Consider the following 476,500-nt stretch of genomic DNA (forward strand, 5'->3'; position numbering starts at 1 on the left):
GCTTTTTGTGTCCTAGTTGTACTTTGGGGCTTCCTCAAAGCTACGTTTTAATTTTCTTTAAATCCCTTGATCTGTTTAGGGCATCAAGTATGATTATCAAAAACTTAAAAAGTGAACTTTCAGTGGGCAGCTGGATAGATCTCTCTTCTATAGAACGAATTATGGTTCGAATAGCCAGTAGAGGGACTGGCTTGGTACGATATCAATGCTTAGGCATCTATCGCCAGGCCCTGATTACTCCCATCCGGGCAGAACATACAGGCGGAAGAATTCTTCAAGAGTTCAGTGGAGCGATACTACCAGACCATTTTCCACTGCAAAATCGGCGATCGTCTTTAAAAATATACTTCTTAGAAGAACTTTCAAAGTAGCAAAGAGGATGTTAGATAAATTGCAGCCCCTTGATCTGGTCACCAAACAATCTGAAACTTCATAATGGTAAAAACTAAATATATTCAACATAAACGTAACAAATTTTGTAAAACTTTATTTTGTAAATAACATTTCTTACAAATTACATAAACGTATACCGTCCATCATAACAAAAATAATATAATAAAAAGTGATTTAGAAATCATAAGGCACTAGTTACAAAGCTGGTTCAAATTTGAATATTTTTGGAATTTATGACAAATTATTTATTTTTTAAAAAGAATTATTGGGTTAACAAATTTTTGTTAAGAAGTTTGAAAAGAATATGAGAGACATATTTAATAATTTTCGATTAGAAATAAACAAGATATAACTGTACAAATAAAAGTTGGACGGACAGTTGATAAAATTTTGCAATCTAATGCCTGATTTAGTCGAAAAAAAAAAATCATAACTAAAACTTTTGGTATTAATAACATGATTATTTACAAAGATATTTGGTTAATTTTTAACTAATTAATGACTCTTTTTTCTCGTCACACATAAATATATACTTTTTTCAAATTCTATAATAAGTTATTTTATTTATTATATGTATTATGTACATTTATTTTGTATAGAACTGTTTTTATTTAACATTTATTATTTTATACTTCTTAATAAAAATTTTAAAAAAAATCTTCGTAAAAAGAATTAGAGAAGGTGAATAAAATTGGATATTAAGGGAGCAAGTATGAGAAATATGATTTCTGCAGTTGGTGCATTGATAAATGAACCATTGCACTGATCAGTGTTGCAAGTTGAACAATACTCCAGCTGGGTGGTCGGCGGAAGAGCTGAGGATGAACAAGGACCTTCTTCTTCATTGTCATTGCCCCAGGTGCATGATCTGACAATCACTGTCTCCCCGTTTACTGCAAGAATACATAAAATACAAATACAAATTAATATATTATAACTTTTTTGTTGCTTAAAATAATTACTATGCTATTGCGTAATTACAATTCCAATTATTAGTAACCCAGATATAATTTTTTTTTTTTTTTTTTTTTTTTTAAAGATCTGTTGTGAACACACTCATAATACTTTCTGTTAATACAAGGCACAAAAATATTCTTCAAACTTGTAAAGTTGGTAACCATACATTCCACAGAAATAGTATAACCTTACAGGGAACCTCACCCAATAGTTTTCCTGAGAAGTGCCAAAACAAATTTTTTTATGGGAAAAAAAGTTTTTAAAATCTCTATGTATATAAGAAGTTTGCAGCAGAACATTCTTGGAGCCGCTTTCAAGAAATTTATTAGGCTAATGTAAAGAATAGCGCCCGGAGGTGTGGCCTGTTTATTTTTGGTGCATGCGCAGTACAGCACAGTTACCGTTGACTTTTTAAACTACTTCCCGCCAATGTTCAATATATTCTTTTTAAATTTCTCAACTTCCCGCTAATGTGCTGTATATAATTTTTTTGAATTTCTTAGCTATTTATGTTGAGCGCGCATGCGCAGTACACTTACTGCATAGTAACTGCTTCTTTTTCAACGTATTATCAGTTCCCGCTAGTGCCAGTGTGTAACTTTAGGTTACTTTTTTTTGAAACTTCATAAAAGATGAGCGTTTTGAATTTACAGTTTTTCTTTAATTTAAAGCATGAATGTAGTCTGAGGGAGGATAAAGAGATGAAAGTTTTATCATTTTGAATAAGTGTTGGTTTAATTAGTAATAGATATGTAGGTCCGAAGTGTGGAAGTGAGGTAAGTATGAAAAGGAGTCATTTTTCCATGGGCGATCAAATGAGAGCATTATTTAAGGGAGTAAATAAAGTGTAGAAACAGAAGGATAGGGATTGCATTGAATAAGGTAGGCTTCTTTTCTTTTGTTTTCCATGTGTCTGAATTACAAATTAGAGTTGTGTTAGTGGATTAGTGGAGCAGTGAGGAGGGTGTTGGGGGCGAAGCCCCCATAAAAACAAAAAATAGATCAGGGGGAGTGGGGGCAAAGCCCCCACAAAAAGGGGTGTGTGGGGGCACAGCCCCCCACGAAAAATGTTTAATAATCTTGAATTAATAATTCGAAGTGATTCTAATTCGCTGTTACCATATAACCCGCCAGATTTAAATGTAAATATTCAAACTTGTAAAGTTGGTAACCATACATTCCACAGAAATAGTATAACCTTACAGGGAACCTCACCCAATAGTTTTCCTGAGAAGTGCCAAAACAAATTTTTTTATGGGAAAAAAAGTTTTTAAAATCTCTATGTATATAAGAAGTTTGCAGCAGAACATTCTTGGAGCCGCTTTCAAGAAATTTATTAGGCTAATGTAAAGAATAGCGCCCGGAGGTGTGGCCTGTTTATTTTTGGTGCATGCGCAGTACAGCACAGTTACCGTTGACTTTTTAAACTACTTCCCGCCAATGTTCAATATATTCTTTTTAAATTTCTCAACTTCCCGCTAATGTGCTGTATATAATTTTTTTGAATTTCTTAGCTATTTATGTTGAGCGCGCATGCGCAGTACACTTACTGCATAGTAACTGCTTCTTTTTCAACGTATTATCAGTTCCCGCTAGTGCCAGTGTGTAACTTTAGGTTACTTTTTTTTGAAACTTCATAAAAGATGAGCGTTTTGAATTTACAGTTTTTCTTTAATTTAAAGCATGAATGTAGTCTGAGGGAGGATAAAGAGATGAAAGTTTTATCATTTTGAATAAGTGTTGGTTTAATTAGTAATAGATATGTAGGTCCGAAGTGTGGAAGTGAGGTAAGTATGAAAAGGAGTCATTTTTCCATGGGCGATCAAATGAGAGCATTATTTAAGGGAGTAAATAAAGTGTAGAAACAGAAGGATAGGGATTGCATTGAATAAGGTAGGCTTCTTTTCTTTTGTTTTCCATGTGTCTGAATTACAAATTAGAGTTGTGTTAGTGGATTAGTGGAGCAGTGAGGAGGGTGTTGGGGGCGAAGCCCCCATAAAAACAAAAAATAGATCAGGGGGAGTGGGGGCAAAGCCCCCACAAAAAGGGGTGTGTGGGGGCACAGCCCCCCACGAAAAATGTTTAATAATCTTGAATTAATAATTCGAAGTGATTCTAATTCGCTGTTACCATATAACCCGCCAGATTTAAATGTAAATATAAAATAAAGAAATATTTTTATATTTACATTTGAATTTGGAGGGTTATATGGTAACAGCGAATTAGAATCACTTCGAATTAGGCCACACCTCCGGACGCTATTCTTTACATTTACCATTTATTACGTAAGAGATACTTCCGGTGGAGGAGTTTTTTTTTTAAGGTCAAGGTTTTAAGGTATTTATTATTAGTTTTTTTTTGTTTTTTTTAAGTTAATTAAGGCAAATCTCTGTGAGAGGGAACAAAGAGGGACTGAGGCTAGATGAACATATTATGCGCTATTTTAATGTAATTTAAGAATTATTACTGTGGTTAGATCCTGCTGTATACGATTGCTGATTTTAACCTCTTAGAACGCGATTTTTGTTTTTTGGATCCCTGAAGAGTTCGGATTTTAATCCATCAGTGCTTAATTATCAATAGTTTTGCTAGATAAAAGCCCAAAAAATGGTCATAGATAAAAAAAGACACGCGAATTTTGACGGATAAAATCAGCGCTGATCTAAGAATAGATCTTTTTATTTAATTTTTAAAAACAAATAAATGTGAAAGCAAAATTCGAAGAAAAAATTACTGACCGGAAATGACATTTCTTAGAATTTTTTTTTTTTTTTTTGTAATTTAATAGTAGAAGTAGGTTACACGTACAAGGTTATACTCCCACACTTGTAGAAGAATATTTGTTACCGCAGTCACATTTACACTCGCACAACCGTATTAACTAGAAAATTCACTTGAATACTCAAGGACGAATTATTTATCTATCATTTAAGAAACACTTTAAAAAAAAGAAAAAAAAAGTTTTTTAAACAAAAATAATATAAATAGAAGAACAGTTTCACATCGATTTGTGTATTATAATGGAAGTGAGTCATAATGGACGCGATGTTAGTATCGATTACATAACTTTTATTTATATTTTCCTTATGCGAGCTTGCTTTAGTTCTAATTATTCGCTTTAAGGTTGAATGTTTGTCTCAATGTTTTCGTATTGGCATGCTCAGTAGATGGCGAGTTGACTGAGACATACGTGCCAATCTCTGGAAGAATAATCGTTCAAAAAACAATCGGAATGGAAGTAATGGAGATTCGGTTACTCGTATGGTTGCCAGCGTGAAAGAGATTTACAAGGGATCAAGTATTTTCTGAATTCATCACGCTACAGTTATAATTCCAATAAATTAATTTAAAGAGGAAACGGATGTGATAACAGTAAATCGCTTTTGTTGAGTATAAAGCTTGTATTTCGTGCAAGCAGATTCGAAGGTCACCTGAATATGGCGAATCCATAATTCTGTTGAAGTGGCCCCCTCTCCTTTTTTGTTTTGTTTAAGAAAAGAAGAAAGAGATTAGGTTAGGGGGGAAAAGACGAAATAAAATAGAGAATATTTTTTTTTTTTAATCAATCTAATAAGAAGCAAAAAGGAAGTCCGTTGTTACAGACAGAGAATAATTAACTTTTTAAAAAAGGTTTCATATGTATATTTGTAAGGCAGTGTTAGAAAGAGAGAGAATGAGAGACAGGGGGTCAAACAATTTGTAGGGGGCCCTGCAGTGACGTCATTAATTATGAAGAAGACTGCCTGGGTTAATCAGTGGCTGTTATTAACAAACCTTCTTTGTCAATCTTAATTGACAATTGTAACTGTTACGTAGTAAATTAACTTAGCCTATAATGTAAAGGTTTTGTGTATTTAATCTTTAATAAGTGCTTGTTGCAAATCACAAAATTCAACTAAGATGGGCCTCACATAAACGCTAACCGTTTTCGTTATACACTTAGTAGGAAATAGAAAATAAATCATACAAATAAAATGAGAGTGTAAACAGTAAAATCATTCGAGATTTCCGAATCGATACGACTGAACTGGGGGGGGCATCATTTTCCGAAGATCGGTCCGACAAAACGTAAGTACACATGATTTGAAAATTTGACAAAACCATCGCAAATTTGCCTCTCACCACGAACAAACAAGTAATAATGTAGGGGAGAGGGGGGCACATTTGAACAGAATTTATATTTTCTGTTACTGAGTGCACAGAATCTGTATTATTGAACCTTTTTATTTTGTTTTCTACAACTTTCAAGTCTTCTTAACAGATCTATATCAATAAACAGTTGGTACATATCTATATTTTTTTAATTTAAAAATTTTGTGTCAAATGTTAATATCTGCCCCATTGTTGAGGTACCTTTGAACACAATATAAAATAGAGAGAATTGGATATTGCTTTACTCTGAATCTACCTACTATCAGTTATTTCTCTCAATAATGCATTACTTTCTCTTTTAAACCACTGGAATCTAGTTTAAAAATCAAGAATGACTCTCAGTTCGGGGAAGTACCCGAAAAGTGATGGGTTTAGCAATTTTAAACAAAATATTCGGTTTGTTGCGCTTCTTAATGTAGGTTCCGACCACTTTCCCCTTCTCTGCGATTAAACACAAATAAGTCACAAAATTACCAATCATAAATGTTTTATATATTTGGCGGGAAATTAAAACTGTTCAAAGGTGCCCCCTCCACTACGGTTAACCCGTATATTTAGTAATACAACCAAATTGGGTTGTCATTGCGGTAACTTCTTACATACGTCACCTTCGAAAGCGACATCATTTAGTGACTATTTCAAAAATAACTAACTACTTTATAAAATATGATCTAATAACTTGGGCACGATCAGTGAAGTCATCAAAAGGAGTGTAAACTTCGTCAAATACAGGTTTGTCTTGCTTTATGACTAATAAAATGCATAAAAACTGCGCAATCAAAAAATCAAACAAAAGAGCTTTTGAAAATTAATGCATCTCATTGAATACTACTTTAATAATGCAGATCGAAAACTGGTCGACTAAATTATTTTCGATATTTAGTTCAATATTTGATAGAATTCTTACAATTTCTTTTACAATTTGATTGGTTTCTAGATTGTCTGATTTAATGGACACTCTTTTGACTATGATTGTCGGACATTCTCTGGTTTGGTGGTCACTCTTTTGACCATGATTGTCGGACATTAAAAATTATGGATTTTTTTCCCCCCTTTAAATCTAAGAATTTTGAAACATAATTATTTTTCTAACTAACATTACTCAGTTTTGTTAATAACCCGTACATTAAAATGACAAAGAGAGAAAAACAATACCAATTAATGTCATTAATATCGCACCCATCCCTCAGGAAGAGTCCCGGAAAAATGATTGAAATAAACTATGAATCTAAACAGTAGATAAACTGAAGAAGTTACCAACAAAATCGTCGAAACTAGTTTCAAGAAAATATTAGAAAATTTCGTACTTTGAATTTCCTTCAATCCCTGAATGTAGCACCAAATTTATCCCTTCATTAATTTATATAAGTTACAGGGAAGTATATTACATTAAAATAGCTTTTTGCAGTCCATCTATCTGCTAAAACTGACTTTAAACAAATTAATGGTACAAATAAATGTTGAAATTTTTGTAGATCACCATGAGTGGAAATGAAAGGTGAATAGGTAGCTAACCTCTCTAAAATACCATTTCAATAATATATCAAGCCCTAGTATTTATATACCAAATTGTAAAGTAAGTAAATAAAGGCTTTACTACCAAAAATACGAAAATTAGTACCTTGAAAATTGCAGTAAGAAAAAATATAAAGTACTCACATCAGATTTATATGAGGTCCGAAAAATCGAATAGATTTAAAGTAAATAAAAAAAAAATCTTCATTACAGAAAACACGTAAAAACTACATTCAATCAACAACCATGTTTACCAACTATCTATCACCTATCATTACCTATTCGCCAGTAGATGGCAACACTGCACTAGCGGCTAGAATTACAATTTAAAATTCTATAGTATAAATATTCAATAAATATTCTCACCTTTATGTTTAAACTTTCTACAAACAGCTTGATTCCTCAAATAGGGAGTATGAGATCTATCTCGATCGCAATCTGAGACCAGGTACCTGAAAAACGCGATATTTGATAAATTAACAATATTCAATACATATTCAATAAGATTTTACTGTTTCAAAAGAAACGAAAATTTAACCCTAAATATCCCGTTTCCTACTCGACAGATTTTTACGAAATTTTACACAATTATAGATAAATGTTGTCTCCATATACAGGTGAAATATAAACAGAATCTATCGAGTAGATTACGAGATATTTGAAGTTAAAGATCTTACTGTTTCAAAAGAAACGAAAATTTAACACTAAATAACACGTTTCCTAATCGACAGAATTTTACGAAATTTTACACAATTATAGATAAATGTTGTCTCCATAAACAGGTGAAATATAAACAAAATCTATCGAGTAGTTTACGAGATAATTGAAGTTAAAGATCTTACTGTTTCAAAAGAAACGAAAATTTAACACTAAATAACACGTTTCCTAATCGACAGAATTTTACGAAATTTTACACAATTATAGATAAATGTTGTCTCCATATACAGGTGAAATATAAACAGAATCTATCGAGTAGATTACGAGATATTTGAAGTTAAAGATCTTACTGTTTCAAAAGAAACGAAAATTAACACTAAATATCACGTTCCCTAATCGACAGAATTTTACGAAATTTTACACAGTTATAGATAAATGTTGTCTCCATAAACAGGTGAAATATAAACAAAATCTATCGAGTAGTTTTCGAGATAATTGAAGTTAAATATTATCCTGTTTCAAAAGAAACGAAAATTTAACACTAAATATCACGTTTCCTATTCGACAGATTTTTACGACATTTTACACAGTTATATATAAATGTTGTCTCCATAAACAGGTGAAATATAAACAAAATCTATCGAGTAGTTTACGAGATAAATGAAGTTAAATATTATCCTGTTTCAAAAGAAACGAAAATTTAACACTAAATATCACGTTTCCTATTCGACAGATTTTTACGACATTTTACACAGTTATAGATAAATGTTGTCTCCATATACAGGTGAAATATAAACAGAATCTATCGAGTAGATTACGAGATATTTGAAGTTAAAGATCTTACTGTTTCAAAAGAAACGAAAATTTAACACTAAATAACACGTTTCCTAATCGACAGAATTTTACGACATTTTACACAGTTATAGATAAGTGTTGTCTCCATAAACAGGTGAAATATAAACAAAATCTATCGAGTACATTACGAGATATTTGAAGTTAAAGATATTACTGTTTCAAAAGAAACGAAAATTTAACACTAAATATCACGTTTCCTATTCGACAGATTTTTACAACATTTTACACAGTTATAGATAAATGATGTCTCCATATACAGGTGAAATATAAACAGAATCTATCGAGTAGATTACGAGATATTTGAAGTTAAAGATCTTACTGTTTCAAAAGAAACGAAAATTTAACACTAAATAACACGTTTCCTAATCGACAGAATTTTACGACATTTTATACAATTATAGACAATAAATGTCTTCATATACAGGTGAAATATAAACAAAATCTATCGAGTACATTACGAGATATTTGAAGTTAAAGATCTTACTGTTTCAAAAGAAACGAAAATTTAACACTAAATATCTCGATTCCTACTCGGCTGAATTTTACGAAATTTTATACAATTATAGACAATAAATGTCTTTTTATCCAGGTGAAATATAAACAAAATCTATCGAGTAGTTTACGGGATATTTGAAGTAAAAGATTTTACTATTTCAAATGAAACGAAACTTTAACACTAAATATCTCGTTTCCTACTCGGCAGAATTTTACGAAATTTTATACCATTATAGACAATAAATGTCTTTATATACAGGTGAAATATAAACAGAATCTATCGAGTAGATTACGAGATATTTGAAGTTAAAGATCTTACTGTTTCAAAAGAAACGAAAATTTAACACTAAATAACACGTTTCCTAATCGACAGAATTTTACGACATTTTATACAATTATAGACAATAAATGTCTTCATATACAGGTGAAATATAAACAAAATCTATCGAGTACATTACGAGATATTTGAAGTTAAAGATCTTACTGTTTCAAAAGAAACGAAAATTTAACACTAAATATCTCGATTCCTACTCGGCTGAATTTTACGAAATTTTATACAATTATAGACAATAAATGTCTTTTTATCCAGGTGAAATATAAACAAAATCTATCGAGTAGTTTACGGGATATTTGAAGTAAAAGATTTTACTATTTCAAATGAAACGAAACTTTAACACTAAATATCTCGTTTCCTACTCGGCAGAATTTTACGAAATTTTATACCATTATAGACAATAAATGTCTTTATATACAGGTGAAATATAAACAAAATCTATCGAGTAGATTACGAGATATCTGAAGTAAAAGAATTTACTGTTTCAAACGAAGCGAAAATTTAACACTAAATATCTCGTTTCCTACTCGACAGATTTTTACGAAATTTTATACAATTATAGACAATAAATGTCTTTATATACAGGTGAAATATAAACAAAATCTATCGAGTAGATTACGAGATATCTGAAGTAAAAGAATTTACTGTTTCAAACGAAGCGAAAATTTAACACTAAATATCTCGTTTTCTAATCGACAGATTTTTACGAAATTTTATACAATTATAGACAATAAATGTCTTTATATACAGGTGAACTATAAACAAAATCTATCGAGTAGATTACGAGATATCTGAAGTAAAAGAATTTACTGTTTCAAACGAAGCGAAAATTTAACACTAAATATCTCGTTTTCTAATCGACAGATTTTTACGACATTTTACACAGTTATAGATAAATGTTGTCTACATAAACAGGTGAAATATAAACAAAATCTATCGAGTAGTTTACGAGATAAATGAAGTTAAATATTATCCTGTTTCAAAAGAAACGAAAATTTAACACTAAATATCACGTTTCCTATTCGACAGATTTTTACGAAATTTTATACAATTATAGACAATAAATGTCTTTATATACAGGTGAAATATAACCAGAATCTATCGAGTAGATTACGAGATATTTGAAGTTAAAGATTTTACTATTTCAAATGAAACGAAACTTTAACACTAAATATCTCGTTTCCTACTCGGCAGAATTTTACGAAGTTTTATACAATTATAGACAATAAATGTCTTTATATACAGGTGAAATATAAACAAAATCTATCGAGTAGATTACGAGATATCTGAAGTAAAAGAATTTACTGTTTCAAACGAAGCGAAAATTTAACACTAAATATCTCGTTTTCTAATCGACAGATTTTTACGAAATTTTATACAATTATAGACAACAGTTGTCTCCACATTCAAGTGAAATATAAAAAAAATCTATCGAGTAGTTTACGCGATAATTGAAGATAAAGATTTTACTGTTTCAAAAGAAACGAAAATTTAACACTAAATATCACGTTTCCTACTTGACGAAATTTTATACAATTATAGACAATAAATGTCTTCATATACAGGTGAAATATAAACAAAATCTATCGAGTAGTTTGCGGGATATTTGGAGTAAAAGATTTTACTATTTCAAATGAAACGAAAATTTAACACTAAATATCTCGTTTCCTACTCGACAGAATTTTACGAAATTTTATACAATTATAGACAATAAATGTCTTCATATACAGGTGAAATATAAACAAAATCTATCGAGTAGAATACGAGATATTTGAAGTTAAAGATTATACTGTTTCAAACGAAACGAAACTTTAACACTAAATATCTCGTTTCCTACTCGGCAGAATTTTACGAAATTTTATACAATTATAGACAATAAATGTCTTTATATACAGGTGAAATATAAACAAAATCTATCGAGTAGTTTACGCGATAATTGAGGTAAAAGATTATACTATTTCAAACGAAACCAAAATTTAACACTAAATATCTCGTTTCCTACAGGACAGATTTTTACGAAATTTTATATAGTTGTGAACAATAAATGTCTCCATTTACAGGTTAAATATAAACAAAATCTATCGAGTAGATTACGAGATATTTGAAGTTAAAGATTTCACTGTTTCAAACGAAACGAAACTTTAACACTAAATATCACGTTTCCTACTCGACAGATTTTTACGAAATTTTATACAATTATAGACAATAAATGTCTTCATATACAGGTGAAATATAAACAAAATCTATCGAGTAGTTTACGGGATATTTGAAGTAAAAGATTTTACTATTTCAAATGAAACGAAAATTTAACACTAAATATCTCGTTTCCTACTCGGCAGAATTTTACGAAATTTTATTCAATTATAGACAATAGATGTCTTCATATACAGGTGAAATATAAACAAAATCTATCGAGTGGTTTACGGGATATTTGAAGTAAAAGAATTTACTGTTTCAAACGAAGCGAAAATTTAACACTAAATATCTCGTTTTCTAATCAACAGATTTTTACGAAATTTTATACAATTATAGACAACAGTTGTCTCCACATTCAATTGAAATATAAACAAAATCTATCGAGTAGTTTACGCGATAATTGAAGATAAAGATTTTACTGTTTCAAAAGAAACGAAAATTTAACACTAAATATCACGTTTCCTACTTGACAGAATTTTACGAAATTTTATACAATTATAGACAATAAATGTCTTCATATACAGGTGAAATATAAACAAAATCTATGGAGTAGTTTATAAGATATTTGAAGTTAAAGATTTCACTGTTTGAAGCGAAACGAAAATTTAACACTAAATGTCTCGCTCCCTACTCGGCAGAATTTTACGAAATTTTATACAATTATAGACAATAAATGTCTTCATATACAGGTGAAATATAAACAAAATCTATCGAGTAGTTTACGGGATATTTGAAGTAAAAGATTTTACTATTTCAAATGAAACGAAAATTTAACACTAAATATCTCGTTTCCTACTCGGCAGAATTTTACGAAATTTTATTCAATTATAGACAATAGATGTCTTCATATACAGGTGAAATATAAACAAAATCTATCGAGTGGTTTACGGGATATTTGAAGTAAAAGAATTTACTGTTTCAAACGAAGCGAAAATTTAACACTAAATATCTCGTTTTCTAATCAACAGATTTTTACGAAATTTTATACAATTATAGACAACAGTTGTCTCCACATTCAATTGAAATATAAACAAAATCTATCGAGTAGTTTACGCGATAATTGAAGATAAAGATTTTACTGTTTCAAAAGAAACGAAAATTTAACACTAAATATCACGTTTCCTACTTGACAGAATTTTACGAAATTTTATACAATTATAGACAATAAATGTCTTCATATACAGGTGAAATATAAACAAAATCTATGGAGTAGTTTATAAGATATTTGAAGTTAAAGATTTCACTGTTTGAAGCGAAACGAAAATTTAACACTAAATGTCTCGCTCCCTACTCGGCAGAATTTTACGAAATTTTATACAATTATAGACAATAAATGTCTTCATATACAGGTGAAATATAAACAAAATCTATCGAGTAGTTTACGGGATATTTGAAGTAAAAGATTTTACTATTTCAAATGAAACGAAAATTTAACACTAAATATCTCGTTTCCTACTCGGCAGAATTTTACGAAATTTTATTCAATTATAGACAATAGATGTCTTCATATACAGGTGAAATATAAACAAAATCAATCGAGTGGTTTACTGGATATTTGAAGTAAAAGATTTTACTGTTTCAAAAGAAACGAAAATTTAACACTAAATATCTCGTTTTCTAATCAACAGATTTTTACGAAATTTTATACAATTATAGACAACAGTTGTCTCCACATTCAAGTGAAATATAAACAAAATCTATCGAGTAGTTTACGCGATAATTGAAGATAAAGATTTTACTGTTTCAAAAGAAACGAAAATTTAACACTAAATATCACGTTTCCTACTTGACAGAATTTTACGAAATTTTATACAATTATAGACAATAAATGTCTTCATATACAGGTGAAATATAAACAAAATCTATCGAGTAGTTTGCGGGATATTTGGAGTAAAAGATTTTACTATTTCAAATGAAACGAATATTTAACACTAAATATCTCGTTTCCTACTCGACAGAATTTTACGAAATTTTATACAATTATAGACAATAAATGTCTTCATATACAGGTGAAATATAAACAAAATCTAAGGCGCCACCGTAGCCGAGCGGGTTAGAGGCGAGACCTGCGACGCTAATATGTATTGTGGTACTGGGTTCGATTCCCGGTCTTAGGCCTTGGATTTTATTTAATGGTTAATAAAAAAAAATTTTACAGTAAAGTATGTTTGCTAGTCGCCTCCGTCCACGACACCTAATTGGTAGTTGGACGATAAGCCCCGCCTGAAAAAATAGGCGATTACTTTATAAACAAAATCTATCGAGTAGAATACGAGATATTTGAAGTTAAAGATTATACTATTTCAAACGAAACGAAAATTTAACACTAAATATCTCGTTTCATACTCGACAGATTTTTACGAAATTTTATATAGTTGTGAACAATAAATGTCTCCATTTACAGGTAAAATATAAACAAAATCTATCGAGTAGATTACGAGATATTTGAAGTTAAAGATTTCACTGTTTCAAGCGAAACGAAAATTTAACACTAAATATCTCGTTTCCTACTCGGCAGAATTTTACGAAATTTTATACAATTATAGACAATAAATGTCTTCATATACAGGTGAAATATAAACAAAATCTATCGAGTAGTTTACGGGATATTTGAAGTAAAACATTTTACTATTTCAAATGAAACGAAAATTTAACACTAAATATCTCGTTTCCTACTCGGCAGAATTTTACAAAATTTTATTCAATTATAGACAATAAATGTCTTCATATACAGGTGAAATATAAACAAAATCTATCGAGTGGTTTACGGGATATTTGAAGTAAAAGATTTTACTGTTTCAAAAGAAACGAAAATTTAACACTAAATATCTCGTTTCCTACTCGGCTGAATTTTACGAAATTTTATACAATTATAGACAATAAATGTCTTTATATACAGGTGAAATATAAACAAAATCTATCGAGTAGTTTACGGGATATTTGAAGTAAAAGATTTTACTATTTTAAATGAAACGAAACTTCAACACTAAATATCTCGTTTCCTACTCTGCAGAATTTTACGAAATTTTATACAATTATAGACAATAAATGTCTTTATATACAGGTGAAATATAAACAAAATCTATCGAGTAGATTACGAGATATCTGAAGTAAAAGAATTTACTGTTTCAAACGAAGCGAAAATTTAACACTAAATATCTCGTTTTCTAATCGACAGATTTTTACGAAATTTTATACAATTATAGACAATAAGTCTTTATATACAGGTGAAATATAAACAAAATCTATCGAGTAGTTTACGCGATAATTGAAGTTAAAGATTATACTGTTTCAAACGAAACGAAAATTTAACACTAAATATCTCGTTTCCTATTCGACAGATTTTTACGAAATTTTATACAATTATAGACAATAAATGTCTTCATATACAGGTGAAATATAAACAAAATCTATCGAGTAGAATACGAGATATTTGAAGTTAAAGATTATACTATTTCAAACGAAACGAAAATTTAACACTAAATATCTCGTTTCCTACTCGACAGATTTTTACGAAATTTTATATAGTTGTGTACAATAAATGTCTCCATTTACAGGTAAAATATAAACAAAATCTATCGAGTAGATTACGAGATATTTGAAGTTAAAGATTTTACTGTTTCAAACGAAACGAAACTTTAACACTAAATATCACGTTTCCTACTCGACAGATTTTTACGAAATTTTATATAGTTGTGTACAATAAATGTCTCCATTTACAGGTAAAATATAAACAAAATCTATCGAGTAGATTACGAGATATTTGAAGTTAAAGATTTTACTGTTTCAAACGAAACGAAACTTTAACACTAAATATCACGTTTCCAACTCGACAGATTTTTACGAAATTTTATACAATTATAGACAATAAATGTCTTTATATACAGGTGAAATATAAACAAAATCTATCGAGTAGTTTACGGGATATTTGAAGTAATAGATTTTACTATTTTAAATGAAACGAAACTTTAACACTAAATATCTCGTTTCCTACTCGGCAGAATTTTACGAAATTTTATACAATTATAGACAATAAATGTCTTTATATACAGGTGAAATATAAACAAAATCTATCGAGTAGATTACGAGATATCTGAAGTAAAAGAATTTACTGTTTCAAACGAAGCGAAAATTTAACACTAAATATCTCGTTTTCTAATCGACAGATTTTTACGACATTTTACACAGTTATAGATAAATGTTGTCTACATAAACAGGTGAAATATAAACAAAATCTATCGAGTAGTTTACGAGATAAATGAAGTTAAATATTATCCTGTTTCAAAAGAAACGAAAATTTAACACTAAATATCACGTTTCCTATTCGACAGATTTTTACGACATTTTACACAGTTATAGATAAATGTTGTCTCCATATACAGGTGAAATATAACCAGAATCTATCGAGTAGATTACGAGATATTTGAAGTTAAAGATTTTACTATTTCAAATGAAACGAAACTTTAACACTAAATATCTCGTTTCCTACTCGGCAGAATTTTACGAAGTTTTATACAATTATAGACAATAAATGTCTTTATATACAGGTGAAATATAAACAAAATCTATCGAGTAGATTACGAGATATCTGAAGTAAAAGAATTTACTGTTTCAAACGAAGCGAAAATTTAACACTAAATATCTCGTTTTCTAATCGACAGATTTTTACGAAATTTTATACAATTATAGACAACAGTTGTCTCCACATTCAAGTGAAATATAAACAAAATCTATCGAGTAGTTTACGCGATAATTGAAGATAAAGATTTTACTGTTTCAAAAGAAACGAAAATTTAACACTAAATATCACGTTTCCTACTTGACGAAATTTTATACAATTATAGACAATAAATGTCTTCATATACAGGTGAAATATAAACAAAATCTATCGAGTAGTTTGCGGGATATTTGGAGTAAAAGATTTTACTATTTCAAATGAAACGAAAATTTAACACTAAATATCTCGTTTCCTACTCGACAGAATTTTACGAAATTTTATACAATTATAGACAATAAATGTCTTCATATACAGGTGAAATATAAACAAAATCTATCGAGTAGAATACGAGATATTTGAAGTTAAAGATTATACTGTTTCAAACGAAACGAAACTTTAACACTAAATATCTCGTTTCCTACTCGGCAGAATTTTACGAAATTTTATACAATTATAGACAATAAATGTCTTTATATACAGGTGAAATATAAACAAAATCTATCGAGTAGTTTACGCGATAATTGAGGTAAAAGATTATACTATTTCAAACGAAACGAAAATTTAACACTAAATATCTCGTTTCCTACAGGACAGATTTTTACGAAATTTTATATAGTTGTGAACAATAAATGTCTCCATTTACAGGTTAAATATAAACAAAATCTATCGAGTAGATTACGAGATATTTGAAGTTAAAGATTTCACTGTTTCAAACGAAACGAAACTTTAACACTAAATATCACGTTTCCTACTCGACAGATTTTTACGAAATTTTATACAATTATAGACAATAAATGTCTTCATATACAGGTGAAATATAAACAAAATCTATCGAGTAGTTTATAAGATATTTGAAGTTAATGATTTCACTGTTTCAAGCGAAACGGAAATTTAACACTAAATATCTCGTTTCCTACTCGGCAGAATTTTACGAAATTTTATTCAATTATAGACAATAGATGTCTTCATATACAGGTGAAATATAAACAAAATCTATCGAGTGGTTTACGGGATATTTGAAGTAAAAGAATTTACTGTTTCAAACGAAGCGAAAATTTAACACTAAATATCACGTTTCCTACTTGACAGAATTTTACGAAATTTTATACAATTATAGACAATAAATGTCTTCATATACAGGTGAAATATAAACAAAATCTATGGAGTAGTTTATAAGATATTTGAAGTTAAAGATTTCACTGTTTGAAGCGAAACGAAAATTTAACACTAAATGTCTCGTTTCCTACTCGGCAGAATTTTACGAAATTTTATACAATTATAGACAATAAATGTCTTCATATACAGGTGAAATATAAACAAAATCTATCGAGTAGTTTACGGGATATTTGAAGTAAAAGATTTTACTATTTCAAATGAAACGAAAATTTAACACTAAATATCTCGTTTCCTACTCGGCAGAATTTTACGAAATTTTATTCAATTATAGACAATAGATGTCTTCATATACAGGTGAAATATAAACAAAATCAATCGAGTGGTTTACTGGATATTTGAAGTAAAAGATTTTACTGTTTCAAAAGAAACGAAAATTTAACACTAAATATCTCGTTTTCTAATCAACAGATTTTTACGAAATTTTATACAATTATAGACAACAGTTGTCTCCACATTCAAGTGAAATATAAACAAAATCTATCGAGTAGTTTACGCGATAATTGAAGATAAAGATTTTACTGTTTCAAAAGAAACGAAAATTTAACACTAAATATCACGTTTCCTACTTGACAGAATTTTACGAAATTTTATACAATTATAGACAATAAATGTCTTCATATAGAGGTGAAATATAAACAAAATCTATGGAGTAGTTTGCGGGATATTTGGAGTAAAAGATTTTACTATTTCAAATGAAACGAATATTTAACACTAAATATCTCGTTTCCTACTCGACAGAATTTTACGAAATTTTATACAATTATAGACAATAAATGTCTTCATATACAGGTGAAATATAAAAAAAATCTATCGAGTAGAATACGAGATATTTGAAGTTAAAGATTATACTATTTCAAACGAAACGAAAATTTAACACTAAATATCTCGTTTCCTACTCGACAGATTTTTACGAAATTTTATATAGTTGTGTACAATAAATGTCTCCATTTACAGGTAAAATATAAACAAAATCTATCGAGTAGATTACGAGATATTTGAAGTTAAAGATTTTACTGTTTCAAACGAAACGAAACTTTAACACTAAATATCACGTTTCCAACTCGACAGATTTTTACGAAATTTTATACAATTATAGACAATAAATGTCTTTATATACAGGTGAAATATAAACAAAATCTATCGAGTAGTTTACGGGATATTTGAAGTAATAGATTTTACTATTTCAAATGAAACGAAACTTTAACACTAAATATCTCGTTTCCTACTCGGCAGAATTTTACGAAATTTTATACAATTATAGACAATAAATGTCTTTATATACAGGTGAAATATAAACAAAATCTATCGAGTAGATTACGAGATATCTGAAGTAAAAGAATTTACTGTTTCAAACGAAGCGAAAATTTAACACTAAATATCTCGTTTTCTAATCGACAGATTTTTACGAAATTTTATACAATTATAGACAACAGTTGTCTCCACATTCAAGTGAAATATAAACAAAATCTATCGAGTAGTTTACGCGATAATTGAAGATAAAGATTTTACTGTTTCAAAAGAAACGAAAATTTAACACTAAATATCACGTTTCCTACTTGACAGAATTTTACGAAATTTTATACAATTATAGACAATAAATGTCTTCATATACAGGTGAAATATAAACAAAATCTATCGAGTAGTTTGCGGGATATTTGGAGTAAAAGATTTTACTATTTCAAATGAAACGAATATTTAACACTAAATATCTCGTTTCCTACTCGACAGAATTTTACGAAATTTTATACAATTATAGACAATAAATGTCTTCATATACAGGTGAAATATAAACAAAATCTATCGAGTAGAATACGAGATATTTGAAGTTAAAGATTATACTATTTCAAACGAAACGAAAATTTAACACTAAATATCTCGTTTCCTACTCTGCAGAATTTTACGAAATTTTATACAATTATAGACAATAAATGTCTTTATATACAGGTGAAATATAAACAAAATCTATCGAGTAGATTACGAGATATCTGAAGTAAAAGAATTTACTGTTTCAAACGAAGCGAAAATTTAACACTAAATATCTCGTTTTCTAATCGACAGATTTTTACGAAATTTTATACAATTATAGACAATAAGTCTTTATATACAGGTGAAATATAAACAAAATCTATCGAGTAGTTTACGCGATAATTGAAGTTAAAGATTATACTGTTTCAAACGAAACGAAAATTTAACACTAAATATCTCGTTTCCTATTCGACAGATTTTTACGAAATTTTATACAATTATAGACAATAAATGTCTTCATATACAGGTGAAATATAAACAAAATCTATCGAGTAGAATACGAGATATTTGAAGTTAAAGATTATACTATTTCAAACGAAACGAAAATTTAACACTAAATATCTCGTTTCCTACTCGACAGATTTTTACGAAATTTTATATAGTTGTGTACAATAAATGTCTCCATTTACAGGTAAAATATAAACAAAATCTATCGAGTAGATTACGAGATATTTGAAGTTAAAGATTTTACTGTTTCAAACGAAACGAAACTTTAACACTAAATATCACGTTTCCAACTCGACAGATTTTTACGAAATTTTATACAATTATAGACAACAGTTGTCTCCACATTCAAGTGAAATATAAACAAAATCTATCGAGTAGTTTACGCGATAATTGAAGATAAAGATTTTACTGTTTCAAAAGAAACGAAAATTTAACACTAAATATCACGTTTCCTACTTGACAGAATTTTACGAAATTTTATACAATTATAGACAATAAATGTCTTCATATACAGGTGAAATATAAACAAAATCTATCGAGTAGTTTGCGGGATATTTGGAGTAAAAGATTTTACTATTTCAAATGAAACGAATATTTAACACTAAATATCTCGTTTCCTACTCGACAGAATTTTACGAAATTTTATACAATTATAGACAATAAATGTCTTCATATACAGGTGAAATATAAACAAAATCTATCGAGTAGAATACGAGATATTTGAAGTTAAAGATTATACTATTTCAAACGAAACGAAAATTTAACACTAAATATCTCGTTTCCTACTCGACAGATTTTTACGAAATTTTATATAGTTGTGAACAATAAATGTCTCCATTTACAGGTAAAATATGAACAAAATCTATCGAGTAGATTACGAGATATTTGAAGTTAAAGATTTCACTGTTTCAAGCGAAACGAAAATTTAACACTAAATATCTCGTTTCCTACTCGGCAGAATTTTACGAAATTTTATACAATTATAGACAATAAATGTCTTCATATACAGGTGAAATATAAACAAAATCTATCGAGTAGTTTACGGGATATTTGAAGTAAAAGATTTTACTATTTCAAATGAAACGAAAATTTAACACTAAATATCTCGTTTCCTACTCGGCAGAATTTTACAAAATTTTATTCAATTATAGACAATAAATGTCTTCATATACAGGTGAAATATAAACAAAATCTATCGAGTGGTTTACGGGATATTTGAAGTAAAAGATTTTACTGTTTCAAAAGAAACGAAAATTTAACACTAAATATCTCGTTTCCTACTCGGCTGAATTTTACGAAATTTTATACAATTATAGACAATAAATGTCTTTATATACAGGTGAAATATAAACAAAATCTATCGAGTAGTTTACGGGATATTTGAAGTAAAAGATTTTACTATTTTAAATGAAACGAAACTTCAACACTAAATATCTCGTTTCCTACTCTGCAGAATTTTACGAAATTTTATACAATTATAGACAATAAATGTCTTTATATACAGGTGAAATATAAACAAAATCTATCGAGTAGATTACGAGATATCTGAAGTAAAAGAATTTACTGTTTCAAACGAAGCGAAAATTTAACACTAAATATCTCGTTTTCTAATCGACAGATTTTTACGAAATTTTATACAATTATAGACAATAAGTCTTTATATACAGGTGAAATATAAACAAAATCTATCGAGTAGTTTACGCGATAATTGAAGTTAAAGATTATACTGTTTCAAACGAAACGAAAATTTAACACTAAATATCTCGTTTTCTAATCAACAGATTTTTACGAAATTTTATACAATTATAGACAACAGTTGTCTCCACATTCAATTGAAATATAAACAAAATCTATCGAGTAGTTTACGCGATAATTGAAGATAAAGATTTTACTGTTTCAAAAGAAACGAAAATTTAACACTAAATATCACGTTTCCTACTTGACAGAATTTTACGAAATTTTATACAATTATAGACAATAAATGTCTTCATATACAGGTGAAATATAAACAAAATCTATGGAGTAGTTTATAAGATATTTGAAGTTAAAGATTTCACTGTTTGAAGCGAAACGAAAATTTAACACTAAATGTCTCGTTTCCTACTCGGCAGAATTTTACGAAATTTTATACAATTATAGACAATAAATGTCTTCATATACAGGTGAAATATAAACAAAATCTATCGAGTAGATTACGAGATATCTGAAGTAAAAGAATTTACTGTTTCAAACGAAGCGAAAATTTAACACTAAATATCTCGTTTTCTAATCGACAGATTTTTACGAAATTTTATACAATTATAGACAACAGTTGTCTCCACATTCAAGTGAAATATAAACAAAATCTATCGAGTAGTTTACGCGATAATTGAAGATAAAGATTTTACTGTTTCAAAAGAAACGAAAATTTAACACTAAATATCACGTTTCCTACTTGACAGAATTTTACGAAATTTTATACAATTATAGACAATAAATGTCTTCATATACAGGTGAAATATAAACAAAATCTATCGAGTAGTTTGCGGGATATTTGGAGTAAAAGATTTTACTATTTCAAATGAAACGAATATTTAACACTAAATATCTCGTTTTCTACTCGACAGAATTTTACGAAATTTTATACAATTATAGACAATAAATGTCTTCATATACAGGTGAAATATAAACAAAATCTATCGAGTAGAATACGAGATATTTGAAGTTAAAGATTATACTATTTCAAACGAAACGAAAATTTAACACTAAATATCTCGTTTCCTACTCGACAGATTTTTACGAAATTTTATATAGTTGTGAACAATAAATGTCTCCATTTACAGGTAAAATATAAACAAAATCTATCGAGTAGATTACGAGATATTTGAAGTTAAAGATTTTACTGTTTCAAACGAAACGAAACTTTAACACTAAATATCACGTTTCCAACTCGACAGATTTTTACGAAATTTTATACAATTATAGACAATAAATGTCTTCATATACAGGTGAAATATAAACAAAATCTATCGAGTAGATTACGAGATATTTGAAGTTAAAGATTTCACTGTTTCAAGCGAAACGAAAATTTAACACTAAATATCTCGTTTCCTACTCGGCAGAATTTTACGAAATTTTATACAATTATAGACAATAAATGTCTTCATATACAGGTGAAATATAAACAAAATCTATCGAGTAGTTTACGGGATATTTGAAGTAAAAGATTTTACTATTTCAAATGAAACGAAAATTTAACACTAAATATCTCGTTTCCTACTCGGCAGAATTTTACAAAATTTTATTCAATTATAGACAATAAATGTCTTCATATACAGGTGAAATATAAACAAAATCTATCGAGTGGTTTACGGGATATTTGAAGTAAAAGATTTTACTGTTTCAAAAGAAACGAAAATTTAACACTAAATATCTCGTTTCCTACTCGGCTGAATTTTACGAAATTTTATACAATTATAGACAATAAATGTCTTTATATACAGGTGAAATATAAACAAAATCTATCGAGTAGTTTACGGGATATTTGAAGTAAAAGATTTTACTATTTTAAATGAAACGAAACTTCAACACTAAATATCTCGTTTCCTACTCTGCAGAATTTTACGAAATTTTATACAATTATAGACAATAAATGTCTTTATATACAGGTGAAATATAAACAAAATCTATCGAGTAGATTACGAGATATCTGAAGTAAAAGAATTTACTGTTTCAAACGAAGCGAAAATTTAACACTAAATATCTCGTTTTCTAATCGACAGATTTTTACGAAATTTTATACAATTATAGACAATAAGTCTTTATATACAGGTGAAATATAAACAAAATCTATCGAGTAGTTTACGCGATAATTGAAGTTAAAGATTATACTGTTTCAAACGAAACGAAAATTTAACACTAAATATCTCGTTTTCTAATCAACAGATTTTTACGAAATTTTATACAATTATAGACAACAGTTGTCTCCACATTCAATTGAAATATAAACAAAATCTATCGAGTAGTTTACGCGATAATTGAAGATAAAGATTTTACTGTTTCAAAAGAAACGAAAATTTAACACTAAATATCACGTTTCCTACTTGACAGAATTTTACGAAATTTTATACAATTATAGACAATAAATGTCTTCATATACAGGTGAAATATAAACAAAATCTATGGAGTAGTTTATAAGATATTTGAAGTTAAAGATTTCACTGTTTGAAGCGAAACGAAAATTTAACACTAAATGTCTCGTTTCCTACTCGGCAGAATTTTACGAAATTTTATACAATTATAGACAATAAATGTCTTCATATACAGGTGAAATATAAACAAAATCTATCGAGTAGATTACGAGATATCTGAAGTAAAAGAATTTACTGTTTCAAACGAAGCGAAAATTTAACACTAAATATCTCGTTTTCTAATCGACAGATTTTTACGAAATTTTATACAATTATAGACAACAGTTGTCTCCACATTCAAGTGAAATATAAACAAAATCTATCGAGTAGTTTACGCGATAATTGAAGATAAAGATTTTACTGTTTCAAAAGAAACGAAAATTTAACACTAAATATCACGTTTCCTACTTGACAGAATTTTACGAAATTTTATACAATTATAGACAATAAATGTCTTCATATACAGGTGAAATATAAACAAAATCTATCGAGTAGTTTGCGGGATATTTGGAGTAAAAGATTTTACTATTTCAAATGAAACGAATATTTAACACTAAATATCTCGTTTTCTACTCGACAGAATTTTACGAAATTTTATACAATTATAGACAATAAATGTCTTCATATACAGGTGAAATATAAACAAAATCTATCGAGTAGAATACGAGATATTTGAAGTTAAAGATTATACTATTTCAAACGAAACGAAAATTTAACACTAAATATCTCGTTTCCTACTCGACAGATTTTTACGAAATTTTATATAGTTGTGAACAATAAATGTCTCCATTTACAGGTAAAATATAAACAAAATCTATCGAGTAGATTACGAGATATTTGAAGTTAAAGATTTTACTGTTTCAAACGAAACGAAACTTTAACACTAAATATCACGTTTCCAACTCGACAGATTTTTACGAAATTTTATACAATTATAGACAATAAATGTCTTCATATACAGGTGAAATATAAACAAAATCTATCGAGTAGTTTATAAGATATTTGAAGTTAAAGATTTCACTGTTTCAAGCGAAACGAAAATTTAACACTAAATATCTCGTTTCCTACTCGGCAGAATTTTACGAAATTTTATACAATTATAGACAATAAATGTCTTCATATACAGGTGAAATATAAACAAAATCTATCGAGTAGTTTACGGGATATTTGAAGTAAAAGATTTTACTATTTCAAATGAAACGAAAATTTAACACTAAATATCTCGTTTCCTACTCGGCAGAATTTTACAAAATTTTATTCAATTATAGACAATAAATGTCTTCATATACAGGTGAAATATAAACAAAATCTATCGAGTGGTTTACGGGATATTTGAAGTAAAAGATTTTACTGTTTCAAAAGAAACGAAAATTTAACACTAAATATCTCGTTTCCTACTCGGCTGAATTTTACGAAATTTTATACAATTATAGACAATAAATGTCTTTATATACAGGTGAAATATAAACAAAATCTATCGAGTAGTTTACGGGATATTTGAAGTAAAAGATTTTACTATTTTAAATGAAACGAAACTTCAACACTAAATATCTCGTTTCCTACTCTGCAGAATTTTACGAAATTTTATACAATTATAGACAATAAATGTCTTTATATACAGGTGAAATATAAACAAAATCTATCGAGTAGATTACGAGATATCTGAAGTAAAAGAATTTACTGTTTCAAACGAAGCGAAAATTTAACACTAAATATCTCGTTTTCTAATCGACAGATTTTTACGAAATTTTATACAATTATAGACAATAAGTCTTTATATACAGGTGAAATATAAACAAAATCTATCGAGTAGTTTACGCGATAATTGAAGTTAAAGATTATACTGTTTCAAACGAAACGAAAATTTAACACTAAATATCTCGTTTTCTAATCAACAGATTTTTACGAAATTTTATACAATTATAGACAACAGTTGTCTCCACATTCAATTGAAATATAAACAAAATCTATCGAGTAGTTTACGCGATAATTGAAGATAAAGATTTTACTGTTTCAAAAGAAACGAAAATTTAACACTAAATATCACGTTTCCTACTTGACAGAATTTTACGAAATTTTATACAATTATAGACAATAAATGTCTTCATATACAGGTGAAATATAAACAAAATCTATGGAGTAGTTTATAAGATATTTGAAGTTAAAGATTTCACTGTTTGAAGCGAAACGAAAATTTAACACTAAATGTCTCGTTTCCTACTCGGCAGAATTTTACGAAATTTTATACAATTATAGACAATAAATGTCTTCATATACAGGTGAAATATAAACAAAATCTATCGAGTAGATTACGAGATATCTGAAGTAAAAGAATTTACTGTTTCAAACGAAGCGAAAATTTAACACTAAATATCTCGTTTTCTAATCGACAGATTTTTACGAAATTTTATACAATTATAGACAACAGTTGTCTCCACATTCAAGTGAAATATAAACAAAATCTATCGAGTAGTTTACGCGATAATTGAAGATAAAGATTTTACTGTTTCAAAAGAAACGAAAATTTAACACTAAATATCACGTTTCCTACTTGACAGAATTTTACGAAATTTTATACAATTATAGACAATAAATGTCTTCATATACAGGTGAAATATAAACAAAATCTATCGAGTAGTTTGCGGGATATTTGGAGTAAAAGATTTTACTATTTCAAATGAAACGAATATTTAACACTAAATATCTCGTTTTCTACTCGACAGAATTTTACGAAATTTTATACAATTATAGACAATAAATGTCTTCATATACAGGTGAAATATAAACAAAATCTAACGAGTAGAATACGAGATATTTGAAGTTAAAGATTATACTATTTCAAACGAAACGAAAATTTAACACTAAATATCTCGTTTCCTACTCGACAGATTTTTACGAAATTTTATATAGTTGTGAACAATAAATGTCTCCATTTACAGGTAAAATATAAACAAAATCTATCGAGTAGATTACGAGATATTTGAAGTTAAAGATTTTACTGTTTCAAACGAAACGAAACTTTAACACTAAATATCACGTTTCCAACTCGACAGATTTTTACGAAATTTTATACAATTATAGACAATAAATGTCTTCATATACAGGTGAAATATAAACAAAATCTATCGAGTAGTTTATAAGATATTTGAAGTTAAAGATTTCACTGTTTCAAGCGAAACGAAAATTTAACACTAAATATCTCGTTTCCTACTCGGCAGAATTTTACGAAATTTTATACAATTATAGACAATAAATGTCTTCATATACAGGTGAAATATAAACAAAATCTATCGAGTAGTTTACGGGATATTTGAAGTAAAAGATTTTACTATTTCAAATGAAACGAAAATTTAACACTAAATATCTCGTTTCCTACTCGGCAGAATTTTACAAAATTTTATTCAATTATAGACAATAAATGTCTTCATATACAGGTGAAATATAAACAAAATCTATCGAGTGGTTTACGGGATATTTGAAGTAAAAGATTTTACTGTTTCAAAAGAAACGAAAATTTAACACTAAATATCTCGTTTCCTACTCGGCTGAATTTTACGAAATTTTATACAATTATAGACAATAAATGTCTTTATATACAGGTGAAATATAAACAAAATCTATCGAGTAGTTTACGGGATATTTGAAGTAAAAGATTTTACTATTTTAAATGAAACGAAACTTCAACACTAAATATCTCGTTTCCTACTCTGCAGAATTTTACGAAATTTTATACAATTATAGACAACAAATGTCTTTATATACAGGTGAAATATAAACAAAATCTATCGAGTAGATTACGAGATATCTGAAGTAAAAGAATTTACTGTTTCAAACGAAGCGAAAATTTAACACTAAATATCTCGTTTTCTAATCGACAGATTTTTACGAAATTTTATACAATTATAGACAATAAATGTCTTTATATACAGGTGAAATATAAACAAAATCTATCGAGTAGTTTACGCGATAATTGAAGTTAAAGATTATACTGTTTCAAACGAAACGAAAATTTAACACTAAATATCTCGTTTCCTATTCGACAGATTTTTACGAAATTTTATATACTTGTGAAAAATAAATGTCTCCATTTACAGGTAAAATATAAACAAAATCTATTGAGTAGTGTATAAGATATTTCAAGATAAAGATTTTACTGTTTCAAAAGAAACGAAAATTTAACACTAAATATCACGTTTCCTACTTGACAGAATTTTACGAAATTTTATACAATTATAGACAATAAATGTCTTTATATACAGGTGAAATATAAACAAAATCTATCGAGTAGTTTATAAGATATTTGAAGTTAAAGATTTCACTGTTTCAAGCGAAACGAAAATTTAACACTAAATATCTCGTTTCCTACTCGGCAGAATTTTACGAAATTTTATACAATTATAGACAATAAATGTCTTCATATACAGGTAAAATATAAACAAAATCTATCGAGTAGATTACGAGATATTTGAAGTTAAAGATTTTACTGTTTCAAACGAAACGAAACTTTATCACTAAATATCACGTTTCCTACTCGACAGATTTTTACGAAATTTTATACAATTATGGACAATAAATGTCTTCATATACAGGTGAAATATAAACAAAATCTATCGAGTAGTTTATAAGATATTTGAAGGTTAAGATTTCACTGTTTCAAGCGAAACGAAAATTTAACACTAAATATCACGTTTCCTATTCGACAGATTTTTACGAAATTCTATACAATTATAGACAATAAATGTCTCCATATACAGGTGAAATATAAACAAAATCTATTGAGTAGTTTACGAGATAATTGAAGTTAAATATTATACTGTTTCAAACGAAACGAAAATTCAACACTAAATATCACGTTTTCTATTCGACAGATTTTTACGAAATTCTATACAATTATAGATAAATTTTGTCCCCATAAACAGGTGAAATATAAACAAAATCTATCGAGTAGTTTACGAGATAATTGAAGTTAAATATTATACTGTTTCAAACGAAACGAAAATTTAACACTAAATATCACGTTTCCTATTCGACAGATTTTTACGAAATTCTATACAATTATAGACAATAAATGTCTCCATATACAGGTGAAATATAAACAAAATCTATCGAGTAGTTTACGAGATAATTGAAGTTAAATATTATACTGTTTCAAACGAAACGAAAATTTAACACTAAATATCACGTTTCCTATTCGACAGATTTTTACGAAATTCTATACAATTATAGACAATAAATGTCTCCATATACAGGTGAAATATAAACAAAATCTATCGAGTACATTACGAGATATTTGAAGTTAAAGATTTTACTGTTTTAAAAGAAACGAAAATTTAACACTAAATATCACGTTTCCTACTCGACAGAATTTTACGAAATTTTATACAATTATAGACAATAAATGTCTTTATATACAGGTGAAATATAAACAAAATCTATCGAGTCGTTTACGAGATATTTGTAGTGTAAGATCTAATAATTTCTGAAGAGAGCAGTAAACCCAAGAGATGACTTAATGTGTACTGGGTAACTTCTTCCCTCAGCTAATAATGAATGAGTAGTGTCAATATTATTGTCATTGTCACTATTAGTGACGATAGCTATTGTAGCTAGCGGTGGTCTAATATCCAAAACAATCAAAACAAAAAATCGTTGGGCCGAGAAGCGATTTATTGTTAAATGCTTAGTACAAACTATACAGACTCGATTGAAATGCGTGCGCATACATGTACGGACCAATTTATGAAAAAATTAATTTTTTAGACTGGGGAGACATTTCTGGTGAAAAATCAATACAGAAATATTCGATACAATAGCTGTTTAAGTAATGTAGTAAAGAGTAATGCCTATTTTCATTATCATGAGTACTTTAAATCAAACCATCGATTAGTACGGTTTATACTTCCTGTTTCTTAGTACAATAAGAGGAGGAATAAAATGTACAAAAATTGCATTTGAGAACAGAACGGATGTAACGGTTAATAATAAGGAAATTAATTAACTAAGTTCAAATTAAATGATAATAATCTAAAAACTATTTTCTTACATATGTTGTGTGGTATTAAACGGATCACCACATCTTGGATCTACGTCACTGGAACAAACCCAACAGTGGATGCTCTCGCCTGAAACAAAGAAATTAAGTTGTTGTTAAGAAATAGAAAAAGATTGCGTACCTCATATTGGAATTATAAGATTCAAAAATTTAAGATATAAGTCTTCGACAACTTCCTGATTCTTAGGTTTTATTTAAATCCAAAACCGGAAGAGAAATTTAATTGACGGAACCTTTTGCGGCTTTTTGTCTATAAAAAATTTCAACAACTATAAAGCTTTATACTTTCTTTACAATAACACTAACGTGCTATTGCAACCAATGTATAGATGTACCACCTATAAAATCACTTATAATGTTTCCTCTCATGGTATCCGGGAATCTTCTGGACATAAGTCAATAAAAATAGTAAAAGAGTATTTATAAACTTAAAGCTTCTTTAAAATTACTAATATTTAGTGAACATGTTTATAGTTAAGTGTGAAATATGATTCTAAGACCGGATGTTATTCGATACCCTACCTACTACCCTTTCCCTAAACTTCTAAACCGGAAAGTATTAAGGTTTCTTCAAAACTTTTTCTTGGCTTCCTTTAGTTATTGTTTTTATGCTAAGCTGGAAAAAAAACTTGTGTCACTAAGTCCATTTACTACAAATCGAATATTAATTTAAGGGGGGGGGGGGGAAATCCCTTTGTCGTCTGTTAAAAATAAAGTTTCACTTAGACGCACTTTTGTTTTCTCTCACTTGTACGTAGTATTTACAGCCAGTAAACAGCTGTTATAAAGAAGCTACTTTACTTAATTTATTTTGTATTATTTATAGACTAACATTGACACACATAGGGTGCGTTCCACAACGATAACGCTCACGACCGAGGTTTTGCCGCGTTCCACTTGCTTGCGAATGTTACAATCGATTTTAACCGTTCATGTAAACATTACAAATGGCGGCCTCGAAAATAAGTCAGGAGCTTGAAGAGGTTGTATTTTTAATTTTAACCCCGTTTAGAAGCAGTTATAATAAACTTTATTAATTATAGGTACAGTTGACTTATATTAAAAATATATATTGCATAGTGCAATTATTTATATTACATTTTAGTGATGTATTTATAAAATTTACGTTTAAATAAAATTAAAATGTCTTTTGTGGCAACAGTAGGATATTTCGCTGGCTCAATATTACAAGGTTCTATGTGACCAGAGGCAGGTTTAGAGAAAACCAAATTTCAAATTTTTATTCTACTATTTTTAGATAAGTTAGCGCCGCAAAATTGAGTCTAACTGTTACTAATGTGTAAACTAAACAACAAAACTGAATAATTCCCATTTCGCCTTATTTAGATTAGATTTAATTAAATATGTTTCATCGTACAACTTTGATACTGAAAATTTTTGTTTAAAAATTTTTAAATGTTACATAGAACTTGGATTTTCTGAATTTAAGCGGGTTATTAAAATAAAGGAAGAACAATAATGGGCGCATTCAGCAGACAAGAGCGCTACGGAACTATCCGTTGAATGGCGCACTTTTAGCATCGCTCTCCACATGTTGGGAGCGGAAATTTTCTATGCTACTTCGACGAAGCGGTGATCGCTACTAGCAAAGTACGTGTATTTATAAAAACAAGTTTGAAATTTTTCCAATTTTTTTGGTAATTAAACGCAACTCTCCCAAAATTACCAAATAATTATTAAACCTTCTTGTTTTTAACAGATGTAATATTAATGTAATAAAAAAATGTAACATACAACCTTGTAATATTGAGCCAGCGATTTATTAATGCTAACGTAATAATGCTTTAAAAATTTCTTCATCTAGTTCCGATGAAGAGTGTAATGTAATTTTACAAGATCGCAATAGTGAAAAGCGAAAAACTTAGGCCACGTAAGTAAAGTAATCGCCTATTTTTTCAGGCAGGGCTTAACGTCCAACTACCAATTAGGTGTCGTGGACGGAGGCGACTAGCAAACATACTTTACTATAAATTTCTTGTATTAAACATTAAATAAAATCCAAGGCCTAAGACCGGGAATCGAACCCACTAAACCAACAATACATATTATCTTCGCAGGTCTTAGGCCACGTATTATTAACTATCAAAGTGTAATTGATCGTTATTCTGTGATTTAGTATGTAAAGGGAGAAGTAATTTTTCATTTTATTATTTTTTCTAGACTTTCGAGAAACACATTCAATTATTTACATGAGATAATACTTTCATTTACCTGACAGAATTTTTTCGGAGGATTGTTGTAAATAATCACCAATATATTGTTTGGGTATGACATTCCAGATTAAGATTAAGATTCTAAAAATGGGAAGAAATCTTTGTAGCTACAAATCATTGCGGGGCCAAATTAGGATTATTTTCTTGTTTTGTTTCACAAGACAGATTATGTATAGATTATATTGTTTCTATTAAGACTTCTTATTGTACAGCTTGTTCCATTCCAGTTACTTTTAAACTCACTAAGTTATTAACAAGGTTTGTTAAGTCTAATTTAAAACAACGCATCTTCTTCTGTTTTTATTACTTTTTTTTTGTCGTTGGAGAGCACGTCTCATTGCAGGAAATAAACAATGTAGGCCAGACGTCTTTTGTGTGCGGGGATATTAGCGTACGTCTCGTGATATGTATAATAAATTTCTATTTTTTGTTGCTAGACATGTCTTTTACATTATAGTTGTAACGCAAACTACAATTTACACTCTTCCATTGTATATTTCTCTTAGCCTTCGTGGTATATATTTTTTTTTGTTTTTTTTTTGGCATTGTCTTCCGCCATACAGCCAGCATCGTCTAGTGCTTATCACTAGAATATCACTCACTCTCCATTCTTACTTATAAATACATTCGCTTCACTCATTCATCCCTCTACTATATACAACTATTTACATACAAACTTACAAACTAATGGATGGATCAGTACTCTATATTCCTGCCATCATTATAGCTTAACCGAAATTAAAATCACCATAATCCTTCTCTTAACCAAAGCGGACGAACAAAGGTTGTGCAGGTGCAGGAACGATAAGTATTAAGAAGGATTTTCGGACCTGTAAGGACGCAGCAGAATGGCTATAGAATCAGGACGATTCGAGAAGTGGTTCAACTGAGTTCGGTGAGCCTGATATAGTGGCCACTATAAAGTCTGGGTAGACTACGATGGCTGGGACATTTGCACCGAATGGAGGAGACTTTGAGGTCCCAGGAAAGCTCTATATGGACACCCTGGTGGAAAAAGGCCGAGGGATAGGCCTCGACTAGGATGGTGTTGACCGACGTACAGGAAGATTTGGAAGTCCTTGGTCAGCAGAGATGGCAAGAAATAGAGATAGGTGGAGAGCTGTAGTGGCTGAGGCTCGGGTCCTTCATGGACCGTTATAGCCCTTGAGTAAGTAAGTAAGTAATCCTTCTCTAATTTTCACCATTTTCTTCCATTCATTCTAATTCGGCTATAACTTTTAAATACATTCGTATTTCTTCGCTAGCTCTGCTACAGGATTTAAGCACATAGATGTTGCTGGAGAATATTACGTCTTCGTAGCGAAATAGTGTGTCTAAATACCTGTTTAAGTCGTCAAACATTCGTTTCCTTTCTACTCACATAACGTGGACATATCCATTATTATGTTGTCTTGAAATCCTCCTCCACATTGCAATGATCGTTTGTTGCATCATTCTTCGTTCAATTTACTACAAAATTTAAACCCAATTCCTCACACCAATGTTGCCCGCTACCCTTTGGGGGCTGTTCATTCATAAAATGACTAAACTGGGAAACCCCCCACCTCCACCACCACACACAGATCCTAAAAAGAGATGAACTACTCAACAGATGTTCTGGTCCATTGAAAAGACTACCTGATCACAGTTTCCAGCCTCCTCTCAACCAACCACACAAACCTCCAGTGTAGTACAATCACTTCAATCCAAAATCCTAAATCTCTTATCGTGCACCTTTCTAGATAAACTTCGCGTAAGGCGCCCTTACGATTTCCTCTGCGAGTGACGAGAGCAATTAGCTCAACAATCAGTGCTGTCAAAGTGACTCACAGCATTACAAAGACCAGTGTAACAATACTTAAGAAGGAGTGTAAGGGTTACAATTTCGAAAGTCGGATATGACGGGTAACTCACCAGCTAGCTGTAAGTCGCTAGTGAAAGTAAATTGTTGACTTTCATTTTAATGACGCAAAGTTATATAAAAAAAAAATGTTTATTGTCTACTTAATAGTCACAAGATAAAACCGTAAAAAAGTTCAATAATTATACAGTTTGATACAACCAAACTATGCAGAACAAAAGAATATCTAGTCCAGAGCGTTGAACACGTGACTAGAACTACAAGGCCGTTGCACATTAGCCACGCTATCTTACCACAAAGCGCTCAAGTTGTTCTTTGAGACGATGGCCCTCCCCAAACTGTGTATTATTTTTTTATTTTTAAGGATTTAAGGCTTGTCAACATCAGAGGAGCTTTTTTTCAGTGCATTGCCGGCCTCCAGACAGTGTTCTCTCGTTACAGACAACACTCTGTCCATCACCCGTACAGTGGAGCTGTAAGAAGCTTTGTGGGAAGAGGAAAAAAAAAAATCTAAGTCAGTCAACAGCTGGATTCAAACCCTGCGACCTCCGCGTGTGAATCCAATACGCTAAACGCATAGCTACAGTGTACGAGTAGGTTCCCCTATGTAGGTCTTGATGAGTGAGCAACCTACACTGTTGAATATAAGTTTAAAGGGTGAACCTATCTCTTAAGCTTGTGAAGTGCATGTCTGAAAAAAGTAATCCGTAAAGTTTTTTGTAGGACATACTTGAGAAAGGTGGCCTCGCCAAAACGTGGTCTGAACCATTAATTGAAAAGTCATATAAAGAGTGATTAAATCAATTTTATTATCGATTGAAATCGAAATTTAGTTCACTAATTGATTGTCATATGATTAAAAGTACGATTAATTTCGTCGATTAAATTCTGATTAAAATTAAAAATAAAATCACAATTAAAAAATTCAAATAATTAAAATGATTCATTTGTATTTTTAATCAGTGCCCACCTGTGCTATGAAGTTACATTAACTGACTTTGACCAATGTCTTATTTCCGGATCTCTTAGTGCAGCGTTTTCCAACCTAATTTTGGCTCGCCTACCACTTGGTAGTACATCATGCTAAATTGTACCACTTCGTAAAAATGATTGTATTTCGTGAAATTTGTTATTCCGAGTGTGTTATTTTACTATTATCATCTTTACTAGTACAGAGATACCAATGTATCTGTTACAAAGGAGTACCAAGTTCATGTTCACTTTATAAACTTTCACTTACACTTCGTGTTCACTTTGTAAAGTGTAAGATCTTAGTTTTTAAACTTTCTTTAAATAATTAAAAATTGCGTACATATTTTTCTCTTCAAAATTATTAATTAATTTACAAAGTTCTTCTTTAGGATTATTATATTTGGGCCCAAATCTTCTAAATTAATTTCTTTTAAGCATCCAACTACCTGTAAGTACCAATTAAATTTAATGTTGCTTGGATAGAGCTTACCCATTACAATCCAGTCTCTTTAAGCAGAGCTTTACATAGTTATCATTCAAGTTCTGTCACATGACAATTCTATTAAATTTTCTTTATCTTTTATTGATAATGATGTAGCTTTTCCTAAATTTTCTTTATAGAAGGGGGGTTTTGAAAGCCAATTATCATTTGTGTTTTCGGGTTTTGGGAAAATACTCCATGAAAGACAATTTTTAATCCTGTTAAATTTGCTATTATATTTTCTCGTATATCTTGAGACAGACTAACCTTATTACTGTGAACATATTAACAACTTTACTGTATAATATTATTAATTAAAATAATTTTTATAAATTATGGGAAAGGATATTTTTATGCTTTGATTTTTGTTTAAATTTTTTTATGTCTGCCATTATTGATTATTTTTCGCGTATCACCAACCAGCAACTCGCGTACCACAGGTTGGGAAACGGAAATCAACCCGACCTAGACACTATCTCTTGATGAGAACCAAAGAAAGTGAAAATAGGGGGGGAATTACTATACGTGGCACTTCCGGCTGAAGAAGGATTTCTTTTATTCCTTCCCCCCCCCCAGAGCATTAAGTAGCGGAAAGACACACTACAGAGAAATGTAGTTATGGTTCGCGTAACTTTTTTTCACGGATTTCATTTTCAACTTGCGAGGAAATAGTTTCGATAGTTATTCAACTTTAAAGTTGTATTTAGTGCTTGGTACATTGCTTTGTGGAATAGTGTTCAGTTTATCGAGGAGTTTCCTGTTGGGGGCCAAATAGTATGCAAGCGTGAAAATAGTGCTAATGACTGTGAAAATGAACTAAGTCAAGCGTTTTTTTTAAAAGAAAATGCTGTTGAACTAAAACAATTTAAAAAAATAATAAAACGTCATTATCCTCGCTTTAAAATGGCGTTTAATCACTCAGAATAGTTTTCTATTTCAAAAAATATCGAATCTGAACTAAGCTCAATTTGATTCTTCAATCAATACCAATGGAAAAAAAAAATAGTGAAAAAAATCTAAAATATGTATGTTTAATAGAAATAATTAGCTATGAATAACAACAATGGAGGAAAGGAGATGACGGAGGCGTTTTGGACTGGCTAATCCTGTGCCCTGTGGCTGGTTTAGTTATGTTTGGCCACGCCTCTATCACTTGCCGCCATTGTAAAAAAAAAAACAGAATGGACGTTTATTTTGCCGTTTAGGTTATTTTTCTTTAACTGGGATTATTTTTAAACATTGTTTTAACCTATTTTTAACTTTATTTTTGCTATTTTTTAATTTTCTTATTATATTGAGGTAGTTGAAAGTAATGAGATCGAAATGCTGTTCATTATTTTTGGTGACTGATTTCATAGTTTCAATAGGATGGAAAAAAATAAATGCCAGTTTCAGTCGTGATACATTTATTCTGCCGAGCTTTCGGACCTAGGGGACTAGGTCATCTTCAGGGCTAGTTTACAAAGTAATACTGTTCATAGACAAGACAGAAGACACACCAACCCTCTAATGATGTAAAACAGTATATTGTAAATTAGCCCTGAAGATGACCTAGACCCTAGGTCGAAAGCTAGGCAGAATAAATGTATCACAACTGAAATGGCAATTATTTTTTCATCCTATTGAGATCGAAATGGTTGTTGGCATATTGAAGTTTATCAGTGCTTTATTACATATTGTGATATTGTATAAATAATATCTAAGAAATGTTTGAGATTTTACATTGTGATAAGATGAGTTGAGATTTGTTGTAAATAATCACCAATGTATTTTTCGGGTATAACATTTCAGTTATTTACTCTAAAATTCTAAAGTTGAACGGTACCTTTGATGTGAACTTGAATAATAATATCGAAGCAAACTTCTATTTGGTGAACATAACAATTCGGAAAATTTATTTGCATTATCGTCCAATGTGACTTTAATCAGTTTCCCGTTCAAATCTAGTTTTGAAGTGTTATTTACTGATCTTTGTAATATAACAAGTATTTGGCTCCATTCGTACGAAATTCATATTGGATTTTCCCTAGTGATCTTTTTCCAATGCCATCTGAAAATCTCCAAATTTTGAAAAACAATAAAATACTCCGAAGGGAAGGGATTAGCTATACGGTTAGCGTATTGGATTCCCACGCGGAGGTCCCAGGTTCGAAACCAGCTGCTGTGGCCCTTAGATTTTCTCTTCCTAGAAGCTTCTTACAGACAACACTGTCCGATGATGTTACAGTGTTGTCTGTAACGAGAGAACACTGTCCGTGAGGCCGTACAGTGCACTGAAAAAAGCTCCGGGCGCCAATAATCTTAGATGTTGACGCGCCTTAAATCATTAATAAAAGAAAAAAGTAAAATAAAATACTCCGAATAACAATGTTACATTTATTTCATTTCACACGTTCAAGGAAGGAATCAATTCAAATTGCTGTGAACTGTAGCGTTAATCTTTATTACTAGCACCAGGAATAGAGATTTATTTGGCGGAAGCTGGGCAGAGTTTTAGTTCATTTACTATTTTTAACAACAAAGTGGTGTCTTTTTTTAAAATTACCTAACGTGTCCTAAATATTGTACAATACATGCTATATACGAGTATTAATAACAGTACTACAAATGAAAATAAGGTATATTATACGAGGGTCGTTTGAAAAGTCCGTGCAAAAATAAAAACTACTTAATTTTTTGGGGTAAACCTTTTTTATTTTTCAACATAGTCTCCTTTTAGGCTTATACACTTCGTCCAACGCTGCTCTAGTTTGTTGATCCCTTCCGAATAATAGGATTTGTCCGTCTGAAAAATAGCCATTCGTTTTTGCAATCACCTCCTCGTTTGAATAAAATCTTTTTCCCGCCAGCCATTTCTTCATATTGGGGAACAAATAGTAGTCCGAGGGAGCCAAGTCTGGAGAATAGGGGGGATGTGAAACGAGTTGGAACCCTATTTCCATTAATTTTGCGACCACAACTGCTGAGGTGTGAGCTGGTGCGTTGTCGTGTTGGAAAAGGACTTTTTTGTGGGCCAATCGTGGGCGTTTTTCTTGCAGCTCGGTTTTCAAACGGTCCAATAACGATGAATAATATGCACCTGTAATAGTTTTACCCTTTTCCAGATAGTCGATGAGGATTATTCCTTGCGAATCCCAAAAGACAGTCGCCATAATCTTTCCGGCCGAAGGAACGGTCTTCGCCTTTTTTGGCGCAGATTCCCCCTTGGTAACCCATTGTTTAGATTGTTCTATGGTCTCAGGAGTGTAGTGATGTATCCATGTTTCATCCACAGTGACGAAACGACGCTTAAAGTCCTGAGGATTCTTCTGGAACAGCTGCAAACCGTCCTTGCAACACTTCACACGATTTCGTTTTTGGTCAAGCGTGAGCAATCGCGGCACCCATCTTGCGGATAGCTTTGTCATGTCCAAATGTTGATGCAAAATATTATGTACCCGTCCATTCGAGATGCCCTCAGCACTAGCAATCTCACGCACCTTCACTCTTCTGCCATCCATCATCATATCATGGATTTTATCAATGATTTCTGGAGTAGTAACCACAACAGGGCGTCCAGAACGTTCAGCGTCACTTGTGCCCATATGGCCACTCCGAAAATTTTGAAACCACTTATAAACTGTTCTAATCGAAGGTGCAGAGTCACCATAATGTTTATCAAGCTTCTCTTTAGTCTCCTGAGGCGTTTTGCCTTTCATAAAGTAGTGTTTAATCAACACACGAAATTCTTTTTCGCCCATTTTTTGAAAATCACTCGACTTCCTCGATTCAAACGAATGCCAAACACAAAGAAATAGACCGATCTGGCTGAAACTTGGTGTGTGTTCTTCCAAGAGATGCTACTAACTAAACATAACCTCGATACGCGCCAGTGGTGCTATCTCTCTGACTTTGCACGGACTTTTCAAACGACCCTCGTATTTGAAGTTAAAATAATTTTTCCGGAAAAAAAATTAGCGCTCAAATTGAATACTGGTTTTTCCACACTGCAACAATGAAGTTTTCATTTTTTTTTGCAGGGAATTTCACTTCACATTATGAAAATTTTGTACACGTGAGCCATTGATTTACACTACATTCAAGTATATGGAAGACAATGAAAATCAGTTATCTATAGAAAATGCTAACTTTCACCTATCAATATAATTTTCTTCTATATTTGGGAAACTATTTTCCCCACACCATCCAACTTCTCGTTAATTTGGTAGACAGAGGTTACAAAGGAAATAGCGTTCTGAGTTTACTGATAACGAAAAGTTTTTTTTTTAAAAAAATAAATAAATAAAATAAAACAAAGACTGCATTTTTAATTTTTTTTAAAACATAACACACAATTGTATATTTTGTAGAAAGTTCTAATGTGAATGTCTACCACTATGGAACACACTCGACGCTAATGTTTTAAACAAAATCTATCCATTCTGTATAAATATTACTTAAAACCAGTTAAGCGTGGAATTTAGTTTTTAAAAAACCCTGCTCACAGTGTGCGCAATTAAAATCAGACAATGGACGTGTATACACGTCGATCGTAGGGCAAAAACAACTAAAAGTTTACAATAGTCGTAAATAGTCGCACTGCAGGCGACTTTTTCTGCAATCTCTCTCTGTGGGCTTACAGATTACAAGAGAGCATTCTGTGCTCATTCAAAAATCTATGCACCGCTTCTTCACGTATGTATTGCTCTAGTTAACTAGGGACGGCGCAAGAGCTTTTTTTTTACAAGGAAGAAAAGAGCTTTTTGAATTCTGTGTAAAAATGAAATCATGCTCATACTGTGAGGTCTGAACCTCTATCTAAAAGGTAAAAAAAACGGGCATTGCACAAGGGTTTGAGAGCTTCTATTTGTGTGCGTAATTCCCCAATCTCTAATGGGGGAGACCAAACATGTACCAACCACTCATCATTTGGCTGACTCCCACCGCAGTTCTATTGGGTAAGATAAAGGAAACATCCCACCAAATAGTATTGTATTCTTATTAAAATTTCGAGTTTTTATAGTTTAATGGCAACTTTATAACTTTCACAACGAGTATACACGTCGAACGCACCGTAACAGAGATTTGGTTTGACGTGTATACAAGTCTTAACACGCTTAACTGGTTAACTGAATTTCTGCTGCTTTAATTGCAGACCAATAAAAATTTTAAGTAGATTTCCCAAACACAAAGATACTTAAATCAGAAACCAACACACAAAAAAAGGAAAGTGCTAGAAATGATGTACATATCTAAGACAGAAAACAGTTTAAATTTCAAAAACTGACACAATTTAAACAACATATACGGCCAACTTACTGCAAAATACTTGACAATTGGCTACACTGACTTCCACACAACCTAACACATATCACACACAGACCGATCACACTCAGTCCATGAACAGAGACAAGACAGAAGACACACCAACCCTGTAATGTAAAAATATTACTTTGTAAACTAGGTAAATATTATATTATACATATTCATTTTAATAGTACTCATTGTTAACGCACTGTAAATATGTTCCACAGCCCTGAAGATGTGACCTAGTCCCTAGGTCCGAAAGCTCCGGCAGAATAAATACATCACGACTGAAATGGCAATTATTTTTTCATCCTATTGACAAATATGAATCAGTCACCAAAAAGAATGAACAACAAAAATTTTAAGATTAATTTCTGTGCACTCAGCATCCGAATTCTAAAGATTTTCTTTGAAGCTGTTTTTCAGGAAAATCCATTAAAAAAGAAAAAAAAAAATGAAAAACTCATATCATAAATTAGTTCGTCCTGTTGCCATTTCTAAATATTAAGTTTAAATTAACTCGAGATTTTTTCCGAGATCAATTAATATTAACCAAACCACTTTCTCTTTCATTTTCACTTTGAACTCAGTTAAACCAAGTACCCTAGAGAATTTTTTAAAAAAAGTTCTCCATATTTAGACCATGTAGAAATTGAATAAATGTTACGCTTCTTACGATGCACGTAAAGTAAAAATTTATGTTTTGTTACCTAACTGGAGAACTCCTAGACAGATCTGTTTCCAAGTTATTGTCAGTTTACTTTTATTTTTTGTATTTTGGTTGTGCCATTGTACGTGGTAGCTTGTCGCAATTTCTAGTTTCATCTATCACCAACAGTGAGTATAAATGGTTTGTCTGTCTTCCCACCAACTGAGACCGGCTAATTTTCAACAGCGTGTTTAACAGTTGACTGCCTACACGAATTGTTAAGCTGTTACAAATCCACGGGAAGTAATTGTTTCATAGCGTCGTGCTATTTGTAGAAAAAATTTCAGAAATCAAAGAGTTAGAGCTGTCACGTAGCCAAGCGCATAAGCTCATCATCATCCGTAGATAAAAGTTTAAAAAAAGTCAGTTACACCCAGCTGTTATCGACTAAACCTAATAAAGTAAATGTTTACCAGGCAAACTGTTTCAAAATATTAGCTTTAAAGAAAATCAAGGCACCATATTATCTATAATAGCGTAAAAAAAAGAGGATATATTCTGGTCTAGAAATTCTTTAAGAACTCCTTGCTCTCGGACACTTCATTGCAAAATCTTACGATTAAACCACTCTCTTATAAAATTGCCCTATAATCAAAAAAAGTTTCAAATAAGATGAAGAATGTTCTGTAACTTGAGCAAGTCTTTTTACGAAAATATTGAATTTCGAACTTATTTATTATTCTGTATGTTTCGGGTAAAATAACTAAAGCAAAGATATAGGCATCAGGAATTGGACATTTTTAATAAGAAAACTGTTAGCACTATCTTGTCTAAATAAGTACGAGGGTCGTTTGAAAAGTCCGTGCAAAAATAAAAACTACTTAATTTTTTGGGGTAAACCTTTTTTATTTTTCAACATAAGTCTCCTTTTAGGCTTATACACTTCGTCCAACGCTGCTCTAGTTTGTTGATCCCTTCCGAATAATAGGATTTGTCCAAGTCTGAAAAATAGCCATTCGTTTCTGCAATCACCTCCTCGTTTGAATAAAATCTTTTTCCCGCCAGCCATTTCTTCATATTGGGGAACAAATAGTAGTCCGAGGGAGCCAAGTCTGGAGAATAGGGGGGATGTGAAACGAGTTGGAACCCTATTTCCATTAATTTTGCGACCACAACTGCTGAGGTGTGAGCTGGTGCGTTGTCGTGATGGAAAAAGACTTTTTTGTGGGCCAATCGTGGGCGTTTTTCTTGCAGCTCGGTTTTCAAACGGTACAATAACGATGAATAATATGCACCTGTAATAGTTTTACCCTTTTCCAGATAGTCGATGAGGATTATTCCATGCGAATCCCAAAAGACAGTCGCCATAATCTTTCCGGCCGAAGGAACGGTCTTCGCCTTTTTTTTGGCGCAGATTCCCCCCTTGGTAACCCATTGTTTAGATTGTTCTTTGGTCTCAGGAGTGTAGTGATGTATCCATGTTTCATCCACAGTGACGAAACGACGCTTAAAGTCCTGCGGATTCTTCTGGAACAGCTGCAAACCGTCCTTGCAACACTTCACACGATTTCGTTTTTGGTCAAGCGTGAGCAATCGCGGCACCCATCTTGCGGATAGCTTTGTCATGTCCAAATGTTGATGCAAAATATTATGTACCCGTTCATTCGAGATGCCCACAGCACTAGCAATCTCACGCACCTTCACTCTTCTGCCATCCATCATCATATCATGGATTTTATCAATGATTTCTGGAGTAGTAACCACAACAGGGCGTCCAGAACGTTCAGCGTTACTTGTGCCCATATGGCCACTCCGAAAATTTTGAAACCACTTATAAACTGTTCTAATCGAAGGTGCAGAGTCACCATAGTGTTTATCAAGCTTCTCTTTAGTCTCCTCAGGCGTTTTGCCTTTCATAAAGTAGTGTTTAATCAACACACGAAATTCTTTTTCGTCCATTTTTTGAAAATCACTCGACTTCCTCGATTCAAACGAATGCCAAACACAAAGAAATAGACCGATCTGGCTGGAACTTGATGTGTGGTCTTCCAAGAGATGCTACTAACTAAACATAACCTCGATACGCGCCAGTGGTGCTATCTCTCTGACTTTGCACGGACTTTTCAAACGACCCTCGTAAATCACTCTAGATCGTACCTGTAATTCCAACAATTCTTCAGTCTTAACCAAAAGCTATAACCCAGACTAAATGTCTTCTATCTGCGTATCCGTATAATTTCACTTTATTCCTAAATCTACCACGTCAAAAAATAATAATATACACACACTTATTAATCACCTCATTGATGTAAAACATTTTCGATCACACTTCGAACAGAAATAGAGGTTAGAAATCCAGTGCTGGTATGATTATTTTTTTTCGACCAACTATGCAAAATGTTTGTTCTCATTTTTCGAAAAGTTGTATTTTGCCTCAGGGAGGGGCGCTAGTTGTTACAATTGATTGCATAATTCTGAAAAAATAGAAAAATGGTTGAATTTCTTAATGCCCCCCCCCCGATGTATTTTATCTTTCTCAATTATTCTTTTTTCTTTTTTAATCACATTAAATATAAATTTCAATTACATGAATTTTTCTCCTCATTTAGTTAACTCTCTCTTTGTAATTCACAGTTTATCTTTGTTTGTTTACATAATCTCATTTCTCCAGTACTTAAGTATATACAAGTCTGTAGTAAATTTTTCTGATGGAGGGCACCCCTACCCTAAATTTAGAGCACAAATATGCGTAATCATGGTGACGGTGAGTTTTGTTGCTCACATTTTTTGTTACTTACAATTACCACAGTAAAAGAATGTATAAAGTTAATTTTGAAAACTTAACCAACTGTGGCACTACTAATTGATCAATAAGTCTTTTAAAGTAATTACTTGGCGAACAATTAAATGCTTACTCATGGCTTTCTATGGATACTGTATTATTTTTTTTAATACTTTATTTTTTTTTTTTTTGTTCAACTTAATGCCCAATTCTATTTAAGTGCTAACCCTAGCAATAAATAACAAAGGTCACTTTACAACAGAGTAAGGTACTTAAGTAATTAATATATAAAGTTGGTCGGATACCCGCATGTTGTAATACTTTTACTGTATTACTCCGTTGCTTATAGCAACTGAAAAACAATTATTCCGTCCGTAATCAAGGAGTTTTATTCCCGAAAAAACAAAAAAACCCGTAAGAGTTTAAAGCATTTAAAATAAATAAAAATAAATATATATTGATAATAAATAGTTATACAACTGAACATATTTACTGTATTTTTATTTTACATTATTTTTATTCTCCAAAAATTAAATCATTGTTTTAATTAAATGGGAAACCCCCGCATAAATTCCTAATCATTTTTAATAGACGTTTTGATATTTTCACGAGAGCCAACAAATTAAATAGAGCTTCTATTTTTAAACCCTACATCATGATAGCGCTTCCTTATTATTATTATTATTATTATTAATAAATTTTATATTTCAATTTAAAACATTGGACGTGACACTAATTTTGCCAGCAGCTAACTTACCTTCCATAACTATCTCATGCTGTTTGATAAACTAATTCTCTTTCATGACAACTGAGGCATAAACTTATTGTCCAAGGTCCAATCAAATTTATCATGGAAAATGTTCTAATTTCATATCACTCAATAAAAGTTGGTCAACATATTCCATTATATCAAAATCATTTTACTTATATCCAATTAAATTCATTGCAGACTTACTTCATTTTCCATTTTAGAAAACATTCTCTTTAATAACTGAAAGACTGATGAAAAGCAACTTAGATGTTATCATTGTGATTGTTGGCCAGTCTTGGATACCCTGACAAGTACATAATACATGATACTGCATTGTAATAGAAACCACACTGGAAGCACCACTTCCACATCCGCCAGCGAATAATAAGTTCTTGATGGTAGCCGAGCGGTTAGTGGCGATACCTGTAAAACTAAGATGTAATGTTGGTTAGTGGGTTCGATTCCCGGTCTAGAGGCCTTGGATTTTATTTAATAGTTAATATGAGAAATTTATAGTAAAGGATGTTAGGTGGTTATAGGCTAGACCCGCAAAGCTAAGATGAATTGTTGGTTTAGTGGGTTCGATTCCCTGGTCTAGAGGCCTTGGATTTTATTTAATGGTTAATATGAGAAATTTATAGTAAAGGATGTTAGGTGGTTATAGGCTAGACCCGAAAAGCTAAGTTGTATTGTTGGTTTAGTGGGTTCGATTCCCGGTCTAGAGGCCTTGGATTTTAGTTAATGGTTAATATGAGAAATTTACAGTAAAGGATGTTAGGCGGTTATAGGCTAGACCCGAAAAGCTAAGTTGTATTGTTGGTTTAGTGGGTTCGATTCCCGGTCTAGAGGCCTTGGATTTTATTTAATGGTTAATATGAGAAATTTACAGTAAAGGATGTTAGGCGGTTATAGGCTAGACCCGTAAAGCTAAGTTGTATTGTTGGTTTAGTGGGTTCGATTCCCGGTCTAGAGGCCTTGGATTTTATTTAATGGTTAATATGAGAAATTTACAGTAAAGGATGTTTTGCTAGTCGCCTCTGTCTATAATTTGGTAGTTGGACGTAAAGCCTGCCTGAAAAAATAGGCATTACTTTACTTTACTTTTACTTTTTGACGGAACTTAGCCGTAATGCGCTACTTCGTAAAACTGAATCTTCTGCTTACCTGACCGGAAATTCAATTTTGTTCAGTTTTATTCCTTCTGCAACCATAAGATTTATTTTTAGATCTTAATGAGCAACCATTTAATCGCAACTCTACCTAATCCTATTTTTATCAAGAAAACGAATTTATAATTAATGTAGTCTTGTTAGGGTCACGTATGATGTTAATAATATTAGGGTAATGATGAATGTCTTAACCAATAATAGGCGTTTCTGAAATATAATCCTACTTGGAGGTTAGTTAGTACTGGATGAACTTGTAAGTATATCAAACATATTGGTAAGATTTCCCTCCTTATCACGCCTTAGTCTAAGTAATAGAGATTAACTATCTCATGTTTATCTAAGTAATCCCATGCAGATTAGCACGTCTTGGTGATCATCGATGTAATACGTCATTAGATTGGGACTGGTCTTTTTTCTCACGCTTTGAGACGCAAATACTGACTAAATGGTTACCCTAGCTACTTACATAATATGGGGTACACACCCATAATGTAGTCTACTACGCACTTAGCTAGCATCAGTGACTTCCACGGTACAACTTTTAATGCGCTACTTATAGTTACAGCTGAAGGTTACTGCTAACACAACTGGAATTCCCATTTTCACAATTTCTTTTTAAATCCAGAAGGCTTATTTATAAATCTTCTTAATAAGTATCATTCCAATTTCAATTTTAACAAATTCCTGCTACTTAATTTGAATAAATTTTATTTATTTATTTTTAATATAAAAATTGATGATAAATTGAGAAAATGTTTAATTACACAGTGCTTGTAGCGCTCTCATGTAGTTGCTGTTAGAACTATTACGTATACTAGCCTGACAAGGCTCATGCACTCGCTATGCAACGTAATAGATATATTTCTTTAAATGGCCATTTTACGAACTTTGTGCAGCTTTTTCTTAAAAACAAAACCAATTGAATACTCGTCCAACTTTTTTTGCTAAATTTACAAGATTCTACTTACTTTCTTCCCCAAATTTTTATAAATTGTTAAAAAATATTTATTTCTTACATTATGAAGTTTATACAAAAAAAAAATTATTACTTTAAATTACCCTCCGGAGTTGATTTTATCTGTAGTTACTCGCATGTTTTCATTGTTGCTTAGAAATAATAGAAAAAATGTTGAAATGGCATTGAAATAACAATTAACGGAAGCCTTTATCGTTGAACTTACTGTAATTTATGTTATTGAGGTTGTGTTCATATAATATGTATATAGAATAGACAATATGACACTATAACGTTTAAGTGATTTATGACGTGTGTGTTTGTCATTTTCTTAAAAATAAATAAAACAAAAAGCGAACACACCCAAGATATTCTAGTTATGACGTGAAAGAAATAGTTCTAACAACCCGCTACAGAGCAGCGCTACAAGTACAAGTTGATTACAAATTATGCTGTATTACGCATAAATAGAAACCATGATGATGCCCTATAATGTTGTCACTTGAGTTTGAGGATGATGGGTCGTTTTGTCCTTGCTGGATTGAGAATAAATGTGGAAATAATAGTTTCTGTAAGGTTTTTTAATTTTTTTTTTTTTGGTAAATCTCGAACGTTCACAATTATTAGTGGTAATGACATAAGGCGATTACTAAATATTAATATACGAACTATATAGGTGATGTTTTCATTTTTATTTGAATCATTTTTTACAGAACTATCTATAAAAACTGTGGCTATGTCATAGATACGGTAGTGTGTAGTACGTGAATACGTTTACGTACCGGGTTATATTTTTTATTAATAATAATAATAATAATATATTATTAAGCAGCGGTAAGTGTTTTTCTTTTGTTAGCTTCAATGAGCGCAGAAACCATAGACGATCACACACATCACCACTTATGTCCGAATGGATTGTTGACAAACGTCGTAGTGAAACGTGCACTAGCTGCTGCCCAATGTGTCTTCATAATCGACGATCGAACACAATCTATGCCTATACAGTCCCGTTGTCAATGTAGAAGCGATTTCATCATCCACTTGCATAATTTCAACCCCTCCAGCTGCAGATGTACTGGACACCGTCGTTGATCCGCTCGGCCGCATTCATTCTTTTACGTTTTACGGCACAGCTTGACTTGGTCATATGGTGTTTTATTATTAGCATTCGATTGTTCTTGAGAAGCCATTTCCAACCGTATACGATCTCTGTATTTGGTTTTGGCTTTTCGACGCGTGTAGGCCGACATTATATATTTTTGATATTTTTTTATTCTAACACCTTACTATATTCACTGTCACTATTTTACACTGTTTTATATACAATCGATAGATTGTGACGACAGCTGACGATTAAAACTTTAACGAACATCGTAGCTTCTCCGAGTTAAAAGTTATACTAATTGCAAATCTCGATACGCAGCAAAATGATCTCAAAATGGCGACGCTTCCCCCTCCACCGCGCGCGATGCGTCACAGTCCTCGCTTAAGGCTGGAAACATAGTGGAGCGGCGAGCAAAGCGGCGATGATAGTGAAGAGCAAAGCGGCGAAAACAAACACTAGAAATAGATAGAATTGCTCTATCTTCGCTTTGCTCGCCACTATGCGCGGTCCCATATGTTAACTTCTGTTTGATTTCGCCGCTTTGCTCTTCGCTATCATCGCCGCTTTGCTCGCCGCTCCACTATGTTTCCAGCCTTATCGTAATGAATTCTTTGATCCTTTAGCTATCCAGTGGTCTAATTTAATTTTGGATGTAGACGATAGATTCGAAACTATAATGCCAAACTGTATCTTCCCCGATTTTGTTAACATTAGGTTTTTGGGATTGCCTCCATATGATAGCAAATTTAAAGACGTATTCACGGCAAAAAGTTTTCTTTGAGATATGTGAAGTGTAGTCAACTAAACTACTAAATGACGGGGTTATCACCAGTCTAATTATAAGGAATAAAATTTCATATTAGAAGAATATCCGTTCGGTTCTAGGTGTTTCTATGATATCACACTTTTCCAAAACGGCTATTTAAATATAGTCTGGAAAATATCCAATTTCGAAAACAGAAAGTGTTCCTAATCAACGAAATTTTTAATAATTATTGACCTAGCTAACAACAATAAAGTTGATTATTTACATCCTGTATGACAAAATAACATATACAATATAATTTTCCCATATCAATTCAATTTTCCTCCTCACTATTTCCTGCCAACTTTTCTTACAACTGAAAATCTTATCTAACGTTTTATCAGATATATAAAGAAAACCTTACTTTAAATAGTATAGAAACAATAGAAAAATTATATAACCTTGATATAAGTAACAACTTAAAGTAGGCAAATTCACGGACTGGTAATTTAGTTAATTTCTATAACATTACCTTTACTGTCATGCAGACGACATTTTTTTTTTAAAGCAAAACGAGTCTGAAAAAAATAAATTCTGTTTGGAATTTTAATTTTGTTTAAAAAAATCAAAAAAGGAGCAGTACAGTTTGCACAAGTTACAGTACAAAAAGGTTTTTATATATCGATAATAACCTATCGATAACCTACAACTTCTATGTGATATACAAATGTTTATCTCGTTCTATTAATTTTATCATTTGTGTTTTTTATTATAATTCTTTTTTCTGATTTATTGCAGCTTTCGTGTTTGTTTTTCACTCTTGTCGCTTAAATTGCGAAATATTTATGTAAATAGATTATATTATTATTTTAGGTTTCCATTTTTCAAGGTTATCTTTTATAACCTAAATTTTCACCAAATATTTGTACCTAGATAATAAGGTACAACCCCCTTGAAAAAAAGTTTTTATATTAAAAAAAAAAAAAAGGCTTAGGCGACTTTACTCCAAATGTTTAACTTCGTAATTTTTACCAACTGATATAGATTTGCCAAGCACAAACATTACAATACATACAATCAGCAGTTGATTACAATTATCGCTAACAAAATAATACGACGCAGTATAAATGCAGGTGTATGAGCTAACAACGATGACTCACACTTGTAAAACTTCGTCGTTCTTAGATCATGTTTTAAAAAAGTTTAAAACTATTAAAATAAAACTACCGTACTTTATCAGAAAATTAGAGTAATTGCTGATCCAGTAAAACATTGGTCTACAAATAGGAGAATGATAATCTTGCAAGAATTCTGCTGCTTCGTTTATTTATTTTTTGTTAATCTTTTACTTCTTATCATTTGTAGTAGACAGAATCTGGTGTGAACAATCTCACATTCTCTTATCGCACCTAATTACGAACTTAATTTTAAAATAGTTCAAAAAAAAAGATTATGAAATTAAATTACACTTTCTGAGAGCTATGAAATTTTTGTTACAAAATCAATTCTTATTTTTAATACGTGATACGTATTCAAAAATTGTACTAAATTGGGACTTTAGAGATGAGGCAAGCTCACTTCCTTCACCAAGAAGTTTTCCAGAAAAAAATGCTTGAAATGAAAACTGTAGAACTAATCGTGCACAATATGTATCAAAAGTTTGGAAAAAGATCGTAGAAGCCATTTTCATAAAAATATATATAATCGAAAAAAATCGATTCAGCAAAGTGGCTGATTATTTTTTTTCTGTCATTTCTGAAGGGGGCACCACCTAAATACAGTATCAAATTTGTTCTTGAGATTAAAAAAAAAAACACTGTGGTCAAAAAAAGTCACACAAATGAAAACAACAAACAATAATAAACTTAGCATGTTTGCGTTTTTCTTCTTCGTAAATAAATATCGAAAACGAGAACAGTTCGATTTTAGCATATCGATTGAAGTATTTATTATTTATTACACTGTCACACTAAAACGATAATAACGATTTCTTTTTTTAAAAAAAAAACAAACTTTTAAACTGTTTCTATTTAGAGCGTTGTAAAAACGAGGGAACCCTTACAATTCCGCTATTACACGGTCGTTTATAGCATTTAACGGAAATTAGCAGACCCGGTCATGGGACTGATTTATTGGCTATTATTCTAGTTCCTGTTTAAATACGCGGTAATTAGATTTCCTTAGAAGTATCGGTAACAATATCAAACGGTAAGTATAATGATGTTTTAAACCACATTTCCGGTTATTTTATATAAATTTGGTAAAAAACACATGAAATAAAAAAAAAAATGGATATATTTAATTCCTCTAATATTAAAGTAATTGCCTATTTTTCAGGCGAGCTTTACGTCCAACTACAATTAGGTGTCGTGGACGGAGACGACTAGCAAACACACTTTACTGTAAATTTCTCTTATTAACCAATAAATGAAATCCACGGCCTACAGACCGGGAATCGAACCCAGTACCACAATACATATTAATAGCTTTACAAATCTCGCCTCTAACCGCTCGGCTACCTCTAATATTAAACAGATGGAATAGCACTTTAGAGAGATGCATAAGAAACCAAGAAAAAAGTCATAAAATTAAAAGAACAAAGCAATGTGTGCCTCTTTCTCTAACAAAAAATAAGGATTAAATATTTAAGATAAATTTTTAAATAGAAGAACATCTGTTTTTGCGGAAGTGCCACTTAATTGTTGGCAGTTTAGTAACGAAATAGGTTATTACAACCTTCCGTCATCTCGCCGATACCCAAACACCATTACTTTAATTAGAGTGAGAAAACTTAAAACTTAAAAAGCATAACGATGTACAAAGACTTTTTTTTTTTACGCGGCTATAACTTTAAATTTAGAGAAATAGTTTTAAATGACGTAACAGAACTATTACTAGCTAAGATGTTATTTTTATAAAAACAAGTTCAAGTAAAGAAAAATGGTAAAAATGACAAATATTACCCAACGATCGTTGTAGATTTTTCATGTATTTCTATTTTCTAAATTACGTCACTTAAGATTACTGCTTTATCAGGTATGAACTGGTTGGAATCAAAAAGGAAACAACTTTCGTTAGTTTATCACAGAGACTTACTCATACATGGACGCCCAATGTAAAGCCATTTAACTATAATTACTGGTTATTTACTGTTTCCTTCAATTTTTTAGGTTTTATTTTCTTATTCCTTATAATACAGGAAATTCAGTTTATTTAATTTAATTCGAACGAAAAGAATTTAAAAAAAAAAAAATGTATCTTATAAAAATCCATCCACTTCCGGTGATGTTGCTAGTAGTTTTTAAAATAAAAATAACGTAGTCAAAGCTCTTAATCAGAACTATGATCTTGGAACTGTTTTGAAACATTACTTTTCTAGTTGTCTTGAAGGTCATTAATAATGGACGTTTAAAAGGAGCTGAGTTCACACTCCGATATCTTGGGTTATTCACACTCCGATATCTTGGGTTTTTCATCATTCCATGCACAAATTATTCTGATAAATTGTAGTTTGTTTGTGAATGTGTTTGTTACACTGAATTATGTTAGTAGCGTTACAATATCTACGTATATACATATTTTATCTGGCTCGTAGAAGAAATTTCTCAAAAAAAAATTATACAGAATCCAAGAAATTCCACAGCTTAATGAGTTTTTACTTTCTTTTCTGAAACTCCGCTTTGGAACGTGTAAACAGGAAGTGCGACTATTTCTGATTTTAATTTTCCAATTTTTCGAGTTTTTTCTTTAATTTAATTTAATTTTTTTTAATGGATCCAATATTTTCCTTAAACATGGAATACTATTTCATTTAGGCGCCACGGTAGCCGAGCGGTTAGAAGGCTAGACCGACAAAGCTACGAAGTATTGTTTGGTGCTGGGTTCAATTTCCGGTCTAGAGGCCTTGGATTTTATTTAATGGTTAATATGAGAAATTTAACTGTAAAATATGTTTGCTAGTCGCGTCCGTCCAAGACAACTAATTTATGGTAGTTGGACGTAAAGCCTGCCTGGAAGAAAATAGGCATTACTTGTACTATTTCATTATCTAATGCCAAGTCCTGTTATTCTAAGCATTCTACCAGGATTTTTTTTCTACAGAATCTCAAGGAACAAGAACCTCTTAGACGAGCCACATCCATGTAACAAAAGGATAAGGACCAATACAGTCAGAAAAGACGAGGCAAAAAAGACCGGAAACGGACTTTTACTTGCACTTCCTGTCTAGTTGCCTGTGAGTGAAAATTCTAGCCTAAAAACGTAAAAAAATAGAAGGAAGTTCGGGATTTTTGATTATGAACCCCAAATGGACCTCAAGGAAAAATTAGCAATCAAAAACCTGCAGTTCGCTGTTCCTAAAAGGGCTCCTAAAATTTTCTCTGAACACTTCAAAAATTTTTTTTTACTTCCGCTTATTTCTATACAATTTGAAAAATTTTCTCCTGGGAAAATCCGCTTCAAGGGCACCTTGAAGCAATGGGACGGGACTATTTGCGCTATCGTTTTGGGCCCCATTTCAGTGTAACCTTGGGCCTCATTATCTACGTAACTACGTAATTTTCTTATGAATATGTTATTAAAAATACGAAATTTCAAAGAAAATAAAAATTGAAATTAGATTACAATTTAACTAAATTGAAAATGATACCGATATAAAGTGGACATTTTTAATGAAAATTTTTGTTATTTGATAAAATTAATTTATATAAGCTGCAGTAAGAGCAAATACTGCGTGAGAATATTAAGGGTGCTTAAAATCTCAAAAAAAATGATCATTGAGAAAGTGAGAAAAATAATATTTTATCGCGTCAACTAGAACCAGCTTTATTAAAAAATAATTTTGCGGCTAAATATTTAGAACGAATACTACAAACTGAACATTTGCAGTTCCGTATGTAGTGTATAAATGTTTTGAGTTAATAATAGACGAACTGCCTGGGTTTCGTTATTCTGAACTGTTAAGTCTGATGTTTACATAACAGTTATATGATCTAGGTTATTTGCGGAATTATCTATCTCATACGGGGAGGCAGATAAATGATGTAGTAGACTAAAAACCCTTTAAAGCAATTCTAGAAGTCTTTCAGTTACGTATTTGTTTAATTAGATATTAGTTATTTTGTAAGTACTTTACAAAATTTGTTGCTTACAAAGATTTAAGCCTAGTTTTTTAAAAAATAAATCCATTCATTACTTAAAACTTTCGATTAGTACGGAAATAAAAGATACTTTACTCGACTTCACAAAAAAAAAAAAAAAATCGATAAAAATCTAATCGAAATATAATTTGTATTTCCAAACAGCTGATTTTGGTCAAATTTGTAATTTTTGTTGACATTATTAATCCTTATAGAAACAGCTGCATAGAATTGGCACTTTAGCGAACAACTGAACAAATCCTTCTCGCCTCTTAATCGCGTTTCCTATGTAAATGTTAAAAACAAAACAAAACAAAAAATATAGGTGTGGAACTACCTACATGCAGTAAATATATCAAGAAATAGAGGAGACATTTTCAGAAAAAACCTTTGAAACAGTGAAAAATCTATTTAGTGAAGTGAGTTGACTTATAGTTAGATCCGATGGTGTCCCCTAAACCAAATATCAAATTTGAACTTGTCATTTTTAGTTTATTTTTTTCAAGTTATGCTGAGCATCAACTCAGTGATGATAGCAAAAAAATTATGATGACTTAAAACTTCTTTGGAAACTACTTGTTTTTTTTTTTAAATACCAAATGGTAGCGACATCCAAAATGACATGGATGATTAAATCCATTAAAATGGGGCACTGCAGAGAAGTGGATATTTTTTTTTTTTTAGTTTTGGACGTTTTCTTACTTCTACCAGTAAGTGAAAGTATTTAAGTGATTTTCAATAATGTGATTTCAAAATCCGAGGTTATTTGATGTATCCTAAGTATAAGAAAAAATGGTGTTTACCCAGTGGTTCTTTACCTTTCAGTGGATTGGTAATATTTACATCCGTCAATTTTCTTGAAAACTTGGCAGAACAAATATATTTAAGTAAATCTGTAACATTTTTTCATGGAAATGATAAAGGCACATCTGGGTTAGGGGTGGTACTTAGTAGTAGTAGGAGGTCGTGTGAGTGTGAACGTTAGATTTCTGGTTATGCAGCCCACAGATACACAGTGGGACACAAAACAGATATTTCCGGTGAATACTGTGAATTGAAAAAAAAAATCCGCTTGATGGATTACTTCCTCTTTCTTTCTTTACTACGACTGGATTAAAAATAAACATTGATGTCATTGCAGAATCTTTTTTCCTGCGAATTATGGAAAAAGTAAAAAAAACAGATAAATGGTTAATTCTTAAGACAATTTATGGTTAATTTACCTTGTTGTACAGCCCAAACTGTCAGAACGAAGAGCAACAGTACCGCTGAAGTTGTAAAAGACATGACTGTTTCCACCGGGCTAAGTTTTGGACTTGCAACAGTAAAAATTCACTTGCTACGTTTCGGGGCTAAGTTGTTTGTGTTTAGGTTTGCCACAGTTGCACGTAGAATATACTCCTTCCATAGAACCGCTGTCTACATCCCCTCTACCCTCTACAGAATATATACATATATATAAGAGTTACAAGAGAAATATTACTCTAGTTGCCCCCACTCCGTCCAATTTTTTTTTTATTTCTTGAGTAGTCAACCTTTTTTAGAGTCCTTCCACGGCTAAACAATGTTCTCTTCAATTCATCTACCCTCTTGGAAGTAGAACATGCCCCAAGTCTGAAACAAATTAAAGACCATAATTAACCGTAACTCCCACAAGAATTGACCTCTTGACTTACTATCTGCCTTAGGGGAGAAATAGTGCTCTCACAAAGATGAATGATGTGGGCGACTAAAAAGGAAAAAAAAAGTTTTATAAAAATTTATTACTTACACAAACCTCTCATGAGGAGTATTGCAATCGTGTCCCAAGTTAGATTGGTAGGTTTTTCTTGCAGGAAACACATGCTTTAAAGGAAAAAGGATTTCCACACTTAAATCAACTGGTTTGAACACTCACATGACTTTATCTAATTGCACAATTTACGTATTTAAATTTTCTTTATACTCACAAAAGTTAGTGAACTGCTTCTCACTTGAAAAGTACAACTTTCAAAATAATTGCGAACAATCAAACAACTTGAAAAATCTGTTAAGTAGAGTTAAGCCAACTGACAGCCTCTCGCTAAGAAGTATACCCTTATTAATTACAAAAAATAAATTAGGACTATGTTCAATCAATATTTGTGCAAAAGTTGTAAACAAAATCGTACCAGCACATTCCCTTCCAAGAGAATCCATTAAAACTCGAAAAATCGATAAAGTGGCCACTTTCGGTCAACTGATTTTTTTTCAAAATGCTGATCGATAGTGGTAACTAAACCAGATATTAAATTTGAACTTAATATAACTTTTCTTTTATTTTTTTTAATTTATGCAGACCACCACTTCTACAAATAGACATCATTTTTTTGGGTTCAGGAGACCTAAAAACAGAAATTTATGGTGTAAACTCATTATCGAAAATTTCACATGATCCTAATAACTCCACTTACGTAGGTTAGTTAGAAAAAGTAATTATAGATATTCATAAAAATAAAGGAATTTAATTATTTTCTCACTTAGATAACGATATTAAATTGAGATTAAGTTTTATTCGTCAGCGAGTGCTACAGAAAAAATATATTATTTCTTATAGTAAGTAATCGGCCTACTTTATATTTTCAAGCTTCTGATATTTATGTTATACCCAATTTTTATTACATTAATAAATTAAAATATTGCACATTTTATTTTTAATAATTATTTTGTATTCATTTCAAAATACAATTACTGAACTGTTTACTACTAAGTCTAGTCGTTGTAGTTAATGTTAAATAAATACACATTCAAGTTCAATGTGCAGATACCTCTTATCTAGTCTAAGGGTACTTCAATGCAGATATTCCCGGAGGAAACACACACTGCTTCCTTGTAGTATGAGAAAATAAAACATCTGTAATTATTAAACTAATTAGCAAGGCAGTTTATTTAGTTTTTAATTTTAATCCTGGACTATTTGATCAAACGTTTAGGTTTATAGATGATCTTGGTCAAATTACCGAAATATCATCAATATTTCTGAACCTTCCTTTTTTTTTATTGTTGTTTCTCGTTTCCAGGATTCACCGCTCTCTTCCTAGATCCACCCCCGCTACCGGAACGGACAGTTCTCCTTACTGCTCCCTCAGTCGGGAGAATGCTAGGCGCCAAATAGAAAGTGTCTCTTATTATTTTACCTTTGCCTTACTATGATTGCCACAAACTTACCAAGGCACTTTTACTCCATCCACCAGCCACACATGAAAATCGCACGTCCACGAATAACAACACTACCTAGCTATTTCTTATTTCTCTAAGATCTCTATCTTAATATGGAAATTCTTCATGGTAAGTCATTCTTATTCTTAGAATACTGACAAACAAAGACATTGATATTCCTTTCTTCTTCTTTTATACTGGAAGAAGGTACGTGACCGAATGAGCCCACCTGTACTTTCCCGAAAATTGAATTTAAAAAGATCTGAAGTAATACTCACCAAGACGTTTTCTTATTCCCAAGATCCTGATTCACACATTTCCTTTGAACTCTGTACATTTGAGTGATACTTAATTCTTACCTGCATTACACAGATTGCCCCAAAAACTATACATTAAGAAGTGCACTGGAACGAATTTCCCTTACACAAAATCACTCAGATAAAAATTGTAGATCTTATCTCCTAGATATCTAGGAGGCATTTTCTTCTTCACCTTTGCTCTTCTTAGAACCTGAGTAATAGTTTTATCACCTATTGATTCTTCAGGATAAGTAGGGGCTTTCCACAGGTGGAAACGCAGCAGATCTGTTAGGATTAGGTCATAAGTCCTCCCCCCCAATACACATCCAGGCCGTGTTCAGGGATTTTCAAAACATTTAACGCCGATTTAAACTTAATTTCGAACCTGCGACATAATCGTTATACGTCTTCTTAATCGGAGTACCAGAAAGTAATAAAAACATGTTTGAGAACATTTTGTAAACTGCAAAAGTGATAATCGCAGTAAGACAAACTTGTTGTACGTCTCCTCCGCATTTGATACCTTTATTATACGTAATTAAAACCCAACTCCTCGGAAAGCAACAAAATTCCTTTGTAAATGCAATTATAATAAAAACTGACCATTTATGTCTCATCTCAAAGAAAGTCAATTAAATTCAAGTTGTTCACTGCTTTTAAGTAATGGGAAAAATTGAATTAAAAACTCTGTGACAAAATAACGAAATATTTGACACAGATTTTTTTTCCAAAATGAATTCCTGGAGATGTTTGTTCCACGATTCATTGATTTCACATAATAATTGTTTCCCACAGTCCTTGAATATGGATACCTCAAATTGTTAACTTTGGTTGAAATTATTGTTTATTTCGACATTTATTTTAAAAAATAAAAATAAAAAGATTTATTTTATTTGCCATTAAACTATTATGCGTTGGTTCCAATATTTACTCAGATTATTTAACATTATTGATGTTAACATCAGTAATTTAATCGTTCTTTATTCTAATGGAAAAAAGAAGCCTTTTTGTTGCTCCAGCAACGAGCAAATCTAGCAAAGATTATTTGAAGGGCTGGAGGCACCCACGCTTTAAAGCTAGCCTTTTGATAGAATCATTCCTTAAACAAATAAAACCCATCTTAAACCAAACAGAGAGAGACCGGGAAACTGGGAGCACTAGGATCAGGCGACACAAATTTTATCTGCACGGTTCCAAATCGAAACTAGTGATAATAGAACATCCTGAATTAATTATCGCTCTAAGAGGAAGTATTGAAGTTGTGCAGATAGATGTTTTTCTTTGTTCACTGGAAAAATTCGTTTTGGATTTCCCTAAATAAGATAAATTAATTTTTACAAATTTGTGAATGTCTGGATTTCAGAGAAAAAACTGTGAACCAAAAATGCAACTTTTTTTGACCTGCAAAAAGTCCCTATTTTCAAATCCCCTATTATTATTTTTTTATCTTTTTTTAAAGGTTTTCTAGAAATTTACTTTTAAAATTTTCTATTAACTTTTAGCGTTAATTGTAAATTATGTTTGATTCAAATATTTTCCAAAGCAAAACCATTTAAAGGCAGCTCTGGTAGTGTAGATACGGTTAAGGTTAGAAGGTTACACTGAATAGTGCCGCACCAGTATAATGCATGGTTTTATTTACTGGATAATATTAATGAGAATTAAATAAAAAGTAGGTGAACATTCCAAAAGTTGAAGATAATCGCTTTTACCAGAAGTATCACTATTAAAAAAATACGATTTTATAATTTTATTACTGTGACTTCTAACGATTCCAGGTTTCAAAATTACTAGACTGCGATATGAGAAAGTAGTGTTTACATTTACACCAGATTTTTTTTACTTCTCTTTCCGTTGATCTGCAAATTACCTAGCCAAACTTAGATCACCTAGGAATACGTAGTACTAATGAGGAACAAGAGTTTGCACTCTCAACGAGCCGGCTAAAGTTCCAGGTAATAACTTAACTAAACTTAAATAATACGCTGTATTGTCGGGTTTCTTAACTTAATTTATGCAAGATATTTCAGTGACGGATAGATTGGCCAATCGTGACATGGTCGTTAGGTTTATATTCCACAATTTTTATAGTAGTTATTGAATCAATCATCTTATTCCAAAGTTAAGACAAAGTTATATATTTTTTTTACAAAACAAAATTGGTAATTTTTTCTCAATTCCTTCATTAACCTTGCTGCTCCTCTCAAGATGGATTTATAACAATAGTTATGGCCTTATCTTATAAAAATGCCATCTCATATTGTGAAGTTACCTTGCATTAGTTATGCTAAAATGTTATTAGTAACGGTATTTCTACAATGAAACTTTCTCTTCTACTTGTAATAATATAATATTAGCATAATTTTTAATAAATTACTTGTTGAAACTGTTAAAGAGTTACTACAGAAGTATGATAAATGACAAGTGGAAATATGAACTGAGCTGGACAATTTTTAAGTATCAAGTAATGACTATACTAATGGTGGAATAAACAAAAAAAAAAAAAAAGTTACCATTTGTAAATGACTTTTCCTTTTTTTGTTTAATGTTAATTAATTCGAAAAGAAAACTTTTGTTTTAGAAAAGTGATGATGGTTTAAACAGTTTAAGGGGAAAGTTGTGACATCATGATTTCCTTGTGTAACCTTCGCCAACTTCTCGACATTTTTTTTTGTTTACGTTTCTTTTATTTTGTTATCATTCTTTCACCAAAGAGTTTTCTGCACTATAGGAGCTTTTCTCCTAGGTCTACGTTTTGGTAATTTTTTGTTTTACCGCTGCTAGGGTCTTTGACAGAAAGGTACGGAATATTAATCTTAATATTTATTTATTTTTTTGCACTAAAGGGTTGATGCTTGGGGACCTGAATACCACCCTATCTTTTTCGCATCGTATAGGTTTACTGTATTTTTTACTAAAATATTGTTAAATACACAGAAAATGTACATTAAAATAAAATTAAAAATAGTTGATTATAAATTTTAACAACTTCAGCACATTCTATCGGCCAACGCTCAAATCTTTAAAAAAAGATTATAAATGAAAGTTGATTCATTTTCACAATTCTCAATGGATATCATAATGAAGTTTATGTTTTCACTTGATTAATTCCATTTTAGATGGGAATTTGCTTGAATAATATTTTATTCGATCTGCAATATCTTTTTAACCAGAATATTTGATTTAAATTTCATTTCTTTATTCTGATGTTGACATTTCAAATAAAACTTTTTTATACTGCAATTACTTTTATTTTAATATTTTTTAATTATGTACAATTATACTGTACCCGTTGATTCTTTGCTTATAAATCCATTGAAAGTAGTAGCCTTATCTCATGAGAAATGCTTTCTATTCTGTTAGAAATTGCCAAAAAAATCCATTATTATTTTTATCATTACACGGAACTCAGTTAAATTTAAATTAAATATGTGCTTAATAAAATATTAAGTAAACGTTATTTGTTTTAAACACAGTAAGCCAGAGTTAATTTTTGTAGGATTGTAGTAATCTCAAAAATTGTTGCGGATGAAATCAACTTCAAATTTAAAAAGCAGAAAGAGGAAAAAAATGGTAGAGGTATGATAAATTTAAGTGACTCCATAATGAAATTAAAAATCAGTGATCTGTAGAAAAATAAAATATCCTGAACAGGAACAGTTAATGAACTCACAAAATACAAACATCTGGTGCAGCAAAGCCCACGTTACTTGCTCTTATTTAGTGGACTCAGAGACAATAATGAAGATTTGAAGAGTGCTTACAATCCTCAGAAGAGAAATACTCCAGGCAGTTGAAAATGAGAAAAAACGATTAGAAGAAAAGGGTAATGACCGTAACAATAATAATAATAATAATAATGGTTGTCTGTAACGAGAGAACACTGTCCGGAGGCCGGCAGTGCACTGGAAAAGCTCCGGGCGCTAATAACCTCAGCTGTTGATGCGCCAAAAAAAAAATAATAATAATAATAATAACGAAACGCTGGAGTAGTCATTTAAGAAAAAATGGATTCCAAAATCCAATTTTAAGATTTACTTCCAACTTCGAATTTTTTCTCAGTGGATAATTTGTTCAGGATAGTGGTGCATCCGCGGTTGATCTTTCTTATCAGGTCCCTGAGCTTCAACATGCTGCAATTTTACGCATTTTGCTTGATTGTTCGCTTACATACGAACATATGCAAGGAACTCAAGATTCTTATTTTGAAATGATTGTTAAGGACAAAAAGAAAATTTTTCGCCAGGCCCAAACATGTGACTTTTAATTTAATTTTAAATTTTGCATGTCAATAGTATATTCCTTTCGTCGTACAGTATCACAATTCACTGAAAAAGCACTTTAACATCATTCTTTTGAGTAACTCAAGTCAGCAAGTGTAGTAATACAGTACAACCTCGATTAACCGGCCCAGGATTCGGATTAACCGGGATCATCATAAGAACACCTGGATCGGCGCCGAAACAATAGTTAATTTTCGGTGGCGACAGAAAAATGTTTTTGTCTTCCGATTATAACATAATTGTTGGCGTGGCAGCAACTCTTTTATATCTGATTTTCTTGAAGGGTTATTATGTATGTATGTATGTAGTTTTAGTGAAATTAAAAAATCTCTTCACCAAAGTGACGAATCAACCTCTGGTGATAGATGCAAATCCAAAACTGATTCAGAAATAAGATAAACTACGGAAGTTAGTCTATGCGCCTGCCTGAAAAATATACTTTGGGTTAATCGATTTTGACCAACAGAATACGCTGGAACCAAATAACGAATTTTCATTTTCTGCAATTTGTAATTGTTTGAATTACTATGTCTACAGTTTGATATATAACAACTAATTTTACACCACTCGCAGTGAATGTCACAACAAAATTGATAACTGTGCGACCACTATAAAGGGACAAAATAAATGCATCGTTAATTCTAGAAATTAACGGAAAGATAAATTATTCTCTGATAGGATAGCTGATAAATTTTAAATCATATTTAGTATTTTCAAGAATAAGTAACTTTTAAATAATCAAAACTTTCTATTTAGATAGATGCCAAATTTATGCTAAATATATCTGCACTCTATTGAAAACTTGGCTGCTTTAGCATGTAGATTGCTTACTATTCTATTTTCGGCTTGTAATTATAGTTCATTTATAATTAATATTAGAACCATTGATAAAAAAATAAACAAAAAATTATTTTTTCACTTTTTTTTTGTTAATAAAATGTATTCTATAACACTGTGTTAAACAGATATCCTCTGAATTAAGAAAAAATTGTCTGTTTTAATATAAATACTAGTAACTATTTATTACAATCTTTATATTACATGTATATTTTTATACATAAGATATACATAAAATTAAAAAACAAAACAAAAAATTCATTTTGTATTAGAGTTGATATGGATCATCCAGAAAAGAAGTGCTCGATATCAGCGCTACTTGTGGTATTAGCTAGTACCATCGTGAAGTTGACAGCAGTCGAAAATACTTTAGTTGCAATCAAAAGATGGCAGCTATCAACGTCTGTGTACGATTTGGTGAACGTATTTTCAGATTTTCAGATAGAGATTCGTTACAATAAACAATTTTGGAGTTCCAACTTTAACATCAATAAAATTTCAAAATGGTAGGCAAGTTTCAAAAATAAATCTGTTAAAGTTTAAAAAAAAAGGCTAGCTTTCATAGGCTCACTTCTAATGCGTCATTATTTTCTTTCTTTTTTTTTCTGTTTTATCACTATTACTTGTAATTCTTGTAAATTATATAAAAAAAAGAAGAAGTGATGCTGTTTCTTAAATGAAAGACTTACACGTAATATTTCTTCTTGCATGTAAGTAGTAAAACATTACTAGAGGTGAAGTACACAAATGCCGATATTCACTTAAGTAAACACGCAGGCCTTTAGAGATCGAAAACTTTTGTTTACATTTGAAGTAAATACTACAACATAACCACTCGGTATCTTTGTCTGGTAAAAGTTAAACATTTGTTGAAACATAATCAATCTCTAGTTACTGATAATATTTTAAGATATATTTATCTTGAAATGTTACACGTCATTGTTTAGCGTACAGGTTTCCTTTGAAGGTTGTGATAAGGTATTGTATGTTTTCATGATTCTTAAAGTACATAAATACATATTAATTCTGGGATTTTATCTTTTAAGTAGATTACTTAAGTTGCAATATTTTGAAAATTTGATTAATTTCAATCAGGGTGTTCATAAAAATGATAACTCGTTGCTCTTGACCTTCCTTAAATAACTTTTTCTTACGTTACTGTCTGTGCTGAAATGGAAGAAAGCTAATAGTTAAAGCCTTAAAGGATAAGAACTATAGTTTTCAATTGGTAAATAGAAAATAAATAAATATTAAAAGATTGCTAGTTTAAGAGAATTGTGACTTTTTATTACTAGCATTCTTTCTGAGCTAAGTTGGGTTTCTTCGGAAACTTGGCGACCTTGTGGCTAGTATAACATCTCTCCATTTACCACCCCACTTGACCTACAAAAGATTGGACAGATTTCAAGTGTGTAAATATTCACAGACAAAAACTGCTTACTTGAAATTTGTTAAAACTTTCTTCAAAATCCCAATGAATTGCTAAATTCAATTAATTACAATTAAAGAATCCGTATTTTTCAGAGAAGTTGCTTTTTTTGCCGGTTTGCTATCTTGATAAGAAATTTTTTAGTTGTTTCTTATTATTATCGTAAAATATTTTCATAGATTAAGAGGCATCCTACAGCCACTATTCTCTGATCTCCCAATTACCATCCCTTGGACCTACAGCTGCAACCATCGTTTTATATCGTCTACCCTAGTGCTTCCTCGGTTGGCCTTGTATCCTCATTGCTGAATAGGGCGAAGTTGTGGATTCTCTTGCTCCTTACTCTTCGTCCAAAAAACTCTTATGGTCTTAGTCTCTGAAGTGCAGAGAATAGTTATGTGCATCCCAACCTTTCCCTACTTATCCAAGTTTTCTAGATAGTACGATTGCTCGATATTCATTTCCAAGGCATGCAATCTGTTTTTTTAGCTTTTCTTCATAAAGTTCAGGTTTCTGCAGCGTGTGTGTTTAACGTGTTCATTAAAATTCTTCCTCAAATTCATTCTTATTTCTTGTTTCGCAGAGTAGCATTCATTTCAAGTCGTTATTCTTTTTCTCCTTATTTCCATGTGGGACTTGTTTTCTTTTTGTAAAATAAATCTCACTTTTACACGTTACTCCGCCGCCTAAGTCTTCTCAAACATTGAAGTAGTATGCAATTGGAACCACTTTGAACATCCAGAGCTTTTTCCATCAAGTTGTGGGCAATCCTATCAAAATAAGATGGATCTTCCAGTTAGTTAAGCAGGCTGACTACTAATAAGACAAGTTCACTCCTAGCACCAAGACGACAATGAATAAAACAAGACTTCATCTATTAACTTCAATTGTCTTATACACAATGGAGGACGGAGAGAAAAAAAAACGCAAAAAAAAGCTCCTTAGGCTACTGAAGATACACCCGTCCCATACTTTGACACAACTTCTTCAGCATTATTGACCTTTATCACTGAAATAGCGCTTAAGTGGAAAGTCTTCCCGTTTTTTTTGTTTTTTTTTATGAATTCAGCTGGGAAAATGTTTTAAATAAAGGTTACTGATATAAAAAATTAATATAACTATTTATTAATATAAATATTATATATTAATTAATGTTACTATTTTAAAGAAACTCATTACAGCCGTTTTAGAGAAAAAAACTTATTTCGGATCTCATATTGGCACCTAAATATCTCTTTCTGCTCCTGGAACTATCCCATCACCTCCCAAAAAAAGGTGGAATGGAAAATAAAATTATTAGAAATTAAATTGTTTATTAAATAACACTGTTTCTTATTTATTTTGAAAATGCTGCGATATTTAAAAGAACCAACAATTTTTCTTTTAAATTTGTGTGAATGTAGTAGAGCTAATTTTGCCGTCAGATGTAAATTACACTAAGATATAGTCTTTATTGATTCAAGAAGCCTTATCTGATAGAAGGCTTCTCCTTTTTAATAGTCTAATGAAAGAATTTTGATAGTTTATATTTGAATAAGACATAAGATAATTTTAATTTTTGTTTTTTTAATCTAGAATACAGGATCCTCAAGAAACAACACTTCTGAGGGCTGTGAAGCAGATGGTGAAGATAAAGAAGAATCTTCTTCTTCGTCTTCAAATAAGGTAGTATAGTTTCTTTTTATATATATAATACGCCTTACAAAATTTTAACTACCGAAAAATAGGAAGATATTAGTTAATATTTAGTACGTATACGAGGTTTTGACTTGATTTATCATATCAGGTGGCATTCTTTCGATTTTCTGTTTGAAGAAATGTAAAAGATTTGGGATTACAAAAATTTAAAACAGCAATTTTTGCTCTTGAGTAATAGTCAGTTGTCCCAACCGAACTTGGGGAATCGCACGCTTCGTTTGTCATGGGCAGGTGGATTTAGAGAAGGACTTGCTTAAGGTTAAGCCCGCAAACTTAGTGGACATTGCTCTTATTTATTTTTTAAAGTAGCTCTTACCACTCCCCATAAATTCAATTTCTTCTGACGAGAGGAAGATGAGAAGTTTCTATTATTGTCAATAAGCCCGTATAATTTCAAAGTAACTTGGTTCATAGAGTGTGCGCTGCTTAAAAATATCGTCATAAGTGAAGATGTATTAAAATAATTCGCTCAGAAACCAGGGGTAGTAACTGAGATTTTAAAATGTCATTTTGCTTAATTTGGTTGATTTTCTCCACAGGACTTTTTCTAAATTGACACCGGAAAAAACTGTTATGACAACTTGTGACTGTTATAAAATTCAGAAATATGTATTCGTACTTAATTCGACTATAAACATATTTATGTCTAGCCCTCAGAATTATTGGGCCACCTTCACTTATGGCTCTAAATTAAAGTAATCGCCAATTTTTTCAGGCAGGACTTAACTACCAATTAGGCACTTATGGCTCTAAACTTGGTTCTAAAGCGAAACTAACTAGAATTTTCATTATCTTTAACTACAATATATAGTTTGCTAGTTTCCTCTTTAATTGTTGCCATCCTTTCATTTCCTGTAAAATTGTAGTACTAAGTCTTCTCCAATAATGATTATCCAATCAATAAATCTCATTAAATTAACCCTTCAAATCACTGACGTAACAGATAATAAGCAATCAAACTATCTTATTGATAATCCTAGTTTAAAAAAACAAAAGCAGTATTATTTGTGAGCCTTACTAAAACCAATGAGTGCCAAATTTAACTGTGATGTTTCTGCTTATTTCCAGATTAGAGTCAAAGCCAAGAGCCTTGATGAGTTCCGGAAAGAATGGAAAAAAGAGATTGAGAAATCCCCTCATCATGTTCCTAAGAAAGATTTACCAAATGGAGAAGAAGTTGATCAAATAAAGGAGAATGATGAAGATAAGGTATGTATGAAGTGAGAAGGTTCATTTCGTTTCTACTCTAACTAGTCTTCTTCTCTAGTCCTGAATAGGATGGCAGCCCATTCTAGAACAGATGTTTTAGCAACCTTATGTTTGATTCTTAAATAATAATAACCAACCTTATGTTCAACATGTTATGTCCAACCTTATGTTTGGTTCTTAAATAATAATAATAATAATAATAGACAAAACATGTTTTGTCTACTTCAGTTTTTAGACTCAAGGTTGAAAAAAATCTATAGACAGTCTCGAACCCGGGGCCTTCCTGAGGTGTTCAGTGCTTTTAGCTAATCCTATGCCTTATGTTATTTTAGGCTAAGGTTCTATTCCAACTGGGGGTAGAGAATGAAGAGAAAGGAAGACTGTACGAAGCGATACAGTATTATCGCAGAGCTGTTCAACTTGTACCTGATATTGAACTAAGATTGTTTCAACAATCTCTTAGTCAGACCACACCTTCTACGCCAGGTAATCACTTAAAACAAAAACAAAAATCACACAATTAACTAAAATGTACAATACCTTTGCATTCTTAATATTAATCGATAATTTTTATTAAAATTTCAAGAAGCAGAAGAAGTTATAGGTGATACAGTTTCACCAGATGATCTTGTTGCCCAGAAAATAGAAGAAGACGACGATTCGGCTGGCCCGGATGAGGAATTCGATCCAGAAAGTACAGATCTTCTCACACATCTACAAATAGTCACATCACGGCAGCAGGCGCTTTGCCATCCACATTATGCGACCACTGTCAGTAATTATTAACATTTTTTTTGTTTATTACAAATTATTGGATATTGTTGATAACTTCTTAAACATTATTGGCGGCAGTCAGCCGTGTATCTAGGCCGAGTCTTCTGCTTGTAATAAAATTATTAACGTTGTATGTTTACATCTTAATTTTTGCACTCGGCACTAATGAATTTCAGAAAGATGGATATATTTGGTGGATTTTTATATGGAAATTTAGATTCTCAGTAATTTCCGAAAGCTATATATCTCCGAGAGTGTTACGTCAGACATTGTTCCGATGTTTTGGGATGTTCTGGTGGTAGATATAACTCATAAAAATAGATAAAATTTTCTTTTAGCTTACAAATTCAATAAAATAATAGCAGCTCGGTAATGTGAGTGTTTTAATTGAAATTTTTAATGTTCAAGGTTCACTAATAATTTTAGTTTTGTATAAATATCATCAAATAAGATTATTGCTTTCTATTTAGTCTTGTTTTTCTTATTGTTGGTTGTAAAAATGTGACTCTTTCTAAAATATTGCTTTTTAAGTGAAAAAAAAAAACCTTCCGATATTTCGGACTTTTAATCTAATGTATTCTGAGAAATGAAAGAACCTTTACTATATAAATAACGTTTACTTTTATCCAAAAATATCCCAAAGCGTTGAGCCAGCAAAGTAATTGTGAAGTGGGATCCAAAGTATCCATAATTGATTAATTTTTTGTCCACTTTTGACGTGGATTTTTAAATTTTCAATAATGAAAGAATTTCCACGAATTCAAGCCTCAATCCAATTCAATTTCAATTTTGTATAGACATTCATTTTATTAATTATTTGCATATTCTCTTTCAGTACTAATTGACATTGTTCTTTGTTTAGTCGACCCATATCTCAGCATTGCCGATGGAGATATTCTTATACATTTTAAGATGGGTGGTGAGCGCAGACCTTGATCTAAGATCTTTAGAAATGTGTGCTGCCGTTTGCAGAGGATTCTACGTATGCTGCAGAGATCCTGAAATTTGGAGGATTGCCTGCACCAGGTTATTTATTTTTATTTTTTATTAATTTTCTTGTTTAAAAAAAAAAGATCCTGTACATTTTGGTGACGCTCTTGGTGGGCCAAGCGCCAAGGCTTGAAATTCGACTCTCTTAGCAATGTATTTATGTATAAATTGTAGGCCCTTTGAAAAGTTTTTCTCTAATTTTGTGTTTACTAGATACTGCACCCATTACAGGCTTGTGGATGATTCCATGAAGAAGATCTTTCCTTAGGAGATCCATAAAAAAGAAAACCTCCTCTTCCTTTACAAACTCCAAAGACTTCCTGATACTTGTATTTTGGATCCCTCACACACGCATATCCTTCTCAATTTATTTAAATATATAATTAAGCGTCCCTATATTTTCTTACAGAGTATGGGGCATGAGATGCCTTGGAGGCGGCCCCTGTAGCAGTGGATTTTCCTCTTGGAGAGAAATGTTCATCACGAGGCCTAGACTACACTACAGCGGTGTTTACATTAGCAAGGCTACTTATGTAAGACTTGGAGAGAATCAGTTCCAGGATCAGTTTTACCGACCTTGGCGTATTGTTATCTACTTCAGATATTTAAGGTTGGAAGAATTTTCATTATTTCATCATCGGGTTACCTATTTCTTGGTTTAATTTTCATGTTTTTCAACTTCATGTTATCTAATTAAGAGTGAAAAATTAGGCTAGCGAACTCTATTTGTGTGTAATGATATCTCTAGCATAATGCGGCTTTAACTTAATAGAAAATCTGCAAAGACTACCTCTGCTGGAAAGTGAAATAGCCACCCGCTGGAAGAAAAATATTGCATTTTATTTTTTAATGGTAAATAATGTCATAGATGTTTATTATAATTGTAGATTTTTTGTGGATGGACGAGTGTTGATGTTAACGACTCCAGACGAACCTGCTGGAGTTGTAGGCTTACTAAGACCGGACTGTTGGTGTTGCAAGAGCGGGCGTATTGCTCACGGTTATTACCGACTAGTTGAAGATAACACTGTGTCCATTGTACTTGGCGGTAACAATGGAACCAATGCCAGCAGTGCAGTTGGCCAGCCACCCAAGTCCAGGAGTAACAACTATAATTCTGGACATACTTTTCACATGGTTAGTGTTAGATTTTTCAAAAAATAAAATAAAAGTACGTTCGATCAAATTACTACATCTCGGAAACGCTCTCTTTAAAGGCATTCTTTACAGACAGACGCAACTGATCCAAACTTATATATTATTCTTATGACTAGCCTTTCTCTGTTTTTTTTTTCCTTTAGGAACTGGAGATAACATCCCCTAGGAAGAAGCGTCGTCATAATCAGTTGATTTGGCGTGGATATTCTGTGTTCACCAGAGCTAACGGCATCGAGACCCGTACACCTTTTGATCTACCTGCAAGTCGATATCCACCATTTTGGTTTTCACGGGTCAAAAGTTATAATGCAGAGACTTTACATCCACTGGCGTATTAAACAACTGAAAATTCAAAGTAAAAATGCTGCTGCACATTTCTTATTGTAACATATGTAAGTTGGTGAAGCCCGCTGATATCATTTTTAAGTGTTATCTCTCTAAAAACCAATTAAAAGAAAAAAAAGATAACATATTTTTGTAGGCGGGAATCAATTTATAATTGAATTTATTATTCTTCTTTAATTTTTTGTTCGGGAAAAAGAAATGTTTTTAGAATTGATGTTTGACTAAAGAGCCAACACAGCTAAATTTAAGTCGCCTTAAAGACTTAGTATACTGTGCAGAAAAAGAAAAAATTCATCTTACGTGTATATAAGATAAAATAAAGTTCATTTATTTGTCCAATGTATAGTTTTCTTCTCCATTATTTAACTTCTTCAGTTCATAAGACAATAAGTTTTTTATTAAATCTTAAAAATTGCAGGAAAACCCAAATTTTTTTTATTAAATTTTGATATCAATAGGAGATGCGACCAGAAAGTTCCTTAACCGAAAGCACAACTTTTCTACAACCTTGCCTAAATTTTCTTATCATTTTCTCATGTCTGCGATAGTGGCATTAAGAGGTAGCAGGTACTTGGTCATTAAAGTTGAAATTCTAGACTGGAATCGTAACTGGACTATCTGATGTATGGAGACCTCTGGCACTTGGAAAAAATAGAGAAGATAATAACTAAGTGGGTAAACCCTTGTACTTCGAAAGACAAGGTGACTCATATAAGACTTTGCCGTAATACACCATTCGCGTCCTACATTCGTCATTCTATTGAAGCGTACCAATTTTTTAAGGCGATCCTTGATTGCAGCATTGCTTTTTTCATATTCCCTCCATTTGCATACTATCGTATACCAATTTGAAATAGCTCTGTATTCGACTTCTTTTTGTTTTAGAATTCATATTGTTATCCATTCCCTTAATATCGAGTTTTCAGTTGAAATATATTTTTAGGGTCACCTGTGTCCAAAAATTTATTTTTAGAAAATCATTTTTTTAATAAAATGTTTATGAAATGAAAATTCATGGTAAGCAGAAATTTTAATATGACATTTTGGTTCCACAAATGGATCCGACTGTTACTTAGTTGGTAGTGCCTGGTTTATGTTCCAGGAAAATTGGATTAATGGCACTTATTACGGAGATGATTAGGGGCCGTACTTAAATTACGTAACGCAATTTAAAGAGCTTTTTAATCCCTCCCCTCCCCGATGTAACAGATCGTAACAAAATGTCAACCTCCCCTCCCCCCCTAGCCAAATGTACGTAATTTTTTGTTATGGAATATCGTCATTGCATAGTATTTAATTAAAATCAAACATATATTTTTTATTTATTACTTATTTAATTACATTATCACTTAGTATGAAGGTTGGCTATAGTAGAATTTGGCGCGAAAAATATCGTTAGTATTTTTCCATTAATGACCAAAAAATTATAGATTCAATTGGAAAAATTACGTACAAGCATTAAAAAAACCCCTCCCCCGAACCATAACGAATGGTAACAATCGAGCCTTACCCCCCTCCCCCCTTGCGTTCGTTACGTAATTTAAGTACGGCCCCTTAGAGCGCACAGGTTTCCCTCTCCGGAACCCAATTTATGGCTTACTCAGTGATGGCCAACCTATGACCCGCGCAAGCTTTTTCACTGACCCACCCAATTGCTAGGCAACCATTTGTTTGTTTTACGCGGGTTGATTTAGATTTTCTAATTGTGGTGGATAATTTATATTCTATCTGCATTTTTTTTCAATCACGCATTGACACAAAAGCAATTTAAATGCTATCTATAATCTTTAGTTTGATCATTATAGTTCTAAAAACGCAAATGACGACAAATGCTTTTGTAGTATATTTGAAATAAAGCAAAAGTGTTTACAAAATATCAAATAAAATGTATAATTTTACTCATATTTTGTTTGTTAAAAAAAAATCGACAACCAAAAGCAAATAACCATATTTAGATTTTTCTTCAGATAAAACACACTTTTGTTCAGGTTTAGTTCAGTTATGTTTGTAAAAAGAGACTTCCATAGCACTTGTTTCGTCCCGTTTAGCTAACTGAATTTTAAAGATGTTCAGTTTTGAAATTATTCAGTTTAAAATTGTTAAACTTAACTCTTGTGCAAATGGCCATTAGTGACCCAAGAGCTAGTACTAAAAAAAAAAAAAATGAACAAAATTTGACCCACGTCTCAAAAAGGTTCGCCATCCCTGCTATAGGTGATGAATACTATGAAGAAAGGGGGTTAATATTATTAGTTCAGAGTTTGTTGAAAACTTCTACCAGGAGTGTCCACATTATTGATGGCATTTTTCACAATGTCTGAACATTTTCCGAAAATGGTTTCTCTAAACTTCGTAATTTTAACTATGATAGCGATTAATAATTAATTAGTAAGATTTCCTCTTTCTTCTATGGGACTATGAAGCTCACTGTGATGAGCAGTGTTACTATAACGAGAAAAAAAACAGTGCACTAAGAATGTTCTGGCGTCAATAACCTTAGATACTGATACTGCTTAAAAAAAGAAGATTTTTGTAAAAAATGGTGAAAGATGTCAGTAAACAATAGTTGAACCATATTTCATGAATTATCGAGCACGAACCATCCCATCATCTAGCTAAATTTGAGGGAAATCTGTAAAGTGATGGAAGGCTTAAGACACAACATCCTTTACAACAACCACATTTTAATATAATCTGCTTTATTTTTTAAAATTAATCAATGAATTACACAACCTTATCAACAATGTTTTTTTGTTGTTTTCTTTTACATTATCACAAAAATTGTTTATTTATTTACAGTAACAAATTTGATAACAATTTTTCCGTTTATGCGTTAAAAGTGACACTGTGAAGTTCGTAAGCTAATTGTGACACAAATTCTACGCCTTCACATTGTTTCAAGAGATTTTGGTTGATCGCTTCAACGCCTAAATGTGCTCCAGCGATTGCTCCTGCCATACTTGCTATGGTATCCGTATCTCCACCTAGAGATATACTATACTGTATTATCCTTCTGAATTTATCTTCTGTCTGAAAATATAAATTTCTATTTTTTTTAAAGGAATAGGTAAAAGGACACAATAGTTTGTAAGACTAGAACAGAGTTAGAGAATGTTTTTGTTTTTAATAAATCACTTTCAAAATACGTAAAATGCCTCACTGATCCTTCAATGTTTAGCATATTACTGTAATGATTTTAGCATTACTTTAGATTTTTTTCTTTTTTAATCTAATGAGTTACTTATAAAAATGACTTTGCCGTAAAGACGAATAAAATGAATCCCTAAACACTTACTTGTATGAACGGTACAACTTCCTGTGCCCTTAAGAAGCTGTAAATAGCGGTCGGTACAGAATAAAGAGCGAGAACGTTATTGCCTAAAACTTTTACAACTTCCTCATTAGGTACGTCACCCTTTTTTAGAAGTTCTGCCATTTGTTTCAATTGTTCCTGATAAGCGACCTGATTTTCGTCAGGGACTCTGCTAAAAGAAATAACCATTAAAAACAATAATAATAAATTAACATAATTTAGTAAAATTCAGTACAAAACTACATTCACTGAACAATTTACCGACTATTTATTATTGTAAAGAGAGCAGTTACTTTATGGGTCCATTATACACCATCATCAGATCAGCTTTTTCTTTTTATTTCTCACCATTTACAAGAATGTTCATTAGGATGTTTCAAAAAATGATGACTTTTAAATTTTAAAGAGCGCCGGGCGGAAAATGAAAGTTCATTTTAAAACAAAAAGTTTGGGTCCATATTAGAGCAACATCGATTAATATTTAGAGGTCGCCACCATTGATCAAAAAATTTTTGGTTTGCTTTTTTTTTTTTTTTTATAAAAAAATCCTTATTAGGTAAATGTTTTGTATCTTTTAAAATTATTACCAAAACGTGTAATTGTACAAAGTTTATTTAAATATAATTTGCTATAAAGACAATGCAATTGGAATCATTTTGATGGCCTTTTTATTTTCAAAGTTATGAATAATTAAAGAAGCTGTATTTAAAAAAAATATATATATATTAAGAAAAATATACATTTTTGAAAAATTTCTATTAATTAACATTAAAATCACTTCATTTTTTATGTGTTCCGTACAGAATTTAAAAAAACAAATTATTTTAATTATTCATAACTTTGAAAATAAAATGGCCATTAAAATGATTCCAACTGCATTGTCTTTATAGCAAATTATATTTAAATAAACTTTGTACAATTACATGTTTTGCTAATAATTTTAAAAGATACAAAACATTTAATAAGGATTTATTATTAAAAAAAAAAAAAAAGCAAAACAAATATTTTTTGATCAATGGTAGCGACCTCTAAATATTAATCGATTTCGCTCTAATATGGACCCAAACTTTTTGTTTTTAAATGAACTTTCGATTTTCCGCCCGGCGCTCTTTAAAATTTAAAAGTCATCATTTTTTGAAACACCCTAATGTTCATCCATCTTCCAAATGTTATTAAACAAATATTCATTGATTTTTCTGCATTACCATAGATTTTAGAGTGTTTGTAAATTAGGAAAAAGATTTCATTACTTTACTAAATTCTAAATTAATCCAAAAAGTTACATACACAGCATCTTCGGCTCCCTCTAATTTAGCCATTTCTTCCAAAAGATTAGAAATAAACTCGGAAACATTTACAGGCGATTTTGGATCCATGTGAAAACTCTGTTGAACTGCGAGAGCCTATAGAGATGGAATATTAGAGGATTCAATAATTGTTAAAATTATGAAAAGACACAAAAATAGGTATGTGCATACTTAAGAAACTTAAATTATTACAGATATTAGTCCACCGCAAAACCCTAAAATAGGTAATTTACCTGCAAATTAGCTCCGTTAATTCCTAATACATTAGAATGGGTAAGCTTAGAAGTTTTCGTGGCAAGATCGATTAGCAGCGGTTTATTATTGCAGCAAAAAAGTCCTATTGGGCTTACCTGTCAAAGAAGAAGAACAACAAAAAATGAACTCACTAAATTCATCTCTCGAATTCAAAGTTATGCTGGTCTTTGAAACTTTTAAGCAAGTTCAATTCACTTACTCGCATAGCAGCACCATTTCCAAAAGAGCCCAGACCCGAAAACTGTTCTCTTGCTGGCAACCAGATATCTTCTAATTTTGATGCTTTCAATTTATTAAAAATGTCCACAACTGAACCACCATAACCTCTTCTTGGCTCTTTAAAATACTCTGACACGAATCTGTAATTTAATATAGCATCCTAAAAAGAAAAGATTTTGTAATGATTCATTTTACACAAAATACCCTTCCTCAAAAAATGATTATGAACTATCAAAAAAATTAGTGCATTGCGTATGTTGGTGATATCTTAAGGGAATAGATAACCAAACAAAAAAACCTCACTATCAGCTGTTTTAAGACCTAGGAGTTATGAGACGGCAAACTACTTGCCCCTAGGAGGAGTTCTAGACTGATCGTGCCCTAACGAAGCAGCTGCCTGGGACGAAGATTGCACAAGAGAACAGAGCTCAATGGTGTACAAAGGCTTCTTACTTTCTTTAATTATACCTAGTTAGAAAATAGGTCTGGAAAATTTTTAGTCACCGAGTCTAACTAGTCAGGTGATGGTGTAGACCTTCTGGATAAACCGCACGGAATCTAATCTAAGTAGCAACGATGGTAAATGGAATCTCCAGTCTCAGCTATTGGTTTACTACGGGCTATTACAATAAAACCGGGTGGCCATTCAGATGATTTCAGGCTTTATTTAAAGACTTCAGTAGACTAGGCACTTGGTATTAGATGCCTAAAGCGCTATTTCCCAGACAATGAGTTTAATTAAACACACAGGGCAGAAAGAAATTCCTTTAAAGTGAGTATCAGATCCTGTTTGGCTGCGGTGGCAAGAAATATCAAGGCATCTAATACCAAGTAGGGGTTAATACCAAGGCATCTAATCTAATGTTAGTGATCAGTGACCAATAGCTAAATTTGAATCTTATTGAATTTTATGCGAGAACCAATACAATGAAATTAATCAAAATTGCGAACGATATTAAATAAACCAAACAATTAAGCACATTAATCACTCAAATTAAAAATATTAAAAGGTTATTTCGATTATTAGTGTTGAAAAGCAAAGAAATTTATATAAATTAATGTTGCAAAGTTAACGTTCTTCAAAGCACAAAATGCACAATTTAATAGATAGTTGATTTAATGGACTGTACAGTAACATAAATTGTCAATGAGAAAGTCAAAATTCTTTTTTAATTCAATTAAATTGACGAAAAGAACTCATCAAACTTACATATGATGTTTATTTTTTATTTTTTTGCAAAATGAAAATTTAATGATCCCACTTCATTAGTAACAAACCAAAACTGAAAAAATAAATACCTTTTTGCCATATCTTTTTCCACGAATGCAACATTTTTAATTAAAGATTCGGCAACTGATTTGGTCATCGCAGTATCATCAGTATACTTCTTAATTGGAGCTGTAGCGACAAAAATGAAATCGTCATTACCAGCATTGATTGATTTATAAAGTGTAACATTATGTTAAGTTTTGACAAAAAAAAAAAGAAGATCTTATACTGAAATCTCAGAAATAGCGTATAACATAAATTTTATAAAACTATTGTACCTACATTTAAAATTTGGATCATCCATTTTGTCAAAATATTTCTGAAGAATCTTTTTTGATACTGTTCCATCTTCTTCGAATGGTGCGCCTAAGCAATCACCCACCAAGGCACCTAAGAGACATCCTCGAAACTTTTTAAGTGTTATAGCACCTTCCTCAGTGTTCGCGGTCATATTCATATAAGAAAAAGAAAGCAGAAACGACCAAAAACAAAATTTTTAAAATAAAAAGAAATGTAATATTAGTCAAAATCTATTAACACTACTTGTTCCCTACCCGAAAGTATTCGCTCCATTGTCTTAAACTTTGAACCTAACCAACATAAACATATAACCTAACCAAAGGTTAAATAGTTAAGCTTTGTTGAGCGATAGTTTTGATGATGATGAGGGATGTGAGATAGCTGTGAAATTATCGATATCTTGGTATTGCAATACTTTATATAAGTATAGAAATAATAATTGTGTTCATGTAAGGAGGGTTAAAAATGAATCTGCTTCCTAATTTTAAGTAATTAAATATTAGCCAAGAGCTCTTAGGCCGTCAATACTACTAAATAAATTAGGAAGTGTAAGTTCAAGCATAACATTATCTATCTATTCATGTAAGATGTTGAAACTAGTGTGCGCTACACAGATTTCAAATGTATACTCACGAGGTTAAAAATTTTCAATATTGAAACGTACGTTACAGTTTGTACTTAATTATACAGAACAATTACAGCTAGGTGACCCAGTTTTGAAAGTAGAAATCTAGAAAAAGGGAAAAGAAACTAATCACAAGATATACTTGAAATGCACTATTTTCCTGTTCTATTGTTCTATTTTTATGACAACGTGGGATTGCATTCAAAGAAGGTCGGCTAGTTTAGGATGTAGAGGTTCATAATAAAAAATTGGAAAATGGACAATTTTCACTAGTTTTAAAAGAAATTCCTTAGGTTTCCCTTCTAAAATTCCATTTGTATGACTTGGTTGAATAATACTTAGTACCTCTGCTAGTTTTGGATGTAGAGGTTCTGGAGAAATGGGAAAAATTATAAAATAATCACTAAATTTGATAAGAATTCTGTTTTTTTGATAATATATATTAAGAATTAGAAGGTAAATTGAATGAATTTTTAGTTTTTTAGAAAGCCACTAGATGTCAGGCGTTGCTATATTTTTTGAAACATTCGATGCAGTCTCTTATAGATTGTAGAATTCGGCAAAAGATTATAGATATTAGACCAACTATCCTATCGAAATGATTTAGTAAATACATTATTTAATAGTATTACTTTTCAGCGTATAAATATTTTTATACACCTTACTCTGAAATTAATTTATATTGATTAAATAAATTAAGAAAAAACAAGAAATTCTAGAAATCAATTAGTCAGATTGATCTTATAGGCACTGGTATGTCACCTGAAGTTTAGTTTGATAGATAAATATCCTAATCAATCAGAGGGGGTCCGAATTGTGATTAGTCCCTTTTGGAGGGGCAAGCAGGTTATTAGTGGCTAAACAGATGTGTTTACTAGTCGAATGCTCTATAGAATCTCGTGTGCTTCTTCAAAAAGTCTATTTATAAACATTATCCACTGAAAGTTAGGATCCCCACCCTATTCGCCAATGGAAACTTCAGTTCATCATTAACCAATTTAACAAAGAGAAGATTTTTACTGCCTAGTTAAACAAGCCTGTACCTGGTGATAGTGTGCTCTCTAATTTTTTCTTTCTAAAAATGTATGATAGAATGTTGGTTGATGTTTTTAAAAGAAAAAGTGAATAATCAAAATTCAGTCATGACCAATGTTGTTAGATGGGTGATAGTAAAACTGATAGGAGCCTACCTTCAGAAGAAACTGCAAGTCTAGAAACCGTAAGAGTTCTCCATCAAACTGTTATCTCATTAAGGTCAGCTTTAGAACAATCACGTAATGAGCTTCACTCGTTGAGGGAACAAGTGAAAAACAGTGTAGATCCTAAACCTTATAATAGAACGATTGAAAATTTAACTTTAGAGAATCATGTGTTACGACAAAAAGTGCTTTCAATGGAGGAATTAAACAAAGAAAAAATGGAGGATAAAGTTGATAGTGACAGTAGTGTGGATGATGTGTTTGAAGATGATAAACCAGAAATTAATGGATTAGGTGTGGAAAAAAAAGACTCCACCAAATCTACTAGTAATGCTGAAGAAGAGGAAACTCCGAGAATTAGTAAAGGAGATTCAGAGGAAAGCGAAGAGGTAGATGACATTGAACTTATATTTACTACTGATGATACCAAAGAGCTTGGTGCTGTGCATGAGGATTTAGTTTCTATAGCTGAAACAGACGGTTGGAAGCATAAGGAAGAAGATGTACCACACAATTTGAAACAAACATGGTCGCATTCAGTTTTAGTGGAAACTGATATCTCCAAATGTGGGATTATCGATGAAAACGAGCCACCAAATCAGAACACCAGAAGAAATACCCTACCATCTCCACTCCCATATCGTCCGATCATACACAGGGATGTTCTGTCCGGTAGTAAAGGTCATCTTGAGACAACCAAACCTGTTGTCAAATTTTCTCCATCAGAAAGAAGTCCACGTTGTGTTAGGCCTATATTGGTGGAAAAGAATACTGTCAAACAAGAGTCCGAAGCACAAACTGATATCACAGCTTTGCCTGTCCAGTGGCGATCAGAGAGTTTCTTAGCTCACCATAAAGTTTCACAACAATTCACTACCCTCCCGTCCAAATTCACACTGCCATTTGGGCAAATGAGGAAACAGTCTTTGAAGCTTAGTGAGAAAACACAGGAAGCAAGACGGGTACTATTGTCTGACATAAATTTTACAAGTATGGTGCCAGAATTGTCACGCAGTGCTGACCATCTGTGTCAGGATGTTCAAGGATCTCTTCTGTGTAAATATCCACGAGCGTTTTCCTATATGAAAAATCCTGACATAACATCTCCAGGATATTTAAAAGGGGCTTGGTCACCATGTGAATGTAGTCACCGCCGGCCATCTTGGGATTATTACCAAGGTTCTTCCATGTCTATACCACCCTCTGCGTCGGACCTTTCAGAGACAAGAAGAAGACACTCCATGCGACCTTCTCTTTCTTCACTGGATACCTACTGGGTGGGTCAACCACAGAGGCCTACTTGGGCATCAATGCCGTCATCGCCTACTCATTGCCAAAGGTCAGTCTTTTATGCAGCACACCAGAAGTGCATTTTTTTTTTAGCAACACTTCACACGGTTAAATATATTTAATCAAAAATATATTTTTTTTTACATGCTTTTATCAAAAACGAGCCCATTAGCCTTTTTTTACATTGATATATTTATATCGGAAAATACATTTTGATGCCCTCTAAGAACGTAAACATGACTTTTAAAAACATTCTCAGCGTGTGTGTGAACAAAAGTTTGTCTTCTGGGTGGTTTGATCTTACTTTCATCGTTTGAAACGTTCGAGTTGGTTAGCGTATTATTGGCAGTTTCAAGTAAACAGACTTGACAACGAAATAACGTTTATAATTATCGAATTTTGATGAGTTTCTATTTTTACTTTTTTTATTTTAGTTTTTTACTTTTACTTTATTTTTATTTGAATGTAATAGATAAGAAACATATTTCTGAGGAATTACAGCTGAAAAACGTAGAGACTTTTAGTGCACGCTAGTATTTTATGAATATTTTGTAACATTCTTTTTGTTTTATATAAAATTTAATATTATTAATTGATTTAGGGAAGGAATTAGCTGTGAGGTTAGCGTACTGGACTCCCACGCGGAAGTCCCGGGTTCGAATCTAGCTGCAGACCCTTACATTTTCTCTTCCTACGAGCTTCTTACAGCTTACTGCCCGGTGATGGACAGTATTGTCTGTAACGAGAGAACATTGTCCGGAAGCCGGCAGTGCACTGAAAAAAAGCTCAGGGCGCCAATAACCTTAGATGTTGATGCGCCTTAAATCATTAAAAAAAAACATCCAAATTTGAAACACATCGAGACCAAAAATGCCAATTTAAAGGTTAGATTTTCCAGATTCTAGCGGTTTGAACGCCTTTTTCATAAATTTTGCTTAGTTGTTTTGTTTTTTTTTTCTTGTACTTAGCAAGTTATACAAAGATGGGTTACTTGTATTTGATACTGTTTCCAAAAAAAAAATTTTAAAACAAGCTTCGTAGGGGTGGGCGAATTAGCTACGCTTTAAATTGCTGTATCAGTATGTTCTACGATCCTAATTCCTGTTTAAAAATTATAAATATGAAAGGTAAGCCCAAAATTTAGAGCTGAAAAGATATCAGACGACTGGAAGTGCTGAATAGATCGTCTTTTTCTATTTTCTTGTAATTTTCTTATTTATTTGATCTTAGGCTTTAGTTTTCAGGAAGTATTGATATTATATTTTGAGTAAGCTGTATGTTTGAAAGTCCCTATTAATGAACATTAGTTTGTGGAAGGGATTAAAATCTGGGAATCTCCCCCTTATTATCGTCAGACTTTTGTGATAAGTTCATTTCGCCGTTTTCAAAAGTAGACGATATCATGCATTTTTGCTATTCTATTTGCAGACTGAAAGGTTTTTTATTCGCAAACAATACACTTTTATAATTCGAAAGAAAGTTTCGTTTTTTTAAACTTTATTTTTCCATATTTTGGTTAAGTGATATCAAAATCTCATTGTACGTATCTCTCTGAATTTTATTCTATAATTTTTACTTTTTTATAGAAATAATTATTACTGAAAAAGTGATCACAAAGGAAGTAAAGGATGTTAAAGCAGATTTAGTCGTAGTTTTTTGACTAATTTCAGTAATGAGGAGGCACGACAAGGTTACATACAGATGCTGTGTTCTGATGTGCCAGACGAGTCTGCGAGAAGCTGACCTTCATGCCAATAATATTTACAGTCTTGCTTATTTATAAACATTGCGAATTTGAGCATAAATAGTGGTGATAATTTTCATTTCAAGTGTTGCGATCAAGTCTAATTTCCTATTTCGAGTTTTCTCAGAAAAAAAAAAAAGCTCTGGTTTCTAAATCATTTCAAATTTAATGCGTTTGAATGCTTATAGCAGAGATTTAGTTCTGTTCAGACAAACAGATTGATTGGCAATTAGCCAGAATGACTTATTTTGTAGGGGCTACTCCCAAATAAAATTTTGGGTAGCTTTTGCCCAAAATAAAATTAAAAATTGTTTATTTCATTTTTAATGAGTTACAAGAAAAATATTGATACATTGCAAAATATTTAACAGTAATTGTCAGAACTTATAAGCAATAGAACATGCCGTTTTAGGTAACCCCCCAAAAAAAATATTTATAGAAAAAAAGGTTTTTTGGGTGCATGCGATCGCCCAAGCTCCAAAAAAAAGGGAAGCCAATGCTATATATTTCGTTTACGTATCCGCATGGAACCTTGTAGTAACTTGAAAATATCACTATCTTACAGCCTGAAGTAGAGAATGCTTTAACTCGCTCTCTCTGGACAGGAAAAACTTATTTTCTGTTAATACCATTCAGTGTGTTGCCTCACCTGAGTCAATGACATGAAATTGTGGGGTGCAACCAACTTAGAATCTTTCCTAATCCATCAGTACCTTTCTTTCAGGACACTTCCCAGATAACACTCCTAGGACGTCATAGACAGTGAATATGCGATCTTCTCTCTGCGGAAGTCTGTAGAAAGTAGAGTGTTGTTGGAGTGTTACTCGTTAATCTCTCCATTTTGTGTTATTGGGCATTCTATATTATCATTATTCTCATTACGCAGTGATGTAAATTAAATAAGGGGGAAAAAAAGAAATTAAAATTGAATAATTAAAATTAATTATATTATAAATGTAATGGTTAATTATCTGAGTGAGAAGAAAAATAAAAAATGTCTTTACTATTAAAAGAAAATAGATTTTCTTTAAATAAAATGAAAATAGTCAATAAATCAGGCAAACTAAAATCATAAATCATTTAAACGCGCACGCACATGTCTCAACTTTCTTACAGCTGGAGTTTTCTTAAAACAGGATGGTAGAATTTATCTCTCACTTGCCAGATAATAAACATTTAGAAAGTTTTCGCTCAACACTTCTTTTTATGGCCTCGTTGATTCCACGGTAATCATGATATCATTTGTTACTTTGTGAAAATATTACTTTGTCTTGTTTTTTAGAAATTGAGCTATTTATTTTTTTTCTTGAGCGAAAGTATTCTTAAATTTTCATGATTTTTACTCTCTGAATTTCAGTAAAATATTCAATTCTACCAATCACTTTATAAACTTTATAAAAATGTTTATAAATAATTATTACAGGAAGGCCTAACCTTGTCAATTCCTCAAAATAGTTTTAAAATTAAATTTTCTATAAAAATTATTCTTGTGAAAGTTGTACATTTATACTTGATGTTATGAGAAAATCGTTGTTTTCGGGAATATCTCAAAAATATGAAATCGTGGAAGCAAGAATCGATAAGTTAAGATAGTTTCATCTAGTACTTGCAACTTTTCGTTTTAAGATGCAATTTGGTTTGTAGGCCCATTCACACAGAGCCATTATTTAAAACCATCTTTTTCGAATACGGAAGATTTCATAATGTGTTTATCTGATAGAAACTTGAAATCGAAAATTATTTAAGGTGACAATTACATCGACTTATATCGATCTACATGTTATGAATGCAAGAAACCGTTTTGGAGCTTTAAAATTGAAACCTAAATACCAGGTTACATATAGTGCCGCTGAATGGACGTGTGATTGTTATGTTCATTTATTACTTGTAATACTTTAAATTCATGCCAGATATGTTCCTTATTATTTATAGAACGTTTAGCGAACTACCATTTCAGAAATAAATTCAGTTTTTTGTGTTACATTATTTCAGAACAGTTACCACTTTTAAAAAGTTTTATTTCTACATTGATTTAGCAGAAGTAGTGTGTAATGGAGCTTTACAAGTGGAAATCTACTGATAAATCAACCTCTGATGGTGGAAGAAAGTTTGAAACCGGTCAGAAATACAAAAATGCTTGTTAAAAATTCTCATCTAAATTATTACTATAATGTTTATTAAATTAATAGGTCCCGAAGTGTACCTCTTTCTTCATCGTACGTGAAGACCTGCCAGAACGAAGGTAACATTTGCTATGGTGGACAATCCTGTCGAAGCCAAATGAGACTTACTTCCCAGAGGTCGGTTAGATCGGCCCAACCTAGACATAAAGTGAAATTTCAAGGTGAGAAATTTTTTTTTCTGGTTAAGATCTACATCTTTTTTTTCAGCAAATAATGCCAATCTACGCTGGGCTTTGTCTGAGATTATTTTCTTGTTTCTTACTTATCGGAGACCTGGATTAAAGATGGAAAAGTGTATTTTTTTCTGTTATTTGAACACTGTTTGGGAGTAGTAGTAACTTTTAGTCTTTAGTCTTTTTAGAAATCAGATTATTTGTATCATAAATTTTAATGTTGTTAAGTTTAATGAATTTGGCAAGATTTGTCGCTAATTTTCCTGTTAAAGATGTAGAAAGATGGGGAGGTAATAGAGATCTAGTGTTAAATAGGTACACTGATGGCTCCAAGATGGAGGAGGGTGTGGGAGCGGGAGAGTACGGGGTGAAGGCGAAATGTGGCTTTTCGGTTAGCCTAGGAAAACTAGCTACAGCTTTTCAGGCTGAGCTAGCTACAATTAGGTTCTGTGCAGCCGAAATTAACGGGCTAGGAATTGTAAAATTTAAGGTCGTAATTTTCTCGGATAGTCAGGCTGCTCTACGAGCTATAAGTTCCTACCAGGTCAACACAAGACTGGATGGGACTGTTTGGGTGCCCTGAAGGAAATTAGTGGCCATAATAAGATCTTTCTAGTGTGGGTACCTGGTCATTCAGGTCATAAGGGAAACGAAGCGGCAGATTTATTGGCCCGGGAAGGCTCTGCGGGACACTTCGTTGCATATATGTAACGAACCCCTGTTTTGGGGTTAGTGTGTGAAGACTGAGGCCATTAACTTATGGGTGCAGAGTAGGTCTTAAGAGTGTTGGCTTGCCACCACTGGGCAGAGCCTGGCGAAGGAGTTCATTAAAGGCTATTCGCCGAGGCTGACTGCAGAATTAATCCGTCAAGGCCGTGGGACTATAAGGATGATTGTAGGTCTATTAACTAGGCCACTGCAGGCTCAGGAAACACATGCCTGTGCATGAGCCTGGCAGATGGCTAGCCTTTGCAGGTTCTGTCAGGAGGAGGAGGAAACGGCACTGCACGTGTTGTGTCAGTGCGAGGGGCTCGTATGGCTAAGGATGTTACTTCTCGGGGAGGAAAAACTAAGGCCTGAGAAGCTTTACCCAAGAGCCGCTCTCCAGCATCAAGAGTCTGATTAAATGGACAGGTCTGGAGGGTGAGCTTTAGAGTGTAGGGAGCCACAATAGATGCAAAGGGGTCGCAGTGGCGTAGGCCTTGAGGCCGCCCAAGTTTAATCTATGTATCTAGTGTTAAATAATTGAGTTCCATATTTTTCCCTACCATTCGAATACTGTGGGAAAGCTAAAATTAATTGGAGGGGTGGCTGCTAAAGATTCTTCATTGCAGTTACATATTAGGTTTAGGTCTAACCCGATTCTGTTTAGATTTAGAAGGGAATAGGTGTGGTTGAATCATATGGAATGATTCCGTGAAATGATCCTCTGTGTAAAAGTGTCCTAGCATAGTATGATCGGGAATCTGGGTTCTATTGAAGAATTTGAAGGAAGAAAACATTAGAATTTTGAAAATAGTCATACCAGAGCTTATAAAATAAGACTTGTAATTATTAGTTAAAGCTCAGCGTAGAAAATTTGATAAATTTCGTGGTACATCTTTTCTCTTACGAGTAAGAAAGATGTCATCTTATGTCATGAAAGCAATTTAATAAGTTTGATAACGTTATAAATGGCACAAAGTGACAGAAGGTGTTTCATTTGAAATGTTACTATAATAGGAACAAGATCGCATGCAGAGAAATTAGTTTTGATTGGATAAGCATATTTAAGCCAGTAATCTTATAAATGTGGGTCATGGATGAAATAATTGTCTGAGAAAGAATTGGCAGATGGGAATCTCTATTTTAATCACAATAGTAAATTGAAAGCTCGATAAACTATTATCTATTCCTGACATTTAATATCACATTAGTAATCAATACTCACTAAGCTTCGATTAACTTGTATAAACTACTGAATATTTATGTAACCTTTAAGTTTAAATAAGTTTTTTTTTTTTTTTTTTTTTTAATTCTTGACAATCCTTAAATTTATTTTGGGGCCCAATTTTTTTGTTTTGTTCCATAATTTGTTTACTGCCCACTCGTTCTCTGAAACCTTTGTGCTGTTATCCTTCTTGGTTGTCGGTAACAGTAAATAAAATGAATTGTTGTTGGTCCTTTCTACTACCAACAATCCGAAATTTCCAGCTCATTACACTTTCTCTTTTCCTTCACAAAATCTGAGTAGATCTCATAGTTCCCATGAGAACAATACCAATGCTCATTTAAGGATGGATTATCCTTAAAAATAATGCCTAAATAATTTAAGTTTTTTTTCTTACGACTCTTATATTTTCTGCTTTATAATTAAATCTTCATTTTATAAACTTAAATTCCAATATATATCTATATATTCTTGCGTTATTAGAATAATCAATTAACTTTTTGGTGATCTACTACCCATATCGCATGGTTAAAAAAATGATGTCAGATCACATTTTAGAGTACTTGGCCCTCGAGTTAGTAAAATCTACTCCTCAAGGCTAGAACATGTTGAAAAAAATTGCCCGAACGTTCCTCTGGAAGAGTCTGAAAGGCCATTGTAAGAGCTTTTTACTGCCGAAAGAAGAAGGATTACGAGAAAACGATCGCTAGAAAACATAAATTTTAAGATTCCTTTAGCAGTGATCTATACAACGATGCTCCGCGGAACATAGGTGCATAGGAATGCATAGGTGCGTTGTTTTTCGTAAATAAAATAGTAATCTAATAACAATAAATAACTCAAAATATAGTAAAATTATTGTGCTATTCAGTGACGTGAAAAAGTAAAGAAATATAGAGGCGTTGAGACGGAAGTAAGAGGTCATCTATCTGACTTCATGTTTATGATCAGGGGTTTAATTTGAACAAATATTGATTTACTAGTTTGACTGTATGCTGTGCCCATCACATTTGTTTCCTGTAGAATGAAAAAAAAACAGGAGAGAATGAATCATGTTTCTTAACATTTTGAGAGTTACATAAAAATTGCACAATGTGTTGTTTGTCTAAAAATCGAAAGACGAATTATTATTAAAGTCTTTATTTATAAATGTTACATGCTTAATAAGAAAAATACAATTCAAAATAAAACAATCATCTCAAAAGAAATTACCATGGTCATAGACCGTCGGTGGAGTCGAAAAAAAGAAAAAATTCCATTGAAATGAAGAAAATATGCTTCAAGATAACTAAATACGAGGGTCGTTTGAAAAGTCCGTGCAAAAATAAAAACTACTTAATTTTTTGGGGTAAACCTTTTTTATTTTTCAACATGGTCTCCTTATAGGCTTATACACTTCATCCAACGCTGCTCTAGTTTGTTGATCCCTTCCGAATAATAGGATTTGTCCAAGTCTGAAAAATAGCCATTCGTTTCTGCAATCACCTCCTCGTTTGAATAAAATCTTTTTCCCGCCAGCCATTTCTTCATATTGGGGAACAAATAGTAGTCCGAGGGAGCCAAGTCTGGAGAATAGGGGGGATGTGAAACGAGTTGGAACCCTATTTCCATTAATTTTGCGACCACAACTGCTGAGGTGTAAGCTGGTGCGTTGTCGTGATGGAAAAGGACTTTTTTGTGGGCCAATCGTGGGGGTTTTTCTTGCAGCTCGGTTTTCAAACGGTCCAATAACGATGAATAATATGCATCTGTAATAGTTTTACCCTTTTCCAGATAGTCGATGAGGATTATTCCTTGCGAATCCCAAAAGACAGTCGCCATAATCTTTCCGGCCGAAGGAACGGTCTTCGCCTTTTTTGGCGCAGATTCCCCCTTGGTAACCCATTGTTTAGATTGTTCTTTGGACTCAGGAGTATCCATGTTTCATCCACAGTGACGAAACGACGCTTAAAGTCCTGCGGATTCTTCTGGAACAGCTGCAAACCGTCCTTGCAACACTTCGCACGATTTCGTTTTTGGTCAAGCGTGAGCAATCGCGACACCCATCTTGCGGATAGCTTTGTCATGTCCAAATGTTGATGCAAAATATTATGTACCCGTTCATTCGAGATGCCCAAAGCACTAGCAATCTCACGCACCTTCACTCTTCTGTCATCCATCACCATATCATGGATTTTATCAATGATTTCTGGAGTAGTAACCTCAACAGGGCGTCCAGAACGTTCAGCGTCACTTGTGCCCATATGGCCACTCCGAAAATTTTGAAACCACTTATAAACTGTTCTAATCGAAGGTGCAGAGTCACCATAATGTTTATCAAGCTTCTCTTTAGTCTCCTGAAGCGTTTTGCCTTTCATAAAGTAGTGTTTAACCAACACACGAAATTCTTTTTCGTCCATTTTTTGAAAATCACTCGACTTCCTCGATTCAAACGAATGCCAAACACAAAGAAATAGACCGATCTGGCTGAAACTTGGTGTGTGTTCTTCCAAGAGATGCTACTAACTAAACATAACCTCGATACGCGCCAGTGGTGCTATCTCTCAGAATTTGCACGGACTTTTCAAACGACCCTCGTATGTATACATTAAATTTATTCCTTTGTTTATCACAAGTATTAATTTGTTTTAACTATATTGTTGTTATAAAACTAATAGATTCATTTTACGATAACACAACTAAATTACCCGCCGATACTCCAACGCCTAGTAATTCAAATATGTTCCTCATCAAAAGTTTGACAATCTCACTGATTAGAGACTACCTAACATGAATCAAGACATAAATTAAGATCTAATTATTAGATTAATCATCAATTAAATAAATAGAAGCTACCACAAAGTCTTCGATTTTGATTTTCTGTATGAAGTAAGTAAGAAATAAGTAGTATCAAAGCATATTACATCACAATGCGGCTGCCCTAATGCAGCTCAAGCTCTTTTTCAATTGAGGGCTGGAAACTTTTTAATCACCTAAAAGAAACTAAAGTAGTTTTTAAGCTAACTGAAACTTTCTCAATTTCTCTTGAGTCTATTTTAAAACAAGCTGTAATTAATTAAGAGTGAAAGAGAGATTGTTGTTGATGTTGAGTCATTAAGGTTAAATAGGTCAGCTGGTTGTTAGAATTAAGAAGTGAATTCTTAGGTTCATCTTTAATAATTCATAAAATAATTTTTAAGGGGCTACATCTCGCTCCTCAGATGGTTGTTCAATAGCAGTCTTTATTTCTCGAACATAGCAATATCAGCTGCTTGCAATCTAAAGGTCAGACGTTTGAACAAACAGTACTGTTAACCAGTTAAGTGAGATTTTAATCGTGTAATTACTGTGTATGACGTAAATTCTCTTGTTACTACGTCATCCTTTTCTCACTAAGCCATCTTATTATTTATTCAATCTAAATACATACTTATAACTTTAGATGTAATAAATTTTCTGGCCCTTTTGTAATTAATTATAAATAAATTTCAATATACTTAACTTTACTTCTTGTACAGCCATTATTAGGATAAATAAGTTTGTCCTTTTTAGGTATATATTTCATTTTGTGTAATGAACATCATCTAAATTAGTTGTCATCATGTTTTTACAGAGAATAAACTTGCCCAGAGTTATCCTGGCCAATCACTGCCCGATCTAAGGATCCGTACAGACGCAGAAAGTGGTGAAGATTCCACGGATTCTCTTATTGATGAATCCGAAGACTATCTAAGAAGATCTATAGACTCCATTCTGACCGGAGAAGTGCCCCTGTACACCAGAAGGAGGAGAGCAAGGTCGCATTCCCAACCGGATCATACTTATACTCAAGGTAGGTGTGGGGTATATTCGTTTATTGTTTCAGTATTTCGAAAGAAAATAACTTTACAAAAAAATAACTTAAAAAAAAAATTATTGTATTTTTACTTTTAGGATGTAGACCTCCAAAGAAAGCTCATCCCTTTCTAGCGCGTACCCCCAGTGATCTTCGCATTGATCATTGGGTAAAAGTTATAGTAGGAGATGGTAAATTAGGCGTAGGCAGAGTAAGATATGTCGGGCCACTTGCTGACAATCCAGAAATTCATATTGGCGTCCAGATGGCACCTGGAGATGGAAACAGTAATGGAACTTATGCGGGTACCAGGTACTTTGATTGGTATGTTTAATTTTCTATTTATATAATCTTATCCTCCTTTTAGCATTATTGGTGTCTAGGTACCTTCACACGTGCTTTCCAATCTTTTCACCTAAACTTCTGTTTCGGAAATGCCTCTTTACTGTGTACCTTCCCAGGTATTCCTCTACATATTTTGGCCCTACATTTTCTTCTTATAGCCTGCGTCCATTCTGATTACATGCCCGAGCCAGTGAGTAGCCTTCGCTCTCTTACAGCAAGCTCATTGGCAAGGCTTGACTTAGAGGAGGACTTGATTTCTGTCTTTCGCATTGACATCAATCTTCATAGGTTAATTTTGCTGATTTTTTCCGATTTAAAGTTTATTGTAAAGAAAAGTAGGAGAATACGAAGGTGAATCAAATATTAACCGGACTTTTCTCTTTGACGCTCCCATGGTGAAGTGAGTAACGTGACGTCATAATATATGTTGGGTGGGGATGTAAAGAGGAGCGGAGTAACTTGGTCCTGCTCGCCAGGGCAGTTTGGCTGTTAGTAGCACCATGTCTGATTAAGAGGTCCCCATGTCTGTTGAGCAACGCATTATTATTAAATTTTTGTCCCGGTCAGGGCGTAAAACCTGCCCGAAATTTTGCGTCGACCAAACTGTACAGTTCGCTGAAAAGGTGTCCACGTCTACGACTGGCACAAAAAAAAAAAAATTCCTATGGCCGAGGGAGTCAGTGCAAAATGACACCTCGGACAAACACTAGTGACACGCGAATATTCTTGCGACCCGTGAGATGATTGAAGGAGACCGCCCGCCGGCCTTACAATTATGGGAAATTGCTGCACTTGTCAGAATATCGTATGGCAGTGCCCAATCAATCATTTCCGATGATTTGGGTAACCTGAAAAGTGTCGGCTTGGTGGGTTCATCGCCTCTATATGAAGAGTAGAGAAAGCAAACCGTCTTGCCGTCTGTGATGACCCGATATCGAACAACAGGGGGATGATTTCTTGAAACACATTGTCACCTGTGATGAGACGTGGGTGCATCATTACACCCCTGGGGAGGTCATCACTTTGACGACGACGATGGTGTAGAAACGTTCGTGCGCAATTGGCTACAGACACGCCCCAGATTCATTCTTTGCTGACGAGATTTAAAAAAAACGTGCGATTTGGTAGGAAAAATGTGTAATTAAAAGAAGAGATTATACGGGAAAATAAGGTGTTTTCAAAATTGTATTTACTGTACCAATAAATGTTCTAAAGCAAAAGTCCGGTTTATATTTGATTCACCCTCGTATAAACATTTACAAAATCTTCCTTCAGTTTCAAAATTCATTGAAATCAAGGCAAAAATACGTTGCTGTGATCTATGATTTTGAAAGAAATAAAAAAACAAAAAATTTTATTCATTACGAAAAATAATGAAAGCTCTGAAACAAACTAATTTATCACAGGCTGATGAATGAAACGTTCATAGCTACAAAGTAATGATAAAATAACTCTTACAACCTCTGTTTGTGTCACGATTTCATTAATACAGACGTAGAAAAAGTTTTAAAATGGTCGTCCACTGGGTAAAAGAAGTATTTCAATTTGGAAATAAATCCCAAGCATGGTTATATTGTCTGGGGAAAAGTTATAAATAAACTTGGGAATATGCTATTAATAACTTTCAATTAAGTGACAGACTCAGACATAGTTTTTTTTATTTTGTTTGTTTTTTAGTTAATAAAAGTAAAAAATCCTTAATATGTTTTAGTGCTTAATAATTTTTTTTTTAATCGTCTGTTGTTTGCCAATTTTATTTTTTATTACTTTTATCCTGTACTAGGTAATAGGAAGTACAGCGATCGTGTCTAATTTTCTGTCATAATTTTAACCGGAAATATCCAATTTGAAGGCCCCCTTGAGCCTTAAAAAATGGTTTTTATAAAAAATGGTCAATGCGCATGCGCGTGTGTGTGCGCGTGGTGGGGGTATTTTTTCAAAAATGGCTTCAATGATTTGTTTTGAACTTTATATACCAACATTATGGCACTTATTATTGTATTAATGGTCTACAAATATTCTTTTGAAACATTCATTGATATGGTATTTCTTGTTTTTAATTTTTAGAATATCATTCTGATTTATGTTTTTTTTTTTTTTTTTTCCTTTATTAACTAAATGATATAGATAAAACGGCTATGGTTGGTTTTAGCAGGTCCCGGATCCGGCCAGTTGGTTCAGGTTGGTTGAGTGGATATGCAAATTTAGCGTACTATCTTTTTAAATTTGGCCTTACCCAGTCTCTGCCAATTTGCACTGGCTGGCTGTGGTGAGTCCAGGTGAGACTGTTCGGCATTTTGTAGAGTTGTGTCCCCGTTTATTCTAAAACTAGGATTTCTCGTCTTCGGGGAGGTCAAATGTTTCTCTACCGGAGATTGTGGGATCTGGTAATTTTTACCAGAACTTTCTTGGTTTATTCCAGTGCACTGTGGCGGTTGAGTCGCCATGCTCCCTAGTGTACTGTTGCTACTTTATTACGAGGGTCGTTTGAAAAGTCCGTGCAAAGTCAGAGAGATAGCACCACTGGCGCGTATCGAGGTTATGTTTAGTTAGTAGCATCTCTTGGAAGAGCACACACCAAGTTTCAGCCAGATCGGTCTATTTCTTTGTGTTTGGCATTCGTTTGAATCGAGGAAGTCGAATGATTTTCAAAAAATGGACGAAAAAGAATTTCGTGTGTTGATTAAACACTACTTTATGAAAGGCAAAACGCTTCAGGAGACTAAAGAGAAGCTTGATAAACATTATGGTGACTCTGCACCTTCGATTAGAACAGTTTATAAGTGGTTTCAAAATTTTCGGAGTGGCCATATGGGCACAAGTGACGCTGAACGTTCTGGACGCCCTGTTGAGGTTACTACTCCAGAAATCATTGATAAAATCCATGATATGGTGATGGATGACAGAAGAGTGAAGGTGCGTGAGATTGCTAGTGCTTTGGGCATCTCGAATGAACGGGTACATAATATTTTGCATCAACATTTGGACATGACAAAGCTATCCGCAAGATGGGTGCCGCGATTGCTCACGCTTGACCAAAAACGAAATCGTGCGAAGTGTTGCAAGGACGGTTTGCAGCTGTTCCAGAAGAATCCGCAGGACTTTAAGCGTCGTTTCGTCACTGTGGATGAAACATGGATACTCCTGAGACCAAAGAACAATCTAAACAATGGGTTACCAAGGGGGGAATCTGCGCCAAAAAAGGCGAAGACCGTTCCTTCGGCCGGAAAGATTGTGGCGACTGTCTTTTGGGATTCGCAAGGAATAATCCTCATCGACTATCTGGAAAAGGGTAAAACTATTACAGGTGCATATTATTCATCGTTATTGGACCGTTTGAAAACCGAGCTGCAAGAAAAACGCCCACGATTGGCCCACAAAAAAGTCCTTTTCCATCACGACAACGCACCAGCTCACACCTCAGCAGTTGTGGTCGCAAAATTAATGAAAATTGGGTTCCAACTCGTTTCACATCCCCCCTATTCTCCAGACTTGGCTCCCTCGGACTACTATTTGTTCCCCAATATGAAGAAATGGATGGCGGAAAAAAGATTTTATTCAAACGAGGAGGTGATTGCAGAAACGAATGGCTATTTTTCAGACTTGGACAAATCCTATTATTCGGAAGGGATGAACAAACTAGAGCAGCGTTGGACGAAGTGTATAAGCCTAAAAGGAGACTATGTTGAAAAATAAAAAAGGTTTACCCCAAAAAATTAAGTAGTTTTTATTTTTGCACGGACTTTTCAAACGACCCTCGTAGTTTATCTGGCAACCTTTAGCCGGTTTTGTTGTTTTTAAAACCCCGGTATCTCTCATGAGATGATGGGTGGGCGGGGAACAATGGGCATTTTGGAATTTTGGATTGCCTGTGTTCCTTCCCCTTTTTTGATGGAACCGCCCTTCTAATACAATCTACAATCTACAAATGATATTGATTATATCAGAAAATTAAAGCGAAACAAATTTTCTATTTTCGGTTTATTAAAATAAATAAAAGTATGGTTGTTCACGACATTGTCCTTAAGGTCATGGTATCAAACGATGGAATGAATGAAAATCAATTTTCCAGGATATCACATTGAACTTTGGTTTAAATTTAGACACGCATCGGTTTCCGATGTTAACAAAACTTTTACCATTGTTTGGGGATGGTAATGTTTGATGATTTTTGCTATCTCATAGAAGATAAATAGATATTTTGAGCAATGAAAAATGCAAGCATGTTGTCATTTTCAGGTTAAATTTTTTTAAAAAAAAAAACTGAACGTGTTTTTTTCTATAATAATGTACCATTAGACGGAGGGGCCTTTCGTCTAATTTAAGTCCAGTATTTCTGGATGGAACTCATATTGTTACCATGTTCATCCTACCAATTAACACGACAATTTGCATGATGTACACGCCGCATGGTTGTTTTGGGGGGCGGGCGGGTTAAGTTTGCTTTGTTGCTAAAGGGAAGTGTATCTATGGCAATTAGTCTATTGCCAGAACATATGTTTAGTGCATTTTCGATAAATACGAGGGTAGTTTGAAAAAGTTCTCGGAATCACCGCTAGATGTCAGTGCTAGAGCAACGAGATTCCCGCGCAATAATCACACAGCTTTTGTGAGTGAACAACGTGGGGCGTCAGTGCTCTTGCTGCAGGAGAGTGGTAGTGACGACTCTTTGTTGACAGTTCCCGCTTATTGATCTGTGACAATGAAAAAAAAAACAAAAAAAAAACTGAGATTCGAGCAGTGATTAACCCCTTAATGCACAGTTTTTTTGAAAAAGACCGCTATATTTTATACTTGAATAAGTAAGTGTTATAGCTTGCAATCCCATGTAAATGATAAATATCAATAAAACGATTGTTTTTCTTTGCTTTCACATTATTTTCAATTCTCGATTATATTTGAGTGTGAAAAATTATAGCAGCATAAAGTACAACGCCGCTCGAATTATCTCGGAGTGTGCACAGTTTGGCCAGTTTAGCGCGCTCGAGTTAACTCGAGCGTGCACGTTAAGGGGTTAAGTACTTTGTAAAGAAAGGTATGAAAGCAAAGGAAATTCATGCCGACTTTCAGAACACACTGGGGGACTCTGCTCCTTCATATTCAACTGTTGTCAAGTGGACCAGCGAGTTTAAATTTGGTCGGGAGAGTTTAGATGATGATCCGCGTAGTGGACGGCCAAGCAGTAAGCAGTTCCACCGAGGTAAGACACTTCTTTCTAGTACATACCGAGAACTTTTCAAACCACCCTCGTTCTTTAGATCGAAAATTGGGCTCAGTGATCATAATAATTACTTTTCAACACAGATGAGAAAAAGAAACATCTGAATTACCATAACATTTCTAATAGTTGTCATTTTTTTCTTTCAGTGATGCTGATTGCGGTTTATTTGTACCATTTAAGAAGGTAGTAATGGCTTGGAGTACGTAAGAAATTTTTTTTTTTTACCAAGATGCCATCTTGCCATCTTAAGTATTACTCTTTTTGTAAAGCATTTATGTTAAAAAAAAAGGTACTACCCCAAAACTCCTCTTCTAAAAACAAATTTCTGAAATATTTATTGAGAGGGGAAGATATCCCTTCGTTGATATCGAGTTTTCCAATCATTTAAAATATTTATTGGATCAATTAAAAAAAAAAATCAAGAAAGAATATATCTATTTTATGTGTACAATGTAACCAATGTATACAATGTTGACCAAAAATTAACTATTATCCGATTTTATTCGAATAGAATTCTCAAAAAATTGTATTCCTTTTAAGCAAAAACATAACCTGAATTTGAATAAAATGAAGTTGTAAGATTACAACATTATGCATTATATGTACTATATATTTTTTTTCTCTCCTAAAATTAAAATTGATTGTTGATATATTAATCCCATTTTAAAGACTGTTTCTCCAAAATTCTGGTTATTTATTTATTCAATTCTTATTTTTGAGAATTTAGTTAAATTATTTAAGGTGCTTCGTTTAAAAAGTACATATTTTTAACACTTATAATCTTAGTTAATTTTTTTGCTAAATAAAATTTTATTTTAAAGAACTTTTTTGTTTCTTAGAATGAATCTATATACTCTTTGAAGCGTCCACTAGAAAAAAAAAAAAATAAATATAAAAATACCAAAAAAAAATAAAAATATAGAGAAATAATTAATGATGTAGTAAAACGAATGTTAGTAATTTGAGTTGTAAAAAACTAAGCTTGTGTTCCATGTTTGAAAGTAAGAAAAAATAATAATAATAATTGCATGTATCAAAAAAAAAAAAAAAAAACTTTTATCCGTTATTAGACTTTCTCATTGCTGAGTTTCTAATTTTACTTATTTTTCATTTTATTTTTTCACGGTAAACTTTTTAAACTTGCAAGACTTTTTTTTTATGAAAAGCACTTGACGATTTTTATTTGTAAAAAGAGAGTATAAGCATATTGACTGAATTTATTATTTATTTGGAATTTGGTAGCCACCTAGAGTACATAAAATTGGTTTTGGGACGAGAAATAAAGCATTAAGTACAAGTCTTAGAAGTAGTTGCATTATATTTTCGATTTAAAAGCTAATTACTGTAAATTTATGATTTGTGGTGATGGTAAAGGAAGTGCTTGGAGACAGGAACAAGAGGTAGGAGCGGAGTGTTTGGGGCCATAATACATGGTTTAGTATTTCGACAAGTTTAGGGAAACTAACTAGTCTTCCACAGATAGCTGAGTGCCTCATCTGTACTTCTGTGATTATAAGAGGTGGAATGAACAATTTTAAATTGGCATTTTTTTTCCCTCCAGTCTGTTTGGCTTCTCTGTTGGCTATGATTCGGCAGTCCACTTAGTACGTAAAGAGTCCTCCTCACGGTACCATGCAGGAGCTGAACGATTCAGTTCCATTAGAGAAGAAACTCCAAGCCATTGGATCCTTTTCCGCGCACCACTAAGTCTAAATAAAGGAAAGGGCTGAAGTGGTGCTCTCTCTGCGATAGATCCCTCGGAGCTCACTGGCCAAATCCCACTTTCTTTGATCGAAACTAAACTTATGTCCGGTCTTCGGCTGTTTTTATCTGGGATTCGTAGTCAACAAGTAAGTTTGTAACTAGACTGTCCCATTATAATGTGTGTACGAAAACATACACAATTTTCTGGTAGGCCATGTAGTTCGCGGAGAAGACCTTGCCTTGGTTATTATAAGAATTTGATTATAACAAGACTACTTCGGAGACAAGATAGTAGCTTTTTTAAAGGTTGCCAAAGTTGCAAACACAGGAAATATGTTTATACTCTCCTTCTCTCTTTTTTTGAGAAAAATGAAATAGACATCAATTCATTGTATGAATTACAAAAAATAGATTAGTAAGAAAACTACAACCAAAGAGAGAAATGAAATAAACCTTCTTTTTTTGCGTGTAAAATGAAATAAAACTTGGTAATTATTGAGAAATTATCGAACCAAATTCAAAATCTAGGTGCTGTTAGATTTTTTAAGTGCTTTTTCTACATTTAGATAATTTTTGTAATTTCATATCTAGATTTAACAAGTTTCTTTTTTTTTTTTAAAGTAATATAAATTTGATAATTGTTTTTCTTATTTTTCTTTTAAATAAAATTTACATTATCAAAGTTGAAAAAAAAAGAAAATACGACTGTAAATAACGTATTGTATTTAATAATTTGGTATAAATTTCTTTTTAATAAAGAAAAATGTTTGCTAGGAATTTTTAAAATTTAAAAAAAAAAAAAAAATTGTAATCATAATTGTAATATTTATTTTTAGTCAGCAAAGAGAGGGAGAAAAATTAGATGAAAAAGCACTACTCATGACTGAATAGGTTTATATTGTCTGATTAAATTATTAAAAAGTTCCTTTTAAGACGAACGAAACGAAGGATCTTATGTTCTGAATTAATCGAAAATTATTTTGCTTGAATTAATGTATTTTGATTTATTGACTTTACTCTCATTTCTATCGAATTTATTATTGTGTAATTTTTTTTTAGTTTTTTTTTCAATAACTCGACAATTTTGAAAACAAAAAAAATGGGATGTAAAATCTTACACGAATATATGTTTATAATTGTAACAAGCTTATTTCAGACTGAATTTTTTTTAAATGTATATTCAATTCGATATTTTACACTGATCCAGAATCTTGTACTAAATAAATTCGATTTAAAAAATTTACAAAAAAAAAATCGATTAATTGACATTAACGTTCTAATTATTTTCGGAAAAAACTTTAAATTTTATGATTTTTTTTTTTAGTTCTCATTAAAATTATCACCTCTTTTACATTTGTAAAATGGTATTTTTATGATTGGTAATTTCATTTTTTTTTTTTTAATATTATTTTCGAAAGGCAAAGATGGTTAATCTATTTTCTGGTCTAGTTAATGACGTCATTTTGTAGCTGTTTTTAAAACGTCAGGTTATACCATAATACTTGTTAGCATAGCAACCTATTGAAGTTAAGTTTGACTTTCTTCAAAATATGTGGGAAAAAAATATCTTTTTTTTTTTTAAGAAAAAAGAAGAATGAAGTTATTTAAAAAGAAAATTAAATAATCGTAAACTCAAGTATTTCTGTATCAGTGAAACGTTTACAGTAGGAACGAATAGATGGAAACTCTATTTTAATTTCAAAGTTGTCGACTTAAAGGTATTATATGTATGCTTTTTAATATAAGATATAAAATTGCAGTAATATCTTTTATTACAACGCTTTTCTTTCAATTAAAATAACCAATCATAATTATGAAACACTCCGATTCCTTAAATTGATTGTAGTATAAAGAAAAACTATTGAAGCTATTTTTTAGAAAATCTTAAATCAAATTTCATGAATTTGTCTGCGTTATAAAAGGTATTACTGTAACGAAACAGTTAATCCATGACATTTCCATTTGGAAAAGATTTTTTTTAAGTGCAATAAAAATGATAATTACAAGTGAATGATGTCCTATTATAGATATTTTAATGTAATGGTTTCTTTTATTATTATTTTTTTTGGTGCAGTTCCTTTTAAATGAATTTCAATGAAAGATCGAAAATAAGAAATAAAATTCTTAAACGATGAAAAAAAAAAACCACCATATTCATTTCAGTCATAACGAAAATTATTTAGTAAATATGTTGAATAAAAAGTAGCTTGAGACGTGTGTATAAAAAACTACAAGATTTATGAAAGAAAAAAATATATAGCTTTAAAAATAATATATTACACATAATTGGTGTTAAATGTGAAGCCGTCCCGAGCTTTAAAAGTTATATTAATGTATATAAAGATTACCTGATTTTTTGTGTTTGTTTGTTTTAAACTACTTTGAGGAAAACAAAATTTCCATATCAATCATTGTCCAGAATACTTATAATTTTATATCGTCTTTGATGAGTTAAAAGTTGTACCTATTGATTTTATTTTTAGAAAGAAAAACATCGATTGGATGATTTAACAATTTTCAAGGATAATTCAGATTTTCCTCAAATTTACCAAAGATAGTACTATTAAAATTGTTCTACAAATTAACTTACAATATTATTTATTTTTTTATATAAAAAAAAACCGCAGTAAATAAGTTAAATTTTCTTTAGTTTGGTTTTTGGAATTAATTGTATTAATTACCTCATCTAGTCTAGTCACACCGCTAATTCTCTTTTATGTGAAATGGTATGTCTCTTCCTTAAAATTGAAATTTTACGTCTGACAATCTATGTCTTCTGATTTAATATTTCGTTTGAAAATATTAAGTATATTTTTTTGGTAAAAGACCGTTTTTCTAGTTATTAAACCAAAAAAAATCTAATTTCCTTTTAAAATTGTTTAATATCTTTTTAAGTCAAAGCCTGTTGCATGCAACCTTATGCTGTTGAATCCCCCTACTCATATGTTTCATTGAATTGTATTTTTTAAAAAAATAATCCTTTGACTATTTTACTATCAGCTGCTTTTAGAGTAAAAAAAAAAAGTCTTCAATGGTTTTCCCCCTCCCATCGGTGTTAAGGCAGCTTTGCCACTCACCTACAGGGCACTACGCGATTGGTGTAAATCTGGGGTCCCCAAACTACAACCCGCGGGCCACATGCGGCCCCCTGAGGACATTTATCCGGGGGCCCCCGCCGCTCTTTCGGAAGGGGACATCTCTTTCATTGGTGGTCAGTGAGAGGAGCACTATTTACTATGTGGCGGTGCCGCAAAGCGCTGCGTCGCTCGTGTACAGTACTACTTCCGCGATGACGCGGGATGCACGCGTCACGGCTCCGAAAAACAGTGTAAAATAACAGCCAGAAGTAGGGAAGAAAGGCAAAGCACCATAACTAACCCGGGACATTGGACCACCACATTAGCCAAAACCAGGCCCATAATTCCCACAGAAATACTGGGCAGTTTGTTGTGATTTAAATTTACTTGTTCTTTATTTGAAATATTCTATTTGTTCCCTTTTTGTTTTTGTTTTTTTTTACTTTAAAATAGTTTGTTTTATAGTCCGGCCCTATGGCTAAGGATGTTACTTCTCGGGGAGGAAAAACCAAGGCCTGAGAGCTTTACCCAGGAGCCACTCTCCAGAATTAAGAGTCTGATTAAACGGACGGGTCTGGAGGGTGAGCTCTAAAGCCGGGGAGCCACAATAGATCCATAGGGGTCGCGGTGGCGCAGGCCTTGAGGCCACCCTAATTTAATCTAATCTAATCTAGTCCGGCCCTTCAACGGTCTGAGGGACAGTGAACTGTGGCCCCCTGTGTAAAAGGTTTGGGGACCCCTGGTGTAAATAATACAAGTTAGAAAGCCAAAACACAAAATTAACGTTTACTCGGTATCCAAAAGGTAATATGTACAATACACATGAAGATACCTAATAAACTTAGGCGAGCGACCGCAAAGACACGGGTTTTTTTTACCTTGATCTTGCACTCCCCTGAAGATGACAAGCATTGCTTTTTTGAAAAATCAGAAAAAAAACATAACAGGGCTTCAAATATTTAAAAGAATTAAGTTCAACAGTCAACATTTAAGTTTTATTATTTATTTTAACGAATACTAGTTACAAAAAACTGGTTTTTGGGATCATGTCAAGTTTTCGACGCCCTTAAGCCTTCTCAGTTTATGTTTTGACAGCTTCTCGTATTACCTCATTAAAATCGCGTGACTCTGAGCCTGTTTTTCTTTCTCAGAACGTGTCAGATTTTAGTTTAAAAATCAAAGCCAGGCAATAAAGTGATAAAACATGTTATAAGACAAAGGTATAGTTTTTTAAATATCCATAACTGAAACCAGATACACCTTGAAAAAGGTTTAAACATAGGAATCTTTAGTTAGGAAAATGGTCTTTTTCTTTTCATCGCATCTTTTTAAAGTACATAATAGCAACATTACTTTTTTTTTTTTTTTTTTAAGAATCAGCCATATAAAATGCATTTAATTTGAAAAAAAAATTTATTTTTTTTAATGTATCTTCAAGACAATGAAACCTGTTCATTTGTTGAGTAGGTTATATTTTAGAAGGTTTTGAACGTAGTAAATTTGTTATGAAATAGTGCGGGATCACTTTTTTGCGGTGATTGTTGAATAAAAAGCTAATGAAAAGAAATATGGATAGTTTTAAAAATATCTCCTGCTGTTCTTAATTTCTTTCTTCCTGAATTTATTTGTTAATGTGAAAATTATCTACTTCTCCCCATCATTCGTAAAAACTAAGCAGTTGTATAGTTTGTTAATATTGATGTATCTGACATTATATTGCATTTCAATAAAAAAATAAATTATATATTATATAATACAATATTATATAATATATGCTGATTACAAGATAAAAATAATTGTTTTATCCCTTTAATGAATTATTATTGATTTATTGTGATATATTTAGGTCTCACCTAATGAATCCAAAAAGTTTATTGTTCTGCTAATTCGCATAATATGGTCAAAAAGTACAACGTACCTATTTTTAGGATGGAAAGATGACTTTTTTAGTTGATTATTGACTGTGTTCCTGGAAAATGGGTAATCGCTTTACCACTAACAACTATCTAAAAATCTACCTACAGGAAAAGGATTTCTAGAATCAAGGTATTAAGTTTCCTAGAATATATGGTTTTAGGGTGTTTTGAAATTGTCTTAACTTTGTAAAATGTAAGTGCCTTAAAGTAATTCTAAAATTTTAAGATATCTTGTCTTTGAACGCGTTATTTTTTTTTTTTTATTCTGAATTTTCATCTTTCATCAGAGGTTTAATTGATTCATTCATATTGATGACTTAATTTCTGATAATCAATAAAAATCTCGAAACCAATCACAAGTAATTAAGAACATATGTACGAGGTGTGTTCAAAAAGTAACGGGAATTTTTAAATTTCGCGGGTTTGGAGAGTCTGATTGTAATTTTTTTTTTTTTATTATGTTGGTACACATGCCCCTGAAGTACGATAAAATTTTCAGTAATATTCATTGTTTACTTCTTAAGTGGCAGCCGTTAAGGTTAGACGTGTTTTTCGAGCTTGGCGATTTTTGTTTGTTAAAAAAAAATGGATCAAAGAATTTGTATTAAATTTTGCGTAAAAAATGAAATAAAGTGTGTGAAATGTTAATAAAGGCATATGGTGAGTCTGCTATGAGTAAAACAAGGATTTACGAGTGGTATAAGCGTTTCCAAGATGGCCGCGAAAACGTTGAAGATGACGAACGACCTGGACGTCCAAGCACATCAACAACCGATGAAAACGTGAAAAAAGTGAAAGAAATGGTTATGAACGATCGCCGAATCACAATCAGAGAAGTCGCTGATAATGTTGCCATATCAATTGGCTCATGCCATGAAATTTTTTCGGATGTTTTGGGTATGAAACGTGTGGCAGCAAAATTTGTTCCAAAATTGTTGAATTTCAAACAAAAACAGCGGAGAATGGAAGTTGCTCAAGAGTCACTCAATGAAGTCGACAACGATGCGGATCTACTGAAACGTGTTATAACAGGTGACGAAACATGGGTTTACGGATATGATGTCGAAACTAAGGCTCAATCGTCCCAGTGGAGGCATTCTGGATCGCCAAGACCGAAAAAGGCTCGACAAGTGCGGTCGAATGTGAAGGTTATGCTCACTGTGTTCTTCGATTTTAATGGCATAGTGCACCATGAATTCTTGCCACAAGGTCAAACAATCAATAAGGAGTACTACCTACAAGTTCAACGCCGTTTGCGTGAAGCAATCCGAAAAAAACGCCCGGATTTGTGGCAAAACAATTCATGGATTTTGCACCACGATAATGCACCTGCTCACACTTCATTGCTTGTTCGTGAATTTTTGGCCAAAAACAAAACTTTAACGATGCCCCAGCCTCCATATTCGCCAGACATGGCTCCATGTGACTTTTTTCTATTTCCAAACATAAAGAGAACATTAAAAGGCCGTCGTTTTACAAGCATAGATGACATTAAAAGCGAATCGCTGAAAGAGCTGAAAGCTATCACAAAGATCGAGTTTCAGAAGTGTTTCGAGGATTGGAAAAAGCGCTGGCACAAGTGTATTGTATGCGAAGGGGACTACTTTGAAGGCGACAATATTAATGTAGATGAATAAATAAATATTTTTTTCAAAAAACGAAAATTCCCGTTACTTTTTGAACACACCTCGTATATACATAAGGTGGATGTAATATCATTCAGTAGTAACCAGCATTGCGGATCTTTATCTTAATTGTCAAAGTTGGATGTTTTTCAACGTTACGCTTTTTTCGTGCACTTTTTGACGATCAACGCCCTGCCGGACAATTTTAATAAGATCGGGCTGTGCTAATTTTCGACATCGTCGATATATAGTTATGGTTTTCAGTTCTATTATACACAAGTAATCTTTCCACCTTTGTTACACATTGTATGGAAGGTTATTTAAATCTATCTCTTTTGCACTGACCGTAATCAGGCGCTGTGAAATTTGTTATTGTTGCACAGGTTAGAATTAGAACTAATTGATTGATTGCTTAAAAAATAACTGCTAAAATTAGCGAACAACTCAAGCATATAAATGTTACAATTCAATAATATAATGTTACAATAATACAATTGGTGCCCACTACAAGAAATTGTGGTTTTACGTTTTTTTATTAAATTTCTTATTATTTCATCAGACTTTTATTTGTTTTTTTTATATAAGCAAATGAGTACAAAATAAAACACTTGATTGGATAAAAAGTTGCATAAAATATGTTGGTGGACTCAATAATTTGAAGAAACAAAACCATGGCAACTAGTTTGTTTTGTGTTAATGTTAACGGTAATGGTGAGTAGGTATGTATGTTTGCACTCAGTAGGCGCAGAATTATTTATTTTTTGTTTTAAATCAATTTCCTTTGTTTTCCTCTTTTTTCTGAACTAAAAATAATCGACAAAACTGAAAAATTTCTAACGACCGATCACGAATCCTTCAACATCAGCCTTAAATCGATACCCACAACTACATTAACGAAACTAATTCTTGAATAACAGCCCCTTCTACCTGCTCGCTTTAGTAGCAACGTTCATGGAACTGGATGGAGTAATTGACCCTGGAGAGTGTAGCCCTCATTGACTTAGATTATTGATGACCTTACTCCCGTCAATCCAAATAGTAAATGCTTGGGTCAATCTATATTTATAGGAGATCATATTTTTCCTTCAACATTTTTACGTCACAGTATTAAAGAAATTGAAGATGGAACTTTTCCAGAAGTGTTACGTTTAGGTAATTTCACAATTTAATTTATTTATTCATTAATGCCCATTAAGAAAACAAGAGCGGTTGTAAAAAGTTGGGCTTGTTTAAAAATTAAATAGAAATAGCCAAATTATTAACATTATAGAATTTTAAAGTTTTCTACGTTAATAGCTGGATCTTTTGTATCAAACTTCTGTAATCCACATATTCGATTCTGACGTTGTCCTTTACTTCATGCAAGACGAACGCTACACTCATTTTGCTCTGATTATTCTTTCAGGGCATGATCAAAATTCTAAGTAAAAAATTGACAATTGAGTTAAATATGAAGGTAAAATTCCAAGTTTGGAGAACTGGAACGGAAGTTCCGCTTAATCAATTTTGTTTTGCGATTTGATTTAGCAGTGGAAAAAATCATTCATAAAAAAAAAAAACTACTCAGCTCAATAGAGGGTAGTTAGGTCTAAACAACAACTTCTAAGAGAGTGGTAAATGAAAAAACAGATCTTCAATTGTTAACATTGAAAATGAGAAGACCTTACGATTTGCTGCAGAACGTTGAATTATCAAGTCTTAAAGAATTAGCTTTCGATAAAACACGGGGCATGTAAGTTTTAAGTTGGGCCTGGAATTGGGCAGAAGGAACTACCTATTTTATAAATTTTCTTCTTTGTTTCTAAAAAAATAAATACAGGAAGTCCTCGACTTACGACGTTGATCCGTTCCTATGCGTCGTCGTCGACCGTTTTTTTCGACGTACGAACATACGTAAACTGTACCATATACAGTACAGTAATGTATTACCATAATAATAATGTTTATTAATAAAGCAATATATACAAAAATAAAGAAATTCCACACATTCTACGGCATGGTAGAACCGTCTGCCGGGGTGTACTACCATAATAACAGTACTGTAAACGCTTAGCCTATCCTAACACAGCACCCTACGTAATGATCAAAAAACACGTATAAAATACTGTACAATAGTAATAAAAAACAGTAGTGTACTGTAATAAAAATTTCATACTACTGTACAGTACTGCACACCAAAACACGTACAGTAGTTCGCGGGCTTTTCATACTACATTCACGAAACGTTGTAACTCGAGACCGTCGTAACCCGAGGACTACCTGTACGCTTAAATGTTGAAAGTAATTGTGAAGTCTGGCAGTCTGTGCAAACCTTAACACCGGAAACAATCTATAGGTCAAAAAATAATATCTCATGTAAATCGGACGAAAGTAAGTAAAAGCAAAGCAAATTTTGTTAGCTATCCGCCGCCGGATACGACTCCGATTGGGACGTCGTACTCTTTTCACCTCACCAGCTGAAAAATGTGCATTGCTTTATATTTTTTTTACATTGCTCTTGAACATCTAAATACTTGTTCAAATTTAAAAATGGCGAGAAATAATGTTTAAAACAAAAAAGGTAAATTGAACTGTTTTATTTAACAATTTTTTTTGCTTCCCATTTTTACAAGAACACAAGTTCAGTAAATACTTCGTTTAATAACCATTTTAATGCCCTTTACGTACTGGAAAATCAGCATACCATCCAAATGATCCATGATGCCCAGTATGTGCACCGTAGTCTACAGTGTCATGATGATGATGATGTCCATCGGATGCTTGTCTTTCTAGCCGCGATTCGTCCGACTGTTGGGTTGCTATTGCAGCAGATTTGCCCATGTTGTGTTGAAAACTGTATGGATCGTCAGTTCGCCTGGGCACTCTTATTTGATCTCCACTCATTTCCACAAATCTGACATCTTCTAAAGGTATGGCTATGTATCTGGAATGGGCAGCGCACAGAGTTCCAAACCAGCATAGAATTGCAGCAATCACTGTTAACTTATTTTAATGAATAATGAAATTAATTGACAAATCTATCATATTGTAATCATGTAAACAACATTAGCAATACAATGATAGGAGCTAACCATGAAAATAATATCCTCTTAAAAGAAGCTTTCCTAAATCAATTTTCGTGAAAATAGTTTCAAAGGAAACTATAGAATTTTATGTTTTCGATAAAATTTAATCATTGGTATGTTAAAAAAAAAAAGAGAGGAGTGTAAATGGACCAAATGTAACAACTTCCGGTATGGTCTAGTGGCTAGGATACCTGGCTTTCACCCAGGAGGCTCGGGTTCGATTCCCGGTACCGGAAATTTTTTTTTTTTAGTTCCATGACTCCAACTTTTTTTTAATCTAAAATACTCTTATGGAAAACATATTGATAGTTTATAAGCAAAAACTGTATTTCTGAGCGTTAATCTTACGTAGTTCCTTTTAATTTAACTCCTGTAACCCTGACAGGACTCCTAAAACTGTAACAAACTTACTATTCCCCTACCATTTATTATTATTTTTGTTCTTCATGCTAGGTATGTCTATCATTTCAATTTTCTATGTCGTTTTGTTATTACGTTCTTTTTGTTAAGCTGTATGTAATAAACAGTTGATGTTTCACGCTGATCGTATTTTTCATATTAAAAAATATAGATATTATATTATGAAAAAAAAGTCCGTGTAAATTTATGTGAGGAAGCTGTGACGCAGAAAAGGGTGTTGGCCAGAGTCTAAGACACCGCTATTCTGAGGGTTCTTGCAAATTATAATACCGTTTGTAACAATAATTTAATATATATGTATGTAATTCATATTTGAAAAAAAAATTAAATTCCGGTACCGGGAATCGAACCCGAGCCTCCTGGGTGAAAGCCAGGTATCCTAGCCACTAGACCATACCGGAGAACGTTAGCTGTGGACATGCTAAGGTTGGAAGTATACCTTTTGGCTAAAAGAATTAATGGCTTATTGATTCTTTATACTTCTTTTCATTAATGAAAAACCATTAAATATTATGTTTTGAAACATTTTGAAAAACAATTCTAAGTATATCTTATTATCTAAATATCTTCCGATATGGTCTAGTGGCTAGGATACCTGGGTCTCACCCAAGAGGTCCAGGGCCGATTCCCGGTACCGGAATTTGAAATTTTTATCAAATTTCTGTTACAATTACGTTTTAACGTTTTTTTATGCATATAATTATTTTATTTGCAATAAAACTTTTAATACTGTAATTGTGATTTTATGACAAATTTGTTAGCCCCCTAATATTGCTCAAAAGGTTTTTATATGGAAGATTTATAATCTCATGTCTTGGAGAAAATAACGGAAAAAGGTTGCGGTCTTTTTAATCTGATGTAATTGATAATTAAGTTTAAATAAATAGTTATAAATGAAGAAATCTCAAAAGAATTTATAAACCAATAATGTTCTACTTGTAATATACTTATATGCAAAAACTTTAGCCTGACACATCAATCCGGTATGGTCTAGTGGCTAGGATACCTGGCTTTCACCCAGGAGGCTCGGGTTCGATTCCCGGTACCGGAATATATTTTTTCCAAATTTTTGCTTCCTCATTTTGTCGAAAAAATAAAATGTTTATTTCTATTTATTTATATTTTTTAATTAAAATTTTTAAAATATGGTTAAATATAAGAATTAATTACCCCGTTGCACTTAAATATGGAAACTTTACGGCTATCACCTTATAATCGCCCAAAGTTTTCCATTAAAGTTTTATATCTACTTACAGCGTAAATTTGAGGTTATGAGAGAACCAAAGAAACTAATTTTGAGAAAATCTCAATCAAAAATACATTCAATAAAGTGGTGCTTCCAACTGGGGAATTTTGACCGCTAATTTTCTGTCAAGTTCCAGGGGTGTAATTAAATAAAATATAACATCAAAACTTTCTGCATTTTTTTTCGAATTAGTGTGTACATATACATACATAAAACATAGTATATAAAAAAAATTTTTGTTAAGAGAATAAAAGCAATTTTTCGGACTCAAGAGATAAAAAAATGGAAAAAATTCCGTTGATAACTTGAATTTAAAAAATTTGACCAATCCTCAATTATTTCTCTTTCTAAGAGAAAATAAAAACTGGAAAAGTTGAGTGGTCAGCAATTCCAATTAGTAGATTTTGAGTAAAATTTGTTGGATGAGCCCCCCCTCTCGGTGAGAACAAAAAAATTATCAAAGTGCGTATCTGAAGATCTATTTTACAACTAAAAGTGTGCACGAAACCATTACTTCCTTATGGAGGAACTACATTAAATACGTTTAACTTAGGAAAAAACAAACAAATATGTATATATCGATCTTACCAGTTTCATATTGTCGTAAAGAGGATACTGCAGTAAAGTGACACCACTGTTCACTGTTACCTTCCTAATATAAACACTTCTACTATTTTAATTGATACTTTCACCCTTCGCCACCAACTCTTTTTAACTAGAAGAAGTAGCGGAGACAGACAATGGTAGTAATAGCAATCAGTTTCCAAGCATATCTCATTACGTGAGACCACATTAATATGAAAAAAAATCTTATTTAAACTTTTTTTATCTTTTTATTTAGCGTCTTAATTGAAACAGTTTTTGTATGAAACGCTCCAGTGAAGCGACACAGTCACCTATTTTAATTGTGAAAGCGTTTCTATATTTATTATCTAAACATAAAAATGGTTATAAACCGAGTTAATTAATGATGCTTTCAAATTGATGTACTTTTCAATAGCTTTTTATCTTTTACAGAAAAACAAATACAAAATTAAATCGAAAGTGTTTGCACACCAACCCCATAAATAGTTTACTTTCTTTTTTTCACCGTAAAGGAAGGAAGTAGTACGTTCGAGTCAACTTCGCTTCATTCCTGTGATTTGAGTAACTTTTCTTCATACACTCAAACACATGCGCTGTAAAAACTACTTTTTTTTACGTAATCCCAAACTACAAAACAGCATTTACGGTGAAAAAGATGGCACCATCGTAAAACTTCTTTTTACCAGGAATAAGAGTGTTCAAACATAGGAAAGATCATAATAGACAGGAATAAATGAATAAAAAAATTATTATTTCGAAAATAAATATATCACCATTTATTTTACGTTACATAGAACAAAAAAGTAAATCTTTAAATTCAACAAAAAAAATCTTAAAATTAATTTAAAAAATTTTGTACATAAGGAAAACATCAATTATCTTTTTTGAGAAGGCACAAAATTATTTCCAAAGCTTTATATTAAATTGGCTTTGAAAATTCAATGGCACTACACTATAATGAAAAAGAAGAAAGAAGACATAAATGAAAAGATATCGTGAGTTTTTAATCCAATCAATCTATGTAAATATTAAAAAAGTTGTAAGAAATAATAAACTTACAGCTGTTTCAACTTAAAGTTTAAATGGAATACATTTTATCTGCGCATATCTTGTTTAAGAACATAGCCTGTTTGATTCAGCGTATTCACTAATATCGATTAATTGAGATAATTATTTCAATACAATTATCCGTCAAAGTAAATGTATGATCGAGACGTGTTGTTTACTTGTACAGGCTCACGGTTCCTCCCAAGAAAGGACCCTAAGCTATTGTCAAAATTAAGTATTAATTTCACTGAAATAAATTATATTTGATGCAATACTACACATTAGGAATTTCTTTTTCCCGTCACAACATATTTATTTTTCATACAGATCAATCAAAGAACAGCGAACAATGTTCGAATCCGAGACATCTGTAACCTGAATCAAATTTACAAATAGTCAAAGTGGAGCGTATTCAGCCTAATGCTTTTTCGTGCAGTTTCTGTCGATCAAATCATGAATTTTTGAAGAACTGATCTTAAAAAATCTAAGTTATTATAGCTTAAAAAGGTTTAAAAATTTAAAAAAGTTGCTTAAAGAGCTGGTGAAAATTGAAAATGAAGTTATTACAAATTTTGGAAATAATACAATTTTTTTTTTTTTAATTTAGGTTCAATGAATTAATACATCGGATAATAATCGAAAAATAACATCATTTTCTTAAGAACATTTAATGTTCTTTCGCCTGCTATTATTACACATGTTGCAGCTTCTAGCTTGCTAGGAGTTAAATATTTACTTTGATAGAAAATGGTGACGCTATTAAAAGAAAAAGCCATCTAAAAAAAAAAGTAATGATTAATAAAATCACCACAATTGCCACAGTTCCATCAGCTGAGTAATGTTAAAATTCCGTAATATATTTTGTAACATCCATGAAACAGTTGTTTTTTTTAAATTATATTTTATAATCCTTCCTTATTACAAGAGACTTATCTTAATATTTTATCCGCCTCTCTATAATGGTTTGTCATCAAACTCAATACAAATTTTCAGCAACTACTCTATGTATTTTACATTTAAAATTGTATTCAACAATAGAAACCTAACATTGAACATTAAGAGTCAAGAACTTTCAACAATTTTGCAAATTTACAACAGCTAACATAAATGTAATATGAATACATAGTTCAATCTATTCGCTGCTATTGATTTACATAATGGCGGGAAGAAAATATAAATCATGGGCTAACATCCGGGTTATTAATAACTAGTGAACTTTCTTTAAAATGATTTGATGGCTTGGATGACTTTGATCCCACACTATTTCCATAGCCGGAAAAGCTTATGCTGGAACCACTTATCTCAGCGATTTTTCAAATCGTTTCCCCTTCCATGGGCTTTTTGTGTTATGGAAAAAGGAAAAAAACAAAAGGGGGCTTACTGCAATGATTCTTTGAAGGACGGACGTCTTCTAGTAGTGTAACTGCTTCAAAATTGGACGTGTATCAATGGATCAAAGATCTTTTACACCGGGGCTGATGACTCCCGTGTTAAGGAAAAATGAATTTCCTTAAGTGAGAACATCGTCTTATAACGATGTTTAGAGGGAACTTGCAAATAACTTCAATTGTTTCATGCCATGAAAACTAAACAGAAAAAAAGTCGGGAAAAGAAAAGACTAAATCTTAGAAGCTTCATCAAAAGACAACGCAACCAGCTCATTCCATGTTTTCAATTTCTGAGTTTTTGCTACGTTGCAATCAACAAACTGCTGTGCTTTACCGTACACCTTCTGACACCCAAGATTTGGGAACCTACTTATGTTATCGGTTTACTAAATATCAAAATTACCACACAAGAAGGAAATGATTTTTGAAACAATTGAAGGTGCTAAAGAAAAATCGCAGAGGAAACTGAAAGCGATTCTAAAAAAAAAAAGCTTCTCAGCTGAGAAAACATAATTGGGACAAATATATTCCTTTGTGTAGCGACTCTGTATGGGGATAAAGATCTATAGTAAGTAATGCCCGTATTATTTTATTTATTTATTTTTTTTTTAAAGATAATATTCTGTAATAACGAATTTTTATAAGAGATCTCATATTATTGGGTACGAATCAATTTTATTCACGCTTTAATTAAATACAGATTCCTAAATTTGAATTAGTTTATGTAAAATTCCGGACACTATAGATAACGGGTAAATACTGTAGTCTTTAGTTATCTTGTTTTGAAAAAAACGTAACAAAAAGCTGGTACTACAAATATAATAAAGGAAAACCATTTTAAAATACCAATCAATTCTGTAAAAAAAAAATACAGAATACAGACGTATAAATTCAAAAGTTACATTATTTATTTCTAATACATATTTTATAAATTCTCTACATAAACGATATAGAGTACTAATTACATGAAAAAATATGGCGCAACAATTTATCACATTTCTTCCCCCCCCGTCAACTTTCGTTTTTATGATCAAACAATAAAAAAAAAAATAACAAAATTTTGCTTTTAAGCTTTACTAGAATTAATAAAGATTTATTCTTTTTTCTTACGATATGATTTTTGATTTTTTGTTTAATTTTTTTAAGAACTAGTTTTAAGGAGGCATACTCAAAAGAGAAAAGCCAAAAGATTTATATGTATTTAATTAAAAAGAAAACGTGAGGAAGTCATTTTTGGTCTTTTGATTGATCATTTTCATTGCCTTCTTGATTTTCTTCAGTATCCGACTGAATAGGTTTAGCAGCTCCTTTATCGATTAACTGTTGGCCGATGTCCACCCCCTAAAATAAACAAAAAATTAAAAGATTAGCATTTTTGGTTGTTGAATGTATAATCATTCAACTGGAGAAACGCCTTTCAACACTGTGTTTATTGTTGTATGAGTGTCGGAGGTGTCAGAAATGGGATATTTAATATGAACACGAAGATTCCTGATTCGAGTGATGTTTCACTTCCTACTTCGGGAATTTAATAACCTTTTATTAGCATAAGTTGAGAGGGATCTGGTTGTTAACACAAAAGCCGGGGCAGGGTTGCAGAAAAAAAAAAAAAAAAAAAAATGTAATCATATATTCTCTGTTATAATACAATTTTGTAAATGTAATATGATAGCAACGCGTAATCCACAATTACCGAAGTTCAAAGTTTGATTAAAGAAAAATAAATCTAAGTTAGTTTTTTGGTTAGATGTATGTCTTTAAAAGTAAGCTGACTTTTTCTTTAAATTAAAAGAGCCCTAAGTTTTCGTAAATCGGATCAAATTTTATAATACAATCTTTTATTTATTTTTTTTTAAAAAAAGCAAAATTTTCATTCCTTATATGAAACAAAAACAAATTAAAATATAAACTACAATAACAACTGCTTTATGCCATCTTTATATATGTTTGCTATACTTCCTTTGAATGAAATAACCTTCAAAGGAGGTTTCAGAAACCAGTTAAGTAACTTCCTTCTACGATTCGCCCGTATAGATTCTTTTAATTTGATTAGTTTTTTTTTTTTTTAAATAAATGAAATCATCTTTTAACTTCGACTAAAACAGGTTAGAAATTTAAGTTTTTTTTTACTACTAATACTGTTACTTATGTATGTCTTAATTGTGGTCAAAAAATTTGACTAAATTCTATAAAACATTGAACACAAGTAAATAATTAATGTTTCAATTATTAGAATAAAGCAATAAAATAAAAACATTAAAAACTTACCGGTGGCCCGTCAGGATCGTAAAGTTTCACACAGGGTACAGGACTTCCTTCTCGTCGATTACTTCTTTTTCTTGCCTTGTAACTGACTACCTGGGCTGAAATTGCTTTCCATTGACCTGTATATACCATATCTTCAAACAATTCTACAGTTTCTTCATCCCATTTGTCTTCTGCCACACCACTTCTGTAATATAAAACAAAAAACAAAAAAAAATGAACAGTTCTATTAGATAAAATATTAGAAAAATTTATGTTAGAACCTTGAGAATTGTAATAAAAAAGGAAACAGAGTGAGCATTCACGAATGATTTTTATTCTTATTCCGTGAAGCTTTAAAACAATAAAAACTCAAAATTACAAAAAATGTGCATGGTTGCAACACTTTTTCTTGCGAGGGGTAGAAAATATTTTAAAATTAAATTAGTATGATCAAAATTAGACCTTATATTATTACTTGAAAGTATAATGGTGTTTTATTTTATTTTTTAATTGGTCTAGCAAAAATCAATGTAAATCACGAACATCACAAAGTTTTGTACTAAACCAGAAGTATAAAACAAAGTTAGTTTAAAAATGGCCGATAATTACCGAAGAAAATAACTAGATGTTGGTAGTAAACATGCAATATAATTAGCCTAGTTTCCTTTCTAGGCTAAGAATCGGCCTATAGCACAAGTTTTAATGAGTTCACCACACGAAACATACAATAACCGTGTACGCACATACAACACACAATTTAAGTATAACATTTAAAAAAACTTTTAATTCCTTTTTTCGATTTTTCACACGCATTAAATACATGTACTCATCAAGTAACTGACTTACAGAAACTTACAACAACAACAAAATATCAATAAATCAAGATTACCATCAATGAAAAGTGTACTCATTCAACAAAGTTTAAAAAGTTAATAAAATGAAAACTTTTCGTAAAGAACAGCCATATCCAATATCAGTGCTAATAAATCATCTAAAGACTTTTTATTTTCGAGCAGTTAGATTAGAGCATGATAAAAACTTTGAAACGATTTTGAACTAATTTTATTTACATTTTTAAAAGATATGTTGACTAAATTCACACAGAGTGACCATAATTTCCGAGTTTACTTAGAAAATTTCACCATTTTGAGTGACCAAGACCAAAATATGGAGAAAAATCGTTAAAAAGTTCAAGTTTGGTAATTTGTTTAAGTACCAACAAGATTTCAGATAATAAGGTTTTTTGGTACATTGATGACATACAATCCAAGATAGATCAGGATTCCTAATCGGAGATTATAGGCCCACTCTTGGATAGGAATAATCTTCTTATAGTCCGATGATGGACAGAGTTGTTTTAATGAGAAAACATTTGTCTGAAAGACAATAGTGCCCTTAAAAAAGCTTCAAGCGCTTATCACTATAAATTTTCTTACCTTCCAGAAAATTTTCTTTCAGCTTTCGTTATTAAACCATTTTCTATAAATATGTAACGTCTAAATAAGATTTATCCTGGCTCAATAAGTTCTAAATATTCGTTAACTTAATTTAGAAAAAAAAAAAATTCTGGCGTATTTGCAAGCTGTAGATCTTCGTAGCCTTCTAAGCAGTCTCTATTAAAAACGAATTAATTTGTCTAGGTGAAAACTAGATGGATAGTTTTTTTCTGGAATCGCTTTCAGTTCTGATCCGAGATTACTTACATCGCATAAAATGGCAGTAAGCAGTAAATCTAAGAAGTAACATTTTCCGTAAGTGCAAGCTCCTTTTTCTAGGTAAAATTTCAACTAGAAACTTCTTTAATGTAAGCAAGAAAATTACATAATATTTTAATATTTCCATAAAACTAAAATCATCACTAAATCACACTAACTTCGGCATTATACCATCCATGGCACATTCAATTGCCTGGAATCGCAGTGACAGAAAATCGGCCCTCAACTGGTACAGATCACCAAGTTTTCTATACGCAGAATCTCCATAATCAACATAGAAAACGTCCACTGATGTTTCCTCCCTCGTTTCTTTGTACTCTTCATGTCCGCATACTTGTACTCTGTACCATTTATCATCTTCGACCACCCGGCATGCTACAATTTGTCCAATAGTTATCTGAAAGGTTTTTTTAAAAAAAATAAATTAACTGACTTATCACTGTTACTTATAGCACCAACGCGCTGATTGTAGCAAAAATAAACGAAAAAAAAACTGACAACAAATAATAAACGTTAATAAATAATGTTAAGCGGAGATCACGGTCTGCACTTGTACTAGTGACAATTGCCATAATCTGACTAAAGCAATGAGAGTCCTTCGCTTGTATATCTTCCATATGAGCCATATATCACGGTTCGCCTAGAATGAGATTTTAATTGAAAAGTTCACCAACATGAAAAATTTTTCTTTCTCATTATTTGGGTCAAAACTAACCAAAATCCACTGAAAACCAAATCGGTTTACGTTGCGGATTTTTTTTTTTTTAATTTTTCAGGTCAAAAAACGGCTTTTTTTTTTTTTGCATTGTTAAGCCTAATAAATGGAAAAACAATACAGTTTTTTGCAAAACCAATGCATGCATTTTGAAGCTGAGGGAATTTCCGACAGATTGATGTATTTTATAAATGATAAAAATTAATTTAGTTAAAAGAGCCCAAATAATTTTTTATCGCATTGCAGGGCTTAGTAATCCAAAAAGTTTCATTAAATTAATTTGAATTGGAAAATTTCACCTTTCCCAGTGTATAAATATTGTATTTTGCAGGAATTTTTCTCATTTTTGAAAAGTCCCATTCCTTTCCACAAAAAAACGATGATTTATTTGTTAAGTAAGCTTTGAAATGCGAGAAACCCTTGTTTTTGCCTTATTTTGCTCAAAAATGTCTTTTTTATTGATTTTGAATGTCGAAATTTCATTTTTATCATTTATAAAATACATTAATCTGTTGGAAATTCCCTCAGCTTCAAAATGCATGCATTGGTTTTGCAAAAAACTGTATTGTATTTCCATTCATTAGGCTTAACAATGCAAAAGAAGCCGTTTTTTGACCTGAAAAATTAAAAAAAAAAATCCGCAACGTAAACCGATTTGGTTTTCAGTGGATTTTGGTTAGTTTTGACCCAAATAATAAGGAGAAAGAAAAATTTTTTATGTTGGTGAACATTTCAATTAAAATCGTTCTAGGCGAACCGTGATATACAATGAAAAGAAGTGGACTTAGGCAGAAATCCTAGAAGTACCTTTTTATCAGATTTCTCTTCCATTTAGCCTTAATACATTAGGTTTAGAAGCAGCTGATTTTAAATCAGTTTTAAGATTAAGTTAACTATGATTACGTATGTAACTTCTAACTGATTCAGCTATAAATTTTAGTCTTTTAATTTCAAACGGGTAAAGATCATATCAGCCCTTTCTAGGGGATTAGAAGCCCTGACTTCTCGCCAAATAATAAAATTAAATCAGATATATCTGATAAAATTAACTCACGCCATTAAGTTTATGTAATTCCCTGTTCTCTTCTTTCTTATAATAATCAGTCATATTGTCTACCAAATGATCTAGCTCCACTGCTCTTGGAGATATCAACTGCAAATATAGGATTGTCAAAGATATAAATTATTATTATTTTTTATTATGCACAAAATTGTTAACATTCATTAAGTTACATTGTCAAGAACATGTGAATTAAAAAAAAAGCTTACTTGTAGCCAAAAATGTGTTGGATCAGCGACCGCTGATACATAAACCTGGAGCATACTATCGTTAGTAACAGGAATTAACTTTTCATAAGTTGGTACTTCTGATGTTGCGGCTCCCTGCAAATAATTCCAATTCTTAACAGATTTTTTTTTAATTTCACTTTTCTGAGAAAATAAATTTGTTTTTTGAGGGCTCCTGAATTCATAGAAGTATATTTATTTAGATTGGTCTGCATGAGAGACTGATCCTCATCTGCCACACCCACAACTAGACCCAGACGATGAATTGGCTTCCTTAATCAGCAATTAACACTAAACCTACCGACATATATGCATAACTATTCCTACCGTGACCGGTCAAATGACCGGACTTTAAAATTACTTAAATTTCTCATTATAGAATGAAGATAATAATTATTTAACTACGAAAAAGCATAGTTTCTTTTGTTTAAACATAAATCTCGTAGATTTTACTCTTTTTTGCATCATTTTTTATAATTATAGGCTTCTCAATTGCAAATTTTTTACAGTTTAGACAGCATTTTTTAGTTTTATTGCCTTTGCAGTATCTTATTTGGCTATTTTCCGACCACTTGTTCGTGTACTATTATTTATCATGCTTTTGCAATGGTAATATAAAGTAATTTGTCTTGAAATTTCACTTCCGGTAGTTTTTTTGATACAAAATCCATGCATTTATCTCTGCTGTCTAGGATATTGAAAACTATTTGTTGAGGCCATCGCCGAGATTTTCCACGGTTATAGTTCTTCCACGAGCTGTATACATTTCATTTCTGCTAATTTCAGAGCGACCAACTCCCCAAGCGTAACTGAAGGTTCTCTGCTTTCACATTTTCCCAAAAATGGAAAGCCTTTTATTGCATCGAACGCTAGCGAAGATTTGATAACAAATTTGTCCGTTTTATTCTGCATGTAAATCTGCATCTTGACTTTGAGGGGAACAAATGTCCTTGGAAGAGATATATGCTCTTGGTTAGAACAGTTTTGACTGTTCTCTACGAATTTGTTCCAAAATTTAGAAATCAAAGCAAATTTATCGATTTGTAAACGATTATTTCTTTGATCCACTCGAATAAACCTCAAAATTTCCGTCTATACATTTCTGCTCACAGTGTTTGAGAAGAATGCTCGTCCCTATTTTTGTTCCATAGAAAAGGGCAATATCGTACAATTTTCGCCTCATATGCACCACATGCAAACAATAATCCGATAAATGCATTATCAAATTGAGTTTTCGAGGGAATTCTGTTACAAAAAAAAATAATAATAATAAAATAAAATATTAAAATAAGTAAATAAAATGAAATATTCAGCCGGTCAAATGAACTGTCGCGGTAGTTAAGACGGACTACATATTTTTCTCGAAAATCAAATATTAGGAAAAGAAGTGAATATTAAAAAAACAATTGTGCACATATTTTAGGAAAAGTCGTGAAGTTTAATGGCGGTGTGATTACGCTGTAATTAGAAAATTTAAACTAAATTTAAAAAACGGTCAATTGACCGGTCGTGGTAGGTTTAGTGTTAAGGAGATCTCCATCCCTATGCTGCACGCCTTGTTGAAGAAGTTCTATAATACAAAAACTTATAAGGCGAGTACCTAATAATATATTTTTTTCTACTGCCTCCGCCCTGAAGTACAACCTATATCCCGTCAAGAGACTTGTGTAACCGCATTCTAAAGCCCCTTTCAGATAAGTAATTTAAGTAAAACTAACGATTCTACGATAAGCAGTAGGATAAAAGCATGATTAAGAAACATTTAAAAAGTAAGCCTACCTCAGACTTTTTAAATTTATTTTTCAATCTTGGTGATCTCGCGGCCAAAGTTGTTTCCATTCTATTCCTAGCTTCCTCTTCTTCAGCTATTTTTTCTTCAATCATTGACTTTGCTATGTTTATCTGATCATCGGAACCTCTTATGGTCACTAACCTGAATTGGCTGGATGAATCTGTGGCAGAAGATTGATTTTTTTTTTTTTGTTTAAATTAAAAATTGTGATTATTATTATTTTAGGTACTCAATTTAACCAGTTAAGCGCGGAATTTAATTTTTAAAAAAACCCCCACGGTGTGCGCGGGAATTAAAATCAGACAATGGACGTGTATACACGTCGAACGCAGGGCGAAACAATTAAAAGTTTGCAACGTCCAAATAGTCACTGCAAGCACCTTTTTCTGCAATCTCTCTGGGGCTTGAGATTACCAGAGCATTCTGTGCTCATTCAAAAATCTATGCACCGCTTCTTCACGTATGCATTGCTCTAGTTAAGTAGAGACGCACGAGCTTTTACAAGGTAGAAAAGAGCTTTGAATTCTGTGCAAAATGAAATCATGCTCGTACTGAGGTCCTGAATCTCTATCTAAGGTGAAAACGGCATTGCACAAGGTTAGAGAGCTTCTATTTGTGTGCGTAAATCCCAATCTCTTTAAATGGTTTTAAAAAGTCGTATTAATTTTTAAAAAACCGACTTTTTAATTCATTCTACAGATGATAGTACTTACCCGACATCCGGTCCACAGAAATACTACATTTAGATGCCTTAGATATAGCTCTAATAGTGTCTCCACATCTACCGATTATTCGACCACAAGATTTCTGTAAAAAATATTAATAAATTCATTCAAATTTATTCTTAAACATTATTCAAAATGTTTGTAGATACGATTATTCCAGCAGTTTCTATAACTTCTTTTTCTGCGGGATCATTAGAAGAATATTTCTATTGAAAATGTGGTGAGGCTTTTGAGCCTCAAGCACTTTGGTGCTTGATAAAATCAAAATATTTCTATTATTCAACTCGATTGGTGATATGTTTAAATAAATAAAAAAAATACCTGAGGTACTTTCATTTCGTAGGTCGTAACGTTAGCCTGTGTTGCGATCGCCTCTTGAATGATATGTTCAGCCAACTCAATATCCTCTTTTTTCCCCCTGATTCTGCATGTTCTATAATCCTGATCAGCATCTGTACATAGTCAATCACTTAAAAGCAAAAGCTTATTGAAATAAATTATAAATTGAATTAAAATAAGAAATTATTTTTACCTGCCGTTTTAAAATTAATTTTTGTATTTGTTTCTAATTGGATATTTTTTATATTCTCCCCAGCTCTGCCGATTACTAAACTAATAGCATTTGTTGGAATCTTGATTTCTAAACATCTGTTTTCCTGTTCCAGTGGGTAATCGAATTTTTTTTCCTAAATCAAAAAGAAATCTTTTATTTATGAACTCTGAAGGTGTCAGTTATATTTATAGTAGACAAGTCCACTGTATGATAGCGACCCCTGCGGGTATCAGTACAATTTTAAAAGTAATCTTCTGTATGAACCACACTTTACACTGACAACTCCAACACACAAAATTGTTGATGTGTGCAGCTCATCTTTTTGTAGCTCTAGCTCATCAACAAGACATACCAATTCACTAAACTATATTATAAACTTCTCAATACTCGATATTCCTGATACAATGGCCGACTAAAACTAACTGAGCTATCATAGTCATTCTATATTCAAACAGTAGATTATTTGCATACCAAACACGCTCTCCGCGTACCCAAGTATATTTATTTAATCAAAATTAAACTACGATATTCGTCACAACACAGCTGATTCTATAAATTTTATAAAAGCATTATTTGCTAACAGGGAAATGTATCACTGTTTATTTCAATGTGAATCCCAAGGGCTTAATTGTAGGTTCATGCCAGAGGTCTTTAAAGCTTGCACATCCCAAGATTATATGTTCCACTGTTTCCTCTTCGACGAATACGTTTACCAAACCTATCCCTTTACCATTTGCCATTTATCTATCCATCCCGGTCATTTTTTTTTTGCTACTGCATGTGAAAAATCTGTGAGGACTATCCTGTAACCCGCTGCCCTTTCTAACAAATACCATTTTTTTTTTTTTTTTGCTACTGCATGTGAAAAATCTGTGAGGACTATCCTGTAACCCGCTGCCCTTTCTAACAAATACCATTTTTTTTTTTTTTTTGCTACTGCATGTGAAAAATCTGTGAGGACTATCCTGTAACCCGCTGCCCTTTCTAACAAATACCATTTTTTTTTTTTTTTGCTACTGCATGTGAAAAATCTGTGAGGACTATCCTGTAACCCGCTGCCCTTTCTAACAAATACCATTTTTTTTTTTTTTTGCTACTGCATGTGAAAAATCTGTGAGGACTATCCTGTAACCCGCTGCCCTTTCTAACAAATACCATTTTTTTTTTTTTTTGCTACTGCATGTGAAAAATCTGTGAGGACTATCCTGTAACCCGCTGCCCTTTCTAACAAATACCATTTTTTTTTTTTTTTTGCTACTGCATGTGAAAAATCTGTGAGGACTATCCTGTAACCCGCTGCCCTTTCTAACAAATACCATTTTTTTTTTTTTTTGCTACTGCATGTGAAAAATCTGTGAGGACTATCCTGTAACCCGCTGCCCTTTCTAACAAATACCATTTTTTTTTTTTTTTTGCTACTGCATGTGAAAAATCTGTGAGGACTATCCTGTAACCCGCTGCCCTTTCTAACAAATACCATTTTTTTTTTTTTTTTGCTACTGCATGTGAAAAATCTGTGAGGACTATCCTGTAACCCGCTGCCCTTTCTAACAAATACCATTTTTTTTTTTTTTTGCTACTGCATGTGAAAAATCTGTGAGGACTATCCTGTAACCCGCTGCCCTTTCTAACAAATACCATTTTTTTTTTTTTTTTGCTACTGCATGTGAAAAATCTGTGAGGACTATCCTGTAACCCGCTGCCCTTTCTAACAAATACCATAGACCACCACAATCTTTAGTTACACATGATGTAGTTGCATCTTATACTGTCCGGTAATGGATCTACTGAATTCCCCCTAATCTCATTGTTTCTTCCTTTTTAACCACACAGATGTGATTCGACCAGCTACATTGTTGGGATATTGGCCCCAGTTATAAGAGATAGTTCGTAGGATTATTTCATTATGTTCACTCATTCCAGAATCCGTTGTTAATTCTCAATTAGTCATATCAGATATGGGGAGAACAAAAATAAAAAAAAATGAATGAACTCAAAGCTCACTTAAATGGATTTATTGATGCAATGACGTATCCAGCAGGAATTACATAGGTACTAGAAAATAAAGTAGCCGATATTCTAAAAAGAAAAGTGGAGGACAAAGATAACAGATATGTACCCCTAAACAATTTCAAGTCTCTAAGCAATCAAAACATTTATTCATACCTTACAGTAACTAAAAAATAAAATAAAACTCAAACCTTTTTGCGATAAAAGTATAAAGTGGCAGCAACAACGCTAAAAAGCGGAAGAGCTATGAATACTACAAGCGATCTAGAGGGCCACGCCATCTGAAAAAACAAAATATATACGAACATTATTAGTAAAATTCATGAAGAAACTAAAAGGTTTATAGAGTGCAAAGAGGAGTTTCGAAAATGGCCAGAGAATGTGTGAACAAAATATCTTAAGTATGAAAAAAAAAAACGCAAAAAGCTGAAACTATGATTTTATCTCTCCAAGAGATGCGACTATAAATTTTAGAGAACAGAATCTCTCAACTGGAATTTAAAGTTTGGATATTTCACTTTTTAGAGATATTCTGGAAAAAGGCTCTGATGATTTCCTTTTTTTTTACTTTGCTTAATTTTATTGGAAACATTTTTCTGGTATAATGTGATTGAGCACTTCTGGGAGAAGCGCGTTGGGCAAACTTCGTTCTTTAGCACGGTTTTGTATCTTAGATATTATAAATAATGGTTATATTTGTTGCTAAGGAATAGTAGAAAATTTCGAATCCTAAAAATACTGTGGGTTTTTCACTCATCATTTTCTGGTGGAACTGTATTAGGGCATTCTGACTTGTACCTTAAAATGTACATGTTAACAATCTCAAAACTGTAAATTGAAATTTGTGAGAGTGTCTCATTAGATTTTTTCTAGGAAAAATTAGTGATAAAAAGTGTTAAACGTTTTCAGTTAGTACAGTGATTTTTTATTTTTTTTTTAATTTAAAATCTCGATTTATTAGTTTTATGTTTTGTGTAAATTACATTGCATTCTCTTTACACAGAGTTCTCTTATAACAAATATTTAAATTTCCCGTTCACGACTAATAATATTCAAATTTTAAGTGTAGAAAAATTAACAATTAGCTTCTATTCGGAGGCTAAACATTCTTTGCTTGTTAACCAACGTTATTTTTAGAAAATGTTTCACAATATTGTAGAAATAACGTCATTAACAAAAATATAAAATCTCTTTTTTTTTTTCTTTAAAAAAAATATATTATATAAAAAATTAACGAATTATATACGCAATAAAATATATTTTATAAATCCTTGGTTAGTGCAAGCAAAAAAAAAGAAAAGAAATCTTTCAAGAGACATTTATTTATTTATTTAATTCAACGTATCGTACTCCTGAGGTAGGTGTTTCATCAAAACCGGTGAAGTACCTTCCCTAACACAACTTAAAATAATATCCACAGTTTCAGATAAATGATACCATAGGTCCCAATTTTACAATGTTGAAAACATTTAAAAAATTAGTAAGAATTAGTTCTTAAGCTCTTAAAAGATAATGATTTTTGCCTTCATTATCCTTTCCAACAACATAGATCGTAGCAACGGCCGATCAACCAATAAATTATGTAGTTATACATTTAATATTTTTTTTTTTTTTTGTAAAAAAAATTGTTTATAATTGAAAGTAAGAGTTGGACTTCATTAAAGATTTCAAAAAATTATTACTCAATGTAAGAGTTTTATATTAAGAGGTAAAACTGCGTAATTGTTTTTATCTTCACGTGCTTTGATAACCAATTGCAGAATCAGAAGAAATGAACGGTTAAAATTAGTTGGTTTTAAATTAAAGAAAACTCTATCATTAAAAGTAATTTAAACAATTACTGTTATCACTTGCTCATGATTTACTTTCTTTTTAAAAATGTTTCCCTAAAAATTAGCAATGATATCTAATTCAATAATTCACAAGTTTACCATCAAGTAAATAATCTATAACTGAAAAAAAAGATGTAATACCTGTTTCTTCTTCGCGTAGTTCTTCTAATAACTGAAACTAACGTTACTTACCATGTCATATAGATTATCTTACATCAATGTTTCCTAAAACAATAACGTTAAACAATCAGCGTGTTCACTACATTCTCTGAATACACCGGCTTTTCTTGAATTGAAAATAATATTAATATGCTTGGGAACCAGGTTATAATTGTGTGCTGAAATAGGTTGAAAATAAAGAGTATAATCGACAAAAAATCGATTTAATTAAACAAACTTTTTTCAATTATTACATATAACTTTATTAATTTGTTCTTGCAGATTTCGTAAGATGCTTCTGAAAAACATGTTTTTCGAAATTGATGAATATTGAGTGGTGAATACTATCTTATCAACTCTTGATTGTTAAAAACCGTTATAAGATATCAGGTATAGAGTAAGCATTTCGTAATTATACTTAAGAAAACAATTTACAGGCGTGAAACACATAGCTGTCATGTGGTATTAGGTTTTATTCCTGGTCTGGGTCATTTTTTATTGAAGTATAAAGAAATTAAATTGAAAAATTTATAGTTGAGAATTGTCTATCACTTTAATCCAGCTACCTAATCGATAAACTTTAAAAATTGACATCAAACTTAAATTAGCAATACAAGAAAATTTAAAAATGCTTTTTCTAATATTGTATTTTTTTATATATATAAAATGGAATGATTTGTATTGCCAACATGTAGGTCCTTGAACACATTTGTTCATAATTTTAAACATAAAAAAAATATTGTAAATCCTTTTCATAGTTATCATTGGAACTGGAAGAATCAGTAGTTTCATCATCTTTCTCTTCAGTTTCTTTCGAAAATCCGCTCTCTTCATTTTATGGTTTTTCTTCATCTTAACATGATATCTCTGGAACTATTTGGTGAATATGTATACGGCGCGTAATTATTGAATTCAAATGATATCCTTCTGAGAATTTCTCTGCAATCTCTTCTCCATAACTTTCAAGCCTTTGATTCCTCCGAGATGCTAAATATATCCATACATGTTTTGGTAGAGTGTCTTACTGGTTATCTGTTTCGGAAGATGGTGTTTTTTATTTTAATGCTTGAGCTTGTACATAGAATTATTATTCCAACAAGGATTTCCATATGTAGAAGGGAATTAACTACTTCTTCAGAGATATAGGTTTCCCTGCGAGCACCTAAGCCTAACAATCAAACAATACAATACAGTAACTACACCCTTCACTTGGACATGTAAAATATATGTGATCCATGACGAAGGTTAATGGTAAAAGGTACGACTATGTAGAGAAAAGATTTCGATTTGGTAGAGCTGTCAAAACAAAATATCGTATAAATATGTTTATTTGTTTTAAAATGGTAATTAGTAACTACGTTAAAAATATAGGTGATAGCTTTATTAATTACACATACATTTTTTCTGTGACAATCAAGAATTGATAAGGTAGTATTCACCACTCAATATTCATCAATTTCGAAAAACATTAAAACCAGAAGCATCTTACCAAATCTGCAAGAAGAAAATAATAAAGTTATCTGTAATAATTGAAAAAGTTTGTTTAATTAAATTGATTTTTTTGACGATTATAGTCTTTATTTTCAAATCCCTTTTTCTAATTCATAAATTACAAGACACTGCCATTAAATTTTGACTCACTCTACCCGGAGTCAAACTTCTCCTTCGTGATTCAGGTTCTCAGATTTAGCTTGTACTTCAACTAATTCACTTTTAACTTAGATTTTACAGTCAATAACGGGCAGACAGACACGTATACCAATATGTAAAAACCTCTCTGTTTTTGGTATCTGAGGGGGCTTCTGAACCTGCATTTCCATGGGTAATTGAAAATCGAAAAACTGCACGATTGTAATACTTCCTCTTCTCCAAATAATGTAAATAAGTAATATAAAATATAAAAGAAAAGCATTTATTCATTAAACAAAAAAATAATTCAAAGAAAACAATATATTTTATTATTTCATTACATTTTTGTTTTATTACAAGATACAGTTCTTTATTTTTATAATACCAAAAAAAATAATGATTATATTTTAAGTTTAAAACACTTTTTACTTTTAAAAAATTTTGAAATAATTATTTTTATTTTTTTTTGGTTTGGTTATTATGGTAATTTTTTTTTTTAATACTGCAGATGATAAGCAAACTTTAAATTTACAAATTAAAAAAAAAATTATATAATTTAAGTTATTTTGTTTACAAAAATAATTATCACAGATACTGAAGAGTGTAAAAAATAATTAAGCCTTCTATCTAATAGAAAGAAAGAGAATGTAAAAAATACAAAAAACATGCATTAATTTTTTCTTTTTATTTAAATTAATTTTATCATTTACTTACAGGAACAAAAATAATAAAATAGACGGTCTTTTTTATTAATTTATTTTCTTTATTTATTTTTGGTGGATTTTTATTTCTTTTTGTGTGTTAAAACTACTTGTGGTCTAAAAATAAGTGATCAGAAAACGTAAGAAAATAGATTAGCTTATTTAATTTATATTTTCAAATACATCCGCAGTAAGGCAATATATTATTATAGTTCTTTATTTTAAAATGCCTCTCATTAAAATATAGAATTATTAATTTGTTTTTTTTAAAGAAAATTAATTCATTCAAGCACATTTACGGATGCTAACAATAAGAAAAATAACAATTCTTCCAAATTAAAAGAAAAAGAAGCCATTTCATTCAATTTTTCAGGCTAAGCGTACTTAATCTTACTAATTATTTGCCTTTATGTTTTGTTTTTAATACTCTACTTAAAATTAATTACAAAATAGATTATTTTCTGTTCAAAGACGACAAAAAGTAGATTAATTTTTTTTTTTTTTCCCAGTTATTTCTAAAAATAAATAAAATTAAAAGCAATATTAAGAACATTCTTTTTATAGTCCATGTCAATTTTACAACAGCTCCTCTTATGCAATAAAAGCCTTCAAAAGATTTGACTTTTTGTTTTTCAAAGGGCGTTTAGTCACTCATTATTATTTTTTTTTTTTTAAGAACCTGTTTGCAATTAAAAAGAAAAAGAAGATTAGGTTTCAATGGACAAAATGATTTAATAACAAACAAATAGAAATAATAATTTTCCTTTATATCTTTTCTTTTTGAGATCAATGTCAGATTTTAAAAAAAAAAACCTAAGACAAAAAATTATTTTTTAACAACACAAAAAAGTTAAATATATCTTAGATTTTCACAAGATATTGTAGAAATAATGTATCTCTCTCTCTGTGATGCAACGAGAGGTAAATTCTTTAGATAAATAACACATATTTGAATTTAAATGAGATTAAATTCCATTGAGGAAGTCTAGACTTGTTATTAATGGCCTCAACCCAGAGGGGTCGCAATATTTTTCTACAAATGAGATCGAAAGATGCAGGATAATTAATTCTAGAATCAGCCAGCATCAACATCTGAGGTTATTGGCTCCCTGTTAATAGGAATGGCCAGAATAAAACCTTTCTAGTCTGAATAGCCTGATCATTCGGGCCATAAAGGCGTATGGAACGAAAATCTGTTTAGCCCTGTGCAGAATTCACGGCAAAACGTGTTCTTTATGCAACTTTACGAAATGCTTCCGTCAAAGAATGGATTTTTCAGCAGATTGCAAAAGAAAACGGCGGAAACCCTAGGACGGGATAGCTAATTATATTAATATCTACACCATTGAATTTACTGCGTTGTAACCTCCCTTAAGATCGGTTGGCCACTCGGACAGTCCTAGGCTCCTAGGCGAGCCACTGCAGTCTGGGGCAACTCACTTATCGCATGGATGTATTAATGGATTGTTTTGAAATTGATTTGTACATACCTGTATACCTGAAGCTCTATCGCCCATATCTTTACCTTACACATCCTCAGCTGTAGAAACTACTCGACAAATTTATGCAGCAATTTGGGAGGATTCGAAAATTGGTTAATTTAAGTAAATATTTCGAAGACGTTGAATACTTGAAATACTTCAGTGGTCCATTAAACTTTGATGAGGATCATTGGAAAAATTTGATCCAAACGAATTTCAAATAAATCGCCAAAAAGGGGCATGGTTGCACAGTGATCATATCTAAAGTTGTACGACAGAAAATAAATATGCGTACCTTCACGTGGGCAAAAAGAATAATCGTGTCCTAATGTAGAATTTCCAAACACAAGAAGGAATAGTTAAGCAAAGTAAGATAGAATCTGACATGCACTGCAATGCGAGAATTTGTTTTTCTTTTTGGAGGATTTAAATTTAAAAAAAAAAAAATACACAAATCGACATGATTGGTCATGCTCCAACATGTTAATGCCTGCCGACTTAGTGCAATCGAAACTAAACTAGCCAGACAGAAAAACCAAGGAGAGATTCTTCCGCGTCCGGCATATTCCCCAGATGTCACCCTTCCAAATATTACTTCTCCATTAGTGAACAGAATGATCATCATCATCTTATTGATATTTGACAGAAAAAATTTTGTTTTTTGTTTTACAAGAAGGCATTCGAGATCTCCCAAATCTTTAGTCCACCATCGTAAACAATGGAGAGAAATACATCATTGATTTTTTCTCGAAACTCAAATTTAAGTACCAAACATAATGGGCCCAACTGAAGCCACCAGCTTTTATGGTTTCACGAGGCTATTCAGAATCATGAAATATCTCAAGCTGAAATTTCTTGGTTACCTATTTTTTTTTGTTATTCTTCGTAAGTGATAAAGAACGTAAACTAAAAGTTAAGTAAGTCGCAAGTTAGTAAATTCGTTGGCTTATTAAGTCTAGTTTGATAGGCCCCTTCCCTAAATATTCTTCTTTAATTGCCAAAAGTGTATTATTAAACGTTCAAGGCTTTACCTCATACACCACTTTTGTTCTATTTATGAGACTATGTGGCGAAGTCAACTTTATGTAAAACATCCACCTTAAACTTATATTCATGTCAGGCCACCTAGTTTTTTTTTTTTCTTTACATAGCAATACAACGAAGACACGAGGGTGGCCACACGAAATTAGTAGAGTAAATGGTTAAGAAGATTGACTTTCTAACTGCATTTAGTGTATAAAGCGTAGAATAGCTGTTCCACCTCAGATGGTTTTCTTTTGTGGTATTGTACATTACTAGAGATGATCGCCGACCTAACTGACCATACCACAATTCGTAAATTGGAATGAATTTATAGTTTTCCGTAAATTTTATTAGGCAAGTGTTTTATTTAACAGACTTCCTACCATACTAAATTAAATTGATATTTTAGTAGAAGGAAATTGAGAGGCCTTATTTAAACTCTCTTATTCATTAGAAAAAGGCTGTTTAACGTACTTATTGAGGAAATTCGAATTTGAATTGGGAAGCTAAGTAAAAAAAAAACCTTTAGGAACACCTTTCATGGGAGAAAAAAGAGATTTGGTTCGGAGAGTAATGGTGAAACAAGAATGGTTCACAAGGATGCTGCGGACAATATCGAGGAAATATTGAAGACTCTTTGAATAACCACCTTATCAAATAAGGAGCTTAAATCAAATATTAGGAAATCCTTGAACAATGATAAAGACTTTTATTGGAGAATAACCAATGCCAAAATCTTTGGCCAAAGATTGAGCAACACATCGTTCCCTTAAGCCCTAAAATTCCTTGCTACAGCGCATATTATATGGGAAATTGTACAGAAATGGGTAGCCAGTTTGCCAGTATTTCTTGGTGGTTGAAAAAAATAGCGGTAGTTCATAGTTCAGAGAAGGTATTATTTTCTTCCCTTAGGAACGCCTTAAACAGAATTCTTGTTCCATTGGAAACATAGAACTAAAGGAAGTGAAACGCAGATGAACTAGATTTTTGTTTAGTAAATTAAGGAATTTCTACTGTTGTGCACAAACTTAATAATTCAAAATTTTTAAACCATACATCTTCCATGGGCAGAAGTACAATATCTCATGAAAAAGAAAACTCCATCTTTTCCCAGAAATAATGTTTTAATGTTTATTATCAGAATACGGCCTTGGACAAAAGAAAAAAAAAAAAAAAAAAAATACAAAAAAATAATTACTTGATTTATTAAAAAAAATTAAAACTTTTTAACTTACTCGATTTTTTTTTAGTTTTTTGACAGTACTCTTCATCCGGTTATAACTTTTTTTAAAAAAATCTTTAATTTAGATTTAAGTGCTTTCATTTTGTCTTCTGTTTTTTAGATCCTTGAAAAAGATAAAAATTTAATTAAATCATGAAGACATATTCAAGCACATAAAATACTTTAACAAAAAAAAAAACATACCTAGAAATGAAAAATAAATACATGGGAAGTACATTTTGGAAGACTAGATGGGAAGAAAAATAAATAAAAAGAAAATCTGAAAGTAATACATTGTTTTTAGGGTAAACTAACGGGAATTACGCGATTTAACCATATGAGATACTGTAAATCTATTATTTTTAAATCTTCTTCTACCAATGAGCATGAAAAATTTGTACATTTCTGAGTCTACTCTTTTTTTTAATCTCTTCCTATCTTTACATTTTCTAAAAACACTATACCAAATTTTTTTTTTTTTTATTAGTTAAATTTTTAACTCAATTATAAAACTCTAAGCGACAGAAACATTACTTGGGATAGAGTTGATTATTGGTGAAGCTGCAGCACCACCAGCATGTTGGGTAGTGTGAGTCACAACATAGAAATAATCATGAGCCATCGCTTCTTCCGCAGTCAACCGCTCCGAATGATCGTATCTCAATAATTTGTCCAAAAAATCCAGCGCTTCAGGTGATACAAGATGTCTATTGTCCGCATTGATGAATCTGTCCCAACGTTTGCGTGAATGTTGTCCAAGTATGTATCTTAATTTTGGTTCCAATTCTATTCTGTATTTATCTATATAATTGTAAAGGCCGTCCGTGCCGAGTACACGTGCAATTCTAAGTAGCTGGTCATGATTATCACATCCATGGAAGAATGGTTCCTTTTTGAATATCATGCTAGCTAGCATACAACCTAACGACCACATGTCCAATGAATAATCATACATTTGATAGTCCACAAGTAGTTCAGGTCCTTTAAAATATCTTGAAGCAACTCTTACATTATACTCTTTGTTCGGATGGTAAAATTCCGCAAGTCCCCAATCAATCAGCCTTAATTTTCTTTTCTCATGATCTATCATTACATTATGTGGTTTTATATCTCTATGCATGATGCCCATACTATGGCAATAGTTCAATGCTTTTAACAGTTCATGTATATAATATCTAATATCATAATCAGAAAGCGTTTGATACAATTCTTTAAAATCAGAATTGTCTACATATTCAAAAATTAAGGCTGGTACCATTGTAGTAGGATCTTTTACTACACCTAATAAATTGATAATATTTGTACCGCCGCGTAAATTTTCTAATATTTTAATTTCTCGTTTGATTTTTTTATTTTTAACTGGTTTCAAAATTTTAACTACACACTGATCATTGTTCTTAATGTTGACCGCTTCAAATACTTCGCTATATTTTCCACGTCCTAATTTCCTCACTAATTGGTTGTCTTCATGATTACCCCATTTTATATTATAAGAATCATAATCCCAATATTCAATGGGTTTATTTCCATTAGCATCTGCGTATACCCTTGCTTTGCTTGGTAAAGCCATAGTGTGCTGTTTTTAGTATTGCTTTCTTCATATAAAGTCAGGAAGAATCCTAAAAAAGAAAATTAAAATAAAAACAATTTTAACCAAACCAAAAATTAAATACAGGCAAGCTCAATTTAGAGAAAGCGGTAGTTGATTCTAAGCTGATTCATACAATTACATAAAACTAAGCATTCTTATAATTGGTTAAACTTTACATAAGCAGACCACATTTTAGATGTTTACATTCACCTACCTTTCTATTCAAAGAACATATTTACACCAGAATTTGCTAAATTAAAAATAATACTTCATTTCAGGTACTTAAACAAGAAGGTTACGTGCCATTTTGCAGTCTGTTGTTAACACATTTGGATAATGTGTTAATTTTATTTTACCATTTGAAGATTACTTCGTGCGAAACTAAAACCTTGGTTATTTGAAACTTAAATAATTTTGAAAAATTATTGTACCAAATATTAAGGATCAGTTTTAAAGAAAATTAAATGCAGTTCATTAAATTTTTGAATATAATTTGAATGAGTACAAGAAAAATCTAACGTGGGAAAATTAAAATTTTTACAACAATAAAAGTAAATTTTTTTTTTTTAATGAGAAATAATAATTTAAAATTATCTTTCTTGAAAATAGAAAAAGATTTTATCAGCTGCTTATAACCTTTGTTTATTGTTTTGATGCAACATGCACCATATCGCGCCTTTCACATCAGTTTCGAACTTGGAAGAACCTAGAGATGCCATTAATTTCCGTTTTGAATGGAGACTAACAGTGGTATTCATATTAAGAAAGTTTATGCTGCAAGAGAATTATTAAAAAAAAATATAATAATTAATTCTAAGTTACGCGGTTATGTTGATCAAAAGAGACAAATTTATAATATTATAAAGAGGACAGTATTTTATTCTGAAAGTGATTCCCTATTACTTGTTAGTCCAAGAGGATGCGGTAAAACAACAGTAAGTATTTATTTTTTTATTAGTTAGCTAAGCATATATGTGAGTTAAAAACATATTACACATTTTAGTTAGTATCAAGTTGCCTAAACGATCTGGAAGTTGAATGCGGAGGTTCCGATGATTATATTGTAATACATCTTAATGGTCTGGTGCATACTGATGATAATTTAGCCCTAAAAGATATTATCCAACAACTACATGTAGAAGAATTAGACGGTGATAGGATTTCTGGATCTTTTTCAGGTTAGTTCGTCTCTTTGTATGAATATTTTGGGATTTTACGAGAAAGGTTTTTAAGCGAAAGTTAATTTAAAAATAATATACTATTAATTATGCAATAAAATGGTAAAATGCTTGCTAGAGAGGCAAAATCAAATTATTTTGAAAACTAATAGCAAAACATAAATATGTATTTAAAACCTTATAATCACAAAATTCATGTGTTTTTCATGATCAGTGCTACTTTCAGCATATTCTCTTTAAACAAAATTTACTTCAACAGCACTCAAAGAAACCTCGTTTAAATAGGAAACAATTTTAGGATATCGTTAGTGTATCGCAGTATATGTTTATTAAATACCTAATCTTAACAATAATGCCTTGGCTAGTTTCTAAGTGTGGGGAAATTCCCACATATGTAAATACTCCCTTGAATTTTTCCAGAATCTTTAAATTTTTGAGGAAAGTATTCCCAGAAAGTCGGACTAAGGGACTAAAAAACGTTTGCCTTAAATGGAGATCTGTCTTTAGATGAGATATAAAAATGTACGATTGATTTTAACTGGATTTTAACCTTGTTTCAGATAATCTATTTTTCGTACTTCAAAGTTTAAGATCTGGTGATAGAACAACATCCAAGGCAGTAATATTCATTTTAGATGAGTTCCATTACTTTTGTAATCATCGAAATCAAACTTTGCTGTACAATTTGTTTGATGTAGCACAATCTGCACAGGTAAACATATTGCTTTAAAAATTTTAAAGCCAAATAGTAATTGTGTAAAATATTCAGAAACTCGTTCTACCACAATTCTCATAATTTAAGTGCAAACATTGTGGGTTTAACGAAATACTTTGCGTGTTTGGATGTTTTAATTTAGCCTAGAGTTTAATAGTTCGAATTGAGCTGCCTGATATCATTAAATTGAAATTCAAAGATTTGGCTCCTTTTACACTGTTCGCAATTACCAGTTTTCTTTTTAAGCTAAATATTTATCTCCAAATGGTTTTTTTGCTAAGTTTACAAGTCAGCACGGCCAGATTTTTCTTTAATGTCTCTTTACAACTATTTCCTACTATTCCATTTTTTTTTTGTTCTTTTTTAAGCCATACATTGGCCATTTTACTTTTTATTTGTCGCTACTTTATCCAACTTAGCACACATGTTTACTGTATCCATGACCGATTTAGGATTATCATCCATTATCAGAGATTGATTAATCATTTTCATGTAGACAAATCGACTGCAACTATGTTTTCGTCTTTTTCTGTACTTGCTGACCTTTGTTTTAACATGCGTGCTCCAATGGATAAAATCAGCACGTATTGTCCAACACTTTACTTTTTTTGCATTAGTTATTGTGTATCCTTGTCTTTGTTTATAACATATATATTGCATGTAAACTTATTATTATAATTTTTGTTAACAGGCACCCATATGTGTCATTGGACTAACAACTCGTATCGATATCACCGAAATGTTAGAAAAAAGAGTGAAATCAAGGTTTTCACATAGACAGGTGATGCTTTATCCAAACAACAATATTGCCGAACGTCTTATATGCATAATAGATTATTTAAGTCTACCAGAAGATAGTAAATTAATTGTAAAACCTTTAGATAAACATTTTTCAAGATTATGGAATGATAAAATTCTTCAAATTTTTAAATCACAAAAAATTATACTACTTGTAAAAAGACAATTGGAATTAGATCCTAGTCAAAGAAAATTGAAAACTTGGCTGGTAAGAGATTATCATTATCATTCGTATTTTTTTTTAAAATTTATTCCCCTTAGAGGTTTTTCTGGGATCCCAATGAACAGCCTTTACACATTCCTAAACAGATAGTGTGTGAAATTTAGTTGCCTTATCCGTCTTTAAATTTACCATGAAAGACGTACCATGTATTTTTATTTCAGCTTTCAGTAATATCCAAGATTTCCGAAGAAAACCCATTTATAACTGAAGAGATTGTTGAGGAGGTGATCGGAAATTACCGAGATGCGAGAGTGGAGTTATTAAAGGATCTTTCGATTTTGGAATTTTGTTTGGTAAGTCTTTAGTTTAATTTTATTTAATTATTATTTACATCTGACATTACGGTTTTTTGAAATTGTTAGTTGAATAAAATATTACTGAACAAAATATATTTCGCAATATTCTTATCGTATCTAAGTCCTATAGTCGTTTAGGCTTTCTCCTAAGAATCTGAAATCCAGTTCAAGCGCTTGTACATTTGTGTAATGGTTTCCTCTAACCGTATGCCTGAAGATGAATCGAGATTATCTTTACTCCTTCTAACTGTTAAATACCTTGTGAGTACCACTGCAAGAATGGATTTATTTTTAGCTAGATCTTAATATAGCTGAATCCCTCGGCCAATGTTTTGCACATATTGTCATATTAAGGAATTCCGACTACTATTTCTTTGCCTTCTTCCACTTAACGGGTAAGTTTAAAATAGGATGTCCTGCTTGTTGAATTGGTTAGTTTTGGTCTTTGATCGTGCAACGTTCGTAATACTTCTTCAGTATGGTTTTTAGAAAATCCTTAAATTATGTTGAAAGCACGTTTTGTGTATCCTGGACATGTGCTCTTTTTAAAGCGTTTTTCTTGATGATATATTTACTTAATACAGTGTAGTTGATGTACTGTCTTATTTTTTATTTTATTTTTATAAATATACCACTATACGATTGTGAGCACAGATTTTAATGTTCACAAATAAATTACTATTAGATTTGATTCTATTATACTGTTTTGATATTATAAAGAAGTGTCTTGTGTTTTTTGACAATCATATATTGATTTTTAATTAATTATTCTCAGCAACATTTATTTATTTATTTGCGACCAGATAATTGCAATGTCTCATCATAATGAAATCTACGATGAAGAACCGTTTAATTTTGAGATGATTTTTAAAAGATATAACAAATTTGCTCGCCAAAATTCTACTTCACAAATTATCCAAAGACCTATACTATTAAAAGGATTCGAAAGGCTTGCGGTAAGTTTATTTTTTTAAATATTAATGTGCATATTATTTATTGTTGCTTTCTATTAAATCAATGAATTTTTTCAAAAAATTTGGTAACGATATATTGCTTCATAATAAATTTTGGGAATGGTGAGGATATTCCCCATTATTTATTTCGATAAAAAGTACGTATGTTTCTTATACTGGGCTAATGAATCCCAGTAAATAATGTAGGGTTACTTTAATAAATTGACACTAATAATTGTTGAAAAAAATATCTGTATTCTTAATTTGATTACACTAACAAAATCAACTGTTACAAATATTTCACTCCAAGACATTTAGTTGCTGATTAAATACGGTAAATGAATTGAAATTATAACTTCTAATCGGACATCATGAACTCTCTTGTCCTCATTTGTTCAACAACTTGGGAGGATTTTTCTCTTAATAGATTAGATTAGATTAAATTACGCCACCGAGACCCCTATGGATCTATTGTGGCTCCCCGACTTTAGAGCTCACCCTCCAGACCCGTCCGCTTAATCTGGACTCTTAGTTCTGGAGAGTGGCTCCTGGGTAAAGCTCCTCAGGCCTTGGTTTTTCCTTCCCGAGAAGTAACATCCTTAGTCAGACAAGCCCCTCACACTGGTACAACACTTGCAGTGCCGTTTCCTCTTCTTCCTGACAGAACCCACAAAGGCTATCAAATTTCTCTTAATAACTGCCCATTTAAATAGTTACTGTTCCTTTCTTTAGGCTACAACCATGTGTTTTAGTCCACCACTGGCCTTTTGTCACATATTTCTAACAAGCAGTTAATAATAATGCTTACCTCTTTGAATTTATATTAGCTTCTAGTGATTGTAAAAATATTATATTAAGGATTCAAATTAGCGAGGAATCGGTCCAATTAAAAAAATAACAACTCGTCTTTTTGCCGTTTCGTCACATATATAGCCTTCTTCAGGGCGTTGCAATGCGGATTGGTTTTTCGGTAATTCAACGCAGAATCAAAACGTTCTTAAAATCTATTATTCTTACTATTTTTATTTTATTTTCAGGAATTAGAGTTGATAATGCCGATAAATAGTGGCAATAAAGCCTTCAAAAGAGAATACCAACTGCACAATCTGCTAGTTACTAAGACACAAGTAAAAGATGCTGCGAATAGTTATATAGGTTTACCGACAGATGTGGCGCAATGGGCTTCCAGTAGTTTATTTTCTTTGTGAAAGAAGATATTTTTTGAATAGGACTGCCATGAAGAAAGTAATTATTACCGCACAGATAAAGTGGTCAAACCACTGCGATCTGAAAGTAGTTCTAGTGTTTACCTTAAGGTGTTCGTAAAAAGTTCAATTAATATGTACAAAGTTGAGTTACTTTTACATTTGAAATTAGTTTTCTTATTCATTTCATTTTTGTAAGGATAAACTATCCAACTTTCACTTACTTCCATTTATGGAATTATGACCAGTATAATTATCTGAAATTAGAACTTGAAACAAAGGAAAGGTATTCACTTTTTAACATTTAGCCAAAATACCACTTTAAATTTGATGCGTAATTTAACATTTTGTATGCCATCGTATTGTGTAAATAATCTATTTAAGCGTGTACTTACTGAATAAATTAACTTTCAGTTTGAAGCAAAACCATTTATCTCCCATTTTCCTTTGTTCGCACGCACGCAGTTTTCATTAAATTTCCTTCTTTGTAATGGTTGAAAAAATGTGTACAATCAGATACAAATCTTTTGTAATATTTACTACTGCAAACCGTAAAATGTTTTGGTTAAGCTATAAGGATGGCAGGAGCACAGAGTGCTGCTCCATCCATTAGCAGTAGTTTATGTAAATAGCAGTATATAGTAGAATGATGAATGTGTGAAGCGAATGTATTTGTAGGTAAGAAGGGAGAGTGAGTGATATTCTAGTGATAAGCACCTAGACGATGCTGGCTGTATGGCGGAAGCCAATGCCAAAAAAAAAAATGTTTTGTTTTTAATGTAGAACATAATAAGAGGGTCCATTGCCATTAAGATTTTCAATTTAAAAGCCTGTACTTTTGTTAGCTCCTCATACTTATTTGAGCACAAACAACTCGCAGAAGCGTGGGATAAGTTACGTTTTTTGTTGGTTTGTTTTGGCATTGAAATTTTACCAATACAATCAAACTAATTTCGGTTACTTTTGGCCGAACGTCACGAACGCAATGAAGGAGTAAGGTTAATAAATTGAGGTCGATCCAAAATTTTAAGTAATTAGAAAGTGATATTGTGTACATTATATTAAAAACCTTAAGATACACAAACTTATCTTCATTAGAAGCACAGAATTGAGGGTTCAAAAGAGATTATTGCAAGGCTAATTTTACTTGAATGCACCGCACAGTGCAGTGATTTTGGATGTTTTTTTTTTTGTTAGGGAGGTTATTGCGAGGTTACCCTTATTGGTTTCAAATTTTTTTTCGTTTCCAACGTGTAAAACATTATTCATATCATTCTCGTTCACCCGTTTGAGATATCTGCTGTAGATAGATGTAAGGGATATTATATGAAGAAAGGTTGTAAAATAGATAATCCCCACTTCTTTATTAGAAGGGATGAATATTATGTCACCAACACAAAAATTGTAGTAAAAAGATTTAATGTTCACACATTATTTGCGAAAAACCTAAAACTTGTCTTACCTCACAACGTTTGGCTTTTATTAATCTACGAAGAGTGCATAATGGATCTATCTATACGTGATAACGACTTGTTCTTACAAACTGAAACGAAGAAATTTCAAATCTTTTAGCCTTTCAAGGAATGTCTTCTGGCTATCTGTAGCCATATTTAAAAAAAAAAATTATACTTCCATGATTAATAAAGAAAAAGAAGACAGAACAAAAAAAAACAAACGTTTTGAATCTATCATTTATTCATTTCGTTGGCATTCAAATTATGTAACATAACTTCGAATGTTTTCAAATTCTAAGTATAGACTCTTAAGTGTTAAGAATATAACAACCCAATTTCTTGTACAACTGAAATAAAAGAAATTAGAAACAACAATTACACTTGACAACTAAAATCGTTGGAATATATTTCTAATAAACAACGGTACAACAAAGCTTACAAATAAGAAATTATCACAAACTTTAAAAACTTATAATAAACAAATATTATTATTTTTATTTATTTTTTTTAACTTTCTCACTTTAAGCTAGCAACATTCTAAAAATAAAACACAAGATATAGAGAGAAAAAAAAATTGGAATGGTTTCCTAATAAGAAATAACTACAAAAGAAAAAAAAAAATCTAATACGACCGTAGATGATTTTTAAATAAATACAAGAGAGCTACTTAAATAAAAATACACGTCGTAGCTACATATAAACAATGAACATTACACAGCTTGAAATGTATTTAAAAAATATTATATTCTTAAATAAATAACTTTTTGAAGTATATTTATAAATAATAAAAAATAATAATCACATCTTTTTTTTGTAATATTATTTTCGAAGATGAGTGTACAGTGTAATTTTTTTTAAAGCACACATGCGAAAACTAATGAATAAGCGCTATTAAGTCCCTTGTTAACAGCATATTAATATTTTCTTTTTATTTATATTATTTGTAGTATAACATATGTACGATGCGCAGACGAAAATTACGCTCCTTTGCCGGGACTTCCTTTCGCAATTCGTTATTTTTTTTTTTATATATATATAATTAATGGTAACATTTGCACAATACTTAATAGTTTCTGTGTATTATCATCAAATATAAAGCTAGAATTAAAAATCTTATTTTCCTTTCTGTCTTTTTAGGTTTTTTTTTTTTTTTTATGTATATATATAGCAGCAAATATGACAATTGTGAGTTAGAAGCCTCTTAATAAATATATTGACCACCTTTCATACGATTCCTCTTAATCTTTTTAAGGTTTTTGACTAGATAACTCTTCCATTATATCTATTATTGGTTCTCGCCAATAAACAAACTGAGAAAAATCTTCACTTGAAAATGGTTTCGAAGCTGGAAACATCTGATCGACCAATTGGGACATGTTCGTGTATCTACCAAAAAAAAAAAGAAAGAAAAATTCAATAAATTAAAAATATCATAAACAAATAATAAACTGATTAATGGTTTTTGTTATAAACACTTCAAAATAATAACTTTTTAGTACTGAACACTATTAATTAAGTTGCACTAAATAATATTCATAAAATTTATTCTTTCTTTGACTACTTTTGATTGCCAAAATGATAGTTTCAAAACTATACAATAATTATGTTGGAAATGTTAATGCTAAAATTAAATCTTTAAGGGATCTACCAATTATCTATCTCATCTGAATTTGACTCTCAGAAATCCGGACTTCCCGGAGGTTGGCATGACTGATGATTTCCGTCTTTATAGCGAACAATTAAGGCAATACTGTATGTGTTAACGTTTATGCGCAAATACAACACATACAAGAATGAGTTTCCGAAATAAGTTACAGTATAAACACTCCTTCCACCACGCGAAAAATTCCACTGCCTCATCAATGTTACTGAAACACAGAGCGCCCGACTTTGCAAACTACTGATGCGGGGCTATTTGCGTGCCGTCCATATATGTTACCTACGAGGGTCGTTTGAAAAGTCCGTGCAAAAATAAAAACTACTTAATTTTTGGGGGTAAACCTTTTTTATTTTTCAACATAGTCTCCTTTTAGGCTTATACACTTCGTCCAACGCTGCTCTAGTTTGTTGATCCATCCCTTCCGAATAATAGGATTTGTCCAAGTCTGAAAAATAGCCATTCGTTTCTGCAATCACCTCCTCGTTTGAATAAAATCTTTTTCCCGCCAGCCATTTCTTCATATTGGGGAACAAATAGTAGTCCGAGGGAGCCAAGTCTGGAGAATAGGGGGGATGTGAAACGAGTTGGAACCCTATTTCCATTAATTTTGCGACCACAACTGCTGAGGTGTGAGCTGGTGCGTTGTCGTGATGGAAAAGGACTTTTTTGTGGGCCAATCGTGGGCGTTTTTCTTGCAGCTCGGTTTTCAAACGGTCCAATAACGATGAATAATATGCACCTGTAATAGTTTTACCCTTTTCCAGATAGTCGATGAGGATTATTCCTTGCGAATCCCAAAAGACAGTCGCCATAATCTTTCCGGCCGAAGGAACGGTCTTCGCCTTTTTTGGCGCAGATTCCCCCTTGGTAACCCATTGTTTAGATTGTTCTTTGGTCTCAGGAGTGTAGTGATGTATCCATGTTTCATCCACAGTGACGAAACGACGCTTAAAGTCCTGCGCATTCTTCTGGAACAGCTGCAAACCGTCCTTGCAACACTTCACACGATTTCGTTTTTGGTCAAGCGTGAGCAATCGCGGTACCCATCTTGCGGATAGCTTTGTCATGTCCAAATGTTGATGCAAAATATTATGTACCCGTTCATTCGAGATGCCCACAGCACTAGCAATCTCACGCACCTTCACTCTTCTGTCATCCATCACCATATCATGGATTTTATCAATGATTTCTGGAGTAGTAACCTCAACAGGGCGTCCAGAACGTTCAGCGTCACTTGTGCCCATATGGCCACTCCGAAAATTTTGAAACCACTTATAAACTGTTCTAATCGAAGGTGCAGAGTTACCATAATGTTTATCAAGCTTCTCATTTACGTGACCATCTTAAGTTATATCAAATTTTCAAAAATATTAATACTTAGTACAATATGCAATCAAGAGATTATTTTTTTAGGTCAAAAAGCCATACTCCATAACCGGTCTAAAATGCAAACCATTTTTTTTTTTTTAAATTAAGTGATGTATATTCATTAGTAAACATACACTCACATAAAAAAGCTTTCGTTTATATTTATTTTTGGTTGCGGGTACATATAAACAACCATAATGCCATTTGCACACAGCATGCAAGTTTAAACAGGAACATTGGCAGTGTTTTATACAATACACTTCATTGAAAGTTCTCTTTTATCCATGCTTATCATTATTATTAGTTTTTAGGAAATGAACACTGTGCTTATTAAGAGATATTGCGGTGGCGGGCAATTATTAATTCAGCTTTTGTTATGGTTTTCTTTAAAACCTTTAAGAACAACCTTACCCTGTTCAATACAGTTTGGTGCTAGCTATAGTTCTAATAAGTAATAGCGTGATCATTTTTTTGTTTTTTTGTCTAATTACGCTTGTCCTTTTTGTCTACATTATTTTACTAAATCTTTATTTTTTTATTTTAGTACATCTCAGACACAGAAACGTTGTTCAACATCGGTGGAAATAAATCATTAACGATACAAGTTTGCCCTGAGTAACTGCAAAAAAACAAGTAAAAAAATCCCTCTTTCCAGTTATGATGGATTAAGTTTTAGATAACTTTACTTCAACTCCACTATTCCTTTACCTTTATCTCATGCATTACTTTACCTCTCTTTACTTGAATATAATTTATCAAAAAAACTACTTACGTTGATTGGAATGTTTCTGTTAATTCATGTTTCAATTCCCCACGATGATTGATAGTAAAAATCCTAAATATTGGAATTCCTACAGCTTGATATGCCCAAACATCCTGAAATATTATTAATATATTAATAATTAATGAAGTGACTTCAAAATTTCAACTCCTTAACAAAAACTTACAGTTTAAAAAGTTAAGTATAAGGGTTGATTAAACGCCAAAAGGTACACAAATCAGCATGTACCCAACATTTCATTCAAGCTTAGTTGATATAATTTAAGTAATTTTGCTGCATTAACTTTTCCTTCACATTTTTTAGAATTTATTAGATGTCACAGACCCTTATGCTGGCCAGTTCGTTCATAATATTATTTGGTTATAATTATGATAAAGTGTATATTATATCTTCGTTTTTAAATAGGTACTTTATTTTAACTCTATTCCAAATTATTCTTCTGATTTATCTTTAATATGCCCTTTATTCTGAAGTTGTCACATCTTATACATGCATGTTAAAGTAGAAAAAGACAAAGTTAGAGTCGGCTACTGTTTAAATTTGAATCACGGAGGATTTAAAACAATATTTCAGACTTGAATTCGTCTTACCGAAATATTCGTGAGCACAAATAACACACAGTTAATAACAAGTAGATTATTCAACAACAATTATTCATTTCTCAATTGTAATTTAATTTTACTTATAGTAAAATACTGGAATAATTAGCTGTCCTAAAAGTATGCAATACTTATTTATTTTATATTACATAACATATATATAACATTGTGAGAAGAACAGCTACATTGAGAGTGTGATTGAAGAAAACTATATTATTTGCGATAGAGCCAGATAATTATTACCTATTATTATAAACGTTTGACTACTACATAAAATAACAATTACTTTAATCGAAGAATGAACTTAAACCGACGATTTTTATTAAAAATAAAATAATCGAAATCATTGATGTATGTTGGTGTAAGCATTTTTTTAAAAAAGTTTTTAAATTTTGTAGCCTCGTAATTTTTTTTATTTTTTATAACGTTTTCTTTTTAACCTGTAATTAATAGTTTGATTATTATAGATTAATAGATATTAAAGTCAATCTACAGTGCTACTTGAACAAATATTTTGTAGATGAAAATGGCCAGCATAAGGGTCTGTGACATCTAATAAATTCTAAAAAATGTGAAGGAAAAGTTAATGCAGCAAAATTACTTAAATTATATCAACTAAGCTTGAATGAAATGTTGGGTACATGCTGATTTGTGTACCTTTTGGCGTTTAATCAACCCTTATACTTAACTTTTTAAACTGTAAGTTTTTGTTAAGGAGATTTTTGTACCTTTTGGATAGATTTTCATTTTTGTCTATTTTGCTAAGTTACATATCTGCTTTACTGTTTTTTTTAAATTTGGAATAAGCAATTCTATCATTATAACCTGATAAGGTGTTAAGTAGGAACCGTAACTACCACTGGAGAGATCTTTTTAAAGAATGATTATAGTTGCGGTCCCCAAACCATCCTCAACAACAATTTTTTTGAGAAAGCCTTTTTATATAAAATAGGAAGGTATTTGTACGTAAAAAGCAAATTTAAACTGCGATTTCAGACCTTCCTTTTAAGAGGAGTAAGAAAAATAAACGGGCGATTACAGTACTTCTCCCTAAAAGGCAAAGAGGCAAAGATTTTGAATCGAACGACAATTCATTAATGTAAATAGGTTCACCCATTGATAATTTTAACGATTGCAGTACTTCCTTAGTAGGTGTAAGAGCATGATGGCACTTCACAGCCATGTAGAGGAGCTTTAATCACTTCTTCGTGCTAAATTTTATCAAAATCGGACAAAGCGTTATAGAAATATTGGTAATAATAGTTTTAGAAACGGCCTTACTTGGGTGGGGCAAACTCCCCTCCATATGAGGCATAGCGACGAGACTTTTAAAGTGCAAATCTGTACAAAATTTCGATTCGAATGACACTTCATTCATGAAAATCAGTTCACGTGTCGATAATTTGAAACGATTGCTATACTTCCCCTTAACTAGTGTAAGAGCAGATCGTCGCTTTAATGTTACATAGGGGAGCCCTAACCCCATCATCCTACCAAATTTTATCAAAATCGGGCTAAGATTTACAGAGTAATTAGTAATAATAATTTTGAAGGGGGCCTTACATAAAGGGGGCTAACTCCTCTCCCATTCGGTGTACAGCGTCGAGACCCCCAAAAGGCACATCTACATAAAATTCCGAATCGAATGACACCTCATTCATGAAAATCGGTTCACGCGTTTAGGCGCTACGTAGTTTACAAAAAAGGTAACAACAACAACAACAACAACAACAACAAGAAGAACAAGAACAACAACAATTTCTGAAAATGCCGTTTTTGCTCATTTTCGGCAACTTTTTTCTCGAAATCTATTAGGTCTGGGTGGTTGCAAAAAAATTTCAGTTATAAAGGAGGGTTTGCTCTATATTTTAAAGAAAATTTGGGAATTTTATCTTTTATAGAAAAAGAGAAAAAAATTGTCAAAGTTGGGTGTTTTTTAACGTTACGCTTTTTCGTGCACTTTTTGACGATCAACCCTTATACAACTGTCCTACCGGACAGTTTTAATTAAATTTTTCCCCAAACGTTACGCCCTATAGTTTAAATGAAATTCTTTAGTGACAACTTAGAAAATTTGAGAAAACTAGTTAAAACCGATCTATATAAATTAACACTTCTAGTAGCGAAAGAGAAAACTTGGCATTTAATAAATTTATTTAAAAGATACTTACATTAATTTTATTACCATATCCAGCATAAAATGGCTTGATATGAGATGGAAATAAAGCTTGAATATCTTTAAGACATGAGATCTTGAACTCTTCAGGTTTCTTTTCAATTACTTCACTAAGAAAAATAAAGTAAGAAAATCTAAAATATCTCTTAAGTAAATTTTAATAGAATGTTTTGTCTGGTAGCAACATATAATGAGCTTTTATAAGAACACTTAGAAAATAGAACTAATAAAAACACTAACGTGTGAAAAGCGTTAAGTAAACTTGTAGGATTTAAAAGCATAGGTCCTTCAGGTAAACCTAAATCTTCCTGTTTAATTGATCTTAGATAGTCTCTTGTTAGCCTAGACTGACCTGCAATGACAAAGGCGTTTAGTTTAATCAAAAACCAGTAAGTTATTTATAAAAACTTAAATTAATTAAAAATCTTCAACTTACCTATAGCTCTGGCTGATAGGTAAAGCAGTTTATAACCATTATCTTTGATTTTGGTGAACAATTTAGCTACTCCACTTTGAGCCCAATCCTTGCCTACGATTGGAAGAATATGGCCTAATACATCGGATCTGTAGATGAAAATAAAGAATTTTGAATAGATATTATGGCTCAGGAATAATATTCTTTCTATTGTTCGGAAAAAATGCATCCAATTATCTAAAAAAAACCATTCAACTACTAAAGTACGTGAATTAACGTGGTCTCATGGCGACTAAGTGAGGGAGGTTACACAGTCTGTAAGTATTTTATTTTTTTGTAAATACATAGTTGAAAAGTTTTATATAATGGAGTAACAAATAGTATGTATTAAAGAGTTTTGTATTTATTGAATGAAAATAATGTTAGAAATTCACTTAGTTCGAAATGTATTTTATAACAGAATTTGAACTGGGCAACTGAATTAGCTTTTGTTTTATTTATAGCAAAACCTTTTTGTACAATGAAGTAAAATAAAATGGAGAATAGCAAGTAATAAAGTATTCCGTATTTTATGAATGTAAATAATAATAGAGATCCACAAAGTTCTATTAATTTTTTTGTAGCAGGGGGCGCGCAAATTTGAAGAACTGGGCAACTGAATTATTGCATTTCAATAATGCTATTAGTTAACAATTAACTGAGTATCAACCACGGTATTAAACAGTATTTACTATTATTATTAGATGATAGCAAAAATGAACCGATTGAGTAATGCTGGATCAAAGGATGTAATTTTCTTGCGAAATACAATTACATACACAATACAGAACACTTTATTTAAATATTTATATTTTTCTTATAAATCAAAATTTTTTTAAAATTCAATTTTTAATCAATCAATAAATCGATTATCTCTGATGTCGATGAAAACCCCATAAAATGTATGCGGTTACAATTATCTCGACCTGAGGATTCCGACAACACTTTCAATTTGTACTATTCTCAAGATATCTAAGTTGTTAACCAGAAAAATATTAATTCCTTATTTATACACTAATAAAAAAAAAGAAGAAGAAATAATGAAATTTACTAACTTCGTAATAGTGCCATCAATATCAGATACAACAATTTTATCATCGTATCTCCAACAGAAAAGGAAACATTTACATTTTGTAGTTCCTTGATACGCAGTCGTAACACTGAATTCTGCTTCATTAGCACCTGGATGTAATTTAAGACTGGCCTGTAATTTATTTGCATTTTATTAGTTATACTTTTAATAAAGGTTGAGGACTCTAAGATTGAATTTTTTGACAATTCCTTAATATGAATCAGTTAAAATACAAAATTTATCACAAGAAAAAAAAAAATTAAACAAGAAATAAAGAAAAATAAGCAAATCGATCTTCAACCATCAGTGAAAACTCATTTTAAAAAATAACAGTAAGAAAAAGTGGAAATTAAAAGAAATGTAAAATAAACAGTAAATTAGGTAAAATACTAACTATTTGTTGTGATGTAAGCCTTAATGTTTTTCTATATTTATCGCTGTTATAATCTGGTGTGGCCGCTTCCAGTGTTTCTTCATCCTTTCTGGAACTGCTATAAGCAAGAGTTATAAATTAAACTGATAAATCAAAGATAAAACAAGAAAATGAACATTACGATGAACTACTCACTCTGTACTGAGATCTAGTGGATTGACACCACCGGTGGATGATACTTCAGCGGATATACTATCTGGCCTGACAGGTTGTGGTACTTGCGGAAGTTCCATAATTTCCACAGGTTCTTTTATCAAATCTACTTTGACATCTGAGAGTGTACTGGGACCTTGTGACAAAATGTATGTTATTTTAATGATTATATATCAATTCTTGTATAAGTACCTGCGGTACATTTGAACAATTTGAAAACCTATATACATCAAGTACATCAAAATTTTAACCTTTCATCTCTCATTACCTATTATCACCAGAATATTGTAGTTAATAGCAGACATAGAGCTAACTTTTCTCTACAATTTGATAAAGAATTCTTTGAAATACAAGCAACACGAAAAGAGATATAAACGTTTAAAATTTGAACGCATTGGAAAACCACGAAATTTTAACCTTCTAAATCTTATTAACTATTATCACTAAAACATCACTATTCATATCAGTTGTTCAGCTTACTTTTCTCTACATTTCAGTAAAGAATTCATTGAAATCTGATGAAAAGGATAAGAGATATTAACGTATAAAATTCGATCGAATTTGAAAACCACGAATCTTTAACCTCCTATATCTCATTAACTATTATCACTAAAACATCGCAATTCATAGCACTTATACAGCTAACTTTTCTCTACGATTCAGTAAAGAATTCATTGAAATCCAAGTAATACGAACAGATATAAACGTTTGAAATTTGAACGAATTTTAAAAATCAGAAAACTTTAACCTTCTATATCTCATGTTCACTAAAACATCGCAATTTATAGCACTTATACAGCTAACTTTTCTCTACAATTCGGTAAGGAATTCATTGAAATCGAAGAAATACTAACAGAGATAAAAACGTTTGAAATTTGAACGCATTTGAAAAACCCCAAAACTTTAACCTTCTATATCTCATTACCTATTATCAATAAAACATCGCTATTTATATCAGTTATACAGCTAACTTTTCTCTATAATTTGGTAAAGAATTCATTAAAATCTGACATATACGAAACGAGATATAAACGTTTAAAAATTGAACGATTTGAAAGCTTACATTGAGTACGTCAAAGAATGTAACCTTCCATCTCTTATTACCTATTATCACCAGAATATTGTAATTACTAATGGTCATAGTGCTAACATTTCCCTACAATTCCGTAAAATTTAACAAAAGATACCAAATGAAATATTAATGAAATGTTGGGTACTTGCTGATTTGTGTACCTTTTAATTATTAGTACGACTAGAAGCCTTTCATCAGTTGCTTCTTGGGGAGCTTGAAGAGCGGAGTACTTTATTAACGTATAAAACTCATATCAAAGTTCAAATGGGTGAAAAGGTTCAAGGGTGAACTTGTTGCGCACTGAATTAGTACCCTACACAGTACACTGCAAGATAAGTAGTGAAAAACAATCCTCTATAACCTTAGCTGTAATTATTGTCACAACTGTTTATTTTGTTTAATTTTTTTTTGAGATGACATTTTTTACCATTAAAATTGTTTAAATACCTTGTTGTTGTTGTTGCTGCTGCTGAGATTGATTAGCTCGAGACCAATTAAACCAAGACGAATATGGTTTCTTTGATTGCTTGCCTTTTTCTTCATTTTCCACACCATCAGCTCCTTCACAAAGCCTTGAAATCACTTCCTATACAAATAGAAAATATGATTAAATTTATTTCAAATGGTTTAGCGGTTTGGTTTATCCTCTTGCCCCCACAGAAAAATATATGGTTTGATCACTCTTACTACAATTCGGTTATTGTCATGTTTTTTTTATTTAGAATTTAGGAGAATATTTTTTATTTTTTTTTTTTAGGATTCAGGAGACTCCAAAAAATATATTTCGTAACCCGAAATGGAAAATTTGAAATCAACGCAATACCATCCTTACCTAAAAAAAAAAAAAAAGAGAAAATAAAAATAAGGAATCACAATTTACCTGAGGTAGGTTTTTATGGAAGAAAAATAGCGAAACTAGCATTGGTGCTGCAACTCTCCAATTATAAAGCTTGCCATCTATTTTAACAACTAACTTAGGATTGGTAAGTAGCGAAGGATCCAAGCAAAAATCTTTATAAGAAATGGTATGCTCTTGAAACTGTTCAGGTGTGGCTGAAGAACCGCAAAGTGATAAGGCAACATCTTCTGGACACCATCTAGATATAGTAGGACAATCCATCATCAGTGAATGATTTTTCAATTAAACAATTTAAAAAAAAAAACAAAAAACTTATTAAATTAATTTCCTAAAACTTACTTATTACTATCAAAATCAGAATCTATGGATTTTGGTCCGCAGATTGCACCTTCCACACTGTGGGGTGATTGCGGTAAAGATGGTCCATTTCCTGATTCAGCGTCTTCTTCTCGAACTACAGATTCGGTAGTAAATTCTAAAACAAATTTGTTTTTTTTTATAAAGACTAGTTTTTGGTGCGTTTTAGTTGTAAGTTTTTATCAACTTTGGGCCCAACTTATCTAAAACTATCAATAATTTTGTGCAGATTAGAATCTCTATCCATAACAATTTGTAAAGTTTAAAACTATAGAAAACTGTTTATATTTAACACAGCAAAATATATGGAAGTTTCAAATATTTTTGATAATAATTTATTTAATTTTATTCTCAGACTTTTATTAAATATTGTTCTTTAAATTCTGATACAATAGCGATCCCATTGTTAACACTTGATAACCTACCCCTAGTACTTCAGTAATTACTTCTAAGCTGGTACTTCATTAAAGCCATTTGAAGGGCTTTTTTCACAATATTAACGGAAGTTCGATGTTGAAAAGGAAAAACAAATGCTAGTGAAACGCTCCAATTACTAAACGGTTTTAGAGAGAATATCATGAATTAATAATTAAGTGAATGGATGGACAGCAGCTCAACCCAAAGCCTGTAACTGTTGTAAAGTTAATATGCACTTAAGTTTCTAATTTTCTTATGCTTAGAAATAACCTGCATATTAGGCTAATAGAAAGTTAAATTAGTAATTTTACTTAGCATGACATCACCATTCTTTAAAATGGCAGCGTACTTCCTCATAAATTCAAAGCACTGTCTTATCAACTTAAACTTCGACAGCTAAGATTTAACTAACTTTAATTTGTTACCAAACTTAAATAATAAAACTACAACGTTAAGAGTCAAACTGATGCCATTGTATTTTTGCTCTTAAAATACAAGCTCATTCTCTGGTATTGAACGTAACGGATGTAACGAGTGAACAGTTCACTAAAAATGGTACCCAAGATTTCAGATAAAAAGAGCGATAATTTAAAAAAAAATATTGTAGCAAGAGAATATGAATAACACGTTATTAAATCGGACTCAAATGACATGAAAATAGAGTACAGCAATGCCTCTTGCTTAGTTCGTGCTTTAACAAAGTAATTAATACATAGGCCTTCAGTTTTTACTATGCATTATGATCTAGATTAGTCTGGGCGAACCGTTATAAAATCTAGATCATCGCGGACCCATTAAATGTTTTACATTCTTACCTATAATGAAAGTAATGAGATAAAGTAAAATATTTGATACATAGTAAGTCATTTATATAAATAAAAAAACTTTGAAACTGTAAATTAATTTGTTTCTTACCTGCTTGTGTTGACGTATTTGTTTGTTTATAAGCCGAAGGAAAGTACAAAGAAGCCATCTCTGGATCATCAGAATTCAGTTCTGATAAGTAGATTCCTTCAGATTCTGTCTTGTGCCTTATATGTTTAGTTTTCTTCATAAAGCCCAACATGTTTTGAAGCATCCATCTTTGGGCTAGAAAAACAAACAAAAGTATAATAAGCATTTTACCAAAATTTAATGTTATTCTTGTGGGAAGGAACAGGAGAAACACTCTAACCTATAAAGCTTGTTAGACTTTTAATACTCAGAATGATTCTTGAACCTTTTACTTAGTAAGAAATTAAACTCAATACTAGGAATTACTTTTCTCAAAAGAAACTCTGCTAGTTTCTAAATTTTATTTTTATTCGTTTGCTACATCCATCTGTCTTACGTGATGACATTTCGATTGAGAATCCATCTCTTTCAAGTTTTGAAAAACATTATTGCAGCATATTTTTCTAGTATATTTATCTATTTTATCTGATTCAAATTCATAATTCATATGCTTCATAATTCATATGTATACTTCATGATACCCACACAAGTGGCTAAAACGGATAAGATCATGATAAAAATAGATTAAGGTGGAAAATACGCCATCTCTTTTCAAAAGATGATCGAAACATTAAGTGAGATGGTTGTAACAAAGCAGAAATAAAGAAATATTTAGAGACTAACAACTATTTTTTTCAAGAGAGAATATGAGAATAGAATTTCAAAGTTTCGTTGGTAAGATAAGTAAGCACATCCATACTTCTTCGTGAGCTTTGCCAAGTTCTGGTGGAGAAAATGGAAACTTTTAAGAAGTTTAAATGAAGCAGGTTTCAACTCACAAAGTACCACTACTGAATATCGAAAGTTGCTGCTCTGTACTCACTTACTTACGTCTACTCATTAATGCAGACTAATAACAACAGAAAAAATGTTCTTTTTTTTTCAGATACGGTATCGGTCGTGTCATTAGGCACCATTAGGAGATTCTTTCCCTTGAGAATCTCTTTCTACTTTCAGTAATGGGAGTATCGCAAATAAGTGAAGTGTACCGTCTAATTTCTTCTATCACTAGAATGCATGAAATGGATTATAAACACATCTTTATTCTTTATCTTGGGCCCACTTACATTCTTGTTTACTATCATCCGTATTTGAGGTAGGCAGTTCACCCCATCTCCAAGATTGTGGTTGTTCATCAACAGCGGTTACCTGATGTACTGCTTCTCCTCCAACACCGCCCAATCTTTTGGTTTCAAATTCACTGTCACTTTGGATTGGAGCGAAATCTCGCGGACTAAAAAGAAATTTAAACAAAAAATTAATTGAAATTGCTATATTTTTCTGAGTATTTTGTTAACTTATTTGCATCAAATTGAATTTAAGAATAAAAATTAACTAAAAAAAAGAACCAAAAGGCAAATAAATAAGTGGTTAATCTGTGAATATTACATTAAACATAGACATAAAATTTGTAAATAAACCATAAAATGAAATTTTTTAAAAAAAGTGCTTTCAAACACTTGTGTAACTCTCTTTAGAAAATATAATTGTATGGACAAAATTAATAAATGATCATACTATCACGTAAAAACTTTAAGATTGTCCTTATTAACGGATTTGCTTAAAAAAAAAAAGAAAAAGAAAAAGCGTTACGATGATTGCAAACCAGAGAATGCATTGAAAAATCATCTTTCTACACTAGGCAAAGGACTACGTCGAGAATGCATGTTTGAATGATACTAATACCAATATGGAGATTTTTAGGCAATAAACTGCTTATGTGAAAAAATTGCTGACAGGTCTACCAACATATTTATTAATTTAAATACAATCATAATATTCGGCTAGAGAATTCAGCTTTTCTGTTTCGAAATTTTTAGTTTATCTCGAAAATGGTGCCCCAAAAATTTATCCCAATCAGATCTTCATGCAGTGCATGAGTTTACTTAATAAGCACGTCACAGCCTATTTTCTCAAAATCTATTTTTCTATTAGGGGCTTCATAACGTTTATATCCGGTGAAAATACAATTTACTAAAAACAATACTTCCGTTTTATTAAAAAAAAAAAGAATTCATGCAACAGAATTCGTTTTATTTCACTAAAATAATGAAAGTACAAGAATGTTTTAGGGCGTTTTCGGGTGATAAGACAGTTTCCAAGGAAACTATGGAAAACCGGACAATGATGGAAACGGTTCTACGAAGTTTCGAACACATCCGTTATGTCTGGAGTGCCTGGAGGAAGCTTTAAAGATATATTTCTCAGTATTTTGGACAAATGAAAGAAAGAAATTGAAGTTTTTTTTGTTGTTTTTTTTCCTGACCGACAAGGACAAAATAGGAAGAGGAAATTGGAGAGAAAAGCACCAGAACAATATTTCTGGGTCTTGGCGTTTCTATGACCCAGTATATTACCACTACTCTAAGCTAATCAATCCTAATTTTTCGATTCAGCGTATGTCAATGAGGTCCCCAAGAGATCGGATATTTCCTCTGAAAACTAGCGGAAAAAAAAAATAGAGGCGATAGCAATACTTCTACTTACTGTTAGTGAGAGAAACAAAAATAATAATAACGGCACTTTTATTTCAATGGAAAAATATATCACCAGAACTTTCTCAGTTTCCCGATAACTGTACAGGAGGGAAGTCCCGATGAAGATCCAAAAAATTTCTACAAAGAATAAACAAAATCAAAGCTAAACCAAATGTTTACTTGAAAGATCCCTCCCATTGTTGAATGTGGACAATTGAAAATTGTACAATTTGTTTTATTATGTAGATTTTATTGAGTGTTCATTGTTGTACTGTGTGGAAAACCACATAAAATTTCAAGGAAATAAGGTTGCATGCTTTGTCCTAAATTGTCTTAGATGACACTTCTAGATTCTTCTAAATGGGGACATTGAAAGGAAACATTTATGTAAATATAAAGACGAAAAGAATTACACTTAATCCAAACTTAAAATTTTCTAAATTTCTTAAAATAAAAAAAAAATCCCACTAACGTGCAAAATAACAAAGTTAATAAGTTAAATAAAATAAAATAAAAATAGACATCATGCATAAAGGAGAGCAAGTAAAGATTAGTGTGGTTAATTACAAAGCTCCGATGACGCTCGATGCATCGAGCAGTTGAAAACTGTCTTCCGATACTCTTTCAACGCCATCTTCCAAACACCTAAACCCACACATACATATCCTAATATCAGCCACTTGCAATTAATTTTTAGCAGCGCTATTTATTAAAAAACAAAAAACAAAAGGAAATGAAAAGATTATCTTTGTGTATTTTTTTTAGTCAAAAACACTTGAAGAGATTTAATTATTTTAAAAAAGAATGAAATTAAATTTGCCAAAGATTATTCACAAATTGAAAAATAGTATGTCCTTTTTTCTTAGTTAAGGCGGCGTTTACTATGGATTGATTGCAAACCAGCGAATGGAATCTTTCACTAGAAAGTTAGAGAAAGGAAATATAATCCTGTATAAATTTAAACTGGATTCCGAGACTTTAAATTATGGAAGTTTTTTTTTTTTTTTTGGTATTTTAAGTGGACATGGATTTCTTGAGAAGATTAAAAAAAAAAGACTAGGATGGACTGGATAAGGGATGACAAGTTGAAGAGAGAAGATATAGGGACACGTCAGCGTGGTTGGTAAATGTGTGAGGAAAATGGGATACCTAGGAGCGTAAGGGAAGAAGCTTCGAATATAGAGGGAGGATACGAAGAGATGCCTGGAAGAGGACAACAGGAAGGCAACTGAAGAGAGGAAGAAATGAAAAGATGTCCTTGATTTCAAGATTGGCACCTCTTGAATAAGCTCTTTAAGGTCTCAAGAAGCTGATGATGATGGTAGCAGGAAAGTAAGCAAAAACAGATTGTCAAAAAAAAAAAAAAAAAAAGAAGACCATTGCGAAGAGAAATATCTTTTCTGTAAATTGAGGTTTTAGTGTACTATACCAAGTGAGTTGCCAAATTTCTTAAGAGGCCTCTAAAGATGCCTCAAAAAAAGTTTGAATATGAGACCAGTGAAAAGAGAGATTATCATAAATTTCACTAAAGTTTATCTCATAACTTCATCATCTCCTCTCACATTGATCCCCCCAGTTCTCAATTTTATTGTTTCTTTTTGCTTTTTCTTTAAAACCTTAGGTATATTTTTTGTCTTATAAATGTCCTAAACGTGAAATGTCACTTGTTAACTATGTACTATGTTCCAAAAACAACAATTTCAGTAAAACTTTTGCTTTACAAAGGGATAACAAACTGACCCAGTTCTGACATTTTTTTTTTTTTTTATTACTGTTACTTAACTTGACTTTTTGGAAACATTATTATCAACTTATCGATCGAAATTTTTTATTTCAAAATAAGTGAATTTTATGAGAATTTAAAGAAAAGTAACCGCCAACTTTTCCAGGTAGGTCTTAACGTCCAACTGCCGATTGGGAGAAGTTATTATTTAAAAAAAAAAAATCATTGCAATTTTGCGACAAACAGATTCGAAATATAGTTTGGATGGCAATTATATCTCAAAAAAATGTTTTCATTTCAAATTAATATTTATGAAAATAAATTTGAAAGTAAAATTCGTTAAGGTTAAGATTTTCTCCTTACAATTATTGCTAATACAAAATTTAGAAGGATACTATAAATCAAGCGGTTTGCAATCCATCGTTAACGCGACCTAAGGTTTAGTTTAAATCATTTTTTTAAAGCAATAATTAAAGAATTTAAAGATTAATTACTTACTAAGCTATCATTAATAAACAAAAATGTTTTTAAAGAATTAATAAAGCAAGCATTAATAAGGCCATTTACAAATCCAAACAAAAACAAAACAGGCTAGAATTAGGCCTATCTAAATGGCCTGGATTTAACGTTTGAAAACTTAAAAGCGCCCATAAATTTATATATATAATATATGAAATTAAATCAAAATTTTTTAAGTAAAAATGTTGGGGAAAGTTTTATAATTACTTGAAAAAAAGTGATTGGAATAAAAAAAAAAAAAAAGTCAGGAGTGCATAGTGATAGTAAACAAAATTACGGAGTTTTGTTTTTAACTTACAAACTTACCTGCTTCCAGGAGTAAGTTCAGTATCGCTGAAAAAATGGATATCTCTTTCTACAGCACTTTGTTGAGTAGAATTTAAATCTTCTTTAATTTCTTCCTGCAATATGAGTTATATAGTTAGAGTAACAGTTTTGTAACTAAATAATCTGTTAAAATAATTAAATAGGGAAGAAATGTTAACTTTGAGAAAATTTATCTCAAAGTTGTTGTGAAAAACAACAACTGTAGCAAACAACTGCTATCAGAAAGTTCATATTTGATTTGTAACTATCCCCGTGATCACCATAAAGTTTGGATCAAAGTTGAAGTACCACTTTAACCAAATAAATTTTTCAGTTTTTTAAATTTATTTTTTTTTTTAAACTTTCTCAAAAACGCCAGCTACTATTCTGTAAAACGATAACTGCGGCATAGATATTCAGTAGTTTTATCGTTCCGTGCGTTGCATATCGCCAGGAGGTTGTCTCTTCCCGAGTGTGGTGCTTTTTCCCGAGGAGCTTTAAACGTTTTTTTTATTCACAGGCATCTATAAAGTTGTAGGTTAATTGAATCTCTAGACAATTAGATTTTTTTTTGTAGTAATGTATTTACACTCAGGGCACCAGTAAATTTACCTAAGCTGGTACAAAATTCATCCTTAACTCGAAACTTTTTACCAAATGATACACCTACACTCGAATGTAGATACTGAAACTAAAATGTAAATTCAGAAATGAAATTTACCTTCTCAAGTATAGCAGGCTGAGGGATAGTGTTATCCAAATCCTCTATCTGAAATATTCCTCCCTCATCTGAACCTTTATCATCTACCGGCGGCGCTACTGCACCTACAACTGAAAGCTGCTGGACAATATTTCCAGTACTGTTCCTTTTTAAAGAACCTTTCTTTTTTGTTGACTTCTTTCTTCTTCTGCGTTTATTGTTTGCCGTCGAAAGACGTTCATCAGCTGATGGGGAATCCTCCTGTAACACAAATAAGAAATATCTATCTCCAAAACTATTTAAATTTAATTTAAATTAATTAAATATTGCTCATAGCATGTATTCTGGTAATTTTTCGACTTTTATTGAATAAAATGGGAGAAAATGCTACAATGGCCAGGAAGTCCGAAATGTGCCTTTAAAACGGGACAGTATTGGTCAAGATATGACGTTTAGTAAGCCTATTTTTACAACAATGTTGTTTAACGTAATACAGGTTAAGATATTTTGCAGAAGTCTAGGACGCCATACCTTAGTGAAATCAGTAGTTGTACTTTCTTGGCTGGAAAGAGAGGTTTCTGAATGCTGTCCCACAATAGGCCTAAATTCGTTAGTACTTAATTTCCTAGCAATATCACCATCCTCCTCTTCAACAGTCTCAGCGCGGAAAGTCTTTGGAGTGTTGGAAGTAACAGCGGTTACGGATAGAGAAGGAGGCTCATTTTCATTTAGAATGGCCGGTTCATCATTGTAACTGGAAAAGAAAAACAGAATACACTTAGTGCAAGTGTTTTATAAATTGAACCTAAACTAATATGTTGAAAATATTACTTACTCTCTCCATTCTTCCGAAGAATTGAATCTGTCGCCGTCAGGTGGTATTGGTGAACATGCTAAATGAGGTGGTATGAAGTCTTCTTCACCTTCGCCAAGTTCGACTTCTTCAACGAAGAACGCCTCACCAGATTCCCCCAATTTCATATGTATATCAACTGGTTCTCCATTTATTTCAATATCAACCTAAACAATGAAAAAACAAAAGATCTCTTCACATCATTTTATACAATGCTCGAATCAATGTTCCACTTACAATAAAATATAAAGAGTTTTTAAATTGTACGTAAAACCATTCAATAATGATTTTGACTTTTCTAAAAAGCAACTTAAGTAATGAAATTTTATTGAAATTTAAGATTTTTACGGGAAAAAAATCGCTTAAATAAACCACAAATATTTATTCAGAAAAACTTAGCACTAACCACTCTCTTGAAATTTTACTTTCATATTAAATTTCTGTTATATTATGAACTTAATGAGTCTGCACATTGGCACATAGAACATTGAAAAGCAGTGGAAGTACTGTATTTGGAACATACATTTAGATAGATTTAATAAAAAATTTGGAGTAAAGCATTTCCTTTATCAGATGAACTCTTTTAACAAAATGACTTTCAACGATTTTAAATTCAATTTAAAATTAAAAAGTTGAAGATTGTATTGTGATCCATTAAGGGATTGTTTTAGTAAACTCGGGATGTGTAAAACTTAACGGCAAGAAACACTGTGGTCTAAACAAACAAAATTTCAAATTCATAGGGTAGAGACTTTTAAAAATTAAATAAAATTGATTTTGTACTAAAGCGGCCAAACTAGAACGTAATTATTTCGTTCACTTGAGGTAAAACCAGGTTAATAACCAGTAAAAAAAAAAACTGTCAAAATGTTTTATTTAGGTAGAGAAAAACTGGATTTATGCCTCTGGCATTATTCCATTTGGCTTCATGAGCATTTCAAATAAAAGATTAATCCATTATTACTCAACACTGAGTAACTTTTATGTACTAGCTAACATAATGATTTAGAAAAAAATTTAACTTACAATTTTCTCTTTACTTCGGAGAACTCCCATCTTTCCAAAGCGTACATGAAATGGTGAACATGTAAACGTTCCATCTGGCTGTTCAACTACAACAACGTCTATAGCACCAGTCAATGTAGCAGCATTTATATCATTGTAAATGTACTTAAAGTTGTTAATAACTTTTCCCAGATAATTCATATTAAGACCTGAAAAAATAGTTCAGGGAATATTTGCTTAATAAAATGGAATTAATGGTAACAAACTATAATAATCAACAATCATATTTGAAACTGAACACGTAAGTACTACGCACTGACCTGGCCAAAGATAAAATCAATTGAGTGTGAAAATTAAGAATCTGCTGTTTTGAAAAATATTACTTACGTATTTATTGTTCATTTATGGCCATATTTAATAATAACAATGGAAGTTCCGATGATTATTTTCAACTTTTCCGTCAGCTAAATACACTTTCTAATGCAAACTTTGCAACATATTAGAAGTTTTGAAAATCAATAACGCTGACAAGGCTTCAGTAAGAACTGCCCCCTGTACGACCCTGCGTGTTCACTCTACCACAGCTATCGCGGCACTAACACAGAATTGTTGGAGCTATGCGGCTATGGTGTTACCTGCTCAATAACCTTACAGATCAGCTGATCTTCGCGCAGGCTCTCTCTGAGTCATTTTTCTCTATTCAAACTTCAAAGTATGCTATTTCTTACAATTTTTTTTTCTTTACGAAAGAGACATGTCTAATTTAGCCTTTCTAAAAATGAATCCAGATTATCTGTATAACCAGAAAATAAACATACTTTTTTGATGAATCTATGTATTTGAATTTGAAAAGCAAATTTGTCTGTCACCTTGTTTTATTATTATTTTATTTTAATCTGATATGCTATAATGAAAAACATATTTTTTTTCCACTTTAATAAGACCCATCTATCTTATTTAATCCATTTTATTAAAGTAATGAGTATATTGTATTAAAAAGGAAATAGATGAAATTTTAAAAGAAAGTAAAATTAATTGTATTCTTAATACAGATGTTTGCTCAGGCTATAAATATTATTTTGTCTGTACGTTATTTTTAGTATTATCACCTTTAATGAGTTATTAACTCACAAAACGATAAGAGCTATATATATTATATATATATAACATATATAATTAGCTGTAACTACTAGTTTTGATCCGTTTCCATTGATAATCGATATAATATAACGTTTATTTGTAAAAATATGAGAATGGAATTTGAATTTAGAGGAAGCTATTACGAAGCTGACTTTTAATCTTGGGAAACGAGGTGTGGCTATTAAATTACGAGACTATTGCTGTAAAACATTTTATTTTAAATTTATACAAATTTAGTTATTATCACCTTCAATATACACCACTCCCCTATCCCTACCCTACAACGCTCCATGCGAATTTACCACAGGTCGAAACAGTGCTGGAAGTCTTTTTCTGTCAGCTCCTGCATGACGCGTGCCGCTTTTTTATTCACAGCTTCAACGGACTGAAATCGTGATCTTTTTAATGCAGATTTGACTTTGGGGAACAGATAAAAGTCACATGGGGCCAGGTCAGGCGAATAAGGCGGATGGCCTAAAACTGGGATGTTGTACTTGGCTAGAAACGACTTGACAGATAATGCAGTGTGAGCTGGCGCGTTGTCTTGATGGAGAACCCCGTGACTTGTTCTTCCACAAATCGGGTCGTTTTTTCCTTTACTCTTTCACGGAGTTGAGCAAGCACCTCACGGTAGTAATGTTGATTAATTATAATTGTTATTTTCATCCGTTTTGGACGTGGAAGGGCGACCCGGGCGATCATCATCTCCGACGTCTTCTCGGCCATCTTGGAAACGCTTGAACCACTCAAAAACTTGCGCACGTGATAAACATTCATCGCCATAAACTTCTTTTAATAAAAGATAAGTTTCAGTAGCGGTTTTATCAAGTTTTGATGTGAAATTTCACGACAATTCGTTGCTTTACAACGAAACTAATAACACCTCTTACACAAACGACGGTTCCGGTCAGACAGATTTCTCTACAAGCACGTGAGACGCTGCACAATCCGAAAGAGAAGGCTTTACGCTGCACAGCTGTCGGTCGTTAGGATTTGGCGCATGCATAGTTCTTCTGTAGCAGCATCAGTCTCGTTATTTAATAGCCACACCTCGTAGTATAGAGTAACAATGGAACTATCAATATTCACAGTTTCTTTCTGGTTCTATTAATAATGTGGTGATACAAACTTGCATGATCCATGTAGAAATGGACTAGTCACTGCCTCTTTTTTTACTAACGGAAGTATGCGTGACATAATAGTGATTTCTTGCTTTACGACGTGTATTAAGTACATAGAATACACTTCATAGAACAAGACCTTCAGAATTTCATCAAATTACTCTTTAATTGGAGATCCCCTATTTAGCTAATGGAATTCCGGTACTTTTTAGACTAGTCTTTACCAAGTTTTCTTACATTTCCATTAAATTATTGTCTGATAATTCATGCCAAAACTTATTAAATGCCGTCATTTAGATTGTTCGTTTTTGAGTAATACACACCATATTATGTTCTACAGTCCTATACGCATCCACATTACACATATCTACAGATGAAGTTGTAAAAAAACTAACTCAAAACGGAAATTTCAGTTGAAAATACGAAATCAAAAATGTGACACGATTTTTGACCTAGGTACAGTAAAAGAGAGTAAATAATAATGATAAATTAAAGTGTAACATTCTTCTAATAAACCTTGAAATTCACTCGCACAACATTTTTAAGCAGCAAATAAAAATTCATTTAACAGTTATGGCTGTTTTAGTGACTTTCTCTTATGAACTTAATATGTAATCGATTCCAACATCGTAATTTTTTTTTAAACCATGATCATAATGGCTGAAATCGAATTGAATGTTTGTTTTTTTACATCGAACTTTCACTATTCGATTCAGATCAGTTTATGATTTTATTTAGAATTGCTGTGTAGGTAATTAGAGTAGATGTTGTTGTTTTATTATGTCCCGGAAGTTATGTCATTTTTTACAGAGATTTCTTTAAACTAGGTCAAAATGTAGCAATATATATATATATAACTGATTATTTTCTTGATTTCGTCTCGCTACAGAGTAGAAGTGTATTATGGTTATAACAAATTTTTGCGTGTCTGAAATGTTTCTCTCATCGAACTTTCAAGCAGTTCAAAACATAATTTAAAATATACTGATAAATATGCATAGAAAAGAAAAAAGAAAAGTGCTTTTAACACACACACACACGCTACTTTCATTATTAAGTCTGGAAATATTTTAGATATTTAAGAGATCGATATAAGAGATCGAAAATTTGAAATTATCGTCACTCTTTCCTTCTTAATAGGATAAAATAATAAACCATAACATGAAGTTTTACTTCTGGTTAGAGATGTCGGACATACAGATTCAACTTCTAGTAATTTTTTGTATTTTTAGCATATACTGTTTTCAGAAGCAAGACTAATTTTCTAAAAAAAAAATTAAAAATTTGGTCAATATCATATTTCCTCTTACTACGTATTGTGGACCAGTTTTCGACCAGTTGTTCACTGCCTTAGGATTTGGCATAGTTTTTTTTTATCGACGTTTCGGCAGATTTTTATTACGCAGAAGAAGAATTTCCTCTCACTTTTATTAAGATGAAAGTAAAGATATAGGTTCGAAGGTCAGCCAATACGAGGGTCGTTTGAAAAGTCCGTGCAAAGTCAGAGAGATAGCACTACTGGCGCGTATCGAGGTTATGTTTAGTTAGTAGCATCTATTGGAAGAACACACACCAAGTTTCAGCCAGATCGGTCTATTTCTTTGTGTTTGGCATTCGTTTGAATCGAGGAAGTCGAGTGATTCTTTCACGCTTGACCAAAAACGAAATCGTGTGAAGTGTTGCAAGGACGGTTTGCAGCTGTTCCAGAAGAATCCGCAGGACTTTTAAGCGTCGTTTCGTCACTGTGGATGAAACATGGATACATCACTACACTCCTGAGACCAAAGAACAATCTAAACAATGGGTTACCAAGGGGGAATCTGCGCCAAAAAAGGCGAAGACCGTTCCTTCGGCCGGAAAGATTATGGTGACTGTCTTTTGGGATTCGCAAGGAATAATCCTCATCGACTATCTGGAAAAGGGTAAAACTATTACAGGTGCATATTATTCATCGTTATTGGACCGTTTGAAAACCGAGCTGCAAGAAAAACGCCCACGATTGGCCCACAAAAAAGTCCTTTTCCATCACGACAACGCACCAGCTCACACCTCAGCAGTTGTGGTCGCAAAATTAATGGAAATAGGGTTCCAACTCGTTTCACATTCCCCCTATTCTCCAGACTTGGCTCCCTCGGACTACTATTTGTTCCCCAATATGAAGAAATGGCTGGCGGGAAAAATATTTTATTCAAACGAGGAGGTGATTGCAGAAACGAATGGCTATTTTTCAGACTTGGACAAATCCTATTATTCGGAAGGGATCAACAAACTAGAGCAGCGTTGGACGAAGTGTATAAGCCTAAAAGGAGACTATGTTGAAAAATAAAAAAGGTTTACCCCCAAAAATTAAGTAGTTTTTATTTTTGCACGGACTTTTCAAACGACCCTCGTATAACGGAGAAATCAATTGTCTACATTAAATTATTCATAATTAATTAATGTAGATAATACATAATTAAATGAATATTCAATCTACAAAAAAAAGTTTTTGTATATTTTCTTAAACGAAATACTGAGTGAATGCTGATAAATAATTTAAATCCTACAATCCTGATAAAACACGTAAACAAGTCCTTAAAAAAAAGTTAAATCACCCTTTGCAGGACATAAATCATGTTTTTGCAACCTCATGTACTTGATAATTTATCTGATAATTACAGATATATTATATATATATATATAAAATTGCATCAAATTTTCTGAGTCTCATAAACACTATAAAAAATTTTTTTTTAGCGCAAGGTCAGTACATAATATATGCAGTTTTATGTGCGTGTTTACTTTATCAGAATCAGTTTTAAAAAAACGAAGACTTGCAAATAACTTAAACTTGATATTCTGTTTTGGTTCTCTACGTCATTTAGAAAATAGAAATCCTTCAAACTTTTGTTTTGTAATGTTTTCCTAAAATAAAATTTCCAGATAAAAATTATAGATGGGATAGCAATCAATCCTGGGATTGGACAGGAGAAAAAAAAGGATGGTTAAGAGAATGATTTCTACCAAAGAAGATGCACTGCAGAAAAAAACAATTCAAAGAGACAAAGGCTTTGTTCGTTTTTAAGAGAAGCTGTACGGTGTAGAAATCTGGCATCTATAAAAATAATAATAAAGGAAGAGACAGTAACTACCGAAATCCAGAAAAACACATATTAAAGATCACGAGAATCAGAAATGAACTGTGGATAAACAGCAACATTCTCTAACCTACAGGAGTTAGACAATTGAAATGGTACGGGCAATTATTAAAAAACAGAATTCTAAAGGTAAGAGTTTCAGTGAAAGATGCAAGGGAACAGGAAGAATGCTGAATGCGAACCTGAGAAATCCCTAAGCCGAATATCCTGAGCCCAACAAATACAATTACAGTGGAGTCTCGGTTATCCGTCATGACCAGGACCGGACACGTGACGGATAGTCGAATAGACGGATAATGGAAAAAAACAGGAAAATTTTATACGTTTATATGCTTAAGCCTTAAAGGGCAGGTATCTTTCATTATTCAATTCATTCTATTCTGTATTAAAATTAATGAATACAAAATAATTTTTTGGTTTTCTTTTTAAAATTTTTAAATACCGAGGACAGTGACGGTTAATTGGAATAGACGGATAAAAGGGTGACGGATAACCGAGACTCCACTGTATTATGATGAAATATATACTTCGCATATCCATTTAGGCAGCTGTAAAAGGTTTTCCTGTATGGTTTCCTCAAAAATCTTTTAATTAATTTTTAATCCTAAAGTGTGAAAACAACAGTAACAGATTTATAGCAATAGATGCATATAATGCGTTCTATTGTTCTATAGTTTTCCATTATGCAATTATAAACATTAATAATATGGTAACTAGATGACTCAGAACGGACTGACAAGTAAATAAAGCTTCAGCAAAAAGTACGATGATTCATTCATTGTAAGGTGGAACTCATTACTTGATAAGAATTCATTAAAAATCGATTCACGCGTTAAGGAGCTACGTTGTTTACAAAAAAAAAAGATAACAAACAGAACAAGAACAACTTTTAATACGCCGTTTTTGCTCACTTTTGCTTAATTTTTTTTTAAATTTATTAATTTTTTTTTTAAATATTGTTTTTAAATCCTTTAAGTACACAAGGTAATTAAAATGATAAATGATTCTGTCACTCATTTTGGAAAAACAGCATTTTAAAGAAAACAATACAGCCAATTATACATGTACAACTATGCAATAGAACATTTAAAGAAAATTGCTGGAACCGTTTCAGATAACAAAAAAAACCTATTCAGTAACGTTGTATTTCTAATAGGCTGATCTTGACGAAAACTTGATTACCGGATCCAATGATGGTACTTAACCATATGTCAAATTTGAAATATCTAAAAATATCTTTTAATTCTTGTATTTAAAGGTTACTCAAAACACATTTAATTCCTGCTAACATTATATATTACAACCGTACATTATTTATTAATACGAAATGATCCTTCAAAAGAAGTGTACCTTCATACTGACTTGTAAACTAACTTTCCTTGAGTAGTGTTTCTAATAAAAATTATGAACTTATGCAAAGTACAATGAAAATAAGAATATTAGAAAACAAAACCAAATAATTTTCAGTAATGTTAAACTTCTTGTATAGGGATTTTGATTGCTAAGCCTCGGTCGGGTTCCCTGATGAGAGCCAATCGAAATGTAAGGCTTCATATTCCTATTCATTTTCTAGACTGGTGAGGGAAGGAGAAAGTGATAATATTTCAAAAAACAAAAAAAAAAATCAAACTCAAACCATCCATATATTAGTCAAAAGTTTGACATAATCACTACTACGTTTTTATCAGTGGTAAAGAATTAAAAAAAAAAAAAAAAAATCTATAGGGTCCTGACAGCGCGCATTACAGGTGTAAATTCAAAACAGAAAATTTTTTATGGTTTCAACACTGATGCAAAATAGACAAATAAATAAAACACCCACCTCAAAATGAATATGTATTTTTGTGCAACTTGTCACAGGTTTACTAGAAAACAAGGATAACGCACGAAAAAAAAAAAAGAAATCACTTCACAACTGGGACAGTTTAAAACTACTGTTAATACTTAATAATTTAGTAAACTATCTTCACTTATATTAATTTATAAGCGTTGACAATTTTACCACCTCACTCAACACTAGACAGACACAAACTGAGCCTAGTTAACGACAATACGCCAGATTAAAAGTAAAGGTTTGTTGTAACAGTAGTGAGGAAGGTTTCACTAAGGCCTTGGTAGCTAGCGATATCTAGCGGCCTGTTCTCCAACGAAATTTGTTTAACAATATCATGATCTGACGGCCACCAATCAACGTCCAGCTTTTTATACATTTTTTTTTTTTATACATAACATTCCTAGTTACGCAATTCAGCCGGAAGCGAAAAACTTGTTATGTTGTTGGCCTCTTATATTCAGTATAGAAAAAGCGCAATACTATTCGGACTGTTCTGCGTATTACGCTGGGTGTCTAAAACAATTTTCCGCATGCGGCCCACGAAAAAATTTGTTATGGCCCACGAAAATGTAAAATATGGGGAAAATACTTTAAAAAAAATAGCGCTTAGGAGAAATATAGGCAACACCATACACACAATTCCCAATATCCCTTTAACTAGTGAAGACGAGTATACACGTTGCCCAGGGCATTTCCTGGGGTCATGTGGAAAGCGATGACTAGGTCCAGCGACGTATAGAAACAATTCATCTGTCACACTCGGCTTCTAGTCGATTTCGACTACTTTACCTACTTTTATGGCCAGGGAAAAAATAAACATAAAGATTGCCTTCATATAGAAAAAGATAATACAAACTAAAAACACTGAATTAGCTTCAGGTTCGTCTAGCTTTCAACTTGTAATGTCTTTTGTCTTCAACTTTAATAGCAAGGGCTAAAATAAACATGAAAGGTACCTACATTTGGAAAATAAAAAGTAAAATACAAGAGAAAAACACCGAATTGGCTTCCAGTTCGTCTGGAGTTCTGCATTTACTTTCACTCACACCTGCTCATTAAGGCCAGGTGTAAAAGAAACATAAAGAGTAGCCTTCATTTCGAAAATGAAACATAAAATACAAAGGGAAAAACAATATTGCCTTCCAGTCCTTCAAGATTTCAACTTTTTTTTGTTTGTGCCCCCACTTTGCAAAAAAAAAACAACACACAAAGGGCGATTTTCATTGTGAAAATGAAATCTAAATACAAATGGGGGAAAAAAATTAGCTTCAAGTTCACTTATATTTCTACTTTTTACGTCTCTGTCATCTGCTTGTTATGGCCAATGCAACAACAAACATAAAGGGTAGCCTTAATTTGGAAAATGAAATCCAAAATACAAAGGAAAACCGCTGAATTGGCTGCAGTTCGTCTGAATTACTAGTTTTTCTATCTCTTTCTCGCTACCTTTCATGTTCAGGACTACGAAAAGCAAAAGGGTGTTGCATTCGTTGGGAAAATTAATAGTAAAATACAAGAGAAAAGCACGGAATTCGTTTCCAGTTCTTAGAGATTTCTGTTTTTTCTCTGTCACATTTAGTTAGGACCCGGGAAAAGAAAACTCTTAGGGTTGCCTTTATTTCAAAAATAAAAGATCAATTACAAGGGATAAATCACCAAATTGGCTTCAAGTTCGCGTAGACTTCTTCTTTTTCTGTTTCTCTTAAAAGCTTTTAAGGCCAGTGCTAGCATGAACATAATGGGTAGCCTTTATTCTGAAAATGGAACGTAAAATAGAAAGGAAAAGACCAATACTGACTTCCAGTTCGTGTAAATTTCTTCTTTTTCCGTCTCTCGTATTCACTTTTAGGGCCAGTGCTGTAACGTACATAAAGGTTAGCCTTCATTTTGAAAATGATACATGAAAATGACCCAAAATACAAAGGAAAATTCACCAAATTGGCTTCAAGTTCTTCTAGATTTCTATTTATTATTATTTTTCCTCAGTCTCCTGCTTTTATGGATGAACCTTAAGGGTAAATACAAAAGGTAAACACTAAATGGATTTCCAGTTCGTCTAGATCACAATGGTGTCGAACTAGCGTCCGTTGGGGCAGTTTTTTGTGGCCCAATATTTGCTGAAATTAAAATGAAAATAGCGCTTAGGAGAGTTCCTGGCAATACCTTACACACAATCCTTGTTGCCCGTTAACTAATGATGGTCCAGTGCCTTTACATTTTTGGAGGCCTTTGTGTAAAATTCGTTGGCTAGTTCGGGGCAGTAATGTTTGGCAGTGATATGTCTGCCATTCTTAGGATCACGTGATTTAAACTCATCCAAATTGCGAAAAGAATAAAAAGTGCATTCTTGATTTTGATGTAATGGAACATACCTATCAAATCAGATTTTTAAATGTGATGTGGCTCGCGGTTGCACCAAATTTCCCGTGTTTAAATTGTGGTGCGTCTGTCAAACTTGCATTTTAGGTTCACTCAAGCACCCACACCTTTTTTTTCGTATATTTATGTCTCAGTCCTCTCCAGAAGAGTTTTAATTAATGATGCTTGAACATGTTATTCAATAACGTAATTATTTGTACGTCATATTGTTTGATGATAAGATTGTTGTGTTGGTCAAGGGCAATAAATAAAAGAAGAAATTCAATTTAAAAAAACTTTTGCGTACGAGAAATAAAAAATAGTTGATCCTTTTTGTTGCGTATTTGAATAAAAACAAACAAAACATTTAAACAATTGAAAATTCGATAAGCAAAGTTATTTACGATCTTACGAAGAGAATCTTAGAATGAAGTAATAAAAAAGTGTACAAAAAAGAAATACTTGTTCTTTTATCCAGTAAAATATTATATCAAATTACCTGAATCTATAATAATTCACTTTCCAAGAATTTACTCCAATGATTTCAAACATTATAAATGCAAATAGAGAGCGGAAAAAGCAATTATTTTCATTTCTTTATATCCGGCTTTGAAAATATGTATCGACACAATTGAGTGAAACCTTCTCTAGACTGTTGAATATTCATTGTGCGTAATTGAAACTCGCTGCACTCTTACGAACATTTGTCAGCGTTTTATTGATCCATCTGATACGTCTTCCAAGTTTATCTTACATGAATCATTTCTGTTGACTTACTTGAAGGATTGGTCGTAATTTATACGTCTCTTATTTCTCTTAACCGTAAAGTATATCGATCGTATTGTTAAATATATCTTATTGTTTACAAATTATGTTTTCACCAAAAGTGGAAGCTTCACTTTGCCCAACACAAATTAATTTCTGAAAAAAACCCAACACTGCTTTTTTTTTTTTAAAAAAGGCTTTTTTAACACCCTATACTTCCGCATACCAATGCTATTTTGATTAAAAACAATAATAATAATAATTAACAAATTAGGGTACCCTATGAATAAACTAGAATAAAATGAGATTTATAATTCAAGAATTATATCAAAGCGGCGCTTTTTTTTTTGCAGCCTCCAGCACTTGCACAGATAACACTTAAGTATAGTTTTACTTCTGGACAGTGTTGATGGTTCTTCAAGATTTCTTTGTCCGGTAAACTAAGGCATGCTTTAATCATACTATAATTTGTGAAATAACAATTTAAGTTCTCCAATGTCGCGTGTGGCAGCTGGGGAAGTATGGCATTGGAAACCCCCTTTACGGAGAATAATCAATGTTAAGGTCAACTCCTTCGTAATGTTGCTATTTCAGTAAAAAACTATGGTCTTTTATTGTGCAATAGTATTATATAGTATGATTTCTAATAAACTGATATTTGTTTTATTTTTTCCCATCACAATAGTTTTATTAATCTGTAAGATATTTATTACGTTGTCTTCCATATTAAAAGGAAAATTAACTGGCCTCACTCACATGACTATCTCTTACTCCTAATCTATATTGAACTTAACTCTGATCTTTTAGAAATTTCAGAAAACTCTAAAAAATTAAAAACCCATTTAGTGAAAGTGGTGCAACTAGTTTGAAGAGTATTTCAGCAACTTAACTTTAATCTTACTTAAGTTTGGGACCGAACATTCTATGAAAACAGAACTTAAGAGGGAAGCCTACCCACCTCCTCTCTTAGAAGTCCCCATTAATTGAATTTCCCTAGAAAAATATTGAAAAAAAATTGAACCTATACACGTAAAACAATCTAAGGGGAAGTCGTAAGAACAGCATTTTCTGGAAAAACTGAAAATAAATTGAAAAATCCATTTATCAGTATGGATTTTTGGAATTTTCATAGTGAAAATGGAGTGTAACGGTAAGATCTCTCGAAATACAAATCGAATATAGAGTTTCAACAAGCATTATTTTCTTTAAAAAAACCTTATAGGGAAAGGCACAATAAGTCTCTTGTGGCTGCCGTGCCGTTGGGCATCTTTTCTAATGCTAATTCGAACAACCACTACCTATGAAGTAGCAATTTTGGAATTTTAACATAAAACCCAATATTTTCCTTAATTAGTATAAGAAAAACAGTTTTAAATTATTTTTTCTTGCCAAAATCCGATACAAAAATTTGCATCAAAAAACTCTCATTTCATCCCAAACTTGTCTTCAACTAAGGCAACCCTCCAAGACTCCTCGAAGACTGGCTGAGGCGCCGTGACCAACTGGGTGACTAATGGCGGCCATCACTGGATGACCGTCATTCACGTCTGCCACGTTACTGTATACATTTATCTCATTTACTTATTGTACCCTGTGGGTACAGGTGTAAATTTCAATAAAAGGATAAATACTTAAAAATTGTTTTTCATTTTTAATAATTTTATTTATAAAAAACAAAAAGAGTTTAGTTTTTTTCTTACTTTCAAAATATTGGTTATACTTTCAATTTATTCTGAATAAGACAAATTATTAATTACAAGTATTTTTGAGTACATTAAAATAAAAGTTATTAATAGAATTTTATGTCTAGTTTGCTTGAAAAAGCCATTTGTTTTGTACGAAGTATGCATTACGGTATAAATTATATATAGATTTTTTACATAAAAGAATTGAAGTCCGGTAAGTTGTTAAAGAAGAATTTATTCTGGATTTTAGGATTGAAAGGAATACATCAAAAATGGGCAAATTTTCAGCAAAAATGGAAAAATTTAGGATTCAGCTCTTTCGAAAACTACGTCGATCTCTAGAAGTATTTTTAAATGAAAACTATTCTAGAATCTAGGCTTGGGTATTCCAGCACTGACTCCACTCTCAATACCACATTCGTCGTTGCCTCTCAATATCTTGAAATATCCCTGATCACCCCAGTCGGTATTCCAAGAGTTAGCGATCAACCAATAAGGTTTTTCATTTTCCACACCCCATCCAATAATCCTGATTGCGTGTCCGCCTAATTCTTTTCCATGAACATGTTGATAGACACCTGGAATTTCAGGGAATATTAGCATTAAGTTTCGGTATTTTGGGGGGGGGGGGTTTCTCAGCTGAGAAGAACCCTCTTAAGCAAAAAATGGTAAAGCGTACGTGAAAATATGACAGATTCTTTTAGATTTTCAAGAAACTTTTTCTGTTTATTTGGGTTTTTACTTTTATTTTTTTTTTAAATTTTAAAAGGTCCAGCTTTAATGAAGACATTTAACAACATTTACCTTCTTTGTAACTCAACAAATCTTCAAATACAGCCAGCGTTCCTTCAACAGGCCCATTTGATTGTATTTCTTTTTGAATTGACGTTTCATCGCTTTCTACGCTGTAAGCTGTTTTACCTGGTGGAGAATATATTATTAAAATACAGGTAGGAAATCATAATTTAATTATTTTAGAAATTTGCATTGAACACTTTCATGTAAAAACTAGTTGCAAAATTACAAAACTAATCACTAGTACGTAAAGTACATTTCATTTTACAAGACCGAGATGTCTGAATTACCCAAACAACCATGGTCAAAGATCATGCTAGGAGTAATAAGAAGGGTTTATACTTGTAACGAATTAATAGAAGATTTTCTTCTCTATATTCAGAATGCGATGGAGAAGTTGAACTCAGACATAAAATAGTATAATGCCCACGCTGTACAAAAATAAAGAAGGGAAATGCTCGATAACTCAAAGAAGTATTTAGGGGGTTCTCTTTCTGTACAAGGATATTATCTTCTCTAATAACATTTATGTTCTCAAATACGAAGTAATAAAAACGATTGTGCTTAAATCAGAATAACTTAAGTGACAAACAAGGTGGGGATGTTCGCGTACCGCCACCGTGAGGCTATAAAGTTCACTTAAGTACCAAATATTTAGGCGCAAGTAGGAGATGTGTTAAGCTGTATTATGTACATATGAGAGTGTTCATTTAACTTAAGTAAATGTTGACAAAAGAAAACCTATGTAAAAAAAAAGTAAGTTTTCACAATTTCAAAGTTACAAGGGAATTTAAGTTTTCCATGAGAAAATCTTTAGAGCTACACTGTAACCAATTGCAGTAGAAAGCTTAAAGTACTCGAATGGTTGAGCATTGTGATTGTCTGGCATTTCTAACGGCGCAGGACTTATCCCCTAACCCAAACTCTTCTTCCACTCAAAATCTTTTATGGATCCAGAAGTACCCAAGATGTTCCTGAACCCTAAATCTCAAATCATTCCATTGAACCCTTAATAAAGGTTATACCTAATCATCACAGACTAATCTTCGATTTTTTGTTTACCTTTAAGAAATGAAAGTTACCATAATATAAGTCCTGCTTATAGGACATCTTGTAAGATGGTTGGCAAGTCTTTTCACATTTAGGCATATGCTTTGGAGATGGTCCACAGGGCTTTCTGGTTCCATTGACGTGATGTTCACAAGGTGATATTTCGTATGGTCGGCAGCCCTATAACAAAAAAAATTGCAATGTTCGTGAGAATCTTTTGAATTTTTTCTCCGAAATTTAATAAAATGTAGATTTTGAACACAAAGAACTGTATATAAAAATGCCATCAGAGGGGGCTACCGACAACGCCACACGGCCTGAAGGTTAGGTTAGTCTAGGAAGGTTTAGCGTCATTTTAGAGTGTTTACGTTACAGTTTTTCATAGTGTTTAACGACGGTGAAATATAACTAGTAATTTTATTATTCTTTACAGGTATTTTATTGTTTTAATTATTTATGTATGTACATATGTATTAATGTTTTGTATTAATTTATTTATAAAATTACATTCTTTACAGAATAATAAAATCTGTTTTTGAAAATCGACTTACATGTATTTAAAGCAATCCGTATTACTGTTTAAACCAGATTTATTTGGTGAGGGTTGGGGCCAGCTAAACTTGTAACTGATTTCCGGTTCAACGAGGCGCTGCGCAGGATGTTAAGTTTTTAATGCGTTGGTGGGGTGGTTAACTTAGTACAAATAGTAAAGTCCCATCGGACAATGAACATCTTTTCTTTGTGCAAAGTAGTCACCGATCGTTGCAAATTTCTACTATTTTAGTTAATTTTTTTTTCTTACAAAAGAAAACGTATGAAAATTTCGTTAAACAATAAATAAATAAACTCGAAACCTGCAAAAATCCTTCGAGTAATGTAGCACTCCTCAATTCTGTAATTTTATAATTTTCTTCGACTTTGGAATTTAATCAAGACATTCAACCTCATTTACATTCAACCTTTATTACATAAAACAAGTTGTACTCCTTGCTTGTGGAGGTAATAACCTTCACCAGGTTTCCCTAAAACCTTTGCCATAATCGATTTGAAAAGGGTCTCACAATTTACTCGAGTTTTTTTGGGTCTCTCTCAAACAAAAACTCTGACAGCTTCGTTAGATTGTGTGAAGTAGCTGTTTATGTCTGGATGTTCAATTATTTAATAAAATTTATTCTACATAAACTTCCTTGTCAGTATGTTCTATACCAGAGGTCGGCAACGCGGCGCCCGCGGGCGCCACTGCGCCCTTCAATAAATTTTAGTGCGCCCTTAAACTATTGTTAATTTAGACAAGAAATTCAAAACGTAAATTTTAAAATTCCTTGAATCTACTGTACGTCAACGGTGACGCGCTTACGCGTTTAACTGAAATGAACTGAGCAATCATGTCAGTAGTAGTCAGTACACAAGAGAGCATAGATCAAGAGAGTTTGTCACAGGTTTATGCCATCCCTATTATGGACTCATCGAAAAGAAAACTTACTTATTATTTCAATGCCGAGTGAAAAAAAGAGTTCCCATATTGCTGATATGATTAGTGCAGTTAATTCTTTCAAATGTAAGTTGGAATTGTTAAAAGCGCATTTGTTGAAAAATTCCTTGTCTCACTTTCAAAATGTCAAACGAATAATTGAAAATTTAAATTTGAGTGTTGATGAATTTGACACTACATCGTACATAAAAACCATTGATACATTAATAATCGAATTTTCCTCGAGATTTCAAGATTTTCTACCGTTAGAATCAGTAATTCCATTTTTCGAAAAATAGTTGGCGCCCGCCATGAATTTTTAATTTAGTATTTCACTCTTTACATTAAAAACGTTGCCGACCTCTGTTCTATACTATATTGTTTATTAGTTTGATGTGTTTATGTCTCGTGTGTGAAATGAAGGTAAATTAATTGATAATATATTTCACTCTTAAGATAAAACTGTAACTGATGTTATTTAAAGAATCTAATGTTGCTTAAAATTCAAAAAAAACGGAAGAAAGAAGTAAAATATATGAAATAATTAAACAAAATGAATAAAATATTACCTGGGCACTGCCGTAACTACCTCCAGTCACAATACCTTTATGTACCCAGTGGTCCCAAGCGGCACCTGGATATCCTCCATCGCAACCAAAACCACAGGTATAGCAACAGAAAACTAGATCTTCCGCAGATAAGCGTACACTTATTTTCGCTTTACTGTGGATACAAATTCGATCGGACATAGCTTCGACTGCGCCGAAAGCCTGCAGGAAAAATAATTTCATAATTAAAGAGTTGTCTGATGTTCAAGCAGATAGTGTAACAACAAAAGTAGTTTTTGGTTTACATTTCTGGACATGTAAACCTTATAGCTGGTGAGTTTGGAATTCAAGCTAGGACTGGATCTGCAATCATTTGGTCGGGAAACGTATCGTAACGATTAAGATTTAAAAATAAATAAAAAAACGAGGAACATACCCAACAACTACCACAGCTGCCTTGATCTCTGATTTCTGATATAGTCGGACAGTCTTGCCATTCAACTCGGCTGTCAAACTGCTCTGGTATTTGCACATAGTTATTCTCAATGTATCTACTGGATTTAAGTGGCAATCTATGCAATTTAGCATCCGGATGTACGCCCATCAATTTTGTTAAATATTTATGAGAAGTTTTGGGATGAAAATTTCTTCCAGCCTGATGATAGAGTTGAAAAAAGAAAAGAAAAAATGAATTATTAAACTCTAATTAGCAACTAATTAAGTGATATTAAGAGATTTTTCACTTCATTTAGCTTACAGCCTCCCTAAGTCGTAGTTACTCGATATTGTGACAAAATTTAGAAATCAAATTTTTAACTGAAATAATGTTTTAAAGATTCCTGAGTTGGTAAATGTGTTCTGGGCACAACTACAGAAACTAGAAACTTAATATTTTGGTTTTCTCAATATCTAAAGAAATCTATCCAAACACGTATTAACCCGAAGTACCACAGATCTTATAATTAGCGCAATTTTCTTCGAAAACCAATCGAGCTGAAATATTTAAACAAAATAATCCTAAATTCCAATAAAGGGACGCATTAGTTTGGCTCGAAATCAAATATCATTTTTATGGAATCAACGTTTGTGTCTCTGAAAAAAAAATATGTGATCAGTGTAATAACTCATAAAAAAAACGTTTACGTTCTGCTACGGCTTTTGGACTATTTTCAACTAATCGAAAGTATCACTATAAGGAATATAGATTTAAGTCGATTACTGCTCCATCGATTTTTTACCTAACTTTATATAATTAACTGCTTGTGGACCATATGGTAGTAAATTATTTTCAGCGAACGGATTCTGGCCATTCACGGTCTCTGGGATCCCATTTTGAATACAAACACACACACACGGGCATCAACACTCAAATTCTTATTGTAAAAATCATTTTTTTCGAACTCTGGCAACCTCAAAACAGATATTTCCAGCCCTAAATCGATAAAATACATGAAAAGAATGTTTTCTCTTAGCAGAAAAAAAATTGGAAGTAAAAATTCTATTACCTTAAGTAAAATTTGTCACTTCAATGGCGATTACTATTGTTTTACCACAAATTGTTGAAATGTATACCCACTAATTTAAGGCTTACCTTCCATGTTGTATTTAATGAATTAATATAGTTTATAAATTCATCGGATAGCGGGTCTTCATTTTGCGGATTCTCTGACAATGTTCCACAGATTAGTGATAACACGATAAGCAGTTTCATATTTTCTGCTAAAAATAAAAAAGAAATTAATAGAAATTTTATAAAATAAATAACTTAAAACAAAAATTTATTTTAAATCAGACTAAACAACCTTAACTATTTGAGTTACAAGCAGTGTACTGAATGCAAAGCTATCTAATCTCCTATTAGTTTACGATTTGTAAAAGTCAATGGTCATAGTTCAAACATATCTATTAAGATCTTACAAGCAATCTATATGTACTGAAATAAAACTAGTAAAATTTACTTAATTTTGTTTCTGGTGAGCAAAATGTGAACTAGGCAATTTTTTCAGAGTAGATTGTCGCCCAAGAATATTCTTTGGTTGGAAAATTTAAAAAAATAAAATAAAATGAAACATAAACCATGTACATATTTTATTTCGAATTATCCAGGAAAAATTTATCAAGAAAAAAAGTTGTAAAACCCACTTTAGTAAAACGAGTTATTTTAAGGGGATATTTTTGTGAAAAAAGAGGACACCTAGGGGGGGGCGAATTCACTTTCAAATGACGCATTTCGTAATCATGCGAACACAAAACATGTATTTCTCGTGAAAAATCGATAAATATATCCCAAATTTCATACAAATTTACTTCTTCCAACTCGGTTGTCACGAGAAATTGTGACATTTGTCAGTAATTATTTTAATATAAAACAAGTACTTTCCTATGACCTTTTTTAAGAATTTGAAAAGAAAATGGGGCCGTTACACAGTATATATGCCTAGCGTATTTACACATAATGTGGCCCGTTTTCATTGTGTATAGATAAAAAATAAAATTAAAGAATAGAACGCACGGCAATGAGAGAACCGTACGGAAGGTTACATTTTAAACAGACTCAGAAGGCCATACTTTTTATTAGTAAATAGACCTACGCAATGTTGTGATCACCACTTACATTGTGTGCTGTAATTCTGTGCCAGACTTTCTTACATGGAGTCAGTTTATTGATATATATATTTTTTATGTAACATTATTTGTGAACATTTACTTTTTTTTTTAATACGAAAACAACAGCTCAAGAAATTTGCCAACTTAATCTATATACTTTGGTTAGACCCATTAATAGTTTATCAGTCAAAATTATTCATCCAGGATTATTACTTCTCTATCAAAGGAGGCATTTTTTCCACGGCACTTGTCATCAACTCTATTGATGGCAAACTTGACAAAGATTTTATCATCAATATTGAGCAAATAATTTTGCATAAAATCATTCACCCCCATCTTATTGGTTGATTTGTAAAACGCCACGACAATGTTTTTTATATTTCTGAATAGTTTCAAATTTTCATTCATTATCAGAGATTGAAGCTTTAGTTCTGTACAGAATTTGAATTCATCCGGTCATATGCGCTACACTTGTAGATTTAGTGAATGGAAGAAATTACTTGATGTTTACGTATGTTTTTTAGTCTAATTAATTTTTTAGACTCTAATTATTGAGATTTTAACCTAGATATTAGTTTTAATTGCCAAATCGCGAATAATTCAACCTTGATTGTTCACATTGACCTCCCTGTAAAAGCAGGTACGCATTTCAAATATTTGAATGATTGCCAATCTACGCATTAGTATTTTATTTTATTCTTATGAATTAGCTATCCATTATCAAGGTCGTGGTATTGTTTATAATCGTGACAATAGAAATGATTATAATAAATTAATTAATCAATGGACAAAGCCGTAACATATGCACGTTAAGACATGTCACTTTCATTTAAGTTTTTGAAATTGTTGAGTTTTTTTTTAAACAAAATATCTTAATAAGGAAAAATCGCTTTGGTAAGAAACCGTTTTTGCGAGCAAAGTCCATCCACCGGAAGAGGTTATGGTTTAATTTTACTTGTTCTTACTCTATAAGAGAAGTATTCATGTGATCGTGAGATTTTCATACCCATTTTGAAGTCTTCTATTTATTTTTTTAAAAAAAAGTTATTTTAAAACTTGAACTGTGTGCGCCTTGGTGTGATCGACACTGGAACTCATAAACGAACAATAGGAGAAACAAATCAAATTTGAAATCAAGGGTTTACCAATGGACTGATCGTGACCAGTGTCAATAACCACATCATACGCTTGAACATTTAAATGCTTCAGGGTTATGTATGCTTTTTGGGCTAACTCCAGATCCAGGGAAGTGAATAAAGGGGAATAGGATCAACTGCACGAGCGGAATCGACGAACGTAACAAAAAAAAAATTGACTCGTCTCCCCTTCAAGACTCAATTTAAGTATATTAATGGCTGTGTAAAAATAGCATCAATCCAACAACCTCATCCTCTGCGAAATCCACATTGCTTTGCGGAAACTAATGCTATACTACGGATAGCTTAAGAAGTCATTCAGATCGCCAAGGTTATTCGCCCTTTCACGATTCCCCAAGAAACGATATCCATTATTTCTTATCTTATTATTTCTTATTATTAAATCTTACTCCATTATTTGGTTTAAAAAGGGTTTTTTGCATGTAGTGCAGCAGCCTAGTGGCAGAGTTTTCAGGAGACGCTTAAGCGCCTCGTTGGGCATCACATCAAAAAACCCGGAGCCATTCCAACAACCCCGAATACAACACTGTTTCTTAAAACAGAATCAAAGACACCAAAAAAAGTAGTATGTAAGTGGAGAGAACACTTTTATTTATAAAATGTCACTCAAGCCAGGGATAATAATACTAATTTTTTATCAGTTTCTCTTTATAGCCCTACATTTAGCTCTTTGAGCGCTTTAATAAACTTGAATTAATTTTAAGTACTCCTCTTTTTATTAGGGATTCAAACAATACATTTTTAAATAAAAGTAATTACATAAATCGCGTTATTAAATTAAGTCATGTGAGTTGTTCGCACCAAATGTTTTCATAACAATTTATTTTATTTATTAACTTTATTATACGTTAGTTCTTAGTACCAGAGAACAAAACGGAAATGGCAACCACGCAACTTAAAATAATTCAATTTATTTTTTCCGCTACGAAAGCTATTTACAACGTAATAGTTGAGCCAACAGAGGGATCTTAATGTAATAAACAAAACACTTGCGCACGGTTGTTATTGTTGTTTGTTTTTAATTTCGAGTTAATTATCTATTTGCGAGTTGTTTTTGTTTTAGGTGTTACAGGAAAATTTACAAAAATAATAAATGAAAAACATTTGTTTGTCAATCTATTTATTTTGACAAAGTTCAGCGTAAAATAAACTTTTTTAAAAAAAAGGTCGTTGAATAATCGGTTAAGACATTAATTTAAGACTCCATCATTTTTTTTTCTGATATTATTAGCTAACGGTTTCCCCAAGGATGGGGTTCAGGACTGTTGCGTGAAAAGAATACTTAAGAATCTACGATCGCCTTTAGCGCGAAGTTGGAGACCTGACAGGTGATTAGAAGGAACAACAAGGCAAGAACTGTATTCCGTGTTTATTTAGTGTAATTGGTATTCCTACATTTGTTCTTAGAACGCTCTTGCAAGCGAAAAACCTTTATCCTTCCAGCCTAAGTTTCTAAGAACACATCTGTTTATCATCACCGAGCGAGAGCATTCTAAGGCACTTTAAAGAATGCTCGCAATGAGGGAAATTTGAGGAATTAGGCTAGTGATGAGTTCGCTCGTTTGATGTAAAAGCGTATTAACACAAATTCAAGATATTATTTAATTTCTGTGACTTACTAGCCATCAGCTTATTATAACCTTTTTTTAAAAACCCAAAATTGAGAGTATTTATTCTGAGAAAAACAAAATCCTAAATATCACGGCACGAATTGTAAGTATCAACCCAATTAGTTTCAATAACACTAAAAACTTTTGCGAGGAAGTTAAGTAGAGAAACGTTATCAGAATAAGTGATAGTAAACAAGCATTTGTCAACAAAGGTTGACACGAAGGGCGCGAGTGGGTTAATCTGAAAATAGTTTAGGTCAAGGGCGTAGCTTTGGTTGCCACGTTTCAAATACAGCTTTCGAATGGTTCAATTAAAAATATCATTTTTATATTCAATGTCACCACCATTTTTTTTATGGGCCAGTTTGACCGGAAATGTCCGGTCTCCCCCGGAGTGAGGAACAAATGGTTCTTACAAATTGGTTGGTCTAAAAAACGGATAATCGTGGTACGGCAACTAGCTTAAGCGGAAGTGGTGAGGTTTAGGATGATCACGGACCTTTTCAGTGGTCTATTTTACATTGAATGGAAAATTAGCACCATGTGGGACTAGTAGAGGACAGCCTTAGGAGGTTACGACTGGAAGAAGAAATAGAACAACATTGTTGTTTCAGGATATAATTCCAGGTGTAAGTGGTACTTAAAAAACCAGACTCCTGAGTCTAAGGGATCTAACTAAAATCAAAGAAGACCCTCCGAGTCGTAGTGATGACGTAGGCTTTCAGGCCAACCATTGTATGAACAAATCGTAATATTTTAATTTGAATAATTTCTAAGAAAATTCGTTAAGGCAAGCATTTCGATAATTGTCCTAGCAGAAAATTGGGAAAGTATACACTAAAGTTCTTTTTTACTAGAAAACAAATGTAACTCACCGCCGCTTAATGCAACACAGTGTTGACACAGCTGATAGAACAAACCTAATAACCTTCTCTATTTACAAGATCATACCAGTTGAACGCAGGTTCAGCTGTCATTATGAATCACTGTCATTTTAAAATGCACTAGTGTTGAATCTCTTTGTTCTAGGTTCACTGTTTACTCATTATTCTTTGTAAAGGCACCATTTAATTTTATATAAATTGATAAATATGTTCTTTATGAGTAAGTGTTTATTACTCAGTAATAATAAAATAATAGCACATTTTGTCGAAGCAAAAAATAAAATACTCATTTCTTTTTCTTAGCACATTTATTTTTACACATTTATTTATTTATTTGTCTTGCGGACTTTTGATTTTGAGTTCACACCAATTTTTCCAATTTTTTTTTTTTGGATTTTCTTTGGAAATGGCACCTTTTTCTTTAAACTTAGCTTACTAATTGCATCTACGTAGATCCAAAACATTTATTTCAAACATTTCCTTAGGAAAATTTATGAGTGCCACTATACTGATGAGATGAAACAGATTTTAGTGATTCTATTGATAATGGTCCCTGCAAATTTCTATAAACTTTGTATCTTACAATTCACATTTAGGTTTATTACATTTATTTGAAACATTTTTCAGACTTACTTTTGCTGGAGTTCTTAAGTATGCTACGCAAAAAGAAAGCGAGTATTCAACAGTATGTTTAACAATTATAATTAACTCGAATATCTCGAAAAATGGGTTGTTGAATCTAAAAAAAGATTGCTAGCTATTATCCTGTTTTAAAAACAGCCAAATTTTATATCATACAAATAACGATTTCCGGCTCCAGGAAGCCCATTGGACAACACGTCAGAAAATAGGTCAAAAATTGTTCGATTATCGATAAAATATTTGGTTAAAATCAATAACCGAAACACTGACGTAATCTTATCCTTTTTGAAGCTCAGAAACGGATCAGTTTTCAATTAAGAGTCTGATGCTTTAACTTTTATCAATATTGGGCGCAGGAAAACGCTCCATTAAAGCCAAACATTAACCGATTTAATTCATTTCTTGTTTTTGTTTTAACATTGATTTAAGTATCGACATATTTCTAGGTTATCTAATTTGAAGGCAACATTTAGTTAATAAATAATATTTACGAGTGTTTCAACAATTTTTATTATGATAGTGAAAACTATAATAAAGCACGTGGAGGTGAATAGTTAATTTCCTAACACGCTATGTGCGTAGAGTGGGGAAGTTTTGGTCAGGTGATTCAGTGGAGGGAGCATCAGGTGATTCCCCTTGCTGTGTAACCAGCAAACTTACGAGATTCCAACAGTTCAAGGTTAAAAAGAGAAACTTCTCTAATTATGGGAATGATTTCCTTTTTTTCTATAGTTCCTGTTATATATAATTTCTTTGTTTTAATGAAAAAGAAAACATCCAATATCTTTTCACTTTTCTTTCCACCTCCCTCAGGAATCATTGTGAAAATTACTCTAAGATAAATATTACATAGTTGAGATTTTTGTTCGGAATTTTGCATTTTAAATATTAAATTTATTTTAATCTTACGCAAATTGCACTCTATTTTCTTCAATTTTCGAATTTTTATCTTCAAATCACTTAATAATATCTTATATTTAATGTCATAGTACGCATGTTTATTGTATCCCTAACCTTCATCCCTCATCAAACGTACACACATACAATAGGCAAAAAAAGTATTTGCACACCCTGTTATTTTAAGTTTTCATATAAAAAAAAATTCGCTTTTTTACCCAAATTACGTTTATTTAACTTCTTAAATCAAGCACTATAAGATGATAAATATAAATATGCAAAAGAGTCAAATAAATTAAGTATAAAGAACATAATGTTATTTTATACTGCAAAAAAAGTATTTGCACACCTAGTTAAACATTGCAAAAACTAATTTGGTTGACCCATAACCAATCATAACTTTGTCCTTAATATTTAGTGTGCATCCCTTTAGCTTCAATTACGCCTTGTAACGCCTTACCATTGATTCAACTAAGTTTCTTGTCACCTCATCTGATAAATTGTTCCAGGAATCAACTAACACCTGTCTTAAGTGCTCCTTACTTGTAATAGAGGTCTGGCGGACTTTCCTGTCCAGAATGTGCCACAGATTTTCAATTGGGTTCAGGTCTGGTGATTGAGGTGGGGTCAGTAATCTTCTTGGGGCATTATAAAGAAGCCATTCTTTTGTAATGTTGGCCGTATGTTCTGGATGGTTATCCTGCTGGAAATGAAAATCGTTCTCCAAACCTAATTTTACGGCACTTGCCTTCGAGTTGCCTCGCAACACCTCCACCTAAGACCGAGCTGTCATTATGCCCTCAATAACTTCTAAATTACCCACCCCAGAATAAGCCATACAGCCCCAAACCAAGATATTTCCTCCTCCATGCTTAACAGTTTTTAATATATTTTTTGTATTCAAACCAGTATTATTTCTTCTCCAGATTGTTATTATATTTTGTGGTTTAAAAACCTCAATCTTGCTTCCATCAGAAAAAAATAATTTTTTCCCGAGATTCTATAGGTTTTTTAACAAATTCTTTGGCGAACTCAAGATGTTTTTTCCTATTAACCTCACTAATATATGGCTTTTTTAAGGGTCGCCTGCCTCGTATACCTTTATTGTGAACGAAGTTTCTTATTGTTTGAGGTGTAACCGTCTTTCCTGAACAAGACGCCAGGTCATGCGCAAGTTTTTGAGCGCTGTGAGTTGGTTTCCTCAGCGCGTCTTTGACGACCTTCCTCCTCTCCCGTTCATTTAAGGCTCTTGGTCGACCTGTTCGCTGCTTATTTTCTGTTGTTCCTCTTTCAATGATATACCTCACTGTTGAAAACGATAAATTTACTTTATTTCCGATTTCTCTATTACTGTTTCCAGCACGATGTAATATAAGCACTTCCTGTCTCACACTCACAGGAATTTTTCTAGATTTTGGAGCCATCTCAATGCACTAGTTGAAAACACAATAAAAACTAATGAATCTAGTAAAGAGAGTATAGACAGTACCAAAGGTGACGTTAATCCTCTTTTGTTAGGGCATTTGTTTTATTTACATGTCAAGAGATCCCAAATTACAGCTGTGCAAATACTTTTTTTGCAGTATAAAATAACATTATGTGGTTTATACTTAATTTATTTGACTCTTTAGCATATTTATATTTATCATCTTATAGTGTTTGATTTAAGAAGTTAAATAAACGTAATTTGGGTAAAAAAGTGAATTTTTTTTATATGAAATCTTAAAATAACAGGGTGTGCAAATACTTTTTTTGCCTATTGTATGTATGTATGTAGATTAAACAGTTTGTTGTAAAGATTTCCACGTCACTTATACTCGTTATTTCATCTGTGAGGAAGGTTACATAATGTTTACTTCTGTTATTCAAAATGTTAATGAATCATATACGTTTTTTAATAATAATGAAATAAAACATATTGTAGTACTTGTTTAATAGTTCTTTACGTTTAATTCATATAAAATGATCTAGAATTGTGAAGTTTGAGTTGTATTTTTTACAGGAGGGTGCGCGAATTTAAGCAGAAATCACGAAATTTTAGAATAATTACAGCTTTCTTTTTTAGAGAAGTACCCAAAATACAATTTTCTTGGTTTCAAATAAAAGTTATAGATGTACATGTGTTCAGGATCATTACGTGAGGCTCCCTAATTTTAAATATTCTGCCATTTATTTGTATAAACTACATTTTTGTGTTCAAAAGAAGTCAAAATGTTGCAAGGAAAATTCTCTCTCTTTTTCAATCGCTTTGTTTAAAAATCCTCGTCGCTTCTGGTGATGAAGTTTCGGCCGTATTCAACAAGCGATCAAAGTACAAATAGTTAAAGCTAAAAAACGACTGCTGCTTTGGTGATGTGATGCCCCCAGATGTCGTAGAGTGAGTGAGTGGTTAACGCGCTCGCTATTGGATATTTTTTTTTTTTTTTTTTTTTTTTTTTTTTTTTTTTTTTTTTTTTTTTTTTTTTTTGGCGCATCAACAGCTGAGGTCATTAGCGCCCGGAGCTTTTTCCAGTGCACTGCCGGCCTCCGGACAGTGTTCTCTTTACAGACAACACTGTCCATCACCGGACAGTGAGCTGTAAGGCTATTGGATATTATAAGATATTTTACTTTATGATAGCAATATGGTATGATATTTTGTAAATAGAACAAGTTCACTGATGATTATTTACAGCTAGAAAAATAAAAATCCTTCTATAATACGGAACTATAAATAGCTGATAAATGACCTAGCTACCTCTTTTTTTTTAATAAAAAAAAGTAAACAAAACACAAAACCTAAGATCTGGGCCACAACCACAACTTCCTGTTTTTTTTTACCCAATTAAGTTCGTTTAGTATTTAAACCTAACGAAATCAAAATGCAGTTCTAAACGCAGCGAAATTACGTCGAACTGATTTCAAGGATTTTTTTTTTAATTTCTCAAATATTAGAAAGAGGAAATCAAACTGTCAATGTTGAGTTCACATAAAATAGTAAATAAATAACCTCTATGGCTTGCTCTAACTAAATTCTTGAGGTTCTTAACTTATACATATGTAGATATTTTAAAGCCTGAATTTTGAACATTTAAATGCTTCCTTCCTCTGTTAACAATTTTTACGAATTTTATTTATTTTTAAGAATACATTATCTTATAAGAAGTATTTACAATAGAAAATGTATTCTTTAAAACATCAGATACTGAAGATAATATTTGTTCAAACAATATATCCAAGGCCGTTCTTTAGCTCGTCAACCATGGACCAACCAACAATCGTACGATCAGTTGCCGTCATACGTATTTACCCACTTGAGAATAATTCTGAAAAACACCTTTTGAAATATACTATCTCCTGTTTTAAAGAATTTTTATAGTTTGCTGTTTAGTTCAAACAATAAATTTCATTGCCTTCATTTTTTTTTTATTGCAATAATGACGTCAGCAATGAGTTTTTATTTCTGCTAGCAACATTAGTTTTATCGTGTAATTTCAGTTATTTTATTTAGTTTAGCAATTAATATTACTTTACACTAGAAATAAACTTTTTGAGGTCCCCCCTGAGTATAAGACAAAGAAAAGTGTTTTTACAAATTCCTCAATCTCACCCACTGATTGGGGAGGTTATAGTACGCTATCATGCCTGTTCAACTACTTTTGTTTTGAAATAGACAGTAATTTACATAATGAGTAGCTATAAAATAAATAATTTGGATCATAATTGGGGGAGGTTACTGTTTCCAAAGGTTAAGTAAATAAAATACAAAAAATATTGTAGCGAACAAGAATTTAGTATCTGAGAGATTATTCTTTACTAAAAACCGAAATTCTATTGCCAAATTGTTCAATAAAATTCTCTCTCAAACTACAGAATGAATGAGTCATTATATGATCGATCAACTTAAAAACCGAAAAATAGTAGAAACTTCAAATTAGTAGATATTTGGTTAAGTACCAAAGTGCAATTAAGCTTTTGATTACAATCTTTCATTATCACTCGAAGTACTCGTCGAAATTAAAAAAAAAAAAAAAAAAAATGAATTGTGTCAATTATAATATTGAGGAAAAAAATTGCAATTTACAGAAAGACGGTAACATGGTTCACAGTCGATTTTGTTTTCTTGTGGTTTTTTTTTATCTCGTTGTGAGTAATCGATTATAACGCGCTGTGTAAACAAATTGATCTACACAGCTGGTCATTGAACTTCTCTATCATTTTACTTTAAAATTCGTTGAATATTTTAGTCAAAATGTTTTAAAAAATTAATACGCTAATTTGCTATTATTAAAATAATACAATAAAGTTAAGGTTAACTTCACACAAATATCTCTTATTGCGGGTTATAAAGTCCTGACACGCATTTTTTTGAAGATTATCATAATTGCTACTGTTGGTTATACAGTTTGTGAAGTCTATGTTATTGAATCATTCGCTATCAATTATGGTTTGCATCCATATCGAAAATATGACACCAAGCAATGTATCATCACACTAAGAGAAGAAGAAGAAATCAGTGGAGAAACAACATTCATTAACTAACGAGAATTAAGATAATGTAACCTTGCTTGTGTGGTAGACGCATATTTTTATTTTATTAACAGTGTGTACATATGTAATCAAAACACTTGACAGATCATGCCACACGCTACTGACACTAATTCTTCTTTTTAATATAAAGGTAAATATATTTTTAATTTAATTTGTTGACCATGGAGAATATTATAATTTCTACTCCGACATTAATGACGCGTCCACTCTCAGCCTTTTGACGACAGTGTTTTTTTTTCTCTCTGATAAGCCATACAGATTACAAGATTCTTACAGATCTGATACTTACTCCTAAGACAGTAAAAGTATTAGCAATCGCTACAAATGTTTGTGTTTAGAGAACACTTGTAAAACTGGCCAAAATTGAAGATTCAGTAATTATAGTTTTGAATATATACTCTAACATGACGTTGTACGCTTCGAATAAAGTACCACTTTACGGAATGAGATTTTTTCTTTGCTAAGAGATATATTTTAAATATATTCTTTATACTTACGAATATGTACATTTTATATCTGTTGGTTGAATAATCTTCTTGGATATGTTTTTGTTATCGCTTCTAAAGAGTTAATTTTATTATTGTTTTGTGCACCATCTCGAAGTTGTTAGTAGAAGATTAAATATGTTTTAGAAGTACTAAGTTTGAAAGGAAAGACTTCCAGAACGACATGATAGTTCATGCCAGGTTTTTTTTTCCGTTATCGTGGAACCTTAAACGTGTCTATATTTTCATTGAAGACTCATTTTCGGAAAATCAAATTTGGTAGTAAATCGTTTAATACATACATTTATTTCATTTTTTTTTTCTTTTTTATTGGCAATGGATAGTAGCATGTTTTATACTAATTTACTTCATGTTCAAATTGGATGAGTTTATTTTAAGCACGCCAACTTCAGTCTGGAAACGGGCCCGCCCCGGATCGATATTGTATTTTTCTCCAGCCTTATTACATTGCTGTCTAGACGAGTTTATAATAAAATTTCCCCATTAAAATACACTGCAAAAATCTATAAGATACTGGCGAGAACCATTCGTTATTTAATTTGTATTTAACAAAGTAGTTTTTGTCCACAATTGTTTAGTATATTAGTTTAGTACAATCGTTAGGTTGGTAGTTTGATCATCAAATCTGCACGAAAAAGTGACACTTTGAAAAACATCCAACTTTGACAAATTTAAAAGTTCAAAGGTTAAAAAAAAAGTGCTTATTACATTAATTACTTTTGTAGCAATTATTTTTGATTAAAATTTGATTGATTTGTTCATTGAACTTCAATGTTATTGGCTTTTTAAGGGTTGGTGATGCGGAAGGAACGTTACTCTTTCCTAAAATCAATATTCACCGTGTAAAATGACTAAAATCAAAATGATTTCGGTGAATTGATATTCTCTCATTTGAAATCTAAATTCATTTTATACTCATAAATATTGGTCAAAAAGTTTTGTGAAATGTGCATTCTAATATGACAATTTTTCAGGAGAGCTTTAAGTTCACCCCCAATCTTAGGGCAGACCAGAAGAAGTAACCGTAACCAGAAGAGGTTGAAATGAACACAAACTATGGATTGGTGATGGGTTAATAAATTTTTGGCCACACGTGGCATCCTCGTGCTAATTTTGAGCTTGGCCTTAAAAAATCCTATACTGAATTTAGACGCCAAACTGGAATCGTGTTTAAAAAAGTCTGCACACAATTTAGAATTTCTGTAGAACTCATAATTACCTATAATTTTGGGTAGAATAAAAGAATGCTTAGTTTCTATGATAATAATTACAAGAATAGCGCATTGTAGGAGTGTAGGTAGTTTTAGTGTTATATCTAATGGAAACAAAGCACGAAAGGTATTTTTAATTGGATAATTTCACGAACACTCATCCCAGATTGGAGTAAAGTAATTATTAAATTGGTTACTTTTTAACAATTTGAGACTTTTCAAAATTTATTATCTTTGTAATTAAAATATTTCACAATTAATACGTCGTTTGTGCTGTCGCACTTAAATTCAAATTCAAGTATCTGAATGTGTTGTTCCATCAGAAACTCTATTTAGTTTGAGATTGTAAGGAGTGTGCGCAATGAGAGATTGGTGTTTCATCATAATCCAAATCATCTTCTGACTGATTTTTGAAAGTTCAGAGCAATCAGAGAACGAAACCAAGTACATGGTCCCGGACATTTGTAGCAGGCCGCTTCGTTTATATGCTTTAGATGAGTTTCAGAAATCTTTTTTTTAAGGAGGCGTGCGCAAAATAATATTGAGATGTTGCAAATGAACCAAAATAAAATAGAATTCAAAACAGCTAATTAATCATCATATACCAATAGGCTACTGATCTTATTGAGAACACATCTATTCATGATTCTACTTTTGGAAGTACATAAATTTTTCATAGAAACGTCCGTGAGCAAACATCATCTGAATGGAATTAATTCGATTCCAATTCGCAGATTTTGAACAAAAATCTTATTTTTGATGTAACCTGGTAGTTTTAAGCGGAATATAAAATCTGAATTTACTGTAATTCTGCAGACTCAGAAGGCCTCAAAATTTATATATTTCTGATGAAATTTCGATCATCTAGGTACGAATGAAATAATAGCAACTTGCACCAGACGTAATAGTAAGTAAACATTTGCAAATTAAAATTAATTCCTTCTTCAAATGAATATTCATTTATTCATTCTTGTATAATGTATATCTGACGGAAGTTTGTTTATAACCTTTTTCCTATTATGCCTTCCAAATGTGTAACCTTCTCTTATATAAGTGAGGTCAGACAACTAACAAAACTAGTTTGTGAATGATTAGTTCCTTGATTGTAAACAAATTGAATATTGTTCCTTTACTATTACGGCTTTAAAGATTAACTGTCTTAAAACTTAAAGTAAGTAGTCTTGTTTGTTAAAATTGTCTTAGGGCTTAATATAATTTTACTTTCTCTTACTTCTGGGAGAAAACGCAACTTTTTAATATAGAAATTTAGTTTTACATATTTTTATCTTTTAAAAGTCTTCTCGTAAAATGTAAACAAGTTTTTACCAGTCAAATAATAAAGGTTTATTGAATTGTCCGTCGGTTAGCCAGTGTTATTTATTAATATAGAAGCAGCGATTTCGAAAATTATCCGCCTCCGCGGATCGGTTAGATTGCAGAAAGATTTCTCGATGAGGTTCTTAAATGTTAAATTGTCTTTATATTCGGGATTTTAACAGAACATTTAACCCTGATTAACAGTATGCTAGAGATTGGAATGTACTTAACACCCACTATAACTTAAAAGTACTCTTGAATAAAATGTTTCAAATAATAGTTGTAAATCTATAAGTGCACAATGAATGAAAAAGCATACGCTGCGAGAGCGTTTTAGGTAAACTACAGGAATATTGTTTACACTAAATTACATGAAATACTAGGTTCGTTTAAACGTAGTTATCCATCTGGCGAATTTCGCGTGGTAAAAAGGTGGCTTTGGCATCAATATTTGTGTTTTCACAAGCGCATAAGGCGTTTGCTACCTTAGTGCACTTGTAAAGTGAGATAGAATTTTAATCTCTACAGAAAGTATGAATCACCGCACTGAGGCTTCTATATCTTCAAGGTTAATGAACCTCTCTTGTGCAGTAAAAGTAAATTAAAAAAAAAAGAAATAACTAACTGGCAGTTTATTTCTGATGAGAGATAGTCTGGTGAGATAAATGACCGCCAACAAGTTGAGAAACAAGTAATTGCAGTTTGCCGAGTCACTATATCCGCCTTACGATCATTGTAAAACTAAACATATGACGTAATCTGATCAAACTTCTGAGATTATTTACATAAAATAAGTGGGCGTCATCTTTCGATGTTAATCTTAGAAGTATGGATATTTTTTTTAACTAATGGATATCTGCCCTTTCCTTCCTTGGAAGTTTCCTAGAGAAGCTTGGGCAGTTATTACATATTAATGTAGAATATGATCTCCCTAGGAATATGCTCACCTCTACTTCGATAGCACCAAAAAATGGTTATCTGTGGAGAGCCTGGGATGAAAAAATGGAAGCAATTCTGGAAGATGTGCAAAAATTCATGTAATAAAATATTCTTGGGTTTGATCCTAACAATTTTAAAATAACTAATTCAAACAAATAACTCATCATTGGAGAATTTTAATTAGGGGATCGCCAGATACTAGTTAAAGCAAATTTTGAAACAAATGTAGGTACACATACATTAAAGAACAGTTCATACAAACATTTAAAAAGAATAATTTATCCAGAATACGATCATTTTAGACAATTCACGATCATAATCCTACAAATTGAGAGGACATTTCGTCTCCTGATATCTCCCTCGGTAATCATTAAAACTGTCCGGTAGGACAGTTGTATAAGGGTTGATCGTCAAAAACTGCACGAAAAAGCGTAACGTTGAAAAACACCCAACTTTGACAATTTTTTTCTCTTTTTCTACAAAAGATAAAATTCCCAAATTTTCTTTAAAATATGGGGCAAACCCTCCTTTATAGCTGTAATTTTTTTGCAACAACCCACATCTAATAGGTATCGAGAAAAAAGTTGCCGAAAATGAGCAAAAACGGCTTTTTCAAAAAATCTTCTTCTTCTTCTTCTTGTTGTTGTTCTTGTTGTTACCTTTTTTGTAAACAACGTAGCGCCTAAACGCGTGAACCGATTTTTATGAATGAGGTGTCATTCGATTCGGAATTTTATGTAGATGTGCCTTTTGGGGGTCTCGGCCCTGTACATTGAATGGGAGAGGAGTTAGCCCCCTTTATGTAAGGCCCCCTCCAAAATTATTATTACTAATTACTCTGTAAATCTTGGCCCGATTTTGATAAAATTTGGTAGGATGATAGGGTTAGGGCTCCCCTACCTAACAATAAAGCGACGATCTGCTCTTACACTTGTTAAGGGGAAGTATAGCAATCGTTTCAAATTATCGACACGTGAACCGATTTTCATGAATGAAGTGTCATTCGAATCGAAATTTTGTACAGATTTGTACTTTAAAAGTCTCGACGCTATGCCTCATAAGGAGGGGAGTTTGCCCCACCCAAATAAGGCCCTTTCTAAAACTATTATTACCAATATTTCTACAAAGCTTAGTCCGATTTTGATAAAATTTAGCACGAAGAAGTGATTAAAGCTCCTCTATGTGGCTGTGAAGTGCCATCATGCTCTTACACCTACTAAGAGGAAGTACTGCAATCGTTAAAATTATCAATGAGTGAACCGATTTACATCAATGAATTGTCGTTCGATTCAAAATCTTTGCCTTTTAGGGAGAAGTACTGTAATCGCAGTTTATTTTTCTTGCTCCTCTTAAAAGGAAGTACTGAAATCGCAGTTTAATTTTGCTATTTACGTACAAATACCTTCCTATTTTATTCAAAACGCTTTCTCAAAAAAATGGTTATTGAGGATGGTTTGGGGACCGCAACTATAACCATTCTTTAAAAAGATCTCTCCAGTGGTAGTTACGGTTCCGATTTAACACCTTATCAGGTTATAATGATAGAATAGCTTATTCCAAATTTTAAAAAATCTGTAAAGCAGACGTAACTTTGCAAATAGACAAAAAGGAAAATCTATCCAAAAGGTACAAAAATCTCCTTAACAAAAACTTACAGTTTTAAAAGTTAAGTATAAGGGTTGATTAAACGCCAAAAGGTACACAAATCAGCAGTTCCCAACATTTCATTAATACTTCATTGATATAATTTAAGTAATTTTACTGCATTAACTTTTCCTTCACATTTTTTAGAATTTATTAGATGTCACAGACCCTTATGCTGGCCAGTTCATTCATAATATTTTTTTATTATAATTATGATAAAATGAGTGATGAATTATTCTGAGTAGTCACATATACATGCATGTTAAAGTAGAAAAAAACAAAGTTAGAGTCGGCCACTTTTTAAATTTCAATCACGGAGGATTCAAAACAATATTTCAGTCTTAAATTCGTCTTACCGAAATATTCGTGAGCACAAATAACATACATTTAATAACAAGTAGATTATTCAACAATATTTACTCATTTCTCAATTGTAATTTAATTTAGTCCCCCTAATTTTACTTATGGTAAAATACTGGAATAATTAGCTGTCCTAAAAATATGCATATCTTTATTTTCTTTATTTTATATTACATATATGTAACATTGTGGGAAGAACACCTAGATTGAGAATGTAATTGAAGAAAACTATATTATTTGCGATAAAGCCAGATTATTTATTACTTATTATTACAAACGTTTGACTACAACATAAAATAACAATTACTTTAATCGAAGAATGAACTTAAACCAATGATTTTTATTTAAAAATAAAAATAAATGCATAAAATCATTGATGTAAAAAAAGTTTATGAATTTTTTAGCCTCTTATTTTTTTTATATTTTTTATAACGTTTTCTTTTTCACCTGTGATTAATAGTTTGATTATTATAGATAAATAGATATTACAGTCAATCTAAGTTAAATGGTGTGCTACTTGAGTAAATATTTTGTAGACGAAAATGGCCAGCATAAGGGTCTGTGACATCTAATAAATTCTAAAAAATGTGAAGGAAAAGTTAATGCAGTAAAATTACTTAAATTATATCAATGAAGTATTAATGAAATGTTGGGAACTGCTGATTTGTGTACCTTTTGGCGTTTAATCAACCCTTATACTTAACTTTTAAAACTGTAAGTTTTTGTTAAGGAGTTATATTAGTATGCAATTTTATTCTCTTATACACTCTTTTCTCACTTATAAGCTATACCTAGTTATTTTGTGTACAGTTCCATAAATTGAGTAGATATTTTGAAATTGAAATTTGAATTTTTTTTGGGTCATGATTCTAACTGAAATTTCGTATAAACTGAATTTACATACAACGTACTCGTATGAAATTTGGTCCTCATATACACTTTGTTTTTCTCATTTATAAGCTATAGTTATTTTGTGCACAGATCTATAACTGTAGGAGATATAAAGGGTTGAAAATTTTTTGGGTCATGAAATTCTGTAAAATTGTGGCCATTCTATATCTCTCACTGGGAACCACGTATTCGTATAAAATTTTGTTCCCTTACACACTTTGTTTTTCTCATTTATAAGCTATAGTATTTTTGTGCACAGATCTATAAATGTAGAAGATATAAAGGGTTGAAAATTTTTTGGGTCATGAAATTCTGTAAAATTGTGGCCGTTTTGTAGCTCCTACTGTGAACAACGTATTCGTATGAAATTTTGTTCTCTTATACACTTTGTTTTTCTCATTAATAAACTATAGTATTTTTGTGCACAGATCTATAAATGTAGAAGATATAAAGGGTTGAAAATTTTTTGGGTCATGAAATTCTGTAAAATTGTGGCCGTTTTGTAGCTCCCACTGTGAACAACGTATTCGCATGAAATTTTGTTCTCTTATACACTTTGTTTTTCTCATTAATAAACTATAGTATTTTTGTGCACAGATCTATAAATGTAGAAGATATAAAAGGTTGAAAATTTTTTGGGTCATGAAATTCTGTAAAATTGTGGCCGTCCTACAGCTCCAACTGTGAACAACGTATTCGTATGAAATTTTGTTCTCTTAAACACTTTGTTTTTCTCATTAATAAACTATAGTATTTTTGTGCACAGATCTATAAATGTAGAAGATATAAAAGGTTAAAAATTTTTTGGGTCATGAAATTCTGTAAAATTGTGGCCGTTTTGTAGCTCCCACTGTGAACAACGTATTCGTATTAAATTTGGTACTCTTATACACTTTGTTTTTCTCATTTATAAGCTATAGTTATTTTGTGCACAGATCTATAAATGTAGGAGATATAAAGGGTTGAAAATTTTTTGGGTCATGAAATTCTGTAAAATTGTGGCCATTCTATATCTCTCACTGTGAACCACGTATTCGTATGAAATTTTGTTCCCTTACACACTTTGTTTTACACATTTGTAAGCTATAGTATTTTTGTGCACAGATCTATAAATGTAGAAGATATAAAAGGTTGAAAATTTTTTGGGTCATGAAATTCTGTAAAATTGTGGCCGTTTTGTAGCTCCCACTGTGAACAACGTATTCGTATGAAATTTTGTTCTCTTATACACTTTGTTTTTCTCATTAATAAACTATAGTATTTTTGTGCAAAGATCTATAAATGTAGAAGATATAAAGGGTTGAAAATTTTTTGGGTCATGAAATTCTGTAAAATTGTGGCCGTTTTGTAGCTCCCACTGTGAACAACGTATTCGTATGAAATTTTGTTCTCTTATACACTTTGTTTTTCTCATTAATAAACTATAGTATTTTTGTGCACAAATCTACAAATGTAGAAGATATAAAGGGTTGAAAATTTTTTGGGTCATGAAATTCTGTAAAATTGTGGCCGTTTTGTAGCTCCTACTGTGAACAACGTATTCGTATGAAATTTTGTTCTCTTATACACTTTGTTTTTCTCATTAATAAACTATAGTATTTTTGTGCACAGATCTATAAATGTAGAAGATATAAAGGGTTGAAAATTTTTTGGGTCATGAAATTCTGTAAAATTGTGGCCGTTTTGTAGCTCCCACTGTGAACAACGTATTCGTATGAAATTTTGTTCTCTTATACACTTTGTTTTTCTCATTAATAAACTATAGTATTTTTGTGCACAGATCTATAAATGTAGAAGATATAAAAGGTTGAAAATTTTTTGGGTCATGAAATTCTGTAAAATTGTGGCCGTTCTACAGCTCCAACTGTGAACAACGTATTCGTATGAAATTTTGTTCTCTTATACACTTTGTTTTTCTCATTAATAAACTATAGTATTTTTGTGCACAGATCTATAAATGTAGAAGATATAAAAGGTTAAAAATTTTTTGGGTCATGAAATTCTGTAAAATTGTGGCCGTTTTGTAGCTCCCACTGTGAACAACGTATTCGTATGAAATTTGGTACTCTTATACACTTTGTTTTTTTGATTTATAAGCTATAGTTATTTTGTGCACAGATCTATAAATGTAGGAGATATAAAGGGTTGAAAATTTTTTGGGTCATGAAATTCTGTAAAATTGTGGCCGTTCTACAGCTCCTACTGTGAACAACGTATTCGTATGAAATTTGGTACTCTTATACACTTTGTTTTTCTCATTTATAAGCTATAGTTATTTTGTGCACAGATTTAGAAATGTAGGAGATATAAAGGGTTGAAAATTTTTTGGGTCATGAAATTCTGTAAAATTGTGGCCGTTTTGTAGCTCCCACTTGAACAACGTATTCGTATGAAATTTTGTTCTCTTATACACTTTGTTTTTCTCATTAATAAACTATAGTATTTTTGTGCACAGATCTATAAATGTAGAAGATATAAAGGGTTGAAAATTTTTTGGGTCATGAAATTCTGTAAAATTGTGGCCGTTCTACAGCTCCTACTGTGAACAACGTATTCGTATGAAATTTGGTACTCTTATACACTTTGTTTTTCTCATTTATAAGCTATAGTTATTTTGTGCACAGATCTAGAAATGTAGGAGATATAAAGGGTTGAAAATTTTTTGGGTCATGAAATTCTGTAAAATTGTGGCCATTCTATATCTCTCACTGTGAACCACGTATTCGTATGAAATTTTGTTCCCTTACACACTTTGTTTTTCTCATTTGTAAGCTATAGTATTTTTGTGCACAGATCTATAAATGTAGAAGATATAAAAGGTTGAAAATTTTTTGGGTCATGAAATTCTGTAAAATTGTGGCCGTTTTGAAGCTCGCACTGTGAACAACGTATTCGTATGAAATTTTGTTCTCTTATACACTTTGTTTTTCTCATTAATAAACTATAGTATTTTTGTGCACAGATCTATAAATGTAGAAGATATAAAGGGTTGAAAATTTTTTGGGTCATGAAATTCTGTAAAATTGTGGCCATTCTATATCTCTCACTATGAACCACGTTTTCGTATGAAATTTTGTTCCCTTACACACTTTGTTTTTCTCATTAATAAACTATAGTATTTTTGTGCTCAGATCTATAAATGTAGAAGATATAAAGGGTTGAAAAATTTTTGGGTCATGAAATTCTGTAAAATTGTGGCCGTTTTGTAGCTCCTACTGTGAACAACGTATTGGTATGAAATTTTGTTCTCTTAAACACTTTGTTTTTCTCATTAATAAACTATAGTACTTTTGTGCACAGATCTATAAATGTAGAAGATATAAAGGGTTGAAAATTTTTTGGGTCATGAAATTCTGTAAAATTGTGGCCGTTCTACAGCTCCAACTGTGAACAACGTATTCGTATGAAATTTGGTACTCTTATACACTTTGTTTTTCTCATTTATAAGCTATAGTTATTTTGTGCACAGATTTAGAAATGTAGGAGATATAAAGGGTTGAAAATTTTTTGGGTCATGAAATTCTGTAAAATTGTGGCCGTTTTGTAGCTCCCACTTGAACAACGTATTCGTATGAAATTTTGTTCTCTTATACACTTTGTTTTTCTCATTAATAAACTATAGTATTTTTGTGCACAGATCTATAAATGTAGAAGATATAAAGGGTTGAAAATTTTTTGGGTCATGAAATTCTGTAAAATTGTGGCCGTTCTACAGCTCCTACTGTGAACAACGTATTCGTATGAAATTTGGTACTCTTATACACTTTGTTTTTCTCATTTATAAGCTATAGTTATTTTGTGCACAGATCTAGAAATGTAGGAGATATAAAGGGTTGAAAATTTTTTGGGTCATGAAATTCTGTAAAATTGTGGCCATTCTATATCTCTCACTGTGAACCACGTATTCGTATGAAATTTTGTTCCCTTACACACTTTGTTTTTCTCATTTGTAAGCTATAGTATTTTTGTGCACAGATCTATAAATGTAGAAGATATAAAAGGTTGAAAATTTTTTGGGTCATGAAATTCTGTAAAATTGTGGCCGTTTTGAAGCTCGCACTGTGAACAACGTATTCGTATGAAATTTTGTTCTCTTATACACTTTGTTTTTCTCATTAATAAACTATAGTATTTTTGTGCACAGATCTATAAATGTAGAAGATATAAAGGGTTGAAAATTTTTTGGGTCATGAAATTCTGTAAAATTGTGGCCATTCTATATCTCTCACTATGAACCACGTTTTCGTATGAAATTTTGTTCCCTTACACACTTTGTTTTTCTCATTAATAAACTATAGTATTTTTGTGCTCAGATCTATAAATGTAGAAGATATAAAGGGTTGAAAAATTTTTGGGTCATGAAATTCTGTAAAATTGTGGCCGTTTTGTAGCTCCTACTGTGAACAACGTATTCGTATGAAATTTTGTTCTCTTAAACACTTTGTTTTTCTCATTAATAAACTATAGTACTTTTGTGCACAGATCTATAAATGTAGAAGATATAAAGGGTTGAAAATTTTTTGGGTCATGAAATTCTGTAAAATTGTGGCCGTTCTACAGCTCCAACTGTGAACAACGTATTCGTATGAAATTTTGTTCTCTTTTACACTTTGTTTTTCTCATTAATAAACTATAGTATTTTTGTGCACAGATCTATAAATGTAGAAGATATAAAGGGTTGAAAATTTTTTGGGTCATGAAATTCTGTAAAATTGTGGCCGTTTTGTAGCTCCCACTGTGAACAACGTATTCGTATGAAATTTTGTTCTCTTATACACTTTGTTTTTCTCATTAATAAACTATAGTATTTTTGTGCACAGATCTATAAATGTAGAAGATATAAAGGGTCGAAAATTTTTTGGGTCATGAAATTCTGTAAAATTGTGGCCGTTTTGTAGCTCCCACTGTGAACAACGTATTCGTATGAAATTTTGTTCTCTTATACACTTTGTTTTTCTCATTAATAAACTATAGTATTTTTGTGCACAGATCTATAAATGTAGAAGATATAAAAGGTTGAAAATTTTTTGGGTCATGAAATTCTGTAAAATTGTGGCCGTTTTGTAGCTCCCACTGTGAACAACGTATTCGTATGAAATTTTGTTCTCTTATACACTTTGTTTTTCTCATTAATAAACTATAGTATTTTTGTGCACAGATCTATAAATGTAGAAGATATAAAAGGTTGAAAATTTTTTGGGTCATGAAATTCTGTAAAATTGTGGCCGTTTTGTAGCTCCCACTGTGAACAACGTATTCGTATGAAATTTTGTTCTCTTATACACTTTGTTTTTCTCATTAATAAACTATAGTATTTTTGTGCACAGATCTATAAATATAGAAGATATAAAGGGTTGAAAATTTTTTGGGTCATGAAATTCTGTAAAATTGTGGCCGTTTTGTAGCTCCTACTGTGAACAACGTATTCGTATGAAATTTTGTTCTCTTATACACTTTGTTTTTCTCATTAATAAACTATAGTATTTTTGTGCACAGATCTATAAATGTAGAAGATATAAAGGGTTGAAAATTTTTTGGGTCATGAAATTCTGTAAAATTGTGGCCGTTTTGTAGCTCCCACGGTGAACAACGTATTCGTATGAAATTTTGTTCTCTTATATACTTTGTTTTTCTCATTAATAAACTATAGTATTTTTGTGCACAGATCTATAAATGTAGAAGATATAAAGGGTTGAAAATCTTTTGGGTCATGAAATTCTGTAAAATTGTGGCCGTTCTACAGCTCCAACTGTGAACAACGTATTCGTATGAAATTTTGTTCTCTTATACACTTTGTTTTTCTCATTAATAAACTATAGTATTTTTGTGCACAGATCTATAAATGTAGAAGATATAAAGGGTTGAAAATTTTTTGGGTCATGAAATTCTGTAAAATTGTGGCCGTTTTGTAGCTCCTACTGTGAACAACGTATTCGTATGAAATTTTGTTCTCTTATACACTTTGTTTTTCTCATTAATAAACTATAGTATTTTTGTGCACAGATCTATAAATGTAGAAGATATAAAAGGTTGAAAATTTTTTGGGTCATGAAATTCTATAAAATTGTGGCCGTTTTGTAGCTCCCACTGTGAACAACGTATTCGTATGAAATTTTGTTCTCTTATACACTTTGTTTTTCTCATTAATAAACTATAGTATTTTTGTGCACAGATCTATAAATGTAGAAGATATAAAGGGTTGAAAATGTTTTGGATCATGAAATTCTGTAAAATTGTGGCCGTTTTGTAGCTCCCACTGTGAACAACGTATTCGTATGAAATTTTGTTCTCTTATACACTTTGTTTTTCTCATTAATAAACTATAGTATTTTTGTGCACAGATCTATAAATGTAGAAGATTTTTTATGTAGATAAAGGTTGAAAATTTTTTGGGTCATGAAATTCTGTAAAATTGTGGCCGTTCTACAACTCCAATTGTGAACAACGTATTCGTATGAAATTTGGTTCTCTTATACACTTTGTTTTTCTCATTTATGAACTATAGTATTTTTGTGCACAGATCTATAAATGTAGAAAATATAAAGGGTGGAAAATTTTTTGGGTCATGAAATTCTGTAAAATTGTGGCCGTTTTGTAGCTCCCACTGTGAACAACGTATTCGTATGAAATTTTTTTCTCTTATACACTTTGTTTTTCTCATTTATAAGCTATAGTATTTTTGTGCACAGATCTATAAATTTAGAAGATATAAAGGGTTGAAAATTTTTTGGGTCATGAAATTCTGTAAAATTGTGGCCGTTCTACAACTCCAATTGTGAACAACGTATTCGTATGAAATTTGGTTCTCTTATACACTTCGTTTTTCTCATTAATAAACTGTAGTATTTTTGTGCACAGATCTATAAATTTAGAAGATATAAAGGGTTGAAAATTTTTTGGGTCATGAAATTCTGTAAAATTGTGGCCGTTCTACAACTCCAATTGTGAACAACGTATTCGTATGAAATTTGGTTCTCTTATACACTTTGTTTTTCTCATTTATTAACTATAGTATTTTTGTGCACAGATCTATAAATGTAGAAAATATAAAGGGTTGAAAATTTTTTGGGTCATGAAATTCTGTAAAATTGTGGCCGTTCTACAACTCCAATTGTGAACAACGTATTCGTATGAAATTTGGTACTCTTATACACTTTGTTTTTCTCATTTATAAGCTATAGTATTTTTGTGCACCGATCTATAAATGTAGAAGATATAAAGGGTTGAAAATTTTTTGGGTCATGAAATTCTGTGAAATTGTGGCCGTTTTGTAGCTCCAACTGTGAACAACGTATTCGTATGAAATTTTGTTCTCTTGTACACTTTGTTTTTCTCAGTTATAAGCTATGGTTCTTTTATTTACAGATCTATAAATGGAGAACATATTTTAGGTTGACATTTTTGGGTCATGATTTTGGTCATTTAATGAATCTTTTTTTTCTGCTATTGTTGCAAATATAAAAAAAAATTGTATATTTTTTAATGTGCCATAACGCCATTTTTCAAAATTTTGACAAGCTTAGTTTAAAAAAAGTTGTCCATCATTTAGCTATGCAGTTACCGTATTGTATTCTAAGATGGATTTTCTCTTTTTAGGAGCTTCTTATAGCCTCACTGTCCGGTGATGGACAGTGTTTTGTTTGTAACGAGAGATCACTGTGCGGAGGCCGGCCGGACACTGAATAGAGCTACGGGCGCTAATAACCCAAGATGTTGATGCGCCTTAAATAAAAAAATAAAAAAAATAGCAAGTAAAACTACCTCATCGCTGTTTTAGTTAATTCACATGTGACAGCTGGCTGTTTACACATTGTTACCAGATGTTGGATTGCTTAGTTTGATCTTAAAATAAACGTCGTTTCTTATTGAGCAATATTTTATGCTTTGGCAATTTCTTTTTGTGAGTAAGTTCTCGTTATTTGTTTTTTTTCTTATCCAGTTTGCAAATAAGTTTACATTTTTGAAATTGAGTTCTCAACTAGAAAACAATATGAAATGAAAAATAAAACACTTTTCTGAAAAACTAACTCGCCTTTCTCTAACAGCTTTCTCATGTTTCTCATACATTTAGTTGAACTCTCTTTGTAAAATATGTACTGGTGGAGGGACGATTTACAATGTAATGTCCAATAAGGGCTAAATGAGGTACTAAAATTCCGAATTGAAAAGACAAAAAGTACTACGTTATAGTTCAGATTTTTTAGAAAATGTATTTTATGATTGTGTCTTAAATTCGAAAAATTGTATTTGTACAATTTTTCTAGCAAATTTCAATATTAAGTTTCCTCAAAGGGTCGCCATTTCAGGGCAGTTTTGTTATCTAGATTCTACATATTAGTTTAAATTGAAGTCAAGTATATTTTCAAATTTGCATTAATGTTTCACTTTAAAACATATGGTACGATTGTTGAATATCACATTCAAAGAAATCGCGAAGGTCATAACGGCCAGCACGTTTAACGGCAATAAACGAGTTCTTGAGAATGGTAAGTAATTGAAAAAAAAAAAAAAATCGATACCTTTAATTTCTGATTGCTTCTACTTTCAACAAAAAATAGAAGAAATCTTTGTTACCTGTATCTTAGACATTAAGTTCCATTTAGAGATCGATATCGATTTAAATCGATTGTTGAACTTATTGATGATATTCAGGGTAACCAGTTGAAGGTGAAAGTGGTGCATGAAGATTTGACAACTGTTTTGTCCTTCCTATAGTTTCTTAAAATGTTCTTCCGGGCCTCCCCCCGGTCTCAAGGTCTTCAACTTCTCCATATTTTATTTAAACAAATTCTAGTCACAGCTGGTACTGAATTAGACTGCAGATTTGTTTGTTTATTTTTTTTTTTAATGTTGTTTTCTCGTTTTCAGTCAAGCAAATTCAAGGTTGTTGCTGTTGCTTGTTGAATAGGATTTGTGGTTCCATTTTGACCTTGCCCTTAAGTGGAAGGAAGCATTATGATCGTGAGTATAGTTCCGAGTTTTAACAGGGAAAGAGTATTTTGGAAGTCTGAATTATGGCTTTTCACGAAAATGCCTTCTAAGATTTTCTTTCAACTTTCTACTTTCAAAGAAAATATAATGAAATATGTAAAATTGAAGTAGATCTCTTCTGCGATAACCTCAAAAAACCTAAATTCCATATCAATCATCTTTTGGGTAAATATTTACCTACACAATTACGCAGTCTGTTTAACTTGCGTTTTTTTCCACCCCCACTTATGTATCTGCCCCAGACAGTAGTTGCATTAGACCAAGATAAACTTAGCATTTATAGTGGAACTTGCCAAACATATTTTTGGCTAGTAACTAGATGACTATGACGAATCAAGACGTCATAGTTATCAGAAAAATATCTGATTGAATTCTCACCATCGTAAATGACGTAATTAAATATTCTAGAACTTTTAATTTGTACTACTAAAAGTAATTGATTTCAACGTTATACTATATGTTCAAATGTAAGAAATAATTTTCGAAAAAGAAAAAATTGCAAAAAATGAAAATTCTATTCAGTGAAATGCATTTTCAGTCAGCTGATTTTCCTATAATTTAGAATTTGGGTTACCTATTTAAGCCTTATTAATATTTATTGGTGATAAGTCCGAATATTACACTAAAAACGGATTTTAGCTACGAGGTCAGTAAATTAAGTAATGAGACTGATTTTTTTAAATTTTATTCAAAAAGAATTACAATTCTATATTGTCATCTTCAAAATAACTTCCTTCTGAACCCACACAACGCTAGAGACGTTTCTTCCATCCCTCATAGCAGTGCTCGAACACCGATACTGGAATAGCCTTCAGCCGTTTGAATGTTTTCGACTGTCCAAAAATGAGTGATTCAATTGAAAATGACCCCCATTTTCTGGAACGTGTCCATTACTGGTGACGAGTCTTGGGTGTTTGAGTACGACCCAGAAACCAAGCGCCAGAGCATGGAGAGTAGCACACTTCAACCTCTCCAAAGCCCAAAAAAGCTAGGATGGCGAAGTCGAAGATGCATGGATGCTGATTTGTTTTTTCGATATCCACAGAATCGTCCACAAAGAGTTTCTACCTCAAGGTCAAACGGTCAATCAAAACACTTTTACCGAGAGGTTCTTGAAAAACTTCAAAAAAAGGGTCATTCGTGTGAGACCCAAACATCAAGAACAAGTGGGTGTTGCATCCACGATAATGCTCCTTGTCACACAGCAATTTCAATAAACCAGAGTTTTTGGCCAGTAAAAACATTCCTGTGGCTCCTCATAGCCTCCTTATTCGCCTGACTTGAGTCCTTGTGACCTTTTTCTCTTCCCGAAGTTGAAAAATCACCTCAAGGGAACTTATTTTGGGACAGTCAGAAAACATTCAAACGGCTGTAACCGACCAGCTGAAGGCTATTCCAGTATCGGAGTTCGAGCACTGCTATGAGGAGTGGAAGAAACGTCTCCACAGCGCTGTGTGGCTTCAGAAGGAAGTTATTTTGAAGGTGACAATATAGAATTGTAATTCTTTTTGAATAAATTTTTTTTTAAAAAATCAGTCTCATTACTTAATTTACAGACCTCGTATTTCGAGCCCATATTCTACTTTTTTAAAGGATTTTTTTTTTTTTGTGCCATAAGTATACCAAGCTTAAAGAAAATATAGAAGGTTTTTCGTGAAAATCCAATAAAACTGATTCAGTGATGAATAAATTAGATGTTTGGTCAAATTCTATGAATTGTATCTAATAAAGCGAAATTATTTATTTATAATATTATAATCTTATCTATTTTTCTAAGAATTAGTGGGCGATAAAAAAATTAATAGAGTTTTTCATCGTAGTTAATGTTGATAGATACTGCGCAATCTTTTACATTGCTCAGTTTTAGCAACGTAGATGTTTGGATTGAAGCCATTTGGGCACCAACTCTACCTCTATCGCAATAAATGTGCTCAGACTTCCGGCAAAATTTATCTTAAGAGTTTAATTAAACACAACCACTGTCGCGTATTTTTTATTTTCAAATTAAAGTGGCTCATTAACGAGGTAGGAGATTTAACAGTAACTAGATAGGTTGCAGTAGTTGTACGAGGGTCGTTTGAAAAGTCCATGCAAAGACAGAGAGATAGCACTACTGGCGCATATCGAGGTTATGTTTAGTTAGTAGCATCTCTTGGAAGAACACACACCAAGTTTCAGTCAGATCGGTCTATTTCTTTGTGTTTGGCATTCGTTTGAATCGAGGAAGTCGAGTGATTTTCAAAAAATGGACGAAAAAGAATTTCATGTGTTGATTAAACATTACTTTATGAAAGGCAAAACGCCTCAGGAGACTAAAGAGAAGCTTGATAAACATTATGGTGACTCTGCACCTTCGATTAGAACAGTTTATAAGTGGTTTCAAAATTTTCAGAGTGGCCATATGGGCACAAGTGACGCTGAACGTTCTGGGCGCCCTGTTGAGGTTACTACTCCAGAAATCATTGATAAAATCCATGATATGGTGATGGATGACAGAAGAGTGAAGGTGCTTGAGATTGCTAGTGCTGTGGGCATCTCGAATGAACGGTACATAATATCTTGCATCAACATTTGGACATGACAAAGCTATCCGCAAGATGGGTGCCGCGATTGCTCACGCTTGACCAAAAACGAAATCGTGTGAAGTGTTGCAACGACGGTTTGCAGCTGTTCCAGAAGAATCCGCAGGACTTTAAGCGTCGTTTCGTCACTGTGGATGAAACATGGATACATCACTACACTCCTGAGACCAAAGAACAATCTAAACAATGGGTTACCAAGGGGGAATCTGCGCCAAAAAAGGCGAAGACCATTCCTTCGGCCGGAAAGATTATGGCGACTGTCTTTTGGGATTCGCAAGGAATAATCCTCATCGACTATCTGGAAAAGGGTAAAACTATTACAGGTGCATATTATTCATCGTTATTGGACCGTTTGAAAACCGAGCTGCAAGAAAAACGCCCACGATTGGCCCACAAAAAAGTCCTTTTCCATCACGACAACGCACCAGCTCACACCTCAGCAGTTGTGGTCGCAAAATTAATGGAAATAGGGTTCCAACTCGTTTCACATCCCCCCTATACTCCAGACTTGGCTCCCTTGGACTACTATTTGTTCCCCAATATGAAGAAATGGCTGGCGGGAAAAAGATTTTATTCAAACGAGGAGGTGATTGCAGAAACGAATGGCTATTTTTCAGACTTGGACAAATCCTATTATTCGGAAGGGATCAACAAACTAGAGCAGCGTTGGACGAAGTGTATAAGCCTAAAAGGAGACTATGTTGAAAAATAAAAAAGGTTTACCCCAAGAAATTAAGTAGTTTTTATTTTTGCACGGACTTTTCAAACGACCCTCGTAGATTAGCTCCTTCGATTCCAATGTTTGTTTGTTTTTTTAATGAAGCTTTATTTTTATTGTTTCAGCATTCCTAGCCAAATCAGATGGAAGGGATATTTGAGCACTCAATGTAATCAAGAGGGCCGAGCTTTAAGAGTTCCCAGGTACCACCAGTTCATTTGGCTGCCCTTTTGTTTCTTGTTGCCTGATGTCTATTAACAATGTACTTGATCTGAGGAGGTAGCTAGTCCACCTGTCGTCCATAAAGAGAAATCTGTTGAAGAAACTGAAAAAAAAAAAACTCTTCTTGAAATGCATTGAAGTCGAAAACTCTACATCAAACAGTATAATCGACCTCTAATAATCGATGAAATCTTTGTTACCTGTACCTTAGACATTAAGTTCCATTTAGAGATCGATATCGATTTAAATCGATTGTTGAACTTATTGATGATATTCAGGGTAACCAGTTGAAGGTGAAAGTGGTGCATGAAGATTTGACAACTGTTTTGTCCTTCCTATAGTTTCTTATAATGTTCTTCCGGGCCTCCCCCCGGTCTCAAGGTCTTCAACTTCTCCATATTTTATTTAAACAAATTCTAGTCACAGCTGGTACTGAATTAGACTGCAGATTTGTTTGTTTATTTTTTTTTTTTTTAATGTTGTTTTCTCATTTTCAGTCAAGCAAATTCAAGGTTGTTGCTGTTGCTTGTTGAATAGGATTTGTGGTTCCATTTGACCTTGCCCTTAAGTGGAAGGAAGCATTATGATCGTGAGTATAGTTCCGAGTTTTAACAGGGAAAGAGTAATCGACCTCTAATAATCGATGAAAGTCCTAAAGGGGTCGGCAACCCGTGGCTCTTTTATCCAAATTTTGTGGCTCTTCAGCCTGTCTTAAATATATCGTATATTTCAATTTTATTGGAACAAATGAAAATTACATTTATTAAAGTAAAGATATTTTTCCAAAAAGAATTTTAAATTGAGATTTAGTTTGAAATTGAATAGAATTATATTAAAATACAGTACGTAATATATAGGACTGCCGCCATTTTCATTCAAACACAGGTTTAGTTATTATTTATTTGTTTATTTACTTTGCAATATGTGAAAATAAATATATAAAACATTTAAATGTTATTGAATATCATAAAATAATAAGTTGTGAATACAAATGATCTACACAGTTCTTTACACTATCAACCTTGCGGCTCTTGGTAAGATTTATAAAAATTATTTAAGGAAAAATGGCTCTCGACTTGAAATAGGTTGCCGACCAATGTCCTAAACCGGTCAGTGATACACTAATCAAGTGTGCTACAATGGACATAAATAAATAAAATAAATGTTTAAAAATTCGAAAATAATATATATTTAAGTAAAAGTATTTCTAGTAAGAAAAATTGCGTGAGTATAATTAATTAGATTCTGTCCATTAGAGATTGCAGAAAATTGTAGACATACGGTACAGCATCTCATATATTCGATTGTGCACTCTGATAATAGGCAATTAACTTCCATACCTGTTGACTAACAACTATTGCGATATTCTTATTTTAATTAAAAACAAATTCCAGAAGGAGATAACGAAAACACTTGTTTTTTTTTTGGTTTTAATCAAAGAACATCACTTAAAAACAAAACACATACTCAAAAATCAATAAATGATAAATTTTATTATCTAAATAATCGTGATAATTTTTGGGATATTATCGTGTCAACTTAAAATTCATCTTTTGTTATTATTTTATTTTATTCCTCAATAACGTTCAGTTTATCTTTTTGCTGATGTAACTTTTAAAAAAACACTCCATAATTATCTATTTGAGACAATTCAATAAATGTGGCACAGATTATTGGCCGACAACGTTGCTGAATAATTAGGACTGTAAGGCGCCTGTTTGCCAGTCGCTCGATACCAAAACTTCTGTTATGCTATAAAAACTTGAAACGGAAGACTAACCATTTATCTTCTTTCATTTCTTTTTAAACTTCTTTGAGTCCTCCCCGCAAGTATCCGTTTTAAGAACCTCTTAACTTGGCCATATTTAAGTAATATTTGCGCAATCCATTACAGAAAAGTTCCCTTATGCCTTAAACAGAGACTCTTTTCTTCTAGTACCATTTTAATCAATTTTATGGTATTCTGATATCTTCGTAATATTAACTTGATTTAAATGAATTGGCTAAAACTTGGACCATATGTGGCCAACCAAACTTGAAAATCTCCTTAACAAAAACTTACAGTTTCAAATGTTAAGTATAAGGGTTGATTAAACGCCAAAAGGTACACAAATCAGCGTGTACCCAACATTTCATTAATACTTCATTAATAGTCAAGTAATTCTACTGCATTAATTTTCATTAATAAGTTATTTTTTAGAATTTATTAGATGTCACAGACCCTTATGCTGGCCATTTTCGTCTACAAAATATAATATGTTCAAGTAGCACTGTAGATTGACTGTAATATCTAGTTATTTATAATAATCAAACTATTAATTACAGGTTAAAAAGAAAAACGTTACAAAAAATAAAAAAAATTATGAGGCTAAAAAATTCAAAACTTTTTTTTTATAAAAAACTTACATCAATGATTTTGTTTATTTCATTTATTTATTTTTATTTTTAAATAAAAATCGTCGGTTTAAGTTCATTCTTTGATTAAAGCAATTGTTATTTTATGAAGTAGTCAAACGTTTATAATAATAGATAATAATTATCTGGCTTTATCGCAAATAATATAGTTTTCTTCAATTACATTCTCAATCTAGGTATTCATCCCACAATGTTGTATATATGTAATATCGGTAAGACGAATTAAAGACAGTAGCCTACTCTAACTTTGTATTTTTCTACTTTAACATGCTTGTTCATATATATGTAGATATACATATTTTTAGGACAGCTAATTATTCCAGCATTTTACTATAAGTAAAATTAGGGGGACTAAATTAAATTACAATTGAGAAATCAATAATTGTTGTTGAATAATCTACTTGTTATTAACTGTTTGTTATTTGTGCTCACGAATATTTCGGTAAGACGAATTCAAGACAGTAGCCTACTCTAACTTTGTCTTGTTCTACTTTAACATGCATGTACATATATATGTGATTTATCATAATTATAACAAAAAATATTATAAATGAAGTGGCCAGCATAAGGGTCTGTGACATCTAATAAATTCTAAAAAATAACTTATTAATGAAAATTAATGCAGTAGAATTACTTGACTATTAATGAAGTATTAATGAAATGTTGGGTACACGCTGATTTGTGTACCTTTTGGCGTTTAATCAACCCTTATACTTAACATTTGAAACTGTAAGTTTTTGTTAAGGAGATTTTTGTACCTTTTGGATAGATTTTCCTTTTTGTCTATTTTACAAAGTTACATATCTTCTTTACAGATTTTTTTAAAATTTGGAATAAGCAATTCTATCATTATAATCTGATAAGGTGCTAAGTAGGAACCGTAACTACCACTGGAGAGATCTTTTTAAAGAATGATTATAGTTGCGTTCCCCCAAACCATCCTCAATAACAATTTTTTTGAAAAAGCGTTTTGAATAACATAGGAAGGTATTTGTACGTAAATAGCAAAATTAAACTGCGATTTCAGTACTTCCTTTTAAGAGGAGTAAGAAAAATAAACTACGATTGCAGTACTTCTCCCTAAAAGGCAAAGAGGCAAAGATTTTTTAATCGAACGACAATTCATTGATTTAAATCGGTTCATTCATTGATAATTTAAACGATTGCAGTACTTCCTCTTAGTAGGTGCAAGAGCATCAGCAACGTAGAGGAGCTTTAACCACTTATTCGAGCTGAATTTTATCAAAATCGGATTTAGCGTTATAGAAATATTGGTAATAATAGTTTTAGAAAGGGCCTTATTTGGGTGGGGCAAACTCCCCTCCTTATGAGGCACGGCGTCGAGACTTTTAAAGTGCAAATCTGTACAAAATTTCGATTCGAATGACACTTCATTCATGAAAATCGGTTCACGTGTCGATAATTTGCAACGATTGCTATACTTCCCCTCAACAAGTGTAAGAGCTGATCGCCGCTTTAATGTTACGTAGGGGAGCCCTAACCCTATCATCCTACCAAATTTTATCAAAATCGTGCCAAGATTTACAGAGTAATTAGTAATAATAATTTTGGAGGGGGCCTTACATTAAGGGGGCTAACTCCTCTCTTGTTTAATGTACAGCGTCGAGACCCCCAAAAGGCACATCTACATAAAATTCCGAATCGAATGACACCTCATTCATGAAAATCGGTTTGCGCGTTTAGGCGCTACGTTGTTTACAAAAAAGGTAACAACAAGAACAACAAGAACAACAAGAACAAGAACATTTTTTGAAAAAGCGGTTTTTGCTCATTTTTGGCAACTTTTTTCTCGAAACCTATTAGATCTGGGTTGTTGCAAAAAAATTACAGTTATAAAGGAGGGTTTGCCCTTTATTTTAAAGAAAATTTGGGAATTTTATCTTTTATAGAAAAAGAGAAAAAAATTGTCAAAGTTGGGTGTTTTTCAACGTTACGCTTTTTCGTGCAGTTTTTGACGATCAACCCTTATACAACTGTCCTACCGGACAGTTTTAATACGTCATAAGCCTGAGGGCCGGCTCTCGTTTGCACCAATAGAGTAGGAGGTACAGCAATTCGAAATATGAAGGAAAAGTAAAGCTCCCAAAAGTTATCACCTTATAACTCCTTCAAAAATAGAGATAGAACACTGGAATTATGCACAATTGTGGTGTTAAATGATTACTATTAATGGACATATTTTCGCAGAGATGACGCCATTAGGACAGGAGGTACAACAGTTCGAAATATAAAAGAAATTGTAAAACTCATCCAATACTTTATCACCTTATTTATTGCTTCAGAAATACAGCTAGAAAGCTGAAATTGGGTACAATTTTAGAGGTAAACAAGTATTATAAATGTATATATTTTTGTAGAAATTAAGATCGAATTTACTGCTATTTAACTATTAGTAATACATAATACATTGTACAACCTACACCTGGAGCCAAAATAGCAGAAAATATTCTAAACGAAATCAAATTTTTTTCTTAAGATGTCAATTACTGGTCCCTTCACACTAAATTCCTCTATGGAGGAAAAAATAGTGAAAAAATTCTAGAGTACATTTTTGATAAGAAAAATTAGCTTGAAAGTCTTGATGGTGGAAGTTATGTGATATGTGGGCCTGTAATTGAGCCTGGTCTAACCCCCTACCTCTTCATACGGTTCTATTGGGTGCCCGATCACTAAAAGCCAACTGCTGATAAGTATTAAAAAACTAGATAGACCGAATCCTTTTAATAATAACCTACCAAGTAAATCTTGGTACAAAGGATGATCCGCGCTGAAATATTTGCCAAAATAGAGACCAGTTATTAAAGTAGAGTTACTACCCAATATACCATTGCTCAAAATCTAGAAAGAAAGAATAAAAAGTCGACAAATAGGCGAAATTAGTTGGGGTTGTAAGGTGGCGATTGGTTGTGTAACTAACTGGTCATGTTTTTGTTCAGTTAAATTCAATATTAGTTACGTGTCTGAAATGTAAAAAAAAAATTGTGTCAATTTATAGTCTTAAGAGTGGCCATCTACACTAAATCTCCTTTTTAAATTAAATATTCTAGAGAATAGTTTGTGTTTGTGAAGCAAAGAGATATTTTCGTACACTGAAATAGTGCGTGAACATGTTTACTTCCGGATTCAGTAAGATAAACTCTTGAGCGATCCTAAAATAGAATGGACTGCCCTAAAATTCCTTTGAAGCCTAAAGTTGGGCTCGGCTACGCGTTTTATTAATTTAATGTCTTTCTTTTAATGCACCTATTTACAATGAGGCCAAACGCTTCTTTACATATACCTATCCTTTTTAAAATCTAGATTCTTAGATTATTCTTAGTCTAAATAGAACACTATAGAATATTGTGTTATACTCTAGGCTTTGGAAGAATTCATAATCTTTGATTATTAATTTTTTCTGCAACCATGTAGGAATGTTCTCATTACTCAATTAAAATCAGCTGTGTAATGCCCAACTTTACCTCACTAGTGGGGAAAAATTCCCATGAGTGTCACTTTTCTCACTAGTGAGTGAAAAAACTTTATTGTGCTTCCTTGATATAAGAAGTTTTGTTCTTAAATATTTTCTGTAAAACTTTAATAAGCTTATTTAAATTTATTTTATCTAAATAATTAAAAAACGAATATTAAAAAAATAAAATAAAAATTGAAAGGAATATAGAAATAAAAATAATATTTTAATAAATACGATATTTTTAATTATAACAGTTAAAAAGGTTATAGTGTTACCTTTTAGAAATTTAAAATGGATTCTAGTGATTCCTGTTTAGTTTTTTTTTTTAGTTAATAACTTCGCTCGCTCGTGCGTGCAAACCCTGCCTCGTGTGAGGAAAAGTACTACTTTCCACACTTGTTAAATAAATAACTTTTATTTAACTTCTATTTCGACTATAACCATGTAATAATGTGACAATTAGATTTTAGCCTCTTGAAGATTCTACAAGAGTTGCGTCAGAAAGCTTACGCCACCGCGATTCAGGAGAATTTATTGTGGCACCCTTTAATTTGTCTTCTGGTATAGAATGAATGGAATTGTTACTTAGTTAGTCGTAGTAAAAATGATTTTTAACCTAAACGAAAAACTTAAATAAAATAATTTTATATTTTCGACATGGAAAATGTCACATTATTAGTACTTTTGCAGGAAAAACTAAAAAAAAAATCTATTGAACAAATATAAATGCCTTCACAATTTCTTGAAATTAAAATAATTTAATTCAAATTCGTAATTTTATATGCATCATACAAAAAAGATACCATGGGAACATACATATGTCTAGTAAATTGTTTATAAATTCTAATTTTTTTTTTAATTAAGTATTTCACTTAACAACTAAAAGATTTAAAGTAGAGTATGTTTGGACTTGCCAGCAGGTTGCTGCAAGGAAATAAAAGTACAGTATGTTTGGCTTCGTTCAACTTTGGTAATAGGATAGCATCAAGAACAGCATGCACTGGTGAGTACCGTTTCGACTATTCTGTTTTCAAAATTGTTATCAACTTATGGTTTATTGAATTATCTTTCAAAGTCCGGGGAGCAATTGGTTTTACGAGTTTTATGAGGCACTTCGAAATTCATGAGAGTGTGTAAAATTGTTTTTTAAGCTTACTTCAACAGTCTACACAGAAAAAGAACTAGGTTATGTTTTAAAATTCGTTTCATGCTAATTGTTTTTATAGAGGTTCTGAAGGTTATTATAGGTTACGATTTTATTGAAAGTAGGCCCCCTCCCACACACACACAAAACACATTTCAATCAACTTTACGTTTTATAAAAACCTTTAGAAGTCTGAAATAAATCGATTTTTCTCTCATCTCTGTTCAACTAAAAAGTGTAAAACTAGTAAAAATTAGAAAATCTTTTGCTTGTAACAAGGGCATTATTTAATTTTTATTTAAATTTAGATCCATGGTCTACAATTATTTACAAACCGGGTCACTTTGCGGCTTGGCAAGACCACACGATGTGTTTGTAAATATAACTTATCTTTTTTTAAAAAAGTGTTCCTTGTTTACTAACTGTAACAGTGTTGTAATATTTATCTCTACTATAATGTATCATTTTCATTAGATAAATTTATTTAGGTTGTACCCGTATTGTTGGGGGAAACAGCTTTAATACCTTTAATGTGATTGCTTATAATCGTGTAAAAACTTAAAAGTAACATATTTTATTTAATTTTTTATTTTTTGAGCGTTCGTAAAAGAAAATTTTGTTAGATCTTCAGTTTTGAATTTTTATCAAAAATATTCCCATTGAGTCTCTTAATCAGTTAATTTAGTTTTTTTTTAAAAAAAAAAAAAAAAAAAAAAAGCTCACAGTGTGCGGAATTAAAATCAGACAATGACGTGTATACACGTGTCGAACGCAGGGCAAAACAACTCAAAAGTTAACAACTTTGTAATAATCACTGCAAGCACTTTTTTTTCTGCTATTTTTGGGGCTTGAGATTACCAGAGCATTCTGTGCTCATTCAAAAATCTTGCACCGCTTCTTCACGTCATGCATTGCTCCTAGTTAACTAGGGACGCACGAGAGCTTTTACAAGGAAGAAAAGAGCTTTTTGAATTCTGTGCAAAATGAAATCATGCTCGTACTGAGGTCTGAACCTCTATCTAAGAGGTAAAAACGGGCATTGCACAAGGGTTGAGAGCTTCTATTTGTGTGCGTAATTCCCCAATCTCTAATGAGGGAGACCAAAAAATGTACCGACTACTTATCATTTGGCTGGCTCCCACCACCCACTCCGTATAAAATACTCGGCAGTTCTATTGGGTAGGATAAAGGAAGCATCCAACCAAATATTGTATTTTATTAAAATTTCGAGTTTTTATAGTTAATGGCAATTTTGTATTTTTCACAACGAGTATACACGTCGAACGCACCGTAAAAGAGACTTGGTTTGACGTGTATACACGTCTTAACGCGCGTAACTGGTTAAGTATTTTACAAATTGCTCTATGAGACCATTCTAAAATCTGTATTCACTAAATTTTAAAAAAACTAAAAATTACCAATATTTTATTTGATTTAGGTGCTAATGTAACCAACACTTTTTTCAATTCTGCCAACAAGAACAGCCTTTTTTCCCCAAATATATTTTCAATTTTTAGAGAATTTTACAAAATGATTTCAATTGATTTCTTTTCTTTCTTTTTTTTAAATCTTAGTATACCCACAGTTAAAGATGTTTATTGGAACATTTTAACCAAGTAAACTTTATTTTCGTGCGATTCTTCAGGACGTATGAAATTAAGCTCTCTTCAAGTGTTCTGATATAACTAGCGAACGGATTCGTATGTATTTACATATTTTTTTCTAGGCAATTTACAGACGTTTTTCAACTAGAAGTATTCATACTGACACTCTTTAAGCCGTTTGAGTATTCTTTTATTTCACTTATTTCCACATATTTGGATGTTATCGCATATTTATACATATTTGATTAAAATAAATAAATATTTCTACATATTTAATCAAAATATGTACATATTTTTCATTTTGGGCATATTTTCATAATTGGGAGATGGTTGACAGGAACTGTGAACCACAGACTGTAGGGCTGTGAATCACAGTGGGTACAATGGTTATTGTAATTTACACAGAATGCTGCTAAACAGTGATGGGCACTTGTTAGTTCTTTGAAGTTGTCTGACGTTGTCTGTTCTTTCAGCTTGTTCGTTGAAGTGTCCAATTCATTTCGTTCGGTCACTTAGTGTATTCTTTTTTGGGTGAAATGCCACGAACATCGGCCTCAAACAAACAACTGGTTGCTAAATATCTTCGCGAGTTTCCAGCAGAACTTTTTTCGAAGTGATGGAGACATTTTGTACTGCACAGATTGTGACAAGCGCGTTTCTTGCTCTCAACGTTCCCAAGTCACCCAACATATTGCCACCGGATCGCACATAGAGAATAAAAACAGAAAGAAAGAGAGGACGTCCTATCAAGCCTTCCTTACATCTCCATCATCAAGTAAGTCTACTCTGAGTACAGATCTGTGTCGGGCTTTGGTTAGAGCAGATATCCCTTTCCACAAACTTAAAAATCCTCATTTCAAAGGATTTTAGTCGTTACAAGTCCATCTTACGCCCAGATCGTCGTCACTTTACGTTCCAACATTTGAAATTTCATGTGGTTGCAAACAATTTCGAAGAGTGAAGTTTTCAAAATTGAAAATTTAACACATCTTTTTATAAATAGTAAAAATGTTCTTTGTTGTATAAATCATTATAACTTGTAAAAACAAATTATTTTGTTCCTAATAAATTATTATAAATTGTAAAAATGTTCTTTTCTTGTATAAATAATTATAACTTGCCCCCCCAAAAAAAAATCCATTTTCATAAAAAAAAATGTCCATTTTACTTAAATATGCCAGAAAATATTTTAAGAAAATCACATATTTTCCACATAATTGACGAAAATAAATGCATATTTTAATTAAATATTTGGCATTTTTAAATACATAAAAATCCGTTCCTTAGTTATAACATTCTCTAAGTTCTATCCATACATGTTACATAAAATGCAAAATTGTAAGCTAATTCCACGAGCCCACTGTTGATGGCACACAAAGCAGCGTGGTTCGTTGCGGTTTTATTCACTGTTCGTTTCTGATTTCGTTCTAATAGAAAGTTACCGAATATTTTCAAATTATGTACGTTATGATGCTAAATTTGTGGTTAACCTAAATTGTTTAAAATGACCAAAAACAGCATACATTTTGCATTTGAAATCATGGAGCTTCTTTTGAGGTGATTTAATTTCGTTTACAACATAAAACTAGATGCTAAAGTAAGAGTGAAAGATTTAATTTAAATTTACTTACATGTAGGACTATTGTAATCTAAGGGAAAATACGGGAAGCAATCACACTAGCAGTACAGTAACGCTTTGCAGATGTTTATTATTGATTTTCTACGAGATTACAGCCAATCCGGCGCCAGATCTGCTTCTACTTACCAGCAATGTTTATTTACTCTCTACTTGTACTGTAAAAACTTCTAGCAAAACTGCGAAAATTTGTTACTAAAAGTGGATGATTTATTTACTATATGTACTATAATAAATTTCAAAAACTAAAATGAATTATTTTTTGGTAGAACATCAAAATCCGAAATCTTATTCGGATATAGTTGCGTATCTGTTTTTTATTTTATTTTCGAAATTGAATTTACTTTAGAAATATACGCTTTGAGTCTTTCCTAGTCCGGAAAATGTGAACTTCCAGCTCCAGTAACAAAAAACGCATGAAGCTCACATTGTTTCATTTGCATTCTACCCTGAAACTATTACTTAACGAACCTTAAACTCGAAAGAACCACTTTACCTGGTGGTTTCACACTTTTTTTTTAAAGTTTTGTTGACAAAAAAAGCTTAACAATTTTCTGTAAATTTCGTTTCCTCAATCGTTCATTTTAAACATTTTTCCATTATAATTCAATTATGAGCCCTTTTCAGAAAGATAGACTTCCCTTTAAATTCAATGCAGTATTAGAAACAGTATCTGTTTCTAGCAATGGTCAGTTTTATATGAAATTCTACTCAAATATATGGAACTTCTGTTTCTACATTTGAGTCAAATTTCAGCTTTCTTGAAGGAATAATATAGGCGTCACCGCTAGCTGAAATCTTCGTATGTTGTATGTCCCACAAATCACACTGTCGTCGAACACAATACCTATTGATTGAAACCGTGTACCGGACTTCAGAACACTAGCAGAAAACCAAAAAATGTAGTAATCGTTTGAATTGTTCTTACTTGGAACTTGATATGACAAAGTTAACAATTACAGGCTAAGTAAACACTTTCATAACATTTGATTTTCCTGGAACGTTCTGTTAAATTCATTAGAATTTATTTCCGTATGATCTCGAATCCACTGGAATTGCAGCCTAATCTAGTTTCGCGAATAGAAGGAGCAAACAAATTATTTCCCCAAAAGCAGGATAAAATAGTGTTCATGAAAGTTGTTATTACAGAGATTTCATAGTTGTCTAAAAATGTTATCAGTTTCACGTTTATTACTCTTTTTTTTTTCAGGATTAAAAGTAGCAATTCTGGGTGCAATGGGAGGTGTGGGCCAGGCAACTGCGCTGATGTTAAAACAATCTTGTTGGTTTGAAGAAGTGGCACTAAACGATATAAAAAGTTCCAAAGGACTGGCTATAGAATTAAACCATATTGATACAAACAGTGTGGCTACCAGTCATGATGGCGCATCGGGAACAAAGACTGCTCTTAAAGTAAGGGTTTAGTGAAAATAATTTTAAAATAATCAACTAGACTTCGTTACTGTGTTTTTATGTCACAAGAGGTAGGTTATATGCAATACTGTGTGGTTTACCTACCAAGTCATACATCAGGTTATATTTTCATCATTAATTCAAATAATTACCATTGGAGTGCAGTAGAAAGCAATTCTTGGCGGTTTTTAATCAAAAGGTTATTCAATTTTATAATGCTTTTATTGTAACATAATTATTTTATTAAACTTTTTCTTTCCTAAGGGGATAAAAATTCGTGCTTTTCTATTTAATAACAAATCTTGGAATTCATTTAGACTATTTAAAATTGGAAAACTCCCATTAAATGCTCCTTATAAGTTTACAAAATACAATGTACTTCTTTAATTTTATTACAAAAACTTTTATAAACTTCCTCTATAAGTTTTTATTAAACTCCAGGGCGCTGATATTGTTCTAATAACAGCAGGATCTCATAGAAAAATTGGGATGACCAGGCAAGATTTGTTTCTATCAAATGCCAAAATTGTAGCAATACTGTCCAGAGAATGTGCTATACATGCTCCAAACGTAAGTTAAAATTCTGTATATTTTTGCACACTTAGTGATTTTATTCAAGAGTGTATTAAAAGAAACATTTTTAAAAAATAAATAAATAAATTTTAATGATTTCATAATTATCTGATGAATGTGAGGCGAGATATTGTTAAGACTAACATTACGGGCGTGTTTTGAACTATAACAAGTTTAGATGCTCCTAAACTAATGTATTGAAAGAGTTTATATTATACTAGTACATAGGGACTAATATATTCAATGAATGTTTAAGTCTTCTTAATAATTTCATGAATGTGGAGCGAGATATTGAACAATTGATATGAATTAATACTGTTCATACACGTATACGAGGTCTGTAAATTAAGTAATGAGACTGATTTTTTTTAATTTTTTTTATTCAAAAAGAATTACAATTCTATATTGCCACCTTCAAAATAACTTCTTTCTGAAGCCACACAGCGCTGGAGACGTTTCTTCCACTCGTCGTAGCAGTGCTCGAACTCCGATACTGGAATAGCCTTCAGCTGGTCGGTTACAGCCGTTTGAATGTTTTCGACTGTCCTAAAATGAGTCACCCTTGAGGTGATTTTTCAACTTCGGGAAGAGAAAAAAGTCACAAGGACTCAAAAGTCAGGCGAATAAGGAGGCTGTGAGGAGCCACAGGAATGTTTTTACTGGCCAAAAACTCCGTTTATTGAAATTGCTGTGTGACAAGGAGCATTATCGTGATGCAACACCCACTTGTTCTTGATGTTTGGTCTCACACGAATGACCCTTTTTCGCAGTTTTTCAAGAACCTCTCGGTAAAAGTGTTGATTGATCGTTTGACCTTGAGGTAGAAACTCTTTGTGCACGATTCCGTGGATATCGAAAAAACAAATCAGCATGCATTTGATCTCCGACTTCGCCATCCTTGCTTTTTTTTCAATTTCAATAAACGAGTTTTTGGCCAGTAAAAACATTCCTGTGGCTTCTCAGCCTGACTTGAGTCCTTGTGACTTTTTTCCCTTCCCGAAGTTGAAAAATCACCTTAAGGGAACTTATTTTGGGACAGTCGAAAACATTCAAACGGCTGTAACCGACCAGCTGAAGGCTATTCCAGTATCGGAGTTCGAGCACTGCTACGAGGAGTGGAAGAAACGTCTCCAGCGCTGTGTGGCTTCAGAAGGAAGTTATTTTGAAGGTGACAATATAGAATTGTAATTCTTTTTGAATAAAAAAATTTAAAAAAATCAGTCTCATTACTTAATTTATAGACCTCGTACATATTTTACTCTTTTAAAATTTTACAGGCTTGTATTTGCTTGATTACAAATCCAATAAACAGTGTATTACCAATTGCTTGTGAAGCGTTTAAAAGGATCAACCGTTGTGTGGATCCATGCAAGATGTTCGGTGTGACCACATTGGACGTAATAAGAGCGAATACTTATGTGGCCGAGGTATTGCAGATGGCGCCAGAAACTGTAGAAGTTCCGGTAATATGTGGACATTCAGCCAGCACTATGGTTCCAATATTGTCGCACACAAAACCAAAAACAGAACTTAATACAGTCAGTATAAAAAAAAAAAAATAGAAAATTTTGTGCTTACTATTTTAGAAAAAAAGTCAAGAGACGTTTCCGAGAAAATCTAGAAATATAAAAAGTGAACAATCCCTTCAGTGACGTTGTATTTCCTGTTAAGACATTTTGAAAGTTAAATTTCTGTTGAAAAACGTTTCTAATGGTAATACCAAAACTTATGTAAGTTTAAAACTTTAAGGTACAGTTTTCGTATTCGAGCGGGTGTACTATACATACTATAAACATCACCCACAAATTTTCTTGATAAGTTGATACTAGGGTTGCCAACTGCCCTTTTTTTTGGAAAGGACAGTCCTTTTTTAACACCTGGTTGTCTTCTTTGTCCTTTCTTAAATTAGGAAAGGACGCCTTTTATCCTTTTCTCAGATAATGTTCACACAAATCTAATTCATTTTATTGTATTTTTGATTTAAGTTCTGACTTCATTTGGCTTGTTGTTTTTCTGTTCTAACTGAACTGAATAGGTCAACAGGTTATTGATGTAACGATGAACTTTTCATGATTAAGTATGTAAGATATAAATGTACCCAGGCCAGATTACTGACAGGGGGAGAGGGGACTTTTTACCGCGTCCCAGAGCTGGAGTCTGTGCATGTACACCTAAAGAAAGGAAAACGAATGATATACATTCCCGGGCCCCAAAATCCTGTCGACGGCCCTGACTGTACCTAATTTATTTTTGGGTGTCCTTTTTCTGGAACTTTTTAGAGTTGGCAACCATAGTTGATAACCGAAAATTTGTCATCAATGCCACATGTTTTTCAAGAAGAGAGAGATAGAGTGAAAATGAGAAAAAATAATTTGGGAAGAATACGTACTAATAACATTTCTCATACTAATAAAAAATTTTCTCTTTTCTGAGCTTATTTTTGAATTTTTTTCAGATTTTCTCAAAATTTGTTCTCTCGATTTTCTTTAAGTTTTGTACTGTTAGTCTTCAATTTTAATTTCTGAAATTTTCCTAGGAAAATTCGATAAGGTCACTTCCGGTAGAGCGGATGGCTTAGGCTTTCTTCTGTAGTCATTTTATGTAAGTATACATTTATGTACGGCCTTGTTTTCCTCATATTATAAAAAAAGGGACAAATGTTTTGCTAAAATTGCGACTGTGACGAAAATTCCTCTGTCCAAAAGTACCCTTTATTTAAATGGACTATTTACTTTTTATACGAATAAAACTTTTAACTACTTTCTTTAAACTATTCACGTTTCACTAGTCTATAGCTTAAAGAAATATATATATATATCCAGGTAATTCGGATTAAACGGGACTCTTGGGAAAGGGGGTGCTATTTTTTTCCCCTCTAAAGTACCGTTTCCGTTTAGAGTATAACTCTGAATGTTTTATTTTATGAGGGGCGGTTAAATGTTCTGTTTAATTTCACAGTTCGTACGAAGTAACTCCGTTACTCAGTGGGTTGTTCACTTTTCTTAGATTGTTTTACTTTTTTTTTTTAGTATACCTTCTAAAAGTTTTGTGGTAAAAATTCGCTTTTTGGTATTTTGAGGTTGTTAAAATTTTCCCAATAGGAAACATTGGATATTGTCGGAAGTGAATCCAGGAGAGAACATCGTGTGATTTTTCTCGTTCATTTTGTTTTTTCCAATACTTTTTCAATAAACTACTAAAATATGTATATTCATAAGAAGCATTATCAATTGTAGTACAAGTAATATTGTTCATTTTCTTTGCTAATAAAAACAAGGAGGAAGTCGTGAAAATCTCCAGAGCTATACAAAACGCTGGTGAGGAAGTCCTTAAAGCAAAGAACAATACAGGAGCTTCTACTTTGGGTATGGCCTTTGCTGGAACCAGATTCGCCGTGTCACTTGCTAAAGGCTTGCTTGGTAAATTTTGTAGTTTTTAAAAAAAATTATTTTTAAAAACTTTCAACTTACGATTTTAAATTTTACTCTTTTTTTTTCTTTAAAACAGGACATGATAATGTTGTTGAATGCGCCTACGTCATGTCGAATTTGATACCAGATATTTGCTACTTTTCAACACAATTACAGTTTGGACCGACTGGTGTACAGAAAAATCTTGGTATACCAGATTTGTCAAATTTTGAATGTTGCCTACTTGAAACGGCTATACCTTTCATGAAAAAAGATATAGAATTTGGTGAACAATTTGCAGCGGAAATGGCAAAACAAGGTCTACTTACTCGCAAGAAAGCTTAAAAGAGAATATTTTATTAATTTATTTTAGTTTAAGAGTTCAAATTAAAAGTTTTCTTTATAATCTTGTTTGTTATTTCTTTTTTTTTTCCTACTTGAGCAATTCTCTTAGAGCTATTTACTCTGACAAAGTGTGGGGAAACTGTCCAAGTTTATAGCCGAAAAAGATACCTCAGTTTCGAGTGAAAAAAAATAGGCTTTTTTTGCTTGGACTGGTTTCCTCACCGGGCATTGTCGCCTCAGAAGGCCCTGCAGCTGCAGAACCTGGAGAGAATTTTAGTTACTAAAGCCTATACCTTAATAACTAAATCCTATTCAAGATTCTATAATTTCACAAAAATCTTAATACGGAATGGATGCTGTAGGCAATAACAGGTCTCACTTGGTCCCAGTTGAGGGAGTACTGCAGCGTACAAAAAATAATTTCACCTGTGTTTTTCTGCAAATGCAGTAAGTATTTCGATTATATCTGTGGCTTGGTGCAAGAAGTGCCAATGTACAAAAAAGGATTACGAGTGTACATCCTCTTTGGTTTACCTGGAGGGGGGGGGGGAATATTGATGCTAAATTTTGACATTGGCACTAGTAAGTTTTAGTAACTCCTAGTTACTACTTTAAACTCCTTGACTTTGGCACTCCTTGCAAGAAAAATTTGGATGGTTAATATATCAAAACAGATATTTTTTACTCATTTTTACCCAAAATCTGACATTGGCACTACTTCTTGCACCAAGCCATAGATATAGACGTTGCCCTTAACTTGCCGCCAATAAAGCGTGCAGTTAAACGGGGTTCTTATAAAAAGAGACTTTATTAGCATGTCCCTTCCTCCAGAGGCAATACTCGAATTTTTCCACAGCTCTTGACAAAATGGCTTTGGTACTGGTACTAAACATGGGCCGTGCCTCGAGAAAAGTCAGTGGAAATGAGGAAAAAGTTAATTTTAGCTAGGACAATTGAAGAGGTGAATATATAAAAAATTAAATTAGAAATAGCAACTTTTCGATTCTGCTTTAATAAGTAACATAGTTTGAAAAAAATGTTTACAGACAAAACAATAAACCGATCAACATATCAACCAGGTGTACAATTAATAAATATGTAATTTAACCCTTAAAGATATTTATTTTAAATATGAACGAATAAAAATTAATAAATAAATACAATTATACAGAGGTAAACATTGAGATTTAAAAAATTAAATAAAATTTCGTTCAGTTTTACCTTAACACTTATAAATATGGAATTTTTAGTAGTACAATTTCCGGGAAGTTCAATCCTAGAAATTTTCACGTTCATCTTATTAACAGCTGTAGAAATTCTACATTTAAACACAAATATTATAATATTTGAAAACAGGTAATTAAATAATTTAAAATCTATGTATATATATGTACATAACATAATTGCAGATCACTTTATATAAGCTTTTTAAGATTCTATGGAAATATTTGAATCACTTGATTGATTATTAGACAATTTATTTCTTACTTCAAAAACTTGTTGTATAGCTTCTTTAAAGCATAAAAAATTATAATCAATGACACCTGAAAATTAAGAAGAAATACACAGGTAAATACAGGTCATTAAAGAGTTTCTTACTAACAACAGACGTGTCATAGGGTTAGAGGGTCACCGATTTTTTAATGTTAAGCGACGTTTAAACTAGTAAACTCTTCGACCTAGGAGCGTTAGTGACCGAACACAAAACTTCAGAGCGAAGTGATGGTAAATACAATAGATGTTATTTCTGAAATACCGCGATATATTCTGTTATACCAAGATTGCTATAAATAAAACTGATCATATTCCTTTTCAATTGTACTTTCGCTTAATGTTGTTTCCTTTGGTCGTTGTAAGGTATCTTGCACCGTTCTGCTGCAAGTGTTAAATATCTCAGCAGTGAAAGATGCTTATAGAATATACATCTTTATTGTTCGTCATTAAAAGTACAATCAAAACAACTAACTTTTTTCAAAAGGTAAAAAAATATAAATTTACTGTTTATTACCACACATGTACCGAATGCATTTAAACATATCCTACGATCATTAAACTTACCTTGTTTATCAAAATTATCCTCTCTTAAGATACAAACAAGCGCCAAGAACTTATCAACTTCTCTTAAATATAAAATGGTACCATTGTTTAACTTGATTAAACTAGAACTCTGATGGTCAAATGCATTATCTTTAGTATCTTCCTTTATACTGAAATAGTTAAAATGAAATTATAAACTAATTTTATGAAATTTAAGTAAGTTTTTTAAAGCAGTATTCATTACCCATAAATTCCCGAAACATCTATGACAACGTCTATCATATCACAGCACAGTTCATAACTCTGCATATCAACAGGAGAACAGTCGGTAGCTACGTAGATTTTTGAAAAAACATCAAATAAGAACGCTTTTTCTATACCAGAATTCTGAAACAGAAAATATTTCAGGAATTATATCCTCTGGCCTTGCGACTCCGTCAATAGATAAGAGATGGGAGTCATCAGTTGGGAATAACCCTATAGTACAGCTCACGGCACCCCAGGATAATCTGAAGGTGGATCTCTAAATTAAAAGAACCAGGTTATTCAAGGATGTAGCTCCACCGTATACCCTGCCTAGATATTCCAAAGAAGGTACCCTAACTAATGAAGTTTGGGAGGGTTCCAGAAGTCGGAAGTTACAGGTTACGAAGATTTTCTTGGTGGACAAACAATGGTTGCAATGCTAGAAATGTTTCTTTCAAAACATTCTAAATACTAAAATATAATTGCTTTAACGTTTTTACTTACAGATATTAAAATATTGAGCAAGTTTTCTAAAGTAGGTAACTGAGGTATTAATTTCTGTACAACTTTGCTAAATGCTTCAAATATACTGTGGTCATATATTGAGGTCAAGTGAAAACTTAAATGTATGTTATCAAGTCCTGAAACAAAACAAAAAACGAGATTTAAGTATTTTTTTTTATAAAGAAATAGAAAATTTTAAGGAAAAAAAAATGTTTTTGCTTTACCAGAATCGGAAAGATCGTCATTTGCTCTTTGATGTATATCTCTTTGGGTTTCCATTTTATTGTCTTCATTCAAACCGTCAACTTTATGTATAAACACTTCAAATTTAACGCTTGGATTTATTTTATAAGCTTTTGTTACGGTTACTACAAGTTTGTTGAGTGCATCTGTATAATCATCCTGTAAATATTTTATTTTATTTAAAAGTAGATAAATGAAAATACTGGGAAAATGGAGTAAAGTTGCAGTGATCAAATTTCTGAATCGAGTATGCAAATAAAGTGAAGTTGGCACTATTTTAGCTCGCTGATGGAAGACGAAGTAGTTCTAAATACAAAAGTTACATTTTAAAAAGTTCAAGTATTAGGGTTGATTCAACAACAAAAGATACACAATCAGCGAGCACCAAACACTTCATTCATACTTCAGTTCATAATTTCAGAACATTTAGAAATGTTCAAAAAAGCATGTGTTTTATTAAAATTGTATAACAACTGATATACCCTCATAGATACGTTTACATAGATAAATCTAACTGTTCAGTTTTTAACACGTTCGATCAAACGATGCACTTGAAAATGGAATTCTCTTATTTTTCTTAAAGACGTTTTGATTACTAAGCAGAAAAAGCTCCTCCAGGAGGCTTTTTTCACCTGACCATTACTACACAGACGTTGGCTATTGGAGACTCAGCATGAGTAAGGATACTGACTAGCACTCTCTCCAAATTTATGGCTCATGATTTACTGAAATCTATGGATTGAACAAAAAATCAAAAGGGTCAATTGTGCCAGCCATCAATTCCAGCTCTTAGTGCGTTTTAAACGTTACAAAAAAAAGACCTAAGTTGCGATTTCCTCTAATCAGGAAATGCTAATTTAAATTAAACAACTAGAAACTAATTGGATTAGTTTCCAACTAACAAAAAATACATCCGGTAGGAAATAAAAGAGTTATCTTTTATTAATCTAGTAAAAATAAATAAAATTATATACCTGCGCATCAACAACAAACACAAGTGCTCCACATTCACCAAAAATCACTTCACAGTCCAACATTGAATCCAAGAAATCAATTTGTCCAGGTATATCCCAAATTCTAAATTGCATAAATGAAGAATTTGCTACATCTTCTTTAACTATTTTATTGGAACTTTCAAGAAAAAGCGTTTCATTGGGAGACATTTTTTGGAAAACTACTTTTTGGATAGAAGACTTTCCACTTCTGAAAAAATTTAAAAACAAATATTTACTTATTTATTTTAAGCAAGGAAAAAAAATGCCCACAAGCCACTAGAAAAAAAACAACACCTTCTCATTCCCATTAGAATTATCCTTGGTTTTCCATCATCTCCGGAATTTTCAAGACCATCTCCATCTTGTTCAAATCCATCTTCAGTATCGTCATAACTCTGCCCGTACTGGTCTTCTTCATCTTGTTCGAACGACTATATTAGAAATAAAATACAAAGTGGGTTCAACACGTCTAAGTTATCTACTAGTCGATACCTTATTTTTTTGTTTAAAAAAAAAAGAGTAATAAAAGACATACTAACAAAAAAATAGAAGAAATAGACAAACAAAGAAGGGAAATTAGAAATTGAAGTTTCCCACAAGCACAAATCTGGCTGCCGCGCGTAAATAAGAAAAGAGTGGCAAAAAGATGAATTAGATTTAGTTTATTGGTAGCACGATGAAGACGTCTTAGTAACTCAATGACTCTGCGATAAAATGAATAGCTTAGGACGTTGAGACGAGAATTGAAAACTGGACGCGTTAACACTAGATCTAAAACAGACAGTAAATTAAGGTTTATCTCAGCTTTGAAATTGAATCTGCATCAAACTTACGGTGTGATCCAAATCCCAGTTCTACAAAAATTGAGATCCTCAGGCTCTTCCAAGAGTCTAAAACGTATAGTGGATAAAGCAATTTCTTCAAAGACTGAGAGAAAATTCAAATTGATTCAAGCTCGAAATAAAACATTGCACTGAGGGAACTAAGATGCGTTGTTATGAATCATTTCAAGAGCAGTTGCAAGGTAAATTGTAAGATTAACTGATGGAGATGTCGAGGACAAGAGATTGTATTGGAAGAGAGGAAAAAATTATTGTTTTAATAAAGATGTGCTATAATGATCAAAATTTGAAAATGAACTTCATTGCTCGATTACTTTTAATTTAATAAGAACATAATAAACCAAAGTAAACGATTTTTCTACTTTGACATTTTTATTACACATTTTCTGCTTGTTCAGGTGAATTAATAAAAATTTAAACTTACCATACTTTTAGAGTAGACTGTGGAACTTCAAAATAAACAGGTAAAGGCCATTTAATGGTCCCAGAAGTAGTTCTTATCGACCAATTTGTCTTCTAAGCCATTTTCCTATTTGCTGTAAATTTCAGAAAACACAATCCATTCTTTTAATTTTAATTATTTAATTATCCATTGTGTATGATAATATTTTTCAACACTCATAAATGAAGATCACCACAGAAAAGTAGGGTAACACAGAATGTTTGTTTTTTAGATATGGAATTCAGTGTATGATATAGGTTAGCATTCTTGAATCTAGGAAGGGAGGTAACTACAGATAACCTCATACTACCTTCTTCCACTACCATCCTTTAAATGCACAATGCGGCAGCGTCAGATCGTTCCTCTGAGAAAACATTTATGATGTAAATTGTTAGTTTTAATATTTTTGTTGGGAAAGAGTAACAGTAGCTTCCCACCTAAAACATTAAGATTACTGTTTGCTAAAATGATATACCAGTTTTATCTTTGCCTAATTCTTTATCTGAGTAAATGAATAAAACATCACATCAGTCGTTATACTCAATTGTGTCATTAAAGATTGATACCATGTATAATTTATTTACTACTTTTTAGATGTGTACACATTATTAGTTGATAGAAAATCAAAATCTAGGTCGAGTTGTCATCGATTAGCCTTTAAATGGTTCGTTAATCCAATGTTTTTGTTATTTTTTTAATTACTGTTTTCTAGTTCATTTTCCTTTGTCTAACTCCGTGTGATGTAATACATATAACACCTAAAGAATTAACGAATCAAATCTTTCATATTTCATTATTATGTTTCAAATTGTTTTAGTCTTGGCTTTGTTAAATTTGTGCACTAAGCCTCCGAAGTTGACAAATCTGAATTCTGAGAGGGTTTGTGATTCAATAAAGGTTCTTGTATTATAGAATCAATAAACTTTTTTTAAGCTAGGATTTTGTCCAATTTTGATAGAGATAATTAAAATTAAAAAAATTATCGACTGGGTTTCACCCTTGCGATATCTTCAAAACACATTTAATATTCTCATAAAAATATAAAAATATATATAGGGGCGGGACCTACACCCCACGGCACCGCAACCACAAGAGGCTTATTGTGCCTTACCTTTTTTTTTTTTTTTTTTTCTTATATTCTTACTTTATCCTAATCTTTTTCAACATAAATTTGGACAACACAATATTTATATATTTTGTACGAGAAATTCTGAGATTGATGTAGATAGGTTATGAATTCCGGTAGGTAACACTCTAGCTTCCACCACCCACCCGATAAATGCACAATAGCATACCTTCTGTACAGAGACATTGGTACTGTTTACCTTGTACAGTTATGTAAATGTTTAGTATTTTTTGTGTGTGTGAAAAAATGCAATGGTGTAGCGTACGGGCTTAAAAAACGTTAAGAAAACTATAAGAATGAAATTCCAAATTTTTAGTTGTCTAGTTCTTTATCTTGGTAAGTAAATTAAACGTCATATCATTCACAGTAATCAATGCTTCATTAATGATTTCCACCATTTAATTATTATTATTATTATTATTTTAACTACATATTAAACAATCTTCGTTGTTTACATTTTTGTAGGTGTTTACGTATTATTGGTTGATGGATTTGGAGGATTGGCTAGAGCAGGTTCTTTAAGTGGAGTTAAATCTACTAATAAATCTAGTTCGAGAAAAGCGGCTGGTAGTCAATTAGCTGTTGAATCTAAGCAAGCAAATATTGGAGGTTTGATCATCTTTACAAATAATCGTGGCACAAATTTTATGGTATTTTTGTTGCAACTTCGAAATAGTGGAATTGGGTTATATTAAATCACCCATCCTCTTCATTTTCAATTTATCTATGATATGCTAAAACTTAGGAACTTCTGAACTGAGCTACAGTACTTATTACTTACTACCTGTTAATAATGGAGGTTTTTCTTGAGTCATTTTATTTTTTTACAATATTTCACGTGCAATCAAAAAGCTTTGTGTATAATCACGAACACAAAAGTTTGTAACGCTTCGATTGTAAATCACATAATTTGGATCAAAATTCTGTAACTGCCACTAAAATTAATATTTTCTTATTTAACTAAATTCAAATGCTCTAAATTTATATAATATACTTCTTCATAATGTTTTCTCTTTATTAAGGATCATTTCCATTAGGAGGCATTCTGCTTAGACCTTTCCCAAATGGCCCTGGGCATCATCTTCACCAATCTATTTCCACTCTCCCTTATAGCCGACGTTAAACATTCTAAAACTGCTAACAGAGGCTACATATGTGATTTCTGTACTATATATATTTAAATATATGTATATTATTTTTCAGGTGATGTTAAAGCGAGTAAAACTGCCAACAGAGGATATATATCAGCTTGGGGCATAATATCGATCATCATGTTAGTTATTGTTGGCTCAGTGCTAGTGTATTATGTAACAGTATTTTATCCATTGGTCTGTGCAGAACGAGGCAAATATGATGTGATGGAAATGACGACTGTTTAAGAAAGAATTATTCAATATTTCAGGATGTAAAAAAAAACAGGTGATCGTAACAAAGTAATACTTCCAAAAATATTCAATAACCGTTAATACCTCGATATTTGCCACTCGATATTTTTTTGTATTCCAAAGTGAGACTTACTTGTGCTTAATTTATTATAGTGAAACTTCTTTTCAAGTTTTTTTAACTGACTTAAAAAAAAACTGACAGATCAGCTGATTATTAAGGTTTGCAATTTTTCGTGCAGTTGATTCTGCAGCTTTTAAATAAAATTAGCTGATCACAGTGTAGGGAAGATTAATGGAGATCGTTTGATATAATCCTTGAGAACTACCAAAAGAACAAATTTTCTAAGAAAATGTTTCATTCAAAAATGATGAGCTAAGTGTGTCAGTAATTTACGAAGTTTAACGAAAATTGTTGGAACTGTTTTTTGGTTAAAAAAAAAATCCGAAGTGTGAGCTTTTATTTTTTGTGAACTCCACAAAGATCATGTTTTCTTAAACATCATGCCCTATCAATTTGACACGATTGTATTCGTTTGGTTACTTATGCCTAATGGTCTTGGCTTAAAGATCACTATCCTTACAATAAAATTTTCAGCAGTCCGGACGAAAGATGCATAGAATAGGAAACGCAATACCAGGCCTACCACTACTCTAAGCTTTTATAATTATTTATCCAGACTCACTCGAACTGAGAAAAGATTTCGAGGTGATAATAAGCACGCAATCAGGTAGTGTTGTTTTACTCTCTTTCATTTCTCAAGTTGGCAGTCCTGCTGATAATAAAACTGGCAAGAAGTTTCACTATTTAATAATAATAATGAAGGACAATACAACTATAAATTTATTTATTTGTAACTTCTAAACAAATTTAGATAGAAGACAAAACTTCCGGTCAATTAATAACTGTTTAAAATTAAAGAAGGTATCTTCGAACAATATTAGAGGTAATTTAAAAGTAAGTCTTTTTTCAATTTTTTAGACACCACAATTTTTAAGACTGATAATTGCATTTTAATTTTATAAGATTTGCATTTTTATACTTCGTATTTATTGATTAAAGTAAATTTTTTTTTTGGTCCCTGCATCATTTAGTAGGCACTGATGCGGATGGCTTTAGCTCTTTATGACACGCTCAATTTTAATTAATAACAAAGACGCTTCAATTTTTAATAATTATGCTTTACTTTTTATATCAAATTTCGTAATTCTCTTTTACGTAAGTTATTTTTGTTTTTCTTGGTTACTATTTTTGCAAAAATTATTTGTTAATTTTTCTAATCGTTTTTTTAATTTACCAGATTTACTGCTTTTTTTAAATTATTCCAGTACATAAGTGAGTATTTTTATTAGTACTTATCCATTGTATCTTCAGTTCAAAGAATATTTCCTTGGATCAAAAATTGTTGAAAGTGTTACGAATCGTTTGTAACTAAGTTTTTTTAGAGGATAAATTTGTAATAAAATCTTAGGTCGAAATGGTTTTTTAAGCAAATAAAAGTTATTTACCTAATATAATTCGGGGGGGATCTACTTAAGTGATAAAAATGCTCCAAAAATTGTACTTAAATAAAAATATTTTGTATTTCTAAAATATTTTCTTACTTAAATACAAAAGCTTTACAATCTAAAATAATTTGTTTTATTATTTTATTTAATTTAACCCTGCGTCCTCTTATGATTTTAGGAATACTTTTTTTTTTTTTTATAACAGTAATAAAATCTATTTCCCCTACAAAACTATTACACCGAAAATATTCAATTGGCACATCACATCAAAAAAGATTTCAGTGTATTTGTTATCTTTTAGCTGTATTCACTTTACCCTACGAAAGGCTCAACAGATCTTGATATAATGCTGGATTTTTTTTACTTTATTTGGGATAATGGATTTAAAATATCTTCAAGTAAAAGCCTAATGTATTTAATTGGCTTAAAGTCAATCCATGTCCCGCAGAATTGATTGGAACCTCTATTCTTCGTTGAGGTATGTATGCGTAATGTTATATGTGTATTTTAGATCATGGATCTAAGATTAATTTGGTAGTCTTAAGTAGACTATCTCATTAAAAAAAAAGGAAAAAGTGAAACAATAATAAACATACTTCGGTCTTCAGATATACGAGGTCTGTAAATTAAGTAATGAGACTGATTTTTTAAAAAAAAATTATTCAAAAAGAATTACAATTCTATATTGTCACCTTCAAAATAACTTCCTTCTGAAGCCAACCAGCACAGTGGAGACATTTCTTCCACTCCTCATAGCAGTGCTCGAACTCCGATACTGGAATAGCCTTCAGCTGGTCGGTTACAGCCGTTTGAATGTTTTCCGACTGTCCCAAAATGAGCCACACTTGAGGTGATTTTTCAACTTCGGGAAGAGAAAAAAAGTCACAAGGACTCAAAAGTCAGGCGAATAATTCGTGTGAGGAGCCACACGAATGTTTTTACAGGGCCAAAAATTCTGGTTTATTGAAATTGTTGTGTGACAAGGAGCATTACCTGTGATGCAACACCCACTTGTTCTTGATGTTTGGTCTCACATTCGAATGACCCTTTTTCGAAGTCCACAAAGAGTTTCTACCTCAAGGTCAAAGGTCAATCAACATTTTTTACCGAGAGGTTCTTGAAAAACTTCGACAACGAACGAAACGAAAAATCTATAAACAGCGTAAGAAATTGAGAGCTTTCTCAACTGAGAAGTACGAGGGTCGTTTGAAAAGTCCGTGCAAAGTCAGAGAGATAGCACTACTGGCGCGTATCGAGGTTATGTTTAGTAAGTAGCATCTCTTGGAAGAACACACACCAAGTTTCAGCCAGATCGATCTATTTCTTTGTGTTTGGCATTCGTTTGAATCGAGGAAGTCGAGTGATTTTCAAAAAATGGACGAAAAAGAATTTCGTGTGTTGATTAAACACTACTTTATGAAAGGCAAAACGCCTCAGGAGACTAAAGAGAATCTTGATAAACATTATGGTGACTCTGCACCTTCGATTAGAACAGTTTATAAGTGGTTTAAAAATTTTCGGAGTGGCCATATGGGCACAAGTGACGCTGAACGTTCTGAACGCCCCGTTGAGGTTACTACTTCAGAAATCATTGATAAAATCCATGATATGGTGATGGATGACAGAAGAGTGAAGGTGCGTGAGATTGCTAGTGCTGTGGGCATCTCGAATGAACGGGTACATAATATTTTGCATCAACATTTGGACATGACAAAGCTATCCGCAAGATGGGTGCCGCGATTGCTCACGCTTGACCAAAAACGAAATCGTGTGAAGTGTTGCAAGGACGGTTTGCAGCTGTTCCAGAAGAATCCGCAGGACTTTAAGCGTCGTTTCGTCACTGTGGATGAAACATGGATACATCACTACATTCCTGAGACCAAAGAACAATTTAAACAATGGGTTACCAAGGGGGAATCTGCGCCAAAAAAGGCGAAGACCGTTCCTTCGGCCGGAAAGTTTATGGCGACTGTCTTTTGGGATTCGCAAGGAATAATCCTCATCGACTATCTGGAAAAGGGTAAAACTATTACAGGTGCATATTATTCATCGTTATTGGACCGTTTGAAAACCGAGCTGCAAGAAAAACGCCCACGATTGGCCCACAAAAAAAGTCCTTTTCCATCACGACAACGCACCAGCTCACACCTCACAGCAGTTGTGGTCGCAAAATTAATGGAAATAGGATTCCAACTCGTTTCACATCCCCCCCTATTCTCCAGACTTGGCTCCCTCGGACTACTATTTGTTCCCCAATATGAAGAAATGGCTGGCGGGAAAAAGATTTTATTCAAACGAGGAGATGATTGCAGAAACGAATGGCTATTTTTCAGACTTGGACAAATCCTATTATTCGGAAGGGATCAACAAACTAGAGCAGCGTTGGACGAAGTGTATAAGCCTAAAGAGGAGACTATGTTGAAAAATAAAAAAGGTTTACCCCAAAAAATTAAGTAGTTTTTATTTTTGCACGGACTTTTCAAACGACCCTCGTATATTTGTTAAGGTTCCAGGTTGCCAATTTAAATTCGAATGCGTTTGATGCAATAAAATATATAAAAAAATAATAATACCTTAATAACTCAAAAATAATAAATTTTTATTATTTTTTTTGCATACAAAAATTTCATTTAATACACTTTTTTATTTTTATATTTTCTTTTAAAGAAAGATCCTCTGCAGGCTGACATGTTCCTTCTCAATTGGTAAATATTGTACAATTTCCAAATTTCAAACCAACAGAGTTCTATCTCAAAAAAGAAAAAAATCGTGTCCAAACGGCACTTACAAGTTACAACATATTTTTTTTTTACAAAATACAGCAACAGTTAAGTTTATTTGATCTACTAATTCTCGTACATTAGTACCTTCATTTAATTAAATAATGAAAATTAGGAAAATAAAAGACTAGATTAAGTCTTTTCTTAAATTGTTTGTTTTGAATGTTCAACATATAATTTTTTTACTTTCACTAGTTTTTATAGAAATGATGTATTGGGTGCCACAATATTTTTCTCTTTAATAATATTTAGTTCATTTTTGTTTTTTTATTCTTCTACCTTGATTGAGAGAAATTATTTTAAAACACTTAGATTTTGACTGACAACAATATGGTATTTAACTCTAAGGTGATGTTTACGAAACAAATAATTTATTAAAAGTTCAGTCTTAGTATTCTTTTGGGTTTTTTTGTCCTTTAATTTTTATTCCAGCTGTGCTGAAAGATTCTACTTTTTCTTTTTTTTTTTTTTTGCTTTTACAGGAAGGGGCCACATTTAAAAAAAAATTAAAAAAAAAAAAGAATAGCAAAAATTTGGCATTTACAAAAATTTTGGGAGTGACAAAAGGAATGTTTTCTTTCCCCCCCCCCTTTTGGGTTAAATTTACAATTCCGTTTTTAAATCATCTAAATCCACATCGGACAGATCTATATCATCATCTTGAGGAGGAACACCATCTTTACCGTCCCATGGTTCACAATCAGAAATCTTAGGCAGTGCAGCACCTTTTAATGGTGCAGTATTTCCGCGTCCATAAGATAAATCTCTGTAAATAATCAATCCGAAAATTTAAAAAAAACAAAAACATAAAAATTATATATGAGCCGTTTATTTTGAAAATGGCCTAACTCCATTTATCTTCAAATCGAGATATTTAAGGGTTTGCGTTGCAAAGAATTTAAAAATATACCTACAGGATACTAATGAGTCATACTGCTTAAGTATATCTAAGGGTGTTAAATTTATAGTCCCTATTAAAATAGTGGCAATTATTAAGTGAATAATATGCGTTTTCTTATCAAGAATGGTCTTGTTCTGTTCTTCCCCATGGGTGAAATAATTTTTAAAATTTAATATTAAATCTTAAGTTTTATATTAATTAAACGTACTGGTTATTCAACTAACGCAATTGTCCAAAAACTGAGATTAACTTGTTAAATACTAATTAATTAAAATTACTGCCCTTCAGACATTATCAATAATATATTATTATCTTGATTTAAGTATAAATGGAGTTAGGCCACTTTCAAACTACACGTTTCAATTATTGAACTAACTCTAAAAACTTATGTGTCAAGAATTTATCGTATTTGCTCGGAATATGAGCAACCTGAAATGCTTTACTGATAAATAACAGGAAGTTGTACATGTAACCATGGCAACCGGAAAAAATTGACAAATGGAGTTAGGCCACTTTCAAAATAAACGGCTCATATATATATATATATAAAACAAATTACAAAAAAAATCTTTTAATTACCTTAAAAATTCATTAATTCCATCGCTGGAGAAAGATCCTCTTAATAGAGAATATTTCATTTTTTTAGCGTTAAGAACGGCCATAGCTGGATATCCAAAACCACCAATTTCCAGTGCTGTTTCCAATTCTGGTTGAGTTCCGGCTTCTGACCATACCCATCTAAAAAAAAATTAATTTATTAACTAAATTTATTAAATTATTTTATTGGTTTATCTTCTCCACAGGTTAAAAAGGAATGGTCACCTTTTTATCGAAAGAGTCTAACCCGGCCTACAACACGTACATTTTTACATCTCCAAGTCCCTCATGGATATGCAGAGATGGTTGAGTCAATTTTGGGATGAGGGTCCCTTCAGCCAAGGATCCAAACCCTCTTAACTCATTCAAACTCGAAACTCTAGCTCATAATCACACACTCTGTATACTTTGAAGCGACTACGAGTCAATTACACTCTGAATTATACGAAACGGAACCCCTATCTGAGCTCTGTCAGCTTCCTCCAGCGAGGTCTCGATCTAACAGATTACAGCCCCAAAAATACACCTTTGCTTCAATCACAAGATTTCCTAGAGTTCATTTGTTGAAAGTATAACGAGATTTCCTTTAATTCAGGCACCCAAATCAAATTGGTTTATTCTTAGAGTGTGGAATCTCCAAGTAAATAGAATGCGGACAATCCCCTCCAAAAAAAACTTATGACAATCTTTGAATATAAAAATATTTTATATGAAAAACTTAAAAAATATCATTTACAAATACATACCCCCACATTTTCTTTTTATATTTTTCGCCCATTTCTTTTAATATATTGATATAACTGCTTCGACAGTCTGACTGACAATCCAGTATATGAGGTAGTACGGAGATTACGCACAAAGGTTTGTCGCATGCGTCTTTTAATGTTTTCTCATTTAATATCTGTAAGAAAAAGAAAAAAAATGTATTAACATGTTCAAAAAAAAAAAAATTAAAGTTCTGTAAAAAATTATCAAATCATCTAAATATTTTCAAAACTTCATTTCTTAGTTTCACGACGCTGGCAATCTTGATTATATCTAGCATTAAATAAGTTATAAACATATTACAATAGTTTTGAAACTTTATATTATTAATCCAGGAGCTAAGGTATATTCAACTAATTTTGGCTAAACGAACCACAACCAAGTGGCCTTGGCATGCACACATTTGTTACATAGCTTAGTTTAAATGCCAGTTATTTAATTTATCCCATGCATTAAATGAGATCTTAAATGGACGTTCAATTGTTTCGGGAATTTTTAGAAAAGACTTCTTTCAACCACAAACTTTAACGTGAATAAAATATTTTTTATAATTCACGTGTAAAAACCACCAAATAATAATTTTATAAATTTGCAAAAATTATGCACATAAAACATAAAAATAACCTGTTCGATCTCCGGAGCTGGTACATTTTCAGAAAGTTTATCCAACGCAAAATTGACAATATCGGAACCTGTTCTTCCACCTTGATAATCTTCAGCGGAACTTCTATCTTTTTTACCAGGTGGAAAAAACTTAATAGTAGGATAACCTTGAACACCATATTCACTAGCTTTTGACTGATGTACTGTTGCATCTAAAGCTCCAACTTTAACCTAAAAGTTATCAGAACATCGAATTTCTTTTTCTAATGAACAAGTTATAACATTTGGCCAATGATAAAGGCAATAAAATAAACAAGCTACCTTTCCTTTAAGCTCTGTAGCAGCGTGAGCCCAATGTGGTGCTAGATTCTTACAGTGACCACACCAAGGTGCAAAAAATTCTACTAACCACATGTCATCTGAATTTAAGACAAGCTTGTCAAAATTTGCATCTGTAAGTTCTATAACATCTTCAGTATTGCCCTAAAAAGTTTTTGAATATTTAGTAACAATTACTGAACAAACTTTCAGTTATTTTTACGAAAGTACCCTAAAATAAAAAAACCTTTCTTCCGCCACTCGACTGTTTAACACCTAACTTCTCGTTTATTCTATTTTTTAAAGTACTCATTGCTGCATCAGCTAAACCTTGTGCAGTCCTTGCCCCATTATAGTCCTCTGGTTTGTTTTTATTAGCACCAAAAATTTTCACAGTTGGGAAGCCTCTCACACCAAACCTTCCGGCCAAATTTTTATGTTCATCAGCGTTTACACCGCCAACTTTAATAACACCCTGAACAAAGAAAAGAGGAGTTAAAGGATATCTCTAAATAGTAGAGAATACTTTGTACTTTCATAAAGGATATTTGAACAACTTATATTTTATAAATATTCCATTAAGTTCACTCATTTTTTACTGAAATAAATAATTATAGGATTTATAAAAGAAGCCTTTTAATCTTAAATTTATTGGATTAGAAACTAACTTTTAATGCGGTGGCTGCTTTAGAAAATTCTGGAACAAATTGTTGACAGTGACCACACCAAGGAGCATAAAATTCTACAATCCAAATTTCATCACCTTTGGTTACAAGTTTTTCAAAATTATTCTCTGTTAAGTCAATAACATCTGATGTCGTTGGATAGAGTGCAGCCGTTTGATAGAATAATCCGATAAACACTAAAAAAAAAAAAAGCCGGTAAAAATGAAGGAAATTTGAAATAATTGTTGAAGATGAAACTAATTTTTTACAATTCATAACATATCCATAGAATTCTATCATTTCTTTTTGTTCAATGATAAATGAGTACTTACAAATAGCGGCGTTCAACAGTTGAACCATTTTGTTTTAATTTCTATTCATGAAGACAAAACTAGTAAACAATCGTTAACTAATATTCGTCTTGTGATTTGAGATTTTTTATTATTTGGTGAAAAAATATTTAGTTAAAAGCAAGAAAAGCGTCTAGGCCTCCAGTGAAAAAAAAGAATAGTCATATATACACTAACTAAATTAGCTAGCGAACCTGTCTCAGCGTAAACTACACTTACCATCTTCTAGCTAATATTCGTGGTGCAATTTCATTGGCTCCCTTTTTTTACTCTTCGTAACTTTTATTGCTCGTATATTAAGGCATTAAAAAAAAAAACAATAGTTTAATATCTAATCCTTTAAATAAAAAAAAATACAATAAAAACCTATGATTAAGAAGGCAAGCAAAATAATAAGATGTTTCATCTGCAAGTGTAGTGTGAGTTGGAAGCGTTCATATTTAAGGTAGTGTTTGCTATCAATTTACATTTAACTTTCCAGCGGGCGCGCCCAAGAAGTTACAAAAACGGGTTTTCAATTATATTCGCATCCTACTTAAGCATGAAATAAAATTCCAATTTTAGAATTTTAAAGCATTACAAATGCACTAAATGTACAGAATCTTTAAACAAGTTTCAAAGTAGATTTCATTAATTTTTACAAAAAAAATTTACTATTTAATAACATTTTGAATTACAAGCATGTAACCTGCCTCACTTAGTCAGCTTTGTGTAGTGCGTGGTGGGGGACATTATTTTAATCCAAATTAAACTTATTTTATGAAAATTAAATACTGAATGGTTTATTTTGGTTGCTACATACTTGATCAAAAATTTACTTTATGAGATAAATGCTCCGCTTTTTGCTGTCTCACAAAACGTGTGAATTTACGTTATTAATTAATAACGTATAAATTTATTTTTTTTTTATAAATTTCCAGTTCTTTCTTCCATGGACTTTACTTACCCTTTGCCGGCTTGCTACCCAGTTATGCTCAGCTTTCGTGTGAAATGATTACCATTAAGGACTCAGTACTTCCTCCAGTAAGTCATTAAATTTTAGATGGTTATCATCCGTTCTTTACTTGAGATTGAAAAAGTCAAGAAAATCTTGCTCTACCACTTGCCATTTTTCGTGTAATCTCATCCATTATTTTGTTCGTTCAAAGTTTTACATCATCTACTAAAATCTTTTTAGTATGATTAATCCTTTCCTTTGTATTGTGATGAAATAATTAAATGTATCAGAAGTACTGAAGAGATCCAATCAATTGTTACTTGAAAAGTAAATAATATGTAGCAGCTGACTGTTTTGTTTTGTTTAGCACTGTTAAAATTGTAAGAGACTATGAGTAAGATTTAATAAATATAAATTATTTACAAGAATTTAAAAAAAGAATATATTATTATTTATTTATAAAACAACCAACCAACCAAAAATATTAGATAAAGAAAATACGTATCGAAAATTAAAATTTGATTATTATTATTTTCCTTTAAAAAACAGAAATTAAGTAACGACATCGGACGGTCGGATTCGAAGTATGACGGGAACACTGGTACATGGAAGAATGGCTAGTTCGGTCACCACAGCGGTTACTAGATCCGCCGGGGTAATATCATATAGTACGCTTAACATAGCAACTGTCGAATCGTTCTCTTTCATCTCCACTGCACGACTGTAGTCCATATCCTCGTCATTTCCTTTAGTGAGGCGGGGAAGAATAATATAATTAATTAATTGTGTAAAGAAATGTATATTTTTAAGGAAATAAATAAATGGCGCACCTAATTCATTGTAAACAAACGCATCCATCTGAACCCTTTCACAGAATTTGTATGTCTCACAGCATACTAATACGGGAACGTTATACGAACTGGCGACCAGAGCAACCAAGGCACTACCTGTTCTTGACATCACAGAACCATTGGCAAGAAGTGCGTGAGCTCCTAGCAGAATTTTAGTTACCTGAAATATTTTTACGAACATTAGCAGTAGTACAATAATAATTTTTAAAAAGATAAAAAACATTCCAAGGACCGTAGATGAAGGAGGATCACATTGGAGGCCCAACGACTTACATTGACCCAAACTTAACAAGCTAGAATTTCATGACTCCACCATATCATAGAAATGATGGGAGAAATATTTACTCGGCAAATACTTTTAATACGTTCGTAATAAGGGAAAAGATTCCAACATTTAATTTTCCTTGACAATTTAGCAAGATTCCAATCTATCTAAGAAACAAAATAAAAAATCGACCAAGAAAATGTACCAAAATAAAAAGTCTCTTATGAATGTTGAATCTTTTTCATTATGAACGTGGTTAACACAATTACTTGTTTTCAATAATACTGTGCCTACTTAGTTTTACTTTAAAAAGTACTAATAATTTTGCAAAAGAAATAAATATTCCTGCAAAATATTTAAATGTAGCAACTAAAATTTCCTAATTAAATAATGCACTTCTCTCATGATGAAGCTCAAAGCTGAGATCAGGACATAACTGCACTTAATGCCATGATCCACTAATCTTCTTAACATTTCACGACCTTCGAACCACGGTCCGCTGTCTACAACTACTACGGTGAATTGTTTTCCTGCTTTATGACTTTCCACCAGAATGCGAAATAACAATGAAGAACTGCAACAAGAGGAAACTTTATTAACAAAATAAAATCAAAAGAAGATTATATATAAAACTTAATGTGAATATGAGAAATATTGAAGTCAACTATCTTTTTAGTATAAATTGCAAGTTTTAAGATTTTTTTAGTTTAAATAAAGATACCGTTGCTCTGCGTGGGCGTAGTTAGTGATTACTTAACAAGAACAATATCTAAAAATATTAACCAAAAGTAGAAAAAAAAGTAAAGTAATGCCCATTTTTCAGGCGGGCTTTACGTCCAACTACGAACGAGGTGTCGTGGACGGAGACGACTAGCAAACATACTTTACCACAAAGTTCTCATATTAAACATAAAATCCAACCCACTAACTAACAATACATCTTAGCTTTGCAGGTCTCTAAACTGTTCGTCTACCGTGGCGTCATCAAACTACCAACTTAATAATGCTAAGTTGCAAATCCTTAATATGCAACCATTAAAAAAACGAACACCACCCATTTTTTTTTCAATATATGTTTCAACTTACCACCCGTAAATCAAAATATTATCCCCATTTGCAATTTTTTCTTGAACAGAATTACAAATTGCTTCACCAGCTACATCTATCTGTTCTCTAATATAGGTATCTATAACATCACAGAGTTTTCTTCTAGCCTGAAACAAACATATACAATGCATGTATGTATGTATGTACTACTATATCTCAAATACCATTAAACAAATAATAAAGAGAAGTCTGAGTGTTAGCAAACTAAAAAATATATGTTTGATTTTATATAGATTGTTTTTTTTATAGGTAATAATGTTATTTCTTTTGTAGAAGTATTTTTTATTTTGAAAAAATGTATGTTACTTGATTAATTTTTAAGAGATATTTAAATATTTGTCAACATTAAGTCAAGATCATCTTATTCAGCTAGCATTCTTCTTACCTCCACATCGGCGATATCGTTCGGTAACTGTGTAAGATGTGATTTAATATGACGCACAGCGTTTGTCATTGATACAGACGATGGCCGGCATTTATTCAAATATGCCATTATATAAGACAATTGAGATTCAAGACCACGGGAAAATTCTTTCTCTGAGGGAGTGATATAATCCATTATTACCTGTTTTTAAATAAAAATCTTATTAACATAAAATTAAGTGTGTAGACTGGGATGCAGATTCAATTAGTTCATAAGACGTCAAGAATAAAATGGCAGAAATGATGCATTTCAAAATGTTTTTATAATTTTTCTTTACTGAAAATAAAGTAATGCCTATTTTTTTCCAGGCGGGGCTTAACATCCATCAACCAATTAGGTATCTGGATAAAAGCAGAAGCATATTATTTCTTTCAACAAATTCTTTCTAACAAATAATAAGTAGCTATATACGCGGGGTTCAAACTGGGGATTTCCCTCTTGCAAAAAGTCACGCTCATAACCACTAATTGTTGAAATTTGTATTGTACACTAAAATTCTTAGGTTGAACTTAAAATATTTCAAAATGTTCGTTATGTAATTAAGAATTAACAATTTTTAAATACATCATTTCTATGAGTGTATTTTTGGCATCTTATGAGCGGATAAAAATTATATGAAAACACTACATCTTACTTTTTTTAAAAAAAAATGCAAAATACTCATTAAAAAAAAAGAAGAATACTGGCCTCTTTTAAAGCGTTTAGTAAAGCAACACATCTGGCGTTCGAACCCATAACAACCCTGGAAGAATATTTCATTCCTAATTTCACAATCTCTGGATGTACATTGCTAGAACATTTCAAACAATCGACAAATCAATCGAGTGATTGTTGTAAAGTTGTTAGACAAGGATATTGCAAGGAGACCAAACCTCTGGACATCTAGGCATTAAAAAAAGATAATAAATTAAGTTATAGTTAATCGCCTTTGAGGAGGGATAACCTCTGCGCCACTCACAGATCTTAAGGCCCATGTTGCTGAAACAACAACAGCAACACTTCTCAAGTCTAGGAATATACGACTAGAATGCTATTGTAAACTCTATGCTGAGAATCACGGAAAACCGTTCTAAGAACTCATGTTCTTTTATCAACTATCATAGCATTACCAATACTTTATTATGATGAGTGCAGACAGAATCTGTGTAACACATGAAGTAAATCAAATGTAACCAGACGGATCATATAAACCTGTCTTCTCTTGAAGGCAGCCTAACCAAAAAGTAATATTAAAAAAAAAGTCTTACTCAATCTGCCAGAAGAAAAATTCTGTTTGGAAAACCATAAATATCAGCTCGCGATATATAATGACCAAATTGTTTACTCAGCAAAAAACCGTACATGTTTTCAAACCAGGTAGTTTTTCTTTTCAATCAGCGAAAATTCAAATGAATCAACAATAAAATTGACAATTAGATAAAATCCAAAGACAATGATCATTTAATAAAATACTTACGGCACCAGTTTCGCTTCGGAAGTTTTTTGCTCAAATTTCAAATGACTGAAAAGTTTAACTCTCTGATGTCCAGTTTTTATTGGTATCGGCATAATCTTCTCTTTCTGAAAATGAAAAGAATAAAATATTCAACAATTAAAACAATATATATTGGCTTTATTATTAGGAGATCGATCCCCAGTTCGAATCCAGCTTAAGACTACTTTTTACTTGTTAGAAAAAAATTGTTTAAAGTATGAACTTCCGCCCCAGTCCACGACACCTAATTAGTAGTTGGACGTTAAGCCCCGCCTGAAAAAAATAGGCGATTAACTTAACTCTATACATGTACATATAATATACATGTTTAATAGTTTTAATTTGGTAAATAAACTAACTTGAACTTTATTTTCTGATATAATTTCAGTTTTTTTCTTAATCTGAGAAGGAAGTTGATTATTCGTCTGTTGATCCAATTTTGATCGTTTTTCTGCTTCTTTCGCCGCTCTTTGTGCTTCCTGAAAAGGCAATAAATTTGAAAAAAGTTTTTAACAATAAAAAATCTGGAAGAAAGCAAATATTTTTTGGTCCAAAAGAGAAGAGAAAACAATCATTATGTCAACATAAAAAAAAAATGAGAAATAGTAATTTAAAATGAATTAACTTAAATTGTAAATGATTATAAATATTAGGGTTAACTCTAACATCACGGCTGTCGTTTAAGAAACATCTCATTGAAAAAAAAGGTTAGATCCAAACTTTGTCTTAAATGTACTGTGGCAAGACTTGATGGAAAATAAGGATATACAATTTAGATCTAAAGTGCAGGTGTTTTGAAACTGTCAGTGGGGCTATCATATGTTACGGTGCACAGATATGGGGTGAGGCTAAGTATGAGGAGACTGAAAAATTTCTGAAATTCTTTATTTAAAAAAAAAAAAATGGTTTAGGTTGCCAATTTATACGCCTTCGGCCTTCCTATATCTGGAAACTCATTGAATGCCATTGTTCTTCTGTACCCTCATATTACGTCATAATTCTATCAGTAGAGTTTTTCAGTTACCAGACGACCGGTTTACTAAAAAAACTGGCAATAAATATTATTAAAAATATCTGTAATTGACGTCGATGAAATTAACAAGATTATAAAAGTCACTTTTTCGGGCTCAGAGTACCTCAAATCCTGTATCTCCGTCACTCAAAATACTCAATATCAAAAATTTACCTCCCGTTACCAGCTTAGTAAGAAAATGTAAAATTGCCAGTTAAAGAAGAAGGGGGAGTACCTATCTTTGATCTCACCTGTTTAGCTCGCCTTTCAGCTCTCAGTTCAGCTTTACTCTTTCCAGCAGCCTTTTCGTCTAGACTTCTGTCCACTAAAGTTTCTTCAAGATTCCTGGCATTTACTGGAAGTACTTCTGAAGGCTTTGTATCTTTATCATTATTAGCTGATTTTGTTTTTAATTTTGCATTGAGTTTTGCCTGTTTTCTAGCTTCTCTTTCAGCCATTATTTCCTCTCTACTTTTTTCCGTTTTCCTAGCAGCTTCAGTTATTTCCGGTTTGCGCTGTGCATCTTTTTTTAGTTCGCCGGTTGTATTAGATTTATTTGGTAGGTGTTTTACAGTAGGTGCTTTCTGTTTAAAAATATTGAAAACAAACTATTAGTTCGATTTATTTATCTTAGGTAATATAATGTAAATAACTCTAAATATCTAATGCCCTTAATAATCTCCCACTGTAGCTCATTTCCTCTTGCAGCATAGTGGTCTAGTCACTTTTTCTTGAAAGGATGGGTACCATCACCAAGTTGACGGACTAACATCAGCATAAGTTCAGTAAATGACCGAATTTTTTTTTTTTTTAGTAAAAGGATCAACAATGAAGTTCAAATCACGTATTACACAACTAATTTAACATTTCTCCGAATGGAAGAATTTCTAGAAACAACGTCTTAAACAAAATATTTATAGAACTATAAATTAGGCGTTCAGAGGTTTTACTGTGAAAGAAAACATTCAATGTCACCTTAACTTACATCTAATAAAAGAAAGAAATAACTGAGAAGTTATTTACCTCTAAATCTTCATTTCCTGTAGTGCCGTCAAGTTTTTCTGAGGTTTTATTCAGCGATTTCATTTCGCTATTCGCTACAATTTCTAAATCTTCTGATGGTTTCTCGCTATTATCTTTAGTTTTTTGTAATAATTGTTGACCTTGTTCAGTGGATACTTGATTTTCATCTTTTTTACTTTTATATTTTAGTTTTATTGCGAGTTTTATTTGCTTTTTTTCCTGTCTTTTTGCCTTGATTTCATTTTTATTCTTTATCGCTGAACCGTTCTTATTGTCCATTTCTTCTGTTAGTGTTTCACTAGGACTAATTACAGGTAACTTATTACACTCTATTTCTGTACAACTTTCTGTTGCTGGAGTTTTCAACCTGTCATCAACCTCACAATCAGTAGTTTGTGGTTCAACTTGACAAATACCTGCAGTTTTCCTCAGATTCTGTAGTTCCTGTTCTGACAAGTTTGAATTCGTTGTAGCTAATTTATTTTTCCTCCTAGTTCTTCGTCTTTTGGATTTACTTTTACACTGAAGTCCATCTTTCACTGAATTTTCATCTTTATCCAAACACTTGGGCAATTCTTTCACAACTTTTTTTGGCACCTAATCAACATAAAAGAAAAACATACGGAACAAATTAACGAATGATAAAAATAAAATAGATTAATCAGATCAAAATATTAGTCAACAGGTATCTCGCAAATGGCATTTCATATTACTTCTGTTAATATAAAAATATCAAGAAAATATAATTTACCTGCGAAGTAGACATCTTTTGCAATGAAAATAATAAATTAATTAAAACGAATATAAAAAATAATCAACAAATAAAAAATTAAAGTAACAATCAAGAATACATTTTTAAATTGAAAAGAGTAATAATTATTCAAAAATAAATTACCTTTATGGTAAGAGTAATATAGTTTAGTCAGTTCCAAAAAAAAGTAAATGATTTGCTAAATCTTTTTCGTGAAAGTAAACACCGTTCCACTCAGCATTTCAGGTAGGTTTCACACATTTCACCATATGTAGTATTAACGACAGTTCTGTCTGGGCTGAAAAAAATAGGTTACACAATACATAGAAATTAAAAAAAATTTGGAACGAAATTAAATTTATTTGCAACCTACAATTGGCTATAATTATTTGTATTATTACATTTTTTTTAGACTCAACTCCTTGTATATTTGTAAATAACTTCTAATAAATGATAACCGAACTGTTGCTATTCTGCCAAAAATTAGGGCTATTAATAAACAAAGTGAAATAATTATGGTCAGATGTAAAAACTAAGGAAATTATTTATTAAATCGCAAAAATTGAAAAATGAAATTAGATTAGGAGGGTGGCTCCAATTAAATTAGGGCAAACTATCCATTAGTAGAATATTGTCCTTTCGTGCTTGGTGCAAATTGTTTTTTATTTATACAATAACACGATCAATAAAATAGGATTTCTTTTCTCAAAATTCATTATTAATAATTTTTTATTTTTTAATACAATTCGTTTTCAGGCCAGCAATCAATGAAATTCTTTGTCCACTTCAGAATCTTAGCTTAGTAATCATTCTCAACTTGTTATTTATTAACTTTTATTTTTTAAATAATTTGCTACATTTTTCAACATTTAATAAAAAATTACACTATACGTTTTAACTTTTTGGCAACCTTTACAAATTTGTAATTACCTTAAATTATAATGATGAAATAATAGACGTAAACTTTTTTTTTAAATTTCATTTAACATGGTGATTTAAGTTTTATGTTCAAGAAAAAAAGCAGGCCGAAGCTATTTCCCAATGATTCACTTCAATTCAGCATCAATGAACAACTTTATTGCATTTTCGTTTTACCTCTTGTCTGTATATATAGTTCGATCCTTAAAACTAATGATAAAAAGTAATTTCAAACAGAAACAAGATATAGCTTTCTCAGAATGTTGTATTTTCTAAGACATTTTTTTGTTTTCCAAACTTTCTTTTCTCTTTAAAAAGACTTTCTTTCCATCTGAACGGAATATTGAAATTTTAGGATTGTTTTGCACTTCTGGCTCTTGCTATTTTTAAATCAGCCATAAAAATAGAAAAATTATAACAAGCTAACAATTTCTCTATAGGTGACAATTCTGTACGGCCATCCTTTAATGAGTAAACTCCGGGAATGTGTTTAGTTCTGATTAGATGATGCAATTTAGGAAGTATATAGTTCATCCATTTCAATTTTTCATTCGATAATTCTTCATTTTGAAGTTCTATTTGGTCATTAAAGAATTCATGCATCTTTTTTACTACTATCCTGTTAACTAGTTCGTTATGAATGTAAAACTGAACATCACCAATATTATTTATATCATTACGAGATTTGTAAAGGCGCCATGCTTTCTGTATTTTGCCAGCCATTTTATCGTAATAGTTCTTTCTAGATTCCAGAAATCTGAAAAATAACACAATTTAAGAATTCGGGTTGTTTTAAAAGTAACTGAATTTTACTCTGAATGTTGTAACACCACTATTATGAACAGAGTTGTTTAAAGCATGATACATTTTGTTATGTGTTTATTACACTAATTTTTGTAACATTTCATAGAAATTTGATTTGCGAATATACTTCTCGGAAAAGTAAAAACTTAAGTATCTTTATTAAAATGCCAAAGCTCAAATATAAGATTCTATAAATATGCAAGCTACATTGTACCGCAACAAAGGTTCCAGTTATTTATAAAAATAATGATACATTATCACATTTTTTTGCATGTCCTAAAATTATAATTTTATAAATCATTAATAAAAAAAAAAGGGGGATCAATCTGGGGTGAGTTATTGGGTTTAGATCTAAGTACGTAGGAGAAGTTTACTCAATAATTTCTCTGCGTACGAAAATCTAGACACCCAACAAAGCCATCCTATAGAGAACCAAGTCTCAGTTATTATTTGCTGCTTTAAATTCTTAGAAATCAATATACACCACATTAGTTTCTTGGTTCCATGAACATACCGGAATCATATGGAACTTTGTCGGCTGATGTGGCGGCGCTAGAGGAGTCTTATTTGGTTGGAAAGTTTCCAATCCCCATTATCCCAGCATCAAAACGGCGTTAAAGGTGGATCAGTGGGTTTTAAAAGAAGTTTTACCTAATCGACAATAGAACAGGGAGTACCTTGGCCTGACTACGTCGGCTCTGATTAATTTCAGGTATTGGCTGGGCCTGCTACTTTGGCGTATCACCTATTTAACTGCGGCTTCATCTTGTAACCAATCAGTGGTGAATCTAATGAAACTACACTCCAAAGAGGATTGTTGCGCTCACGCTATAATTAAATTCCTTATCTTGGTGGAAGTAAAGAATTTCCTTCCTAAAATCGTTGCATCTAGTAAGATAAACTCTCTACGTCCATTCAAAGCACTGGAATCTGATGATGGACCAGTTAAAGGGAGTAGGTGTGTATTGTATGCCTAACAACCTGCCCATTAATCTAATAAGCATCGACAACATACACTTTTTTATTATTATTATTAATTTACTTACCTTTGTTTAATGAGTTGCGTTATCATAATCCTTGTAAAATAACCCCTCCACGTTTTCTGTATTTGAATTGCACTTCTGTGCAAATTTTGTAAACACCTCCTTGTAAGAAAACCACGAACATTTTTCTGAATAACCCTGGCAGCCTTATAAAAGACATAAGATTCATAAAGAAATCGATTCACATTTTTACGTAACAATTCTGAGAAAGCTTCGGGTTGACCTATATTCCTAAACGTTAATGTAAAGCTCATTTTAATATCTAACTATTTTATTTAGCTTTGACAAATCTAAGCTATTATTATTTTAGTCATTTACTGCTATAATCACATGTTGCTTCTTATTTTATTTTTTTAAAGAATAACATCTGGTAACTAATTCGCACTATAGAATTAAACCCAGAAGCCGGTAATTGGAAAGATCTGAGAAACCACAGGCCAATGACCTTAGATGTTGATGCGCTTTAAATACATTGATTACTCTTTTAAAAAATGTTTTCAAAGCTTCAGAATTTTTAAAACACTTCATTAGATTTTACAATAATGCAAAAAGTTTTATTAAGAAAATTTTGATTAGATATCATAACGTTTGAATAGGTAGGGGGAGTTTTGTCACTTGCCACAATTACCTTTAGATACAAAATTTTGATCTGTGTGGTTGCAAAAAAAAAAAAAAATACTCTTTATGAACGACGATTCACCCTAAATTTTTAAGAAAATTAGGGAATTTTATCATTTATAGAAAAAGAGAAAACAAAACAAAGGCGAACCTCAATATTACGCTTTTTCGTGCACTTTTTAAGGATCAAACCTTATACAACTTCCCACCGGAAAGTTTTATTAAAATTGCAAAAAAAAAATTGGGAGACCTTCATATAAAAAGAAAATTAAGAAAAATTACTTTAGTCGTATGAAAGATGCTTGAATATTTACCTTGTAAGAATATAATCATTTTTGAATCTAGCAAAATTATCTTCTTAATGGGGTTCAATAACAATATTATGCCTTTTCTTAGGACATTGCACTTTTACAATTTCTTAAGCTGACTGCTCCTGACATATTTTTGTGTAATATTTCTGCTGGAACAGAAAAACTGGGATGATTGGCGCTGCTTACAAATCTTTAATTTTGAAGTTTATTATTTTTTTTAAATTATACATTATTATTGTAAACATTACATACATTATTGAGCATTAAAGTTAATTTAAAAAAAATCCAGTGTTTATAATTTCAACAAAACTATGCCTATTTCAAATCTTAACTCTCCCATTACCTTGACAAATGTGGCCCCTCTTTCAAAAATTTGTTTTCTTAAATCTATTTTAATTTTTTAATTTTTAAATATTTCATTCTACCAGAATACATTAATAATTACACTTATTTTTTTTTTCAATGGATAATTTATTTTTATTTTAATTATTGCATGAATTCTTTGATTTAGGCATCATCTGTGCTTGATCTGACATAACCCTTCTTTTCCAATAATTCCTGCATGTTTAGTGAGTAAAAAGTGAGTTCAGGTTAATCTTGAAAATGAGGTACGATTACTTATTTTTTTCTTACAAAATACAATTGTTTTCATGTAGGCGATAAATATAAATGTAAAATTTGTTATTATTTTAAATATTTATAATTTTGTTTTTACGAATTCAAAATAATCTGGTCAATTTATAACCTTAATTCACATGTGACGAGTAATGTTCATTAAACAAATATTGATATAAATATACAAAATTTATATTGATCATGTAATTAATGTTTCTTTTTAAGCTCTTTGAAGTTACAAAAGAGGCTGGCCGCCTCTGTTATGAGATGCGGCAAGAAAAAAGTGTGGTTGGATCCTAATGAAATCAACGAAATAGCCAATACTAATTCAAGTATGAATCGTTTTCATAGTTAAAATTAATGAATATACGATGAAATAATTGTACCACTTGTTTTATTATACCACTTTTAGGACAAAACATCCGAAAGTTAATAAAAGATGGTTTAATTATAAAGAAGCCAGTGGCAGTACATTCCCGTGCACGAGTACGTAAAAATACTGAAGCCAGAAGAAAGGGAAGACATTGCGGCTTCGGTAAAAGAAAAGGTACCGCAAACGCTAGAATGCCTCAAAAGGTAAGTCATATTGGTTGGATAACAACCAATCATTGTAATACTGTTAGTGTTTTAAAAAACTTCTTTTTTTTTCTAGGTTTTATGGGTTAACAGAATGAGAGTTCTCAGGCGTCTTTTAAAGAAGTACAGGGAAGCTAAAAAAATTGATAGGCAAATGTACCACGATTTGTACATGAAGGCGAAAGGTACGCATTTGAGCTCAACTACAGTTTTATTTTCTTAATTCCAAACAACCTTGCTCTATTGTAAAAATATTATTACGAGTTGTCTTTGATTCAGTGTCTTTAGATTTCGAAGTAATGCAGGCTATTTTTTAAATAATATTTTGTGAAATCAGTAGTGGTATTTTTTCAAGGACGGATTTGGTGTGTTGGTTACGAGCGTAGACATTATTTAAATGGGAGTCCTCGGTTTGATAATCTTGAATCCCCCAAACATTTAGTATTCGAATGTATGTTCACTCCCCCCAAAAAATAGCATTTCATTTCTAGTCCCGAAAGAAAGTATGAAGTTATGAGTGAATGTCGAAATTCTAGGATGATCTTAGTGTTTGCTAGAAGACATATTTCATTATTGGTGAGTGGTTATCTCTGACTGCTGGTTCCTCTTTTCTTGAATTACTGACTCGGTTTACCCGAATCTGTGAGATCCTTTTTCAGGACATTTGGAGAACGTTTACATCATTGGTTATCCCTGACTGCTGTCACCCTCTCTTTTTAAGAGAATGTTGGTAATTGGTGTGCTGTGCGATGAGTGATTTCATTTGGCACCAAACTTTTTAAATTCGTTATTACTTATTTACGTTCTTGTACCACGCTGCGTGAAACAAGAAAGTTGGTTTATCCCCTAACATCGAGTTCGTTGGACTAGCTTGCTAGATTTTCAGCAATAACATTTCCACTCCTCCTTTGAAGTTATATTGGTTATGATTAAAAACATTTTCCTGTATTTAAAATAAGTACTATATCTACGATTTAGATTCGTTTTAAAATTATTGCAAGTTATAGTAGTGGATAATCAGAAACGTTGTTTAATAACGTATTAGTTCGTCTTTATTCTATCTGCTTGCCTCTGACTTTTGATTCGATTAATTACTTACCTGCCTCTTTAATTTTTAAGTCGATGAACCCCTCGTCAGCTAACATTCCTCAACATCTTCTCTGAAGTTGTTATTCAGTTAGATATAGAAGAGGTTTTGTGTTCAATAACTCAAAGAAAATTAAATGGACAAATTATTTTTTATTTCAGTTTTTTTTTTTTTAATTTAAGGCTTGTCAACATGAGAGGAGCTTTTTCCAGTGCACTGCCGGCTTCCGGACAGAGTACTCTCATTACAGGCAACACTGTTCATCTCCGGACAGTGAGCTGTAAGAAGCTCCTAGGTAGTGTAAATCTCTTAGAGCCAGCAACTGTATTCGAATCCTACATGGGAATCCAAATATTTATATGATTAGCTTCACCACATTGCTGATCTCTTACCAAAAATTATTATTTTTATAAATTTAAAGAATTGCACTTAAGTAGACCCAATATTGAATCTTACGACAATTTTGGGGGGAAGTATAAGTGCAAAATTAAGTTGTGATTTTAAACCAACAGCAGCTGCTTCAATTTAACAGCAGGATGCATAATTAAAATCATACAAATTTAAATGGGGTAATTGAACATAATTGACTAGATATTAATTTTATTTATGGTATATTTAAGGAAGAGTTTTTATTTTATGAAAATGGCATTTAAGTAGACCAACTTGGTAATTGAGGCAAAGTTGGGGGAAAATGAATGCTATAAAAAAAAACTGTGATTAGAAACTAATACTGCTGTGTTTTGTACACAGTCGTTGAAATAAATCGCTACAATGTCCTTGGGTATCAGGAATTTAAATGAATATTAGGTCCCGTAAATCGGGGTTACTTAACTACGGGTTATCTTGATTTGTCTAGTCTCTACTTAGCATAATACACTATACCAGCGTTTCCCAAACTTTTTTGACAGCGGCCCGGTACGAGATTTTAAATTTTTTCGCGCCCCACCTTATAAAAAAAAAAACATTTATTTACAAAACAAACTTTATTTTTTAATAAAAAGCAAAATTCAAGTTATTTGTTTGTTTACTTCATACACAAAAATTGCAAAATAATTATATAACAAAAACATCAGTAATTAAAGACATCTTCATTTTGTTTAACATATTTTGACCTTAGTGCGAAGGATGATGTTGTTTTTCATCACATAGTAATTTCAAATTAGGACTTAATGATGTTAATTTTATTCTCAAATTAGGTTCGACATCCAATCTGTTTCGATACTTATTTTTTAAGTACACCAAGGCTGAGAACGCAGTTTCACACGTACAAGTGGTGATAAAAGGCATTAAAAATTGTATCGCTTTTTCGCTTACGCTTGGATATTCCTTTTGACAGCGCAACCAAAAATTAATTAGTGGTACAGTTTCAAACACTTTTTTAAAATCGGTGTCGCATGAAATTTCAATTAAATTATCAACTTTTTGTTCACTAAGATTAAGCATTTCTTCCTTTTCAATATCGACAGAAAGCACAGAATTGACGAATCGAAATCAGCCAATCGAGAGCATCCGAATTTAAATGGTCCGGTAGGAAACGGTGGTAAAGGGTTGCCACCTGTAAAAAAATATTAAATTTAGAGCAAAATGTTACAGATATTTTGTGTTTTTTTACAATTTTTGCCACGACCCAGCTGAATTTTTCTGCGACCCGGTGCCCATACTTTAGGAAACGCTGCACTATATAGGTGTATCACTTTTTAATGTGAAATGAAGCAACGCTTATTGTAACAACTGTTAATACGCAACAGTTATACGTTACATATTTGTGCATGAAATTAGCGAAGACTTGACTAAGAGTTGCAACGACATCAAGTTGAAATTTACTGATGGCTAAATAGAAAATTTTAAGTGACAATTCTCTGTAAAATGTAAAAAATACTGGTGATTTATATATATTTGGTTATTCATTACGTGATTTAAGAATAAGTAGCATTTAAGTAGACCCGATATTGTAAATAAGGCAATTTCTGGGGGGAAAATAAATGCAATATTAAAATATGAATTATTTTCATTAAACAACTGTTTTCCCTTTAACTGTTTGTGCTGATAATTCATGACATTTTTTTTTATTAGAAAAAATAAGTGTTCTCTATTTTCAAGTAGATAACCTTCGTTAGAGTAACTACTCGTATAACCTCAAGGCTTAAGCGATGTATTGATGCAGGATATATTACTTTCTATATATCAAAATTAAATTTTTATTTAGGTAACGTCTTCAAAAATAAGCGTGTGCTCATGGAATTTATTCACAAGAAGAAAGCAGAAAAAGCGAGATCTAAGATGCTCAAGTAAGTAGATAAAAAAAGACTCGTGATATTTAACATTTTTATTGTGACATTGGTATGTACAATGGTTAAGTGCTAATTAAAAAATTTTGAAACTAGGGATCAAGCGGAAGCAAGAAGGTTGAAAGTAAAGGAAGCAAAGAAACGACGTGAAGAGAGGATAACTCAGAAGAAACAGGAAATTCTGCAAGCTTACGCTAGAGAAGATGAAGCAGCTGCTGTCAAAAAATAAATGTCATCTTGATCATTTTTAATTAATAAACTTTCTTGTTTTTTAAATTAATTTTGTTCTTTATATGAAACCTATCTTAAATATAGCAAGTAATCTGGATCAATTCTGGAATTTTCATGTTTTAACACATGAAATCTTGATAAATAGATTGTTCTTAACGGAAAAACAGATTCTTAAAACCAAACGTAGTGAATAAGCACTAGTTACAAGCACAATGCACCATTTCGCTTAAATTCATTATACATTCATCCAGTGTCAAAAATTTTCGTTTTTCTAAAACGGAAACTCGTAAGTGGTGGCTTCCGGAGATTCAATCAAAACATTGAACAAAATAAAACTGGCACATAATGTATATATACAATTTTTTTTTTTTTTTAATGAATAGTATTGCTGATTGTATGCGTCGTTTTTTCTTTCTTTGAAATCCCGTTTTTGAACTTTAACCTATCGTCAGAGGTAAATTAGTTGGATGTAGAGATTTGACTTCTATTTCTATACTTCCGTCTCCTACTTCGCGTAAGTTTGCAAATGCTGTGACGAATAAAATCAGTGATATTATCGAGCACTTGAGAGCCACGTAACCACTATTTACAAGAAGAATAATTCAATGTAGGAAAAGTGCGAACCGATTAAACATACTCTCCATAAGTGCAACATCTTCTAAATTTAGTTCAAAAAGTTAATAGAAAGTTTTGAAGATGGGACTAACATGCTTCTAATTGGAATGGCTGCCTACGATTTTTCACATAGCGCTAGTGCCCCCGATCTGCATAATTTCAAAGTTTGAACCGCAAGATTAAGAAATGCATTAAGGAAATAAGTTCATACCTTCCGCAGGTGCTGGAAATGTTGTTTTTTTTTTTTTGCTTTTTTTGGCATTGGCTTCCGCCATACAGCCAGCATCGTCTAGGTGCTTATCACTAGAATATCACTTACTCTCCATTCTTACTTATAAATACATTCGCTTCACACATTCATCATTCTACTATATACAACTATTTACATAAACTACTACTAATGGATGGATCAGTACTCTATATTCCTGCCATCCTTATAGCTTAACCGAAATTAAAATCACGTAATCCTTCTCTAATCATTTTCTTCCATTCAGTCTAATGCGGCTATAACTTTTAAATACATTCATATTTCTTAGCTAGCTCTGCTACAGATTTAAGCACATAGATGTTGGTGGAGAATATTATGTCTTCGTAGTGAGATGGAGCATCTAAAATACCTGTATAAGTCGTCAAACATTCGTTTCCTTTCTACTACATAACGTGGACATATCATTATTACATGTTTGAAATCCTCCTCCTCATTGCAATCTACGCAAAGATGAGAGGACCTTTTGTTGATCCTGTGTAGATACGATCCGCACACCGCGTGGTTCGCTCTCAGCCTGCTTATTGTCGTAACAACCCATTTATTAGTGACAGTTCCCTTAAACCATGGTTGTCTAGGTAACTGATCTGCCATAGTTTTATAGAATCTACCTTTATCACCATTATTGTAATCTGTCTGCCATTTTTGTAGTGCTGCTTTTGCAATTATACCCTTGATATCGGTGTGTGGTAATTTATAATTAGCCATTTCCCCACTACTGGTGGTGGCTTCCTTTGCATGTGTATCAACAATTTCATTCTCTTTTATACCACAATGACCCCTTACCCACAAAAAATTAATGCAGACTCCCTTCTCTTTAAAGATGGCAATAGTTTCTACAATCTCTGCGATAATGTGATTCATTCCTGCAGGCTGGTTGTGTATATGTGATAATTTACACAACACACTCTGGCTGTCACTAATAATGGTATATTTTTTCTCCGACAACGAATAAATATATTTTAAAGCCGTTAAAATAGCAATTAGCTCCGCTGTATAGATGGACGCCTCATCTTCTAATTTAATTATCGTAAAATAGTTCCGAACCGGATCATACACAGCACTTCCGACTTTTTGGAAATGTTAGTCCTCTAGCAATTGATGATTCCATCATTTGATGGATGACGACGTTGAGATTCCCACCTCCGACTTTTTATAAATTTACGTGAAGCAGGAAAAGGCCAGTCCATAGCTTTACCCTGGTTCGCATTTTTTTTATTTATTGGTTTTTGATAGCATATTCCTCGTCACAGACGAATAATAATAGTATTCGTCGAATGTATCTTCAAATAGTTCTCAATGCATTTGGGGCTTTGGTGGAGATTTATTTTTTAGATAATCTAAGAAATGCAAAAACCTGTTCCATCTTGCAACAAAGGAAGTTTTTATACAAAAAGTTTACAAAAAAAAAAAAAATCTAAAGTCGAAATCTAATAAATCATATGCATTAAACCTATCTTAAAATAAAATAGATATTTTTTTGTGATAAATACAGAAATTATGGAAACTACTTTTAATATAACTTTAGCAATCCAAATTCCACAAAAACTATGTCTTGTCCTTTAATCTCTGAATTTCCTGCCGTTGACCAAGATGACTGGTGTTGTTCATTAATTGATAGAAAAGGTTGGAAAAAAGTAATTTTAAATTTGATGGTAGTACTGTTTTATCAAACGCTAAGAGCTTGTTATAAATGTGATCTAAATGGTGTCATTGATAAACAGTCCACTTCATCTTACATGTTCTTGGTGGCCACAACATTATGGCTGACGGCAACAGATATACAACCAAAATGTCTTTACATTTGGCCATGGTTTGTTCATGTTTATGATGTAAGTTCGAATTTGATTCATAGTAATTTTTTTTTACTTCACTTAGAATAAGAGGGCAATGTAGCAAAACTAATACATTATTATTGTGACAAAGCGAAGGAAATTTGGTCTATTATAGAGTTAAGGAAGTTTACTATAAACTAAACTTACCCAAGTAAAAGTTTATAGTCAAGAACAAAAGAATATAAAGTTGCATCTAGACTAACCGAACTAAAGTAAGAGCAAGAACTGTATTTCGTGTTCGTTTGGTTGATTTAATTGTTCTTATAACGTTCTTGCAACGAATGTTTTAGCATTTAAATTGAGTTTAAAGAATATCACTGGTCTGAAGTTCGAAAAATCTTTTCACGAAAATGTATTTTAAAAAGGACTTCCAGGACCTTACGTTTCCAACAAGTTTAGTTAAAAACAAAAAATTATGGCAAATAGTTACATTTTTTTAGTGATCTAAATCTGATATTTCCACAACATTCAAAATGGCTTTCTTTCAAAAAAAAAAAAAAAACCTACTGACTAATTTGAATTTTATTAAATTTTAAAATGAATTTGGAAATTCTATTTTCAGATAATAGCGGTTACAGTGTTGGCTAACCTGACATTAAACTACATCTGGACTGAACTGTTATTGTTCATAAATACTATATCGTATCACATATTTGTATATGTAAGTTATTTTTCTGAATTTAAAATAGGTAATGAAAAATTCTTACAGAAAAAAAATTACAAATTCGCATGATTTTTAACCAAATGCAGTAATAAGTAATTTGAATGATTCTTAAAGCAAAGTTTAATACGCTTGTACAAACTAAATTTTATTAGATTCTCTAATAATTATTCATCTCTGCGGTAACAATAATCTCAATCCTTGTAACAAGAAAGTATTGAAATTAGGCAGATTTTTCTATTTTTCACCGGAAATATCTCAGTACTTATGAAACTGAAGTTTTGAATAACAATCTCAAAAAAATGATATATCCATTGAGTAAAAATGGTACTTATGGCTAAGAAATCTTCTTTAACCTCGATTTTAGCAACACATGGATCCGTCCTAACAATTTACAAGATCCTACATCACAGATCTACAGTACAGTAGATCACAAAAAAACGGTCCTAAAATGGTATGTGGGTAATCTCTCACCAGAAGATCCTTAATAGAATTTTCCAGAAAAACTGTCTTAATTAAAAGTTATCTAAATATATATAATTAGAGCACCCAAAGAAAATCTTGGGGGGAAAAAACTGAAAAATAGAAGTAGTAAACTATATCGATCGACCGACTGACCGGAACCTTATTGCGGCGCTCTCAGATCACACCTAAAGCGAAATATCGAATCGGATACACACATATCGATATTTTTAAAACTATGGTATTAAGAAAACTACAAAACAGATATTTCCGGCGCAAAATCCAAATTGCAAATCTGCACAATTATATTATCTGTTTTCTAATAAAGAATAAGTAAAAATCATTTAAATTTTTTTTCAGAGTGAAGACACAAAACTAGGAGCTATATATCAGTGCATATTTGATACAGATGATGGATATATTTGTTTATCTGATGTTATTGCTTTCTTTATTTTAATTTGGGTATTGTGTGGTCTTGGTGTACTCTGTAATGCGCAGGCATTCTTTCAAAGGTAATCCATAAAATAATTTTTAAAATGAAATTATGTGTGACGTATTACGGTTTTTAGGATGGTTATAATTTTGGGGGGGGGAATTGGCAGCTGCTTGATGTCAAAATGGTTCGGATTTACCCAAAAAAAAGCTAACGTAAACACTGACTTCGAGAATCTTGCCGGTTGGTGACAGCTGAAAGGGACCTCAAGGGCGGCGTCATTAGTGTTTTTTTTGTAAACCTTAAGCTCTAATATAGCCTTACAAAATAAGAAAAATAAAAAACATTGAGTAAATCTTCACATAATAAACACTACCAATTTGTTTTTGAATAAAAGTCACAAAAGATTTTTACAAAGGATTACATAGTACCTAGCCTCTCTAGCCCAACACTAAAGAAACGCTAGTCTTCCCTAGATGGCGTTTTATAGCCATCCATATGACACATCCCCAGCCGGGGATTAAATACGATAAATTTTTCATTACAAGGCATTTTTCATCACTTTCTCTTAATTTTAATTTGAAATTAAAAATTTCCCCGACACATGATGTTGTTATTTGAAAGAATGAAACGGAAACAAACCTAATAATTACAAGTTTGTGACAATACCACCAAAATAATGTACTCACTGATTTACCTCATAGAGATCATGAAAATCATAATTAAGTTAAGAAAAACAATTAATTGCCACTTTTGTTAACAGTTTAATAGGAAAACTACATTCAGATACAGATCTTTGTGATCCCATGGACTTGGAAGTGGCTAGACGCTTGTTGCAATGTTGCTGCAACCAATCAAATATGAACACTAGAACATCGTCATAAAGACAGAAAAGGAGATTTTCAGTACTATATTGAAATAAACAGTATTCTAATTTCATTGTTGTAATTGTTACCTATTATTGTAAATCGTTTATTTGAGTCGTTTTTTGGGGGAAAATTCAATGCTATCTACAAATAATTTCTCTTTTTTCAGTGGAAGTGAAATCCGTTTTGAGGTGGTCCATATACGAGGGTCGTTTGAAAAGTCCGTGCAAAGTCAGAGAGATAGCACCATTGGCGCGTATCGAGGTTATGTTTAGTTAGTAGCATCTCTTGGAAGAACACACACCAAGTTTCAGCCAGATCGGTCTATTTCTTTGTGTTTGGCATTCGTTTGAATCGAGGAAGTCGAGTGATTTTCAAAAAATGGACGAAAAAGAATTTCGTGTGTTGATTAAACACTACTTTATGAAAGGCTAAACGCCTCAGGAGACTAAAGAGAAGCTTGATAAACATTATGGTGACTCTGCACCTTCGATTAGAACAGTTTATAAGTGGTTTAAAAATTTTCGGAGTGGCCATATGGGCACAAGTGACGCTGAACGTTCTGGACGCTCTGTTGAGGTTACTACTCCAGAAATCATTGATAAAATCCATGATATGGTGATGGATGACAGAAGAGTGAAGGAGCGTGAGATTGCTAGTGCTGTGGGCATCTCGCATGAACGGGTACATAATATTTTGCATCAACATTTGGACATGACAAAGCTATCCGCAAGATGGGGGTGCCGCGATTGCTCACGCTTGACCAAAAACGAAATCGTGTGAAGTGTTGCAAGGACGGTTTGCAGCTGTTCCAGAAGAATCCGCAGGACTTTAAGCGTCGTTTCGTCACTGTGCATGAAACATGGATACATCACTACACTCCTGAGACCAAAGAACAATCTAAACAATGGGTTACCAAGGGGGAATCTGCGCCAAAAAAGGCGAAGACCGTTCCTTCGGCCGGAAAGATTATGGCGACTGTCTTTTGGGATTCGCAAGGAATAATCCTCATCGACTATCTGGAAAAGGGTAAAACTATTACAGGTGCATACTATTCATCGTTATTGGACCGTTTGAAAACCGAGCTGCAAGAAAAACGCCCACGATTGGCCCACAAAAAAGTCCTTCTCCATCACGACAATGCACCAGCTCACACCTCAGCAGTTGTGGTCGCAAAATTAATGGAAATAGGGTTCCAACTTTTTTTTAAAATTTTAATTAGGACAGTTTCTTCAAATAATAAAACTTTGAACATAAAAATTCATTAAGATAATACGGTCGATAACAGACCATTAATTCTAAATATAAGTGATTTATTCATTAAATGCAGTTTAAACTAAAGCATTTTTAGAAGCATGTTGTAGATGCAATTTATCACAAATTTACTGAAAATACAAATAAATCAGAACGATGCGGCTTTGTGATGCACATATTAGAAAACTTCAAAAATATAAATTTTCAATTAAAAAAATTTAAAACTAAATTAATCAAAAAATATTAATACAATTTTCAATTGTATTCCAACAAATATAAAAACTATAAAAAGAAACATAACATCAGTTATGTGTATAAGAATAAAATAATATTTATATAAATGAATATGAACATCAATAAAAACAAAATTCATGACAACTCTTCTTCAGTCATGACGTACAAGACCTTCTGTTTCCATTTTTGCTGGTGTAGAGCGAGTTTTAACAAATCACTTTGCTTTTTAGTGCTTATATGCACGTAAGCATAAGGTCTGAAATAGAAGAATGATACAAAATCATGAGTTATGCATTTTAAAATTAAGTTTATGCAAAAAAAAAAAAAAGATGTGACCCTCCACACGAATTTCTTTTATTATAATTTTCATTATTCTGACTCGATATGTACGTAAAATATGAGCTATGTTAACAACAAATGGCCAAGAGCAAGAGAAATACTGTTATATTTCGTGTTCGTTAGGTGTAAACGGTAAATTCTTAAAAAGGTTTTTGCTGCGCATGCGCCGTTAAAGGAACATAACTCAATTTAGCCTGGTCATGCACTTCCAACATAACCTCATAACCAATTTTTATAGAAAAAATATTAAAAATGAGAACTACATATATCTCTACCAGTACGCACACAGTGAAGAAAAATCTACCAATTTCGAAAAATCATTCTTATAGATACTGTATTAACAAATTAGAGTGAAGCTACCCTCAACAGAAGTACCCTTAATCGATTATTTTTATGGGAAAATATTTTAAATACATATACAGACACTGGGCCAAAAAAGTCTGCGAACACTAACCTAAATTTTATTACTTTTATTATTATCTTATTAGAAACTTCTTTTATTTTCAAATGAAATATACTATTCGATAGAGAGAAACCAGAGTTTTCATTTTATATTCAATCTTTTATTTTTGTTCAGCAGGTATATCACAATTAAATGTTTAACCAAACAACACCCCCAAACGAATGCAAAAAAAGTCTGTGAACAGCTGTATAAATGTATAAAAACATTAAGATAACAAACAGAAAAACGATTGAATAAAGTTTCAAAGTTCTCTATTGTATTGTAGAAACCACTACAGTCAGTTTTGTGAATAAATAATCTAATTAGTATATATTTAACCACTAATATGGAAGTTCCCAGACCAATTGTGAGGTTGCGAAATGAAAGAAAAATTATTCGAGAAATAGGGAAGATAGTTCAAAAAAACCCTTCAACGGTGCATAATATAATTAAAAAGTACGGAAATGTGATTAGTAGGCCACGCAGTGGACGGCCACCAAAACTTAATTCCTTTCATAAACTGCAAATTCTGAAGTCTGTTCGAGAAGAACCCAGGACAAGCGCTCAAAAAATCAGTCAAGAATTATCAAGTGGTTATGGTGTAAGCGTAACACCACAGACAATTAGAAATAAATTACATGAATACGATTATTGCGGCCGTGTCCCAAGGAAAAAACCTTTTATCAATAAAATAAATCGTAAGCGCCGATTGGATTTCGCGAAAGAATATGTTTCTAAGCCTTCTAGTTTCTGGGAAACCGTAATCTTTTCAGATGAGTCGAAATTCAATGTTTGTGGGTCTGATGGACGACAAAAAGTGTGGCGAAAAAGAAATGAAGCTATGAAAATGAAAAATATAAAGCCAACTTTTAAGCATGGGGGAGGCAACATTCTGGTGTGGGGGTGCATGAGTGCTAAAGGAGTGGGCAAGTTAGATCTAATTAATGGTAAGATGGACCAATATGTGTATGTAGATATATTAAGACGCAATTTAAGAGAAAGTTCAAAAAAATTAGGGTTGGAGGGAACGTTTGTCTTCCAACAAGACAATGACCCGAAACATACCGGACTAAAAACTCGGGAATGGTTTTCATATAATACACCTCGGCGCCTAAACACCCCTCCACAATCGCCAGACCTTAACCCAATTGAATATTTGTCGGATGAAATCAGCCGCCAAATAAATAAAAGAGAAATAAGAAACCGTGAACAACTAAAAAACGCCATTTTAGAAGAATGGGATAAAATTCCAACATTGGCGACCACAAAATTAGTAGGATCGATGAAAGCTCGCTTGTTGGAAGTGATTAGGAACAAAGGAGGTCCGACAAGTTTTTAAAATTTATAATACACGTACAATGTGTAAGAATGATTTATTTTTGCAAAGTGTTCACAGACTTTTTTTTGCATTCGTTTGTGGTGTTGTTTTGTTAAACATTTAATTGTGATATTCCTGTTGAACAAAAATAAAAGATTGAATATAAAATGAAAACTCTGGTTTCTCTCTATCGAATAGTATATTTCATTTGGAAATAAAAGAAGTTTCTAATAAGATAATGATAAAAGTAATAAAATTTAGGTTAGTGTTTATAGACTTTTTTGGCCCAGTGTAGAGTGTACATATGTAAGTTATATCTTTATGTATACAATGTGAGTATCAAGTTAAAAGAAAGCCGTTGCAGCTGATTTAAAAAAAAAAAAAAAAATTCCAAAAAGAATTGAGGAAAAATCGTTCATCTAGAAAATATTAGTGTTTGCCCAAGGTAAGCATAAAAAGCAATAATTTTTTAAAATAATAGAATATTGAATAATGGATAACTTACGACTTGAAGATATTGGTACCATACTTAAGCTCGATATTTAAAACTTCAACCCACATTTTTGTTAAATCGTAAATCATTCCTTCGAAGATATTGCCTGGGAGATTAAAAATCACTACGTAAGATGTTTTCTGCTCTTTCAAATGATATTCTGTAAAATAATAATAATAATAAAAAAAAAAATACATAAAATTAATTTTCACACTAAGAAATCAATCATCGCAATCAAGCAAATTTTAAATCCTAAATTTTCATCACTTCCCTGATTGAGAAAATCTCCTGAACTTGTGATCTGACAAGAATAGACAGGTTTCTTTGAACTCACTCGAATGAGTCGGCTGATTTCAGAGAAAACCAAAGAAACTTACTTTTTTTTTATTCACTTCAACGGCACTGAGTTTATGTTACTTACTTTTCTTATCAACCATCATCATTGGGTCATCTGTAGAGGATTTTTTTGGCTTATTCTTGCTTTTATCTATAACGGATTTATTGAAATTTAATACTGAAAACCCAAAATAAATTATTAATCACATAATAAGTACATAAACTTACTTATCTTATCAGCTGACATCAAGGCATCATCCCCCGAGTTTTTTTTTATGGTATTACTGTCTTCAGCTGCAATAAAACAACCTTATAAACATCAAATCAAAACTCAAAGCCAGATTAACTATAGATTATTCTATAGAATCAATAAATATTTACTCGTCTTATCCACTTCTCTCAGGGCGTCATTTGCAGAATATCGTCGAGGAGCTGCAACAGGTATAGATATAAAAAGTTAATATCTCCAATAAAAGGCGAAAAAAAATGCGAAAATAACTTCAGAGTAAACATATATTCATACTTCTCTTATTAACTGCCTTCGAGGTATCATCTGGTGAGCTTTCTTTAGTTATAGTTTTGTCTTTAGCTACAACAGAGAACGATAGAAAATTATTTAGACTTCAACGAAGACCTGACGCGAGATGAGCTGTAGAGAGATGAATAAACAAGAATCATTCCTTTTATCTGTCAATGATGTAGTCGATAGGTATCTTTAATTGGCAAGTGACTTCAAAATGTTTAAAAAAACAACAACACTATCGTTGGCGAAGGAATTCTTAAAGAAAATCTTAAAGCAAAGTCTATAACTTCAGAAGGTGAACATCGATAATTTTTTGAAATAAATAATTTTCTCTAGATTTTAAAATACCCTCTCCTATACATGCATTCTCAAAGGCTGTGAGATACCAATAGTTAGCATTTGGGAGCTATCTTTGACTCTCCGTTCTCCTTCAACATTCATACTGATACAGCAGGTGATTCCCCGGCAAAGCGTAAGGAATGTTAGAATTTCTTATTAGGAATAGTTCAGATTTCTCTGATATTAACGTTCCTAGGATACGTCAGTCTTCTTATAAATCCCCCTCAGAATTTACTAGTCCATCCATATTTACTCCTGAGACTGAATTCAACTAATCGCTTTCAAAAAATAACAAACAAAACTCAAAGCCAGATTAACTATAGATTATTCTACAGAATCAATAAATATTTACTCGACTTATCTATTTCTCTCAAAGCGTCAGCAGAAAATCGTTTGCCGTCTTTAGCTGCAACAGATGAAAAGTAATTAGTAACAAGATTTCAAATAGAAGTTCCAAAATGCGAGATTCAACTTACTTGCCTGAACTTCTTTCATGACACCATCTGCAGTGCGTTGTTTTATGGTAACCTTGTCTTTAACTGTAATAGAGAATGATATAATATTATGTAATAGACTCCAATATCGAAGTTGCGATATTATCGTTAGTAGAAACATGTATGCTTACTAGGCTTATCTATTTCTTTCAATGCTTCATTTGCAGGAGATAGCTTAATGGTATTTCTGCCTTTAGCTGCAACAGATGGAAATATAAAATTAGTTTTATATCTATTGCAGTCAGAGGTGGAGATTAATTATTGAGTGAACTCATACAAATTCTTACCAGTCTTATCCACTTCCTTCGCTGCTTCTTCTGTATGTAATTCTTTAACAGTATTTCTTCTTTTCGCTGTAATAAATGATACATAAATAATTTAAATTGATTCACACCAATTGAAGTGGGTATATGCTGTACACTTACTTGTTTTATCATCTCCCTTCAATGCAGCATCGGCTGAGGATTGATGATCTGTGTGTTTGCTTTTCGCTGCATTACGCAGAGCATGCACAAAAATTAAATTATTGCATTCTACATGAACACCCGAAGGTGAGATTAAGAAACAAATTTTCAATACGCTAACTTACTTTCCTTATTAGCAGCCTGCAGCATTGCATCTTTTGCAGAGGATTGATGAACAGTACTCCTATTTCTGACTGCATTAAACAAAAAAAATTAATTATTGTTCACAAATTACAGAGATCAATCTCCGAGTCAAGACACTGCTACTTACTTTTCTTATTAGCAGCCTGTATAGCATCTGCAGCCGAGGACTGTAGACCAGTACTCCAATTTTTGACTGCATAAAACAAAAAAATTAATTATTGTTCATAAATTACAGAGATTATCTTCGAGTAAAGACGCTGCTACTTACTTTCGTCATTAGTTGCATCTTTTGCAGAGGATTGCTGAGCAGAACCCCTACTTTTCACTGACACAACACAAAAAAAAAAAAACACAAATTATTGTTCATCAATTACAAACATCAATTTTTTAGCAATTGCGATATCTGTAGAGTACTGTTTATCGCTATTGTATTTCTTGTAACAAGTTACTTACTCGCATCGTATTTCTGGTTCTTCCTGGCATGATTTTGCTTAATATTCTCTTCTTCCTCCGACTTCCCAGTGAGGCCTTCTCTGCATCTTGTACGTTCACGGCTGCCCTCTCTGTCGCCCCTTCTAGAAGGCTGTCGGTGATTAGTAACCCTCTTAAATCTATGGTTACTATTTTCAATAAATTTTTCTTCTTTCTTTTTAAAGTCATTTTTTTTACCATAACTTCTTCTCTGTTTAGAATCCGGGTCATTATTATTATTAGTAGTAGTACGAAAGCTGTCCTCACTACGACCACGGTTGTATCTAAATTTTGGTCTGATTTCATTGGAGGTTTCTTCATTTCTCTGATAATCCTTTCTAAACTCACTTCTAGGGCGAACTGGTCGACAATGCTCTAGATGGTTTAATCTTCCTCGCCTACTCTCTCCTCTTTCGGTCCGGTTCTCTTCAGATATTCTGGGACTATTTTTATTTTCCTCAAATTCTAATGAATCATGCTCTGATTGGCAGGTATTATTTTCCTCAGTTTGATAATTTTTTTGTTTACCATTATTCTGTAAGCGATAGTTATTGGATGCATCTGATGAATACTGTTTCTTATTACCGTATCTGCTATCATCATAATTCCTTCTTCTGAAGTTGAACTTAGCTTTATCATTAAAATTATTTTTATTTTTTTCAAAAGAATTATCACTCTTCGGTCCATCACTGAATCTGTGTTTCGGACGATAGTCTTGTCCTTGAGTATCGCCTTCCTTGTCTCTTTGACGATAAGTACCTTTTGATTCATCTGGAGCACCAGACCTTCAAGAAATATTTGTTATTTTTAATTTTCTTTTTCACATTTATCTAGAAACTGTCATGCATATTTTTTAGAAAAGTAGAGACACTAACTTCACGTGTCGGCTATTCTTTTCATCTGCTGTTGTTTGCTTAGGCCATCCTGGTTTTACCAGGTATTCACGATGATCCTGTAGACTGTCCAGACAATCTCTTGCCTCCTCATACTCCGCAAAAAAAGCAAATGCCAAACACTTATTGGGTATCTGTAGCTCCTTCAAATCACCATATTTGGCTAACACTGATCGTAGCTAAAAACAAACGTTGCAACTGTATGAGCCTCTCCTGTTTGATGAATCTTAAATTAACAGGTTAATTTAATTTCTTGCTCTCTACATGTAACATTACCTTTAGATTAGGAATTTTGGAGCTAAATCATATCCCCTAGAATCTCTACTGATTGAAGGGGTGGAAAAAGTTTTATTACAAATAAAGGTTGAATATTTATGGAGTTGGCAATTAAAATATATACATAGGGATCTTTACACGGGTTTGGACAATTTTAACAATTTCATCTAACATTAAAAGCTTCATTTTTTCGGTTTAGGATTTTAATGTGACAGAGTTATTAAATATAGTTATAATGACCATTCGAAGATTAAAAAAAAAATGGAACTATTTTCGATTAAACTAACAAAAAACTTTTGTTCACTATTGAAAGCATTTTCTACTGTTTTTAGGAACCCCTTACCAAACTTTGAATTGTACTTAAACAATAATTAGGTGAATAAGGAGAAACTTCATCTGGTCTCCATCTGTACAACTCTCATCAACTTGGCCTTAAATGAGGGAGGTTGCATTGGGTATATGCATGCCCAATACGTCATAGTAGGAAAGGTATTTTAAATTAAAAAAGATGTAGGGATAAAAAATTCAAGCAAAGTTACGCATCTGTTAATTTTTAAAGCCGAAAAATTGTAAAACTTTGATAAAATGTTGCATTCTGACAAATGAGGCTGCTAAACATTTAAAATGAATATTAATAGCATCCTGTTATATTGACATGGAGAAATTATTTACACAAGGTGCAAAAACGGTTCGTCTTAATTAATCCATAGCTTTGTGTTTAGCAAAATTAAGGAATCTTACATCTCCATTCTCTCTGATAAGAAATAACGTTTATTTCCTGTCACTATATTGATTTTAAGACATCCCCTTCTACAAGAAATGAGTGCATAAAGTGTGGCTATTGAAAAAAAGGCAGAAGTTACCGATATATGTACATAAGTTTCGTTTTGACCGGAACTATCCCGGCCGATGTACAATTTTCTCTTGGTTATTTGATTAAAAATAGAAAAGTGTCAAATATATGATGTAATTACGAACTCTAACAGGACAGAAGGCACACCAACTTTACTATAACAATGTAAAAATATATTGTCGATAAGCGCTAAAGATGACCTTGTCCCTAGGTCGAAAGCTCGGCAAAAATAAAAAATAGTGACTGAAATTGGTATTATTCTTTCTTCCTCCTGGATTAATCCATCAGCCACCAAAAAACAATAATTGACAATAAAATTTAATTGCTAAAAATATTTCTGATAAGACAATCCATCTACATACTATATATAGATATCATTCACATACATTCCCAAAGACCAAACCTTGTTAATTACTCACTTTATCCTCTTCCATTTCTTGGCAAGGAGTTTTAGGACTTATTTTAATGCCGTAGCATCCATTTTCTGCAAGATGCAAAGCCATTATAGTTGGAAATGTGAAACACTTAAAGAATTTGAGACCTAAGCTGGGGAACACCTGTCGCCATTAACGAATCAACTAAAAGTGCGAAGATGCAATCCTAAATGCACGGCTACCCTGATCAATTGCCCAAAAAAGGAAATTAACAAATTTAAGATTTTTAGAAAATAATACTTGTAATAAAAGTATTATTTTTTTCGTCTCCATTGACTTTTTTAATAACCAAGTCCTCCAAAAATTTTAGAATTTGGTTATTAACCAAATTATAGACGACCTATACAATATTATTAAATTGGTAACGAATTTTTTCTTTTAGGGACTAGAAAAAAATATTGAACATGGTCATAAAATGGATACATATAGTTGAAGTGAGGATCATTAGTCTGATTTTTGGGATATTAAAAAAAAAAAATTATCACTAGAAACAAGGAATTTCTCCGTTTACCTTGAATTAATACATTTTTGGCATAAGTTTTGCATAGGTCGTCCTCCAAGCTAGATTAACATTTTATAACCTATTCCGTGGGCCAACATTAAATTTGTAATATTTAACTAATTTAACATTAATGTAAATTGTCGTAATTTCGTCTTCAACAGCCCCTAGCCCTCTAGGCTTTTGTTCTAACAAAACTGACTATACTCCAACTTTATCAACGCATTCAGTAACCACTTGTTGGGCAAGGGATATAGATTTTGCTATAAATTCAACTTTTAATTTGTTCTATACGGAATATTAGTTTATTAGATAGGCCAAAAAACGTGTCTTTCAATTCCTCAAATCAGTAAAATTAGAATTATTTCTCAGATTGGACTAGTTTCTAAAAAATCTGATCGATTATTTATTAACGGACGATAATACAATCCCCCGCCCGAAATCCGATGTAAATTGTGTAAGGCTAGTTCTAAGGACGATCTTTGTCATTTCTTTACAGAATGTAAAATTCTTACTGTTATTTTCAAGAAGAGCAGGTTTCTAACTTCGTCTAATTTGAAAAATTATTGTGCTTAGATGACATCAAAGTAAACAATACTTGTAAATTACTACATAGGGATTAAGATTAAGATCCATTGTAGTATTGTAGGACTTTAATCATGCACTATTGTCACTCTAGTACCTTTGTGCTTGAATTAATCTCTGGTTTAACATCCATTTCTTTAAAATATCATTTCAATTATTCTCATTTACCTACATGTTAAGATGCTGAAGATTTCTATTATATTGTCTAGTAAGGTTTCCTATAACCATATGTATTTTTTTAATGTAAATTTCACTATTTTACAGGATTTCAAAGAATCCAGTACTGATACATTGTCAAATTAATATTTCTATTTTTTTTTATTTCAATTATCTGTTTTGTATTTTCACCCCCTTGCCATGGTTGTAACTTGAAAGCAATAAATTTTTTATTATTATTATTGTGCATTTTTAAATAGCCTAAAGTATTTCTGGGTGGGAGAAAGAGACATGATATTCATAATCCATCGGCAGGTTAAACCTGATGATCTGGGGCACTCTTATTTATGCAATTATACTTTCTTCTCCAAAAACTAACTGCAGACGATACTATACTGCTTATTATGACACTTCGCTACTAGAACTCCTCAGTTAGAATTGAAATTAACTTATAATCATTCAATTACTCATAATATACAATCTACTCACTTACCACTGCTTAATTTATTAATAAATTATTGCTGTAATATGCTCCTCCTTATTTTGTATTTTCTCTTCAAACTGATAAGAATTATAACGATCTATCGAAGTTTCAGAATCAAGTTTTCATCGAAGTTATAAATTTTGAGGTCTCAGAAGTCAGAAAATTGTTATTTTTTAAAAATAAAATGTTCGTGTCTTCGAGAACATTAGCTCAAAAACGAATAAGAGCAGAAAGCTCAACATTTATATTTCAGTGTCGACTCCTTTGGGTACCGACTTTAACTTAGTACAGCAAATATTAGAATTGGAAGATGAATAGTTTTATATATATAAACATTTTTTTAGGTCTATGAAATAAAACATTATTGAAAGTTAACATCAATAAACTAACCGGGATATCAAATAAAATGTATCGTGAAACTTTTATTACAAGATATATCAGAAAAAAAAACTTACATTAATGGATGCATGTGGTGAATTTAGTTCACAAACCATAATCTGTCTTAAATTACGATTTCAATATTTATAACACCCTCACTGACACATGAAGTCAGTCACTTTACTCGTTTACGATGAGTAAAAATGGAAAGATAGCAACAGCAGAAAAAGTATTTAATAATCTTATGTGAGAGAAAACAATGAAATAAGCGAGATGGTGAACAAATTTCACCGGTGTAACCTCTCGAAGGTAACAAAAAATTGGGCTAGTTTTATCCAACTTTTGTAAATTGCAAGAAAGCTCGAAGGGTTAGTAAAAGTTAGTCATAAATAAGGTAAAGTAGACTAGTAAAGGTAATTCTGAAGTGCCCAAAATATAGTTTACAAAGTGATTGTTGGGAAAAGAGTTGAGTCGGACGTGTGCCAAAAACAGCTGTTAACAAGAAGACTCATGAAGTTTCCAGAAGATTGCACCACCTTAGAAGGAGCAGTGGTCTCTATCAAAATGAAGGTGCGTTTATTCAGAAGATGCCAACACTGCAATATTTATCAATTTTCTTTGCCGGGGTCCAGATCTTCCAAGTGTTCACTAAAACAACTACTGATTCTTAAAGTAAGATAAATTATATTCCATTTCCTGACTAGTTAAACATATCATATACATATTAAACAACGTGTAAGTACCTTCTTCTGTTTATTATTATTATTAAATTACAAACATAAATAGAATTTGTAAATGCTCCCTGTATTTCCAGTTTATATTTATAAATAATTATTCTTATGATAAATAAGATTTGTTCCAACAAGCCGTTTCTGTTTCTCGAACAAAAATGAAAACTCTAAAGGATTCCCTCTGTAGGAGCCAGGACCGCGTTTAGTGTTTGCGGGGCCCGGGTTAAGAAAAAAGTGACAATTTAAGTTGAAAATGTAATTCCGCAGTTTGATTACGAGGTTAAATTACACGTATTTCTTTAATAAACTCATATAAGAGGTTGATCTTTCATTATTACTATTAAAGGCGTGTGTCAACATCTGAGGTTACTCATGCCCGGAGTTTCTTTCAGTGCACTGCTGGGCTATGGCCAGTGTACTCTCGTTACAGACATCGCTGTTAATCGATAAGCTGCTAGGTAGAGATTTAAAAGTAGGAAACTTGAATTATGAGTGACAGTTTCTTTTTTTTAACTTCAGTTTTTCTAAAAATATTGTTAAACAAATAAACTACAAAAACTGTGAATTATTTAAAATTTACTCGAGTATAAAAACCATCCCACTCTTAATCCTTGCGGTAACTTTTCATCATTTTGAAAAGGATACTTATTAGCTACCTCTTTACTTTCAGATTACGTTTTAACAGTTCAACTTAAGATCTACTCGTTTTAAAAAAAAAGGACTGAGTTGAATCTCGAAATTCGATGTGTTTTGCGTTCTAGTTTTAAAAAATGTGTTGAATGCCACTTGCGAAATGAATAAAATCAAGGAGAAGAACCTTTTTTTTTTTTTGTCGACAGACTTTTCAGTTGAGGTTCAAAAAGTAGGCTTAGTCTAGGGCGTGTTCCAGTCTCAGATTCATCACTTCCAAAGCAAACGGATATTTTTATTTTTTTTTTACATTAGTACAGGAAAATTTTCAGAAAATACGGTCTCTAGTAAGTAAAACCGGTTCTTATAATCACTTAATATTTCGCTCAGCGAGCTTCTTGTCTCCGTGAAGTCCGTCTGGATTGAACCTTACTACAAAACTAGGCTGATTTTCGTTTCGTCCAGAGGAATTTTCATTGTAGGCAATTTTAAAGTCAGGCCGAGGCTTTTCATTGGAACAAACCTCTAGTTCTAAGTAAATTACATGAACAAAATAAATGAGAAGGTGAATTATGTAAATATCTCTCTCTATATATAAATCTTTACATACATGCATTATAAATTAAATTGCCATAATCATTAAATCGCCATGAACTTTTAGCCGCTTTAGATCTTCCGTCACCAGACTGAACATTTCTTCACAGGATTCATAGGCGATCCAAGCGGGCAATTGAATACTTTGGAAAAGTCCTCACTGTTGGATAATGTACCAATAACTCTGCAAAGAAATCAATAAAAACTAAATCTGAGAAAGAAACCTTTATACATATTTTCATTATCAAGGCAAACCTGATCTAAGTTTACGTCTGAACTGACTGCGAATTTTTATCCTAATCAGGCTTAGTGCCATTGCCGACTTTTTCAAGACAATAAGCCTTTTTAAATGGCATGTAAGGCTCAGAAAATAATTCCACAGGTTATTCACGGAAAGTCTTTTTTTACTTTCTCTTCCAATACTGCTATCAACACTGTTTAGATTTTGAAGTTCCCCCGGAAATGAAGGTTTAAAGAGGGTTCCTAAATTGGACAATTTAATTAAAGCCCCCCCCCTCTCTCTCTGAAGTACCATTTCTCAATTCAGTGTATTTTTATTTCCATTATCTCATATAATTTTATTGCAAATAAAGTAATTACTAAAATTACAGATTCTGGAAAACTCGAAGAAAATATGATTCTTAAAAGTTCGAGAATAAGAAGTGAAAGTCGCTGAGTGTTTCCGATACATTTTTCTTACTTCCGGACTGTTAATAGCGCAGCAATTGTTGCCATTAAATAACAAGAGAAAGTAGAAAAAACTCGACGATAAAGGATAAATTTTCTGCAAAAGGAACTCACGATTTGATCCTCCTAAACGTTTAAAATTTGATCTTTGCAGTTTTACCGTATTGAGATATTCTATACACAAATACGTATAAGACAATTACACACAAACTTGAAAAATTACTTTCTCTACATGGTTAGTAAGCTTGCCTTACCAGCCAAGAGAGTTTCCTGATATACATTGCCGATAAATCCTCATCCTTATTTAAGACCTGTGACCGTTAATCAGATTAATAACATTAAATTTCAAATAAAATCCAAACCTATATTTTCCTGGCGAATGAACAGCAGTTTTCAATTTATTTCTTGAAGCAGCAGGTCTTGTCTCACCACACCACACTTGAGCAAAATTCAGGAAAAACAATTGAAGACCAGTATAATTCAAACCTGGCAAGGTTTCATCTACATCACCATTTGCCATCATCCACTTCTTGTACGCCTATTTTATTAAAAGATTTATTATAATCAAATTACACAGAATAGAAAAAGGTGTTAATATAAATGGGCATTTGAATTGAAGGAGATTAGAGAATCTATGGCCAAGGATAAAACCGGGACACTATTATGGAGAGGATATTATGTTTTGTCCGTTTTACATTTTTTTTCAATTTACTAAAAAACCTTACATCTTTTTCAACTAATTTCTTTTTTTTATGGTGAATTACATATTGGTGCCTAAATATATTAATGAGAAAAGTTTTACATAAAAGCACTACGCCTACATGTTCGTGTTGACTTACATATGAAATTCTCAATAATGTACAATGATTAATGTGATCTAAAGTACACTTCATACGGCTGTCTTTTCCCCGAAAGTTTTTGGCTGAGGCTTCGCTTCATACTTGTATAAAGGAGTGATTTAAAAATTCAAACCCACTGCAACATAAAATATCTATCGTGGTTCATTATTTTCTGTGTGTTCACAGAACAGCAGTGGACACTGTGAACGAAGAATGCTAAGCATGAGTGACAAGATAAGAGATCGCTGGTACTAGCTGGGGACATTTCAACTTCTTATTATCTAGGTATACGCAGGTGTTTTGTTTTATGTTGTTCTGATGGAATAAGCCGTGTAGGCGACAAGAGTTTGTTAAAAAATGATAAAGATGAAACAGCTTCCAAATACTTGATTATTCAGAAGAAGAAATCTGCTTAGAGATTTATACTTTTTCTTAATATTGTTGATTAACAAGTTAGAGCACAACTTTGACATTCACTAAGAAGTGTAGGTAAAAGTGAGGATGCTTCTTCATCTAAGAAGGTAAATTTATGTGATATCTAGATTCCCCTAATATAAATGCACAATTCGGTAAAAAATGTGTAAAGTTCTCAGTTTATGTTTACCAAAACATGTATCAGTATTTTAAATAAATAAATCTTGTGTTAACATCACAACAATAAAAAACTGGTTTCGAAACTCACCCTAAATGACTCTTTAATTCCACCATTATCAGCGATATTCTCTCCTTGAGTATTTACTCCGTCAATTTGAATCCCAACTTCTTCTACTACATACTTGCTGTATTGATCTGAAACATAGATACGATTTAAAAATAGTGTTGATAATTTTTAAATATAATTTCATAGTTGTATTTTGACCCGGTGGATGATGATGGTCTATTTTGTTTGTTTATTTCTCTCTGGTTAGCAAAGCAGTAAAGGTAACAATTTATGGATGGTCCGTCGGGAATTAATTCGTATTGAATTATCCATCTTTGTTACAGGAAACGGACAACATCCAAACACTGTATCTGACTTTCTACGGTAAATACGCTTTTTACAATTAGCCAATTTATTTTTCTAGAATTCTACGTCAGATTGGATGTTTCATCTCTAGTTCGCAAGTTCCTAATGAGTATCATATTGAATGCAAGTCTAAATACAAGTTTTTTTTTTATTTAGCGAAAAATCATGTGCGTCTGAAAAAACGAGGTTATGAATGAGCTTCGACGATATTATAATATCAAAAATGACAAATATGTCACTGTAGGAAATATTCCTGAAAATGCAATTCATGGTTTCTGAAAATTCCCAAAACTGATCGATCTATTAGTAATCTCATGAATTGAATTTCCATGGAATTATATGATAATTTCGTTTTATTACACACCCATTACATGATATTTGTTATCCTTAGTTAAATGAATGCATGAAATCTACTCACAAATTTGCAAACTCCCTGATTTATTCACAAAATAGTATCGATAAAACTGTTACCACATACCAATAATACATTGAGCCCTTTCGTGGAAGTTGGTAATCGCTTCGTCTTTCCACCATCTGTGTAGATTACCATGTTTGTCGAATAGCCTTCCCTTATCATCAAATCCATGTGTTATCTCGTGTCCAATAACAACGCCAATACCTCCATAATTTAAACTTTTTGGAAAATAACGATGGTAGAAAGGAGGTTGAAGAATTCCAGCCGGGAACACTAGAAAACATGGAAACCATAGAGAGCGCCATATGCAATTTTCACATAGTTCAGAAATGTTAAAATAACGATTATTTTCTCTCTTCTATTCTTTTCCTTCAACATAAAACGAATCTGATAGAAATATGTTCAAATGATACCGCTGATCATAAAATATGAAGTCAAATAGATGACCGATAATCCCTCTCAACCTACGTCCGGTTTTGCTTATCAGTATTTTGAAAACACTTTTTGAGAACTACTGCTAGACAATTATAAAATTCTCGAAATAGTGGCCTCCATAACCTAAAGTGACCACTCGTCCCGATTTTGGCGGGACAGTCCCGCTTTTTGGTGGACTGTCCCGCGTCCCGCGGATTTTTAAAAATGTCCCGCTTTTATTAGAAAATATCTGCATTTCTTATTTTAAATGTACTGTAAAAATATATTACCTATTATTTATTAAGTATTATGGTGAATATAAAGAAATAAAAAATACATTAAAAAACACATAAAATGCATGCAGAGTAAACTAAATTAGGCAATGTACCCAGTTAGATTTACTCGGCGGTGTTCGATCATTGTCGTTACGTCTCGGCTTAATTCAGATAATATGTGGAAAAATCTTTTGAATATATTAGTAACCATTTTCCGAAAAATAATATTTGCGAAAATGATCTTTTTGATGAGGTGTCATTGGTAAAAAGATATGTTACATATTCCTTATCAAAATATTTTGAAAATTGTAGAATTCGCGCTCTCCCTTCCAGGAACAAATGCAATAACAGAACGTGTTTTTTTTCTAGTATCAATGAAATATGGACAACTGAAAAAACGCAGTTGAACACTAAAACTTTAAAATCTATGTTAAGTGTAAAATATAATTTGACCAATTCATGTGAAATATTTCACATTTTAATAAATGATCCGAATCTATTGCAAAGTATTCACTCGGATCAAAAATATAACCGTGAAAGAAAATCATAATTTTTTAAATAAAAAATTTAATTTGATTAAAAATCATGATGTTCAAATTATTATTTTTTACAAATATTTTTATAATTATCAATAATTAATAATAAATAAATTTTTGTACAAGTATATGAATGTATACAATAAAATATATATAACTAAATTGTAATTCTCATTTCATCCCATTTGTCCCGCTTTGTTTCAATGAAAATGTGGTCACTTTACCATAACCTCTTTATCTTGGAGTTAAAACACTTTGGATACGATCCTACCATATATTAAAAAGACATTTAGAGGATGACATTATTATGTGAAATGAATTTTCCTGGTTTGCAAATCAGGCAGATTATAAATTCAATGCTTACAAATCTGCAATCGATATACCAGGTTTAAAGAAAATTGAGTTTTTTCGATATTAAAAAATATATCGATTATTATCGATTACAAATTGTCTCGGCCGGTCAGCCCCATTTTCTCTGAGTTTGAGAATTTCTATTCTATGTTTTTATAAACCTCTTTTTCGTTCTCAAGAGAACTACAAGACGTACATTTCAGGTGAAAATTTAAAAAATCTAAAATCTGCCCGTCTGCAATCTTTTCTTATGTGAAATAATAAATAGAGAAAATGTTTCATTAATTTATTAGTGTGTTTTATTTTAACCTAGACAAGAGAAATTCATATGGAATTTCAATTTTTTTTTTAAAATACCAAGACTTACTGATCTGATTCTTGTTGCGGCTGTAATAAGCATTAACAACGGCTGGTGCTGTGTTCCATATAGATTTATTAACTGGGTTCCCTAAATGGCCTTGTTCAATTCGGGTTAAATGACGTAGGATATTCAAAGTATTCTCAAAATATTGATCTGGATCTATGATTACCTACAAGTAATGAAAATTATTAAATAAAACGTGCGTTAAGTTGGGGATATTCAGCTTCTTTTAATTTTAATTTTTTCATTTTGTTATTGCAGCGTTTATACCGTTGAATTGTAAAATTCAAGCGTTTATGAAAATAATAAAACAAAAATTAATGTTTAGTAAAAATTAAGGAAACAAAGTGGGTTGCAAGGGGACTAGTTCCAAAAAAATAAAAATAAAACAACGAAAAATCCCCTTACTAACATCTTTATATCTTTCATCTAATTGTTCCCTGTTTAATATGGAATCTGGATAGCCAATTCTAAGTGTCATGGCATCAACTTTCTCTGTGGCTAACCTCTTTGTGTCCATGTCAATCCAGGTAGTCATGTTGAGTATTTCTCTGAATGACTGTTGTATCTCTCTAGTCATGATTAATGTCTGAAATATAGAATTTTTTCATTAAAAAAATGAAGATAAAACAACTTGCCTCGGTAAAAAATTGAAAAAAAAAAAAAAAAAATTTTGAGTAAAAAAAATAATGAGACGAGTTGACAATTATTGCTAGGCCCAAAAAGAGAAATGATTCTATACAATGGACTAGAACAAGATCCACCAATTACTAACATGAGGGTCTTGGTAATAAAGATAAAGGAATAAAAAGTTTAAAAACATGATATAAAACTACTAAAAGAACGAATGCCTCCGTTTTGTCTAGAAGAAGAAAAAGATGATAGAAGGTTTTAAGGTAAGCATAAACCAAAAAGTGACTAAACTGCTTGGGGAGTCTGATATTGTGTCTTTAAAAAAACCTGGAAGAACCCACATCCAATTAAATTCCACATCCAATGTTGGAGGATTAGAGGGACCCAAAGAAAGCCTGAAGTAGGTGAGAGAAGTTCTCGAATTATACAAAGACAAAGATAGTTGCGGTATGAGGTGTCTGGCTTGAAGGCAATTAGCCTTTCCTAGTTTAAAATGGGAGACGGGAGACTATGGATGGGTGGAAGACTAGCTCATGGATTATTATAGTCAGGAAATAATATATAATTATTAACAAAATTAACATTAAACAATCCTTTTTGTTGTTCAACAATAAACTCTGTTAGTACTAACATCATTCTTACTGTTTTCATCAAAATATTTACGAACGAACATCGCACCCATGGCCATTCCCATATTTGAATTCACTTGTAATATACAATTTTTCCATCTTGGCGGAGATTCCTCACGACCAAACAATATATAGTAGAATTTCTGTTTAGCATCCTGAAAGCGATCGTCCAGGTTGTTAACTCGATGACGTACGAATCTCCATAACAGGTAGTTAGATATTGTCCTGCGAGAACGGACAGAAACTAGAACAGTTAAATTAAAAACAGAAAGTCAACACTAAATTGACTTGTAATAGCTAAGATTTTGTTTTGTTTTTTTATCTATTCTTAGACGAATAAGATATCTATAGCTGTATATAATACAATTTCCAAGGCTCTATGGAAAGTTCATTATGAAAGTAATATAAATATAATTAGGAAAAAAGAAAAAACACAATTTGTCAAAATGTTACTAAAAATTTATCGTGTGAAAAAATCACATGAGACTTTACGAAACCTTCCATAATACTTCTGAATTTTTTTTTAGCAAAACTTCAAATTTAAAGAAAACTTTAACAATTTAAATTTTGAATTATCCAAGGGATTATATACAAACCTTGGTTCAGTTTTTCCTAAAAGTGCGACCAAATCTTCTAAGTAGCGTAACGCAAATACTACTACATTTTCAGATACATTCACTGGCCTATCCAAGACAATGGTTAGATATCTTTGCCAGTCAACTTGTGGTATATACGTTCTAAGCTCACCTACAGTCATTCTTTGGTATAGTTCACTGACATTACGCCTCTCATCTGTTGCTGACGTAATCTGTTTCAATAAACATGCCGCATATACACAAATTTATAATGAAAAAGGTAGTGAATGTTTTAGTTTATTTTAATTCTGCATCTTATTAGTTACTCATGAAATGTATTCAGGTTTATAGCCCTGAAGATGACTGAAAAAACAATCGGAAAAATCGTCAAAGTAAAAAAAAAAGTTGTATTCTTTCCTCACTATTTCTCAAGAAAAAAAAAAATCTACAATTTTCAATAAATCTTAAAAAAAACGCAAAAAAACTTTTAAATCTTTGAAAGATCTTTCTTTAAGTTCACTGATTAAGTTCCTTCATAAATATAGTACTATAAAAGCGATTACATCTCCAAGCTCAAGCTCACTTTACATTTTTTAAAAAAAAGTCAGAAATAAAAAGATTTCCACCACTCTGGGGTGTCATGGACACAGAGGTGGGATTGCTAAAACTTACATTACTGTAGATTTATTTTTGTTCCTGAAATAAAATCCAAGGCCAAGAATGTGAATTGAAACCAGTAAATCTTAGTTTTTTTTTTTTTTTTTTTGAAGTCATAATTGTTTGTAATTTTTACCAAGCTTTAGCTAGGGATTAGGCAACTTAAGGGCTGTGGTACATATTTTTCTCCAAAGGTTGAAAGCTTGGCCAATAATAAACAAAAATAATGACTGAAATTGGTAATATTCTTTCTACTTTTTGATTACTGAATCAGTCACCAAAAGCGATGAACAATACTCTACAATTTTAGCGGTGCTCCTAACGCTCGCCTTCCAATTATTATCAAAAAAACATCCAGGCGCGTCTTACAATCAACATAACGCAGAGATCACTAAAACCCTCAGCAAATTTTCGTTATCTGCATGTCAAAGAATGCCATTTTTTTAATTTAAAAAAAAAAAAAACCTTCCTAACTTAATGATCTTCACTTTTGAAATTATAATACATATTTTTAAGGCATTTCTTAAATATATAAGTACAATTTGACCCTTCCTTTATAAAAATAAAAATAAATGTTTAAATACCTTAACCATACCTTTGCCAATGATATTTCAAACTGGATAATTTGTTCCGCTTCATGCGGAGCAGTGTCCGCATTTGCACCGAGTAGAGTGGCCACCTTAATCAGATAATTCTTGTAGGCTTCCAGATATTGTAGATTAGATGGTTGTAGATAGTAATCTCTAGTCGGTAGACCAAGGCTTGTCTGATCAAACTGTTAACAAAGAATTTTGTTTTAAATTAAAAACAACTGTTAGGATAGAAAATTTAAAATATGTCTACAATATTCGTCCGCAATAATCGATACGCCTAAACAGAAAATTCGGCTACAAATTAAGAGAACCCTTCGATGAATAGAAGAAACGTTATTGTGAAGGAGAAGGTGCCTGCAACTACTTCAGGGAGATTCCTAAATTCAATCATTATATTTGTCTCAAGCAATTGTTTTCTCTGAGTAGAATGAATCTTAGAAATTGAACTAAGCTCCTCTGAAGGATGTTAGCGAATTTGCCAACAGTTCTGAAGGAAATATCGTACAGAGAACGAATCTCCGGCTATGTGCTCGTGAAATGTCCGCAATATTCTTCTAGAACAAGGAGTCTTCTAAGTCTTCTAGAATAGGGCAAAGCACGACATCACGAGATCACTTGTTTCGAGGAAGTGTACGCTGTATGGTTCCGCAAAATAAGCGGACACACAGTAGCGCTTAAGTGCATAGAGAGCAAGCATTTCATCGAGCCCAAAGCGAGCTTTGAAACAAATGACACAAAGCAAAGAGAAACAACAGAGAAACGAGAAAAGCGCAAAATTTATGTTAAATGCATTGACCAACTCTCCAAGAAGTACATAGGAAAGTTTGGTGAGTGCGCGGCATGTGGTTTGGGGTCCATCCGATGATCCCTACTACGACTCTTCTTTTAATTGTTTTTGGTTCTGTTCAGATCACAGTATAATAAAATTGACGGAACCCTAATCATCATCACGCATCATGCTGATCATATGAATGTATTCTCACAGAACATGATATTGTGAGTGCCACTAGGGCGGAATCACACCTCAAAAATATCCAAAGATTATTTCCCAATATTTTACTTCGAAAATATGAAAAAATCGCAAATTCTCTCTATTAAGCTTGTAAAAAAAAAAAAAAAGAAAAAATAATGTCTTGCCTTCCGATCAGATCTAGAGGAAGCAAAAATTTAATTAACTCATATCACAAGTGTCTTAATAATCCACTTACATGTATAACATATTCATCAGAATTCTTTATGTCAGGACCCACCCATTCAGATATAAGTATATCATTATTAAATAATCTTAGATGTGCTATCAACCATAGCCAATCAAACTGAGAACGATCCCAATCTGGTGTGATCATTGGCCACCCTCCAAGTTCAACTAACAAATCTAACAATGGTTTGGCGCCTCTCTGCTCCAGGATCTCTGGAAATAAAGTGAACAGTACACAGAAAACAAAATTATTAATTATTATCATTTTTTTTTTTAAATAAAAATATAGATTTCATTATCAATCAGAAAGAGCTTGGCGTAAATCTTGATTTATTCTCAGTTTACTGATGAAACACGCGTTGGACTAAATAAAAATAATTATGGGACTTTCTGTGTTTATAAAATTTACATAATTCGACAGCTAATTGTACAAATAGTTCTTAACTTGAAAAAAAAGTTGAAATTGGAAAAAAAAACAAATTTAAATACAAAACATAAACATACCGTAATTGATGCAGGATTTATATAAATTCTTAGTTTTAATATAAGCAGCACTATCCTTCGATGATATTTTCTCCTCCAGTAATTCTCTGAGTATAGTATCTAATGACTCTCTAAGCATTTCAAAAGTATCATAAGCACCTCTATCTTTTGGAATTGGATTTAATTTACTCCATCGTCCACAAGCGTATTGATAAAAATCTTTACACGGATCAACACAAGTGTCCATATACTGCTTCATCCATCGTCCTACAGTTTTAAACAAAGTTATTAGAAAAAAAGTTTTTGTAAATTATTGTTATTAATTTTATTTAAAAAAATATTTAACCAGAAAGCGGTATTTATACTTTAGAATAGGAACGATATTTGACAATAAGCAGCAATTGATCAGAAATAGTAACTATGTTTTTACAATTCCCAATCAAAATTTGTGTAAGTGCTTTAAAAAAGCTAGAAAAAAAAACACGTAATTTCATTGACCTTGATTACTACGTATCGTATTCTTATCTCCTTCGCCCTTCCAAAATGCGTGCTGCACGACTGGTCCTTGGTTTTCTATCAGATCATCGCATATATGCTCTCTGTCAACATTATCATCACTAGCCTCCTCATCATTGCCTCGTTCCCATGGTGATCGTTGGGAATCTGCTCCTAGCCCAAATTCAAGAATGTTCTTTAACGGTTCTTTTGCTTGGCTGTAATCATAGTTTTTTTTTTTTTTGTATGAGAACAATAATTCAGGTAAAATTCTGGAGGGATGGGATCTGAGACATTAGATTTCCTTAAAACAGAATCGTTTTACTTCATGTATAAACAGATCCGGTCCGGCCCGACTGTTTGAGGCACTCAAGACATTTACTTTTCAAGATGACTCGTTTATTTTTAGAACAAATTCTAAGTTTACAAGCCGTGTGAATATTCCCATCAGGTTTTTGTTTTTTTAAGTAAATATGATTTTTATTTTTAAAATATTTAAGCGCAAAATAAAATAAAAAGTTATATGTGACTTACTCAGGTTCAGCTCCTCTACTTTGAGATTCCAAAATATCATGATCTGCATTACCACCATTCTCATTTCTAGTTGCATCTACCTACGCAAAATTATTTGTTTTAGGTCATTTTACTGTAGGGAGAAAAATAATAATTCAGGTGGCGCTAGTGACCTCGGAAGTCCATGCATCATAAAAAAAAAAAAATAATAATATAAATGATAATAACAACAATAAGGTCGGTTCAAACGGTACTGAAAAGAAAGGGACTACCAGACACCAGCTGTTGAATTTTAGGGACATGATCTAGCTGCAATAAGTTAAGGTAGTTTTGTAGGAAACAATCTCCTGCTTTAGAGTGCACGCAGTATTGCCTGGCACTGTGAACATTGTTCGAAGGTTGATCTCACTTGAATGCTGGACACCAAAATCCATGATTTTGTTCGCCATAGCTTGTGACAAATTAATAGGCAAGCCATTACGAATGAAATCACTGATCGAAGGATTTAAGCAATTTCAGATTGTGTAACATCAAAGACGACTATTTTGTACAAAAAAAAAAAAATGTCTGACAGAGGTTTAAATAATAATCAATTCAATAAACAGACCTGCAAAAGTAATAACAATTTAATAAAAAAATTGGATGTTAAGCGTTTCGAAAACATCAACTTAATCACAAGAAACAGTATCTTAAAAGTAAGAAACTAAAAGATAGTTTCAGAAAGAAAACGTTATGACTAAGTTACTTGCAAAAAGTTGATTTATTCTTGATTGTGCAATAAGATTTTTTCTTGGAAATTATTATTTATGATTACTAATTATAGTAAGATAATTCTTTCTGGTGTTGACCTCAAGTTGTACTTAGTTATTTTCTTGTTTACCGCGAACAACGAATTAATTCTTTTCTAAGAACTTTTCCGATTGTGTTTCTTCACTAAATTCAAATTAACATCCTCTCGTCGAAGTTCAGGAAAACAAAAAAAACTACGTAAACCTGGTGTAGGACCGTTTTTCGCGGCGTCATGTTGAAACAGTTTCAATACTTTTTAATTTAATTAAGAAATACATTTTCTTTTTTTTTTACTGCAGATTAGGAATGTGTATCGATTACAAAGTAACCAGATCGAGTAGCTTTATTTATTAGACTTTTCCGATTTCCTTCATGGTTTCACGATTTCTGGGTGCAACAATTTTTCTTAAAAACTTAGTATACTAAAATTATACACAAAGATTAATCTATATTTCCCAAGGAAATTTACTTTTTGGGGATATTTTAAGGAACTTCATCTAGAGTATTCCTCAAAAGTACCCCTAAAATACGAAATACCTTTAGAGCAATGTAAGATTAATTCAAATTTTTTTTAAAAAAGAGTAAATTTTAAGCTGGTTACGTTCTCATTGTATTTACGGACCCGCCTTGTTTTAGCGTCAGACATCCAAGTCAGAAGCTTCGGGAAGCAGACAGAAGAGTTGTTGGAACTCATGGAACCTCTCAAAAGGTTATTTCAGGTAAAAATACAAAATAGAAAATTTAACTTGATCTTGCAAGACTTTCCTTACCTAGAGAGAGAGAAAAGCATAGAAAACGTCCATTGTTATAAGAACAAGTACGAGGGTCGTTTGAAAAGTCCGTGCAAAAATAAAAACTACTTAATTTTTTGGGGTAATCTTTTTTTATTTTTCAACATAGTCTCCTTTTAGGCTTATACACTTCGTCCAACGCTGCTCTAGTTTGTTGATCCCTTCCGAATAATAGGATTTGTCCAAGTCTGAAAAATAGCCATTCGTTTCTGCAATCACCTCCTCGTTTGAATAAAATCTTTTTTCCGCCAGCCATTTCTTCATATTGGGGAACAAATAGTAGTCCGAGGGAGCCAAGTCTGGAGAATAGGGGGGATGTGAAACGAGTTGGAACCCTATTTCCATTAATTTTGCGACCACAACTGCTGAGGTGTGAGCTGGTGCGTTGTCGTGATGGAAAAGGACTTTTTTGTGGGCCAATCGTGGGCGTTTTTCTTGCAGCTCGGTTTTCAAACGGTCCAATAACGATGAATAATATGCACCTGTAATAGTTTCACCCTTTTCCAGATAGTCGATGAGGATTATTCCTTGCGAATCCCAAAAGACAGTAGCCATAATCTTTCCGGCCGAAGGAACGGTCTTCGCCTTTTTTGGCGCAGATTCCCCCTTGGTAACCCATTGTTTAGATTGTTCTTTGGTCTCAGGAGTGTAGTGATGTATCCATGTTTCATCCACAGTGACAATACGACGCTTAAAGTCCTGCGGATTCTTCTGGAACAGCTGCAAACCGTCCTTGCAACACTTCACACGATTTCGTTTTTGGTCAAGCGTGAGCAATCGCGGCACCCATCTTGCGGATAGCTTTGTCATGTCCAAATGTTGATGCAAAATATTTTGTAACCGTTCATTCGAGATGCCCACAGCACTAGCAATCTCACGCACCTTCACTCTTCTGTCATCCATCACCATATCATGGATTTTATCAATGATTTCTGGAGTAGTAACCTCAACAGGGCGTCCAGAACGTTCAGCGTCACTTGTGCCCATATGGCCACTCCGAAAATTTTTAAACCACTTATAAACTGTTCTAATCGAAGGTGCAGAGTCACCATAATGTTTATCAAGCTTCTCTTTAGTCTCCTGAGGCGTTTTGCCTTTCATAAAGTAGTGTTTAATCAACACACGAAATTCTTTTTCGTCCATTTTTTGAAAATCACTCGACTTCCTCGATTCAAACGAATGCCAAACACAAAGAAATAGACCGATCTGGCTGAAACTTGGTGTGTGTTCTTCCAAGAGATGCTACTAACTAAACATAACCTCGATACGCGCCAGTGGTGCTATCTCTCTGACTTTGCACGGACTTTTCAAACGACCCTCGTATATAGCTTATAAGAAAGTTATTATGGCAAGGTAAATACAGTCTGCCGAAAATATTAAAACTGTATGAAGTTGTCTAAGGGTGCAGATATAATTGTAGAAAGAGCGAAAATATCATGCGATAGTTGTAAGAATGTACGATAGAATAAAGAATAATATGGTCTTATGCAAAGAACAATTTAAAAATCATTAACAAAGAGTGCGTAACGACCACAAATAAAAAATATCTTTACCTTGATTTCTTGTACACCATCAACTCCTTTTTCAGAGATATCTCCAGATGAGACAGTCATATTTTGTACTTCGCTTAAAAGTTGATTTGCTGGGCTATGTGTATCGGAAAATGTTTGTTGCTGTGGATTTGCCAATGACCAGGTTATGATGTGTGATGCGGATAAATTATTCTGTGCAGTATATTTTTTTTATTTTAGAATGAATTTAATTTTGAACAAGAATACACCCAAAAAAAAAAATTAAAAATTTTCATTGCTTTAGGGGGGCGGGGGTTCACAAGGAAGTACCAAGTTACAACTACACTACAGCGTTCCATCAGAATTAGTTAAGCTGTGAACCCTCAAGTATAGCATTGCTATAGTTCCAAATATAAGGTAAATCGTTTAATTGAAACTGAACGGAATTTTCTCAAAATAGTCCAACGATTTGCAATTAACCTAACTAACTAACTAACTAAGCAGCTCTACATCCCATAGTGAGCCTTGGCTGCCCCAGCAATGCTCCACCAGTACTCTCTATACAAGGCCCTTCTCTTCCAGTTCTCCACCTTTAGCACTCCAAGGTCCCTCTCAACATCCTGGAGCCAACGTCTTCTCGGTCGCCCTCTTCGTCTCGTACCGAAAACGTCCGCAAGTAACATTTTCCGAGGCATTCTGTCCTCTGCCATTCTCGCAACATGTCCTAGCCAATCAATCCTCCTCATTTTGATGAACTATACAATATCACAGGACCCGTATAACTCATACAGCTCTTTATTACTTCTTCTTCTCCATGCACCCTCCTCCAGCACAGGTCCAATTAACCTGGTCTTGCCAATCGCTTAAACACTTAAGTACGTTCGAGTTCCACTAGAAAAATATCTAGGAAAATTTGTTCCGCAATTATTAATGCATCGTAATCAATGAATTTATACTTTTTAAGATTTTTACGAAAATTGATCAACGATTTTTCTCTAAAATTTGCAGATTTTGGAGGAAGAAGCCACTACATTTTCCTTGAACGTGTTTCCCCCTTCATTCTCATAACTGATGGGAAAACCCCATGAACTTGTCTTTCCCACTAGAATCACAAAGAGTCGGCCCTGTAGGCCTCTTCTTTCACAGGGTAGGGATCCTCAGCTTTTTTTTTTTGCAGCTTATTTCTAGGTAATGGGTTTCTCACAACTTGTTTGACAGTGTTGCAATTGCTGGGTTGAGGTATGAGAACACTCTGTGGACCAGAGAAGATCAATATCAGCGACTGGACCATATCAGAGAAGAGGGCCCTTTTTAGTTACCTACTGAGCATCCAGGAGATAGTACAATACACCTCTGTCAGTTATAGTATCTTGAAAGCTAGGACCCCACCCGTATTCTAATCTCATGTAGGTCTATAACTTTCTTTTCAAAATATTATTTCAAGAAAATGTATTTGATGGCACGTTTCCCCTAAACATCGACATCTAAATAATTAGTTTTTTTAAAAAAAGTACCTTAAAAGGAATGAAATTCGGTGACGACCTTAAATATCTTCTACTTCTTGGCATATAATAATCTTGTCTTGGTGGAAAACAATCAGTTTTAAAATCTTTTAATAAATTTTCTGATGGATTTTCAAATGTATCTGCATCCATTGGTAGTGCTGGAATGAAATAAAAATGATTGTTATAATCTTTATTTAATTTAAAAGACAAATAAGAGAATAGTGTGGGTTGTAAGGGTTTTAACAATGCAGCTGACTTTTGTTTTTAAAGTAAAACTTTACTAACAATTAGCAATGCTAAAAGTTTAAGCAACTTTAATATATGAAAATGAAAATAAATCAAGAGATTTTTGTTTTCTCTTAATAACTATAAATTTTTTTTTGTCGATATTTCCCGAGATTACGCAATTTCCATTTAATGAATTCGAAGTTTTCGTTTTTTTATTCTTTTTTTTCATTTAGCGAAGCCATGAATATTAAATAAACAATACATATATAACGATACTTGGGACTCCTGATTACTGCCGTCATTGAATTTTCAGAACGAATTCATTGAATAAATTATAAGATGGAATTCAATTTTGAAATTCGCGCGATATTCAAGGTCTACAATCTTAAAAGGTTTTTTTTTTTAAAAAAAACACTTTGATAGCGGCAATTAAAAAATTTGTTTAATTGAGAAGGATAATAATATATATTGTAACGAAGTTGACCTGGGCATGGAAGAAAGGCCTAGATTGTTCTAGGGGTTGAGCGATCAAAGTCAGTAACAGGCCGCCACTGCATTAACAAAAGGGCGGTATCTACCAGTGGCAGAGAAGAAAGGCCTAGAATGTTCTAGGGGTTAAGCGACCAAAGTCGGTATCAGGCCACCACTGTGTAGACAAAAAGGGCCGGTCGCTACCTGAACTAGAAAGGAAAGGGCTAGATTGTTCAAGGAGTTAGTGACCTGTGTAAAAGCCAGCTAAGAGAAAGGCCTCAGTTGGGGTGGTGGCAGTATGTTTTCTCCAGCCAATGAACGTCAGGAGGGCGTGGAAACTTATGCTCAGAGAGTTGGAGGAGGGCAGTCCCAGTTGGAGGGAGGCACGCAGTTAAAAGGAGGCAGACACAGCTGGAGAAGTCAGTTTTTTAGAGTTTTTAAGGAGTTCCTAACGAGTTATTAGAGTTTTACAGTTGTTAATCAGTTAGCTTTGAGTGAGTCTTGGAGAGACGTTAGTTTGGAGAGACACTTTGGAAGTGACAGTTTGAGAGAGTCAGTGTTGCGGAGTGCTTCAGAGATAGCTAGTCAGGTGGTTAGTCAGTTAGTGAGTAGAGCTTTGTTTGTGTAGCAGAGACTAGTGCAATTCGGTGCAGTGCGGACCAGTGGTCAGTCGGGGAACAGTTTTGTGGCGTTACGTAGTGAGTAAGTAACAGTAAACTGTTGTGACTGTTGTAAATGGTGACTGTAATGAATAGCGTTAGTTGCTAGTAAATGTTAATGTGAGTAAAGGTAATGTGTTAATAAATCAGGTTATTACTTACAAATTTAGCGAGTGTTATTATTTTATCAAACCCACATATTATTTAATAACTAGTGGCAGGCATTAGTTGTGTAAGTAAAGTTCTTTCTTAGTAAAAGGACAAGAAAAACTTTACAATATAATAATATTCGTGCCACGAAAGTAGAAGTTTAAAAATCTCAGCGAAGAAAATATGAGCCTTGAAATTAAGGCAAAGTCTAGGTGTTCCTTCTTCATAGATCAACTAAATTAAAAGACGCAGTAGAAGCTGATCTACCAGAGTTGGAAGTGCCCTATCAATGCCACAAATAGGCCATTGTAATTTTGCGTGTAATCCATAGGACTGCGAATTACCACCTAAGCAAAGGCAACGTTTGCAAATCTTCTAAAAAAAAAAAAATCCATGTTATTTAATGGATAACGCTTAATCACTTGCAATGAAAAGTTGATATACTTTATCAACTCTAGGAGTTAATAACAGTGGATTATATCCTGATAGACCAGTCTGCTGTGCGTTTCATGAAAATTGCCCGCAAAATTTCCCGGTGCTTTATCCAGAACATTTGGATAGAGTACACGCTGGATCTGGATGGTAAGTATCCATCTTTAGTCAACAGGTAAAAAGTTGACGAGTTGTGTGTGTGTTGTACTAAAACAAATTTTCATTTTTCCAGAAAATTTATTTTCAGATTCTGAGATTCAGTAGAAGCATGGCTTTTGTTGGACTGCAGGACAATAAGATAACCTAATCGTTTTTCTCTGCAGTCAATTTTACCTAAGTCTTAAGATGTTCACGTTCGCAGAAAAGTCGTATTTTTACTGGTAATAGCATGAGTAAGAAAATCGTCATGGTTTATTCTCTAAGTTTGTATTCCTCCTTTTTATAACGTTGGATTATTATATATTTGTTTATTTTTTTAATTATTTTGTTTTCTTTATAATTATCCTTCAATTCTATTTTACAAAGAACTATTTCTTCTTTGTAAATCGGAGTTTAGGCATAATTAAAGTTATTTATTTAAAAGAAAACAATTTCTAAATACTTTAAAAGCTTACCAATATTTGGTAAATTATTTTTTTTCAAATCCTCTTTATGAAATTTCGTATACTGTTCAGTGATTTTTGTTAATAATAATACAATTGCGACTATAAATACAAATATAGATGCTTTCATCAGTATGTATATACTTGTTTTCTTCTTAAAACCATTTAAACTGAAAAATAAGGAAAATAACACTTAAGAAAAGAATTATTTGGTACATTTTTATTGTTAAGATTAAAAAAGAAATAAAGAAAAATTAACCTACAAAATTTTACGGTTTGAATCAGATTTGCTTAGATAATTCGTGTCACTCGTAATAACCGATTCACAGTCTTTTTCCAAAACCTGTAAAAAATTCAAATTAAACATAATATAATGCTTCATTTATATACATAAATCAAGTATAATATATAAAATAAGCAAAATACATAAATAATAAATGATTATTTAATTGACACTGTTAACATTAAAGGCTGGTATGTAGGTTTCAGTTTAAACAATAAGGATAGAGGTCACACTAAGCGAATCTACAGATTCTGATTGAAAAACTCTTGGAAAGCACTCGCTACCTGGTATTTCATGAAATTCTGACATCAAGACGAGCTGAAAAAAGGGTTAAAAAATAAAAAAGTTTCTCATCTTTTCGAATATCCATGTTGCACTGTACACAATGGTAACTTTTAAAACTTCCTCATCCCTCTTTGGGAGCGAGCGAAGGAATACAATGATGCAAGTTTTATACTATCATTAGGGAAATTGGAATAGTAGACTAACCAGCAAAGGATGAGGCAGCCCTTGGTTTCCCCAAGTGTGCGAACGTCTCTTAAGTAATGGTTTTGGTAGGGCATGAAAAATATTAGAGAACAATAAGAAAGATAAAATACTGTGAGAAGCTGGGAGAGAACAAAACCAGCCTCATCCTCACAGCCCAGTCTGGGCTCATACATGCCCAAATAAGTCTTGCGTTTTTTTTGTTTTTTTTTTGCAAATTGATTTAGTTATGGAAGGGGCGAACAAAAGTTTTTACAATTCACTCACCATATCTAATTCTTCAGTTAATATTTTTGATTAAAAAAAATATTAAGAGACAAAAAAAAAACCGCAGTTAAAGCTAACAATACAGTGATATCCTCATTTGTGTTTACTCATTTCAAAACATGCTCAGAACACAGTCCACAATACCAAACTAAACTGTTTTCCCCTACGGTAAAAAGGGGCTCCTGTGACCTATTAATTTAAACTGGAATAAATTTAACCTTGAACTAGCCGTCTCAGTTTGTCATTGTCATTACTCAATTTACTTATTACTATTAGCACTATTTGTTTTTAAATTAAATATTAGCGACAAATAGTAATTATAATAATATAAAAAAATCAAAGAGAAAAAAAAACAAGAACCGAGGGATCGCCTTACAATCCAGGGCTCATGGACGGATGACACGGTTAATATAAATTTGACAACATCCCAGTGGGGTCAAACTCCTGCTCTCAATGTATAAATCAGCAGCTTAGTATTTTATTTAGACAGGCCGGAAATCTGTTTAAGTGGACTTCTATGTGAGTGATAAACAAGGTTTTTTTCTCTCTCTCTTCTTGTATTACTTACGCATTTTTCATTCGATTACTCAAAGTAAAGATAATTATTGTAATCGTGTCAAATTCTAGTCAATTTTTTGCTGAAACTATATGTTTCTGCTCTCTTGAGCTCGTAAAAAAATTTTTTTTGGCAGTTTCTGCGAGAACACCAAAATCCCAGAATTGGCTATTCCACTAAACGAGCAACAATTTTCTGTTACAACCACCAACAACAAACCAAATCATGATATATAAAATAGCAGGGATTCGACTAAACTAATCACATAAAAAGCGAATATACATCTCATCTCATAATTTAGGGCAGAAGCAATACGCACGTCCAATAATTAAATGTTGTCTTAAAAATACATACATATACTATACAAAAAAACAGTTACTTACCTTACCTAGATCATCAATTTCAATACAAAAGGATTAAGTCCTAGACAGAGAGAGAAAGTTTTGACGAATATTTACGAAACCAAGTATCTAAAAAACTTGCCCCATTCAATACGCGAACAAAATATAATTTCAGGAATTGTCCTTATATTACAGTCTAGGTAATTGTCGCCTACTGAATGTTTTATAATTAAAAACTAATCTGCATTAACTATTAACCTATTACTGCCCTCCCAAAAATAGATTATTGTCTTAATGTATTCTTTAGTGGAAGTTAACAACCTGTTATCAGTTACATCAGTTAAACCTTTCAATGGTATTCAGGTTATGAATATGTTGATTTCTCGAACTTACAATTGCAAGGACAGCCATTGACCTAGAAATAAACGACTTCTTGACTTTTAGTCTTTAAATAATTAAAGTTCTATTTCAATAGAGATTATAGTTGCCTTTTTTTCCGAATAGATAAGAAATAACAGTAAACCAAAATAAATAAATAAAACATAAGATTTTCTTTTTAAGAGATTGGGCGTATTTCATTACCACATTTTTTTACTTCTTTCATTTTGTGTGAGAAGTATTGCTTTTTTAAGTCCCCTGAGTCAGAAATAAGGATAAATCACAGAAAGATAAAACTTTATATTAAATTTAGTTATCACCATTAATTCGACTGGAACGTCTTGGTCAAATTGGTTCAGTCCTACTACTTCATTGAATTTTTATGTCAAATTAGTTTTTCAGCCTAGATACCTCAAAAGTTACTCTGAAAATTTTCTTTTATCATAGTTTATACTTGATATAAAGTAGATTAAAGATCTACAAATAACTTTTATTTAAAGCATTTTGTTAGAGTTTTTCAAAGTAGGGCACGTGAATAAATGTAGTTATACTTCCGTTACAAGCGCCACTTCAGTTTAATTAAGATTTAAACTTGTTAAAAACCTAAAAGACGAGTTTAAAGAATATGGCCGCACTGAATTTTCGAATCTTGTTTATTGTTTTTTTTTGCCTTTCGTAAATAAAGAATGCAATCTTTAATAGGGCTAATTTCGAGAAAATTAATCTCAAAAAAATTAAAAATTACTGTAAAATCACATTTCAGCTTAAGCAATTTCTATAAAACTGTTACTATTACTAGATAATATATGCGGATCTTACCCGTCTTTGGAGAAAAGCCCAAATTGGAAATTCCCAAATCAAATTATTTGGAAAATGCTTTTAAAAAAAAATAAGTGATAAACATTCAAGCAAGTAGTTTATTAAGTGCAAAGGAAATAGATCGAGCGATTTTCAAGAAGATCGTTAAAAAAAAAACTGAAAATATCCTTTAGCAAAGATGGTGTTCAAGTTTTATAGAATCAATTATTGTACCAAATCAAATGCCATGTGTGCACCTTCTGTGCATTTCCCATTCTGAGATATTCTTTTCATACACGCATATCAAAAATTGCTTTTATTCGGAGACCTTGTATTTCGGTATAAACTAATTATTAATGTAACTGCGTGACGATTCTTTCTCTTAAAAACAGTAGAGAAAGTAAATATTTGAACAAGAAATGAGCATTGACATGAAAAAGATTTTGAACAACTTACCAAGCATTATTACTGAATCAATCATGTTCAACTTCTGAATGATTTCCGTTACATTAAATATCCAACCACTTGTATTCAGCCAACAGACCCCTCACTAGAAGACCCATGTAAAAATAAAAAAGATTTACAAAATTCGACACTATTAACTAAAAAATATATATTTATATATTTCTTAAAATCTACTTTTAAAAAAAATCAATGAAACCTTTCAATTTGCTTCAGATTTTTTTTAGGGGAATTACCTAAGCGCGAACCATAAACTCTATTCTCATGGTGATCACATGCATTTAGAATTTATTGGCCAGAACATCTGATTGCTTCGTATATTTCGAAGATTTCTTTTCACAAATTTATTTTCATTGCTATTGAAAAATGAAAAGAAAAACACCTTCCTTTTTCCGATAGCTTATGTCTGTGACACAATAATAGTGAAAATACCAATAAATAATTGTAAAAAACATAAAATACTTAACATATAAAGTACCACCTAAGTACCTGGCTAACGAAATAAATAAAGCATTGATGGATAAGGTTCTGCAGTAAGACCACTTCCTTTGCATCCCTTCAGTGACGTAATATTTTCCAGTTATTTCTACAAACTGTATTATTTAAAAAGTACATAATAAATATATTCAATTTTATTTCATGGAAGGACGTTTTGCTGTCTTGTAGAATAAACGAAGATCTAAATTATTTATTTTATCCACTTTGCAGGGCCGGATTTAGATGAAAAGAGGCCCTAGGCTATTCCACTTATGAGGCCCTTTCACCTCCCATTTTTAAGTTTGTAAATTACATGAGAGATAATAAAATACATCACTACTGTGATACATCACTAAAACAGTGTTTTAGTTTCACCGTTTTTTGAATAGTGTAATTTTAATTTTGCTAACAATCTGAATGTAGGCACCTCTTGATCTTGAGGCCCTAGGCTGAAGCCTAGTTAGCCTATAGGAAAATCCGGCCCTGCCGCTTCGGCATTCAGTCCGCTCCGGGTGAAGATTTGCGACTGCTGATAGATTTGTATGGCGCACGCTGACCCTCTTTTGAGTTACCTATTTATAATAATTGGTGCTAAAGTAACTTCCTTCCCCAGCTAAAGAGGAAATGGAGAGATGTCCTCGGGAGCAGCCACCAGGTCTTTGGAACTGAATCCTACTAGGGTAAAATCTCAACGACCGTTCTAAATTCCTTCATCGTATCAAATTTATACTACATGCACCCCAGCCAATAAACCAATCTCAAAACTAGTTCTGTTACCAGTTCGTGATATCATTACGGTTACCATTTACTTTCCTTTTAAATAAACTACTCCGGATACTAAAAAGGAAAAGGCCCCCCCCCGTAAATCTTAGTAACCAATTTCGGCCAAATGTAAAACAATTATGATTAACAATAAAACAAACGAATAGTTTCACCTTCGTTAATTACTTTGTAATAGTCTCCTAATTTTTTATTTTTCAAGAATTTTCTTACTTTTTTTATTAGACTTATGCTTCAAGCTATATCTCCGCCTCCGCTTTAATGGCAGCTATCTCGCAGCTAAAGAAAGGAATAGTCAGTAACTAGCATCCTCATTTAGTTTTAATATATATTCAGGGGTGGCTGTAGCTCATGTAGCGCCCGTGTGCAATGAAACGCTGGCGCCCCCTAGGCCTGACCCCCCCCCCCCCCGCGGCTATAACTATTAACTTTGCCGTCGTAACAAGAAAGTTTTTTCATATTCCAACAAGCTTCTGTCATATCATTGTTGTACCATGATGGTCCAAGACGATGCTCTTAGCTGTCTCAGGGAGCGCCGCGGCGCCCGTGTGCGCCCCTGAGACGGCGGCGCCCGTGTGCATTGCACACCCTGCACTATAGGTTAAGCCGCCCCTGTATATATTCATTTTTTTTTGTCAAAACAAAAGACCAAATTTTTATTGTCAAAACACTTTTCGCAGTTCCTTTCGAAATCCATCAATGATACTTATACTAATGTGCTCGAAACTTACAGCAACAATATTTTTTTTCTCCAAGACTTTTTTTTGGCCAATATGGGACAAAAAACTTTTGAATTTGGTAATCTTTCAAACATTAAATTAAATTTGTAATCATCTAACGGAAACTATTAACATGAGAAAAGCTTCTTTGAAGCAAACTAGTTTGCAGGTTATGTTGGTTGCGAATTGAAAAGGTTATCTCTGTTGTGCGTTCTGTGCATTTCGCTAAAATATTGTTCGCGCACTGTTTGATGTTTGTGACACCAAAAAATACTTTTACGAACAGGAGCGCTCACACCTGTGGGAGCTCCAAAGCTTTATAACCCAGAAAGGTCTGATATAAGATATTTTTAACAAACTTTTATTATAATTTTAAGGGAAAATTAATTTTATATTAAGTATTGAAATATGAAATCTGTTAAATAAAATGTTACGAATCAATATATGTATATTATTAATAATTCGGCTTGTTTTATTTTCCCATTAAATGAATTTCTCGATTAAAACGACTTATGTGCAATTTAAAGTTGTATTCATGAAAGTTTTCTCACATTGTCCCTAGTAATGACTTTATTGAGGGGTAAAAATTCAGACAAAGGTTAATAATATGTTACGTCAATACGATTAACAATTTGTTCTCTTATGTGAATGCTTTGAATGAGCTGATCGATACTTTTCTTAAGTCTCCGCAAGCTTGCAGGCTTTAATTGTCTGCTAATTGAGGGAAAAGTCTTAGCACTGACCATACATGTTTGATAGGGTTCAAATCGGAAGAAGGACTGGCGATGGTAAAATGCTGAAGGAAATTGGTACTAAATCTTGCACGCTGAGGTACGAGCATTGCTTGAACAGCATGAACAAAAGTATCAAAACTAGTCTTCTCATGTACTGATGAGCGAATGCTCATAACCCAGAAGGGTATATGTACTTCAATAAGTAGTCTTGGATTAAGACCAGAGCGACCTAAACCAAAGTTCTCAGATACCCTTCACCATTAACACTACGCACTCATGTCATTAACTACCATTAGTAGCAACCTTCGTCATTCGCCAATCAGGACACTCATTTGGATTCTCGGTTTTGGATCTTTTATCAAATAAACTGCAAATGGCAGCTGAAAAACTATAACCCTCCCTAAAACGTTCTTGTTGGAGGCTAATATTTTTGTATTGATTGTCTTCTCCAAAGAAGTCCACTTCCAGAACGACGCTGTTGCCTTTCTCAAATCAGCATTTCCGTACTTGATGTAGTTTATGCGTATTGAATCAAAGAGAGTGTTAAGAGCTGAATTAAGCTGTAACATCTGAATTGATTGAAAAACTGTGGTAACTGATTTGCTTTGCGTACAAAAATACTTTTATTCCTGACTTGTGCTTCTATAATTGTGCTGTTGACAACCATTCTGTAACTAATTGAATTTGAATACATGTAAGTAAATATATGTATTTTTTATAAAATATAATAACATTCATAACTGGTTAAATAAAATCTGAATAACAAAATAGTGTTTATATTTTTTAAATTGATATATCACAAAGAGATGCAGCCCATAAAATGACATAAAATAAACTAGAAACTTCCTTCTCAATGAATAAACTGACATTTTGAGCAAGCTGCTCTTTAAAATAAACAATAATAATAATGGCTGTAAAAAAAATCTTTTAAAAAAGGTAATTACAATTATGTAATACATATTTAAAAAATATATTCTTCGTTTACAGATATATTTTTGTACATATATGTATATATATTTAGTTTATAGCTGCAAGAACGGCAGCTCTCCGATCTGAAGTTTGAAACAGTGCTTTAATTAGATGTTTCAACTGGACTGGTGTGAATTCATTCGCTAACGGACCTTTACCGTCTGCCCACCTCTCTTCAATCTCGGTCAAAGTGCCACTAAGAACATAGACTAGTTCACTGAACTTTGTCCAGTTTTTTACATAACGATGTACTTCTTTGGGTTCCTGTAGATTAAAAAAGAAACAGCTTGTTATCTTTCAAAAATTTAAAAAAAAAAAGTGCTGAAAATCGCATAACTTTCTTTTACTGTCCTAGTTGCAACTTCTCCTAGCAGAAATTTAACATTTCTTCTTAATTCCCTACCAATATTATGAAAGCCGTAAGGCCGTACAATACCGTATTTAAAAAAAATTGATTAATGATTAGATCTAAAAATTTATATGAACAAAGAAATGCATTACCGTAAACAAGGAAGGCACGTCCTTTTGTATACTGTCAAACACTGCGGCCAACTCTAAAGTTGTGTCAGCTGTTATATCTTTAGTCGCTAACACATTACTAATGATTTCTTCGATGAAGATATAACATAATTGACCTATAATAATAAAAAAACAAAACAAGAAATTAAGAGTTTTAATAATCTTAATTTTAAATGAACTACCCCTGAAAAAGTACCTTCATACATGAATCTGAAAACTTAATTTGCTTAATTAAATTGGAACATTTCAATAAATAAGACTTAAAAATAAATGAATGTGTAGAATGCTTCCCAAGGTGTCCACCGATGATACAGAAGTGGAAAATACGTATCAGATTAGCGCCTATGGATCTAAAGGAAAAAAAAGGTGGTGCTTAAGTGTACAAAATATAGTAATACAGGAACTTCCAACAATATTAGGGTCCAAGGGAACCTCTAACTTTTTCTAATAAAAGCAAAGGTCAGAACTATAAGTAGGTTGAAAGCTAACCACACAATTTGAGAAGCATTTTACATACATCTTCATCTCTTCGTACAGTCTGTAATATAGAGAAAGACTCAAGCACGGTGTAATGATTTGTCCACACGACAGAAATAATATAATAAGCTGAGAAAAATGTATAATATATCTATATTATTAATTGGCTGTCAATTAATTAATTTAGCAAAATTCCAATATTTAAAAAAAAATTATTTATTTGGGTGTATTGTACAGGAATAAACGTTACAATACATAGAGTTGCATTTATACAATAAGCAATAAATTCCAACAAAATAGATATACTATACAAGCACTCAGACACGCAGATTCACTTAAAGGCCTAAAACAGCAAAAACATACATACCCATAATTTTACAATAAGTTTGCGATGGCAAAACTCCATGCCACATATTTTTCAGAAATGATAACTGATATAAGCATTGTTTAAGACATTTTTTGGTATTATCACCTAATTTTTCACATTCACTTAGTGATGAGAAACCTGAAAAGATTAATACAAAATTAAAAAAAAGAAAGATAATGGAAACAGGATACCAAAGAATGTGAAGAAACTGAGCCTCTTACGGCGTAGGTCCCGTCCCATCTACTATTCTATTCTATGTAGAACTGAGATTCGAAATAAAGGATGAGGCAAGTACAGCCTGTCAAGGTAGTGCCGAATACTTTCGGTTACTGGCGCATTTCCACTAGAACTACACACCAGAATAGCAGCCCTAGGATTGGTCAGAAATGTTTACATCCAAGCGGTGATCATGGACAAACTACCTATTTTACCCTAATTTTTAAGAGACTAATAATGTGTTTGGCTGGTAAGCCATACACTGTTATTACTATTACATTCAAAGTTATCTGTGATTGGACATTGTCGATGATAATAATAATAATAATAAAAACTCACCAGCTTGTTTGATCGTATCCACTATTACAGCCTGCTGTTTGCTTACTTGTAGATCTAACACCTGTACCGCCGAAGTTCTTAAAGGATGGACTAAATCCACGAAAAGAGCCATATTTTGCACTAAACATGGCGGATATTGCTCTCTGAATTCTAAATGCAATGTCATAGCTTTGGTAGCTAAATACATGAGATTGTTGTATAGAAGTGCTGAAAAATAAAAATAAAAAACTAGATAAAACAATTATTATATTTATATTTGACGATCAACTCTTATAAAACAAAACAATCTTCAAAAATACTAGTTAAAGGAATTCCATTAGAATAAGTTTATCGACTCGGGTCGATCTTTATCTAAATCGCACTGGTATTCACTCAGTAATATTTCTTCGCCCAAAGTCAATTTTTGGTTAACTACTATGTAAAACCACTTATACTCATGTGGGAAGAAATGCTATTCCCATACTACAATTGAATAATAATTTATCATCTTTCTTGTGATTGGGCATAGATTTTTTTTTCTGCATATAACAATAAAAACTGAATAATGTGTCAATTACCAAAAAATTGTAATTGCAAACTTACCTGCCTGTTGTGGTAGATTCTCCACATTCTTTTTATGATAAATAGCAGCCAGTCGAAACACCATTAGCATATCTCTAGCCGTGCTAAACAATCTGAGCGCAGAATCTGAATTTATTTGTCGATCTGTAACTATCTCCTTAAGAACTTCTTTAATTAATAAAACTAATTCTTCCACAGATTTACTGCAAAATAATGGAGAAGTAGTACAGAAAGGCATAGCAAAATCTAATTGAAACTAGAAAAAAATCAATAATACCTAATATAACATTTTGGGAATTGAAATATACCCAAACTAATTTGATCCAAAACAATGGATGTCCCACCTTCAGCTTTTTCTAGTTCCTCTTCTTTAATTTCCTGTTGAAAACAAAAATTAGCACGTTACTATTTTATGTCCTTTTTTTTTAACTAAAAAATAAAGTAAACAAATCTAGTATTAACAGCAAAGCAACTTTCTCTTACTGTTATAATCGATTTTTTTCTTCACATCACATTGTTTACTTAATGATATTAGGCTACTACGTATGTTGGGTGTACTACAATATGGTGCGGGAAGTTTAATGGCCAGAACCAATTACATAAAATTAATTTCCATTAAAAGAATTTTAAATAAAAGCAAAGAGCATTATTCTGAGTGATCTCAGAATGCTATGAAGATATGTTAAAAGAAAATCGATAAAAACAATCGAGAAAATCGCAAAAAAGTGAAAAATCAATCAATGACAGGTCCTTCTGAGCCTAATTTACTCTAACTTTACTGTTCAGAACAAAATGTACTCAACAGACATTTCCTTTTCTTTTTAAGCTAAACATGAGTTAGAGCTTGGGTTTTAAAACTAAGCACAATATAAATACATACTCTATCACATTTCTTTCTACACGCAAACTTCTGAATGCTTCGATTAGTTCACACTATAGATTTATTTGAATTTCGTGCCATTAAATAATTAATAACACTAAATAATAATATTAAAAAGTTAGTTGACAAGCTAGCAATTCTTCTGTTCAGTTAAAATTCAGTGAATATTTGACAATTTAAAACTATTTATAAAATACAGTGAATAATATCACTGAAATACTTGTGTATTTTTGTGTTTGTTTGTTTAAAAACAAAAAACCTTGGGCTCAATTTCAATCATTTCTCCTAAATTCTTTTTCATGATCGTTCTAGCTGAATCCAAATAGATTTCTATAGTTTTATTTAAAAACAATTCTTCAATATTACCACCATAACGTTTTAGTGTATTGTTTGTGGAATCCAAGAATTCTGAAAAATAAAAATAAAAAATTAAACCGTACATTGATCCATAAAATGGTGAAAGAGAGTCCGTCAAGAGAAGATGAAAAGACAAAAGTTCTATGCCTTTGATGGATTTCTCTTTCGAAGTGTGAATTAGATATTCTCATGGATATTGTGATTTTTTTTGGGGACATCTCTAAATAGTAGGGTTTCTTAGAAGACCCAAAGTTGATGAATACGTTGTGAAGTAGAGGTGGATTCACCAATTTATCACAGAAGGATTAGATTTCAGCTCTATGGAAAGGGACAGTTTTTGACGGCAGAAGATTTTTGGGCGAAGGGAGTAGCAATGGTCAAAAAGCACAAGATTAGCCCCTAAGTAAGATTAGTTTTCCAAAAATGTACTGGCCATTATTTTAAAAATGACCAACACCATTACATTCAAGAACAAAGGAATTCGAAATTTGCAAATAATATGGTAAGTAAAGATAAAGGATAATTAAAATAAATACTTACGCATATCTTTTAAAAGTTTATCAAATCTTAATATTTCCTTTATTACATTAGAATAAGCTTCCAATTCTTGTCTTTTACGTGGTATTGTATGCGTAAGACAAGATTCATTTAGCAAAGTTATAAACTTTTCCCCAATGTAACCACCAACTTCTTTCAGAAACCTAGTCTCCTCATTGATTTCATAATCAAGTGTCTCTTGGAGAAATTCAAATGCTTTGGTTAAATTATGCAACACTTGTGCATAATCAGGAAAATTAGTTTCTAATTTTGAATTTGTTGCTGCACCTTAAAAAGAAAAAAGAAAAGAGCATGTAAATGTGAAAATATTTAAACCATTTTTTATTTTTACTTTCCTTTACTAGAAAAAAAACAAACTTTAAATTTCAAGATTTCACCAGAAATATCTGTTTTGAAGACCCATGAGTCAGAAAAACTGTATTTTTAGAAAGTGGCCTAGGCGTATGTGGTTATGAATGTGTATAAACAAAATAGCTCACAAAAAATTGTAGAAAGTAGAAAACTACATTTAGGTACCATTTCGACTCACTTTACTGAGTGAATTTTATACTTTTTTTGATATTTTCTTAAAGATTGCTTGAACGAGTTTCTTTAACATCTTTTTCTTCATTGCACTAGGTTGGTTATACAATTTTTATGGTATTAATTGTCAGAAAAATTCGTATAGGCCCAATCGAGCTTCAAATTAAACTGAATTGATTATCTAAGTGAGCAACACGAAGAAAGTCGTGTGATTATTACTAACAACATTAATAATAATGGAATATTAAAAAAAAGAAGGCAATTGAATGGTAATAATTATTAATATTACCTTTTACATTTGAGGATACTACCAATATTGTTGAACCTGACTTAATTTCCCTGATTGGAGTCGAATGATTTTCAGTAATAGTTACTAGTATCTCTTTATATAGAGAGTTCGCAAATAAACTGATCCTCCGAGGTAATTCCCCAAGTAGAGACAATGTCATCAAGATATTTTGCACTTCTGCTTGATCATCAGAAACACTTAATAATGTAGTCTTCGTATTGCCATCCATTTCCAAATATTTTATATTTACAGACTCTTCCCATGCTTTGGTGACTTCCTGAAAGTTTATAAAGAGTATTAGCTTTTTTTTGTTTTTTTTTAATTTTTAAAGAGGAAGACAAAATATGATAACTTAGGCCTGTTTAAAACATCTGAAATCCTGTCAATTAGAAAAACCTCAACTGTTTCGTATTACTAAAATTATTGTTAAGAATGGTGAAGAAATGCTTTTTAAAACTTTTTTGAAGCTTAACTTTGCTCCTGAATAGTCCATTTTTTTTTAACGTTATTTATGTTCAAAACCTAGTTCCCAAAATTATTGGACTAGATCAGGGGTCGGCAACCAGCGGCTCTTTTTTCGAAATTGTGTGGCTCTTCAGCCTGCCCAAAATATCGTATATTGTATAGTTTAATTTTATTGGAACGAATGAAAATTCCATTTATTAAAGGTATTTTTTCAAAAATAATTTTAAATGTGATAGGTTCGAAACTGAATAGAATTATACAATATCAAAATAAAGTACTTGATTTATATTGTAAGACTGCCGCCTTTTCATTCCTTAAGTTATTATTTATTTGTTTATTTACTTTGCAATATGTGAAGATAAATATATAAAACATTTAAATGTTATTGAATATCATAAAATAATAATTTGTGAACACAAATGATCTACAGAGTTAGTTTACACTATCATCCTTGCGGCTCTTGGTAAGATTTATTAAAATTATTTAAGGAGAAATGGCTCTCTACTTAAAATAGGTTGCCGACCTCTGGCCTAGATCTCTTAAAACGTTTCCAGAAAAACTGTATTCGAATTAGAAGAATGTAAAAAGAAAAAAGAAAACTGCTCACCTTATAAGAATCACTGTACCACAATGTTATTGTCTCTGAGATTGTTTTATAGATGTCTAGATATTCAATATCGCCGCATTCTTGTTCTAAATATTTCCTCGCTGTATCCAAATGTTTCATTATTTGTAAATAGCTGTTATTTTTCGCTTTTTTCGATTGTACAGCACTTAATTCCGTATCAATGATTAAAAGTTTATTAACATGATCGACAAGCATATTCGATTCTTCCAGTGTATCTTTCATCTTTTTCAATTCTTCAGTGAGCGCCGCTACTTCTCGTTTGATCTAAGACCAAGAATTGTACATATCAAAACATTACTTTAAATATATATTATTATTAGATAATGTACGTTTTTTTATCGATACATAACTTATGTATTGTCTTAGACAAAAAATACAAAGAAACTTGAAAACTGGGGAAAGAACGCACTTTTCCTACATCCATATTCTATTAAACGTTTTACTTAAGTTACTGTTCTTCTAGTCTCTTGGTAAATAATGATGAATGATAAGGAAATACTGCAATGGCTAGAATCTTTTTATTGTTCTTATAGGTTTCGGGTACCATCTTCTCATTCGTCATTAGCTACTTAAGGGTTAGAAAAAAACTGAGAAGAGAATACATAGCAACGTTCTTGAATAAGTCTAATATCCAATAAGCAATATTATCCAACGATGGTTTCTACAATCACCAAATTTTGGTAAGTAGTTCACAAGTTTTCGTCAGTTTTGCAGCCTAGTTTCTTCTGCTACACAAAACCAACTTTTGTTTGAAAGCACCAATAGAAAATATTATTACTCCAAGATACTCATTCACTGTCGAAGACCGTTTTTTTCAATAATTTTAAGGCATGTTTAACTCTCGATTATTTTTACCATTTTATGAAAAATGATTAATTGAAGCTTTGAGAGTCCGCTAGGAAAAAATGAATAATGATGGGACACCTAAAGAATTGAAGGCAGGACAAAAATAGAGACTGAAAATTACCAATGGAAATGTAATTTACTAATCAATACCTGAGTATCTAATCGCAACTGTAAATCTTTTACATCTTCCAATAGTTTTTCAGCTTGTACTTGCAAATTTGTATTATTGCTCATTACGGACTGCAACTGGACATAATGGGAGTTCATGTGGTCTTTTACATCTTCTCGTAGAAGGTTTATCTTTTTGTTAACATCGCTTAAACATTCTTGTAAATCAATTGCATCACTATCGTCTGAAATAGAATAAATACAAATTGTTTAAAAATAATGCTTAAGAAAGTTTGATTCGCTTAACTGCACACCATGAGAAAAACTGGATTACAAGGAAGTATTTTGAGTATTTCAAAAAAAATATATGAGATTCTGATGAAAGCAAACTTGACAGTTCTTTATGATAGTAGAATTTATGATTCTACAGCTTCAGTTACTTGAATATGAAAGAGAGTAAAGAAGAAAAACATGCAACCAAATTTGTACACAATCCTAAAGAGTGCTTTTGTAATCTTTGTAATTTCAGCTGTAGTTAACATTGTTTTTCGGCTGGAGAAGGTTGAAGACAAGTCTGAAAACAAAATTGAGACATTGCTTTTTTTTGCACAGCATTTTTTCTAGACAAGTTACAACTGAGACTTCACTTTCTTATTTAAAAAGTCTTTTTTAATTTGATATTCCAAAAAAGCAATATCGTTAACTAGTGACTGTTAAAAATGTTCTAAGAGAATAATTGGGAAATTAAGCTTCCTTGATATATATTTAAAAACGTTTTAATCATTACTTGTTTATCATACAGCCATTATACTTATTTTAAATCCATAAAGTGGAATGTTTGGAAATACACACTTCCTGTTATATAAAATATAAGTTGAACTCACTTTTAAATGCTATTGTTTCAGGCAATAATTCCATATTTTCTCTAACTTGTTTAGTATTCAGATAAAATTGTTTGAGTCAGCTTAAAAATAAAAATTACAAACTTAATATAACGAATATAAGTTATAAAAAGATCTTTCACTTAACATTTAAACTTAACGCTTGTTAAATTACATATATCACGGTTTTGTTTGAAGAAGGTTATAAATACTTGCCGGGAAGCTTTTAAACCTTCCTCTGTTTAAGGTGGTAACCTAACATGAAATTACTTGAAATTTAACAATTCACAATCTAAACTTTAAATAAATGTCTATTTTCAAAAAGATTTTGCCTTATTATTTTTTCCACTTCTTTTACTTTATTATTAACCGAAGTAAAGAAGTAACATATATTATTAAATGAGAATGATCCGTACTAACATCAAGCCCTGTTCCAGTTACCAGTTACAGTTACATATGTATGTTATTTGAGTTTAAAAATAACTTCTTTCGTGAGCCTAGGCAGAAATTCTAAGTTTTCAATTGATTTTTGAACTTTTGTATATTATGAATGGAGGATAACAATGTTTGCAACAATCAGCCCTGCACTAGAAAATTCTTATTTCAGAATAAAAATCTGCCCGAGTAAATGGCCAATTGAAAAATAAAATTACTTTTGCCCCTGAAACTAGAAAGGAATGTCTACTTTTTCTGTGTTTTTTGAAATCTTTATTATAAAGGAAGGACTACTCTGGCCTGTTTCGTCCAGCCATGCATAGTTAGGTCTACAAATAGTTATTTGAGATAAAAAGAAACATTTTGATATATTTAGGCATACTTCTTCCTCTGCTTTTTGATCGTATAATCCAGGAAATAAGGAATTAGTTTTACTAGAAATTATTTCGTTTTGTTTTCTTTCATTCTATTTGAACAGCTGGTTTAGATAATACACTGCAGTAGGATAGATTTGGATGAAAAGGATTAGAAAAATATTCAAAAAGGCAAATCATTGCTAGTTTTATGAGTCATAACAATCTGTTTTCATGTAACTTCTTGACCATACACATTGGGTTGGCTAGTTTTGGAAGTAGCAGTTCATAAAAAAAGGTAAGAAATGGAAAATCTTTGCTAGTTTTACTGGAATTTCCTTAGTTTCTGCGTCTAACATTCTATTTTTATGCCTGGGCTAGGCTACATACAAGTAGTGTAAAAATGAAATTTAGTTCACAAATTGTGTATAAAACACAAAATCTATCAATATAGTTTTTATTAAATTTAAATTGTTTAACAATTCGTAGTGATTAATTTCTTTGTTTGTAATGCGTTTTTTGTAACTGCACACTTCACTTATTAAAAAAAAAAAAAATTAAATTAAATTCATTCATTTATTCATTCAAACCTATGGAGAATGACGTCATTTTAAAATGATCAACAACATACTAAAGCAAAAGCAATTAAATATAAATTATAAAATTAATTAAAGGTTAAAGAAAATGTATAAATTGAGTTAAATAACAACAATAATAAATTAAAATTACTTAAATTTTATTGAGTCAAACTATTATAAACTGTTTATGCTCATTCCCCTCGATTTGGACCAGTTTATGTGTAGAAATGGTATAATGAACGAAATCTCTGACGCCTATGGCTGGAAACATAGTGGAGCGGCGAGCAAAGCGGCGATGATAGCTGCTTCAGATCTTAGGCTGGAAACATAGTGGCGCGCGAGCATAGCGGCGATGATAGCTGCTTCAAATCAAAGAGAGCGACGAGCAGCGAGCAAAGAGTCGCATGCACATAGTGACGAGTTTAGTCGCGTTCTCCTTTTGACAAAACAAGATGGAGGAACTATTTTTATATGCAAATTCTTCGTTGAAACTTTGGTATTTGCAGCAGCTTAGTAGTAGGAGCTGCAGTGTACATGACATAAATAAGTCTAGAAATGAACTTGGTGAATTTCATCACTTGTACCAACTTCGGGAGCATCCTGGCAAGTTTCATGCGTATTTTCGAATGTCTATATCAACATTTGATTACATACTAGCCCAATGTAACCCCATTAATCAAAATCAAATTTTATTGTTTTTGAGTAATACAACTCATAACAAGAGTTAGGCACAATATAGAAAAATTAACTATGTAGGTTATTAACTAAATACAAATCTGTGTAACCCCATTAATCCTAGCAGTTACTTTAAGATAAGAAAATCAAAATAAATAAAAATAAAATAGAAATATATGCAGATAAAAAGAAATTAGTCAACTAAAAAAACACAATAATTTTATTAAATCACTACACCATGATTTGTCGTAAATTAATGTTGTTCATCTGAAAAACTGGAGTAGTACGACGCTACAGAAGAAGGATTGGAGAATTCGTCCTGATCAGAAGTAGTAGGACGTGAAAATGTAATTTAATTTTGCCTAGTATTTAGATGAAAGTTAGCATTAAGGGATTGAGAACCAAATTAAATGTAGCAAAAATTACCTGAATTCTCCATTAACTACTTGTTAATTAATTTTAACTATTAACTATTAAAAACTATTGTAGCTTCACAAATACTATGGCCCCACAGAGGTTTCTTTAAACAAACTAAACCAATAAATGTATCAATATCCATAACCTTTGAAAAATAACCTTTACAAATTGAGCGCGATGAGAGCGAAGAAATCAAACATGTCATAACGCTTTGCTCTACTCTCTAGAGATAGCGTTGCTCTATCTTCGCTTTGCTCGCCACTATGCGCGGTCCCTTATGTTTACTTGTGTTCGATTTCGCCGCTTTGCTCTTCGCTATCATCGCCGCTTTGCTCGCCGCTCCACTATGTTTCCAGCCTTAGGCGGTTATAGGCTAGACCCGCAATGCTAAGATGTATTGTTGGTTAGTGGATTCGATTCTAGCCTAAGACTAGAATTCTAGTATCCTGGTTGGATTCCTTGCTGAGCAATGTCTGATATGTCTGTACACAATGGGACTTATCCCAGTATACTTTTCAGTAGAGTTTGTGCGAAGCTATCGGCCGGCTACCCTCAGCGATAAGAGAAAGTCCGTCTCTTCAAGAGAGTTCACACCGGGACTTTTTTTTATTGAACGATGAAAAGTGACGGGGACCGAGGTTTTGTCGACGAGAGAAAGAAGGACACAATAAAGAATGAATTAAGCGGCAGGATTCACTTTCACCAAAGAGTTCGCCCCACTCAAGGATGCAGGCCCTGAAACTGCTGCGGCCCCTCTCTACTCTCTCTGTGCTAACCGCCGAGCCGAACAGCTCCGGCTATCCTCCTCATTCGGTCACAGTCTGCGTCACGTGTAGCAGCTGCAGTAGTTCGTGGTGTGTGAGTGAGACATCGTAAGCAATATTTCCTTATCAAACTGTTGTCGTTATTTCCACGGATACTGTTTTTTGTTCCTGATAACACCTATCGCCCATTGTCAGCTGGTAAGTTATTCGTGTTATTGTCTTAATTTTCACTGTTATCAGTGTAGGTTATATTTATATTCAATGTAAACAACTACTTAGATGGATATAATTCATGTGATTAGCACTACTGTTTTCTTGTAAACACTAAGAGTTTTGTAGACAAAATCAAGTAATGCACAATGATGCTTAAATCAAAAAAATATCGTCTGAACACCCACAAGACTTTTCTCAAGCTTCCCTTCACCCCCTCAAACAAATATTTTCTTTAATTTTTTTATTTTTTTTTTAACATCAAAATAATGAAATCTACTTTGAATACGTCATGTCCAAATTTTGTATACATTTTAGTGAGGGGCCCGTTATATTCTTTCTGTTCAGAATTTTGGCGACGTAATTTGATAAAATTTTTAGGCAAATGTTAAAACTATAAAAAATGTATTTCATTTTTTTTTTCCTTTAAATTTAAGGGCATTAACATTTATGGTCATTGGTGCCCGTAGGTTTTTCTGTTCATTGCTGGTCCCTGGACAGTGTTACTCTCAATTCCTTTTTGGAAAAACAAAAATACGAGCAATTGCTTGGTAGTAAATCAATTGAAGTAATAATGAACTTAATAAATTTCGAGTCAAACTTACTGTAATTAACTGTTTCACTTATACGTATATTATGTGGTTAATTTTGAACCAAAGAAGTTGTGAGAATGTTAAAGGGATCAAAGCGAAGCGGTTTTCCATTTAATGCTCTGAATCACATCGTGGAAAAAGTATTACTTTTGTCTGCAGCTATGGAATTTTATCGTTTTTAAGATTTTAAACTAGTAGTATTTATTATTTATTTGGGTATTAGTGAGATCTTGCCCTTCGAGAATTAATCTCTAGTTACTGCAACACTAGTGGAAACAAGGACATAGTCGGATTTAAATTACTATTTGTTGTGTAAAGAAAATAGTGCCATTTTGGAGAAAATCGAGAAAAACTACATCAGTTATTTTATTCACTTTTGATTGACAGATTTTAGGGGAAACTTTAGTATTAAAAACTGGAAATCAAATTGGTGTTTACTAATACCTTGATCTTGTGTTAATCTGTTATGTCCTCTTTATCTTCTGGATACGTGATGTTTCTTCTGGAGCATAGGGTAGAGAACATTACAGTCTTCTCTAGCAAAGACTATCTAGTTCCCTCCCCATGATGTACTGGAATCAATCTTTTCTTTTTCTACCGATTTCAGTTGCGTTTAGTCTTTTTCATCCTATAGCTACCTTTTTTGTCCACATATAAACCATACATTACTCAGTTATAAGCTTAAATTATTTTGTCAACAGATGTTTAAATTTACAAGGTATTGAGAGTTGAAATGTTTTTAGGTCTTGGTTCGCTCTGAAATTATGGCCGTTCTATGTCGCCCACTGTGAACAACGTATTCTTATGAAATTTGGATCTCTTACACACTTTGTTTTTCTTATTTATAAGCTATAGTATTTTTGTGCACAGACCTATAAATGTAGAAGATATAAAGGGTTGAAAATTTTTTGGGTCATGAAATTCTGTAAAATTGTGGCCATTCTACATCTCCCACTGTGAACAACGTATTCGTATGAAATTTGGTTCTTTTATACACTTTGTTTTTCTCATTTATAAGCTATAGTATTTTTGTGCACAGATCTATAAATGTAGAAGATATAAAGGGTTGAAAATTTTTTGGGTCATGAAATACTGTAAAATTGTGGCCATTCTACATCTCCCACTGTGAACAACGTATTCGTATGAAATTTGGTTCTCTTATACACTTTGTTTTTCTCATTTATAAGCTATAGTATTTTTGTGCACAGATCGATAAATGTAGAAGATATAAAGGGTTGAAAATTTTTTGGGTCATGAAATTCTGTAAAATTGTGGCCATTCTACATCTCCCACTGTGAACAACGTATTCGTATGAAATTTGGTTCACTTACACACTTTGTTTTTCTCATTTATAAGCTATAGTATTTTTGTGCACAGATCGATAAATGTAGAAGATATAAAGGGTTGAAAATTTTTTGGGTCATGAAATTCTGTAAAATTGTGGCCATTCTACATCTCCCTCTGTGAACAACGTATTCGTATGAAATTTGGTTCTCTTCTCTTACACACTTTGTTTTTCTCATTTATAAGCTATAGTACTTTTGTGCACAGACCTATAAATGTAGAAGATATAAATGGTTGAAAATTTTTTGGGTCATGAAATTCTGTAAAATTGTGGCCATTCTATATCTCCCACTGTGAACAACGTATTCGTATGAAATTTGGTTCTCTTATACACTTTGTTTTTTTCATTTATAAGCTATAGTACTTTTGTGCACAGACCTATAAATGTAGAAGATATAAAGGGTTGAAAATTTTTTGGGTCATGAAATTCTGTAAAATTGTGGCCATTCTACATCTCCCACTGTGAACAACGTATTCGTATGAAATTTGGTTCTCTTATACACTTTGTTTTTCTCATTTATAAGCTATAGTACTTTTGTGCACAGACCTATAAATGTAGAAGATATAAAGGGTTGAAAATTTTTTGGGTCATGAAATTCTGTAAAATTGTGGCCATTCTACATCTCCCACTGTGAACAACGTATTCGTATGAAATTTGGTTCACTTATACACTTTGTTTTTCTCATTTATAAGCTATCGTACTTTTGTGCACAGACCTATAAATGTAGAAGATATAAAGGGTTGAAAATTTTTTGGGTCATGAAATTCTGTAAAATTGAGGCCATTCCACATCTCCCACTGTGAACAACGAATTCGTATGAAATTTGGTTCTCTTATACACTTTGTTTTTCTCATTTATAAGCTATAGTACTTTTGTGCACAGACCTATAAATGTAGAAGATATAAAGGGTTGAAAATTTTTTGGGTCATGAAATTCTGTAAAATTGTGGCCATTCTACATCTCCCACTGTGAACAACGTATTCGTATGAAATTTGGTTCTCTTATACACTTTGTTTTTCTCATTTATAAGCTATAGTACTTTTGTGCACAGACCTATAAATGTAGAAGATATAAAGGGTTGAAAATTTTTTTGGTCATGAAATTCTGTAAAATTGTGGCCATTCTACATCTCCCTCTGTGAACAACGTATTCGTATGAAATTTGGTTCTCTTATACACTTTGTTTTTCTCATTTATAAGCTATCGTACTTTTGTGCACAGACCTATAAATGTAGAAGATATAAAGGGTTGAAAATTTTTTGGGTCATGAAATTCTGTAAAATTGTGGCCATTCTACATCTCCCACTGTGAACAACGTATTCGTATGAAATTTGGTTCTCTTATACTCTTTGTTTTTCTCATTTGTAAGCTATAGTATTTTTCTGCACAGATCTATAAATGTAGAAGATATAAAGGGTTGAAAATTTTTTGGGTCATGAAATTCTGTAAAATTGTGGCCATTCCACATCTCCCACTGTGAACAACGAATTCGTATGAAATTTGGTTCTCTTATACACTTTGTTTTTCTCATTTATAAGCTATAGTACTTTTGTGCACAGACCTATAAATGTAGAAGATATAAAGGGTTGAAAATTTTTTGGGTCATGAAATTCTGTAAAATTGTGGCCATTCTACATCTCCCACTGTGAACAACGTATTCGTATGAAATTTGGTTCACTTATACACTTTGTTTTTCTCATTTATAAGCTATCGTACTTTTGTGCACAGACCTATAAATGTAGAAGATATAAAGGGTTGAAAATTTTTTGGGTCATGAAATTCTGTAAAATTGAGGCCATTCCACATCTCCCACTGTGAACAACGAATTCGTATGAAATTTGGTTCTCTTATACACTTTGTTTTTCTCATTTATAAGCTATAGTACTTTTGTGCACAGACCTATAAATGTAGAAGATATAAAGGGTTGAAAATTTTTTGGGTCATGAAATTCTGTAAAATTGTGGCCATTCTACATCTCCCACTGTGAACAACGTATTCGTATGAAATTTGGTTCTCTTATACACTTTGTTTTTCTCATTTATAAGCTATAGTACTTTTGTGCACAGACCTATAAATGTAGAAGATATAAAGGGTTGAAAATTTTTTTGGTCATGAAATTCTGTAAAATTGTGGCCATTCTACATCTCCCTCTGTGAACAACGTATTCGTATGAAATTTGGTTCTCTTATACACTTTGTTTTTCTCATTTATAAGCTATCGTACTTTTGTGCACAGACCTATAAATGTAGAAGATATAAAGGGTTGAAAATTTTTTGGGTCATGAAATTCTGTAAAATTGTGGCCATTCTACATCTCCCACTGTGAACAACGTATTCGTATGAAATTTGGTTCTCTTATACTCTTTGTTTTTCTCATTTGTAAGCTATAGTATTTTTCTGCACAGATCTATAAATGTAGAAGATATAAAGGGTTGAAAATTTTTTGGGTCATGAAATTCTGTAAAATTGTGGCCATTCTACATCTCCCACTGTGAACAACGTATTCGTATGAAATTTGGTTCTCTTATATTCTTTGTTTTTCTCATTTGTAAGCTATAGTATTTTTCTGCACAGATCTATAAATGTAGAAGATATAAAGGGTTGAAAATTTTTTGGGTCATGAAATTCTGTAAAATTGTGGCCAATCTACATCTCCCTCTGTGAACAACGTATTCGTATGAAATTTGGTTCTCTTACACACTTTGTTTTTCTCATTTATAAGCTATAGTACTTTTGTGCACAGACCTATAAATGTAGAAGATATAAAGGGTTGAAAATTTTTTGGGTCATGAAATTCTGTAAAATTGTGGCCATTCTACATCTCCCACTGTGAACAACGTATTCGTATGAAATTTGGTTCTCTTATACACTTTGTTTTTTTTCATTTATAAGCTATAGTACTTTTGTGCACAGACCTATAAATGTAGAAGATATAAAGGGTTGAAAATTTTTTGGGTCATGAAATTCTGTAAAATTGTGGCCATTCTACATCTCCCACTGTGAACAACGTATTCGTATGAAATTTGGTTCACTTATACACTTTGTTTTTCTCATTTATAAGCTATCGTACTTTTGTGCACAGACCTATAAATGTAGAAGATATAAAGGGTTGAAAATTTTTTGGGTCATGAAATTCTGTAAAATTGTGGCCATTCCACATCTCCCACTGTGAACAACGAATTCGTATGAAATTTGGTTCTCTTATACACTTTGTTTTTCTCATTTATAAGCTATCGTACTTTTGTGCACAGACCTATAAATGTAGAAGATATAAAGGGTTGAAAATTTTTTGGGTCATGAAATTCTGTAAAATTGTGGCCATTCTACATCTCCCACTGTGAACAACGTATTCGTATGAAATTTGGTTCTCTTATACTCTTTGTTTTTCTCATTTGTAAGCTATAGTATTTTTTTGCACAGATCTATAAATGTAGAAGATATAAAGGGTTGAAAATTTTTTGGGTCATGAAATTCTGTAAAATTGTGGCCATTCTACATCTCCCACTGTGAACAACGTATTCGTATGAAATTTGGTTCTCTTATATTCTTTGTTTTTCTCATTTGTAAGCTATAGTATTTTTCTGCAGAGATCTATAAATGTAGAAGATATAAAGGGTTGAAAATTTTTTGGGTCATGAAATTCTGTAAAATTGTGGCCATTCTACATCTCCCTCTGTGAACAACGTATTCGTATGAAATTTGGTTCTCTTACACACTTTGTTTTTCTCATTTATAAGCTATAGTACTTTTGTGCACAGACCTATAAATGTAGAAGATATAAAGGGTTGAAAATTTTTTGGGTCATGAAATTCTGTAAAATTGTGGCCATTCTACATCTCCCACTGTGAACAACGAATTCGTATGAAATTTGGTTCTCTTATACACTTTGTTTTTCTCATTTATAAGCTATAGTACTTTTGTGCACAGACCTATAAATGTAGAAGATATAAAGGGTTGAAAATTTTTTGGGTCATGAAATTCTGTAAAATTGTGGCCATTCTACATCTCCCACTGTGAACAACGTATTCGTATGAAATTTGGTTCTCTTAAACACTTTGTTTTTCTCATTTATAAGCTATAGTATTTTTGTGCACAGATCGATAAATGTAGAAGATATAAAGGGTTGAAAATTTTTTGGGTCATGAAATTCTGTAAAATTGTGGCCATTCTACATCTCCCTCTGTGAACAACGTATTCGTATGAAATTTGGTTCTCTTACACACTTTGTTTTTCTCATTTATAAGCTATAGTACTTTTGTGCACAGACCTATAAATGTAGAAGATATAAAGGTTTGAAAATTTTTTGGGTCATGAAATTCTGTAAAATTGTGGCCATTCTACATCTCCCACTGTGAACAACGTATTCGTATGAAATTTGGTTCTCTTATACACTTTGTTTTTCTCATTTATAAGCTATAGTACTTTTGTGCACAGACCTATAAATGTAGAAGATATAAAGGGTTGAAAATTTTTTGGGTCATGAAATTCTGTAAAATTGTGGCCATTCTACATCTCCCTCTGTGAACAACGTATTCGTATGAAATTTGGTTCTCTTATACACTTTGTTTTTCTCATTTATAAGCTATCGTACTTTTGTGCACAGACCTATAAATGTAGAAGATATAAAGGGTTGAAAATTTTTTGGGTCATGAAATTCTGTAAAATTGTGGCCATTCCACATCTCCCACTGTGAACAACGTATTCGTATGAAATTTGGTTCTCTTATACTCTTTGTTTTTCTCATTTGTAAGCTATAGTATTTTTCTTCACAGATCTATAAATGTAGAAGATTTAAAGGGTTGAAAATTTTTTGGGTCATGAAATTCTGTAAAATTGTGGCCATTCTACATCTCCCACTGTGAACAACGTATTCGTATGAAATTTGGTTCTCTTACACACTTTGTTTTTCTCATTTATAAGCTATAGTACTTTTGTGCACAGACCTATAAATGTAGAAGATATAAAGGTTTGAAAATTTTTTGGGTCATGAATTTCTGTAAAATTGTGGCCATTCTACATCTCCCACTGTGAACAACGTATTCGTGTGAAATTTGGTTCTCTTATACACTTTGTTTTTCTCATTTATAAGCTATAGTACTTTTGTGCACAGACCTATAAATGTAGAAGATATAAATGGTTGAAAATTTTTTGGGTCATGAAATTCTGTAAAATTGTGGCCATTCTACATCTCCCACTGTGAACAACGTATTCGTGTGAAATTTGGTTCTCTTATACACTTTGTTTTTCTCATTTATAAGCTATAGTACTTTTGTGCACAGACCTATAAATGTAGAAGATATAAAGGGTTGAAAATTTTTTGGGTCATGAAATTCTGTAAAATTGTGGCCATTCTACATCTCCCACTGTGATCAACGTATTCGTTTGAAATTTGGTTCTCTTATACACTTTGTTTTTCTCATTTATAAGCTATAGTACTTTTGTGCACAGACCTATATATGTAGAAAATATAAATGGTTGAAAATTTTTTGGGTCATGAAATTCTGTAAAATTGTGGCCATTCTACATCTCCCACTGTGAACAACGTATTCGTATGAAATTTGGTTCTCTTATACACTTTGTTTTTCTCATTTATAAGCTATAGTACTTTTGTGCTCAGATCTATAAATTTAGAAGATATAAAGGGTTGAAAAATATGGGGATCCCATTTTGATGTTAAATTTTTTAATTTGTAAACGTCATCGTTTTATTTTATTCTTAATACTTACCTGGAAAAAAAAAATATTACCGGATGTTAACATCTCCAATAGCTTTAAATATACTGTTACGGGAAGTTTTGATTTTCGATAATTTTCCGAAATTATCTTTCATGGTTTCGATTTCTTGCTGCCTAAGTTTTTTTTTTTTTTTTTTTTTTTTACCACATCAATTTGCATTGCACTGCGGAACACCTGTGGAAATGCAGGTGCAATCTTACTTAGCGTAAGATATAGCAAACAAAAAATATTACAGTATATATGGAAAAATAAACAATTACACTTCTTACGCAGGGTAAATAATTACACTTAATTATGCAAGATACTGTAATATTGAAGTATGAAATTTATTGCCTCGTTCAGAGTGTAGTTAGTTAACATAAAATTTATGCTGGCATTTCATCTATAATTTGAACATAAATATCTCTTTCTTCGTGATAAAAGAAAAAGAAAAAAAGCCTAGAACCTCTTGCATTAAATGTAGTTTTTTCTCCAATATAGTTTTATCCATTTTATTTTTTATTTATTATTACATTAAACTGTATTGTGCATAATATTACAGCCCGCATGCACACACAGTACGAACTATTGATTGTAGTTATTGTAGCTGGTATTACGGCAGCGTTCTCTCCCCTTGTCACGCTCGGCTACCTAGAACTACACCTGTCCATGTCACTTGATGTTGTTCAGAATAAAAGACAAAGTTTTTAATTACCTGCATTTCTCCCAGAGTTGTAGCTACTTCCGTTTTTTACCCCTCCCCCCCGCTTTAAACTTTGCAAATTTTACACGAGCTTTATATATAAAAGTTTTATTATTTTTTTTTTTTACGTTGAAAAGTTTTTCTAGTTGTTCTATACTTAAGTTCTACATTTACTCGGTTTTCCGGTTAACATTTTTTTGTCTTTTTTTTTATGTCGTGAGAATAACTAAAACCGGATAATCGCAGAAAGAAAAACTTTGTTTCCAGTTTTAACTGACGTCATTTTTAAGTTTTTTTCTAAAACGGAAATACTTCATTATTTTTACAAATCGTTTAGTAAGTGAATGTTTGAGAATTGTGAAAATTTTTTTCTTCTTAGATTTATTCAGAGAAATATCCGTTCTGATTCTCGATGTAATCTTTAATTTGAGAAACAGGAAACAAGTCACCCAAAAAGAACAATTAACTAGTTAAGCGGTGGAATTTAGTTTAAAAAAAAAAAAATATATACCCACAGTGTGCGCGGAATTAATAATAATGATGGTGCCTCTTGTGGCTCGCAAGACAGGTTAGCCAGAAAGTTATCAACTGCTCTCTGCATCTGAGGTGGCACTTTTAAGGGCACAGTACATGCTTCACAAGTTGAAGTAAAGTGCATTATTTGATAAATTAAGGAATAAGATTGATCCTTTACATGAAAAGATATTGATCACTTAAATATGGTGGCAGGAGGTTTCCAATTTTGTTTGGTAATTAAACGCAACTCTCCCAAAATTACCAAATAATTATTAAACCTTCTTGTTTGTAACAGATGTAAAATTAATTTTTAGCCATTTTGTGTATGCTTGAGAACATCTAAAGCTCTTAACATTTGATTTTTCTTAGAAAAATCACTCGGAAAACTATTTATTTCCCGATATTAAGAGAAATACTAGCTTCACTGCCTTGGCAATATATTTAGTAGAAAGGGGATGAAAAATACATAAAAAATGACCTATCGCGTGCTCTTCTTTCTCTTTGATAACAAGTTACAAAAATTTGAAATATGATTAATAAATAGCAGATTTTGAAAAATGGCCTAGCACCTTTAATTTTGAAGATATCGAACTGCGGTTTCCGGTTTCTTTCATAACTTTTTTGCACTCTTTAAAACCGTGTATATGAAAAGTGAGGGTCAACTGCGAACCCCGCACTTTTGGGTCGTGCGTCAGCCGCGTATGGCGGAAAGGAATCTAAAAAATCAAATCACATATTCTGAAACTAGAGGTGACGGGCAGCAAAATTTTTCCTCTACAATTTTTTCGCTCAGATTAACCGTTTAAACATGAAATGCATTTGAGCCGTCTTAAAATGAACACCCTGTATATATTTAAAAAACATTTTTTTAGAATACTTCCGACTAATTATTATATAATAGTTCTAGTGTGGGAATGTCGTGTGAGTAGTTAACATCAGCTGTTTTATTTATTTTATGACGTCACCCATGGAATGTGTAACTCAATAACTTGGGAACAAGAATATTATTTCTATTCTATCTGTTTATATCGTATATATCTGATTACAATATTTATGTAAAACAAAAAATAGAACTAGAACGGAAGTGTATTGACAGTTGGGCAAAAAAGAAGGCATTGAATTTCATAAATATGATTATTGATACGTATCTTCAACGTAATTTAATCGAAGTCCATTCATCCGATTTCATTTGATCGATATATCGAGTCATATTTAATTTTTTTTAACAATATCGTACCTCACGCTGTACTTAAAACCCGATGAACTACCTAAAAAAAAACAAATTTTACTTTAAAAAAAAACTAATAAAATAAAAGTTATAAGAGTAACGTGTTACACAGGAAGTTCGCAGAAAAGCAATTTTAAAGGAAGTAAACTATCGATTGGGTAAAGAGGTATTTCCGGTTGGCTGATTTTGTGTTAAAAGCTCATTTTGGGGGGGGTACTTAATGTCCGTCTATCGGGTACCAAGATAGAGAGCATCCTAAACAAAAGTATGAAATTTGTACATAGCCGTTTATCATTTCCTGTTGTTTTTTTGGGTAGTTATTATTTTTTTTTTTTTTGAAAGATAGACGGACAGACTGACAGACAGATAATTGTTTATTTGAGAGCAGCGCCTTAAGTAAACGGCTCCTATCCTGTGAAGACTGTCGAGATTCAGACCATGGTTCAACCTTTTTCCATTTCATTTCCTGTGCACAGTTCTTAAATCTAGTACATCCCCCGAATACGCGTATATACAACCAGTAAGTAATGTCCAATAGGCCTACTGTGTGTAGTCCATCTAAAAGTGGAGTTCAATGACGTATTGGCCAACTTCATATTTTCCACTGTTCTTGAGTGACGTCACTTTAAATTGTTTATTCTAAAATCATTACTTTTTTTGCAATAAAAATGTTATTACTCAAGAAAGTTTTAGTCCGAATTCGATTCTGAGGACTCGGTTAGTAAGACAGGGCCAAATTTTCTAAAAATTGACACCATTTCGAAGCATAAGTTATTCTCCAAACAGCCTCAATCTTCATCCTGGATACTGGAAACAATAAAAGTAATCGAAATTTTTTTAGAAAACTCATTAGGCCCTTACGTGATCATTATCAGTACCTAGATGCTGGCCACCTTTCTTATGAAAGTTTCCTTGTCTAATGTGGGCTTTCTAACGCGGTATATCATTCTCCAGGATTCCTTTTATCTTCCTAAGAGAAATTACGTTTGTTTTTGGCAAGAAAACGCTGTTCACGAGCACTCAACAGTGTTAGTTTATCAAGTTGTTTAATTCAACTGAAAACTCTTTTAGATGGACCAGTAGTCAATTTTTTTTTAAAGTAGGTTGTCTTAAAATAAGTTAAGTCAAAGGTTACAAATATGAAGTTGGCCAATACGTCATTGAACTCCACTTTAGATATACTACACACAGTAGGCCTATGGACAATACTTACTGGTTCACCCAGTATATACTGTGTACGTATTTCTCAGCTATAGAAATAAGTAGTATCTACCAGAGGGCACATAGAGTTGATGGCGCTGGGGCACTAGAAGTCACGGTTTTCTGAACACTGTAATAGGTATGGAGGTCTCGGTCAAACGTAAAAACTTCCGCAGTAACTGGATTTTCTTTCAATTCTTTTGATCAGTACGAGCGTTATTCCTTTAAGATGTTGGTAATTGGCAAGGCAGTGGTCGTTGTGAAATTAGCATGGATGCAAGCTTAGTCAATTAGTAATACATTAAATAATGTAACCGAATGATTTTTTTATTTTACTTTTGATGCATTGGGGGTTCAACAGGTGTGCAAGCATTGTATGGTCCAAATAAAAAAAACACGCTCCATGTTTATATATGACGTCGTAGTACGACAATAGTAAAAAAAAGCGCATAGTGTTCAAAATGGCAGCAGCTAGGCAGGAAATAGTAATAACAACGGACGACTGGGGATCAGGATGTTGACCTTGCCGCCTTCCCATCATCAAGCTACTCTTCCATTTCCCCGTTTTGGTCCCTTGGCCATATGACTGGCCTGGCTTGGCCGGAAGTGCGGAATTAAGTCAGAACCAACTGAACCATGTGTACCACACTGTCTATTCCGGCACTATATTAAGTTTATTTTTTTTAAAGGTTTTTAATTTTTCAATTTAATTTATTTTTAAGTTCTTCTTCTTCTTGGAGAAGGAGTATAGCTCGGTCGTGGGCTCTTTATCAGAAATACATCTTTGAGGCCCCTTACACGTTAAATCCAATGAAATTGTTTTAAAGAAAAATCATTGGAATCAATAAAACGGTGAAAATTGCAAAAAAAAAAACGCTGTCATATTGTTTTTTTCCAGAAATTTTGTATTCGGGAAGGGATTAGCTATGCGCGGTTAGCGTACTGGACTCCCACGCAGAGGTCCCGGGTTCGAATCCAGCTGCTGTGGCCCTTAGATTTTCTCTTCCTAGGAGCTTCTTACAGCTCACCATGTCCGGTGATGGACAGTGTTGTCTGTAACGAGAGATCACTGTCCGGAGATTGGCAGTGCACTGAAGAAAAAGCTCCGGGCGCTAATAACCCTAGATGTTGACGCGCCTTAAATAATAAAAAAAAAAACGTGTGGCTATGTCATGGACACGGTCGTGTGTTGTACGTGAATACGTTTACGTAACGGGTTATATTTTTTATATAAAATATTTTTATTTATGTATTTAGGATGAAATCAAGGAAACAAATCGACGATCGAACACAATCTATGCCTATACAGTCCGTTGTCGATGTAGAAGCGAGGATGAAAACAAGGAAACAAATCGACGATCGAACACAATCTATGCCTATACAGTCCGTTGTCGATGTAGAAGCGAGGATGAAAACAAGGAAACAAATCGACGATCGAACACAATCTATGCCTATACAGTCCGTTGTCGATGTAGAAGCGAGGATGAAAACAAGGAAACAAATCGACGATCGAACACAATCTATGCCTATACAGTCCGTTGTCGATGTAGAAGCGATTTCATCATCCACTTGCATAATTTCAACCGCCCCAGCTGCACAGATGTACTGGACACCGTCGTTGATCCGCTCGGCCGCATTCATTCTTTTACGTTTTACGGCACAGCTTGACTCGATCATATGGTGTTTTATTATTACCATTCGATTTTTCTTGAAAAACCCTTTCCAATCGTATACGATCTCTGTATTTTGTTTTGGCTTTTCGACGCGTAAAGGCCGACATTATATATTTTTGATAATTTTTTTTTATTCTAACACCTTATTACATTCACTGTCACTATTTTACACTAATGTTTTATATACAATCGATAGATTGTGACGACAGCTGACGATTAAAACTTAAACGAACATCGTAGCTACTCCGAGTCAAAAGTTATACTAATTGCAAATCTCGATACGCAGCAAAATGATCTCAAAATGGCGGCGCTTCCCCCTCCACCGTGCGCGATGCGTCACAGTCCTCGCTTATCGTAATGAATTCTTTGATCCTTTCAGCTATCCAGTGGTCTAATTTAATTTTGGATGTAGACGATAGATTCGAAACTATAATGCCAAACTGTATCTCCCGATTTTGTTATCATTAGTTTTTATGGATTGCCTCCATACTATAGTAAATTTAAAGACGTATTCAGTCAAAAAAAAAAAGAAAAGGTGTATTCACGACTTCTTTTTTGCTAGAGAAAAAAGAAAGTAAAAATTCCTTAATTTAAATAAATAGTTGTTGGTTTGCATGTTGTAAAAGATAAATGTGCGGTAAAGCCACAATCAGGGTCAGTTTGATTGGAATACGAATTGTGGAAAAGCGAAAATTCAACAAAATGGAAAGGTATGACCTATAAGAAAGGTGCGATTATGTAAGGTTGGGGTACATATATGGTGGGATGAGATAGAAGAAGGCTAGGGTAGGAGACGTTAATAAAGGATATAGGAGGCTGTGAAGTGAATGTATGGAATAATCAGACAGAGAGAGAGAGAGATACATGAGGTCATGGTGCAGCTTCTTAGTGTGGATTTATAAATGTCAAGACACGGTGGCCAACATCGCCGACGCCGCAATCAGGGGGCGCGATGGCAACACGATTTCCACCATCTTTACATAGGATTCTTAGCTCTCTATTACATGCTACCAGCAGATCATTATGATTTTTATGTAATTCTGATTTCTTAAATCAAATATATGCCCACATACTTTCACTTACTAAGTACATGACGTCCGTTTACTCCATCAAAATATCTCCCTAATAGCAGCGTGTCCAAAATTTTGTGCTGCTGCAATAGTTTTGTTTACTCTCTGCACTTATCTACCTAAAATATTTGTAAAAGTGCCGATTTTTTTTGAAGAATCTGAATTTTCACCTTTAAATATCCCGTCTTAAGGTAGGCACTTTTCGGTAGTCTCAAAGCCAATGAAATTATTGTGGGTTCCGTTTCCGGTCTAGGTCTAGGATTTTATTTAATCTTTTTAATAGTTTTTATAGTAAAGTATGCTCGCTTAGTCGCCTCCATATACGGGCGTAAAAAACGTAAAGTAATGCCTAATTTTTTAGGCGGACTTAACGTCCAACTACCAAATTAGGTGTCGTGGACGGAGGCGACTAGCAAACATACTTTACTGTAAATTTCTCATATTAACCATTAAATAAAATCCAAGGCCTAGAGACTGGGAATCGAACCCACTAAACCAACAATACATCTTAGCTTTACGGGTCTAGCCTATAACCGCCTAACATACTTTACTGTAAATTTCTCATATTAACCATTAAGTAAAATCCAAGACCTAGAGACTGGGAATCGAACCCACTAAACCAACAATTCTTCTTAGCTTTGCGGGTCTAGCCTATAACCGCCTAACATACTTTACTGTAAATTTCTCATATTAACCATTAAATAAAATCTAAGGCCTTGACCAGGGGAATCGAACCCACTAAACCAACAATACATCTTAGCTTTGCGGGTCTAGCCTATAGCCGCCTAACATACTTTACTGTAAATTTCTTTTATTAACCATTAAATAAAATCCAAGGCCTAGAGACTGGGAATCGAACCCACTAAACCAACAATACATCTTAGCTTTGCGGGTCTAGCCTATAACCGCCTAACATACTTTACTGTAAATTTCTTTTATTAACCATTAAATAAAATCCAAGGCCTAGAGACTGGGAATCGAACCCACTAAACCAACAATACATCTTAGCTTTGCGGGTCTAGCCTATAACCGCCTAACATACTTTACTGTAAATTTCTTTTATTAACCATTAAATAAAATCCAAGGCCTAGAGACTGGGAATCGAACCCACTAAACCAACAATACATCTTAGCTTTGCGGGTCTCGTGTAGTGACTAGTAATTATTAATATTAATAATAATAATACTTTATTTACAAGATAAACAAAAAAAGAAATCTATAAATAAGTATTTTACGGCATGGCTAAATCCGTCTGCCGGAAGTAGACATGCGCATGTCATAAAAATGTAAACAGATACAAAAAGCATAGAATAAAAATCGAATTATAATATCGATTCCATTTTTATTCTTATTGCTCTGTGTGCGCAGTATTAGTAAACTAATTAATAATAAATAACTTTCCCCCTCCACATTGCACCCTGTTGGTTCTCAAGATGACGCACTGCTCACCATTGGTAGAAGAAGAAGGGGGAGACAAAAAGTAATGGAAATTAGAGTATTAAAGAAGACTTGATGACTTCCGGTTAGGTCTGAAAGTCGTTAAAAAAAATGAGATAACGTGCATCGCTGTTCTTGTTTGTTTGTTTACATCAGTTTGTATGTTTTGATTTAATTTTGTTATTGTTTCGTGATAATGTGTATGGGATTTATTACAGGTGGCATTATAATATGTTCGGCTCATATCCGCCATAAACTATCGCGCCTTTATGGCTCATAATGGTTTATCGACTATAAAGGGGAGGGGGAAGTCGATATGTTAAGCTTGGATGGTTTCCGTAAAACCTCACAACTAACTCTTATTTCCTCTTTATATCCTCATAAGAGGAAGCACAGTAAACTAACCTTTTTTTTTTTTTGTAAACTTTAAGAGTTAGTTTGAAATTATCAATTTGAAGATGTTGTCTTAAGTGTGAGTGTACAACTGTTATCCAAGTTACTAGATCGGTGGGGGGTGTTCTGTAAAAATAACTCTTGTGGGATGTGAAGTTGGTGCAGAACTCTAGAGCCACAATCCGACACGTCTCCAAGAGCAAACTGAAAGATATTGCCAGTGTCGCTACCACATTCCTCAGCTAACTAACTTCTATTATGTGCCTTACTGGTCCAGCAGGGGGGGGGATGCTGATTGCACTCTCAACCAATAAAGAAAAAAAAATAAATTGTAAAAGTTAACTTTCAGAGAAATAACTTAACGTTCATTGCGTAGTTAGTATTCTAAATAAAGATCTGCAAGTACAAAAAATTCTTAGATCGAGGGGCTATAAAAAACTGACAGGCTACAGAAATGGCAATTGACTGAGCTTTAAGATTCATTAGCTTGGCATTTTGAAAAACATTCTCTCGTTTTAAATTTTCCTGGGACTTAACAAACGAAGTTCAAGTAGTTAGAAACTTGTTTTTTTAGAAACCCAACTAATCTATATCCCCTTAACTGAATACAATTACTTTGTGCGCACGTTAGATCCTAGCACTTTGAACTTATTCTCAGAAAAGATTGAGTTCATTAGGGGTCAAGGAAAGCTAGTTAGTTTCTTTCACTAATATCATTTTGATACAGTTAAGATACAGGCGCCACGGTAGCCGAGCGATTAAGAGACTAGACCCGCAATGCTAAAATGTATTGTTGGTTTAGTGGGTTCGATTCCCCTGGTCTAGGCCTTGGATAATGGTTAATATGAGAAATTTACAGTAAAGTATGTTAGGCGGTTATAGGCTAGACCCGCAATGCTAAGATGTATTGTTGGGTAGTGGGTTCGATTCTCGGTCTCTAGGCATTGGATTTTATTTAATGGTTAATATGAGAAATTTACAGTGAAGTATGTTAGGCGGTTATAGGCTAGACCCGCAATGCTAAGATGTATTGTTGGGTAGTGGGTTCGATTCTCGGTCTCTAGGCATTGGATTTTATTTAATGGTTAATATGAGAAATTTACAGTGAAGTATGTTAGGCGGTTATAGGCTAGACCCGCAATGCTAAGATGTATTGTTGGTTTAGTGGATTCGATTCCCCTGGTCTAGGCCTTGGATTTTATTTAATGGTTAATATGAGAAATTTATAGTAGTTTGCTAGTCGCCTTCGTCCACGACACCTAAGTAATGCCCGCCTGAAAAAACTAGGCAATTACCATACTTTTATATCTCTAACAAAAACACAGTTTAAAAAGTGGAGTATAAGAGTTGATTAAATAATTGTATAAAATTTCGTAAAAATCTGTCGAGTAGGAAACGAGATATTTAGAGTTAAATTTCGGTTTCGTTTGAACTAATGAAATTTTTAACTTCAAATATCTCCAAAACTACTCCATAGATTTTGTTTATATTTCACCTGTATATGGAGACAACTATTGTCTATAATTGTATAAAATTTAGTAAAAATCTGTCGAGTAGGAAACGAGATATTCTGAGTTAAATTTCGGTTTCGTTTGAAACAGTGAAATCTTTAACTTCAGTTATCTCGAAAACTACTCGACAGATTTTTACGAAAATATATACAATTATAGACAAAGGTAGTGTCCATATACAGGTGAAATATAAAAAAAAATCTATCGAGTAGTTTTCGAGAACAATTAAATTAAACTATTAAATATTGAGCAAAATTTTATCAATCAGAATTATTTAAATTATAGCTTTTTAATTTCTTTACCTTAATTAAAAACTAATCATTAAGAAAATGTTACTAATCAATAATGGGACTAATCGAAAATGGGACTAATCGATAATAGGACTAATCGAAAATGGACCTAATCGAAAATGGGACTAATCGATAATAGGACTAATCGAAAATGGACCTAATCGAAAATGGACCTAATCGAAAATGGGACTAATCGAAAATGGACCTAATCGAAAATGGGACTAATCGAAAATGGGACTAATCGAAAATGGGACTAATCGATAAGGGTACATTCAGATAATCAGGAAGAGCTAAAAAAAAAGTCAAATTGATTAAGAAGTGTCAATAATAATGATGAATTACTTTAATAATTGAGTTCTTCAAATTAACTCCCTCTTATTAGAGCAAAGTCCGCCTTAATAAATTTCACTAAATACTAGTTATTGATTTCATAAATGACAGATAATAGATCTTTAAATATTTTTTTTTTTTAAAATAATTACTTAGGTTATTTTGAGTAGAGATAATTTGAGTTGTCATCTATTTTTGGAACTTTCTCATCATCTGTTAAGGAACTGTTACTTTCATAATATTAATTATACTATTAACAGCTGTACAGCTGTTTTAGAAAGGCGTTCGTATTTATTTAAAAATAATAATATTAATAATACCAGTTGTATAATTGCAGATGTTTTACTATAATTCGAAAGATTATCACAGGAAAGCTGTTTTTACTTTCTCTCTCGTTTGGCTAGCTCTGACTTTGTCTTTCCTGTTCTCTGTGGTTTGTAAGAAATGACGTGTGATTAACGGTGTTTTATTTCATATCTCTTACTGTTCTTGGTGATTATGGCGATCGAGTCAACTGATTTGTCTGTCTCTCTATCTGTCTGTCGAGTGTGGATTAGCCGGACAATATCTGGATATTTGATTGGAGAACTGCACCCAGCGGGGGGGGGGGTCACTCCATTATCGTGAACACTTTATTTCACTTGCTAGGCTAACATTCTCTTCAGTCTCCTCCTTGGAGGAGATTACCTGGTAAAGCGGAAGTATAGATGTTCGATTAAAGGTTTAGAAGAGAAATAAGCTACTGATTGGCTAAGGATGTTACTTCTCGGGGAGGAAAGACCAAGGCCTGAGGAGCTTTACCCAAGAGCAGCTCTCCAGAATTAGGAGTCTGATCAAAAGGACGGGTCTGGAGAGGGAGCTTTAGAGTGTAGGGGGAGCCACAATAGATCCAAAGGGGTCGCAGCGGCGTAGGCCTTGAGGCTGCCCTAGTTTAATCTATCTATCTACTGTTGACGAATGAAATTTGAGAAAATGAGTTTCCGTCAGGTCTTTAACCAATGGTTTGTGAGGTTAGATACCGGAAAAAAACCCCCAAGATATTAAGAATTTTCCGAAGTATTTTTTGACTGTAATCATAGTCGGACTTTAAAAAGGAAAAAACTACAAAGCTTAATTTTCACTATTGGACCCGACAATTGAGCTTTCAAGAAAAATTCAATCCTGCCGGAATATAACTGAATAGAGTTTTCCGTTTATAAGGTTTTTCCTGTCCTCAAGGTCTTTTTCTCGTAAACTTCCCTCCACCTCCCTAACTTTTCTATTGAATATTTATGTTTGCACCAATGAGCTCAACGACTGAGACTGTCACAGGATTAGTTGACTTCCTGTTCGACTTTAAAACAATGGTGGAGGTGATTATATCCGCTCTGGGCGGGGGGGGGATTGAAGGAAGTTGGTGTGTTGGCTTCCCCCAGCTGTCGATTTCTTCTTTGGATTTCCTTGGAGGATCCTGGGTTCAGTTATTGAAGGGTATGCTACTTTGACTAGCACCCTTGTGCTTTCTTGCAATGTAGGGGCGCTGTCTTCAGAATATCTTGTAGGGCATTGGCGGGGAAGTGTATGTTGGGACTTTGCGGGTGTCAACTTTTCTTCCTGGGACTCCCCTAAGGAAACTGGGTGAGTAGTTTCATCCCCCGGGAGTGCTATAAGATGAATGGTTGTAGGGCCTCAGTAGATGTAGTTTGGTCGTAGGGCAGTACACCTCCTTAATCAAAATAGCTAACTAAAAACCGTTGTTGGAAGTGGAGAGTAATCCACTTCTGCTTTAGTGCATAATATTAGTTAAATAGTTTTTGAATTAGGGAGTTTTGAATAGTAAGACTGGAGCTCCGGGAGTTCGTGCCAGGTATTTTGGTCAAAGTAGTGAACCTTAATTAACTTTTACGTGTAATGAACGTTTGTGTCGGTTCCGCTCGGATATTTTTGTTATCATCTACATGGAAAATATTACGTGGTCACGGGGGAGGCGCGTGTACCTTGTCTACATAGAGTATCTCTCTATCTCTAACTTACAGACTGACAGACACTCCCACTAGAGATTAGTCATAGTTTAGATATTGATCACCGCTCTTAATGTGAGCCGATGTTAGCAGGAAGAAAGTGGTGTTCGGTGTGGAGAAGGGAAATGACCACCAGTAAAGGAGGAAGTGGCACTACGCTCAAGTGATCCACACACAGCACACCTGCCTTCTATATAGTAGGTAGGTACCCTTGACATAGTCTACAAATACTAGCCAGCGGCCCCACTAATTGCTGCATGCAAAGACATCATCTCTGGCCACTGATCCGTGCTGCACTTAATTCACTTAGACGTCCATGGTTTCATTTGTTTAGTATGGCCTTCGCTGGTTTGTGCTTGTGTTCGTCTATCCTTCTCTAATTGCTACACTTCTTCCAATTTATATACCTGTATAATTAAACGTTAAAATCCAAGCGCCCAAAAATTAGGTCATCCTTTTTAGTTTAAACCTGCCATTTTAAGAAGGTAATTGTGCCCAATTTCCGGAATTTCTAATTCTTAAGAGAAAGAAAGTGATGTTTCCTGTGTTTGCAGTAAAAAAAGAAAAATGATGTGAAGCACGTAAGATTTCGGCTAATTGTTCTTTTCTCTCGTGGTTAATATCTCTCTTTGATTAGGAGTGACCAACTTCCGGTCACAAGACGTTCTATGGTAACTCACACGACTTCCCTTTATCTCAATTTACGTAAAAATATTTCTTCAAATAATTAACATTATTATGAGTAAAAAGTTAGTGTACTATAAAGGTAAATTAGCCCATGCCATTTAAGAATTGTGTCTTTCGTAATTCCATCAACATAGAATTTACACAGGAAGTGATTATACGTACTGCCAACAAGCAATGGAAGACAAAATAAAAAAAAAATCAAGGTCAAAGAAGTGTCCATTTGAAATAGATAGATAGGTCGTGCTAGATAATAGTATGTGTTCCCATCGAAACGATCCAACATTTCGGTACACTACCATTGACCTTCGTCAAGCCTTCTTTCGAGATCATAATTTAAGATTAGATTTATTGTCTTAACTGTGAAACAATAGGATGCAAACTGTACTCTATAGTTTGTTTTTTTTAATGTATGTAGTATCGAAAGGCATTTATTTATATTTTATGAAATGAGTCAGCTGTTATGAAAATATATTGATGGCAGTGATTTATATATAAATATTGCTGACAGATGATTTTCTATGCAAGATGTTTATTTGCAATTTGAAAAGTTCAAAATATTCGTAAGCAAAACAATAGTAATAATAATAATAAGGGAAGGGATTAGCTTTGAGGTTAGCATACTGGACTCCCACGCGGAGGTCCCGGGTTCGAATCCAGCTGCTGACCTCTTAGATTTTCTCTTCCTAGGAGCTTCTTACAGCTCACTGTCCGGTGATGGACAGTGTTGTCTGGAACGAGAGAAAACACTGTCCGGAGGCCGGCAGTGCACTGGAAAAAGCTCCGGGCGCCAATAACCTTAGATGTTGACGCGCCTTAAATCATTGAAAAAAAAAAATAAATTATGTCAAAATAATGAACAGTAATTACTAGTCAATGACGTTTTATTGTGGTAAATTTAATATTAAAACCAACTAATTAAGTTAAAATTCTTAGCTTGAAGAAATTCTCAAAAAAAGGAAAAGAACTAAGCTGTCAAAGATTCTTGTAAAAAAGATTTAGGGTATAGTTAGGAATTTTGAATTTTCTAACACTAATCGCGGTACTAAAAAGAAATAATCTAGAAAACAAGACTAGAGGTAAGTTCGAGTCGAAATCGATCTTCAGAATTTCGAAATCGATCTTTGTGGAACTGAATCCCACTGGGAGAAAAATTCTTATGTAGGTTTTCACTAGAATTTGTTATAATACTCGTACAGGCAGTTGTTGTTCTCTGTTGATCATTGCAATCCGGAAGTACGATACATGATGGTGGGGGGATTTATTTATGCGAGTTCATTTGCTTTAGATAACATCGCGTGTGGGGCTTTTCCAGGGCTATATGTGTGTGATTTCATTGCCTTTCTCACTGGGACCCCCCACCCACCCACCCGTCTAGTTGGTTTCAATTTCTATTTTTACCTGCTTTTCACATTTTCGGAACTGCTTTTTTCTTTTTTTTTGTAAACCGGAAATTCCTGCCTGGGAGTTCGAACTTCCTGTGGACTTGCGAACACGTAAAAGAGTATGCCAGAGCGATTTTTTTTTGGTTAGATTCGATCGATTTTCTTTCTTAGCCATGGTCCAGATTGATAACTTATTCTTTTTACTATTATAACAAAATTAGCTGTAATATAATATATTGGTTCTATTTACATCACGATATCTGATCGCATCTATCCAGTTTGAATATTCATGGACCATTCGTCTTACCAGTTGGTCCAACATAATACACGAGCATAAAAAAAAACAAAACGTTAAATTGCTAATTGGTCACACTCTAACGGAGTAAGACTCAAACAACAGTTGGTAACACTGCTCACTTACTTTAGATCTGCTCTTCGTGTTTTCAAAAAAATGAATTCGTCTTGTGAGTGGTAGATAGAGCGATGGAGGGTAGCGAATGACCAGGCTAGTTTACTGTTTAATATTTATAACACCAGAGGATATTGTTCGTCACAGTTTGCCGGAGCGGAAATAATAAACGCTTCTTCACTTTATAACATTTCTTGGTTCGTTTGTAATTTTTATACTTTTAAATAGTATATCAAGAAGATTGGTAGTTTAGGCAAAGATCTGCAGTTCAAGACGACAATCAGATTGTGCTGCGTCATGTTTTTTGACCTTTTCCTAGCCCGTTGTGATGAAAAGGAAGCGCTGCAATTGTGCCAAATTTTTCAAAATAGACAAAACGGAAATATTTGTTTTTGGGGACCCTTGAAAACGAAACGGAAGTTCATTCTCACTTCATGTTTAGTCGGATATCTGTTTTTCTCTTTCTGCTTGCGTCTCTGTGTGTATACGAAAAAGCAAAATCGCTAAAAGATCAAACTTATTTCCGTTTTGCTTTTGTTGATGCTTCCTGTACTGAAGCCATTTTTTTCAACCTTAAATCTATAATTTTTTACTCTTTTTTTTAAAATTCCTGTGACGTAGATTTAGATTAGATTTTAAAAGCGGGGCAGGACCCAAGTCCCACGGCACCGCAGCCACAAAAGGCTTATTGTGCCAACTCCTTTAGATCTAGTCGACGAAATCTCACCAATTAAAAAGGTTGAGGACTTTCCCTACCAGTTCCTTCTGCGCTACAATCTCCTTTGGCCTCAAAGTTCCAAAGATATCGGTAGATAGTGCAGCAGCTCGATTGCAGAATAACAAGTGAGAGGCCGTTTCCTCCTCTTCCTGAGACAACAATCTGCACAACGGTTCAGAGGCTGATAAGCCCCTATCTTCCAAGATAACTTAGTTGCTGTTGTCCTTGGTGTATAAATCAAATGAAATGGAAGGTTGTCAGTTTATCAGTTAAGAGAGCGCCACTGTCCGGGCGGTTTCCAGCGCGAAATGAGCACTTAAATATTCTCCTCTACTCCGGGGGGTTTCCTCAGTGAGTAGCACCAAGATATGAGGTCTTATCTGCAAGGGTAAATCCTTTACACAATCATTCTCTTCGGCAGGTGCTTTCTGAACCTGCCGTACCCTGTGAATAGACCTGTAATCAGGAGTAATCTGGATTTCTGCCCAAGCACAGAGTCTCTTTGGTTCTTTGTTTACCCAGACAAGGGGCATGACACTCTTTAACCCCAGGAAGCATCACCCAGTTCTTTTTCATGCTCTCTCTCCAGATCCAGTCTCTGATAGCCTCACGAACGTCTTCTCCTTGGTAATCCCCAGGGCAGGCACCGGGCCAATAAAAAGGAGTACTAGCTCCGTTCTTGGCCAGTTGACCTAGGACGTAAGTTCCATTTAAACCACCAAAAATATATTTCGACAATATATGCTCCAGAAATTTTTTTCTCGTATTACAGCATCCGGGTAAATTGATTATAAGATTGATTGATCGTATGTTGTAGAGATGGCGAGTTCAGAGGAAATCTCGGGACCGGAAGTTACGATCTATTTTCATTTTCAGTACAGTTCCTGTTTTGAGATGGAAAATCCCAACAATTATGTCACCTCTCTTATTATTCCCCGCTCAATTACCGTTACTCTTGACAATTACCGTTACGAAATCAATCAAACTATCTAGAAGGTCATGAAAATAAATTTGATATCAGGTTAAGGGTAACAATGTCACGTTGTTCGTGATTTTAGCCCGTTGCTATAGTTTCGAGGGAAATATAGGAAAATTATTTTTAATTTAATTTTTTTTTTTTGTGAATTTAGTGACTTCAAGTGATTGTCAACCTTGGCCGACATTGTGCGCCTTAGATTTTCTCAGTGACCGGTGATGGACAGGTGTTTTCTATTAGGATACCGGAAGTACACTGAAAGAAGCTTCGGGGGGCCACTAATAACCACAGATATTGGACGCGCCTTAAATTTAAAAAAATAAATAAAAATAGAAATAGAAAAGAATAAAGTGATTAGTTTTGAATCGATCACGACTTCGATTTGAATAAGCGAAAGGAAGTTTAGTAGATGTAACGGTAACGGAAGGTTGCGGAGGGCTGTGGAGTTTAAGACTCTTCAGAGAAGCAGTGGGGTATTATGGGAGCATTTTTGTTTGTTTTTCTTGTAACAGAAGATCAACTTTTTTTTTTTCTTTCTTTCTTTGGAATGGCGTCTTTCGAAAGGTGTATTGTAAGGCGTGGTATTGCTCTTTGTGTGTTATTGTTATGGTCGTGGCCTTGATGTTTTACAACAAAAAAAGTACTGTTTACCCCCACTCTTTTTCTTGTAGATAACCTTTTCTTTTTTTGTTTCTATTAATTTTTCTAATCATCTTGGCATACTTTTGTACTGAAACGTTCAGTTGTAGACCTTGAAAGGGTTTCTGTTATTTTTAATTTTCCCACGAAGAGGAAGTATGGCTATCGAGCAGATAATGGATTTTGAATTTAACCGGTTTACGCGAATTCCAATATATACAGGGTGTTCATTTTAAGACGGCCCTGGCTCGCAAGCCAGGTTAGCCAGGAGGTTATCAACTGCTCTCTGTATCTGAGGAGGCACCTTTGAAGGCACAGTACATGCTTCACAAGTTGAAGTAAAGTGCATTATTTGATAAATTAAGGAATAAGTTTGATCCTTTACATGAAAAAGATATTGATCACTTAAATATGAGGCAGGAGGTTTCCAATTTTGTTTGGGTAATTAAACGCAACTCTCCCAAAATTACCAAATAATTATTAATTATTCTTGATTGTAACAGATGTAAAATTAATTTTTAGCTATTTTGTGTATGCTTGAGAACATCTAAAGCACTTAACATTTGATTTTTGTTAGAAAAATTCACTCGGAAAACGACTTATTTCCCGATATTAAGAAAAATACTAGCTTTACTGCCGTGGCAATGTTGTTAGTATAAAGGGGATGAAAAAATACATAAAAATGACCTATTCTCTTTGATAACAAGTTAAAAAATTTAAAATATGATTAATAAATACCAGATTTTGAAATGGCCTAGCACCTTTAATTTTGAAGATATCGAATTGCGGTTTCCGGTTTCTTTCATAATTTTGTATACTCTTTAAAACTGTGTATATGAAAATGGGGGGCAACTGCGAACCCACACTTTTGGTCGCGCGTCAGCCGCGTATGGCGGATAGGAATCTAAAAAATCAAGTCACATATTCTGAAACTAGAGGTGGCGGGCAACAAATTTTTCCACTACCATTTTTTCGCTCAGATCAACCGTCTTAAGCATGAAATGCATTTGAGCCGTCTTAAAATGGATCACCCTGTATATTTATAACTAAAAAATGGAATTTTCTCGCTGAAAATTGCAATTTCATTCAGTGAAATGGCACTTCCGTTCTGTTGGATTGTCTTCTAATTTGGTACATTATTTTCACATCCTAAATTTCTAATATTGGTTCAGAAATAATGAGTCCGTACCCGATACTTCGGGGGTACTTAATCACCTATTCCCAAAAATGCTTTTAAGAAGTTCCGTGAATACAAATTATAGATCTAAAGGAGTCAGCGAACGTTTTTTTATAAAGGAATTCGGTGGAAATGTTTCCAATAAAACTACTACGAAAAAGGAAGAAAAGCCAATTCAGTAAAAGTTTCCGATTCATGGGGACTTCAAAGGCGGATGAAAAATAAATAAATCAACCAACTCGTAGATCACAAACAATAACTTGTATCATCTAGAAGAAAGAGGCCATAAAACGGAAGTAACACAAAAACTTAAGAAGAGGCAATGTCCGCTGATGTTTAGCAGTAAAGAAGAGCTACATACTCAAACGCCATTGATGGTCACCACTTTTCGGGTTTACGGAATTTTGGGCCGTTTTTTGGGATTTTGGTTTTCGTGAGTTACTAAAAAAAAAAATGTTGTTCACGCGCCTAGCCTTAGAGTAGGCTTTGAGACCACTTTGTGTAAGATTCAGAAGTTGGTAGTTAGCAAATAAAGAATATAACTTCCGTTTATAGGAAACAGAAGGTTATAGGTTAAGAACTGATTGAATAATTTGGTTTGAAAGTAAACATTATTCTTTCTTGTATAATAAACGATAATCAGAAACAGGCTGTCGGTCGTTAACGACCATACTACAGCTTTTTTTTTTTTCTTTTTTTTTTTTACAAGCACTATTCAATTTCAGCTTTATTTATACGGGACTAGTTATAAAATAAAGTAATAAAATATCAGCTGATTCATCGTAATTTAAAAATTATCCGCTTGGCGCGCAGATATGCGATTAGATAACAGCTGATACAGTTTTTGTTTACGCTACATGGAATAACAACCATATTATCTCTGATTAATTGCCAATTTCCCAGCTGGTCACAGAAAAATGTCAACGACCTTTCTCTTTGACGGTAGGTAGCTATATCGGGTCGCTTCAAACTTCGAGTTGTCCGGAAAAACAAAAAACCTAGTTCTCCAAAAGTTCAGTTTAGGGTATTTTTTTTATTTCCCTCTCTTTTTCGGATAAATCGTCCATTTTCCAGGTCTCCTGAGTCTTAAGGATGGAATCTGGTGATGATACTCACATACTACGGAGTCTTCTAACCTTGAGGGATTGATCTTGCGGGAAAGTCTCATCACCAGATTCTGTTTTCACTTTTAGATTTCATCTCAAACATCTTCTGTGATAATGCAATCATAGTTTATAGATAAAATCGCTAAGAGTCATGGGGCCGCAGACCAATTGGTAGACCAAGATTTAGGCTATTTAGATTACATTTGAACGATTGGCGGCATAAAAAGCGAGGTCAGACTAGGTCTTCTATCCGAAAGTTGGCAAATAACAAAGAGAAGAGTACATCCGTTGGTTAAAGGTCTAAGTTATCTAAAGCTCGACGCTGAAAGGCATAAGAGCAATGACAAACTGGAAGAAGAAGAAGTAGAAGAAGCTAAGAGTCATCTACAAGAAAACCTGAGTTTTTACTACAAAGTGAGGATGATAATCAAATGGTATCCTTGGATACAGCTTCTTTTTGGCCTTTCTTATGATTTTAAAAGATATTCATCTCTTACTAGAAGAAGGTGGAGTTAAACAGTTCCATTACATAAGTGAAAACCAACAGAATCTAAAATTAGATTAAAAAATAAAATATCCCTCATAATAACGGATGATTTGAGGAGGATTTTTTTTCGGTGAGAAGAGCAGAATCTGATAATCAAACTCTCAAGACAATAGGATGCTGTAGACGATGACCTGGTCCAGGTCATTGAAACTGAGAGTAATGGAGAAGGTTCCTCTCTCTCTCTTTCTCTGCAAAATGTGGGTCAGGTCTGCTGGAGCGGTCATTCTGGAAACACGAACAAGACATGGCGTAGTTATTTGTGTTTTTGAACAAAAAACCTGCTAGTTAGCAATGAGATCTGATGGAATGTAGTAGAACTAAAAAATACCAATTGAACGTAATCATTTTTAAGGTTATGATATTTGAAGAAGGTTATAAATAGTTATAATTAAATTAATACTCGATGTTTATTTGGTAAAGCTAACCTTTAAATAATCAATGATACATACTTAACCTCCATAAGAACTGTAATTTTTGGTTTAACCTTAATCAATAGTTTCTTTGGCCAAAGATCAATTTAATGAGCATAATTCCCTTCAAATAAAAAAAGAGGAAGAAGTTCTGGTTGATGATTTGGAACAAAATGGTTGTAATTATTCGTATTCCCAACAATTTTTAAAAAATTATCTATTATTAAAGTTCTTTAATGGAGTTCAAAACTAGTAATTGTAATTGAGTGAAACGTTAATTTTTGTTTTGTTTTGTGACACAATTACAAGAATCAGATTTCTCTTTGTAATCGAGTATTTGTGCAAAAGTTTTGTAGTTGTCTCATCCTGGTGGATCCAGCGCCACAATCGGGCAAGACATGCTGAGAGGAGCCAGCCAATGCTCTGGAACTCTCTAGAGGTTGGAAGGAAGTTTAGGAAATTGGTAAAAGGTCGCGGGGCCAACGTCGTTTCTCAGGCGTCGTGAAGGACTCTCGGGATGGACTGTTATGGATAAGGCTTGTGCTGTTGGGATTAGGATGTATGGTTACGCTATTATGGAAATTTAAGGAAGCCGAGAATGTTGACAAAAGGGATGCTGAGATCTTGTATCTTAGGGTTAAATTGGATACATAATAAGGAGAGCGTTGACGATTTGCCGTAGGAATTTAGATTGAAAGAATTTGGGTTCTTTGGATGCTGGATGGTTTCGCAAAGTCGTAAAGCTCAGCTCCGTCGGCTCCAGATGGGTCTTAGTATTGTCTTGTATAGGGTCAGTTTATTCCGCAAATTCATGGCTGATCTCCGCTCTAACCAGTCCTCGTAATTTTTTTGTATCGTCTATTTAGTTCTTGTCTTTGTGGGTTCCATGTACGTCGACTGTCTAAATACAGCCGTAGGTAGCGTACTTGTGTGGAGGTCGGCATTTCTCTATAAATTAAAATAGAAAAAAAAAGATATTTTGCTTAGGTATTACTGGAAGACGACGTAACAAAATCTATTTTTTCAGGGAAGGGATTAGCTATACGGTTAGCTTATTGGATTCCCACGCGGAGGTCCCAGCGTTCGAATCCAGCTGATGTGGCCCTTAGATTTTCTCTTCCTAGGTGATTCTTACAGCTCCACTTCCCCAGTGATGGACAGTGTTGTGAGAACACTGAACGGAGGCCGGGGCAGTACACCGAAAAAAAACTGGGCGCCGCCACTAACCTTAGATGTTGATGCGTCTTAAATCATTAAAAGTATAGTACGTAATTGTCTATTTTTTTCAGGCAGGCTTTACGTCCAACTACCAAATTAGGTGTCGTGGACGAAGGCGACTAGCAAACATACTTTACTGTAAATTTCTCATATTAACCATTAAATAAAATCCAAGGCCTATACCGGGGAAATCGAACCCACTAACCAACAATACATCTTAGCTTTGCGTGTCTAGCCTATAAACGCCTAACGTACTATACTGTAAATTTCTCATATTAACCATTAAATAAAATCCAAGGCCTAAGACCGGGAATCGAACCCACTAAACCAACTATACATCTTAGCTTTGCGTGTCTAGCCTATAAACGCCTAACGTACTATACTGTAAATTTCTCATATTAACCATTAAATAAAATCCAAGGCCTAAGACCGGGAATCGAACCCACTAAACCAACTATACATCTTAGCTTTGCGTGTCTAGCCTATAAACGCCTAACGTACTATACTGTAAATTTCTCATATTAACCATTAAATAAAATCCAAGGCCTAAGACCGGGAATCGAACCCACTAAACCAACTATACATCTTAGCATTGCGGGTCTAGCCTATAGCCGCCTAACATACTTTACTGTAAATTTCTCATATTAACCATTAAATAAAATCCAAGGCCAAGACCGGGAATCGAACCCACTAAACCAACAATACATCTTAGCATTGCGGGTCTAGCCTATAACCGGCTAACATACTTTACTATAAAGTTCTCATATTAACCATTAAATAAAATCCAAGGCCTAGACCGGGAATCGAACCCACTAAACCAACAATACATCTTAGCATTGCGGGTCTAGCCTATAACCGGCTAACATACTTTACTATAAAGTTCTCATATTAACCATTAAATAAAATCCAAGGCCAAGACCGGGAATCGACCCCACTAAACCAACAATACATCTTAGCTTTGCGGGTCTAGCCTATAACCGCCTAACATACTTTACTATAATTTCATCATATTAACCATTAAATAAAATCCAAGACCTAGAGACAGGGAATCGACCCCACTAAACCAACAATACATCTTAGCTTTGCGGGTCTAGTCTATAACCGTCTAACATACTTTACTGTAAATTTCTCATATTAACCATTAAATAAAATCCAAGACCTAGAGACAGGGAATCGACCCCACTAAACCAACAATACATCTTAGCTTTGCGGGTCTAGTCTATAACCGTCTAACATACTTTACTGTAAATTTCTCATATTAACCATTAAATAAAATCCAAGGCTCTAGAGACCGGGAATCGAACCCACTGAACCAACAATACATCTTAGCATTGCGGGTCTAGCCTATAACCGCCTAACATACTTTACTATAAATTTCTCATATTAACCATTAAATAAAATCCAAGGCTCTAGAGACCGGGAATCGAACCCACTGAACCAACAATACATCTTAGCTTTGCGGGTCTAGCCTATAACCGCTCGGCTACCGAATCGCCCCCTTAAATCATTAAATATATGTAATTATATTTTTTTAATCCGTAATTCCGGAAGTGCCAATTCACTGAAGAAATTTTATTCACATTTTATTTATTTATTTTAAATTAAAATAAATATGTATAATATTAATTCAACCACCGTTTGACTAATAGTTTAATTTAGAAGAACATTGCGGTCAGAATAAGTTGATTAATAATACGTAAACCTATTTCTACCTTTTTAAACAGTGCGCATAGTTCTAATAAAAAGTCAATAAAAATCGATAAATAAAAAAGAAACACTTGTTAGATTCTCAGGCTCACTGTAGCTACAAGAGATGGTTACCGCCCCCTAATTATAGATAGTGGGGATAGTTGCCGGTGAAACTATAAAGAATTTCTAACTTTTTTTTTTGTTAATCTTTCTATTTTTTCTTATATTTTCTAGAGCACAGCATCACGGCAAACCTCCATATTTCTTTTGTTAGTCAGCTTGGTGTATCTGTGCGGCCAGATGTCGGCTGGTATTTCACTATGTGGTGGTAACCACAAATCATTTGGTAGTAACCGGCAACTTTTTGTACTATACTAATATAGTCTATTGCCCGCTATAGATGCTACATTATTGTTATTTCTCTGGGGTCTATTCATTTAGCACATGTTACAGTTATTGTTGCCTTTTTTCCCTCCAGTGGTTGTGAAAAATTAATTGAAAATTGAATTGAAGTTAACTTGGTTACGTAAAGTGCGCTTTTAGTTAAAACACGATTGTTTGTATTTCACTTAGTTCAATAGAAAGATGTATTGTATTCTGGATTTCTCTAAAATTACTACTGCGAATCTACCAGCAGACAGTCGAAGTTGAAGTAGTCTTTGATAGCCGAGCGGTTAGAGCCTGAGGAGAGTCATCCACCTCCGTCCATTACATCTAATTTGGTAGTTGGACGTTGTTGGAGCCCGCTCTGAACAAAAAAAAATTGGGGCATTACTTTATAAGGGAAATGTCGTTTTTATTTCTATCAGGGTTTTCCTTCCTGTGGTTTTTCTGGAGTTTGACATTCTCTCGCCTCCAGCTGGCGATCAGCCAGGAAGTAACTTACCAGTTTCCTCTCCTTTTGTAGGACACCTCTGGGAGATGTTGTTCGTTCCTGTACAAGGTCTGTAAATTAAGTAATGAGACTGATTTTTTTAAAAATTTTTATTCAAAAAGAATTACCAATTCTATATTGTCACCTTCAAAATAACTTCCTTCTGAAGCCACACAGCGCTGGAGACGTTTCTTCCACTCCTCATAGCAGTGCTCGAACTCCGATACTGGGAATAGCCTTCAGCTGGTCGGTTACAGTCGTTTGAATGTTTTCGACTGTCCAAAAAATGAGTTCCCTTGAGGTGATTTTTCAACTTCGTGAAGAGAAAAAAGTCACAAGGACTCAAGTCAGGCGAATAAGGAGGCTGTGAGGAGCCACAGGATTGTTTTTAATGGCCAAAAACTCTGTTTATTGAAATTGCTGTGTGACAAGGAGCATTATCGTGATGATGCAACAACCCACTTGTTCTTAATGTTTTTGGTCTCACACGAATGACCCTTTTTTCGAAGTTTTTTCAAGAACCTCTCGGTAAAAGTGTTTTGATTGACCGTTTGACCTTGAGGTAGAAACTCTTTGTGGACGATTCCGTGGATATCGAAAAAAAACAAATCAGCATTAATTTGATCTTCGACTTCGCCATCCTTGCCTTTTTTGGGCCTTGGAGAGGGTTGAAGGTGCCACCACTCCACGCTCTGGCGCTTGGTTTCTGGGTCGTACTCGAAACACCCAAGACTCGTCACCAGTAATTGACAGGTTCCAGAAAATGGGGGAACTCATTTTGGGACAATCGGAAAACATTCAAACGACTGTAATCGACCAGCTGAAGGCTATTCCAGTATCGGAGTACGAGCTATTGCTATGAGGAGTGGAAGAAACGTCTCCAGCGCTGTGTGGCTTCAGAAGGAAGTTATTTTGAAGGTGACAATATAGAATTGTAATTCTTTTTGAATAAAAAAATCACTCTCATTACTTAATTTACAGACCTCGTATTTCTTTCTTGTTACTATTAAAAAGGCCCAATGACGGTATAAATCGAAAAGAGCTATCAGTTTTTTATTTTTCCTGGAAGCAAATTAATGGCGAGACCCATTAAGGTGACCTGCAGGCTTAATTTTTATTGGTGCAGGGGATAAAATGGTTTTTTAAAGTTACTTTTACATTCTAGATCCCTTGGAGATACCCTGATATTTCCTTAACTACTACTGGGTTCTAAAGGGATCCTGAGTCCTGGGTATCTCTGACTAAGAACCTAACCGGAAGCTATCTAGCTCCTGTTTCCTGATGGTGACGAAAGAAACTTGGGATAGAGCTTCCTGCAATTATAAGTTCCTCTTTCGAAAAAAATTGAACATTTTCTTGGGTAAATTATTTACAAATTTCTTCTTATATTTCATCCGCTGAAATTTTACATAATTTAGAGAGAATAACATTTTATAAGGATTTGTGATTCCCCTTTTTTGTGCACGTTCGTGGGTGAAAAAAAAAAAAATGAATAAATAATTGCCTCTAAGAAAATGTATTCAGATATCCTGAAGAGAATAAACAAAAAAAATTATCTATTCGTGTATTGAAACTCGATTTATTCAACTACGAATACAATGGAATATGGCATACATTTTATATCTTGATAGTTGAGGTTTTTGTGGTTTCGATTGCAAATAGTAATATTTTAGATGGAATATTGAGCAGATTATTCTGTCACCTTGGCGTTATTGAGGAGGCTGTGCTGTTATTTCATCAGTTCTTTCATCTTCTTTGGCCACAATTTAATGTGTCTGATTTATAATCTCATTTGACTAATATTGGGCAACAAAAAAATATTAATTTTTAACTCAGATAACCACAATGTTTTTTTATACATTAATTCTAGGATTACTTTGGGTTGGTTTTATAAAGTAGGGATTTATAAGTGGGTAAGAGATCATGAGTTCGAATCACGCTTGCGGTTATTATTTTTTTTTTTTTGATAAAAAAGTATTGTTAAAATAAAATATTAACAGTAAAGTAACGTGCTTTTGCGCTCTTTCACGTCACCTAATTTGGTGCTGTTTTCAAAAAAGTGGCGATTACTTTAACCTTTCAGTTAATTTTAGGATTACTTTTCTGATTAAAAAGAAAGGTTATTGGTGTGACTAGTGCGGAAAAAGGGTTGCTTCCGTTGTCCATCCCAGAGTATTGCGACATGAGTGCACTTCCTCAAGAGTCACGCACAATATTACTCCCCTTAAATCATACGCAGAAAATCGATCTGGTTACGTGGAAAGTATTTTCGGCAATGATTTTGTAAAAACGTGGTTACGTTTTTCACACGTTCATTGATAAAATCAATTTTAAAAGCAAAGAAACTCTGATTAAACTTACCATTCACCAGTACTTATCTGAATTATCAATATCGTTACAATATGATTGACGTTGAAGGAAGTGCAGTTTTTTACTGAAACGGAACTGCGAGAAAAAAATAAATGCAATTTTAATCTTCCGAAAACTTTCCTTTAACCTTTGAACTTTAATCAGACTACCTTTTTTTCGTCACACAATAACCTTTCACCTCGTATTCTCGTGTAAGCTAACTAAATATTCATTAAAAACACAATGTTAAAAAATATGTAAAACTTACGTGATAAATATAAAATTGAATTGGAAAAGAAAGAGGAACTGAATTGAATCCCCAGTTAATTGCGTAATTTCGAGTCCTCCAATCGAATCTCCTTCAACCAATCAAAATTAAAAGAATTTACGCACTAACACTGATCTTTCTCACGATAGTTTGTCGTGGGGGATTTATATACTATTTTAACAGGGAAATAGATTGTAAATATCTATCTATTTACAATCAAATATATTCCAAGGTGGCAAAATGTATTTTAAATATGTACAAACAATATACATTTAAAATACATGATTTGCTTATTGATTAAATCAATACATTATCAAGATCGTCATATACTATTATAATACTGTGTAAAATTAAATATTATATATTATGTGAAACTACTTATTCGATAGTGTATTTACTAAACACCCTGATATTAAATCTACCAATCCTAATTATACATTCTGGACTCTAGAGATAACCTTACTTTTGAATGGTTAGATTCTCAACTATTAGTGGAACAATAAATTGTTGTGTAATGACGTTTATTGGTTATATTCACAGGTGGTTTGTTGTTGCTAATTCCGGATAAGGAAGTTGTACTAATTATTTAACTAGCTTAATTTTGTGGCGAAAGTGCTTTAAATAGATAAGTCCCCCTCGGAGGGGATAAGTCGTTAAGCATAAGCGGTCATTCTTTACCAAGAATACACCTTTTTTGTTCTCTTTGTTGACGAGTATCCTGTGACTGAGACCGAACAGATCACAAACATTAAAAGCGAGCAAAAGTATAACACGTCACCATTATCGGCTCGTGGTTTTATTAACATACACTTAAACTAGAAATCACCGTGAAAAACTGTGTCGTTTTTCCACAACAGCTATTCATATAGCGTGAACAATTTCCTGCGCATGTCTTGGACAACTATATATATACTTCTGTAATATCTTCTTTTTCCTACAGTTTATCACCGATTTCTGCTTTCGACCATTCTTTGCCGCATCCTGTTGTACGAGCATAATCTTTCCATCTTCATAGAAGGTAAAAACAAGGTCCTTATAATGGAAAATAACAATTCTTCTGTAAATCACTTATTGTGGAAGTTAAAATTTTCAGGAATTACTATCTTGTTCATTAAATAAAGCCTTCACATACAGTACGTTAGAGAACAACATTAATTCACCAAAAATCAAGTTTTGGTGCCCCATTTCCACAAAAAAAAGAAAAGAAAGAATATTGCAGGAAGCTGTGGTACAGGTAAAGGCTTGCAGGAAGTATGTTTGGATGGTTCCTCTTTGGAATGCATTCGGAAGTTAACAGTACATTTCCTGTAGAAAATGATCTTTATTAAGTAAAGGTAAAGTAATCGGTTATTTTTTCAAGCTGAGCTTAACATCCAACTACCGATTATCTGTCGTGGACGGGGGACTTTACTATCTACATTTTTTCTAATAAAAAAAAAAAAGTAGCGGTACGGTGTACTGAAAAATAATTTTTTCTATTTTAGTTCAGCTACCCATCATTAATATATAAACTTGTAAGGCGCCACGGTAGCCGAGCGGTTAAGAGACTAGACCCGCAATGCTAAGATGTATTGCTGGTTTAGTGGGTTCGATTCTCCGGTCTCTAGGCATTGGATTTTATTTTACAATAAGGTATGTTAGGAGGTTATAGGCTAGACCCGCAATGCTAAGGTGCATTGTTGGTTTAGTGGGTTCGATTCCCCTGTTCAATGCCTTGGATTTTATTTAATGGTTAATAAAAGAAATTTACAGTGAAGTATGTTAGGCGGTTATAGGCTAGACCCGCAATGCTAAGATGTATTGTTGGTTTAGTGGGTTCGATTCCCCTGTTCAATGTCTTGGATTTTATTTAATGGTTAATATGAGAAATTTATAGTAAAGTATGTTTGCTAGTCGCCTCCGTCCACTACACCTAATTTGGTAGATGGACATAAAGCTCGCCTGAAAAAATAGGCATTACTTTATGAATTGTGGGTTACTAATTCAGTAAAATGTCAAGTTTAAGTAAAATTTGTATAGTTTAACCAGGTTATTTGCGATTAAAGTAATCGATAAAGATCTTTTTATTGTGAGAAGTTGAAACAGTGGTTAAATCTAGTCGATATTCACTATTGCCGTAAGTTTTCATTTAATATGTGTATTTTATAAGAAAAAAAAAACGGTGTAACTTTTTAAATGTGTGGGCGGAACTTAGTATTGGCAAAGCTTTATATTGTGTATGGCAAAGTCCTGCGGGCAAAGTTTACAATATGAATTTCAAACAATCTGATATGAGTTATTACCGCTTTTACTTTCTCCACAAAACAATAAATGTTCCCGGCAAAATATACTTAATAGTAAACATGTGTTTTGCTTTAAACTCGGTTATATTGTAGCCTCAGGCCAACCACAGCCTTTAGAATTTTCAAATAAGGAAGGAGTTTTTTAATGCGCGAATAATTCTGACCACTTTCTCATATGTTTACTTTCTCTTACTAGAAACAATGGTTTCCGGTTTGTGAGAAAATTGGTGATGGTGCAGCCAATGAGTAATTCTCTCAATCCTTCAATCACTTTTCTAAATAAGTTTTCCACTTTTAAAAAAAAGATTTTCTCGCAATCGTACAGGTAGGAAACTTTTATGTAAAGGGGGATGATACGCTTCTGTCCAAGAGGCTATTTCTGTAGAATTAACGGATCCCAACTCATATCTTATTATGGAGGATTAAATAATTTGGTGAAATTTCCTGTTTAAGGCAAAAGCGCTCGGTTGGTGTGGAAGCATCAGTTTTCACTGAAAGAAATTTTCACTTTTCTGATTTTTTTGGCTCGAGAATTTTTATAACCATTTTCCTGTTAACTTCCTATCTATATTTCATTTCCGAGGCGCCACGGTAGCCGAGCGGTTATAGGCTAGACCCGCAAAGCTAAGATGAATTGTTGGTTTAGTGGGTTCGATTCCTGGTGTCTAGGCCTTGGATTTTATTTAATGTTTAATATGAGAAATTTACAGTAAAGTATGTTTGCTAGTCTCCTCCGTCCACGACACCTAATTTGGTAGTTGGACGTAAAGCCCGCCTAAAAAAATAGGCATTACTTTACTTTACTTTATATTTCATTTCCGCATATTTGTAAGTAAGAAAATAGGAACTCCCAAAAACTTCAAGAATCATTACTTATATTTAAAGATTTTTTCCCCAGAAGGGTCATATTTTATATGGTCCTGGAAGCGTCATATTTTATAGGGTCCTGGAAGGGTCATATTTTATGGGGTCCTGGGAGCGTCATATTTTATAGGGTCCTGGAAGGGTCATATTTTATGGGGTCCTGGGAGCGACATATTTTATATGGTCCTGGAAGCGTCATATTTTATAGGGTCCTAGAAGCGTCATATTTTATAGGGTCCTGGAAGGGTCATATTTTATAGGGTCCTAGAAGCGTCATATTTTATAGGATTCTGGGAGCGTCATATTTTATAGGATCCTGGAAGCGTCATATTTTATAGGGTCCTGGGAGCGTCATATTTTATAGGGTCCTGGGAGCGTCATATTTTATAGGGTCCTGGGAGCGTCATATTTTATAGGGTCCTGGAAGCGTCATATTTTATAGGGTCCTGGGAGCGTCATATTTTATAGGGTCCTAGAAGCGTCATATTTTATAGGGTCCTGGAAGCGTCATATTTTATAGGGTCCTGGAAGGGTCATATTTTATAGGGTCCTGGAAGCGTCATATTTTATAGGGTCCTGGAAGCGTCAAATTTTATAGGGTCCTGGAAGGGTCATATTTTATAGGGTCCTGGGAGCGTCAAATTTTATAGGGTCCTGGAAGGGTCATATTTTATAGGGTCCTGGAAGCGTCAAATTTTATAGGGTCCTGGAAGGGTAATATTTTATAGGGTCCTGGAAAGGTCAGATTTTATTAATGTCAATAACATTTTTCTCATTAGTTTTGTCAAAACGTATCAAAAAGAGAATTTAAACTCATTAAAAAAATTATTGCCAACAAAAAATGTTTTATTAATTATTTGTCTTTTATTTTCAAAGTATAAAGCCCGTATCCCAATTTCCCCCCCCCCCCCCACTTTTTAATAAATCATTGGAATTCGCCAGTTACCGGATCCAGAAGCTCGTACAGTGAACATAATTTCATTACTCATTCATTAATTAATTTACCATAAATTATTAATGAAAAGCGAACCTAATAGCTCGGTAATTAGTCAGCTGTTTAAAGAAATTATAAACACCAGCAGTTTGATTACGTTTTTATAATAAAAAATAAAAACAAAACGAGAGAAGAGTTTTTTACTACGTCATTAATGGGCCTGTTAGTGGCCTGTTTACAATATTGTCGCAGTTCCCGTCACAGGTGACCAAAGTAGGTCGTCATAGATGATAATGTACCACAACTAGGTAGCCGAATAGAACGCGGCCATTGTTGTTGTTGGTATTTTTACACTTTGTCACAGGTATATAAGATGTAGTTTTCCTTTTATATACAAATCGATACCTTTTATCGACTGCTTCCACTTCTTCTTCGTCTTCGTCTGCTTCACATTCATCCAATACTTTCGCTGCTTGGGTTATTGTTATTATGTGGACACAATCGACTGAATTTCATCTTTTTTTTTTTTCTTCTCAACTTTCTTTTACATTTTCCTTTCATTTATATTTGGTTACTTTTGGTGGAAAATCGCTCAAGATTGTGTTAGAGAAAAGTGGAAAGGAAAATCTTGTGTTTAGAATTCACACTTTCTCTTTGAAACAACTCGGATAAGTTCAGAATAAATTTTCAAAAAATGAAACGTATACTCCTTTTTCTTCGTTTAATGAAACGAGGTATTTTGTTTTGAGACTAAATAGCTGTGTTGGGCTCCCCAGTGGTGCCAGGCGAGACTATTCACACTGTGGCATTCCTACAGTGATGAAACAACCCACTAAAGACATTTTAGTGGAAGTTCTGGAAGAAGTGGATGTAAAGGATGGTAACCCACTTTCTGCAGCTAACTCAGTATTTTAAGGAACCCCAAATTAGACGTTGTAGAACAGAGGTAGAGCAGTGGATTTTGAAGGAACATCGGAAACGGTGGAGATCCCAAGCTGACTGCCGTCTGGCTAAGGAAATTCTTGGCCTGTCAAAAACGGTTATAGTTGGTTTTAGCAGGTCCCGGATCCGCCAGTTGGTTCAGGTGTTGAGTGGACATGCGAATTTAGCGTACCATCTTTTCAAATGCGGCCTTATCCAGTCGCCAATTTGCGCCTGGCTGTGATGAGTCCAATGAGACTGTGCGGCACTTTGTAGAGGTGTGCCCCCGTTTATTCTAAAACTAGATTTCTCGTCTTCAGAAGGTCAAATGTCTCCCTACCGGAGATTGTAGCATCTGGTAATCTTAAAGAACTTTCTAGGTTTATTCAGTGCACTGACGCGATTGAGGCGCCATGCTCCCTAGTGTCCTGTTACTACTTTATTAGTTTATTGTACTGTTATCCGGCAATCTGTAGCCGGATTTGTTGGTCTTGAAGCCTCCGGTATCTCTGATGAGATGAGGGGTGGACAGAGAACAATGGGAACCATTTTGGATTGCCTGCGTTCCTTCCCCTTTTTGGTGGAACCGCCCTTTTAATACAATCTACAATCAATCTACCCCAAATTAAAGTGAACCAGTTAAAAGTCTAGGAAGAGTAGTATTCTCCTCCCTCTGGATACAATATTCTACCCAGTCTCTCAAAGAAATTCCCACAAAGTGCGGGAAGCCAGAATAACCCATTCTCTGGTAACTAAACAAGCATCCCTTCCCGATAAAGAGGGCCTATTTATTCCCATCCATCATCTGATTTCTTGGGATGTTCACAATGCCTGAAGCAATGGTTTGATCATGACGTGGGGTTTTTGATTAGTATAAGCAGCGTTGGTGGGTATCTCGTAGGGTTTTTTTAATGTACGGATTGTGGAGTCGGTGAATACTTAGCGGAACCCATCACCAGTCCAGTCCATGCGGCCATATTGAGTTTTTAGTCTTGATTTTCAAGTCTTCTTGGAAACGAAGAAACGATCCAGCTTCGAGAATGGAGAAACTCGAGTGAATCTGCACACCAGGTTCTTCTTAGTATCTAGATATCGCCGACTGTTTTTCACCTGTAAGAGGATCTAAAATAACTGCGTATTTTCTTTTAAACGAACTCCATAGTAAAATAAGACTGATTACATCAATGGAATCAATAAAAAAACACTATTTCCGGTCATAACAGCTTAATAAATGAAAAAAACAACCTGATGATGATAGAGTGTTTACTTTGATTGTTTACGTAATTGAAGACTCTGGACGAACTGACAAACAAAAAAGACTTGAACTAGAAGATGTAGAAATTCCCTTTCTCTTTTTTTAAATTTATTTCGTGAACAAAGTTGAGGAGGACTTGAAGAGATTGTAAGTCCCGTTAGATCTACATGGCTATACAGTATAAATAACTTATTCGCAACTTATATAATAGATTGCTAAGTGCCAAAACGTTGCCCATTAATAGACATAAAAGCTGTCTACTACTAAAGGTCAGTTATAAATCTGAATAATGTGCATGTTCAAACTTGTCGACTTTATTGTTTACTTTATTTATTATTTTTGTGGTTATTTCTGTTTAATTAACGCCAACATTCCTTAAAAATGTCGAAAAAAATTTCTCATGCTTGTGAAATGGTGGACAGTTATAAATCTGAGTAATGTGCATGTTCAAACCTGTCATCTTTATTGTTTACTTTATTTATTAATAATAATAATTGGTTTATTGAAGAAAATAAATTTTCAACTTACATAAATTATAAATAAAATATTTCAACCGGCTTACTCGTGGTCTCATTTACCGGTACTCGAGGTACTTTATTTATTATTTTTGTGTCTATTTCTTTAATTAACGCTAACATTTCTTAAAAATGTCCGCAACTTTTTCTAATGCTGTGAAATGGTGGAAAACATGAAAAAATTGGTGTGAAATACTCACAAAACGTTTACTTGCACTTACTAGTAAGAAGTTTTAGATCATAATGTCAGCTATAAATCTGTGTAATGTGCATGTTCAAACCTGTCGACTTTATTGTTTACTTTATTTATTATTTTTGTGGTTATTTCTTTAATTAACGCCAACATTTCTTAAAAAGCTCATCCCCCAATCTCATAACCGGAAGTCCATTGTTTTTTTGCTTTAAAAAAAAATCGTCCACTTGTTGATTCATGGTGAAAATTTTTGACAGAAAATTTCTAGTAAGAGGGGGGATGTTCAAAGCCCCTAGCTGAAAGTCTCTGTTGGTGCTAATTATGGTTCTAAAACTCCTGAACTATTAATTTTAGTAGCTGAAATTCCAATTTTGAAGTTAATTCCTGTCTCGGAAGTATTACTTCATTGAAAATGATTTCGATTTTCATCCATCGTAGTGGTGGAAATCATAGCTTTTTTCTGAGCACTACCGGCCTCCGGACAGTGTTTTGTCGTTATAAGCTACCACATAGTTTGAGATTAATGCTAAGAGGACGTTTTGTTAGTTGAATGTCTTTTATACTCTTACAGTCATGCAGATCAAGTCGGCGGAAGTCGTTTATATAATTTGAGAAGTCGTTTAGTTTACCCGGACGGTATTTGTATTGATTTTTAAGGATATTAATCCAGTTAATTGCTAGTTTAGGTCAAGGTGAATAGTTTGATTAATTGCTATAAGAATGTCAACTAGCTCAACTGCAGTACGTTCACCTGGAGTTCACAATGAGGTTAGAAAGGTTGATGAAGGCAAAGATCCTGATCCCCGGCTATACGGCTAATTGAGGATAAACAATAGGACTTCTTTTTACTAATCCAAAAAAAAAAAAAAAAAAAAGGGAAGATATATCTTGATTCTTGGTAATCATTCAGAGTTACCCTGTATCGGTATCCATTGTTATGTTTCATCCAGTGGTTGTTGGTCTGGAAGAATGGATCCAATGAATTTCCAAATATAAATTTGTCAATCTTTTGCGATTGCAAAAAAAGAGGTGGTGGGAGTGGTAAGAGAACGTTTTCAAAATTTCATTGTTTTTTTGGTTTTTTAGTTTTGTCGTCGAAAATGGATAATTTTGGGTCTTTTCCGAGGTTTTTCCTTTTAATTAAGTTTATCAGGCAAAAAGGTTTGGTATACATTTGAATGTTTTTTTTTGTAACCACTGCGGGAGGTTTCAATAAAAAAACTTGGAGCCTTTTTTGAAGAAAACTCAAAATATTTATCCGTCCAGAAAAAAAGTGGTACTTCCGTTTGATCGATTTTAACCGGAACCTCATTATGGACTTAGTTGGCAGTTGAGCGAATTATCAATTTGAAACTTCCTGTGATGTTTCTTGGCCCCAGCATTACGGTGGTTACTTCCGCAAATGAACACAATGCCAATCTGTAAAAACCGTCCTTTTGCATTTAGAAGACCACGAGCACAGTTACTTCCGGTGAACAAAATGCGCGAAAATCATAGCTGCTCTCAAAGTGTGGAAGTAACGAATAGCTAGAATTGAGAGTATATCTTGTGTGAGGGTCTTCGAGTACTGTCAGCTGATTACTTGACCCACCATCTGGTCCAGAATGTACAGCTTCTTCTCATCTGATGATTTGCACTAAAATTAGCCTCGCTCATCCCCCAAAACTGTATCGCGACCTCTTTTTTTTTCTTTTTGATGACAATGACTTTATATTTCTGTTTATAATATTCGGAGCTCCTGAGCACGGCTTGTCTGTCACGACGTTCAACCTAATTCCAGTTTTTAAGCCGAATAATTGTTTATAAAGAAGTGAATAATCAAGAAGGCGCTGGCCTGTGGCTGACGTTTCCGGTAGCTGTTGTTTTTTAATTTGTGTGGCAAAATGACAAGTCGATAATTCATTAGTTTTGGTGAAATTGACGGGTTAGCTGAGTTATTGGTGTCTGACGTCTCAATTATTGAGGAATTATGAGATCGATCGTTGTCTTGAAGAAGAAGAAGAAGAAGAAGAAGCACTCCTTTCCACTGCCATCCTGAACAGTTCCTCATCAGCGGTGGGCTTGACTTGGTTCCCAATCCTGTCTAACTAGTACAGGCTATTTATTAGTGCGTTGCTCCCCCCAAAAATTAACAAAAAAAAAGGGTGATTAACTCCGGGACGCCTACCTTATATCCAGTTAAGCGTAGAATTTAGTTCTAAAAACCTCCCCCCTTAGTGTGCAGGAATTAAAATCAGACAATGACGCGTGTAAACACGTCAAACGCAGAGCAAAAACAACCAAAAGTTTACAACGTCACTGCAAGCGCCTTTTTCTGCAATCTCTCTCTCTGTGGGCTTACAGATTACCAGAGCATTCTCTGTGCTCATTCAAAACTCTATGCACCGCTTCACGTACTAATGCATTGCTCTAAGTTAACTAGGGACGACGCAAGAGCTTTTTGAATTCTGTGCAAAATGAAATCATGCTCGTTCTGTGAGGTTCTGAATCTCTATCTAAAAAGGTAAAAAAACGGGCATTGCACAAGGGTTGAAAGCTTCTATTTGTGTGCGTAATTCCCCAATCTCTAATGCGGAGACCAAAAATGTACCAAACCATTTATCATCTGACTCTCACCGCAGTTCTATTGGGTAAGATAAAGGAAACATCCCACCAAATAATATTCTTATTGTATTTTATTAAAATTTCGAGTTTTTATAGTTAATGGCAATTTTATATTTTCCACAACGAGTATACACGTCGAACGCACTTGACAGGTCTTTTTTTTTCCATTCATCCGGTTCCTGTAACTGCTGACGTATTGTTTATTCATCCTTAGAGAATATTTCCGGAGGTTGTAAACTTTCCGTAAGTATTAAATATTGCATCACTGAACGCTTTTTTGCTTTCCAACGTAATTTCTTCGAGCAGACACCTTAAAATGTTATGTTTACATTAATATTAATAGAACAGCTAACTGATACTCTTCGCAAGGTTGCCAACTTACACTTATAAAAGTTTTAATTCCCTGCATTAAGCGTCGTCTTCGCAAAATATATTTTGTCTATTTTCTTCATTGAATAATCCACATATACGATAATTTATTTTTTTCGAAAGTGGTTAGCGCTAATTCTAATTTGAAAAATATTTAAATTTGTAAATGCATTAGCAGTGGATGGTGCTCACGCAAAAACGACTTTTTTAAATTATTATTAATAAAAATTAAATTAACATTATCTAAAAAAAATAAAAAATTAGAAACTTCATTTTTCCATATAAGGCTTGACATATAAGACTATTTCCCTAACTAGGCGGGGTTCCCCTAACGAGTATTTTACCATTTTTAAACAATTCATGCTGCACTCTAGCGAACACTCTACAAACAACCCTGACATTTCATTACTCCTTTACCAGGAGATAGATGAAGTAAGACTGAGTGACCGACGGAAAAGAATACGTACGCTGTACAGTGTTGTTTGTCTGTAAACTTCCTCTTACCAAATTTCTTCGATTTATCGTAAACATCGCGCTCGTGCCTAATTTCGATTCTGATTTTATTTTTATTTTTTCAAATTCAACAGTTTTATGGTACCCCTCACAAAAATCATTAAATAAATAAGAATAAAATTCAGTAAATGTTGACCCGAAAAAGGTGAAAAGCTGCTCTAATAAGCTGCACTTCCGGCTAACTGATTTTCGTCTACAAAATAGCTTCGTATCTGAAACGGAAGTTAGATTAAAGTTTTAGTTTTCGAGATGGTCTGTTAACTCACCCCAAGCATTCTATCTTCAGCGCGAAAAGTTCTAAAGTACCTACAGCCTTCGTCCACTTTGCCGCTCCCAGACACCCCTGTCTTTGGGCATCCTCCATTCACCACCCCTACACCAAAAAGAAGTCTTAATCAGTAGAAAAGTTAAATGTCCAGAAAAATTTGACTAAGTGGGGAAGTAACGATTTCAAGTTGGTCTCAGGGGTAACAATTTTGAATAATACCAGCATCTTATGAATAACATTAATAAACAGATGCACAGACCAGAGAAAGTACCAATAGGTAGGAGGAGGAATGATTACGAAATGAAGACATGAAGGCAAAAAAAAGAAGCGGATATTGAGACATGTATGGGAATTATACAATTGTTGTTCAATTACCAAAGACGGCCGAGCAGAAGATACGTCTTTTATTTCTGTTACTTTTCATTCCTTCCGCTTTCTAATGGCACACAGTTGGTGTACGTGTTCTGTATTAATTACTGCAGTTTCCTACTTAGTACTTCTACGTGTAGAATAAGCTTATACTTCGCGAATCTATTCAAATAACAAAGTGGGACTTCCGTTCAGGCCCTCCCTCCACCTGTGGCAATAATTATTAAATGTGTGCTACATGAGTTGCAGTTATTCCAAGTTTTTATTTATTTATTTATTTTTAATTAAGGGCGCATGAAAATCTGAGATTATTTGCGCTCGTAGCTTTTTACAGAGCAACTTCCGGTCTCTCCGGATATTGTTCTCTCGTTACTGAGAGACTGGAGCTAGATTTGAACTCGGGATCTCAGTGTAGGAATCCATATTAGCTAGTGTTATTTTCGTGATACTGACAGTATTCTACCACAATCACTGACATTATGTATCTGTTCGAATGACTAACGATAAATTAATTAAATACAATTATTTCGTTTGACTTTTAACAAAGAATTTTAGAGGTTGTTGGAAACAAGATATCAATTTTTTTTTGACCTTAGTGGTTTTCATAAAAAAAAAAAAAATCTTGATTACAAATCATATGTGTGGTGATTTATGCTGAGTTTGTATGATATTAATGAAACATATGTATATTTTAATGTTATATTTATTACCTTGGCATTCTTTCAATCAAAACAATATGCTAGATAATTTCTTAGCTTTCAAAAGAGCTTTCATATCACAGTTTCACTAACAGGACTCGTGTTTTTTTTTTAAAAAAAAAACTTCAGTCTATTTATTATTAAATAATAAATATTAATTTATTAAATTAATATATTAAATGTATTAATCACATTTATTTATTAAATTAATTTATTAAATTTAATAATTAAATTAATTTAATAAATTTATTAATTAAATTAATTTAATAAATTTATTAATTATATTGATTAACTAAATTTATTAATTAAATTGATTAACTAAATTTAATAAATTAATTTAATTAATTAAATTAATTTAATAAATTGATTAACTAAATTTAATAATTAAATTTATTAATTAAATTAATTTATTAAATTTATTAATTAAATTAATTTATTTAATTTATTAATTAAATTACTATTTCCTCGGCTCTAGAACAAAAGAAGTACTGCCTGGGTGTCTTCCTCGACGTGGCCCAGGCTTTTGACAGAGTTTGGCACCCAGGACTACTATTTAAACTTAAAAAATTCCTCCCCACTCCTTTTTACCTACTCCTGCAATTCTACCTTACCGATCGCTGTTTCAGAATGAGATGCGGTGGAGAGGTCTCTGATATTCATGCAATACACGCTGGCGTGCCACAGGGCAGCATACTTGGACCAATCCTATACACCATCTATACTGCTGACATCCCTACCCATCCCCAAACCCTAATCACAACCTACGCCGATGACACCGCCATACTATCTTCCCACCCTGATCCTCTTCAAGTCTCTAACATTGTCCAAGAACACCTTGAGCTCATAGAAGCTTGGTGCCGAACATGGAGGATTAAACTTAACACTACCAAATGTATACAGGTGACATTCACATTAGGAAGACAGACCTGCCCTCCTCTAACTATTAACAATACTGACCTACCGACTTCCACACAGGTTCGTTATCTGGGGCTCTACCTAGATAGCCGTCTAACCTGGAACCCTCACACAAGACTTAAAAGACAAGAACTGAACAGACGAAATCCTCCATGAACGTACAAAACAAACTTACACTTTACAAAACACTATTACGACCAATATGGACATATGGAGCAGAATTGTGAGGCTCCGCCAAACCATCCCAACATCCAACCTATCCAATCTTTCCAGTCTAAAGTCCTCCGCCGAATCGTTAACGCACCATTTTATGTCTCCAACCGCACCCTCCATCATGATCTCAATATTCCCTAAGTAAATGAGTTAAAATCCACACCCGATTCCTAAATTTCCACAGCAAACTCTCTGATCACCCAAATCCTCTGGCTTAATCACTATCCACATCGTCCCATCCTGACAATCCTCCACGTCGTCTAAAACGGCGTTGGCTACGTGACCTCATTGCCTCCTAAACCCCCAATAAGTTCCTAGAGAGTTCCAGCGCTGGCTGGTTGCTCTCATCCTGTCATCCTGGTTGTGGTACTGAGCCAGCTAAATGTATATTTTTGTACAGTTGTAAATAAATAAAAAAAAATAAATAAATAAAATAAATTAATCAAATTTATCAATTTAATTAATTAATTAAATTAATAATTATTAATAAATAAATTTTATTTATTTATTAATAATATTTATGACAGTTGAAAGTGAAATAAAGTGGACTACATACAATACTCTGATGTACTCGTATTGCTGGCTGTGCCTATAGACATTCGTTTTTATCGCTCTATTGTGTCTTCATTTGCAAAGTTAAGATGCACTTGTATTTTTTAAAATTTGAATTGTGAATACGAGTTGCTTTTACAAAAAAAAAACTGTTTAAAGCATGAGCGGGGGTGTGGGGGTGTACAAGTTATATCCGCTTATCCTCTTCTAACCTCCTGCCACCTAGTCTTTGTAAAGAATGACCTGTTATTGGAAAACAAAAAGTTGTAAAAACCAAAAAGGAAAAAAAAAATACATCGAAACTGTTAAAGAAAGAAAACAACTTCTTGCCAAATAGATAACACGCAAACTTCTTTATAACATGGGGAGAGATTTTACGCAAGATCCGACCTTTCAATATCTGGTTACTTCGTGTATCTCCTATCCGTCTCCAGTGCAAAGTGCTGGAATTGCCTTCTAGGCGCATTTATCTCCTTAAAACTATAGAAAAGAATATTGAATTTTTACTTTATTTATTTTCTATCCTTCATCTATCGTAACTAAAATTCTTTTTCTTATTTTTTATTTTACTATCTTGTAAGAAAATATTACAACTGATAATGTGGTTTTTAAGATTTTGTTTTGGTCTTTTATTAGAGTTTAAGTTTAAACTCTAGAATTGGAGAGAGAGATTCTAATCTTTATACATGCATAAAAGTAGGATTAGAATAGAATAGAATAGAATAGAATAAGATGTCTTTATTCAAATTAGATACAAGTGCATTTACAAACTCTTTTTTTTAATTTTACACAAAAAGACACTACCACGATGATTCGATCGTCCGTGGGAGGTCAGCTGTCCAAAAGATATTTACTCAATATATATTTTAAAAACAAAAAATAAAACTAAACAACAAGACACATAATAAAAGAAGAGAACACTGTTATTTGTTTTATATACATATATCACTATCGCATTAATAACATTTATTTTCTTGCACCATTATTATTATTATTATTTACTTTTTAGAGCTTATTTTAGCAGTCAAAATTAAACTCTTTAATAAGTGACGATCTGTAATGCCAACTATCACGACAATAGTTAACTAAAGCTAACCAGTTTTTTCCATTGAGTAAATCTATTGCCTCATTTTGACTTAAGTTCTTTTTGTTAAACCATTTAACTCTAAATTCTGTAAGAATTTTACAAGTAGCCAAAAAGTGATAGGTGTTTTCAGATTCATTACTATTGCACATTGAGCAAATGCCATCATTATCTTTATAAGGTTTCCAATTCAAATTTAACAGCTCCCCTCTCAATTTAAAAATCCATTTAGCTTTATGTAGAGGCAATGCACTGGTGTAACTTGTGGATTGTTGACTGTGGCTTAAACTTTTATACATTATATAAGTGTTTGTGTTATGGGCTAAGGTAAGATATTTATTATACATTTGTTGCGAAACCTTTTCTATAATTAACATTACAGTTGTAGAATTAAATAACTTATCAGCTGGTTCCCAGTCAACATTAATATTAAATAACTGCAATAAGTCTTTTAAGTCTTTAAACCAAAATATATTTTTACTAATTATTTCTTTTGCCACAATTTTAGGATATCTGTTATCAGTATAATCTTTAAATATCTTAGAAATATATTTTAAGTGTATTTTCAACGTATATAGGAAGAGAGGGGAGAGATTAGTTTCTATGTACAACATATAATTTGGGGTACACATTGGCAAGCCGTAAAGCCTTTTAATGAAGAAACGCATTAATTTTTCAACATTATCATGTCGCTGTCCGCCCCACACCTGAGCACCATAGCATAATATAGCTCTGCTCACACTGTTAAATACCTGTACTTTTGATGTAAATGGTATATCTTTGTTACATATAAGATTATTCCATACCGAATTCAGTCCCGCTTTAGATTTTGTTAACCTTTCAGCAATGTGTTGTTTAAAACTAAGTTTATTGGAAACTGTAACACCTAAATACTTATATGAAGGTACCGTTTCAATTATCTCTTTACCCCATCTCCATTTTTCTCGACTAGCCATTTTGCCTCCGTTTCTAAAAATTAAGATTTTTGACTTATCCAAGTTTAGTTTTAAGTTCCATGTTGCGCAGTACTGATAAAGCATGTTTATCATGAACTGTAAAGTTGTTATTTCCGACGCTAATATAACTATATCGTCAGCATAACCGAGAGCTTTAATTTTTGTATTATTGATGAGAATGCCACCAGGTAAACTATCTTCTAAATCATTCAAGAAGAGACTAAAGAGGAAAGGTGATAAAACGCAGCCTTGTTTGACTCCCATTTCAGAATAAAAAGAATCAGTTAAACCTTCTTTGCACCACACAGAAACGGCAGTGTCTTTGAAAAGACTCTTTATAACTTTAAGCATCTTGGTGGAAACACCCAGCTGTGACAATTTATACAATAACGCATGCCTATCCACGTTATCAAAGGCTGAAGAAAAATCAATGAAGAAAGCATATACTTTTTGCTTTTTGGTACTTAGTTTTAATTTAACAATGTTGGCTAAAGTGAAAATATTATCGGTAGTAGAATATTTTTTGCGAAAACCCGCCTGGAATTCTTTTAGCACCTTATTCTCTTCAGCCCACGCCGATAATCTTCTCAACAAAAGGCCAGCAAAAATTTTACCCACCACATTACAGAAAGATATACCTCTGTAATTCGTGGGGTCATTTAAATTCCCTTTTTTAAAAATAGGGAAAATAATAGATTCTTTGAATGTGCCAGGCACTATTCCAATTTTAAAAAAGTTATTGTAAGTACTCAATAGCTGAGTCAAAAAAGTTTTTGGAGCGTTTTTAAAAAATTCTGATGGTATACGATCTGTTCCCGGGGCTTTATTACTTTTCATTTCACCTAGAAAGGATTCTAATTCTTCAATTTTAAAGCAATCATCCAAAAAGTTATTTTGAATAAAAGGTTCGGCATACTGAACACGACTCGCTAATAGCGGAGGGTTCAGTAAGGATCTGAAGTGTCCTATCCAATCTACTACCGGAATATCCGCTCCAGCCACAAAATTATATTTTTTAAAAAGCTTCACAACTTGCCAAAAATCTTTTGTATTTTTTGTATTCTGTAGTATAACAATTGCAGAGTTATAAAATTCTTGTTTACTAAAATTACAAATGTTCTTATAATTTATATTAGCCTCTATGTATTTACGTTTATCGCTTTCTAAGTTTGTCTTCCTAAAACGTTTAAGACATTTAAATGATTTATTTCGCGCAGTAACACAATCTTTCGTGAACCATTTTTGTTTGTAGATTTTATTAAATTTACCTACTGATTGAAAGGTGTGATAAATAGATGCTTCTTTTATTAATTGAATTAGGTTATTAACTTTCTGTTCGGGATCATCAGGCCAAATTTCAATATTAGTTACTAGTGTATCCAGCGTATTACAATATCTAGTTTTATCTTGTATACTCCAATTATATTTAGGCAGGAGAGGCAAAGTATTTACATCACTATTTGTAATTTGTAATTTGCAAGTAAGAACTAAGGGCATGTGATCTGAATAATTTTGGCTATCGACAAAAAAATCATCAATAAGTGTTATCAAATCATCTGAAATACAACAGTAATCTACCACCGAATTACCCGGGGCACCAATGAATGTGTATTCACCATTTATATCATTTTTTACACGTCCATTTAGTACAGCCAAGTTAAAATCCCCAAATAATTCTAACAGTTTTTCACCATTTTTATTAGCAACATTATCTTTTGAATTTCTGTAATTATTGACAATTATTGAGTTTTGCCTCAAATAATTTTTACTTATTTTTTGAGCTAAACCAATCCTACCATTATAATCACCAATTAGAATGAACTTATATTCCACTTTTTCTAATAGTAAATTGTATAGATTATTAAATTCGTTAATCCAAGAATTTATACTGATATATATAGGGACAACTAAGATACGTTTACTTAATAAATTCAGCTCAATTAAATTGTAATTATAAATGTTTATGAAATTAGCAATTTTAGTTACTGCGTTTGTTCGTTTAATGCCACATAAAATTCCACCTTTCGCTCTCCCAAATTGTGCTTCTCTTATTGCCGGCTTCCAACTAATAATATAATTATTACAAAAAAAGCAGTTATACCATTCAAAATCCTTTTCTTCGACAAATGTTTCCACCAAGATAAATATTTCAGAGCTTTTAATGTAATTTAGAAAGAAAGAATCATTGACTTTACCTCTTAAACCTGCTACATTATAACAGATAATTCTTAAATTATTTTCACAAGAGACACTTTCAACTTTATTATGAACACCACTAACAATGACACTATCACCAATTTCCTTTCTTCTAGGGGTATCATCCGTGTTGAGCTGCCAGTCCGTGCCGTTTTGCGATGAGTATCCGGTCAATAATTGCTACTTTTTAGAAGGAGTATCCTCCACCCTTCTTGCTCTATCTTGGCGGTTCGCTCTCAGCACACGACTAGATGAAGATTTTTCTTGCTTGTCCTTGATTTTTTCTGATTTTTTTGCACTCTTCTCTGCTACACTACTCCGTTCTGAAGCTTCCAATTCACTTTCTGACGCATGCTTCTCGTCTGCATGTTGAAATTTTAAGTTTAATTCCTCTACTGTGTACAATTTATCTTTTATTAACAATTTATTACCTTTTATAATTGAGAACTCGCCAAGTGCTCGTGCATGCATCATGTGCGGCAAAAGACGATTTCTTATCTCTCTTATTTCCGGTGAAAAATCTTGTGTAACACTTATATTAGAGCCTTTTAATTTTATGCCACTTTTCAGTACGTTTATTTTTGATTTAAAAGTAGCCATCTTAACAAGTACAGGTCGATTTGTTCCTTTTTGCCCCAATCTTCCCACACGAACGACATCAGAACTGTCAATACCAGTTTCCATTTTTAGTCCTATCGTATTAATTACTTTTTCTTCCAAAATTTCATAAGACTCTCTGCCTTCTTCCTCTAAATTATAAATAATTAAATTATTTTCTCTATCCTTATTTCTGAGATGTTTTATTTCTAATTCCTGTTTTCTGATTTTTTCCGTAATTATAACGTTTTCATTTTTAATTGTTTGACACTCGCTTGCTAGTTTCGTAAAATTTTCGTTTAATTTTGTAACAGCCAATTTAATTTCTACCATATTATCATTATTCTTATTAACGTTATTTCTTATTTCTAATAACAACTGTTTAAATTCAGTAGCAGTACACTGTTCCAAATCAGTCATGTTTATTGTAATACTATAATATTTATGTAGTAAATAAATACCTGGTGTACAGTGCGCCCCACCACTCAACCAACTTATACACTCAACAAGTGCAGAATTATGCAAGCTATTTCAAACACCACTTTAATAAAAACGGCTCGCTAATTTTTTTCCAAAATTTAGTATGTTATACAGAACGTATTAATCTATATATGTGCCAATTTTTATAAACCAAAACAGTCTAGAAACTAGTAATTCAATGAATGTTTTAAGAGACGATGTTACCACTAGCGTAACAGACAACTCAAAAGTAGGATTATACTCGTAGATGTGAAGGAGGGATAGAATTGCATTTTGAAAAAGGATTGGTTAACTTCTGTCCCGTTAGACGCAGGGGGTCGCCAAACTTTTTTTGATCATGGACCCCCTATATATAATTTTTCGAAATCTCCATCGACCCCCCATCATAAAAGTAATTTTCAGTTAATTAAAAATAAAACTATCTATCAGGTACTGTGTTTTTTATATTTATTTTATGATTTTAAACATTTATTAAAGTAATTTTACATTGTGTAACTGGCAAAATTCTTGAGAAACTTCTTTTAAAACAAATTCTTCCCATACTCGAATCCTCTAAAATTATTCCAGACCATCAGTTTGGATTTAGGCGACAACACTCTACTGTACAACAGTGCCATCGAGTGGTAGACACGATTTCATCCTCCCTTGAGAAGAAAGAGTGTTGCTCGGGTGTCTTTCTCGATGTGAAGCAAGCCTTCGATCGGGTTTGGCACCCGGGCTTGCTCTGGAAACTCAAGGGCATTCTTCCGTTCACTCACTTCCTCATCTTGAAATCCTATTTGTCTGATCGTCAATTTTCAAATTCAAATCGGGACATCGTATTCAGCTAAACATCGCATTGAAGCGGGTGTTCCTCAAGGAAGCATCTTAGGACCTATCCTATATGTTATATACACAGCAGACATACCAATCCATTCTGAAACTGTCCTTCTAACTTATGCAGATGATACCGCTATACTTTCTCCTCACATTGATCCGGTAACTTCACACAGAAACCTTCAAACACATCTCTTTTCTCTTGAGGAATGGTTTAAAAAATGGAAAATCAAGTTAAATGAAACCAAATCTCAAAATATTACTTTTACTCTCCGCCGCATCACTCTTCCTCCGATCTTCTATGACTCAATTCCAATTCTTCTTGCCAATGTTGTCCGTTATCTTGGGCTTTATTTAGACAAAAGACTGACTTGGAACCCGCACACACGACTTAAACGAACTGAAGTTAACAGGCGTTATCGACTACTTAAAAGACTTCTAGACCAACGTTCAAAACTTTCACTTAATAACAAACGACTGATTTACAATTCCATACTAAAACCCGCCTGGACGTACGGTATTGAACTGTGGGGTTCAACGAAACGCTCCAATCTTCAACGAATTCAATCTCTTCAGTCTAAAATTCTCCGCACTATCGTTAACGCTCCATTTTCTAATCTAACCATCCACACAGACCTGGAAATTCCGTTTGTTGGTCAGGTTGCACGAACTCGCTATAAAAGTTTTCATCAGAACATGCACTCTCATTCCAATCCTCTTATCCGCCACTTATCATCTCATCACCATCCAGATCATCCTCCCAGGCGACTAAAACGCCAGTGGCCTCGCGATTTTCTCTCTTCTGAGGAGAGTAGCTAATCCTAGAGATGTCTTAGGGAGTGTTATCACTGGGTAACTTCTCCCCTCAATTAGTGGAGTTTGTAGTGGTATCAGCTATTGACATTGTTACTAATAGTGCATCTAGCGCTGGTGTAACTTAACAAATATATTTAAAAAAAAACATTGTGTAACAAATAGTTTAATGAAAAATATCTTGAATGTTGAAATTTAAATACCTTATTATTTATTAAATAATAAGTAATTATTAATAAGTAAAGTAACTACAGGTATTGCTTCTTAATTAATGAGATGGGTGTGCCTGGGTGTTTCTTTGTAAAGTTCGCTATATTGGGTTCGAAATTGTTTTACCTTCGACACCCCTAGCTCAGATCGACCCCCTACTTTTGTTAAATAGACCCCCTGGGGGGGGGGGGTCTATAAAGACCACTTTGGCGACCTCTGCGTTAGATAATGCATTTATGTAAATTGTGTAAACGTGTTTTTTGAATCCTTAGCAAATTCCAGGATTAGATGGTTGGTGTCTGCTATTCATCCAGAAGTACTCGGAACATTTGTGAGTTGTTTCCATACCAATCCTAGCTAGATGGTGCGGCGATTTAATTGTGATTAAATCGCAATTCTAATGAGTGTGATAACAAAACTTCCTATTATTGTTCTTATATCTGTAAAACCATGGTCTTTTGTGGGGACGCTAGACCGGATGGCTGTGTAAAATTGGTACCCCTTTTCTCGCCTTTGAAAATTTGTTGTATATCCGCTGCCATTTCGGTATAGCACTCTGCTTTTGCATAATTTTTAATATCCGAGACTAAAGATTGAGCATGGAGATGTATGTTGTTAGGAGATCGCTTCCTTGGCGTTAAATAGTATTCTAAGAGAGGGAAAATCAGTACATTTAATCTGGTCTGAGAGGAAATTAAATTGAGGTACTTCCTTTGAAAACCTAATTAAAAAAAAATAAAAGTTAAATAAATGACGTACTTCCTTTTTTTACTGGCAAAATAAGGTAAAAATTGTTTTTAGTACGTCATGTTAGTGAACAGAATGTCTGCTAACAGAATAATGTTTGTAAACTCGCAACTTAATTTGTTTTTTCCCATTTCTGGATGCCATTTCTTCTAATTTACATTCATTAAATGAAAGTAACAGCGCTCAGAATAGTTTAGCGGCGAATCTCAAGAACTAATTCCCACATTATCTAGTCACCAGAAGAGATAATTAAATAGTTCGATTAACAGAGTTCGCCGCGATCTTTTCAGCCAACAGTTAGAAAAAATAATATCGATTATTTATCGTAAAAATTAATTTACAACTTTTATCATTAGAAATTTAATTAAACATTAATTTGTGGGTTTTTTTCTTTCTTAATTTTATGAAAGTTAATTTACTGAGAGGTAATTAACTTGATGGCTTTAAGAAGCGCTCTTTGACAGTGACGTCACTTTCTGCTGGAGTTGAGAAGCAAAACTAAACTGGGCTAATCGGCTGTGACCAGTCTTGGAAGATTAAATTCTAGCCTGGAGCTAGAGAATGGTAAGAATGATGGCCATGTGTAACCGTGTGAAATTCTACTTCCTTAGACCTGTTCAAACACGTTTTTGCTTGCCTTTTTCTTGCATCTATGATTAGCTATTTATTTATTTATGTATTTTCACTTTCTCTCACTGTTTTAGGGAAAGTATTGCGATCTATCTTTGGAAAATATTTGTAATAATCTATCTCTTGAATTCGAAAAAAAGTGGTTTCTAAAAATAAGGAGTTGTTCAGCACTGGCCAATCGAAACTACCTCTGTACCTCTAAAGTGGAGTTCAATGACGTATTGGCCAACTTCATATTTTCCACTGTTCCCTTGAGTCAGTGAGTTCTTGAGTACTTGTTTAAAATATTTCCTCAAATTTTCTCAAATATTTCAGAGAGATCAGAAATAAATGTTTAAAGTGCAATTTGTAACTTTAGACTTCCTTATTTTAAGACAGCCTACGTTAATGTATTACTAATTGACTAAGCTTGCATCCATGCTAATTTCTCAACGACCACTGCCTTGCCAATTACCAACATCTTAAAGGAATAACGCTCGTACTGATCAAAAGAATTGAAAGAAAATCCAGTTACTGCGGAAGTTTTACGTTTGACCGAGACCTCCATACCTATTACAGTGTTCAGAAAACCGTGACTTCTAGTGCCCCAGCGCCACCAACTGTATGTGCCCTCTGGTAGATACTACTTATTTCTATAGCTGAGAAATACGTACACAGTATATACTGGGTGAACCAGTAAGTATTGTCCATAGATCTACTGTGTGTAGTACATCTAAAGTGGAGTTCAATGACGTATTGGCCAACTTCATATTTGTAACCTTTGAATTCCTTATTTTAAGACAACCTACTTTTAAAAAAAATTGACTACTGGTGCCATCTAAAAGAGTTTTCAGTTGAATTAAACTACTTGATAAACTAACAACACTGTTGAGTGCTCGTGAACAGCGTTTTCTTGCCAAAAACAAACGTAATTTCCCGTATGAAGATAAAAGGAATCCTGGAAAATGATATACCGCGTTAGAAAGCCCACATTAGACAAAGAAACTTTTATAAGAAAAGTGGCCAGCACCTAGGTCTGATAATGATCACATAAGGGCCTAATGAGTTTTCTTCAAAAATTTTCGATTACTTTTATTTTTCCCAATATCCAGGAGGAAGATTGAGGCTGTTTGGAGAATAACTTATGCTTCAAAATGGTATAAATTTTTAGGAAATTTATCTGTCTTTCTAACCGTGTCATCAGTACAGTATAACAGTTCAAGTTATATTGTTATATATATATATATTTATTTTTTGCAAAAATAATTAAGGAAGTTTTTACTTTGTTGGCAGGTAAGTTCCTTAAGAAATGGTCCAAACTGATTGAGATAGATCTGTAAGTAGAATCTCAGTTTTATTCAATTTTCTATTTCAGCTTTAATCAATGCTATCGAATTCGTACAAAGATTTAGTTCCAAATCCAAATTCACTGCCACCTAAATTTATACATTGCAGGTGGTGGGGGCTACGTCAAAGTGTGTACACAGTGGCAGTAGTACACTGCCTTCGTAAAAGGCTCTTCAATTGTTACGTTGACTTTAGCAACTTAAGTTGTGTACAATAAACGCTGAGATAGTTTATAACACTTGGCCATGAATAATAACTAAATATTACCCTACTAAAAATACTATTAATACTAATACTAATCCCTTAGAAGTGGAAGCTGCCTTAAAGGAAGATTACAAACTAAATGGGTCGTGTGTTGCCAGCCAGTAGCTTTCTTTTTCCATGCTAATTGGTATTAACATTTTAAGAAAATGCAATAATTTTTAAAACGCTATCTCCCATAAATGGAATTTTTTTTTCCCCTCATCAAAAGTGAAAACCAGTTTTCTTTTATTCAATTATCACTTTTTCTTAGCAAAATATTCGTTTCATTTCAAACGCTGAAGCCACAGTTGTTACAGTTCAAATAACAGAATTTTTGTTTTTGTTTTTCTAAAGATAATTTCTTTGAATATTCTTATTCTTTTGGCGAATATTAATAATGCATAAATTCACTTTCATATATTTTACATTTTTTTTACAGAGTGATATTTTATTTATTCTGAATTTAAATTAATACTTTTACCAGAGAGAGTTTAAAGGTGTGAAACATGTTGAAGAAGTTAATGTAAATTATTAGTATAAAAGAAATAACAATATTTTGTTTTGGGATCGCTACTAGAGAGGTGCGGCATTCAATTCTCTGGTCATCTTAGTCATCCGTGGCGGCGTCCTACCAAATAGCGTCTTAGTACGATCATCTTCCTACCTTATATTCCCAACTATCCTATAAACCTGATCTCAATGTTTGCAGGAGGGTAAACCAATATTCATGTTTCTTCGTTCGTTCTAGAATAACTCCTTGTACCTACCTCGTCATGACTGTAAAATAAAAAAGACTTATATAAGTCTTGTGAGTCTACAACATGGTTAAATGTTAGTGTATGGTAGATCTGTATAAGTCTAGTGAGCACTTACATGGATAAATGTTAGTGTAAGTTAGATTTATATAAGTTTAGTGAGTCACTGACATGGTTAAATGTGACTGTAAGGTGAACCTATATAATTCTAGTGAGTCTCCAACATGGTTAAATGTTAGTGTAGGGTAGATCTATATAAGTCTAGCGAGTCTCCAACATAGTTAAATGTGAGTACAAGGTTAACCTATATAAGTCTAGTGAATCACTGACATGGTTAAATGTTAGTGTAAGGTTAACCAAATATAAGTCTAGTGAGTCACTGACATGGTTAAATGTTAGTGTAAGCTAGATTTATATAAGTCTGGTGAGTCACTGACATGGTTAAATGTGAGTATAAGGTAAACCTACATAATTCTAGTGAGTCTCCAACATGGTTAAATGTTTGTGTAAGGTAGATCTATATAAGTCTAGCGAGTCTCCTACATAGTTAAATGTGTGTACAAGGTTAACCTATATAAGTCTAGTGAATCACTGACATGGTTAAATGTTAGTGTAAGTTTAACCTAATATAAGTCTAGTGAGTCACTGACATGGTTAAATGTTAGTGTAAGCTAGATTTTTTATAAGTCTGGTGAGTCACTGACATGGTTAAATGTGAGTATAAGGTAAACCTACATAATTCTAGTGAGTTTCCAACATGGTTAAATGTTTGTGTAAGGTAGATCTATATAAGTCTAGCGAGTCTCCAACATAGTTAATTGTGACTACAAGGTTAACCTATATAAGTCTAGTGAGTCTCTGGTTAAATAAGTCTAATAATTAGTCATGGTTAAATTTGAATTTAGAAACTAATATGATAGTCTGATATGAAGCTAGATAAATGATAGTCAATATTACCCATAATTTTAAACTAAATTTATGTTTACAGAAATTGCCACTAGAGTTCTCCATCGGATGGAGTATAAAGTAAGCTTACCGCCTATTTAATGGCGGCTTACAAGTCTACAATGTGCCCATTTCTCTTTTATCTATTTCCACGATTAAACAATACAAATTCTGAAGTTTTTTGTTTCAGTTAACGATAATTGTGTAAAACATGAAGTATTATTCCAAAAGAAATATTATTTATCATATTTTTAAAGAGACATTTTTTTCTTGCTTAAATCGAAAGTTTATCAAATACCTATGGGAGAAATGTTGGTAAGAATTTTTTAAATTAGTTATTTCATTGAAATTATTGAGTTCAAAGTAGTGGCCAATCACAATGCAGTACGGTTGCAGACTGTGGGCGGGTCACGCCCACCACTAGTATAGTCACGCCCCGTCCAATGATAGCGAGCCTGGGCTGATCAAAGCGTACTTAACAATGGTGCTTCAATACCTTTCACTTATTTTTCTAAATCTTTTATTATTTTCTCATATAGTTATTAACTTTTCTTGTGATTTTAGGAAAAATATTAATCTTACGTAGATATTGAGAAATAATGCTAATAAATTATTCGAAATAAAAGTAAGTCGTTCTCAATTTTCAAGGAATTTTACATTAAATTAACATCGTGTTCGAATAGTTTTCGCCAATATTCGACTCATGAAAAGAATCTCTTATGGACACTCACATGACTTTTTCTTACCGTAATTTACGAATATAATTGAATTTTCTTGTAACTTAATATTGCTTAAAAAAAAGAGATCAATTTAATAATAATGTCAGTAGAATGCTGCGACACATCCCCTCTGAACCAAACTATTAATTGAGCAATAAGTGCAATCCAAACTGACATTTAAGCTTAAGTACGCCATTAGATCAGCTTCACATGAATCCCGTTTGGCTAATTCGTAGTAGATTACAGGAAAAGCCTTTCTTTAAAATTTCATTTCCGGTTTGTTGATTCTCTTTCTTCTTGGAAGTTTGGTTAGAAAATTTAATAATCAAAATACATAGAGTTAGTAAAACCTTAAAAAATGTGAGTCTAAGATGGTCCTATGTAGTGGGTCTAGCGAATCACCAACATGGTTAAAATGTGAAAGATTAAGGGTGGACCTATTTTGATTTGAGTGAATCAGTGCGCTTGTGAAGTCAAAGTCTAAAAAAAAAAAGTTAATTGGAAATACTTGAGAAAGGTAGTCTCGCCAAAACGTGGTCCAAACCATTAGTTGAAAATTCATATAGTGAGTGATTAAATCGATTTGATTATCGATTAAATTTGAAATTTATTTCACTAATTGATTGTCATGTGTTTAAAAGTACGATTAATTTCGTCGATTAAATTTTAATCAGAATTTAATCGACGAAATTTATGATTAAATTGTATTTTTAATCAGTCCCATCTGTAATGTTTGTTTAACTAACGAATGTTTAAATTAAAACAAAAAACAAAATAATAATAAAATAACTAACCGGTTGAGTAATTATAACAATCAACGATCTCTTTAAATCCAATTAATATGCAATATATTCACGAAATAAAAGTGAATTCAATATTACCTGGATATAATTAATTTTAGTTCCATTTTTAAAAGTGAAATTACGATTTTAATGAACAGGATGAATTGTATCCTTGATCTTATTTAGGGAATTCTTGACACGAAAACTTTGGGAAATTTTCTTAATTGGTGAATTTTCTATTTAAAAGAAAATCTTTAAATATTCGCGTGAGTTCTCTCCTGTTATTGCAGATTACGTATTTAAATTTTCTTGTGACTCACAATTTTTACTATAATTTAGTCATACATATCTATATTTTTTTAATATAAAAATTGTTGTGTCAACCCCCCCCCCCCCCCACTGGTTGACTGGTTCTATTTTATATTGAACACAATATAAAATAGAAAGAAATGATATTACTTTACTCTGAATCTACCTTCTATCAGTTATTTCTCTCTCACTACCACAATAACTTTCTCCTTTAAACCACTCTGAAATCTAGTTCAAAGGTTCTGAGAATGACTCAGTTCCGGGATGTTGTACCCGAAGTGGTGATGGGTTTAGGGAAGTTTGAACAAAATATTCGGGTTTGTTGCGCTTCTTAAAGGTTGTAGGTTCGGACCACTTTCCCCTTCTCTGCGAATAGACCAAAAAAAAAAAAGTCACAAACTTGCAGAGGTCGGTAGGACGGCACATTTTAACTGGTGACGTAGAAATGTGGTGCCCCTCTCCTTCCATAAAAGAAAATATAATATCCTTTTGCAAGCAAATAGACTTTTTGTTAATACTAGATTTAAATATACGAATTCCGAATGTTAATATGGGGAATAAAAATACTTCACACCTTCTCCACTACAAATCTTCACCCAATACACTTACCCAAAGCTGTAACAAAAAATTTTACTTCCACCTTAGAAAAATTAAAACATTCCTCAATTCTGGACTTTACAAAACCATGAAAACGGAAGGGAATCTCTCGCTCAATTATACAACAACAGGTCTACCACAACATTCTGGAGAAAATTACCAATCATAAATGTTTTCCAAATATTTGGCGAGAAATTAAAAACTGTTCGAAAGGGGCCCCCTCTCTCCCCTACTCAATATTGAGACAAAGAGACAGACAAAATGAGAAACTTTCTCTTATCTCCCGGGAAGAAAGCTGAAAGCTGAAAAGCGAAAGAAGACTGAAAATGTTCCAGCAGGGACTGAAAGCAGTCCTTTTTTTGTTTTTAGATTCTGTTTTTTGCTATTTTATTTATTTATTTATTTAAATATAATAAAATATTGATTGGTTGATAAATATTAAATACTTCATCTTACACGAGCATCTATTTTCATCCACAGTATTCTCTAACATCTACAACTGCCTTCCGAACTGCCATTACCTGGTCTCCACCACTTCCTTTTCCGCCTGAACGACTTCCTAATTTCATCCTTACTTCATTTCTTGTCCCATGAGCAGTGATGGTATATATGACATAGCATTTTTGATACCAGTCAGATCTCCGTAGTTTGAACCACCAATGTAATAATTACTATTCTCTTGATTAACATTGGCATTGCCGCTAACGTAAGCTGTGTTCGAATTGATCTCAGACGATTGTGGACCAATGTTCCCTTGGGCTTCAATTACGTTCATACAGATCGCTGCTATCCAGCATATGGTAACGGTTACCTGTAAACAATCATTTTGTACGTATGTATGTTAATAAATGTGGTTTTTGGTCTAAAGTTATCTTCTGTTTTTTTATCCGTATGTTTATCGTAGTTTCATCCATTATCAGAGTTCAGATTAAACAGTTTGGTGAAAAAGATTTCTTCTTCTCGCTTTATTATACTTGCTGACGCTTACAGTTGTTGTTATAATTATTATGAGTGTACAATAAAGTTCTGGACTGGAATGGGTGCCAGGTCATGTGAGGGATTAAGGGGAATGAAAAAGCTGGAATGGAGCCAACACTCATTTCATTGGCCCGGAGCCTGTCCTGGGGATCAACACGGGTTCAGTTCGTGAGGCTCTCAGAGATTGGATCTGGAGAGAGAACACGAAAAGAACTGGGTGATGCTTCCTGGGGTCAAACGCAGCAAGAGTGTTATGCCCTTGGCTGTGTAAACAAAGAACCAAAGAGACTTTGGGCTTGGGCAGAAATCAGATTACTCTGATTACAGGGCACTATTCACAGGGCACGGTAGGTTTAGAAAGCACCTGTACAAGGTGCGGGCTTATTAGCTGGGAAACCGATGTGCAGATTGTGCCAGGAAGAGGAAGAAACGGCCTATCACCTGTTATTGAGAGACTGCGCTACGACATCTTTGGGACTTTTGAGACCAAAGGAGATTATAGCGCAGAAGGGAAAGACCTCAACCTTCTTAGAAGGGGAGGTTTCACCTACTAGACTTAGAGGGAAGACACAATTAGCCTCTTGGTGGCTGCGGTGTCGTGGGGTATAGGTCCCGTCCCGCCCGTTAAAAATCTAATCTATTATGAGTGTAGTGCGAGATAGAAACGTAAGATGTGAAGTAGAAATCTCTATACACCAATCTCATTAATATAATCTCTGAAGATGCAAGGAAGTAAGTATGTAACCGGCCAGGGATACGATAAACATGCGTGCCAATAACCAATCAAATCAAGTCATCCGAAAAAAAAGGAAAAACTAAAATGGCGTATGTACCTCAATTGGGTAGGTATCTCCCGTAAAATCACTTCACCATATTGATTTAGGTATTCGATAATACGAGGGATCACGTTCCTTAGAAAAAAACATTGGGATTTAAAAGCTGAGTTAGCTTTAAAATTCAATTTTATTTAAGAAACTTTAGTTTTAATATTCAGATGAGTTAAATGAGTTTCCTGCTCAATTCCCACGTATAACAGGATACAATACGAGTTAAAAAAACAAAGAGGAAGTACATATATTTAATAAGAAAAAGAAAAATCCTTACGTATAATTTTTGCCGCATTGTAGAAATGTTGATAAAATTTGACCCAACGATCAATAAGTTCTTGCAGGGTGACAATAGTTCTTTAATGCAACTATCTCATGAATTTTTTTTTTTGGAAAATTGCGCCCCCCTCCAACACCCAAAAAAATTAGCTCATTAAAGGGGGTGGCCATGGAGTCCTCCCCCACACAGTACGTTATCGTAAAATTGATAAATTACTTTATTTTTTTAAATATATTCTATTTTTGGGTGAAGGGAACTCTAATTTTGGTATCAAATTTGTGTTTTGAGTTAATTGGTGAAAGTTCTTTGATAGGAACAAAAAAAAGCATTCAGGTATTATCAAGGTGTCAGGGGTATAGTTAATTAATTTAGAAATGCAATTAAAATAATTAAAAATGTCAATTTTTCTGATTAATTATTAAAATTACTGCCCTTTAGAGGAAAAAGGCACGAATATATTACCATTTACATAATGTTCAGTTAGTAGAACATAGTTATCGATAACCATCGATAATAATTGGCTAAGTAATTTTAGCCTGAATTTAAGGCGGCCAAGTACGCTTGATAAGGACTTGCAAGCAGAAATTTCTATTGTAGTGAGATCGATAACCCTGTACATCTTGGACTTGATCTGCCAAGTCCGATTTGGACATACCAAGACTGATACACAGACACCTGTGCTCCTACCAGACTTGCCAATCGTACGGTGTCACCACCAACTATTAAACGCAGTTTTACTGGACTTCCTGACTGATTTACGACTCACATTTAGGACTTCCTGTGTACTGGAGGCTGACTGCAGAATTAATCCGTCAAGGCCGCGTGGGGCTATAAGGATAATTGTAGGCTTATTAACTGGGCCACTGCAAGCTCAGGAATCACATGCTGCATCGCATGGGCACCTGGCAGATGGCTAGCCTTTGCAGGTTCGGTCAGGAAGAGGAGGAGGAAACGGGCACTGTATGTGTTGTGTCAATGTGAGGGACTGGTCTGGGCTAAGGATGTTACTTCTCAGGGAAAGAATAAACCAAGACCTGTGAAAGCTGAACCCAAGAGTCGCTATCCAGTATTAAGAGTCTGATTAAAAGGACAGGTCTGGTGGGGTAAGCTTTAGAGTGCGGGGAGCCACAATAGATCCAAAGGGATCGCAGTGGCGTAGGCCTTGAGGCCGCCCTAGTTTAATCTATCTATCTATCCTGTTTACTGCCCTATAATGTGACCAAACTTCTAAGTGATCAAACCAGCCACATACTATAATACTATAATATTTAGTTTATCTTAAAACCACGACCTCAAATCATTCTTAGGATTTTATATATCCAATAACTTTTGTAGACCAACAGTTTCCTTTTATCAATTCATGGCTGTACCGAGCTTGCCCTTATCTGTGTCCTACAAGAGCGAATGTTGTTCACAAAAACTCAGCGCTAGGGCGACAGATAAAACAGAGATTATGGAATATTTCATGATGATTCCTAACTACTTGTATTACACACTAAACAAATATCCAACTAATATAAACACTAAAGTATTCCCTGGGCTCAATTTTCCTCGGGGAACCTAATATTGTAGTCCTAAACTTGAACCTTTTTGTCATCTTCCAAAGTTCCCCATGCTGATTTTTAATAATAAATTACATCAATCCAATATGATCTAATATAAGCAACTTACTTTCGCCAAAGCCGCTGATCCGAACTTACTGAAAAACTTCATTCGCAGACTTACTCTCAAAGAAGAATGGAAGGGTGCCACAATTAAGACTTAGCATTTCTTATATTGAGGCCCTTGTATAGGCAACTCTAGTTCACCATAATATCCCTGAGAAACTGGCCATGTCCAATTAGTCAAACATGCTGTAGCGAAAGGAAATTCTAAAGAAATCATCCCTAAGACAGGTGCTAAAGGAAAAATGGTCCTGTCTTTACTGGAAGTCGCCCATCTGGAGTTCCATATTTTCTGTGCTGCTTCCGTTTCCTACTTCGCTGATAAAATCCCCAGAGCCCAAAATCTTTCTCAGATAGTTGTAGGTTCCTCTGTAAAATCCTGATTTTTTTTGTCTTGTAATACCTGGATCTTATAACTCCCAAAATCTATCTCTTGGGGGGATAATCTGTGAGGAGCCTATTGGAGAACTTCTGTTGCTGCAGTTTTGCTAAACCAACCCGTCAGCAGAATACTTATTTGATTATTTTTTTTCCTTAACTAATACATAAGGCACCGATTGAGCGAATTAAGGCTCCCTGAAAGTGGTATTTCTAGCAAAAAAAGGAGCAATTTTTGAATTTAGAATGTTTTAGTAAAAATTTATAGCTTGAAAAAATGTATAGGTTAGAAGATGGATGCTTGTAGTAGGAGGTCAGGTGGTTGTTCATACCAGAGGTGCTTGACAGACAGTTGGAAGTGTTAAAGCACTTATGGGAACTTTGGGTACTTGACTTCACAATAGCCTGTGACGTGTTATTGTATAAATGAGCTACTGAAAGATGGAGTTTTTCTTATCTTTTTAACTCTTCAGTTCCTGTCAGAAACATTAAGAACTGAATCAGAAAGGAATAGATAATGAGCTTCTTTGAAATATTTTTATTTTCTTTATTAAGATCTACAATTCCTTTTTACCATTTTTAAAGTGATTATTCATTTTGCATACATGTTAACTAATAATATATAATTTGATATTTGGTTTTCGAGTTCAGACTGAAATAAAATGAATTCCAGGTTACTCTTTCAGTTTCCTAAGTCCAGCGCCGTATTCCAGTTAGTTGGAAGTGTTTTCACTATTGATAGCGGAAACCGTACCATTATTACCTTCGCCGATATCCACTTGCTGACTTGCTTGGTTGAGGTTAGCGTCATCGCCTGCGGTCGCAGCGTTATTGCTGGACTTATATGATTGGCTTAAATCGTCATTATCATTATTCCTACTTTGAACGTTATTATCATCGTTATCATCATCGTTATCGGCACTGTTGCCTTCATCGTCATCATCGTCGTCGTCATCATCATCATCATCGTTATCATCGTTATCATTGTCGTCATCATTGTCGTTGTCATTATCGTTGTCATTGTCGTTATTATTGTTGTTATCATTGTTATCATTTCCTCCGCTATTTGGTGATGGCTTCGATTGGATTAAAGTTAGACAAATAGCTAACAACGCCAGTGAAATAGTAATTCGCTGTTAACAAAAAAAAAAAATAATATTTTAGTGAGAAATTTTATATAACTATCTTTCACTGAAATAACCAAAGTTTTAACCAAATAAATTTATCCTAAACATATTTATCTCTTATTCCCATTGTGGAGTTTTTAATCATTACACTGGTGTAGCCCGTCAGAGCGGGAATCAATCTCTATCCCGCGTCTAGAACTGTTCCAGAAAACAAACTTCTCCTAGAAAAATTATTCAAAACATTTTCGAATAAGATTCTCAGTGAAAGTTATAAAAATAAAAATCGATTGAGTAACATGTTACTTCCGGTACTTTGAATTTAGTGAAGATACTTTTTCTCTTTTTTTTTTTTGGCGCATCGACAGCCGAGGTCATTAGCGCCCTTACTCATTTTGTGCTCCTCTCTTTTTTTGGGCATCCGAGCTGGGTCGCCACGCGTAACCTTCCGGCTTCAACATGCTACACCTTTTGCGGAGCAAGAAAGGGTAGAGCCCAGGTGAGTTGAAGTATCACCACTCATCCTCTTTTAACTCATCGATCTAGTCGATGAGGGGGAGAGTGGAATACCTTCGCACCTTCCCTTATCTACAACTTCGAGATACTTAATCGCCCTTTATAATAATAAAACAGCCGAAACGTTCAGTGTACATCATAATGGCGATTTAGAGGGGTGCTTAGCCGCTCTGTCTTCCCCCATGAGCCCGTTTAATCGAAATATCTCGGACAAATCTTGAGGATAGGAAGTTTAAAGCGATATTTAAAGGAAACTCAAAGAAAGAAATAAATCCATCTCAAGGAAGTGGTACTGGCACTTGGTTATTTGGTCTTTAAATGTGCTGATCTCACAAAAGCTGGGACAAACAAACACCCACCTACACGCTGAGTAAATGCAAGAATCCTCAAACATGGTACTTTTATGGGTGAAAACCAACAAAATCTATTGTGATGTACCCAATACTTCCGAAAGTGAACTATACAAATGTTAAGATCGTGGAAATTATTTAATTTTAATGAAAATCATTATAATTTTCTTGGTTTTTCCTTTCTACTGTAATCAATTCATAGATGTCAATCAGCCAATAAATCAATTTCGAAAATCAATGAAATTACTATACTCACGTGAAGATTGAATGCCATGTTGAAGACGTTTGAATTAAGTCGGTATGTTGTGGAGTGGGCCTTTATTAGCTCTAATATATTGGCTAGAATGGGCGCAAAAAAAGAGACAAAAAATTAATTTTTTTGTTCCAAGTATTTTGATAATTTTAATGAAGTCTTTCTTTTTCTTTTTTCTTTTCTTTTTTATGAATTTTTGGAGATTATTGTGGCCATTGATGGAAATTACGAAACATGAAATACAATATTACCAAGTAATGTCCATCTAATTAAGTTGGCTTTTGCTATGGTGATAATGGACGTAAACGGATGTGACCTAATTGGAATTTCTCATTTCTATTTACTTTCTATTGTAGTCGAGTAGATTTTGGGAAATTTTCGTTTTTTTTTTCCCGTGGAATCCGTTCGTTCGGAGTTCCGCTTTGAATATGAAGAAGTGGTATTAAGAAATTGATCTCTTACCCTCTCTCTGCCTGCTACCCTTCCTCATTGCGTATAATACCGACCAGGATTTCGTACAGGAAATCATCGCAGTAGATTCAAATCAAACGAATACTGCCTTTGGTGCCGAAAGTTTTGAGCAAAATCGGCAGACAGGATGTGACGCGGTCCTGCAGTCTCCTTTAAACTTAGCGTAGATTACTACATTGCTTACATCCTGTTCGTTTTAAATATCATATGAATTTATATGTCTTCATTTCCTTCATTTTTAATTTCCAAGAAAATGTTTAATTATCTCAAAATTTACCTTAAACAAGAATTTCCCAGTTATTATATTTTCTGATTTATAAATTTTAATAAATGGAAAATCTATAAATACCGGTTATTTAATGGATTCTAACTTAAAGAAAATTTGTGGCCAGCTGTTCTAGCTAAATACTCCATCTTGTTCGGTTAATGCAAATCGCTGGTAAATATACCTTTATGTGTTGTACAGGGGCAGAGAGTAATTTCTAGTCGCTTTTTCGAAAGAATTACGACCATCATGGAAATATAGACCATATTATAGGGTACTTTCGGTGTACCGACATAACTTATAAATGGTGTAGAGATGATGTGTATAGTGATGAAATCGATTCCCCCTGTACATCGTTGACTTGGACTTGAACTTCATTCGCAGACTTACTCTCAAAGAATAATGGAAGGGTGTCCTCTTTTAAGACTTAGCAATAAGTTCTATTTCTTATATTGAGGCCTTCAGTATGGGCAACTCAAGTTCACCATAATATCCGCCCGAAACCCACATTGTGCTATTTCCCTGAGTAACTGGCCATGTTCAATTAACCAAACATGCTGTAGAGGAAGGAAATACTAAAGAAATCATCGCTAAGACCAAAGGAAAAGTGGTCCTGTCTTTACCGGAAGTTGCCCATGAGGAGTTCCATATTTTCCTGCGGTGCCTTCGTTTTCTTCTTCGCTGATAAAATCCCCAGAGCCCAAAATCTTCCTCAGATGTTGGTTCCTTGCATCCTGAAAATTCCTGAAAAGATTTTTGTGTTTTCCCTGTTAATACCTTGATCTTATAACTCCCAAAATCTATTGAGGGGATAATCTGTGAGGAGCCTATTGGAGAACTTCTGTTGCTGTAGTTCTGTTAAACCAACCCGTCAGCAGAAGACTTACTTGATTATTATTTTTTCTTAACTAATTCTTAAGGCACTCAATGAGCGAATTTAGGTTCCCTGAAAGTGTTATTTCGATAAAATAGATGAGCAATTTTGTAATTTAGAAAATTTTAGTAAAAATTGATAGTTTGAAAAAATGTACAGGTTAGAAGATGGATGCAATGTAGTAGAAGAAGGACGGGTGGGTGTTCACACCAGTGGAGCTTGACAGACAGTTGGAAGTGTTAAAGCACTTATGGGAACTTTGGGTGCTTGACTTAGTAGCGCTTTTTGGAACTTAGCACCAACTTCCTCTGACGTGTTATCGTATAAATGAGCTACTAATAGAAGGAATTTTCTCATCTTTTTAACACTCCTGTACCTGTCAGAAACATTAAGAACTGAATCAGAAAGAAATAGATAATGAGCTTCTTTGAAATATTTTTATTTCCTTTATTAATATCTACAATTCCATTTTACCATTTTTAAAGTGAATATTCATTTTGTATACATGTTAACTAATAATATATAATTTGATATTTGGTTTTCTAGTTCAGACTGAAATAAAAGGAATTCCAGGTTACTCTTTCAGTTTCCCAAGTCCAGCGCCGTCTTCCAGTTAGTTGGAAGTGTTTTTACTATCAATGCCAGCTATCGTTACATCTTCACCTGCATCCACTTCCTGACTTGCTTGGTTAAGGTTAGAGTCACCGCCTGCACTCGCAGTGTTTGAGCTGGACTTATATGATTGGCTTAAACTGCCATTATCATTATTACTACCTTGAACGTTTCCATCATCGTTATCATTATCGCTATCGTCACTGTTGCCTTCATCGTCATCATTGTCGTTATTATCATCATCATCGTTATCATTGTCATTATCATTGTCGTCGTCATCATCATCATCATCGTTATCATCGTTATCATTGTCGTCATCATTGTCGTTATCATCGTTATCATTGTCGTTATCATCGTTATCATTGTCGCTATTTGGTGATGGCCTAGCTTGGATTAAAGTTAGACAAATAGCTAACAACGCTAGAGAAATAGTAATTCGCTGTTAACAAACAGAAATAAAAAAAAAATTAATATTTTTAAGTGTGACTGTTTATATAACTATCTTTCATAGAAATAACCAAAGTTTTAACCAAATAAATTTTTCCTAAACATATTTATCTCTTATTGCCATTGGGGAGGTTTCAAACTGTTCACATTACACTGGAGTAGCCTGGCAGTGGGAGAATCAATCCCTATCTTGCGTCTAGAACTGCTCCACAAAACGAACTTCTCCTAGAAAAACTATTCGAAAACATTTTCGAATAAGATTCTTAGTGAATGTTAAAAAAATAAAAATCGATTGAGTAACATGTTACTTCCGGTAGTTAGGCACTTGGTTATTTGGTCTTTAAAATGTGCTGATCTCACAAATGACCGGACAAACAAAGAAACAAATGCTGAGTAAATACAAGAATCCCCAAACATGGTACTTTTAGGGTGAAAACCTACAAAATCTATTGTGATGAACCCAATACTTCCGGCTTCCTTCCCGCCCCCTAACCCTACCAAATTTAGTGCGTGAAAGTGAACTATACAAATGTTAAGATCGTGGAAATTATTTAATTTTAATGAAAATCATTATAATTTTCTTGGTTTTTCCTTTCTACCGTAATCAATTCGTAGATGTCAATCAGCAAATAAATCAATTTCGAAAATCAATGAAATTACTATACTCACGTGAAGATTGAATGCCATGTTGAAGACGTTTGAATTAAGTCGGTATGTTGTGGAGTGGGCCTTTATTAGCTCTAATATATTGGCTAGAATGGGCGCAAAAAAAAGACAAAAAAGTTATTTTTTTGTTCCAAGTATTTTGATAATTTTAATGAAGTCTTTCTTTTTCTTTTTTCTTATTTTATTTTTGGAGATTATTGTGGCCATTGATGGAAATTACGAAACATGAAATATTACCAAGTAATGTCCATCTAATTAGGTTGGCTTTAGCTATGGCGTTAAAGGACGTAAACGGAAGTGACTTAATTGGAGTTTCTCATTTCTATTTACTTACTATTATATACGTGCGGTTTTCGAAATTTTCATTGAATTTGTTCGTTCGGGGTTCCGCTTTGAATATGAAGAAGTGGTACAGTCGACTCTCGATAATTTGAAACTCGATAATTCAAACTCCTCAGCTGCTAGCTTCGGTAAATCGAAAAAATTCAGTGTATTTAGATAAGCTCGATAATTCGAAATCCTTTTCTTAACAACAGGGGGAGAGAAGGCTCTATAATTCGAACGAGGCCACCTTCCCCTCTCTATAATTCGAATTTTCTCTAGTAATGTTTAATTCTCATTTTCCGCTTATTCACTTCCTGTGTAATGTTTACCTCCTCTCAGCCCAGTTTAACTTTCCAATTCTCTTTCTTAGTTTGTCACGATGGGAAGTGCGTCTCCCAAAAAACTTAGGTAAGCTCATACGTATTTTCAATATACGTATGTACATTGTACATACATATGTACATAATAAAAACTCTTAATAATTCGAATTTTTTTTCCCTTCTTGATAATTCTAAATCTCGATAACTCGAATTTTTCTTGTAGTCCCTTGGATTTCTATTTATCGAGAGTCGACTGTATTTACAAATTGATCTTTCACCCTCATCTGCCTCCTTCCCTTCCTCATTGCGCATAATACCGACCAGGATTTCATACAGGAAATAATCACAGTAGATTCAAATCAAACGAATATTGCTTTTGGTGCCGAACGTTTTGAGCAAAATCGGCGTACAGGAATTGATACGGTCCTGCAGTCTCCTTTAAACTTAGCGTAGATTACTAGATTACTTACATCCTATACGTTTTAAATATCGCTTGAATGTATATTTTGATTAATTTATTTACAACTGTTACAACCAGTCGGCATACAGTGGGAGTTGCACGTACAATTACACTTGATTAATCTGAATAGACAAAACATAATAAGTAGACAAAACATAATAAGTAGACAAAACATAATAAGTAGACAAAACATAATAAGTAGACAAAACATAATAAGTAGACAAAACATAATAAGTAGACAAAACATAATAAGTAGACAAAACATAATAAGTAGACAAAACATAATAAGTAGACAAAACATAATAAGTAGACAAAACATAATAAGTAGACAAAACATAATAAGTAGACAAAACATAATAAGTAGACAAAACATAATAAGTAGACAAAACATAATAAGTAGACAAAACATAATAAGTAGACAATATAGATAAATATAAAATAGGAATAAAAATCTCTTCTTTTTACTGGGTAAAAAACAAACCAATATCTCATTTTTTTTTTTTCTTTAAAAAATTCCCCTTTCTTCTTAATATTATTCGTTGAAAATAAAAGCTCTTAACTTAAGTGCTGCTGAACAGTAACTGAAAATGTCTTTTAAATGTAGGGCATTTTTAATTGTAAGTACGAGGGTCGTTTGAAAAGTCCGTGCAAAAATAAAAACTACTTAATTTTTTGGGGTAAACCTTTTTTATTTTTCAACATAGTCTCCTTTTAGGCTTATACACTTCGTCCAACGCTGCTCTAGTTTGTTGATCCCTTCCGAATAATAGGATTTGTCCAAGTCTGAAAAATAGCCATTCGTTTCTGCAATCACCTTCTCGTTTGAATAAAATCTTTTTTCCGCCAGCCATTTCTTCATATTGGGGAACAAATAGTAGTCCGAGGGAGCCAAGTCTGGAGAATAGGGGGGATGTGAAACGAGTTGGAACCCTATTTCCATTAATTTTGCGACCACAACTGCTGAGGTGTGAGCTGGTGCGTTGTCGTGATGGAAAAGGACTTTTTTGTGGGCCAATCGTGGGCGTTTTTCTTGTAGCTCGGTTTTCAAACGGTCCAATAACGATGAATAATATGCACCTGTAATAGTTTTACCCTTTTCCAGATAGTCGATGAGGATTATTCCTTGCGAATCCCAGAAGACAGTCGCCATAATCTTTCCGGCCGTAGGAACGGTCTTCGCCTTTTTTGGCGCAGATTCCCCCCTTGGTAACCCATTGTTTAGATTGTTCTTTGGTCTCAGGAGTGTAGTGATGTATCCATGTTTCATCCACAGTGACGAAACGACGCTTTAAAGTCCTGCGGATTCTTCTGGAACAGCTGCAAACCGTCCTTGCAACACTTCACACGATTTCGTTTTTGGTCAAGCGTGAGCAATCGCGGCACCCATCTTGCGGATAGCTTTGTCATGGTCCAAATGTTGATGCAAAATATTATGTACCCGTTCATTCGAGATGCCCACAGCACTAGCAATCTCACGCACCTTTACTCTTCTGTCATCCATCACCATATCATGGATTTTATCAATGATTTCTGGAGTAGTAACCTCAACAGGGCGTCCAGAACGTTCAGCGTCACCTTGTGCCCATATGGCAACTCCGAAAATTTTGGAAACCACTTATAAACTGTTCTAATCGAAGGTGCAGAGTCACCATAATGTTTATCAAGCTTCTCTTTAGTCTCCTGAGGCGTTTTGCCTTTCATAAAGTAGTGTTTAATCAACACACGAAATTCTTTTTCGTCCATTTTTTTGAAAATCACTCGACTTCCTCGATTCAAACGAATGGCAAACACAAAGAAATAGACCGATCTGGCTGAAACTTGGTGTGTGTTCTTCCAAGAGATGCTACTAACTAAACATAACCTCGATACGCGCCAGTGGTGCTATCTCTTTGACTTTGCACGGACTTTTCAAACGACCCTCGTAAAAGCTCTTAACTTAAGTGCAGCTGAACAATAACTGAAAATGTTTTTTAAATGTTGGGCATTTTTAATTGTAAGTAGGTGTGTAAGTTTAACACTTCTATCGCCATTCTATGTGTATTTGTCAACATACCGCTTCCTTAGAGCGCTATAAAGCGGACAATTGAACAGAAAGTGTCCCTAAACTCTCTTCCTCCAGTGTATTACACATCATTGTACAAATATCGTCTGCGATCCAACAGTATCTATTATGTTTATAATATAAACTAATTCTTTTTTCATTAACCATCCTTAATTGACAAATTAGTGAAATTTTTACAAATGGTACACCGTTAAAAAGCAAATAGTCACTGGGCCTATTAATGTTTAATTTAATATTTTAAAATGTTCCATTATAGGAGGAAGTTTGAATCCTATCCCGATCATCTTGCCTGATTGTTTCATTAAACTTTTTTATTAATTGCTGCCTGAATTGTTTAACGGTTTGTGGACACTGTTCCGTCCACAACCACTCCAAAGCCCAAATCACAAAGAATCTGCTTAATTTGGCTGACCCAATTATAATTTACATCGTTACTAACAGATGAGTCTAACTCCACCAATCTGCTATAGCATTGCTTTTCTATTCTATAATTAGGCATTGATAACAAAGTACACCACCAGTCGATAGCTCTCTTAAGTACACTAGCACTTAGTTTCAATACATTACATTCTGTACGCAGCATATACCCTGGGGTTGTTAAAGGAACACCTAACAGCTGTTTAAGCTGGCGATAGAAGTGCTGTGTATGATCCGGTTCGGAACTATTTTACGATAATTAAATTAGAAGATGAGGCGTCCATCTATACAGCGGAGCTAATTGCTATTTTAACGGCTTTAAAATATATTTATTCGTTGTCGGAGAAAAAATATACCATTATTAGTGACAGCCAGAGTGCGTTGTGTAAATTATCACATATACACAACCAGTCTGCAGGAATGAATCACATTATCGCAGAGATTGTAGAAACTATTGCCATCTTTAAAGAGAAGGGAGTCTGCATTAATTTTTTTGTGGGTAAGGGGTCATTGTGGTATAAAAGAGAATGAAATTGTTGATACACTTGCAAAGGAAGCCACCAATAGTGGGGAAATGGCTAATTATAAATTACCACACACCGATATCAAGGGTATAATTGCAAAAGCAGCACTACAAAAATGGCAGACAGATTACAATAATGGTGATAAAGGTAGATTCTATAAAACTATGGCAGATCAGTTACGTAGACAACCATGGTTTAAGGGAACTGTCACTAATAAATGGGTTGTTACGACAATAAGCAGGCTGAGAGCGAACCACGCGGTGTGCGGATCGTATCTACACAGGATCAACAGAAGGTCCTCTCCTCTTTGCGTAGATTGCAATGAGGAGGAAGATTTCAAACATGTAATAATGATATGTCCACGTTATGTGGTAGAAAGGAAACGAATGTTTGACGATATATACAAGGTATTTAGATGCACCATTTCGCTACGAAGACATTATATTCTCCACCAACATTTATGTGCTTAAGTCGATAGCAGAGCTAGCAATGAAATATGAATGTATTTAGAAGCTATAGCCGAATCAGAATGAATGGAACAAAATGCTTAGAGAAGGATTACGGTGATTTTAATTTTGGTTAAGCGAGAAGGATGGCAGGAGCACAGAGTGCTGCTCCATCCATTAGCAGTAGTTTACGTAAATAGCGGTATATAGTAGAGGGATGAATGTGTGAAGCGAATGTATTTGTAGGTAAGAAGGGAGAGTGAGTGATATTCTAGTGATAAGCACCTAGACGATGCTGGCTGTATGGCGGAAGCCAATGCCGAAAAAAAGAAAACAAAAAAAAAACAGCTGTTTAAGTAACTTTACCTGCGTTTGTTCTATACAATCAAAATATCTAAGCGCCCAAATTTCACTCCCATAAAGTAGATTGTTTTTTACAATGTTATTATATAAGAGCATCTTAGCTTTCCAAGATGTGCATTTTGTGCTTATTAAAATTAGTCTGACAGATGCAATCGCGGCTAAACATTTGTTAGACGCCATTTTACATGCATTTAGAAATACCCCCGAATTACTGAATTTAACACCCAGATAAGAGAAGGACTTCACAATTTCTATTTTAGCATTCTTGTCATAAATAAATTGCTCATCTTTTCTTCTTCCTTTTTTCTGGAAAATTATCATTTTAGTTTTATTAATATTAACTTTAAGTGAGTTAATTACATAATACTTTTTTAGTACGTTAATTTTTCTTTGAGCCTCTATAGGCGTATCTGATAAAAGCACAATATCGTCAGCATACATAAAATAGGACTGAGATACTATTCCTGTTATCGATATTAACGCTTGCACATCCGTTTTCCCCGAAAAAGTCCTCGAGATCGCTGATAAATATCGATAATAAATACGGTGATATTGTGTCGCCTTGTAAAACTCCTTTACTTATAAAGAATGACTCGCTGGATTCGTTTTCCATTCTAATCTTAGTGTGCATATTATTATAAAGACTGACCAGAATTTGAATAAATTTTCTACTAACGCCGTAATTATATAGTTTTCGCCACAGTATATTTCTGTCTAGCGAATCGAAAGCCTTCTCAGCATGAATGCATATGTCTTCATTTCATAATACCGACATAACTTATAAATGGTGTAGAGATGATGTGTATAGTGGTGAGATCGATTCCACCTGTACATCTTTGACTTGGACTTGAACTTCATTCGCAGACTTACACTCAAAGTACAATGAAAGGGTGTCCTCTATTAAGACTTAGCAATGAGTTCTATTACTTATATTGAGGCCTTCAGTATGGGCAACTCAAGTTCATCATAATATCCGCCCGAAGACCAACATTGTGCTATTTCCCTGAGTAACTGGCCATGTTCAATTAACCAAACATGCTGTAGAGAAAGGAAATTGTAAAGAAATCATCGCTAAGACCGAAGGAAAAGTGGTCCTGTCTTTACCGGAAGTTGCCCATGAGGAATTCCATATTTTCCTGCGGTGCCTTCGTTTTCTTCTTCGCTGATAAAATCCCCAGAGCCCAAAATCTTCCTCAGATGTTGGTTCCTTGCATCCTGAAAATTCCTGAAAAGAGTTTTGTTTTTTCCCTGTTAATACCTTGATCTTATAACTCCCAAAATCTATTGGGGGGATAATCTGTGAGGAGCCTATTGGAGAACTTCTGTTGCTGTAGTTCTGCTAAACCAACCCGGCAGCTGAAGACTTATTTGATTATTTTTTGTTTCTTAACTAATTCTTAAGGCACCCAATGAGCGAATTTAGGTTCCCTGAAAGTGTTATTTCTAGCAAAAAAGGTGCAATTTCGTAATTTAGAAAATTTTAGTAAAAATTGATAGTTTGAAAAAATGTACAGGTTAGAAGATGGATGCTTGTAGTAGGAGAAGGACGGGTGGGTGTTCACACCAGTGGAGCTTGACAGGCAGTTGGAAGTGTTAAAGCACTTATGGGAACTTTGGGTGCTTGACTTAGTAGCGCTTTTTGGAACTTAGCACCAACTTCCTCTGACGTGTTATTGTATAAATGAGCTACTAATGGAAGGAGTTTTTCTCATCATTTTAACTCTCCTGTACCTGTCAGAAACATTAAGAACTGAATCAGAAAGGAATAGATAATGAGCTTCTTTGAAATATTTTTATTTCCTTCATTAAGATCTACAATTCCTTTTTACCATTTTTAAAGTGTATATTCATTTTGCATACATGTTAACTAATAATATATAATTTGATATTTGGTTTTCCAGTTCAGACTGAAATAAAATGAATCCAGGTTACTCTTTCAGTTTCCCAAGTCCAGCGCCGTCTTCCAGTTAGTTGGAAGTGTTTTCACTATTGATACCGGAAACCGTACCAGTATTACCTTCGCCGATATCCACTTGCTGGTCTAATTGGTTGAGGTCAGAATCATCGCCTGCGGTGGCAGCGTTATCGCCGGACTTATATGATTGGCTTGAATCGTCATTATCATTATTCCCACCTTGTACGATTCCATCATCGTTATCATTATCGTTATCATTGTTGTCTTGTGGTGATGGCCTAGCTTGGATTAAAGTTAGACAAATAGCTAACAACGCTAGTGAAATCGTGATTCGCTGTTAACAAACAAAGAAACGAAAAAAATTAATATTTTCTCACTGAAATAACCAAAGTTTTAACCAAATAAATTTATCCTAAACATATTTATCTCTTATTCCCGTTATGGGGTTTTCAAACTGTTTACATTACACTGGAGTAGCCCGTCAGAGAAGGGAATCAATCCCTATTCCGCGCCTAGAGCTGCTCCAGAAAACGAACTTCTCCTAGAAAAATTATTCGAAAACATTTTCGAATAAGATTCTCAGTGAAAGTTTTTTAAAAAAATCGATTGAGAAACATTTTACTTCCGGTAGCTTTGGAATTCGCAATCAACTTGGAATTTAATCGTGATACTTAAACGCCTCTTATAACAATAATAATAAAACATGCCAAGACGTTTAGTGTACATCTTAATGGCGATTTAGAGGGGAGTTTAGCCCCCTCTGTCTTCCCATGAGTCCCTTTAATCGAAATATCGTGAACAAATCTTGAGGATAGGAAGTTTAAAGCGATTTTTATAGGAAACTCAAAGAGATAAATTAATCCATCCTATGGAAGTGGTACTGGTACTTGGTTTTTTAAGTCTTTGAATGTGCAGATCTCACAAATGATCGGACAAACAAAGAAACAAACGCTGAGTAAATGCAAGAATCCTCAAACATGGTCCTTTTAGGGTGAAAACCTACAAAATATATTGTGATGAACTCAATACTTCCGTCTTCCTTCCCGCCCCCTAACCCTACCAAAGTGCGTGAAAGTTAACTATAGAAATGTAAAGATCGTGGAAATTATTTAATTAAAATGAAAATCATTATAATTTTCTTGGTTTTTCCATTTTACTGTAATCAATTCATAGATGTCAATCAGCAAATAAATCAATTTCGAAAATCAATGAAATTACTATACTCACGTGAAGATTGAATGCCATGTTGAAGACGTTTGAATTAAGTCGGTATGTTGTGGAGTGGGCCTTTATTAGCTCTAATATATTGGCTAGAATGGGCGCAAAAAAAAGAGACAGAAAATTTATTTTTTTGTTCCAAGTATTTTGATAATTTTAATGAAGTCTTTCTTTTTCTTTTTTCTTTTCTTTTTTATGAATTTTTGGAGATTATTGTGGCCATTGATGGAAATTACGAAACATGAAATATTACCAAGTAATGTCCATCTAATTAGGTTGGCTTTAGTTATGGTGATAATGGACGTAAACGGAAGTGACCTAATTGGAATTTCTCATTTCTATTTACTTTCTATTGTAGCAGATCTGGCAATTTTCTGCTTTTTTCATGGAATCCGTTCGTACGAAGTTCCGCTTTGAATATGAAGAAGTGGTATTTACAAATTGATCTCTTACCCTCTCTCTGCCTGCTACCCTTCCTCATTGCGTATAATACTGACCAGGATTTCGTACAGGAATATTACCTTCTATACTTTGGTGCCGAAAGTTTGGAACCAAATCGGCCGACAGGATGTGATGTGGTCCATTAAATTTAGCGTAGTAATTTTTGTAAATATAGATCTATATTTTTAGATAAGGCAGTGACTTTTCTTATTGCTTACTAGATTGCTTACATCCTGTACGTTTCAAATATCGCATGAATTTATATGTCTTCATTTCATAACACCGACATAACTTTTACAGGGTGTAGAGATGTGTATAGTAGTGAGATAGATTCTCCCTGTACTACTTGGACTTGTACCGCCGCGTCCGATTTGGACATACCAGTCTCCTGGGCCTCCTGGACGATGCCTCCATCACTATTAAACGCAGTTTTACTGACTACCTGTCTGAATTACGACTTACTTAGGACTTCCTGTGTACTGGAGGCTGACTGCAGAATTAATCCGTCAAGGCTATAAGTATGATTGTAGGCCTATTAACTAGGCCACTACAGGCTCAGAAAACACATGCATCGCATGGGCACCTGGCAGATGGCTAGCCTTTGCAGGTTCTGTCACGAGGAGGAGGAGGAAACGGCACTGCACGTGTTGTGTCAGTGTGAGGGGGCTAAGGATGTTACTTCTCGGGTAGGAAAAACCAAGGCCTGTGAGATCTTTACCCAAGAGTCGCTCTCCAGCATCAAGAGTCTGATTAAAAGGACTAGATCTGGGGGGTAAGCTTCTAGAGTGCGAGGAGCCACAATAGATCCAAAGGGGTCGCAGAGTCGTAGACCTTGAGGCCGCCCTAGTCTAATCTAATCTATCTATCCTGTGTACTACCATACAATGTGACCAAACTTCTAAGTGATCAGACCAGCCACATACTATAATGCTATAATATTTAGTTTGTCTTAAAACCACGACCTCAAATCATTCTTAGGATTTTCTATAAACTTTGCTTTTATATACCCAATAACTTTTGTAGACCAACAGTTTCCTTTTATCAATTCAAGGCAGTACCGAGCTTGCCTGTATCTGTGTCCTACAAGAGCGAATGTTGTTCACAAAAACTCAGCGCTAGGGCGACAGATAAAACAGAGATTATGGAATATTTCTTGACGATTCCCAACTACTTGCATTATGCAAATAACAATATCCAACCAATACAAACACTAAAGTATTCCCTAGTGAGGACTAGGCTCGATTTTCCTTGGGGTACCTGTAGAATACCTGATACTGGAGTCCTAAACTTGAACCTTTTTATCATCCTTAGGATTCAAGATTGGCGAGAAATCGGTCCAAATAAAAACAAGAACTCGTCTTTTTGCCAACGTTTCGAAAAATATATTGTCTTCTTCAGGGCCTGGTTATGCGGGTTGGTTGAGTTACAGAGAGTTAAGACGAGTTGTTTTATTTGACCGATTCTTCGCCAATCTTGAAGAGTTTCTGTAACTCAACCAACCCGCATAGCCACGCCCTGAAGAAGACAATATTTTTGTCGAAACGTTGGCAAAAAGACGAGTTGTTTTATTTGACTGATTCTTCGCCAATCGTGAATCCTTAGTTTAATAATTCACGGTCACGAAACCTACATATTCTTTTTGTCATGCTCAAACGTTCCTCATGCAGATTCTTAATAATAAGTTACATCATTCCAATATGATCTAATCTAACCAACTTACTTTCGTCAAAGCCGCTGAAGCAAACTTGCTGAAAAACTTCATACCCAGACTTACTCTTAAAAAAGAATGGAAGGGTGCCACAATTAAGACTTAGCATTAAGTTCTATTTCTTATATTGAGAACATCTTTTGGGCATCTCAAGTTCACCATAATATCCGCCCGAAGACCCACATTGTGCCATTTCCCTAAAAAACTGTGTTTGCTCAATTAACCAAACATGCTGAAGCGAAAGCAAATTCTAAAGAAATCATCCCTAAGACCGAAGTCAGGTGCTAAAGGGAAAATGGTTTTGTCTTTACCGGAAGTTGCCCATCTGGAGTTCCATATTTCCTGTGCTGCCTCCGTATCCTTCTTCGCTGGTAAAATCTCCAGAGTCCAAAATCCCTCTCAGATAGTTGTTGGTTCCTGTGTAAAATCCTGAAAAGATTTTTGTGTTTTCCCTGTTAATACCTTGATCTTATAATTCCCAAAATCTATTGGGGGGATAATCTGTGAGGAGCCTATTGGAGAACTTCTGTAGCTGTAGTTCTGTTAAACCAACCCGGCAGCTGAAGACTTATTTGATTATTTTTTGTTTCTTAACTAATTCTTAAGGCACCCAATGAGCGAATTTAGGTTCCCTGAAAGTGTTATTTCGATAAAATAGATGAGCAAATATATAATTTAGAAAATTTTAGTTAAAAGTCATAGGTTGAAAAAATGTACAGGTTAGAAGATGAATGCTTGTAGTAGGAGAAGGTCAGGTAGGTGTTCACACCAGTGGTGCTTGACAGACAGTTGGAAGTGTTAAAGCACTTATGGGAACTTTGGGTACTTGACTTCACAGTAGCGTTTTTTGGAACTTCTTGTGGCGTGTTATTGTATAAATGAGCTACTAATAGAAGGAGTTTTGTCTCATCCTTTTAACTCTTCTGTACCTGTCAGAAACATTAAGAACTGAATCAGAAACGAATAGATAATGAGCTTCTTTGAAATATTTTTATTTTCTTTATTAAGATCTACAATTCCTTTTTACCATTTTTAAATTGAATATTCAGTTTGTATACATGTTAACTAATAATTTATAAATTGATATTTGGTTTTCGAGTTCAGACTGAAATAAAATGAATTCCAGGTTACTCTTTCAGTTTCCCAAGTCCAGCGCCGTCTTCCAGTTAGTTGGAAGTGTTTTCACTATTGATAGCGGAAACCGTACCAGTATTACCTTCGCCGATATCCACTTGCTGACTTGCTTGGTTAAGGTTAGCGTCATCGCCTGCAGTCGCAGTGTTTGAGCTGGACTTATATGATTGGCTTAAATTGTCATTATCATTATTCCCACCTTGATCGTTTCCATCATCGTTATCATCATCGTTATCGTCACTGTTGCCTTCATCGTCATCATCGTCGTCGTCATCATCATCATCATTGTTATCATTGTCGTTATCATCGTTATCATTGTCGTTATTATTGTTTCCATTTCCTCCGTTATTTGAAGTCTGGTTAGCGCTTTTGTGGATATGTGATGATGGCCTAGCTTGGATTAAAGTTAGACAAATTGCTAACAAAGCTAGTGAAATAGTAATTCGCTGTTAACAAAAAAAAAAAAAAAAATTAATATTTTAGTGAGAATGTTTACATATTTATCTCTAATTCCTATTATGGAGGTTTCAAACTGTTTACATTACACAGGAGTAGCCCGACAGAGAAGGGAATCAATCCCTATCCCGCGCCTAGAGCTGCTCCAGAAAACGAACTTCTCCTAGAAAAATTATTCGAAAACATTTTCGAATAAGATTCTCAGTGAGTTTTTTTTTAAAAAAATGGTTACTTCCGGTATTACGGAATTTATTCAAGATACTTTTTTTGCGGTTGGGGGGGGGGGGGGTTATCGACTGCTGAGGTCTTTAGCGCCCCTACTTATTTTGTGCTCATCTCTTTTTTTGGGTATTCGAGCTGGGTCGGCACACAGAACCTTCGGGCTTCCACATTCAGTTTCCACATCCACCTTCAGGGCGCAGCCTAGGTAAGTTGAAGTATCTCCACTCATCCCCTTTTATCTTATCGATCTAGTCGACGATCGGGAGAGTGGAATACCTTCGCACCTTCTCTTATCTATAACTTCGAGATACTTAAATGCCCTTTATAATAATAATAATGAAAAACACGCCGAGACGTTTAGTGTACATCGTAATGGCGATTTAGAGGGGAGTTTAGCCCCTCTCTCTACCCTCATGAGCCCGTTTAATCGAAATATCTTGGACAAATCTTGAGGAAAGGAAGTTTAAAGCGATTTTTAAAGGAAACTTAAAGAAAGAAATAAATACATCCTGAGGAAGTGGTACTGGCACTTGGTTATTTGGTCTTTAAATGTGCTGATCTCACAAATGACCGGACAAAGAAAAAAACAAACGCTATGTAAATTCAGTAATCCTCAAACATGGTACTTTTATGGGTGAGAACCAACAAAATCTCTTGTGATGTACCCAATACTTCCGAAAGTAAACTATAGAAATGTAAAGATCGTGGAAATTATTTAATTTTAATGAAAATCATTATAATTTTCTTGGTTTTTCCTTTCTACTGTAATCAATTCATAGATGTCAATCAGCAAATAAATCAATTTCGAAAATCAATTAAATTACTATACTCACGTGAAGATTGAATGCCATGTTGAAGACGTTTGTATTAAGTCGGTATGTTGTTGAGTGGGCCTTTATTAGTAAATATATTGGCTAGAATGGGCGCAAAAAAAAAAAAAATAAGTTAAAGTATTAGATGTTCAGTAATTATCATTTTATCTGTCCTAATTATGTCTGTGTTCTTTTGTTTTAATTATTTTGATAATTTTAATGAAGAGGATAAACTATGTTTTGGGGGTGGAGGGGGGAATTGCTGTTGTCATTGATGGAAATTACGAAACACTAAATATTACCAAGTAATAGGTAATAGGTACAAGTAATTCCGCTACCTTAGGCTTTACCTTCTCAAAAGACTTGGACTCCTCTTACACAGACGCTTCCGACAACTGAAAAGACTAATCGTCAACAGATCAAAACTCACTCTAGACAACAAAAGACTGATATACGTATGTAAGTATATATTAAAGCCAGTCCTGTGCTTATGGCATCTAACTATAGCGGTTCAACCAAACGCTCAAATCTCTCCAAAACGATCCAGTCTTTGCAGTCTAAAAATTCTTCTCTCTATAGTTGCGGACACTCCTTTCTACGTCACCAAGCCAAACCATTCAATTTGTCAAACAAGTTGCTGAAAACACGATACAGTAAATTCCATCTTAACCCTTCAATCCACTGGTACCAACATTCTATCTACCAGAACATTTCTAGACAATACTTCTAGGACAGTCTTAAAAAGACAGTGGCCACGCGATCTCCTCTCTGATGGTAGAATGTAGAATCTTATTGGAGTGATATGTGTGATATGTTGCTTATTGTTTACCCTTGTTGCTTATAACGCAATGCGTTGATTGTTGATTGTAACTAAATAAATGATTAAAAATAATAATAATAATAATAATAATAAAAAATGATGTATTATTATATGTATTAGTATAATTATGTACATTTATTTTAATATTTTTAATTTTTGAGGAAATGTAATAAAAATGAAAAAATATTTACAGTTTTCAAATATTTCGTTATATACAGATATTAAGTTAACATTTTTACTGTATTTTTTCTTTTAACGAATTTTGTGTAAAATAAAATTAGTACGCTTTCCAGTGTAAGTTCTCAGTTTTCCAGAGCCTTGGGTCTTCTCCAGTTAGTTGAAGATTTTAACCGTTAATGCCTGTGACGGGCACCATGTTGTTACCGCCGACTTGAACATTCTGGTTAGACTCGTTAATGTTAGCGTTATCACCTGCGAACGCAAAGTTTGAGTTACTATTATATGCTTGAATTGCATTTCCACCGGGTGCTGATCCACTAGGTGCTGATCCACCAGGTGCTGATCCGCCAGGTGCTGATCCACCAGGCGCTGATCCACCAGGTGCTGATCCACAAGGTGATGATCCGCCAGGTGCTGATCCGCCAGGTGCTGATCCACAAGGTGGTGATCCACAAGGTAATGATCCTCCACAAGGTGCTGATCCGCCAGGTGCTGATCCGCCAGGTGCTGATCCACAAGGTGGTGATCCACAAGGTAATGATCCTCCACAAGGTGCTGATCCACCAGGTGCTGATCCACCAGGTGCTGATTCACAAGGTGGTGATCTACAAGATGGTGACGGTCGAGCATGGATAAATGTTAGACAGACAGCTAACGTCGCTATTAAAACAACTGCACGCTGTTAACAAATAATAACACAGAGTTAGAACAAATAATCTATGTATGTAGAGAAACAAAAATAATTTCTAAGATCCTCCCGTGATTATTACAATTTTAGACCTTAATAAACGTTTCCTTCCGTTCGAGCTAAATTTACCCCCACTCATGGTCAAGCTCTTCTTTGCGTCCTGAACTTCCTTCCCCTTCTTGATATCAGTACGCGTATTTTGATATTGATTATAAAACTAGAATACTAAGTTGAAATCTACTCAAATCTATTTTAGACGATTCAACCCATTTATTTCTATAGAATCGATTATTGTTAATTTATTTTTGTTAAAACAGAAACTTAACATAATCTTTAGTGTTTTTTAAATTAAGAATAATTATTAAAATTTTTGCAACTATGTGTGTTAACAGTCAGTAATTTGTTTCGTTTCTTGGCTTTTTTGTAGGCATTGGCTTCCGCCATACAGCATCCAGCATCGTCTAGGTGCTTATCACTAGAATATCACTCACTCTCCACTCTTACTTATAAATACATTCGCTTCACACATTCATCGCTCTACTATATACAACTATTTACATACAAACTTACCAACTAATGGATGGATCAGTACTCTATTTTCCTTGCCATCCTTATAGCTTAACCGAAATTAAAATCACCGTAATCCTTCTCTAATCATTTTCTTCCATTCATTCTAATTCGGCTATAACTTTTAAGTACATTCATATTTCTTTGCTAGCTCTGCTACAGATTTAAGCAGATAGATGTTGGTGGAGAATATAATGTCTTCGTAGCGAAATGGTGCATCTAGATACCTGTATAAGTCGTCAAACATTCGATTCCTTTCTACTACTACATAACGTGGACATATCATTGTTTGAAATCCTCCTCCTCATCAGCAATCTACGCAAAGAGGGGAGAGGGCCTTTTTGTTGATCCTGTGACGATACAGATCCACACACACCGCGTGGTTCGCTCTCAGCCTGCTTATTGTCGTAACAACCCATTTATTTAGTGACAGTTCCCTTGAACCCATGGTTGTCTAGGTAACTGATCTGCCATAGTTTTATAGAATCTCCCTTTATTACCATTACTGTTAGTCTGTCAGCCATTTTTGTAGTGCTGCTTTTGCAATAAATTGTACACTTGATATCGGTGTGTATGGTAATTTATAATTAGCCATTTCTCCACCCACTATTGGTGGCTTCCTTTCGGTTGCAAGCTTTATCAACAATTTCATTCTCTTTTATACCATACAATGAGCCCTTACCCACAAAAAATGAAAGATACTTACTTCAAACTTGGCTGCCATCTTGAAGTTTTGCGAAGTTATGACTGATCTCTCTTCTGAGCCTCATGGCTTAATAAATGTTTTCGAATGTCTAAAAAAACTTTCATATCGTGCAAAATATTTATCTGAAAGTAATTTCCTCCAAAAGTATTTTGATAACTTTAATTAGGCAAATACTTAATTTTGGAATTGCAAATGTGAAAGTTTATCTTTGGAATTATTATATTCGCTGTAATATAAAGTATATTTGTAAAATAAAATTAAATAGAATAATAATTCTATTTAATTTTATTATTATTATTATTTTTTTTGGGGGGCGCATTAACAGCTGAGGTCATTAGCGCCCGGAGCTTTTTCTAGTGCACTGCCGGCCTCCGGACAGTGTGCTCTCGTTACAGACAACACTGTCCATCACCGGACAGTGAGCTGTAAGAAGCTCCTAGGAAGAGAAAATCTAAGGGTCAGCTGCTGGATTCGAACCCGGGACCTCCGCGTGGGAGTCCAGTATGCTAACCTCATAGCTAATCCCTTCCCTTATTATTATTATTATTATTATTATTATTTTTTTTTTTTTTTATTATTATTATTATTATTTTTTTTTTTTTTTTTTTTTTTTTTGGCGCATCAACAGCTGAGGTCATTAGCGCCCGGAGCTTTTTCCAGTGCACTGCCGGCCTCCGGACAGTGTTCTCTCGTTACAGACAACACTGTCCATCACCGGACAGTGAGCTGTAAGAAGCTCCTAGGAAGAGAAAATCTAAGGGTCAGCTGCTGGATTCGAACCCGGGACCTCCGCGTGGGAGTCCAGTATGCTAACCTCATAGCTAATCCCTTCCCTTTATTATTATTATTATTATTATTATTATTATTATTATTATTATTATTATTATTATTATTATTATTATTATTATTATTATTATTATTATTATTATTATTTGGTGTTCGATTGTAATAAGGAAAAGTGAAATAAATTAAAGTTGACTGTTATTTATTTCAAAAAAAGCTAAATTTAGGGTGAGCACTTCCGGAAAATACAGGGTGACCAAAGTTATATGCTCCACCCACTTTTCTTTTTAACGGCGGGAAATTTCGAAAAAATAGAAAACACGTATTTAATCATTTTTAGTCTAGTTTATTTTCAGTGATTGACCCATTTTTTTTTAAACCCTTGCATCTCGAGATACAGCATCCAACTTTTGTTTATCAAATGGAACGTTATATTTTTTGTTGCATATTTTTGTAGTATTTGAGCTCCTAAAAACGACAAAAAATTTTTTTTTTGAAATCGGTTAGGTTTTTCAAAAGTTTTGGTAATTTAAAGTATGAAAAATAAATTTCAGTTTACTATAAAAATTACGTTATTTTTTATTTTAAAGAATCTGTTCAAACTGGGCACAATTAACGGATAGGCAAGCCAAAGCTCTAGACTCCCACGCTCTGTTTGTAGCAGCACTTATGGTGGCGAAGTCAAGATCTAGGCAGGCTAGAGTTATTCGAATTTTCAGATCATCGACTGATGCGATGGGATTAAGGATAATGTACACTTTATTTTTTAGGTATCCCCACTAAAAATAGTCCATTGGGGTTAAGTCCGGAGATCGAGGTGGCCATTGGATGGGAAAATGAGTCCATAAGCAGTTTTCATGTAAATTTACCTCGAACCACTCTCGCATTATGTGCCGGGCAACCATCTTGTTGAAAATTCATATCTAGCGACATTGTAGAAGAACATCTTCAAGCAGAACTGGCAAAATGTCTCTTAAAAAAAAGATACCTCTCATCAGTTTAAGTTCTCTCTGTAGAAATATGGGCCGATTAGTTCATTTTCTAAAACTCCACACCAAACGTTTGTAGAAAGAACAACCTGAACGTCGAATAACTCTAGCCTGCCTAGATCTTGACTTCGCCACCATAAGTGCTGCTACAAGCAAAGCGAGGGAGTCCAGAGTTTTGGCTTGCCTATCCGTTGGTTGTGCCCAGTTTGAACAGATTCTTTAAAAAAAATAACGTAATTTTGACAATAAACTGAAATTTGTTTTTCATATTTTAAATTACCATAAATTTTGAAAAACCTAACCGATTTCAAAAATTATTTTTTTGTTTTTTTTAGGAGCTCAAATACTATAAAAGTATGCAAAAAAAATGTAACGTTCCATTTGAAAAACAAAAGTTAGATGCTGTATCTCGATACGCAGGGGTTCAAAAAATGGGTCAATCACTGAAAATAAACTAGACTAAAAATGATTAATTACGTGTTTTTTATTTTTTCGAAATTTCCCGCCGTTTAAAAAAAAGTGGGTGGAGCATATAACTCTGGTCACCCTGTATACTGCTCGTATAGGAAATAATAGTATTTAGGGTGTTCTTGGAACCTGTGTTTCAATTGGTCAATGTTTGGGAAAGAAAGGTTCTCAAGAAGGAGAGTTATAATAGACGTGATTATGAAGAAGGCGTTTTGGAGAATTAAGGAAGAAAACGAAGAACTCCGAGAGCTGTTTTAGGATCCAGATTTTGGTTTCATTCGTTAAGAGGAATTAGATAAGGGGGTGGGGGACATGAAGGCCTGATCAGCGAGTCCTCTCCCATAAAGAGAGGAGATAAACGGAAAGGGAGGCGTAAAAAGTGGGCGCCCAAGACAAAGGTGGATGGATCTGGAATTGAGGGCTTTGTGAAGGAAGCGGAAATGAGAAATAGGCGTCGGTCATAATGGTCATGAGGTCAGTGTTTAGAGTGATCTCAGCTAGAGCTCCCAATTCCACTCCTCTATGGTGATCATCCTATCGATCTCTTCTGGCAGCAATTCTTCCAAAGTCCGCCTTGAAATTACTGAAACAGCCGTCATTTTGGCAAGAAGCTGTTTCCCGCTTTCTTGGCGAGAACACATTCTTATTTTCACGAGGTTTTCTCCTTTTATACCTGCCAATACTTCCTTTGTTATTTTCCATCAGATTTCTTTCTATTTCTATAATTTGTTGCTTTAAAGTTTTCTCACAATTTGAGACAGCCTCTATGACACTTTTGATTTCATTTTTAGCCGAACTTACTTCTTATTGAGCTTGAAGATTTGCTAGTTACGTTATTGGATACTATCAGATCCCCTTGCTCGCTGCTCACCTCTACCACCTTCAATATTGGATATCATACGTACGTTTTTGACTTTGTTGAGTTAATGAACTATTGCTAGTTGTTTTCCTTTTAAATCAGCTTTACTTTCCTTCATTCTTCCAAATAAGTTAAGAGAACTCACTTATCTTATAGTTAATTACTTCTTAGAGGGGGAAAAGCTAGAAAACTTCCGTTCACTGTGGCTCCTCAAGCTGAACTCCAGATTGATTACATATCAGAAATGAACTTGGACCTGAATAACCTCTATCTCTGTAAATCAAGTACCCTGTGCTGATTCAGGCAGTAGAAGGTAAATTGAAGTACTTTTGGAAAGCATCAGCAAGCCACAGTTCCAATGCTTAATAGAGCAAGATATGTTATGTATTTTAATACGTCTGAAAATCACAATGATCATTTTTGAAGGTGAGAGAGAATCGAAATTGATGTACCTCATCAATAATTCCTCATTAATAACCAAATATAGAAATAGTAATAAAAATGAAAAAAATATTAATAATTTTCAAATATTTTATTATAGTTTTAATTACGTTAACATTCTTAATGTATTTTTCTCTTTTAACGGATTTTGTGTAAAATAAAATTAGTGCGCTCTCCAGTGTATGTTCTCAGATTTCCAGAGCCTTGGGTCTTCTCCAGTTAGTGGGAAATTTTAACCCTGAATGCCTGTGACGGGCGCATTGTTGTTACCGCCGACATTGACATTCTGGATAGACTCGTTAATATTAGCGTTATCACCAGCGGACGCAAAGTTTGAGTTATAATTCACTGATTGAATTGTATTTCCACCGGGTGCAGATCCACTGGGTGCTGTTCCACTAGGCGGTGCTGTTCCACTAGGCGGTGTTGTTCCACTAGGCGGTGCTGTTCCACCAGGTGCTGATCCACTGGGTGTTGATCCACTAGGCGGTGCTAATCCACTAGGCGGTGTTCCACCAGGTGCTGATCCACCAGGCGGTGCTGATCCTCCTGTGCCGGGGCAACTGATTGAGCCAACTGACGGTCGGGCATGGGTAAATGTTAGACAGACAGCTAACATCGCTATTAAAACAACTGCACGCTGTTAACAAATAATAACACAGAATTAGAACAAATAATCTATGTATGTAGAGAAACAAAAATAATTTCTAAGATCCTGCCGTGATTATTACAGTTCTAGACCATAATAATTTCTCCTTCCGTTCGAGCTAAATTTACCCCCACTCATGGTCAAGCTCTTCTTTGCGTCCTGAACTTCCTTACCCTCCTTGATATCAGTACGCGTATTATGGTATTGATTATAAAGCTTAGAATACTAAGTTGAAATCTACGCAAATCTGTTTTAGACGATTCAACCCATTTATTTCTATAGAAATAGATTATTATTAATTTATTTTTCTTAAAATATAAACTTAACATAATCTTTAGTGTAGTTTAAATTAAGAATAATTATTAAAATTTGTACAACTATGTGTGTTAAGAGTCAGTAATTTGGTTTCCTGAAGTTGGTTTCTTATATTCAATTAGATGAGCTACTGAATTTTGGTCGCTTTTTTTTTTTCTTTTTACTACAATTTAGGTTTTGGCTCCGGTAATTTGAATTTAAAAAAAAAAAGAAGTAATTTCTTAACCGGAAAAAAAGTGTGGGCTACGGATGCGGAAGGTTTTCTTACATGTGCCTTCCCCTTACAATACGTAGCTATCGTCACACTAATAACTCTATTCAGACTACGACGGAGGTATGGTTTTTGTAAATCCTGAGGGAGAATCCTAAGGTACGTGAGGTTTCTAAATTGATAGGAACAAGGGGAAAGGTCTATTTCTTTGTGTTTGGCTTTCTTTTGTATCGAAGAAGTCGAGTGATTTTCTCACGCTTGACCAAAAACGAAATCGTGTGAAGTGTTGCAAGGACGGTTTGCAGCTGTTCCAGAAGAATCCGCAGGATTTTAAGCGTCGTTTCGTCACTGTGGATGAAACATGGATACATCACTACACTCCTGAGACCAAAGAACAATCTAAACAATGGGTTACCAAGGGGGAATCTGCGCCAAAAAAGGCGAAGACCGTTCCTTCGGCCGGAAAGATTATGGCGACTGTCTTTTGGGATTCGCAAGGAATAATCCTCATCGACTATCTGGAAAAGGGTAAAACTATTACAGGTGCATATTATTCATCGTTATTGGACCGTTTGAAAACCGAGCTGCAAGAAAAACGCCCACGATTGGCCCACAAAAAAGTGCTTTTCCATCACGACAACGCACCAGCTCACACCTCAGCAGTTGTGGTCGCAAAATTAATGGAAATAGGGTTCCAACTCGTTTCACATCCTCCCTATTCTCCAGACTTGGCTCCCTCGGACTACTATTTGTTCCCCAATATGAAGAAATGGCTGGCGGGAAAAAGATTTTATTCAAACGAGGAGGTGATTGCAGAAACGAATGGCTATTTTTCAGACTTGGACAAATCCTATTATTCGGAAGGGATCAACAAACTAGAGCAGCGTTGGACGAAGTGTATAAGCCTAAAAGGAGACTATGTTGAAAAATAAAAAAGGTTTACCCCAAAAAATTAAGTAGTTTTTATTTTTGCACGGACTTTTCAAACGACCCTCGTATAGTCTTAACAGTCTGGATAATAATTATGAAAACAATTTTAAAATTCAGAATTTGGAAAAATTGTATGCGTTAAACACTTGAGAATGGTATTGAATAACAAAAAACGTTTTGTAAAATTTTCTTATAATTTAATTACTGGGAATTTCAGAACGCTTATTTCCGGCGTAAAACTGAAAATCGGCACGGAAGCTTTACTGCTTCCGGCTGAAAGAAGGCGCAAGAGGAAGTTGAAATAAAAGATATTGCAATGGGCGGGAGATTGTTCATAGCAGTAAAGTAAAGTAAAGTTATTGCCTATTTTTTCAGGCCCGCTTTACGTCCAACTACCAAATTAGGTGTCGTGGTCGGAGGCGACTAACGAACGTACTTTACTATTAAATTCCTCATATTAACCAGTGGGAGTATAGACTAGTACCGCAGTACATCTTAGCTTTGCGGTTCTAGCCTATAACCGCTTAACATACTTTACTATAAATTTCTCATATTAAACATTAAATAAAATCCAAGGCCTAAAGACCGGGGAATCGAACCCACTAAACCAACAATACATCTTAGCATTGCGGGTCTAGCCTATAACCGCCTAACATATTTTTAGTATAAATTTCTCATATTAACCATTAAATAAAATCCAATGCTTACAGCACGGGAATCGAACCCACTAAACCAACAATACACCTTAGCATTGCGGGTCTAGCCTATAACAGCTCGGCTGCCGTGGCGCCTAGATTTTTCGTAGTAATTAATAAAAAGTCATATCCATTATAAATTAGACTGACAAAGGTACTTACTTCAAACTTGGCTGCCATCTTGAAGTTATGCGAAGTTATGACTGAGGCTCTCTTCTGAGCCTCATGGCTTAATAAATTTTTTCGAATGCCAAAAAATAAAAAAAACTTTGATATCGTGTATAATGTTTATCTGCAAGTCATTTCCTCCAAACGTATTTCGATAACTTTAATTAGGCAAATACTTAATTTTGGAATTACGAATGTGAAAGTTTATCTTTGGAATTATTGTAATCGATGAGTTATTATTTTATTTTTAAATTATATTTTTTTTTGGCATTCGATTGTAATAAGGAAAAGTGAAGTAAATTTTAGGTGAGCACATCCGGAATATATAAGAAATAGTAGTATTTAGGGTGTTCTAGAAACCTGAGTTTCAATTGGTCAAGGTTTGGGAAAGTAAGGCACTCAGAAGGATTTATTATGTACGCGATTATGAAGAAGGCGTTTTGGAGAATTAAGGATTAAACCATGAGAAGGAGAATTCTCTAATTCGCCCGTAACACATTGTTCAGTAATTTTACTCACAGGCCTTCGGTACTGACAGTAATATGAGAAGAAGAATTCTCTTCAACTCTGACAAACAACTTATTCTTTCTAAACCATTCAAATCGCCAAACATTATTTCTTACCAATTCTCTTGAATCACTATTTTTTATTGGTGAAATATCAGAAAATAGATTTGAATTAGAGTACATCATGTTTCAATTTTTTTTAATCTCAAAAATTCAATTTTATCGTAATTCTTCAGAAATTTTAGATTAATAGGAGAGGGATTGCTATAATTTCGTCTGTTCAATCAAAAATATGTAGCTATTAAAATGAAACTGTATCACTTCACTCAGTTTTGAGATAATATCGTAACAAATTTTCATTTTCAGTGACTGGGATATTTAAGATTCTGATACCATTAAAATAAAACAATTGATGCATCTGAATTAAGAATAGTACATTCATCTTTCGTCGACAAGTTCTCCTTTTATACCTGCCAATATTTCCTTTGTTATTTTCAATCAGATTTCTTTCTATTTCTACAATTAGTTGCTTTAAAGTATCCTCACAATTTGAGACAGCCTTTATGACCCTTTTATTTTCGTTTTTAGCCGAACTTACTCCTGATCTTATACTACTTATATCTGATCCCATACGTGACAATTGAGCTAGAAGATTTGCTAGTTACGTTATTGGATACTATCAAATCCCCTTGCTCGCTGCTCACCTCTACCACCTTCAATATTGGATATCATACGTACGTTGACGACTTTGTCGAGTTAATGAACTATTGCTAGTTGTTTTCCTTTTAAATCAGCTTTACTTTTTAGCCATTCTTCCAAATAAGTCAAGAGAACTCACTTATCTTATGGTTAATTACTTCTAAAAATCGGTTACTTAACTTCTTAGAGGGGGAAAAGCTAGAAAACTTCCGTTCACTGTGGCTCCTCAAGCTGAACTCCAGATTGATTACATATCAGAAATGAACTTTGACCTGAATAACCTCTATCTCTGTAAATCAAGTACCCTGTACTTGATTCAGGCAGTAGAAGGTAAATTGAAGTACTTTTGGAAAGCATCTGCGAGCTATAGTGCCAATGCTTAATAGAGCAAGAAATCTTATGCATTTTATTACGTTTGAGAATCCCAATGATCATTTTTGAAGGTGAGAGAGAATCGAAATTGATGTACCTCATCAATAATTCCTCATTAATAACCAAATATAGAAATAGTAATAAAAATGAAAAAATATTTACAGTTTTCAAATATTTTATTATAGTTTTAATTACGTTAACATTTTTGAGGCATTTTTCTCGTTTAACGAATTTTGTGTGAAATAAAATTAGTGCGCTTTCCAGTGTATGTTCTCAGATTTCCAGAGCCTTGGGTCTTCTCCAGTTAGTGGGAAATTTTAACGTTGAATGCCTGCGATTGGCGCATTGTTGTTACCGCCGACGCCAACATTCTGGTTAGACTCGTTAATATTAGCGTTATCACCAGCGAACGCAGTGTTAAAGTTATAATCGACTGCTTGAATTGTATTTCCACCGGTTGCAGATCCACTAGGTGCTGATCCACTAGGTGCTGATCCACTAGGTGCTGATCCACTAGGTGCTGATCCACTAGGTGCTGATCCACTAGGTGCTGATCCACTAGGTGCTGATCCACTAGGTGCTGATCCACTAGGTGCTGATCCACCTGAGCCGGGGCAACTGATTGGGACATTTGGTCGGGCATGGATAAATGTTAGACAGACAGCTAACATCGCCATTAAAACAACTGCACGCTGTTAACAAATAATAACACAAAATTAGAACAAATAATCTATGTATGTAGAGAATCAAAAATAATTTCTAAGATCCTGCCGTCATTATTACAGTTCTAGACCTTAATAAACTTCTCCTTCCGTTCGTGCTAAATTAACCCCCACTCATGGTCAAGCTCTTCTTTGCGTCCTGAACTTCCTTCCCCTCCTTGATATCAGTACGCGTATTTTGATATTGATTATAAAACTAGAATACTAAGTTGAAATCTGCTCAAAACTATTTTATGCGATTCAGCCCATTTATTTCTATAGAATATGATTATCATTAGTTTATTTTTGTTAAAACAGAAATGTTAATGTTTAGTGTTGTTTAAATTAAGAATAATTATTAAAATTTGTACAACTATGTGCGTTAACATTCAGTAATTTGGTTTCCTGAAGTTAGTTTCTTATATTCATATAGATGAGAGTAGTTGACGGTTGTGCTAGTACGCTCTGCATTTATTTTATGTTTTAAGTGATAAAAAGGATGATTTTTAATTGCTCTTTGTTAAGAAACTATTTGCTACATAAATGTGCAAAAGTTGTTGTCATTTTAAAGTGAAATCTGTGAAAAATCGTTTAAATTTAAGTGGAAACTGTAAATAATAGTTAATTTTTATAAACATAAAAGGGCAAAAGTATCATATCAGTTGTAGGTAGGTGGGGGTCTTTATCTATTCTGAAGGAGTGGGAGTTGAATAGTTCAGATCTATGTAGTGCCACGCCCACCGTCATTCTCGCTGAAGTAAGAATACAGAAATCAGTAAATTGGGTATATTATGAGTCAATGAAAAAATAGAACATAATATTAAAAAAACGGTACTTCTAGTAAAATAACTAAGCGAAGAAGGGGTCTTAGCTCACCGGAAGAGGCCTCAAAAATTACGAAAAAATTAAGTTCTGATATGATGGAGATTGATGATACCGTAATGGATAAATTGTGTGAATTGTTAGATTCAAAACTGTAAATTCATTTTCAAGTTTTGAAAAATATTGAGTGTAAATTAGAAATCGTTATGGAAGTTAATAAACAGTTAACTAAAGAGGTAGCTGATCTCAAGGAACTAAATAAGAAATGTGGAATTTGTGATGAGGAGATCAAAGGCCAGAAATCTTATATTTAGAGGATTCTCTGAAATGAAGGAAGGTGAAAGAAAATATAACCAAGTTAATTCAGGAAATGTGCAAAAAATCATTTGGTACAGATAATGTATTGATTGATAGAGTGTATACACCATAGGGTGTGATCGTACATCAATTCTAGTTGAAATGGTTAAAACTTCTGATGTACAGAATATATGGAGAAATGGCAAAAATTTAAAAAATACAGAAATACGGGTACACAGAGATCTCATACTTAAAGATAGGATAAGAAGGAAAAAACTACTGGAGATGAAAAGACGCATATTGGAAATTGATAATGAGGCTCGAGTACTGGTTAGAAATGTTTACTTTCTATATCAAAACAAAAGATTTTCTTGGGAAAAAAATCGTGGATTTACAGCGGCTAATGAAGAGGATATGGTGTTAATTAACGCCTATCTAACCCCAGAGAAGAGGATTGAAGAGAGAAAAACTAAATATGAAGTAGTCCGTTTGCAGAAGGCGGAGAGTTATGTGTGTGGTGTTAGTGAAATTTGAAATAAAACAATTCCATATCAAAATTTGTAAATTTAATTTGATAAAATTATGCAGAGTTATGGGGAAATTTAGTCAAAGGATCGAAAAATATATTTGCTGTATACAGACGATATTGGTTTATTGTGGTAGTGTCATTGGCTAGTTCCGTGACTAACGTGTTATTGGTGTAGTCTATTGTCTTAACAGTCTGGATAATAATTATGGAAACAATTTTAAAATTCAGAATTTGGAAAAATTGTATGCGTTAAACACTTGAGAATGGTACTGAATTAAAGAAAAAAAATTAGTAAAATTTTCTTATAATTCAATTACTGGGAATTTCAGAACGCTTATTTCCGGTGTAAAACTGAAAATCTGCAAAGAAGCTTCACTATTTCCGGCTGAAAGAAGGCGCAAGGGGAAGTTGAAATAAAAGATATTGCAACGTGTGGAAGATTGTTCATAGTAGTAAAGTAAAGCAAAGTTATTGCCTATTTTTTCAGGCCGGCTTTACGTCCAACTACCAAATTAGGTGTCGTGGACGGAGGCGACTAACGAACATACTTTACTACAAAGTTCTCATATTAACCATTAAATAAAATCCAAGACCTAGAGACAGGGGAATGGAACCCACTAAACCAACAATACATCTTAGCATTGCGGGTCTAGCCTATAACCGCTCGGCTACCGTGGCGCCAAATTTTTCATAGTAATTAATAAAAAGTCATTTCTGTTATAAATTAAGACTGAAAAAGGTACTTACTTCAAACTTGGCTGCCATCTTGAAGTTATGCGAAGTTATGACTGATCTCTCTTCTGAGACTCATGGCTTAATAAATGTTTTCGAATGTCTAAAAAAAACTTTCATATCGTGCAAAATATTTATCTGCAACCATTTTTTCCTCCAAAAGTATTTCGATAACTTTAATTAGGCTAATACTTAATTTTGGAATTACGAATGTGAAAGTTTATCTTCGAAATTATTGTAATCGATGAGTTATCATCCTATTTTTAATTATTATTATTATTAATATTTTTTTTTGGCGTTCGATTGTAATAAGGAAAAGTGAAGTAAATTATACTTTCAAAAAAGCTAAATTTAGGGTAAGCACTTCCGGAATATATAGGAAATAGTACCATTTTGGATGTTCTTGGAACCTGTGTTTCAAATGGTTAATGTTTGAGAAAGAAAGGTACTCAGGAGAATTTTTTATGTACGTGATTATGAAGAAGGCGTTTAGGAGGATTAGGGAAGAATTCGAAGAACTCAGAGAGCTGTTTTAAGATCCAGATTTTGGTTTCATTCGTTAAGAGGAATTAGATAAGGTGGGTGGGATACATCGTAAGAATGCCTGATCATCGATAAAGAGAACACCAGAGAGATAAACGGGAAGGGAGGCGCAAAAAGTGGGCGCCCAAGACAAAGGTGGATGGATGTGGAATTGAGGGCTTTGTGAAGGAAATAGAAATGAGAAACAGGAGTCGGTCAGAATGGTCATGAGGTCACTGTTTAGAGTGATCTCAGCTAGAGCTCCCAATTCCAGGCACTCCCCTATGGTGATCATCCTATCGATCTCTTCTGGCAGCAATTCTCCTGGCAGTCCGGCTTGAAATTACTGAAACAGCCGTCATTTCGGGAAGAAGCTGTTTTCCGCATTCTTGGCGGGAACATATTCTTTTTTTCATGACGGATAAGACACCCTGGTCTAGAGGACCGTGTCCTAACAGTTCGAAGCTTTATGCGGAAGTAGGGGGGGATAATAATGGGCTTTCCTTGCTGTGACCGGATGTCTCACAGTTTTCACTACAATATTTCTCCAAAATGTTCAATTTCCTTTTGATCATCCGACCAATATTCAGGCTAGAATTACTAGATCGTTCGCATAGAGAAAGGGATATTTATCCCTGGCTCCATTGCTCTGCAATTATCCAGTAATATCTGAAATGATGAGTGCAAATAAGAGCGGGCTCAATTTATCCCCGTAAAAAAACCTTTTGGCTAACTTTAATTTCATTTGCGGTCCGGATGGATACCAATATCAACCATAAAGTAAACCTTCTCATAGAGTTCTGGAATATTCCTCCATATCAAAATGAGTGCAATTTTGCCCACAATTTTGGATGTGACACTAAGTTCAAACGTCCGGCGGAAATCTACCAAAAAATACAAAAAACTTTTCCCATTTTTCTAATCTGAATTAATCGCCGCAGAAAGAGTAAATATAGCATCTCTACAGCCTCTTCTTAGTCGAAACTTCAAATTTATTTGTTATGCACTTACTTGTGTTTAACCTGACAGACAGACGTCTTTATATTAGTAAAAAAGTAAGTAAAGTAAAAGTAATCGCCTAATTTTTCAGGCGGGGCTTAACATCCAGCTACTAATTAAGTGTACTGGACAGAGGCGACTAGCAAACATACTTTACTGTAAATTTCTTTTATTAACCATTAAATAAAATCCAAGACCTAGAGACTGGGGAATCGAACCCACCAAACCAACAATACATCTTAGCATTGCGGGTCTAGCCTATAACCGCCTAACACCTAATATGTTTTCTCATATTAACCATTAAATAAAATCCAAGGCCTAGACACCGGGGAATCGAACCCGCTAAACCAACAATACATCATAGCATTGCGGGTCTAGCCTATAACCGCTCGGCTACTGTGGCGCCACAGACTTCTTTATATTATACAACTTGTTTATTACAGACATTTACTGAGGTTGTTTCCCTAAAAGAACTTTGATCTTCTTTCTTCTGTTTAGCTTCTCCCATCTCTTCTTTTCTTAAATTTAACTTCTCAGCTGAGAACTTCACTCAATAACTTTTGAAGAACTCTATCCAATAAAAATCTGGAATTGTTTATAAATAAATTTTAAATTCATACAGATACTTGTAATTTAGGGTTGGTTTCTTTTATGCATTTTCTCATATATAAAAGTTTTTCTTTTTATATCTGTCTGCATCCCTGTGAGATCTTTCTCTACTGATATTCCCGTACCCCTCAGTATTCTGGCCTTTTTTAAAAGATGTTTATCCTTTCCGCTTCTTTTGGAAATTCCGCTAGAATGATTTTCTTACTGGCACTTTTATTGCCTACAGGCTGAACTCCTCGATATATTGTTATATCTTCTGGAGTGTTTAATGGATTCAAGCACAAGTTTTTACCTTTTGTCATACTTTATAATACCTTTAAAAATTAATTTTTTTTCTTTTCACTTCCCTTTGAGTAAATTCCATTTGGTTGCTTAATTTTTTTTTTATGTCTTTTTGTTTTTTAATTCTAATTTCAGGGTGGAATGTTCTTGACGAAGAAGCTCCAACTGGGCCGAGAGAGAAGAAATATCTTGTTTTGTCGCCATATTTTTCAACTTTAAGTCAAATAGCCCACTTATCTTATTCATATTCACATTTCTTACCTGTTCCCTTTTGGCTTGCCATGATGTATTTTTTCCTTCTCTTAACTTCTTCTTCAGTTTCTGGAGATTTATTACTCCTCTGTTTTTTTACCTTTTGATAGTTTTGGAGAGTAAAAAAAGCTCTGAATTTTTGCTCATAAATAATTTAATGTAATAATGTTTTCCAATTCAATTTAATGTGTTATACTCAAATAACATGCATAATATACAGGGTGAACCAGTAAGTATTGTCCATAGGCCTACTGTGTGTAGTACGTACATCTAAAGTGGAGTTCAATAACTTATTGGCCAATTTCATATTTCCCTCTGTTCTTGAGTGACATCACTTAAATTTTTTTTTTTCTAAAATCATTACTTTTTTTCCCAATAAGTATGTTATTACTCAGAAAGTTTTAGTCCGAATTCGATTCTGATGACACAGTTAGAAAGACAGATAAATTTTCTAAAAAATTTTGAAGCATAAATTATTCTCCAAACAGCCTCAATCTTCCTCCTGGATACTGGAAACAATAAAAAGTAATCTAAAATTTTTGAAGAAAACTCATTAGGCCCTTATGTGTGATCAGTATCAGACCTAGGTGCTGGCCACTTTTTAGTAAAAGTTTCCTTGCCTAATGTGGGCTTTCTAACGTGGTATATCATTCTCCAGGATTCCTTTTATCTTCCGTAAGAGAAATTACGTTAGTTTTTGGTAAGAAAACGGTGTTCACGACACCTCAACAGTGTTGTTAGTTTATCAAGTTGTTTAATTCAACTGAAAACTCTTTTAGATGGCACCAGTAGTCAATTTTTTTTTAAAGTAGGTTGTCTTAAAATAAGGGAAGTCAAAGTTTACAAATTGCCCTTTAAACATTTGCTTCTGACCTCTCTCTGAAATATTTGAGAAAATGTTAGAAAATATTTTAAACAAGTACTCAAGAACTCACTGACTCAAGAGAACAGTGGAAAATACGAAGTTGGCCAATACGTCATTGAACTCCACTTTAGATGTACATACTATACACAGTAGGCCTGTGGACAATACTTACTGGTTCACCCTGTATAAGTACAATTTTTTCTTCTTTTTTTTCCCTTTAATTCTTCAGAATTAAGATCTAATTAGCATGAAGAATAAAAAAAAACTTCGTCTCAAGAGTTCGGCCCAAAAGTAACTGAAGAACTAGTTCAAGCCAAAGCCCAAATGGCCTTGAAACTTCCCCGCCACAATTCCTATCTTGAATTTGCAGATTTGCGCATTAAATTTCATCAATTAACTTTAGATTAATTTTTGTTAATTACTCACTTATTTTAAATTCTTAGACGCTAATTATTTTGCTGAATCAAAGGTCTGTTCATATAGTAAACTATTATTCTGTAAAATAAATATAATGAAATAAAAATGGGAGAACTCAAAACTAAAACCCATAAAACATAATAATTTATACTTAATACTCTTAAGTTTGTACGTAAAATATATAATCTTGTAATTAAGTAAATAAATTATTTATTATATAAAACAAAATAAATAAATAAAAGCTATTAAAAAAAAACAAAAAAAAACAGCGGGACCTTATATTTGATAAGAATCATAGTTTATAAAATAGAAGAAAAAACAGAGAATTATAAATCAGTGTAAATAGATTTGAATTGTGGAGATTGGACGATTAAGTTTTAATTTTTATAATGCCTAAGATTTTATATTTAATGTATTTTTGTTCTCTCTGTTTTGTTTTGTCTTTATAGCCAAAGATGTGGAATTTAAGTTGTCTTTTAATTGTCTGTTATTTTGGCCAATTGATATTTAATTTCTTACTATAGAAACTTAATTAGACTTTCTCAATTTCATTTAGACAGCTTCTCACTCAGACGGTCTTTTGACCATGAGTCAAGTCTGTCAGTCTTTTTCTAATTTGCAAAATTATTGTATATAGTTATTGAAATAAAGACCTTTATTATTATTATTATTATTATTTTTTTTTTTTTTTTTTTTTTTTTTTTTTTTGGCGCATCGACGTCTGTGGCCATTAGCGCCTGCTCACAGTTTCTTTTCTCACATGAAGGCCACTAGAGCTGGGATGGTACCCTATTGTCCTATCGGGCTGCCACACACATATCTTGCTCAGCAAGGCAGGGTGGAGCCTAGGCAAACGGAAGCAGACCGCGCTCCCCTCTTACATCATCGGTCTAGCCGACGAGGGGGAATGCGATTTGGCCGATGGTACCATCCCTTATTTTCATAAGCTGACGTTTATCCAAAATTCAAGCAATTAAAAGTACTTTGGGTTTTGCTTTAACTATTAATAAACAAAATTGTAACGATTTATATAATAATACATAATAATATACAAATACATTATATATGACATATGTAATAACGCTTAATCTAGATTATGTACATAGTCTATCCTAAGGAGGCTATTTCGTAGAATCTAACTCAAGTGTGCAGTACTTTTAACAAATGTTCCTGCACACTCTAAAAGTGACCTAATCCTAAATGAATTTAAATCTAAGGGGGGTTGAAATACTTTTATAAATTTCTTTCAACCCCGAATTAAAAAAAAAACTAAATCTAACATTCATACCAACATTCTCGTAATAAATACACGTACACTGATAAAATCATTCATGCCAATAAATACATTCACGCTAATAAATACATTCACGCCAATAAATACTTTCATGCCAATAAATACATTCACGCCAATAAATACTTTCATGTCAATAAATACACTCACGCTATTAAAAAGAACATACTACTCATTCATACAAGGGGAAAGTACTCGATATTCCTTTCCCCTTTATAAGAACTAAACTATAAGCTAACCTAATCTATACCTAAATTTTATTATAATAATTTATATTTTTTAAGAAATCAAATAGCCTCCTTACATAAGGAGAACCCTCTTGGAGAATTGCGCGCTGGTCATGTGGCAGACCTGCTGTTTCTCTCTGTGTTCGCAGTGCCTGACACCCTTCCAACACGTGCGACACTGTCAGCCTTTCTCGGCATCTCGGGCACCTCGGCCTTCTTTCGGCAATGAGGAGGTACCCATGTGTCACACGTGTATGCCCAATCCTTAGCCTCGTTAAAATTACAGATTCATGCCGCGGGTAGTTCTCGACTTTAGCATTTCGCACACATGGTTTAAATTCTTTAAGTTTTTCGTCAATATTATCCCACTGACTTTGCCACTTGTTATTTATAATATTTTTCATGTATATTTGTAAGTCAGTGGGCCGAACAAGGATGGTATGGCTAGTTTGTGTAGAGGCTGCTCGTTTTGCAGCCTCGTCCGCCCTTTCATTTCCGGACACGCCAATGTGGCCCGGCACCCAGGCGAACACCACCCTTCGACCATGTATGCTTAGCTCGGACAATAAATAGTATATCTTCATGACCATTGGGTCTGTCGAGAATCTATCCCGGAGAGCCATTATTGCACTTAAGGAGTCGGTAAGTATTAATGCTTTTGTGCAATAATTTCTTTTAATGAACTCTATGGCCTGGCAAATAGCATAAATCTCAGCCGTGTACACGGTCGCAAAATGCGGGAGTGTCCAACTGAGGGTGACTCCCTCCGTGTACAAGGCACTTCCAACTCCGTCGTTTACCTTCGAGCCGTCTGTAAAGATCGGTCGGAAGTCATAATAAAAGTTTAAAAGCTCTAGAAGTCTTTGTCTGTAAACGACGGGTGGTGTTTCATCTTTTTTAAATATTGCCAGGTCCATGCGGACGCATGCGGAAGGTAATGTCCATGGTGGGGAAGGCGAGAAGCCCCAATCCATCACCGAACACAATTGCACTCCTTCCGTGTCTAAGAGCTCTTTGGCCCGAACCCCGAGTGGGCGCGTCCGCGAGCGTTGTCTTCTAAATTCATCTTCATGTGGGCTCTCAAATATGGCAGGAAACAAAGTATGAAAACGTTTTCCCCATATTCCGGCAATGTAGGTCAGGGTGAGCTGCTCTCTCCTCAGCTGAGGAGGATGCATCCCTGACTCCACATAGAGGCTTTGCAAAGGACTAGTCCGGAAGGCGCCTGTGAATAATCTAATTCCTTCGTTGTAAATTCTATCTAATAATTTCAGGCGAGACTTGCGCGCAGAACTGTACACTGGGGCTCCATATTCTAACTTGGAACGGGTTAGTGAAATAAAAATACTTTTCAAGATTTCCCGCTCCGTCCCCCATTTGTATCTTCCAAGGAACTTCAATAAATCGAGGGTTCTCCTTGCTTTAGTGCTAATGTAATCAATGTGATCCTGCCAGGTCAACCTACTATCAAATACGAGGCCCAGGAAACGGACACTTTCTTTATAGCGGATCGGTGTGCCATCTAGTACCAGTGTCGGAGGATTACAGTTCCGTCTTAGGCGACAAAAATGAAGGCACACGGTCTTAGTTTCAGAGAATTTAAATCCGTTCCTAGATGCCTCTTCAGCCACTCTCTCTACAGCCTGCTGTAGGGTTTCCCCGACCTCATCGATATCACTACCTGATAAATAAATAGCGAGGTCGTCAACATATAAGGATACTTGTAGTGGGTCACCTACAACTTCAGCAAGGCTGTTTACCGCTATCGTGAACAACGTAACGCTCAATACCGACCCCTGAGGTATGCCATTTTGTAGTTCATGTGGGTCCGAAAGGACCGACCCCAGTCGCACTCGGAACCTTCGCAGTTCTAAGAAGCTACGGAGGAACCTCGGCAATCTCCCTCTCAGTCCCCACTCGTGACACTTCCGCAGAATCGCATATCTCCACGTCGTATCATAGGCCTTCTCGAGATCGAAGAACACGGCCAGCACGTGTTCTCTACGCATAAAAGCGTTTTGCACATAGATCTCGAGGCGGCTCATCTGATCCAACGTGGAACGATATCTGCGAAATCCCGCCTGATACTGGCTGTAAAGTCCTCTCGTTTCTAACAAATACACTAGTCTATAATTAATTATAGACTCAAGGACCTTACTTAAGCAGGTGGTCAACGAAATAGGTCTGTAACTGGAGGGGTTACTAGGGTCTTTTCCTTCCTTTGGGATCGGTATAATAATAGCGTCCCGCCAACCATCAGGGTATTGGCCGGTATCCCATATGCTGTTATACAATTGGAGGAGGCCTACCTTCCCATTTATGTCCATATTTCTGATCATTGCATATGGGATCCCATCCACTCCTGGGGCAGAGTCTTTACATTTCTGTAAGGCATTGTCTAATTCGTGCATGGTTAGCGGTTCGTTGTATGTTTCATTGATAGCGGCATCAAAATCGAGTGGCTGTTGCTCCACGTCACCTTTTCGCCGAAGGAATTCCGCCGAATAGCTCCCCGAGCCAGACACTTGAGAAAAATGCCTAGCCAAGGCCCCAGCGACCTCCTCTGCCTCGGTGACGACGACATCATTTATTTTTAAGACTGGTATCGACGGGGTTTTACGTCCACCAGAGAGGGCTCTTATCTTACTCCACACCTCTTTCAACGTCGATGTTGAGGAGATTTTTGACAAGTATGAGGTGAGAGTTTCCTTTTTTTCATGTCTAATTATACGCCTCTCCCTGGCTCTTAATCTTTTGAAGTTTATAAGATTTCCCTCCGTCGGATGTCTTTTGAATCTGTTTAAGGCCCGCTTTTTTGCTGCATTAGCTGCCCGACATTCCGAAGTCCACCAGGGGACAGGGGGTCTAGTGACCTTCCCGCCCACCCTAGGAATAGTGGAGCTAGCTGCAAGAGTCAATCCTTTAGTAAACAAATTTGTATCAAGGTTGACATCCCCTGTAAGGGGTGGTATCAACACTTTGGCAGCATAAGCAGACCAATTTGCTCTTTTGATGTCGTATCTCCAGGGCATAACGTATTCTGACCTGGAGATGGAGCTTGCTACTAATATTGGAAAATGATCACTGTGGTATAATTCTTCTAGTGTGGTCCATTCAAGTCTAATTGCAATTGTGGGAGTTGCCACACTCAGGTCAATTGCACTGAATCCTCCTGAGTGTGCATTAAAATGAGTTACTTCACCGCTGTTGAGGAGCATCAGGTTAGCGTTGTCTATAATCTCCTCAAGAGCTCTACCTCTAGCGTCAGTTCTGACGGAACCCCACCAGGTGCTGTGACAATTAAAGTCACCCATTAGCAGCACCGGTGCAGGGAGTTGCGAGAGTAGATTCTCCAGGTCACCTCTTCGCCAATAGATATCTGGTAGGTAAATACTAACTAAAGTGACCTGCAGTGGTGTAGCTAGGCGCACGGCAACGGCTTGTAAATTAGTTTGAAGAGGTAGCCGCCTGCTGGAGATATTTTCCCTTACACAGACGGCAACTCCGCCATGCGCCCTCCCACCGGGGGCTGGTTGCACCTCTTTACTGTAAACAGTGTACCCAGGGATTCGTATGATTTGTCCTGGGCGAATCTTGGTTTCTTGGAGGCACAACCCGAATGGTCGGTGTTCTCCTACAATTCTGCGCAAACCTTCCATGTTGTTTTTGAAACCCCGCATGTTCCATTGAAGAATGGACTCACACATTTAAGTATTATTAGTAGCCTGACCTGGCAGGAATATTCTATATTCTAAGGATAGACTATTTACAAGAATAACAATACATTTGATAAAAGTCTTAAGATAATACATGTTAAAATATTTTGTAGATAAATACCGAATTGGAAGAGCTATATACTTCATTTTGCTGACTCGTAGTCAGTGCCACAATCGTCCCCAGTTTTACCCCTGGGCAGACCCTTTTTCTTTCTTCTTGGAAGGAGGGAAGAGGTGCTTTCACCACCTTCCGATTCCGAAGCATCCATGTCTGTCTCTATCAATTCTCTTTGCTGTTTTGGAAGGCTAACAACAAGCTCAGAGGACGCTTGTTGCTCTAATGTTTTAGTTTTCCCCCTTGTCTTTAAAGGGGGTGGCAAAGAGTGTTTTGCTGTTTTCTTTTTGGGGGAGCGTTTTGGTGGATTTACCACCTTCCACTCCCCATCAGAGGGATTCATTTTTTCCGGTGGGCGTGATCCCACCTTTAAGTCACTCCCGCTAGTAGCGGGAATGTTTTCTGGTGGTCTTTCAACCACCAGCACCCCTAACGGGGCGTTTTGGATTGGTGGTGGGATTACTCCCACCTTTGAAGAGTCTCTCCCCACAAATGGGGAGAGCCTCTGGGGTGGTGGGATTTCTCCCACCTTGATGATAGAATCCTTTAAGGCCGAGGAAGGGCCATTTATTTGATCTATTCGGGTCTTTGCAGGGGCTACGGTTGAGTGTGGCACTGGTAGGGGCGCCCTCATCTTTTCTGCATAGGATATTTCTTTTGTCGCATACGATTTGCTTTCCACTATTGCCCTAGCTTCAAGGTAGGGCAAGTTTTGCAAAGTCTTTATTTTTTGTATTTCTTTTTCTCTTGCTAAAGTTGGGCACCCCGATGATCTGGCAGTATGTTCTCCGCCACAGTTCACGCATGTAATTGGTGGTGTGCAATCTCCTTCATGAATAGATTTACCACAAATGCACACCGGTTCTGCAGCCTTACATCTCATAGCAGTGTGACCGAACTTTTGACATTTAAAGCACCTCATTGGCGAGGGTATGTATGGGCGCACTTTTAATTTATAGAAGGCTGCATCTACCATTTGCGGCGGCTGCGGACGATCGAAAGTGAGGACCAAAGAGGCGGTATCCACTAGGGACCCTTCTTGCCTCCTCTTTATTCTCCTCACTTCTATAACTCCTTGGTCGGCTAGTCCTTCTTTTATGTCCTCTATGCTACTATTGAGAAAGTCCCTGCAAGTTATCACTCCTTGCGAAGTATTTAAACGTTTATGGGGACCAGCTTCCAATTCGGTATCCATATATTTTTGTAGGTTTAAGATAGCTCTAACTTGGTTACGATTATCCGCTTCAATACAGATTGAACCATCATTAAGTTTTCTGATACTCTTAGTCTTACCCAAAGTACTTTTAATAAACTTATGAAGCTTAAAGGAACATTCGTTTGAAAATGTTCCTTCCTTCTTTTTCAAAACAAAAAATCTTCCCCAGTTGTCTTCATCTAAATTAATAAATTTAAAACCTGATTCACTTACCTTCCTGTGGCCACCCTTGGCTTTCTTCCTTGGCGGGGAAGAAGGGCTATAGGGTTGCAGTGTAATCTGCTCCCTAGTTGTCGATATTCCTAAATCGGTGTCCATGTCCATGCCGAGTTTTCCGCCGTTAGTATCCATCGTAGGGGGTTGAGGGTTAGGGAGTTGGAGATTATTGGTAGTAGGAACGGTGAGGATTTGGGATGATGTAGGTAAGAGGAAAGGATTGGGATTCGTGGGGTGAAGGGAGGTAGTTGGTGGGCTAGGCCCGAAAAAGGTTGATTGATTATCCATAATAATCAACGAAGATTCATCAGAGCACGTGATCCCGCCTCCACGGACGCTCAATTGGATCCGGTTACTATCCGGATGGATCATCACACCCCAATATAGACCGGTGCCGCGGAAGACAACGTTCCGGTACCAGGTACCGACCCGTGCCCCCGCGACCCCCTTCCTACCCCTAGGAACCTGTCTGAGACAGTGTTCCCTAGCCGATTTCCTGAAGTAGGGGTATCCTCCAGGTGGAGCTCTCGGGTGAAGCCGAGGCCGAAGACATGTGTTGGGATAAGAAGCCCGCAGGTCGACGTCTCCCTCAATGCCCAGGATCCTCTTTTCCACCCTAGCCCCAAAGCCTCGCCACGGCACGCGAGGGAGAGATATTTATACTCTGACTCTCGACGAGTGCGTGTCCTTGTTCGTGCAGTGTGTGTAGTCGTCTGTAAAGTGTGAGTGTTTAGGTGTAAATGAGTGTGTGTGGTGGGGAGCTCGAGTTTACCTGTGGGTTGGCTAAACCCAAGTAGCTGCACACATCAACTACCTCTGCAGGCCCTAAGTGTAGTGTGTGAGTGTTAAGGGGTGTTAGTGTAAGTGTTGAAATGTTGTTAGACTGGGATACCCGCAGGGACGCCAAACTCCCTGAAGAAGTGGCTAGTCCACTTCCCCCTACGGGGTATTATTATTATTATTATTATTACTTAATACTCTTAAGGGTTTGAATAAACACAAACTAACCTAAATATAGTTTATTCTCTTAATTCATAAGGCATAACACACATAAAGCATAACTTCCATAAAGAGTGACAAAACTCAACTCAACTCAACTAAGGAATGTCTCTTACTACCTGTAACCCTCTAGCTACCCCTAACGGTCAGCCCTTCTCTTACACCCTCTATAGGGTTGCCAAATACCAAATATTTCAATTTACCACAATTCAAAAAGTTTTTCCGTAAAAGTCACTATAACCCACAGAAAAAAGGCACTTTTACTTAAAAGAGAGACATCAGCACGTCTTACCTCGTTCGCTACTAAATACAGACCCCTGTATTCATTTTAAATCAGCATTAATTTCCTTCATTCTTCCAAATAAGTTAAGAGAAATCACTTATCTTATAGTTAATTACTTCTAAAATAGGTCACTTAACTTCTTAGAGGGGAAAAAGGTAGAAAACTTCCGTTCACTGTGGCTCCTCAAGCTGAACTCCAGATTGATTACATATCAGAAATGAACTTTGACCTGTACCCTGTATTTCTGTATATCAAGTACCCTGTACTTGATTCAGGTAGAGGAAAATTGGAGTACTTTTGGAAAGCATCTGCGAGCCATAGTGCCAATGCTTAATAGAGCAAGAAATCTTATGTATTTTATTACGTTTGAGAATCCCAATGATCATTTTTGAAGGTGAGAGAGAATCGAAATTGATGTACCTCATCAATAATTCCTCATTAATAACCAAATATAGAAATAGTAATAAAAATAAAAAAATATTAATAATTTTCAAATATTTTATTATAGTTTTAATTACGTTAACATTCTTAATGTATTTTTCTCGTTTAACGAATTTTGTGTGAAATAAAATTAGTGCGCTTTCCAGTGTATGTTCTCAGATTTCCAGAGCCTTGGGTCTTCTCCAGTTAGTGGGAAATTTTAACCCTGAATGCCTGCGATTGGCGCGTTGTTGTTACCGCCGACTTGGGCATTCTGGTTAGACTCGTTAATATTAGCGTTATCACCAGCGGACGCAAAGTTTGAGTTATAATCGACTGATTGAATTATATTTCCACCGAGTGCAGATCCACTGGGTGCTGATCCACTAGGTGCTGATCCACTAGGTGCTGATCCACTAGGTGCTGATCCACTAGGTGCTGATCCACTAGGTGCTGATCCACTAGGTGCTGATCCACTAGGTGCTGATCCACTAGGTGCTGATCCACTAGGTGCTGATCCACCTGAGCCGGGGCAACTGATTGGGACATTTGGTCGGGCATGGATAAATGTTAGACAGACAGCTAACATCGCTATTAAAACAACTGCACGCTGTTAACAAATAATAACACAAAATTAGAACAAATAATCTATGTATGTAGAGAAACAAAAATAATTTCTAAGATCCTGCCGTCATTATTACAGTTCTAGACCTTAATAAACTTCTCCTTCCGTTCGTGCTAAATTAACCCCCACTCATGGTCAAGCTCTTCTTTGCGTCCTGAACTTCCTTCCCCTCCTTGATATCAGTACGCGTATTTTGATATTGATTATAAAACTAGAATACTAAGTTGAAATCTGCTCAAAACTATTTTATGCGATTCAGCCCATTTATTTCTATAGAATATGATTATCATTAGTTTATTTTTGTTAAAACAGAAATGTTAATGTTTAGTGTTGTTTAAATTAAGAATAATTATTAAAATTTGTGCAACTATGTGCGTTAACATTCAGTAATTTGGTTTCCTGAAGTTAGTTTCTTATATTCATATAGATGAGAGTAGTTGACGGTGTGCTAGTACGCTCTGCATTTATTTTATGTTTTAAGTGATAAAAAGGATGATTTTTAATTGCTCTTTGTTAAGAAACTATTTGCTACATAAATGTGCAAAAGTTGTTGTCATTTTAAAGTGAAATCTGTGAAAAATCGTTTAAATTTAAGTGGAAACTGTAAATAATAGTTAATTTTTATAAACATAAAAGGGCAAAAGTATCATATCAGTTGTGGGTAGGTGGGGGTCTTTATCTATTCTGAAGGAGTGGGAGTTGAATAGTTCAGATCTATGTAGTGCCACGCCCACCGTCATTCTCGCTGAAGTAAGAATACAGAAATCAGTAAATTGGGTATATTATGAGCCAATGAAAAAATAGAACATAATATTAAAAAAACGGTACTTCTAGTAAAATAACTAAGCGAAGAAGGGGTCTTAGCTCACCGGAAGAGGCCTCAAAAATTACGAAAAAATTAAGTTCCGATATGATGGAGATTGACGATACCGTAATGGATAAATTGTGTGAATTGTTAGATTCAAAACTGTAAATTCGTTTTCAAGTTTTGAATAATATTAAATTAAATTTTTATAAAATTAGGCAGAATTATGGGAAAATATAGTCAAAGGATCGAAAAATATATTTGCTGTATATATTGGTTTATTGTGGTAGTGTCATAGGTTAGTTCCGTGTCTATTGATGTAGTCTATAGTCTTAACAGTCTGAATAATAATATTAATAATATTGATAAAAACAATTTTAAAATTCAGAATTTGGAAAAATTGTATGTGTTAAACCTTTGATAATGGTATTGAATTAAAAAAAAAATGTTTAGTAAAATTTTCTTATAATTTAATTACTGGGTATTGCAGAACGCTTATTTCCGGTGTAAAACTGAAAATCGGCACCGAAGCTTCACTACTTCCGGCTGAAAGAAGGCGCAAGAGGAAGTTGAAATAAAAGATATTGCATTGTGCGGGAGATTGTTCATAGCAGTAAAGTAAAGCAAAGTTATTGCCTATTTTTTCAGGCGGGGCTTTACGTCTAACTACCAAATTAGGTGTCGTGGACGGAGGCGACTAACGAACATACTTTACTATTAAATTTCTTATATTAACCATTAAATAAAATCCAAGGCCTAAGACCAGGGGAATCGAATCCACTAAACCAACAATACATCTTAGCATTGCGGGTCTAGCCTATTACCGCCTAAAATACTTTACTATAAATTTCAATTAAATAAAATCCAAGACTGGGAAATCGAACCTACTAAACCAACAATACATCTTAGCTTTGCGGGTCTAGTCTATAGCCGCCTAACATACTTTACTGTAAATTTCTCATATTAGGGTGAAGGGACCAGTAATTGATTGCTTAAGAAAAAATTCGAGTTTAAGATAGAATAACTTCCGTTATTTTGGCTCCAGGTGTAGGTTGTAAAGTTGTACCGCTCCAGTAGGATGTATTCTATTTTATTAATATTTTAAAAGCAGTAAATTCGATCTTTATGTCAACCAAAAATGATTTTTTTTGGAAGTATGTCAATGACCCAGTAATTGACATACCGAATTTTCGGTGGAACCAGTGTTTGACATGGGGTGGGACCAGTAATTGACATACAAATATATTCATGAAACGACATAAGGTATGCATTCAAAATCACTTTTAAATCTAAATAAATCACTTAAATCACCCAAATCACTTTTTCAATTGGATTTATAACAAAAATTAGTCTTATTCATAATTAATTACAATCAGTTTTTAAAAAGGCAAACCTAAATAATCTAATATTTTTTCAACTTTACCCTTTTTTATGCAGTTTTTGACGATCAACCCTTACACAACTGTCCTACCAAGACAAATAATTTGAAGAACAGCCCTTACTTTCAATAGTACCAAGGAGATATAACTAACATGCTTGTTAGATCGTACACAATGTCTGTCGGCTCGCTATTATCTCTTTCTCTTAACTCTTCCGCTCTCTTATCCTTTCAAGTTACCGCTAAATATTTTGTTACTTAAACCTTTTTTGGGGAACTTTTTTGGTTCTCACTTTACCAAACTACCCTCTCTACTTCCGATTAGACTATGTGGCCACATCCTTGTTTTATCCATTCCGCCTATAACGCTGCTACCGATCGCAACTACGCGACTTTGTGTTCGAGTTGTTGGTGCTTTCTAGTGAACCAAATTTCTCCTACGCTTCCCTTCTTTTGGAGCGCTTCGCTAATATTTTCCACAATCTGTGCTGCCAGTGTCATTTGCTTCGAAACCAAACTATCCGAATGTAATCCATTCTTACTTTCTGCATCTATTCTGTATTTTATTGTTTATTATTACTGAGTTACCTCTTGGGCACATGTATATATACATTGTGTGCACGTTCATCGCGTCCCGCCACAGGTTGTAAGCATTCGCACTTATAACAGTAATAAATAAATGAAACGTCAATGAAAAAAAAACTAGATTAAAAAATATATATCTGTTATTGACTCTTTAACTTGGAAAAGATAGGTATTAATATACACATACCTACAAATAAACCACTGATATTCACATAACTAGGTAACCAATTGACAAAAATGTGTTATTAAAATAGGCACACCATAAAAGAAAAAATGAATGAAAAAACAAAATATTCTTTCGGAATACATAGGAAATGAACATCATAATATATCTTATGTAATTGATAATTAGCCACTTGAAATCACAAGCCATTTGAAAACCTCACGAATTAACGGTTTTATTAAATTGGTAACGTTCTCCATAAAGTAGTATAGGGCGATCCAACCTTCACGTCTTTGGGAATTAAAAATGGTTTTCATACCGATTTCATTTTTTTTTAAATACAGATTAGCCTATGGGATGCTATATATTCGTCTTCCGTCAACATGTCTGTCAATTGGTAAATACAATAGATCTTACAATCTTTTTTATGTTATTAATGTGTAACATCACTAAGTCACCTACTCTCCACGTATGTTTGATTTCGCACCTGGTACTTCTCTTGAGGGAGCTTCATTTTTCCCCTGGCCGTTTTATTTGATGGAATTCTATGGTTCAGCCATTTCCTCCCTTTCTTCTTTGTCATGTGGCTAGGACCCAAAACTGAGGGAGAATGAGAGATTTTCCAACTCCGATAAGTGGGCGTCGTTTTTATCAATCACGTAGGCCTAGGAAGCTGTTCGGCGATCACGATTATTCCAGTTTGTTGTTCATACATTGTTGTTCTGTACAGAATAATCATTCTGCATGCCCTCTTGAAATAAGGCGTACATTTGCTAATTCATTAATTTAAATATATTTTGTTGGAAGTTTTACTATTTATTTTATGTTGCCGATTTTTATCAATGATTTTATTTTACAATGTATTGAATTTTTAATTATAATAAAATTTACCAACCTATCTTATCATTTTCCCAGGAAGTCAATCACTGGTCTCAAACAAAAAAGCAGTAGGACTAGTAATTGACAAACATGTCAATTACTGGGCAAATTGCCGTTTCAAGGACCAGTGATTGACAGCCCCATTTTAATCCTCAATGCTTCTTATAATTAAAACAAAAACTACATAAATGAAATCTACAAGTAATACTAATTATAACAGAACATTGATAACCTCACGAATATATGAACTAATAAACGAAAAATAAGAAAAAAGAAAAATTATTTTCTTATCAATCCTCCTTAGCAACGGCTTGTTTTTCCCTTGATTTTGAACTTTTAACACAAATAACCTTCCACTGATACCAAGGAACCTTCCAATAATTAATATTTTTCTGGAACTGCTGCCCAAAGGCTTCTCAATAACGAAATTGAAAGAATCACCACTAAAAACGGCTCATATCCCTTATAATACCAGTTTATTTCTGGTATGTCAATTACTGGTGCCCAGTCAATTATTGGTCCCTTCACCCTAACTATTAAATAAAATCCAAGGCCTAAGACCGGGGGAATCGAACCCACTAAACAATGAATACATCTTAGCATTGCGGGTCTAGCCTATAACCGCTCGGCTACCGTGGCGCCAAATTTTTCATAATAATTAATAAAATGTCATTTCTGTTATAAATTAAGACTGAAAAAGGTACTTACTTCAAACTTGGCTGCCATCTTGAAGTTATGCGAAGTTATGACTGATCTCTCTTCTGAGCCTCATGGCTTAATAAATGATTTCGAATGTCCAAAAAAAACTTTCATATCGTGCAAAATATTTATCTGCAACCATTTTTTCCTCCAAAAGTATTTCGATAACTTTAATTAGCCTTATACTTAATTTTGGAATTACGAATGTGAAAGTTTATCTTCGAAATTATTGTAATCGATGAGTTTTTATTTTATTTTTAATTATCATTATTACTATTTTTTTTTTTTGGCGTTTGATTGTAATGAGGAAAAGTGAAGTAAATTATACTTTCAAAAAAGCTAAATTTAGGGTAAGCACTTCCGGAATATATAGGAAATAGTAGCATTTTGGATGTTCTTGGAACCTGGGTTTCAATTGGTCAGTGTTTGAGAAAGAAAGGTACTCAGGAGAATTTTTTATGTACGTGATTATGAAGAAGGCGTTTTGGAGGATTAGGGAAGAATTCGAAGAACTCAGAGAGCTGTTTTAAGATCCAGATTTTGGTTTCATTCGTTAAGAGGAATTAGATAAGGTGGGTGGGACACATCGTAAGAATGCCTGATCATCGATAAAGAAAACACCAGAGAGATAAACGGGAAGGGAGGCGCAATAAGTGGGCTCCCAAGACAAAGGTGGATGGATGTGGAATTGAGGGCTTTGTGTAGGAAACGGAAATGAGAAACAGGAGTCGGTTAGAATGGTCATGAGGTCAGTGTTTAGAGTGATCTCAGCTAGAGCTCCCAATTTCAGGCACTCCCCTATGGTGATCATCCTATCGATCTCTTCTGGCAGTCCGGCTTGAAATTACTGAAACAGCCGTCATTTCGGGAAGAAGCTGTTTTCCGCATTCTTGGCGGGAACATATTCTTTTTTTCATGACGGATAAGACACCCTGGTCTAGAGAACCGTGTCCTAACAGTTCGTAGCTTTATGCGGAAGTAGGGGGGGGATAATAATGGGCTTTCCTTGCTGTGACCGGATGTCTCACAGTTTTTACTACAATACTTCTCCAAAATGTTCAATTTCCTTTTGATCATCCGACCAATATTGAGGCTAGAATTACTAGATCGTTCGCATAGAGAAAGGGATATTTATCCCTTGCTCCATTGCTCTGAAATTATCCAGTAATATCTGAAATGATGAGTGCAAATAAGAGCGGGCTCAATTTAGAACCTCCTGGCTAACTTTAATTTCATTTGCGGTCCGGATGGATACCAATACCAACCATAAAGTAAGCCTTCTCATAGAGATCTGGAATATTCCTCCATATCAAAATTAGTGCAGTTTTGCCCACAATTTTGGATGTGACACTGAGTTCAAACGTCCGGCGGAAATCTACCAAAAAATACAAAAAACTTTTCCCATTTTTCTAATCTGAATTAATCGCCGCAGAAAGAGTAAAAATAGCATCTCTACAGCCTCTTCTTAGTCGAAACTTCAAATTTATTTGTTATGCACTTACTTGTGTTTAACCTGACAGACAGACGTCTTTATATTAGTAAAAAAATAAGTAAAGTAAAAGTAATCGCCTATTTTTTCAGGCGGGGCTTAACGTCCAGCTACTAATTAAGTGTACTGGACAGAGGCGACTAGCAAACATACTTTACTGTAAATTTCTTTTATTAACCATTAAATAAAATCCAAGACCTAGAGACTGGGGAATCGAACCCACCAAACCAACAATACATCTTAGCATTGCGGGTCTACCCTATAACCGCCTAACATACTTTACTGTAAATTTCTTTTATTAACTATTAAATAAAATCCAGGGCCTAATCACCGGGGAAATCGAACCCACTAAACCAACAATACATCATAGCATTGCGGGTCTAGGCTATAACCGCCTAACATACTTTACTGTAAATTTCTTTTATTAACTATTAAATAAAATCCAGGGCCTAATCACCGGGGAAATCGAACCCACTAAACCAACAATACATCTTAGCATTGCGGGTCTAGCCTATAACCGTCTAACATACTTAACTGTAAATTTCTTTTATTAACTATTAAATAAAATCCAGGGCCTAATCACCGGGGAAATCGAACCCACTAAACCAACAATACATCATAGCATTGCGGGTCTAGGCTATAACCGCCTAACATACTTTACTGTAAATTTCTTTTATTAACTATTAAATAAAATCCAGGGCCTAATCACCGGGGAAATCGAACCCACTAAACCAACAATACATCATAGCATTGCGGGTCTAGGCTATAACCGCCTAACATACTTTACTGTAAATTTCTTTTATTAACTATTAAATAAAATCCAGGGCCTAATCACCGGGGAAATCGAACCCACTAAACCAACAATACATCATAGCATTGCGGGTCTAGCCTATAACCGCCTCACATACTTTACTGTAAATTTCTTTTATTAACTATTAAATAAAATCCAGGGCCTAATCACCGGGGAAATCGAACCCACTAAACCAACAATACATCATAGCATTGCGGGTCTAGCCTATAACCGCCTAACATACTTTACTGTAAATTTCTTTTATTAACTATTAAATAAAATCCAGGGCCTAATCACCGGGGAAATCGAACCCACTAAACCAACAATACATCATAGCATTGCGGGTCTAGCCTATAACCGCTCGGCTACTGTGGCGCCACAGACTTCTTTATATTATACTATTACAGACATTTACTGAGGTTGTTTCCCTAAAAGAACTTTGATCTTCTTTCTTCTGTTTAGTTTCTCCCATCTCTTCTTTTCTTAAATTTAACTTCTCAGCTGAGAACTTCACTCAATAACTTTTGAATTACTCTATCCAATAAAAATTTGGAATTGTTTATAAATAAATTTTAAATTCATACAGATACTTGTAATTTAGGGTTGGTTTCTTTTATGCATTTTCTCAGATATAAAAGTTTTTCTTTTTATATCTGTCTGCATCCCTGTGAGATCTTTCTCTACTGATATTCCCGTACCCCTCAGTATTCTGGCCTTTTTTAAAAGATGTTTATCCTTTCCGCTTCTTTTGGAAATTCCGCTAGAATGATTTTCTTACTGGCACTTTTATTGCCTACAGGCTGAACTCCTCGATATTGTTATATCTTCTGGAGTGTTTAATGGATTCAAGCACAAGTTTTTACCTTTTGTAATACTTTATAATACCCTTAAAAATTAATTTTTTTTCTTTTCACTTCCCTTTGAGTAAATTCCATTTGGTTGCTTAAGTTTTTATTTATGTCTTTTTGTTTTTTAATTCTAATTTCAGGGTGGAATGTTCTTGACGTAGAAGCTCCAACTGGGCCGAGAGAGAAGAAATATCTTGTTTTGACGCCATATTTTTCAACTTTAAGTCAAATAGCCCACTTAACTTATTCATATTTCTTACCTGTTCCCTTTGGGCTTGCCATGATGTATTTTTTCCTTCTCTTAACTTCTTCTTCAGTTTCCGGAGATCTATTACTCCTCTGTTTTTTTACCTTTTGATAGTTTTGGAGAGTAAAAAAAGCTCTGAATTTTTGCTCATAAATAATTTAATGTAATAAAGTTTTCCAATTCAATTTAATGTGTTATACTCAAATAACATGCATAATATACGGGGTGAACCAGTACGTAAGTATTGTCCATAGGCCTACTGTGTGTAGTACGTACATCTAAAGTGGAGTTCAATGACTTATTGGCCAATTTCATATTTTCCTCTGTTCTTGAGTGACTAACCAATTTCATCAGTTAACTTTAGATTAATTTTTGTTAATTACTCACTTATTTTAAATTTTTAGACGCTAATTATTTTGCTGAATCAAAGGTCTGTTCATATAGTAAACTATTATTCAGCAAAATAAATATAATGAAATAAAAATGGGAGAGAACTCAAAACTAAAACCCATAAAACATAATAATAATTTATACTTAATACTCTTAAGGGTTTGAATAAACACAAATTAACCTAAATATAGTTTATTCTCTTAATTCATAAGGCATAACACACATAATGCATAACTTCCATAAAGAGTGACAAAACTCAACTCAACTCAACTAAGGAATGTAGAGACAGGAATGTAGTAAGAGTACTACCTGTAACCCTCTAGCTACCCCTAACGGTCAGCCCTTCTCGTACACCCTCTATAGGGTTGCCAAATACCAAATATTTCAATTTACCACAATTCAAAAAGTTTTTCCGTAAAAGTCACTAGAACCCACAGAAAAAAGGCACTTTTACTCAAAAGAGAGACATCAGCACGTCTTACCTCGTTCGCTACTAAATACAGACCCCTGTATTCATTTTAAATCAGCATTACTTTCCTTCATTCTTCCAAATAAGTTAAGAGAACTCACTTATCTTATAGTTAATTACTTCTAAAATAGGTCACTTAACCTCTTAGAGGGGAAAAAGCTAGAAAACTTCCGTTCACTGTGGCTCCTGAAGCTGAACTCCAGATTGATTACATATCAGAAATGAACTTTGACCTGTACCCTGTATTTCTGTATATCAAGTACCCTGTACTTGATTCAGGTAAAGGAAAATTGGAGTAATTTTGGAAAGCATCTGCGAGCCATAGAGCCAATGCTTAATAGAGCAAGAAATCTTATGCATTTTATTACGTTTGAGAATCCCAATGATCATTTTTGAAGGTGAGAGAGAATCGAAATTGATGTACCTCATCAATAATTCCTCATTAATAACCAAATGTAGAAATAGTAATAAAAATAAAAAAATAATAATTTTCAAATATTTTATTATAGTTTTAATTACGTTAACATTCTTAATGTATTTTTCTCTTTTAACGAATTTTGTGTGAAATAAAATTAGTGCGCTTTCCAGTGTATGTTCTCAGATTTCCAGAACCGTGGGTCTTCTCCAGTTAGTTGAAGATTTTAACCGTTAATGCCTGTGAAGGGCCCACTGTTGTTACCGCCGACTTGGGCATTCTGGTTAGACCCGTTAATATTAGCGTTATCACCAGCGGACGCAAAGTTTGAGTTATAATCGATTGCTTGAATTGTATTTCCACCGGGTGCAGATCCACTGGGTGCTGATCCACTAGGTGCTGATCCACTAGGTGCTGATCCACTAGGTGCTGATCCACTAGGTGCTGATCCACTTGGTGCTGATCCACTAGGTGCTGATCCACTAGGTGCTGATCCACTAGGTGCTGATCCACTAGGTGCTGATCCACTAGGTGCTGATCCACTAGGTGTTGATCCACCTGAGCCGGGGCAACTGATTGGGACATTTGGTCGGGCATGGATAAATGTTAGACAGACAGCTAACATCGCTATTAAAACAACTGCACGCTGTTAACAAATAATAACACAAAATTAGAACAAATAATCTATGTATGTAGAGAAACAAAAATAATTTCTAAGATCCTGCCGTCATTATTACAGTTCTAGACCTTAATAAACTTCTCCTTCCGTTCGTGCTAAATTTTCCCCCACTCTTGGTCAAACTCTTCTTTGCGTCCTGAACTTCCTTCCCCTTCTTGATATCAGTACGCTCATTTTGGTATTGATTATTAAACTAGAATACTTTGTTTTGGGAAGGGAGGCAATGAACCAACGGGTTATTATGCCCTCTGCCCTTGTTCCTTTGACTAAACATTAATCTTACTATTAACTAGACTACGTTACTAAACAACTAAATAACAATAACTCATAACAATGCCCTTAAAAATATTATTTAAAATATTAAAAATATTAGGGAAGGGATTAGCTATGAGGTTAGCATACTGGACTCCCACGCGGAGGTCCCGGGTTCGAATCCAGCAGCTGACCCTTAGATTTTCTCTTCCTAGGAGCTTCTTACAGCTCACTGTCCGGTGATGGACAGTGTTGTCTGTAACGAGAGAACACTGTCCGGAGGCCGGCAGTGCACTGGAAAAAGCTCCGGGCGCTAATGACCTCAGCTGTTGATGCGCAAAAAAAAAAAAAAAAAATATTAACTATTTAATATTATTTACAATTCAGGTACATCTAAATTTTATTATATTTGTGAATATCTTGCAGGTACTTATAGCTCTATCAGTAGTGCACGGGTCATTGCCGAGAGCGTCCTCTATTCTCCCTGGTTTGTGATTAGATACTCTACTCCTATTGAACACGGGACAGTCCAGCATTATATGCTTCACTGTAAGGGGGTCTAACATACTTTACTGTAAATTTCTTTTATTAACTATTAAATAAAATCCAGGGCCTAATCACCGGGGAAATCGAACCCTCTAAACCAACAATACATCTTACCATTGCGGGTCTAGCCTATAACCACCTAACATACTTTACTATAAATTTTTCATATTAACCATTAAATAAAATCCAAGGCCTCTAGACCAGGAATCGAACCCACTAAACCAACAATACATCCTAGCTTTGCGGGTCTAGTTTCTTAACCGCTCGGCTACCGTGGCGCTTAGATTTTTCATAGTAATTAATAAAAAGTCATTTCCATTATAAATTAGACTGACAAAGGTACTTACTTCAAACTTGGCTGCCATCTTGAAGTTATGCGAAGTTATGACTGATCTCTCCTCTGAGCCTCATGGCTTAATAAAGGTTTTTGAATGCCAAAAAAACTTTCATATCGTGTATAATGTTTATCTGCAAGCATTTTTTCTTCCAAAAGTATTTCGATATCTTTAATTAGGCTAATACTTAATTTTGGAATTACGAATGTGAAAGTTTATCTTCGGAATTATTGTAATCGATGAGTTTTTATTTTATTTTTAATTAATATTAATATTATTATTTTTTGGCATTCGATTGTAATAAGGAAAAGTGAAGTAAATTATAGTTGACTGTTATTTATTTCATAAAAGCTAAATTTTAGGTGAACACTTCCGGAATATATAAGAAATAGTAGTATTTAGGATGTTCTTGGAACCTGTGTTTCAATTGGTCAATGTTTGGGATAGAAAGGCACTCAGGAGAATTTATTTGGTACGTGATTATGAAGAAGGCGTTTTGGAGAATTAAGGAAGAAACGAAGAACTCCGAGAGCTGTTTTAGGATCCAGATTTTGGTTTCATTCGTTAAGAGGAATTAGATAAGGGGTGAAGGGGTTCAGGATTGCCTCTTCCTATCGAGCGGTCTCGGAGCCTGCGGCCCTGCTGGTGGCTGGAGTGATCCCCATCGATTTGTTGGCCCAAGAACGAAAGATGGCTTACGATCTAAGGGAAGTCCTCGGAAGATCAGGCCAGGGATCACTCAATTCGTTCCTGGCATGATTGATGGCGAATGGTCACCCGAGGCAGATGGACTTGACGGCTCATTGGCAACCCTTCTGAGTGGCCCGGAAGAAAGCATGGCGAGGTCGACTACTACCTTATCCAGTTTCTTACAGGGCACGGGTGTTTCACCTCGTACCTGTGTAGGGTGGGGAAAGTTGGAGATCCGTCATGTATCTTCAAGAGACTCTGACCTCGATGACGCCCATCACACATTCTTTCTGTAGGATAGATTGGTGCCGGAGAGGGAGAGATTGGTGCAAGAGATCGGAAGAATTATGCCCGAGTACTTAGTAGGGATTATGCTCTCCCATAGAGATTGCTGGGACCGGGTGGTTACCTTTGTCAAGGTTGATATTAAAAAGAAAGAAACAGGAGCTGGACTTCCGTCCGCTCCGGTCGTTCTAGAAAGGTGTATGAAGACCGGTGGGAGCTCCTTGAAGTAATGCGTAAGTGGTTCCAAGGTGGGTTTCTGTGCCTCTAGGGGTGGTGGGTTTTTTAGTGGGTGAGGGTCCCATATACCGTGATTATACCATAATGCATTTTTCCCTCTCCATAAAGAAAAAAATTTAACTATTTTTAAATAGATATAGTTGTCTTGGTTCACTCTTAACCAGAATTAAAACTTGAGATTAAACTCATAGAGATTCGAAACCTTTATAATTAAGATTTTGAACGTGAGACCGCAAATTCGGCTCGTATACCACAAGTTTTTTTTCTTTTTTTTTTGGCAATTATTAATTAATCACCAGGAAATACCAAACAGTTTCCCATTTTCTTTGTGAAAAATTAAGAAAAAAGAGATAATGGTTGTGATAAGAAAATTTTAATTGAATAAATTTTAGAGAAAGTGCACTAAAAATATGACCGGATGTAGTCGTCAAATAATCAATTAACTTCTATTTTTCTAATTATATATTATTATAATTATTTTTGGGTGGGGGGGTGAGCAATTATTAATTATCATCTAGGAAAAGTAGTTTTCTAAATTTTATTAAAATTGGAATAAGAAAGAAAAATGGTGTCAACAACCTGACGGACTTTTTTTATTGGCATTGGCTTCCGCCATACAGCCAGCATCGTCTAGGTGCTTATCACTAGAATATCACTCACTCTCCATTCTTACCTACAAATACATTCGCTTCACACATTCATCATTCTACTATATACAACTATTTACTTACAAACTTACAAACTAATGGATGGATCAGTACTCTATATTCCTGCCATCCTTATAGCTTAACCGAAATTAAAATCACCGTAATCCTTCTCTAATCATTTTCTTCCATTCGTTCTAATTCGGCTATAACTTTTAAGTACATTCATATTTCATTGGTAGCTCTGCTACAGGATTTAAGCACACAGATGTTGCTGGAGAATATTATGTCTTCGTAGCGAAATGGTGCATCTAAATACCCTGTACATACGAGGGTCGTTTGAAAAGTCCGTGCAAAAATAAAAACTACTTAATTTTTTGGGGTAAACCTTTTTTATTTTTCAACATAGTCTCCTTTTAGGCTCATACACTTCGTCCAACGCTGCTCTAGTTTGTTGATCCCTTCCGAATAATAGGATTTATCCAAGTCTGAAAAATAGCCATTCGTTTCTGCAATCACCTCCTCGTTTGAATAAAATCTTTTTCCCGCCAGCCATTTCTTCATATTGGAGAACAAATAGTAGTCCGAGGGAGCCAAGTCGGGAGAATAGGGGGGATGTGAAACGAGTTGGAACCCTATTTCCATTAATTTTGCAACCACAACTGTTGAGTGTGAGCTGGTGCGTTGTCGTGATGGAAAAGGACTTTTTTGTGGGCCAATCGTGAGCGTTTTTCTTGCATCTCGGTTTTCAAACGGTCCAATAACGATGAATAATATGCACCTGTAATAGTTTTACCCTTTTCCAGATAATCGATGAGGATTATTCCTTGCGAATCCCAAAAGACAGTCGCCATAATCTTTCCGGCCGAAGGAACGGTCTTCGCCTTTTTTGGCGCAGATTCCCCCCTTGGTAACCCATTGTTTAGATTGTTCTTTGGTCTCAGGAGTGTAGTGATGTATCCATGTTTCATCCACAGTGACGAAACGACGCTTAAAGTCCTGCGGATTCTTCTGGAACAGCTGCAAACCGTCCTTGCAACACTTCACACGATTTCGTTTTTGGTCAAGCGTGAGCAATCGCGGCACCCATCTTGCGGATAGCTTTGTCATGTCCAAATATTGATGCAAAATATTATGTACCCGTTCATTTGAGATGCCCACAGCACTAGCAATCTCACGCACCTTCACTCTTCTGTCATCCATCACCATATCATGGATTTTATCAATGATTTCTGGAGTAGTAACCTCAACAGGGCGTCCAGAACGTTCAGCGTCACCTTGTGCCCATATGGCCACTCCGAAAATTTTGGAAACCACTTATAAACTGTTCTAATCGAAGGTGCAGAGTCACCATAATGTTTATCAAGCTTCTCTTTAGTCTCCTGAGGCGTTTTGCCTTTCATAAAGTAGTGTTTAATCAACACACGAAATTCTTTTTCGTCCATTTTTTTGAAAATCACTCGACTTCCTCGATTCAAACGAATGGCAAACACAAAGAAATAGACCGATCTGGCTGAAACTTGGTGAGTGTTCTTCCAAGAGATGCTACTAACTAAACATAACCTCGATACGCGCCAGTGGTGCTATCTCTCTGACTTTGCACGGACTTTTCAAACGACCCTCGTATGTCGTCAAACATTCGTTTCCTTTCTACTCACATAACGTGGACATATCCATTATTATATTGTCTTGAAATCCTCCTCCTCCTCATCAGCAATCTACGCAAAGAGAAGGAGAGGACCTTTTTGTTGATCCTGTGAAGATACAGATCCACAGATACCGCTTGGTTCGCTCCTCTCAGCCTGCTTATTGTCGTAACATTCTTTTTTTTTTTTTTTTTTTTTTCTTTCTTTTGGTAGTTTCAAAGTTTTTATAATTCTGAATTTGAAAAGGAAATTCTGAAAATGAATTTTTTTGTTATTAACATTATCCAAATTGTTTAAAACAGTTTAGCGGTGTGCGTTCGTACCTAGATCCTTACTGGAAGGATCTTCTATAAAGAATTGCGCTTGTATGTTTGTAATGTATTTACGTAGTTTGGTGAAGATTAAGTGTTGCATTTTTCGAGAAAAAAAATTTCTTTTAGAAAAGTGGCATATCCGGTTTGAGTATCCTCTAGATCGATATTTCATTTTTTCTCACAAAAATTTTCTCTAACGTCAAATTTTCTCTGATTTACTTTGTAGATCTTCTATTTTGAAGAAAACTCTTCGTGAGTAAGTGGTGGTAGGGTAAAGAACATGCCTCAATCGTGCTTTTTTCTGTATAGATTAGATTAGATTTAGCTAGGGCGGCCCTTAAGGCCAACACCACTGCGATCTCTTTGGATCTATTGTGGCTTCCCCTCACTCTAAAGCTCACCCTCCAGACCTGTCCGTTTTTAGATTAGATTTACACGGCGGGACGGGACCCATGCCCCACGGCACCGCAGCCACCAAGAGGCTTATTGTGCCTTCCCCTATAAGTCTAGTACGTATATGAAACCTCCCCTACTAAAAAGGGTTGAGGACTTTCCCTACCAGTTCCTTCTGCGCTATAATCTCCTTTGGTCTCAAAGTACCAAAGATATCGGTAGCGCAGCAGCTCGATTGTAACGCAATCGAATAGCAGGTGGAGAGGCCGTTTCCTCCTCTTCCCGGCACATTCTGCAAAACGGTTCCCCAGCTAATAAGTCCTACTATTTTGTGCTGGTGCTTCCTGAACCTTCCGTAACTTGTGAATAGGCCTGTAATCAGAGTGATCTGATTTCTGCCCAAACCTAGCATCGCTTGACCTGTCCGTTTAATCAGTCTCTTAATTTTGGAGAGCGACTCTTGGGTAAAGCTCTCACAGTCCTTGGTTTTTCCTCCCCCAAGGAGTAACATCCTTAGCCAGACCAGCCCCTCACACTGACACAACACGTGCAGTGCCCGTTTTCTCCTCCTCCTCCTCCTCTTCCTGACAGAACCTACAAAAGGCTAGCCATCTGCCAGGCCCATGCACAGGCATGTGTTTTCTGAGCCTGCAGTGGGCCAGTTTAATAGTGGGCCTACAATTATCCTTATATAACCCCACGACCTTTTTACGGATTAATTCTCCAGGTCAGCCTTGGCGAATAGCCTCTAATGAACAACTTCGCCTGTCTCTCTATTTCTATGTAATAAACGGTCATACTATACCAATTTGAATTTTTTTTGTATCTATTGGTTTAAAATTGCCAACCTGGAAGATATTCTTGAAAGGTCACAGTTCGAAACCTTTTTTTTTTTCAAAACCAATTTTTCATTTTCACTTATTACAGGAAGTAAACTGTGCGATCATGGTAAACTTTCACATATTTTACTACCAATTTTAGTGCTGCACGAGACCGAGATGAGGCGAGACTTTATGCAGTCTCGATCTCGGTCTCGGTCTGGGTCGCTTAAATCTCGGTCTCGTCGAGATATCTCGGTCTCGGTCTCGGACTAGTCGAGATATCACGGTTTTTTTAATTTTTGTTTAAGTATTAAAAATGGTTTGCTATTAATAATCTTTTCAAAAAATGTTATTATTTTCTAATAATTATTTTAATTTATATATTGGTAATGAAAATGTGTGTAAAAGAAGACAACTACTTACACTTCAATTCATCATATATTACTATTACCGTTATATATCTTTATATAATTTCAAAAAGATGTTGAAAACGCGCCAAATGAAAGACCCAAATAACATATCTGCCTGTTATGACAGGTCGATTCGTGAAATAAAAAATACACCTCCCAACAAACTTCCCGCTCTATTAGTTATGGCTGTTGGTGAAGATAAAGAATCTGATGATTCACCTTTTGACGACGACGACGACTGCATCAATATTTTTGCACCATTTGCTCAAAAATCGGCAAATATCACCGAAGCATGGAAGACAGAAATAATTAATTATACCAAATTAGACCAAGCACCAGTAGATGTTGACATTTTAGAATGGTGGAAAACACTTGAGAATTCCTTCAAAAATTTCTCTAGAATGGTGAAAGATATTTTTAGTATCTGTGCAACTTCAGTGCCATCGGAAAGATTATTTTCGCAAGCTGCGATGATAATGACCAATAGAAGATCTTCTCTAACTTCTGTCTCAGTAAAAGCTCTTTTATGTATCAATGCTTGGGCAAAGAGTACCTTAAAAACGAAAATTTGTGGCAATATTTTTTAGATGCATAGATAGTCTTTTTTTTCAAATTCACTAATTCTAAAATTCTAAAATATAATTCAAATAATATCTAAGTTCAAAGTATTAGATTATTAATAGTGAAATTTATGAAATTGAATGAATGAATGATATGAATAGTGAAATTTAGGGAATTTATGTAAAAATTAGGTAATTCGAAGGGGGCGCTAGGGTAGCTGAGCGGTGCGTGACCTGCGAAGCTAATGTGCATTGTGGTACTGGATTCGATTCCCGGTCTTAGGCCTTGGATTTTATTTAATGGTTGATAAAAGAAATTCACAGTAAAGTTTGTTTGCTAGTCGCCTCCGTCCAAGACACCTAATTTAAAGCCCCGCCTGAAAAAATAGGCGATTACTTTACTTTGCTTACTTTACTTATGTAATTCGAAGTCAAATAGATCTAGTAATATTGAACATATATAATAAAGTCGTATCTTTTAATAATTAATTCAATACCCGTAATGATTATTTATTAATAAAGAACACAATTTTATAATTTTGTAGCTAATATTTGAAAAACCGAGACGAGACCGAGATTTCTCGACGAGATAAATATCATGTCTCGATCTCGGTCTCGGTCTCGGTTGCTCAAGTCTCGTTAATGCTTTTCAAAACCGATTTAGTGAATATTTCTCAAAAAAACCTAAGTGATTTGGTCTTGCCAGGGAGACATTTCTATCAACCGGAAGTTCTTCATTACTAAATTTGTTTTCCTTTCTCTTACTGTTGTACTACGTAAGAGAAGATGATTATTGTAATCGTGCAGGTCTTAGATTTTGTGGTTACCCCAACCATATAGCAGCAAAAAAAAAAAAAAGGAAAAGTTTTTGAGGGGAACTATTCATCGTAGCCTCCTGCAACCCCCCGCCCCCCACACAAAATAGCAGAACATACAAGCTCGATATTCCGCTACAGGAAGCAACATTAAGTTTGGACCATAAAAGGTCATCCGGAAATATCAATTTCTACGGAAGCGATACTTATTCGAAATTTTTGAAATAGACTTTTCTTTTTTTTTTTGTTCGGATGTTATATATCATTTATTGAAGAACTTTTCCAGGGAAATTCTATTGACGTCACTTCAGGAAGTGGTTACCTTAGGTAACCTTTCCTTCAAAGTTCCATATTCTTGCCATTTGTACAATAATAATAATACTAAAGGAAGGGATTAGCTGTGCGGTTGGCGTATTGGATTCCCTCGCGGAGGTCCCGCCTTATATTAAAAAAATAAATAAAAGTCATACGTATGTGCCAATAAATTTCCAGTATTAAATAAATTATGTTATATAATATTAGGGGCCAAGTAAATTCCTCTATGGTGTCGATAGTTAAAACGGCTAGAAGGTAAAGGTGGTAAAGAATTTTATGGCAGGAAATGGTTGTTCTAGAATTAATACATGAATACATTGCAAAACTATATTTAACATTTTCATTTGGATAAAGGGAAAATAAAATAAAATGTAATAATTATAAGTTATACATTTGCTCTAGTTACAATTGGCTTTTCATTTCATTGACAGATAGTGGTCACCAATTCGTCAGATGTCTCGCTGATTATTTGCCGCCATTCTGGCCTCCTTGACCGCCGGCAGAAGCTGATGGGCCGGCCGAGCCTTGTACGCCACTGTTGTCAATAGCCTTTATTGGTGCGTTATTATCACCACCGATTCCGACATCGAGATTTGCCTGATCTACATTCGCATTGTCAGAAGCAAAGGCGGTATTGAAGTTCGAGTCGAAGGAAGTCTGCATAGTCTGTCCACTGGTGATAGCCATGGTTACAGCTAATACAGCCAGCAAGATGATAACCTTCTGCGAACAAAGAAAATGTCGATGAGTACTTTAAACAGGATATAATCCGGTTTTGAACACTAAACACGCCTTCCTAACATTCATCACAATTAGGGAGCCATCTTCGGGAATTTCAGAAGAATAGTTTTGCGGGCAGGTCGGCAACAGGATATCGGAGAGATTATTGTTACTTTACATGGTGACTACCAACTATTCCTGTAAATTTTCTGGCGAGTCTGAACTAGAAGAGAATGCTCTATGACTTCCGCTCGACGTTACAGAAGCTCCGCCCTCTAAGTAAAACTAAGAAAATACAATTTAGCTTTAAGGAAGCTACATATGTCCAGTAATGCCTAAAATAGAAACCAGAAGCAGCTTCTCTTGAGGAGGAACTAAAAACATGCTGCAGCAACTAGATGCAGCAAATTTACCTCTTTTTAAAGCAATATGAAATAAAGTAGTTAACAGTTAATGTACATATACAGTTACTTACGTTAACTCTGGAAACCATTGTTGGAAATGTCTAGTTACTACTGCAGCTAAACGATGTGAATGAATGGTAACTGGAGGACTCGTCCCGCTGGATTTATAAACTTCCTTCTAGGACATAAAAAATACTTTTTGTAACGTTAATTAGATATTATAATTATTGTCAGACTAAAGATAAATTTACTTTTAAATAAAAAACTCTACCGTTTATTATAAGATAAAAATTTTAAGTAAAAACTATAATTAGTGATAGTTATTTTGCTAGAAATTACTCTATGTGGTTTGGAGTAATATTTTACTAGCATAATGACAGCAGAAGTTACTCGAAAAGTGGAGGGTACGAAGTAAGAAATGAGAAATTGCAATTAATAAAAATAATGGTGACAGATGATGGACAATGTTTTAGCGAGCTTAGCAGGTTTTTCTTTGGTAACCAGAAAGATATACCGAAAATTATTTCAAGATGGGAAATCGTACAAGGGATGGAGTACGCGTTAGTTTTTATAAAAGCACCCAGTCATAGAAAAGGTCGTATTTTGAATCGGTAACCTTGGATCTTCGCTGCTGTTTGGTTTAGCGATTCATTATTGTAAGGAAAGTGAAGTAATGCAAACTTTATCAGCTACCAAATTAGGTATAGTGGACGAAGGCGACTAGACGAAGGCAAACATACTTTACCATGAATTCCTCATATTAAACAATAAATAATAACTAAGGCCTTGTCTAGTACCGCAATACATCTTAGCTTTGCGGGTCTAGCCCCTAACTGCCTAGCATACTTTATTATAAATTCCTCATATTAAACAATAAATAATAACTAAGGCCTTGACTAGTACCGCAATACATCTTAGCTTTGCGGGTCTAGCCCCTAACTGCCTAGCATACTTTACCATGAATTCCTCATATTAAACAATAAATAATAACTAAGGCCTTGTCTAGTACCGCAGTACATCTTAGCTTTGCGGGTCTAGCCCCTAACTGCCTAGCATACTTAACTGTAAATTCCTCATATTAAACAATAAATAATAACTAAGGCCTTGTCTAGTACCGCAATACATCTTAGCTTTGCGGGTCTAGCCCCTAACTGCCTAGCATACTTTACCATGAATTCCTCATATTAAACAATAAATAATAACTAAGGCCTTGTCTAGTACCGCAATACATCTTAGCTTTGCGGGTCTAGCCCCTAACTGCCTAGCATACTTTACCATGAATTCCTCATATTAAACAATAAATAATAACTAAGGCCTTGTCTAGTACCGCAATACATCTTAGCTTTGCGGGTCTAGCCCCTAACTGCCTAGCATACTTTACCATGAATTCCTCATATTAAACAATAAATAATAACTAAGGCCTTGTCTAGTACCGCAATACATCTTAGCTTTGCGGGTCTAGCCCCTAACTGCCTAGCATACTTTACCATGAATTCCTCATATTAAACAATAAATAATAACTAAGGCCTTGTCTAGTACCGCAATACATCTTAGCTTTGCGGGTCTAGCCCCTAACTGCCTAGCATACTTTATTATAAATTCCTCATATTAAACAATAAATAATAACTAAGGCCTTGACTAGTACCGCAATACATCTTAGCTTTGCGGGTCTAGCCCCTAACTGCCTAGCATACTTAACTGTAAATTCCTCATATTAAACAATAAATAATAACTAAGGCCTTGTCTAGTACCGCAATACATCTTAGCTTTGCGGGTCTAGCCCCTAACTGCCTAGCATACTTTACCATGAATTCCTCATATTAAACAATAAATAATAACTAAGGCCTTGACTAGTACCGCAATACATCTTAGCTTTGCGGGTCTAGCCCCTAACTGCCTAGCATACTTTACTAAAAATTCCTCATATTAAACAATAAATAATAACTAAGGCCTTGACTAGTACCGCAATACATCTTAGCTTTACAGGCTTTGCCTATAACCTCAGCTTTACAGGCCTTGCCTATAATCGCTCGGCTACCGTGGCGCCTATTTATTATTGTAATTTAGTTCTACTTTTTTCATTAGTAAATAACCTCAAAGAGTACCTTCAAAGTTACCACAAAAAGTGCCTAAAGTGCCTATATTCCTGTGGCCTTAGTTTATAATTCTATTCTTCTAGTAAATTATTCGCTCATCCCAAGGTAATTGGATGTTCCAATATACTTCTGACAAGTAGACGGCCTCAGTACTGAGTATTACATCGTTCAATCGAACTGATATTACCAATCGAGTTGCCAAGCTTGGTCCAGCAATAAGCTTGATTAGTTTCAAGAAATTTTTCACATAATAGGGAAATCAATTAACGTTGTTGGGATATTTATACGCTTTTTAGGCTTAAGAGAGGAAGATGGTCCGGTTACCAGGATGCTGGATCATTTCCTAGGATCCTCTAACTGGTGTATTTCATTTAGCAAATTACATGTCCTACGTATATCCTAGAGGAGCGTAATCCATTTTTTTTCCTTCCTAAGGCTCGATCTGGGATAGCCTCAGTTGTAGCTTCAAACTCTTTGATTTCTCGGTAATTTTCGAGCTCTTATTAGTTCAAAGTAAGCATTCAGGTGAGAAACCTTTATTTCGTGCTGATGGTAAAGACACTGAGCATTTCTTGGATAACCTTCTCACATCCTTCTTAACATCTAGTCTCGTTCATACTGCCCATTATGGAGGTTCAATCGTCGCTGGTCAATTAAATCAATCGATCAGGTACCCTGGTTGGTAGCGAATGCCCAACATATTTTACTTAACTTCACATTATGTTTTAAATTGAATAAAATCTTAGTCCTGAATAGCGAAGCAAACCTATTAATGATACATCTTAGCTTTGTGGCACTTCGTTGAGACTTACTTTAAGACTTTTCTCCCAATAATTCTCTTCCCCTCCTGCAGATCTGTACTCAGGAATTCCGTTGGATACCCTCCTCACTGACGGAGAAACAGAGGTGAAGTTTGACGACCCAAGTCCATCCGACGAGCCATTCGAGATTTATTCAGGCTGTCCGCTATCTCACCAACTCTTGTCGTGTCTCAGCGCCTACAGCCTAGTACTGCTCGTACTGTTCAGGAAGTCTCGCCCATACGTCGGAGTCTAACATCGAAAAGTTATAGTAAACAGCCTTACCTATCGCCTTTTAGCGATATCCTTTGTCCTAACCCTGTTTGCATTTATTCTCCCATTACCCGGCTAGCAGCACAATCTTAGCATTGCTTAAACATTTTTTAGATTTTCAATTTTCTATTCCTTCAGCTATTATTTTTATTTTCTCGCTATCCTCTTTCCTGCCTTATATTTGTTAATACCGAAATACCTGGAAGAAATTAATAGTTTATATTCATCAGATACTTGAGAATTCTAGACACAGAACGTGGTATGAGAGTTCGACCCAGATGTTGTGTGTCTCGATTCCGCAGAAATACCAGGTCGAGTGTTTTCCTCCAGGAAATAAATTAAAGGAATTTATGGAGTGAAATGATATCCACTGGGAAATGAATTGCAAAACTATATTTAACATTTTCATTTGGATAAAGCGAAAATAAAATAAAATGGAATAATTATAAGTTATACATTTGCTCTAGTTACAACTGGCTTTTCATTTAATTGACAGATAGTGGTCTCCAATTTGTCAGATGTCTCGCTGATTATTTGCCGCCATTCTGGCCTCCTTGGCCACCGGCAGAAGCTGATGGGCCGGCCGAGCCTTGAACTCCACTGTCGTCATTTACTGTTAAACCTGCATTGTTATTACCTCCGATCTGGGTATCCAGGTTTCCTTGTTGTACATTCGCATTGTCAGTAGCAGAAGCGAAGTTGGAGTTATAGTCAGAGGAACTCTGTGTGGTCTGTCCACTGGCGATAGTCATGGTTACAGCTACTACAGCCAGCAAGATGATTACCTTCTGCGAACAAAGACAATATCGATGAGTAATTTAAATAGGAAGTTGATACAATCCGGTTTGAACCCTAACACGTCTTCCTAACATTCTCAATTAGGGAGCCATCTTCGGGAATATCAGGGGAATGGTTTTGCGAGAAGGTCGGCACAGGACATGAGAGACTAGTTATCCCTTAAATGATGGCTTTGCTTTCTTTCTGTAACTTTTTTTTGTAGAGTCCAAACTTGTAGAGAATGCTCTATGACTTCCGCTCGACAATAAAAAAGGCTCAGTCCCCTGCGTAAAACTAGGAAAGTACAATTTAGCCTACTGGAACCTATGAACCAGTGATACCTAAAATAGAAAATGAGACGCAGGTTCTCTAGAAGAGAGAATAGCTGCAGCAAATTTACCTCTTTTTTAAAGCAACATAAAATAAAGTAGTTAACAGTTAATGTACAGATACAGTTACTTACGTTAACTCTGGAAACCATTGTTGGAAATGTCTGGTTACTACTGAAGCTAAACGATATGAATGAATGGTAACTGGAGGACTCGTCCCGCAGGGTTTATAAACTTTTTTCTAGGACATAAAAAACCTTTTAGAACGTTAATTAGATATTATAATTATTGTCAGACTAGAGATAAATTTACTTTTAAATATAAAACTCTACAGTTTATAATAAGGTAACCATTTTAAGTAAAAACTAAATTTAATATCTGTTAAAAAACTAAAATGAGCGATAATTATTTTTGTAGCAATTACGGTATATAAAATACATATTACTTGTATAATGACAGGAGAAATTGCCCAAAATATGGAGACTTCGAAGTGAGAAATGAGAAATTGCAAAAAATAAAAATAATCACTAGGATGGAAAAATAACTGCCAGTTAAAGTCGTGATATATTCTTATTAGGCTTTTAACTTTCTACCTAGGGGACTAGGTCATCATCTTCAGAGCTAATTGAGAAAGCAATATTTTACCATCATTTTAGGGTTTGTCTGTCTTCTGTCTTGTCTGTTCATGGAGTCCATGAGCTTAGCAGGTTTTGTCTTTGGGAATCAGGGAGATATACCAAAAATTGATGCTATTTGAAGATGGGAAATCGTACAAGGGATGGAGTACGCGTTGGTTTTATAAAAGCACCCAATCATCATAGATAAGGTAGTATTTAGAATCGGTATAATGGCGAATGGCCATCATATTTTACGTAAATTTACACTCTATCAGTTTAAAATCGAACCTTTTTAACCGCCCTAGTAACCTGAGTAATTCAGCTCGAAATTTTTTGAAAGATTTATTGTTATCTTTCTCTTTTTCACGTATTAAACATGAAGCAGCTTCTTACATTACTCATCTAACATTTCTTAAATGGTCTCGATTTCAGCCCTTCGGTGGCGTTGAGTTCATGAAGGCAGTAGTGAGATGTGGATGGCAGAGTTTGATGGGATAGCCGGAAGTGGTCCTTTAGTTTGGTAACGTAGTTCTGTGTATCTATCCAATATCTGAAAGAAATTTATGGACTCATATTATCCCACAGGATTTTAGACACAGAACGTGGTATGAGAGTTCGACGCAGATGTTGTGTGTCTCGATTCCGCAGAAATACCATGTCGAGTGTTTTCCTCCAGGAAATAAATTAAAGAAATTTATGGAGTGAAATGATATCCACTGGGAAATGAATCGCAAAACTATATTTAACATTTTCATTTGGATAAAGCGAAAATAAAATAAAATGGAATAATTATAAGTTATACATTTGCTCTAGTTACAACTGGCTTTTCATTTAATTGACAGATAGTGGTCTCCAATTCGTCAGATGTCTCGCTGATTATTTGCCGCCATTCTGGCCTCCTTGGCCACCGGCAGAAGCTGATGGGCCGGCCGAGCCTTGAAAGCCACTGTCGTCATTTACTGTTAAAGGTGCGTTGTTATTACCTCCGATTTGGCCATCCAAGTTTCCTTGTTGCAGATTCGCATTGCCAGAAGCAAAGGCGCTGTTGGAGTTATAGTCAAAGGAACTCTGTGTGGTCTGTCCACTGGCGATAGTCATGGTAACAGCTAATGCAGCCAGCAAGACGATAACCTTCTGCGAAAAAAGACAATATCGATGAGTACTTTCAGCGATGGTAAATAGGAAGTAGATAAAATCCGGTGTGGACCCTAACACTCCTTCCTAACATTCTCAATTAGGGAGCCATCTTCGGGAATATCAGGGTAACGGTTTTGCGGGAAGGTGGGCACAGGACATGAGAGGCTAGTTATCCCTTAAATGATGACTTTTCTTCCTTCCTGTAACTTTTTTTGGAGAGTCCGAACTTGAAGAGATTGCTCTATGACTTCCGCACGACGTTACAGATGCTCCGCCTTCTAGGTAAAACTAAGAAAATACAATTTAGCTTGAACGATGCTATATATGTCCAGTGACACCTAAAATAAAAACCAGATGCAGCTTCTCTTGAGGAGGAACTAAAAACATGCTGCAGCAACTAGATGCAGCAAATTTACCTCTTTTTAAAGCAATATAAAATAAAGTAGTTAACAGTTAATGTACATATACAGTTACTTACGTTAACTCTGGAAACCATTGTTTGAAATGTCTGGTTACTACTGAAGCTAAACGATGTGAATGAATGGTAACTGGAGGACTCTCCCCGCAGGGTTTATAAACTTTTTTCTAGGACATAAAAAATACTTTTTGCAACGTTAATTAGATATTATAATTATGGTCAGACTAGAGATAAATTTACTTTTAAATATAAAACTCAATAATTTATAATAAGGAAAAAATGTAAGGAAAAACTTATTTACTTTTTTTTTATTGCACTAGAAAATACAATTCTATGACAAAGGAGTGGGAGGCAGTACAAATTTATAAGAAAAGTACAAGAATGAAAAAAAACCACTGCTACAGAACTCAAAGAAATTAATATAATTCAGACATAGACATTACACTTTATAAGAAGGCGCCTGCGAAGCTAATATGTATTGTGGTACTGGGTTCGATTCCCGGTCTTAGGCCTTGGATTTTATTCAATGGTTAATTATTAGAAATTTATAGTAAAGTACGTTTCCTAGTCGCCTCCGTGCACGACACCTAATTGGTAGTTGGACGTTAAGCCCCGCCTGAAAAAATAGCCGATTACTTTACTTTTACTTCACTTGAAATAACATAAAAGATATAGTAAACAATAAAAGGAGAAACGTAGTAATACCTAGAGTGCAAAATATTGACTAACAGTAAACCGTCTGACGTAGTGACTTAATTAAACAGACAAACTGAAATTACTTATTTATTATACATCTTTGTATTTAATTATCTTAGATGAATCTAATCATGGTTTGTAGCATTTCTTGGTTTTTAATGAATTAATAAGAAGTTTATATAATACATTAATTTTATTTAAAACTATACTTTGAAAAAAATTTATCTTCAGGTGACACGCCATGTTTTAAAAAATTAACTGAATCTTTATTTCTATGTGATGAAAATACAAGACATTTAAACAAAAAATGAGGAAAGTCATCTAAATGATTTTCGCGGCAATGTGAACAAAATTTAGAGGGTTTAAAAAAAAAAGATTTTTAGCGCCTAAAATGAATTCGGCAAAATTTAGTACCTGACAAACGAATTTGAGCTATAGCTCTAAGCTTTTCTATGTTGCAATTAAGAGTTGGATATGTTTCAAAGGCACCCAGCTGACTTATAAAGTAAAGTAAAGTAATCGCCTATTTTTTCAGGCGGGGCTAAACGTCCAGCTACCAATTAGGTGTGGAGAACGGAGGCGACTAGCAAACATACTTTACGGTAAATTTCTTTTATTAAGCATTAAATAAAATTTAAGGCCTAAAGACCGGGAATCGAACCTGGTACCACAATACATCTTAGGTTTACATGCCTTGCCTATAACCGCACGGCAATCGTGGCGCCTATTTATTATTGTAATTTAGTTCTACATTTTCATTTGTAATAAACTTCAAAGGGTTCCTTCAATGTTACTTCAATAAGTGCCTAAAGTGCCTATATTCCTGTGGCCTTAGTTTATAATTCTATTCTTCTAGTAAATTATTCTCTCATCCCCAGCTACGTGGATGTTCCGGTATGCTTCTGACAAGTAGACGGCCTCAGTACTGCGTGTTACATCGTTCAATCGAACTGATATTATCAATCGAGTTGGCAAGCTTTGTTAGATTCAAGTAATTTTTCACATAGTATGGAAATCAATTCACGTTGTTGGAATATTTATACGCTTTTTAGTCTTGAGAGAGGAAGATGGTCTTCCGGTTACCAGGATGTAGGAACATTTCCTAGGATCCTCTAGGTGGTGTATTTCATTTAGAATATTACATGTCCTGAGTAAACCCGTGTCGGGGCTTTCACTTTTTTTCCTATATCTTCCTAATTCTCAATCAGAGTTTGAAGAGATAGCCGGAAGTTGGAGGCTGAGGGTTCTTCATCGTTTTTCCCCTCATTATTTACTTTTAGTTTTATTTTTTATTTTATTTTGTAACAATTGTAATTTGCTGAAATACTAATTTATACTGGAACTCCTTATGTACATATGTATATACCTAATTGTTAAATAAAGTTTATTCACTCTCTCACTAGCCGGAAGTGGTCCTTTAGTTCTGTAACGTAGTTCTGTGTATCTATCCAATATCTGGAAGAAATTTATGGACTCATCATATCACACTGGGTTCTAGACACAGATCGTGGTATGAGTGTTTGACCCTGATGTTGTATGTCTCAGTTCCATAGAGATACCTGGTCGAATGTTTTTCACCTTAGAAAAGGAAATTATGGAGTGAAATGATATCCACTGGGAAATGAATTGCAAAACTATATTTAACATTTTCATTTGGATAAAGCGAAAATAAAATAAAATGGAATAATTATAAGTTATACATTTGCTCTAGTTACAACTGGCTTCTCATATCATTGACAGATAGTGGTCACCAATTCGTCAGATGTCTCGCTGATTATTTGCCGCCATTCTGGCCACCTTGGCCACCGGCAGAAGCTGATGGGCCGGCGATGCCTTGAAATCCACTGTCGTCATTTACTGTTAAAGGTCCGTTGTTATTACCTCCGATTTGGCCATCCAAGTTTCCTTGTTCCAGATTCGCATTGCCAGAAGCAAAGGCGCTGTTAAAATTATCGTCAAAGGAAGTCTGCGTAGTCTGTCCTCTGGCGATAGTCATGGTAACAGCTAATGCTGCCAGCAAGATGATAACCTTCTGCGAACAAAGACAATATCGATGAGTACTTTCAGCGATTGTAAATAGGAATTTGATACAATCCGGTGGGAACCCTAACATGCCTGCCTGACATTCACAATTAGAGAGCCATCTTCGGGAATATCTATGGGATAGCTTAGTGTGGAGGTCGGCACAGGATATCGAGAGATTATTGTACCTTTACATGGTGACTACTCTCTCTTCGTACAACTTTTCTGTAGAATCGGAACTTGAAGAGAACTTCCGCTCGACATTAAAAAGGCTGAGCCCACTACACAAAGCTAAGAAAGTACAATTTATCCTACTGGAACCTATATATGTCCAGTGATACCTAAAATAGAAAATGAGATGCAACTTCTCTTGAAGAGGAACTAGAAACATGTTGCAACAGCTGCAGCAAATTTACAACTTTTTAAAGCAATAAAAAATAAAGTAGTTAACAGTTAATGTTACAGTACTTACGTTAACTCTGGAAACCATTGTTGGAAATGTCTGGTTACTACTGAAGCTAAACGATGCGAATGAATGGTAACTGGAGGACTCGCCCCGCAGGGTTTATAAACTACTTTGCAGACATAAAAAAACTTTTTGCATCGTTAATTAGATATTATAATTATGGTCCGACTAGTGATAAATTCACTTTTAGTAAAAAACTCTACAATTTATCATAAGGAAAAAATTTAAGTAATACCTAAATTTAATATACGTAGTTTAAAATTTGCGATAATTATTTTTATTGCATTACGGTATATAAAATACATATTACTTGTATAATGTCAGCAGAGATTACTCAAAATATGGAGACTTCGAAGTGAGAGATGAGAAATTGCAAAAAATAAAAATAATCACTAGGATGAAAAAATAACTGCCAGTTAAAGTCGTGATATATTCTTATTGTACCGAGCTTAAGACCGAGGGACTAGGTCATCTTAAGGGCTAATTGACAAACTACTATTTTACCATCATTTTAGGGTGGGTCTGTCTTTTGTCTTGTCTGTTCATGGAGTCCATGAGATTAGCAGGTTTTGTCTTTGGGAATTAGGGAGATATACCAAAAATTGATGCTATTTCAAGATGGGAAATCGTACAAGGGATGGAGTACGCGTTGGTTTTATAAAAGCACCCAATCATCGTAGAAACGGTGGTATTTTGAATCGGTAACCTTGGATCTTCGCTGCTGATTTGTTCAGCGATTCATTATTGTAAGGAGAGTAAAGTAATGCTAACTATTTTGTCTGCCAAATTAGGTGTCGTAGTTGAAGGCTACTAGACGAAGGCAAACATACTTTATTATAAATTCCTCATATTAAACATTAAATAATATTTAATGCCTAGGCTGGTACCGCAACACATCTTATCTTTACTGGCCTTGCCTATAACCGCTCGGCTATAGGGACGCCAATTTATTATTGTAAAATAGTTCTACTTTTTACATTTTTTATAAATTCAAACAGTACCTTCAATGTTACTCCAAAAAGTGCCTATATTCCTGAGGCCTTGGTTTCTAATTCCATTCTTCTAGTAAATTATTCTCTCATCCCTAGCTACGTGGATGTTCCGGTATGTTTCAGACAAGTAGACGGCCTCAGTACTGGTTGTTACATTGTTACCAATCGAGCTTTGTCAGATTCAAGTAATGTTTCACATAATATGGAAATCAATTCACGTGGTTGGGACATTTATACGCTTTTTAGTCTTATTAGGGGATGATGGTCTACTGGTTACCAGGATGTTGGATCATTTCCTAGGATCCTCTAGGTGGTCTATTTCATTTAGAATATAACATGTCCTGAGTAAACCCTTGTAGCGTTTTCCACTTTTTGTTTGTTTGTCTTATATCTTTCTTAGTTTCGACCTGGGATAGCCTCATTTGTAGCTTCAAACTGTTTCATTTCTCGGTTAATTTTAAGCTCTTATTGGTTCAAGGTAAGCATCGAAGTGGGAAATCTTTATTTCGTGGTGATGGTAAAGGCACTGAGCATTTCTTGGATAACCTTCTCACTTCCTTATTTACAACTAGTCTCGTTCTTACTGCCCATTATGGAGGTTCAATCGTCTCGGTTCAAATAAATCAATCGATCAGGTGCCCTGGTTGGTAGCGAATGCCCAACATATTTTAGTTAATTTCACACTATGTTTTAAATTGAATAAAATCTTATTCCTAGATAGCGAATCAAACCTATTAATTAATCTCCTTAACAAAAACTTACAGTTTAAAATGTTAAGTATAAGGGTTGATTGAACGCCAAAAGGTACACAAATCAGCAAGTACCCAAAATTTCATTTATACTTCATTGATATTATTTAAGTAATTTTACTGCATTAATTTTCATTAATATTTTTGAGAATTTATTATATGTCACATACCCTTATGCTGGCCATTTTCGTCTACAAAATATTTGTTCAAGTAGCACTGTAGATTGACTATAATATCTATTTTATATATACGAGGTGTGTTCAAAAAATAAGGTGAATTTTCATTTTTCTCAAAAAATATTTATTTATTCATAGATTTTTATTTGGTCTCCTTCAAAGTAGTCCCCCTCAGATATAATAGATTTGTGCCAGCGTTTTTTCCAATCCTCGAAACAGTTCTGATATGCACTTTTTGGTATGTCCTTGAGCTCTCTCAGCGATTCGGTTTTTATCTCCTCAATCGTCGCAAAACGCCGTCCTTTCATGGGTCTCTTCAATTTTGGGAACAGGAAAAAGTCACAGGGCGCCAAATCTGGTGAATACGGTGGCTGAGGCATGATAATGTCATTCAACAATTCCTGAGTGATGCTCATGCGACGGTTTTTTTTTATCAAAATTCAGCAATTTTGGAACGAACTTCGCTGCAACACGCTTCATGACCAAAATTTCAGAAAAAATTGCATGACATGTGCCAACCGATATGCCGACATCCTCAGCAACTTCTCTAATTGTGATTCGACGAGTCTTCATGACAATTTTCTTTACTTTCTTAACATTTTCATCGGTTGTTGATGTACTGGGGCGTCCAGGGCGAGCGTCGTCATTCGCATCTTCTCGACCTTCTGTGAAAAGCTTGTAACACTTGTAAACCTTTTTTTGACCCAGAGTACTCTCACCGTACGCCACTGTCAACATTTCAAGTGTTTTTGAGCACTTAATTCCATTTTTTACATAAAATTTGATGCAACTTCGTTGATCCATTTTTTTCGACAGAAGAAAATCGCCGAACTCGCAAAACATTTGTCTTATTTATGCCTCTCACAAACAAACTAAACATGCTATATAGCTACAACTTTGAACATATGTTCGAGACAAGTGTACCAACATAAAAAAAAAACATTCGTAATTCGAATGTACGTAGCCCGCGAAATTTGAAAATTCACCTTATTTATTGAACACACCTCGTAATAATCAAACTATTAATTACAGGTTAAAAAGAAAAACGTTATAAAAAATATAAAAAAAATTATGAGGCTAAAAAATTCAAAACTTTTTTTTAAAAAATGCTCACACCAACATATATTAATGATTTTGTTTATTTATTTTTATTTTTAAATAAAAATCGTTGGTTTAAGTTCATTCTTCGATTAAAGTAATTGTTATTTTATGTAGTAGCCAAACGTTTATAATTAAAGGTAATAATTATCTGGCTTTATCGCAAATAATATGGTTTTCTTCAATTACATTCTCAATCTAGGTGTTCATCCTTAAATGTTGTATGTATATATGTAATATAAAGTAAATAAGATATGCATATTTTTAGGACAGCTAATTATTCCAGTATTTTACTATAAGTAAAATTAGGGGGACTAAATTAAATTACAATTGAGAAATGAATAATTATTGTTGAATAATCTACCTACTTGTTATTAACTGTGTGTTATTTGTGCTCACGAATATTTCGGTAAGACGAATTCAAGACTGAAATATTGTTTTAAATCCAAAAATATTGATTCAAATTTAAACAGTAGCCGACTCTAACTGTCTTTTTCTACTTTAACATGCATGTATATGTGACTACTCAAAATAAAGGGCATATTAAAGATAAATCAGAACAATAATTTGGAATAGAGTTAAAATAAAGTACCTACTTAATAACGAAGATATATTATACATTTTATCAAAATTATAACAAAAAAATATAATGAATGAACTGGCCAGCATAAGGGTCTGTGACATCTAATAAATTTTAAAAAATATGAATGAAAAATAATGCAGTAAAATTATTTAAATAATATCAATGAAGTATAAATGAAACTTTGGGTACTTGCTGATTTGTGTACCAGTTGGCATTCAATCAACCCTTATACTTAACATTTTAAACTGTAAGTTTTTGTTAAGGAGATTTTTGTACCTTTTGGACAGATTTTCCTTTTTGTCTATTCTGCAAGGTTACATATCTGCTTTACAGATTAGTTTTTTTTAAAATTTGGAATAAGTAATTCTATCATTATAACCTGATAAGGTGTTAAGTCGGAACCGTAACTACTACTGGAGAGATCTTTTTAAAGAATGATTATAGTTGCGGTGCCCAAACCATTCTCAATAACAATTTTTTTTTGAGAAAACGTTTTGGATAAAATAGGAAGGTATTTGTACTTAAGTAACAAAATAAAACTGCGATTTCAGTTCTCCCTTTTAAGAGGAGCAAGAAAAATAAACTGCAATTACAGTACTGCTCCCTAAAAGTCAAAGAGGCAAAGATTTTGAATCGAACGACAATTTATTGATGAAAATCGGTTCACTCATTGATAATATTAACGATTGCTATACTTTCTCTTAGTAGGTGTAAGAGCATGATGGCACTTCACAGCCACGTAGAGGAGCTTTAACCACTTCTTCGTGCTAAATTTTATCAAAATCGGACTAAGCGTTTTAGAAATATTGGTAATAATAGTTTTAGAAAGGGCCTTACTTGGGAGGGGGAAACTCCCCTCCTTATGAGGCACGGCGTCGAGGGTTTAAAAGTGCAAATCTGAACAAAATTTCGATTCGAATGACACTTCATTCATGAAAATCGGTCATGAGAGTCGATAATTTAAAACGATTGCTATACTTCCCCTTAAAAAGTGTAAGAGCTGAACGTCGCTCTGATGTTACGTAGGGGAGCCCTAACCCTATCATCCTACCAAATTTTATCATAATCGGGCCAAGATTTACAGAGTAATTAGTAATAATAATTTTGGAGGGGGCCTTACATAAAGGGGGCTAACTCCTCTCCCATTCGATGTACAGCGTCGAGATCCCCAAAAGGCACATCTACATAAAATTCCGAATCGAATGACACCTCATTCATGAAAATCGGTTCGCGCGTTTAGGCGCTACGTTGTTTACAAAAAAGGTAACAAGAAGAAGAAGAAGAAGAAGAAGAACAAGAACAAGAACATTTTTTGAAAAAGCCGTTTTTGCTCATTTTCGGCAACTTTTTTCTCGAAACCTATTAGATCTGGGTGGTTGCAAAAAAATTACAGTTATAAAGGAGGATTTGCCCTATATTATAAAGAAAATTTGGGAATTTTATCTTTTATAGAAAAATAGAAAAAAATTGTCAAAGTTGGGTGTTTTTCAACGTTACACTTTTTCGTGCAGTTTTTGATGGTCAACCCTTATACAACTGTCCTACCGGACAGTTTTAATTAAATATGGAGCAGCCCAGTAAGGTCTTTACACATGTTGATTTAATATTATTTAAGTGGTCTTGATACAATCTTAATTCTATTCTTGGATATTCAGTTGGTTTGGCTGGGTGGTTGTAAGATCCTTTAGTTTGATCATATCAGGATGAATATCTTATCCAGTAAGTGTGTAAAACTAAATATTTTAGTGCCCAAAAATAGTGGTACCTGACTGGACTTCAGTAAAGATGTGCGGGGTAAAATCGACGTTTATCCAAGTTTTTAGGGTATGACGTATTTCCCGGAAGTTAAATCGAGGTTAACGTATTACTCTGTACCTAAAAAATTACCAAAAGAATAAAGAAAATTAACACTTCATTGAAAAAGAAAATTAGGAAAATTAAGGTATCAATGTTTTTCTTTATTTTGGTTCAACTTGATCACCTTGAACTATGGCGCGATACGAAAGAAGACTCGGGAGAATAGCTACTCCCGGAAAATATACATTATAATTCAGGCTCAAGTCGCAGTGGTGGCTAATTTAAAAAATATTCATTTCCCTTGAGGGCACTTCGTTGGGAGTTACTTTAAGACTTTTCTCCCAATCATTCTCTTCCCCTCCTGCAGATCCTTTCTCAGGAATTCCGTTGGATACCCTCCTCATCAACGGGGAAACAGAGTTGAAGTTAGACCACCCAAGTCTATCCGACGAGCCATTCGAGATTTATTCATGCTGTCCGCTATCCCACCAACTCTGGTCGTGTCTCAGCGCCTACAGACTAGTACTGCTCGTACTGTTCAGGAAGTCTCGCCCATACGTCGGAGTCTAACATCGAAAAGTTATAGTAAACAGCCTTACCTATCGCCTTTTAGCGATATCCTTTGCCCTAACCCTGTTTGCATAATATTCCCCCATTACCCGGCTAGCAGCACAAACCTGGCATTGCTTAAACATTTTTTAGATTTTCAATTTTCTATTCCTTCGGCTACTATTTTTAGTTTTCCGCTTTCCTCTTTACTACCCTTATATTTGTTAATACCGAAATACCTGGAAGAAATTTATAATTTATATATATCAAACCCTACAGAATTCTAGGCACAGAAGGTGATGTGAGTGCACGACCCAGATATTCTGTGTCTCAGTTCCATAGAGATATCCTGGTCGAATGTTTTCCACCTGGTAAAGGAAAGTATGGAGTGAAATGATATCACCGGGAAATGAATTGCAAAACTATATTTAACATTTTCATTTGGATAAAGCGAAAATAAAATAAAATGGAGTAATTATAAGTTATACATTTTCTCTAGTTACAATTGGCTTTTCATTTAATTGACCTCTAATTCTTCTAGTGATGGCTGATTATTTGCCATTCTGGCCTCCTTGACCGCCGGCAGAAGCTGATGGGCCGGCCGAGCCTTGTACGCCACTGTCGTCATTTACTGTTAAAGGTGCGTTGTTATTACCTCCGATTTGGCCATCCAAGTTTCCTTGTTCCAGATTCGCATTGTCAGAGGCAAAGGCGCTGTTGGAGTTATAGTCAGAGGAACTCTGTGTGGTCTGTCCACTGGCGATAGTCATGGTAACAGCTAATACAGCCAGCAAGACGATAACCTTCTGCGAACAAAGACAATATCGATGACTACTTTCAGCAATTTTAAATAGGAAGTATATACAATCCGGTTTGAACCCTAACACGCCTTCCTAACATTCTCAATTAGGAATCCATCTTCGGGAATATCAGGGGAATGGTTAGGCGGGAAGGTCGAAACAGGACATGAGGGACTAGTTATCCCTTAAATGATGGCTTTCCTTCCTTCCTGTAACTTTTTTTGGAGTGTCCGAACTTGAAGAGAATACTGTATGACTTCCGCTTGACATTAAGAAGGCTCAGTCCCCTGCGTAAAACCAAGAAAGTAGAATTTAGCCTATTGGAACCTATATATGTCTAGCGATACCTAAAATAGAAAATGAGATGCAGTTTCTCTTGAAGAGGAACTAGAAACATGCTGCTGCAACTAGATGCAGCAAATTTACTTCCTTTTAAAGCAATAAAAAATAAAGTAGTTAACAGTTAATGTTACAGTACTTACGTTAACTCTGGAAACCATTGTTGGAAATGTCTGGTTACTACTGAAGCTAAACGATGTGAATGAATGGTAACTGGAGGACTCTCCCCGCAGGGTTTATAAACTTTTTTCTAGGACATAAAAAATACTTTTTGGAACGTTAATTAGGTATTATAATCATTGTCAGACTAGAGATAAATTCACTTTTAAATAAATAACTCTACAGTGGTTTTTAATAAGGTAAAAATTTTAAGTAAAAACTAAATTTAATATCTGTTAGTTTTTAGTTAAAAAACTATAATTATCTATAATTATTTTAGTAGAAATTACTCTGTATGGTTTGAAAAAATATTTTACTTGTATAATGACAGCAGAAATTACTCCATATGTGGAGTGTTCGAAGTAAGAAATGAGAAATTGCAAATAATAAGAATCATCAATACTGAAGCTGGACGAAGTTTTAGCGAGCTTAGCAGGTTTTTTCTTAGGTAACCAGGAAGATATCCCCAAAAATTGATGCTATTTCAAGATGGGAAATCGTACAAGGGATGGAGTATGCGTTGGTTTTATAAAAGCACCCAATCATCATAGAAAAGGTGGTATTTTGAATCGGTAACCTTGGATCTTCGCTGCTGATTGGTTCAGCGATTTATTATTGTAAGGAGAGTAAAGTAATGCTAACTATTTCAACTGCCTAATTAGGTGTCATGGTCGAAGGCGATTAGCTGACATACTTTACTATAAATTTCTCATATTAACCATTAAATAAAATCCAGGGCCTAGAGACCGGGGAATCGAACCCACTAAACCAACAATACATCTTAGCTTTGCGGGTCTAGCCTATAACACCCTAACATATTTTACTATAAATTTCTCATATTAACCATTAAATAAAATCCAGGGCCTAGAGACCGGGGAATCGAACCCACTAAACCAACAATACATCTTAGCTTTGCGGGTCTAGCCTATAACCGCCTAACATACTTTACTATAAATTTCTCATATTAACCATTAAATAATATCTAAGGCTTAGACTAGTACCGCAATACATTTTAGCTTTACTGGCATTTCCTATAACCGCAGCTTTACTGGCTTTGCCTATGACCGCTCAGCTATCGTGGCGCGTATTTGTTATTGTAATTTAGTTCTACATTTTACATTTGTTATAACTTCAAAGAGTACCTTCAACGTTACCTCAAAAAGTGTTTAAAGTGCCTATATTCCTGTGGCCTTAGTTTGTACGTAATTCTATTCTTCTAGTAAATTATTCGCTCATCCCAAGCTGAGTGGATGTTCCAATATACTTCTGACAAGTAGATAGCCTCAGTACTGTGTATTACATCGTTCAATCGAACTGTTATTACCAATCGAGTTGCCAATCTTTGTCCAGCTATAAGCTTAAAGTAATTTTTCACACAATAAGTGTAATGATATCAATTCACGAGGCAGAGTTTTGTAGTCTCAGGAGAGAAAGATGATAGGTTGGTTTCCAGGATTTACGATCCTTTCATCTTGGAAATCTATTTCAATTAGCAAATTTCATGTGCTAAGTATATCCTAGAGGAGCGTAATCCATTTTTTTCTCTCGCTAAGTCTCGATCAGGAACAGTCTCAGTTGTAGCTTTAAATTCTTCCATTTCTCGGTTAATTTTAGGCCCTTATTGGTTGAAAGTGAGCATTCAGGTGGGAAACCTTTATTTTTGGATGATGGTAAAGAGGCAATGAGCATTTCTTGGATACTATCCATGAATGGGAAACATTCGACCAGGGTATCTACGTGGAAGTGAGACTATACATATGTATAGAAGGAAGTCAGAAGATTATCCAATGTATAGTATGTTGTTATGAGTATCTATGCAGTAACTGGAAGAAATTTATAGTTTATATTCATCAAAACCTAGAGAGTTCTAGACACAGAAGATGGTATGAGTGTTCGACCCAGATATTCTGTGTCTCAGTTCCGCAGAGATACCTGGTCGAATGTTTTCCACCTGGTAAAGGAAATTATGGAGTGAAATGATTTCCACTGGGAATTGAATTGCAAAACTATATTTAACATTTTCATTTGGATAATGCGAAAATAAAATAAAATGGAATAATTATAAGTTATACATTTGCTCTAGTTACAATTGGATTTTCATATCAATTTTAGGCAGTGGTCTTCAATTCGGCTGATGGTGGCTGACTACTTGCCATTCTGGCCTCCTTGACCGCCGGCAGAAGCTGATGGGCCGGCCGAGCCTTGTACGCCACTGTTGTCAAGAACTGTTAAATCTGCGTTGTTATCACCTCCGATTTGGGCATCCAAGTTTCCTTGTTGCACATTCGCATTGTCAGAGGCAGAGGCGAAGTTGGAGTTCGAGTCGAAGGAAGTCTGCGTAGTCTGTCCCCTGGCGATAGTCATGGTTACAGCTAATACAGCCAGCAAGACGATCACCTTCTGCGAACAAAGACCAGAATCTTTTGAGTACTTTTAGCGATTCTAATAGAAGTTTTTGAAAAAAAGCTAGCTTTGATAACAGGTAGGCTACAATCACACGTCTTCTGTGTTGGTGTTACCATTGTCGGCTTACTGGGCTAATGAAGAAATTTTCTTTTATATACCTCATTATGGCCGCAACCAGGAAAATTATTCTAATAAAAACATTTCCGAGTTTAGAGAAAATTCTTGGGGTGGTTATGGGGGAAAACTTTTAGGGGTGAACGATATTTTGGGTTTAGGAATTTTCCGCAACCTTGAATTTTATTAAAACATTAATCCCCCCTTTGTCTTTTGAAACACGCAAAGCCGTATACTAAAATGGTATTCTGAAATATCGGTGCCTGTATCGAGGGAAGAATACCTATCTCTTAATAGTTCTCCAGTTGTTGTCCAACAGTTGAATGTTTCAAGAAAATTGTTGGATTTTGGGAAAATCTTTTTAAAAAAAAACGTGGATAATGCACGCAAAATGGGATACTTTCGGTTGTGGCGTTTTCACCAAGCTCATAATTTTAGCCAATCACCCTCTACTTTATAATGTGTTTGATATTAAACCATTGATTATAATCAATCGGTTCTTCAGCGGAAAAACCCCCCCTCATTTTCAAATTATCTTGGAAAATTTAAAATGAATTCAGATGAAAGTTTTAGTCCACAAGTTTGTAGTATATAACGTGTGTCCGTAGGTAAGAGAAAATTGTTTCGAAAGTTATTTTCCAGAAAATTCACATAAAGTGGAAAATTTATTTAGAAAAATGGATGCATCCGGTACAACAGAGATTTTTAATGGTTACATCAACCATTAGGTCCTGCTTGGGTTAGTTTCAGTTTTTCTTAGATATTTTGTTTTCCTCCCCATACAGCAGAGCTCAAAATACATTTTTGTCATGAAAATCCAAAAATCATTATTTCATTGGATTGGTTAAGAGTACCAACAATTTTAGGGGGGGTATTGTTCATAATTGTAACATAAAATTTGAAGAAAAATGCGCATTATACTTACGTTAACCCTGGAAACCATTTTTGGAAATTTCTAGATACTTCCGTAGCTAAACAAAATCGTCTGAGAAATGGTGATTCTAGTGTCGGCCAGTTGGCTTATTAATCCTCCCCAGAACTTCGTTAACAAAAAAAAACTATGAAATAATTGGGTACTATAATTAAATAAAGAGAGATAAATTTCAATTTTTAAATAGAAGAAATACATTTTTTTAATTAAGTGAACTTTTAATTGGTTAAAAACTAAATTTATTATGATAAGATAGTGTTTTATTTAAAAAACTATTGATAAATAATTTTGGGAAGATTACGGTAGGGTGGGGGGTCAAAAATTTATCGTATTCAAAATTATAAAAAACCCAATTTAAAGGGTATTTAAAGAGTTTCCCCAATTTAAGGGGAAATTAAAGGGTTGAAATGTTGTTTTCGTGACAATGGCAGAGGAACTGAGTCTTTAGTTTCTTTAATTCAACTAGTCTAGTTCTTGGACCTCATTTAGGAGATTGAACCATCTCTTATAAAGTAAAAACAAAAAAATAACACCGATTAGCTGTCGATCAGCTACCCTAGATCCTAGATCTCGAATCGAATCCAATTAATCAATGAAACAGCTTGGGTGCTGCTCCTATAACCGCTCTGGTAACTCTGAGTGATTCAGCTCAAATATTTTTGAACGATTTATTGTTGTCTTTTGTCAGGCGGGGCTTTTCGTCCATCTACCAAATAAGGTGTCGTGGACGGAGGCGACTAGCAAACATAATTTACTATAAATTTCTTTTATTAACTATTAAATAAAATCCAAGGCCTAGAGACCGGGATTCGAACCCACTAAACCAACAATACATCTTAGCATTGCGGGTCTAGTCTCTTAAACCGCCTAACATACTTTACTGTAAACTTCTCATATTAACCATTAAATAAAATACAAGGTCTAGACCAGGGGAATTGAACCCACTAAACCAGCAATACATCTTAGCATTGCGGGTCTAGTCTCTTAACCGCTCGGCTATCGTGGCACCTTCATCTTTTTCTTTTTTTTATGAATTAAATACAATACAATACAATACATTACTTTATTGGTCTTGATACAGTCACGATTCCAGTCTTCCGCAGGCGTTCGGCTTGTGAAGGTTCTATATTACAGAATTTGAAGGGATAGCCAGTAGTTGTCCCTTTAGTTTGGTAACGTTGTTATGAGTATCTGAAATCCTAAGCGTCTTTTTTTTTGCTATTTCTTGCCGGAGTGTTGCCAGTTCGAAACCAAACTGTGGGTAACTTTGATTTTATCCGTCATTTTTTGTATCAATATAGAAGTTTCGGATTTCCATCCACCATCAGTTGCCTGTGTTGATTTCATCTTCACTTACTTTGTCGTCTCGCACTTACAATCTGGCACGATAAACGGCGAAAGTCACGGTGGATGGGCTTTCTTTTTGCATACAATGATTGGCCCTGTGTGCTATATATATTATAGAAGTGGGGGGGGGGGTAAATGCGCTCCTAAATTTTCGAGTTTGAAGCAAATTTCCCCCACCGGAAATACTTTTATTGATTTTTTTCATTTTTTTGAGAATCATCGAGATTTAGTGTATAGCTTTAGTAATTACATAAATATGTTTTATAAATTTATAACTTAGAACATCGAATGTGTGTGAAAGAGTTGGTCGTGCGAGTTTAGACCGGAACTCTGTTTTACGAATCTGTGGCATCTTTTTAACAATTCCACAGTCTGTATTCGTAGAACAGTTTTGTTTTTTACTTATTCGCTAATAGGAAGTTACAGAATTTGGTGAAAATTTGTCGAAAATAGTTTTAGCCTGGAAAATAAATACATTAGGACTTACCCTAGAAAGAAAAACATGTTTTGGCTCATTCACTTGGCATAGCTTTGTCCCTTTTAGTGGATCAGCCGTTAGTTTTTAGTTATGCAACAGATTGTGGCGGAAATCTGTCTGCCGGAAAAGGGGTTTCCCCTTTTTTGTATTTCTCTTGTACTTTCCGCAGATTTCATTAAAAATCTTTCCAATTGAAGAAGGCACATTAGTTTAAAATGAAACTTACCAGGTTGATTTCAAGTGACGCTTATAAAATGACTTCTCCAACTATGAGTAAGCTTGTGATGAAGGCTCCTATTGGTTCAGCGGAAACTGAGAGCCTCAAAGAATTGTTTTTTTTTTTATTATTATTGTTACACACAGCAGACATTCCTAAACCGGAACTGAACAATGATGGTGTCGGGTAAATTGAAGAACACAAAAGGAATTTTATGCATCATTTTATTGTATGAATTAGGTTAAAGGGAGATAAAGATAAATGAATAATCTGTAAAAATGATCAGGATCTCGCTTGGCTTTTCCATTCCAAATTAGCTTTTCCACCATTTCGACCAGACTCCCAGACTATTTACCATTCTGGCCACCTTGACCGCCGGCGGAAGCTGACGGGCCGGCCACGCCTTGTTGGCCACTGTTGTCAATAGCCTTTATTGGTGCGTTATTATTACCTCCGATTTGGGTTTCCAAATTTGCCTGATTTACGTTCGCATTGTCCGAGGCGAAGGCTGTGTTGAAAGCACTCTGCCCAGACTGCCCTCTGGCGATATTCATGGTTACAGCTAATACTGCCAGCAAGACGATAACTCTCTGCGAACAAAGACCCAGTATCATATTGAGTACTTTCAGCGATTGTAGATAGTTGGTTGAACGGAAATGAACATGAATTGTTTAAAATAAAAATCGTAGTTCAGTGTAGAGATTTTTGACTTCATTTTATGGACTCGCACCTGTACTAGCTGACTTAGTGCGAAACGGAAACATTATTGGTGTTCACCAATTCGTCAAATTTTCTTTTTTTATACATTTATATATTTATATATTTATTTATTTACAACCTGTACATATACATATACATCAAGTAAATGTGTGCTTAATTGAGTTATGCACAGATTGTAGGCTGAATCCTGGTGGATCCAGCGCCACAATCGGGCAAAACATGCTGAGAGGAGCCAGCCAATGCTCTGCAACTCTCTTGAGGTTTGGAAGGAAGTTTAGGAAATTGGGAAAAGGTCGCGGGGCCAACGTCATTTCTCAGGCGTCGTGGAGGACTGTCGGGATGGGTTGTTGTGTACAAGGCGTGTGCTGTGGGATTAGGATGTATAGTTAGGCTATTCGTCAAAATATTTATTTTTTTTTTTTAGGACAGAGAGGATCTCAAACCGGATATCTCTAGTGAAATCTCAAATTTCTTCCGGAAGTGAAATGCGCAATATTACGAATAAAGGCGCTAAAGAACGAGGCAGTCGATGCGCCAAAAAAAAAAAAAAAAAAAAAAACGAATGAAATAAACTCTTCTTTACAACAAAGCAGATAACAAAACGGTAGCTTATGCTTAAGCAATGCTTTAGAGCAGTGGTGGGCAAACTTTTTTAATGGGGGGCCACAAAGTTTAAGAAATTCTAGAGGAGGGCCAGAATTGTAGAAAAAATGCATTTTGTGTTAAAGCTTTTAATCATAATATTATAAAAACATTACAGCATTACACACTTGTGTAACTACGCGGCTAGTTTAGCTTCACCTATAGGTTATGTATCTATTATTCTACTAAGTAGAATCTACTTTATACTTCTCGACCGTCAAAACGTAATTATAGCGGGCCATATACTATCCATGTCGATGGACCCTCGGCGGGCCGGATTAAATACTTTCGCGGGCCGGAGTTGGCCCGCGGGCCGTACTTTGCCCATCACTGCTTTAGAGGCTTAAATAAGCTTAAAAATGTTCCAGTAAAAAGTAGTTTTAATCTCAAGAAGAAATAGAAGTAAAGTAATACTTCCGGTAGAGAGCTTCTAATCGCCGTTGAAATACCAACAAACGTTACAAAAGAATTAGTTACGAAATAACAGTAATACAAAAAAAAAATTTAGAGAAAAATGTGCACTATACTTACTACGTTAAACTTGGAAACCATTGTTGGAAATATCCTGGTTACTTCCGCAGCTAAACGATATTGTCTGAGAAATACGTAGTAGCTCAAGTCTAGGGCCGGCTGAGTTAATAGACCTCCCGGAAATGTATATAAAAACAAAAACACAAAGATAATTGGGTGTAATCATTAACATTATCATAAAAAAAAATAATTGTTATTTAAATTAGAAGAAAAGAAAATTAAAATTTACGATAAATCCCTCTTATATTAGTGATAATTGATAATTATTTTTAGTGAAAATCCCTCACGTTGGCTTGAAAAAAAAAAATTATATTACTTCCGGAGTACAACCATACGAAAAGGCTGGAAATTTAAAATTAAAATTCAGAATAAGTGATTAACACTTAATTTTGCAAGAAATTGACAGGTGGTTGAAAAAAATCCCAGGTGAAAAACTAAGTTGATGAAAAACGTAGAAGTACACGTTAACCGTGGCTGTTATTGCTGGCTATTTGTTTGGTCATTAAACAATTTGGGTCTAGATCAATATTTTCATATTTTTTCTGTCGTTCGTCTTGTTCTATTATATTAAATTAGTTTGTTATTATTTCAAAGAGTTGATAAGATTCGGGAGATTATGATTGTCCAAGACGCCACGGTAGCCGAGCGGTTAGTGGCGAGACCTGCAAAGCTAAGATGTATTGTTGGTTAGTAGATTCGATTCCCGATGTCTAGGCCTTGGATTTTATTTAATGGTTAATATGAGAAATTTATAGTAAAGTATGTTAGGCGGTTATAGGCTAGACCCACAAAGCTAAGATGTATTGTTGGTTTAGTGGGTTCGATTCCCCAGTAGCTCTAGGCCTTGGATTTTATTTAATGGTTAATATTAGAAATTTACAGTAAAGTATGTTTGCTAGTCGCCTCCGCCCACGACACCTAATTGGTAGTTGGACGTTAAGCCCCGCCTGAAAAAATAGGCGATTACTTTACTTTATGATTGTCCAGAAGACGGGAACAACTCCCAGTTGTTTGGTCAGGTTAAAAGATTTGGCTCCTCAGAAGAAAGATTGCCCAAACACAGGTTTTGAAATCTTGAATCTGGACGGTAGTGGACAAAGAAGCAGAACAGTTTTTCTGTCTCTTTTAACCGCTAATAACATTATTATTATTTTATAAAGTGAAGGAAATGTTATTTTTCTTCACTTTATTATATTTCAGTTACTGCGTTTTTTCTCCAACTTGATGTGCGGTTTTTCTTGTTTTTTCATGTTTTAGTTTTACCGGTTTTTCTTTTGTAAAATTTCAAACTGAAGGCCTATTACTTGTGTTTTAAACATTTCCCTAAGTAATTTCCCACGGTAAACAATTTCCTCTGAAAGAGGAATCTTCAGATTTGTACCTTTAGTATTAAAAAGTAATTGCCTATTTTTTCAGGCGGGCTTTATGTCCAACTACGATATTAGGTGTCGTGGACGGAGGCGACTAGCAAACATACTTTACTGTGAATTTCTCATATTAACTATTAAATAAAATGCAAGGCCTAGAGACAGCGAATCGAACCCACTAAACCAATAATACATCTTAGCATTGCGGGTCTAGCCTATAACCGCCTAACATACTTTACTATAAATTTCTCATATTAACCATTAAATAAAATCCAAGCCCTAGACTCCGGGAATCGAACCCACTAAACCAACAATACATCTTAGCATTGCGGGTCTAGCCTATATCCGCCAAACATACTTTACTGTAAATTTCTCATATTAACCATTAAATAAAATCCAAAGCCTAGACCAGGAGAATCGAACCCACTAAACCAACAATACATCTTAGCATTGCGGGCCTCGCCTCTTAACCGCTCGGCTACCGTGGCGCCTACCTTTAATATATAAAAAAAAATGGCGGTTAATTGTATTATTAAAATTATGAGTTAAAAGAAATTTCCACCGCCGGAAGTGCCCACTTTACTAAATCGATTATTCACTTTTTTTAAAAATTCTGCCATCGATTTTTTTCTTTTAATTTTCATTGCACTAGTGCTAGTCCATAACTTTTATTTGAGAAAAATTTTCCTCAAACTATACGGTTACTGGGATTTTTGGGAAAGCGGGTGGGGCTTTCATTACTCTAAAAGTACCATTTTCACTGTAATGTATAACTCTGCGCGTTCTATCATTATAAAGGTCTTGGATGAAGCTCCTAGTTCGTAGGAAAATTTCCTTAAGTATGCATTTTTCCTTTTTTTTTCTAAGCTTTTTCAGAAATGTCTCACTTTCATTTCCTGTAAACATCATATTTATAGTACAAGTTTTAGTTTTGAATAATTTATCTAGGAAAATTGACTTCCGCCATTTCGATGTGTATTAAAATGTTTCGGCAAGGTCAGAAGATCAAGTATTGCAGTAAAAGGAAGTCGAGCGCACCAGATTTGTTTCTTCCAAAAATTAGTAAGTGTGGCACAAAACAGACATACCTTAACCAGAAGGGGAAATGATGGTATCAGGTTCATTGAAAGAGGCACAAAAATATTGAATTGCTAAACTATTTGTTCTAATTCTGTTACTGATAAGAGTAAAGGGAACAAATAAAAATATTAAATAATTTGTCTACAATAATTATAGAATTTCTCGTCATTTCCGTTTTAGATAAGCTTTTTCATTTCATTGACAGATAGTGGGCCTCCGATTGGTGGATTTGGTGACTTGCAGACTATTTGCCGCTATTCTGGCCTCCTTGACCGCCGGCGGAAGCTGATGGACCGGCCGAGTCTTGTACACCACTGTTGTCGATAGCCTTTAATGGTGCGTTGTTATTGCCTCCGATTTGGGTATCCAAGTTTGCCTGATTCACATTCGCATTGTCCGAGGCGGAGGCGAAGTTGGAGTTATAGTCAGAGGAACTCTGCGTAGTCTGTCCATTGGCGATAGTCATGGTTACAGCTAATACAGCCAGCAAGACGAAAACTTTCTGTAAAAAAGAAAAAAAAAAAAATGGAAGAAGACGATAGTCAGAGAAGTGGATGACTATGTTCAGTAGTTAATTATATATATATATATATAGTTCACCGACACTCCGACGCGTAACTTGGCAAATTCTTAATTCTACGCAAAAAAAAGAAAAAACTTTAGCCTCAGGGTGCCTCAACGGCACTGCATGTGTTGTGTCAGTGTGAGGGGCTGGTCTGGCTAAGGATGTTACTTCTCGGCGAGGAGAAACCAAGGTCTGTGAGAGCTTTACCCCCAAGAGCCGCTCTCCAGCATTGAGAGTCTGATCAAAAGGACGGGCCTGGAGGGCGAGCTTTAGAGTGGGGGGGGAGCCACAATAGATCCAAAGGGGTCACAGTGGCGTAGACCTTGAGGCCGCCCTAGCTGAATCTAATCTAATCTTCAGGTTGCCTCAGTTGATCTTTTTAGGTCATGATTGTTTTTGGCTTTTAGCCACTAGCCTCTCAGCAGGGGCATCAATGGTGTTAGGTTTTATTAGTCCTCAAGTCCCGGGGCTAGTGGCGATTCACTCGAGGTGATGGATTGGCCGGGGTTACCAGGTGGAGGCGAAAGACTTAAAGATTAGGAGCAAATTAGGCTTAAGAAATTTGTGAATTTGTATCTTGGTGGGATGTTGGGGTCATCGTCAACGATTAGGTTTGTCCAATAGAATGGAGCTTCAACTATCTGTCGGTGTAGTTTTAATTGGAATCTCTTTATGGTCCTTAAGTTTGTAGGTTTGGCTATACTCCACAAGGAGAGGTCGCCAAAGTGGTCTATATAGACCCCCAGGGGTCTATTTAACAAAAGTAAGGGTCGATCTCATCCAGGGGGTCTTATTTATAATTACTTATTATTTAATAAATATTAAGGTATTTAAATTTCAACATTAAGATATTTTTCATAAAACTATTGTTACACAATGTAAAATTACTTTAATAAATGTTTAAAATCATAAAATAAATAAATACAAACACAGTCAACCTAATAGATAGTTTTATTTTAATAAAACTGAAAATTACTTTTATGGGGGGGGTCGATGGAGATTTCGAAAAATTATATAGGGGCGGGTCCATGACCAAAAAAAGTTTAGCGACCCCTGCTCTATAGGGAGAGTGTTGGTCTAGTAATCAATAGCGTAGTTTTGCAAGTGGGAGGTCACCAGTTCGAATCCCTCGCGTATGACTACTTTTTTTGTATGTTAGAAAAAAAATTGTTTATAGTAATGTATGGAGCTTCCGCCCCTGTTCACGGATCACCAGATTGGTAGTTTGGACGTTAAGCCCCGCCAGAAGATTTCTTTACTTATTGTACAGGTCTAGTCCTTAAAATCACATACGATCTATTCGTAATGTTCAATAAAGAGCGACATCTAAGCAGTCTGTAATGAAGTTAAATGAAGTGACTTAAGTTAATTAATTTAAGTAATGAAGTCAAGTTAATTGACTGATTGATAGTAAATTAATTTCAAATAATAACAATAAATGCAAAATATTCCCTAATTTAGACGTTTCAGTAACAAAAATTATTTGTTTTTTATATTCTGTACGAAACACATAAAAAGTGAAGTGATTTTAACGTTAATTAATCGAAATTTTTCAAAAATGTATATTTTTCTTAATATTTTTTCTTTTAAATACAGCTTCTTTAATTATTCATAACTTTGAAAATAAAATGGCCATTAAAATGATTCCAACTGCATTGTCTTTATAGCAAATTATATTTAAATAAACTTTGTACAATTACATGTTTTGCTAATAATTTTAGAAGATACAAAACATTTAATTAGGATTTTTTATAAAAAAAAAAGCAAAACGAAATTTTTTTGATCAATGATATCGACCTCTAAATATTAATCGATTTTGCTTTATTTCGAACGAAACTTTTTGTTTTTAAATGAACTTTGATTTTCCACCCGGCGCTCTTTAAAATTTAAAAGTCATCATTTTTTGAAACACCCTAGTCTTTAGTCTATGAAGAAGCCCTTTGGTAGTCTGTATTCTGGAAGAGGATTGCTGTTTAAAGAGGACTGAAGGAGGCCTGGAACTCTGCCGGAGACTAAATGTGGCATGATGTCACTTTTTGTGACATCATTTTAAAATCATCACCACTTAATCTCGCCCAAGATTCTATTTTATGGAAGTGCCAAGAAACATGAGTACGCTTGTGCCATCTAACACAAAAACAATGAAGAGATATGTTCTACAATCTACAAACAACATTAATGTAAAAATTTTAGTTAAAATTTTTTGCATAACTTACGTTAAATTTGGAAACCATTGTTTGGAATTTTTATGATCAGTTGCGCAAGAGAGCAATGGTGTCTGAAGAATGGTTACTGAAGTTTCCACCGGCTGGGTTAATAAACCCTCAGAAAGAACATAAAAAAAACTCATCAATGCTAGAAATATAATTGGATATTATTACTGTCATTACAATCAAGATAAATTGACAATTAAAACATAAAAATTAAAAAAAATTGGGAACAGTTTTAATAAGTTTATTATTTAAAACTATTTTAATGGAAATTAAATTCATTCATAGCTGATAGATAATGGCCACGTAATTTATGGACGTCAATTACTGATAATTAAATATATCACCTAAATTTCGATAAATATTTTGGGAAAAGCGCTTTCTTCCTTTTAATGAGCTTTCCAATTAGCGAACTTAAAAAGTTATCAAAATCATCGTTAAATTAGATTATCGACTAGAAAATGGAACAATTTTTGCGACAAAAAATTTTAAAAAAAATTCACTGATTTTTTTTTATTTTGTGAATATTGTAATGTTCAATCTAAACAGTGAGTTTACCCATTGGCTTCTGCATTTTAGATGAAAATATTCTGTATTTCAGAACGAACTAGCTATATTCGTATGAGGCGCCACGGTAGCCGAGCGGTTATAGGCTAGACCCGCAATGCTAAGATGTATTGTTGGTTTAGTAGGTTCGATTCCCCCGTCTAGGCCATGGATTTTATTTAATGGTTAATAAAAGAAATTTACAGTAAAGTATGTTAGGCAGTTATAGTAGGCTAGACCCGCAATGCTATGATGTATTGTTGGTTTAGTGGGTTCGATTCCCTTGTCTCTAGACCTTGGATTTTATTTAATGGTTAATATGAGAAATTTACAGTAAAGTATGTTAGGCGGTTATAGGCTAGACCCGCAATGCTAAGATGTATTGTTGGTTTAGTGGGTTCGATTCCCCCGTCTAGGCCATGGATTTTATTTAATGGTTAATATGAGAAATTTACAGTAAAGTATGTTAGGCGGTTATAGGCTAGACCCGCAATGCTAAGATGTATTGTTGGTTTAGTGGGTTTGATTCCCCTGGTCTCTAGGGTTTGGATTTTATTTAATGGTTAATATGAGAAATTTCTTGGCAGACGGACAAATTGTCCATTGTCTTAAGTGTTTTTTGTTTATAAAAAGTGTAAGTTTTCCTTTTATTTTTTTAAATAAAACACTATCTATTATCTATCTATCTATATGAGAAATTTACAGTAAAGTATGTTAGGCGGTTATAGGCTAGACCCGCAAAGCTGAGACGTATTGTTGGTTTAGCGGGTTCGATTCCCGGTCTCTAGGTCTTGATTTTATTTAATGGTTAATATGAGAAATTTACAGTAAAGTATGTTTGGCGGTTATAGGCTAGACCCGCAAAGCTAAGATGTATAGTTGGTTTAGTGGGTTCGATTCTCCTGGTCTAGGCTTTGGATTTTATTTAATGGTTAATATGAGAAATTTACAGTAAAGTATGTTTGGCGGTTATAGGTTAGACCCGCAATGCTAAGATGTATTGTTGGTTTAGTGGGTTCGATTCCCCGGTCTCCAGGCCTTGGATTTTATTTAATGGTTAATATGAGAAATTTACAGTAAAGTATGTTAGGCGATCATAGGCTAGACCCGCAATGCTAAGTTGTATTGTTGGTTTAGTGGGTTCGATTCCCGGTCTCTAGGCCTTGGATTTTATTTAATGGTTAATATGAAAAATTTTTAGTAAAGTAAATTCTGCTAGTCGCCTCCGTCCACGACTCCTAATTTAGTAGTTGGACGCCAAAGCCTGCCTGAAAAATTAGGCAATTACTTTACTTTTACTTTATATTCGTATGTGAGTGTCTACCGAAACTCAAAAATTAAAAATTTATATGACGTTCAAATTTGATATTGACCCTTAAGTGCCTGTAGATAATAACTCTGGAAAAGGTGGTTTTCAGTTGCATTTTTAGAAGAATTATTTTAAGGAATAAGGAAATCAATTATTTTCTGTAAAAAAGTTTTCCTTTTGTTTGTGCCCACAAACCTGACCTATCCTATGTGGAGGTTATAATCTTGTTTTCTGTTTTCCTAAATTTTCATTATTTATTTTATTAATATTTTCTTTTCTATTTTTTATTATCACTACTACATACGAGGGTCGTTTGAAAAGTCCGTGCAAAAATAAAAACTACTTAATTTTTAGGGGTAAACCTTTTTTATTTTTCAACATGGTCTCCTTTTAGGCTTATACACTTCGTCCAACGCTGCTCTAGTTTGTTGATCCCTTCCGAATAATAGGATTTGTCCAAGTCTGAAAAATAGCCATTCGTTTCTGCAATCACCTCCTCGTTTGAATAAAATCTTTTTCCCGCCAGCCATTTCTTCATATTGGGGAACAAATAGTACTCCGAGGGAGCCAAGTCTGGAGAATAGAGGGGATGTGAAACGAGTTGGAACCTTATTTCCATTAATTTTGCGACCACAACTGCTGAGGTGTGAGCTGGTGCGTTGTCGTGATGGAAAAGGACTTTTTTGTGGGCCAATCGTGGGCGTTTTTCTTGCAGCTCGGTTTTCAAACGGTCCAATAACGATGAATAATATACACCTGTAATAGTTTTACCCTTTTCCAGATAGTCGATGAGGATTATTCCTTGCGAATCCCAAAAGGCAGTCGCCATAATCTTTCCGGCCGAAGGAACGGTCTTCGCCTTTTTTGGCGCAGATTCCCCCTTGGTAACCCATTGTTTAGATTGTTCTTTGGTTTCAGGAGTGTAGTGATGTATCAATGTTTCATCCACAGTGACGAAACGACGCTTAAAGTCCTGCGGATTCTTCTGGAACAGCTGCAAACCGTCCTTGCAACACTTCACACGATTTCGTTTTTTGTCAAGCGTGAGCAATCGCGGCACCCATCTTGCGGATAGCTTTGTCATGTCCAAATGTTGATGCAAAATATTATGTACCCGTTCATTCGAGATGCTCACGCACCTTCACTCTTCTGTCATCCATCACCATATCATGGATTTTATCAATGATTTCTGGAGTAGTAACCTCAACAGGGCGTCCAGAACGTTCAGCGTCACTTGTGCCCATACGGCCACTCCGAAAATTTTGAAACCACTTATAAACTGTTCTAATCGAAGGTGCAGAGTCACCATAATGTTTATCAAGCTTCTCTTTAGTCTCCTGAGGCGTTTTGCCTTTCATAAAGTAGTGTTTAATCAACACACGAAATTCTTTTTCGTCCATTTTTTGAAAATCACTCGACGTCCTCGATTCAAACAAATGCCAAACACAAAGAAATAGACCGATCTGGCTGAAACTTGCTGTGTGTGTTCTTCCAAGAGATGCTACTAACTAAACATAACCTCGATACGCGCCAGTACTGCTATCTCTCTGACTTTGCACGGACTTTTCAAACGACCCTCGTACACACTTAGATATATAACTATTTTTTTCTTTTTTTTTTAAAGTATTTTCCCTCTCAAGTGGCACGGGACCTTGGGTACACACGAGAGGGTGTGTGCTCTCCACGAACTTCTTCTTCCTCAGGACGTCCTCAACAAACACAGCCACTGCTGCCCATCCTCTCTCCTCGCGGAGCATTCTTTGAGTGACGTCCTCCGGGCTAAAGTCGCCTATTGAATCGGCCGCTCGTCTTCTTTTCACGCCCCACCGACTGCAGGCAAAAAAGACATGGTAGGCATCCTCCTCCACACATTCCTCGCAGTGGGTACATTGAGGGTCTTCTGCTTTTCCGATCCTATGGAGGTACTTTCGGAAGTACCCATGCCCCGTCAGGAACTGGGTGAGGTAATAGTTTACCTCCCCATGTTGCCTCTCGACCCACGGTTTGATATTTCGGATCAGTCTCGCTGTCCAGCGTCCCCGCTCATCCGCATCCCAGCGCTCCTGTCAAGTATCCATCGTCCGGGCACGTTCCTCGCGCCTTTTTCTGGCCTTTGGCAATACCTCCGCTTTCCGTAGATAAAGGCGCCTACGCTCGACTGCCAGTAAGTCGATTGGGATGGTGCCCGCGACCACCATGACCGCTGGTTCAGACACCGTGCGGTAGGCGCACGCCACTCGTAAAGCGCCTCTACGCTGCACTCCTGCAATCCGCTTTCTATACTTCGTGAAGCGAAGTGCTTCAGCCCATACCTCCGCTCCATACAGCAGAACCGAGCTCACCGCTGTCATCAGCAGCTCGGTCGTGGGCCATGCGTGTTTGCCATGAGCTTCGCCAATCTGCCTGTCATAGCCGCCGCCTTGTCCGCCACATGCGCTATATGGGGCCAGAAACTCAACGAAGTGTCTATCATGACCCCCAGATTTCGGATTGCCGGCTTTGTAAAAATCTCCACTTCACCCACCATAAGTGGGACCTCTTTTGGTATCCGCTTGTGGCTGAGTGCTACCATTTCTGTTTTTTTGGGTCGCAAGAGTAAGTCCCATGCTTCCCATTTCTTTCAATATCCGTCGCATGACCATGTTGAGGTTCATCTGGACCGCCTCATAAGCCCTAGCTGTGATTACAGCCGCGACATCGTCAGCATAGCACACAAGGTATGCTCCATCTGGCATTTCCACCTTCAAGAGGCGATCATACGATACGTTCCATAGGTCCGGTCCAAGTACTGAACCTTGCGCTGCTCCTACTGTGAGTCTCCTTATCTGCTGCCCCTGCGAATCGCTGTAAAGAAGTCTGCGGTCGCTAAGATAGCTTCTCATCATCCTCATCAGGTATTCAGGGACATTAAAAGTATCCTGAAGCGTCGTTAGGAAGTCTGTCCACCTCGCAGGATTGAAAGCATTTCGGATATCGAGGGCGACCAATAATAATAATAATAATAATAATAATAATAGTTTTTTTTTTTTTTAGATTTTCTCTTCCTAGGAGCTTCTTACAGCTCACTGTTCGGTGATGGACAGTGCTGTCTGTAACGAGAGAACACTGTCCGGAGGCCGGCAGTTCACTGAAAAATGCTCCGGGTGCCAATAACCTTAGATGTTGACGCGCCATAAATGATAAAAAAATAATAATAATAAGACACTTTTGGCGCTAATGACCTCGGCAGTCGATGCGCCAAAAAAAATAAGGCACTTTATTGAAATTAATTTACAAACTTTAGAATGAAAAAAAACAAAACAAAAGCGTATTCGGCTCGGTAATCCGTCAGCCGGAAGTTAGGTGCTTTTTTTGAATTTTAATTTTTTTTTTATTTTTAATTACTGAACGACTATTTCTTCAGTAATATTCTGTTCTAGCTTTTGAGTACAGCTGTGTGAAATATGTCTCTAAAATCGATTTAGGAGAAAAATCGTGACCGGAAGTAGCTTTACTTTACTTACCTGCGTCCATATAGCTTCCAGTATGGTCTACCGTTTACTTAGGACCAATGAATCCACACCTCGTCTACATGTCATTCTATGGTTTTTGCTACGATCGTCTACATTAAATTGGGAGAAAAGATCTCTATCTCTCTCTCTAAAGATCTCTGTCACTCACTCTAAAAATTCAGCGTATTGCAACTTCCTTTACTTGTATCGTGATAGGCAATCACTTGTACTAATGTTCTGCAAACAAAAAGAGCCAACAACGTACAGTAGACGTCTACGAAGACCAAAATCTGTTCAGTTGCTACTAAGCGTATCATCATCTCCGTTAGCTAAATGTTGGCTCATTTTTCCAGCAGTTGGTGAAAGAGTAA

General features: G+C 33.5%; 21 protein-coding genes, 5 long non-coding RNA genes and 3 other non-coding genes across 61 annotated transcripts; 13 read left to right on the plus strand and 16 right to left on the minus strand.

Annotated features, from left to right (window-relative positions):
- Window positions 1-461: 461 nt before the first annotated feature.
- LOC141458926 (UPAR/Ly6 domain-containing protein crok-like) lies at window positions 462-55,567 on the minus strand. The gene is made up of 4 exons (XM_074137514.1): window positions 55,273-55,567; window positions 29,913-29,991; window positions 7,384-7,469; window positions 462-1,286 (listed from the first exon to the last, which is right to left on the minus strand). The coding sequence occupies exons 1-4, from the start codon at window positions 55,334-55,336 to the stop codon at window positions 1,066-1,068; spliced, it is 450 nt and encodes a 149-aa protein (XP_073993615.1). The 5' UTR covers window positions 55,337-55,567; the 3' UTR covers window positions 462-1,065.
- A 3,512-nt stretch (window positions 55,568-59,079) lies between these two features.
- LOC141458074 (uncharacterized) lies at window positions 59,080-62,686 on the plus strand. The gene is made up of 3 exons (XR_012460735.1): window positions 59,080-59,197; window positions 59,304-59,480; window positions 59,921-62,686. It is a non-coding gene; the product is annotated as an uncharacterized lncRNA (long non-coding RNA).
- A 266-nt stretch (window positions 62,687-62,952) lies between these two features.
- On the plus strand, window positions 62,953-70,587 carry LOC141458069 (F-box only protein 9). Of its 3 annotated transcripts, none has more exons than XM_074135619.1 (9): window positions 62,953-63,151; window positions 65,650-65,739; window positions 66,841-66,981; window positions 67,314-67,467; window positions 67,574-67,752; window positions 68,618-68,781; window positions 69,155-69,355; window positions 69,633-69,882; window positions 70,047-70,587. In XM_074135619.1, exons 1-9 carry the CDS (start codon window positions 63,149-63,151, stop codon window positions 70,239-70,241), a joined length of 1,377 nt encoding a protein of 458 aa, XP_073991720.1. In that variant the 5' UTR covers window positions 62,953-63,148; the 3' UTR covers window positions 70,242-70,587. The 3 variants fall into 3 exon arrangements, with proteins under 3 accessions (XP_073991720.1, XP_073991719.1, XP_073991718.1); XM_074135618.1 differs by having other exon boundaries at window positions 62,954-63,151; window positions 67,571-67,752; XM_074135617.1 differs by having other exon boundaries at window positions 62,958-63,151; window positions 67,568-67,752.
- Window positions 70,588-72,915: 2,328 nt separating this feature from the next.
- LOC141458071 (ADP-ribosylhydrolase ARH3-like) lies at window positions 72,916-77,303 on the minus strand. 3 transcript variants are annotated; one of them, XM_074135626.1, is made up of 8 exons: window positions 77,167-77,303; window positions 76,895-77,041; window positions 76,642-76,741; window positions 75,323-75,482; window positions 75,102-75,218; window positions 74,849-74,964; window positions 73,544-73,733; window positions 72,916-73,278 (listed from the first exon to the last, which is right to left on the minus strand). In XM_074135626.1, exons 1-8 carry the CDS (start codon window positions 77,183-77,185, stop codon window positions 73,075-73,077), a joined length of 1,053 nt encoding a protein of 350 aa, XP_073991727.1. In that variant the 5' UTR covers window positions 77,186-77,303; the 3' UTR covers window positions 72,916-73,074. The 3 variants fall into 3 exon arrangements, with proteins under 3 accessions (XP_073991727.1, XP_073991725.1, XP_073991726.1); XM_074135624.1 differs by having other exon boundaries at window positions 76,895-77,238; XM_074135625.1 differs by having other exon boundaries at window positions 73,544-73,730; window positions 76,895-77,237.
- A 995-nt stretch (window positions 77,304-78,298) lies between these two features.
- LOC141458066 (uncharacterized) lies at window positions 78,299-104,318 on the plus strand. 3 transcript variants are annotated; one of them, XR_012460734.1, is made up of 7 exons: window positions 78,300-80,075; window positions 83,960-84,114; window positions 89,649-89,867; window positions 89,969-90,194; window positions 95,583-98,858; window positions 102,064-102,263; window positions 104,142-104,318. XR_012460734.1 is itself a non-coding variant. In XM_074135614.1 (5 exons), the coding sequence occupies exons 1-5, from the start codon at window positions 78,697-78,699 to the stop codon at window positions 95,641-95,643; spliced, it is 2,028 nt and encodes a 675-aa protein (XP_073991715.1). In that variant the 5' UTR covers window positions 78,299-78,696; the 3' UTR covers window positions 95,644-101,585. The 3 variants fall into 3 exon arrangements, 2 of the variants coding, with proteins under 2 accessions (XP_073991715.1, XP_073991714.1); XM_074135614.1 differs by lacking the exons at window positions 102,064-102,263; window positions 104,142-104,318 and having other exon boundaries at window positions 78,299-80,075; window positions 89,969-90,182; window positions 95,583-101,585; XM_074135613.1 differs by lacking the exons at window positions 102,064-102,263; window positions 104,142-104,318 and having other exon boundaries at window positions 95,583-101,585.
- A 1,987-nt stretch (window positions 104,319-106,305) lies between these two features.
- Window positions 106,306-109,372, minus strand: LOC141458073 (uncharacterized). The gene is made up of 2 exons (XM_074135629.1): window positions 109,078-109,372; window positions 106,306-106,740 (listed from the first exon to the last, which is right to left on the minus strand). Exons 1-2 carry the CDS (start codon window positions 109,084-109,086, stop codon window positions 106,408-106,410), a joined length of 342 nt encoding a protein of 113 aa, XP_073991730.1. The 5' UTR covers window positions 109,087-109,372; the 3' UTR covers window positions 106,306-106,407.
- On the plus strand, window positions 106,988-107,059 carry TRNAE-UUC (transfer RNA glutamic acid (anticodon UUC)). Its single transcript has one exon. It is a non-coding gene; the product is annotated as a tRNA-Glu (tRNA).
- TRNAE-UUC (transfer RNA glutamic acid (anticodon UUC)) lies at window positions 107,573-107,644 on the minus strand. The gene has a single exon. It is a non-coding gene; the product is annotated as a tRNA-Glu (tRNA).
- Window positions 108,223-108,294, plus strand: TRNAE-UUC (transfer RNA glutamic acid (anticodon UUC)). Its single transcript has one exon. It is a non-coding gene; the product is annotated as a tRNA-Glu (tRNA).
- Window positions 109,373-112,052: 2,680 nt separating the features above from the next.
- papi (tudor and KH domain containing protein papi) lies at window positions 112,053-124,738 on the minus strand. 2 transcript variants are annotated; one of them, XM_074135615.1, is made up of 11 exons: window positions 124,578-124,738; window positions 122,745-122,834; window positions 120,523-120,676; window positions 120,312-120,442; window positions 119,979-120,072; window positions 119,253-119,425; window positions 117,456-117,569; window positions 117,241-117,339; window positions 115,630-115,868; window positions 113,778-113,961; window positions 112,053-112,850 (listed from the first exon to the last, which is right to left on the minus strand). In XM_074135615.1, the coding sequence occupies exons 1-11, from the start codon at window positions 124,578-124,580 to the stop codon at window positions 112,737-112,739; spliced, it is 1,395 nt and encodes a 464-aa protein (XP_073991716.1). In that variant the 5' UTR covers window positions 124,581-124,738; the 3' UTR covers window positions 112,053-112,736. The 2 variants fall into 2 exon arrangements, with proteins under 2 accessions (XP_073991716.1, XP_073991717.1); XM_074135616.1 differs by having other exon boundaries at window positions 124,527-124,730.
- A 1,741-nt stretch (window positions 124,739-126,479) lies between these two features.
- Window positions 126,480-132,654, minus strand: LOC141458072 (casein kinase II subunit alpha-like). 2 transcript variants are annotated; one of them, XM_074135627.1, is made up of 4 exons: window positions 132,406-132,654; window positions 131,135-132,219; window positions 130,614-130,724; window positions 126,480-127,553 (listed from the first exon to the last, which is right to left on the minus strand). In XM_074135627.1, exons 2-3 carry the CDS (start codon window positions 132,168-132,170, stop codon window positions 130,699-130,701), a joined length of 1,062 nt encoding a protein of 353 aa, XP_073991728.1. In that variant the 5' UTR covers window positions 132,171-132,219; window positions 132,406-132,654; the 3' UTR covers window positions 126,480-127,553; window positions 130,614-130,698. The 2 variants fall into 2 exon arrangements, with proteins under 2 accessions (XP_073991728.1, XP_073991729.1); XM_074135628.1 differs by having other exon boundaries at window positions 132,495-132,649.
- Window positions 132,655-132,785: 131 nt separating this feature from the next.
- Window positions 132,786-139,671, plus strand: Orc4 (origin recognition complex subunit 4). Of its 3 annotated transcripts, XM_074135622.1 has the most exons (8): window positions 132,786-133,126; window positions 133,195-133,369; window positions 133,930-134,081; window positions 134,776-135,090; window positions 135,267-135,398; window positions 136,205-136,357; window positions 137,392-137,599; window positions 139,540-139,671. In XM_074135622.1, the coding sequence occupies exons 1-7, from the start codon at window positions 132,926-132,928 to the stop codon at window positions 137,560-137,562; spliced, it is 1,299 nt and encodes a 432-aa protein (XP_073991723.1). In that variant the 5' UTR covers window positions 132,786-132,925; the 3' UTR covers window positions 137,563-137,599; window positions 139,540-139,671. The 3 variants fall into 3 exon arrangements, with proteins under 3 accessions (XP_073991723.1, XP_073991721.1, XP_073991724.1); XM_074135620.1 differs by lacking the exon at window positions 139,540-139,671 and having other exon boundaries at window positions 137,392-137,985; XM_074135623.1 differs by lacking the exon at window positions 139,540-139,671 and having other exon boundaries at window positions 134,776-134,865; window positions 137,392-137,985.
- Window positions 139,672-140,010: 339 nt separating this feature from the next.
- Window positions 140,011-166,448, minus strand: Lpin (phosphatidate phosphatase LPIN). Of its 6 annotated transcripts, XR_012460733.1 has the most exons (21): window positions 166,211-166,448; window positions 159,012-159,199; window positions 157,968-158,152; window positions 157,664-157,886; window positions 157,154-157,393; window positions 156,433-156,527; window positions 154,452-154,529; window positions 152,475-152,641; window positions 151,330-151,503; window positions 149,980-150,115; window positions 149,662-149,878; window positions 149,229-149,367; window positions 147,692-147,845; window positions 147,518-147,614; window positions 147,107-147,255; window positions 146,034-146,161; window positions 145,838-145,949; window positions 145,593-145,707; window positions 142,814-142,917; window positions 142,453-142,660; window positions 140,011-140,399 (listed from the first exon to the last, which is right to left on the minus strand). XR_012460733.1 is itself a non-coding variant. In XM_074135609.1 (20 exons), exons 2-20 carry the CDS (start codon window positions 159,189-159,191, stop codon window positions 140,261-140,263), a joined length of 2,829 nt encoding a protein of 942 aa, XP_073991710.1. In that variant the 5' UTR covers window positions 159,192-159,199; window positions 166,211-166,447; the 3' UTR covers window positions 140,011-140,260. The 6 variants fall into 6 exon arrangements, 5 of the variants coding, with proteins under 5 accessions (XP_073991710.1, XP_073991707.1, XP_073991709.1 ...); XM_074135609.1 differs by lacking the exon at window positions 142,453-142,660 and having other exon boundaries at window positions 147,518-147,611; window positions 166,211-166,447; XM_074135606.1 differs by lacking the exon at window positions 142,453-142,660 and having other exon boundaries at window positions 166,211-166,446.
- A 1,090-nt stretch (window positions 166,449-167,538) lies between these two features.
- Window positions 167,539-169,476, minus strand: LOC141458914 (uncharacterized). Its single transcript, XR_012461274.1, has 3 exons — window positions 169,080-169,476; window positions 168,157-168,339; window positions 167,539-168,079 (listed from the first exon to the last, which is right to left on the minus strand). It is a non-coding gene; the product is annotated as an uncharacterized lncRNA (long non-coding RNA).
- Window positions 169,477-170,973: 1,497 nt separating this feature from the next.
- LOC141457848 (cathepsin B-like) lies at window positions 170,974-216,890 on the minus strand. 5 transcript variants are annotated; one of them, XM_074135157.1, is made up of 7 exons: window positions 216,872-216,890; window positions 176,486-176,613; window positions 175,331-175,549; window positions 174,916-175,116; window positions 172,908-173,055; window positions 171,835-171,951; window positions 170,974-171,608 (listed from the first exon to the last, which is right to left on the minus strand). In XM_074135157.1, exons 2-7 carry the CDS (start codon window positions 176,603-176,605, stop codon window positions 171,397-171,399), a joined length of 1,017 nt encoding a protein of 338 aa, XP_073991258.1. In that variant the 5' UTR covers window positions 176,606-176,613; window positions 216,872-216,890; the 3' UTR covers window positions 170,974-171,396. The 5 variants fall into 5 exon arrangements, with proteins under 5 accessions (XP_073991258.1, XP_073991254.1, XP_073991257.1 ...); XM_074135153.1 differs by lacking the exon at window positions 216,872-216,890 and adding an exon at window positions 181,144-181,292; XM_074135156.1 differs by lacking the exon at window positions 216,872-216,890 and adding an exon at window positions 181,144-181,249 and having other exon boundaries at window positions 176,486-176,610.
- LOC141457847 (malate dehydrogenase, mitochondrial-like) lies at window positions 186,891-222,678 on the plus strand. Of its 5 annotated transcripts, none has more exons than XM_074135148.1 (12): window positions 186,891-187,351; window positions 188,702-190,109; window positions 202,958-203,050; window positions 206,506-206,583; window positions 207,100-207,191; window positions 211,226-211,360; window positions 213,410-213,495; window positions 218,087-218,289; window positions 218,731-218,859; window positions 220,140-220,400; window positions 222,140-222,281; window positions 222,370-222,678. In XM_074135148.1, the coding sequence occupies exons 8-12, from the start codon at window positions 218,113-218,115 to the stop codon at window positions 222,615-222,617; spliced, it is 957 nt and encodes a 318-aa protein (XP_073991249.1). In that variant the 5' UTR covers window positions 186,891-187,351; window positions 188,702-190,109; window positions 202,958-203,050; window positions 206,506-206,583; window positions 207,100-207,191; window positions 211,226-211,360; window positions 213,410-213,495; window positions 218,087-218,112; the 3' UTR covers window positions 222,618-222,678. The 5 variants fall into 5 exon arrangements, with proteins under 5 accessions (XP_073991249.1, XP_073991250.1, XP_073991251.1 ...); XM_074135149.1 differs by lacking the exon at window positions 188,702-190,109 and adding an exon at window positions 201,686-201,993; XM_074135150.1 differs by lacking the exon at window positions 188,702-190,109.
- Window positions 216,022-217,127, plus strand: LOC141457849 (uncharacterized). The gene is made up of 2 exons (XR_012460582.1): window positions 216,022-216,797; window positions 216,878-217,127. It is a non-coding gene; the product is annotated as an uncharacterized lncRNA (long non-coding RNA).
- A 932-nt stretch (window positions 222,679-223,610) lies between the features above and the next one.
- RagC-D (Ras-related GTP binding C/D) lies at window positions 223,611-228,242 on the minus strand. Its single transcript, XM_074135158.1, has 8 exons — window positions 227,909-228,242; window positions 226,937-227,073; window positions 226,622-226,850; window positions 225,629-225,806; window positions 225,405-225,541; window positions 224,899-225,041; window positions 224,676-224,824; window positions 223,611-224,161 (listed from the first exon to the last, which is right to left on the minus strand). The coding sequence occupies exons 1-8, from the start codon at window positions 227,909-227,911 to the stop codon at window positions 224,046-224,048; spliced, it is 1,092 nt and encodes a 363-aa protein (XP_073991259.1). The 5' UTR covers window positions 227,912-228,242; the 3' UTR covers window positions 223,611-224,045.
- On the plus strand, window positions 224,056-225,814 carry LOC141457852 (uncharacterized). The gene is made up of 2 exons (XR_012460583.1): window positions 224,056-224,186; window positions 225,063-225,814. It is a non-coding gene; the product is annotated as an uncharacterized lncRNA (long non-coding RNA).
- Window positions 228,243-229,160: 918 nt separating the features above from the next.
- On the plus strand, window positions 229,161-231,954 carry LOC141457851 (uncharacterized). Its single transcript, XM_074135159.1, has 3 exons — window positions 229,161-229,388; window positions 229,518-229,661; window positions 230,256-231,954. The coding sequence occupies exons 1-3, from the start codon at window positions 229,349-229,351 to the stop codon at window positions 230,429-230,431; spliced, it is 360 nt and encodes a 119-aa protein (XP_073991260.1). The 5' UTR covers window positions 229,161-229,348; the 3' UTR covers window positions 230,432-231,954.
- A 2,567-nt stretch (window positions 231,955-234,521) lies between these two features.
- Window positions 234,522-239,141, minus strand: CaBP1 (Protein disulfide-isomerase A6 homolog CaBP1). Its single transcript, XM_074135167.1, has 8 exons — window positions 238,905-239,141; window positions 238,576-238,769; window positions 238,155-238,382; window positions 237,911-238,072; window positions 237,611-237,820; window positions 236,968-237,122; window positions 236,204-236,362; window positions 234,522-235,489 (listed from the first exon to the last, which is right to left on the minus strand). The coding sequence occupies exons 1-8, from the start codon at window positions 238,930-238,932 to the stop codon at window positions 235,327-235,329; spliced, it is 1,299 nt and encodes a 432-aa protein (XP_073991268.1). The 5' UTR covers window positions 238,933-239,141; the 3' UTR covers window positions 234,522-235,326.
- Window positions 239,142-239,232: 91 nt separating this feature from the next.
- On the plus strand, window positions 239,233-240,300 carry LOC141457859 (uncharacterized). Its single transcript, XR_012460584.1, has 2 exons — window positions 239,233-239,367; window positions 239,843-240,300. It is a non-coding gene; the product is annotated as an uncharacterized lncRNA (long non-coding RNA).
- Window positions 240,288-250,941, minus strand: eIF2Bdelta (eukaryotic translation initiation factor 2B subunit delta). Of its 5 annotated transcripts, none has more exons than XM_074135161.1 (14): window positions 250,804-250,941; window positions 250,464-250,609; window positions 246,911-247,064; window positions 246,767-246,781; window positions 246,016-246,612; window positions 245,244-245,576; window positions 244,340-244,459; window positions 243,963-244,066; window positions 243,194-243,296; window positions 242,468-242,647; window positions 242,062-242,189; window positions 241,372-241,549; window positions 240,690-240,870; window positions 240,288-240,605 (listed from the first exon to the last, which is right to left on the minus strand). In XM_074135161.1, exons 4-14 carry the CDS (start codon window positions 246,779-246,781, stop codon window positions 240,412-240,414), a joined length of 2,133 nt encoding a protein of 710 aa, XP_073991262.1. In that variant the 5' UTR covers window positions 246,911-247,064; window positions 250,464-250,609; window positions 250,804-250,941; the 3' UTR covers window positions 240,288-240,411. The 5 variants fall into 5 exon arrangements, with proteins under 5 accessions (XP_073991262.1, XP_073991261.1, XP_073991263.1 ...); XM_074135160.1 differs by having other exon boundaries at window positions 250,464-250,606; window positions 250,804-250,939; XM_074135162.1 differs by having other exon boundaries at window positions 250,464-250,606; window positions 250,713-250,838.
- On the plus strand, window positions 250,933-255,302 carry RpL19 (ribosomal protein L19). Its single transcript, XM_074135169.1, has 6 exons — window positions 250,933-251,068; window positions 251,301-251,407; window positions 251,488-251,651; window positions 251,728-251,836; window positions 254,945-255,026; window positions 255,123-255,302. Exons 1-6 carry the CDS (start codon window positions 251,064-251,066, stop codon window positions 255,253-255,255), a joined length of 600 nt encoding a protein of 199 aa, XP_073991270.1. The 5' UTR covers window positions 250,933-251,063; the 3' UTR covers window positions 255,256-255,302.
- Window positions 255,303-257,586: 2,284 nt separating this feature from the next.
- On the plus strand, window positions 257,587-260,471 carry LOC141457857 (uncharacterized). Its single transcript, XM_074135168.1, has 4 exons — window positions 257,587-257,969; window positions 258,535-258,633; window positions 259,456-259,607; window positions 260,292-260,471. Exons 1-4 carry the CDS (start codon window positions 257,688-257,690, stop codon window positions 260,410-260,412), a joined length of 654 nt encoding a protein of 217 aa, XP_073991269.1. The 5' UTR covers window positions 257,587-257,687; the 3' UTR covers window positions 260,413-260,471.
- A 1,219-nt stretch (window positions 260,472-261,690) lies between these two features.
- LOC141457855 (uncharacterized) lies at window positions 261,691-269,863 on the minus strand. The gene is made up of 17 exons (XM_074135165.1): window positions 269,687-269,863; window positions 268,121-268,317; window positions 267,228-268,030; window positions 267,043-267,099; window positions 266,902-266,967; window positions 266,756-266,824; window positions 266,592-266,657; window positions 266,454-266,519; window positions 266,298-266,363; window positions 266,149-266,211; window positions 266,025-266,078; window positions 265,334-265,399; window positions 265,192-265,242; window positions 265,039-265,104; window positions 264,896-264,961; window positions 264,487-264,634; window positions 261,691-262,138 (listed from the first exon to the last, which is right to left on the minus strand). The coding sequence occupies exons 1-17, from the start codon at window positions 269,768-269,770 to the stop codon at window positions 262,018-262,020; spliced, it is 2,109 nt and encodes a 702-aa protein (XP_073991266.1). The 5' UTR covers window positions 269,771-269,863; the 3' UTR covers window positions 261,691-262,017.
- Window positions 269,864-273,295: 3,432 nt separating this feature from the next.
- Nepl8 (Neprilysin-like 8) lies at window positions 273,296-295,389 on the minus strand. Of its 5 annotated transcripts, XM_074135173.1 has the most exons (20): window positions 295,327-295,389; window positions 295,122-295,215; window positions 293,811-293,904; window positions 291,820-291,899; window positions 291,569-291,726; window positions 289,024-289,172; window positions 287,552-287,722; window positions 284,440-284,519; window positions 283,909-284,123; window positions 283,432-283,677; window positions 282,938-283,140; window positions 281,732-281,911; window positions 280,501-280,712; window positions 279,907-280,129; window positions 279,055-279,231; window positions 278,649-278,811; window positions 276,769-276,978; window positions 275,967-276,073; window positions 274,808-274,983; window positions 273,296-273,942 (listed from the first exon to the last, which is right to left on the minus strand). In XM_074135173.1, exons 5-20 carry the CDS (start codon window positions 291,684-291,686, stop codon window positions 273,843-273,845), a joined length of 2,730 nt encoding a protein of 909 aa, XP_073991274.1. In that variant the 5' UTR covers window positions 291,687-291,726; window positions 291,820-291,899; window positions 293,811-293,904; window positions 295,122-295,215; window positions 295,327-295,389; the 3' UTR covers window positions 273,296-273,842. The 5 variants fall into 5 exon arrangements, with proteins under 5 accessions (XP_073991274.1, XP_073991273.1, XP_073991276.1 ...); XM_074135172.1 differs by lacking the exon at window positions 293,811-293,904 and having other exon boundaries at window positions 295,327-295,388; XM_074135175.1 differs by lacking the exons at window positions 293,811-293,904; window positions 295,122-295,215; window positions 295,327-295,389 and adding an exon at window positions 293,532-293,786.
- Window positions 295,390-298,705: 3,316 nt separating this feature from the next.
- Window positions 298,706-309,314, minus strand: Zw10 (Zeste-white 10 kinetochore protein). 2 transcript variants are annotated; one of them, XM_074134981.1, is made up of 12 exons: window positions 309,287-309,314; window positions 305,981-306,183; window positions 304,964-305,248; window positions 303,892-304,168; window positions 303,063-303,347; window positions 302,425-302,573; window positions 301,563-301,663; window positions 301,307-301,488; window positions 300,725-300,931; window positions 300,170-300,307; window positions 299,308-299,441; window positions 298,706-299,070 (listed from the first exon to the last, which is right to left on the minus strand). In XM_074134981.1, the coding sequence occupies exons 1-12, from the start codon at window positions 309,297-309,299 to the stop codon at window positions 298,855-298,857; spliced, it is 2,190 nt and encodes a 729-aa protein (XP_073991082.1). In that variant the 5' UTR covers window positions 309,300-309,314; the 3' UTR covers window positions 298,706-298,854. The 2 variants fall into 2 exon arrangements, with proteins under 2 accessions (XP_073991082.1, XP_073991081.1); XM_074134980.1 differs by lacking the exon at window positions 309,287-309,314 and adding an exon at window positions 306,823-307,005.
- A 122,047-nt stretch (window positions 309,315-431,361) lies between these two features.
- LOC141458574 (uncharacterized) lies at window positions 431,362-433,093 on the minus strand. Its single transcript, XM_074136763.1, has 2 exons — window positions 433,061-433,093; window positions 431,362-431,882 (listed from the first exon to the last, which is right to left on the minus strand). The coding sequence occupies exons 1-2, from the start codon at window positions 433,076-433,078 to the stop codon at window positions 431,463-431,465; spliced, it is 438 nt and encodes a 145-aa protein (XP_073992864.1). The 5' UTR covers window positions 433,079-433,093; the 3' UTR covers window positions 431,362-431,462.
- Between the last annotated feature and the right edge of the window lie 43,407 nt (window positions 433,094-476,500).

This window comes from Rhodnius prolixus, unplaced genomic scaffold (assembly GCF_049639745.1).
Source record: "Rhodnius prolixus isolate KJV_2025 unplaced genomic scaffold, Rpr scaffold_5, whole genome shotgun sequence".
Classification (NCBI taxonomy): domain Eukaryota; kingdom Metazoa; phylum Arthropoda; class Insecta; order Hemiptera; family Reduviidae; genus Rhodnius; species Rhodnius prolixus.

Coding starts and splice junctions, on each gene's coding strand:
- LOC141458926 (XM_074137514.1), bottom strand. CDS start 55,336: ATGTCTTTTACAACTTCAGCGGTACTGTTGCTCTTCGTTCTGACAGTT. Junction 7,470..29,912: donor TTTAATACCACACAACATAT/GTAAGAAAATAG, acceptor CGCGTTTTTCAG/GTACCTGGTCTCAGATTGCG. Junction 1,287..7,383: donor TAGAAAGTTTAAACATAAAG/GTGAGAATATTT, acceptor GTATTCTTGCAG/TAAACGGGGAGACAGTGATT.
- LOC141458069 (XM_074135617.1), top strand. Junction 66,982..67,313: donor AGGAGAATGATGAAGATAAG/GTATGTATGAAG, acceptor ATGTTATTTTAG/GCTAAGGTTCTATTCCAACT. Junction 67,753..68,617: donor ATCCACATTATGCGACCACT/GTCAGTAATTAT, acceptor TTCTTTGTTTAG/TCGACCCATATCTCAGCATT.
- LOC141458071 (XM_074135624.1), bottom strand. CDS start 77,069: ATGAATATGACCGCGAACACTGAGGAAGGTGCTATAACACTTAAAAAG. Junction 76,742..76,894: donor GGATGATCCAAATTTTAAAT/GTAGGTACAATA, acceptor TTGTCGCTACAG/CTCCAATTAAGAAGTATACT. Junction 73,279..73,543: donor AAGTTGTACCGTTCATACAA/GTAAGTGTTTAG, acceptor TTATATTTTCAG/ACAGAAGATAAATTCAGAAG.
- LOC141458066 (XM_074135613.1), top strand. CDS start 78,697: ATGGGTGATAGTAAAACTGATAGGAGCCTACCTTCAGAAGAAACTGCA. Junction 80,076..83,959: donor TCGCCTACTCATTGCCAAAG/GTCAGTCTTTTA, acceptor TTAAATTAATAG/GTCCCGAAGTGTACCTCTTT. Junction 89,868..89,968: donor GGATCATACTTATACTCAAG/GTAGGTGTGGGG, acceptor TTTTACTTTTAG/GATGTAGACCTCCAAAGAAA.
- papi (XM_074135615.1), bottom strand. Junction 119,426..119,978: donor TTCTGTGGACCGGATGTCGG/GTAAGTACTATC, acceptor CTTCTGCCACAG/ATTCATCCAGCCAATTCAGG. Junction 113,962..115,629: donor ATGGATGGTATAATGCCGAA/GTTAGTGTGATT, acceptor TTTATATTACAG/AAGTGGTGTGGCAGAAGACA.
- LOC141458072 (XM_074135627.1), bottom strand. CDS start 132,170: ATGGCTTTACCAAGCAAAGCAAGGGTATACGCAGATGCTAATGGAAAT. Junction 130,725..131,134: donor AATAATCAACTCTATCCCAA/GTAATGTTTCTG, acceptor ATCTTTTTCAAG/GATCTAAAAAACAGAAGACA.
- Orc4 (XM_074135622.1), top strand. CDS start 132,926: ATGGAGACTAACAGTGGTATTCATATTAAGAAAGTTTATGCTGCAAGA. Junction 135,091..135,266: donor GAAAATTGAAAACTTGGCTG/GTAAGAGATTAT, acceptor TTTTTATTTCAG/CTTTCAGTAATATCCAAGAT. Junction 136,358..137,391: donor AAGGATTCGAAAGGCTTGCG/GTAAGTTTATTT, acceptor TTTTATTTTCAG/GAATTAGAGTTGATAATGCC.
- Lpin (XM_074135606.1), bottom strand. CDS start 159,191: ATGAATTATCTGGGAAAAGTTATTAACAACTTTAAGTACATTTACAAT. Junction 145,950..146,033: donor CCTATCAGCCAGAGCTATAG/GTAAGTTGAAGA, acceptor TTGTCATTGCAG/GTCAGTCTAGGCTAACAAGA. Junction 140,400..142,813: donor ACAGAAACATTCCAATCAAC/GTAAGTAGTTTT, acceptor TTTTTTTGGTAG/ATACACGAACATGTCCCAAT.
- LOC141457848 (XM_074135157.1), bottom strand. CDS start 176,605: ATGAAACTGCTTATCGTGTTATCACTAATCTGTGGAACATTGTCAGAG. Junction 175,550..176,485: donor CATTAAATACAACATGGAAG/GTAAGCCTTAAA, acceptor CTCTATCATCAG/GCTGGAAGAAATTTTCATCC. Junction 171,952..172,907: donor TAAGCAGGACTTATATTATG/GTAACTTTCATT, acceptor ATTCTCCACCAG/GTAAAACAGCTTACAGCGTA.
- LOC141457847 (XM_074135147.1), top strand. CDS start 213,393: ATGTTTGGACTTGCCAGCAGGTTGCTGCAAGGAAATAAAAGTACAGTA. Junction 218,290..218,730: donor GAACAAAGACTGCTCTTAAA/GTAAGGGTTTAG, acceptor ATTAAACTCCAG/GGCGCTGATATTGTTCTAAT. Junction 220,401..222,139: donor CAAAAACAGAACTTAATACA/GTCAGTATAAAA, acceptor AATAAAAACAAG/GAGGAAGTCGTGAAAATCTC.
- RagC-D (XM_074135158.1), bottom strand. Junction 226,851..226,936: donor ATTCTAATGGGAATGAGAAG/GTGTTGTTTTTT, acceptor AAATTTTTTCAG/AAGTGGAAAGTCTTCTATCC. Junction 225,807..226,621: donor TGTTTGTTGTTGATGCGCAG/GTATATAATTTT, acceptor AAATATTTACAG/GATGATTATACAGATGCACT.
- LOC141457851 (XM_074135159.1), top strand. CDS start 229,349: ATGAAATTCCAAATTTTTAGTTGTCTAGTTCTTTATCTTG. Junction 229,389..229,517: donor TTGTCTAGTTCTTTATCTTG/GTAAGTAAATTA, acceptor ACATTTTTGTAG/GTGTTTACGTATTATTGGTT. Junction 229,662..230,255: donor TAAGCAAGCAAATATTGGAG/GTTTGATCATCT, acceptor ATTATTTTTCAG/GTGATGTTAAAGCGAGTAAA.
- CaBP1 (XM_074135167.1), bottom strand. CDS start 238,932: ATGGTTCAACTGTTGAACGCCGCTATTT. Junction 238,073..238,154: donor AGTCGAGTGGCGGAAGAAAG/GTTTTTTTATTT, acceptor AAAACTTTTTAG/GGCAATACTGAAGATGTTAT. Junction 237,821..237,910: donor CTACAGAGCTTAAAGGAAAG/GTAGCTTGTTTA, acceptor GATAACTTTTAG/GTTAAAGTTGGAGCTTTAGA.
- eIF2Bdelta (XM_074135161.1), bottom strand. Junction 245,577..246,015: donor CAGGAAATGAAGATTTAGAG/GTAAATAACTTC, acceptor ATTTTTAAACAG/AAAGCACCTACTGTAAAACA. Junction 243,297..243,962: donor TCCGAAGCGAAACTGGTGCC/GTAAGTATTTTA, acceptor GAAATGTTCTAG/CAATGTACATCCAGAGATTG.
- RpL19 (XM_074135169.1), top strand. Junction 251,408..251,487: donor AATAGCCAATACTAATTCAA/GTATGAATCGTT, acceptor TACCACTTTTAG/GACAAAACATCCGAAAGTTA. Junction 255,027..255,122: donor GCGAGATCTAAGATGCTCAA/GTAAGTAGATAA, acceptor TTTTGAAACTAG/GGATCAAGCGGAAGCAAGAA.
- LOC141457857 (XM_074135168.1), top strand. CDS start 257,688: ATGTCTTGTCCTTTAATCTCTGAATTTCCTGCCGTTGACCAAGATGAC. Junction 257,970..258,534: donor GGTTTGTTCATGTTTATGAT/GTAAGTTCGAAT, acceptor TTCTATTTTCAG/ATAATAGCGGTTACAGTGTT. Junction 258,634..259,455: donor CGTATCACATATTTGTATAT/GTAAGTTATTTT, acceptor ATTTTTTTTCAG/AGTGAAGACACAAAACTAGG.
- LOC141457855 (XM_074135165.1), bottom strand. CDS start 269,770: ATGGCTTTGCATCTTGCAGAAAATGGATGCTACGGCATTAAAATAAGT. Junction 267,100..267,227: donor GAACCAGAAATACGATGCGA/GTAAGTAACTTG, acceptor GTGTTGTGTCAG/TGAAAAGTAGGGGTTCTGCT. Junction 266,825..266,901: donor ACAGGCTGCTAATAAGAAAA/GTAAGTAGCAGT, acceptor TGTTTAATGCAG/TCAGAAATAGGAGTACTGTT.
- Nepl8 (XM_074135170.1), bottom strand. Junction 284,124..284,439: donor AGTAGAGGAGCTGAACCTGA/GTAAGTCACATA, acceptor CTATGATTACAG/CCAAGCAAAAGAACCGTTAA. Junction 274,984..275,966: donor GAATTAAAGAGTCATTTAGG/GTGAGTTTCGAA, acceptor TTAATAAAATAG/GCGTACAAGAAGTGGATGAT.
- Zw10 (XM_074134980.1), bottom strand. CDS start 306,856: ATGGAATTATTGCCTGAAACAATAGCATTTAAAA. Junction 306,184..306,822: donor TGAAACAATAGCATTTAAAA/GTGAGTTCAACT, acceptor ATTCTATTTCAG/ACGATAGTGATGCAATTGAT. Junction 301,664..302,424: donor TGATTGAAATTGAGCCCAAG/GTTTTTTGTTTT, acceptor TGTTTTCAACAG/GAAATTAAAGAAGAGGAACT.